This window comes from Macaca nemestrina, chromosome 14 (genome assembly GCF_043159975.1).
Source record: "Macaca nemestrina isolate mMacNem1 chromosome 14, mMacNem.hap1, whole genome shotgun sequence".
In the NCBI taxonomy this organism is placed as follows: domain Eukaryota; kingdom Metazoa; phylum Chordata; class Mammalia; order Primates; family Cercopithecidae; genus Macaca; species Macaca nemestrina.
This window is the reverse complement of record NC_092138.1, coordinates 29,626,390-30,035,352: the sequence shown is the minus strand read 5'-3', so window position 1 is coordinate 30,035,352 and position 408,963 is coordinate 29,626,390. Positions and strand designations below refer to the sequence as shown.

Below are 408,963 nucleotides of genomic sequence, written 5' to 3'. Positions count from 1 at the left end.
TTGTCAGGAAGGTGGGTCAAGTCAAAAGTTGAGCACCAAAACCAGCCAGTCTGAAGAAACTGAGTTGGAGGCATGATGTCTCTCTGCTCATAGGATCTGGTTACATAAGAGCCTTTAAATGAAGGCTGTATTTGAATGAGACATGGTATCTCTAACATAGTCCCGAATTTCAACAAAGAACGGTTAAGTCAATTTTTTTCTTCTAGCCATGATAGTCTGACAAAGGACAGCCAGAAGAGGGGAGGAGAATGCTGAAAGAGAAGGAGGCAGAAACTCACAGTCTGGGGACAGTGACTTTAGTACAGGAGGACCCTCTCTGAAATTCTGCTTTGATACTTGGAGCCAAAGCAATTATTTATAAGATTTTTCCAAAGCTTTATTGTCTGCTGTCATTCCTGTATTTCTCTAGGAAAAACACAGAATTCTAGAAAGTTATTATCTAAACAAGTAAGTTCACCTAGTTACTTTGCACTCACTGTCTTAGGTTAGCCTTATATTTGCTCACTTATTTAACAAATGCATGTGTTCAATATTTGTTCACGGTCTATGTACTTTAGGAGGACTTGCCCTTTCTGTGTTATCTGTGTTTTATGTATCTAAGAAAGCTAGTCTATTTAACTTGCAGTACACTGCCCAGCTAATTTGCACTATTTTTTTTTGTGCCAGTTATTATTTTGAAAAACTGGAATTTAAATTCCAACAAAAGGGACTGTTTGAGATGGTGTGACACATAGTAACGGGCAGGATGCTATATAGCCAGTATAGATCCACTTCTGAGAAGGCTTCTTGGCTCTTCTAAGGAGACTCAGCAACTCACATGGTTGTTGGCAAAAGGCTTGTCATGTGGATTGATCCATAGCGCTGCCCATGACATGGCAGCTGGTTTCCCCCAGAGCAAGTGGGGAGAGAGAGAAAGTTAGAATGACCAAGATGGTAGCTGCGATGTCTTGTATAATCTAATCTCAGAAGTGATATACCATTGCTTCTGCTATATTCTTTTTTTTTTTTTGAGACAGAGTCTCGCTCTGTTGCCCAGGCTGGAGTGCAGCGGCACAATCTTGGCGCAATGCAACCTCCGCCTCTCAGGTTCACACCATTCTCCTGCCTCAGCCTCCCAAGTTGCTGGGACTACAGTCACCCACCACCACACCCGGCTAATTTTTTGTATTTTTAGTAGAGACAGGGTTTCACTGTGTTAGCCAGGATGGTCTCGATCTCCTGACCTCGTGATCCGCCCGCCTCAGCCTCCCAAAGTGCTGGGATTACAGGTGTGAGCCATCGCACTCAGCCGCTTCTGCTATATTCTAGCATCACACAGACCAAACCAGGTACAAAAGGGACTATTGGAGGTAGTGTGAAACAGTAACAGGGGAGAATGCTACACAGCCGTATAAATGCTAAGAATCTTGTACCCTATTGATACACATGAATAATTCTAAGAGGAAAAATCACATATGAAGTAGGAGGTATATGCTGATAACAATTACATAAAAAAAGAATGCTTGTAAACTACCAAGGATCAGTGGAGATCTTTAAATATCAAAAATGGTAGAATTGGGCTTGAATCCAATAAATTCTTTATATTCAAAAGTTTATTAAAACTTAAAATGTATGGCTGGGTGTGGTGGCTCACGCCTGTAATCCCAGCACTTTGGGAGGTCGAGGCAGGTGGATCATGAGGTCAGGAGTTCAAGACCAGACTGGCCAACATAGTGAAACCCCTTCTTACTAAAAATACAAAAATTAGCGGGGTGTAGTTATGTGCACCTGTAATCCTAGCTACTCAGGAGGCTGAGGCAGGAGAATCGCTTGAACCTGGGAGGTGGAAGTTGTGGTGAGCCAAGATCGCACCATTGCACTTCAGCCTAGGCAACAGAACAAGACTCCATCTCAAAAGAAAAAGAAAATGTATATAAACTCTTAGTATTTACTGCTACATAAACAAATTTCCAGCCAGGCACGGTGGCTCATGCCTGTAATCCCAGCACTTTGGGAGGCCAAGGTGGGCAGATCACCTGAGGTCAGGAGTTTGAGACCAGCCTGGCCAACCTGGTGTAACCCTGTCGCTACTAAAATACAAAAATTAGCCAGGCATGGTGGTGCACACCTGTAATCCCAGCTACATGGGAGGCTGAGGCAGGAGAATTGCTTGAGCCTGGGAGGTGGAGGTTACAGTGAGCCAAGATTGCCCCACTGCACTCCAGTCTGGGTGACAGAGCTAGACTCCATCTCCAAAAAAAAAAAAAAAAAAAACGCCAAAAACAAAAATAAATTATCCCAAAACTAGCAGCATGAGACTATAAATGTTTATTATTTCACATAGTTTCTGAGGATCAGGAAACTGGAGCTGCTTTACTAGATGGTTCTGGCTCAGTCTCTGGTACGGTTGCAATCAGAATGTCATTGGGGGCTTGTGTCATCTGAAACCTTGACCAGGGCTGGTGGATCCACTTCTAAGAAGGCTTCTTGGCTCTTCTAGGGAGGCTCAGTAACTCACATGGTTGTTGGCAAAAGGTTTGTCATGTGAACTGTCACATGACATGGCAGCTGGTTTTCTCCACAGCAAATGGGGATAGAGAGAAAGACCAAAAGAATGACCAAGATGGTAGCTGCAATGTCTTTTATAACTGAATCTTAGAAGTGACATACCATCACTTCTGCCATATTCTGTGGTAGCACAAACCAACCCTAGTACAGTATGGGACGGGACTGTACAAGGATGTGAATATTCAATTTCCTTCAAGAAAGGAAACTTGAAGCACAGGAGGTTTAAGTAACCTGCCCAAGGACACATATCTAATAAGTAAATCAGCATATAAACCCAGAGCTATCCACATAAGTACCAACAGCATGACTAAGCTATACTGATTCTCTCTAGTCAGTTTTGTGAAATAAATCTCTAAGTATCCATGCTTTACAAGTTAAGTACTATCATTCTATTTAAGTAGTTAAGGATTTCCTTACAGTCACAGAGTAAATAAACTAAGACTCAAAACTGGAAGTTAGGTTTGTGGAGTTCTTTGTCACAATTATGATGACAATAATGACTGACTTTTCTCCTACTACTCTCCTCTCCAGCCACATTGCCTCCTGGCTGTTCCTGGAACACTCCAGGCATGTTCCTTGCATTAGTCTGTTTTCACGCTGTTGATAAAGACATACCCGAGATTGGGTTATTTACAAAAGAAAGAGGTTCAGTAGACTTACAGTTCCATGTAGCCAGGGAGGCCTCAAAATCATGGCAGAAGGCAAGGAGGAGCAAGTCACGTCTTACTTGGATGGCACCAGGCAAAGAAAGAGCTTGTGCAGGGAGATTCTCGTTTTTAAAACCATCAGATCTTATGAGACTTATTCACTATCACAAGAACAGCATGGGAAAGACCCACCCCCATGATTCAATTACCTCCCACTGGGTTCCACCCACAAAATGTGGGAATTGTGGCAGTTACAATTCAAGATGAGATTTGGGTGGGGACACAGCCAAACCATATCACTCCTGCTTTAGGTGATTTGTGCTTGATGTTCTCCTTCTTTTGCCCCAAATCAGCATGCTCCTTCCTTCTCTCCTGTCCACAAACGTCACCTCCCCAGAGAGGCCCACTATCACCATGCTATTTAAAATTGCACTCCAGGCCGGGCGCAGTGGCTCACACCTGTAATCCCAGCACTTTGAGGGGCCGAGGAGGGTAGATCACGAGGTCAAGAGATCACCAGGTCATCCTGGTCAACATGGTGAAATTCCATCTCTACTAAAAAATACAAAATTAGCTGGGCATGGTGATGTCTGTCTGTAGTCCCAGCTACTCTGGAGGCTATTCTTCTGCCTCAGCCTCCAGAATTCCTTGAACCCAGGAGGTGGAGGCGGAGGCGGAGGTTATAGTGAGTTGAGATCATGCCATTGCACACCAGCCTGGTGACAGAGTGAGATAATGTCTCAAAAAAAAAAAAATGCCCTCCAGGAGTGGGCATGGTGGTTTACATGGGTAATTCCAGCATTTTGGGAGGCTGAGGCAGGAGGATTACTTGAGGCCAGGAGCTCAAGACCAGCCTGGACAACATGGCAAGACCATATCTCTACAAAAAGATTAAAAATTAACTGGGCGTGGTGACGCATGCCTGTGGTCCTAGCTGCTTGGGAGACTGAGGCAGGAGGATCCCTTGAACCTAGGAGTTTGAGGCTGCAGTGAGCCATGGTTGTACCACTGCACTCCAGTCCAGGCAACAGAATGAGACCCTGTCTCAAAAAGAAAAAAAAAGCCACTTTAGCCCTTCACATAGTCTCATCTTCTTTCTACTCTTCTTTTCTCACAGCACTTATTGCCATGTATATTCTAATTAATTCATTTATTTAGTGTGTTTATATTTGTTTTCCTATGTCAGAATATAAGCTCCACAAGAGCAGGAATTTTGCTGTAGTCATAGTCCTGGCACTTACCACACTGTCTGGTATATAATATGTGCTCAACAATAAATATGTGTTGAATAAGCAATGAAGTAAACATAGGGGCTTAATGTAGTTTTGCCAATATCAGAGTTGCTCAGTTGAAACTTTAAATGTCAAATTATTTTCCAGCCATCTCTTTTTAAATTTGATGATGAAATTATCTAAAGATTTTGTCCAAATAGATCCTTCTGGAGATACTTGTTAAATGAACATTTTATGTTTACTGCTATGTTTCTCTATTATATTATTATTATTATTATTGTTAGTTTGAGAAAGGTCTTGCTCTATTCTCAGGCTGGAGTGCAGTAGCACAGTCATGGCTCACTGCAGCTTCAACCTCCTGGGCTTAAGCGATTCATCCACCTCAGCCTCCAACTAACTGGGACGGCAGGCGTGCGCCACCATGCCTGGCTTATTTTTTTTTTTTTATTTTTAGTAGGGATTAGGTCTTACTATGTTGCCCAGGATGGTCTGCAACTCCTGAGCTCAAGCAGTCCTCCCACCTTGGCCACCCAAAGTGCTGGGATTATAGATGTGAACCGCCATGCCTAGCTATTTGTTTAACCAGTGGAGGTGTATTAAAAATACCTAGAAACAACTAAAACTCTAGAAGAAGAAGATGTCTTTAACTTAGAAGTCAGAAAAACCTGGTCAGTATTGAAGTATTTCTGCTGCCAAAGTAATAGCCTATTTCTCCATACAGTGACCCTATAAAACCTGAACAAATATTTATCTTTAATGTCAAAAAAGTCAGTTAAGCAAATGACATTTCATAGTGAATGAAATGAAAGAACTTCCTTCCTTTATTTATTCTGGATGATCTGTACTTAGTATGGTTTTGTTCCCCCAGACATAGAGGTATTGTTTAATACAAGGTCAGCATTCAATCTAACTTTGCCACGCTCTGCCTAGAACTATTAACTATAATCTTGGTTATTTCAGAGTGCCAATTTACTAGTAAACAGTATTGCCAATAACAGTCGCATTGATACTATTATTTTTCTTCAAACCCCATGGAGCAGATAAAAAATAGTAATAATAGCTAACTAAGCTTTATTAAATGCCTGCTAAGTGCTGGGCATCATACCTCTATTATCTCTAATACTTTCACTAACCCTACAGGGTAGATACTGTAGTTGTGGAGCCCAGTGAAGTTAAGCAATCTGCTAAGATCAGGGTAGAGACTCAAACCAAGATTATCTCTGTCTGATTTTCAAATCTGGGCCAGTTTCAAGGTGCCACTCTCTGGCCCAAACTATCAGTCTAAGCAGAAGCCTTATCTGGTTATGTTTACTTAAGTTGCAGCAACCAAATACTGCATGAGATATACTTACACTAAAACATTATTCATTGTTTATCTGAAATTCAAATTTGACTGGATGCTCTGCATTTTTGTTTGCTAAATGTGGCAACTGTATGTGAAGAGACTTCGGAGATTGTTGAGTTTAGTGGTTCTTGGTGGTTATTAGCCAGGGGCACTTGGCAAAATAGATCAGGAGGGCCTTTCCAAAATACACATGTAGGCTCTACCCCAAACTGCATAAGGATTTCAGAGTGTATTTATTGAGTACCTTCCCCACACCAAGTATTTTTCCAGGCTTTGGAAACACAGCAAGAAACACAAAAAAATTCTACCTTTGGGGATTTTCCAGGTGATTGCAAAACTCCTCCCAGTTAAGAAATAATGGATCAAGCATCCTCATTTTACAGATCGAGGAAACTGAGGCCCAGCATGGTGCCATGATGACTCCAGATCACTGAGGTACTAGGTGAAGTCTCCTAACTTCTAGCCCAGTACTTTTTTTTTTTTTAACTATCTCTCCACTGACCATAAGTCTTGAACTTTCCACATTATGCCCCTAATATCCCATTATCCCTAAAATTACAATATTTGGTTTGTAAAATACAGACCCAAAAGCTATGTCATTCTTAGAATAATAAACAACACTGCTTGAGATTATACATGATAACAGGCAGCAGTAAGAATGAATCCTGAGCCCAAATGAAAGTGGCAGTCATTATTGACACTTCACTCTTACAAGACTGTCACAGTTTACACTGTCTGTAGGCAGCATTTTTTATTGACATTGGCTGATTCATTCCCCCAGTAACCCTGTGAATGAGACAGGAAGGATGTTATCGTAACTGCTCCTTTGCAGTTGAGGTAACTGAGATGAGTTGATGTGTTCAAGTTCAAGCAACTCACAAATGGCAGAAACAAGGTTCAAATCCAGATTTTCTGTCTCCAAGTTAGAATAAAATAATCTGAGGACGAATGAAAATGTTGGCTTGTTTTTTTGTCTTTTTTTCCAGCATGAATGAGCAACAAAGTGTTGAACACAAAGGTGGAAGAAACTTGCTGTTACTTGTTAGACTCTAATATCCCTGCTGACTCCAAAGCCTTTCCTTCTCCAGAAGCTCCATCCTCCTCTCCTCTTGAGCCACATTCCCACCACACTGGATATTTTGTGAGGCTAGACCACTGATTGCAGCAAAAACCTCAGCCTCAGTCAAATGCATACACATTACCCAAGAACCACACCCCAATATGCTCCCATATTTGTAGGGATTCATGGAGTAGATAAACCAGTTAATACTGAGTTTGTGTGCAGTTAGTAGCAGTGCTGACCCTCTCCTCATAGAATGAATATGGACCAAAGAACAAGAAACCTAGAAGTGAGAGCTGGGGAAGGTGGGGCCTATGTTGAACAGGGAAGGTGTTTACTTCTTGTCAAATTTTCACATAACCCCAAGGCAGACATACACTTTCTTAGGGAGTGAAACACAAATTCCACAAGAATTTTAAAGAGAAAACTGGAAAGAGCTGCGGATGCTGTGTCTTAGACTCTTGTGGGTACCAGGCTGCCTTCTGCAGTAAGAGATCACTGACAGAGGATTTGGGAAGCCCAACTCTAATCCACCTCCATTATTTGAGGTCTGAGCAGACATGCCTAGAATAATTTGCCCAGGTGCCACCATTAGATACTACAATCCACACTTCAGCTGCTGTTTTCTAGTTATCTACCACTCCCAATAGGGCAGCTGCTCAATGATCTCTAGTGACCTATTGATGACCCATTGATTTTAACAATGGCATTAGAACTTAGAACAAAGTTCTGTTGCCCCAGGAGCCAAGTCAATCCCAAGTAACTTGTACAGACTCCCTATACTAAACAAATATATTTTAGGTACTGATACCCAACTTACGATAAGGTTATGACATCCCAATGAACCCACTGTAAATGGAAAACATTGTGAGTTGAAAATGCACTTACAGCTAACCTATCAAACATCATAACTTAGCCTGGCCTACCTGCTCAGAACATTTACATTTACATCAGCCTACAGTTGGGAAGAATCATCGACACAAACCTATTTTATAATAAAGTATTGAATTTCTAATGTAATTTATTGAATGCTATACTGAAAGCGAAAAACAGAATGGTTATGGGGTACTTGCAGAATGGTTTCTACTGAACATGTATGACTTTCGCACCATCATAAATTTGAAAAACCATAAGCCAAACCGTCGTAAGTTGGGAACTGTCTGTATTTGCAGGAGCAGTCTTCTAAGCTGTTCTCTGTGCGTACAGCTCTCCTCCTCAACTATCTTGTATATACCCTACTGGCTCAATTTCCTAAAAGACCACTTTCACCATATCTTTCTTTCACATAAAAATAAAATCCATCCATGGCACTGCCTTAAAAAAAACCAATGTTTATTCACCTGATCATCCCCATTCAAATACATCTCTTAGGTAAGGATCAAGTGAGAAAAATGTGTGTGAGGCTGGGCGTGGTGGCTCATGCCTGTAATCCCAGCACTTTGGTAGGCTGAAGTGGGTGGATCGCCTGAGGCCAGGAGTTCGAGACCAGCTTGGCCAACATGGTGAAACCCCATCTCCACTAAAAATATGAAAATTAGCCAGGCATGGTGGTGGGCTCACGTAATCTCAGCTACGCAGGAGGCAAAGACAGGAGAATCGCTTGAACCCAGGAGGCAGAGGTTGCAGTGAACTGAGATCGCGTCATTGCACTCCAGCCTGGGTGATGAGAAACTGTGTCTCAAAAAAAAAAAAAAAAAAAAAAAGGAAAGAAAAATGTGTGTGAAAATAACTTGGAGAATATAGCATGTTGCATTTATATAGCGTTTCAGAGCTTTTGAAGTGCTATATTAATCTGTTCTCACACTGCTATGAAGAAATACCTGAGACTAGGTAATTTATAAAGGAAAGAGTTTTAATTGACTCACCATTCCACAGGGCTGGGGAGGCCTCAGGAAACTTAAAATCATGATGGAAGGGAAAGCATACACATCCTTTTTCACATGACAGCAGGAAGGAGAATAAACACTAAGCGAAGGGGGAAGCCCCTTAAAGAACCATCAGATCTCCTGAGAACGAACTCACTATCATGAGAACAGCATGAGGGAAACCGCCTCCATGATTCAGTTATCTCCACCTGGTCCCACCCTTGACACATGGGGATTCTTACAATTCAAGGTGAGATTTGGGTGGGGACACAGAGCTAAACCATATCAAAGCATTTTGTATGTCTTACTTGATTTCAAGAAATTGGAGAAGACACGTTTATGTTACTTTTTGTATATGTACATTTTGTCTCAATAAAGTGAGCTGTTAACTTCCAGGTCTTACTTTTTTGTGGGTTGGCTGATATAAAATGTAAAATTTCATATTCAATTACATTAAATATCATTACCATATCATATTAAATATCAATAAAGCAGATGAGTCATCTAGTTTTTTACTGCAAGAAGACATAAAAATTAGACTTTTGCCATGCTTAAACTGTATTTCTACTATGTTTAGAAGAGCAGAACAAAGTTGTAAGAAGCACAGAAGTTTATGACTACTTCAAATCAGACAAAAATTGTTTATATAATTGAAAAGTCTTAAAATATGGAAAATATTTGAAGTTTTTGCTAGTTTTTTGTCTTTTTATAATGACAGAAATATAAGTTCAGAAAAAGGTAGTATCTCTAGTTGGAAGACAACTGAACACTGACTAAAAGCTTATGTTAGATTAATTTTTATTTGCAGAAGGCAGTACAGTGCATGGATTAAGAGTGTGGCCTCTGCAGCCAGTGTGCCTGCATCCAAATCCTGCCTCTGCTACTCACAGGCTATATGACCTTGGAGAAGTTATGTGACCTCTGTAGACTTCAGTTTCATCATCTGTAAAATGAGAATAATAATAATATCAACACCATAAGGCAGTTGTGAAGATTAAATGAGTTAATATTTGCACGATACATACTCAGCATAGGTCTGACACATAGTAAACATTTTGTAAGAGGTAATGGCAATGATGATGATGATGATGATGATTACTTGAAGAGGAAAGACAGGATCAAATTCAGGGTTACAAATTCAAATTCAGGTTACAAAATCAAATTCAGAGTTACAAGCACCTATCCAGGTTCTCCTATGTATCCTGGTTAAGCAATTTACTTTTGCAGGGCTGAATCCTCCTTTGTAAAATGGCATCTATGATCATATGTAAAATAATCCTTTGATTACAACAGATCTGGAGATTTGCCTTCCTGTCTGATATTCAATTAATAAAGGTTCCAATTCTAATCCTTAGGGTCTGGTCAATAATTTTTGGAGTGAGGTGAGATTCATCCCATTACAAGAGATGGAAAACACGAGTCAAACTGGCTGAAGACAATGGGAAACTTCTCAGCTCATGTAACTGAACAAGTCTAGGGGAAGCTCTGACTTCAGGTTCAGCTTGATCAGAGCCTCAACCAGGGATCTCCAGACTCAGCTTCTCTTCAGCTTCTCTCCATCTCTCTCTCTCTTTTTTTTTGAGACAAGTCTCGCTCTGTCACCCAGGCTGGAGTGTAGTGGCACGATCTTGGCTCACTGCAACCTCCACCTCCAGGGTTCAAGTTCTCCTGCCTCAGCCTCCCGAATAGCTGGGATTACAGGCATGCACCACCACATCCGGCTAACTTGTATTTTTAGTAGAGATGAGGTTTCACCATGTTGGCCAGGCTGGTCTCCAACTCCTGACCTCAAATGATCTGCCCACCTCAGCCTCTCAAAGTGCTGGGATTACAGGCGTGAGCCACTGTGCCCAGCCTATCTCTTTACTCAGCAGTTTTTGCTTTATTCTCAGGTTCTATGTAGCTCCAGACTCTTGTAATCATTATTGCAAACAGACCCAGACAAAAGGAACATGTGAATTTCCCTCAATAACTCTGCCAAAGTTTCCTTGTACCTACAAATGGCACAAGAGATCTTTTTGAGATTACAGAAATATTAAAAAACCAGATTTTGTGGTTACTTTGAAAATTTACTAAAAATCATTGAATTGTATACTTTAAATGGGTGAATTTTATACTATGCGAATTATACCTCAACAAAGCCCTTAAAAACAGTTTCCTTGTATCACTCTGGTTCTGAGGGGGTCACATGACCATTTCTCAAAGAGTCACTATCTATCACTGGGTCAGAGGAATGTGACGCTCTGATTGGCCAGGCCTGAATATCACACCCACTCCCTGAAGACGAGGATAAAGTCAGTTTCACCCAAAGCACAGTGACTGAGAGTGAGGGTGGAGGGTGGTTCCCCAGTCGAAAATCAAGTGAATGAATGCTGTTTCCTAAAGCCCAAGAACCAAAGTTGATCTGGGACTAGTCAAACCTTCCAGGGCCTCTCTGAACTCAAATCTGGGCCTGGATAGGCCAAACCATTGATACATTTATGTCTTATGAAACCTAGTTCTTTGGTTTTTTTTTTTGTTTTTTTTTGTTTTTTTTTTTTTTGCATTCTCCATGGAGGATGTAAAAACAAAGCAAAATGCAATGAAGGTGGGATGATTCCCATGCTGGATTCTTATTCTTAGAAACATTGAGAGTAACTATCCCCAGACAAATCCAGAAAGTCCTTCTCTCTGTCTGGGTGCTGCCCAGTGCTCACTAGGGCTGTCGCAGGCCATAGACGAGGGAGGTATACTGTGTTACCTCTTCATACCCCATTCAGCAAACCACTAGACCTGTGCTCCTTGAGAACAGACAAGGAACAAATTCTCTACTTTTTTTTTTTTTTTTTTTTTTTTGGTCACTTTATATCTTTTATCTCGTCTCTCCTTATCTCTCTCTCAAACTTGTTTGTCAATGTTTTTGACTGTGGCTTCAAAGGAGGGATGAGGTAATGTATTAAAATGAACCATGTCATTTAAATTATTTTCCAGGGCAAGAGGAGAAACAGTGCTTACAGTACTTGAGGCTCTTTTTACTTTGTTGAAGAATGGCAAAATCACAACAAAAGCAGACACATCTGGAGTGCTTCCCAGAGCACAGGCATTGTGCTGAGCACTCTACATCTCTTGTTCTTTTAATCATCGCAAAATCACTGAGGAGTGGATACTTTTTTCCACATTTTACATGTGAGCAATGGTTCAGAGAAGTTAGGTAAGGCCACACAGCTAGCCTGAAACAGAGATGGGCCCTCTGTAGGGTGGTAACTTTTAAACAAATAACTGCTTATCTGCCTGTAACAAATCTGGCTGTCATCTAAAAGCCTCTTCATAGTCACAGACATGTCCTTGAAACCCCTTGGCTTCCAGTGGAAGGAGAAGTAGCTGCCCTCAGCTCACAAGCACAGAAGCAGGGAGGAGCCACTGAAATGAATCTGTAAAGTTGAAGGTGTGACTACTGGTGGTGCAAACTGACACCCTACCTGCTGCATGTGGGCACAGATGGATCTGTTTGGCCAGCACCTGTTGGTAGTAATTATTATTTTTAATGAACTTTAATGCCTTTTATGGGGTATCTTCTCTTCAAATCACACCTGCTCTCTCTCCTTTTTTTTTTTTTTAAATAGCCCTGATAGCTTATCCCATTACTTCACATCTGTATGTCAGCTGTCTGGCTCTGAAAGGCCTTTGCCTTTACATCTCTGAAAGAGCTAGTAGTTTGCCAAGAGTGCCTGTTCAGCCCTCTCCTGTACCCTGAGGTGTCAGGAGGTCTGAGTAGAAAGCCAGGAGAATACATTTTCTCATGTAACCAATGGGTGTTTGCCTAATAGACTATAAACTTCCATTTCATTATGGATCAATGAGGCTTTTAAGGTGGCACCAGGAACCTTACCATTTTTGCATTCCATTGTTTCCATCTAACTTAACCCTTGCATCAGTGCTATAAAGTACACAGTTCTGTAGTTCCCATTTTATAGATGAGAAAACTAAGACTTACAGGTGTGTCATAGCTGGCCTATCGTAACAGAAATCAGACCCCAAGCCCTCACTCTTAGCCTCTATTCACAGTCTATGTTCTCTACACGTTAGGATCACCTGGGAAGGTCCTCTACAGTTCCAATATGTGATTCAAACCAAAACCAATTAAATCTAAATCTGTGGGGATTGAAGCTAAGACATCAGTGCTTTTTTATTAGTGCCCCTAGATGATTCGAATGTGATGAGAACGTTGCATTATCATGATCCCTTCTAATCCACAGGGGATATGTTCCAAGACCCCAGTGAATGCCCAAAACCATGGATTGTCCTGAGCCCTCTATGTACTATGTTTTTTTTCCTATACATACATACTTATGATAAAGTTTCACTTATAAATTTGGTACAATAAAGGATAACTAATAATATAATAAAACAATATGCTGACCTCATTACTCTTTTGGGCCATTATTAAGTAAAATAAGGGTTACTTGGACGCATGCACAGCGATGCTGCAACAGCTGACCTGACAACCAACAGATCAACTAAGTGACATACAGGTGGGGAGCTTCTATAGTGTGAATACTCTGGACAAAAAGATGATTCACACCCTGGGCAGGCAGAGCAGGATGGCTAAGATTTCATCATGCTACTCAGAACACGGACAACTTGAAATTTATGAATTGTTTATTTCTGGAATTTTCTATTTAATTTATTTGGACCTTGGATAAGGGGGGACTACCGTATCTGAAGAGTCAGCGATACAAATTCACACGTCAAATGAGTGTGTTGTTTGGGAGATGGCAGCTGCTTACATCCGATGATAGGCCAGCAGGTGACTCTGGGCTGTTGAGTGTGCATTTACACATCCATATGAATGGTACAATCACACGAAGTGGGAACGGTCAACCACATGTGATTGTAGTCAGTTTTTGGAGACAGAAGACTTGGGTTTGAATCCATGCCCCTGTTAGTCGTATGACTTTGCGTGTGTTATTTAACCCCTCTGAGCCTCAGTTTGCCTATCTCGAGAGAGGGGAAAACAACGTGCCCCATTTTGGAGGTTGAGTTGGCGAGGAAGGGCATGCATGTACTGGGCTCAGCACAGATTCTGGCACGTTGTAAGCCATCAATTGCTGCTAGCTATTTATTGATGGCACTTAGTACCCCAGCAAAGGTGTATACCACATAATAAAGACAAATTCGAATTCTGAAAATAGTTTGTGCCTCCTCACTTCTGATCACTAAGTGTTTAGGATTACCCTCTTCACTTGAAAATTCAATTCATTTGCTTGGGTGATTTAGCATCAAGGGTGATTGTCTGAGAGGTAGCCCAATGACTCTGTTAACAGGTCTGCAAACAGGCAGTAGGGCTGGGATATGGACCAGGTGAAAACAAGGGGAGTGCTAAGGGCTCTGACTGCAGGTGGTAGGGCCCAGCTATGGGAACTGTGACCCTAAGAAAGCTTTTACTTCATAAGAAGGGAGAGGTCCAGAGGCTGAGGAGGAGGCTCAGAACAGAATAGGTAATGGGAAGCCACTTTTAGGATCTGAGGAAGAAGTTGAGAGGTTTCGTCGGATCCAAGCACGACCCTCCTCCTTGCCCCTGGGCTTCTTGTTTGTCCTGTTATTACCTTGTTACTACCTAACAACTCTATCCTCCTCTACACTCTCCATTTAGCTGAATGTTCATCGTTCATCCCTTTTTTTTCTTTTTTTCAGAGACAGGGTCTTGCTTTGTCACCCAGGCTGGAGTGCAGTGGTGTGATCATAGCTCACTGCAGCCTCAAACTTCTGGGCTCAAACAATGCTCCTGAGTAGGGATCCAGGTGTGAGCCACTATGTCAGACTTATTTGTTCTTTTAAGACTCACTCAAGCCTTGCCTATTCTGTGGCTCTTTCTGAACCTATCTAGATCAAAGTTAGAAATGCTTCCTCTGAGCCGCCATAGGCTTTTTGCCTGCCATTGTTGACTGCCTTTATATGGACATGTCTTATTTTAAAGTATTTTTGAGTTTTCTGAGGATGGAGACGACATTCTACACTTCTGTTCAACTCTACTTTCTCCTACCACAGAGGTTAATGTGTTTGGCTCTTATCAGATAAAAGTACATTATTTTTATAAACCACATCACAGAACTCAGCAAGCAAATAAGGCTTAAGGATCTGCTAGTCCAGGAGTGGCAAATGTCCTCTTGATCCACAGGTCAAATCCTTCCAAAGTGGTCTATTTGGCCAGAACAGTCTATTTTTGTTTTGTCTTGCTTTGTTTTTAAATACAGATGGTCTCCAACTTACAATGGTTTGACTTACAATTACTCAACTTCACGATAGCGTGAAAGCCATACACATTCAGCAGAAACTGTACTTCAAGTACCATATAATCATTTGGTTTTCCACTTCCAGTTCAGTATCCAATAAATTACATGAGATATTCTACACTTTATTATAAAATAGGCATTATGTTAGATGATGTAGCCCAATTGTAGTCTAATGTAAGTGTTCTGAGCATGTGTAAGGTAGGCTAGGCTAGGCTGTGATGTTTGGTAGGTTAGGTGTATTAAATACACTTTTTACTTAGATGGGTTTCTTAGCCTCATGGTAAGCCAAGAAATATCTGTACCGAATCTGAACGTCTTTAGGTGGGCTGTGCCTGTCCAGTCCTCTGCAGTTCGGTCCACTTTCTAAAGCCTTACCATTTTACACAATTTATCTGCCCAACCCCTTAAGGAATTTGAGAGTGATCCCTAATTTGTAGATCTTCCCCACAACATCTCTAATACATGACTCCCCTGCCTGGACTTTCAGAGGCAGGGAGCTTATGAGGAAGTATGTTCTGCTGGTGGAACGCTGACTAAAATAATTCTTCCTGAATGAAAATCATAACTTAGAGTCATCTACTGAAATTAACCTGCTACATACTAACTACATTAAATCCTTTTGCTAACCTACCTTTTACTGCTGAATGCTTTCCCCATTCTTAAGTATTCCACCACAGGATGATAAAAGCCTTTTTAGATATACTTTCTAATTTGTTATTTAGACAGAGGACGTGTAACTTAGAACTGCATTTGACTTTGTTCTTCAACTATGGTCATCTGAAAATGACCTTCTTGGTAAACATTCCGCTTCATTCTATAGAATAAGGGCAGCACGTGTCCACCTAGCCTTTTGTACTCACATGTGAGATTTTCTGATATTCTGGAATAATCTTACATATCTGTCTAGCTCATCAGATTATGGGTGATTTGAGAGTCTGGCATGAACCAGCATTCCAGAAGGTTGCAATTTGAGTATATGATAGACCTAAGTAGATCTTATCTCATGTTGGCCCATTAAGCCTAGACATTTTCACAGCTTTATGCTGTACAGCAGTTAGCTTGTGCCCCAATGCACAGGAATGCAACTCCAGCAATTATTTACCAGATGGAACGTGTTTTTTGTGTTTCTGTTTTAAGGGAACTCCGTTAAAGTTTTTGATTCTAGTTTTGATGGAGTGGATTGTAAACCTGTTATAACCTGCTGAGGGGGGAAAATCCCATATTTTTCTGTTTTCAGGAAAAATCATTTCCATATGAAAGGCCATCTGGAGAACTGGGCGTATAATAAATCACTGTTCACACCAATTATACTTACCGGGGAGCCCAGTTATTTTCTTGCAAGTAGAGACAGGAGAATATTGACTTCTGAAAACAATATTGCTATGAACTTCCTTAAGGGTCAAGAAGATGCCAGACGGGCATTCTGAGATGAGAAAAACTACCCTAGTGTGGGGAATGGAACCCCATTTGCATGTTTCTCTTCTCCTTCAGCTGTAGTCCTCACAAAAATCAAATATATTCTTATCCTATGTGACTATTCTTACATACTTTTAAAAAGTTTTTTCCCTTGCAATTTGTGTGGATCCACCAATCTGAATCAAGATGCTGGTTTTCAAGTCAATGCCATTTAGCAGCTGAATCACCTGCAGTGAGTCATCTAACTCCCTTAGCCCCTCCTCCCCTATTTGGAAAATGTGGCTAATGAAAATGACCTAACATGGCTAAATGCCTGATACATTTATGTAGAGATGTCTGTAGGAAGAATGAGCAGTGAAGAACTCTGGTGACATCAAGCCCCTGTCCCCTGCATTTAGGCCCCCAGGGCTGCCTGGTTCTTGTAGGTTAATAAGCAACTCCAGTGTTCTTCCATTAAATCCCCGTTTTCCTTAGTTGAGTTGGAATTGGCTTTATGATACTTGCAATTACAAGAGTTTTGACTAATAGCTTATGCATCTATTAACATTGGTAACCAGGAAGAACACACAGCAGCATGGAAAAGGAATTTTGATGAATTTTACAAAGAGCATGATATAAAATTGTGAATGATATGTATTGCAGTTATTTGCAATAATCATGCCTATGCAAGACAAGTGAAAAAGAAATATTTTAAAAATGTACGGGTGGCTGTAATCCCAGCTACTCAGGAGGCTGAGGCATGGGAATTGCTTGAACCTAGGAGGTGGAGATTGCAGTGAGCCAAGACCGCACCACTGGGCCCCAGCCTGGACCACAAAGCGAAACTCTCCAAAAAAAAAAAAAAAAAAAAAAAAAAATTAATGGATGTTTAGTATGGTAGAGTTATGGATGATTTGTTTTCTTCATGTTATGGGGTCAAAAACTTAGGAAACTACATTTGACTGTGCAAAGTAAATGTGGCTTCACTTGTTTTCTACAACTGATCAAATCTTACTCATTGGCTCCACATCCACATTCATCACTAACCATATTTTAGCCTCTTTGGATATGAAAGGAGTTTTGGTGTAAAGAGTTTGGTTGTGTTTTTAAAGGTAAGTGGCTCTCGTTGTCTGCCCTCCTTTCTAGACGGTTTCTTGGTATATTGGGGTGGCAGTGTTGTGAGAAAGTGAGCTTTAGGAGTGAGCAGTAGGAGAAAGTGGGCTTTAGATTTGTATACATGGGTCCTCATGCTGTGATTAGGTTTGGTATTGACATTTTTTAGCAATGTCTCTGGATCCCTGGTTGACTTGTAGTACTGACATCAGTGCATGGGGAAACTGGCTTTTTCAAGGAGGCACAAAGGCACTCATGTAGACCCTACATCTGATAATCATGCTGTGTTTTTATTTTTAGTTGTCAAATGATCCTTTATTGAAATTTTTCCCTCGTAGTTCATAGCTAGCTGGATATTTACTTGCAGCACTGTTGATGTGATGTCATCTATGATGTCAGGAGGCTGGTGCCCATCAACACTGCAGCTCATAGACTGGGCAGTCTCCAGGATCTCTTTACGGGTCCCAGAGAGTTCTGTGACTAAGGATTGGTGCTGCATCTGTCGTGCAATGTTGACAGTCTCATGAAAAATGGCATTTCCACTGTGCTTGATTTTTTTGCCTCTTTCTGTCTCTGGTTCCTTGAGGGCTTTGATGCTCATGGCAGAGGCAGAAAGTACCACCTCAGTCTGAGCCTGTCTGTTCTGATTGGTCAGTTTCATTGTAATCCTTTGACTCTTCTGATGACCTGTGGCCTTGGGAATGTCATCACCAACTTATTTTGGAGATAGGTCCAGAGGGTTGATCTTAAGGGCTAGGGCAGACACGGTACCCAGTTTTCCACCAGGGCACCTGGCAGGTATATGACCTTGATCTCATTGGGATTGAACTTGGGCAGCATGGCAGAGGTGGATAGATGAACCCAGATGTAGTATGACTGAAGAAAGTTGCACTTTGGCTTCCTCCAAGCCAAGAGGCCCAAGCTGTGGTTTTCACTTTATGTGTTACATATTGGCACGGGCCAATTGGGTGGGGGTCCCTTTGTTGAGTTTTAACTGAGGAGCAGGACACAGTCTTTTTCCTCTTTTGGGATTCCTTTCTTTCAATTTATCTACTACTTGTGATATCGGCCCTGAATGGGGAAGCCAAGACACATAAAACTCACTTTTCCCCTTCAATCTCTATCTTTTCTTCCCCTGGCATTCCCTTGGTTTGGAAAGGAAAAACACCCCATATTTTCTGTGCAGTAGGGATACCTCTTACTTCAAAGATCATTTCTCTCTACCAATAGCTTTAGAATTCAGGTTCATTGTTTTGACCCTTGATATTTTAATGGAAGTGATAGGAATCCAGAAAATCATTTTCTTTATCTCCAACCTCTGAATTTTAAAGACAGTTATTCTAGGAACTCAAAATTGGAAATCAAAAGCTAGATTTTTTTTTTCCATTTGCATTCCTGCTATAACAATCTCAAACCTCCCTGAGTTATAAGAATTACCTTAGGCTGAGGCAAGGGCATGCCCAAGATGGCCAAATAGGAACAGCTCCAGCCTCTAGCTCCAGCCTCTAGCTCCCAGCATGAGTGACACAGAAGACGTGTGATTTCTGCATTTTCAACTGAGGTACTGGGTTCATCTCACTGGGGAGTGCCAGACAATCAGCGCTGGTCAGCTGGCACAGCCCAACCAGTGAGAGCTGAAGCAGGGTGAAGCATTGCCTCATCTGGAAAGCACAAGGGGGAAGGGAATCCCTTTTCCTAGCCAAGGGAAACTGAGACACACAACACCTGGAAAATCGGGTAACTCCCACCCTAATACTGCACTTTACCAAGGGTCTTAGCAAATGGCACGCCAGGAGATTATATCCCACACCTGGCCAGAGGGTCCCACGCCCACGGAGCCTCCCTCATTGCTAGCACAGCAGTCTGAGATCTAACTGCAAGGCGGCAGCAAGGCTGGGGGAGGGGCGCCCGCCATTGCTGAGGCTTAAGTAGGTAAACAAAGCCACTGGGAAGCTCGAATTGGGTGAAGCCCACTGCAGCTCAAGGAGGCCGGCCTGCCTCTGTAGACTCCACCTCTGGGGACAGGGCATAGCTAAACAAAAAGCAGCAGAAACCTTGGCAGAGGTAAATGCCCCTGTCTGACAGCTTTGAAGAGAGCAGTGGATCTCCCAGCATGGAGGTTGAGATCTGAGAATGGACAGACTGCCTGCTCAAGTGGGTCCCTGACCTCTGAGTAGCCTAACTGGGAGACATCCCCCAGGAGGTGCAGACTGACACCTCACACCTCACATGGTGGGGTACACCCCTGAGACGAAGCTTCCAGAGCAAAAATCAGACAGCAACACTCGCTGTTCAGCAATATTCTATCTTCTGCAGCCTCCGCTGCTGATACCCAGGCAAACAGGGTCTGGAGTGGACCTCAAGCAAACTCCAACAGACCTACAGCTGAGGGTCCTGACTGTTAGAAGGAAAACTAACAAACAGAAAGGACACCCACACCAAAACCCCATCAGTACGTCACCATCATCAAAGACCAAAGGCAGATAAAACCACAAAAATGGGGGAAAAGCAGGGCAGAAAAGCTGGAAATTCAAAAAATTAGAGTGCATCTCCCCCTCCAAAGGAATGCAGCTCATTGCCAGCAACAGATCAAAGCTGGACGAAGAATGACTTTAACGAGTTGAGAGAAGAAGGCTTCAGTCGATCAAACTTCTCAGAGCTAAAGGAGGAACTACGTAACCAGCGCAAAGAAACTAAAAACCTTGAAAAAAGAATGGATGAATGGATAACTAGAATAATCAATGCAGAGAAGACCTTAAAAGAACTGATACAGATGAAAACCATGACACGAGAAATACGTGACAAATGCACAAGCTTCAGTAACCGACTCAATCAACTGGAAGAAAGAGTATCAGTGATTGAAGATCAAATGAATGAAATGAAGTGAGAAGAGAAGTGTGGAGAAAAAAGAGTAAAAAGAAATGAACAAAGTCTCCAAGAAGTATAGGACTATGTGAAAAGACCAAATCTACGTCTGATTGGTGTGCCTGAAAGTGATGGGGAAAATGGAACCAAGTTGGAAAACACTCTACAGGATATCATCCAGGAGAATTTCCTCAACCTAGTAAGGCAGGCCAACATCCAAATTCAGGAAATACAGAGAACGCCACAAAGATACTCCTCGAGAAGAGCAACTCCAAGACACATAATTGTCAGATTCACCAAAGTTGAAATGCAGGAAAAAATGTTAAGGGCAGCCAGAGAGAAAGGTCGGGTTACACACAAAGGGAAGGCCATTAGACTAACAGCAGATCTCTCGGCAGAAACTCTACAAGCCAGAAGAGAGTGGGGGCCAATATTCAACATTCTTAAAGACAAGAATTTTCAACCCAGAATTTCATATCCAGCCAAACTAAGTTTCATAAGTGAAGGAGAAATAAAATCCTTTACAGACAAGCAAATGCTTAGAGATTTTGTCACCACCAGGCCTGCCCTACAAGAGATCCTGAAGGAAGCACTAAAACATGGAAAGGAACAACAGGTACCAGCCATTGCAAAAACATGTCAAAATGTAAAGCCCATCAATGCTAGGAAGAAACTGCATAAACTAGTGAGCAAAATAACCAGCTAATATCATAATGACAGGATCAAGTTCACACATAACAATATTAACCTTAAATGTAAATGGACTAAATGGTCCAATTAAAAGACACAGACTGGCAAATTGGAGAAAGAGTCAAGACCCATCAGTTTGCTGTATTCAGGAGACCCATCTCACATGCAGAGACACACATAGGCTCAAAATAAAGGGATGAAGGAAGATCTACCAAGCAAATGGAAAACAAAAAAAAGCAGGGGTTGCAATCCTAGTCTCTGATAAAACAGACTTTAAACCATCAAAGATCAAAAGAGACAAAGAAGGCACTACATAATGGTAAAGGGATCAATTAATCAGGAAGAGCTAACTATCCTAAATATATATGCACCCAATACAGGAGCACCCAGATTCATAAAGCAAGTCCTTAGAGATTTACAAAGAGACTTAGACTCCCATACAATAATAATAGGAGACTTTAACACCCCACTGTCAACATTAGACAGATCAACGAGACAGAAAGTTAACAAGGATATCCAGGAATTGAACTCAACTCTCCACCAAGCAGACCTAATAGACATCTACAGAACTCTCCACCCCAGATCAACAGAAAATACATTCTTCTCAGCACCACATCGCACTTATTCCAAAATTGACCATAGTTTGAAGTAAAGCACTCCTCAGCAAATGTACAAGAACAGAAATTATAACAAACTGTCTCTCAGACCACAGTGCAATTAAACTAGAACTCAGGATTAAGAAACTCACTCAAAACCGCTCAACTACATGGAAACTGAACAACCTGCTCCTGAATGACTACTTGGTACATAACGAAATGAAGGCAGAAATAAAGATGTTCTTTGAAACCAATGAGAACAAAGATATAACATACCAGAATCTCTGGGACACATTTAAAACAGTGTGTAGAGGGAAATTTCTAGCACTAAATGCCCACAAGAGAAAGCAGGAAAGATCTAAAATTGACACCCTAACATCACAATTAAAAGAACTAGAGAAGCAAGAGCAAACACATTCAAAAGCTAGCAGAAGGCAAGACATAACTAAGATCAGAGCAGAACTGAAGGAGATAGAGACACAAAAAAACCTCCAAAAAATCAATGAATCCAGAAGCTGGTTTTTTGAAAAGATCAACAAAATTGATAGACCACTAGCAAGACTAAGAAAGAAGAAAAGAGAGAAGAATCAAATAGATGCAATAAAAAATGATAAAGGAGATATCACCATTGACCCCACAGAAATACAAACTACCATCAGAGAATACTATAAACACCTCTACGCAAATAAACTAGAAAACCTAGAAGAAATGGATAATTTCCTGGACACTTACTCTCTCCCAAGACTAAACCAGGAAGAAGTTGAATCCCTGAATAGACCAATAGCAGGCTCTGAAATTGAGGCAATAATTAATAGCCTACCAACCAAAAAAAGTCCAGGACCAGACGGATTCACAGCTGAATTCTACCAGAGGTACAAGGAGGAGTTGGTACCATTCCTTCTGAAACTATTCCAATCAATAGAAAAAGAGAGAATCCTCCCTAACTCATTTTACGAGGCTAACATCATCCTGATACCAAAGCCTGACAGAGATACAACAAAAAAAGAGAATTTTAGACCAATAACCCTGATGAACATCGACGCAAAAATCCTCAATAAAATACTGGCAAACCGAATCCAGTAGCACATCAAAAAGCTTATCCACCATGATCAAGTGGGCTTCATCCCTGGGATGCAAGGCTGGTTCAACATATGCAAATCAATAAACGTAATCCAGCATATAAACAGAACCAAAGACAAAAACCACATGATTATCTCAATAGATGCAGAAAAGGCCTTCGACAAAATTCAACAGCCCTTCATGCTAAAAACGCTCAATAAATTCAGTATTGATGGAACGTATCTCAAAATAATAAGGGCTACTTATGACAAACCCACAGTCAATATCATACTGAATGGGCAAAAACTGGAAGCATTCCCTTTGAAAACTGGCACAAGACAGGGATGCCCTCTCTCACCACTCCTATTCAACATAGTGTTGGAAGTTCTGTCTAGGGCAATCAGGCAAGAGAAAGAAATCAAGGGTATTCAGTTAGGAAAAGATGAAGTCAAATTGTCCCTGTTTGCAGATGACATGATTGTATATTTAGAAAACCCCATTGTCTTAGCCCAAAATCTCCTTAAGCTGATAAGCAACTTCAGCAAAGTCTCAGGATACAAAATCAACGTGCAAAAATCACAAGCATTCTTATACACCAGTAACAGACACACAGAGAGCCAAATCATGAATGAACTCCCATTCACAATAGCTTCAAAGAGAATAAAATACCTAGGAATCCAACTTACAAGGGATGGAAAGGACCTCTTCAAGGAGAACTACAAACCACTGCTCAGTGAAATAAAAGAGGACACAAACAAATGGAAGAACATACTGTGTTCATGGATAGGAAGAATCAATATTATGAAAATGGCCATACTGCCCAAAGTAATTTATAGATTCAATGCCACCCTCATTAAGCTACCAATGACTTTCTTCACAGAATTGGAAAAAACTGCTTTAAAGTTCATATGGAACAAAAAAAGACCCCACATTGCCAAGACAATCCTAAGCCAAAAGAACAAAGCTGGAGGCATCATGCTACCTGACTTCAAACTATACTACAAGGCTACAGTAACCAAAACAGCATGGTACTGGTACCAAAACAGAGATATAGACCAATGGAACAGAACAGAGCCCTCTAAAATAATACCACACATCTACAATCATCTGATCTTTGACAAACCTGACAAAAACAAGAAATGGGGAAAGGATTCCCTATTTAATAAATGGTGCTGGGAAAACTGGCTAGCCATAAGTAGAAAGCTGAAACTGGATCCTTTCCTTACTCCTTATACGAAAATTAATTCAAGATGGATTAGAGACTTAAATGTTAGACCTAAAACCATAAAAACCCTAGAAGAAAACCTAGGTAATACCATTCAGCACATAGGCATGGGCAAGGACTTCATGTCTAAAACACCAAAAGCAACGGCAACCAAAGCCAAAATTGACAAATGTGATCTAATTAAACTAAAGAGCTTCTGCACAGCAAAAGAAACTACCATCAGAGTGAACAGGCAACCTACAGAATGGGAGAACATTTTTGCAATCTACTCATCTGACAAAAGACTAATATCCAGAACCTATAAAGAACTCAAACAAATTTACAAGAAAAAAACAAACAACCCCATGAAAAAGTGGGCAATGGATATGAACAGACACTTCTCAAAAGAAGACATTCATACAGCCAACAGACACATGAAAAAATGCTCATCATCACTGGCCATCAGAGAAATGCAAATCAAAACCACAATGAGATACCATCTCATGCCAGTTAGAATGGCAATCAATAAAAAATCAGGAAACAACAGGTGTTGGAGAGGATATGGAGAAATAGGAACACTTTTACACTGTTGGTGGGACTGTAAACTAGTTCAACCATTGTGGAAAACAGTGTGGCAATTCCTCAAGGATCTAGAACTAGAAATACCATTTGACTCAGCCATCCCATTACTGGAGATATACCCAAAGGATTATAAGTCATGCTGCTATAAAGACACATGCGCACGTATGTTTATTGCGGCACTATTCACAATAGCAAAGACTTGGAATCAACCCAAATGTCCATCAGTGACAGACTGGATGAAGAAAATGTGGCACATATACACCATGGAATACTATGCAGCTATAAAAAAGGATGAGTTCGTGTCCTTCGTAGGGACATGGATGCAGCTGGGAACCATCATTCTCAGCAAACTATCACAAGAATAGAAAACCAAATACCACATGTTCTCACTCATAGGTGGGAAATGAACAATGAGATCACTTGGACATAGGAAGGGGAGCATCACATACTGGGTCCTATTGTGGGGAGGGGGGAGGGATATCATTAGGAGATATACCTAATGTAAATGACAAGTTAATGGGTGCAGCACACCAACATGGCATATGTATACATATGTAACAAACCTGCACGTTATGCACATGTACCCTAGAACTTAAAGTACAATTAAAAGAATAAATAAAATAAAATAAAATAAAAAGTAGGCAAAAGGCATGAATAGACAATTCTCAAAAGAAGATGTACAAATGGCCAAGAAGCATATAGAAAAATGCTCAACATCACTAATGATCAGAGAAATGCAAATCAAAATCACAATGTGATACCACCTCACTCCTGCAAGAATGGACGTAATCAAAAATCGAAAAATAATAGATGTTGGCATGGATGTGGTGAAAAAGGAACGCTTTTACGGTGTGGGTGGGAATGTAAACTAATACAACCACTATGGTAAACAGTGTGGAAATTCTTTAAAGAACTAAAAGTAGATCTACCATTTGATCCAGCAATGCTACTACTAGATATCTACCCAGAGGAAAATAAGTCAGTGGCAGAGGGCAGTGGCTCATGCCTGTAATCCCAGCACTTTGGGAGGCTGAGGCAGGAGGATCACTTGAGGTCAGGAGTTCAAGAGCAGCCTGGCCATCATGGTGAAATGCTGTCTCTAATAAAAATACAAAAATTAGCCAGGCATGGTGGTACGTGCCTGTAATCCCAGCTACTTGGTAGGCTGAGGCAGGAGAATCTCTTCAACCCAGGAGGCAGAGGTTTCAGTGAGCCAAGATTGTGCCACTGCACTCCAGCCTGGGTGACAAGAGTGAAATTTTGTCTCAAAAAATAAAAAGAAGTCATTATACAAAAAAGATATTTGCACATGCCTGTTTATAGCAGCACAATTTGCAATTGCGGGAATATGGAATCAGCCCAAATGCCCATCAATCAGCAAGTGGATAAAGAAAATGTGATATATAGATATAGACATACATATGTATATATACCATGGAATACTACCCAGCCATAAAAAGGAATGAAATAATGGCATTTGCAGTAAGCTGGATGGGATTGGAGACTATTATTCTAAGTGAAGTAACTCAGGAATGGAAAACCAAACATTTTATGCTCTCACTCATAATTGGAAGCTAAGCTATAAGGATGCAAAGGCATAAGAATGATATAATGGACTTTGGGGACTCAGGGGAAAGGCTGCGGGGGATGAGGCATAAAAAAGCTATGTATTGGGTACAGTGTACACTGGTTGGGTGATAGGTGCACCGAAATCTCGTAAGTCACCAGTAAAGAACTTACTCATGTAACCAAACACCACCTGTTCCCCAAAAACCTATTAAAATTAAAAAATAAATTAATTTAAAAATTAAAAAAGAATTACCTTAGGCTAACTAGGGTAAAAGTCATTCACAAAATATAAAAGAGGAAAAACGTTTAAAATATATTATCCTTATTACATTCTTTCAAGCTTTCCATAATGTCCTTTACTTCATTGCCTGTCACCCAAACTCCCTGTCAAGCCCTGCCCAAATTGCCAACTGGGGTAACGACAGTAATGATTGTTTTTTGGCTACTTATCAGACAAATGTGCTTTTAAACTTTACCATAACCTTGTAGATGTTCATATCCCCATTGAACAGATGAGAAGTGGGAGCTTAGAAAAGGAGACTTGTGCAAAGTAGCAGAGCTAATTTCAGGGAGAAAAATTGTTTAGAAAACTCATTTGTGTCTTATTTGCTTTTTCTCACTTGGGCTCAGAAGCCATTCATTCATTCAAATGCTGCAACCTTAAAACTTTAAAACACAGCTAGAAAAACATCCATTAAATCATATGGATGCTTAACACACTGCTCAATAAATGGCAACCAATATTATTTATTAATATTTCTACTGATGACCAGGAGGATAAATATCTTAGTGTGCAGAGAACAGAATCCATCATGGCCAAAATCTTGGTACAGTTTGTTATTTCAACAGCTGGGCAGGAAAGAAGCAAAGTGCTTTGGGAAGACAGGAGATTGAGACGGAAACAACTGGTTGGGTTTCTCCTTTTCTTTTGGATGGGAATCCAGAACACCTGAGATTTTTTTTTTTTTTTTTTTTTTTTTTTTTTTTTGAGACAGAGTCTTTTGTTCCATTGCCCAGGCTGGAGAGCAGAGGCATGATCTCAGCTCACTGCAACCTCTGCCTCCCGGTTTCAAGTGATTCTCCTGCCTCAGCCTCCCGAGTAGCTGGGATTACAGGCATACCCCACCATGCCTGGCTAATGTTTGTATTTTTAGTAGAGACAGGATTTCACCATGTTGGCCAGGCTGGTCTTGAACTCCTGACCTCAGGTGATCCGCATGCCTCAGCCTCCCAAAATGCTGGGATTACAGGCATGAGCCACCGCTCCCAGCCTAACACCTGGGATCTTGTTCAGGTTTGGTTAATACTGTGGAGAGAACATTTAAGGACCTTATGGTTCATTTTCTAATTTTTTTTTTTTTTTTTTTTTTTTTTTTTTTTTTGAGACAGAGTCTTGCTCTTGTTGCCCAGGCTGGAGTGCAATGGTGGGATGTTGGCTCACTGCAACCTCCGTCTCCTGGGTTCAAGCAATTCTCCTGCCTCAGCCTCCCGAGTAGCTGGAATTATAGGCATGCACCATCACACCTGGCTAATTCTGTATTTTTTAGTAGAGATGGGGATTCTCCATGTTGGTCTGGCTGGTCTTGAATTCTCGACCTCAGGTGATCCACCCGCCTTGGCCTCCCAAAGTGCCGGGATTACAGGCGTTAGTCACCGCACCCGGGAGTTTCCTTACCTATAAAATGATAGTTCAGGATGTTAGCAACCGTGAATCTATATGAGTCTGCAGCAACTTCAATTCTTGCCTCCTCAGAAGAAAGAATTTGACTGAGGAGTGTAAGTCAGAAAGGAGAGACCGAGGCAAGGTTTAGAGAGTGTCGACGAAAACAGTCAAACTGTGTAAAGTATTTGAAGACATTTATTCTGAGCCAAATATGAGCGACACAGCCCTCAGGAGGTCCTGAAAACATGTGCCCAAAGTGGTCAGGGTGCAGCTTGGTTTTATACATTTTAGGGAGGCAAGAGACATCAATCAAATACATTTGAGAAATACATTGGTTTAGTCCAGAAAGGTGGGGTAATTCAAAGGAGGGCAGGCACCTTCTAGTCTATAGGTGAATTTAAACATTTTCTGGTTGACAGTTGGTTGAGTTTGTCTAAAGACCTGAGATTAATAGAAAGGAAATGTTCAGGTTAAGATAAAAGATTGTAGAGACTAAGGTTCTTCTTTAGTGGCTGCCCTTAGAGACAATAGATGACAAATGTTTCCTATTCAGACCTTTAGAAGGTGCTAGACTCTCAGTCAGGTGCGGCAGCTCACACCTGTAATCCTAGCACTTTGGAGGGTGGGGCGCGGGGGCAGGGTGGGTGGTGCTGAAGCAGGTGGATCACAGTGAGACCAGGAGTTCAAGACCAGCCTGGTCAGTGTGGTGAAACCCTGTCTCTATTAAAAATACAAAAATTAGCTGGGTGTGGTGGCAGGCACCTGTGATCCCAGTTACTCGGGAGGCTGAGGTAGGAGAATGGCTTGAACCCGGGAGGCAGAGGTTGCAGTGAGCTGACATGGCAACACTGCACTTCAGCCTGGGCAACAGAGTGAGACTCTGTCTCAATAAATAAACAAACAAATAAATAAATACATAAAGGTGCTAGACTCTTAATCTCTTCAGGTGGGAGGGCCTGGAATAAAAATATCTAGCTATGTTACCAGAAATTCTTTACAGATGCAAATTTTCCCCCATAAAGGATGGCTTTGCAGGGCCATTTCAAAATATGGCAAAGAAACATGTTTTGGGATAAAATATTTTGATTCTCTTGTCATGTAATATTATGCCAGAGTCAGACTAAAAAGTCACAATATATAGGGTTAAATAAAACCCATCTGATGAGAATTTTTGGTCTGTAGGGCACGACTCCCCAGACCCCTTAGATAGGAATTTGGAAGATAAGAAAAAATCAGAGCTTAGTCCTCAAGCAGGAGTGAAAGTTTATTCAAAAGCTTTAGAGCAGGAATGAAAGGAAGTAGAGCACATTTGGAAGAGGGCCAAGGGGGCACCTTGAAAGATCGAGTGCACAGTTTGACCTTTGACTTGGGGTCTTATAGGCTGGCATACTTTCAGGGTCTTGGGTTACTTCTCCCAATTCTTCCCTCGGGGTGGGCTGTCCACATGTGCAGTGGCCTGCTAGCACTTGGGAGGGGAGTATGCACGGTGTATTCGCTGGAATTGTACAGATGCTTTCTCGAGGCGTTCTTCCTTTACCAGTGTAGCATTCCCACAGGAAGGTCATTTACCAATTGAACTCCGCCACTTTGGCTCTTAGTGCACGTGCTTGAGCTCACCCGCCCAGTTCCTGAGATCTTATTGAGAAGCTGCTGATCATCACTTTCAGGTTTTTTCTATCTATCTGGAGACTGCCTTTCCCTGGTGCTGGCTGCAACCAGTTATTTGAGAGAGACAGTGTAACAACCATCTGACTCACCTGATGGTCACCTGACATTCCTGGTCGGGGTGGGGGGTCCTCTCCTGCACTGCACATGTCTGCCTGACTATCTACTGTAACAAGGACACCATCAGATGATTGCTAAGGTTTCTCCCCATGTGAGGAGTCCTGAGAAAATGGTATTATTGGAGATACTGAAGAGTCCTCAGGGAAAGTCTAGATGGCCTAGACAGCCTGTGGCGCTCCATGTCACCCTGCCACCAACGTCTCGCTATCTTTTGTCATCCTCTGATCTCCTCCTGCTCAACCCCATTTCAGGGGAGGAGGAAAGAAATGTAGAAAAGATAATGAGGCAAAGTGGCGATGGGTAGTGAGAGGATGATGAAGTGGTAGATAATGGGAGAGTGGAGGGAAGACACAGAAATTATACACATATACTTTTTTAGAGAAAGGACATGGGGAAAAGATAGGGGGCATCAAAGAAAGAACATTTACCTTCTTTTTTCATCAAATAAAATAATCGCTGACATTTATTAAGCCCTTGTCCTAGGCCTGGCACCTTGTTCAGTTTTTCACATGCATCATTTAGCCCTCACACATCTCATTTTATAGATAAGTGAGAAACAGACTTATAAAATTAATCAGTGTGTCCAATATCACTAATTAGTAAGAGACAGGACAAGGCATTGAACTTTAGTATCTTTGACCTCTGAGCTTATACTTATAAATACTAGCCCACATGGCTTTCCTACCAGCATTTCCTCTGAGCTAGGGAATGTCACCATTTTCCTTATGGCCATCAGCATTTAGACTCGATATCATTGCTAACATACAGCGATGAGCTCATCACCATGGGCAGACAGATAGGCAGGCACCTAGCCATGCGCTCACTCACCCACTGATGACACTCAGGAAGGCTTGGTGAAGACAAGTAAAGACAATGAATATTATAAATAGAAAGTATTTCTTGTAAGGTGCCATCATGTAGGGAAAGCTTCTTAATTAACTCTGGCTGGGTCTAATGTTGAAACTAATTCTTGGCCGGCAAGGTGGCTCATGCCTATAATCCCAGAACTTTGGGAGGCCGAGGTGGGCAGATCACAAGGTCAAGAGATCGAGACCATCCTGGCCAACACGGTGAAACCCCGTCTCTACTAAAAATACAAAAATTAGCTAGGTGTGGTGGCACATATCTGTAGTCCCAGCTACTCGGGAGGCTGAGGCAGGAGAATCACTTGAACCATGTAGGCAGAGGTTGCAGTGAGCCGAGATCATGCCACTGCACTCCAGCCTGACGACAGAGAAAGACTCCATCTTAAAAAAAAAAAAAATTATTTATTATTCTTTCTGGGTAGAAGATAGTTCCTGCACATGTGCCCAGAAGATCACAGGTACCTGTGGTTTGTTGGGGGATAATACACACAAAAATAAGTGGTGAATATCCATAGCTAACCACAGCAAATGTTCTCAGTATTATACCTATCAGAAAACCCAAGAAAGCCTCATTGTAGGATACCTCTAGGTCACCCTCTAGCGATTATGATTGATGATCACAGAGCTGTGATGCGATGATGTCCCATTGGGGTCTTCCACCTGCTTATCATTTCTCTGCCTGATATTTCAACTGTAAATTTGTGAGGAAATTTGGGAAAGACTGCATCAGACCCCTATCCGATAGTCTCCAAGCTGTATGCACTTTCCCTGGATCTTTCTCTGTTTCAATGCAGGGATATTACATCGGTTTTGGAATCAGTCAGAGTCACGTTCAAATTCTGCCTCTGCTGTTTATTGAGTGAGGAGCAGTGGTACGAATCCCTTGTCCTTGAAACTGCTGCATTCTCTCCTGTAGAAAGGAATTACGGCAGGTGTTATGAGGATCAGGTGAGCTAGCACACACAATGCACCAGCACAGGGCCTGGAATATGGCAGGTGACCACTCACTGCAAACTCTTATTCTTCATGCTTCAGTTATGTATTGCTATATAAAATACCAACCCAGGCCTTAGCGGCCCCCAGGACTACACCCATTTGTCATGAAGAGCTTTAGTGAGCTTTACTTGAATAACAACCATTTATTTGCTCATAGTTCTGTAATCTGGGCTGGGTTCTTCTACTGGTCTCACCTGGGTAGTTCATGCTCTCATGCTGACCATCAGAAAGCTGAACTGGGGCCAGAAATCCAAGACAGCATCACTCACATGTCAGGAAGCCTGGCTGGGGTGCCTGGGCCAGCTCGGATCAAGCCTCTGCCTGGTGTAGTGCTCTGTTGTCAGCACCTTAAAATTCTTAACAATTTTAAAACAAGGAACCCTGCATTTCATTTTACACGAATCCCTGAAAATTGTGTAACCAGTCCTTGCAGCTGGATCTCCTTCTATACTAGCTCAGGGCTCCAAGGGAGTGAAAGCAAAAGCTGGCAGGCTTCTTTTTTTTTTTTGAGACGGAGTCTCGCTCTGTCGCCCAGGCTGGAGTGCAGTGGCCGGATCTCAGCTCACTGCAAGCTCCGCCTCCCGGGTTCACGCCATTCTCCTGCCTCAGCCTCCTGAGTAGCTGGGACTACAGGCGCCCGCCACCTCGCCCGGCTAGTTTTTTTTGTATTTTTTTAGTAGAGACGGGGTTTCACCGTGTTAGCCAGGATGGTCTCAATCTCCTGACCTCGTGATCCGCCTGTCTCGGCCTCCCAAAGTGCTGGGATTACAGGCTTGAGCCACCGCGCCCGGCCAAGCTGGCAGGCTTCTTAAGACCAAGGTTAGAACTGCTATGGTATCACTTTGCCACATTCTATGGGCCAAAGCAATTCACAAGGCCATCCCTGATTCCAGAAGAGGAGCGGGAAAATCTTTATGGCCATCACTCGACCTCCATTTTCTACTTTCAGCATTTTCAGCAACTGGGTCCTGAGAGAGCTCTTCTGGTGCTAAGAAGCAGATACCTCCCCAAGTGACCTCATAAAAAGAGGAGTATGTGGTAGAGGGTTGGAAATCTCTCAGAAATGAGGCATAACCCCATCTTAGGAAAGTGGAAAGAGTTAGAAACTCAGGATCTGAGGCTACGCCTTGCTTCTCAGTGGTCACATTGACTTCCTTGGTCAGTCATGGCTTGAGGGGAGGTCAGGGAAACTGGTCACTCAGAAGAGACAGCTGCCCTTTACAGAGACTGTGGGCAGGCCAGCTCTCTATAAGAGGCTGTGAATAAGCTAGGGTATATCTCCTGATAGAAATGTTTTTTATCAGCCATTTATGAAGCACCAATAATTATATGTAAGACAGTATCTTGGCCTATGGGGATATGACTCTAGGAGAGCAGGGCTCCTTTGTTTCAGTCACATAAGGGTATATCTCTTTAACTCTAATTGAAGTCGGGGATGGGGGCAGGTGAATAATCAGAAGTTTATTCTTACTGTCTTGTGCTTGGGGAGTCAGCCCCAGTCCTTGGTGACTGGCTCACATATCCTCATGTGGCTAGCAACACTCACCTACCATGGCAGTGCAGGAGAACGCTTAACTCACTGTTATCTCCAATGCCTGGGTCCAAGCGATTCTCGCCTCAGCCTCCGGAGTAGCTAGGACTACAAGTATGCACCACCATGCCTGGCTAATTTCTTTTACAGAGATGGAGGTCTTGCTATGTTGCCTAGCCTGGTTTCAAACCCCTGGCCTCAATCAATCCTCCCACTTTGGCCTCCCAGAACCCTGGGATTACAGGGGTGAGCCCCCGCACCTGGCAGAGAATGCATTCTTTTACAAAAATGCCAATTCACCTCAAAGAAAAGTTGAGTGAAGAAGGATGAGAAATTGTGACTTTATCTTACTTACTTTGGTCCCGCTCCAAAGAAGATGACAGACTGAGGCCCACAGAAGCAGGGATTCCCATATGGACTTGGGAATGTCATTACCATCTCCTTGGGGCATGCGGAGGACAGCAGTCACCATCTCTTGACCTCTCTCGTCAGCATGCTTCCCACTTCCCTACTCTACTTCCTCATGGTTTCCTTCCTTCGTGCCCTTAGTCTAGTGTCCCTACCCCTGTCCTAGAGACCCCATCTCTTTTCCCCAGTACATAGCACCCCTCCTCGGTCCCTTATCACACATTCCACTCAGCTGGCGCTAACGCTTTCCTTGGCCCAGCTTTGCCAGCTGTGAAAAGCAAGGGGTGAGGTGCAGTCCATCAGATGGTAGAGATGATATAATTGATGATCAGATCCAGGGCAGGCTCCCAGCAGCAACAGCTGTGGCAAATTTCTATATAAGCTAGCTGAGAAACAAGCTAATAAAATGAGCTTATTTCCCAGTGACAATGCAATCTAGTGTTCTATGACCAGCTCCTCGCAAAACAATAACCCTGGCATTATGACAAGATTCACGTTAACTGTGCAGGGCCCTGTCTCGACTACCCAGGTGGCTAGCATCTACTTTGGATAAGAATGTCCTGATCTTCAAATCTCTTCCCTGATAAAAAGAGGGCTGCTGCTCTCAAGGAACTTCAGTCAAGGGGAGTGGGGGAGACAGTCCCATACGCAGACAAAAAACTAGAGGGTGAAAGGTCAATGAGTGGTGGGAAGGAGAGGGAAAGAAGCTTCCAGAAGTAAGTGCTGAATGGGAGATTAAACTTGGCTGGGGGCCACGGTGGAGCACAGGTGTAATGGAGGGTGGAGCCTCTTTCAAACACCACTCCTCGCTGTGTGCGCGCGTGTCCGTTTCCACTGGAGTGGCGGTGTTTTCTCGAGGCAGGGGATGGCTTGCTTCCATCTGGAGTCTTCGCTAGAACTCCCTCCTCCTGCTTCCTTTCACCCATTCATTCCAAACATACGTTGAGCTGCACATTCTGGGTTCCCAACTGGAAAGGCCTCACGAGGGAGATTTTAGGACTATGCCCACTTGCCACGATTTTACTTTACTTGGTTCCGACTTCTACTCCTTTCCCTGAGCTTCACAGGTTTTGAGCAAAATAGCCCACAGCCTCCCCGAGTCCTTCAGTTACGCTGCGCACCCTCTCACTTTGCTAGTTTCCAACCACTCGCTGCTGGATAGGTTGGAACACTTCTGCTTGCGATGCTCCGAAACACCCTGGACGCATGCGCAGTAACTCTTTCCCCCCCACCCCGCCCCCCGGTCGCCTTCCCCGCCGCCCCGGGCGGTGCTTGCTGTCTCTAGGCCCCATTTAAAGCGCTGCGTTTGCTGGGGAGCTCTTAGTTCAATTCTTGGTGGATTAGGGCCATTGAGAGTCTTAATCAATTGTTGGGTTCCACGCGATCCTCTTTAGAAACTTTTTGCTTAATATGCATCTAGAGACATTCACGGCCCGCCTGCAGAGTTGGAGCCGTTGGCGTGGAGCCTGGGAGGCTGCAGGCAACCCCCAGGCTTCTAAACAGCAACGTCAGTTTAATTATTCCAGATCCGTCATGGCTGCCAAGTCCTCTCTTTCTTCCTGGTTATTAACGGGAAAACTTGCTGCCCAGTGGCTTCGTTTCAAGTGATAGTCTGTGTGCTTTGATACCCTGAGGGAGCACTTACAGGCTAGGTGGACACAGGTGGGCTGCGGGACTCCGTGTGTTTACCTTCCAAAGGAATGCACTGCAAACATGCTGCACACAGGAGACAGGGAAGCCTGGCGAGGTTGGGTTTCCAGGTGCCACTGTATGCCCTATCAGTTCCACTGATACCCTTTCTTTCTTCTACTTGGAGGCCCTGGTCGCTGGCTCTCACCAGACAATGTAAACTGGCACTACAAGTGGAATAGACCAGACATTTATTTTCTGGTAAATCAGGCCTCTGTCCTGCCTGCACCTTTGGCCTGATTCTGATTAATGTTGTCAGAAGCAGATGCAATGTGTGGAGGTGTTGGCTAAACTTTCTGGAAGTGTCTATTGTAAATAGTGTTACCTTACATTTTGGGCAGCACTTTTGAGTTTCCAAAGCACGTTCCCATGCATTATCTCATTGGGTTTCCTCACTAGATTGGAAGAAGGTGGAGGAACTCTTACCCTCTTTCACAGTGAAAACACCCTGAAGCTCAGAGCAGTGTAGTAACTTTGCCAGAGTTGCAGGACAAGAAAGTGAAGGAATAAGAAACCAGGTCTTCTGGTCCTTAGTCTAGAGACTTTTGGCAGTCACACATACTTTTTTATTATCTCACTAATAACCCTGATAATCTTGTTGGATAACAGAACAATTTGTTCATCCGTGTCGTGTTCTCTCATTGCATAAAGGAAGTAATGAGGGAACTGATTTCTCAATTGGTTTTTAGAGCTATAATGCCTTGAAAATCACTCCCTTATCCTTGCAACCAGTGATTTGTCATCTCCCAATATGGGGTAAAAATAGTAAAGGTAAAAACTAGCTGCCAAGCTAATGCCACAAGAATCAAGTAGGAACTGGGCTGGATTCAGTAACATCGGTCCAGAGAAAGCACTGCTCCTCAAGATGGGTGCAGCATCAAGGACTTAGGGATCAGGAATGTGTACAGCTCTCCAAATCGTTTTCAACCAAGGCAATGCTGCATTTCCTCCGGTAATTTCATAATTAAAAACTTAGTGATGATCAGAAATTTAGATCGTTTTTGTTTGTTTGCTTGTTTTTTTGAGACCGGGTCTTACTCTGTTATCCAGGCTGGAGTGCAGTGACACAATCGTAACTCACTGCAGCCTTGAACTCCTGGGTCCATGCTTCAGCCCCCCTACTATCTGAGACTACAGGCAGGCACCACCATGCCTAGGTAGTTTTTGTATTTTTTGTGGAGATGGGGTTTTGACATGTTTGCCAGACTAGTCTCGAACTCCTGGGCTCAAGTGAACTGCCAGCCTTGGCCTCCCAAAGGGTCGGGATTACAGGCATGAGCCACCGTGCCTGGCCAGAAATTTAGTTTTTAAATCAGGCTGTGTGAGGTTGGGTTTAAGAATATTGAAGCTTGGCTCACGTCTGTAATCCCAGCACTTTGGGAGGCCGAGGCAGGCGGTTCACCTGAGGTCAGGAGTTTGAGACCAGCCTGACCAACATGGTAAAACCCCATCTCTACTAAAAATACAAAAATTAGCCGGGCGTGGTGGTGGACGCTTGTAATCTCAGCTACTCAGAAGGCTGAGGCAGGAGAATTGCTTGAACCAGGAAGGCAGAGATTGCAGTGAGCTGAGATGGTGCCACTGCACTCCAGCCTGGGCGACAGAGTGAGACTCTATCTAAAATAAATAAATAAATAAATAAATAAATAAATAAATAATATTGAAGCTATCATCTAGGTTTGAGGGAAAGCAGTAGAAAGGGGAAACATTCTCTTAAATTTTGCCCATGCATTAATAATAGGAAAAGTCAAGAGTGAATGGAAAGGCATTCCTCTGGGACCAAGTGATCCTTGTTGACTAATTTTCTTTAGGAGCTGGTTTTACCTCAGAGCTACAGAAAAGGAACAGTCTGACAGACATCATCACTGATGGCTACCTTCATTCATTACTTTGGTTACTTATAAACATTCATTGAACACCCACTTTGGGCCAGGTACCAGGGATACAATGATGAGAAAAGACACAATTTTGATGCTTAGCTTTTTCTGTTGAAACATAATTGTATTCTATTTTTCTGTTGCCTTCATTTTTCTCCCACTCCCGCCCCCCAACTCCATCTAGCTCTCTAGTTTTGATTCCCGGTCGTTTGCACCATTTTTGGTAAGACACTCCAGAAAATGAATTACTGGTACAGCAAGACATTCCCTCCCCCGCCCATCTATTCCAATTCCCATTTTTCTTCAGGATTTAAACCCCAAGTCTTCCTTCTTCATGTATTGCAAATCCTCTACTGGGGATGGTCCTACAAGGCCAGTGATGGTGAATATTATATGAATTAGATTGTAATCTTTGCCTCTACATAAATTTCTTCTGACTGCATCTGCTTTAAAGCAAAATCTCCTGTAGTGAGCCTTGTGGTTTAACTGTCTTTCCCCTTCTTGATTCTCCAAGGAACTCCCAGTCCCCCTATTGTCAGCCATATGGTTTCAGTATTGACCCAACTTGTAGCTTGAGGGAAAAACCTTGGTTAGCATGAGCCATTCTAATCAGAGTGAACCCAAGGAATTCCATTGGGAATTCTGGGACACAGAAGCTGTCTTCTTTGTGGGGAGTGGTGGTATGGGATTGTGAAGCTCAGGGCTGCTAATGCCATGATGGATGAGCCCAGAATTTCCAGGGAGCACTGCCGAAAGCCTGAGGGTGAGTGCCAACCAAGAGGAAGCAGAGATGGAAAATGGACTTAGGACATGATTTTGAATCAAGCTGGGTCTGAATCAATGCTATCTCTGAATTATTCTGCTAAGTGAACTACTAAACTCTACCACCCCCTTTAAAAATGCCAATTTGACTTTGGTTTTCTATCACTTATGAAAAAAAAAAAGATTGCCAGTTGAACCCTACCTATCTAAGGCAATGGGAAGTATTGCTTTAAGCACACACACACACAAAAATACAGGATGTTCATACCCCGGCCATACCCTGAATTCTAAGAATATATTTATAACCTTTAGGTTTGTTTGCAAAATGATATATAATCAGTAATAGTTTTACAGCATTTGAGATAACAAACATTTAAAAATGCATTCAAGACTGGGCGCGGGGCCTCACGCCTGTAATCCCAGCACTTTGGGAGGCCAAGGTGGGTGGATCATGAGATCAGGAGATTGAGACCATCCTGGCTAACACAGTAAAACCGTCTCTACTAAAAAATACAAAAATTTAGGCAGGCGTGGTGGTGGGCGCCTGTAGTCCCAGCTACTCGGGAGGCTGAGGCAGGAGAATGGCGTGAACCCAGGAGGCTTGCAGTGAGTGGAGATGGCGCCACTGCACTCCAGCCTGGACAACAGAGCAAGACTCCATCTCATAAAGAAGAAGAAGAAGAAAAAAATACATTCAAAGCAAAACAAAAGTTCCTGGTCTTTGAAAGCATACTTGCAACCACAATTACCAATGACAACTCTAAATTTTGTTTTCTTTTGAAAACAGATCTATTGCCATGGAAAACACTCTTTATAGAATAGAATTATGGAATTTAAAACAATGTGTGGCATGACAAACCCAATCAGATCCGTGCAGTATGTTCATGTTTAATTTTCGTGAGGTTCTTCTGTGATAGTGACAACTGCACCTTTGACCTTGCTGAAGGAGGGGAGGCATGAAGCTAATCAGAAGATTTTCTCTAATGAGCTTTCACAGAAGAGTTTTCCAAATAAAATGAAGAGGGCTAACATGGCATATCAAGTTTCTTTAATTTTCAGGAAACAAAGGTACTAATTTGCTTTACTCTTAGAGATTCTTAAAATGCTTCTTTTCTAACTGCATTATGAATATATAATCAGAGGACCAATGTTCAATATCTTTTTTTATGCCATCACTTTAAAAAGTGCAGCCATGCTCCCCACTTAACTATCTGGAGTTGAGAAACTATCTGGGAGTTAGCCCAGAAAGAGTGTGAACAGCTAGAGCCAATATTGACAAATCCTTATTCTCCAACCCCACAAGTCTCTCTCCTAGGTAGGCTCATGGGGCTCTCAATTATACTCTATCATTCTTACTTTAGACACTAGTCCCACTTCTTTGGTTATCTATATTCTGTGCCCACAAATCAGAGGCATCAAGTTAAAAAAGCTGAAAGCTTCTAGAATGGCACTATCCAGTATGGTAGCCAGTAGCCCCATCTAGTTATTGAGCACTTAAAATGTGGCCAGTCCTAACTGCAATGTGCTGTAAGTATAAACTACACATCAGATTTTTGAAGACTTAATATGGAAAAAAAAGACTGTAAAATAATTTTTTATAGTGGCAGCATATTGAAATAATATTTTATATATATTGGGTTAAATATACTAGTAAAGTTAATTTTGCTGGTTTCTTTTTATGATGATGATTATTTTTTGAGACAGGGTCTAACTCTGTCACCCAGGCTGGAGTGCAGTGACAGGATCATGGCTTACTGCAGCCTCAACCTTCTGGGCTCAAGTGATCCTCCCACCTTAGCCTCCCGAGTAGCTGGGACTACAGGCACATGCCACCACACTTGGTTAATTTTTATATTTTTTTGGTAGAGATGGGGTTAGCCATGTTGCCCAGGCTGGTCTCAAACTCCTGGGCTCAAATGATCTGCCCACCTTGGTCTTCCAAATTGCTGGTATTACAGGTATGAGCCACGGCACTTGGCCTATTATTATTTTTAATATGGCTACTAGAATTTTAAAAATTATATATGTGGCTTGCCTTACTTTCTTATTGGTCAGTGCACTTCTAGAAGCAGGTCTACTCATCATTCATTCATTTAGTGAATCAACAAATATTTATTGGGTATCTTTTTTGTGTTTGAGTGTGAGGTTAGGGGATAAGAATGCAGCAGTAAACGTGTTCCTGTGCTCATGAAGCAAATATACCTATTGTAGCACAAAAGAGATTGCAAAAAACAAACCCAAATGGACCCCAGGTATCTAAAAGCAGGGGATATTTAATCAGGAATATTCTAGGTTACTAGGGTTATTATGGCTATTAGAGTTAAGGTCCAGGATTACATAACTTAGCATCTAACCCTTATTGTTATAGGGCAGAATCTAATATAATAGGTGTTGATGGTATAAGTGGCCATCCTTGAGTTAGTCAGGAAAAGGTTACATGCTATGGGCTCTGTTCTAGTCTATTTTGTACTGTGGCTACTACACATGTATATGATCTTCCTCAAGGAACGGAGATGATTTGGAGGGCAGTTACAATGTTTTTTGACCTTGGTCTCAACCCAGTGTCTCCCAAAGAGTAGGGAAATACATATGGAATTAAAATATGTCATGTGTACTCATTTTAAAAAGCAGTTAGGTGTATAATATACTGTAAAAAGAGTTCTTCCCCAAATATCTAAAAAATAAAAAGTTTAGCACTTAAACTGGTGAGTTTTTTTGTTGTTGTTGTTGTTTTTTTTTTTTTTTTTTTTTTTGAGACGGAGTCTCGCTCTGTCGCCCAGGCTGGAGTGCAGTGGCCGGATCTCGGCTCACTGCAAGCTCTGCCTCCCGGGTTTACGCCATTCTCCTGCCTCAGCCTCCCAAGTAGCTGGGACTACAGGCGCTCGCCACCTCGCCCGGCTAGTTTTTTGTATTTTTTAGTAGAGACGGGGTTTCACCGTGTTAGCCAGGATGGTCTCGATCTCCTGACCTCGTGATCTGCCCGTCTCGGCCTCCCAAAGTGCTGGGATTACAGGCTTGAGCCACCGCGCCCGGCCTAAACTGGTGAGTTTTAATTATTATTTTTAAAGTCCTCTTTCAGTCTATAAATTCATGCATACCTGATGGTATAAACAAAAAGTTCTGAAATATCCGAACTAAGTCATCGTTCATGACTACCAGGGTTAAACATTGCAGAAGATACTGTTGGATACTGTTATTTGATGGAGGCCAGGATGATGCATCTGTCTTCTCTCTGAAGTGCTTTACAAAACATTATGAGTTGTCAGCAAAACAAAACACAAAACATGAGTTGCAAAAGGAAACATTTAGCTTGCAATTCTTATTACATCTTTATTATCAGTCAAGGTCATCAGTCATATTAAAAATATATAATTTAATTCTCAAATAATGTCTTTGTTCCTCTTTTTCCTAAAGTACATTGTCAAAAGAAGTCAAAGTTGAATATATTTTGTAGTTAATATACATATGCTAACAGAGAGTACAATGTACTAAAATGAAAACAGAGATATTATTGCTTTAGAAAAAGAAACTTGGTCCCAGAGAGGAGAAAAATAGATAGTATGCAACAGTGACATAAGAAAAAAAGCAAAGTATTATTGGAGCATTGTTTCCATTTAAGTGAAAGCAGTATCTGTGATTTTTGGCTGACTGCTCTAAGTACCGTGTATCTCCTACATCAGTGCTTTGAATGTATTCCTCTATAAATGCATGTTAAATTAACTTAACATAACAGTAATAATAAAACAAAAATAACTATACAACAATTAGTCCACCATTACCAAAAGGGTAACAAGTTCACAAATAATCTACTCCCAAATTTCCAACCATGATGATTTTTAGAATTGTAGTAAGACTTCCCTTTGCAGATTTATTGAAAATGTTTCGTACTCCTACAACTTCACCTTCCCTTCCTATAAAGAGTGAAGTTCAGTTTGAATCGATTGGTGGATAATTTTTCCATTTTTCCTCAGGCATTTTGAGTTACTCCAATAAATTCAATATGGGCCAGAGGAAATCATCTCTCAGATGGGCAGTGATTGGCCAGTCAGCAGGAGAAGCTGCTTATGCCTTGTTTGGTACATTGTGAAAAAACACACTTTAATAAATACGCAGTCATGCCTGAGTACCCATTCTCCATCCCGCCACCCCCTAGTATGGCAAAAATCTGGTCAGAGTCCATTTGGGTATAATTCCATGGTTCTTTGGATCCCAAAGCTTCCAGAGTGCTGGCTGATCGGGGAGTATACAGTCGGTCCTGGGTGGCAAATGTCCCATTTTTTAAGTACCAGTGAGTCCTTCTGCAGAGTTGCAGGGCCACAGTCTCCACGAATGAAGATGGCTTTTCTTAGCTGCCCTGTGACAACTGGGTTTCACATTTCCTGAAACTAGATCTGTGGAAGGAGTCCCTGAAATTAAGAAAAGAGAGGGAAGAGAGGGAAAGAGCATACAGAAGCAAGAAAGATCAGTTAGCCTTTTAGAAAGGGTTGGGGATGGATCACCCGGTAGAAATGGACATCAGTCATGGAGAACTCAGCAAATAATAAGTGAAAGGTCTGCGACCCCTTCACACTGTGCCAAAACAAACATACAAACCAACCAACCAAACAGAAAAACCAACACAGGCCATCCTTCAGCCCTGGGAATACCCGGGCACAAGACCAACACCAAGGTGTCTGGGAGAGATCAAGGAGCAAGGATTGGGAGGATGGAGGCAGAATGAATCACGCTCTGGTAGCCTTTCTGATTGCAGGACCCTCTTCTACCCTTTGGAGGTTCTGCAGCTCCCCAAGTGCAGCAGAGCATGCCCCAAGGTGCTGGGTCCCATGTGCTGCCCTTTATCCACCAGGAAGAGGCCTCCTCTGCCCTGTTCTTACCTCTTTTGACTCTCAACTCTGAATATTGGCTTGTACAGTTCTGGAATTTTCCGCTCGATCATTGGCCTGAGGTTCTCTTTTAGCTTGCTATAGTTCTTTTTGAGTTCCTGCTGATATTCCCTCTGGTCTGCCGTGATGAGACGCTTGTTTTTCTCTACGGCTTCACCACATCTGAGATGAAAATATCAGTGTGGGAGAAATAAATGACTTCAAAGTGCTTAGAAATCTGAGAACAATGAAACTACTTACGATTTTTTGAATAACTTTAAGAGCGCTTTCAATCTGGGTGACATACCAGGGTTACCTGTGGAGCTTTTCAAAATGCAGATTTCTGGGATTTATCTCAGACTTAATGAATCACAACTGCTGAGGGGTAGCACCCAGAAATCTCTCTGTGTGTGTGTGTGTGTATGTGTGTGTGTGTGTGTGTGTGTGTGTTTTTACCTTATTTTATTATTTTTTGCGACAGGGCTCACTCTATCACCCAGGCTGGAGTGCAGTGGCGTGTTCATGGCTCATGGCAAACTTCGACCTCCTGGGCTCCAGTGATCCTCCCACTTCAGCCTCCTGGGTAGCTGGGACTACAAGTGTGGGCCACTGCTTCTGGCCCAGAAATGTCTAATTGTGAAAAGTTGCCCAGGGGATACTGAAGCCAACCTAGCCAGAACTGAGAACCTCTGATTTGCTATGTGCCAGAAGAAGTTTCAAGAAGTTTTACCAGTATTATCTGTTTAATTTTCCCAACAACCCTAAAAAGTCAGCATTTATTTCTATTTTGTTCCTGAAACTCAGAAATGTTAGGATGCTTGCCCAAGATAACACTGTGAGGAAGTGATGGATCTAAGAGTCAAACTCAAGACACTGCAGAATGGAAGCTGTTATACTTTACAAAATCTCACTGTGATTTACAGCAACATGGCAGACAGAGCAGATGGCATTCAGCCCCCTCCTGCTACACACATATGGAAGTGCTAGGAAAGCACAGCAAAAACTTGTTGAAAGAGAAAGGGGAACACCAGGTGCCAGAAAGAAAGAGAAAAATCAAAGCTAGAGTGATTGCAGGAGCAGGTGGCAAGGCAGCTGTCAGTAGGACTGTCCATTAAGATTTTAGGACTGCATATAGGTCTATGTGCGGGGGGCAAGGGGTTTCAAAGCTCACACAAGATTAGTGATCCAGCCTTGGCCAGGGCAAAGGGAGATTCTGGATATACCACCTGCATATCGTCCAGAGCCTTGAAAAGCTACCCCATCTATGAAAGGGGGTTTAGAAAAATGCTGCAAGCTATCCAGAGAGGCAGAATGAAACTTGCTATCAGCTTAGGGCCATTCATGGGAAAGAAAGCCATCTTGAGAAATGGAAATTCTAGGCTTGCACCACACATGGTATAAGTTACAAATGTACATTCCTTGACTGTATGTGCTTCAAAGTGAGTAAATAACTTAAGAGCCAGTCCAAGATTATTGAAATTGCTACGGCTCAGACAAACCAACATAAAGTTGCTCTGGAGGAACACATTCTCAATCAGGGCATATGGGCCACTCCCGCCAAAGATGAGCTCACAATAAAAAATTATAAACCATATGAGGAAACCAACCACCAAGAGGGAAAACTATGCATCAAACAAAAGAATTAGTCCAATAAGAATTAGAGATAATAAAACAATGTAAAAAACCAAAGTTAATATAGAGAGGTAATAAAATGTATAAAATCCTAAGTAACCATGTAACTAGAAAAAAATAAATAAATAAAAGGTACACAATCCATGATAAAAACAAATAAACAGGGAATATGAAAAAAGAGACCAGGAAAAGTTCAGAAAAGGACCAAACAGAACTTCTAGAAAAAAGAAAAATGCAGTCACTAGGCTGGGTGTGGTGCCTCATGCCTGTAATCCTAGCACTTTGGGAAGCTAAGGTGGGTGGATTGCCTGAGCTCACAAGTTAATGACCAGACTGGGCAACGTGGCAAAACCCCATCTCTACAAAAAATATAAAAATTAGCTGAGTATGGTGGCAGGTGCCTGTAGTCACAGCTACTTGGGAGGCTGAGGTGGGAGGATGGCTTGAGCCTGGGAGGCGGATGTTGCGGTGAGCCAAATCATGCCACTGCACTCCAGCCTGGGTGACAGAACCAGACCTTGTCTCACCAAATAAATAAATAAATAAATAAATAAATAAATAAATAAATATAAAAAATGCTGTTGCTAAAAGAGAAAAACCTCAATGGACAGGTTAAAGGTTAAATAATAGACTAGACATAACTGGAGAATTAAATGTATGACAGATCCAAGGAAATCACCAATGAGATTTAAAAAATAAAATATATGAAAAAATTGGTTAAGAGACATACACATATAAGGCAGATCCAACACACATCTAATAGAATCTCCAAGGGAATGGAAAATGAGAGGGAAGCAATATTTAAAGAGATAACAGCTGATAATTTTCTTTTCTTTTTTTTTTTTTTTGAGATGGAGTCTCACTCTGTTGCCCAGGCTGGAGTGCAGTGGTGCAATCTCGGCTCACTACAAGCTCTGCCTCCTGGGTTCATGCCATTCTCCTGCCTCAGCCTCCCAAGTAGCTGGGACTACAGGTGCCCACCACCACACCCAGCTAAATTTTTGTATTTTTAGTAGAGATGGGGTTTCACCGTGTTAGCCAGGATGGTCTCAATCTCCTGACCTTGTGATCCACCCGCCTTGGCCTCCCAAAGTGCTGGGATTACAGGCATGAGCCACCGCCCCCAGCTGATAATTTTATAGAGTTGAAGACAGATATAAATCCTGTAATGAACAACAACAGTTCTATATCCAGCCTTGTCATGGCAAAACTGCAGAGCATTAAAACAAAGAGAAAATCTTCAGAACTCATCATGGTTATCTGGCTTGTGGACTGTTAAACCTGGTGTTTTCCCTGTCTCCTACATAGTATGGTACACACCAAAGAAGAAAATCACGTTATTTAAACATGATAAAGTCTTGTCTTTTGTTTTATACTCTTCTACCCAAGGGAACTTACAAATCAATAAACCTTAAAGGGATAGAATAATGACTGTATGTTTCCTAACATGTAATAATTAGTAATAATTATATTATCCTTCAAATGAATAAGATTTGGGTGATCAATATGGCTTACATTATTTTCCTGATAGTGGTACTAGATTTGGGCTACATTATGGAGATACCCAGACATTGTTATCAAATCCTCTTAACACTGAACACATTTTCAGGATTACAGTCAAAGAGGAAGAGGTTGGCATGTGGCAAGGAAAAGCTACCTGGCTAGGCAAAAATAAATCTACGACCACAGCTTCATTATGGAATTAGCCTACTATAGAAGAAGGACTTGATTTAACTCACACAGAATCCAAAAGAACTCCCTTAACTGGATTTTCACCTATCTTTTAAGTTTGACATTAATTGAAGCAAATTATAGGACACCTAAGGTTACGAATTAAAGGTTTTAGGGAAGAAATAGAAGGGAAGGTATATGGCCTTTGAATCCTGAGAAATCTATATCACCCCTTATTATTATCTTTTTATTGCTTGTTAACTAACAGTTACAAGTACCACCATGTGTAAAATAAAATTAGTTTCAGGATGACTTCAAGGCCCAAGTTTATAACATTGGCAGACTACAGGAGGTGGGATGAGGCCTGCCAAAGCTAACAGCTAATTTGGGGAAGTCAACTCTGACAACTTTGGTAGAATTAACTAAACTCTCCTTAATCTTTGCAGAAGTAGTAGTAGTTAGCTAACACATACTGATGGCTTACCATGTGCCCTTGACTGAGTTAAATCCTTTATATGCAGACAGAACTGGGGTTGAAACCAGCTGCTACTCATTAGCAGGATGACTTAACCATAAAAATCTTCAATTTTCTCATCTGGAAAATGGGGAAAATAAGCTCATATAATCTCCTAGGGTTGCTGGGAGAATTAAATGAGAAGCTGTGATAATAAGGCAGACTGGTGCTTCTGGAGTGTGGCAGATTGTATTTGCTAAAAATGGCCACAAGAATAATGTGCTCTCCTAGAACCTTGCCCATACCCCCATCAAGATGTGGGTGGTTCTTTGTGACAGCCACAATGAACAGGATGTGGTGGAGGTGGTACTATGTGACTGGCTAATAAAAGATAATATGGCCTCTGTTTCTCTCTCTGTGTACTATAGGAATTCTGAACCATCCTGTGACAAGTCTAGTTACCCTAAAGCTGTCATGTAGGAGAGACCATGTGGAAAGAAGGAGAGTTAGAGAGAGGAGGAGCCCCTGCTGTTTGAGTATTCTCAGCCCAGACACCAGACATCAGTGAGGAAGCATTCCGGTAATTCAAGTCCTAGCCACTGGCTAAGTGCAACTGAGTGAGAGACTTCAAGCAAAAACCGCCTAGCTGAGCCCAGCCAACCCCAAGTTATAGCACAACCATTCTCATGGTCACAATACAGCTGCTAGAGCCCCAGCCATCATGACCACATCCTAGGCAAGTATCAGGAGTAGAAATGAGGAAAGCAAAAATTATTATGTACCACAATAATAATTAAATTTTGTTTTAAGCCACTTAATTTTGAGGTAGTTTGTTACATAGCAATTAATAAATGTGGTGTTCTATAAAGACAAATATATTAATAGCTGGAGTAAAAAATTTAGATTTTATGTAGTAATATTACTTTATGTCTTTAAACTTTTATAATGCATAAAATTATTTTATATCCTTTTTCTATATTTCTTCCTTTCAGTCATTTGGGTTATATTCTCTAGTTTATTTGATTAAAATTGAAATAATTTCTACTATGTTAATTTAAATCCCTAAGCTAAAGAGGGCCATGTGCTAAATATCCCTCCTAGAGAATAGCCATATCTCTTGGAAAATGTACACAAGATCATAAAATGACACTGCAAACAACTTTTAAAAAATGGTCTTTTCTGTAACATTCTCATTAGGTCCACAAACATCTGTGCTGCTCTCACTCAGTGATACAACCATCCCAGACTTCCCTCACATCCTCTAATGCTCCCTTTGTTGGTAAATTCACTGAATTCAAGTATTTTCTTAGAACGAATATGCCTAGGGTTTTCTAGTAGTCAAAATCCTACAGAAACCAGACTGATAGGGATTAGAAAGGGCAAGAAGTTGCACCTCTGGAAAAGGATTCCTGGCTTTTAATGACAGTAACATTTTGGGGCCTCCATGTATAGAGTTAAGGTCTCCTACAGAGAGAGTAGTCATGCAGCACTTACCCTCTCTGCATCTCTTGGTGCCCCCTTTTTTTAGAGAGAGGATCTCGTTCTGTCATGCAGGGTGGAATGCAGTGGCGTGATCTCAGCTCACTGCAACCTCTGCCTCCTGGGCTCAAGTGATCCTCTCCCCTCAGCCTCCTGAGCAGTTGGAACTATAGGCACGCCACTACACCCAGCTAATTTTTTTGTATTTTTTGTAAAGACGAGGTTTTGCCATGTTGCCCAGGCTGGTCTTGAACTCATGAACTCAAGTGATCCGCCCATCTCAGCCTCCCAAGTGCTGGGATTACAGGCGTAGCCACTGTACACAGTCTTGGCCCCCCTTTTTCAGCACAGCCCACGCATTGGTTCCTCAATGTGGCAGAAAAAAATTTGTTAGTTGTTTTCTCAATATCCATTCTTTCTTCTCTAGCAGAACTCCAGGCAGTGTGGCCACCTGAAAACTTACATTTCCTAGCCTCCCATGCAGGTAGGGATAGCTGATAATATAGGTGAAGTCACTGGGAAAGGGGCATATCTTTTTGCTCTTTCCTCATTTCTACTCCTGACACTTGCCTAGATGTGGCCACAATGACTGGAGCCCTGGCAACCATATCATGACCATGAGAATGGGTGCACTATAACCAGGATGGCATGACAAAGGAAAGGAAAAGAACCAGGGTCTCTGATGACTTTATGAGGCCACTACACAGCTCTACATCGACTACCTCCAATCTTATTTAATGTGAGAGAAAAATACATTTCTTATTTAAGCTACTCTTAACTTCTGTTACTAGCAACTGAATATAGTCACTAGAGGGAACAGCTCAGCATGGCAATTAAGAGGATGGACTCTGGAGCCAGAGTGCTCAACTCTGAATCCCGCTTTGCTACTTACTGGCTTTGCAACTTTAAACAAGCTATTTAACCTCTCCGTGTCATAGTTTCTTCATCTGTAATATAAGAGTGGTAAGAGCCTATGCCATAAATTAATGTAGAGATTAAATTAGTTGATACTTATCAAACGTTCAGAACAGTCTCTGCACATAGCTAAAGCCAGAGCACATGGTGGTGGTATTATGCCTGACAGATCCAGTCTAAGTAAATGAACTATCTGGGCTTATTGATCTATCGAATATGAGAATGATAAACTATTAGAGATGCTGTGTTCTAGTCTCTTTATTTCATAGCTGATGAAACTAACATGCAAAGAGGTGAAGTGCCCTGTCCAGTCACATGGCTGTGGGATAGCACAGTTGGATATAAACCCAGAATCCTGCTGCTCCCAGGCCAATGTCTCACAGGCATCACTGTGTCTTATGATTCAAACTTTATAAAGACAGACAAATCATGGATAGACAATCTCTGTATTTAAGTCAGATTAATTCTCTATTTCCCACTCAAATCCATCAGTTCCCTATTTGTCCCAATGAATAATGTTACACTTAGTATGTACGAAGTCTTATTCTAAGTTTCATGTATTAACTGATTTTATTCTGACATTAACTACAAGGGGGATAGTTAGAATTATTATTCCCATTTTACATCTGGGGAAACCGAGGGTAGGTAACTTACTCAAGGTCACATATCTAGTTAAGGCAGAATGGAATCTGAACTCAGGCAATCTGGCTTGAGTGCCCATATTCCCAACCCCAATGCCACATATACTGCCTAGGAAAGCCATTTCCCCATTTCCAGCTATAAGCCAGGCATATGACCTTGGTTTCAAGTTAAAAACTACTGCTTCTGTTTCCACCTACACTCTACACATTTGGTTGCCCTTTGGCTACTCGGACAAATTCCTTCTCCTTCCTCTTCATAGACCCCAACTCCAGTTTAAAAACACCACCACTCAACAGCCTGTTCTCTGAGCCTATGACCACATATATGCTGCAGAACCCTTTCAGGGCATACCTGAAGCTACTTCTCTTAAAGGCAAGCTGTAACTGGTGCCAATGAGTACTACTATCTTTTATTTAAATTAAAAACAAATTTAACATCACTTAGTCTGTATAGGAATGAGAAAGTCCAGATAAGTATAAAGGAGAAAATGTAAAAACCTAAATGGTCGGGGTGTTTGGGGGAGCAGAAGAGGAAGATAGAACATTGAATCTCTCTGTCTTGGCTTCTGAACCTGAGATGTTTTTTATGATTGCAGGAAAAGACAGAAGCAGATTGAGGTCCCAGCTTGGTAACAGTCTGAAGAGTTGCAGGACTGGCTGGACGAGTGCTGGCTGCAGCAAGTCAGGCTGCCAGGATTCTTTATGGCTGTTTCTGCTTCCACTACAGCTGAGTTAGAAAGGTTGCTGCCCAGTGGTGGCACTAGACACAGTGGGCCTGGCATGCAAACATTTCCGCTATGAGCTCTCAGCAAGAGAAGGCTCATTTATGGTTACCTTGGAAATCTGGGCTTATCGATCTACAGTACAAGTCTGCTGAGAAGCTGGAGCTTACCAAAGGGGAAACCTGAGAGCTGTTCAAGCCCCAAACATTTTCCACTTCTGCGTCACCTCTGCTGTCTGTTAGCAGAGTGGAGGAGAAAATATACCAGTGCAAACAACGTGAAAAGATAGTTACTCTATTCATTAAAAGCTGTAATTTCCAGATTGGACTTGAGAAGCAATTAAGCCACAGAGGCACCTCATCTACCACCTGTATTCAGGGTACGATTTACATACCGTAACATTCACTCACTTTACGTGTAGAGTTTGATGAGTTTTAGCAAATTTACACAGCTGTGCAGCCATCAGCACACTCTCACCCATGCCTTCCGATCTCTGTGGAATAAAGTGGAGGGCAGGCCAACTGCTGCGTTTGCACACAGAGATGAATCATGAGCAGCAGTACTGTTTTGCCTGCAGCCTTGTCCCACTGGTTTTGGGACTTCATCCTTTCACATATGCAGCGCAGTGCCTGGCACAAAGTAGGAGCTCAATAATTGCCAAATGAATGGATGAACTGACGTCTATAGTTGGTTCCAAGTGCAGCAGTTTGAGCATGTTTGCTTCTTTGAAGGGAGGAAGCAGAAGACAAAAGAGGTAAATGATGATAAAGATGGCCTCAGAAATTAAGCCCTTAGGGAAGGAAGGAGAGGTAATAGGGAGAAAATGTGAAAGGGAGGAAATTAAGCAATCTTTGCAGGCTCTCCACTCAAAGTTTGGTCCAGTGTAGCAGCAGCAGCATCACCCGGGGACTGTTAGAAATGCAGTGCTTCAGGACCCACCCCAGACCTACCGAATCAGAATCTGTATTTTTATTTTTCTTTTTTTGAGACAGGGTCTTGCTCTGTTACCCAGGCTGGAGTGCAGTGGCACAATCATGGCTCACTGCAGCCTTGACCTCCTTGGGCTCAAGCTATCCTCCCACCTCAGCCTCTCGAGTAGCTGGGACTACAGGCACACACCACGACCCCGCCTGGCTACATTTTTCTATTTTTTTAAAGAGACGGAGTTTCATCATGTTGCCCAGGCTGGTCCTGAACTCCTGGGCTCAAATAATCCTCCCACCTCAGCCTCCCAAACTGCTGGGACTAGAGGCAGAGCCACTGCATCAGGCCAAAATCTGCATTTTGACAAATCCTTAGGTGATTTATAAGAACAGTGAAGTTTGGGAAGCACTGACAGTCTCCTGGCATTCCTAGAACAATGCAGCAGCCCAGCCAGCGGGGAGAAAGGTGGGACTGGTTCCCATGTGGAATCACCATTAAAAGGGCAGGAGAACAACATTGAAAATGGTGAATTTGATTTTGAAAATCCAACATTTCTGCAGGCCATCTGGGGAGAATGATAGCATCATTATTGAAACTCTAATGCATAACTTTGTAAAAGGACCAATCCTAGGAAAGTCCATTTACTCTTGTATCTCTTGCCTGTGACTAGTTTTACTGGGTTCTGTTTCTTTTGGGAGTAACTTTTCCTGGGGCTGGGAGCTAATGAGAAACACATGTTTAGTAGGGATTTTGTAAGTACATTTTACCTAGGTGGAGTCATGGAAAGGATCGTACCCATGAGATACTAGATTGCAAGATTTATAACTAGTAGAAAAAATTGAGGCAAACTTAAGTAAATGAAAATCACTCTCTTGACAAGTTTTCTTATGCATTTAAATTCTATTCATAGCCTCATTTACTGATATTATCGTGTTTCCAATCTTTCCTCTTTGTCCTAGCATGCTCATGAGAACATGCTGCTCCAGGTGGACTTAGAGGAGTCCGGTGCATCAGAGGCATTCCTGACAGAGTCTCGTGGTCCTGCTGTTCCACTCACTGGTACCCAGTCCTCCTCATCCCCGGGGATAGGTTCCAAGACCCCCAGGGGATGCCTGAAACAGCGGATGGTACCGAACCCTGCATATGTTATGTTTTTTTCCTATACATACATTCTTATGATAAAGCTTAATTTACAAATTAGATACAGTAAGAGATTAACAACAATTATAGCAATATACTGAAATAAAAGTTATGTGAATGTGGTCTCTCTCTCTCTCTCAGAATATCTTATTGTAATACTTTCAAACCATGGGTAACTAAAACAGCTGAAAATGAAACCTTGTATCAGGCAGGGTCACTGTCATGGCTCCGTCTTCCCCACTAGTGCCTGTCTTCCACCTATATAGTTAAGACAAGATTTAAGTGGTGTTTTTCCATAACGCCTCTCACAAACGCTCCAGCCTGAAACTGATTTCTCTTTTCTGATCTCTATATTCCTGTAGGTAGTCATTCTTAAAGTTCTGTGCGTATGCTGCATTGTGTTATTCAGCCATGCAGAGCTATGTCCTGTCATCAAGAAGAGAGGAACAAGTCAGATCTCTGTATTCCCATAACTAATATCGTGCCTGGAATATAGTGAGTGCTCTTTAAACATTTCGTAGGTCCTTTTAGAGGTCCTGGGGCATTGTCAACTTTGGAAGCCTTCAACCGTAATTAATCTTAAATAAAAATATATGAAAAAAATTTAAAAAGCCCCCAATCTCTGAGCCCAGGAGTTCAAGACCAGTCTAGATGGCATAGTGAGACCCTGTCTCCACAAAAAATAAAAGATAGGGCTGGCACGGTGGTTTATGCCTGTAATCCCAGCACTTTGGGAGACCGAGGCAGGTGGATCATTTGAGGTCAGGAGTTCAAGACCAGCCTGGCCAACATGGTGAAACCCCATTTCTACTAAAAATACAAAAATTAGCCAGGTGTGGTGGTGCACATCTGTAGTCCCAGCTACTTGGGAAGCTCAGCGGGGAGAATCTCTTGAGCCTGGGAAGTGGTGGTTGCAGTGAGCCGAGATTATGCCACTGCACTCCAGCCTGGGTGACAGAGTGAGACCCTGTCTCAAAATAAAATGAAATAATAAAATAATTCCCCAAATAATTTTCTAGCCTTTTAAAAGATATGTATTATGTACTGAAAAAAAAAATCTACTTTTTTGGTCAGAATTGTTGTCAAATACAGGAAACAATTCAAATATCAAAACATTAATCAAGATAATCTGTGAGTATGTTCACACACATGCATAAATGCAAACACACAAGGCCACACACACATCCTATTACCAAGTGGCTGTGATTCATTGACGGGCACAGTGTGTCTCATGTATATGTAGCAAAGTTGTGGACCTCTCACAAAAGCCTGTGAAGGAGGTATCTCTAACCTCACAAATGCTAGCATTTTGATGAGTTTTCACTGAATTTAGCAAACTTTAACCTTTAGTCTCCTTTATCCCCATCTGCCAAGTGAAGATATTCCTATACTTAATATTCTTCTCTAAGGTTTTGAATGAAAAGAAATATTGGTACACATTTTTCTGAAGTCCTTTTCTCGTATAGGAGAAATGCCATCATATCCTTCATACTCATTTTTTTAGGGCCATTGGAGACCCAATATATCTGTCTGTATTGCAATAAATTACAAGACTTCGACAAAGACCCAGCTCCCAACTGACTGCTCTTGAAGCCAGCTCCATTGCAGAATTTAGGAAGAGAGATGAGACTCGTCTGACATGGGGAACTGTTACAGGATAATACCTTCGAAAAGCCCGGTTTTAGAACTTGCCTCTCTCAATTTGAGGCAATGTCTATTTTTACAAAAAATAAGATATAAGATTTGTAACATTACAATGACTGCCAATGCAAAGAAGCTCTGGGACTCTAGTGCATCAGTGGAATATTAGCACATTGATGGACATGTGGACTATCTGGATTCAGAAGACCTGGTCTGAGCTCAGCTCTGCTGCCAACTGTCTGTGTGACCTTAAGTAAAATTCTCTCCTCTCTCTGAACCTCCGATTCCTCTTTTGTAAAATGAGGAAGATGATGATACTTGTTTTACAACAAGTGATGGTTAGGCACACGGGATGCCAGCCACAAAAGCGTTTTATAGTTTACATGTTGGTTACTCATTAATAGTTCAAGTAGTGTTGCTCTGTTGCAGTGGTCCTCAAACTTCAGTGTGCATCAGGATCACCTGGAGGGCTTGTTAAAATGCACATTGCTGAGCCACACCTCCAGAGATTCCAATTCAGCAGGTCTGGAGGTGCCTGAGACTTTGTCTTTCTAGCAAGTTCTCAGGTGATGCTGAAGCTGCTGGTCTAAGACTGCACTTTGAGAACCACTGCTCTACTGAAATTCCCAGCCGTTTTCCTTCTTACCTCATGATGAATTCCTTAAAGCATAACCTCAGCTTGTTGTGATGTCGATAGAGTTTTGGATCAGCAGGAATTTCAGCCAAGAACACTTGGGCTACTTCCAGTGGCCCCTGGTGGAAAAAAAAGAAATATATATATATATACATGAAGGAAATTAAATTGCTTGAGAGAAAATATTGGAGTGACTTTTTAGTTTGAACATTTAATTTTGTAGTTGGTTTGAAATAAACAAAAAAGAATCAAGGAAGGTCTTGGACATCTCAGGAAACTTTGATTCCTTAGGAGGAGTCTGAAATTGTAGAAGAATACTCAGAAGTATAAATGCATTTTCTCTGTATGTGTTTTTTGTTTTTGTTTTTGTTTTTTAGACAGGGTCTGGCTCTGTCACCCAGGCTGGAGAGCAGTGGCATGATCTCTGCTCACCGCAGCCTCCTCTTCCCACGCTCAAGTGATTCTCCCACATCAGCCTCCCAAGTAGCCGGGACCACAGGTGTGTGCCACGATACCTGGCTATTTTTGTAGCAATGGGATTTTGCCACATTGCCCAGGCTGATCTTGAACTCCTGGCCTCAAGTAATCCACCCACCTCAGCCTCCCAAATTGCTGGGATTACAGGCATGCACCACCGTACATAGCCCAAATTTATTTTTTTTTTATTGTTGTTGATGTTTTTGAGACAGAGTCTTACTCTGTCTCCCAGGCTGGAGCGCAGTGGCATAATCTCAGCTCACTGCAACCTCCACCTCTCGGGTTCAAGCGATTCTCCTGCCTCAGCCTCCCAAGTAATGGGACTACAAGCGCCTGCCACCACACTGGCTAATTTTTGTATTTTTAGTAGAGATGGGGTTTCACTGTGTTGGCAAGGCGGTCTCAAACTCCTGACCTCAAGTGATCCACCCACCTCAGCCTCCCATAGTGCTGGGATGATAGGCATAAGCCACCGAGCCTGGCCCCAAATATCATTTTATTAATCAAATACTACTAATAATAGATTTTCATTCCTATGTAAATGTAATACAACTGCATCAAATGGTACATGCTTTGAGTTGCTTCTCTAAATATCAGGATTGCCTTGATCTATTCATTTTTGTTCACTTGTCTAGTTGCCCCCGTGGCAAACATCATTTTGCATAACTGCTGGGTCGAGACAGAGATATCCATAGTATACAGATAGACCATGCTTGTGGGCTTGGAAAGTCTTCCATTTTATCAAAGAGTTGGCACTTACAAAGGCAAAAGTTTCCTCATTTTTTTTCCTGATCTTGGGAATGTAACAGGCATTTCTCTGTTTCTGCTCCCTTGATGTCAAGTACGCTCGGAATTTTTGTGGGGAAATCCAATTATGCTGAATGAGAAAAGACTGATGATGCTCACTGAATATCTGAGTGTGGAAGTGTGGACAAGAACAGATCTAGAATTGAATTAAGGAGGCCCACTGGACAGAGGTATTAGGCTGCTAGCTCCCTCCATCTGAGACTGGTTGAGCACCATGCTGAACTTGGGAGTCAGGTTCTAATAAGTCTGAGAAGAAGAGCTAGTCTTGTCTAAAGTGGCCAAGGAAGTCAGGTCCCAGGTCATTCCTGGTTGTCAAGGTCCTTGGCATGCTGGGTTCATCTGCTGACTGACCCAAGAGTTGGATGTTCTAGATCCTTTTCCCTCTCTCCTATAGGCATTTGTAGGTGAGTCTCAAGCCCTGCAATGACTCTGCACGTATTGGTCATGACTAAGCATTCTTCAACAGGACTCCAGATTGGCATCATATTGTCAGGTTTGGCCCCGAAGTGGAGACTCCTCTGAGAAAATGGTACTCCTTAAAACCTGGGCACTCATCTCTAGGATTTCTTTTTTACCTGGGGTTGTTGCATGAAAGGGAAGAGGCCTCCTAAAAGTCTTCTGAACCTCACAAGTGTTCAGGCTAAGTGTAGGAACATCTCTGTGTTTGTCTATGGATCAAAGTCCTCATCAACCCCAAGGAAGGAGGGTGCAGAAGTATAATGACAACCCAAATAATAAGAACCAGAGGAACTACCACCCTCTGATTTTGCTTACCTGATTTACAGTAGCTCCCACAGAGCCTTGCAGCACCATCTGAAGCATCTTTGGATCAGGGGGCTCCTGGTTAATGGCAACCGCTAACTGCAGTGTCTTCTTCTTCATGTCTTCAATGGCAACTTCAATCGGTGTCAAAACAAACTGAACATGAGACGTAAACATAGGGAAGTCACCGTCTGGTCCCATAAGCTCTGGACAAGCCTGGAGCTATGACAGAGAGGCCACCTAGATTTGAAGAGGCAGCTGGGGAAAGCCTTTCAGAGTAATTTAAAATACTCTTAACAGGTTAAAAAGAAAGATGGGCTTAACATTTCTTGATTTCTTATGTTCCAGGAACTTTAGATACATTTATCATTTACTCCTTTCAACAACCTCTTTATACTCTCCATTTTACAGTCAAAAGGGGATTTGTAAGGTTAAGTTCCACAAATGCCACAGGTAGTAAGGGAGGAGGTCATAATTCGATCACAAGTATGTCTACATTCAAAGTCCATGTTTTTTCTACCCTGTCAGGTTGCTTTTCCTATTATTGAGCAAGTTATTCAACGTATTTATTTATTTATTTATTTATTTATTTATTTCTGAGACAGAGTTTCACTCTTGTTGTCCAGGCTGGCGTGATCTCGGCTCACTGCAACCTCTGCCTCCCGGGTTCAAGCGATTCTCCTGCCTCAGCCTCCCGAGTAGCTGGGATTACAGGCATGCACCACCACACCCAGATAGTTTTGTATTTTTAGTAGAGACAGAGTTTCTCCATGTTGGTCAGGCTGGTCTCAAACTCCCAACCTTAGGCAATCTGCCTGCCTCGGCCTCCCAAAGTGCTGAGATTACAGGCATGAGCCACCACGCACAGCCTCATGTTACTCAACTTATAATGCAGAAAGCTATATTAGAAGCATAGCACTCAAGATTTTCTCCCCCGTCATAACACAAGCTTTTGATATCACCTGTGCCTTCTCCAACTCACCCTGAGGGTGAATTTCCAGTAAATGGAATTCTCTTAAGGGTCAATCAATCAATTTGCTAAGTTCTGCTGATTGGGGGTAGAGTCTTTTCTGAATGTTATCGGTTGAATTGTGTTCTCCCAAAATGTATATGTTGAAGTCCTAACCTTCAGTACCTCAGAATGTGACCTTATTTGGAGATACGGTCTTTATAGAGGCAATCAAGTTAAAATGAGGCCAGCAGGGTAAGCCCTAGTCCAATATGACTGGTGTCCTTACGGGAAGAGGAAATCTGGACACAAACACGGAGGGAACATGATGTGAAGAGACACAGGGAGAAGAGGGCTGTCCACAGGCCAGGGAGACAGGCCTGGAACAGACCCTTTCCTCACAGCCTTCAGAAGGCACCAACACTGCTGGCATCTTGATTTCAAACTTCTAGCCTCTGGAATTGTGCAGACAGTAAGTTTCAGTTGTTTAAGCCACCCAATCTATGGTATTGTGCTCTATAGCCCTAGCAAATGGCTGAGAACCGTTGTTGAGGTTGTTGGGGAACTATGGAAGGCCAAGAGAACTTCAGGCTGGTGCAGTGGCTCACACTTGTAATCCCAGCACCTTGGGAGGCTGAGGCAGGAGGATCGTTTGAGGCCAGGAGTTTGAGACCAGCCTGGGGAACAAAGTTGAGACCCCTGTCTCTAGGAGGTCGAGGCTGCGGTGAGCCACATTCATGCTACCACATTCTAGGGCAACAAAGGGAGATCCTATCTCAAAAATGAAAAGGAGAGAAAGAGAGAGACAGAGAGAGAGAGAGGCAGACAGAGAGAGAGAGAGAAAAAAAAAAAGAATGAAAGGAAAGAAAGGAAGGAAGGGAAAGGAAGGCAGGAATGAAGAAAAGAAAAGGTTTTGAAATGCTTTTGGGCACCATGAGTTTACATCTGTGTTATGCCTAGAATGTCTCAGTGTTCAAAAGTCCAAAGCAAGAAGTATAGGAAATACATCAGATGGCTTCTAAACCCACCTCCTCTTGACTGAGTCACTGCTTCAGGCTTTCTTTGGCCTCTGTGAAACCCACACCCTGATGTGGTTACCTGGCTGAACACTACCTGGTAGACAACCCTCCAGCTAGCTCAGCTATTTCTGCTTCTGCCTGACAAGGTGTATATTCACCACAATTCATCTGTGTTTGTGCACCAACTTGATTATGCCTGTTATACTTGTTATTTTAATGACCCAATCTAATTAGATAATGGAGAAACTGGCGAACTATGGGTGTGGAAAGAAAAAGAGTTGTTTCTATGGAAACCAAGCCAAGTGCTTGGACACGACATTATGAAAGTGAGTTGCTATAAAAATTCCTGTCATGTTAGGTGTGCACAAGACCACTGTCAAAGTCTAGGGGAGAAAAAAATCATAACAATCCAGAAGGCCTCTGCTCTCAAATTGTTTAACAAGGATCTTTAAGCTCTCACTCTGCTTACACAAAGCAAAACTGAAAATCATGGACAAAGCACTATGCGTGTGGTTTATAAAAGAAAAGGCTGAACTGTGATCAGCAAACCCATAGTCAGGGAGAAGTCTGTGGCCCTGCATAAAAAGGATGACAAATAAATGTATATGTATGTGTTTTAAAGAATAATAAGTTGTTTATGGTGTATAGAATTTTGAACAATTCTGTGGTTTGAGAGACTTTCTTGACTGGTCCTCTTACTAATAAAATGAGTACAGTCTTGCATTGCACTTAGAGGTCTTTCCTGCTAACGTATAGGTGAAGAAACTGAAGATACGTAGCTTGTTTAAAATCACAGGAGGAAGGTGGGACTAGAAGCTAGTCAGTGAACTTGTCCGCCTCACGTGGCCCTTTCCCACAGCACACCACCTACTCACTGGGGCTGCCCACGTGCAGGTCCTGTCTCCAATTATTAACAGCACAACTATGCTTGAATCACCTCTAAGCTTTTAAATACAGAAAAATTGTATATAAAATATTTAAAATGTAAATACATATGTTGTACAAGTTTATAATTGAAATATATATTAAATATTACAATTAAATATATAAACATACTTATACTAAAGATATAACTTAAAAATATTAAATATTTAATATACAATAGTGCTATAAAATATGTAGCTGCCTAAAAGGGATTTTTTGGACCATGAGAGTGAAAGGACAACCATATAATCATATTTCAAGTGCATCCCTCCTTGTTTTCAGCCCAATCACTGTGAAGGAGGTTTGTGTGTCCTCCTGGGAGGCCACCCAGGCCCACTCATCCAGTGGGCCGCTCCCGTGGGCGCATTACCTCCTCCTTCTGGATGACGCTGATCCTGGTCTTGATGTAGGGGAAGGCGTGCATGGTGGTCAAGACGGTGTTCCTTCTGTGCTGCTCATGCAGCTCTCCCCGAGGCCGCCCCTCCAGGGTGAACGGGGTGGTGTACATGAACCTCCGGAGGTTGAAATTCTTCTCAAAGTATGTGACCCTGTCTTTCATCTCATACTCATCAAAGTAGGGCTCCACAAAAGTGATCTGTATGTAGGCCTGAGGGGGGCAAGGCAGGGAGGGAGAAGATGAGCTATTCTGCAAACAGCCATCCCTGACGCAATGAAGGGGCATGCTGGAACACGGCGTGCCAACGCCGCCCTGCCAGGTGCAGAAAAGCTACAGATGCAGGGGAGAATGTGGCCAGCAGAAGTTCCTCCTCTCCACCCCCCCAAGGAGAGAAGGGGCTGCAAGGAGGGAGAGGGGAATGTGCCTGTGGGGAGAGTCAGGGCCACCGGCCACACCTTCCTAGCAGAGCAAACTGGTCCACAGTGGAAGCCTTGGCATGAGAGTTTGCAAACTGCTATTCAAAAGAGACAAACTACTGCAACATGGACTAGCAATGGGCACGAGAAGTATTTTGGAGCGGTAGGTCTGTTCTATATCTTGGTTATGAAGGTAGTTACGTGTGTTTGTCAAAACTCATAAAACTAAACACCAAAACTGAATTTTACTGCCTAGACCTCATTTAAACACACAGTCACATCACCTCCACCCTCAAACACAGAGCGAATAAGGACTCATTAAAGAAGACAACCTCTTAGAAAAAAAAAGTGACCATAAGTCCAGATGCTGGGACACTCACCCACTGAAGGGGATGGGTGGGGTCACTGACTTCAGACTGTAAATCACTATTTAGTACAATGAAATCTGGTTGTAATTCTGGGCTCAGACTCTCATTCCAAATGCTCACAACCTACCCTGGGAATTTTAAAAGAGGGGAAAAGGGCACCTTGGCTCAGGGAGGTCACGTCTTACACAGCTTGTGCTATGTACAGACCACTGTGGGCACACGGCCAACTCCATCTCCCAGACATGTATGTCTGAAGACTAAACTCTTACCACAGTCGCTGCTTTCAAGCCTAGGCCAGCGAATGTGTCTTAAGTGAGAACGTGTTCTGAAAAATGTAGAAAAACAAACTCTTTAATTTGGCCAATTCTTCCCCTCTTCCATAATCTTCTTCATATCCTGGAAGATGGAACTGGGAGTTTGGACCTTTCATTTTACAGGTTTGCTAGATGGTGAATGGTCCTCTTCCCAGGGCCCTTAATGATACCTCACACTTACATTATTTCCAGTAACTTAGAAAGCTCATTCATGGATATGTCTGCCTGTGAGTCGGACTGAGCGGGTAGCATCATAAAGAATTTGTCTGGTCTTTGTCTCCATTTCCTAGCACAGAGCTTCAGAAACACTTGGAATTTCCTCAGTGATGGGTGTCTTTGTGATGCTAATGAGGTGACTCATGCTAGGCCCCTGGACTGCTTCAGGATGCCAAGTGGTCACCAAAAAGCCCAGTTCTGTGATTAGAGGGTAGGAACTGGATGACCTCTGGAGACAGGAGAGGGGCTGGAGATGGTGTTTAATTTGCCTACATAATGAAACCCCAACAAAATCTCTGGACACTGAGACTTGGTGGAGCTTCCTGGTTGGAGAACACACCGATGAGCCAGGAAGCCATAAATAGAGGGACAAAAAAGATGTTCACCTTTTATCATAAAACTCTGATAGTAACCAGAGTATTTTTTGGAATTCTGTGAGTCATTGCAGTGAATTATTTAATCTAAGAGGTGTCATAGAAACTCCCAAATTATTATTATTATTATTATCATTATTATTTTGTTTTGTTTTCTCCTATTTTCAAGCTAACAGGTTAGAGAAACTTCCAAATTTGTAGCTGGCTGATCAGAAGTGCGGGTGGCCTGGGGGTCCCGCTTGAAGCTAGCATCTGAAGTCAGGGCCGTCTTGAGGAGGCTGCCTTTAACCTGTGGGAGCTGATGCTACCTCCAGGTGTTAGCATCAGAACTGTACGCCCAGTTTGGTGTGAAATGGAACATGCCCTCTTGTGAAAGTGAGGAAACCCAAACCCAAGCCCTTTTTACCATTCCCCCCACAGCACAGTGATCCTGTAGTTGGCTGGAAGGAATACTTGCAGCCTCAAGAAGGAAGCCAATAAACGTTGTCACCGGGAAATTCGCATCTTTTTCACATGTTTGAAATGGAGAGTTTAAAGGCTTTATAAAAAGGCAGTAAACAGCCGTGCTGAAGAGTAGGGGCTTAGAAGCAACAGACTCCAAGTCTGAGTACTGGCTCTGCCCCTTGCATGACCTTGAAAGGTGCTTGACTCTTCTATGTCTCAGTTTTCTCATCTCTAAAATAGGGACAACAAAACCTGCTTCCAAGGGTTGTTGCAGGATGAAATAAAATGATACATGTAGAGGGCCTAATGCAGTTCCAGATACACAGTTGGTGCTTAATAAATGGTAGCTCCTATTATGATTCTTGCCTTTGACTATGTTTTCTTTAGGATCTGACCAATTAGTAGTTGAACTCTAGACAAAAAGGTTTGCTGCATTTAAGTGACTTGGAGAGTCCAGATAGATGAGATCATTATGTATTCTTGGGTAGAGAATGAAGGGATTTAGAGCGTGATGGTGATTTTTTGTAAATTTTTTAATACCTTGTTAGGATCCAACTTGGTTTTGTCCACAGGAGTGGAGTCTTTAATCACTTCCACAAATTCTGCACCAAAACATTGACCATAAAATGCCTAGGTAAGAAGAACCAATAGTTTATAAAGGTTATTTTAACATCACGCAACTCTTTGTCTTCTTGGAAGTGAAGTAAGTTTGGAACAAGTGCACGGTAGAATGATGCTCACTGATTATTGAGAGTCCCTCTGAGCTAATGAGCAAAGTTCAGCATTTCCTAAGACAAAAATAAAAATAGCACTGTCAACTAGTATATGCTTCCCTATAAGATGTATGCTTGGCCTCTAATTCAGCTAATATCACTATATTTGCTGAGGTATCTCCTGGGGTATCACACTCTTTACTTCTCACCTTCTGTACCCTGGGAACTTAGAGGTCACCAGGCTTCCCATATTGTGGCAAATCACAGTGCACAAGAGGATAAAATATATACCTCTAATTCTAAGTAGGGGAAACAATATAGGGAACCAAGTGGTCTGGGGTCAATTGCTCGCTCTTTTTCTCATGTGCTGAACAGTTTTGGGGGAACTCACCCCGCCACTCTGGGCAATGGCTTCTTTGAGTCAAGTAAGGATAAACCTTCTCGTCTTTTTTGGCATGGATGGAGAGTGTAAGAAGTCATTAGGGAACACAAATGTTTTAAGTTTTACACTCACAGGAGGGCACAAATTCAAAGCAATGAAACCCTAAGGAGTGAATCTTTGGTTAATTGTGAGCAGTTCAAAGGACCCCAGTCCTGCTTGGTAATTGCAGGCTCTTTGTAAACAAATTCCTGTTCATCCAAATCCCCAAATGTGCTTGAGAAGGTTTTTTCGGGGAGGCACCTTTGACTGAGTTCTTAGTGTTTGTCCCTTACAACCTGTGTTTCCTTTGTCCTGACCTTTCTCTAGGCTGTTTCTCTTTTTCTCCATGCTTTCAGCTTTGCTTCTAACGACATGCTACACTTTCCCGTTATATTATGGACCAAATGTCATTGGCAGGTTAGAGCTGGGCCGGCCACTGCCCATGGTATGGCTACTGCCGAGTAGCTCTGTATCATAATGACCCCAGGTGCCATCCAGTGATACCTAAAGGATGGCTTCACCATTATCTAGGGGTGATTCAGTCATTTGGCTAGATTACTTCAAAGTCAAGATGATAAACTTCATGTTGAAAAACTCTATTACTCTCTATCTACTAGTATAAACTACTAACATTTGGAAAGGGTGATAAGAAAGCACATGACCTCGATTGAATTTTGCACAGATTTGAAAATAAATATTCACCATATAAAATAACAAACTGTGAAAAGCATACACAGAGTCTTAGGGAAAAACTATCAAAATCTTACATCACCTCATGATCTCACCTAATACCTTTCTACTTTGCCTTTTATAAATGCAAAGGGGAAAACTTTATGTAGAGATCAATGACGAATCCATAACTCTTTGTTTATTTTTGGTAATGACCCACTGTAACTTGTTTTTGTAAAGTGTACCAGGTCAAGCACACAGAATCACTTTTCTTACCTCTAGTCTATGTGAGATCTCAGGAAGCTTGGTAATTGCAGGCTCTTTGTAAACAAATTCTTGTTCATCCAAATCCCCAAATTTGGATCCAAAGAAACCAACTCGGAAGTAGGTTCCAAACATTCTCTTATGATCCTGAGGAACAAAATATAAAAAGCTCTCCTTGGTTATGTCATCCTGAGGAGCCACTGAGTTGCAAAGCGCAGGGGTCTTTCATTGTGTTAACAAAGCATTTTACTCCTGTGGCTGATATAAACAGAAATTACTCCTTAAAAAAATTAATGCTTATGAAATAAACTTCAGAAATAACAACAAAAGAAATCCCATGAAAGATTTCTGGGCCTTCTTTTAAGTAAACTTAAAAATTTCTCACATTTCCTGGTTATAAAGTAATTTAAGCTGTATGTTTTCACATTTGGAATTTTGGTCCTCTGTTAGAGGAATTCCAGCCCTTTTCTGTTTGACAGGTGAGAGCAAAAGCAATGTGCTAAAGGTAAATCACTTCCTGGAGAGGAAGGATGGCTAAGCATCTGTAGGATAGGGCCATCTGCCACCAGGTAACAGGACCTGCCAGCCAGCCTCCCCCCGCTACCTTGTTCACAATGCTGTCGAAGGCCCTCTGCAGCTTGCTGTGAGTGAGTGTCAGCTTCCGGAATTCTCGATGCGCTTCTAGGATGGGGATGACCAGCTTGTAGACCTCGTTAACCGTCTCATATAAACCTCCCTTGGAAAGAGGAGAAGAGCATCAGAGAGAATTTAATCCACTGGAAATGTAAGAAGAGCAACCAGAGGTCATTGCCCAAACAGTGTGCTGGAGAGTGAATTTATTGTTGTATCACAGTATTTTACAGGGCAAGAGGGGGGTATCTAAGCATTTTTGGGACAGTGGTAGCCTTCAAACTGAACTAGACACCTCGCTAAGTAGTCCTGTATGGTGATAAGTAGGGAGAAGAGCTTTTGGGGGGGAAAAAAAAAGTACTGGCTGAGTGCAGTGGCTCATGCCTATGATCCCAGCACTTTGGGAGGCTGAGGCAGGAGGATCACTTGAACCCAGAAGTTTAGATCATCCTAGACAACACAGGGAGACCCCATGTCTACAAAAAATTTAAAAATCAGCCAGGTGTGGTAGTATGCTCCTGTAGTCCCAGTTACTTGGGAGGCTGAGGTGGGAGGATGGCTTGAGCCCAGGAGGTCAGAGCGGTAGTAAGCCAAGACTGCACCACTGCACTCCAGCCTGGGTGACAAGGCAAGACTCTGCCTCAAAAATGAAAACAAAAACAAAACAAAACAAAAACCAAAAATAGGAGAGAAGTTTGGTAGCAAGGACTAACAGCAATTCAGAAAGGCAGTTTTAGTATATTTAAATTGCATCAGAGGTCCTCCTCTAGCCAGATGCTAAATGTATACCTCCAGAGAGTTAGTAGGATTCTAATTCATTTTCTTGAGTTTGAGGAAAAATGAGAGTATATTAGACATTTTCTGAATCCTGAAAAGGAAAGCAGGAATAGAGAGAAGATAGTTAAAACAATAATTAAAATACATAAAATCGTAGAGAGGAAACTTGGAAATAAAAACTGGAAAATAAGGATGAGTATAGTATAGATGAAAACAAAATTGAGTCAGCTAAATATAGTAAAGTATTGAATATTTTCTTGGCTTAAAATTTAAGGGAGGAGGGAGATTATTAAAATGAAAACTGGTGGGGCGTGGTGGCTCACACCTGTAGTTCCAGCACTTTGGGAGGCCAAGGTGGGCAGATCACTTGAGGCCAGGAGTTTGAGACCAGCCTGGCCATCAGGCTGAAATCCTGTCTCCACTAAAAATACAAAAAATTAGCTGGGTGTGGTGGTGCACGCCTGTAATCCCAGCTACTCAGGAGGCTGAAGCAGGAGAGTTGCTTGAACCCTGGAGGCAAAGGCTGCAGTCAGCTGTGATTGCACCACTGCACTACAGCCTGGGTGACAGAGCGAGACTCTGTATCAAAAACACAAAAAGAAAAAAGAAAAGAAAAGAGATAACAGTGTTTCCTCTTTGCCCTGAATCTCAATGACTTCACCTCTCTCTTTATTTTTTTAGTATATATACTAGGAGTATTTAGATCCAGATTAAGTTAACCAGACGAGTCTCAGTGGTTTCTGTGCCCACATTTCTGGAAGCTGGTTCTGGTCTGTGATGATCCTTCAGACTGCACAGTGGCTATGAGGGAAGACACTGCCTGGATTTCTTCTCTCTCCTCTCAGTGGTTCCTCCCTATTTTTTTTTTCTCTGAGAGGAAAAATGAGGGAGTGAAAACATGCCTCATCATTTATTGTGTAACCCTGGGCAAGCCATTTCACCTCTCTGTGGCTTAGTTCCACCCCTATTAAATGGAAATAATACTGTGAAACTGCTGCCCAGCCAATGAGCATGCAGTGAAGGCCAGACCAGCACTGTGATGAAAGGCTGTCTCAGCTCCCTTGGGGAGCTCATGCAATTTGCATACATCAAAGTCCTCCCCAGGCCCATCCCCTGCCCTGCACACCCTGGCATGTGTCCTCAGGAAGTGGGGCTGACTGGGCCATTAAGACCAGGTGTTCCCAGCACCCCAAGTCCAGCTGGAGTGTGGGAGGCCAGGTCCCGGGATGCCCTCTGGGTACTGACCGTGCTGAAGAGCTCTGCAGCCTGCTCCAGGAGGCCCACCAGGCCACTCTCGGTGAAGTACTGGCCTGCGCACACCCCATCCTCGTCAGGTGACAGGGTGTCGTCAGAGACCACAGACTCCTCCAGCACGTTGGAAGAAATATTCTGAAAGAGACCACAGTATAAGCCTGGAGAACAGGGCGACCAGACTAGTGAGAGACCACAGGAACCCAGAATGGGGAAAGGAGGAAGCTGGTGTGCAGATCCTTACCAAGGCTGTGACTAAACTAGGTCTGCAATTCTACCCCAAGAGTATCAGTCTGCCATTCATTCAGAAGGGGCACACTGAGCAACTGGTCTTCAAACTTCACGTTTTTCTTTTTAACCATTAGGAGATTTCGTATAAAGGACAATTACCTCAATGTCACAACAGCTGAGTTACTTTAGTGAGACAACCCTAAGGGACACAGGGCTGGTGTCTTGGTTTTCAAAAGGCAAAGGCCAATTAACACTAACTAGACTCCCTGTTTCACCGAGCGGACCTCTGACTTCCAGTGGTGTTTTTCTGAAGTATGTTTCTACTCTGGAGTTGACTTTCAGATAAATAGCCATGACATAGGACAACAGCAAGTGAGGCTGTCTTCATTAGGGAAGTTTTCATGGCATTGCAGCAGTTACTGTGTGTGTGTGTGTGTGTGTGTGTGTGTGTGTGTGTGTGTGTTTCTTCCTGAACATTTAGTTTCTATGCATTTTTTCCTTTACAAAAACATTGCATTTAGAGCCTCTAGCAGAGCATGCAGAGACCATGGTCAGGGTGAAAAAAGTAAGAAATCCAAGACATAAAATTTAGAGAGGTACCCGCTTTTAGGGCCACTGAAGTACTGATCTGGTACCTGCTTGACCCTGAGGGTGAGTGCCTCCTCACCCTAGCACTGGCCCTGGCAGTGAATACATGACAGGTCAAGAATCATTCTTAGCTCACAGCTATGGAAGAAATGTATATAGAAAAGAGAAGAAAAGGGAAGCCTTCCCAGTTTAGGAATTACAAACAGGTGGCACACATGCCACTCCTTCCTATTGCTGTAATCATGGTAGGCATAACTAATCAACTGTAGCACTTTTCCCTAGAGCTTGGATATAGTCTCAAAATTCTTCAGCATAGTGCTTCAGTCAGCTGCTACTAACTGAGCAGAGTTGGCTTGTGAACTAAAAGCTGTCAGCCTTCTGGCCTGGTAACAAGATCAAGTGAATCAACCTTAGCAATTAATCAGTCCGTAGTTGTCACAGATAGCCCTATCCCTTCACATGCAATACTGTAACGTAGTTTTAGGAATATAGGAGGAGGCTCTCAAGTGGCCAGTCCTTGTGGCCAGTCTTTCTTACAAACCTGACCTATGTATTACGATGTTTCTGTGACAACAGAAGTTCCAAGAAATTCAGTTGAAAGCATTTAATAACCCAGGATACTATTAGAATTGTATGTAATTTTCCACGTTAGAGGAACCGTTTTGAAGCTATGTAGCCTCATCAGCTGTAGTCAGAGGAAAAGGATTCTGCAGACTTTGTTGGCTTCAGAATCAGGGAGGTACGAGTAACAGCAGTATCTAAGAATGTGTCCATATCTACAGTTGTGAAATAAATATCGCACTCTGGGACACAGAATTCCAGTGATCTCAGTTTCCTGGAATTCAGTGACCTCAAAGTTATTTTCCTTGCACATATTTATTTATCTCTAGTTTATAAATCTTTTCCAAAAGCTCAATTTCATTTGGAGCAGAACAAGGTTGAAAATCAAAGCAAAGAGCATTTGTAAAATCAACACTGGACATCTGTTGTTAATGCTGTCTAGAATTCTTTCCTCCTTTATAAAGTAAAGCATCCTGATTTGGGGGAAGAAATCACCCATAACTCCAGGTGTGGACCTGTGACCCTGGGTCAGTCAATCAGAGCACTCTATTTCTCTGGCCACTATGACTGGTTCAGGGATGAGCACAGGACCTGAACAGGATCAATAAGATGCACTGAGGCTTTCTCTGCAACTGCTAGAAAGGAGGCATCTCTCTTCTCTCCTAGGCTTGAACCTAGAGATGTAAACCTAAACTGTGGTGTGGGAAGCCTGTGAAGAATGAAGCTGACACAACAGATGGCAGAGATGGGAAATGGTGATGACACTGAGATCTGCTGACATTGTTTGGGCCCCTGGGTCCAGTATGGCAGGTGCTACTCCAGGCTCACATTCCTCATACAGGCTGATAAATTCCATTTTTACCTTCTGTCAGTCTGGGTTGGGTGTTCTTTCACTTGCCAGCTACATTTCCAAATTGATTTGGTATGTCTCATTTGAGAGAAATACGAATTCACTCATACACATTAATATAATTTGGCTTCTCTTCTGTAGCTGAGAACACCTAACTCATTGCCTCCTGTACATCATGAAGCCCTCACACTTCAGTTTCTTCTGCCTTCCTTTTCAACTTCCTCACCCTTCCCTGACTCACAGGGCCTGGACCATAAATGCTCACAATATCTTATGCCTCTTTATAACAGTATTTCTCATAATTATAACTGAATAAAGATTGGAATAATTAGTTATATGGTATCTCTCTGGTTAGAATGTAATGTTCATGAGGACAGAATAAGTATTCAATATTCTCTAAAAGAAGGAATCAATGGATAAAGATATGTGAACAGATAGGGCTGTATGCCCCCATGTTGGGATAATGTGGGATATTTCTGTTGATTGTGTAATAATGATTCTGTCTCACTTTGGCATGTCATTATTAGCAAATCAATTGAATTCTAGGTAAAATTAGGACAGTAAGGCTTACTAAATATAAAAGTCAATAATGAAATGCAATTGATATTTAAGTGATAAATATTAAATCAAATATAGTCACAGGAAAAAGGAATAAAAGAATTACAAAATAGTGTAGTAAATGAAACAATATGAAGGGCTAAATCTTACAATTTCCTGGGAATTGAAAGAGGAGTACTATAATATTTACTGTTGATAGTATCAAAAGGTCAAAATAAAGTTGAGAAAAGAAGCAGCTACATCTAAAATAACTCGTATAACTTTCTTGTGCACTTTTACGTGATTTGAAATCAGTTGTTATTTTTATGCTTTTGGATGAGATTTAATTATCAGCTTTTATAACAAACATTTCTGAATTAGGAAGAAAATTCATTTGCTGAGCATGAAATGACAGAATAACTATTTTTGTTCTTGAGGACCATAAGAAAGGAGGAGTTATTCACAGGAGGCAATACCCAGCTTTGCTGCGTTCTGGGAAACCAGAAGCTCCTGGTTCCACCAGCGTAGTTTCGGTGACTTATTCTCTAGGCGTGGGAAAGCTACTTTGAATTGTCCTTTCTTTCTGGTTCATACAACATTACCAAATTGTGTTGAAGAACAATAACAAGAACAAAGCCTTTCATAAAATCAGCCATGTAAATTCAAACAATAATAATACAAACCCTTGTAAATGACTTCGTGAGTCTGGCTTGAAAAACACTCTATTACTATAGCTATATTGTTCATGGTTTCAGGGATGGCCATCTCTACAAATTTGTCTCTTACAAAAAAAGTACCCAACATTGTGCTTTTTTATTTTCTCTCTCTCTAAAGGCTATATTAAACTATTCAGTAAGAACACTTTAAGTGACTACTGAGCTTCCCCATCTGAGCCGGCATTTAGGTCTGGCAGACAATTTCCCTTTGCCAACTGTGGGTAATTTTCAGCTTATCCTAAGGGTACTGATTCAGCCTTTTGTTTCCCTTCTCAGGTCAATTTGATTCTTTCTTGAGAGAGTGGGCCCCTCCAAAGTTGGAGAGTGGAATCAGATGAATGGGCCAGGAGGAAAATCATTTATCCAATGTTTTCCAAACTTTCACAGATGTCAGTATACTGTGTCAACTACAATCTTTGAAAAAGAGTTTAAATGACCTTAGAAAAGTTGCTCTCTCAGTTCTCTCATCTGTGAAGTGGGAGTAATAACACTTTCCCTACCTAGCTGCTTCACAGCTTTACGGGGAGGTTCAAATGAAGCCATGCATGTGAAAGTGTTTGCATATGTCTCCCTAAAGTGCTATTAATAATGGCTAGGTGCCATTATTGTAAACAATAATTAAAAAAAAACAAAACCCAATGACGATGGGAAAGCAATTAGAAGAGGTAAATATAATGTATGAACTTGGGATTTTTCAACCTTAGCACTACAGACATTTGGGACCAGATAATTGTTTGTCGGGGGAGCTCTCCTATTGCAGAATGTTTAGCAGCATTCTGGCTTCTACCAGTCAGATGCCAGTAGCACCTACCCACCCACCCCAGTTGTGATAACCAAAAATGTATCTAGACATTGCCAAATGTCCCCGGGGCTGGGGGACAAAATCGCCCCAGTTGAGAACCACTGCTCTAAGGAAAAAGCTGCATACCCCCTACCTGGAAGCTGACACTGCCCACGGGCAGGTAGCTGTGGTCCTCCAGCATGCTCAAATACTCAGCCACTAACGCAGCAGCGTGCACCAGGCACATGGCGGCCTCCGTGTAGCATTTCTTCTTGGTGTGTTTCTCTGCCATGTTCTGGAGCCAGGTCAGCCGCAGATCAGGAGATGCCTGGTAACTCTTGGCAATTCTGCAGACAGATTGAGAAGAAGTTTTGAGGACAGTGGGTTAATGACACTGTTCTTCCACTTTGTGTGACCTTTTCTTTTTTTCTCCCCAAGAGTTCCCTGCACCCCTCCACCTGAGATTTTGCCCTACATTTCCAGAAAACGAGAGAGAAGAAAACATTTATTAGTCCAACTATTTTTATTCCATGTTTAAGCTGTGCTGACCTCCAATAGTACTTAGTAAAAGCCTTACAGGGAAAAAATATCTGATAACATGATGTCTATTTTAATGGCTCTCAGGTAATTTTCTGCCTTTTCTTTTCTTTCTCTCAAAATAAAACAGAAGACAAAAAAGTACTGCACTTTGTATGATGTTGCCTCTGAACAATTTTACCTCTGTAAGTAATTTCTCCTGAACAAGGACTGGAAGACCAAGTTTTAAACTGTGCACAAAAAAAATGATTTCTAAAGTAAAACTACATATGTATGTCTAAATATAATTGGAACAAAACCATATAGAAAATAATTCCAACAACAGTTCATTATTCTTTTCTCTGATTCTGTGGCAAGCAGAAGATAGTGTTATTAAATAATGCCTCACTTTAGGGAGATCCTTCTGAAAACTTACATACGAACTAACCTACTCTGAATGTTTAATTTCTATATATTATTTGGCTATCATCCAAACCACTATATCCACGTTAGCTGTGATCATTACATTAGTAAGAACTCCACAGTGACAAATCCTCGACCCCCAAGTGATGCCCCTTGAGTGTGTCAGGAAAGCTTACCTGTACATGAGATCCATAAGCATCTCAGGATCTTCCTGAAACTCCCTCATTTTCACCGTGTCATATAAGATGCTATTCAGATTACAGAGAAGTTCCTCCACCTGCAAAAAATGTAAGTCTCAAAATAATCTTAGCTTTGTAGTCCCATGTGAAGAGCTAGGATTACACTGAAATGCAAGGGGAAGCCATGGGAAGGGTTGGATCGGAGGGCAGCAGAGACTAGGGGTGGCGGAGTCATCCAGACCTGACTCTGTAGTTTTCATCTTCGCCAGCCAAGGTGCTGATGAGACCTGGATGTGTGTTGGCCCTTGAGATCCATAAATCTGCCTGAATCCTCATACTATCCCTATCTCCAACATTTTTGTTTAAATTAGTTTGAACCAGTTTCAGTTATTTGTAACCTGAAAAGTTATAAACTCTACTCTGGAATATCAGGGCTTTTTATACTAAGTAGGAAACAGCTTGGGACCTCAGCTTGAGTTCCATGTCTCAGAAGCCTCCTGGATCTTCCCAGGGCTTCAGAGATTTTAGAATCTCTTGTAACCATTATTCTTTTTTTTTTTTTTTTTGAGACAGAGTCTCGCTCTGTCGCCCAGGCTGGAGTGCAGTGGCCGGATCTCGGCTCACTGCAAGCTCCGCCTCCCGGGTTTGCGCCATGCTCCTGCCTCAGCCTCCTGAGTAGCTGGGACTACAGGCGCCCGACACCTCGCCCGGCTAGTTTTTTGTATTTTTCAGTAGAGACGAGGTTTCACTGGGTTAGCCAGGATGGTCTCGATCTCCTGACCTCATGATCCGCCCGCCTCGGCCTCCCAAAGTGCTGGGATTACAGGCTTGAGCCACCGCGCCCGGCCTTAACCACTATTCTTAATTACAAAAGCCAACAGTGGAGGTCCAGGGGAGCCTGCAGTACAAAAACAATGAGAGACTATGACTTGATCTATAGACTCTGGCAGATGACACAGCCACAGAATATTGTCTTACCCCCCTTCCTCTCTGCCAGCTTGTCAGGGCTCCTAAAATTTCTACCACTAAAGTCATTTTACTGGGTGAAGGCACTGAAGGCCTTTATTAAACTGCCCATATTTTGATTGGTCTTGTTGGTGAATACCTCTACACAAATGATGAAATTAAAGGAGTATGGTCAAGATGAAATGAGAGAGGAAGGATGTGATGTAGAGGAGAGGAAAAAGGTTCTGAGAATGAGGATGCAACATTGCCTGAGAGGGCAAAATAGACTCTGGAAACAGGGTTCTCAGACTAAGGGAACAAAAGAAAACATTCATTCATTTATTCTCACTTAATTAAGACCCTACCATAGAGCAGGCTAGGAGCTGGAGTTAAAAGATAAATGGGACAGGCTAGAGTTCCATGGTCATTGTAATGGACACGGAAGAGATTACTGTCCTTACAAGTTTCCTTAGGACAACCTTGTTTACAAGCTCTCTCAAACTCGGCCCTTCCTTACCCCTCACCAGACAAGTTGGTCCCTTTACCATCCCTTCAGACACAAATAATGCATTCTTTCAACTACTCACAATTTCCCCCTCACTTTTTCCCTGCCTAACTGAATCCTACCCCAGCCTTTAATCTTATCCCTCCTCGCAGGCTTTCCTGGCCACCAGATTGTTTATTGATCACGATCTCTTTTCCTCTAACCTTACATAGCATTTAGTTCCTGACCACACAGTTGGCACTTATGCATCATTTGTCTTGTACTGCCTCCTAATTGTGTTGATACTGAGCATTCCAAACAGACTGTTAGCATATTGAGACTGGGGACAGTGGTGGATGTATTTCTTTTTAAAACCTCTCATAGTGCTGAGAGCACATGCATATTGGACAATAAATACTTGCAAATGTTATATAAGTATATTTATATACTAATTGCATATGTACATACATACATACATACATAATAGTTGGCAGACCCAAGACTCATGCATGAGACAAGGTATGTGCTTCGGCATACCTGGGTGGGAAAAGGAGTCATCTGCATGGCCGTGTCCTCTTCTGAATAGGCCAAAATTGTCCTCAGGGATCTTCTCAGGTGCTCTTCATTAAAGTCTGGTGCTCTGCCCACCAAAGATGCCAGCGACATTGTTACTTGCATCTTTACTCTTGCAAAGTTCTGCATCAATGAAAAAAAAAAAAAGATGAAATACATAAGATGCACTTAGCAGTAGATAACTGAAAGCAGCATGGCCAGACACACTCCTCAGTGTTTCCTCTACCCCTCTCTTAATCATTTCCTCTTCTCTCAATGAAATGGGAGCTACACTTTGCACAGGATTCATATTGTTGTTTAAATGGTTTAAACGGACATTGCTCTCACATAAATCTGTCAGGCTCCCTTTAAACTTTCATTGAGGACTGGGCTGCCTTTGTGCTGCAAGCTGGAAGATTCTTATACAGTTGGGTCCAAGAATACAGTATATCCTTTTGTGCCAAGAGTCTCTTCTTGGGACTTTATTTAAAGTTTATTTAAAGAAAGGGACTTCTGGCTCGGCCTCCTAGCACTTTGGGAGGCCAAGGAGGGTGGATCACTTGAGGTCGGGAGTTCAAGACCAGCCTGGGCAACACAGCAAAACCCCATCTCTACTAAAAATACAAAAATTAGCTGGGTGTGGTGGTGGACAACTGTAATTCCAGCAACTCGGGAGGCTGAGGGAGGAGAATTGCTTAAACCTGGTAGGCAGAGGTTGCAGTGGGCCAAGATTTCACCACTGCATTCCAGCCACAGTAACAAAGCGAGACCCTGTCTCTAAATAAATAAATAAGGGGACTTTGGCGGCCAGCATTTCTGAGATTTTGAATTCTGTGTAAGCAACAAGGTTTTGTTTCTTCTTCTTTACAGGCCCATGGAAAAACATGGCTATCTCAAGGTCCCCTGAGGAATATCCTGAAGGCATTTCAATAATCATCCCTAATATATTTGGAGGAGGCTGACTTTCTTCCATGGGCCAATTTATCCTTCCACATCACTTGAGCATACTTATTAACATGGCCACAAATGGAAATTCCAAAGAATCTATCAAAATCTAGACAAGCTAAAGCAAACTTGACTGTTCTATAATAAAGCTGAACTCCAAAGTCTTCGTAGCTTTGAATAAAACTCAAGTCTTGGCTAGGCAGGGTGGCTCACGCCTATAATCTCAGTACTTTGGGGGGCTGAGGAGGGAAGATCACTTGAGCTCAAGTGTTCTAGACCAGCCTGGGCACGCAGCAAGACACTGCCTCAACAAAAATGCAAAAAAAAAAAAAATTAGCTGGGTAAGGTGGCTTGTGCCTATAATCCCAGTTACTACATGGGAGGCTGAAGCTGGAGGATCACTCGAGCCCAGGAGTTGAAGGCTGCAGTGAGCTATGATTGTGCCACTACACTGCAGCCTGGGTGACAGAGTAAGACACTGTCTCAATAAATAAATAAATATATAAATAAAATATTAAAATGAAACTAAGGTTGAATGACACTGATCATTTAAAAGTCTCTCCCATAGGTCATTCTGGCACTAGCTAGTCAGAATTTAGAAACAGGAAACACTCCTCTGAATTCTAACCTGTCTATTGTATTTTTTCCCCCACAGATGATAACTTTTAATCTAAAATATTCTTCCATTTCTTTATTTATTTTATTTATTTATTTTTTTTTGAGACAAGGTCTCAGGCTGGAATACAGTGGCACAATCTTGGCTCACTGCAACCTCTGCCTCCTGGGTTCAAGCGATTCTCATGCTTCAGCCTCCCAAGTAGTTAAGATTATGAGTGCGTGCCACCACATCCTGCTTATTTTTTATATTGTAGAGACGGGGGTTTCGCCATGGTGGCCAGGCTGGTCTTGAGCTTCTGGCCTCATATGATCTGCCTGCCTTGGCCTCCCAAAGTGCTGGGATTACAGACATGAGCCACTGCACCTGGTTATTTTATTTTACTATTATTATTTTGAGATGGAGTCTTACTCTGTTGCCCAGGCTGGAGTGCAATGGGGTAATCTCGGCTCACTGCAATATCTGCCTCCCAGGTTCAAGCGATTCTCCTGCCTCAGCCTCCCAAGTAGCTGGGATTACAGGCATGCACCAACACATCCGGCTATTTTTGTATTTTTAGTAGAGACGGGATTTCACCATGTTGGACAGGCTAGTCTTGAACTCCTGACTTCAAGTGATCCACCCGCCTCGGCCTCCCAAAGTGCTGGGATTATAGGCAAAAGCCATCACTTCCAGCCCCTGGCATTCTATTTTAGAAACATGCTAATAGAGACCACTGCATTTAGCTGATGAATTCACTTTTATATGCAAATTAAAACAGAAGCTGCTATCTATCTACATACTCAATTCTTTCTTTCTCACAGGACAGAAGTAAACTGAAATACGGCAAAATTTCCTCATGTTTTTTCTCAGCTGATACTTTGCATCAGTTTTCTCTACTGATTCCAGGTCACTCAGCTGGTTTGAACTCTTACACTGGTGGCTCCAAAACTGAACCTCATGAGGAGGTAAAGGGTGGCACAGGCTTGGCTCCGGGTGACATCCATGCTGCTGCTGCAGTGGTGCAGGACTTGGTGACACAGGTCGAAACACTGTTCCACCTCCTCTTCGAAGAGTAGGTCTCCAAACTAGGAGAGACATAAGAGGCCATTAGGCATCACTTGGCACTTTGATACACTTTCTGGACCGTTGAAATATGCAAATGTCCATTTGGACAAGCAAAAAGCCGAGAGGAGTTAATGCATTACTCCATAAAGATAATGAGCTATGTGAATCAGAATATGAATTTAAGCAATGGAATAGACTTGAGATTTAATTATGAACTGTCCAGCTAAGGGCAGAGCTGTGTTATTAACTGTACTGTGAGCCCGGTTGCATTCACTGGTGAAATCACAACTATGATGGAACTAAACCTGAGTTTCCCGGGTTCCTGGGAATGTATTGGTGATGAAGACAGAGAAAATGGTCCTGATAAGGATGAGCAGAAGAATTTTACTTTTTAAATTTAAAAGATCTCATGTAGAAAGCACCAATTGAGATCTTCAATAAAGGGAAAAATAGGCCGGGCACGGGGGCTCACGCCTGTAATCCCAGCTCTTTGGGAGGCCAAGGGAGGTGGATCACTTGAGGTCAGGAGCTCGAGAGCAGCCTGGCCAACATGGTGAAACCCTGTCTCTACTAAAAATACAAAAATTAGCTGGCTGTGATGGCACACGCCTGTAATTCCAATACTCAGGAGGCTGAGGCATGAGAATCGCTTGAACCCGGGGGTAGAGGCTGCAGTGAGCTGAGATGGTACCACTGCACTCCAGCCTGGGCGATAGAGCGAGACTCAGTCTCAAAATAAATAAACAAATAAATGGAAAAACAATCTGCATGTTACCCCAGGATAATCCTCATCCCTCAGGCTGTGAGAAATTCATTTCTGACCTTCGTGGCATTTTATGGCATGACATTTTGTAAGACTAATGGGAGTCACACAGAGGATTTAACCTCACTCAGCACAGATTACAGAGAGACAGAGTGAAATTGCTAAGTCACTCAGCTGATCTCTGCTCTCATGTCATAGACCTTCAGTGAATGGCCATTTGAAACTTCTAGAGTTAGGTCCACATTTCAAGTATGGGAGCCACTGTTTTTCCTCTCCATGGTGGCTTCCCACAGAATCAGGGCATTTGCTTTCTTCCTAGGAAGACTTAAGACCTTTACTGTGATGCCACTTAATATGCTCTGTGAGTTTGGGTCCACCTGAAGAGAGAAGTGTGGAGCTAGATGAGAATCTTACTCTTAACTAAGAGGAAGAAAACAAGCATCCCATGTTTACCTTGGCGATGAGAGCACGGAGTGTTGCAAAGCAGTGAGTCAGGTAGGTGGTACTCTGATCACAGTTCAGAGAATTCACCAGCACCCTCAGAACACCTCCCAGCAGGCTGTCTTTACAGTCCAGAGCCGAGCTCGCCTGGGGGAATGGAAGAACAGCATTATTGAATGCCTGCACTGTGCCAATGAACTGGATGTTCCTGACAATTAGCTCAGTAATGCTGATGTTCCATCTCCAGTGGTGAGTCTTAAGAGTTTGGTGAGCCACCATGGGTATCATCCATTAACCATGGGAACTGAAGACCTATTTCCAAATGGCTTTACTTCAATGCTTCCAATAAGTTTGGGATTTCTAACTAATTTTGGGTTCCTAAATGAAGGTATGAGGCCCATCTCCCTCATCCTGGGTCACGTCTTTTGGAAAGTTCTTTCTTTGTGTACAAGACATAGCTTTCCTTATGGAATTCAAAACGTAATTGTGGGCTTCCCAGTACAACAGGGGCTGCTTGGTGGCAGCAAGGTTTCTAAATAGAAACTTGCTTATCAGCTACAGAAGGACTAACAACACCAATATAATCGAGGGCTAGTATAGATATTTGGCACCTAATACTGTGCTATATAAAGATACGATGAATGTGATACCAAGCATTTAAGTTATCAAAGATATCAAAGTCAACTAAAATATCACATACTTTTTGTGTTTATTTTTTATATGATTACTTAGATTTTAGACAATTTAAAAGTTAGAGAATTAAGATTTCACTGTGTTTCAACAATATTTCTTCTAGCCCTAAAAGCAATCCTGGATCTACTCTAATGAAGGACTTCTCAATGGAAACACGTAAGAACTCATTTTTCAGGGTAATTAAAAACTCATTACTACCTAGACATCTTGGGAATTTGTGGAAATATCACATAGAAGATAAAATTAATATGGTACAAAGTTCACAAAGCTATAGGGATGGCAAATTCAGGGTACAAATGACTTTCCTTAACCAATTTAAGTCCAAAGAAGATATCATTTATCAAATTTAGCACTCTTTTTACCTAGCCTAGTCATAATCATAGCTCCCATATCAGACAGTGACCATCATTCAACTGGAGTTGACCCATCAGAAAAAATCCTAGTTACCACTACTGTTCTAGATACTAAACTATAAGCCCAACATCCGCATTATAAACTTGGTACATACTCACACAGATTTAACCAAGAGGGTCAGTTTGTCAAACACCTAACCCTCTCCAAGTAAGCCCTAAGTCAAAGAAGCCAGAAGAATGTTGAGTATCTCTGAAATTTATAAGGTAGACACTATTGCAAATAGTAAATTTGCAACTTCATTTTTTAAAAAAAGGTACTATGGGATCACATTTATGTCTTTCACAATTTTGCATTAAGAAGTCCTTATTCAATTCTAGTAAACATATTAATGGCAGACAGATCAGATTGGGTGTTTGTTTTCCTCACCTGGATAATATTTTCCTGCATATCCAGGATGATTAAATGTGCTTCTGTAGCCAGGTTGCCACTGATCAAGGCTTCTTGATCTAACTCTGCCTTTGTTCTAGGAAACAACAAGAGGTCAAACTAAAGCGCATGTCAAACCTGGCCAGGTTCCCCATGATGGTAATCTATGCACCAAGGTGTAAAGAAATCTCCAGAATAGTCAACCTTGAAATGAAAACAGAGCAACCGGCCCTGAGTAACTACAGTGCAGGTGCCTTCTGTGATTCATGTCTTGTTAAAACAACCGTCTAGGTAAGGTCTCCTGGTCATCCTCAACCCCATTATTATTAATAATGATGATGACAATTATAAAAATAACACTATGGGTAGAGAAGCAGTTATTAGTTGCTACTAGCAATTAAGCTCTCCTATCAGGTTGTTGCCTAAAGCCTCAGGGCTATGGCTGTATTTCATGCATGAAAACCATTTCTAGATCTGAGTAAGGGGAAGCCCCGGCAACATGCGAGAGAGAGTGAGACTGGATGTGATGTGAACTTGGCAGTGATGCGGCCGGGTTAGGAAAGGGTGGGGCTTTAGAGCTGGGTCAGGGGAGAGTCAGTCTCTTAACTTCCCAAAGACCACCTTGAGGTTGCTCAGTCAAGTGCGTGGGGTCTTTCGTCCTTTTCCATTGGGAAGCAAGACTGTATTCCTGTAGGGCAGGTGATCTAACATCCTGCTGGACATTACTGGTCACTGCCCACTTGGGAATGGGAAATTGTCTGGTGCTCGCTCCTCTATTAGGCTTCACTTTAAGGAATTAGAATGGTTTTTTTTTGCTAGCCCATCCATTCTCACGAAATCTAAGTGAAGGTGTAAAGGGATATTTTGTATCATCATCCAAATCTAGTTGCAAGGAAAGGGAGGTATGAAGAATTGAGTTTAACAAGATGCCTCAGTAGCCAAGATGTTACCATGGGGTTAGGGTATCATTATATCAGCTCAGATGTCTTGGACCAGGGTTACCACTCAGCTGTTTTTGAGTCCCCTTCACCTAATGATGGGGGCATTGCAGCTGCTTATATACCACTGAGGACTCACAAAATAAGCATTTCTGTGTGTTTTACATGTTTTCATGTTTAGGAAAGGCTCTCTGGTCCCAAGGTACTTGACATTTTTTTCTCATTCTCCAAGTGATTAATATGTGTAAAATAAATGAAATCTAAAAGTTTTTTTTTTTTTTTCCCCTTAGAGACAGGGTCTTGCTCTATCACCCAGGCTCTTGCTCTATCACCCAGGCTAGAGTGCAGTGACACCATCATAGCTCACTGAAGCCTTGAACTCCTGGGCTCAGGTGATGCTCCGCCTCAGCCTCCTGAGTATCCGGGACTACAGGCATGAGCCATCAAATTTTTATATTGTGATAGAGTACACATAACATAAAATTTACCATGTTAACCTTATCCTTTTTAATTAATTGACTGCTAGTTTAGTTTTAAATTTAGAGCAATGCTGTCCAGTAGAAACAATGGGGCCACATATGTCATTTTATATATTGTGGTAACCACATTTAAAAAATTTTAAAAAAGGGAAATTATTTTTAATATATTTTGTTTAACCTAAAAGATAAAAAATACTGTCTCCATGTAAGCAATATAAAAAAATTACTAGTGGAAATATTTTACATTGTTTTATTCACAATAAGCCTTCAAAATCTGGTGTGTATTTTTCACTTATCTTGATTTATTATCTCAATTTGAACTAACCATATTTCAAGCATTCGATAGCCATATGTGGCTAATGGCTGTGGTATTGGACAGCACAGATCTAGAGTGTCCTAATCTGTTTTTTCCCAAATTTTTGTATTGTGATAAAGTACACCTAACATAAAATTTACCATCTTAACAATTTTTAAGTATACAGTTCAGTAGTGTTAAGTACATTCAGATTGTTCAACCATCACTACCACTAATCTGCTTTTTTAAAAGCTTACCATCTGGCCAGGCGCAGTGGCTCATGCCTGTAATCCCACCACTTTGGGAGGCTAAAACAGGTGGATCACTTGAGTCCAGGGGTTTTAGACCAGCCTGGGCAACGTGGTGAAACCCTGTCTCTACAAAAAATACAAAAAGTAGCCAGTTGTGGTGGTACACACCTGTAGTCCCACCTACTTGGGAGGCTGAGGTGGGAGGATTGCTTGAGGCCAGGAGGGTAAGGCTACAGTGAGCTGTGATTGTGCCACTGCACTCCAGCCTGGGCGACAGAGTGAGACCTTGTCTCAAAGAAAAGAAAAGCTTACCACCTATTCCTTTAAAACAGTGGATTTGGTGGCAATAGAATCGACCCGGGAAGTTTTAACAAATACTGATTTCTGGGTCCTGCTGGAGTTTCCTGTTGAAGTAGTTGAGGGTACCACTGGGCACTGACGGTTTTAAAGCTCCCCAGGTGATTCTAACGTGCGGCCTAGGTTGAAGATTACTGCTCTAAAAGAAACAGAGCCAAAATAATTGAAAAATGATCAGAAAGAGGGTGAAAGACACTACTATTATAATTACACATTTTCCAGGTAGGTAGGTTGAGCAGTTATAATTTTACTATGGTTTCCCTTTAAAAAAGAAAAAGCACAAAGCCCCTGAGAATTTGTAGATGTGAATCATCAGCTCTGATAACCAGCAGCCCACCAGGTAGTGCAGGGCTGAGAACTAACCTAGAACAAACTGGAGGCCACGCATGGTAAGGACCAATATTGTGTTGCTCCTGCAAGCCAAAGGGAAAGCTTTTCCAGAACACTGGTTTACACAGCCCAGGCAAAACAGGCCTACTTAGGGGTTTTTCTTTTAATCTAGTAAAGTAGATGAGCCAAACCACCTAAGCAATTCTGTAGCACCCACGGCATGCATATTTTGTAGCTGTTGTTCATTGCCCAAAGTAGAATGCATGGACTCTCAGATCCAAATATTTTATAAATCAGTCCAGGGAATTTAGTGCAAGAATAACATACACAAAGCAAATAAGCATGATACCAGCAACTGGGTGCAAGTCACAGCTATAATAAAAATATACTTATTTATTGAATGTTTTAAAATAAATTTGACTCCCAAAAGTCCCATAAGTGAACCAGAATGATTCATTCTTGTGGCAACAGCAAAGATACTAACTCACATTTATTTACAAAACAGCACTGCTAATCAAGTCTTCTCCATACCCGCTTTGATGGGTGCTTCATCACCCACGGGGTATCCTACCTTGTCAACTGTGTGTGAGGGGTGATTTTAGCCCTGCAACGTTTTGCTCAGTGAACCCTGGGACTCATTAGGCTACCTGTGGCTAAACGGTATTGGAAACATGTGCTATCTAGTCAAACATATATACTTTTAGCATTCGTATGTCTAAATTGTTGCATATATAGCAATGCACATCAATATATCTATTCAGCTATAGCATACATTTCGATCCAAACAGGTTTTTTTATTCTTTCATTTCTTTATAATTTTTTTCTGATAACAACATATATTATAATACACATCTACTGTAGGAAACATAGCAGAGTATAAAAGAGAAAACATCAATTACCCATATTCCCAGCACCCAAAGAAAACCACAATTAATATTTTGGTAAATTTGCTTCCAGCCTTTAAAAAATACATTGACTATATGTCATCAGAGATTTGAGGGTTTTTTTTTTTTTTTTTTTTGAGATGGAGTCTTGCTCTGTCACCCAGGCTGGAGTGCAACGGCACGATTTCGGCTCACTGCAACCTCTGCCTCCTGGGTTCAAGTGATCCTTCCTCCTCAGCCTCCTGAGTAGCTGGGATTACAGGCATCTGCCATTATGCCCAGATAATTTTTGTATTTTCTGTAGAGATGGGGTTTCACCATGTTGGCCAGGCTGGTCTCGAACTACTGACCTCAAGTGATCCACCCACCTCAGCTTCCCAAAGTGCTGGGATTACAGGTGTGAGCCACTATGCTACTCAAAAACCTAGTGTCTGCCCTGCCTTTGTTCATTTAACATTATGTCATAAGCACGTCCTCATGTCATTAAAATGATTTTAAAACATTTTGATGGCAACCCAACTTTTAAACATATTTTCCTACTCTGGAGCATTTAGAATGTTTTCAATTTTAAAAAACAACGTTAAGTAGCACTGACATAAATATCTTTGAATGTGTATCTTGTACACATTTCCAGAATGGAAATATCGATTTGAAATTATGTGGTCCTAGGCACTCTGTCCTGCTTTCTCTATTTCCCTGCTACCCTCCCCGCAAAATCAGTTGCTTTTATTAAGCCATCTGAGGTTGCTGAAGAAATATGAGTTTTCTTTAAATGCTTATCAATGTGACAAGTTTTTAAGAGCTGAAAACCACAACTCCCTATACCTTTGATTATCCTGGGTCCCTGGATGAATTGTATTTACACAGATAATGATGTTTCATTTTCCCACCCTTGGAAGGATGCAGTTGTTTCAGTAATAAAAGTAGCCTGGGAAAAATCGTTTTGGACTTTAGGTAAAAGTAGCACAAGTTGCTGAGTGACTCACTTATCTAGCTTCTCATTAGCTTGCCGCCAATGTGTCTGCTCTTTCTTCCATCTCAAATTTTCATTTAGGCCTGGAAATCGGTCGTTCCCTAGGAGTTAAGAAATGCATGATAGGAATTTGATTAGCATGAAACCCTTCAAGATAACCAGAAGTTCATAACAAGCTCCACTGAGAGGCCTCAGCACCATTTCTTGGGCTAATTAGAGTCCATGCAGGTTGCTGGTAGGAGACAAAGTCACCATGCTTATGCCCAAGTTAGCCTGCTCTTTGATTGATAGACTAGAATATAAGAAGAACCTCTGCCTTTCTGGAGGGTCAGAGAGACATTTCTCAGGAGCAGAGGATTCCTGTGAAACTCTGGAGGCTTACTGAGTTATTGGGTACAAAACTATGGGTGTCAAATGAGGGTGCCTGACCACCACTGAAAACTATGAGCTCCCTCCAAGTTCCCTGCCACTGTGTCCCTTTGAATACAATAAGCTGTCACTCTTTTACTTTGAGCATGGTGAATAAGACTGAGGGTACTTGGGGATTTCATTCTATCAAGTTCAGCCTTTTTGAGATCATTCCTTCTGTGGTGGAACCCTTGAATGACTGGGACACTGAAGCCATTTCAGGGAATTGGTTCCATTCTAATAGTGCCCTGAATGATTGCAGGAGATGATCTTGGGCCCAGAACTGTTGAGTTTCTTGACCATGCTCTGAATAGACTAGCCAAATGTCACATAGAAAGGCCTCAGCCTTGAGGGAAACACCTTCCACCTCCCCCATGACTAACATTCTTAGAGGTGACCTTTTACCATCAACAAGTTTTAATTAAAAGATGTCATTTGGTGCTGTTTCCAGGGTTCCTATGATCGTAGAACAGCACTTTCCCTCAAAGTCACAGAGCTAACACAAATGTCACGCACAGACTCCCAGCATCTGCTGTCTCTGACACTACTGTAAATATCTCAAGAAAGTCATGGTTTCTAATCATGTTGGGAGGACATTCCTCCCCACAAACAGTGAAAAGACTGCTTGACAGAGAGCAGGGAAGGGCCAGTTCAACACACCTGGAGCCCGGCGGCGCATCATCTCCCCTCTGGCCCCTTCTCCACGGAGCAAAGCCTCTTCTAGCCTGGCCTTGACATCCCTTGACTTCTGCAGGACTTGGGTACTGACTTTGTCAGAATTCTGTTTTCCCTGGACAAGACAGAGGTAGGAGGACATGTCCTTTGGTGAGATCTCCGTTGATGTGGAGAATTACCAAAACAGTACACTCCACAGTGATGCCAGCCAGGTTTGACATGTGCTACGCTGAGATGCTGTTCTGGGGAATCCTATGGCCAAAACTCTGTTAACAGAAATGGGGTTCTCTCTGCACAAGGCAGAGATCCTTTCCCTGGGAAATGATCATATCTATACCTACAAATGGGTTATGGATTTGAATATAGCAATGAGAAAAATTAATGATGCCTCCATGGCCCAAACAAAGGGGATGAGTAACAAGACAGAATTGCACTTGGGAGATAAGAGCTGGTGTAAAGTTGTGCCACTCTAGACTTACCTTATACTCAAAACATAAGACACAGATGAAAAGTAGGTCTAAAATCCTGTTGAGCTGCATTGATGGCAGGTCAGCAATCCACTTCCTAATGAGGCTCTGATCAGCATTTTTCATGATCCAGAGGAAGCAGATCATGAGGTTGCGAGTAGTGTCCGCGTTCAGCATGTTGTACTGCTTATAGGGCTGGAAGGAGGCAGATTAGGGGGTGGTGGCCAGGGAAGAAGTCAAGCAACAGAAAAATTCAAGGTGTTCTCTTAGAATACCATGACTGTACTTCATTGCTAGGCTGGAGATCTGTTTCCAGGAGCCCTGCCTTCCCTAGGCAGGGGAAGCGGTGTTCTTTGTGTAGGGCTACTCAGCAAAGGGGCTCACCTGGGGCAATATTTGAGCTAGGCTTTCAGCAGGTATCTGAGTACCTCTGTCTTAGGAGCAGTGTGGTCTGGTGATCTGCCCTGGGCCTTGATCATGCATGCTGCAATCCCAGTGATACAAAGAGGCTTTCATGCTGCTAAGATCTCCAAGTATTTCTCCTTCATGCTGGACAGCAGAGGATTAGACTTATAGGGGAGAAGGAAACTGGCTGGGTGCCATGAATAACCTTGCTGTTGAAGATTTAGCTTGTTTGTTACATAGTGCAAAGTACAACATTAAGGGTCATGAACTGCTCAGCAAATTAATCAAATCCATGTTTGTGGAGTTCTCTGTAATGGAGGTTTAACCATAATTTATGTTTGCCTGGGGCTGGGGTGTGGGGGGGGTTCAGGCTATTTGCTTTAATATTTTGGCCACAAGTATTCATTTTAAAGTGCTGAGCACACTCTCTGTTACTCATCTCATCAACACAAACAACAGTAATGAGGCTGCACCCTTGGTTCATGCAGCGTAGCTAATATCCAGTGGAATGTACTGGTGAAATTGCAATGAGGAATTTGTGGGTATGGGAGGAAATGTTAGTTTTGGATGGAAATAATAGAGGTTATAAAGCAACTTTAACTTAGTTATTCTGAGTTTGTTGACAAGAACAAAGAAAATTTTGAGATATAACCTCACAAGGACTATGTTCTAACAGGTGAACTTTGGGCTTTTGAGTTTTTCCCTTAGAGGCCAATAATGTAAAAGGCATATACCACCTCAAGCAGCTAACTTTGATAAGATGGATATTAGAAAGGTGGAGGTCATAAAACACAGTATTTCTCCACTGTGATTTGACATCAGTGATGTCCAATATCAAATATCTTTTCTCTGTGTCATCTTCCTGCCTCACTGCCCCCTCAGTCCGCATGGGGATGGGGCTTGCTAAGTGCTGGAAGGAAGAGAAGAAAGTCATCCAGTAAGAAGAGTTAGGTCAGGATGCTGCTTTCTCACAGGAGAAGCAAGTTAAATTCTCTGCACATCTATACCCTACATTGAAATGCAAAAGTAAATGACATTGGAGAATGCAGCGCTGTCTTCACAAGGGATAGTCAGAGCTCGTCAATGAACAGAGATGAATCCCACCTCAAATGAATCAGAGGATACATTCCCAGAGGAGCCCCTCTTTAAGCCCACAGAGTCCATGCAAAAGGACAGAGCCAAACAACCCGCCACAGGCTCCCTGCGGTCCTAGAAAAGCTGCAATCTTTGGCTTAAGAAGCCCTTACGCTAAGCTACCAGCCTCCTTCAGTATTCTTTTGGAGGCATAACACAGTATGAATTACACACACCTAGACTCAACACAGCCTAAGTCTCCACCCTCAGGGAGCCTTGGTTTGATCTCCTTTGCAATGATTTCAGATTTCCCAAGTTTTCGTCTTTTCTGGTTTCTTGAACTTGAACTCAGCACCACTGGGACTGCCTGAATTTGATCTGCACATCTCTTGCTGTTGCCAAAATCCTTTCTGACTTGTGTGTACCTCCACTGCCAGCCTCACAATGATTCTTTACAGCAAAATTAGGCAGAAAGCATCAACGCCTGCTCTAAGCTGAGTTCTCCCATCAGAAGATGACAGGAGAGGCTGGGCAGTGGCTCATGCCTGTAATCCCAGCAGTTTGGGAGGCTGAGGTGAGTGTATCATCTGAGGTTGGCAGTTTGAGATCAGCCTGGCCAACATGGCAAAACCCCGTCTCTACTAAAAAATACAAAAAAATTAGCCAGGTGTGGTGGTACATGCCTGTAATCCCAGCTAATCAGGAGGCTGAGACATGAAGAATGGGGGAGGCAGAGGTTGCAGTGAACTGAGATTGCACCACTGCACTCCAGCCTGTGCTACAGAGTGAGACTCTGTCTCAAAAAACAAAACAAAACAAAACAAAACAGATGACAGAAGACATGACATGAAAAATCAACCAGACACATGTGCACCAACATACCAAGGAAGACAGCACTATTCCACTTGTTTTCAAATTGAAATTATTCCCTGCTATGGCCAGAGCCACATTCTGGTTGATGGCACCAGCTCCTTCTTGTTCTTCATCCGAGCCACTGGTGCGGTATCTGCGAGTATCTACACCTGCAATGAAAACATCATTTGTGATGTCAAGTCAGACATGACATTTCCCTATGTCCCCTACCCAATAAGAGACTGATTAGAAAGGTGTCACTAAAGTCAGCACAGTAATTTTAAACCTGATGTTTAGCATTATGTATTTGCTATCATCTATAGGAAAATACAGCAGGCTAAGAAAAGAGACAATGTCTAGCACAAGATTAGGCTAGAAATTAATTTTTCAAATTGTATGAACAAAAAGTTTTCAAAACATCCATAATAGTTTCCTGTAACATAATTTTTTAAACTTTATTATCTATTCTAATAATTGACATTATTTTAAATGATGACCAAATAGAAGAAACCTACAATTGCAGAATTAAGCAAGTACCTTATATAGAATAATAACCTATTATCACAGGTTCAGCAACAATTTGTTATATTTCAAATGTTTAAAATGAACATCAATTTATTGTATCTATGTAATATAGACATATCCATATTTATAGATAGGTCTAGATGTATGTAAGCAACAACAAAAAAAAAAGGATAAACCATTTAAAAGTCTGGTTTTTAAGAATGCTACCAAGCATACAATAAAAACTATTAATATTTCAAGCAGTTCTGGGGAAAGTGTGGTAAAATATTCACAACTGATTGAATCACTGATGTTTTACTAAAAACTCGTGTTTTTCTAGACCTGTCAACATTACAGTGATCTGGGCCTTCAACTATTTAGAAAAATTTAAGTGTAAATAACATTTCTTCCACTAAAGTTATGAAAATAAAATCCAGTTCTTCTTATTTATTTGTTTATTTATTTTTAGACAAAGTCTCACACTATCATCCAGGCTGGAGCGCGGTGGCGCCATCTCTGCTCACTGCAATGTCCGCCTCCATCCTCCTACCTCAGCCTCCCGAGTAGCTGGGATTACAGGTGTGTCATCACGCCTGGCTAATTTTTGTATTTTTAGTGGACACAGGGTTTCGCCATGTTGGTCACGCTGGTCTTGAACCCTTGGCCTCAAGTGATTGGTCCACCTTGGCCTCCCAAAGTGCTGGGATTACAGGGGTGAGCTACCACATCTAGCCAAAACCCAATTTTTAGAAATAATTATTAAGGCCACTGGGATTTTAAACAAATGGTTAAATAAACAGCACATGGAAATTATGCAAGACCTGATAACATTATCACAACTAACATAGAGATACATTCTTATTTCCCCTTAATCGCCATAGGGTTATAGTTACAAGAAAAAGCAGGAAAGATACAAACATGTGCTGTGCAAAATGCTTTTACAGAAGTTCTTCAGTTTCATCTTTATCGTAACCCTAAAAGATAGGCCTTGTTATCACATTTTTACAGTTTACAGAGGAAAGGCAGGCACGGATAAGTTGAGCCTTTCAACGGTCACTTATATTAATAAATGGGGCTGGAATCTGAATTCAGATGCATCTTTTTGAAAGACTATATTCTTATGAGTTTATCAACCTGAAGATTCTATATTTAATAGATGTACTATGTAACCTATAACAATAAAATACTTTTCACTGTTTTCTTTCATCAGCTCCATCATGACCATAAAGTTCAATGCATATACAAAGAAGTCTTTGAGGTTTAAAAGGCTCGGAGAACAAATGTTGAAAAGTTCTGATTCCGAGTCACTGATATGGAGCATTCTAATTGACAAGAGAACTGTGGAGAATGTGTGCTAAAGTGGTTCCTGGCTTTGGGAACAAGCAGGCTCTTGAAATGGAACTTTTTAGAAACTTTCCAGCATGGATTCTCAAAATGGGCTGCAAGTCACACGCCATGCTCTGCATTATGTCTGTAAATGCTAAAAACAACTCTGTTTTCAGTTCCCCGCAATCAGGAGCTACTAGAGGAAGCTGCTGACCTCATGGTGCAGCTTGCTCAGCCCTGTGTGCTGAGTTTGTTTCTGTCGTTTCCTTGCACTCTTGCCCCAATAGAACTCCACAAACCCTAACCCCTGTCTCAACCTTTCTCTTCCGAGTTACCCCGTTAGCAGTTTGCTGGAGGATTTTTTTTCAAGAAAGGAGAGAATTACTTCCACAGGAATACTTGATTTTCATTTTACGATTTGTTTGAATTAAAGACTATAGGTGTTTGGTCCCATTTTCATGAACTAAATACTTGTCACCGTAATAATACTATAAATAATTTAGTCACATATGACACTTTCCATATGGAGGTGGGAAAACCTGGATGGTTCCAAGATTTCAAGGATGACTACCTGTAAGGAGGTTGGGCTCAGGGAAGCATTCCCCAGATCCCAGCACCCTTCAGCTGCCAAGAGAGCAGCATGGACATTTCAAAAACTTCTCTTGAGCTGGAGGAAAAGCAAGAACTACTCCGATGGGATAGGAATTGTGTGTATGTGTTTGTGTGTGTGCATGTGTGTGTGTGCACACATGTATGTTGTGGAGAGGGTAGGCCGATGGACTGCCTTTCTCAAGTCAACATAAGAAGTTCTTCTATTTGGGAGGATTTTTTTTCCTCTGCATTCCTTAATCCACACTGTAATTTGTAAATAGATTCAGGGGTTTCGCAAAACCCCTTTAAGACAACTTACCCTTTCCTCTTGTTGCTAATCTAGAGATATTAACCTCAAAATTAGCCACTTAGTGCCAAGGGCAATATTTCTCTGCTATGATAGAATTTTCTAATATTGACATATGACATGATTTTTTTTTTTGCATGGAACAATTATTTGGGTTCATTTGAGACTGCTTTTTTGCTTACATATTCATAAAAGAAAAGGGAAGGAACACCTTTATTTCAAGTTGTTAGAGCATGATCTCCAAAGGGAGTAATTCTGTTACTATTTCATCCTTTGTGGTGTATGGTTTATAAAGTTCATCCCATACCAGCAGATCAATGAATGAATAAACGAATTCACGAAAAAATAAGTAAACAATTTCTAAACAAAAAACACATTTGGGGCTATGTGCCTTTTTTTTTTTTTTTTTTTTTTTTTAACTGATTGGGGCCGGTGTTAAAGGGGTTTGGAGACCATTGTTGTGAAGAATTGCTCATATGAACATATCAGCACTGTAACAAATGACAGAGACCTCATTCGGATGGGACATTTGGCAGGGGTCGCCATCAATCCAAGAAAGAAAACAGAAGGGCAATTACCTGTAAAGTCACAGAGCTGTGGCAAAGCATCCAAAATGATGCCAACTAAAGGCAGGTAAAGGGCAGCGATTTTGACCTTCACCTCTGGTTTGACACAGCGTGGGTCCAGGTCATGAGAACTTAGCAGGCTGTGGATGGCACTGACAGCTTTCCTTTGTACTTTGCTGATTCTGTTGGCACAACACAGGAATCAAAAGGTTATGGTGAAGGGAAATTGACTGAAGAGCTCTTCAACAGTCAAGAGTGATCAAAATGCTCCTAAGCAATGAGGTGACTATGAAAACCAAGCAATACAGGATAGAATTATATAGAATCCAGAAGTAGACTGCCTGTGTTCTAACCCTGGGTCTGCTCTTTAGTATGATGTTTTCAAGTTCGTCATATTGTAGCATCACTGTTTCATTCCTTTTTATTGCTAAATAATATTCCATTAGTGAATTTTATTTATCCATTCATCAATTGATAAACATTTGGATTGTTTCTGCTTTTGAGCTATTATGAGTTATGAATATTTGTGTACAAGTTTTAAGTTTTACTTTTCTTGGGTACATACCTCAGAGTACATTTGCTGGCTTGTATGGTAACTCTCTGTTTAACTTCTTCTTTTTTTTTTTTTTTTTTTTCGAGACAGAGTTGCTCAGGCTGGAGTGCAATGGCATGATCTTGGCTCACTGCAACCTCCACCTCCTGGGTTCAAGCAATTCTTCTGACTCAGCCTCCTGAGTAGCTGGGACTACAGGCACCAGCCACCACATACGGCTAATTTTTGTATTTTTAGTAGAGACAGGGTTTCACCATGTTGGCCAGGCTGGTCTTGAACTCCTTGCCTCAAATGATCTGCCCGCCTCAGCCTCCCAAAGTGCTGAGGTTATAGGCGTGAGCCACCATGCCCAGCCTCTGTTTAACTTTTACAGGAATCAGCAAGTTGTTTGCAACGGTGGCTGCACAATTTTACATTCCCACCAGCAGTGTCTGAAGACTCCATTTTATTCTTGCCAACACTTTATTACCTGTCTTTTTTATTATACTCATCTTTGTGGCTATCAAGCGGTATCTAATTGTGATTTTAATATGCATTTCCCTGATAGCTAATGATGCTGAACACCTTTTCCTGGTCTTATGGCCATATCTTCTTTGGAGAAATGTCCATTCTGATCTTTTGCCTTTTAAAAAAAACTGAGTTATTTGTCTTTTTACTACTGAGTTGTAAGATTTTAAAATATATATTCCAGATACAAGTCCCCTATTAGGTTTTTGATTTGCAAATATTTTCTCCCATTTTGTGGGTTGTCTTTTCATTTTTTTGATGGTGTCCTATAAATCACAAAAGTTTTAATTTTACTGAAGTCCAGTTATCTTTTTTTTTCTTGTTACTCATACTTTTGAGTGTGTCATATCTAAAAAACCATTGCCTTTTCTAAGTCTATGATGATTACCTCTATAATTTTATGTAACAATTTTATAGCTTTAGCTCTCACATTTAGGTCTTTGATCTATTTGAGTTAATTTTTGTATATGGTGTAATATAGGGTCCAACTTCATTCTTTTGAATGTGGATACCCAGTTGTCCCAACAACATTTACTGAAAACTCTATTTTCCCCCCATTGAGTTGTTTTGGCACTCTTGTCAAAAATCAATTGACTATAAATACGAAGATTTATTTTTGGACTCCTAACTCAATTTCATTGATCTATATGTCTATCATATGTCAGAACCACATAGTCTTGACTACTTTTGCTGTATACTAAGTTTTGAAATTGGGAAGTGTGAGTCCTCCAGTTTTGTTCTTGTTTTTCAAGGTTGTTTTGGTTATACTGGGTCCCTTGAATTTCCACATGAATTTTAGGATCAGTTTGCTAATTTCTGCCAAAAACAAAAAACAAAAAAAAAACCAAGCTAGAATTCTGAGAAGAACTGCATTTAATCTATGGATCAATTTGGGGAGTATTGTTATTTTAATAATATTAAGTCTTCTGATTCATGAACATATGATATCCCTCCATTTATTTACATCTTTATTTCTTTCAACAGTGTTTTGTCATTTTTGGCATATAACTCTTGTATTTCTTTTGTTGCATTTATTCCTAAATATTTTTTGTTTGTGATGCTATTTTATATGAAATTGTTTTCTTAATTTCATTTTCAGATTGCTCATCGTAAGTGTGTAGAAACACAATTGATTCTTGTACCATGCAACCCTGCTGAACTCATTTATTAGTTCTAATAGAGTTTTTTGTGGATTCCTTGAGGTTTTCTATAAACAAGATTATGCCATCTATGAATAGAGATAGTTTTACTTCCTTTCCAATTTAAATGTTATCTTTTCTTTTCTTTTCTTTTTTTTTTTTTTGTTTTTTTGAGACAGTCTTACTCTGTGGCCCAGGCTGGAGTGCAGTGGTCCGATCTTGGCTCACTACAACCTCCGCTTTCTGGGATCAAGAAATTCTCCAGCCTCAGCCTCCCAAGTAGCTGGGACTACAAGCACAAGCCACCAATGCCCAGCTAGCTTTTATATTTTTTGTAGAGGTGGGGTTTCACCATGTTGCTCAGACTGTGCTCAATCTCCTGGGCTCAAAGCGATCTGTCCACTTTGGCCTCCCAAAGTGCTGGGATTACAGGCATGAGCCACCACACCTGGCGTAGACGTCTTTTGTTTCATTTTTTGCCTACTTGCCCTAGATAGAACTCCTAGTATATGTTGAATAGAAGTGGCATGGGTAGACATTTTTGTCTTGTTCCTAATCTTAGGGAGAAAACCCTCAGTTTTTCACTAATAAGTGTCACATTAGCTGTGGATTTTTCATAGAGGCCCTTAAGTCAAGTTGAGGAAGTTCTCTTATTTCCTAAAAGGAATGTTGAGGGTTTTTTTTTTTTTTTTTTTTTAAATCAGGAAGGGTTACTAGATTTTATTAAATGCTTTTCTTTGCATCTACTGAGATGATTGTATGGGACTTTATTAATATGGTAATATGGTAATACTTTATTAATATGGTACATCAATTGATTTTCAGATATGAAGCCTATCTTGCATTCCTGAGATAAATCCTACTTCGCCATGGTGTATAATCCTTTTTATATGTTGTTGGATTCAGTTTGCTAGTTTTTGGTGAGGGTCTTACACCTATATTCATCAGATACTGGTCTGTAGTTTTCTCACGATGTCTTTGTCTGGTTTAGTATAGGGTAATGCTAGCTTCATAGAACAAGTTGGGAAGTATCCCACCTCTTCCATTCCTTGGAATAGAAGACTAGAAGTTGGTAAAAAATTAGAATTAATTCTTCTAAAAATATTTGATAGAATTCATCAGTAAAGCCCCCCAGGTTTGGGCTTTTATTGTGGGAAATATTTAATTTTTAAAATTTTAATTATCATTATTATTATTATTTGTGATAGTTTTGCCCTTGTTGCCCAGGCTGGAGTGCATTGGCATGATCTCGGGTCACTGCAATCTCTGCCTTCCAGTCTCAAATGATTCTCCTGCCTCAGCTTCCCGAGTAGCTGAGATTATGGGTGTCCGTCACCACACCCAGATAATTTTTGTATTTTTAGTAGAGACAGGGTTTCATCATGTTGGCCAGGCTGGTCTTGAACTCTTGACCTCAGGTGATCCACTCGCCTTGGGTTCCCAAAGGGCTGGGATTACGGGTGTGAGCTACCACGCCCAGCCTAAATTTTTAATCTGTGTGGGTACATAGGAGGTAAATGTGGGAAGTTTGATTACTAACTCAATCTCTTTACTTGCTGTAGGTCCATTTGGATTTTCTATCTCTTCTTGGAGTCAATTTTAGTACTTTGCACCTTTTAAGGAATTTGTTCATTTAATCTAGGTTATCAATTTGATGGCTTTCAATTGTTCACAGTATTCTTTTATTTCTGTAAGGTCTGTTGTGATATCCCCCCTTTCAATTATGATTTTAGTAATTGAGTCTTCTTCCTTTTTTCTTGGTCAGTTCAGCTAAAGATTGGTGAATTTTGTTGTTCTTTTGAAATAACAAGCTTTTCACCTTGCGGATTTCGGTGATTGTTTTTCTATTCTTCATTTCATTTATTTTGGCTGTCACCTTTGTTATTCCCTGCCATCTGCCTGCTTTGAATTGTTTGCTCTTCTTTTCCTAGCTCAGAGTATATTCTTTTGACATTTTGTTAAGACCATGTACACATATTTATTAGACTATTCAAGAACAGTATATTAAAATTAAAAAATAGGCTGTATTTATACCCCCAAAGAAATGAGTTCTAATGTCCACCCAAAACCATGCACAGTTGTGTTCACAGCAGCTGTTTTCATAATAGCCACAAACGGAATGCAGCCCAAATGTCAATTTACAGTAGAGAAATTATAGTAAACAAAGGAATATGACATACAGTTGAAAAAAAATGAATCCTAACACATGTGACCACCCTGAAGGATCTCACAATCACAACATTCAGCAAAAGACTATGAAATTCAGTAACAGGCAATATTAATTTCTGGTGATAAGAGTCAGAATAGTGGTTACTTGAGGGGGGCCTGTAACTCAGAGAGGATAACGGAATATTATATTTTTGATCTGACTGGTGGTTATTCAAACATATTCACAGGATATATTAATTGCACTTTATACTTAAGATTTGGGTCCTGTATGTAAATTATACTATAATAAAAAGTAAATAAAATATATAGTGGAGTATCTGGAACCTAGTCACAGATGTTCAATGTTAAAAATCTATTTTTTTTTTCTTTCAAACAAAATAAGGCTACATCAGAATTCAATGTTATATAGAAAATATTAACCAAAATTTTAAATGACTCAGATTCTTGCACTGTGGCTAAAGTAAGAATTGTAAATTGCATTTCCAAAGCTGCTCTCGTTCTAAGTCTGTGGTCCCGACAATGGGTTGTGTTTTGAATTAGGCATTGCAATTTGCTAGCTTATTACAAAGATGATAGACAATTTCTAAATGCTTGAAAAATACTGTGGATTTCACGATGCATGGACATTTGTGGATATACCCAGGTGTCAGAGATCTAAGGGAAACCCAGTGGAAACTGGAGCTGTGGCTCCTTAGGAGTTCAGGTACTGAGGTGTGTCCCTCTGGCCCTTGCCCCATGGATGTACACGTGTTGGCAAGTCTGCTAACTGTCTTGTAAGCAAAAAAGAAAAAAAAAAGGGGGCTGATCAATAGAAAGTATTGTTGAAGCATGACATTGTCCTGAGGTTTTAGCTCACATGATGAAATTGTGACAGTATGTCTAATGACTTTCCAGGAGAGTAACTGACATCCCAGCAATCAGGGATTATTGTGTTGCCAAAGGAATTACACTGTAACTCACTTGCGGGAGAAAAGGTACTAAGAGTGTGTGTGAGAGAGAGTGTGTGTGTGTGTATGTGTGTGTGTTTGAAGAATATATCCACCTGATTAAACATAATTACAGGATTATCTCTGAAAATACTCTACCCTGTTGCTAGTAATATAACAGCAACAATTTTACAAGGAATCCAGAACAGATGTCAGGGCTGTTTCCAGCTAGAATGAAAATAGAAAATAGAAACTACGCTATAGTAAGTACTAAAGATTGTTTCTAGAAATCACTTAAACTACTGTTATTAAAGGACAACTAAGAAAACGTATGTACATGTTTGTGCGTGAAGGTAATTTTCTTTGTGTTCAAACTTTCTTCTTAGTATCTTACTTATTAGTGTATGTGTTCGGTGCACTTTTTGTTGCTGTGGAAATTTGTGTTAGCTGTAAGGTAGAACATCCTACTGAGATAATTGGGGGAAATTTAGTTGGAGTTGAGAAGATAAAATTGAAGCCATGGAAAGTGAAGTTCTCAAAGGATATACTCAGGACCAGGTTATCTGGAAGGAGGCAGAATTGAGAGCTAAGAGCATGAGATTCCCCCACACTATCCTGCCAGGAGACAGACATACAGTCACTTAAGCAGTGTCAGCATGAGTACATTGTTTGGGATGCATGTGACTGTCGCAGTTGCACAAACTCGATGTGCTCCTGTATTTGTTTCATGCAGGAACCTTCTGTTTCCTTCACTAAATTGTAAGCACTTTGAGAGAACTTGAGAAATTCCATTTAGACAAAAATCCATCCATAACATACAGCATGCTACCATTAATTAGCAAACATTATTCTGGAAACTTCTTTAGCATAGGAGACATGGAAACAGGTTCTCTGGGCAGGGAGATGGTTTGGTATAGGAGAGTGGGTCCTGGAAAGGGACTGGGAAGACCATGGCTTTAGATTTGGTTCTCTGTTATGGAATAGTGGGCAAGTTCCTACAATTCCGTATGCCTAATCTAAATACCAGAAGTGTTGAACCTCAATCACTTTCCAATCCTAATTATCTTTGAATCTGAGTCCCTGGATGGTGAGCTCTAGAGGGACAGGGAATTTTGTCTGTTTTGTGCACTGATATATCTCTGATGGAATCTAACACCTAACTGTCTGTCCCATGGAAGGCATTCAATAATTGTTGAATGGAATGAATAATATTTTAGAAGGCCTTACCTTTTTCAGTCTAATCAGGTAGGCTGTGGGTTTCTGATTCTATGAGCTCATGGAGCACAGGGAGAGAAGGAAAGAAGGGGGTGGTCCACCTCTCTCTCTGTTGACTTCTAGGCTAGATATTGCCACATGTCCCTGAGTAATCAGATAGATAAGAGGTAAAAGGATTCAGAAGCCCTGGATGTCTGGCGTCTCTTGTCCTGAGAAGCACTGTTTGCAAGAAATCTAATCTGGGCACAGGGCAGCTGCCTTCTCAGCAGCTATTATTTCCTTAATCAGCATTGAACCAAGTGACATCTTGTGGTTGCCTCTGTATGCTATCCCCTTTGTTAAAAATGGCTTTGTTCCTAGGGAATTCACTAATCAAAGCATCCTTGGGAAATCTGCTTTAGTAGAACTGGTAAATTCCATTCAAATAGGTGACCAAGAGAAGTCGTTTTGTAGTTCTTGCCCATCCCTTATGCCTTTCTACATGCCTATGGGTACCACTTTCTCAAGACAGATGTTTCTACTCCTCAGAACTGGTTGACAGTAGAGTTTTTTTTTTACCAAGTATGAGAAGCTGGACTGTAAATTTTATTAAGGAACATCTTTTTTTTTGGTTTCATCTTTCATTTTAAATGCCAGACACATACCCTTCCACTTCGGCATCCAGGGCAGCAGCCAGTTCTGTGAAGAGGAGCCCGGTGAGGAAGTGCTGCTGGCGGTACTCAGAAGTCAGATCGAACATGCTAGCGATCTTCTGGTCCTGGAAACTGGAGCAGGAGCTTGAGTTCTACAGAAAATGCAAGGAGCCATTTTATGAGTCACAGGAACTGGAATGAAAAGAGCGATGGCTAGTGTTTACTGAGCCTTTGCCCCAGCCAGGCTTTGTGAGCCCTCCCCAGTGAGGTAGGTACTGCTGGGGCCAGATAAGGCAGATAAGGAAACTGAGGCACAGAGCGGTTACTGCGCTTTCCCATCCCCACAGAGAGAAGATTGCCCAGTGGGAAAGATGAAAATAAAGCACCCAAGGTCTGTTGAAAAATGAATGACACTCCCTTCCCCACCTGAAATCAAAAGCTGAAGATACAAAACCTAGGATAAAATTTGGACAGAGAAAGAAGAATCTTACCCGGTCCTGTGACTGGCAGCAGGCAATTCCTCTATAACCAAATGCCTTTTGCTTAAGGCCCTGCTTACTTAGGTACCTTTTTTTATTTTTTGAAAGACAGAGTCTCACTCTGTCACCCAGGCTGGAGTGCAGTGGCATGGTCTCAGCTCACTGCAACCTCCGTCTCCCGGGTTCAAGCAATTCTCATGCCTCAGCGTCCCAAGTAGCTGGGACTACAGTCACACCAGCATGCCTGATGCATTTTTATATTTTTAGTAGAGATGAGTTTTCACTGTGTTGGTCAGGCTGGTAACTCCTGGCCTCAAGTGATCCGCTCCCTTTGGCCTCCGAAGGTGCTGGGATTACAAGTGTGAGCCACCGTGCCTGGCCTCAGCTATGCTTGTGAATTTGGCTTAAGCACATTGTCAGACTTTTGCTGACCTGGAACCACAAATGATGTCAGGGAAGGAAGTATTAGATTTACCGGTCCTCGGTAATTCCTGTCCTGTATTTGTATCCTGGGAGCACACTTTATATTTCATTAAGAGCATCTAAAGTGTCTTTAGAAATCCTTCATGGTTTTGTGAGCCTGGCCCTGGGTTTGGCCACTCCCTAGGGCAGTCAGAAGGGGAAGGTAGGAAGGAACCTAGGGCAAGCTTAGTCCAGGGAAGTTTTAGGACTTAAGCTGCTGGGCAGGAAGCAGCAAAAAGTTTACACAGTTTGAATTGCTGCTTGTGAGTAGGATCTTTCCCTGTTCACAGTAAGATGGTCATGTAGCTAAGATCTGGATCATGTCATATGGCATATGTGGCTAAGTTTTTTGTCGGTTAGTAAGACAAGCCTTCACTTTCGTACTAGTATCAAGGAATATGCAACAGAAATATAACCTAACAAGGAGAAATTTTGCCTGATGCTCTGAGCTACTGATGTGACTATCAAACAGCGTGTTCTTAAAGTCACTCCAGAGGACACTAGCCCTTCAAAAAATGTACGAGGTGGGGTGGGGTTTCCATGTCAAATCATTTTGGGAATCACTGCTTACCATGCACACCTCCTCCCATTTCCTCTTCTGTTTCTTGTGCATTTACAATTGACATGAACAAGTTAAAGCCTCTTAGAGGGCCTACTGCTAAGAACATATGGTTTCCAAAACTTATTTACTTTGGAATCCTCTATTTGCTTAATATAATAATTGGCTAATGTCAGACAAAGGAAGATTTGAGACTTTTCTATGAGTTTCTAGATTTCATAGAGCTTACTGGATTCTTTGCTTTACTTAACCTGATCAGGAACCCTTGAGCCTGGGGAGAAACCAATTACTTAGATTGTAAACTCTTAGCTAGTGGTGCAACTTCAGGGTAGCATACTTGATCTGGTTTGAATAGTTTGATTTTTCATCGAATTAATAAGACTAATCTTTATAGGCAATACATGATTACACTGAGCTAGTTAAATGAAATAGCTTGAATAATTCTTTTAGTTAAATAATTCGTTTATTACCTGGGAAGATATGGAAGGACAAGGAGATGTTGGAGCAGTATCAGCATTCATAAAAAAAAGGTTCAGATTGAGGTAATGTTCATGGCTACAGAGGATTCTCAGGAACTCCAGCCTCATGGAAATGAGCGTTGGAAGGTTATTGAGCTTGGCTGACAGCTGGGAAGAAAAACGAAAAGAGGAATGAAACATTTATTATAAGGTAAGTGAAGTTGGGGTTGGCAGACACAAAAATATCCTTTCTCTCCAGATTAAGGCAATCAATTTAATAAAAACTAATGGGATAGTGCAACAGATGGTAAATTCTGCATTACAGGGAAGTCTAATACATTTTCATTCATTACTGTTCCCCTTAGTGATTCTAGCCTAATAGCTGTCCAAAATGAGGATTCTTATCCCAATCTCCACTTTGTCAAATCTTTAATACCATGGGAAGCCTGTGCTGAAAATCTTGAGGTACATCTTCAGTGTAACATAATTAATTTTACAAAAACTCTTCTGTGTTCGAGAAACTAAATGAAAGGAGTTGACCTCACATGAGCCCGTATGAAACTAATAGAATATGACTAGACGACTTTCATGCTACAAGTGTTCTTTCGTAGTTTCTAATTAAAGGGCCCATTGGAAAGTTGTAGAACCAGTTCCCTAGAGAAACGCATCAAACTGTTTAGGAAAGTACATAGTACCTGCAAAAAAACTCAAAGAGCTTGTCCCAGAGTGAGAGAGGATGAAATGGAGAAGAAAGAGAAAAAGCTAGAAGAGTTTTTAGGAAAAATCTTCCTTTAAAAAATAAACCATGAAGCAAGCAATGAAAAGCAGACAAAGGTGACAGTCTGGAAGAAACTACCTTGCTTCCCCCAAGCAAGATTAACAACTGAAAGACCCAGACTCAGAGACAGCTCCTCTAAAGGCAAAGTAGGGGAAGGAAGGGGCGCTGATGCACCTTGAGCCCTTCAATATTTCATCATTATCACCCCGACCCCAGCACAGAAATATGAAGGATCATCCTTGTGATGGACATGCCTCCTCTTCACTTACCTCAAGAGCAGTTTTCTAAACTATGTATATATAGTTTAGAAATATATATATATATATCTTTTTTTTTTTTTTTAGACAGAGTCTTGCTCTGTTGGACTGGAGTGCAGTGGCATGATCTTGGCTCACTGCAACCTCCACCTCCTGGGTTCAAGCAATTCTCCTGCCTCAGCCTCCCGAGTAGCTGGGATTACAGGTGCGCATCAACATGCCCAGCTCATTTTTTGTATTTTTAGTAGATACGGGGTTCTAACCATATTGACCAGGCCGGTCTTGAACTCCTGGCCTTGGGTGATCCTCCCGCCTCGGCCTCCCAAAGTGCTGGGATTACAGACTAAACAATATAATTTAAATGAACACATATTTTCAGCCATTTTACAAGAAGCCATTGTGTTGTGGGACATATTGCCTATAGAATTAATTCATAGTTAGACATCCACTTAAAACAAGTAAAAGTCATTATATATTATTTTAAAACCCAAACATACAACTTCTATGTAAGCACAGTTACCAGATCCCATAACCGTTCAATGTGCACTCCTGGCTGACTTTGGACCAGTGGAGCCACCAGCACACTGAAGGGATTCGAACTTGGTCATGTGCCTGTCACTCAGGTCACTCATTAACAGTTGTTGGGTTAAGCCGGCTATCAGAACTTGAACTCACAAGACATTGGCACTTAAAAGAAGGCCCCACTATGGGTATCTTTCACAGGTCCCTTGAGACATCATTAAAGACAGACATTTCAGGCTGGGTGCGGTAGCTCACACCTGTAATCCCAGCATTTCGAGAGGCAGAGGAGGGCAGACCACTTGAGGCCAGGAGTTCAAGACCAGCCTGGCCAACATGGTGAAACCCTGTCTCTACCAAAAATACAAAAATTAGCCGGCCGTGGGGGCGCACACCTGTAATCCCAGCTACTCGGGGGGCTGAGGCAGGAGAATCACTTGAACCCGGGAGGCAGAGTTTGCAGTGAGCCAAAATCATGCCACTGCATTCTGGCCTGGACAACAGAGTAAGACTCCATCTCAAAAGAAAAAAAAATAGACATTTCAAAAATAATTTGAGTGAGGTTTCAAAAGGAGGAGTAAGGTACATTCCAAAAACATCCTCCACAAAGGTCAAGACCCACAGTGCCCCTACCCAAGGGATGGGTGTTTACTTAGTGGCACATTGTAAGTGACAGAGAGTAATTGAGGAAATGGATTTGTCTATTGTTAGTGACTATTAAAAAAGACTAAGGTTATATCCATTGCCACAAAGATGGCAGAAAACATAATAGGTTACGCAAGATGATAAAGTCAGGCGACTTTGGAAGAATACAACTTGCTTCACGTATGAAGTTCACCCTGTATCTAGAGAGCTGGGATCAATGAATTAAATCACCATGAATGGGGGTCAGTGACCTTTTGAGGCCTGAGTGCCACTAATGGTGCTAAGTAACATCTGTGGATGTTATCAGCAGACACAGACCACAGAATCAGTGGATAAATCTAATCCAGCCTAGTTTTGTTGCAGATGAGGAAATGAATGCCTCAAAGGCTGATGCTCCCAATCACAGAAGTAATCAATGGTGTCCCAGGAATCAGCATGCAGGCTTCTTGACTGCCGGTCTAGGGATCTTTGTCATTTGAGTCAAGGAGAGAAAGAAAAAAAGAACAGGTAACTAAAAGAAAAGGAAAGAATTTAAGAAGAAAGATAGTGAGCAAGAGAAAAGAAAGGAAAGAGAAAGAGAAAATAAAAACATGGGTTTTGCAGGGCAGGCAGACATCTACCTTGGGTTGCCTTATTTCCCTGTTGGGAATGAAGGCTGCCTGCATGTGAGTAGCTGAGCCTGGGTCTACAGTGGTGATCTAGGGTATCTTTCATATATTCAGCTTAAAGTTTTGAAAACAGACTAACCTGGAATCCTAAATACCGAAGAGGGAGGGCAAGGAGGAGTGAAGCGTCCCTCTCCCTTTCTATTCTGGTAGATCCTGGGACAGAAGATCTGCTGCAGGGCCGGGGTCAGGGCGCATGGGATGGGGATGCTTGGGGACTTCTGATGCTTCCTTAGGATTCTTTATTATTCTGCTTCCTTCTCAGGACTTCCCTTAGATGAGATTGGGTGTGTTCACGGTGGTATGGCCGTAGACAGGACTTCCTTTAGAAAAGTCATGTCTTTTTTCTTTTTTTGGAGGGAAGGTGTTATGTAAACAAGTCAAAGATTGTCTCTTTGTATTGGCCCTTGGGTTGTTTATTTATTCACTGTAGACTGGTGCTGATCCCTTAGCTCATGCCAAACTCAAATTTTACCATGACGAGTCATTTAAAAAATAGCCCAAATAAGCAGATTTTCATCCATTTAGTGCCTGCCTTCTTTGCAGATCCCATAAAACGTCAATGGACAGCTGTTTCCTAATGATAAGACAGAGCCTTGCAGATACAGGGCCCTAAGCTGCTACAGCTCTTGGAGCTCTCTGACCCAGAGACTCCCCACTGTGCTGTGGAGCAGCCTCACCCAGATCTATAAGCTTCTGCCCTAATCCTCCTCTCCCCTGGGAGTTCTCCTGCTCCTCTGGATGGCGCCCTCCTCACTGCAAGCCTATGGCTGTTCTCATGCTGGGAGGAGCTTCTGCTCTTATGCAACCCTGTCCAAGTGCTGCTCAATGAAGCCTGTATGTCACTGTTTTTTATGGTCCTATCCTTTTCCTTGATCAGCCCTCAAATCCCTCAAACCCCCTAAGGAGGAAGCTTCTTATTTTAAAACTGAGAAAAAATAAAATAAAATAATAAAATAAAACTGATGAAATTAGGACCCATAAAATTGGAAAAACTTACCTAAATTCACTAAGTGACTAAGCACAGAGAACTTGGTGGTGATGGGAGAGGTGGTGATGGTGGTGGAGGTAGGTAGTGGTGATGATGGTGACAATGGTGATGGTGGAAGAAGTGATGGTGGAGGTGAAGGAGGTGGTCATGGTGGAACTAATGGTGGTGATGGTGGAGGAGGTGATAGGAAAGGTGATAATATTGCCAGAGGTGGGCAGTGGCGATGGTGGTGATAGTGGAGAAGATGTTGGTGGTGGAGAAAGTGGTGATGGTGGTGGTGGAGGTGGTGGTGATGGTGGAGATGGTGGTGATGGTGATGATGGAGGAGGTGGTGATGGTGGAGGTGGTGGTGATGGTGGAGGAGATGGTGATGGTGAAGGAGGTGGTGATAGTGGAGATGCTGATAGTGGTGGTTGAGGTGATGGTGATGGTGGAGGTAGTGGTGATGGTGGAGGGGGTGGTAATGGTGAAGATGGTGGTGATGGTGGAGGAGGTGGTGATGGTGGAGGTGGTGGTGATGTTGGTGGTGGAGGTTGCAGTGATGGTGGAGGAGGTAGTGACGGTGGAGGTGGTGGTGATGGTGGTGGCAGAGGTTGTGGTGATGGCGAAGGAGGTGTTGGTGGTGGGGGAGGAGGTGGTAATGGTGGAGGAGGTGGTGATGGTGGACGAGGTGGTGATAGTGGGCATGGGAGGTAATGACAATGGTGGTGGCTGGTGGTGGTAGTAGCAGTAATGATGGTATACTAGTGGCTAGAGTAAGGATATGGAAGGAGAGGAGTAGCAACAATAACTGCTATTTATGTTACTATTGTTAGGGTAGTTTGTGGGAGGCAGTATATGAATAATTCCATTTAAAAAATTGGGGGGATGGTACTGATAAATGCACTTTGTTTATGAAATATTTGCTATGTGCTCAGTGAAATTAAATATCTCTGAATGATTTTATTTAAGAACACTTTAAAGGGTTCTTTCAAGTCAGAACATCACAACAGCAAATTAATTAATTACCCTAATATGTGAAAAGAGACCTCAGACTGGGAGCTTGAGGACTCCTCAAAGATTTAAAGTACTGTATAGTCATGTTAATTTTCTGTTAAATGTTAACTTGAAGATTCAGGTCATATCACAAATTTTAATTCCCAGAGATGAATTTGTTGACCCTTCTACACTGGGTTGGTAAATGCTCCAGGAATCAAGGTAAACCAGAGTACCCAAGGAATGTCCATGGCACAGATATGAGGGATGTGCTGCAAAACACAGGATGTGCAGGACTCACACTAACTGGGTAATGAATAAGACAGCATACCATGGCAACGAACATCACATTACATGAGAAGGAACAAAATGGCTCACTTGGAGGGACACTCACCTGGTTGCAATAATGTCTGATGAGGTTAAACACAAAGCCCCGATCCATGAGGGAGAGAAGGTCATACAAGAAGAAAGCCAGGCTGATGTTCATCTTTTCCGCCTGTTCATTTTCCTTAAAAACAAACAAACACCCAAATCATTTTGTGGTACACTCTGGAGTTGAACTCCCAGGTCACTGGCGGGAAAGTTGGGAGAGACAGGTCCTATTGTTTCAGCCACTGTCCCTCTGGGTGACACTGGGCAAAGTAGTTAAGTCTCCTTTAACTAAAGCCATGACTGTGAGGTTGAATCAAGTAATTATTCATGTACTGTTAATATTTAGGTGCATTTCCTTCCAGTCATTTTTTTCTACATGCATGTTTATATGTGTATACTTAAGCTCATTCTCTATACAATATGTTGGATCCAAATTTTTTTTTTAATATCCTGGTAACTATTTTTTTTTTTGTAACTATTCTCTTTTTTTTTTTGGCAAACTGACTTGAAGAGTACTTACTGTCTTCAGTGAGATAGTTTCTTAATTTTTAAGGATTATTACAGAAAATTCAATCAGGATAAAAGAATTAGTTTTCACCTAAGAAATGTATTCCCCAATTAGGCAGCATTTCCAGCTTAAGAGAGGTCAGAGTCATACTCCACAGGGTGAATTCCTCCATGAATCCCAATTAATAAGCTACGCCTATTTAAAAATTTTTTAATTTGTCCGGGCACGGTGGCTCACACCTGTAATCACAGCACTTTGGGAGGCCAAGACAGGTGGATCACCTGAGGTCGGGAGTTCAAGATCAGCCTGACCAACACGGAGAAACCCCGTCTCTACTAAAAATACAAAATTAGCCAGGCATGGTGGCGCATGCCTGTAATCCTAGCTACTCGGGAGGCTGAGGCAGGAGAATCGCTTGAACCCGGGAGGTGGAGGTTGCGGTGAGCCGAGATCGCGCCATTGCACTCCAGCCTGGGCAAAAAGAGCGAAGCTCCGTCTCAAAAAAAAAAAAAAAAACAAAATTTAATTTGCATTATTTCTCAGTGCTCATATTTATGAGGGATTTTACAGTGCTTCAGAGCAATCTGGGATTCAGTTTTTCATGTTTATGTCCTTTATTCTCAGAATGACACATCAATTTCCCTTGACACTATTAAAAATATGGTTTGAAACTATTTTGCTCTTTTATTACGTAATTTTCAAATTCAGGCCATGCTGACCAATCAAGTCACTGGGATGGATGGAGACCTGATAAAGGGGTTGCCACAGTGTCACTGAGAGGTCCTTGAACTCTCTCCACATTCTCCACGTGGTCACTCCTCCTGGGTGGTTTACATGACTCAATATCTGGGTTTAAAATCTCCAGTCTTGGCTTTACCGCAGGCTGTGTGTTACTTTTGGAAATTTTATCAACCTCACTGTGCCTTATTTTGACACCTGCCAATATGGAGATACCATTGCTGTTCCAACAAAGTTTGCCATGAGGAATAAACAAATGAAAATCTCCTGAGCACTTGATACTACGCAAATTCTCAATAATGACAAAGCTATTAATAATAAACATTGCTTCCTAAGATTTTTGTAGCTACCTTTTAAACATTTGATTTATTTCATTTATATATTTTTTAGCTTTTATTTTGAAACAATTTCAAACTTACAGAAAAGGTGCAAGAATAGTACAAAGAACTATTGTATACCCTTAAACCAAGCTTATCAGTACTTGACATTTTGCTACATTTGTTTCATCATTCTATGAATATAAAAACATGTTTTTCTGAACCATTTGAGAATGGGTTGCAAATATCATGCCCATTTACCCCATAATACTTCAAGGTGTATTTCCTAAGAGCAAAAATAATGTCTTTCATATTTACATTTTTCTTTTTTTTAGACGGAGTCTCACTCCGTCACCCAGGCTGGAGTGCTGTGGCACCATCTTGGCTCACTGCAACTTCAGCCTCCTGGGCTCAAGCGATTCTCCTGCCTCAGCCTCCTGAGTAGCTGGGATTACAGGCACGCGCCACCACACCTGGCTAATTTTTTGTATTTTTAGTAGAGACGGGGTTTCAACATGTTGGCCAGGCTGGTCTCGAATGCCTGACCTCAAGTGATCTGACCACCTCAGCCTCCCAAAGGGCTAGGATTACAGGTGTGAGTCACTGCACCTGGCCTGATATGATAATTTAAACCATAGTCCATATTGTAATTTCTTTTTGTTTTTTTTGTTTGAGACAGAGTCTCACTCTGTCACCCAGGCTGGAGTGCTGTGGCACCATCCTGGCTCACTGCAACCTCTGTCTCCTGGGTTCAAGCAATTCTCTTGCTTCTACCTCCCACTTGCTGGGATTACAGATGTGCACAACCATGCTCAGCTAATTTTTGCATTTTTAGTAGAGACGGGGTCTCACCATGTCACCATGTTGGCCAGGCAGGTCTTAAACCCCTGGCCTCATGTGTGCAATTTCTTTATAACAATTTTCCAGCCCCATATCAGGGTCTAATCCAGTATAACATACTGCATTTAACTGTCATTACAGTTATATTTTAATTATTGTTTTTAAATGATGCTTATTTTTCTCTGATTATAAAAGTAATATATGTTCCAGGTAAACAATTTAGAAAGTAAAGAGTAAAATACAGTTACCTTCTGTGGTTTTACTAAAAGGGCTGCAATTTCCGAAGTGACCACATTAACAATAGTGGTTATGTCATCCATGAAACGGTCAGAAAAACGAGTCCTCCGAAAACTGTCCCGTTTGTCCATGTTATGTACATGCTGGGCCATGCTTTTCACCTACGGAGGGGGATGGGGGAAATGTCAACATGGAGATTGGTGACCTGCTTGTACAATGCGGAAAAGGGGGAAAGACTCACAAAAATGCTAACAATGGATTTTCTGACACTTTATCTTTGCTGGTGGTGACCGAGCAAGCTCTGGACTAAAATGCTGCAGACACACCAATGGTTACCATGGTGGCGGGAGGTGGGAAGGGTGTCCTCTTTTTGACCCCAAGTCAGAGGCTCCCTTCTTGCTGCTGACAAAGCCAGGAGCTTAATTCTTTAGCTACAGTGTTCTCAACTGCCTACTTCCTGGAAGGCAGACCTGAGCTGGGCTCCTGTAACCAGTTAGGTGTCCTCTATCATAGGACAGAACACATGACATAGGAAGAAACTGTTTATCACAAAGTCCTTGATGCGAACTGAAATCTTTTCTGTTCCTGAAACTACAGTAAGGAGAACAGGGGAGAAATGTTCCTTCTATCTTGAGTTTCAGTGTTTCTTGAGGGAGCACAGTTTTTCCAGAAACAGTTCTATAGTTTCCAGCAGTTATCTTCTGCTCCTGTAAATTTTAGCTATATTATACACTGAGCAGGAAATCTTGGCCAGCTGGAAACAGAACCACTATTTACAACATTGCCTCCAGGGGAAACATTACCTCTAGGGGAAATTTTGAGTTCTATAAGTCTAATTTGTAGTTACATACATAGTGCAGACAGTCACCAATTGACACAAAAATATCTCTATACAGATTATCTATCTATCTAGTATCTCTTTATAGATATCTTTGTGTCAATACAAGTACCAATTGACACAAATTGGTATATTGACACAAATTGGCATATATTGTAGTTACATATATAATGCAAACAATTCATCAACTGACACAAAGATATTTATATACAGATACATCTATATGGATATATACATATAGTATCTATATGTAGATATCCCTGTGTCAATTGGTGACTGTCTGCATTATGACTAGAATAATACTGTCTCAATGCCTACCACAATTTTAAATCAAGATCATGCTTATTTTTTGGACATCTTGGGGCCAGGAGATTCACAGGTCAATATAGGCCCCCATGACCCCATCTGAGGTTGAGTCTTATCCTTGTTGGAAGTTGCTTACACTATTAGGAACATGGGGAAGACTAGGAGGTCTTGTGGTTGGATCCCTACACTCTGAGGTCATTTTCATGAATGTGTCTAGATTAGTCAGAAAGCCACTGCAATACTACTACTACTACTACTACTACTATTACTACTACTACTACTACTACTACTACTACTACTACTACTACTACTAATGGCACTGGAAGTTGAACCACCCACATTTGCCCTCTGTGTTTGGACTGGAAGAAGAGGGGACTTCCGTTCCCAGGAGCTACATGAGAGGACGTTAATGCACTAACAGCAGAATTCAGTTTCTAAGGATGCATGCAGCACTGGCAATTTTTGTTAGCGTGGAAACAAATAGAAAAAACAAAGGGAAGGTAAAATAAGAAGAAAAAACCAGAGACGCAGGCTTTATGTGTTTCATGTTTTCAGATAATGCCATGGCCAGCTCAGGGAAGACCTTAAGGACATCAAATCCGAAAGCTCAGTGTAGAAACCATGGTTTCTCCTCACAGTGGCATCCTGTTTGGTTTGGGACACGGAGATAGGTTCATATCCCGCAGGGCCACATGCCCCTGGTGAGAAGACCTGAATGAAGGGTGAGAACTGAACCCCCATTTTTGTCTGAAAAAAGCCTCTCTCTCACTATGTTCCTAACAAAGGACTTAAGAAGACAAGGCCTCTTTGTTTTGGGCAACACCAATCCTGATTCTGGGCAGGCTAAGCACCCCAGCACTAAGACTTTCAGAACTCACTGCTGTATTTGGCTCCTGTCTGCTGAGTTCGGCCATTCTACAACCAAATAAATAATTCTCACAATACCACACTTCCAACTAATGGCCTCTTTCCAGACTGTCAGCAGTTTGCCAGCTACTGTGTCCTCTGGATCTCCAGAGAAGAACATCCAGTAGAAACGCTGGTGGAGGCCTGGCCCATTATTTGTAGAGTGGGGCGAGGCACAAAAATATTTTCCCCTATATGGTCCTTTGTGGCCCATTTAGAGTAGGGGTACCTCTAAAGAACCCCTTAATGTGGAACTTCATGTCCTGAGTGAGTAAACTAGGTCACCCATTTATCTCTATTTCTCCAAGGTCTGGCTCGGCAGTTTCTAGAAGCACAGGGATTTTGTTCATTAGCAAGTGTGAAATTCACCCAAGGATTGCGTTTAACAGCTCTAATGCCAAAGTGGTTGTTCATTAGCGCTTGGGCATTGACACAACTAGAGGGTGTTAAATTGCCCAGGTTGTTGGCTAAGGCCAAGGAAGCCGTTGTCTTTCTTAAGCTTCTTGAAAAGAAAAACAAAAAACTGTTTCGGTTTTCAAATAACTTCCTGGGCATTGGTCAGGCAAATGCATAAACAATGCATGAAGAATTGGGCACCTTGTCTGAGTCTGAGATCAATTTCCTTGCAAAGTTCTGGCTGGGGGATGATAGTTTCCATTTGCCTGTACCCCAGCTCCCTGATGGATTTCTTGTCCTTCTCTCTCTGTCTGTGAATGCTGGGAAGGGGGTCTAAAGGGATCACATCACTCAGGCCCCCTTAACCTTTGGCTTCTGTTTGGAGTTGGCCAATAGGAGCACAAACAAGGGGATCAGTAGGTGGGAGAACAGAGAGGCCCAGGTAGTTACTCACTTCCACTGCCCTCATCCCTGCTGCAGTGGGGTCCTGGCAGTGGCAACATTTTTCTAAGGCCCCAGCCTGGGGCTCCTTTTATAAGACTGTCTCATCTGCCTCCAGATTTTTCTAGGCCCCAGTTACTCTGCTGTACTCTTGATATTTTAGAGCTAGCATAGAGAAAGACTTCTGCCAGCTGCTGCTCCCTGGGGGCTCTCACCAATCCTCATTGGCCCCCGAACCTCCCACACATGCTGAGCAGAGTCCTTTTGATCAACGCTTTTCAGTTAACCCTTTTGGGCAATGGAAACTCTGTACTGCCAGGACCTGACAGACTTAGGGTTTAGGCTGCTGGTAGAACTGGTGTCTTGGGTGATCTGCATGTTGACAAACCCCTGCAATATGCTTAGATTAGCAGGGACTTTCTTCCCAAAAAACTTCATCTGTTTACCATAAGAGACTTCCTAGAGGTAAGATGGGCCATGTGCTTTAGCTTACGCTTTCTCTCCTGGGCCAACCAAGCCCTAGCAAATAAATGTGCAAGGCCAAAAGCAGTTAGGGGCAGTGAAGTGGTACTGCTGAAGCCTTTGACTGACTTGGAGACTCTCCTTATGGCCACCACCCTTCCTCCAACCCCAACTGTAAATTTGGGATAATAAAAGCTCCTCCTGCCTCAAGATTGCCTAATGATTACATTAGATAATGCTTTAAAATGCTTAAAACACTGCCTGGCACATATAGAGTAAGATGCTCAGTACATTTTTGATGTGATTATTCTTTCTCCCATTGGTATGCCAACTATTACTGGGATTCTATGAAGAACAGAGTCATCATTACACCTGCAGAGAAGGCAAACTTCCTTTGGAAAGAGAGCTCTAAGATGCCACATGGAACCACTCAGAATTAGCAATGCTGAATGCCACACTGGGAATGAATTATTTGTATGAATTATCCATAGCTGGATTATTACGACCCAAGTGAATCTTCTTCTTCTTCTTCTCTCCCACCCACCACCACCCCTGCCTCCTCTTTTTTTCTTTCTTTTTTTTTTTTTTTTAGAGACAGGGCCTCAATCTGCTGCCCGGGTTGGAGTGCAGTGGCATGATCATGGCTCACTGCAGCCTTGAACTCTGGGGCTCAAGTGATGCTCTTGCCTCAGCCTCCTGAGTAACTGAGACCACAAGCATATGCTACCGTAGCCTGCTAATTTGTTTATTTTTGCAGAGCCAGGCTGAGTGAATCTTCTTTATGGAGAGACATGATGGTGGGTGGGATGTGTAAATAGAAGCAGGATATAAAGTGCATGGGGTGTTGGTTCTGATACTTCTCAAGTCTCAAGAAACAAGAGCAGAATGGGTTTTATGGCCCAGTCCGTTTCCTGACAGAGCACGGAGTTCATATCTCATTGCTAATGCTCTTGCCCCAAGACTTGTGAGCTGCAGCTACCACCTTAATTAGCTTAGCTTTTAGAATGAAAAAAATTCTGGTGTTGTCTGGGTACAAATTCCAAAAGACCTGTAGCTCTATTTAGGACTCAGAGAACAGAGGTGGTGTGGACCAGTGGATCATTAACAGGTTTAGAAGTCACCTGAGAAGACAGGTAAATGCACAATGCTGGCCTCCAGCCTCCTAATTTTAGTGCTTTGAGAAAGAATCTCTGCTTTATTTTTACTAAGCACCTCCAGGTGGTTCTGTGGCAAGGATTTGGGACCATGCTTTGGGACCCTTCTCAAACTAGAGGTTGGGACTTTGCAAAACTTCATGGAATTTGAATCCTGGGTATTTTTCTGTGGCACGAACCTGATTTCTTCTGCACGCTATTCCACATTGCTTCCTATTTCCTCCCCAGTGGATGTTTCATTTTTGTTTCCTTTGCCCTTTGTTCTGTGTCCTGTTGTTCAGCATCTCTCCCTTTTTCTTAGGTTTCAGCTTACATATAGAAACCAGAGCTTAGGTGGAAACCCTCCCATCTCTTTAGACTCTCTCTCTTTTTTTTGAGAAGTCTCATTTTATCGCCTAGGCTGGAGTGCAGTGGTGCCATTTGGGTTCACTGCAACCTCTGCCTCCTAGGTTCAAGCAATTCTCCTGCCTCAGCCTCCTGAGTAGATGGGATTACGGGCACATGCCACCATGCCCGGCTAATTTTTGTATTTTTAGTAGAGACAGGTTTCGTCATGTTGGTCAGGTTGGTCTCAAACTCCTGACCTCAAGTGACCCGCCTGCCTCAGCCTCCCAAAGTGCTAGGATTACAGGTGTGAGACACCACGCCCAGCCTAGACTCTCTTTAAAAAATATATATATATATCTCTGATTCACTTAATGGGACAGGGGAAAGAACCCAATGAATATAAAGCTAACACTATCACTAAATCTCAACCTACTCCAAATCCTCCAAATTGTTTGCATATATATTTTTATATAGTTGGTGTCTGTGTCTTTAGACCTTTTCATTCAACATCATCTCACTATGCATCTCCATTTATCAACACTGATGAAATGTTTATTTTTAGTGCCTCTATGGTAAAGTCCTTTTAATTCCGTTAATACTTAAACAAAAAAATAGTTATCACTATTATTCCCCTAATTTTAAAATTAAGGTATTATGGCTATACCTTTTGCTTTTCTGCTCGAATAATGGCAGAAGTCTTAGGATAAACAGATATACAAATTTCATTCTGTTTTCCAACAGGTATTAGTTGGGCCTTGCACGGTACCAAGCAGTGTGCTGAGGCTAGAGATGGGATAATACACAAGAGAGACCCAAATCCTAAAAATCTAATAGTTGAGACAGAGAAAACAATTAGAAACTGTGATAAGTGCTAGGAAGGAAATAAATAGGGTGCTCAGAAGGAAAATAATAGAGGAAGATATATTGCAGTATAAGGTGGTCAGAAAAGGCCTGTTAGAGGTGCTTCCACTGAAGCTGAAATCTACAGAGAAGAATAGAAACTGTGTGTGTTGGGGGTGCGGAGGTGAAAGCTAGCAAGCAGGAAGAGAATCTGGAAAAGGCTGTGAGGCCAAAACAGCCTTGGAATCTTCAAAGCACCAAAAGAGGACCATGTGGCTGAATGACGGGGGAATGTGGCATGAGATGAGGTTAGAGAGGGAGGTAAACAACAAAATCATACAAGGGCTAATAGGCCATGATAAAAATTTGTGCTTTCTTCTCAGTGCAGTGAAAACCATCGATGGGTTTTTAAAAGGAGCATGACATTCTCTGTTTAGTATTGGCTGCCATGTGCAGAATGGGTGGGCCAAGGGCAAAAATGGATACAGGCAGGAAAAAGAGGGTGTCATTGTGAGAGGCACATGAGAGATGATGGTGTGTGGCCAGGTGGGGAGTGGTGAAGGTGATGAGAACTCACAGGACAGAGATAGATTTTCATGGTAGAAGCAACACAATTTAGTGGAAGAAGGATGGGGAGGGGTAAGACATTATTAGATTTCAAAAAACCATCCCAGGTTTTCAGCAGGGGCAACTCAATGAACAAAATGTCAATTCCTTTCTGCCTTGTGCTTCTCCTGGCCTATTGAGTGTAGACACAAATGTGCAAGAGTCTCACCAGAAGCTCAAAGAAGAACCAGGCATACTTGAAGACTGTTTCTCTCACCATTCCAGTGCTGACCACCATCTGGAGGGCAAGCTCCTCGTGGAAATGCTAAATAAGAACCACAAAAATTAGGCTGTGATGACAAAGGCTATTATTATTCACCAACACTTCTTTTCTTTTCTTCCCCCCCTCCGCCAATTTAATAGCTTGTTAGTTACTGAAGCATGTGTCTTAGATGTTCTAGGCAGTAAGTGGTGGATGGCAAAGTCGGTGCTGAGATCACCTGAGACTGGAGGACATTTCGGTGGGTAGAAGGCTGAGGTCAGTGCTGCACAGGACAGACAGGTTTGAAGGAATGGACTCAGCCTGGAAGTGAAACTCTAGTCTATGGGGGAAACATTTTGGGTAGCCATCAAAACTGGCACTGTTTTACTTTCCTCTCAGGTCCTGCTGAAAACTCTGCGTGACCACGTGCAAGCCATTCTTCTCTTTGCCCTCAGTTTTCTCATCCATAAAATCAGTTGGTTGGTGGCAGCAGTTCTCAAACTGGTTTTTTGTTTTTTTTTTTTTGAGATAGGGCTGCACTCTGTCACCCAGGCTGGAGTGCAGTGGCGTAATCTCACTCACTGCAAATTCCCTGGCTCAAGCAATCCTCCCACCTGCTTTAGTCCCAAATAGCCAGGGCTAAAGGCATGCGCCACCAAGCCCAGCTAATTGTTTTATTATTATTTTTTTTTGGTACAGATGGGGTTTCACCATGCTACCCACTTAGTCTCAGACTCCTGAGCTCAAGCAATGCACCCGCCTCGGCCTCCCAAAGTTCTGGGATTACGGGAGTGAGCCACTACGCCTGGCCTCTTTGTATCAGAATCCCTTGGAGGGCCTGATGAAACAGACTGCTGGGCCCCACCCCCAGATATTCTGATTCAATAGCCTGGGAATTTGCATTTCTAACAAGTTCCCGGATGCTGCTGCTGCTGCTGCTGCTGCTGGTCCAGGGTCACACTTTGAAAACCACTGTCTGGATGGTATCGAAATGCTCTGGGAGACTGGACAATTTTTGTTTTTATAATGTCAATATGGCATTGTGGGAAACAGGATGGATGGGGGTTTATGAGAGGATGTTGTGCTCTGAAAGGCATAGCAGTATCAGCCTTAACTCACAGCTTCTAAATTTCTATGTCCCAGGGCCAGATGCTTGGAAAGTCCCCTAGCTCCACTTTGCGTCTTCGCTTCCCTTCAAGTCACCTACTGCTCAGTAGCAAATGGCGCACATGGTGACTTACACCTTTCCCATTCTCCAGCGTGTCTGGCTATGTGTTCACGTTCCTGACAATCATTTTGATGAGGAAGAAGTTCAAGACTGAAGATAGGGCAATCAGTCCATTAAAGAGTGCTTGATAATGTCCTGGTCTTAAAATAGAAAGCCTTACATCTTGGGGACTCCCTCAGTCCGGGGCAAATGAGAACAGTTGGTCACCCTAATTAATGCCAAAAATGATGCCTAGGAATTTTCTGTGGTTTTCTTTCATCTTATGCCCACAAAACCTGGAATAAATATAAACTCATTTTTTTTTTCTGGTTAAGAAAGTAGGCAAGAAAGCTAAAGCTATCTGAACACCCTAATATCATAGCCTTATTTGCAAATTAAGTTTTAAAGTCAACACCTAAAGCAAAAACTGATTACAGCAAACATTGCTCTTGACAGTTGTTTAAATTATCCACAGAGGGCTAGGTGTGTTGACTCATGCCTGTAATCCCAGCACTTTGGGAGGCTGAGGAGGGCAGATTACTTGAGGTCAGGAGTTTGAGACAAGCCTGGCCAACATGGTGAAACCTCATCTATACTAAAAATACAAAAATTAGCCAGGTGTGATGGTTCACGGTTGTAATCCCAGCTACTCGGGAGGCTGAGGCAGGAGAATCACTTAAACTTGGGAGGCAGAGGTTGCAGTGAGCCAAGATTGCACCATGGTACTCCAGCCTGGGTGACTGAGTGAGACTCCGTTTCAAAAAAAAAAAAAAAAAAAAATTACCCACAGGGTCCAGTATGCATGCAACCCAATGTACTAATTCTTGTGTACATTAAAATTTGAGAGCTACTCAGCTAAACTAAAAGATGACAAAGGGAAAATCTCTGTATACATGCTTGGGTATTTTAACCAATTAGATCCCCAGTGGGTTAGTGGTGATGAATGGAGACTGCTTAGGTGTTTCAGCTTATTGGTTGGTTTCACTTCATTTTGTGAGGTTAGTCAAACCTTAATAATTTTAATACACATTAACACATTTGTTTGCTGTTGTGAGTTTTAAGTGAAGCTGTCTCACTTGAGAGAGGCGTGGGGTTGAGTTTTAATCTAGCAGGTGGTCTAACTGTGCACATGATATAACTGGACTACACTTTGATCTTCTCATTGTAGGAAAGATATGCTCCCCCAGCTTCAAAGATTGCCTCTAGAAAATAGGTCAGTTTGTCTGCCAGGGTCTTATGGCGAGAAGAGATTAGATAAGGATAAGCTGCTTCTTAAAGTAATTTATGCTGCTTTCTGGGCAGCATTATTACAAGAACACCTTGCTCTGGAGGTTATATAAAATAGCCAAGCAGCAAAACCCTGTCTGCTAAGCTATTAAGGAAACATATTGGCCACACTTCCCTTTGAAATAAAATATCTCTATCCTGGTCATTTCAGGTCAAAACATGGCAGTTACAAAACCAAACAGGACATGGGTTAAAGAAATCAGGCTGTAGGCAAATAATGGTTTTTAAGAAAGGAAAATGGTATAATACTTATAACCAGTCACGGCATAGGGCCTGTGATAGCCTAATTCTAAATTTTAGAGCAAGTAGACAAATCTGTTTTTAGCCTAACCATATCTTTTTTCCACTTTTCCTTTTCGAGTTAAATCCTGGTACCTCTCACTAGACATATGGTGCCTGGAATACCGCGAAGTGTACAGCACCAGGCCCCGGCCCTCCCACACTTGATCTTTCCCTCTTCCAGTCCAAAGGGAGCCTTGGGGAGGCTCATTCCCTCCTTGCCTGTTTAATAAGCATTACCCTGTGATGTGAGCTCTTGCAAATGGCTTCCTGTGTTATCCTTTGTAAAAGCGTATGTACTGTTTTTTTTCTTTTTTTGAGATGGAGTCTCATTCTGTCGCCCAGGCTGGAGTGCAGTTTCACAATCTCAGCTCACTGCAGCCTCCGCCTCCCATGTTCAAGTTATTCTCCTGCCTCAGCCTCCTGAGCAGCTGAGATTACAGGTGCCTGCCACTATGCCCAGCTAGTTTTTGTATCTTTAGTAGAGAGGGGTTTCACCATGTTGGCCAGGCTTATCTTGAACTCCTGACCTCAGGTAATCCACCCACCTCGGCCTCCCAAAGTGCTGGGATTATAGGTGTGAGCAGCTGTGCCCCGCCATATTTACATTTTTAAATGTAATTTTACATTAAATGTAAATGTACTTTTATTACATTTGTAATGTAATAAATGTAATGTAATAATGTAATGTAATAAATACATTACATTAAAAACTTCAGTAGCTACTATAATGGTGAGACTCTTCGGTGCCTAGAAGACAGGAAACTTGGGGCAGACAGCTTTTTTCAACTCCATCCCTCAGACCACACAGGCTGTGACTATGATTGGGGATTTTATTGCTTTAAAAACCCTGGTAAGCAGTTTAACAGCTTTTAAAGTTTCTGAACTCATAGGTAAGGCTGATTGTGAAGAATTACAAGGAAGCATCTCATATTACTTTATATAGTATTGAAACAAATGATACCTAATTATTGCCATTCACTTTTGTCAAGGATGAACTGTCCCCAGCTTTCTCTCTACTAAAAGGAGGCTAATGCAGTGGTTCTCAGAGTGTGGTCCTGGACCAGCATCAGCTGGGAACTTGTTAGAAATGCAAAATCTTGAGCCTCCAGCTCAGATCTATTGAATCAGAAACTCAGGGGGTAGGGTCCAGCTATGAGTTTTAACAAGGCTTCCAGGTAATTCTGATGCATGAGAAAGTGAAAGAAACACTGAGTTAATGGGTAGTTAGGTGGTCAAATGTGGGGTAAAGGACAGGGCTGCAAAAGTGTGGTGTGTGTGTGTGTGCGTGTGTGTGTGTGTGCGCGCACAACAGGACCAGGCAGGGGAGCACTTTGACTATTTTCAAGCACAGTGTGAGGGCATGAGGAAGTCCTTCTGTTCTTATCCCGTGATGATCCTCACATTGCTCTGTTCGGTACCTTTTTGCTGGCTGGCCTTGGGGCTGTAGTTGAACTTGGAACATCACTATTGCCAGAGCAATAGTAAGACATTCGGCTGCAGTTACGATCGGCGATCTAAAACACATAAACCATGGCTTAACAGTCAACCAACCATGGAAAGGTAAGCCAGACACCTGGAAATCACAACCTCAGAATTCATTTTTATGCATTTTTTTCCTGGTTACAAAGGTAAAATAATTGCTATAAGTAAATATAAAACAAAGCAAAGACGGTGAAGTTATACCTAATTCTACTTGCTCTTGAGATAATCCCTGTTAATAGTTTGTGTGTAGCAACCTACAGTTAAAAACTATTTAAGAATCTGGGGTGCTGAGTAGTCCCTTCCAACATTCTAGGAGTCTGTGACTTCAGGGGACGCCAGGAAAAAACGTGTGGGAACAGTGCCTCTCTGTGGTTTAATATGGTACTGCACCACACGGTCTCCTACATACCAATACATTGTCAAAAACTACTTCCGAAAGGAAGTGGAGGGGTCATGCGCTATTAAACATTTTCTCCCTGTGCTACAAAATAATTCAAAAACTGTTAACCCTGTCCACATAAAAATTTAATATTTTCATTTTTATCAAAGAAAAATAGAAAGATCTAGGCTGTCAATAATAGCTGCAGACCACTTTTTTCCTGGGTGATCAGAAAGTGGTATTGCTGAAAGGGGTCTCCCATATGAGGCTGAACCATGGTGCGCTGGCAAATGTTTAACAACCAGTTGTCAGTGGGGTAGGGCTAATTTGTAGCATTTGCCAATTTCTGTGCCACAAATACTTTCATCATAGCTGATTTCAATCTGCCAACATGATGTCATGGAAATGCAGTTAGGGAGACATGTGCGGTAGCAAATCGTTATATAATATTTCCATCACACAGACACAGTAGATATAAAGAATGAAGAACTTAGATATCATAGCATACAATGAAATTATTAGGAAGGGACTAGGTTTAGCTTTTCAAAGTGAACTTTTAATTTTGGAGTAGTTATTTATATAGTTATTATTAGATTTACAGAGAAGTTGCAAAGTTAGTATTTCTTATATGCCTTTCATTGCATTTCTCTTAATGTTAATATCTTTTATGATAAGGTACATTTGTCAAAACTAAGAAATTAACATTGATATGTTACTATTAACTAAACCATGAACAATTCAGATTTCACCAGTTTTTGTACTCATGTCCTATTTCTGTTCCGAGATGCAATCTAGCATACCACATTGCATTCAGATTACCTTTGTTTTTAATATAACCTATTTAATTTTAAGTTTATACAATTTAATTTTAACAATATCTGTTTCAAAACTGGCTCAAAAAATTCTGGAAAACTAAGCAATCAGCCTTTGGGAACAGGTATGAGCTCGCTCTAGCACATCCCTGCACTGATTTTTGTAAGTCAAAAAGGATAGAACATGAATAATTCCTGATGGCTCAAACTATAGATCATCAGCATCTCAGGGGGTAAATCCAGGGTTTTTTTTTTTTTAGACGGAGTCTCACTCTGTCACCCAGGCTGGAGTGCAGTGGTGCAATCTCGGCTCACTGCAAGCTCTGCCTCCTGGGTTCACACCATTCTCCTGCCTTAGCCTCCTGAGTAGTTGAGACTACAGACACCCGTCACCATACCTGGCTAGTATTTTGTATTTTTAGTAGTGACAGGGTTTCACCGTGTTAACCAGGATGGTCTCGATCTCCTGACCTCGTAATTGGCCCGCCTCCCAAAGTGCTGGGATTATAGGCGTGAGCCACTGCACCCGGCTGAATCCAGTGTTTTTAAAAGATCCAGGGTAGACGGTTCTTAAGTTCATCCAGGGATCAGGACCTCTGCAGAGATGAGGACACGAGCCCTAGCACAGTTAAATGACTTTTTCCCATGGCCACACGGCGGGGCAGTATCGGCGCCCAGCCCCAAACCCTGGTCTCCAGATTTCCTTCCTCATGCCACACTGTGTCAAGTGGGTGGAATTTGTAAGGGTGAAACTGTGTCTGTGTCTAAACCTAGAGATTTTGATTTCTCTTAATCAGGGGAAATGATATTACTCTAAAAGCTCAGCCACCCTGAGGACACAGATCACTGGAGAAAAACTTCAGGCTAAGAATTCATCGTGGTAGCTTTGTGAGTAGACTAAAGACCACTGGATCGTGTACTCCATCTTTATAAAAAGGGTGAATTTTATGGTATGTGAATAATATCAAAATCTTTAAAAAATTCCTAATGAGAGACAATCTACAAAATACCTGATCATTACTCCTCAAAACTGTCAAGGGCATGAAGAACAAAGAAAGTCTAAGAAATTGTTCCCAGCAAGAGGAGCCTATGGAGGCAAGACTACAAAATGTAATGTGGCATCCTGGATGGGATCCTGGGACAGAAAAAGGACACTGGAGAAAAACTGAGAAGTGGTGAATAAAGATGAACTTAATGAATGATAATATTGCATGAATATCAGTTCACAAATTGTGCCAAAAGTACCATTTTAATGTAAAATGTTAATAATGGGGAGACTGGGTAGAGCGTATATAATTCTGTAACTCTAAAACTGTTCATGATAAAGTAAAACTTTATCATGAAAAAAATAAAGAATTCATGGAGGGAAAAACAATATAGGGCAAGTCATCAACCCTCTCAGGATGTCAGTTTTTATTTGCTTATAAAATTTGGCATTGCTCCTTGGGATTTTTTTTTTTTTTTTTTTGAGATGGAGTCTCACTCTTGTATCCCAAGCTGGAGTGCAGTGGTGCAACCTCGGCTCACTGCAACCTCCACCTCCTGTGTTCAAGCAATTCTCCTGCCTCAGCCTCCTTAGTAGCTGGGATTACAGGTGCCTACTACCACGCCTGACTAATGTTTTGTTTTTGTTTTTTTCCTTTTTTTTTGAGACCGAGTTTTGCTCTTGTTGCCCAGGCTGGAGTGCAATGGCGCAATCTCAGCTCATCACAACCTCCGCCTCCTGGATTCAAGAAATTCTCCTGCCTCAGCCTCCTGAGTAGCTGGGATTACAGGCATGTGCTACCATGCCTGGCTAATTTTGTATTTTTAGTAGAGATGGGGTTTCACCATGTTAGCCAGGCTGGTCTTGAACTCCTGACCTTGTGATCCACCCACCTTGGCCTCCCAAAGTGCTGGGATTACAGGCGTGAGTCACCGTGCTTGGCCAATTTTTTTGTATTTTTAGTAGAGATGGGGTTTCACCATGTTGGCCAGGATGGTCTTGAATTCGTGACCTCAAGTAATCCGCCCACCTCGGCCTCCCAAAGTGCTGGGATTACAGGCGTGAGCCACTGCGCCCAGCCGCTCCTCGGGATTTTTTTTTGTGAGATAATCAATCTGTGGATGTTAATGAACGTAAGAGGTAGATATTAAAGCAACAAAACAAAATTAAAGGCAACCTTTCTAGGTATCAAAAGTTAAAGCTATTTTTTTTTCCTTGAAAATAAAATGCATGGTTCAGCCACATGACCGCACATGGCTAAACCCCCGATACTCTAAAACGTTGCTACCCGAGTTAAGCAGTTCTCAGCAAATCCTCGGATGCTGGTCTTGCTGCCGCATCTGTCAGAATGGTCTTAATCGGTTCTAAAGAACGTTAATCACTCCAAAGCTGAGCATGAAAGCGTCTGATCAGCACAGTGGGCAGCAGCACTGGTTGCTTTTGTGTTATTTCTCCAAGTTTTAGTTAAAAAATAAAAAAACCTGTGTCCCCTTCCAGGGTTTGCCATCTTTCCTACCTTTGAAGACATGACGTTCTTCACTTCCTCGTCCGCTGCGGAGTGTGTCCCCGCGAGGTCTGGGTTACTGCTGCTCATCACCCGGGCCTGAAGCAGCTTTGAACTCACAGCAGCAGCTGACGTGCGTCCATAGGTGTGGTAGCGAGGGTCGGGGAGGGCAGTGGGAGCGCCTGCACCCCACCAGGCAGAGACATGTCAACACACAGGGGAACAGAATCGCTCACGGAGTTTAAGAAGGAACTGAAGAGGGATAGGGTTGTTGAAAAGCCACTGGATTAGGCCTTGGAATTAGGGTCTTCTTAGCAAACCCTGGTTGGGTCAGGGAGGCAATCTTTTGGAGAGAAGTAGATGGGGCATACGGCACCAGGGAGTGGTGGAGATTGTGGTAAACAGCCGACACATGCTTCTTACAAAGGCAGGGGGTACTACTGGCTCCAGTCTATTGCTGCTATCGGGAAATGGACCCCAGGGTTGCTAGAGCTTCTGACTTCTCATGAGAAGCTAAAAATGTGGATATTTTTAATTTATCAATATTGAAATGATGACAACTTTACAATTCATGCAGTGAGGTTTTCTCAGATTCAAAAATCCATACAGTCATCTGAACCTTGTGAGGACTACTGTATATGATGCATATAGCTGTTTTTCATCCTTAAATGTTGACATGTTTTCACAAGTGGTTATGGGAGTCTGAGATACTACTATTTATTTATTTATTTTTTTGAGACAGGGTCTCACTTTGTCCTCCAGTTTGGAGTGCAGTGGCACGATCTCGGTTTACTGCAACCTCCGCCTCCCAGGTTCAAGTGATCCTTTTGCTTCAGCCTCCTGAGTAGCTGGGACTACAGGCACCTGCTACCACGCCTGGCTAAGTTTTGTAATTTTTGTAGAGATGGGCTTTTGCCATGTTGCCTAGGCTCGTCTTGAACTCCTGAGCTCAAGTGATCTGCTCACCTTGGCCTCCCAAAGTGCTGGGATTACAGGCGAGAGCCACCGCACCCAGTCACATCACTAGTATTTTTAAAAACTCAATCAAATTTTCAGATTTGCTAGAAATGAGGTTGCACAGACCAACAAAAGTGCCATGTTTATTTGGGCCTGCAATTTTGTGAACTCACTGATGCTAATGTTTATATCATGCTGACAAGAAGTTCTACTTGATTATTACCTATGTAAATAATTAAGAAGAATTGGGGAAATGCATTACTATTATTTCAATAGTTTAGTTTGAGGGAAACGTGAAAAGGGATTTTTTTTTTAATAACAAAAAGTTTAAGAGCCACTGTCATTGGATACATCTTATTTCCTTTATTATACTAGAATCCTAGGCATCAGTCACCACTTCTCCATCTTAAAAAAGAGATTCTCAGCTGAATCATAAATTAGCAAGTGGGTAAAGAGCAGTGAGGGATTATCAAATGGGCAGACCAAATAAGTGTTTAGAGCATAAAAAGAGGCAAGGGAGGAAGAAAGATCTATAAAGAAACACATAATTTCAGCATTCATGTAAGTTTTGTATTGTTCTGAAAACTAAAATGGAATTTTAGGGTGTTCGTTTGTTTGTTTTAAGAGATGGGATCTCGCTGTGTTTCCCAGGCTGGACTGCAGTAGTACAATGATGGTTCACTGCAGCCTCCAACTCCTGGGCTTAAGTGATCCTCCTGCCTCAGCTTCCTGAGTAGCTGGGACTACAGGTATGTGCCACCTTGCTCTGCTAATTTTTATATTTTTTGTAAAGACAGGGTCTCGTTATGTTCCCTGGGCTGGTCTCCAACTTCTGGCTCCAAGTGATCCTGCCATCTCAGCCTCCTAGAGTGCTGGGATTGCAGATGTGAGCCACTGCACCCAGCATAGGATGTTTTATTTTGGATCACACTGCAGTGGGGTGGAGGTTGTGATGCCCTGCCCACAAGAGTCCCACGCTCAGGGCAACTCTACCTGACTTGGGCACGTCCCTTTGCAGCTCCGGCAGGCGGAAGACGTAGTGCACGTACGAAGCCAGCAGGCAGTTCCTCCCATGCTGGTCCTTGCTCAGGTCCTTGCTGTTGTGCAGACTGTTGGCGATGGCCACCACGGACTCGAAGGCAAACTGGGAGAAGTTGGCTGAGGAACCAATAGAAAAATGGGTAGTCCCACAGCTGGTCCTTAAGGAGACCGAGGTGGAAGTTTCTCCAGGACAGTGACAATGAGTCCTGACCACTGATCAATTTAACTAGGCCTGGGAAGAGTAAATGGCTTTGGTGAGCTCTGGCATGCTGGCTCTGAGTACCGCAGATGCCTTCACATTCCCTCCTTTGACCTTCCTCCTCCTGCCACTGAGTAGCATGGATGGTTTTTAATGACAAAGACATAAGACTGTCCAGATCCTCCCTCTCTAAGCCAGGTTGTACACGGATGCTACTCAGCAGGGGCTGCAGACGGACATGACCACTATCACCTGGTTGCTACTCAGAAATGCAGACTCTCAGGCCCCACCCCAGAGGGTGTATGAATCAGGCTCTGCATCTTTACAAGATGCCCACGTGACTGTTGTGGACACTATGATTTGAGATGTGGGGCACAACGCTGATTCTTGTGCAGATTAACCTAAAAATGTTTGCATATCAAGTCATTCCCACAGTAGACCCATGCATATTTGATTTACCGCATAGAGCCTCTTGTTCTTGTGGCCCACGCCTACGTAGTTTGGCTCCGATCTACTTGTCTAACCTTGTACCCTTTTTGGCTCAGTTCAACTTCCCTTAAAATGAGGCAGTCATTGTATTGTCTCATCATGCCTGCTCTCTTACCTCTGAGACTTTGCTCATGCTGTTGTCCTCACCTAGAAAGCCCTCCTCACTCCTATCCACAAAATCACACCAACCCTGTGAATCTCAGCACAAGTCCCACCTCCTCCATGAAGCCGTCCGACTCCACACAGTACAGGGCTCAAGTGAAACTGAGTTATGTGATTCTCCAGCTGTTTCTGGTGGTAAACTGTCTCTCTGTGAAAGCCGGAATCCCTCCCATGCAAAGTGTATTTCTCATATCTTTTGTGCCCCCGCTGTGCTTTCCATTGCATAGACACAGAATAGGTTCTAAATAAATGCTTGTAGACTAGCCACCTCCACTTACTCTGCCTGTGCCAACACCACGTGGTCCCCACACCACAAGGTGGTAACTTGCTACGGAGAAGCTGCTCAAAACATATAAATATTTTGTCTGGTGAACAAGTCTGTATTAACTAGCTGGAATATACAAAGCAGTGTGCCACATATGTGGGGGTGTAGAAAGCAATCAAAGGAGGGCAGAGCTCTGCAAGAATCTAGCTGAAGAGGCAACTGCTACATGGATGAAAAGTTAGCCTCCAACACAGGACGTTTGAGCTGTGGAACCACAAAAGATGCATCTCAGGGTGCAAAGCAGAGTGAGAGATTAAGAGGACACGCCCCTCCCTGGCTCTAAAAGCTCCCTCACTTCATTGTCCCAGCCCACTTCCACACGTGCTTATGTTTCACCACCAACCGTGCTATTGACTTTCTTCCTGACACTCCCACACTTTTCTGGTCCTCTGCTGTGCCACGCTCATCTCATTGCCCCTATTTTGTTGGTTTTCACTCTATCCCTTCTTCAAGGCCATCTCTTCGTGTGGACCTCCTGCATCCTCCCAAATGGATGTTTTCTCGCTCTCTCCTTTGATACCACCTTCCCCACCACCACTGAAAAATTTAGCTGTGTCCCTTTGAGGACCCCTGTCCTGTGCTGCTGACTCTTTGCCATATTATAAGTCCTCTAAGATCTGAGATACTCTTGGTTATTGTCGCAAAGCCTACAACTTTTAGTACAGTACTGGGCATATGGATGGTACCCAAAAGATATCTGCTGGACTGGACAGCAAAGAGCTATATAGGCACAGCTGAAAATGGTGGCAAATAAAGATGCCCTACACCAGCCAGTCTACCCTGGAGGAGTTATGAGAACCACTGGACCCTGGTCATGCCTCCAGGATAAGCTTTTGAGATTATTTGTAAGGGAAAATGTACACATTGTATTTAGTGTTAATTTGTTAAAAGCAAGCATTTGAAACAGACTGTAAGAGAGAGAACAGATGAGTTCTAGGGGGAGGGATGAATAGGGAGTGACTGCTAAAGGGTATGGGGTTTTATTTGGAGCTGATGGAAATGTTATGAAATTAGATTGCAGCGATCATTGCACAACCTTGTGACTATACTAAAAACCACTGAACTATACACTTTAAAATAGTGAGTTTATGTTTTAACTTTAAAAATTGATCACATTGCATTTCAATTTAGAGAGTTCCTTCCCTCCATTTAACACAGGTTGTCTTACTCTAAAATGTTCCATTTCCTGTTAGTCAAGAAAACAAAAATATCTTCAAGGTAAAATGAATTCATCAATGACCAGAAATGGAATTTGAAAGACTGCCTATAATCACTTAATAAAGTTCACAAAAAGCTATAATATTAAGAACCCTATTTTAATGTTTCTTTTTCTTTCCAACATGCAGAGAGTGTCAAAAAAAAAAAAAAAATAGCACAAGACTTGGCCTCCCTTGAACACACATCATCAGTGGAAAGGAAGATCACATTGTCTCTGGATTTCTGGAAAGTCATTCTTCATTAAGGAAGGCAATGCTTGCTTGCTCCTGCCTCCTCCCAGCCCAGCCCTGCAGGTTCATACCTGTCTGGCCAGCGATGACCATGGGCTGCACGGACAGCTGGAAGAGCTTGTCCAGCACCAGGTGCAGGAAGAGCACGAGCGGCTCCAGGCGGGAGGAGTTCAGGCAGATGATGCTGAGCTTCAGCTCGTGCTCCAGCGCCATCTCGCTGATCTTCTGATCCAGCACGCGGATGGGGAAGGTCACCTGGCTCTCCAGGGAGTGGCAGAGGGTGAAGAACTTCTCCAGGTGGTTGTCCTGGGAAGGGAGAAGGCAGGTCATGGGGTTTTATATCATCATTGTTCACCAGTGGATTCATAAACACAATTGAATAGCTCTTTATGGATAGAACCTCTTATCCAGTATTTCAGACCAGAAGGCCTAAGACATGATGTTTCAGACTGAGGTTATGAACTTCTTTGTAGAATGTGGTACACAAAATTGAACCTTTCAATAATTATTAGCGAAGAACAAATAATTTAGGCTCTGACATGTTCTGTAAGCAGAGGTCAGCATACCAGGTAAAGCATACTGCCAAGAGAGGGGTCTCAGCAGATGCAGAACTCAGACAGTGGCAGGTGATGGAGGGAGTACGGAATTTCTTTTCAAAGGCTGGTAAAGTGGCAGAATTACGGAGGGAAAAGAGGTAACAGCAGATGAGAGCTTCAAATCAAGTGTCCCTGCAAAGTTTCTCAACCACCATTGCAGATACAAGGTTCTTTCCTTTAGGTACTCAGCGGTTTTGTAAGGTCTTTCTATTCCAACGACAAATGAAACCTAAAGAGGTTTGCATGTCCCCACAAAGAACTAAAGGATTACTTTTTATTTATCTGTAGACAAGGATTTTCATTGATCTTTTATTGGCCCGTCCTTCAAAGGTTCCTCTGCTGCACCTTTACCTTCATTATTAACATTGACATTCCTTACCTGGGTGTGCACAGAAGAAACAGCTTGCACTTCAATATTAAATACTCCCTTATGTCCTTCAGCCCACTTAATGGGAGGATTCTGTAAAGGGACTTTCTGTGTTAAAGAAGAAGAAGAAGAAAAAAAAAAGATTAGCAATCCAATTCCCTTTTCTGATTACTAACAAGTAATGCAGAGCAACTTGACTGGAAACATCAGGATTATACAAATACAGAACTCTCTCGAAAACTAATATAACTGGTCTTGGAGTCAGGAGCCCTGGATTCAACTTCAATTCTACACCAAACTGGTTATTATGTATTTATTTATTCATTCCTTTTGAGACAGGGTCTCACTCTGTCGCCAGGCTGAAGTACAGTGGTGCAATCACAGCTCACTGCAGCCTCGACATCCTGGGCTCAAATGATCCTCCCATCTCAGCCTCTGGAGTAGCAGGGACTAGAGGCACATACCACCACACCTGGCTAATTTTTCTATTTTTTGTAGAAATATGGTTTCACCATGTTGCCCAGGCTGGTCTCAAACTTCTGGGCTCAACTGATCCGCCCGCCTCAGCCTCCCAAAATGTTGGGATTACAGGTGTGAGCCACTGCGCCCCGCTTCAAACTAGTTATTTTTACTTAGACAAGTCAATTAAACTTTCTGGGCCTTGGCCGGGTGCAGTGGCTCACGCCTGTAATCCCAGCACTTTGGGAGGCCGAGGTGGGCGGATCACAAGGTCAGGAGATTGAGATCATCCTGGCTAACACGGTGAAACCCTGTCTCTACTAAAAATACAAAAAATTAGCCAGGTGAGGTGGTGGGCACCTGTAGTCCCAGCTACTCGGGAGGCTAAGGCAGGAGAATGGCGTGAACCCGGGAGGCGGAGCTTACAGTGAGCTGAGATTGTGCCACTGCACTCCAGCCTGGGCAACAGAGCGAGACTCTGTCTCAAAAAAAAAAAAAAAAACTTTCTGGGCCTTAATGTTCTGTTCTCATGCTGTGAGGAGAGGGTTGAACTGTGTGATCTGTCTCTAAGTTCCAAACCAGCATTGATAATTCTGGATTCTAGGAATTAAAATAAGTTAAGATCCCAGCAATTTCCCCATTAATCAGGATTGTCAGGACGAAGTATAGAATATCTTTACAAGACATGAAATTTTAATTCTTTTGAATACCTGATATTACTTTCCCTTTTACCACAGTTTTTCCAAGTGTTTCCAACATGTTTCTAGGCCAGTTTGGCTCCTGCTTTAATTACTCAAAGTGACTCTTTCATACTGTTTATATATCAGTACCTTTGTAGGCCTTAGAGACAGTTTCTTGCCTTAAATTCCCATTGAAATTGAATTCCTTTACAGATGTCCTGCAGTGTTGAGTGAGGAGGGCCTCGCCTAGGTCTGTATGTCTTTCATGGTAACGGAAGGTAGACATGTACATGGGAATGGAGGCCGTTAAAGCTATCTGCAGCAGTCATGAGCTGGGGCCCAAAGTGGGTTCTAGCCCACACATATGTTCTGTTTGAAGTATTAGGAACTTTGAAATATTAGTTACCAACATTTGAAAGCCTGAGAATTTCCTATAAAAGACTGCTTTCCTAACCTCATTTGAGTACTGGAAGATATGAAAAAAATGGCCTCATATCCTAGCATGGCACTAATCTGCAGAGTGAAGGAACAGCTGCAACCTTCAGACGGGGCAGAGACAATCTCCAGAGTGAACAGATGCCACCAGAACAAGGCATTCATGTATGTTACTCATCTGGATCCTGTGGGCACTTGAGTTTGCCATCTGTGATCTAAAATAGCACTGTCCAGTGGAAATATAACATGAGCTATATATGCAATTTAAAGTCATCTAGCAGCCACATTAAAAAAGTAAAAAGGGGCCGGGCATGGTGGCTCACACCTATAATTCCAGGACTTTGAGAGTCCAAAGCGGTAGGACCACATGAGGCCAGGCATTTGAGACCAGCCTGAGCAGCATAGAAAGACCCTGCCTCTGCTGAAAAAAAAAAAAAAAATTAGCTGGGCATGGTGGTGCATGCCTATAGTCCCAGCTACTAAGGAGGCTGAGGTGAGAGGATTGCTTGAGCCTATGAGTTTAAGATTACAATGAGCTGTGATCATGCCATTGCACTCCAGCCTGAGTGACAGAGCAAGACTCTGTCTCTCTAAAAAAAAAAAGGAACATGTGAAAGTAATTATATTTCATTCAATATGTAATCAATGTAAAAAATTATTAATACAATATTTCACATTTTTCCCCACTAAAGTTTTGAAATCTGGTGCATATTTTATTTATAGTACATATCTCAGTTTGAACTAGCCATATTTTCCTCAATAGCCACATGCAGCTAGTGGCTATCTGATTAGTACAGGTTTAAAGGATACTAGGAGAGGCTAAGGTGTATCTATAAACACAGCATAGGGCACGTAAGAAACAGGAACTAATGTTTACTTAGGAATTGAGTTTCTTGTTTGGCATGCATTATCTCATTTAATGCCTACTGCAACCTTATAGGCACATATGCAGATATGGGCTCAGTTTCACCTTTGAGACTCAGAGAGGGTAAGCAACTCACCCACATTCACACAGCTAGGGAGTGGCAGAATCTAGACTTTGGACACAGATTTGTCTCTCTCCAACACTCAGGTCTTTCCTATAGCTTAAAAAGTTAATGGGAGGTTCTAAGAAATTAGAGTGTGCAACTTGATGATGAGAAGGTGGTTTTGAGGGCTACTGAAAGGTGTTGATGTCCAAATCATAAAGACCAATCAGGGAATGTCTGTGGACATACTTGGATTGCCCCTTAGATGGTTTTGAGGAGAGAAGTTTTGGTTTACCAGGTACGTGCCTGTGGCCCAGGGCAAAAGATGGGTCTCTCTTTAGGGAAAAAAGAAAATAAGAGGAAAACAGCTGGAAGCCAGGCAGTGGATGGTGATAGAACAGAGAAGAAAGTTGACTGGAACAGTTGAAACTAAATTCAAATTCCTGGGAAATTCTTCAACTTGAAAATTGCAAGGAAAACAAAAGAGATGCAGGATCTGTAGATTAAAAGTATCTTCAGAGACATATCAACCAATAGCAGTGTGTGGACCTTATTTGGATACCAATTTTAAAAAGCAAGCATTGAAAATACATCATTAGTGCAATAATTGAAAATTTGATCAGTGACTGAATATTTGTGACTGAATATTTGATGATATTAAGAAATTACAGTTAATTTTAAAGTATGACAATGGTATTGTGATGGTTAAAAACAAAGCCCTTATCTTTTAAGATGCAGACTAAAATGAAATATGATGTATGAGATTTACTTCAAAATAATACTTATTGATGTAAACCTATGCAAGGAACTGAGAAGTGTGACAGCAGTGTGACAGCTGGTGCAGTCAGGGTGGACAGTCCCCTGGGCTCCCTTTATTATTTATTTATTTATTTTTTTTATTTTGAGACAGAGTCTCACTCTGTTGCCCAGGCTGCAGTGCAGTGGCATGATCTCGGCTCACTGCAACCTCCACTTCCCAGGTCCCGAGTAGCTGGGATTACAGGCACCTGCCACCATGCACAGCTAATTTTTTTGTATTTTTAGTAGAGACGGAGTTTCACCATGTTGGCCAGGCTGGTCTTGAACTCCTGACCTCAAGTGATCTGCCTGCCTCGGCCTCCCAAAGTGCTGGGATTACAGGCACCCACCACCAGGCCTGGCTAATTTTTGTGTTTTTGGTAGAGATGGGGTTTCGCCACGTTGGGCCAGGCTGGTCTTGACCTCTTGACCTCAGGTGATCCGCCTGGGCTTCCCTTTAAATGGGTGCAGTGCAGCAGAGTGCATGGGCAAGAGGAAGTGCCAGAAACAGGAAGTGGGTAAGGCAATTGGCATTAGGATTGTTAGGGGAATAAATACCTTGGTATCTATTGGAGAGCTGTGACAACTGACCCAAGAAAGAAACGGATGGAATCTGGCCTGGGAACCTTTTATAAGGATCCTTGATGGGAGCGGTTGTTCATTATGATTGGCCTTAGTTTGCCTCCTCTTCTAGAACACATTACTCTGGGAATCCCTCTGTGGTAGATAATGCAAGGTAATGCTGCCTTCGGTGTAGGTTGCATCTACTAAACATTCTGATTTGGTGACATTTAAAAGAATGAGGTTTCACAGTCAGTTATTCCTCCCATCCTATCAGAACAATGTGCTCTCTGAAAACATGGTGTGCTCCAGAGAACACAGTGAGCATCCTTGGCCACATGGGAATGAGAAGTGGGTCTGGGAAGGTGGTCCAAGACTACGGCTGGACAAGAAACAGCTGATGGCCAGCTTGCCAATTACCTCAGCAGAATGCATGGAGTAGTTGGGTGGCAATTTTTCCAAGGCAACTGGGAGACAGTAGGATCCAGTTTGAAGACGTTCATTTAAGAGAATTGGCAGCCACTGAAACAGATGATGTAAATAATAACGTGGTATTTATTACAGAATATAATTCTGGCAATTTATCTAGCTCACAATAATCAAATGCAACTAAACAATGATTAGATATTGACCAGTACTCTTTTTGGCAGTAATTTCTGTCCAGTTCTTTGCATTTTAAATCTCTGAGAGCTCCTGAAATGGTAATATTGATGATTTATTGCTTTCGGAGCTAAAGCAGTAGCATTTTTCTCTGTAGCCAATGTTTGTGTGTGTCTGAACAACAATGTTTATTTTACCTGTTATATTTTTTAAGGAAAAAATTGTTTCTTCTTGGGGGCAAAGCTAGTTCTATATGTGAAGCATGGATATTAAATTTGGAAACAGTGAACATTGCAACGCTTTTTAAAAAACAAATGAGTATTCTTTCAACATCTGCCACCCACTAGCTTTCCATTCCTGAAATTTGACATTTGCTAAGGCAAATCATTTCTGACTCTTGCTATAATGTGGCTTAGCATGTTTTGCTACTTCTGACAGGAAAAAATCAAGTGAATAGAATTTGGTTGTTTATCTCTGCAGGGACCTCAGATGCACCAACAACTGCAGTGTGAGTCAGCAGGCTGGAAACAACTTACTGAATATCCCAGGAGAGTTTCCACGGAGGCTCCTTGCTTTTGCTGACAGCTGATATGGTAAAAGGTGAACAGGAGGTGGTGATTTACTGTGAGCTTAGCGGGGAGCTTAATTTTCACTTCTTCATAGAAGTCAGGAGACCTGTTTCAAAAGCACATTATACACAAACAACTTTTAGCAAGAATGATGACTTCTCTGATTGTAAAACGCCACAGCCCCTTTGCTCCTCAGAATTTGCCTGGTGTTTTGCTTCTCATTTTACATTACTCTGCTCTGAAGTTGGAAGTCCCTGAGACCAAGCTTATGTTATTAGATACACTTTCCTTACATAAAACTGTTCATTAACTAAAGGCTTTGTCAGGAAAAAACAAAAACAAACAAACAAACAAAAACTCCCCCACACACAATGGAAAATTCCAACAACTTAATTTGAAGAAAGGATGAGGTCTGGACTCCTGCTGTGACCTCCTTTTCCATCTCTACCCAAGGAACAGATCCTAGCACCTGGCTGCACTCATCAAAGAGTAGAAGCAAATGAATGAGGCAGGAGGAAAAAGGAACCTGATTTAACTGAATTATGAAGCTCTAGATGCTTACGAGGGTTTCATGTACATTACCTCACTTAATCCTCATCCCAACCCCAGAACATGCTTAAATGAAGGACTTAAATAGGCCCAGGTTATCAAATCCAATTCTGTCCGACACTGTGCAGATGTCCCTCCCTTCCCTGTGGGACATGAATAACAGTGTAGGCATTATCCCATGACTCCATTTGCCAGTGGAATAATGAGTGTTCCATTTCTCCTTTGGTCAGCCTAGGCAGGCAGTGGGGCAGGTGTCAAGTGGAGCGGACAGGGACACAGGGCAAGCGGGGCTGGACTGTGCTTCTGGCCCCCTCCACTGTCTCAAAGCAAGTTAGGAAATGTGTTTCCTTAATTAATGTAATACAGCCTCTTTGCATCATACTAGAATAGAAGCTTCCAGAAAAGTCAAAACTATATTGGATTCTTGAAGACACGTTCTTCTCTCAGTCTTGGTTAATGGCATGGATTTCCTTTGCCCCTCAGTTCCTGAATTATACAAATAGTTACGAGGAACCACCCAGGGGACTTGGAAAAACCAGGAGATGATGAAAGCATCTTGGCGTATATTGAGAATGCTGAAATAGACTTACTTATTATGGTATGTAACGGCTGTGTACACTTCCTGCAGAAATTCAGGCCCGCTGGACTTTCCAAAGATGACCTGTTCACCAGTATAGAAAGGATCAAATTATCAGTAACATTTGGGTACATCAAATTGACTATCATCAGGCCAACAGGATGTTCTGGTATCAAAGAGCTGCATTTTGTACAATTAAGAGTGCTGGGTTGGCCAGGAGCAGTGGCTCACACCTGCAATCTCAGCACTCTGGGAGGTCGGCATGGGAGAATGGCTTGAGCCCAGGAGTTGGAGACCAGCCTGGCAACATGGCGAAGCCTCATCTCAAAAAAAAAAAAAAAACCAAAAAACAAAATTTAGCCAGGCATGGTGGCATATGCATATAGTCCCTGCTACTTGGGGGGCTGAGGCAGGAGGATCGCTTGAGCCTAGGAGGCAGAGGTTGCAGTAAGCTGAGATTGCACCATTGCACTCCAGCCTGGGCAACATGAGATCCTGTCTCAAAAAGAAAGAAAAAAAAAAAGTGCTGGGTCTACAACTGTCCCGAGCACACAGTGCAGAGGAACTGGATATGAAGGGTGAAATGAGGTTCCAAGGGGCTATATTAGTGACCAAGGGCCACAGGTTTGTGAGATTATAAAACCAGTACTCTCTCCACTCTGCCTCACTGCCTAGAGGTCTATCCAACAGGCCAAAGTTACATACTTTCGCCTTGAGTGAGAAATCCCCAGTCCAGGTTCTTCTCTCTCCAAACATATAGACCTAGTCACTTAGGTGATTTGAATCTCCACTGCCTTATCCACATGTGTGCCATTTAGAAAAAGATACCTCCTTGGGCCTGAAGCATTACGAACAAGTGCACTTACCTTTGTGCAGAGAAAAAAGCTCTTTCCTCTAGATGCAGTAATCCCAACACCAGAACCCAGGGTTCAGTGAATGAAGAACAGACTGGATTTTAGCCCACAGTCACCCTTGGCTGGGCATCCTGGCTGCCACAGGAGCTGCACAAGCATACTGGGTACTCCTGGCAGCGTCATGCCAGGGGTCTGAGCAGAGAGGACTAAGAGGACCCCACCACTATCTCAAGACACCTTGCATTGGGAAGACAGGTGGGACATTAGGAGAAAGGTTTTTTTTTTTTTTTTTTGAGACAAAGTCTCGCTGTGTCTCCCAGGCTGGAGTGCAGTGGCGCGATCTCGGCTCACTGCAAACTCCGCCTCCTGGGTTTATGCCATTCTCTGCCTTAGCCTCCCGAGTAGCTGGGACTACAGGCGCCCGCCACCTCGCCCGGCTAGTTTTTTGTATTTTTAGTAGAGACGGGGTTTCACCATGTTAGCCAGGATAGTCTCGATCTCTTGACCTCGTGATCCACCCGCCTTGGCCTCCCAAAGTGCTGGGATTACAGGCTTGAGCCACCGCGCCCGGCCGGTTTTTTCTTTTTTCTTTTTCTTTTTCTTTTTTAGAAAGGCATATTAACTGAGTGCGGTGGCTCACGCCTATAATCCCAGCACTTTAGGAGGCTGAGGCGTGTGGATCAGCTGAGGTCAGGAGTATGAGACCACCCTGGCCAACATGGTGAAACCCCATCTCTACTAAAAATACAAAATTAGCTGGGTGTGGTGGCACATGTCTGTAATCCCAGCTACTTGGAAGGCTGAGGCAGGAGAATCGCTTGAACTTGGGAGGCGGAGGTTGTAGCCATTGCACTCCAGCCTGGGCAAAAAGAGTGAAACTCCGTCTCAAAAAAAAAGAAAAAAAGAAAGAAAGTTATATTAACTGAATTCTATGACTGACGGGAAATAGTAATAGCTAACCACCATCTCACTTAGTAGGAGATGGTTTAAAAAGTATAAATTCTGGTATTTTAAGTTCCTTGGAGCTCACTCCATTTACATACACATATATATACATATATATATAATTTGATTTGTATTTTGCCTCAGGACAAAGATCCACTCCTAGAAGGTGTGGAGGTGGCGTGTGTTTATAATTACTAGGCAGTACTTTGTATTTATTAGCACTGTGGTCCGAGGCTTGGGTAAGTGTGTAACACAGTGTGCGTACAACACAGTGCGTACAGTGTGTGCACGGAAGACACTGAGCAAACATGGTGCACATGTTGAGCCATCTCTTTACTTTGTATGCCTTTAGAGTGGGGTAGTCCTATGGGCGGTATGGAAAGACTTTATGATTTTTTTTAATCCTCTAAAATGATCTGTATGTTCCAAGTTCACTACAGAGTAAGTTGAGAAAGAGATTGTCAGGTAAGACTGACCCTGTTTCCCCATCGATATCCTGGGCACAGAAGCCCTTGCACATGCTGAGCAGTGTTGGCCTGCAATAGACGGACTCTGTACACTGATGAGTCCTGGACTTGGTTCCTGTGAATTGACGGGTGTGCAGCCCACCCTGATTTGAGGCAAATGTTCATTTCCCTCCTTACCGGCATCGCGCTGCTGGCATCTTCTCCACACATAAACTGGATCTTTATTGTAATGTTCCGGGCTGATGCTAGTTTGTTAACAAAGTTCAGCCTCTGTGGGTAGACATAGAGAAGATTTCTGGAAAAGAAGAGATACAGAATCAATGAAAAGGGTCTAGAATTTATTTTAACTAAGTTCTTCAGTGAATGCTGAGACTTCCATTCATGGGGTGCTTTTTCTAAAGAAGTTTTTCCTCTAAGAAGTCAATTATTATTGGAGGGAGTGAATTACTTGATTCTTCCTCTTCAGCTACAGTCATCTGAAAATAACCTCCATCGCTCTCTGTTTCGCTACAAGTAAAGACGTGTCTGCTGCAGCTTAGAAAGTCTTAATGTCTTGGAATGTGGAAATCTGCCTAGAGGTAATTGTATCTCTGATACACACATAAAGAAAGCAAAAAAGGTCCAGCTCGTTTTAAATAAAACTCATGGCCATCGATGATGGCCTAATGTTATTCTTCTCTTTTTTCCTTCCTAATCTTTATGTAGCAGTTTCCTTTTCTTACTGGCATGGCACTCGTATTGGCTTAGCTTTCTGTTCTTATTTAAGATGACAGCTCAAACCTCCAATTACTGTATAACAACAACAATATGAATAATATATCCATCCATTTGACAACTATAGGACAGGCACTAGGCTACCCAGTGCCTGGGTAACTTGCATATATTTTTCTTTCTATTTGCATTATTAGTAGTAGGTTCCACTAAAATGTAAGTTCCACAAGGCCAGGGGTTTTTCTCTGATGTTTCTGATTCACTGATGTATCTCCAACAGCTAGAATAGTGCCTGGGACATAGTAGTACTAAGTAACTATTTGTTGAATGAAGGAATGAGTGTATACATAACTGATGAAGTATATTCCTGGCTTGAAGAAACAATAATGATACTAACATTTAAACAGGCCTTATCCTGAGTCAGGCCAATGTTTCAAATACTTCATATTTATTAATTTGTTTAATTCTCATAGCTATCCTATAGGTAGGTACTATTATCATTGTCATCATCCCCATGTCACAAGTGAGGAACAAACGAGATACAGAGATGTTAGGTAAGACACCCCCTATTATATAACTAAATGGCAGAGCTGGGAATTGAACCCAGACTGTCTAGTTCCAGAGTCATGCTCGTAACCACTGTATTCTCTCAGATAAGAGCCCTGACAAGCATGGCCTTTTCACACTGTGCTATCCTGACATCTCTCAGGGACAAGTTTGCCTTAATTGTCTAGGTGTTAACAGTGGCATGTCAACCTGCATTTCCCAGCCCATCTCACAGAGCCTTAGTGTTCTGCAAAGTGTTAACAAGTGTGTGGGGAAGGTGGGGGGTTAAGCAAAAGTGGTTGGGAAAGACCAGGGCGAAGCGAGATAAACAGGTTACTATGCACTGAGAATGCCTTAGAAGGAGAAAGACTCTTCTTTCCCCAAATGTTTTGACCTCAGAACTCCTTCCATTTATTTATCCTTTCATGGCACATTTTATGAATTTAACATTCTGAGAAATTACCTGGGGGAAACGTTGAGATAAACTTACTTAGTTACAGAAGAACATCCCACATCAAGGAAAGAAAAGTTAGGGCACAGGGATTCTCTACTCAAATTTCTTGCAAAATAGTGAATGCTCTCAGGTATTCGAGAGGAAAAATGATAATTGGAACAATCAAGAACACACAGGAGCTGTTACATTGGATGTGCAAGTTCAAAGACCGTGGAGGCAAATAAATAGCATTCCTAGGTCTTATTTTACCCCCATCTCTCTATTTTGGGTGACTCCCCAGAGGCAGAATAGGGGTGGCCTGGTGCTGGGAGCGAGTCTGAGCTGCTGTACCCTGTGACTTTCTGGGTTGATATATGACAATACTCAATGAGCTTCAAATACCAGTGAGGTGTAGATGGTCTTCCCAGAAAAGTAGACGACAGGCCATGTCACACTAAAGGGATTAGCATAGAATTCTGGGGTGCTCAGGCCAGGAGGCACCTAGACTGAGCCCTAACTTTTAAAGATGAGACACATGATGAATGAGCCACAGAGCAGGTAGAGATCCAGTACAGTGCTGTTTCTACTCAACCATTGGCTGCCTTAGCAGCACTTCCCAAATCTTACTCTGTCTAAACTGAGGCAGCCTAAAACCCTGATGCAGGTGGATACGACTGAGCTGCTGATGCTGTCAGGAGTGGACGTGGATACAGTAAATGATGATGGCAGTTTACAGTTGGGGTGCAGGGATGTGTGTGGGGTACAGACCCCTCTCTGCTTACTGTTCACTTCTGTTCATCTCCACTGCCACCAATCAAAAAAGCAGAGCTAATGTCTGTGGAGCGGTCGTATCAGAGAGGGGTAAAGGGTGTTCTCTCTGGAGGCAGAGAGCTGAGATTCAAATTCTGCTTTTGCTTCTTTTAGCTGCATGGCCTTTGGCAAGTTATTTAGCTTTTCCAAAGCTTATCCAAAGCATAATTGTGCCTACCTCAAAGGGCTGTGGTGAGCATTAATGAGCAACAACTGAAACCTAGAAGACTTCTTTGAAAAAAAAAAAAAAAGCCTTCTCTGAACAGATAAGTTTTATGACTAGCAGTAGACTTCTATTATTATCATTACTATAATAGAAGCGTGGCATATGCTTCTAAACGCATGATTTACGACAAATGATTTACTTCTGTACCTTATCAAGTACAAAGTCTGTAAACCTATAAATGTGAACATTGAAAACATACTGCAGTTACATGGCCCTCTAAAAACATAAATGATAGTTATTATGATAATTATTTCCTCCACACGGCTAGCAAGTCAGACCCACACTCCAACCTACCTTGTCCCTGTCTCTCCACTCCGAACCACCCTCATTCTCACCTGGACCCCTGCAACGCCTTCTCAATAGATCTTGACTTCTACACTTGCCTCTTACAATGTTCTTCATATATTGGTCAGAAGGATCTTTCAAAAATGTAAAATAAATTATGTCAGGCCCCTACAAGGGTTTCCCAAACTTTTTATCACGGGTCCTACATGACCTTGCCCTTGGCAATGGCTCTGACCTTATCTCTCACCATTCTCCCATGCTGGCCTTTTTTCAAAACCTAGAACATTCCAAACTTCTTCCTTCCTTCATGCCTCTGTTCCCCAGAGTGCTTCTCCATTCACTAAATGACTGGTTCTTCTCATCTTTGGAGTTAGCTCATATGTCATATCTTCTGAGGTCTTCCCTACCATTCTATTTAATTGGTCCATTCCACTTTCACATACACACTCCCTCTTTCATAATCATATGATTATCATATTCAGAGATGATTATGAAAGTCATGTGTGCCCATTTTTTTTTTAACCTTGCATAACTTAGAAGTACATAAAAGTATAAAGAAAAGCATAGCAACCACCCACTATACCACTGCACTGAGGAGGATCACTGTTAAGACTTTAACACATTTCCATTTAGCCTTTTCCCCTCTACACATGAAACTTTTTTTTTTTTTTTCCAATTTTTGAGACAGGACAGGATCTCACTCTGTTGTCCAGGCTGGAGTGCAGTGGTGTGATCATGGCTTACTGCAGCCTTGACCTCCTGGGCTCCAGTGATCCTCCAGCCTCAGCCGCCCAAGTAGCTACAATAGTAGGCATGCATCAGGACACCTGGGTAATTTTTAAATTTTTTGTAGAGACAGGGTCTCACTATGGTGCCCAGGCTGGTCTTGAACTCCTGGCCTTCAGTGATACTCCTGCCTTGGCCTCCCACAGTACTGGAATTATAGGCGTAAGTCACTATGCCCGGCCACATTAAACATTTTTGTCATACTGTATGTACAAAGCTTTATCTTTTCTTATGCCACCAAATATTGTTCAGTTATGACCATTTCACCAATGTGACTGTTTTCAATAAACATGATTTTAATGGGTACATATCATTGCATGTTGTGAATATGCCATAATTTACACTGGTCTCCTCTAAAAATAAGTGTTTAGGTTATTTCCTTGTTTCAGTTAGAAAGCTGTGGTGAACACTTTATATATCTTGCCCCTCTGCAGTGCAGCATACTTTTGGAAGAATCCCTTTATATTCTGTAATGCTTAGCTTCATCATCTTTGAATTAATTAAAAGACGCCAGTCAACCTTTCTTGAATGCTGTGTTTGAAGGCATAATGAGCCAAAGTTTGTGAAGGTGCTTTGAAGTAGCTGGATGAAAGGGACTGTGTAAATCATAACAGTAGAAGCCCTGCCAGACTGCTCTCACCACACTCGTCTCTTACATTCCAATACCAGGGCACCACCACCCATTCCCGTGCACCCCCACCACTGCTCAGCAATTTTGCCCATTGCTTCCGAAGGGATTGCTCACCCCTGTATCCGAACATCACCACCACAGATATTCAGTGTCCCGCGCCACATTGCCAGCACTCCCCACCGAGCACACAGCTGGAAGGAAACTCAAGATAATTTGGTCCAACATCCCATTTTCTGAAGGCCAGGAAACTAACTCCCAGGAAGGGTAAATGAGTTTGCCTGGAATTTCTTTTAAGGAGATGCATTTCCTAAGGGTCATCGTATTTCTAAATCAGTAAGAGTGCTAAGTAATATGTTTTGTTAAATCTGCATGCTTTTAAAGAAATGAATACAAAAGAATAATAATGTTTTCTTTTGGGAGGGAAGATCTGCCTGCGTGGCCAGTAACCCGGAGTCCAAGCCAGATAAGAATAATTATTAACGAACTGATAAACAGGCTCATATGCTTCATATGTGATCAATTAAGCGTCTCATACTAGCCAGAGAATCATGTTATCTAAGTATTTCTGAGAGGACAGCCCATGACCTTAATAATTTGCCACTTGTTATGGCAAAGTTATTTTGAAAGTTTTCTAAGTAACTGAAGGTCCAGTGTCTGTGCCAGGCATTTAGTATAATCTTATCTTTCTCCAAATGTGGACAAAAGTGGTTTTCTTCAGTCACATATATCACCACATAGAGAACTGGGCATTTGATATTCATCAGCAATTTCCCCTCCAAGGCCCTGTCAGATGGCTTTTCTTGATTACAAACTATTTTGGAAACTCCAAATTCTTTCCACTGATTTAGCAACGAGCCCTCAACTTATTTTTAAACTGCTGTAATTGAGCAGCTCTGGGGTTAATCTGTGGAATCTGGTCATTTTTAGATCAAATTTTCAGCCAAACACTCTGCTCTTACCATCTTGGGACCATCTTCTATTTCCTTTGCTGAGAATAGGTTAACCAAGGGACCTGGAAATCATTCAAAGCCACAATGCAAAAACATCACTTTGGCTTCTCCCAAGTTTATCCTACTCTTTATCTGGTGCAAGGAAACAAACAGAGAAACCCGACCCTGTTACTTATTCCCCAGATGACATCAATGTGCTCTCCCATGGTCTTCTACAGCTTGGAGCTGAGCTCAAGGAGCAAGTGAGTTACAGCAAAAAGCACACGGGCCACCTGTTTAAGCAACTGGACACCTCGAACACCTCTTTAGCTGAGCTTCTAGGTCAGCCAGCAGGAGAGAAGGAAAGAGGGCTTTGAGAGGAGAGAGGAGCAGCTCAACAAGAGGGGTGAAGGCCCCCCTCAGCAGGCTGCTGAGCTCCAGTGTCAACTGGTTGCAGGGATGACCTACAGGGAGGGATTTAATGAGGAGCTGAAGTTGCTGGAGCAAAGTCGGAAGATGCAGCACTCTTCAAGGCAAATGGGCTTCCAGTGACAAAGGTGATGGATGATGTCATGGTGAGTCAATCATTACTGATCATTTGAGTTGGCCATTATTTTAACAGATTGGCAAATAGGTCATGGGAATAGGGTTCATGAAGTTGGGGTTATTTCTTCTGTGAAAAAGCCTGGTTAAGAAGAGTGGAGGTGCAAATAAACCTTCACAGTGCGAACGCGTATGCATTGGCCATTCCTGGTGATGGTAAGCTAAACCATGTTTTGAGTAAAAAACATTGTGTCACTGATTCCCACATCTGCCAAGGAGAACATGGAGGACCAATCAGTCATGTGATAAAGCCAGAATCCCAAGCCTTCTGTAATCTGATAATATTTTACTTACAGGGCCTTAAAAATCCCAAAGAGAGCCAGAGTATCATCGGTAGTTGTTTAAGGTCGAATAACCCTTGTTGCTTCTATTTCCTGGGTATCTCTTTGAAAGTGGGACTGAGATGAGCCAATACTCAGTGTATAATGTTGAGTGGAAATGCAGAAAATAAAATTTTATCTTTGACAGGGCTGTAAATATGCAAAAATTGAATATGCATGAAGGCTAGCAGCTAGAAGATGATGTGGGAAAGTGAAAAAAGTAGATTTTATTTTGAAATAAAATTGGTGCCAATTTTGGTTTTATTTTTGTTATTTCAATATGCAGGCCGAAACAAAGTAGTAATGTCAAATATACGCCTTTTTTAAAAAAGGAGGAAACAAAGAAAAAATATTTGCTGATTTTGTGGGCTGCATTGTGAATCTCAGTAGCACCTGTAATTTAAGTTTCTTTTATACCAGGGGAGATGGGATTTATGGAGACTTGTGATTAGATAATGGGTGGAAATGTCCTTCAAAAAATTGCAAAATGCTCTACAAATGTAAGGTGAACAAGTCAATTTCATCACCTGTAATAAAAGGGCTAGAGCCAAGTCTGAAATGCAATGATGCCTAAGAACTGCTTTGAAAACTACAAAATATGATACTAATTAAGATGATCTTCTTACCAGGATTGTGTAAACTAACTGAGTGCCTTTTAAAATGCAACTTTAAACACTCTGCAGGATTGTGAGATATTGTATGTTACCTGGGAAGTCAATCAATCTCTCCGAGATCCTCTCTTCATTTTTCCATTTCTCTCAGTCTGTGTCTTTAATTTGTGTATTTCTCTCTGCCTCTCTTTCAGTCTCTCCCAGACTCTATATATCTCTCTGATTAACATTCCCCTGCCTTCCTCTCTCACAGCCTCTTTTTTTTTTTTTTTTTTTTTTGGAGATAGAGTCTATGCTCTTTCGCTTGGGCTGGAGTGCAGTGGCGTGATCACAGCTCACCGCAGCCTCAACTTTCTGGGCTCAAGCAATCCTCCACCTCAGCCTCCTAAGTTTCTGGGACTACAGGTGCAAGCCACCACAATGCCTGACTAATTTTTTTTTTTGCTTTTTGTAGAGGTGAAATCTTCCCATGTTACCCAGGCTGGTCTCGAACTCGTGGGCTCAAGTGGTCCTTATGCCTGGGCCTCCCAAAGCGCTAAGATTACAAGCCCAAGCCTCCATTCCTCCAGTTCCATTTAGTGACTGAAATCCATTTGCTTATCAGTTACTGAGTGTTTGACAATTTCCTACTCTGAGCTGAGGTTGAGGTTTTGGCAGGGCCATTGAAGCTCTCAGGATGACAAACACTGCACCTAGGATCGATGAACAACTTAGGATTCCACAAAAAGTTATTGGTTCTAAAAATATGAAAAGTAAAACCTCAAAACCAAAATTAATAAATTTTTAATTAAATGCTTATCAAATACAAAGGTTTTCAGTTAGCCAATGGCAACTCTTCTGAGTTTAATCTGAAGGCGAAAGTTTTTTCCTGCTACTTTGCAGATTGTTATAAAATTATATAGAAAATATACATAATACAGGAGGCAGTAGGTACATCTTAATATGTTTTAAATAACATGTGGTCTGCTGCTTCCAGCTTAGGGAAATCTTAAAAATGCCTTGGGTATGGATATTTGGGGGAAGGTATAAAATACCAAAAAAATTGGTGTTTCTATTTTATTCTTTTTTTTTTTTTTTTTTTTTTTTTGAGATGGAGTCTTGCTCTGTTGCCCAGGCTGGAGTGCAGTGGCGTGATCTCGGCTAACTGCAACCTCCACCTCCCAGCTTCAAGCAATTCTCCTGCCTCAGCCTCCCAAGTAGCTGGGACTACAGGAGCACACCACCAGGCCTGGCTAATTTTTATATTTTTAGTAGAGACAGGGTTTCACCATGTTGACCAGGCTGGTCTTGAACTCCTGACCTCAAGTGATCCGCCCACCTTGGCCTCCCAAAATGTTGAGATTACAGGCATTAGCCACCGTACCTGGCCTATTGTATTCATTCTTTAATAGCTTGAAACACAAGCATTGGTTTGATAGCAAACTACTAGCAACATGCAATTCTGATATACCACCACTGAAACAGATTTATACATAAAAAGCTCTGTTTTTCTAAATAAGCTCTTTCAGTCAAACAATTTTGGAAATTTCAAAGTAATTTCTTTTTCTTTATTTGTGTTTTAAAATTCACCCTCTGTAGTTTTTATTTTATTTTATTTTATTTTATTTATTTTTATTTTTCTTTTGCAAAGACAGAGCCAAAAAATTGATGACCTATTTACTGAAGTGGAAATGCAGCAAAGCCAACTGCATGAACAAAGATGCTGGCATTCAAAAACTACCGGAAAAGGTTGGTGCTTTTTACTCTCTATAGCAATTTGTTGTAAACAGACTGATTCCATCAGAGTGAACTTCAAATGCCTACTAATGTCAGTAATATCTTCTGATTATCTGGTGTCTTTTATTCAAGGATTCAGAATGAAATTGCAAATCTAGATACATTATTTTAAGATACTTATGAAAGGAAAAGAGTTGAGGAGATGATTTTAATTTATCATTCATATTTCACTGCCAGCAAAATCTATTTTAAATGTAACAATAAAAAATAGCTAACATTATTTCATTCTTACTCTATGAAGGCACTGTTACAAGCATCTACGACAGGTACTACTATTAGTCTCATTCAGAAAACGATTAAACTGAGATGCGAGGAGAATGCATTAACTTGTACCAGGTAAGACAGCAGCAGGTGGCATAGCATGATTCAAATCCAGGTGCTCTGAAGTAAACAATCTCTCTGGTCAACAATTAGACTCACCAGAACTTTATTGTAATGTAGTCTTATAATATTTACAAGGGCTAAAGAGCTAAAGGGATGTTACTCCAAATAAACTATGAGGTTTTTTTGAGTGAGCTAAACTTTTACTACTCAAAGGGCAGTCCAGGGAGTAGCAGCATCAACGTCAGCATCAGCATCAGCATAGCATTGCCTGGAAGCCAGTTAGAAATGCACCATGGAGGCCGGGCGTGGTGGCTCAAGCCTGTAATCCAGCACTTTGGGAGGCTGAGACGGGCGGATCACGAGGTCAGGAGATCGAGAGCATCCTGGCTAACATGGTGAAACCCCGTCTCTACTAAAAAAAAAATACAAAAAACTAGCCGGGTGAGGTGGCGGGCGCCTGTAGTCCCAGCTACTCAGGAGGCTGAGGCAGGAGAATGGCGTAAATCTGGAAGGCGGAGCTTGCAGTGAGCTGAGATTCAGCCACTGCACTCCAGCCTGGGCGACAGAGCGAGACTCTGTCTCAAAAAAAAAAGAAAAAAAAAAAAGAAATGCACCATGGACCTGCTAGATCAGAACCTACATTTTAACATGCACCAGGTGTCTCAAATGTACATTCCAGTTTGAGAAGCACTGATCCAAGAGAACTGATTTGTTTTTAAATTGGCAGACATATGAATCTTATTGTTGTGATTCCCTTTTTTGCTTGGCTGCTAGGCAGCTCAAATTTGCAGGTGTTTTTGTTGCTGTTGTTGTTGTTGTTTCTCTTTGAGATGGAGTCTCCCTCTGTCACCCAGGCTGGAGTGCAATGGCGCGATCTCAGCTCACTGCAACCTCCACTTCCTGGGTTCACGCCATTCTCCTGCTTCAGCCTCCTAAGTAGCTGGGACTACAGGTGCATGCTACCACATCTGGCTAATTTTTGTATTTTTAGTAGAGACAGGGTTTCACCATGTTGGCCAGGTTGGTCTTGAACTCCTGACCTCAAGTGATCTGCCTACCTCAGCCTACCAAACTGCTAGGATTACAGGCATGAGCCACTGTGCCTGGCCTGCAGGTGATTTTTAAAGGAACCATCAAAGGACTTACGAAACATTCTGTGTACATATTAACCGCATACACATTTACATTTATTTCTCTCTCATTTTCCTTTCACTCAGAAATTTTATGCCTTATTACATAATCTCCATAACTGCCTTAGACACTTTTTAGAATGGGAAGGAGTTGAGCACAGTGGCGCAGGCCTATAATCCCAGCACTTTGGGAGGTCAAGGCAGGAGGACTGTTTGAGCCCAGGAGTTCGAGACTAGCCTGGGGAACATAGTGAGACCCCATCTGTACAAAAGAATTTTTTTTTCTTTACTTAGCCAGGCATGGTGGTGTGTGCCTGTAATCCCAGCTACTCAGAAGGCTGAGGCTGGAGGATCACTTGAGCCCAGGAGTTCAAGGCTGCAGTGAGCTATGATCATGCCACTGCACTCCAGCCTGGGTGACAGAATGAGACCCTGTCTCAAGAAATAAGTAAGTAAATAAATAAATAGAAATTTATGAGCCTTCTCTTTCTATTTATTTGCTGTGTCCTGTCTTGTCATTCTGTGGCCACGGCCTCATGCCATTATTTGTGTTTATTCCTGTTTCCAATGTTTTAGGTTAGATCGAAGTGCAAATTCACAAAGGAACCAGTGAAAAATGAAAACAGAAGGAAAACTCCTGATGTGTAGGGTGAAGAGAACATTCTGTCTTCAGAAATCAGAGCAAGAAAAATGGAAGGTGAAACATGTTCCAGGGCACCAGTCAGAGCCCCACAAGGCTGTCTGCCCTAGGAAATGGTGCAAGATTAGAAGGAGGCACTGGGGGTATTATCGCAAGCAGCAGCTTGCCCCTTAGTAACCCCTGTCCTCCACAGGCCAGGCTGCAATGTTTTGTACAAATGCTGGTACTGTACACTGAACATCAGGGACCTTTACACCCCTCACAAACAGCAAATGCAGTTACGACGCCAGAAACACAATGGTATCAAATTGTTTAAAAACTCTACAATAAATGATCCAATATTCTTTCTCTATGATTTTGTAATGTTAAAAAAATCCACTCAAAGTCAGAAATCAAATGACAGAAAGAGAGAGAGAAATAAAACAATAGCCAGCCTTAATGTCTCTTATGGTACCACTTTAAAAGATTTCTTTCAGGGGGAAAACAATCCATGCTTTTTCAACTGATAATCTGCAATTTGAACATGAGATATGGTGATTTTATACAGCACAACTCTTATTACTACTACTAATTTATCTTTGAACATGAATTGATTAAATACAGCTGCCATGATATTTCTAGTATAACTTTTCTATTACATTAATCTCCATCCCACTCTTTTTTATGAGATAAGTAAAAGTTCTTTTTGAGTGAGAGATTGGAAAACCAGCATTCCTTCTGCTAAATAAAGCAGAACCTCAAAAATGCTAGCTTTTAGAAATGGGTGAAAGGAGCCATCCTTAAAACACACTTAACTTGTTTAAGTCCAACTAGTTTTCAATAGCAAAAGACCCAAAGGGAAAGCTAGAGGGTTTAAGGTCTTCAGTCTCATCCAGATCAGATTCCCATAGGAAAGAATCACAAATATTCAAGTGTTCAAAATCTGCTGGGGAAACCTAGCTGCTTTAAGAAAAAAAAAAAAAATCTCTCCTGATAGAAAATGATTTCTAAACCATACTTTGTTGAACCAACTGAAATTTTTTCAAGTAAGATGTCCACGTTAGCAAATTTCCTTCTGAAACACTGCTTAGTAGATTTAATATATTAAGAGGTTTATATATAATTCACTCTCACCTTAGTATGAATTAGTTTACTCACCCTCCCTCCTTACAAAAAGCTTGGATTTATGGACTGAAGGTGCGCGTGAAGAAAAGAGATAAAAAGAGGAGAGGGTAATCACTGACCGGGAAGCACTGCTGTGGGGAAGATCTGGATGCTTAGAGGCTTAAGGAAAGTGACAAAGCAAGGGAAGGTGGGAAGGGACCCAAACCAAAATTTTTTACTCTACAATTTTTTCTTAAACTTAAGATTGACAAAAGAGTCAAAAGGTCCACTGGATAAACGTATCTTTCCTAACTCGCAGCCACTCTCCTTGGAACCCAGGATGTGGTTTGAAGGGTCTAAGTGATCTGGATATTCTTTTTCTTATTTGTCTTGTGGTTTCTGTATAGGGATGGTTCAGAAATGTGTTCACCAGCTCGAGCCCCATGTTGGTTTATTAGAATCCTATTTCCAGTGTGGTTTTCTTTTTCTGCCTCACAATCATTTACGAAGAATGTATTTCATTCTAAATGGGGAAAGGATCGGAACTACTTTAGCAAGAGACATTTCAGACTGCCTGCAAATCTCACCTTTCCATAGCTACAGTGACCATTTCACTCAGTACTCTGTACAGACTTGATAATATGTATGTAGATCTGCAGACGCTTGGGAGGTGAGTGTGTGGTTGGGAGTTAGGGAGGAATGGGGTGTACAAGGTGTTGGGGGTGCTGTGCAAGAGGAGAAATGAGTCCACTCCTTCATATGTACAGCTTAGGGTTTCTCCCCACTATTAGAAAATAAGAAAACGCAGGGAATCTGCTTTCTAGGTGAAAAACAACTTTCCCCTATTTTGCAGGCTTATTTCTTTGGAGTGTGGTTTAGTAAGGGACTCCATACCTTTGGGTATCTGTCAAGAAGTGGCTGTTTTTTTTCTTTTATTAGAGAGTGATGCATTGTAGATGTCCTAGAAATACACCATTCTGGGCTGGGCGTGGTGGCTCATGCCTGTAATCCCAGCACTTTGGGAGGCCAAGGCAGGTAGATCACAGGGTCAGGAGATTGAGACCATCCTGGCCAACAAGGTGAAACCCCATCTCTACTAAAATACAAAAAATAAGCCAGGCGTGGTGGCATGCGCCTGTAATCCCAGCTATTCAGGAAGCTGAGGCAGGGGAATTGCTTGAACCCGGAAGGTGGAGGCTGCAGTGAACCGAGTGCAAGACTCCATCTCAAAAAAAAAGAAAAAGAAAAAGAAATACACCAGTCTGATGGGAACACTTTTCATGAGGCACATTGTCCTCAGCATCCACAGAATTAACCTGCCTTCCCTTGTCATCCTCCTACCCCCATATTCCTCTCAATTCAATGTTTTATAGTTTCATTAAGAACTGTGCCAGCAGCTTCTGATTAAATAACCAATGATTCTGCTTCCTGATATTCTTGCTCTGTGAAATCCTCTCCCTTTGAGTGTGGGCTAGACCTAGTGACTTGCTTCTGATGTAGTGACAAAAGTCAATAGGACGTTTGTCAAAAAAGGGCAAAAGTGATGAGGTACCGCTCTTGAGGTCAGGCTGTGAAAGGCCCTGGCCTCTATCTTGCTTTCTGTCTCTTACCCTCCTGCTTGCTTGTTCTGATGAAGCCAATTGCTACGCTGTGAGCTGCCCCCATGAGAAAACATGTGAGGGAACTAAAGGAAGCCTCTGGCCTAGTGAGGAACTGAGGCCCTCAGCCTAACAACCCATGAGCAACTGCATCCTGCCAACAGCCACAGGAGTGAGCTTGGGAGTGGATCCACCCCCAGGACACCCTTGCGGTGACGGCAGCCTAGGCTGACATCCTCACTGCAGCCTTTCCAAGGCTCAGACCAAGCAGGTCAGCTGCACCTGCATAACCTACATAAACCTGTGAGATAATGACTGTGGTTTTGAGCTGCAAAGGTTTTGTTTAGAAATAGATAACTAATACAAGTATATAAATTTTAAAAAGTATATGTCCAGTGTTCTTTGATATTTAAATATGTGTTTCCTTCAAAAAAAATGGTTTTACCTCAAAAATTTCTGCCTCAACAGGACCTCCTGGTCTAAGGACATACTATAATGACTCCCTATACAAAAATATTCTTTTTTTTTTTTAGACGGAGACTTGCTCTGTCACCCAGGCTGGAGTGGAATGCCGTGATCTTGGCCCAGTGCCACCTCTGCTTCCCAGGTTCAAGTGAGTCTCCTGCCTCAGCCTCCTGAGTAGCTGGGATTACAGGCACCCGCTGCCACAGCTGGCTAATTTTAGTAGTTTTAGTAAAGACAGGGTTTTGCCATGTTGGCCAGGCTGGTCTCGAACTGCTGGTCTCAGGTGATCCACCTGCCTTGGCCTCCCAAAGTACTGGGATTACAGGCGTGAGCCACCGTGCCCGGCCACAAAAATATTCTTAATCACAAAATAGTCTCTTTGGAGTCAATTCAATCTCCAAAGAAGTATAAGAACATGAGAATTTCTAAAAGTATAAATAATTTTTCCTTGATTCCAGTTTTGATTATATGAACTAAATTAATTAATGTCTCCTAAAGAAGAATGCTAAAAAGTACCTAGTATAAACATCCTTCCTTTTCCCCTAAAGCAACACATTTTGAATGAAAACCTCCTGCAGTTAAAATCAAAATAAACATTTCAATAATATTTGGCTTTGCTCAAGATCTAAAAGTTAAGTTTAAAGATACCATTTGCATAGTCCAAATCTGGACTATGTTGTGTTTTTTTTTTTTTTTTTTTTAAGGCCACCAGACAGAATTGTCAGATGGAGAACCAGCACCAACCAACCTGCATGTTCCTTTAACAGACAGAGGGAGCACATTTTTCCCAGGCTTTGCAAATAGTTTCCTACAACAAATCTGCCAGCTGAGCAAAACACATATAAATACCAGAACGCTTCCAATTTCTGCTGGTGCTGAGGCTGATATTTTTGGTTATTTGGGGTAGATCCTTTATTAGTTCTCTATCTATTTAAAGAAACAGCCAATGAATAAATCAATAATCTTCATTAAAATGCTTGTTTTATCACTCTTGATGTTTTTAACATTGCTAGATGCCTTGGTTTGGGTTGGGGAAGAAAGTATTGGAATCGGGGGAAACAGCAGGTCTGCCAGGAAATAAATTGGCCAGATGCCCCCAGCTACCTCTATAAACACATCCTTGCTTTAGGCACTTGGCAAGAGAGAGGATTTGTCTGAGTTTTGGAGATAGGAGAACTTTCAAAGATCTCAAGGTGGTTGCAGGACAAAGTTGCATTACATGTCATTGCATAGATCAGCGTAGTTGCCTGTGGTTCTAGTGTCTCTTAGGAGACTGGGATTTGCCTTCAAAGACACCCCTCCTTGTCTATTTCAGCACCGAGCATAGTGTCTGACACACAGCAGGGGCTTATAATATTGGTTAAGTGAATGCATCAACATTATTCACAGGGTGATGAGTATTGCTAGGCATATGAGATTTTTCAAAGGGAAGATATCCTGCTCCCTTTGTCCCTAAATGACACATGGTGAGGAAGGAGCTGAGAAGAAGGGTTCCCACTCCCTACACTCACAGCAGTGTGACAAGTCCACAATGGGATGTAGCATCCCCAGACCATTTTGAGGGTTAACAGTCCCTCTTACAGACTTCATGTAGCATCCCCAGACCATTTTGAGGGTTAACAGTCCCTCTTACAGACTTCATTTCTTTCAGAGCTAGATTAAGTATCAGCACTTTTTTTTTTTTTTTTTTTTTTTTTTTTTTTTTTTTTTGAGACAGAGTCTCGCACTGTCGCTGGACTGGAGTGCAGTGGTGTGATCTCGGCTCACTGCAACCTCTGCCTCCGAGTTCAAGCGATTCTCCTGCCTCAGCCTCCCAAGTAGCTGGGATTACAGGTGCCCACCACCACGCCCAGCTAATTTTCTGTATTTTAGTAGAGACAGGGTTTCACTATGTTGGCCAGGCTTGTCTCAAACTCTTGACCTTGTGATCCACCCACCTCGGCCTCCCAAAGTGCTGGGATTACAGGTGTGAGCCACCATGCCTGGCCAAGTGTCACCACTTGTTTTGGCTGCTGACCTGGGATACCAATTCTCATGCTAGAGTTTGGTTCAGTTTCATTACAACTCTGGGAGGAAACATTAGAGGTTGCATAAAATAAGCATATTCTCTCTGGGCTCTTGTGTTCTACCCCAAGAGCATCATGGTGAGGCTCATGCTTAGTAGTAATAATAATTCTATGCTCAATGCTGTGGACCATGGCTCCTGTCACAATCGGTGACCTTGACGGGGCAGTTAGGCCCTAAAGCCTATTGCCTGGAGTCCCATCCAGCTTTGCAGGCAGCTGTCTCCAGAGTTGTGTGTCAGCAGCTACCCGCACCATGCCTCCCATTCCCCCAGTTCTAGGTTTGCCGTGGAGTTGATGTTTAGCAACATCAAACATTTCTCCTGCTGCTACTGCATTCTCCACTTCCTTCTCCAAATTGCCACATGCTTGAAGCCCACCAAACATGCATATGAATCCTTTAGAGGTACTGGCATGTCTAGAGAATCATTGATTAGGTAAATGCTAAATTTCTAGACAAATCCTGATTCTCACAGGGTTCTTGCTGACTTCAGGGAAAGTTCTATAAGGGAGTTGGAAACACTGGATACAGTGCAAAAACGCAGGGTTTACATGCCACTGGCTATTGCTAGAGAGCTGTCGAGGGTAGACTGTTGCCATGACGTCTTTAACCAGAAAGCATCATCACCATCCTGTTGCTCTACGTAGACAGACTTGGGACATAAAGAGGAAAACTTCCTGTTCTTCACACCTTCCCCTCCCATTCCACTTTCTCAGTCCCATTCAATGGGTATTTCTGTGCCTACTGAGTAGATGCTGTGAGCTGACGTAGCCTGCTCTACCTGCATAGAAGATAACTTGTCAAATGGAGCCCAGTCTTAATTCCAGGGCCCGGGGAAGAAACAGTGAAGGAAGACTGCAACGTGATGATCAAAAACTTGAACATGATTTGCCAATGGGCAGCTCTAATGACAGCTTTGTGTCACCTGAAAGAATTGCAGACAATCTTCGAGCCTTTGTGATTGGTAAGTGAGAAAGGCACCCCCTACTAGGGCCCTTTTCCAGCCATGATTGGTGTTGAAGGTAGTGACCAACTATCTGTCCTTCTGACCTGCCCGAGACCAGGGTGCCACTCTAGAAACAAACTGATTTCTCCAGGTCCAATCCAGTCCCCGATGATGAGATTACATCAAAACCTCACTGGAGAAAGGCCTTCCCCAGTTACCTACTTAGAGTTTAATTTCAGTCAGAGGTAGACCATACAAGGCAAATCCTGGTGGACCCCCGACCCTACCAGGACCTATCAGGAAGCTAGAGAAATTAGGGATGTCACTGGCATCTCCTGTTGGCCATATGGTGCCACCACCCAGCTCCTACAACAAAACCCCAGTGAACTAGGTTAATTGTCAACCGGCCTCATCCCCTTCCCATGCCAATCCCAAAAAGCACTTCCTGAGTGAGCTCCAACACACTGATTTTTATCCTGATGGGAGAAATAGTATGAATCTCTGCCACCCTCAGGAAGTTTGCAGTCAGGACGGAGGTCCACAGCTCTGATCCTGTGTCCATTCTTTGGCACCAGAGTTGCCGCCTGTCAGGCTGACTTGTCCCCCTTCAGTGATTCTTCTTCCACATTCCTCCTACATTCCATCCCAACAAAATTATATTGGTTTCAAAATAATGCAGGGAGCGGCATTGAGGAGCACAGGGGTTATTATTCCACTTAGCCGCAGAGTGAGGACAAACCACTAATTTGATGTTTGTTCTTTACAAAAGAGAAAGCAGCCGTCAATCAATTCCTCCCCCCACAAGGGTAGGCTGGTTATTAAAGTGAAAGAAAACCTGCCAAAAAACCAAACCCCTGCCCTTTCTCTCTCCCCAGTAAGACTATCTCACTGATGTTCTAAGAGAATTAAAGTGGCATGAACGTGTCCTGGACGGCATGTACATTGGCAGAATCTAGTTCAACAGTCATTAAGTTAAAAGTATTGTAACGAGGAAATAAATGCAAAGGTAAAAAATGCAAGAAGAGTGGCACCTCCCAGTCCTTTGGGAGGCTGAGGTAGGAAGATTGCTTGAGGCTAGGAGTTCAAGACCAGCCTGGGCAACAGAGTGAGACCTTGTCTCTAGAAAAGATAAAATAAGTAGCTGGCGTGGTGACACACAACAGTGGTCCTAGCTTCTCGGGAGGCTGAGGTGGGAGGATCGCTTGAGCCCAGGAGTTTGAGGCTGCAGTGAGCTAGAATCATACCACTTCACTCCAATCTGGGAGACCGAGCAAGACCCTGTCTCTTAAAAGAAGAAAACGCAAGAAGGGCATGAGAAAACAGAACTCCAAGTTTGCGATGAGCCGAGCTTGAGGAGCACAGGGAGATTTCTGGAAAGGTGAGAATGAGGGGAGGCCACGTTTTCAACAATGGGAGTAAGGGAAGAACAAACAAGCTCAGAAGGGCTATTGGAGGGCGGGGGAAAGAGAAAGAAGAAACAGATTACATTAAGTGAAGAATAATTGTTCATGCCCCTACTCTGAGAAGCAAATTCACCCAAGTCTGAGCCAAAGAGAATGAATCGGAATTCTAAGGTTTCCGAGAAAAATTTAGAAACTATCGTGTATATTTGTGCATATTACCTTTAAGGACATTAACTGACACTTTGAGAGAACAGAAATGTAAATCTGTTAATAGGATAACGAAACTGGTCTGTTTCCTCTGAGCTGATTGAGGGAAGCTTAGAAACGCTACTAAACTTGCCTTTGAACCCTGATAGGAGAGAAAGCTCAGCCCATGTCACCCTTATCGAGTGAGTGGAGTGGTACAAAAGGAACAACCAGGTTGGGTTTAAAAGCTATAACTCTAGGGAAAGATAAGAAATAGGCTTTGAGATTTTCTTATTGCTAAATGTACAATTATTAACCTGGGCATGGAAACCGCTTAGAAATCATTAAAATGAGCCATTATGTTAAGCTCCTCTAATTTTATCCTTATGAAGCCATGATATTTATATATATTCCCACTAATAGTTACATGAATCTCAGTTTACATTTTGAAAGTTGTCAAAGAACATGAAACAAAGCAGGCAGAACTGGCACATTTTTTGAAAGTTTTAGAATCTTTCTGTTGTTTATACCAGTGGGTAAAGAAATTCCATCTTTTAACTATAAAAGACACATGACATCTGATGAATTAGCCATGGTTTTAAACAATTACCTTATTATGCTGTCAAAATACAGTCCTTTCAACTACTGACAGCTCTGTTTTATTTTGTACTGTGGGGTTTACCTGCACCTCCCACTCAGTTTCTTTCCTTGGGAAACCCTGACGCAGCATCTCATATTTTGCCTGAGTATAAGACGATCCGGAAGTATAAGATGATTCCCTACTTCTGCTGAGGACCCAAGGGTAGCCTGTCTGAGGCCTGAAACCACAGGACATCCATTAAGGAGAGCTGTTAAAATACCTCTGCTTTAGAGATGGCCAAACACTCCCAGGGAAAGGTGGATGAATGCTGACCTTTGGGGGCATCTGTAAAGTACATGAGGAGGTCAGAACTGAGGATGAAAAAGCTACAAAGTAGCGTCCCCACAACTTCCCACTCACAAAAGAAATAAGACTAAACAGTTCCCCAAAGCTGTCCCATCAGAAGAGAACAAGCCACTTCAAAGGACTGATTTTAAAAAATAATTTTTAAAACTAACAAAAGTATAGAAATCAAAGTAAAAAAGGCTTTTTGGATTTTAGGTGCTCCCTCTAATCTAGACAAACTTATTCAAGATCACAGTCAAATGCAAGCCTAACTTTGCTTTAATTTCACCACTACTTCTCCATTGCTTCTGCCTCCATCAACCAGTGTAACCCATGTAGAAACACGATGCCTCATGAAACTTCCTGCTGAATTCTATGTAAAGGATAGTGGAAAAATGACATTCGTCACTGTTAAACCGACAGCAGGACTTTTAGGGAGGACAGTTGTACATGGGCTGTAACACCAAAGCATTGTGGACTCAAATGAGTATAAAATAAGGAGAGTGATATGGAGTTGTGAACGGTGGAATCAGTGACACTAATGTACACAGCACCTCCTTACTCCTACTTCCTACCTGCCTCAACCACGATTCTAGGAAAATTCGGCACATTCTTTGGTTTACATACGAGGCAGAATTAGTGAATGTGTAAATATGTATAGTAAGCAACTCTCCCCAAAATGATAAGATTTCGATCTCTAGCTACCTTAAGGGATGCATCTCTTGATCCCCCTCCCCACTACACCTTCCCTCAAAATGCCAGAGGTCTAAGGTCAGGACTTACTAATGAAAGGAGGCAGAAACTGACAGGCTAGATAAAATCCTTTGCGAAAAATGACAATAGTGATCACGTAGGACGCTGCAATACTTTTCAGTTTTTCTTGGTCTTGCACTTCAAGGGCAAAAAGTAAAATATGCGTCCTACTTTCATAAATCACGACTTCATATGTTTTGTAACGAAAAAGGTAGTCGTGTGTCTGAATCTAGAAAGTGAGTGAATTGTGCCCTCTAGTGGTTGAATGTTATACTGGAACGGCAGCTTTGCTGTCATAACCTTAGGCAATTGGTTCCCTCCTGAATTTTTTCGTTTTTACAAATAGGAGGATTGCTGAGTTTTGGAGCAAGGCATTAGGAATGCGGGGATTGTGTTCCTGATTTATTATTGAGACCAAGCTGCAACCAGCACCAGAAATTCACTTTGTCTTTGTCTCCATTCCTTGGCTAATTTAAATGACTAGATTTTGCCTGGGCTGCCACTGCCCTTCCTAAGTAAATGGTTTGTTTATAAAAGCTTCTGTTCCATAAGCAACTGCTTGCTAAGCCTAATAAAACCAAGGACTGGGCTTCCAAATCATCTTATACTTAGGACAGAGTTTTCTGTTTTTTGAGAGTGTCTCACTCGGTCGCCCAGGCTGGAGGGCAGTGGGCATGATCACGGCTCACTGTAGCCTCGACTTTCCTAGGTTAAGCGATCCTCCTGCCTCAGCCTCCCAAGTAACTGGGACTGCAGGTGTGGACCCCCTCCCCTGGCTAATTTGTTGCTGTTGTTGTAGAGACAGGGTCTCACTATGTTGCCTAGGCTGGTCTTGAACTCCTGGGCTCAATGGATCCTCCCGCCTCGGCCTCCCAAAGTGCTGGGATTGCAGGTGTGAGCCGCTGTGCCTGGTATGGAGCATTGGACAACTCCACACAGTAGAGGAACTCACTAAGGGTTGGTGGAAGCTTCCCTTCCATGAGAAGGAGGGGGAAGATTTGATTTGAACAAAAGAGAGTGTCAGACCACCAGTGCCCCATCCCAGACCTCCTGAATGGGAGTCTCCAGGGTGGGGCTGGACACTTAACTCTGATGCACAACCACCCTTCCTTCCCCCAGCACTGACAAGATCCACTCCTAATATAGAGCTGACTGGGCTTAAACTGGGAATCCATTTCCTGGGATGAAATAAAGTCCCTTTCAAAGATACTCCCCATGTTCTGCCCCCCTTCCTAACCACTTCATTTGGAGTTATTTCTGGTTCCTTTCCTTAGAAATTCTAGTCACTAAATCATAACTCGCAGATGTTCCTTCCGGTCAGCTCCTGCATACATGCTATGCCATTCTTTTTCCCCCGCAGAAGAGAAGGCGTGTAGTACTCCTTAAGACTCCACTGCGATATGCGCATCCCCGTTAGGTCAGATCAGACTTCTGGTCTGAGAACATTCAGTTGAATAGGAGGAGTGCTGAAAACAGCTAATTATCCATCAGAGAAATCATGCTCCAACTGATACGCTTGTTCTCGGCAAGCACAGTCCTCCACAGCAAGTCTGATAATTGGATAAACAAGACCTCAGAGGCTCTCGGGGGCTGAAATGAGAGATGAAAATGTACTTTATGTGGCTCTCTTTACTGTAATCACCAGTTAAAGGGACGGCAGGGAGCTTAACAAGCTCATTACAACCTCAGCGCCTGTGATCTCTGCACATACCCTCCTGGCGGCCTCAGGATAGGATGCCCTTGAAGGCCTCGCTGGGCCTTGGCTTCAGCCCATGCTGTTTTCATTCTGCCCCCACCAGAAAGCAGCTGGTGTCTCTAGTACCAGCTGTTGGGCCACATGGAAAACAAGCCAGGAGTTGGTGAATATGTGTTCCTAGGCAAACCACTAGTGTTTTCTTAATCTGAACACAGAGCAAGGAATGCCAAGCTCGGATTTAGATAATCGCTTTCATCAACTCAGTTTTTTTCCAGCTGTTCTGCTCTGCTTTCGGAATTGCTGTGCTTCTGCTTCTGATTTCTCAGAGCCTCCTGCCTGGCTCTGGTTCAGAGGACCCTGCTCTAGCTCCATGCCTCTAACCCACAGAGGCTGCACATGGCACTGCAGAGGGCCCAAGGCCCTGATTTGAGAGCCCCTGGTCATTCCTGGGATGAACACTTCTGGCTCTAGAAGTTGGTCTCTATTGTTAGAGCAAGGATTTATTTTATGAATGCCCAACCCCCACTGACCCGTGGGGATACTTCCGGGAGCACTACCCAGTTCTACCAGAACTCATCTACAGCTGTTCCTTAAAGAAACTTGAATAAGGTAGAGACACGGGGCAGCACTCACACATTACCACAATTACATTTGCACCAACCTAATACAATAGAATGCAACTCGAATGGTGCCCCGCACAGGACACCTGAAGGGGCAGGGCAAAGAAAAGAGGCAGTGAAAAGGTGGGAGGAAGGTGAGGCTGGGGACTGGAAGGCAATGCGGGTCTATCCCAAGCCAACTTCACCTGAGGCTCTGTGGCAGCTGCTCCTTTAAGAGAGGTAAAGATAACTGGAGTTCAACTCAGGTGATGTTCACCTGCAACCCTCATCAATACCAAAATCCTCAAATGTGTGACTCTGGTTACCACTGACACTCAAGGCCAGATGACATCTGCCATTAGAACCAGGTAATAGTTCCCTCCACCCAAGGGGGCTCTGCAGTTTATGTTAAGGGCACACGAATTTGAAATCCCAAACCTGGCTTTCTCAGTGTAAGCATTTATTGTTTGGCCCGATAGATGTATTGTCTACAAGTTCCAGGTAGATCAACTTTTTATAAGTCAAGCCATATTTCAAATTCATGAGGTGAATTCTCTATAAATGAAGAAATATCCCTGAATTTATCTGCCCCACAAATCTTCATTTTCATTTATTTGATCTCTTTAAGGGATACAACTATGACCAGGATTACTGATTGGCATGGAAATAGCAACATCAACAGTGAAAAAGTTACCTGACAGACTCTTGGAATGAGAATAAATCTGGATTTCTTCAATTAAGAAATAGGAACTGCTGTCCTCGCCAAAATGATAATGCTTTTTTTTTTTTCCTGTTGCCCAGGCTGGAGTGCAATGGCGGGATCTCAGCTCACTGCAACTTCTGCTTCCTGGGTTCAAGAGATTCTCCTGTCTCAGCCTCCTGAGTAGCTGGGATTACAGACACCCACCACCATGCCCAGCTACTTTTTGTATTTTTAGTAGAGATGAGGGTTTACCATGTTGGCCAGGCTAGTCTCAAACTCTTGACCTCACTCAGGTGATTCACCCGCCTCAGCCTCCGAAAGTGCTAGGATTATAGGCGTGAGCCACTGCACCCGGCACAAAATGATAATACTCTTGGGAGTGATAAGACTAATCCATACCTGTTATCGATACCATAGCGAATGAGTTTAGAGATCTTTGCTTGAAAAGAGACTTTTATTTTGGGGATCAGTATAGAAAAGCCATGAATCGCAGGTTTTTTGAGGTATGGGGTGATGGCAAGGAACAAAAAGAGAGGAAAATGGACAGAAATGAAAAGGTGAGGTCACCCAAGGCAAACTTAGCTTGCCAATTTTATCTGGGGTTCAGACCTCACTGTATTCTTTCCATTTTCATGTCGTGGATGGGGGGAGGTGCAGGAAAGGGGACACTCGTCTGGGACTGGGGAACTGTCAAAACCAATCTCAAAATCAAAACCACTCTAAAGGAGACAAGAACTGGAGAAGAAAACCAAATATTTAAAACAAGAGATTTAGACAAGATGCTTCCTAAATTCTGTGAAATTTTCATGAAGATTCTGAACCAAGTTCATTCTCTCTTTCTTTCCTTAAATAGACTATAAAATATGGTGACCTGGGAGCCAAGAGAAGGGGCCACAACCAGAGAGAAATCTCTTCTGTCATTCCCCAGAGTAAAGACCTGGTTTCTAACAGGGTGGCCTTGGCATTTCTAACGGGGTGGCCTTGGCATTTCTACAGTGCCCAGTACAGCTCAAGAATATTAACTCTATATTTGCGGGTCTGTTTCTCATGATGACAAGTTGGGTCCATTGAAAACCGTCCAGACTTGTCCTTCTTTGGCCTCCCACATTTCTGAATCATTCAGTGCGCTAATGCGTTCTAAGTCCCACTGTGATGTAATTAAGGGATAATATTTGCAGCAAGAAGTAGACAGCGTTGTAAATGCCACCTGTGGGTGATGAAATGCTGAGCAGAAGTTGAATAACTATAGAGTTCATTGGATGCAAATAAATCTATTCCAATGCCACAAGCATTTTTTCTCCGATTATAGGATAAAGTTTCTAAAAGATACAAAGCATCCATAAGCAAACATTTTCATGCCTTCATCTTCCTCTAAGGAATAGAGAATTGAAACTACTGCATCCTAAGAACGCTTATCTCATCTAGGAGGGAGACTTGGGGACTAAGTTTAGATGTAAGGAATGAGGATTGAAAATGAAGAACTGCTCCAGGAAGGATTAAATGGGGAAATATATGTACACCTCCTAAATACTGTAATGAAGAACTCTCCATTCCTAACTGTGTGAATAGCTGTTTGTGTTTCTCACTATAATTTTATTTTCTAAACTATTATTTTTTCTAGAGATAGGGTCTCACTCTGTTGCTTGATCTGGAGAGGAGTGGCACGACCATAGCTCACTGTTACCTTGAATTTCTGGGCTCAACAATCCTCTGCCTCAGCCTTCTGAGTAGCTAGAACTACAGAGATGCACGATACCACACCTGGGTAATTTTAAAAATCTTTTGTAAAGATGGGGTCTCACTATGTTGCCCGGGCTGATCTTAAACTCCTAGCTTCAAGTGATCCTCCAGCTTCAGCCTCCCAAAGCAGCAGGGTTATAGTGTGAGCCACTGTGTCTGGCCACCTCGCTGTAATTTTTGATCTCAAGGAACCATTCACTTGTCCTTTCTGGGTCTTAATTTTTGTGCATCTGGAAATGTAAGGGTGGGGATGCTTGGATCAGGTGAGCTCTGAAGTTCTTCGCATTTTAGTTCCACGTATGTCCTACTGGAAAGTATGGGTGAGGAACTGGAAAATGGGAATTGTCTTACACTGCTGTTAGGACTGCAAATGTAAAATTTTAGAAAGCTAAGGCTGAAATGTATATTACTTGTGACTTGGTAATTTCACGTTTAGGTGTATTTCTTAAAGAAACTTTCACAAATGTGTACAGAGGGGCAAAGACAAAAAATCTTACTCCATAGTGTTTGTAAGAGCTGAAAACTTGAAAAAGACATAAATGCATATCAACAAGGAAATGAATAAAATATGGCTTCTTCACAAAGGAATACCATACAGCAGTTAAAAGAAATAACAGGATGGGCACGGTGGCTCACGTCTGTAATCCCAGCACTTTGGGAGGCCGAGGCAGGTGGATAACGAGATCAGGAGTTCAAGACCAGCCTGGCCAAGATGGTGTAACCCTGTCTCTACTAAAAATACAAGAATTAACTGAGTGCGGTGGCAGGCGCCTGTAGTCCCAGCTACTCGGGCGGCTGAGGCAGGAGAATTGTTTGAATCCAGGAGGCGGAGGTTGCAGTGAGCCGAGATCACACCCCTGCACTCCAGCCTGGGTGGTAGAGCGAGACTCCATCTCAAAAATAATAATAATAATAATAATAATCATCATCATAATAACAAACCTTTATATGAATCAATATTGATATTTCTAAAAATGCAAGCCATTAAAAAGTTCGCATTGGTAAAATTTGTGGAAATCTGGATAAGTAGAAAGAAAAATGACCCATGACTTCATAGTAATACTCAAACAAAAAAAGAAAAAAGAAAAAAGAAAAACAAATCAATCTTTTGAGTCACAAAAACAAAGTATAATATAACAGCTAGAGCAGCAAACCTCAACCTTTTTGACAGCAGAGACCGGTTTAATCGAAGACAATTTTCCATGGACTGGGGTGGCAGTGGGGGATGGGGGATGGTTTTGGGATGACTTAACCACATTCTATTTATTGTGTACTTTATTTCTATTCTTATTACATTCCAATCTATAATGAAATAATTATATAACTCATCATAATATAGAATCAGTAGGAGTCCTGAGCTTGTTTTCCTGCAACTAGAGGGCCCCATGTGAAGGTGATGGGAGACAGCCACAGATTATCAGGCATTAGATTCTCATAAGCAGTGCACAACCTAGATCCCTCGCATATGCAGTTCACAATAGGGTTCGTGCTTCTGTGAGAATCTAATGTCGCTCCTGATCTGACAGGAGGAGGAGCTTAGGTGGTAATACAAGCAATGGGGAGCGGCTGTAAATGAAGCTTCATTCACCCGCTGCTCATGTTCTGCCGTGCAGTCTGGTTCCTCACAGGCCAAGGACCAGTAACGGTCTATGGCCCGGGGGTTGGGGACCCCTGACCTAGAGTGTGAAGTCATTTGTGTAAATTTTAAATGAATATAAAGATAATGGCATTGAGTGTTCACAGATGTGTGTGTGTGTAAGTGTGTGTAAAAGGAGAAAAAATAGGACACACATAATTTCCTGATGATAAAAGTTTAGGAGGTGAGGTAAAAGTCTGTGACTGGAGACTGGGGATAAAGAAGACTTCAACCAAATCGGTACCACTGTATTTCTTTTATATAAAAATACAGAAAACAGCAATGTTATTTCTGGATGGTGGGGAAGAGATGCTTTTTACAGACAGCATCATTTTCTGCATTAAGGGAAATATTCTCAAAATAAAGACTTATATGAGCATTAATGCCTTTGGCAGATGTGTGCTGACAAGCACTTCTTCCAGACCACACAGAATAGGTCAGGTGCCACCATATGCAATTCAGAAACCAAGGCAGCCCAACCTGTTAGGCCTTTAGTGTCTAGCTCTGTACTCTCCAATATGGTAGACACATACAGCTACTTGACTTTAAATTAAAATTAATTAAAATTATTTTTTCAGTTCCTCCATTGCACTAGCCACATTTCAAATGTTGAACAGCCACATGTGATTAGTGGCTATTGTACTGGTGGCACACATATAGAACATTTCTGTTACTGCCATAAATTCTTTTGGAATGTGTGCCACTATTATGTTATTGCTGTAAATTCTATTGGAACGAGCTAGTCTTTAGCTCTTTTGACAACTAGCACATTTTGGTCACATTGCTCTTTTTCTAGTATGTCCTTCTGCACAGAGGAAAACAAAGGTCATGACTAGCAGATTTTTTTTTTCTTTAATCTCTGGAAAACATATGTCCACTATAATCCTAAACTACAATTACATCTGAAGTAACACTTTCTTGTTAAAGAGAATTAGGTGAACTATGTTTAGAAAGAGATGTGGCAATCACCTATCATTACATAAATACCATATTTCATTTCCCTAAAACTTAGGAAGTAGGAAGACAGGTTGAAGGATGAGAAAACATTATTCAAATAAAACTCAGAATGTGAGTTCAGTGGTTTTCCAAGAATCTGCTTTTCCTTTTCTTTTTCTTTTTTCTTTCTTTTTTTTTTTTTTTTTTTTTTGAGAGACAGAGTCTGGTTCTGTCTCCCAGGCTGGAGTCCAGTGGTGCGATCTTGGCTCACTGCAACCTCTGCCTCCTGGGTTGAAGCTATTCTCCTGCCTCAGCCTCCCAAGTAGCTGGGATTATAGGCATGCACCACCATGCCCAGCTAATTTTTGTATCTGTTGTAGAGACAGGGTTTTGCCATGTTGCCCAGGCTGGTCTCAAACTCCTGAGCTCAAGCATTCCTCCTGCCTTGGCCTCCCAAAGTGCTGGGATAATGGTGTGAGCCACTGCACCCGGCCTGAACCTGTGGCTCCTGGCCTGAACCTGTGTTTCTTACCTGTACACTGTATGAGGGACATATACTTCTCGTGTTGGAAATTCCAAAATCTCTTTGTGCGGGCGTGTCCGGTTTTCAGGAAAGGGTTTCACGGGCAGCATTTCAGGAGTCAGACAGCAATTGATGGTCTCTGGAGCTGTAGAAATCTCCAGTCTGAGCAAGCCTAAAGACAGAAAATAGGAATGTTCTAGTACAGAAACTGCCATGTTATGAAGGAATCAAGAAGGATTGTTGCACTGTGTTTCTTTCATGAAAATAAGAACAAACTATAGTATATAAAAAAGTTTTGGAGCTAATTTCCTACAGTTTGAAAAAAGTGTGCCATGATAACCTTTGAGATTTAGCTTCTATAAAACAAAATATAAAGCAAGAAATTGTAAAATGAGAAGGAATGGATTAGAGGATTTTTAAAGTTCTTTCCTGAATTACCACAGTATAATTTTATATAGTTAAGTAACTTCCCTGCATTGCTAGCAGTAAAAATTGGGAGTTTTAAAACTGGCTTCCAGCTGGACGCGGTGGCTCACGCCTGTAATCCCAGCGCTTTGGGAGGCCGAGGCAGGTGGATCACAAGGTCAAGAGATTGAGACCATCCTGGCCAACAGGGTGAACCCCGGTCTCTACTAAAAATACAAAAAATTAACCAGGCGTGGTGGTGGGCCCCTGTAGTACCAGCTACTCGGGAGGCTGAGGCAAGAGAATCACTTGAACCCAGGCGGCAGAGGTTGGAGTGAGCTGAGATTGTGCCATTGTACTGCAGCCTGGTGACAGAGTGAGACTCCACCTCAAACAAAAACAAAAACAAAAACAAAAACAAAAAAAAACAAACTGGCTTCCGTGGGCCTGAGGATGCTACAGAAGTACCTCCAGGGCTGCTGAGTGAGGATAAGGAAGGTGCCTTTGCCTTCTACCAAAGCATCTCACATTCACTTTTTTAATACTAAGTATAATATTTTATTTGATTAAAGGGGCTCCTCTGTTTAAACAATGATCTCATTATCTGAGAAACCAGATCTAAAGCACAAGGTTTGTTTACGAAATCAATCCTTTAAGAAAATTAAAAAACATTAATAGGTTTGCCAAAAACAGAACAATTCAGATTCTTTTTTGTTTTTGAGATGGAGTCTTGCTCTGTCGCCCGGGCTGTAGTGCAGTGGCCGGATCTCAGCTCACTGCAAGCTCCGCCTCCCGGGTTCACGCCATTCTCCTGTCTCAGCCTCCCGAGTGGCTGGGACTACAGGCGCCTGCCACCACGCCCAGCTAGTTTTTTGTAATTTTTAGTAGTTCGCCGTGTTCGCCAGGATGGGATGGTCTCAATCTCCTGACCTCGTGATCCGCCTGTCTCGGCCTCCCAAAGTGCTGGGATTACAGGCTTGAGCCACCGTGCCTGGCCACAATTCAGATTCTTAACCCCTAACACAAAATCTCACATTTCACTTGGCAAACATGATTATTATTATTATTATTATTATTTTGAGACGGAATCTCCCTCTGTTGCCCAGGCTGGAGTGCAGTGGCGCGATCTCGGCTCACTGCAAGCTCCGCCTCCTGGGTTCATGCCATTCTCCTACCTCAGCCTCCCGAGTAGCTGGGACTACAGGTGCCTGCCACCACGCCCAGCTAATGTTTTGTATTTTTAGTAGAGATGCGGTTTCACTGAGTTAGCCAGGATGTTTTTGATCTCCTGACCTCGTGATCTGCCTGCCTTAGCCTCCCAAAGTGCTGGGATTACAGGCGTGAGCCACCGCCCACGGCTGTAAACATGATTTTATAAATTCTGGCATTAGACAAAGAATGTGTCTAATGATAAGCGGTTGGGCACAGCTAAAGAGGACAAAGATGTCATTCACACCTGGAATTGACTTGACTCGTCTCTGTAAGGACGAAGATCTTTTGTAGTCAGCTAAAAACTTGAATAAGTCTTCATCACTAAGGCGATCTCCTTCCTGCCAAGAGAAAAGTCAGAGTTAGTGTACATGCACCTTTGACTCTTGGGTTGGGGACCAGCGATTTCTGGGAAGATTTTTACCTTTAAGATTTATTCTCACAAGTCTTTCATAGAAATTAGGATTATAGGCAGCTCTGAAATCACTGAGTTCCACTTCTCATTAAATCCTTCTCAATCACTGATGACTCACTGTGCCTCGGCCTCTCATCAGTCCTTCTGGGATGGGGCTTCTGCTGCACTCTAAGGAAGCCTGTCTGACCATTAGAAAACCAGGCCAAAAGCTTCCCTGCCTATAACTCTCACCCTCTGATACCAGTGTTACCCCCTGGAACAATACAGAATAAGTTTACTTTCCTCTTCAAATGTTTGAAGGTGGAGAAAGCATCTTCCCATCTCATTTTCTTCACATTTGTCTTGAACAGGAAGGTGAAATATAAATGCTGCCCACCCCCACATATGCCCAAGACGGGTCAGGAACTCTGCCAAGGGACACATATGCATGATCTCCAATCCTTACAATGACCCAGTAAGGTAATTAGGTAGATATGTCTTATTCCCAATGAGACCATTCAGACTTGCTTAAGTACCTTGCCCTCCAAGGTCATAAGATTGGTGTATGCTGAATAGAAACCTTTTCAGACCCTTACAATTTCTATTATGTGGCACGGTGCACAGGCTCCCTCAGCATCCCTTTTGCATTTCAGTTTGTTAATGTAACCCCTTTAAATGCTCCATGAAGACTGTAGCTATGGAAAACTTTCCAAAACAGAGTCAGACCAAGTGAGTTTATTTTAAGTGTGGCAAAATATAACTAACATAAAATTACCATCTTACCTTTTTTTTTTTTTTCCCTGAGATGGAGCCTCACTCTGTCACTCAGGCTGGAGTGCAGTAGTGCAATCTCAGCTCACTGCAACCTCCACCTCCCAGGTTCAAACAATTCTCCAGCCTCAGCCTTCCAGGTAGCTGGGATTACAGGCATGCACCACACCTGGCTAATTTTTTGTGTTTTTAGTAGAGACGGGGTTTCACCATGTTGGTCAGGCTGGTCTTGAACTCCTGACCTCAAGTAATCCACCTGCCTCGGCCTCCCAGTGCTGGGATTACAGGTGAGAGCCACTGCGCCCGGCCCATCTTACCTATTTCTAAGTGCACAATTCAGTAGTGTTAAGCACATTCGCATTGTTGTGCAACCAACCTCCAGAACGCTTTTCTCTTGCAAAAAAAAAAAAAAAAAAAAAAAAAAAAAATCTGAAACTCTATACCCTTTAACCAGCGATTCCCCATCCCCTCTATCCCTAGACCCTGGCAACCATCATTCTACTTTCTGTCTCTATACATTTGACAAGTCTAGGAAGTTTTAACTCTTTTCAATAGTCTTGATGTTTACTGAGCTAACGAAGAGTACCATCTGGAACGGTCACGTTCTCTGAGCAAGCAGGGAGCCCTGCAAACGTGCACAGCAAGCAGTAGTGAAAGTGGCAGCTTGCACATGAATAGCCAGGCCAAGAAACCCTGAGATCCACCGGGAAGGCGATGTCCCAGCCAGACTGTTGTCATAGCTTAATGAATGGATTGGCCAAGATAGTTCAAATAGGATGATAGTTTGTATCACGAGGAACAAAACCTAATCCTTCTGTCAGTTAAAATAGCTGCCATTCATTGAGCACTTACTGTATTCCAGGCACTCTAAAAAGAGCTTGACAAGTCTCATGTCACCTGACCTTCCTACAAGCCACATGAAGTTAAGTACTATTGCTCCCGTTTTCTGGCTAATGAAATTGAGGCTTCGTGAATGCTGTGGTTTGAATGTCTCCTTCAAAACTCATGGTGAAGCTTGGTCCCCGTGGTGGCAGTGCTGGGAAGTGGGGCCTTTAAGACGTGATTGAATCATGAGGACTCTGCCCTCACGATGGATTAATCCATTCACAGATTAATGGATTAATCTGTGTCATGGGAGGGGAACTGGTGGCTTTACAAGAGGAAGAGAGACCTGAGCTAGCATGCTCAGCCGCTCGCCATGCTCCACCTCAGGACTCTGCAGAGAGGCCCCGCCATCAAGAAAGCCCTCACCAAGTGTGGGCCCTCAACTTCGGATTTTTTCAGCCTTCATAACTGTAAAAAACAAATTCCTTTTCTTTTAAAATTACCCAGTTTCAGATACTCTATTATAAGCAGCAGAAAATGAACTAAGACAGTGAGGTTAACTAATTTGCTCTCTTAATCACTACATGTCCTCCTCCTGTGGGTTCCAGTGCCCATGCCAGTATGGGGAAAAACTCAGACACACTGTAATGTAAAGCGATACCTGCTTGAAAAAGCTGCTAACGCTCAGGGTGGAGGTTTTGAAGTTGGATCCAACCCCATTTTCCTCCAAGGAGAGGGCTCTTTCAGAAAGCCTTCTAGATTGGGCCAATGTCCTCCGTTCACCTACTGAGCTTCTTCCTTTAAGAAAAACAATTGTCATTCCAAAGGATGCCTTTCTGTTCAAATACACAGCAGTTATTAACTCTACAGTATATATGTTTAAAGTCACCGATCAGGAACACTGAATATGGCCATCCTTGTTTTGAATGAAAATGTCCTTCCATTGGCCCCTACCTTTCTTAGTCCTCCTGTTGATGTTCTTAATCCTCCTCCGACCAAAGGAGAGAGGCCAGGAGCAGCCATGGGCCCCTCCCACATGGAAATTAGGGTAGACCAGATGCCACCCGGCAAGAGTCCAGAGCTGTAGCCAGAACAGGGTCTCCTGATAAGCTTTATTTAGTCAGCCCACTGTTTGCTTTTCTTTTATTTCTATATTTGCATTCCACTGGGAGAGGCATGTACTCAAATGCCCCCAAAGGCATTTGGGATTGTGACCCAAACATGCAGGGGTCAGCCTGTGGACATTCTGAATCTCAGCGTTCCTCTGCTCTCATTATGTGGACCAGGCAGCAAGACTGAGTTTCTGCCTTGGGTGATCTGCCCAATGGGAATTAGAACCCCAAATCACACTCAGACTTGGGCTGGGAGCCTGATAGTTTACCCAGTTGTTTCTTATCCCTTTTTGAGATTTGGGTGGAGATCCTGTTGCTTTTATATTGCGAAAACTCATGGGTTCTGTTGTAAATAATCAAATTGCTTAGAACTAGAATAGTTCCAACTCCTGTCTTTGAATATCTTCTTATCCTTAATTCTTACCATGACGCTGAATTAGAATTTCTTGCTGCCTCTACCCACCTAAACTTGCCATTCTGCCTCAATATAATAGACGACATCTTTGCATCTTCTGGTTGCTCCTTAAGAATCAGTCTCTGTTGTAAGGTTATCCTTGACCTAGAGATGACTGAGGCCTCAGCATGCCCTATACCTGAATTACGTAGCTTGTGGTGCCCTCTAAGCTGTATACATAACTCTTATCAGTAAGTTACTTGGGTCTACATAGATGACATTAAAGAAAGCTGTGGCAGGAAGATCAGGATGTGGTAACAGTGAGGTTTGTTATTGACGAACCAGAAATAACCCAGGAGTTCTGACTGGTGATTATGTACCAGTAACTCCAAAATAGCAGCAGCAATCACAAAATGTCCTTGCCTCCACTTCCCTGCTCAAGGTAGCATTTCAGAAGTGGCTTAAGTCTTAGCTTGAGGAATGCATGAAAAAATGTGAACACAGACTTATATATTTGGTGGATACAAAAGCATTGAGGGAAACAGAAATCCCACCACAGGTGATGTGGGCAGGTCCACTTGAAAACTTGCAACCCTTTCGAAAATTTCCACACCCAAGCAGTGTAGGAATGAATGATTCAGATCAAGGGTGAGATGATGAAAAAGAAATATGCTAAATAAACTAACAGTAAATAGATATTCTTTGGATGCCCATTTTTTCATTGCACTTGGCAAAGTAAATTTTAAAGAATTAGAAATTTTGCTGGGAAACTTGAGTTTTTTTCTTTTTTCTTTCCTTCTTCTTCTTTTTTTTTTTTTTTTTGAGACAGAGGCATGCTCTGTCACCCAGGCTGGAGTGCAGAGGCCTGATCTTGGCTCACTGCAACCTCCACCTCCCTGGTTCAAGCGATTCTCCTGCCTCTGCCTCCCAAGTAGCTGGGATTACAGGTGTGCACCACCATACCCAGCAAACTTGTCTTATTTTTAGTAGAGACAGAGTTTCACCATGTTGGCCAGGCTGGTCTCGAACTCCTGGCTTCAAGTGATCCACCCACCTCGGCCTCCCAAAGCGCTGAGATTACAGGCGTGAGCCACCGCGCCCTGTCGAGTTTTGCTTTTTGAAGGCTTTGTAACAGAGGCATTTTAATTTTAGGTTTAGGAATCGACCACGGTGTCTCTGCTTAACACACTACAGATGGTTACTACATTTTCTTGTTAAAGTTTTACTTTAGAGAGGGGGTGGCTACCAAAAATTAACTTATTTAAGTGTCATACTATCTAGAAAATCTTACTATAAGAGTATACTTAATCTTTACCAATGTTCATGATGATTTCTTTTGGAGATCACTGTCCAAATATATGTAATCCAGCCATAATAGTGTTTCATTCTGTTTATCTCCTTCTTCCTCTCCATTCCCCACACCTCACTGTGCCCCCAGCCCCCAACTAGTAAGCTGTGGACCTGAGCAGTCGCACACTGGGGAGCCCTCCCTTTCCCACTGCAGGTGAAAATCTTACCAACCACAGAGTCCACATCAGTTACCTCCCTCTCAAGGGTGGAGACATTGAAGAAGCTCGATAAGCTTATGGGTGCCCAGGCAAAGGGCATCCGGTATTTCCCCAAACGCTGGCAGAAGGATTCAGCTTGGAGTTTTAGTTTTTCAATCTTTTCTTTACTCTGGAGGCAAATGGAAAGAAACAAGCTGAAACAAGCATCAGCACCAAGTCAACTGCCTCCGACCTGAATCTGACAGCCATCTCTAAAATCCAAACCCTACTGATTAAAAAGAGTAAATACATATCTTCCCACTAAAAAATAAAAACAGTGAATAGGCAGAAAAATGACGCACTCGGGCCAGAAGTCTAGCTGATAAGGAAATAAAGATTGAAAAACGAGGAGTTGACAAAAAGGCTACATTTAATTAGTAAAATATACTTTTAGCTAACAAAAACAAAAAGGGACTCACTACACCAGATTATCAATTCTTTTGGTGGCTGGCTATGTGACTTGGATTTGCATAAGACAATCTTGAAATCAAGTTTAGTTTATCATCTACCAAGCTCCCAAGTGAACCTGTTTCTCCAAAAGTTGCCTTGGAAAACTCCAAAAAGTTCTAAACAGTCTCCTAACAACTCCTTAGGAAGTTTACAACACTTCCAAGGTGTTCTTTCTGAGTTCAGAATAAAAGATAGATTTTTAAAAAATGCCTTGAGCTCAATATATCTTACCTGACATTTATGAGTCTGTGGAGTACAATACTAATAAGATAAGTCTTATTCTAGAAAGGCCATTTTTTTTTTTTTTTTTTTTTTTTTTGAGACGGACCCTTACTCTGCTGCCCAGGCTGGAGTGCAGTGGCACCATCTCGGCTCACTGCAACCTCTGCCTCCCGGGTTCAAGGGATTATCCTGCCTCAGCCTCCTGAGTAGCTGGGAATACAGGCGTGTGCCACCATGCCCGGCTAATTTTTTGTAGTTTTAATAGAGACGGGGTTTCACCATGTTAGCCAGGATGGTCTCAATCTTCTGACCTCATGATCTGTGTGCCTTGGCCTCCCAAAGTGCTAGGATTACAGGTGTGAGCCACCATGCCCAGCCAAGGCCATGTTTTAAAAATCACACTGGGAATCTTTGCAATTGCTGCTAAGAAAAGATATCCTTTTCATAGGCTCAACACCTATGCTGTGCTAATGAATATATAACGCATGGTAGTGACAGCCAATTCCCAGTTATTTGCATACCTGAAAGGGCAGTGGCCCGTGCTGTGGAGGAAGGCCAGGAGAGCTCTGGCACTGTTTAGTTTTGGGGTCTCCGTGGGCCTCCCAACCAGCCGAGTCAGAGCCTCAGAATGAAGACAACAGGGGGTGGCCTTACCCCAAACAAATTATATGATCAGACCTTGATGTATGTCAACATTAGAAAATTCAAGGATTTATTTCTCTAAAAAAATCATCATCAGGCTGGGCATGGTGACTCACACCTGTAATACCAACACTTTGGGAGGCTGAGGCAGGACAATCACTTGAGGCCAGAAGTATGAGACCAGCCTGGGCCACACAGTGAGACCCCATATCTACAAAAAATAAAAACTAGCCAAGCATGGTGGCATGTGCCTGTAGTACCAGTTGCTCAAGAGGCTGAAGGGGGAGGATCACTGGAGCCCAGGAGTTCAAGGTTGTAGGGAGCCGTGATTGCACTATAGCACTCCAGCCTGAGAGATAAAGGAAGACACTGCCTCAAAAAAAAAAAAAAAAAAAAAAAAAAGTCAGTGACCAGTTTCCTTTTCCTCTTTTATTGAATTACATTGTAATAGTGTCTTATATAGGGACACATTAGGGACTAAAGCCCATTAACTATTTTGTGTAACACTTCTGAAAATATCAGCTTCTTCTAAGATGTCTCCATTTAACAATACTCGAGTGACCATACCTTTCCACCATCACTTTCTTTGATAACCAGGTAGGGCTCTGCACAGTCTCCAATCTCTCCCTGCTGCAGGACTTTTTCAATCTACCAAGAAAAATAATATTAAAATAAGGCACATAAATTACATCCATATAAAGGAATCTATGCAACCATCAAAATTACATTTTATGACAATATTTGATGACATAGGAAGATATCTGTGATACATGTTTTTTGATTAAAAAGTTTATATAAAGAATAGCATACGATTTTATTTAAAAATTATAAAGGCATATTAAAAGGGTGACAGTAGATACACAGCAAATGCAGCAAGTGTTAATAGTAGTTATCTTTGTATGGTGGGATTATGTGTGATTTTTATTTTCTTCCCATTGCTTATGTGTATTTTCTATTTTAAACAATAAACATGCAGTATGTATATAATAAAAAAGGCAATGAAAGTTATTTTATAAAACAAAACCCAGGAGACATATGTAAGAAGTGGAAAGCTCATTTTCTTTATTATTGCTTACAATGTAAAAAAGAGATATGGTCTCTGTGAAAGAGGGATTTTGGACTAAAACCTTCCACGAAATGAATGCCTGAACTGAATAAATTATCTGTAACTGTCGCTTTTGTAATTCCTATTAGGGCTAATTCTCTGGATTTAACAGACTTGGAAAGAAACTCAAAAGCATTGGGATGTGCAGCTTCTCGGTTTGCTAACTGGTTGGTAATAGGAATGAATGCTGGTAATAAGAATGAATGAAGTGTCTTCTGTCTTGCTTCAGGTAAAGTGACTGGCTGGGCAGCTGTCATAAATTTGGGCACCATATTTAAAAGAAAGACAAGGAGAAATTTGAAATATCCTAACTCTCTGCTCAAAGAAAATTTAACTTAGATGTTGAAGAGTAAAACCAGTGGATTTAGTCCTAACAGTTGAGATGATCCTTGAAGAAGGAATTTGGGTCAACATAGTCCGAAAGGGACACATACTTAATAGGTGCTGTGAGTTAGGCACAAAGTATTTAACAATCCCCATGATAAAGGGGTATTTATGGGGTTTCAAAGGAAGCAGCATGAGGCTACTCAATAAATATCTGCTTCAGGGAGGACTCCAAGCAGGAAGTCTCTCTTCTCATAAAAGAAGTTCAAAACCCCCTCCCATTGCCACAGCATGAAGAGAAGGCGAATCCCACTGAGAGATGCACCACACTGAAAACATAGGCACATAACACTTGAGCTAGAAACTGACCAGTATTCCTGGTAATCAGTAATCATTTACTCATTATTGAGTACCTTCTATATGGTAGCAGCTGGGGAGATAAGGTGGCGATAAACACTGCCCCTGTTCTCCTAAAGCTCATAGTCAGGAGCTTGTAGAACAAATTGGAAGGAAGCTAATTTTTCCATGAAGTGAATGGATTAAAAATGTGGTCTTTAGAATAAATTCTGAACAGAGATTAAGAACTTCTTAATTAGGACCCTGAAGCAAGGAAGGGGAAGGCCACAGCTTCATGCACTAGTAGTGTGTATCATGGAAGATACAGGAAGCAGGAGAAGTCAGATTTGACCAGACCAGCAGATACTACTGCCCTGGATGCAGTGGGTCAGGAGAACTCCAGGTACATCATGAGAAGGAGCTGCAGGCTGACATGAGAACCTATTGTTTGGTCCTTCATGATTTATGCAAAGATGTGTAATGAAATGCATGACTCCTCATAACCATGGAAAGTAGGACAAAGAAGCCTATCAGATTAACCTAAAACTTTTCTTAAGGGAAGAGACTACTTTCTGCTCTATTCAGAAGGGGTAGCATTAACACTTGGCATACCTATTTTTTTTTCATATTTAATAGCCATTTATTGTTTACCTAATTATGGTATGTCAGGAACAGGGTAGGTGTTTTTACATACATTATTTCAATTTTCTTCAAAACCACTCAGGCACAGGGATCACTGTCCAACTAGACTGAGAGACCAGACTTGCTGAGTTTGCTACAGCAAATGTAGCAAAATAGGAATTTGAAACCATTTCTTTGAATGCCAAGTTGTTTTTTAACTGGATTGTAAACTCTTTGAGATGGGAAATTTACCATTTGAAAGACTTCTAAGGTGCTAGGCTCTCTGCTTTGTGTTTTCTCCAACTATGTGGCTCTCACATAAGGACAGGCACATGGCAACTTATTAAATATTTAAATTGGCCACGGCATACCTATTTTTAAACAACTTTTGAAGAGTTTCCAATTCACTCCCATTTTCCTCTTCTTTCCTTGATTGTAAAACAAACCCTTTTTAAAAAAAAATTTCACAAAATCTTGAATTAAACCTTTAAGCAGAAATAATCCCTTAAAGTCATATTATACGAAACGCCTGAACGAGATGACGCTGCCTAAAATACAGCAAAGACCCTAATGTTCAGCCTGGGAATATAAACAAAAAAAGAAAGAAGCCCCTCTTATCAAATAATGTCCGCCTGAATGTGCTAAATAGTTTAACACCATTTACTATATATTTAAAGGGAAAGAAGCAACAATGATGGCATTACGATAAAGAAAAGCAAAGAGAAAGCCATCCAGGGGCTGTCTTGTTGAGTAGATTTCAGTTTCTTCAATCTATCCAAACACTTTAGTATGTTTGTTATGCCAAATGAACACATTTATACGTTTGAAAATTTTGGAACATATGTAGTAAGTGATAGTAACCCATGGGTAACCACTGTTACTTGGCAGAATATGATGGATTAATCAAGAGAAAGTTATCCACTGGGAAGTAGGGTTTGAGATAAAATTTGGCTCTACAGAACTAGCGTTGGCTTCTTCTGTTTCCTAGGCTGACAGAGAATTGTGAACTTACCTACAGGGCTACCACAGTGGACTTTAATTTTCCTGTATGTCTAAGTAATATTGCAATGAAAAAGAGACACATTAAAGTTTGACAACAATAGAACTGTCTTTTCAGCAATATAATTTTAACTATACTTTCTAAAAGCTTAAATAAGTTCCCTCAAGCTATAGTAACCTCTCATAATCTTTGTTATATGGTGTTAAAGAAGCTAGAATGAAAAGACATTTGCCATCTGTTAAGTGACCTCCAAGCTACCTGAATTATTTGGAATCCATGAGATCATGGGGCGATCACTCAGACTACAGACATAAAACACTGTACTAACGAGACAATGTTCCAAACCTAGGAGGCTGGGTGCACATGAAATCAGACACCTGAATTTGTTGTTTTGTTTTTACAATGTTTTTACAGCCAGGTGCAGTGGCTCACAACTGTAATCCCAACACTTTGGGAGGCCAAATGCGGGCGAATCACCTGAGGTCAAGAGTTCGAGATCAGCCTGGCCAACATGGTGAAACCCCGTCTCTACTAAATATACAAGTTAGCCTGGTATGGGGTGGTGGGCGCCTGTAATCCCAGCTACTCAGGAGGCTGAGGCAGGAAAATCGTTTGAACCCGGAAGGTGGAGGTTGCAGTGAGCCGACGTGGTGGTACTGCACTCCAGCCTGGGTGACAAGAGTGAAACTCCGCTCACAAAAAAAAAAAAAAAAAAGAGTCAATAAGACCAATTATCTGGCCTAAGATAGGTAAAATACCTGATGCTTTTTAACTTCTAATCAGTCATTTTGGTGTACAAGAAAGGATCTCGTTTTCTTATAACAGCAAACAGTATAGTCTAGAATGAAAGGCTCTTCTACTTATAATTGCCCCGTAGATTTCAACTCTCATTAGAGACAGTCTGTGACATGGTAAGAAGAAGGAAAAAAAAAAAAAAAAAAGGGAGGGTGAAGCTTGAAAACCACAGCCCACACTTCAAATTGTAAGAGCCTAGACTTGGGAACACTTAACTATGCATCTCCAGCGCAACATGAACATCGTTAGGAAACTCTAGCCCAGAGATTTTGTTCCTTTCTCCACAGCAGCTTCTCTGCACCAGGTCACCGAGGGAACTCTCCTTAGTTAGGAGAAGGGTGCCCAAGATGTGCCAAACTTTATTCTGTAGTCATGACTATCCACTGAGGTCACTTCACAGGTGAGGAAACTCAGATCTGTCTCTGAAAGACCAGGAAATTGCCAATGCCATTTAATTACTAGGTTGTAAAGCCAGGACTCAAACCTAGGTCAGTATGACTCCAAAACCTAGTCTTTCCAGTATCTGAAACAGTTGACTTGGAAGGGAAAAGGGGTAAATTGAGAAGGAAACAAAGCGAATCTCAGAGGATATGTGGACACATTCTGAGGTTTCGTGCACCCCAAACATGTGCTGGGAACAACGCAGCAATGAAAACATCAGATTGGGCAAATCAGATGGTGCTGAACTACCTTGACTACCAGGTAGATGTCTGAGGACGGGTAGGTGACGGAGAAGACTGCAGATCTCGCCTGACTTGATGCGGCCACCGAAGGTGTGTGAGCTCGCAGAAATCCTTTAAACTGGTCAGAGTTCAGGTCACAGTGAAAATTTTCTGAGATCTGTAAATGAGCAGCAAAGTGAAATACAAATTAGAGGTGTTGTATTCATGGTTTAAACACATTAAAAGGAGCAAAAACACCACAGAGAAATTTTGCTGAAGGAGTAAGTGTAATAATCATAGACGTGGTTTAGGAAAGTGGCTGCTGGATAAATCTGATGAATGTTTTGTCACAATATCTAGGTATTTTGGAGCCATTTGAGAGATGTTCCTTGAAACATTTAAATGTTTATTAACCCACCAGTATTTCGTGAGTATCACTGATGTGCTAGTTAACTTCACTACAGAAGAGCAGGACCTCTGCCCTCAATTAGTTCACAATTAAGAATGAAGGAAGGACCAGGTGTGGTGGTTCACACCTGTAATCCCAGCACTTTGGGAAACCAAGGCGGGCGTATTGCTTGAGCTCATGAATTCAAGACTGGCCTGAACAACATGGTGAAATCCTGCCTCTATAAAAAATACAAAAACTAGCCAGCATGGTGGCACATGCCTGTGGTCCCAGCTACTTCAGAGGCTGAGGTGGGAGGGTCGCTTGAACCTGGGAGGCAGAGGTTGCAGTAAGCCGAGATGGCCCCACTACATGCCAGCCTGGGCAACAGAGTGAGACCCTGACTCAAAAAAAAAAAAAAAAGTGAGAGAAAATGCAAACATATAACTAACTACAGTAAAAGCAAACTACAAGTCACCACATGCACACAAAGAAGCATTGTGGAAGTTCCAGAGAGAGACAGGACATTTGCAGTTGGGTGACAAGGACAACTTTTCAGGGAAGCAGCACTGGAGATGGATGGGCTTTAGAAGATTCTGATAGGCAGTGGTGGGGGGTGATGATGCACCAGGGAGAGAGTACAGCACGGATGAATATCTCAGAGGCTTGAACGCTTGGGGGAAGCTTAGTTAACAGACAGTGGTCCAGTTGGACTCTGCATAGACTGTGGTCAGAGAGAAGGTAGAGGAACGCCATGATGAAGAAAGCCTGGCATGGAAGCTGAAGAGTTTGTTCTTAATGTTGTAGGTAGTGAATCTTAGTGAAGATTCTGAGCAAGAACATGATGTGAGCAGTGCTCCTAGCTCTCTTAATGTCATATTACTTAAAAGCCATTATATGGTTGGGTTCTCCCCTTCATCACCAAGAGAGTTTTAATGGAGAGCGGCTGCCCAGGCAGAGACTACATTTACCAGCCTCCTTTGCAATGAGGGGTGATCACGTGACTGAATTCTCTTCAATGAATTGTAAGCAGAAGCAATGTGTCAAATTTCCAGGCCTCCTCCATCCTTCTTTTCTCTTCTTCAGGGGCAGCAATGGCAGTGACAAGAGTGATTTGGGGAGGGCACATACTGAAGATGGAGGAGCCACTGCCAGCCTGCATTTATGAATGGCTGCATGGAACAAAGGGCTCCCTCCTCCTGCCCTGGAAGGTTAAAGAAACAAAGACAGCAACTTCTTGCTTATAAGCCAGTGGTTTTCAAAATGAGGTCCCCTGACCAGTAGCTTCAGCATCACCAGGGGACTGTAAGAAATGCAGATTCTCAGGTCCAACCTGGACTTACTGAATCAGAAACTCTGTGGGTGGGGCCCAGCAATCTGTTTTAACAAGTCTTCCAGAGGATTCTGATGCATGCTCAAGTTTGAGAACTACTGCTTTAAACCACTGAGTTTGGGGTTCTGCTTGTTTTAGCAGTTAACCTATCCTAACTAACACAAATCTCAGTTATTATTAGTATTTATGCAGGAGATAGCTGTTTCCTTAAATACAGAATGATTATGGGTAAAGAAGGGCAGAAGTGCCCATCCTACTCTGGATTTGCTATTGCTGTCCTCTTCCAGGAGTCACAAAATGACTAAACATTAAAAACACATGAGAGGTCTTGGTCACTGTTTTCATTAAAAGCATACTACTGTTGGTGAGGTCTGAACTCTGTGACAAATTGAGACCTCTACCATGTAAGATGCCCTTCAGCCATGATGAGCCAATTTCACAGTGCAAAGAACTCTCAAACTGAGGAAGCTTTACATGCACATCCAAGCTCGTTAAAAATGTATTTAAATGGTTTGTTCTATACATAACCCCATGTACTATTTCATTCTTTCTCTATTCCAACCAGGCCAGCACCTCCAGTAGCCTTTCCCTCAAAAATTCTTCAAAGATCATAAATTATGTTCTCAGACCACTGCTTGAAAAATTGCAAAGGCAACAGAACTGGACCCATCAAAGATCATTTGCTTTCAAATCTGATAGCTTCTTGCGGCAAAGAAGATTTAAGAACATACACCCAAAGAATCATAAACATTATATGTGCCTTAGGGATGGATTTTTCTTTGCTTTCTTACCTTTTTCCTTTCTTTAACATCGTAGAGGGCAATGCTGGCAAACAGAGGCTCAATTTCAATCTCAAACCTATCATAGAAAGAGAAGAAAATCTATGTGGCTTTAACTTACATAATTTTGAATTTTCTGACAAATGCTTGGCTATATAAACTGGTTAAAATGTGAGCAGTTTCCAGAACTATTTGGAAAACTCCAATTATATCAGAATCACACTGGGATATTAATGGAAAATATGGGAGGTTTGTGAAAAATTCCTAATCATTTGAGATCATGGTGGACATTACAAAAGCATGGTAGATATTTTTGGGATGTCTCCCAAAATTGCTTATTGGCAGCGCTGCAAGAGAGAGTGGGCTGAATGGACCCTTAGTCTGATTCATCTTCTTATCGTTGTAACTACTGTGTTTTCAGAGGGTAGACTTTCTGTCTGAGGTAATGGACTTGTTCACATTTCACATTTTATTGCTAGGATAGTATCTGTTTCACAAGTGTAAAGATATGGAACCAACCTAATTGCCCATCAACTAATGAGTGGATAAAGAAAATGTGGCATATATACACTGTGGAATACTACTCAGTCATAGAAAGGAATGAAATAATGTCTTTTGCAGGAACTTGGATGGAGCTGGAGGCCATTATTCTAAGTGAAGTAACTCAGGAAGGGAAAACCAAATGCCGTGTGTTAGTGGGAGCTAAGCTACGAGTACGCCAAGGCAAACAGAGTGGTATAATGGACCTTGGAGACTCAGAAGGTGGATAGTAGAGGGGGATGAGAGATAAAAAAACTACATACTGGGCACAATGTACACTACTTGGGTGATGGGTGCACTAAAATCTCAAACTTCACCACTATACAATTCATCCGTGTAACCAAAAATCACTTGTACCCTAAAGCCACTGAAATAAAAAGAAATTAAAGGATATTTTATTCAATTCTAAGGAATGGGGATTTCAGATAGCAGCAAAAGAAAAGTTCAATCGCTTTTCCTCAGAGTTGTAGTGGGACAGTCAGAAGAAGGCTGGGTTTCGATGGGGATGAATGTCTGGCCCTTCCTACCTCCATTACTGGGGAGTTGCTGAGTTGAGGTCAGGGAGGAGATTGAGCACAGCGGATAAACACTGAGGTGCCTGGACCCCAGGAGAACTAGAAAGAGGAGCCTCATATTGGCCCTAATTGCCAATTCCCCTTGAAATGGTGAATCCCAAAGCACAATCCTGGTGCATTATCCGCCTTTAGTATCCTGGTGGACATCACAGGTGCACACGGAACACTGACGAATGTCTTCCAAGTTTCTCAGCTTCACGTCCCATAGCCTTGGATGTTACCTGCAGAGAGCCCCAGTCCACCATGACCTCAGACGTCATGTCAAAAAGCCATGTTTTGTCTCCAGGTACATGCGAGAGAATGTCTTCACCAATGGATAGCTTTGTCTCAAATAAGGACTTTTTAGAATAACATTTGGACAGAGTATGAGCACAGACGAAAGGGTTATTTGCTCAAATGGCACCTTTGGAAATGAGGCAATTTGGAATCATGGCAGACTCACAGGGCACCCAGGCAGAGACCTGGACTCTGTTACTCTTCTACCACCTGCTAATTCTGCGATCCTAATCAGGTTACTTACCTTTCCAAATTCCATTTATTTTTCTGCAAAATAAGGAAAGGATGCTTGCCTTTCCATTTTCCAGGCTGCTGTGAGGATCCTGTATGATGATGTGTGTGAATGTATCTTAACAACAATGCAGAGTAACAGTGCTTTTCACAATAGCCAAAAGGTAGAAGAAACCCATGTGTCCATGAACAGATGCATATATGAGGCCAAAACAAAATGTGCTACACACATACAATGGAATATTATTTAGCCATAGAAAAGAAGGAGCTACTGATACATGCTACAATATAGATGAATGTGAGGACATTATGATAAGTAAAAGAAGCCAGTCACAAGAAAACAGTTACTTTATGATTCCCCTTATATGAGGCACCAAGAGTAGTAAAACTCATAGAGGCGGAAAGTAGAATGGCAGTTGCCAGAGGCTGGGGAGTAGGGAAGATAAGGAGTTATTGTTTAATGGGTACAGTTTCAGTTTGGGAAGAGAAAAATTCCTGGAGATGGATGGCGGTGATGTTTGCAGAACAATGTGAATGTACTCACCACTGAACTGTACCTTAAAAATGGTTAAGATGGTAGATTTTGGCCAGGTGTGGTGGCTCACACCTGTAATCCCAGCACTTTGGGAGGCCAAGGCAGACAGATCATGAGGTCAGGAGTTCAAGACCAGCCTGGCCAACATGGTGAAACCCCGTCTCTACTAACATACAAAAATTAGCCAAGCAAGGTGGCAAGTGCCTGTAATCCCAGCTACTCAGGAGGCTGAGGCAGCAGACTCACTTGAACCTGGGAGGCAGAGGTTGCAGTGAGCCGAGATTGTGCCATTGCACTCCAGCCTGGGCAATAGAGTGAGACTCCATCTCAAATTAAAAAAAAAAAAAAAAAGGCGTTAGATTTTACGATATGTACATTTTACCACCCAAAAGCCCAGTGTTGAGGACTTCTATGATTATTCTATTATTAGGTAATTGCACATTAATTGGGGGCTTTCTTTTTTTTTTTTTTTTTTTGAGACAGAGTTTTGCTCTTGTTGCCCAGGGTAGACAGCAATGGCATGATCTCGGCTCACTGCAACCTCCGCCTCCCGGGTTCAAGCAATTCTCCTGCCTCAGCCTCCCCAGTAGCTGGGACGACAGGCATGCGCCACCACGCCCGGCTAATTTTTGTATTTTTAGTAGAGATGGGGTCTCACATGTTGTCCAGGCTGGTCTCGAACTCCTGACCTCAAGTGACTCACCTGCCTCAGCCTCCCAAAGTACTGGGATTAAAGGTGTGAGCCACTGCACCAGGCCAATTGGGGGCTTTCCTGTGCCTAGGCTCACCAGCTGCTGCCTGGCATGGTCAACCTATAGTTAATTGTGTACTCTCTACTACACAAAGGGCCTGAATATTGCTGTGATATACTTAGGTTGGTACTGAGTGATAAGTCCTCTGTGGTTCAGAGAAAGAAAAAGAGAATTAACATTTATTAAAGACTTAAAATTGTGCTGTAATAAGTGATTTCCACACATCAGCCTCTTTACCCAACTACAGTGTAATGCAGATATTATCTGCATTTAATACACCACGACACCAAGTTTCCCAGGGATTAAGGAACTTGCCAAAGTCCTCAAAGTTAGGAATTGGCACAGTCAGGTTTTGTGCCCAGCCATCTCTGATCACAGAACCTGGGCTTTTTCTGTGTCTGTTCTTCAAGTGTAGTCCCCAGAAACTAGATTTTTGAAGCAAAAGAAGTTTGCCAGCATGCAAGTTTCTTGATCCCACCTGAGACCTACTCAACCAGAATCTCTTGAAGAAGACTGCTATGGGAGGTCCTCCAAAATCCACATTTAAAATAAACTCCCTGGGTAAATTTTCTGCACGTTAAAGTTTCACCATCAAGAACACTCCTAAGAGCTGAGATTACTTTTCATAAGATGGTGTTAAATCTTAAAGTATTTCTCCACTTAAAATACAAAACAGAAGAATACTTTATTTTCATTCTTTTTTTTTTTTTTTTTTCTGTTACAAACACTTGAAGAATTGGCAGGAGCCAATTCTTTCTGTATCTTTGAGGGTTTCTATATTTCTGAAAAGCAATACAGAGACAGTTATAGATGTCCACAACTTTAAACAAATTCCTCAGCTGCTAAAACATGTAGTATTATGAATAGAATCCTACATATCAATGTAAATGGGAAAACATTTGCCATTAATATTACCCTTATATTTTTACTATTCATACTGTCACATTCTAGGCTTACCTATAAGAATTTGTTTCTTTCTTTCATCTAGTTTACTCTAAGTAGTTATTCCTAGGGCTGTCTTTTTGGTCCATCTCTTCTCTTGCAGTTATAGGTTAGTATGGATACTATTTAAAACACATGAGCAGGCCAAGAGCACTTGGCAAATATGTCAATTTGACTTAATTTCTGCTTTGGCAGTTGTGGGGACATCACTAGAAACTGTACTTGACAATTTTCATTAAGAGATATTCAAGTGACTCCTCTTTTTTTTAATTTTAGAGATAGGGTCTTACTCTGTCACTCAGGCTGGAATACAGTGGCATGATCATAGCTCACTGCAGCCTTGAACTCCTGGCCTCAAGCGATCCTCCCACCTCAGCCTCCCAATGTATCTAGGACTAAAAATTAACACATCTATTAATTTTTGGTAGAGAGGGGGTCTCGCTATATTGCCCAGGCTGGTCTCAAACTCCTGGCCTCAAGCGATCATCCCACTTTGGCCTCCCAAAGTGTTGGGATTACAGGTGTGAGTCACTGCAGTTGGCCTCCATTAAAAATTTTTTTAAATAACACATATCTCTCTTAGTGGCTGTGTTTTCCCACCTGTGAGAACAGCTGCCTGTTATTCACTGGAGAGGTCTAGAACGCTTGGTGATGAGCACCACAGAGAATTCCTGCCATCTCAAATGACATAGTCACTGCATCTAAAAGTAGCCTGATGATGCATCCTGTGGGGGCAGGTGGGTCCCTCAGACAATAGCGAAGGCTTCCTAAACAATGCAGAGGGGAACAGCCACTTCCAGTCAGTCCTCCTGCTGACCAGACAACGAGGAAGCTCCCACTTCCAGGTTGGTTTGCAAGGGCTAGAGCTTGCTTTTCTGTGCCCACTACTTGATACTCAGCTGGTTTATGGGCTGCTCATTTCTCTGTACAAAAGGCCCTGAAGCCCCTCTGGTAGAATTGGCCAGCAGGAGGAGACTATAGCATCAAGAGACCATCCATAGCTGTGCGAGCAGACTTGCTGGCTTGTATTCTGAGGCAGAAGAAGTTGGCAGAGGCTATGCGTTATAATCTTAGAAGTTTGTGGTAGGTAGGAACTTTGAGACCACAACGTCTATCAACTTCATTTATAGGGAAGAACTCAAGATCCCAGGGAAGTTCCCAGGGTTGAAACCCAGCCTTACATCCAGAATCCAGATGCCTTCTCACTGCAAACCAGAGCTGCTGGAGGGACCCACGAAGTGACTTTGAGAGACGGATGACCCGTCTAATAGCATATAAATAAAGGTTATGCTTCTGTAGTTTTGCTTAGTTATATATGTACAACTTTGAAGTTTTCATCTGCGGGTTTGAAGAGGAAGAACTAATTCTTGAAAATAGCAGTCTGCAGAGAGGAAGAGAGGCATGGAGGCACTCCGGGGGTACACAAGACAATCTATTACAGTGCAAGAAGAAAATACTAGAATTGATTCAGATGTATCAAGTTCATTCTTTAAAATTTCTCAGTTATATGTTTTATAATGTAGATAATATGTTAATATGAAAGTACAAAATTAATACATGTCTATAGAGGATTTTTTTTTTAACTATCAGAGTATACAATTGAAATGTTTGGATGCAACTGCTTTAAAGTAGATGTGGCAAATAATTGGCCTACAAGATGAAAGCAGACTGAAGTTGTGTTTTAATTATATGGTGTTTCTAAAGGGAATGAGAAAATCTTTAGGGAGTCGGCATATTATACAGAAAAATCTGGGTTTTCAGCTTCTCTTGAAAAAATAGAAAAGACAGTTGACAAAAACGGGCCTGTTTATTTGGATGGCAAGAGTTTGTTGCCAGTAGTGAGTGCCCCGTTAACATGGTTTACTACAGTCCCCACCACTCCCTATTGTTCCCTGGCACTAAGACTGAGTTTCAGCTGCATTTATCATTATGTTTCAACAGTGGCATACTGGCAAATGTTTAACAAATAATCTCTGGGTGCTGAGGGTGGTGCAAATGTGTAGCATTGGCTGATTTCTACATTGTAAACACTTTCACCATGGCCAATTTAAAGTTACCAATGTGACTTCACTGAATACAGGGTTAGGAAGAGATGTGCACTGTCAGCTCTCATGAGTTAGTACAGTCAACTCCAGCACACCACTGATTTAAGTGTTATTTTTCTTAATGTAGGTCATTTCACTCAATTACCATACATGCCTACTTTAGTAGACATTTGTGTTTGCCTTCTCTATTGTAGAATAATGACTGCCAAAAGGTTGGTAGAAAAAAAATCCAGGAATAGACTCAAATGGTGCCCTTTCTACTACTCCACAGCTGCCCACTGTTAAAAGTATTTTGGGCCGGGAGCGGTGGCTCACGCCTGTAATCCCAGCACGTTGGGAGGCCGATGCGGGCAGATCACGAGGTCAGGAGATCGACACCATCCTGGCTAACACGGTGAAATCCTGTCTCTACCAAAAATACAAAAAATTAGCCAGGCGTGGTGGCGGGCGCCTGTAGTCCCAGCTACCCGGGAGGCTGAGGCAGGAGAATGGTGTGAACCTGGGAGGCGGAGCTTGCAGTGAGCCGAGATGGCGCCACTGCACTCCAGCCTGGGCGACAGGGCGAGACTCCGTGTCAAAAAATAAAATAAAATAAAATAAAATAAAAGTATTTTGGGAGCTCCTTTCTGATTTAAGTTCTGACAATAAAGACAACATCTGTATGTAAAAGGCAAGATACATCTCAAAGTAGTGGTAGTGTGTTTGTTGATACTTACTTCAAGGTCAGCAACTTGACCAATATTCTGTTGCCCAGGTGTTCCTTGGGACATTCTGGTACTGGACGTATTTCCACAGCATCCTCCTATTATTAATCACATCATAAGGAAATCATTAGTGAATTCCACGAGGAGTTCCAATTAGAGTTAACCCAGGGAAGGGAAGGCTACCCTCCACGGATCAAGTTAACTTAGGTTTGCTTTTTTTTCCTAACACTCTGCCTTTTATGAGAAAGTTTGTCTTCCAACCCCCAACCGCAAAGTCAGAATTTACAGCAAACAGTTTCTCCTTTTAGAAACCCAAGCATTTAAGACAAAGAGACTGAAGCAGGAAGGAAGGAAATGTGAACATGGATATGGCTTAGTAACATCCACCAGATGGCATTGCAAAATCTTATACCTATTGTTGATGTTTTTGTGTGTTTTTTGCCCACTCTTGTTACACATTTGGAATATTTCTCCTGTCAAGGGCTTTACTAGTAAGTATGTGAGTTTCAGATTTGAAATCTGAGTCAGAACGGTTCACTTAAGGCTGTAAACCATTGATCCTATAATACAGACTCACTTTCTCAGTTCACTGTTTTCTTAAACAGATGATAGAGACTTGGGGTTGAATTGACAAGTTCTAGACAGGCTTATGCAGTTAGAGCTTGCTAAAGTGCTAGGTATATGAAATTTAGTAATGACAAATTAAGAGCTCTCTACCTGTTTATTTTACCACACAGAAACTGAAGACTTAAAGAGAAATATCAAGTCCCTATTGTAACTGTAACATCTGCATCTGAACTAGCGTTCTATGTTAATTATATTCATGTATGCAAAAATAAGCAATGCAAATCCTTGAAAACAGTAATTCCCACTCTTGCAGTATGCTTTCCAAACACTGATGAGTGCTCTGCCGATTGCAAGGGTCCAAAGAAAAGGGTCACATCTCACTGTCTTTTCCTGGGAGCCTTCCACTGAATACCCCACGGCAAGCCTAACATTCTTGCAAATAGCAGTAAAGTCACCTTCCTGGTAAATGTGTACTCACTTTGGTGGAATGATCAATGTGGTAAGCTCATCGTTACTCCAACTTCTCCCTGTGGTCCCCATTCCTTGTGGTTACGGTTGGCCATGTTGCTGGGTGGAATGGCTGAGTTTATTTCAGAGGAGAAATTGTTTTGATGCCTACTCCAGGGCTATCTGGACTTTTTAGGATCATTGGAACAGGCATATCTAAAGGGAAGATCTCCCTAACTGGAAAACAACCTGAAGGTAGAGACACTCATGGAATTCTAGGACTGCCTTTGGTCTAGATTCTAATTTTTGAAATCCTTTTAAAAAAGATTTTCATTTGGAAAATTTTAAACATACACAAAAGTTGAGAGAGTAATGCAATGAACCGCCATTCACCCATCACCTAGCTTCGACAAGTTCAATTCCTGGGCATTCTGGTTTCATCTATTTACCCACTTACTACCTTTCTAGCTCAATACTGGATTACTTAGAAGGAACTTCCCAGAGACCATATACATATATAAATATTTCAGTACATATCTTTAAAAGATAAAGACTTTTAAAAACATATAGCAATCCCATTATTATGCCTAAAAATTAAAAATAATTTCTTATTGCCACTAAATAATTTTTGTCAGTTTCAAATTTCCCTGTCTCAATTTGTTTTACTGTTATTTTGTTAAATCAAGATCCAAACAAGGTCCCCATATGACATCTGGATGATGTATTTCCTAAGTCTCTTCTAAGCTATATGAATTTCTTCAGGCTTTATAGGTAACTGAAATGGGAGCTAATTCCCAAGCAAGCAGAAAGTGGAAATGTGAAACATTAATGGCTACCTCTTGTTTTCATCATCCTAAAGATATGTATAAATGAAGGGAATGAACGAGATAGAGAGAGAAAGAGACAGTACGAGAGAGATTATATTCTTTCATTTACTGTCCCAACGGATCTGGAGGTCAACTCCACATTTGCCTCCCTGTGATTTCCTTAGTTGAGCCAATAAGTACTCCCCCAACATTTTTTCTGAATTGGTTTTAGTTGGGTTCTGTCACTTGTAACCAAGAGCCTCAGCAAACTTTTCTATGATTTGGAGTATTAGTGGAATCTTTCTTAGGGATTGACATAGAATGCCTTTTGTAGAATCACCACCTTTTGTAGAATCCAAATGAATTAGGGGAAGAACTTGCCTTATAGAAGCTTGGTGGTTAAGTCCAACTTTTGCTTCTCCTGTAGACTCCACCATAACTTGGATATACCAGTTTACCTCTCTTCTAACTTTCCTTACAGGGAAACCAAGTAATGATAATATTTAAAATCTGATTATGTCATCAAAAAAACCAGCATTTGTAATCATGTCAGAGTAGGTAGAACTTTCTTCCACAGAACTTTCTTTGGAGAAAGTGCAAATTATAAGTACAAATGCAATTTCTGTGACAACAGCTTCAAAATATTAAAGGGCTGGTATAGAGGCCCTCAAGCATTTTAGACATGCCAATTTACAAATAACTGGTACACTCATTACAAAGCACTTATCTTTACTCAATAAAATCAGGCCCCATTAGGCCTGCTACTATATTATAACTTTCAGTCCCAATGGAGTGTCTGCATTGTTTCAAAGATCATAAAACAAAGTTCCTCTAAAACCAGGCCATGTTTCATTATTTTAATCAGTTCAGATGGAACATTCTCCCATCTAATACCACCAGGGAGACACTGACAAGCAAAAGTCTCACTGGACATATTCTCTGCATCCTCTAACTGTTCTCTCTCTTCTGGCATCCACTTTGGATCCCTCTATTACATGTTGGCATCTCCATCACAGAAATGAGAGGAAGAGGGAGAAAAGTAAAAGCCAAATCAGTCTGATATAACATATCTTGACAAATCTGGTAAAAAGTCTTAATGTTGTAGATGGAAACTAAAAAGTTACATGATATTTAAAAATATCATCTTTGGATTTCAGTTATGTGTGCTAACATACCAGATAGTCATATGTATGTAGATACATAAACAAGGGAACATGAACTTTGTAGTTAACAAGTTAGGGCCCCATTTTATAATTTAATTTATCTGTTGAATCTTGAAAAAGCTCTTCAGCCTAATGCTTGCTTTCTAATGTGAGGAATGGAGATGATGATATTGCTCACATTATTCATACTTTATTAATTTATTTTTTAATTGACAAATAGTAATTATCTACAGCTATGGGGTACAGTGTAATGGTTTCATCTATGTATACATTGTATAAAGATTAAATCAAGTAATGTTTTGATCTATGTATATATTGTAGAAAGATTAAATCAAGTAATGGTTTGATCTTTGCATACATTGTAGAAAGACTAAATCAAGCTAATTAATGTATCTATCACCTCACCAACTTACCTTTTGTGTGTGTGTGATGAGAACATTAAAAATCTTTTTTAAAAGCAGTTTTGAAATATACAACACCTTATTATTAACTCTGGTCACTATGCAGTGCAACAGGTCACTAAAACGTATTCCTCCAGTCTGAGACTTTGCAGCCTTTGAGAAACACCTCTCCCTCTCCCCACAGCCCCTGGTAACCACCTTTCTACTCTGTTTCTATGAGATCCACTTTTTTAGAGTCTATATATAAGTGGGATAATTTATTTTTATAATCTGCCTCATTCAGAAGAGCATTTGAAGCTGCTGACAAAAACTGCAAATAAAATAAAAATAGATGAGGAAACCAAGGTGCTTAGAAAATCAGGATAAGAAAAGAAAGCTGGAGTAAATTCAGGACACCAATCAGCAAGCTGCCACGTTTGGTGAAGGTGGACAGAAATTTGCTTGAAGTAAAGAATTGAAGAGAGTTAGTTACAAAATGAGCACAATCTCTAAGTGTTCATATTATCTCAGCAGAAGCGCGCTTCTTTCTCTGAAGACTTGAAGGCTAATTGTCCTTTAGATCATCAAAGAGGAAGGTGCTAGATGGTGAGTAGGTCAATGTCAACAATAGTATTTCCATGTGGACATGATATCCTACCTCACGACTGCTGTTTCCTTTATTGTCCTCCTTGCTGACCAGTGGTGAGCTCACTGAAGGGCAGGTTAGCAAACACAATCCAGAAGGGTGGGGGTATCAGGCTCTCTGATTGCCTTGCTTAATCCAAGGATCGAATTTCAAATATTTAGAGGCACGTAGATAGAATATCTTTTATGCAAAGTTTCCTCAAATCTTGTTTCTTGCAACTGAACTTTTAATAAAATTTGGACAGCAGAGATATAGCAGTAATCTGTTCTGCCAAGACCCAGAAGCGGAGATAACCTCACACACAGCGGGGAAAACAGAGAGCCTTCTATACAGTACGAGGAGTTCAGACAGACACAAAGCTTCAGTAATGGTCACCTCTCATTGCATCCAAAGTGCCCCAGGCAGTGACCACAGGCAAAGTCCACATTATCCTATTGTTGTCGGTCAGCCCCAATAAATGAAGAAGTACACAATCAAGATCCCAAAGTCCTACACATTGGGAGCATGGACTGTGATTATCTTAGCTTGAAATGTTTTCAAAGCAGGTCTCTCTTGTTGCTCATAGAGATCATTAAAAAGAAAGTAGCAAAGCGTTAAAGAACATCAAAGTTTAAGTAACGAATGTCTCAATGGATTAGTGGCCACATACCCTCAAATAATAGGATGGTTTGACTTGCTGGGTGTGATTACTACATGTAGACTCTTGAAACGTTCAGGGATTAAATGAGATGCTCTTAGTGAACATATTTTGTAAAGTGCTATGAAAATTCCAGTTGTTATTATCATCAGAATCCCATCTGCACGATCATCAATATTGGCTCTACTACGACACACAGGCTTGCCTGAGTGAAAAGCAAGGCTCCAGAAATCATACAAGTGAGCCCTGATATCATGGGCTGTTGTACAGTAATAATGAACAACACAATTGTCCACATGACTCTCAGAGTCTTCACTGAGATTCTCCAGTGTGGAGACAGCGGCACCCACCTCGTCCACTGACGGGTAAAGGGCAAAGAGCTCGGCCTGCCGATTGGTCCTCCGGGCCTCCTCGTTCTGCTTCTCAAAGTCCTCGGCACTCACTTGCTCCAGGAGGTTTTCTAGCCGCTTGTCAGGCTGCAGGCTACGGAGGTCAAAGTCACAGGCAGTGACGGGGCCTTTCCCAGACACATCGCACAGCACGTTTAAGTGGCGGGGGCCTGCCTGTGAGAGAAAACAGTGGGTCTTTGTGAGAGAGACAGCGAGTCTAAAATGAGAACTGAAGAATCTTGGATGTCTCAAGACTGCTCCAATTTGGGACTACAGAATCTCAGCCAGGCCTCAAGTCTTCTGAAGAAACTGGGGATTTGAGAAGAATGACACCTTAGCTCCCTGGCTGGACTATTCTAAAATTAAATGTCTCCTTCTCACCTGAAGCAGGTAGTTACTCGTCATATGCAGACAAACCAGTCCTGAGGAAAGGACTAAAAACAGCTCTACATTCCTATTGGTTGTTGGCTTGTTCTTTCCTGGGGCTGGGGGGCCAAGCCTCTTAATGAACCATGCTCATGTCTCACACTAGAGCAAAACAGAACTGGAGGAAGGTGTAACAAAAAGGAGACTGGGCCAGGTGTAGTGGTTTATGCCTTTAATCCCAGTACTTTGGGTAGACAAGGTGGGAGGATTGCTTGAGGCCAGGAGTTCAAGACTAGCCTGGGCAACACAATGAGACTCAGTCCCTAAAAAAAAAAAAAGGCAAAACTTAGCCAGGCATGGTGGTGTGCACCCACAGTCTTAGCTCCTTGCGAGGTTTAGGTAGGAAGACTGCTTGAACCCCGCCCAGGAGTTCAAGGCTGCAGTGAGGTATGATTACCATTTTTTTTTTTTTTTTTTTTTTGAGGTGGAGTCTCGCTCTGTCGCCCAGGCTGGAGTGCAGTGGCGCGATCTCGGCTCACTGCAAGCTCCGCCTCCTGGGTTCCCGCCATTCTCCTGCCTCAGCCTCCCGAGTAGCTGGGACTACAGGCGCCCGCCACCTCGCCCGGCTAATTTTTTTTTTTTTGTATTTTTAGTGGAGACGGGGTTTCATTGTGTTAGCCCGAGTCTTGCTGCAACACCTAGGCTTGAGTGCTATGGTGCCATCTCAGCTCACTGCAACCTCCGCCTCCTGGGTTCAAGTGATTCTCCTGCATCAGCCTCCCTAGTAGCTGGGACGACAGGCATCTACCACCACATCCGGCTAATTTTTGTATTTTTAGTAGAGATGGGGTTTCACCATATTGGCCAGGCTGGTCTCAAATTCCTGACCTTAGGTGATCTGCCCCTGTCAACCTCCCGAAGTGCTGGGATTACAGGGGTGAGCCACTGCGCCTGGCCCCATTTAAGTCTTTAATCCATTTTGGTTGCTACAATATGATCACAAGTGACATCCTATCATGCTTTGCCATATTGTTTTGATAGAAGCAAGTCCCAGGTCCCACCCACAGTCGGGGATGAACATCACAAAGGTGTGAATGTCACAGGCCCAGACAACCATAGAATCTGTCAGGCACACTAATTTTCTGATCATAATTTAAAGTTCACATCTAGCTTCTGTAATAATGTACTATTTTTAAAATATTGGGCTCATGCCTGTAATCCCAGCACTTTGGGAGGCCGAGGTGGGCGGATCACCTGAGGTCAGGAGTTCAAGACCAGCCTGGCCAACATGGTGAAACCCCATCTCTACTAAAAATACAAAACAATTAGCTGGGCGTGGTGGCTGGTGCCTGTAACCCCAGCTGCTTGGGAGGCTGAGGCAGGAGAATCACTTGAACCTGGGAGGCAGAGGTTGCAATGAGCTGAGATTGTGCCACTGCACTCCAGCCTCGGTAACAAGAGCGAGACTCCATCTCAAAAAATAAGTAAATAAATACATTAATGTATTAACTTTTTAAAACTGTAAAAATCAACAGAGAAAAAGATTATAAATGACCCTACAAGTTACTAATTTCTTTGTGAAAAAATTTTTTAAAGTTTGGCCAGTTCTAATTATTGTGCTTCTAAAGTTAAAGTATATTTAATAAAGCTAACAGGAAAGATTGAATTTTTTTTCTTTTTTTAGATGGAGTTTTACTCTTTTTGGCTAGGCTGGAGTGCAATGGCACAATCTTAGCTCACTGCTGCCTCTACCTCCTGGGTTCAAGTGATTCTCCTGCCTCAGCCTCCTGAGTAGCTGGGATTACAGGCACGTGCCACCACGCCTGGCTAATTTTGTATTTTTAGTAGAGACGGGGTTTCACCATGTTGGCCAGGCTGGTCTTGAACTCCTGACCTCAAGTGATCCACCTGCCTTGGCCTCCCAAAGTGCTGAGATTACAGGCATAAGCCACCACGACCGGCCACGATGACTTCTTCTGCAATCCAGCCTGGGTGACAAAGTGAGACCCTGTCTCATTAATTAATTAATTCATTCATTCACAAATAGATAGGAGACTCTACCCATTAAACAAGTTTCCCACTCCTCCCTCCCCCAGCCCCTGGCAACCACGTTTTGTTTATCCATTCATTATGGATGGACACTTGGGTTGCTTCTACCTTTTGGCTACTGTGAATAATGCTGCTGTGAACATAGGTGCATAGAGCTTAACTTTTGGAAACATGAAATTTATTTGGCTACTGTTCTTTGGCTGTTTTATGCAAATGAAGGCTTCGTTTCTTTCTGTCTTCTATTTGTTAGAGTGTTTGCTGGAGTTCTTCAAATGACCCCAGGCATTTAAAAAATTAGTTACAGAATAGTGTTAAAAGTTCATTTCACAATATGTACACTTTAACTTGAATTTTAAACTGTAATCACTTTATAAGAATAATGACAACCAACTGGGTGCAGTGGCTCACACCTGTAATACCAGCACTTTTGTAGACTGAGATGAGTGGATTACCAGGTCAGGAGATCGACCCCATCTCTACTAAAAATACAAAAAGAAATTAGCCGGGTGTGGCGGCAGGCGCCTGTAGTCCCAGCTACTCGGGAGGCTGAGGCAGGAAAATGGTGTGAACCCAGGAGGCGGAGCTTGCAGTGAGCCTAGATGGCACCACTGCACTCCAGTCTGGGTGACAGAGCGAGACTCTGTCTCAAAAAAAAAAAAAAAAAAAGAATAATGACAACAACAATAACAGTGGCCAGCATTTACTAGGCACTAAGTGTACTTGGCATTATTCTAATTCTTTATGGATATTAACTCATTTAATACTCAAATAACCTCATGAGTTAGTATTATCATCCTTGTTTCCCAGGAGAGGAAACTGAAGCCCAGTAAGTTTAATTATCCTGCCTGAAGTTAGAGAGTTAGCACATGGTAGAATCACTAGGAGAATGCAGTATTCTGGCCTCAGCATGGAGCTTTTCATTACTCTGTAGTTTGCCTTAGGGGCACCAAGAGTCTCTGCAGGAATTGTTCTAGGGATGGGCCCAAGGTGTCTCTGTCCCCCAATTAGAACTTTTCCACTTTTTTCTATGTTAATCATTAGGTTTCTGGGTTTTCATTTGAACACCGATTTCTGTAGCTATAAATAAATTTGAAAAAAATATATCACTGACTCAAATGGTAAAGTTCCTCCTACTCAAACTTTCTGTGTGTCTATCCTTTATTCGAGTTTGTAAAATTGACAGCATGCCCTGGGCAGAAGAGTCCAGTAACTTGGTAACCGTGTTTGTTGATAGGAAATACCTGAGCATCGGGTTCACTGCACTCCAAGGTTTCCGACTCAAACGTCTGTTTTGGAAGTGTCTTGTGAAAATCTTTTCGAGATCCAGTCTTTTTAAAGCCACAAATTTCTGGACTTCCTTGGTTCCTTTTATGGTTGATATTTAATTTGGAGAGAGAAAGAGGGAGAGAGGCAAACCATTAGATTAAAAATAAAAGTAATGGCTTAAGTGTAGACATGGTGCTGAGAGAGCTTTCAAAGAGGGAAGCGATTGTAATTCCTCACATTTAATTATGCACCAGGCCTAATACAAGGCTCTGTTGTAATGAGATACAAACTTACCCCCCGGCTGGCTCATTATTAAAGGGAGGCATGGCCTGGGAAAATGCCACTTCGGAGGTGTGGTCATTTCAGCTGTGGGGCATTTGGCTCCGAGCTGAAGCTAAACTATGACCCTAGTGTAAGTGGCTGGGTCTAGCAATGTGCAGAAGCCGCAAATAGAGATCGTTTGAAGATAAAAATAGAGAAAACCATTTCATCTTCACATCAATGTTCTTAATAATGAATAAAATAGGCGGGACATGGTTACGAAAAAATAAAAATAAATGATTTATCTTTGCAAACATCCTCAATCTCTGCTCTTTGAACTCTGTTAAAATTGTGTTGAATAATATGCAGCTCTGGACAGAGTTTAAAATAGAATGTCTAGTCCTGTCACTGAAGAAATGAGACCATCATAAGAAAGGTAAAGCATATAAGTTGTCAAGTGATGACGAGAGAAACCAACATGTGTATTTCCCATTTTTATGACTCAAAGACATCTTTGGAAAACATGCTGCAAAGTCAAGTGCATAAACACGTGCCATTTTAATTTTTGTTGAGTATAAGGAATATCTTATCTTTTATTTTTTTCTGACTTTTATTTTAGGCTCAAGGGATACATGTGCAAATTCATTACATGGGTAAACTGCATGTCACTTAGGCTTGATGTATGAATGATGCTGACATCACCCACGTAGTGACCAGAGTACTCAACAGGCAGTTTTTCAACCCACGCCTGCTTCCATCCTCCCTTCTCTAGTAGTCCCCGGTGTCTACCATGTTATCTTTATGCCCGTGTTTACCCAATGTTTAGCTCCTGCTTATAAATAAGAACATGTGGTATTTGGTTTTCTGTTCCTGTGTTAATTCATTTAGGATAATGGCCTCCAGCTGCATTCATGTTGCTACAAAAAAAAAAAAAAAAAAAGGAACCCATGATTTTGTTCTTTGTTATGGCTGTGTAGTATTCCATGGTGTATATGTACCACATTTTCTTTATCTAGTCCACTGTTGATGGGCATCTAGGTTGATTCCATGTCTTTGCTATTGTGAATTGTGCTGTGATGAACATACAAGTGCATGTGTCTTTTTTGTAGAACAATTTATTTTTCTTTGGGTATAGACCCAGGAGTGGGATTGCTGGGTTGAATGGTAGTTCTGTTTTAAGTTCTTTCAGAAATCTTCACAATGCATTCCATAGTGACGGAACTAATTTCCAACATATTAATTTTTGCCTTTTTTTTTTTTTTTTTTTGAGAGAGGGGTCTTGTTCTGCTATCCAGGATGGAGTGCAGTGGTGTGATTATAGCTTACTGCAGCCTTGCATTCCTAGGCTCAAGCAATCTTCCCACCTCAGCCTTCCAGTAGGTGGGAATATAGGTACACGCCACCATACCCAGCTAATTTTCTTTGTTGTTGTTGTTGTTGTTTGTTTCATTTATTTTGATGTTTTGTGAGACACGTCTTGCTACATTGCATAGGCTGGTCTCAACCTCCTGGCTTCAAATAATCCTCCTGCCTCAGCCTCCCAAAATGCTGGGATTACAAGCATAAGCTACCATGCCCAGTGTATTTTTTGACTTTTCAATAACAGTCATTCCAACAGGTGTGAGTTGGTATCACATTGTGGTATTGATTTGTGTTTATCTAATGATTAGTGATGCTGAGCATTTTTTCATGTATTTGTTGGCTACACGTATGACTTCTTTTGAGAAGTATCTGTTCATGTCTTTTGCCCATTTTCAAATGGGGTTGTTTGGTTTTCGCTTGTTGAATTATTTAAGTTCCTTATAGATTCTGGGTATCAGACATTCTTCAGATTTACAGTTTGTGAATATTTTCTCCTATTCAGTAGGTTGTCAGTTTACTCTGTTGATAGTTTCTTCTAGTGTGCAGAAGCTCTTTAGTTTACTTAAGTCCCACTTGTCAATTTTTGTTTTTGTTACAATTGCTTTTGGGGACTTATTCATAAATTTTTTACCAAGGCCAATGTCCAGAATACTATTTCCTAGTTTTTTTCTCTAGGGTTTTTGTAATTTTAGGTCTTACATTTAAGTCCTTAATCCATCTTGAGTTAATGTTTATATATGATTAAAGGGAGGGGTCCAGTTTTGGTCTTCTGTATATGACTAGCCAGTTACTCCAGCACCATTTATTGAATAGGGAGACCTTTCCTCATGGCTTGTTATTGTCAACTTTGTCAAAGATCAGATGGCTGTAGGTGTGCAGCTTTATTTCTGATTCTTTAACTTGTTCTATTGGTCTATGTGTCTATTTTTGTACCTGGACTATGCTGTGTTGGTCACCGTAGCCTTGTAGTGTAGTATGAAGTCACATAGTGTGATGCCACTGGCTTTGTTCTTTTTGCTTAAGATTGCTATGGTTATTCAGGTTTTTTGGTTCCACATGAATTTTGGAATAGGTTTTTTTTTTTTTTTCAAATTCTGTGAAAAAATGATGTTGGTAGTTAGGAATAGCAGTGAATCTAAAAATCTCTTTGGGCACTATGGCCGTTTTAACAATATTGATTCTTCCTATCCATGAGCATATTTGTCCATTTGTTTGTGTCACCTCTGATCTCTTTCAGCGTGTTTCGTAATTCTCATTGTAGAGATCTTTCACCTCCTTGATTAGCTGTATTCCTAGGTATTTTATTCAAAAGAATAAATGGAATTACATTCTTGATTTGGCTCTCAACTTAGACATTATTGGTGTGTGGAAATGTTACTGACTTTTGTACATTGATTTTGTATCCTGAAATTTTACTGAAGTTGTTTGTCAGTTCTAGGGGCCTTTTAGCAGGGTCTGCAGTGTTTTCTGGGTACAGAATTATATTGCCTGCACTATGACAGAGCTAGTTTGACTTCCTCTCTTCCTAATGGGACGTCTTTTATTTCTTTTTCTTGCCTGATTTCTCTGGCTAGCACTTCCAGTACTATGTTGATATAAGTGGTGGGAGTAGGCATCCTTGTTTTGTTCCAGTTCTCAAGAGAAATGCTTCCAGCTTTTGCCCAGTCAGTATGATGTTGGCCGTGGATAGTTGAATAATAGATGGCTCTTACTATTTTGAGGTATGTTCCTTCAATGCCTAATTTGTTGAGGGTTTTTAACATGAAGAGATGTTGAATTTTGTTAAAAGCCTTTTCTGTGTCTATTGAGATTATCCTGTGGTTTTTGTTTTTAATTCTGTTTATGTGATGAGTTTCATTTATTGATCTGTGTATGGTGAATCAACCTCGCATCCCAGGAATAAAGCCTACTTGAATGTGATGAATTAACTTTTCAATGTGCTGCTGGATTTGGTTTGCTAGTATCTTGTTGAGGATTTTTGTGTCAATGTTTATCAGGGATATTGGCCTAAAGTTTTCTTTTCTGCTGTGTCTCTGCCAGGTTTTGGTATCAGAATGATGCTGGCTTTGTAGAATGGGTTAGGGAGGGGTCCTTCCTCCTTGAATTTTTGAAATGATTTCAGTAGGATTGGTACTAGTTCTTCTTTATATGTCTGGTATAATTTGGCTGTGAATCCATTTGATCAAGGGCTTTTTGGGGTGGGTTTTGTATTACTGATTCCATTTCAGAACTCATTATTGGTCTGTTTCCAGGTATCTATCCATTTCTTCTAGGTTTTCTAGTTTGTGTGCATAGCGGTATTTGTAACAGTCTCTGATGATTTTTTATATTTCAGAGGCATCAGTTGTAGTGTCATTTTTGTCATTTCTGATTGTGCTTATTTGGATCGATCTTCTCTCTTGTTTTCTTTATTAATCTAGTTAGTGGTCTATCAACCTTGTCTTTTTTTTTTTTTTTTTGAATAACAAACTTTTGGTTTCATTGATCTTTTGTATGGATTTTCAATTTTTTTTCAGCTCTGATTTTGGTTATTTCTTTTCTTCTGCTGGCTTTAGGGTTGGTTTGCTCTTGTTTTTCTAGTTCCTCCAGGTCACACACCATTTTGTTTGATTTCCTGAACTAACAGAAAAACTACCAAGCTGGTAAAGGGACATGAGGTGATAATGGAAGGTATTAGGCATATCACATGCCAGATAGATAAAATAAGAAATGTAAGACAGCTACTAGCAATTATAGAAATACAAAGTTTGTAACTCTGGCACAGAGAGCAGGTATTTGACCAATTTCAGTTGACTGAATTAATTAAAGAATAAGATGTCCCAGTGACGTCTGTAGGAAGAACAGGACACTCTCCCTGGATTTTATTGTGTTCTAAAGACAAACAATTTGTTTTGAGCCAAAAAAAAAAAAAAAAAAAAAGGCAAGAATTAGGCCTAGAAAAGAGATAAGACTAGCTTGGTGACTAATTCAACTCAAGGCCTACCATAACGGGCCATCTTTAGTGTCCCCTGGCTACTTGAATTTCTCTGACCCAAACCTATGTTGCTAGAGCTGGGTGGAAAGCAGGCTAAATTGGGGAAATGAAAAATAAATAAATAATGAACAAGGTGTACTCTGAATAAGAAAACAAGACTAAACATTCAAAAAGGATTTCAAGAAAAATATACAGGCTGGGTGCAGTGGCTCACACCTGTAATCCCAGCACTCTGGGAGGCCAAGGTGGGAGGACCGCTTGAGCCCAGGAGTTTGAGACCAGCCTGGGTGACATGGTGAAGCCACATATCTAAAAAAACACAAAAAGTTAGCTGAGTATGGTGCCACCTGCCTGTAGTCTCAGCTACATGAGAGGGTGAGATGGGAGGATTGCTGGACTGTCCATTAACAGGGTTATTTGAGAGAAATTCTCACATGCATTTCATAAACTTGCTAGCTTCTTAAAAGTTACTCTCACAAATATAAATCAGGCAACAACATATCTGTGTGTGCTGACTGGGCAAGCTTTCCTACTGCATAAAGTGACTGTTTTGGACTCTCCCTAATGGCTCAAAGAAAAAAAAAATCTGTGTGATCTAACATCCCGGCTGGGGGTCAGGGGACAAAAACCAACTCAAAGCAGTGACAAATAAATGCAGATATTAAGTTGTCCCCTAAAATTATGCTATCCCACATAACAATATATCAAACCAGTGATGTTTCTTGAAAAATCCAATTTTAAGGGGAAAAATTACCAAAGAATTTATCTAACATTAATTCATTCTAACATTGAAACAAACAATTAAAATTCAAGTTTCCCACATTGGTATTTGCCCTTTGTCTTTTTTTTAAAGGACCTGTATATTTTAAAGGGTATTGATGTCAAAGGTTTAGTATGACATGACACGAAGGTTTACAAAGAGAATTTTTGGGCCACAGAAATAAAAATCAGGAAGCAGCTACCTAAAGACCTTTTGTGTGTGAGGCTTAGCAACCAGAACTATATCAGCTTTAGCGTTACTTTTTGTCTTATAATAAAATGCACCTATTTCCAAGAGTGTTTACTTACAAGGGAACATCTCTCTTTCTCTCTGACACACACACACACACACACACACACACACACACACACACTTACAGACGTGTGCACGTTTCCATTATCCTCAAGTTATTTCTCTCTGTGCCTCTGTTTCTTCATAGGGTAAAGCATGAACATGAGGTGAATTCTAAGACATTTTCCCTAGCTTTAAAGTTTTATAATAAAAGTTCATGCACTAATCTGAAAAAAGTCAAAATCTTTTTTTTTTTTTTTTTTTTTTTGAGACAGACTCTGGCTCCTTCACCCACGCTGGAGTACAGTGGCACGTTCTTGGCTCACTGCAACCTCCACCTCCTGGGTTCAAGCAATTCTCCTGTCTCAGCCTCCCGAGTAGCTGGGATCACAGGCATGCACCACCATGCCCAGCTAATTTTTGTATTTTTAGTAAAGTCAGGGTTTCGCCATGTTGGCCAGACTGGTCTCGAACTCCTGACCTCAGGTGATCCACCCGCTTCTGCCTCCCAAAGTGCTGGGATTACAGGCATGAGCCACCCCACCTGGCCCTAATTTAAAATCAAATTTTCTCCTCAAAAGAGGCTTCACTTTTGGGACCATCAAATTTATTTGGCTATTGTTCCTTGGCTATTGTACACAAATGATGCTTGCTTTCTTTTCTGTCTTCCATTTTGTTAGTGTTTGTGTTTTTCAGATGGACCCCACAGTCAATGACAAATGGGCATTAACAAATTAGTTACACAATAGTGTTAAAACTTCAGTTCACAATACGCACACTTTAAGACTTCAGGGTTTTTGCTATGGAAAGCATTAAGACCAGCATCTTCTATGACTGTGTGTTTGAAACTAGAGCAAACTTTCCCTCTCTTCCTCATACTAGGTTTAACATCTACTTCCCCATTTAAAAACTTCAGAAAGTCTCAAAGCTCCCTCATGTCAGCAAGGGTGAACCTGGCTGGGGAGGAGAAGACAAGGGTTGGCAAGCATGTAAAGATGACTCATGCCAGAAGTGCTGGCCGCAGAAGGAACCATCGCTGGGTAGGCAGTGTGACTGCTGGCTCACTGCCACTGGCTACAAGAGACTCCCAGCCTCATTACCCCACCCTGGCAACGGAATCAAATAAAGCCAAGTTCCTGTTGTACCTAGATGCAGACAGGAGAAAAATGGGGAAATAGGCCAACTGCTAGAAAAATGATTCTCATGAAATGAACTCGACCTATTGCTTCCCAGGAGATCTGCATTTCTTTTCTTAAAACACTATTCTAACACATTTGAGACAATCCAAAGACCAAGCACGTCTTGAGAGCATTCTCCTTAATGACAGTATGGTGGAGCAGGAAGAATTCAGGCGCTGCCGTCAGAAGGAACTGGGTGCAGATGCTGGCTCCTTAATCTACTAATAGACCTTGGGCAAGGCTTTTGTCTTTCAGATGCACAGTTTCCTCAAGTATGAAATAGGGGGAAATGTTGCTCATTTTGAGGACCTATTGTGAGGATTAGAAAATAATTATGTGTTCCTCATCTTCTTTTTCCTATTCCCTACCCTCTCTTTCCTTTTACATCCTCTTTCCCCTTTCCCTTCTCTCCCTTCCTGTACAATTTGGTGCTAAAATCATAAGGTGCATCAGAACAAGGCAGCCCTCCATGCCTTGGGGTGGGAGTAGCTAAGGAGGTCCAGAATAGGAAGTCGAAGCCCAAACAGGGTGAGGATGCATCCATTTAAGACGGACTGCCTGGCATAGAAAATCAGAACCCATATGGTGTGAGGAGGGCATCCAAGCTGAACCAGGCTGGCATGTGATAACAGAGCCTGGAGAGTCTTAGTGGGTTTGGATTTGTGGGGAAGGAGTCTATGCACAACAGGTCAAGAGTGGCTCTGTGACATCCACAGCTGGATTGCTCTTTGTTACCACATAGGCTGATCAGCCGCGTTTGCTTTTTCATACTTTTAGAAAGCAAATAGCTAAGCACCTTGACAGCTAGCACAACAAATGCATGTCATAATAAGCAATTATTGATCAGGGAGACATTTTTATGGTGTTTTGGGAGTAACTGAATTATATGCACTGATGTGTTTGAATTTTAATTGTTTACCAGTTCACTGGGAGTAAAATATGGAGTAATAAAACAGATGATACCCTATTCCTTGATATCCCAGCTCTCCTTGAGCTCAACCTTCCTCCAGAATTACCTTAATCACCCCAGATGAAAAACAAAGTCTAAAGGCTTTTATGATGCTGCCCATAACACTCATGAAATGTTTCACTGTCTCTGGCAAGAATAAATATAGTATGTAAACAAGTTTAATTACTTAAGAGTTCAGCTCTCCACCAAGCATCAAAAACATTCTCAAGTTTATCCCTCTTTGCTTCATTTAGAGAAAATGACATAGGAAATAAAGCTTAAAATAGTTAATACCACCCAAAAGACGTCATCAAACATTAATCCACACAAAGTTATCAAAATATGCAGCTATAAGGTGGGACAACCAAGCAAACATGGCACCATGCTAATCAGTAAACCAGGAACCATTTTCAAAAGTCATGGGGAGAAAAGCAGTATTGTTTTTAAAACAAGGACACCAAATTTGGTGCTGTAGACATGAATGATAGACTAGAAATCGTTTAATAAATCTTCCAGTCTAAGTAATACAAACATTTCAAGTAAGAAAATACATGTCCTCCAATGTACTGGAGATCATGTATTGTACATTTTTGTGTAACTTAATCTTTCTCTGTTAGGTTTAAAAGGAAATCTAAAAATTTCCTCTATCCTTCATGGGCAGCATTATTTGTATGATTTAAATGTCTCAATTATAGAACTTGAGTGGCAAATGCCCTACAGAACGATGAGAGTGGGAGGGAACACAAATGGCCATTACTCTACTCCCCTACCCCCTAAGTGGGATTCAAAACCATTACCAGAGCTAGCAAGGACATAAAAGCCTATCTCTAGATATTATAGATAAATGTAATACCAGCAAGGAGATAATTGAGGAATAAAGGAGCTAACTAAATCAGTGTTTGACTGCATGGTTCTGGATAACAAAGGCATGTCCTTATGAGGCAAAGTGACTTCATTAAGTATGGTCCTCCAGAGGAAGGCAGGTCGCCCTCTCCATGGCACATTCAATATATGGGAGAGAATTTTGTATTCATTCTTTTGACATGCTAATATTAGTATGTTTTCTGATATGTACTACTTAATAAATACAATAGCTAATATTTATTGAATTATTATTATATATGCTACCAAAGTATTTCACTTGGAGGGAATATTTGGGATAAATGGAATTGATTTCTTCTAATTTAATGATCCAAGGCAGATTTTACATCATAGGCACTATAGTGCCAGCAACCCCCAAGGACACTCCCATGTCCTTTTGTAGTCAGCCCCCTTCCCCACTCCCAGACCCTGGTAACCATGGACCTGTTTTCCATCGCTGTAGCTTTATCTTATCCAGAATGTCAGATAAATGAAATCATGCAGTTATCTTTTTTGTCCGGCTTCTTTTTTTTTTTAAGACAGAGTCTTGCTTTGTTGACCAGGCTGAAGCGCAATGGCATGATCTTGGCTCACTGCAACCTCTGCCTCCTGGGTTCAAGCGACTCTTCTGCCTCAGTCTCCTGAGTAACTGGGACTACAGGCATGCGCCACCATGCCCGGATAATTTTTGTAGTTTTAGTAGAGACAGGGTTTCACCATGTTGGTCAGGCTGGTCTGGAACTCCTGAACTCAAGTGATCCACCCGCCTCAGCCTCCCAAAGTGCTGGGATTACAGGCATGAGCCACCACGCCCGGCCTTTGTTTGGCTTCTTTCACTTAGCATACTGCATCTGAGATTCATCCATGATGTTGTATATATCAATTATTTGTTCCATTTCACTGCTGAGTAGTATTCCATTGCATGGATTTACCAGAGTTTGTTTACTACCCAACTGAGTACAATCTGGGTTTTTTCTAGTTTTTGGCGATTACAAATAAAACTGCTATACAGGTTTGGCAATTACAAATAAAACTGCTAAACTGCTATATTTGCATACAGGTTTTTATGTAAATACTCAAGAGCGGGACTTACGGTTTTATGGTTAAGTGCATATTTAACCGGGATTTTAGAACACATAAGGAAAGGAAATTTGGTGATAGGAAACTGTATTCAGAAAGTAGGTGTAATAGCTTCCAGATTAAAATAATAGCCTGTAATCCCAGCACTTTGGGAGGCTGAGGCAGGCAGATCACCAGGTCAGGAGATCGAGACCATCCTGGCTAACACAGTGAAACACCATCTCTACTAAAAATACAAAAAATTTGCCTGGCATGGTGGCAGGTGCCTGTAGTCCCAGCTACTCAGGAGGCTGAGGCAGGAGAATGGTGTGAACCTGGGAGGCGGAGCTTGCAGTGAGTGGAGATTGCGCCACTGCACTCCAGCCTGGGTGACAGAGTGAGACTACATCTCAAAAAAAAAAAAAAAAAAAAAAAAAAAACCACTAAAAAAAAGACTGGAGGAATTTAAATTTTATTTTAATAAATAATATCCTGCACTGACAAGAATATGGAAACACACCAGTTTCATGCCCAGTTGGTAATGGAATGAAATAGCATGACTTTTCTGGAGAAGAATTTGGCAGTACTTATCAGAGCATACCATGTACACTGGCTTCATTTCTACCCTTAGAAATATTCACACACATGTGTAGGGGCAAATGTGCAGAGATGTTTGTTTTGGTATTATTTGCAATTATGAAAAATGGAGACAACCAAATGCTCATTTAGTTTCAATAATTTATGACACATTCCTTCACCCTTTCAGTACTAGGCAGCATTTCAGTAGAATGGGATATAGCTCTGACATGGACAGTTATTTTTTAAAAAGTTTATAATATATAAATACATACATTAATACATATATCTTTATGTGAAAAATATAAATAGAAAAATATTTTTTTGTGAGGGTATGAAAAGATCTGGAAGTTACACAGCTGGGCTTTATACAGTGAAGAGTGAGTTAAGGGAAGGGTAGGACGCTGGTAAGTAGTGAGGCATGAGATTTGCCTTTTCCTTAATGCACCTCCATATTACTTGATTTCTTTCAAAACAATCATACATTATTTGGCACATAAACAAATTAAAGGAGAGCTAAATAATCAATCACTAATTAATAAATGGCCATCAACCCCTATTGCATCCTCTTCTGACTTTCTAGTAAACCACTTATGAAGACACAGAAAAAATGGAAACTCATCCAAAAGAAGAGATAACCTAATGCCCGAATCTGGACAGAACCTCTGTGGATCAGATGGAGCTGGAAAGAGAAGGATGTACCAATCTTTGTCTCCCCAAAGGCGAACTCACTGAATAAAGATAAGAAGGTGTTGTACACCTTCCTGCCCACGAGTCCCTGGTCAGTGTCTATACAGAAATCTGAATTCTCCTTCTTCATAGTAGTGGCTTATCTATGAAGGCATCACAGCTTCCACTTGGTTTCATTTATATGAATCACCACCTTCTCCTTGCCCTTCTCCTTCTACCATCATTCTAAAACAATACAGATACAACTCACAGAAAACAACAAGCTAAAAATGTACTATGTGAGGTTGGGAGATGAAGGGCATCTGGCAATAGTGTACTGGATTCTCCCCACAGATAAAACATGACAGATGCACATAGAGACAGAATGATCCCTGGGAGGAGTGTGTGCTAGGAATTGTAGTTTTCATGGGCAGAGTGTTAGATTCAGAGTGCAAGAGAATCAGGCAGAGGGCTAGAAAGAGATGCATCTTTTCTACAAGAAAGCTTGTCAGAAACTGACAATGAGTTCTGAAATTGTACACTTCTCCTGTCCACTAGTTGACCTTTGGGAAGGGAACTGCTCCATTACACAGGGGTGCAGAGAACTGGGCCAGTGGTAATCCCATCCCTAGAATGTTGCCAAACATAAAGTTAAAACAGATATTCCTTTCTTTTGGGGGAGGAACAAGATGCAAAAACTTGCATAGAATAAATATATGGATAACCATTACTTCTATAGAAAAGATAAAAACAAATGGAGACGCATAAGGGAACAGAAGCAATAGTCAAATGGCTAATGGTCTGGATTAATGCTTTAATCCCAAACTCTTAGAAAATAATAATAAGTTTGTGAATCAAATTTTAAGCATGATGCCAGAATTAAATATCATAAGGAAAAATATTAATATAGATTTACTGATATAAATAATTCTCAATGTTAAAAATTAAAAATAACTTTAAAAGACAAAAAGCATACTGGGGAAGACATTTTTAACACATGATAGACAAGGATTAATGTATTTAACAAATAAAGTGTTTATAAAAATACATTAGACTAGACAAATACATTAATAGAGATGTACAAATTTCATGAATAAGCAGAACACCAGGAAAAATAAAAAATGGCCAAGAAACATAGAAAAAAGATACCTAATCTAATAATAAAAGAAAATGAAAATAAAAGACAACCTTTTAACAAATAAAATTGGAAATGTTGATAAATTATAACATCTAATATTCTTGAGGATTCATGCACATAGTGTCAACAATTAATCTTTTTTTATTTTTATTTTTTGAGATGGAGTTTCACTCTTGTTGCCCAGGCTGGAGTGCAAGACGCAATCTTGGCTCACCACAACCTCCGCCTCCCGGGATCAAGTGATTCTCTTGCCTCAGCCTCCTAAGTAGCTGGGATTACAGGCACGCGCCAACATGCTTGGCTAATTTTGTATTTTCAGTAGAGATGGGGTTTCTCCATGTTGGTCAGGCTGGTCTCGAACTCCCAACCTCAGGTGATCCACCCATCTTGGCCTCCCAAAGTGCTGGGATTACAGGCATGAGCCATTGTGCCTGGCCTTTTTTTTTTTTTTTTTTTTTTTTTGAGATAGGGTCTTCCTCTGTTGCTTGGCCTGTTGTGCAATGATGCAATCATCACTCACTACAGCCTTGACCTCCTGGGCTCAAGTGATCCTCCTGCCTCAGCCTCCTGAATAGCTAGGACTACAGGTGCATGTCACCACACCCGGTTAAATTTTTTATTTTTATTTTTGTAGAGATGAGGTCTCTGTATATTGCCCAGGCTGGTCTTGAACTCCCGGGTTCAAGTGATCCTCCTACCTCAACCTCCCAAAGTGCTGAGTGAGATTATAAATGTGAGCCATTGTGCCCAGCATACTTTTTGATCTAGCATTCCAAATCTTTAAATTTGTGCATATCCTTTGACACAGAAATTCCTCTTGTAGGAATTTATTCCAAAGGAAAACATCATAAATATGTACAAATTTTTTGTGAGAAGGATGTTGTTGCATTTTAAGTATAACACTGAAAAGTAAGGAATTGTCTAAATACTAAAATTGGTTAAATAAATTTTGGTATAAATATATTATGCAATCATTAATCATTGTATTGAGGAAGAATATTTAATAGCAAAGGGATAGAATCACTCTTTACTGTGAAAACTGAAAATGCATGTTACAAAAATGATATTATAATCTTATTTAGTTTTCATACAAACATATACCAAAATCCCAACATTACTCAAAGGGTAGACATCAAATGTTCATGATGATTATCTGTCTAGAGTGAAACTGAGTGATTTTTGTTTCATAATTATTTCTAAAATTTCTACAAAAAGTATTCCAAAAACAGTCATTTTTTTCTTTTACATTTGTGCAAGATCAAGAAAAATCACTACTCCAAGAAGCTTGTATTGCCATGAGAAATGAAAAAGTGGGCAAGCCCGAAATAGAAAATAAATCTGAAAACCAAATGTATCAAAATGGACCTTTCTATTTGTTGTTCCTTCTCAGATTTTTTTAGATCTTTAATGTCCAGAAAGTACCTCCAATGATAGCATTTAAAAACTTGAGAACAACTTGTTCTGAAATCTTTTATTTATTATCAGCAAACCATAATTTTACTTGACTGCCCAGCGAACTTTGTTTTCCATTCATATTAGAACAGATGATGGATTAGCATCTAACTTTCTCTTAATAACTTTTAATAACGAATGCTTTCTCTTTTTCTGCTGCCGAAAATATTGCTGAATATAATATGCATATTGACATTATTCCAGAAAACCTCAGCGCAAACTCAACGGCACCCATCCAGGAGCTGGATAAAACCCAATCCTCAAAGTCTTTCATCATTTACCCCATAGAACAGTAATTCCTACTGAGGTATAGGAGGAGTGAGGCTGTCAGAATTTTAAACTACTAATGCCTTGTCAAAGGTTCTGTGATGTGTCTCTAGTGGGGTGTGCCCTAATCTGTAGACAGTCCACATCTCACTCCCCAACACGTACACCCATGTAGATTGAGAATTTCAATGGGCATAGAGGTTTCTCATGAAAGAGTGCTGTTCAGGTCCATGGCATGGAGAGAAAAAGCTCAGAACAATGTCACAGAAGGTTTGATTAATCCAGGAGAGAAAGATCCCTTACTGGAAGGCCAGAAAGTAATTTATTTCTTGGTCATAAACTTGAATACCACCTCTGAATCGGAGGCCAGGTTTCAATTCATTTAATTTTTTCCCCCTAGGACTTCATCAGAATTAGAAGAAAACAAAAAGGCTCTATTCCAGGTGCCCAATCTTTTGGCTTCCCTGGGCCACACTGGAAGAAGAATTATCTTAGGCCAAATATAAAATACACTAACACTAACCATAGCTAATGATCTAAAAAAACATCGCAAAAAAAAAAATCTCCAATGTTTTAAGAAAGTTTATGAATTTGTGTTGGACCACATTCAAAGCCATCCTGGGCTCCATGCTTCCCATGGGCTAGGGGTTGGGCAAGCCTGCAGTCTATTCTTTATGTTTAAAATAGAACTTTCTTTCTCACTAAGTGAATGGATAAATAAACAATGGTACAGCCATGTGATGAAAGATATTCAGCAATAAAAAAAAAATGAGCTATGAAGCCACAAAAAGACGTTGAGGAACAAGGTGAAATTACGGAGACAGTAAAAAAGGAAAAGGGGTTGCCAGGGAGGGAGGATGAACAGGTGGAACACAGAGGATTTTTAGGGCAGTGAACCGATTCTATATGATACTGTAAAGGCAGATACATCAAAACCCATAGAATATACAACACAAAAAGTAAACACTAATGTAAAATACGGACTTTAGTTAATAACAACATATCCATATTGGCTTAGCTACTGTAACAAATGTACCGCACTAAAGTAAGATGTTCATAATAGGGGGAACTGTGTGTGTGATACAGGGTGGGGATAAGGAGGGAGTACATGAGAACTCTATTTTCCATGCAATTTTTCTGTAAACCTAGAACTGTTCAAAGCATTAAGAAATATTTAAAAACTAACAATATAAATTAATATTTATATATAAAAAGTGGAAAAAAAGTAACTTACTTTCGGTTCACGATTAGCCACTCCCGGATGTAGGTTTGAACACAGTCCCTGACATGAGGGTCCAGTTCAACCCTAATGAGGTAGAAAATGAAATAAACACATGTTATTACTGGGTAAAAACAAAACAATCCATTATCATAAGCAAGGAACATGATATGAATTTAAATCCTTATCAGTGAGAATGCTTAGGATGTTCTTGCCCAGTCATTCCAAATGTCTGAAGTATTCCTGAGGCAATAAACATTTTTACTTTGATGAGACAAACATGTTGGCATTTTTTGCTTTGTGGGTTTTCTTTATTATAGAGAATCATGCTAAATTATAACTATCCCTGAAGGCATTCTGACACAAGACAGGTAGAACTAGCTGTAATCAAATACAAAACAAGGAAAACAAGTATAAATACCTATCTCTGACAGGGTAATTTGGACATATTTTTTATGCATGTGTAACCTTGTTAGGACACGCATGTTCTCCTTTTTGAAAACCAGGAAAAAGAACAGTTGTCTTATGCTTTGACGAATTTGCAAACACTGGCTTTGGTTGGTGATCATTAATTCAGTTGGTTCCCGTCACGTCTGCTTAAGGAATGCACCATGAGCAATACTCTTCAAGTGCTTCAGAGTCTTGAAATCAGAAATAACAATTGTAGCAAAGCTTTTTGCTACTGTTGCTAATGCATTAGTACCAGAAATAAATGCTTAATAATAAGGCTTAATAATAAGGCTCAAATGTGACAAGCCTTAATTTTCTCATTCGCAATAAGGAGGTAAGAAAAGAGACATGCTGTTAGTATTAGATGAAATACTGTAAAGGTTACACATGTAGTCTCTGGGCCTTAACTGCCCAAATCCCAGTTTCATCCCTTATAGCTATGTGACCACGAGCCAGTCACTCAACCCTTCTGTGCCTCAGTTTCCTCACCTTAAAGCCGTTAGAGTAGTAAGAGTGCCCCTTTTAGTAGACAGCTTTGATGAAGATTAAATCAGTTAAGTGTGCAAAGTGCTTAGAAGACTGCCTGGCACATAATAAGATGCATATATGATATTAATAGTTTACACTTAGGTAGAATTTACTATACATTATGCACTGAGGCAATCATTGTATATGTATTAATTCAGTTAATTCTCAATCAGCACCATAGGGTAGGCACTACTATTATTCTCACTTTGCAGAAAAATGAGATGGTAAAGATCTTGTTCTGAGTCACGCAGCAAGTGGTGGGGCAGGGACCTGAATCCAGGCAGCTCACCTGTAGCGTTCATGTTTTTCACTATCACGCCATCACACCTCAACATAAAGTTCTGGGCTAGGCACAGGGTGTTCAACAGGAATCAGCTATTGTTTACTGTGGTGTGATGATGATACCTTCCCCTGCCTTAATTATACAGAAGACTTTTTGGCAACAACTGAAATAGTAGAGGTTGTCTTAAAGCTATCAGACAGGTGTGTTACCTATAAATTCTTTTGACAAGGCAATAGTATACTAAATAACTGATGCTAAGTAAAAAAATTATCTTCCTTATCAAATTAAAAAAAAAAAAAACCCACTCCTCCTTCCTCTAAATTCATTGTACTGTTTTTTGTTTTTGTTTTTTAAGAAATAGGGTCTCACTATTTTGCCCAAGCGGAACTCAAATTCCTGGGCTCAAGTGATCCTCTTGCCTCAGCCTCCCGAGTAGCTGGGACCACAGGAACAAGCAGGGGTGACTGGCTACTGTAAGCATTTTAAACAGTTTTTTCCAAGATTCTGACCATATTTGGAAATATCCATAAATTTTACATAAATGAATAAATAAAGTGATTCTTCACTAAAGAAGAAAATAGTAGGTGTTACCTTATATTAAAGTCATACCTGAATAAATGGACTGAAAATGGGGGAGTATGTTTCCCAAAAATGACAATGTTTTTGTTTCCTGGAAAGTGTGTATTTTTAAAACATCAGAGCTACACATATGGTCAGTTCTCCTATGTGAGTGAGAACTGTCTGAAGAAGACAGCAACAGTTCACAATAATGTCACCCCATTATCATGCAACCTCCTTAAACTGTGATGAAAAAAAATCCAAAATAGAACTAGAATATCTCAGAGTAAAGAGGGCAGGGGCTGTGTGTCAGGATCTTCTTTCTGGGACCTTCTGGGGAAGATGAGAAGGTAGAAGCTGTCCAGGAAGATATGAATCTTAATTTGGCTTTTAAAATAAATGTAAACAGGCCGGGCACGGTGGCTCAAGCCTGTAATCCCAGCACTTTGGGAGGCCGAGACGGGCGAATCACGAGGTCAGGAGATCGAGACCATCCTGGCTAACCTGGTGAAACCCCGTCTCTACTAAAAAAATACAAAAAACTAGCCAGGCGAGGTGGCGGGCGCCTGTAGTCCCAGCTACTCGGGAGGCTGAGGCAGGAGAATGGCGTAAACCCGGGAGGCGGAGCTTGCAGTGAGCTGAGATCCGGCCACTGCACTCCAGCCTGGGCGACAGAGCGAGACTCCGTCTCAAAAAAAAAAAAAAAAAAAAAAAAAAAAATATATATATATATATATATATATATATATATATATATATATAAACAAAAGTTTATCCTAAACCTCCAAAGAGACATTACTTTTTTACATTTTGGAAGCAACAGGAGTTTCATTTAGCTACAATTCCACAGTGAGTTTGATACCAAAAGCTAATGCCCATGCCTATAAACATATAGAATACCAACTATAGAAACTCAAGCCCTAATTAGTTATTCACATATTTATTCTACAGAGCTCTCCCCACTGTTTTAGCGCTGCATGACACTTTCTTCAGAGGGACTTTGACTTATTCATCTTTTCATCTCAGTATCCAGAACACAGTAGATGCTCAATAAATGTGGGTTTACCTTATGTTTCTAACTTGATCCAGTCTCATAACTATAAGCAATTAAAATGCTTCTGGATGGAGGCATTTCAGCAGTTATTATTAAAAGTCTTGACATTTTTACAAATGGAGAAACCGAGGATTTGGGAGGTCATGTGACTCAGCCAAGGTCACTGAGCTGGCAGCCAGGTGGTCTGGCTCCAGAGCCTGCACTTTTAACCTCCTCTTGAGAATTTCATTTGGTTCCCCTGCATCCCTTGCACTGGCTTAGTCTCCACATAGCTTTTCAAAAGCTCTGGCCAAACTAATTTCAAAACTACCTATACTTAGGTGATGATATCACATAGTTGTCCCACACATTTGAATGGAGTGAGTAATTTTATTTATTTTTTAAGTTCAGATCGAGGGCATCTCCCCCACCCGCTTATTGAAAACAATCATGACAATCCCAATCACATCTACATTTTAGAAAACTATTTACCCTTCCTCCGGCAAAGAGGGCTGCAGAGTCCTACATTCCTTTGGCGTGAACACCACGTCCAAGTCGTCATCAGTGAAGTCCCCAAGATCCTGGGCAAGCTGCACATCCAGGCTGTTCAGGTGTGTCATCAGAAGTCCTTCAAAGTCCACCGGCTCCACAGGGTCATAAAACTGAGGCTGGAGGGGCAGGGAAAAGGAAAAGGAGGTTCTCACCAGGTTTTCTGGTAAAAGCACAAAGGCAATAGTAGATGTTTGCCTTGCCTTCCTTTGACTTAGTAAGTACTTCGCTCCTGGCATAAAACAGAGTGACTCTTTGGAGGAGCTGTCAAACACAGAAGTAGTGATATGGAAAAAAATGCAGCACAGAAAGTCAAGTCATAACACGGTGAATAATTAAAATCACACCCCAAGGCAGAATTTTTCTCTCCTTAATTGCAACTTGATGAGGAATCCTGAGGAGATCCAAAATGAGATCACAAAGCTTCGCTGAATTTTTATAATTTCTCCTGCAAAAGCTCTCCAAGGCCATGTTTTGTTTACCCAAATACAGTGAAGTAGGGAATGGAGACAATTTTCCAGAAATCCAGGCAAACTCAACACTCCTTGGCTGAGGATTTAGGCACAGTGTTTCTTTTGGCCTGAGTTATGCTATACATTGGTTCTCGAAAGCACGTCATGTATAATCACAGCCGACAGCGAATACCAAGTGTTTTGGTGGCTGAAACAATCCAGGGCAGTGATTTCTAAATGTCACTGGGTTGACTGGTGCTGGTCTGGAAGAAATTTCCACTGGACTGCAGCTATGCAGGCAAACTCAGGGCAATCTGCTGAGTTTTCATATGGCTAAATTTACTCACTTTGAAAGAAGTGTTCTTTGCTCTTCAATTTTACCTTCCACAGTTGGAGAGAGGGGGAATAAAAGAAATAATAGAAATTGATGGTAATTATAAAAATAGTTCTTACAGTTGATAAAATTAAAAGTTGGCAACCTTTGTCAGTCCTCAATTAAAATATATTTTCTTTTCTGTGAAATCCAAAGACTTAGGAATGACCGCCCTAATAAAGTAAAAGAATCACTTAGATCAAGTAGATCTGTGTCACAATAATAATAGTTCTATGAAGTGTTCATTTACGGCTGAGTCTTTGTAGTCATCAGCCCAAGGTGGGGCTGGGGGGCAGGGAAGTTACTGTTTTTCTCTATCTCTACCCTCCAGTGGACCAACAAAACAAACATCTTGGATTCTTTACTTGCACTGCCTTGATGGGAGACAAAGGCAGATCCAAGGGAAGCACTAACGAAACCGGTTTTTCATCCCTTTGAAACCATATACCAATAAGGGCTTCAAGTTGGAGAGGAGAGACAAAGTGCTGCTGAAGAGGCAAGAGGAAATCAGATCAGAGAATGGAGATGTGGCATGCCCCATCCCCTCCCCACTCTTGCTGTCCCTGATGATGGAGGAGACATGAGTGATGTAAGTTAGGGAGTGAGGATGAAGCCACAAATTAGGCAAAATATGCCCTATTTGCTGTCTGGGATTTTTTTTTTTAACTTTTAGGTTTGGGGGTACATGTGAAGGTTTGTTACATAGCTAAACTCATGTCACGGGGGTTTGTTGTACAATTATTTTATCAGCCAGGTATTAAGCCCAGGACCGGATAATTATCTTTTCTGCTCCTCTCCCTCTTTGCACCCTTCTTCACCCTCAAGTAGACCCCAGTGTCTGTTGTTCTCTTCTTTGTTTTCGTAAGTGCTCATCATTTAGCTCTCAGTTGTAAGTGAGAACACGCAGTTATTTGGTTTTCTATTTCTGCATTAGTTTGCTAAGGATAATAGCCTCCAGCTCCATCCATGTTCCCACAAAAGACATGATCTCCTTATTTTTATAGCTGCATAGTATTCCAAGGTGTATATGTACCACATTTTCTGTATCCGATCTGTCATTGATGGGCATGTAGGTTGATTCCATGACTTTGCTATTGTGAATAGTGTTGCAATGAACATTTAGGTGCATGTGTCTTTATGGTAGAATGATTTACATTCCTCTGGGTATATACTGAGTAATGAGATTGCTTACTTATAGTATCCTATGCCATGGCAAAGGAGGGCAGAAAAGAAGGTGACAGGACAACCTCAGTAGCTGAGAGCAAAGCATTCCCCTCATTTCCTAGGGTTTCCAGGTGCTATGAGAAGGGACAGAGTCAGTTCCCTTGGCTCTGACTGGGGACCTGAATGTCAGCTGAAGAGATGACCATAGTCCTTACAAGGATGCCTCTCAAAATGAAACAACAGGGACCAGGAGGGGCTAAAGGAGCCAGAGATCAGCCTGTGCAGGAGCCAGATGCGACTGAGTTTGCATTAGGACACTGGTGAACTCTGCCAGAGGAAACAACAGACACCATCTATGCACAAGACAAATGCATCTGCCAGTCTGCCACAGACACCTCCACAGGAACAACCCCACAGGATAAAGAGGACTCTCCCACCCCACCCAACCACCACATGGAATACAGAGTTTAGAGTCAGGATTGAATGACTTCTATACGAAATAATGAAACTGCATTTTTTTCCAATCCCAACCTCATTACTATAAAGTTTATACCCATTTAAGTAATAATTATTAAGCATTACGATGTGCAAAGAAATTGGACTAGTATTGTCTCATACAACTCTCACTATAACCCTGTGAGGTCCGCATTCTCACTGCAAGTTGAGTTCAACTGGTGTTTCAGAATATTGAATTTTTCATATCATGTCATATTTATATATACATAATGAGATATCTAGGGGATGGAACCCAACTCTAAACATTAAATTCATTTATGTTTCATAGACACCTTATACACACAGCCTGAAGGTAATTTTATACAATATCTTTAATAATTTTGTGCCTGAAGAATTCTATTCAGTCATAACAAAGAATGAAATCATGTCTCTTGCAGCAACATGGATGGAACTGGAGGCATTATCTTAACTGAAAAAACTCAGAAACAGAAAGACAGATATCACATGTTTTCATTTAGAAGTGGGAGCTAAATAATGTGTACACATGGACATAGAATGCTAGACATGAAAGGCTTGGAGAAGTGGGAAGGTGGGAGGGGGTGAGGGATGATAGATTACTTAATGAATACAATGGACGCTATTTGGGTGATGGAGACACTAAAAGCCCAGACTTTACCTCTTGCAGTATATTCATGTAGCAAAACTGCACTTGTACCACTTAAACTTATACGAATAAAAGAAAGTATTGTGTGTATGAAACAATGTTTTGACTGTATTTTGACTGTGTCCTGTCACGTGAGGTCAGGTGTGGAATTTTCCATTTATAGCGTCATGGAGGCACACAAGAAGTTTCAGATTTTGGAGCATTTTGAATTTTGCATTTTCAGATTAGGGATGCTCAGCCTGTATCCTCATTTTACAGGTGAGGAAAGTGAGGCTAGAGATTTAATAATTTTCCCATGATTACACAGCTAGGGACTGGCCCATCTGGAATTCAAACCGAGGCAGGCTCATGTTCTTAACAACTGTAATTTTGATTGTTTTCTTTTGCAGGCCTTTCAAGAAATCTGTATATTTTGAAATAATCAAAACACCAGGCAATAGTAAGTGTGTTTGGAATTGAGTCAAATAATATATTTACCATGACCCACACATTCCACTCTGGGCTTCTCATAAGATTGGCTGCTCAGAGTAATAATAGTAAGTAAATAAAAGTGATAATAAATGTAAACTTATTGTGAAGAATATCAATTACTCAAGGAGAGGCAATGGAAATATACACTTCAAAATTATACTGAAGCATAGTTTGAAGCAAGATGACATGAGCTGTAAAACTAGTGAGTAGAAGCGTCATGGAGATATGACATTTGTGTGCAATCATCAGTGAGAAAAAAATTCACTTCCTGTCAGAGAATAATACTTGTCATGTTGGACAGGCATGGTGGCTCACGCCTGTAGTCCTAGCACTCTGGGAGGCCAACACAAGAGGATTGCTTGAGCCAGGAGTTTGAGACCAGCCTGGGCAAAAAAGCAAGACTCTGTCTTTACAAAAAAAAAATTTTTTTTGAAGTTAGATGGGCGGGGTGATGCACCACCTATACTCCTGGCTACACCAAAGGCTGAGGTGGGAGAAACACGTGAGCCCAGGAGTTTGAGGCTGCAGTGAGCTATGATCACACCACTGCACTCCAGGCTGGGTGACAGAGGGAGACCCTGTCTCTAGAAAACCAAAAAAAAACCAAAAAAACCCCTCAAACTTGGCATGTCCCTGAAATTCAAAGCCACAAATGATGAAAAACCTGGTTGATAACGGCCCCTGTTATCTACAGGAGAGACTATCCAGGGAGAAAAGGATGGCTGATTTCCTCACTCAGCAATGATGTGCGGAGCATCTACTGGGTGGGGCCTACTGAGCCCCTGAGGTGGCCACTGGGGATACAGAGGAGCACAGACAGCTGTTCTCATAGAACTGCACTCTAATAAACCGTGAGGTGGTGAAATGTGCAACTTTCTCACACATAAATAATGCCATTATCTGGGGGGGGGGGGAATTTGATAAAGAACATATATCATCATTGAGCACTGTGTGGCAATGTGCCAAGGCAACATACCCAGTTGATGATAAAGTCATAAACTCTTGAGGTCTGAATCTATTCCAGTACTCAAGACCTGGTAAGCACAAACAGTAATGACAGCATTATTGAGTATGGTTCTAGCATTACACCCAAGTTGACATTTAATAATTTGTCTCCCCTACTCCTTCTACACTGAAACTAAAGTGGGAGGAAATTGGTCATTTCAAATGTCCTGTAAACTAGTCTTGCCCTTGGCAAGTGGGTGCAGACCCTAACTACTGTTAACTAGGCCTCCTAGCTGTTGTTCCTCTTGCAAATTCAAATAATAACCAGGAACCAAAAAAGATTTCTGTTCTCTAAACTATCAGGAGTCTTAATCTCAAGAGTAGGCTTTATTATGAGGCAATCAACACACACACACACACACACACACACACAAACATATATACATACATCTAGTGGTAAGCCAAAGAAGGAAACAAAGATTGGAGAGAGTTACAGTGGCACTGCATTTCACTAGGGATGAAGTTTGGAAACAGGGTGGGGTAGGGAATGAGGAATTTCCTAAGATCAGTTCAAGGCAAGACTTGGGTCCCTGGAAGCTTAAAAGCCAAACATGAAAATGAACTGTTTTGTTTTCTCTGCTGTTGTGCTGTATGTGGTCTCCTAGTCAGTGGAGACCAAAGACTACTTTAAATAAAGATCAAAGTAATTTCAAGAAGGTCACCCTTACATCATGATTTTTCACACTATGTATATCATTTGTTATATGTAATAACATAAGAGAAAATCAAAAATTAAAAAGCAAAACAACTGTTTTTGTGTGTGTGTGTGACAGAGTCTCACTCTGTTGCTGGAGTGCCGTGGCAGGATCGTGGCTCACCACAAGCTCTGCCTCCTGGGTTCAAGAAATTCTTGTGCCTCAGCCTCCTGAATAGCTGGGATTATAGGCATGCGCCACCATGCCTGGCTAATTAGTGTAATTTTAGTGGAGACGGGATTCCACCACATTGGCCAGGCTGGTCTCAAACTCCTGGCCTCAAGCAATCCATTCACCTTGGCCTCCCAAAGTATTGGGATTACAGGCGTGAGCCACCGTGCCCAACCCCCTTTGAAAAATAAGACAAAAATACTTAAGACTGCAAATGCAAATGTTCCTAAACCAGGCTTTACCTTTTGTGATGGTTTCATGATGTGTCAACTTGGCTAGGCTGAATGACATTTCCTTGAATTCCCTTTCCAGTATGTTTTCAGACAGGGTAAGCTACAAGAGAGTTCTCCTGTAAGAGCTGGAGGACAGAAGGGAGACTGCAGCCATTTTGTAGCATACACACACCTTTTTCCATTTACACAATCAGTCATTTAGGTGCTTCTGTGAAGAGAATATTGCCAATGTAATTAAAGTCCCTAAACAGGTGACTTTAAGTTAATCAAAGGAGAAATTACCCTGGGTGGGCCTGACTTAGCCAGTTGGAAGCCTTTTCTAAGAAGGTAGAAGCTCTGGCAGTTCAGACTGCAGGCTTCAGCTTGTGCCCAAGGGGGCTCAGTCTGTTTGGAATATGTCCTTCCTGACTATCTCCCCTGTGGACTTTTGAGCTTAGCAGGCTAAGCCAATACCTTCATACACATCCATATGGATTTCCTACAGGTTCTGTTGCTCTAATTGAACCTGACTGATATACCTCCTTTCATTCATTCAACACATACTGCTGGGGTCCTACAGCAATCAGACACTAGGCAACCAATTGTCTCAGGGTGTCCCAGTCTCTGAAAGTCTCATGTACTGAGAAAACTCTCAGTCCCTGGCAAATTGTGATCATTGGTTACTCTACCTTACAGATACCACTTTTACTAGGTTTTCCTCCTACTATGCAGTGCCCCGGAGTTCAATTCTAAATCTCTTCTCAATCTGCATTTAATCTCAAATGATCTCATCCACTCCCATGGCTTTGAATATACATTTTTTAATTACAAGTTTATATCTGCAGCCTCAACTTCTGCCATAAATTCCAGGTTGACCTTTCCAATTACACCTCAACATCACTACTTGGTACTTTAACAGACCTCTCAAACACAATGAGTTCAAAACTAACTCTTAACCTTCCTGGCAATCTGCTCTTCCCATACCTTCCATACCTCCACACCTCTGCAAGTGGCAATTCCAGTCCACCAGTTGCCCAGGTGGAAAACATTAAAGTCAATGTTGCTTCTTCTCTTTCTCTTACACTCTACATATCATCCATCAGAAAATCCTATCCACTTTGCTTCTGAAATACATCCAGAATCCAAACACTTCTCACCTCTCCTGCCACCACCCTAGTCCAAAGCACTGCCATTGCTTTCCTGAGTTACCGTGACATCTTCCTAACTGCCCTCCCTCGTCCAGTCTATTTTCCACACCGCAGCCAGAGTGATCCTCATAAAAAGTCAGATGGTTCCACGCCTAATCTTAATGTTCACAGCAGCTTCCTGTCTTAGAGTAGAAGCCAATGTTCTACAGTGTCTGAGGCCTGTGACCCAGTCCTGCTTTCTCTATGACTGCATTTCCTACTGCCCACTCTGTTCAGGCCTCATTCTGCTTCCTTGCTGTTTCTGAAGCATGTCACATATTGAAGTCTTGGGGACTGCACTTACTGTTCCTTCTGACTGGAATATTTTTCCTTCAGATATTTGTCAAGTTCATTCAGAACTCTGCCCAAGTGTTTCCTTTCCAGATAGAGGCCTTCACAGATGACCCAATCTAAAAGCATCTCTTCTGGGTCACGATTTCATTCTTCAAAGCCCTCAATACTCCCTGATACAATCAACATTTACTATTTGTCTGTGTCTGTCCCTCATTCTGAAAGGCAAACTCTATGAGGATAGGCCCTCTATTGTATTCACTGTTGTATCTTCAATCTCACTGCTGTGCCAGCAGTTCCTGACACAGAGACCCAATACATATTTCTCAAATGAATGAATAAGCTCTCCACTATCTTTAAACGAAGCTGAAGGCAATAAAGTTCTTCTAGCTTCTGTGATATCAAAGTTCTATACTTTATGGACTAAACACTTCCCTGCTTCCACCAACAACAATCTTCCACTGATGCCACTGAGAGGGAGATGCTGACATGCCACCATGGGCATCACTCTAGTTTCACCAAGGCTGAGTTGATTCCTCTACTGCACAATGACAACAAAGAAATGTCTGCTCTGTGTGCAGAATGCCTGCCACTCTTTTGTTTTATCTTCCATTGTGAATTTGCATGAAAACTATCTTGAGATCTTCATTTTCCATCATGCCCCTTCCAGTGCAACCAATGAAACCTAATAATAGCCCAACTCCTTGAAAGATGAAGTACAAAAGAACAATAGAATCAGAAGAATAAAAGAGGACCATATTTATCAGGCAATTAAACATTTAAGTCATCCTGAGCTGTAAAAGAAAAAAGGTTGCTTTATTGCACAGAAGTCTATACACATAAAAAAAATGAATGCCTTCTAAGCTATGAGACTTTTTTTTTTCAATAAATGTTACATATACAAACATGCCATGTAACCATGGTGTTTGGTACATATCCAGGATGTGGCTTTTTACATCCTTTTCTTCAGTCAGAGCCGTTATGGTCCAGCTAATTCATTCCATTTTACTTCAAAACTTTCCTATTCTCACTTTTAAAAATAGGATTTTTCCCTCCATAAAATATGTAGCTTAAGGTTATTAACCACTTATACAATGTCTCAAATCCTCCTTACTTCCTTAGGGCATAGATCCTAACTCTTTCTTTTCTTGTTCCCTCCCCTCCCCTCCTCTCCTTTTCTCTGAGACAGGGTCTCCTAACTCTTATCTTGTATGTTACTCTTCTTCTGTATGTTTTCTCTTCTCTTCTCTTCTCTTCCCCTCTCCACTCTTCTCTTCTCCTCTCTTCTCCCCTCCCCACCTCCCGTCTCCTCTCCTCTCGTCTCCTCTCCTCTCCTCTCTTCTTTCCTTTTCTCTTCTCCTCTCTTCTCTTTTCTTTTCTGAGACATGGTCTTGCTCTGTTGCCCAGGCTGGAGTACTGTGGCTCAATCATGGCTCACTGCAGCCTTGAACTCCTGAGTTCAGGTGATCCTTCTGCCTCAGCCTCCCAAGTAGCTGGGGCGAAAGGCATGTGCCACCATGTCTGGCTAATTTCTTTTTTTAAACTTGAGATGAGGTCTCACTATGTTGCCTAGGCTGGCCTCGAACTCTTCACTTCAAGCTATCCTCCTGCCTCTGCCTCCCAAAGTGCGGGGATTACATGCAGTCATGAGCCACTGTGCCTGGCTTCTACTTTGAACAACCAGAAATCAGGCCAGGTATAATGACTCATGCCTGTAATCCCAGCACTTTGGGAGGCCAAGGCAGGCAGATCGCTGAAGCTCAGGAGTTCAAGACCAGCCTGGGCAACATGGCGAAACTCTGTCTCTACAAAAAAAAAAAAAAAAAATACAAAAATTAGCCAGGTGCAATGGTGTGCCTGTGGTCCCAGTTACTTGGGAGGCTGAGGCAGGAGGATCACTTGAGCCTGGGAGGCGGAGGTTGTAGTGAGCCAAGATCTCACCACTGCACTCCAGTCTGGGCGACAGAGCAAGGCCCTGTCTCTAAATAAATAAATAAATAAATGAACGAAAAGAAAATAGTATTTTACAGTTTCATTTTAACAGAGGTACTGATTATAGACTTGTTTGCCTAAATAGGCAGCTGGCATCAGAGGGTTTCTGGTCAATCCATTCACACAGCTGTGGCAACAGAGAATGCCAAAGTCAATGAGTGAGTCTACACACAGGGTTATTTACTAGCCACAGCTGCCTTCTAGCCCTGGTAACAAAGGATTTTGGTAGGAGTGTGAAACAGACCTGGGACAAGTTTATCATCACGTCTAGAAAACCAACTTCAAATGATGGACCCCCTTCATACTAAAAAATGCAAAATTCAAAAATATTTTATCTTCTTCGAAAATGTTTATACACACATCATCAGACCTGACATTTACAGAGTTTTTAAAAACCCCAGTAAAACAAAAAGAAAAATCAACATGAAACATATACCCTTCCTCTCATCTGATTTATCAGATTGATGACAGAAGCCACTGTATTTTCTAAGGATATATCTGCACGGTTAGTAAGTGGTCTTTGCTTACTACACCTTCTGAAATTCAAAGAGCACAGGAAAAAAGAAGTGTTACCTTTCTTTATATTTTTCCCCCTACTTGGAATACTTCTACCTTTAAAGTTCTTTAAATGGGCCGAGCATAGTGGCTCAAGCCTGTAATCCCAGTACTTTGGGAGGTCGAGCCGGGCAGATTACCTGAGGTCAGAAGTTCAAGACCAGCCTCGCCAACATGGCGAAACCCCGTCTCTATTAAAAATACAAAAATTAGCCAGGCATGGCGGCGGGCACCTGTAATCCCAGCTACTCAGGATGCTAAGTCAGGAGAATCACTTGAACCCAGGAGGCAGAGGTTGCAGAGAGCCGAGATCACGTCACTGCACTCCAGCCTGGGTGACAGGGGGAGATTCCGTTTCAAAATAAAAATAAATATAGGCCAGGCATGGTGGCTCACGCCTGTAATCCAAGTACTTTGGGAGGCCAAGGCAGGTGGATCACTTGAGGTCAGGAGTTCAAGACCAGCCTGGCTAACATGGTGAAACCCTGTCTCTACTAAAAATACAAAAATTAGCCAGTTGTGGTAGCACACGCCTGTGTTCCCAGCTACTAGGGAGGCTGAGGCGGGAGAGTAGCTTGAACCTGGGAGGCAGGTGTTGCAGTGAGCCAAGATTGCACCACTGCACTCCAGCTTGGGTGACAGAGCGAGACTCCATCTCAGAAAATACATAAAAAATTTAAATAAATAAATAACAAAGTTCTTTAAATGATTTTCAACCTGAGCTTCAAGTTAAAGTCCCCAGGGAACTTTAAAATACTGATGCTTGGTCCCCGCCCCCAGGAATTCTCATTGAATTGTCTCTAGATAATTTTAATGTCCAGTCAGGGCTGAGAACCCTTACTCTAAGTCTTCTCAGCCTTCTCAATCAAGCCTTTGCCTCCTAGTACATCATGTATCCTTTTCTCTTCTAAACACCTGCCACTTTTGAAGCCAGTATATATACTGTATATTACCTGTTCTCCCAAATGAATCATAAAGCCCTTCGAAGCTGAAGTCACCTTTTATTCACATCTTCTTTTAATCTCCCACAGTGTCACCACAGTGCCAAATCATAAGAGAGCAATATTAGCCAATATATACAAAGGACCTATTATATAATTCTATATTCCCTAGTAGGGACAGCATTATTATGCCAATTTACAAATGAAGAAACTGAAGTCTTCAGAGAGATTAAGTGGCTTGTCACAAATTACATGACTAACAAATGACACCTGTACTTCATCCCAGATTCATCTGACTCCAAGCTCTTCACTCTTGCAAAACAGCAGCAACAACAAAGACGTGTAGTTGATTAGGTTCTAAATAACTTGACTTCAATTAAATGCTTTTAAAAATTAAATAACCATTTGTATCAGCAAGTGGGCCATTGTAAAAATAAAGGTAAGAGAAACGAAGGTCAGAACACACTTGGTCTTATTTTTCAACTAGCCAAAATAATGCAATGAAAACCTACGGTTTCTCATCTTAAGGAACGTTTTCTAAAACAGCTTTAGGCTGAGAGTCTTTAGATGATGAACTACTCCTTTGCCTTCCTAGAAATGAATCTTACCAACACGTTCCATTATCTTTCCATGAAAAGAAATATTTTTTTTAAAGGTAAAAGGAAATCACCATGTAAGTTGATGATTTCTTTTGGGGAACCTTCATTCGGGACGATGACTTAAGGGGAAGAACAGCCACTTCATTCTGACATTACAACACGATACCAGGTAAACATTACAGAGATGGGATTTCCTAAGCAGACTATTCATCAAAAAAAAAAAAAAAAAAAAAAAAAAAAGAAAGAAAGAAAGAAAGAAAGAAGAAAACAAGAAGAATTCAATCCTCTGGGCTTCCACATGCCTCTGTTCTCCAGGTAGAAGGAACAAGGGCTATATACTGAAGTTGAAGTCGAGAGATGGGAAAAGAGATTCAGAAAAGTAAAGCGGAATAACTGGGAGTAATATATTTTAAAGGATATTCACATGCAAATAGAACCAAGACTAAATGATGATAGGTAGGAACATGTGATTCTTGCATAATTTAACAATTTTACTTATTGTTGCTAGTTTCTTGATATCTTCTCTTAGAAAATGGACAGCAAAGCCACATGTTAACTTCACTACCCAGCTAATGTAGTAATTCATCAAAATTCACTTTCATCAAAACTTACTGAGGAGGCAGCACACTACCAAACGAATGTTTACAAATATTAACCATTATTTTCCTTTGTAACTTTACATAAAATAATTTCCCTGAAAAAAAAATTTAAGGCTGCAGCATTAAAGTAAAAGCTGGTGGCCGGGCAAGGTGGCTCATGCTTGTAATCCCAGCACTTTGGGAGGCCTAGGTGGGCAGATCACCTGAGGTCGGGAGTTTGAGACCAGCCTGAGCAACATGGAGAAAGCCCATCTCTACTAAAAATACAAAATTAGCCAGGTGTGATGATGCATGCCTGTAATCCCAGCTACTCAGGAGGCTGAGGCAGGAGAATTGCTTGAACTGGGAGGCAGAGGTTGTGGTGAGCCAAGATAGTGCCATTGCACTCCAGCCTGGGCAACAAGAGCTAAACTCTGTCTCAAAAAAAAAAAAAAAGTAAAAGCTGGTATGGAGAGAAAGGGTTAAAGCCTGTTAGCTAAACTTCCTTAATGTCTCTTAGGAGTGATGTCCACACTATTTCCCAAGACAGCTACTGCAGAAAGCTGCAGTCTTCATTTATTTTTTAAAAGCAAAGCACTAAAACCCTCTACCTTGTTTAAAATTTAAAAGTGTATCCAATCTATTTTAAACTAAATTTTGCATATTTTGGAATACAGCTTCAGTCAATCTTTTAAAAAAAATTATTTGATTTTCAATTAAATATATATTAGCACAAATTAAACCAAGAAGCATATCTAATTTATCTTGGTGTAAAGCTAATCTAATATACCTAAAAATGGACACATTATGCACTTGATATGTTTTTATTATACTCTGCAATCCTGAAACACACAGGAAAAGTACAAATAAAAAGGGCAGTCTAGCAAGCCACTTAAGTCATAAGTAGATTTTCTGAAAAAATGGCATGGAAAGTTACCTCTTGCAGTAAAAGATGCTATAGGTTTTTTAGTACTACTATTTCATTAATGACACAACACACAAATTATCCTTCTGAAATAACCAGAAATCACTTCAGTAAAACATACCTTTAAAAGATTCACAGTTACACGGCGTGTAAATTGTTACAGGAGACAAAATGGCGGTTACCGGAAACTGAGTGGAAGGTTACAAAATTTCTAAGAGCAGAAGTGGTTTTGAAGTAATAAGTAGAAACAAAAAATAACCTAACCTCTTCAAGATAACCACCAGAACCAGCAAGAGAGTGCTGCTGTGCTGTGTGAGGAAGTGAGTACAGGAGGGCTGGAGCTCTCTCACAAAGGAAGTGAATATTCACTTCTGGTTTTACAAACCATCTCATTTGTCAGATTTATCTCACTTGGCACACATCTGGCATTTAGTGCTCAAATAATATAACATATATAGGCACACTCAACAATTGGCATTGATATAAAAATGTAGGCAATCTTCAACTTAAGAGGAAGTGTGTTTTAAAAATGAAGGTTTAGGGCCAGGCGCAGTGGCTCACTGTAATCTCAGCATTTTGGGAGGCTGAGGCAGGAGGATCGTTTGAGCCCAGGCGTTCAAGACCAGCCTGGGAAACATAGCGAGACCCCTGTCTCTACAAAAAGTACAAAAATTAGCCAGGTGTGGTGGTATGTGCCTGTAGTCCTGGCTACTTGAGAGGATGAGGTGGGAGGAGAATCATTTGATCCTGGGAGGTTGAGGTTGCAGTGAGCCGAGATCACCCACTGCACTCCAGGCTGGGTGACAGAGTGACACCCTGTCTCAAAAAAAGAAGGTTTGTACATACTGTAACAGGATATGAAGCTCCAGATAGAGCAAAATTATAGTGACAGAAGTGAATCAGAGATTGCGTGAGTTGGAGGGTGTGGCCTGGGGGGGGATTGGGAGAGGAGATTGTAAAAGGGCACTGGGGAACTCTTTAGGATAAAGAAAGTGTTCTATATCTTGACTGAGTAAAGGTTAAGTGACTCTAAATTGCCCAAATTCACCAAATTGCACACCTAAAATGTGTGAATTTTATTATATGTAAATTATACTAGCAAGAAAATGATTTTACAAAAAGGAGGTCTGTAACTCGGCATTTCAGATTTCGGAATAGGCTTTTCCAAAAAAATGCATACTACAAATCGTGGTAAGTTTTCAAGCTAGCCCTTCTCCCCCAAATATGAACCATAATTTGGATGAGACTGAGTAGCCTGGAAGCCCACCTAGTCTGGAGACATCAAAACCACAGCTCCCAGAGGTTCTATTATGCACCCTAAGTACTGGTTGGCAGAGGGAGAGAGGGATATTGTTTGATGTCCAGACGCAGTCACAGAGTTAGGATGTGGTGACTGGAGAATGTGAGGTGATGGTAGGAAGATCTAAGGAGCAGGAGGCAAACACATACCCTGAGCACTTTTGCACTTGACCAACCGCTAAGTAAACCTGGAACTCATACTTACTAGTTGAAGAGAGGGGAAGCCAGAGGTACTTATGCTCTGTCGATGATACTGGCCAAGGTTTGGTGGGAGAGTAAACTGTTTCCTTATTTCCGCTGAAGAATACCTTGGATTAAAATAGAAAAATCTAAATGAAATGATTATTTTAAGAAATCATTGCAATTTTAGATGCAATCTTTGATACCATGTTATAAAACGTAGGCCTTGGCTGGGTGATGAGCAGAACTGACTAAGATACCCTCAGTGGCCTGTGAGTGGACACTGTAGTTTTTGTCTGATAATACATACCCTTGAGAAGTTCACAGAGGCCATGATGCCTGCAGTCAGGGTCCTGCCCAATACTGGAAGGATGATGGCAGAAGGAGGACTTTGAGGCCCAAGAAAAAGATCCAGGGCATTTGACTCCTTTTCCCCCAGCCATTCAGAGTTTTCTCTATGTGAGGATGTCTGGTCTCTGACTAGAATCCTTTAAATCCTGAGCTGCCATTTTGATCCAGCCTTTCTCATTTCAAGCAGCTGAACCCATTTGGCTGACTGGCTGCTACAACAGAGAACACCAGAGAACTGTTATATGAACACTTCTGCCTCCCTGTAGGCACCTTCAATGCTACAGGAATTCCCAATGATTATATTTTTTCCAAACTGCTCGTGGTGGAGTGATCCTTTGCATCACCCATGTGGACAATGCTCAGCCAATACTTTAGGGAGCCACACAAGTGAGAGGAAGTTGTTCCTCACTGTCTACTTACACCTGCTGGCATGTGACTGCTGGCCAGTGATACCCCAGCTTACGAACAAGTTGACTTCTGAGTACTCATCTGTTAGCCATTTGTTTGGAACTCAGAGCACGTTTTCTTATTACATCATTGTGTTGGTGGTTGGATTCTCAGGCTAGTTCACAAAAGTGTATTTAAACCACAATGAGGCCAAAACATACAATACCAATACCGCTACTGAATATAATTAGAAACTAACAGAGATTATAGAGGATCAAATGAGATCATATATTTTAAACATGCTTCGTATCCAACGAGGGTATATATAAATTTTTAAACATTGTTACTTTAAATGTAATACTTAAATATTACAAATGAAGCTTATTAGGTTTTCTCTGTGCAAATGTGTGCTAGGGTATACTTATTAACTGCCCCGCATGATGAGGTTTCCTACATGGTTTGCTTTGCTCCTGACCTTGGCAATGAGTTACACCTAGAGAGGCAGGAAACTAGGCTCTTGTCTCAACTTTGGCATCTATTCTCCTTCAAGGGCACCCCAATTTCCTTTCAAGATGCCCACGCTCATGCTGTGCACTGTCTAGGCAGAAACACAAATCAAAAGAATGGGCACATAACTCACGGCAGGACAAGCATCTCTCTTTCCCAGGATTCTGAATGACAAATGGAGAGAAGATTGGAAGAATAAGGCTGGAGCACATTCATCCTAGTGGTGGCCCCTTATGTGATGAGTCAAGGAAGTTTGTGAAACCCCAGAGGAAGCTGTAGCGGCAAGCATAAATTGTGCTCCTTAATTTTCTACAGCATTTTCTTTCTTTAATTTTTTTAAAGTATAAGGAAATACTAGGATAGGAAGTAAGTATTCTACTAGCCATGAGGGAAATTCTGATTAAAACACAATGAGATGTCATTTCACAACCACTAGGCTGGCTATAACAAGAAAGAGGGGCAATAACAAGTGTTTGCAAGGATGTGGAGAAACTGGAGCGCGCATATGCTGTTGGTTGGGATATAAAATGGTGCAGCCATTTTGGAAAGCCATCTGGCAGTTTCTGAAAAATTTGAACAGAGCTCCCATGTAACCCAGCAATTCCACTCATAGGTATATACCCAGGAGAAATGAAAACATACTTCTGGCAGTGTGTGGTGGCTCACACCTGTAATCCCAGCACTTTGCGGGGCTGAGGTGGGCAGATCACTGGAGGTCAGGAGTTCATGACCAGCCTGGCCAACATGGCGAAATCCTGTCTCTACTAAAAATACAAAAAAATTAGCCATGTGTAGTGGTGCGTGCCTGTAATCCCAGCTACTTTGGAGGCTGAGGCATGAGAATCGCTTGAACCCAAGAGGTGGAGGTCACAGTGAGCCGAGATTGCACCACTGCACTCCCGCCTGGGCGACAGAGCAAGACTCTGTTGAAAAAATAAATAAATAAAAAGGACAACCACACTTCCCCACAAAAACTAACACATGAATGTTCATAGCAGCATTATTCATAAAGGCCAAAAAATGGAAAAAATCCAAATGTCCATCAACAGATGAATGACTTAACAGAAAGTTGTATATCCACACAATGGAAAATTACTCAGCAATAAAAAGGAAGAGAGTACATATACCCCACAACATAAATGAACCTTGGAAACATTATCCTAAGTGAAATAAGCAAAACCAAAAGATCACGTGTTCTATGATTCCTTATATGAACTGCCCAGAATTGCAAAATCTATAGAGACAGAAAGTAGGTTTGTGGTCACCTAAGGTTGGGGATATTGTAGAGAAATGGAGAGTGGCTGCTAATGAGTTTGGGGTTTCTGTTTGAAGTAATGAAAATGTTCTGAAATTGATTGTAGTGATGACTGTGAATATATTAAAAATCACTGAACTGTACACATGGGTGAATTTTGTAGTATATGAGTTATATCTAAATAGAATGAGATAGGTGTACATGTAAATATTCTACATAGACAAAAGTGAAGGCAAAAAATTAGTGTGACAACTAGGAATGAAAGAATAACCTCAGATTTTGTCTCCAAGTGTTTGATAGACTGATTTTAATTATAAGTTGGACAGTCACTGATTTTTAAAAAATCAACAGATTAGACCACTGTCCAAAACAAAAAGTCTATATTGCATGAGCAACAATGTATCTTGTGTTTGGCACCATAGGACTCAAACCAACACTGCAATCATTTATTTGCTTACTTGAAAAGAGGATCATAAGCCATAGAGGGCCAACACAACCAAGCCAAAGCCCTTTTCTGTGATCAAGCTGACCTTTTTACAGATAAGACTGACTTCTCCTGGGACTGCTGCCTCCAGGTCTTCCCCCAAGAGCTCTCAAATAATATGTCTTAGTTTCCCGGTCATTCTAAAACTGGTCCTATTATAGACCAGAGTGGTTGATGTGAAATAAGAATATCTGAAAATGTTCAGGAAAGAAAGTGGCATTGTGAGAGGATCAAAGAGGCAGGAAGGACAGGGTCTTGCTTTCATTTTGAAGCAAGACCTGTTGTCCTGTGTCAAAACTCTGGTATTTTTGTCATCATGAAATCAGAATGTTCCTGCCCTCTAGCCTTTCTTAAACAGAGTCAGCTGGTATTTCTGTTCCAGTCCTCCATATACCAGTTTCCTAATTCAGAGCTACACAACTAATCTTCTTCCTTGACACTTTGAGCCTAACCCAATACCTAATAGCACTCCTATTTTCTCTCCCTACAGAACCCTATAGAGAAGGCAATTAAACCTGTCACTTCAAAACTGTCAAATATGAATGGTTTGTCATTAAACCGAAAATAGTGAATCATTCCACGTGGAAAAGAATTGCTTCCTATCATTTGAAGAACTTCAAAATAAAATATCTCCAGTGAGGCCCTACACACATATTAAGCTAGCAGAAATAGGCTGGAATGACAAAATTCCATGTTGGTCAAGCTGTGGGAAAACCAGCATGCCGCACACCCCTGGTGGGGTTGTATATTGGCTCTGTGTCTCTGGAAAGTAATAATGTAATATGCAACCAGAACTATAAAACTGCTGTTAACTCTTTAACTATCCCACTTTGGGAAATATACACCATGGAGTTCATACAAACAAAAATATAATTTTGAGCGGAAATGAACATAATACTCTGTATATGATAGTATGATAGCAAATAATTGGAAATAACCAAAGCATCCCACATTGGAAAGAACACTGAACAAATAACAGTATAAAATATATGGGATATCATTTTTCCATTTAAAATGACAAAAATATAAATTAGGTTGACCCATGGAAACCTGCATACAAAGTAAGCTACAGTAAAAAATAGTATGAGCAACTAAATACAAACACACAACAATATAACAATATACATGGAAATATACTACAAGGATCAGAAATACTTTCCATAGTCACAAAGTAGTTTAATAACTACCTCATTCAGGTCTGTCTCCTGTGAAGTTATGTAAGTTCACAATTAAAAAAAAAAATCCATATGGTTGGGCACAGTGGCTCACGCCTGTAATCCCACTGCTTTGGGAGGCCAAAGCAGGTGGATCACTTGAGCTCAGGAGTTCGAGACCAGCCTGGGCAACATGGTGAAACCCAGTCTCTTCAAAAATTACAAAAATTAGCCAGGTATGGTGGTGTGTGCCTGTGGTCCCAGCAACTCGGGGGGCTGAGGTGGGAGGATTGCTTGAGCCTGGGAGGTTGAGGCTACAGTGAACTGTGTTCATGCCTGCTGCACTCCAGCTTGGGTGACAAAGTGAGATCCTGTCTCAAAACAAAAACAAAAACAAACAAACAAATTACATATATATAAAAGAGTGCGCAGACAGAGCGTACTACTTGGGGTGTTTAAAAGTTATGTAAATGTTGGCTATTAGGTTTCCTAATATGGAACTTCAGTCCCAAAGGAACATATAGCACCCCAATGTCCAAATCAATCTTTTCATCTCTACACTGGTCCCAGTGAAGGGGGACATCTGTCTCCACAAAAAAGAACACAACCAAAGCAGGTGTTTGCACAGGTTCCATTTCTATGCAGGTACTGTGTGTGGGTTTTATTTTCCTCTACATTTGATTCTCAGACCAAATTTGACATGCCCAAGATAAGTTTCATGATGCTAGATTTATATCATGATAATATTTCCTTAATGAGCTAAGATACCCTTCTTCTAAGGAACTCAAAATAGTTTAGAAGTATTATCTTCTTTATTTTCATACATTTTACTGGAAGGGAGCCTTGCGATTTATTTAAAATGTCAATACCCATTGTGATTAAGGAGTCAGAATGGTGGTGATGGATTGGTGGTAGGGAGTGGGTAGAGAAGCTCTATGTTTTTTTTCAGATCAGCAATAATTATGATATACAATTGGGACTACAAACCACAACTAATCCTAGAGTAGAGCTTTCAAAGTGTGGCTGCTGGACCATTTGCATTAAGTCATCAGCTACTTAGATAAAAATTCAAATTCCTGGACCCACCCCAGTCCTGTATTACCATCTCTTGTGGTATGGTCTGGAAAACTGTATTTTAAGTCAGCAGTTCCAGGTGATTTTTATGTCCAATAAAGCATAAGATTCACTGATAGTGCAAGACTGTGAAGGAATGGTTGGTTCATTCCTTCCTTCATTCATTCATTCCACATTGAGAACACACAAATTGTTGGGCTCTCTGTTGCTGCTCCTGGGAAGCCTGATCCAGTGGGTAGATGGGAGGAGGGCAGATGAATAATTGAATACTTACAATATGGTAAATATTCTATTACAGGAATATGCATAGCTCCTTGTGAGCAAAGAGGAAAGAGTTACTAATTCTGCCTAGGAATGTTTAGGGAGCTTTTAAAACAAGATTTCTGAGCCGGATTTTGAGAAAAAAATTAGTAAAAGAAGGTCTGATGGAGAAGACAATGCACTTTAAACTTTTAAACCATTTCATGACATGTAGACATCAGTTTTTCTCATTCTCACTTTAAGTATTTTAAACATCATGCTGCCTCATTTCTTTATAAAATATGTATCTAGCAGAATAAAGAAAAAGAATGAAAAAAGAAAAAGAATGAAAACTCATTGACAGAGTCCTGAGTTTTGCCATTTGCCATTTGCTTGAGTTTAAGCACATTAGTTGACTAAGGTGGGTCTTAGTTTCATTATATGTAAACCAAAGGGGCTGGGCTTTATAGCACTGAGCATCTTTCCAGCTCTAACAGGCAAAGATGCACAAGAATCTCCAAGCAGATCAGTCAGCACCACGAGCTACTCCAGCAGCTGTGCTAGGAAACCAAACAGCCCTGGAAGGCTTCTCCCTGGCTTTCGACCCTGAAGGAAAATTCTTTCATTATCTGCTGGTATGGTCGGCAGCCCAAATGGCTGGATGGATTTTAAAACTGATTAAGGAAAAAAACTTCATCTGTAAGTATTGAAAGAGGTTTGGGTCTCTTGAGGTTTTCCTGAATCTGACATGTTTTAAACAATAGTGAAAGGGGTGGGGTAAAGAAAAGCAAATATATAATTTACTCTTGGTAACAAGCGATTGTAAAACACTCCACAAATACAGTGTAAAGTACAAGGTTAGTAATAAATATTAATTACAGACATTTGTGGGTGTACATGTGGATGCAACCACAATATACAGTATAATTAAACCTTGAAAAATAGCCGTTGTTTCAGGACTAGAAATGATTTACATCAAATAAGCAGTGAAAGGTTGTTATACATCCCTCTCCCCAAACTTACTAAGTTACAAGGTTAGGGCAGGGTAGTATTTTTTAAAAATCAAGGTTTAGGCCGGGCACAGTGGCTCAAGCCTGTAATTCCAGCACTTTGGGAGGCCAAGGCGGGTGGATCACCTGAGGTCAGGAGTTCGAGACCAGCCTGGCCAACATGATGAAACCCTGTCTCTACTAAAAATACAAAAATTAGCCCGGTGTGGTGGCACACACCTGTAATCCCAGCTACTCAGGAGGCTAAGGCAGGAGTATTGCTTGAACCCGGGAGGCGGAGTTTCCGGTGAGCTGAGATCATGCCATTGCACTCCAGCTTGGGGGACAAGAGTGAGACTTCATCTCAAAAAATAAAAAATAAATAAATAAACAAAAATCAAGGTTTAAAAATTTGTTGCATGTAGAAAAACTGACTTTGAATGATGTAGCTATCAAAGGGTTAGATCATTGTGCATGGCATGGGTAAGGTCTGAAAACACACATCTAGCTCAAGAGTGAGTAGTTCCTAGAGTTGACCACATAAAAGAAATCTAAGGCTTTTTCTAAGATGTATTCTTGGATACTTTTAGTAAAATGCACTTTTAAAAGTCTACAAAATGAATTTCTGTAGCAAACCTTATATATTTATATATCTACACATATATCTATATATCTCTATCCATAACTGTATCTCCATACACTCGTATACATATATGCATACATATTTTCAGCCAAAAAGTCTGGAATAAATTCCTTGTAAATTCTTCAGCCTGTGGCCTCACAATGGATTATTACAGGTTTTATTGTTTCTCATATTTTCTATCTCCTCTCATAAACAGACAAGCCATAACTGTACAACTTCCATAAAACAGATTCAACAGGTGGAAACATGACTACAAAGAAAAGTTTACCTCTTATTAGGAAGGCATGGAACTTATGTTTCTTCCTCACAGGGGAGTCCCAAATCCCTTTCACTTAGAAAATTCCTCTGAAGACAGTGGAATATTTATTAGATGACTTAAGTGTTTGAGCGTTCCAGCAGCAAGACTAGAGAAGGATTTCTCAGCGTCTTCAGAGACATCGCCTCTCCCCAGCCTTTATATATCATCATGTAAGTTTCCTTCTTAATATAATCACCATCTACTGATGAAGCAGCATAATCACCTAAAAGAACACCTGTAATCCTTGAGTGTCTTGTGTTTTAAGAAAAGAGAGTCTTTCCAGAAAAGTGTGTTGAGTCATCAAGTAACAGATGTAATCTATGTAAGCTGGATCCCAAAGGAGGAGGAGAGATGAAACTGGAGCAGAAGTAATATTTAAAGAAATATTGGCTGACAAAAATACCAGACGCAGCTTCATAAAGCTCTATAAATGCCCATCAGAATCAATACAGAGGAAACCAAACCTAGACACATCATAGTAAAACTGCTGAAAATCAAAGAGAAAAATCTTTAAAACATCCAGGGAAAAGACACATTATCTTCAAAGTGTAATAATGCAACCAACAATTAACTTCTCAATTGTAAAAGCGAAATCCACAAACCAATGCAACGACATCTTCAAAGTGCTGAAATAAAATAACTAACAATCTAGGATTTTCTACCTAGTGAAAATATCCTTCATAAGTAATGAAGGAAAAAAGATTTTACCAGATAAACAAAAATGGAGAGAATTTATTACCAGCAGAGGCATACTAAAATGCAGAGTAAAGAGAGTTTTTGAGGCAGAAGAAAAGCAATCCCAAATGGAAACACAGAAGTGCTGAAAGCATTGAAATACACCAAAAGGGTAAACGTAAGTAAATCTAAATGATAGTGACTGTACAATATAAATATAGTAATGATAATAATGTGATGTTTAAAATATACATACAATTAAAACATCAATGATACACAAAAGATATGAGGGGTAAACGGATTTCATGTGTTTTATAGCCCATATTATATCATCTGGGAAATGGTAAAAGTACTAATTAATACTAGGATTCTAATAAGTCAAACATATATTGTTGTAATGTCTATAGCAACAAGAAGTAAGTGGGCAAAACAGAAAAAAAACCCACATAGGATTGAACATTTATACCCAAATATATCAGTGTTTTGTTTGTTTGTTTGTTGTTGTTGTTGTTGTTGTTGTTTTGAGACGGAGTCTCAGCCTGTTGCCCAGGCTGGAGTGCAGTGGTGTAATCCTGGCTCACTGCAACCTCTGCCTCCCGGGTTTAAGCAATTCTCTTGCCTCAGCCTCTTGAGTAGCTGAGACTACAGGCACCTGCCACCACGCCCGGCTCATTTTTGTATTTTTAGTAGAGACGGGGTTTCACCATGTTGGCCAGGCTGGTCTTGAACTCCTGACCTCAGATGATCCACCCACCTCAGCCTCCCAAAGTGCTGGGATTACAGGCGTGAGCCACCGTGCCCAGCCTATATCAGTTATTAAATGTAAACAGATTAAACTCTCTAATTAAAAGACAAAGGTCATCAGACTACATTTTAAAAAATTGTTACTTATAAGAAGCACATTTTACTTTTAAAAACAGATTGAGTATAATTAGCTGGCAATAAGCTGCACATATTTAAAGTATACAATTTGATAAGCTTTGACATATGTATAGACCCATGAAACCATTACTACAATAAATAAGTTTCTTCATGCCCCTTCTTAATTCTTACCCTCTTTCTCCTGGCAACTACTAATTTACTTTCTGTAACTGTAGATCATTTGCATTTTCTAGAGTTTTATATAAATGGAATCATACAATATATCTCTTTTTTTGGTCTGGCTTCTTCCATTCAACAGAATTATTTTGCAATCCATTTATATTGCACTGTGTATTAGTAGTTTACTCCCTTTCATTATAGAGGAGTATTCCATTGTATGGATATAACACAGTTTTGTTTTTTTTTAATCCATTCACCTGTCTATGGACATTTGAGTTGTTTTCAGTTTTTAGCTATTATAAATAAAGTTGCTATAAACATTTGTGTTCAAATCTTTATATGGATACGTTCTTTCATTCCTCTTGGGTAAATGACCAGTTAAAGTGTTTTACAATGTGGTTGTATACTCCCATCATCAGTGTTCCAGTTTTTCCATTTGTTCAACAATACTTGGTGGTGTCAGTGTTTTTAATTTTAGCCATTATACTAGATATGTTGTATGTGGTGGTATCTCATTGTGTTTTTAATTTGCATTTCCCTAATGACTAATGATGCTAAGCAAGTTTTCATGAAGAGACACACTTTATTTATATTTAACTTTTATTTTAGGTTTAGGGTTACATATACATGTTTGTAACATAGGTAGATTGTGGTGTCCTTTCTTTCTTTCCCTCTTTATTTCTCTCTCTTTCTTTCTTTCTTTCTTTCCTTCTTTCTTTCTTTCTTTCCTTCTTTCTCTCTCTCTCTCCCTTCCTTCCTTCCTTCCTTCCTTCCTTTCTTTCTTTCTTCCCTCCTTCCTTCCCTCCCTCCCTCCCTCCTTCCTTCCTTCCTTCGTTCCTTCCTTCTTTCTCTCTCTCTCTTCCTCTCTCTCTCTTTCTTTTCTTTTCTTTCTCTTTCTTTCTTTCTTTCTTTCTTTCTTTCTTTCTTTCTTTCTTTCTTTCTTTCTTTCTTTCTTTCTTTCTTTCTTTCTCTCTCTCTCTCTCTTTCTTTCTTTCTTCCTTCCTTCCTTCCTTCCCTCCTTCCTTCCCTCCCTCCCTCCTTCCTTCCTTCCTTCCTTCCTTCCTTCCTTCCTTCCTTCCTTCCTTCCTTCCTTCCTTCCTTCAGACACACTTTAAATATAAGGACATAAAAAGACTGAAAGTGAAAGAATTTAAAAAGTTATGAAACCTAGCCAAAAGAAAGCTGAGATCGCTATAGTACTATCAGACAAAATGGACTTTAAGAAGCATTACTGAAGAGAGAGACGTTTCCTAAATAATCAAAGGGCAATCCACCGGGAAGACACAACAATTCTAAATATGTATGTACCAAGTAATATAGGCTAAAAATATATAAAGCAAGAACTGCAAAAGTAAGAGGAAAAATATTACATCCACAACTATAGTAAAAGTTTCAAACATACTTCTGTTCTATCATGCAGATAAAAAAAAACCCAGAGATACACAGAACTTGAAGATGATAAACAGACTTGTGCTAATTGACATATACAGAAAACACCATGCCTAACTTTAGAGTACACATTCTGCTTGCACACATTAAACATTTACATATTGACCATATCCCCAACCATAAAACAAGTCTCAACAAATTGCAAAGGTCCAGAAATGATATAGAGTCGCTAGTCTGATGCCATGCAGAACTAAACTAGAAGCCAACAAAAACATGCTAGCTCTACAACATCTAAATATTTGTTTGTTTTTGCAAATGACATAATTTTAAGCCTATTTTTCTTTCCATTTATGTGCCTGGGCTAAGTAAGTGGATTTTTAAAAATTACATAAAAACCAAAAGGAAAATAGCCAGAGAGGAAAACTACATGTAATATTTAGACACAGTTATATAAGCTATTCTATTTTTATTTTGAGGATGTAATATATTTTGCAATTTTAAATATAAAAAGTATTAAAAAGCACATTGTACAATGTCTCCCGCCTACTCTTGTTTGCCAGGTACCCTGTTCCCTCTCCACAGACAATCTAGGTAATAATTTCTTGTGTTTCCTTCTGTGCATATAGAGTTTATAGCAAATACATGTATATATTCTTTCCCACATTTTTATTTACACAAATGGGAATACAGTACTTGAGACTCATCTATGTTGTAGTGTTCACCCATTGTTCATTCTTTTTTATTATGGAGGAGTATTCCACTGTATGAATACCACAATTTGTTTATCTGTTTGCTGGTGATCTTCATTTTGCTTTATTCACTTAATAGATAAATACATAATAATTCCCTCATTCTTTTTTTTTACAGCTGCATATGTACTCTACTATATAACTGGGAATAATTTCTTAACTACTCTCTTTCATACATTTCTGTTGTTTCTAGTTTTCTGCCAGCACATAAAAAGTTCAGAAAACTGTACATATGAATTCATACATGTGTAAATATATCTGTGGAATAAAGTCCTAGAACTGGAATTGTTGGGTGAAAGTGTGTATTAGTCCTTCAGAGTATTTTACCAATTAACATGCTAAGCAGCCATATAAAGAAAGTGTACAAAATGCTTTCAACAATTTTAAGGAGTTATTGAATTAACTGGCTATTCTGCCCGTTGTTATCTAACTATCCTGAAGAACCAAGAATCCATTTATTTGATATGCAAAACCAACATTTGCGTTGAGGGACTCTTTTCTTAACTTTATGGGCAGGAAGTTGCTATTTAGTAAAGTTAATCCCTTTGTTTACGGGGTAACTGTAAGACTCAAGACAGTATAGTTACCTTCTGGTGGGCTGAAAATTTCATTTGGGCATACTAAGTTTGAAGTTCTCATGAGGACTCCAATTGGAAGTCAAGTTGGCAGTTGGCTAAACGGTCTGGAACAGAAACAAAGTCCCAGTTGCGGATGTGAATTTGGCCAGGCTTGAGAGAGCAGGGCTGAGAGGTCCACACTTCCCCACCCATGGTTTCTCGTCCATGTCCCCAGCAACCCATATCTAGTTTACCAAAATGGTTATATGTGGTGCCCACAATGGTGTGGTTATAATCTGTGGTCTGCAAACAAAGCCACATAGCCTGGCTAAACAACTAAACCAAACTCTCTCACTCTGCGCACCAATGGTCATTCCTTTGTTTTGGCTTTCACCCCTCTTTGATGAGTCTAATCTTTGAGGAAAACACAGATAACAAAAGCTCTCAACAAGCTGGTCGGAGAAGATCTTGAAAGCAGCTCATGGGACCACTGAACAATTTGGGGAATGAAATTTTGCCAAGAAGAACTTCCTGATTATTAGGATTGCAGAAGGTTGACTCATTTTTTGTGTGTGAAAACAGAAAATGATGCCACTATTTACTGAGTGCTTACATTACACAGGGCCCTGTGCTGAGCACTTCATAAGCGCTTCATTGAATCCACACGGCAATGCTATGAACCAGGTTTATCATCCCTGTTTAACAAATGCAAAACTCAGGGCTGGAAATGTCTGGAGAATTTGAACCCAAGACTATCTGACTCCAGAGAACATTGTTAGTTACTATGCTTATTATATGAGTATAAGCTTAAAAACGTATTTAAATCTGAGTATATTATTTGAAAACTTTCCATGTTTTTAAATAGTGTACTTAAAAACTAGAAGGAAATACTACTATTCACAGTTATGTTAGAGAGGTAGGAAAATAGAATTTTTTTTTTTTTTTTTTGAGACAGGGTCTTGCTCTTTCACCAAGGCTGAGTGCAGTGGCGAGATCACAGCTCACTGCAGCCTCAAACTCTAGGACTTACGAGATCCTCCTACCTCAGTCCCCTGAGGGTAGCCAGGACTACAGGCATGCACCACCACGCCTAATTTTTAATTTTATTCGAGATGGGATCATGCTATGTTGCCCAAGCTGGTCTCAAATTCCTGGATGCAGGTGATCCTCCTGCCTCAGCCTCCCAAATTGCTGGGATTATAGGCATGAACCACCACACTCAACCTCAAGTTGTTTTTTTTTCTTTTTCTAAAATGTTTGCGCTGTGGTTGCCATAGATTTATGACAGAAATTGTAAACACACATATACCTTTTTAAACTATTATGAAAGTATCTTAAGAGTCTCTTCAGGGCTGGGTGCGGTGCCTCACGCCCATAATCCCAGCACTTTGGGAGGCTGAGGCAGGGGGAATCACCTGAGGACAGGAGTTCAAGACCAGCCTGGCCAACATGGTGAAATCCCATCTCTACTAAAAATACAAAAATTAGCTGGGCGTGGTGGCGCATGTCTGTAATCCCAGCTACGCGGGAGGCTGAGGCAGGAGAATTGCTTGAACCTGGGAGGCAGAGGTTGCAGTGTGCCGAGATCGTGACACTGCACTCCAGCCTGGGCAACAGAGCAAGACTTCATTTCAGGAAAAAAAAAAACAAAAAAAAACAAAAACAGTCTCTTCAGGGATCCTTTCATCATTACCATTTTGTTTCTAAGTCTCCTGGAATTTCGAAATAAAACTGTATTCTCAGCATACTTCGAGCTCTTGCATCCACTTCCTCCTCTACCTGGCTTCAATTAAACTCAACACACATTGTTGGATGCTGTTGATTAAAAACACCTCATTTCTCCACTCTGATTTGTGATTTATCTAAGTTATTTGTCCCAGCATAGCCAGCTCCTTGGCCAATTTAGAGGCCACATGCTGTATATTCATGAAAGGGCCTATAATGGTGCTATTTATTTTCAGATGTGCTGGCCAAGGCAGTGAATTAGCTGCACGTCTGTGTGACTTAGTGAGGTGGCTTCAGTAAAGACATGGAGAGCCTTCCAGCCTCTGCTATTCAAGCTGATTGCAGTTGTGAAATACACATGCCTTTGCTATAAGGGGAAATGGAGCAGTTCTAACTTCCTCATTTTTTGTGAGTTTGCTTTGTTAAACTATGGAACTTATGGAGGTGGCTGAGAGAGAAAGTTTTTGTTTGCCCTTGAACACAGCTTCAACCTGTGGAGGACAACTGAACTAAGCTGAGGACCGTCAGGTAATTGTTGTTGTATCTTCATGCACATCCTCTATAGAAGTGGTTCTCAAAATGTGGTCCTGAGACCAGCAACATCAACGTCCCCTGGTCAAGCTAGAAATGCAGACTATCAGGCCTCCGCCCAGACCTACAGAATCCTAAACTCTGGGGATGGGCCCAGATATCTGTGTTTTAACAAGCCCTCCTGGCCAGGTGTGGTGGCTCACGCCTATAATCCCAGAACTTTAGGAGGCCGAGGTGGGCGGATCACAAGGTCAAGGGATCCAGACCATCCTGGCCAACATGGTGAAACCCCATCTGTACTAAAAATACAAAAATTATCTGGGCGTGGTGGCACATGCCTGTAATCCCAGCTACTCAGGAGGCGAAGGCAGGAGAATCGCTTGAACCTGGAAGGCTGAGGTTGCAGTGAGTAGAGATCGGGCCACTGCATTCCAGCCTGGTGACAGAGCGAGACTCCGTCTCAAAAAAACAAAAACAAAAACAAACAACAACAACAAAAAACAAAAAACAAGCCCTCCAGATGATTCTGATGCAGGCTTACATTTGGGAACCACTGGTCTGTTTCTAGCAGACAAATTCCATCTCTGCCAGCTTTCTCTTGCCCTTTCCCCATTCTCCCTCAGTGACATAGGACTGTAATCACCCTTCTTCAGTCTAACTAACCCTATCTAGTTAATTTGAAAATCAAGATTCTAACAGACGTTCATTTAATGATACCTACTTCCTACGTAGCCAAATTTAACTAAGATATTCTACTTTTTACAAATAGTTAATGTGCCCTCAAATAATCACTTCCTCCATTCCCTCCTTCCCCAGTCCCAAACCGTCTCCATCATTTCTCAAAATTTATTTTAGTTTGGAGGATGAAAACAATGCTTCTTAAACCAAAGAAACTGCACTGTTCCAAAGTTATGAAGCTATTAACGGTTGGCTGTTATTTACTTTAAGAAAAAGCTCTGACGTGGGAGGTAGAGTCAGTGCCTGGAAGGGTGAATATTAAGGAGAAGGACAGCAGGCTTAGGAAAGTTGCAGAATGACTAGAATCTCTTAGTTGAGAACAGTAGAGAGATGACACATAAGCCCAGATGTCTGACATTGATTTATTCTTTCAAGTATTTATTGAGTATGCACTTGCTCGAAGTTCTGGGGATACTGCAAAGAGGAAAGCAGACAAAAGCCTCTGCCCTCATGAAGCTTCTATTCTGATGTGCACTGAAGCCTGGGCTTCTGCCACATTCTTTTGTATTAAGACTGCCCTATCCAGTGATCCTTTCAGCTCAGGGTGTTTTATCATTATAGGTACCTGAGGCAAGCAAAATATATGGTGCCTTTATAGGAAGGGAGGAGATGGCCGGAATGAGGGAAAAATTCTTCAAAAGGAAAAGTACCCAGACAGACCCCACCCCAGCTAACCAAAATTAGTTATTCACAGAGCAAAGGAAATCTCCCTGAGGCTTCAAAATTTGACATCTTTATGGTTCCAGGAATCATGCACATTAATAAAGTCAAATTTATCCTCATAACAGCTCACTCGTGGAACAAGTACTACCCTCATGTCACAAAAAAGGAAGCGAAAGCAGAAAAGAACTGGGTACTGGATCAAGTTCTGAAGTAGAGCCTGTTCCAACCTAAGAACCAAATCTGCCTCTTGCAGGATTTTCTTGCCTGTATTGGCATATTGATGGTCACTTAGCTCTAGCACTGAGCCTTTTCCAGAAGTAAGGCCCAGTCTTCTGCCAACATTCTCCAGGGAGCCACCATGTCCTTTATCGTTCTGCATATATTCTTTCCTGAAGGGCTCAGAAAGAGCCTCGTTCTTGTGACCTATCCACTATTTCCCGTATGAATCCTAATACTGTATCCTTAATAAAATTTCTATTTAGATATAAAATAAGTTCCTTTACTCTTCCCTTACTGAAGAGTTAGTCATGTTAGTGTGATAGATGCAGAAGTAATAATCTCTTAAATCACTTCTTAATAAATGAGACTATATTCTGTGCACTAAACAGTTATTCAAGATGACAACTATTAGGATATTTGTTTTGGTGAAATCGTATGGCCTGAGTTATGGATCAAGCAGGTATTTTAAATCAAGAAGCCTGAATAAAAATACCAACCCTTCTAATTTTGAGGAGAAGAGGTATTTTTCTTTATATGCAATATTAAAATAATACTATGTTTGTTGTATAAAAATATAGCAAAATTTTACATCAATGAGTATAAATTATTCTTCATATGAAGAAATGATAAGAGACTAGAGGACATGTATGGTAAATAAGAGACTAGAGGACATAAGTAATTTGAACTGTTTGTTTTTTTGTTTCTTTGCGGGTTTTTTTTTTTTTTTTTTTTTTTTTTTTTTTTGAGACGGACTCTTGCTCTATCCCCCAGGCTGGAGTGCAATGGCGCAATCTTGGCTCACGGCAACCTCCACCTCCTGGGTTCTGCCTTAGCCTCCCGAGTAGCTGGGACTACAGGCACATGCCACCACGCCTGGCTAATTTTTGTATTTTTAGTAGAGATGGAGTTTCACCATGTTGGCCAGGCTGGTCTCAAACTTGACCTCAGGTGATCCACCTGCCTTGGCCTCCAAAAGTGCTGGGATTACAGGCGTGAGCCACAGTGCTTGGCCTGTTATTTGGACTTTTTAAAAGAGACATGGCAAATGTGAATAGTATATATACAGAAACGTATTTCCTTCTGCATTAACTGGCGATTTATTTCTTATTACCTATCTTAAACTCAAAACAGTCAAAAGAGTCTCAGGATCATTATAAGGACGATCTAAAGACATTCTGTTTATAGACTCCTAGAAAATGACTCAAGATACTTGTACTTGGGCACATATATGAAAACCTTTCCTTTTATATATTGAGACTGTTCTCTTTTTTTAGAGAACTTAAATACAAAACCTCCTGATATTCAAGCTAATGCTGTAACAACAAAGTTAACTTGAGCAAACACTGAACAACTCCTTTGCAGGCCCTGTTCTGGAATCCTTCCAGTGGTGACCCTCAAACTTTAACGTACAAAAATAAGAATCCGCTAGGGAACTGATCAACCATGCAGATTGCTGAGTGCCACCCTCTTGAGATTCTGACTCATTGGTTTGAGCATAGCTAGAATCTGCATTTTAACAACCCCAGGGGTTCAGATGTAGTCCACCTAAGGACACTCTGAGACAAGCAACAACTGCCTTGTGAACTTCGAGCCAATGGAAAACCTGACCGAGAAACCTGTCTCATCATTAAACCAAGTTTACAATCTCAAGTCTTGGTGCTCACTCAAATGGAAGTAGAAGGAGAATGTGAGTCAATGTGGTTCTATCTGCAATTTTCCACTTCCACCTGCAGGGCAATGATTTATCCATAATGCAGGAAGGTCAAGGTTTCCAGGACAGCATAAGTCAACATTTTCTTTCTTACTACTATGTAAACAAGTTTTTCAAGGCACTTTAGATTAGAAAAGTTAATAAAGAGGAAAGAGAAAGGAGGAAAGACGGAAGAGAAGGATTTTCACAGGGAAAATAAAAGAAAGGTAATCTTGCTCAAGTAAGTAGGACAAACTGGACTATACCTGCTGAATAATTACAGGGTATGCTTCAGAAGGCACACACTCAGCTAAGCCAGACCCACTGGCCAGTAATGAGATAGCAAGAGTTGGGAATTATTCGTTTTCTGGCCTCATATTATCTGCAGAGTCCATGAGGGTTTAGAAGGATGGTCTTTTTCAGAAATCTTAATCTGTAACAAATGGAGGAATGGAACAGCATCTCAGTGAGATCTTGCTGTCCCGATTCTTCTTCAGCCACCTGTATGCCTACCATGGGTTTGCAAATTCTGCCCTGGGTCTGGTTATTACATTAAGAATGTATCTTACTGTCGATATCAGGGTTCCTATCAAACTGTTCTCCTATGCAGCTCCCAAATACTAGACACATAAGGAAAAGTGCTTTCCTATAAATGCTGTACTTTTTACCTTCAACAAGGGAACAACAGTTAGCTTTAACTTTCAACAGTTTTAGAATACTTTGCATTTTAAAAGCTTCTTGCAATTGAACACATCTCAAAATCTTGGCCTCACTCTCTTTTCTCAATGCATAAGGGTGGTTACGACCCCTGGGGGTTTTCAAATGCTTTAATACCAGGTGACTGTGCATTAAACAAGCTATGGTGAAGTTGATCCACGATAATTAACAGGAATAAGATTTTAGGGAAAAAATTCTAAAACCTATTTCTTAAATGAAGCCATCAATCATGGCAGAGGAGCCACATGTTGGGCACAAAGCCAACACACACACGGCTCTTTCTGGGACACGGCTTTCGGTCAAGGGCAAGGTATTCCGCACAAGAAGAGAGCTGAACATATCTCCAGTTTTGCTAGTCTCTTATATTAGTATAACTTTTAGTCTTACAGAGGCAAACTTTCCCTGTTCCAGAGCCTTACTTCCAATGAAGTAGGCAAGGCAACAAACACTCAAAGAAGTTAAGGGACTGCTTAAGCCTAACAAATCTTACAAGTGTTAGAGGTGGAATGAGAACTGAGTTTATGCTTAGGAGGGTAGACTGTGGTCTTTTTTCCCAAAGAAAGTTGTTTTGAGTAGGTACAATGGGCAGTAGGTCACCATTTAAAGAGGAAAGAAATCCCTGACCAGCCATAACTTGCTATGCTTGTAATTCCTACCACCTTAAAGCACATAGGAAGTCTTTAGTTGGATTGAAAGATCAGTTACTTGAGAGAATAACATACACACTAAACCTTAGTACAGTGTCATATTCCTACATCAGATTAATCCATATCCACCTAATTTCATACAGGGACACTGAGGAAGTGAAGCCCAGACCACCCTGTAGATGCATAGGAAGCTGAGGAAGACAATGGGTCCCAAAAGAGCAATGTGGGAATTGGGGTCCAGTCCTTTTCCAGGAGGGATGGAGCGTAAAAAGAATATTAATAAAATCAGGTGTTCAAGGCTAGTTTCTGAAAAATCATTTTGAATCAAACCTCTGTCCCAAGGACAGAATAGAACACTCTGTGCCTTGGGATACCCTAGGACCAACTTCATCCATTTCTCAGGTTTTCTTAGATTAGGACAATAACAAGTAGTTTAAATGCATGTTGGCTACCAACTAAAGTTAACAATAAAGCCTGCCTAAATTGATGCAAGGAAGTATACATAGGACTTTTTTTTTTTTTTTTTGAGATGGAGTCTCACTCTGTTGTCTAGACTGGAGTGCAGTGGCGCGATCTCGGCTCACTGCAACCTCTGCCTCCCGAGTTCAAGCAGTTCTCCTGCCTCAGCCTACCAAGTAACTGGGGCTACAGGCATGCATCACCAAGTCCGGCTAATTTTTTTGTATTTTTAGTAGAGATAGGGTTTCACCACGTTGGCCAGGCTGGTCTTGAACTCCTGACCTCAGGTGATCTGCCCGTCTCAGCCTCCCAAAGTGAGATTACAGGGTGAGCCACTGCGTCCAACCTATGTAGGAATTTTTTAAAAAATAAACGAATCTAACAAGACATTTATTTTCAATATTCTCATGCTAACTTACACAGTAATCATATTTCAATGAATAATAACTGGTTCAAATCTTGCATAATCATCTACTAATGGTGTGATCTTGGGCAAATTAGTTGACCCTGCTAAACATATGGTGGAGTGACAGAGACATAGACACACAGAGAGACTCTGAGCCCCAAACCTGTCAGGCTATAAGAATTGTCCTTGGGGCTGGGCGCGGGGCTCACGCCTGTAATCCTAGCACTTTGGGAGACTGAGGTGGGTGAACCATGAGGTCAGGAGGTCGAGACCAACCTGACCAACATGGTGAAACCCCATCTATATTAAAAGTACAAAAACTAGCTGGGCATGGTGGCATGTGCCTGTAGTCCCAGCTACTCAGGAGGCTGAGGCAGGAGAATCACTTGAACCCAGGCGGTGGGGGTTGCAGCGAGCCGAGATCGCACCACTGCACTCCATCCTGGGTGACAGAGCAAGACTCCATCTCAAAAAAGAAAAGTAAAAAGAAAAGAAAAACAGAATTGCTCTTAGATCTGCACCCCATGTGCTGGTTAAGTAGTTTCCCATTCTTCTTACTTTATGGTGTACCCTTAAAATAATGCACCATTAACTGAGGTAACATGAGCATATCTTTAATCCTTATAATCTGGAAAACTCTACTACTAGAACTACTATTACTGCAATTAACAATACTAGTCACACTTAATGAGTGCTTTCTGTCTGATCATTAGCCCATTTAGTCTTCACAACAATCCTGTGAGGGAGGTATTATTATCTTCACTTTACAAATTTGGAAACTGAAGCTAAGAAAGGTTAAGAAACTTGTACAAGACTTTACTGGTAGGCACAGAGAAGGAAGGAGACAGAAGATAGCCCTACTGGAAAATGTTATCACAAGGCACATCTCAGAGAAAGTTGCTATAGGAGTTAAACTTCTGGTATTTTCCTTCCCAGGGGCTTGGCAATGGAAAGCTTAGCATGCAAAAGCTTTCAGAAGAAAGGATACTAAGCTTTACCCCTAGCTACTAAAAAGAGCAGGTTTTAGCCTGTTGCTGAGACTTTGAACCTGGCTCCAATATCATTAATCCTTTCATGGATAAGTAGTCCTGGAATACGTTCCAAATGTAATCCAAATACCCATGTTAGCAATGGGTAAAAGATTTAAGAGCAACTTCTAAACATTGATTTTTTTCATCAACTATGATTCTCTTTGTGTAGTTTGTCTCTTTGTGTTTCACCAAGGAACACATCTCAAGCACAATAAAAGTGAAGCCCTGTGAAGTCCAAAATCTGTTAATGCACCAAATAGTTTTCTAGAATGTGGGATGGGGCAGGCAAAGGAGACACCTGAAACAAATTGCATTCAGGTTTTTATTTGAGATCTGTCCTTGTCAAATGTTTCCTACATTACCTGGACAATCCCTCTCTGTTCCCAGACTCCTCTTTGCTTCCTGTAAGTCTGCTCAGCTCACTTGCATCAGAAAAGAGCCTTCCCTTCATGAGAGGGCCTTCCTCAGGCTCATTCTCTCCCCTTCCCCTGACCTGGAGCTCCTAGTTCCTTCAGTCCCTCTCACTCCTAATCCAATGTTCGCAGGCTACCACCCTCACCCTTCTGTAAAAGCTTCTCTTGATACAGCCACTGAAGACTTTTGCTGGACAGCCAGTGACTTCCTTCCTGTCCTGTTTTAATGTGACCTTTTAGTCGCATTGGGCACTATTGACCTTCTCATCCGTCAAGAAACTCCTCCCTGTGATTATACACATTAACTCCACGATTTGATCATCCTCACTTTCTTGAATGGGCTTTCCACCCATGTAGGCCCCTGACATGTTGTTTACTCCCAAATGATAGTACTAGGATAAATTTGGAATTGAGGGTGGAAGGTTCCAGGTAAGTAAATCTGTTTCTAAAACATGGGGAAGCATTAAAGAAAAAACATGGGGGAATCCCAATAAGGAAAAACCCAGTATGATGTGGTATCAGAGGGTCTTGTTTTGATGAGTCTACTGGGAATATTTTATGTAGAGTAGATAGGTTATTATAAATGGTCTTTTTCTCAGAGGAGATCAGTTTCTTTAATTGTTTCATTCCTTGAAGGGACAATGTCAAAGCTGTTGAGCCCAAAACCACCCCCTTTGACTCATTTAGCTCACATGGAAATATTTTCCCTAAAGAATGCAGAAAGGAATTTCTATAAAGCAATTAATTTATCCTCTTTTGCCCAACTGCAAGCAGTAGCACACGAGCCTTGGTCATTTCCTGTCAGCTTAATAACAAACAACCCAGCCCTCTCTTGCCCTCTCATCTTGAACCCTACATGCTCCCAGAAATACGATAAATGCTTGTGCCAGGACATAATGACAACTTAAAAGATCCCTAGTGTGCGGAATACAGTGGGGGAGTTCAGACTGTTACAGACATGCCAAAGCCTGTGTTATAAAACCTGTGTTCTAGAATAAGGGATAGGACCTTTGGGCTAACTGAAACTTTATAGAGCGTTCAGACTGTTAGGGATTGTCCAGATGCTGTAAGAGTAATAGCATGTCAGCCAAGTGCGGTGGTTCACGCCTGCAATCTCAGCACTTTGGGAGGTTGAGGCGGGGGCATCGATTGAGGTCAGGAGTTCGAGATCAACCTGACAACATGGTGAAACCCCTTCTCTACTAAAATAAAAAACAAAAAAAAACCAGGTGTGGTGGCGAGTACCTATAATCCCAGGTACTCTGGAGGCTGAGGCAGGAGACTCACTCGAACCTGGGAGAGAGAGGTTGCAGTGAGCCAAGATCATGCCGCTGCACCACTCCAGCCTGGGCAACAGGGCAAGAGCAAGACTCCGTCTCAAAAAAAAAAAACATTAATAGCATGCCAAACTATTACTCTTACTCTTAATAAACTAAGAGTAAGAACTGTATTACTCTTAATAGTTTGGCATGGCAGATGTGATGCAGTATAACCAACTAGGAATGAAGAAGAAACACCAGTTATTACATATTAAACTTTTGAAAGAAAATTTATTGAGGCTGTGAAATTGCTGCTGACAGTATATAAAACATCACTGACTTTCCTCTTTTCGTTTTTGTTTGTGGCGTAATAGGCTGTGGTCAGAGGCAGACTAAGGCTTGGGTGATGACTTGACTTCACTCCACTCCACAGAGTTTATTATTGGACAAAAGAACTGGGCATGGCAAACCGGGGATGATGTGAATGCTCTGGTGAAGGAACTGGTGTCCCCCAACCATGCCATAGGGCCATCTCGAGAATTGAAAGTTTGCTATTTGTTGGCACTGGCCCAAGATCCTGGGAAACTCCTCAGTAGTCTTTCACCTATACGCAGTCCCAGGTGAGGGAAGTGTTTACAACAGCAACAACAGGTGCCAAGAGAGGAGCGAGAAGATGGGATATTGGGTTCAACCTGGAAGAGTTATTACGTTTCTGGAGAGTCCCTATTTTTCAGAGTTAGGTCTGCTTCCTCAAGCAGCGCCCCTGCTTTTGGTAACAGCACTATCTCAGTAAAAATGCAACTGAATCTATGAGCAATAACCCACCAAGTACTTACCAGCCACAAACCAATTCATGTTGGTGAATAGGACAGGAATAGGAAGGTGGAGAATCTAAAGGCAGCATCACTTATGCCACAATTTTCATTAGGTCGTGACAGCTGCATAAGAAAGTAAGAAAGAAAGGCCGGGCGCGGTGGCTCAAGCCTGTAATCCCAGTACTTTGGGAGGCCGAGGCGGGTGGATCACGAAGTCAGGAGATCGAGACCATCCTGGCTAACATGGTGAAACCCCGTCTCTACTAAAAATACAAAAAACTAGCCGGGCGTGGTGGCGGGCGCCTGTAGTCCCAGCTACTCGGAGGCTGAGGCAGGAGAATGGCGTAAACCCGGGAGGCGGAGCTTGCAGTGAGCCGAGATCGCGCCACTGCACTCCAGCCTGGGTGACACAGTGAGACTCCGTCTCAAAAAAAAAAAAAAAAAAAAAAAAAAAAAAAGAAAGAAAGAAAGAAAGAAAAGAAGATGAAAGAAAGAAAGAGAGAGAAAGAGAAAGAAAGAAAGAAAGAAAGAAAGAAAGAAAGAGAGAGAGAAGGATGGAGAGAGGAGGGAGGGAGGGAGGGAGGGAGGGAGGGAGGAAGGAAGGAAGGAAGGAAGGAAGGAAGGAAGGAAGGAAGGAAGGAAGGAAGGAAAGAAGAAAGGAAAGGAGGGAGGGAGGGAGGGAGGGAGGGAAAGACAGAAGGAAGGGAAAAAAGAAAAGAAAAGAGAACACTTGACATAGGCAAATGGTGTTCCTTTGAAAGGAAGGTAGGTAAAATTGGCCAAATAAAATTGGTAATGAGTCAGGCCTTATAAAGACAGAACGTTCAGTGTTGGAGGCTTAAAGGTGATGTTAATCTGTTTTGTCTAAAAGGCACAGGCCAGGGGGACTATAGGGAGAAACAGGAAAAACAAGAGACCTGAGCCCTGGTGCTTGAGGGGCAAAGCCCAGGGTGGACAGTGAATGTGGTAGTAGGTGACACTTCAGAGATGGTGTTCACGAATGAGGCTCTCTGCTCCACCAAATTATCACACTCTGTATTGGACTTAATGCAAGATTCTTTTCCCTGGACATATTAAAGTTTCAACACAAAGTTTGCTCAGCTTGTTTACTCAACTTTGTTTCTTTTTTTTTTTTTTAACTTAGAGAAGATCAGAAAAGAACTTTTTAATACAATATACATTGGGAAAATGAAACAGAATTAGTCATGTTTTAGTTTATTAATGATAATATTTCTCTGCCATAATCCCAGCACTTTGGGAGGCTGAGGAGGGTGGATCACGAGGTCAGGAGATTGAGACCATCCTGGCTAACACAGTGAAACCCCATCTCTACTAAAAAAAAAATAACAAAAATTAGCTGAGTGTGGTGGCGGGCGCCTGTAGTCCCAGCTACTCTGGAGGCTGAGGCAGGAGAATGGCGTGAACCCAGGAGGCGGAGCTTGCATTGAGAAGAGATCGTGCCACTGCACTCCAGTCTGGGTGACAGAGCGAGACAATGTCTCAAAAAAAAAAAGAATAATGACAACAACAATAACAGCGGCCAGCATTTACTAGGCACTAAGTGTACTTGACATTATTTAAAAAAAAAAAAACTAGTTTGAATATTTAAAAAATGACAAATGGACGCTACAAAATATTTGCTGTCAAAAATACTCTCTCAGTTAAAAGATTAGGAAATTCAAGTAAATTCTACAAGCTCACTAACTTGTCATATTTGATTAACTTAGGAAATGTGGAAGCAGTAAAATAGAAATTCATACTCTGATTCCCCAATTGACTTTAAAGCAATTAAAAAATGAATAGTACATTCAAATTAATAGTATGATAAATAAGAAAACACATTTCTTTCTGTATATCAGGTGTAAATAACAATTTATGTGGAACTATATTCCAATTCAGCTGTAAGTGGTAAATATTTTTACTAAGTATCAAAAGGAAAACATTCAGGTCATTCAGAACGCTTTAAATATTCGATATTCCATATCTGTAGTTGGCATGTGATCCTCAATGTTAAAGAATTCTAAATTCAATTGAATACTCATCTCAAAGAGAAAAATTTTACTTTTTTCTGTGGTATCACCCTTTATCTAACTTTCTTGAACTTGCAGAAGATCTCATTTAAAAGTTGATAAATTAGACAGGCACAGTGGTGCGTGCCTATAGTCCCAGCTAGTAGGGAGGCTGAGACAGGAGGATCACTTGAGCCCAGGAATTCTAGGCCAGCCTGGGCAACATTGCAAGACTTCATCTCTAAAAAGAAAAAAAAAAAAAGTAAAACTAAATAAAAACTTTAAAAAATAAGTAAAACTGATAAATTACCTATGAATTACGTGACCACAATCTCTGTATTCAACAGCAAGACTACTAAGAAAATATCATCATTTTATACAATATTAAACATTTTTCAAACATGTATTTGCGCTTCTGCTACCATAAGGAAATAATCCCTTAAATACTCTTACATTCCCTTTCCTCACCTCTCCTGTCTCTGTCAGATAAAAAATGGATCAAAGGGAACATTTTTTGGGATGCCTCCTTTTTTCTTGTGACAGGGTCTCACTCAGTCACCCAGACTGGAGTGCACCGGTGCGATCTTAGCTCACTGCAGCCTTGAACTCCTGGGCTCAAATAATCCTCCCGCCTTAGCCTCCCTAGTAGCTGGGACTACAGGTGCTCACAACTATGTCTGGCTAGTTTTAATTTTAAATTTTTTGTAGAGATGGTGTCATGCTATGTTGCCCAGGCTGGTCTTAAACTCCTGGCTTGAAAGAATCCTCCAAACTCGGCCTTCCAGTGTTGGGATTATAGGCATGAGCAACCACACCTGGCCAGATGCCCTTTTTTTTTTTTTTTTCTGAGATGAGTGTCACTCTGTTACCCAGGTTGGAGTGCAGTGGCACAGTCTCAGGTTACTGCAACCTCCACCTCCCAGGCTCAAGCAATCCTCCCACCTCAGCCTCCCAAGTAGCTGGAACTTACAGGTACGCCACTATGCCTGGCCAGTTTTTTGTATTTTTAGTAGAGACTGGGTTTCACCATGTTGCCCAGGCTGGTCTTGAACCACTGAGCTCAGGCGATCCACCCTCCTTGGCCTCCCAAAGTGCTGGGGTTACAGGTGTGAGCCACCATACCCGGCCAGATGCCCAATTTTTAATGGCTTTTGTTTGCTCGCCTAAATTGTCTGAATAATTATTTCAAAGTCCCATATCATTTTGGCCAGCAAGTTTAAAGTTTTAGCATCTGCATCTTGGTGCTGCCCAAGTTCTCAGTTTGCATCTCTATTCTGCCAATGACCTGGAATTATGTGAGAAGAAAAAGGGTATCTGAGAAAGTACCTGCCACCTGGCACTAAATAAATTCTTCAACATATTAGTTTTTTCCTTTATTCACAGCACTAGAGCAAATGGAGCCAGCTTACGGCAGGCAATAGGGTGTGGGTCAGCCTCCTTGGGATGCTATTGATAGAACCCTTCAATTTCTTCATTCTTTGTCAAGTTGTCTGATGATTTCATCATTAGAGATGTATTCTGAGGCCTTAAAAAGCTGCCTATTGAAAAAGAAAATATCGGCCGGGAGCGGTGGCTCATGCATGTAATCCCAGCACTTTGGGAGGCTGACGTGGGTGGATCACTTGAGGTCAGGAGTTTGAGACCAGCCTGGCCAACACGGTGAAACCCCATCTCTACAAAAAATACAAAAAAATTAGCCAGGCATGGTGGCACTTGCCTGTAATCCCAGCTACTGGGGAGGCTGAAGCAGGAGAATCACTTGAACTCAGGAGGTGGAGGTTGCAGTGAACCGAGATGGTGCCACTGCATTCCAGCCTGGGCGACAAGAAAATATCTTGCAAGGCAAAATAACCTAGCTGTCAGCTGAAAACAACTACAGCTGTGTAGGTGGCTTGTGGAGTGTGAGGCCTTAGGGGCCTGGGACCTGAAATCAGCACCAGTAAAGCAACCTCAGGAGGTGGGTGAGCAAGGATGATAAACTCTCCTGATGTGGGAAACACAAGTGGCCAGTGGTCAGAAAACCCAGGGGTCTTGTTTTCCCCAGTGGTCTGCCCTGCCCCTGGAGAGTCTCTTCATGAATTCCCCTGGGGAAAGGCACTTGCCCCCAGAATGAAGCAGCCAGTCTTCTTCAAAACACACTGGCCCATCTGTCATGATCAACTAGAAATGGACTAGGAAGAAAACACCAATGGGGCCTTCATGAGCTATGGTGGGAAGCACCTCCAGCAGTTTTGAGCTTCAAACCTCCACAGCTGGGAGCAAACTTTAGATTTGAGAAGTGTGATGGAACTCTAGGGAGGAACCATGCACACCTGAATAGGGCCGGCCACATTCATTTATTAATTCTTTTAATAAAGATTTATTAAACATTTATGATATGATAGGTGTTGTACAGGCTCTAAAAATTCAAAGGTAAGCAAAACGTATCCTCTTGAAGTTTCCAGAACACCAGGGGCGGGTCAGGGGAGATTTTAAGTAGGCAATCACATGATTTAGGAGTTACGAATTGTGACAGGTACTAGGAAGAAACAGTAGAGAGTGCTCTGTGTGTATAAAAGGGGGAGTCTGATGTATTAAAGTCTGATCTGAGATCAGTTTAGTGGGTTGTGACCAGCATTTTTTAAATGCAATAGAACAGAAAAGAATAGAAAGTGTCGAAAGAATTGGAAATGGAAATGAAGTTGGATATGGTTTCTTTTGTTTCAGTATATATATGTGGGGGGTGGGTGGGGGGAATACTAGACTGTAAAGTGTATTTTCATGGAATATGGAGGAAAACTTTGAGAGCTAACATTAAAATCATGTCAACAAGATGTGTAGTAGTAGGCACCGTGGATTGTCTTTGAGGATGCCAATGATGGAGTTGTGAAGAGAAAGGGGAATTGTGGGTCAAAGGGTCCCTTTCATTGACATATTCTGAGAAATACATTTGGGCATCAGTGTCCGCTAGATTCAGACAATGAGATATATAGAATAACGCTTTATCAGGAGCCACTTGAGGCTGCAGGGGGAAAAGGTAGGGAAGAAGGGAAAACATAGGTTGGCAGTTGGGACCATGGCAGTGGTCCAAATTGGAGCCCCCTGGAAATCTTGAGATGAAATAGAACATGCATCAGTCAGTAAATATTGGACTGTCAGGGGACTAATCTGATCTTCTTCCTTCCTTTGATCTTAGCCAAAAGGCCAAGAAGTGATTGATCTTTCCACTTTGCATCTGAAATTCATTTCACTGGTAGTAGAGGAGATACAGAACCCAAGTCCAAACACCAGTACAGTGTCCCTTTCACCACACCACGATGTCTTCCCAGATCAGGAAAACAACAGTGAGCCATGTTCTATTTGCAGGGCGATTCACAGTGTCTGTAGCACTTAGGGTCAGAAGCATGCACTAGTTTTAAGGGGCTAGCTGCAAATTGAAATGTATTTGTTATACACATAAAGAAACATATAAAGGTCACCTCCCGGCAATCCAAATATTCTCTCCTGCATCTCAAAATCAAGTTTCATGCTTTATACCACTGAGTTGATTAAGCCTCTGAAGGCTGGGCAGTGTTTTTAATGGATTGTTTCTAGTTTTGATAAAGTGATGGGGGAAAATAAGGTTAGAATCTTTAGTTTGAAAAGGAATCTTTGTCCATAGCTAATTTCAGAGAAAAATCAAGTCAGTGTTGGCCTGCTCTAATGGAAAGATGGAAAAAACTCTTAAAATTATATTCCAAGCTCTGATGAAGAGATACTACCACAGGATTTTCTGATGCTGTAAGGTTACCTCTGGTACTGTTTAGAGTGGACAGGGTCCATCTTTCTTGAAAGTAAATCCTCTGATTCATCTGAGGTGAAACTAAACATATTATGGCATATGGAAAAAAAACAAGCTCAACAGATTCCACGGAAGGTCATGGTGAAAATATATTCCAGCAACAAGTAAGTTTTGTTGCTGGCAATGGTTGGCAAAGGCAAGAAGCAAGTAGTTAAAAACATGGGTTTGGTCACAGCTAGACTTGGGTTTCTACGGCAGCATTGCCACTCACATCCTGCATAACCATAGTCACTTTCAGTGTCCATGTCTGCATCCTTGGGAGACTAAGAACACTCTTAACTTTGTGGGCTGTTACAAGACTTATACAAGGTAATGCATACGAGGGATATAGCAGGTGCTCAATAAATGCAAGAATTAATTTTTTAAAATAATTATTAGTAATCATATTGTCTCTATCTTTTTCCTTTGACATGACATGTATCACTAGTTTTTCCATTTCTCCTAGTTTACGTTTGTCCTCTCCTATCAATGAGGACAAATTAAAATGTAAGCATTCCACAGTTGATCTTTCCACTTCTCTGTAAACCACAGTTTTGAAAAAAAAGTCATAGTCAAGTGTTTACCATTTTTGGTTGGCACAGCAGTCATTTTTTTGGAGGTGGTGGGGGTGGGGAGTGGATCCACTAGGGAAAGAATTTTTACAAGGACAGACAAAGTGAAGTTAGCCCTGAAATGAACTTTACGAACCATATAACATAACTTCATCTTCAGGAAACTGAGGCCCAGAGAGATGAAATGTATGATTCTTCTAAGGTCTTGTAGATTGCATGTAGCAACATAAGATAGCTATATTTGAGAAATGGCAAAAGAAGACCTGAATTATCAAAACTCCGTGCTCTGAAGGCTTAAGCTGCTCTTCTCTGTGGAGAAACAGTTGATACCTAATTTTGCCTGAAACAAAACAAACATTTAAAAAAATGTTTACCTATCCCATTCCAGGTGTTGTGGCTCACCTCTGTAACCCTAGCTACTCAGGAGGCTGAAGTGGGAGGATTACTCCATCTCTAACAAAATAAAAAATTTGAAAAATTTTGAAAAAGTTTTACCTATTCCTTCCTTTAATGTGGAATACAGAATTTGCTAATTAGAACTACCATATGAGCCAGCAATCCCACTCCTGGGAATTTATCCAAAGGAAAAGAAATCATATTGAAGAGACATCTGCACCCCCATGTTTCCTGCAGCATTTTCACAATAGCCAAGATATGGAATCAACTTACATGTCCAACAATAAATGAATGGATAAAGAAAATGTGGGATAGATACACAATGGAATGATATCCATTAAAAAATGAAATCCTGTTATTTGCAGCAATGTGGATGGAAAGAGAGGACATTATGCCAAGGGAAATAAGCCAGGAACAGAAATTTAAACACTTCACATTCTCACTCACATGCAGAAGCTAAAAAAAAACTCCAATCTCACAGAAGTAAAAAGTAGAACAGAGTTTACTGGAGGCTAGGAAGGGTAGGGGGAAGGGAAGGATGGGAGAGATTTGTCAAGGGATACAAAATTACAACTACATAGGAGGAATACATTCTAGTTCTCTGTACTACTGTGGGATGAGGTAGTTAATAATAATGTATTGTGTCATTTCAAATACTTAAAGGGAGGATATTGACCATGCCCAATACAAAGAAATGATTAGAGTTTGAGATGATGGATATGCTAATTGTCCTGATCTGATCACTATAATTATATGTACCAAAACATCACTATGTACCCCTATGAATATGTACAATTATTATATGACAATTTAAAAAATAAAATCAAAAAACAATTTGCTAGTTTCGTAATATCAAGGGAGTATTTAATGATTTATACAAATCATTTTCCCTTTTCTAAAAGATAAGAGGGAAGTGAAATAATATTTTTTAAACATCTGTATGGTAATTTCCACATAGTCTCACTCAGTTCTCATAACAGCCCTATGGAATAGAATATTTTTTTATTTAAGAGATAAGGAAATGAGACATTATCTGACATGATATATTAGTTTACGCACTTATAGATGATCTGTTTCCATCATTGGAATGTAAGTTTCATGAGGGCAGCAGGGTCTTTCCAAATCCCCAAAGTCTAACACAGTGCCTGGCACAAAGTAAGTGCTCAAGAAATATCTGTCATATGAATGGATGAATTAATTCATTCATTAATAAGGGACTATAATAGAGAATTAAATATCAGACTTAAATGTAAGTAACATGTAGCTCTGGCAATAAAAAGAAATTGTGCATAATACATTAATAGCTTCTTTTAGGTGACCTCACACTTATATTCTATATAACTTTACTTTCTTCAGGAAAATATACATTTAATTGCCTACAGAGGGCTAGTTTACCTATTGGGTATAGCTGGAAATACTGGTAATGCATATGACGATGGCCTCAAATAGGACCAAGATTACTCGGAAAAACATTCATTTAAAAACAAAAAACAAAAAACAAAAAAACTGTGGCCACAAGGGAACTTAAGGAATTAATAGTATTTGTCCAAATCAAATACATCTTTAGGTTTGCTGACTCAATCATAATCATGGGTTTTGTTCAATCTTATGAGGTTGATTTGTTCCTGATAACATGTATAAAAGATTGACCTTGCCAGTTTGTATTTATTTGAACACAAACTACTTTTCAATAACTTTCCCCAAGACTTGAGGTAAAGTTCAGGGATACTTTAAGTAAAAATATCTTTAACCTTCTTTTAAAGGCAGATGCCACACAAAACCTTGCAAAGGAAAACAAGGCAGTCACACATATCAATGGAGACCTTTGAGTCTGCGGTTCTATTTCTAGCATTTATCATGCAGAATCATTAAAGAGGTAAGCAAAGATGAATGTATAAATTTATTCAGTGGTGTGCTGTTTCTAATGTGAATAACTGGAAATCAATGTAGCTCAATACAGAATGACTTAAATTATGCTGTATCCTTACAATGGAATGTTATGCATTCATTAGAAATGTAACGCAAGAATATTTAATGACATGAAAAGTTGTTCATGGCATTTTTTAAATAAAAAAGTGGGTTATGATACGTATATAAGCATACTTCCAATTTTGTAGAAATATGTATGTGTGTATCTGAAAAAATACAAATCAAGCTGTTAAAATGATCAATAAGTCAAAGAATTAGAGATAATTTTTATTTTTACAGTATTTGCTTATCTGCACTTCTGACTTTTCTGTAATTTATATGTATACAGCTTTTGTAATAAGAAGCTATTCTTCATTTTAGAAAAGAATAGGAAACATGTTTGCAGGTCTCCAATCCCTGACTACAGTTGCTATTCTTCAGGATCAATTGCTTCTTCTCCTTCATGGTTCTGCTCCTTTAATATTTCATTTATTTCCTGTCTCTGATATAAGTATTCCTGGTGATCATATCGCATACATTACTTAAGTGGCTCTATCAAATTACCTTTGTAGTCTCTTATAACTGTCAGGATTTTCCATAGAAGTTACTTTTTGGAAAAGGCAATCGTGTGTATCTACCATATCTTTCAGTACTCAGAAAATGTGAGGTCCAGGGGAAATTTAAGGTCCAACTTTCCTTTTTCCCTTTAAATCTCTTTCCTTACAAGTCTAGCATTAAGTGTGTGCAGTGTGTGCCTGCGTGTGTGCATGTGTATGTGCAAGCATGCGTGTGTGTGTGTGTGTATACGTGTTTCAGAGGGATAAATTTTGTCAACTCTAAATACAGCAGGTTATCAAATAACGTTGTTTCATTCAAAATCATTGGGTTATAACGTTGATGAGAAAACAAATCGATTCCTGGCTGGAGCCACCATGTGTGTGGAGTGTGCGTGTTCTCCCACGTGGGCTTTCTCAGGGTACTCACGCTTCCTCGACATCACAAACATGCAAACAGTAAGTGAATCAGTGTGTCTAAATGGTCCCAGTGAGGGTGTGTGTGAGTGCAACCTGTGATAGGATGCGGTCCTGACCAGGGTGGGTTCCAAACTTGGTGCTGGGCAGCCGGGATAGACTCTGGCCATCCACGACCCTGAACTGGAATAACTCAGTAAATAATTATTGTACTTGTTTGTATTAATTTTTCTTAAATGCAAGTATAGCTCACATTTATTTCAATGTTTAATATTGGGAGTCTTTTGGTCTTTATTTACTCAGAAGTTTGTTGATATTTTGTAACTGGAAATATGCCATCACATACGTACTGGAACTTAACTCTTGTTTATATCCATTAGCCTATGGAAAAATTGATTTTGCTTTATGTTGCTTTACATAAAAACACTGTTTCCAAGAACTTACAACATTAAGTGAGGACTTACCATATAACCTCTGTGCTTGTAAACGAGCTGAAATCCTACTTTACATTATTATGGTGGCTGTTGTTTTAATACTTCTCCATCTCCCATTTCCAATTTATTTTACTTTGTCCATGTTAACTTTTTGTTTTCTTTCTTGAGCATCTACTAAGTGAGGAACCCTGTGTCAGTTATATTACACGTTACCTCAGAAACATGCTACTTATTCCCTTTTTACAGATGTTTCATTAATATATCTTTAGCGCTCTTTGATTTGTGTAGCATTTTCATACTTTTTATTTGATTTGGTCCTATGATGTTGAACCAAATCCCACTGGGAATCAGTGGAGCTGGGATGGAATCAGACTCGTCTCCCAAAACTCAGCCTCAAAGGTCTGCCCTGCTTTCTGTTAGTAGCAATGGCTCTGTCCTTTGTTATTATTACAACAACTGCCAACATGAATAAGGCAGTCTGATTGTACAGATTATTCAATGATTAGGTGAATAAAACAAGAGGAGTCAACAAACCCAAAGAAAAGTAGTCACAAAAAGTAACATGACTGGGTTTCTCCTATAAACCCTCCTCTACAGAGGAGGGGCTGACTATAACTCAGTCATTCCACAAGTGGGAGTGAATATTTTAGAATGCCGTCTGCCAGACCAGGAACATCTCGTTTTTTTCTCAAATAAAATGTGAATTCTAAATTAATCACTTTGTTTAAATATATGCTGTTTAAATATAAGCTGTTTAAAAATATCTCAATATTGTGGTTTTTCCTAAAATATTTTAAAATTGGTTGTTCTCAGAAAAAAACTGGCTGAACAACTCGGCTGCTTATCAATGTGTGGGATTTCTAGGAGTCCTCAGTTGCACTTGCCACTTCCTGTGGCCTTGACTGCAATTAGATTTTATTTTATTATTATTATTATTATTTTGAGACAGGGTCTTGCTCTGTCACCCAGACTGGAGTGCAGTGGTACAATCACAGCTCACTGAAGCCTCAAGCTCCCAGGCTCAATTGATCCTTCCATCTTGGCCTCCTGAGTAGCTGGGACTACAGGCGCATGCCACCGTGCCTGTCTAATTTTTGTATTTTTTGTAGAGATTGGGTTTCACCATGTTCCCCAGGCTGGTCTTGCACTCCTGATCTGAAGTGATCCACCTGCCTTGGCCTCCCAAAGTGCTGAGATTATAGGCGTAAGCCACAGTGCCTAGCCCTTGCAATTAAATTTTAAATGGTCTGGTTTCCTACCATCTTCCTCCCTGGCTGATAGGACAATGACACCTTGTATTCTTCTTGTCTCCTCCTAGGATCTCAGGTGCTTCAGGTGTACTCGTTTGGCTTTTGCCTTCCTTGTAGCTCCCACATCCAGATCCTTGTGACTAAAACAACACAGTTTTTATCTATCAGACAACAGCAAACCACACTAGGTCTATACTGTTTATTGAATATTTTGGTAATGGCTTTTTCTTTGTGACTGGGGTTTTGTGGCACAGAAGGCCAGCTGCCCCCAAAAGACTCATGCTCCCCTTTCATAGTGAAGTGTTGCTGCTGGAAGTGCCGCCAGGCAAGAACTATAATGTATTCCCCCAGCCCTCCTTGCAGATTGATGGATCTTGTGAGCAGTCCTCCCCAGGGGAGTGTGAGTAGAAGCCATGTGTCCCACTGTTGAGTGGAGGTATTTAAGAATTGGGCACACAATCTTTCACTCTCTCTTCTTCCTAGCCACTGACTGAATGATGCCAACATAACTTGGAAGTCACAAGATGGTAGAGCTGTAAGATGGAAACAGCCTGGGTCCCTGAGTCACTGCTTGGAGGAGAACAACTTGACCTGCATCAGACTGTGATATGAACATAAAACACGTTTTTGTTGGGTTAGTTCACTGAGATTTTGAGATTGTTTGTTCTCACAGCTAGCTTACCTTGATTAATACTGGACCTAGAAGCCTCAATATTCCTCTTCTTTAAGTCAGGCTCCTGGAATTAGATGATTAGGACCTACTACAGGTACTAGTGGGATAGAGGTGCTATGATGCCATAGTGGAAGTTCTGTTAGTAATCTATACCCACAGCAATTGTTGGAGGCCGTGCAGAAACTACTAGTGGCCTGTCAATATCCATTAGCCCCTTCATTCTAACTCAACCCTAGTTTTGTTGGGGGTGACAATGTGCCAGGCTAATGAAAACTACATTTGCCAACCTCCCTTGTAGACAGAGCTAACACAGCTCTGAACAATGAAATACATAAACAAGTGTCATTATGTGAGCTTCTAGAAGAGCTTCTTAATGGGAGCAAAGTTAGTTGGCATGTCTTTTTTTTTTTTTAACCTTCTTTCTTCTTCCTGTCTCCAATACCGATTCACTGTACAGAGTTTTAGGAATCATCATGTGACCATAAGGATGAAAGCCCCACACTAAGGATGGTGGGACACAAAGACACAAAGAACCGGAGTCTCCAGTGGTACCCTGGGGCCCATGACATCAAGCCTGCACGGCCAACCACTGGCATTCTTGTTATGTAAGAAAAAAATAATTAAACCCCTAATTTGTTTAAAGCATTGGATGGTTTGATTGGCTGTTACTTGCAGCAGCTAAAAGCAATCCTAATTGATATAGGAGTGATCCTTCTAAGACTGCCCACAGCACATATCTTTCAGACATGTTAGTCTCTGTCTCTATTTTCTTTTTCTACTCATTTTTAATTCTCCCATTCCAGAACTAACACTAGATAGCAGCAGTCATTGAGTTTCTAAGCTCATTTGGTAACTCTTGAGAATAAAGAGCTTGGTGACTCTTAATCATTTAATTTAGCCTCAAATCCTGCCTTTGGGGACATGTGGCAATTTTCAGGCACTTTCTCTCTCTGATACTCTCAAACTGCTGCTTTATCTCTGGACCAGACAGCTCTTCAATCTGGAGTCCATCAACGTAATTACAGGATTTAAGAGCATCTCAAGGGATTATTAAGCTCATATACCTGCCTCCAGGCAGGACAATGTTTAGCTCTTCCAGACATATAGTTGTCTTCTATGGGTCAAAGTGTCTCTCACAAAGCATGACTCACTTGGTAACTTTGAAGGAGTCAATTTTATTTGGTCTCAGTTTCTCTGCCACTAAAATGGGTATTATGATATAGGTAGGGAAAGAGAAGACCTTCTGCTTAAACATTCTGAAATTTGAAACGGGATAGTATTACTTTTTTTGGTTGGGTGCTGTGATTAAAATGACCAAAAATTTTGCAGCCTCTCCTATCAAGAGGTTGATTCTATTTTCCTACTCTTTGAAGCTGAATTGCCTTATGACTTGCATTAACCAATGAATGTGGTGGAAGTGACGTTGGAGAGTTCTAGACTTAAGCCTCAAGAAGCCTTGCAGCTTCCACCTTCATTCTCTTAGAATGTTCCCTTTACCAGCTAAGAATGCAAAAAAGACCAGCTAGGTTTCTGAACAAGAGACCATGCAAAGAGGGAAAGCTCAGCCAATAGTCAGCACCAAGACCCTGGACTTGAGAGTGAGCCCATCTTAGACCCTACAGCTTCACTTGAGCTACCCGATAATGGCAGCCATATGAATGTCCACAGGAAGACCAGCAGAATAACTGTCCAGCTGAGCCCAGCCCAAATTGCTAACCCACAGAACTGTGAGAAATAATAATGGCTGTTTTAAGTCACTAAATTTTGGGGTGGTTTGTTAGTTTCCCAGGACTACCATAACAAATTACCACAAACTGGATAGTGTAAAACAAAAGAAATTTATTTTCTCAGAGTTCTGAAGGCCAGAAATCTGAACTCAAAGTGCGAGTAGGGCCACGCACCCTTGAAAGATGTTGGGGAGGCAAAATTCAGCACACAGTACATGGTTTGTAAATAGAAAAATATAATTATAAAAGTGCTCTTTCCTGTAATTTTTCAACTTCAAACATATGAAGATAAATTTAAAAATAATAAAATTTTAAACAGTACCATATTCTGAAAGGTAGTATGTCAGTGTCATAAGAGTTTCAAAATCTCCTATGAAGAGGTATCTAAATAGAATATTTTACTTATTGTTAGAAGTCTTAATGCTGGTGCAAAGCAAAACTTGTTGCATATTAGACAGCATAGGGTCTCTTGAATAACTTTACCCATATGTAAGAGTTATTTTTTGGGAATAAAACACATCCTTCCTCTGCAAGATCAGCGCATCCTTTGTTCAGCATTGTGTGTCATATCTGTGTAAAAGTCACAGCCTTGTAGGGGCCTTCTGGTTACCACTTGTCCCATTTCTCTTCTGCCTCATCCAAGCTTTTTAAAGGAGTGGCCTCCACCAGCTTCCTCTATTTCCTCTGCATGGACTCCCTCTATAACCTTATGAAACCTAACTTCCTTCCCCACAGCTCTGCTAAAACTGCTAATTCAGAGGTTTTCAATGACCACCTTCAGGGCAAATCCAATGGCTCTTTGCCCTCATAATTTGGCATGTGATCTTTGTAACTGCCCTCCTAGCTCTCTTTTCTGATACTACAATTGACTGCCATACATTTGGCCAAATGCCCCCTCCTATCTTTTTGTATCTCTTCTTTCTTGTATGGATTGACAGTGACTCTTCCTCTAGGCCCATTCCTCTTCTCTTCCCCTTATACTTTCCATTTAGAAAATGTATCCATTCTTCAGTCCCAATCTCCACCTCATAGATGACTTTTTAATCAATATTTTCCATCCTGACCTACCATTGATGCCCCAAGCCTGTATTTCAAGCTGTCCAATAGAAATGGTCTGTATTTTATGTTCATCTGTGTTAGGGTGGGCTAGGTTATGGTGAGATAACAGACCATCCAAAAATCTCAGTGGTTTATAAAAACACAGACGTTCAGAGGGCAGCTGCAGCTCTGCTTTAATCATCTTTACTCCAGGATGCAGGATGACAGATCATCCACCATCTGGAACACTGCAGATTGTTTAGAATAGGAGAAAGATAATGTGGCAAAGCCCAGACTATCTCTTCACCTCCAAGTGACCACATCACCTTCAATGGGTGAAAAGTAAAATCCTCCCATAGGGAGGGACAGCAAATACATGTAAATGTACAGTCTACTACATCGTCTTAAACAACACCTCTACGAGGGAAGTAAAATTCATCCTCCCAAAACTAATTCTCATTTCCAATTTTCATAGTTTCTCATTGGCATCATCCTTATCCCATTTGACCAGGATGGAAATCTTGGTGCCATTTATTTTATAATTGCTTCTTCTCCAATTACAAAAGCATTCTTGAGGAAAAATATGCATGCATACCTACACTCATACATGCATGTCCCAAGTACACAAAAGTCATCAATAATTCTACTACCCAGGGATAACACTCATGACACATTGGCATATGTCCTTCTGATTCTCTCCTTGTCATATGTATTGATCTATTTATCTTTGTAGAGAGTTATGCATATATTTATTTTTTTTATTTTTTTATTTTTTTATTTTTTGAGACGAGTCTCACTGTGTCGCCCAGGCTGGAGTGCAGTGGCCTGATCGTGGCTCACTGCAACCTCCACCTCCTGGATTCATGCCATTCTCCTGCCTCAGCCTCCCAAGTAGCTGGGACTACAGGCGCCCGCCACCACACCCAGCTAATTTTTTTGTACTCTTAGTAGAGACAGGGTTTTGCCATGTTAGCCAGGATGGTCTTGATCTCCTGACCTCGTGATCCGCCTGCCTCGACCTCCCAAAGTGCTGGGATTACAAGCGTGAGCCACTGTGCCCGGCCATATTTATTTTTTAATTAAAATGATACCATATTATGCATATAGCTTTGTGGCTATTAAGAACTCATCAAAATCTTTTCAATATTTTATCCTTCTTATGTAAAAATATGTTTGGTATTTACTTGAAAATTTAAATATCCAGCCTTGACCTCTCCCCTGAGTTTCAGATTCCTAAATAAAACGGCGTAGAAGGTAATTCTACTGGGAAGTCGAACTGCATCTTAGACTCCATATGTCCTCAGTTAAATTCTTGATTCACCCTAAAAGCCTGCTTCTCCTCCAATCTTCTCAATCTCTGTTAAAAGCATCAATATCCAACCCTGGAGACATCTTGATTTCTCTTTTTTTTTTTTCTCATTGCCCCACCCCATATCTAATTCGTCAGCCCTAGCTCCAGAATGTATCCCAGAGCTGACTGTTTCTCTCCTTCTCAGCTCTGCTCTCTACTTTTGCCATCATCATCTTTCTCCTGGATTCTCCACTGCCTCCTAGCTGGTTTCCTTGCTTCCACTCCTTACTTCTTTGTACAATAGATCTTTTAAACACAAAAGTCAATCACATCATACCTTGCTCCATAAACCATCCTATTTGATATGGTTTGGCTTTGTCTCCACCCAAATCGCATCTTGAATTGTAGCTCCCATAATCCCCACAATGTCATGAGAGATCATTGAATCATGGAGGCAGGCTTTTCCCCATGCTGTTCTCATGATAGTGAATAAGTCTCATGAGATCTGATGGTTTTATAAAGGGCAATTCCCTTGCACATGCTCTCTTGCCTGCCGCCATGTAGGATATGCCTTTGCTCCTCCTTTGCCTTTTTCCATGATTGTGAGGCCTCCCCAGCCATGTGGAACTGTGAGTCCATTAAACCTTTTATTCTTTATAAATTATCCAGTCTTGGGTATTTCTTCATAGCAATATGAAAATGGACTAATACACCATTGCACTTAGAATAACATTTAAATTTTTCCCATTGCCTTTAAGGCTTTTATGTGATTTGGTCTTCGCTAACTTCCCTCTTCAGCTCTCCTCCTCTCCCCTCATTCACTCCACTAGAGACAGACCAGCTCTTGCTTTTCTTCCAACACACCAAACTTACTCCTGCCTCAGCCATGCGCTTGGTCATTCCCCTGCTTGGTCTTGGCTCAGAGGTTTTCTCTAAGAGATGCTTTCCTTGACCATCCTATCTAAAGAATCCATGCCCTCTCAGTGGCCCTTTTACATTCTCTACATCACACTTATTTTATCTGATGTTTCCTTGTTTATTTACTGGTTTATTTCTTCATTGTCTCCCCACTGGTATATTACTTCTTTTAGAACAAGAACCCTGTCTATCTATCTTATTCATGACTCTATCCCCTGCACTTAGAATAGTCCTAGGGACATAGTGGGCTATAATCAATATGTATGAAGTGAATGAATAAGTATGTAGTTGCTTCCCACATCCAGCTGATTCCCTTAAACTGTCTGCAGAAGCAGGTCCTTTTTTTCCATTCTGATGACCCAGTCTAATCCCAGATCTCACTACCTCACATCAGAATGACTGTGGCTCCCTCCTCACTCCTCCCCTGGAATTCCTTCCAATGCCTTCTGCACACTGCTAACTATTCTTCCCACCATGTTTGTTTCATCTGTGAGTCACCTCCCATCAGGGCCCAGCTGAGACTCATCTCCTCACAGGTGTTGCCCTACTGTAGCCAGGGCTACAGGTTTTTCTCTCTCTCTCTGAGTTTTTGTCCTTACCCCTCCCCAGCCACACAATCATACACTGTTCCCCATGCTCTCTAACTTTTGCATTTATAGTCACCCACTCACTCCAGCTGCATTCTGAGGGCATAGACTGCTTGTCTGCATTTTAAATCTCCCATAATACCTAGAGAAAGTCACAGGCAATCAATGAAATATCTTGTTGATTTGAATGACATTATTGGACAGAGAATAAGAACAGGAGGTAAATTGGATACCCCATCTAAAGGGATTTGTGAGACCAGGTAGTTATTTGGAATGAAAGAGTAAGATATTAAACCAGCCAGCATGCCAACAGGTGGGCGATAGTCTTGTTCCCACAGACAACAGATGGCCATCATCTTAAAACAACATTTATGTTAACCAGCAGATAAGGGACTCCTGCATTGTCAGTGGACTTTGAGCCTGAGTTTTTCTACTTGCATAGGTGAAAGTGGACTGCAATGCTAGTGTAAATGCTGTATGATGACTAGCACCCCTTAGGGAGCTCCAGTTTGCCTTCCTGGGGAACCACAGACCCCCAAGTGTAATTTCCTGAGGACAACCCAGCTTCTCTAGAGTGCTCATGTTACACAGCAGAAAGTTGAGTAGAGAGAACTCAGAAAGGTCTGCTAAAGAAGGTTTTGGCTGTGCCCTGAATATTGCTCTGTATGGCAGTGAGATGAAGCAGCGATTTAGGAAAAAGTATTTCTACCCATGGCAGCAGAGGGACTGGGCCTCCCTGAGCAAACAGGAGAGTCAAGCTTGACCATTCAGTCATACGAAGGCCAAAATACCCACTTCAAGACTTCTGAGCAAATATCACATTTTCTTTTTGCTAATGTGCATACTTTCCTTAATTGAGTCTCCAAGCAGTGAGGTAGAATTTTTATTCTGTGTTTTAAAACGGCGTATTTAAAAATAAACATGTTATCGACTCAACTGCTTATCTTGAGTCAAATGCAAATTGTGGGTACATTCATTGAGGGAGAAAAATCTTTTTGAAAAATTTCCTGGTGATTTCAGGAAACGAGTAAGTGGTTATAATATTAAGGAATAATTGAAAAACATTGTCAGAATGAACACTTCTAAATAACTGCTGTTCTTTATAGTTTCCTGTATGTGGTACCATGCAATTTATTCTGATAAAGTTGTCTTTCTGAACTCACTTTTGGAACTCCTCTTTGCAATTACTTTCAGAACTATTTGACAAGGTACCTAAAAATCAGCTCCATTATTTCACGGCAGTATCTTAACTCAAGCTGATATCACTTTATTTAATAGGCTTGCTTGAGTGCTAATGACTTTGGCTCCCTCCAGAAGCTATACCATATATTGTTTATGGATATGCGTATACACACACACACACACACACACACACGCACGCACCCCAAAAGTATACCTTTGTGTTAGTACTCTCCAGGAGCAGCAGGGAGAACAGAAATGGGCAACAGAATAACAGGGACTTCATATTTATCTGTAAACAGAATAACAGGGACTTCACATTTATCTGTAATGTTCTCTTTTTTAATTAAAAAAAAACAACTAAAGCAAAGGTGACAAATGTTAACGTGTTAATTCTGTTAAGTGGCCCCTTAGATACTTGCCATTTTATCATCTGTATTTTCTATATTTTTTGAAACTTTTCAAATAATAAAGCAGATTCTCCCTCAAAAAAAAAAAAAAAAAAGATTTTAAACCACCAAGCTTCTTTTTAAAAATAAATGTACTGCAGTCCCTGATAACAATTCTAAAAGGATTTCCAAAAATGTTTTGGATAATGCTATTATCCCTAGTGGCATGACCCCAGAGAGGAATACTTTGAAGTCATGGAGGGCTACCAGGCCAGGGAAAGTGCCTTTCTTTTTCCAGTTCTTAATTTTGAGTAAATCTCCTTGCTTCTTGCGGGTAGGCCCATGACTCACTTGTCTTTGTATTTCTGGGGCTCAGCACAGCACTTAGAACACAATAACCCTCAATGGCTGGCATGAGTGAATAAATGAATGAACTAACCAGCCTAAGACTCGTAAGCCTACTAACTTACGAAAAGATGGGAGTGAGAGGGTGGAGCTGATTAATTTCTGTTTTTCTTAATCTAGTTCCAGTTTAGCTATTTGTATTTTTGGTCTCTATCACAGGAGAACAATCGATTTTCCCCTTTTATGAGAATGATAGAAGTCATGAAGTTTTTTGAGGTTTCTGAGCAGAGGGGTACTACTGTTTCCTTTTACCCCAGAAACCAATTCTAGAGGAAAAGGAACATTAAAAATAAGTATGAAAGAGGTCTATAGTCTCCATTCTCTCATCCAAGTGAAAGCACATACAGTCAGTTATGTAATCTGGAATCTTATTTTGTGATAGAAAGGGATTCTGATTTTCCGTTTGCTATTTTATTTAAAAGGGCTATGGCTTAGGCACCCAAAGGAGGAGGTGGATTGAATGACATTGTTAAGCAAAGTAAAAAGCACAGTTTACAGTCTGGCAACTAGAGTTTACAACAAAATCAAGAAATAACTAAGTTGTTAGAACAATCTACCTTTATCATTAATCCACCTATTAAAGGAACAGAAGCAGAAAGCGAAAAAGGATAGAGGTTCTCACCATTTATGGTTGCATGTAAGGCAAAGAAAAAAAGGAGCAATGCATGACTATTTTAATCCCTAAAGAATGACTTCAGACTTCACTCTCCGACCTAGGAGAGAAGCTAAACAGGAAGAGGTTACAGGCATTTAAGAGAAGAGGTCAACACTGGCAAATACAGATTTAAAAGAATGATAAAACTCGGTGGGGGTGTGAATGTGGGGAAAGGAGCATTCGTAGGGCCACTGGTAGGAGCAGAAACAGATATACATTTTCTGGGAGTCAATTTGGCAACCAAAAGCTTGAAAAATGTTTCTTTCCTATGACCAAACAATTACACTGTTAGAAATTTGTAAGGAGGTGTTTGCACTAGCACAGAAAAAGGTACGTATAAGACTGCTCCATCAAACTCTATACACTATTGTGAAAAGTTAAAACCTAGCTCTTTTGGTTTTTTCTTTGTTTTTTTTTGAGATAGAGTTTCCCTCTGTGGCCCAGGTTGGAGAGCAGTGGCGCAATCATAGCTCACTGCAGCCTGAGGCTCAAGTGACTCCTGGGCTCAAGTGGCCCCCCTACCTCAGCCTTCCATGTAGCTGGGACCATAGGCATGCACCACCCTGTCTGCCTAATGTTTTGTTTGCTTTTTGTAGAGATGGTGTCTCACTGTGTTGCTCAGGCTGGTCTTGAACTCCTGGGCTCAACTGATTCTCCTGTGTCTGCCTCCCAAAGCACTGGGAGGCCGGTTCCAGGTATGAGCCACTGGGCGCAGCCTGGAACCTATCTGCATGCCCAATAATAGAAAATTAATTTAATAAATCATTTTACATCTAATCAACAGGATTTTATACAGCCTATGTAAATTATAATGTAGCTCTATATTGATTTACATGCAGAGTTGTTCACGATTTTTATTTTTTTTTAAATGAGACAGAGTCTTGCTCTGTCACCCAGGCGGGAGTGCAGTGGTGCAATCCTGGCTCACTGCAACTTCCACCTCCCGGGTTCAAGGCTACTCAGCCTCCTGAGTAGCTGGGTCTACAGGCACCTGCCACCACACCCGGCTAATTTTTTTTTTTTTTTGTAGTTTTAGTAGAGATGGGGTTTCACCATGTTGGCCAGGCTGGTCTCAAACTTTTGACTTCAAGTGATCCACCCACCTTGGCCTCCGAAAGTGCTGGGATTATAGGCGTGAGCCACTGTGGCCAGCCCTCCTGTATACTTTAAATCATCTCTAGATTATTTATAGTACCTAACACAATGTAAATGCTATTTAAATAGTTATTATACTATATAATGTATGGGATAATGACAAGGAAAAAAGTCTGTACATGTTCAGTACAGATGCAACCATCTACATTTTTTTCCCAAATAGTTTTGATCTGTGGTTGGCTGAATCCAGGATGTGCAACCTGCAGATGAGGAGGGCTGGCTGCACTTTCCTATCTATGATGATGAACATGAGAATAGAGAGCTGGAGAAACTCTGGTTCCATTGCCATCATTTCTCCTTTCTAATCTTGTGTTTAATCGTAATGCAGTGGGACATGACATAATGTCTTGTACCCTAGGCCAACTTTACCCATTTGTTTAGTTTCACCAGAAACACTGCATCAACATGTGTTCATATATACTTTCAGAGGGGTCAATCTGTTTTTGGTCTATATCCCTCGTTGTCGATATAGCAAATGGTGCCACTACTGTGCCAACTCCAGAAGCACAGGAACCGCACTTAAACACACTACATAAGTTTCATCTGTTTACCTAGAGCCCAGAGAGCCTTTCTGCTGCTGACTGGGTAAGAAATTAGACTGCACCAGCCTGAACAACATGGTGAAACCCCATCTCTACTAAAAATACAAAAATTAGCCAGGCATGGGGGTGTGCGCCTGTAATCTCAGCTACTCAGGAGGCTGAGGCAGGAGAATTGGTTGAACCCAGGAGGCAGAGGTTGCCATGAGCCAAGATGGTGCCACTGCACTCCAGCCTGGGCGACAGAGTAAGACTCTGTCTGGAAGGAAGGAAGGAAGGAAGTAAAGAAAGAAAGAAAAGGAAAGAAAAGAAAAGAAAGGGGAGGAGGGAGGGAGAGAGAAAGGAGAGAAAGAGAGAAAGAAAGAAAAAAATTAGACTAGATGCTTGTGGGAACAGGGGTAGCACATTCATGTTGCTTTAACCCTTTATCAAATGGGCCAAACATTAATAAGCACCTGCCACTGAAAAGAACTAAGTGTTTCTGTTTCTTAGCTTTCTCAGCAAGAAGTCTGAGTATGGTCACATCCCTACCTTCTCATGGTCCCTTAAAGAGGATGGAAAGTTTAGGTGTTTTCAACATCATCCTATTCTAACACTAGCTTTGTGGGGAGTTGAGATGGGAGACTTGGTCCCCTGAGTTCTTCATTTCTCCTGGGGTAACTACAAGTTATTACGTTTTCTTTCCACTGGTCTATGAAGAAGTAAACAGTAGCTTCATCAATATATGTAAATGGTCGGAACTCAAAGAACTCCAAATGAAGAACACTCACCCTGGTGGAAGGTTATTTCAGTATACATTTTGTAAGGAACCTTCAGAATAGCACTAGATGCCTAAAGCACAAATGGACCTTTTCCAAGAATCTGGAAGGAACCGATTCCAAATGTGAAAGATCAAAAATTCTGAGTCTGATTGCCCAAGCTCCTCTATTGGTCTTTGGTCTAGAACACATCAGACAAATAAAGCAATTCCTGAAAGCACACTACCTCACTCTGCCAGCCACCCCTACTACTGAGGAACAGCTCTGCTTTCACTGCAGATACACATCTATACATTTGAATACATATATTTTTATGCTTGTATTACCTTTGCAGATAAAATTAGCAAATAATTCTCAGAAAGCTCTCTGTAGCTCATTGTGCTCTGGTCCTTATGCCCAAAATTATTGGAGTTGTTCCTTTTTTTTTTTGAGATAGAGTCTCGCTCTCTCACTCAGGCTGGAGTGCAGTGGCACAATCACTGCTCACAGCAGCTTCAACTTCCTGTGCTCAAGTGATCCTCCCATCTCAGCCTTCCAAGTAGCTGGGACCACAGGTGCAAGCCACCACACCTGGCTAATTTTTGCATTTTTTGTAGAGACAGGGTTTTACTGTGTTGCCCAGGCTGGTCTCGAACTCCTGGGCTCAAGCCATCTGCCCGCTTAGGCCTTCCAAAGTGCTAGGGTTACAGGTGTGAGCCACCATGACCAGCCTGTGGTTGTTCTTAAATGCTATATTTATGTAACTTTATTCTCTCTTCTTACCACCCTGTTTTTATCTTTCATAAAATCACTCTCTGCTGATGATTATTATGCCTAATACTTTGTTCCTTTTTTATTTTTTATTTTATTTTATTTTATTTTTGAGACAGAGTCTCACTCTGTCGCGCAGGTTGGAATGCAGCAGCACATCTCAGCTCACTGCAGCCTCCACCTCCCATGTTCAAGCAATTCTCTAACCTCAGCCTCCTAAGTAGCTGGGATTACAGGCACACGCCACCACGCCTGGCTAATTTTTATATTTTTTAGTAGAGAGGGGGTTTCGCCATGTTGGCCAGGCTGGTCTTAAACTCCTGACCTCAGGTGATCCTCCCGCCTCCCAAAATGCTGAGATTATAGGCGTGAGCCACTGCACCCAGCCCTGTTTGCTCCTTTTTTGAAAGGATGAAATGAAGGTATATAAAGTTCTTAGCACAATATGTAGCACATACTAAATAATCAATAAATGCTACTTATTATTTTAAAATAAAACTGAGATGACAGCATGGTATAATGATTAAAAGAGAAGATTCTGGAGCCAGGCAGCCTACATTTGAATCTCAGCTCTGATCTTAATTAGTTGTATGTGACTTTGAACAACTTCTATAGCTTCTCTGCACTCAGTTTCTCCATCTGTAAAACAGAGATAGTCACTGCTCCTATTTCATAGAGGTGAATGTGTTATGATATAGAAAGCATTCTAGAAGTGTAAGCCATTATTTTTCCTTCCTTTCAATCCTGACTATCCACAAGAGGGTTAACGATTTTTTCTGCATTCTACACTTTTGTCCTCTTTATCCAAGGTTCTTATTTTACTTTAAGATTTGATCAAGTTTTACATCTATTCTATATTTGAAAGACACTAAGATTTTGTTTAATAAAGGTTCAGAGTATTAGTAATAATTTTTATAATCTACAAAGGCACTAAATTCCAGTAAGAAAAAAGGCAGTTAACAAGACTCAAGACTGGATGTTCCTCCAAGTAACCGTGTTACGACATGTAATGCAGCAGCGCCTGAAATCCCAAATGTAAACGTTATTATGAACTACCTAACTTAGATCTAGTCTTTCCTTGGCCCACAAGTCAGCAACAATAAAATGGAAATGAAGACAAGTATATAGCACTTACAAGAAAATTAATTTCACCTTTCTACCTCAGAAACATTCAGTGATTGGTCCTTTCTCTTATACCTTCCTGAGCTGCGGGTTCTAGCGAAATGCTTAACCATTAACAAGTTATACAATTACACTTGGCGCTCAAGACAAAACAAGTCCCATATGATGGCTTACAACACATGACATTTAGAATTTATAAGAGCATGAGAGGCCAGTGTCAACAGAATTTAAAGACTGTGGGCGTCTTCTCAGACTGTGAGACAGTCCGCTTACTCCTTCTGGAGACTGGTGTGGTGAACTCTTTTTTTTTTTTTTTTTTTTTTGAGACGGAGTCTCGCTCTGCCGCCCAGGCTGGAGTGCAGTGGCCGGATCTCAGCTCACTGCAAGCTCCGCCTCCTGGGTTTACACCATTCTCCTGACTCAGCCTCCCGAGTAGCTGGGACTACAGGCGCCCGCCACCTCGCCTGGCTAGTTTTTTGTATTTTTTAGTAGAGACGGGGTTTCACCGGATTAGCCAGGATGGTCTCGATCTCCTGACCTCGTGATCCGCCCGTCTCGGCCTCCCAAAGTGATGGGATTACAGGCTTGAGCCACCGTGCCCGGCCAGAACTGAACTCTTTACAAATAATATTTTTAATATATCAGATTTGAATACTTCATTAATAGGAAGCATACTGGTTTTATCCCACAAATATTTTTAAGGGATAGTTTACACCATTCTGAGTAGTAAGGTGAAAAACATGAGCACATGCTGAATGTACTAATGGCCATATTTCAACACAGTTCTTACTTTAGGAATTTGATCTATTTAAAAAAAAATAGGTAGACATGCAAGGGAAAACATTTCTTTTCCACCTTCAACATTGCAAAACATCACATTGTTAATGTTTATATATTAAACACTAATCAGAAACCGAACACTTTGCCAATGCTGCTACCAAAATGATGATTTTTTTAAAAAATTAATTCCCCTCTTGCTTTAAAGGAAATTCTTGGGATACATGGATCAAGATAACAATAGGCCCAATTAAGAGCACAGTCTTTGGAGCAGTTTGCAATCCTAGCTCTGCCATTGCTGGTTGTTCTTGAAAAAATTACATGGCCTTGTGAAGCTATATCGCTAAGATTCCTTTTCCTCTTCTGTACAAGACTTCATGAGTTTGACAGGCTTTTTGTGAGAATTTAATCATAAAATCTATTAACTGTGTAACATAGTGTCTGGGACACAATAAGTAAATAATAAATGGTGAAATTAAATGATACATTAATACTAGGTATGTCCTTATCAATCTGCTCCTTTGAATAACAATTTCTGCCAAGCTCCTTAGCATAACTCTCCCACACAATACACAGAATGCTTCAAAGAGGAAAACAGAATGCTAAGAATAGGAATTTCCAATCCATTTTCTGGCCTGAGGATTATAAAACCTTTTATACTTTATTTAACTTGAGGGGGCTCTTCTTGATCAGATTTCATCACATATTTTCTTCCATTGAATGTGTTTTGTGTTCTCAGCACCCAACGGAAGGCACATGAGGGGAAACATTGGCCCCAAGAAAGCTCCCAGCCAGCCACTGGAATCTCCACACCCAACCCAAACTCATCTCTGCCTGAAGCTCTCCAACTTCAGCTTTCCTTCCTACCTTTCTATCTTAGGCTACCAAAGATGGTGATGATGGAGATGATTACAGCAATGAAGTTGATTGTAATGTTAATGATGGTAACTAAGAATTATTTACCATTTATTCTGAGCCAGACACGACAAGCAACATGCAATCAACATGAAAATGATTAACAAGACATTTTGCATTATTTTTTCTGTACTGTCTCTAAATTCCAATGTGTATTTTACACATTGAGTACTTGGCAATTCAGACTTTGTACCTATTATTCATTTAATCCTCCCCACAGTCATAAGAAGTAGGTACTATGATTATCTCTACTTGATATATAAAGAAACCAAAGCTTAGAGAAGTTAAGTAACATGTCTAGTGTTGCACAGTGACTTTGTAGCTGAGAGCCAATTTGCAAGGAAATCAGACACTAACCAGGGCCTTTATTCTTAACCCCCAGGTGACACCGACCCCTGCAGTTGCTTGGAAGACTGCCTGTAGGATTAGTCCAGGTCTTGGCCACTCACCCCAGATCAACCCTGCCCAACCCCATAGTTTCTAACATCTTTCTGCCCAAGTCACACTTCCTGACCTAAAATTCACAAAGACAGAGGAGCAGCAGCTACGGCAAATAATACACCCATCAGTAACTTCAGTTTGATTCCTATACTCCCTGAATGAATTGCCCCTCCTGGCATGCAACAGTTATGAACCCTAATGTAGAAAAAAATTCCCATAGGGAGATCCCTGATATACTTCATGCCTTGTTTTTGTTTTTGTTTTTGTCTGTGTTTTTGAGACAGGGTTTCACTCTCTCACCCAGGCTGGAGTGCAATGGCATGATCACAGCTGTGATCCTCCTGGGCTCAAGCGATCCTCTTGCCTCAGCCTCTTGAATAGCTGGGGCTACAGGTGCATGCAACCACACCTGGCTAATGTTTTAAAATTATTTTTTGTAGCTACAGGGGTCCCCCTGTGTTGCCCAGGCTGGTCTCAAACTCTGGGCTCAAGTAATCCTCCCACCCGGGCCTCCCAAAGTGTTGGGATTAGAGGTGTGAGCCATGGCACCCAGTCTCTTTATACATTTTGGTCTCCAACATTAATATGCAATATATATAAATAATTAAACTCATTTTGTAGATGAAGAAATAGTAAGGTAAGAGAAACAGTTTGCTGGCAGTTACATATCAAGTGGAAATAAAATCGTAATAAAGCTCAATATGCCTTCTAGAAGACCTTACCACCTTGTTTTTCTGGGCTTTTAATTCTTCGTTATTCAAACCTCTTCACACACTAACAGCACAAAGATGAACCTACAGTGAAATCCACCTTTCACAGGCTCAGCTAAATGAAGATGAACAAATCGGACAGCCCCGTGGGCAACAGAATAAGTTGACACTTCAGGATGAGTTTCCTATTATCTTTTAACTAGATAGTCTAGCTTTCTCAGGGCAAGACAAAAATGTCCCAAATACTTGTCAGCAGTTTTCAGTGGAGGAAAAACTGCAGTTAAAGCACCTTTACTGAGAACTCTGAGCAGTAAATGTGCTTACATTTAGTTTGTGCAACTTTGATTAGGAATTGGATGGTGAGTTGGGATCCCCCAGTCCTTAGTTTTTTGCTGGAGTCCTGTAAATCTCAAAATGTCAGCCACAGGCCATTCCTTTTGGTTTATTTAAGTGGAAATTTTTTAAAAATCACTTTTTCCACTTCATGGCTCCTTTGGAGCAGGGTATAAAAATAGCGATGCCACCAGGAGCCAAACTCTTTCTGGAGTAATGAAGCAGGAGAGGACAGAGCCCTGCTCACGACAACAGAAGTCTTGCAGCCTGCCTCAAACGCAACTCTCATTTTAGCCCTTCACTTCTTTCCCTCCGCTCAGACTTGCCTCAAAGGAAGGAACCGTTTATGAGACACTCCGTGGCGTGCCCAACACAGTTACCCCGGCGCCTATCACCCTCCCGAGGCCCGGCCACCTGTAAGAACCTGGAGGGCGGAGCGGGCGAGGTTGTTCGGGAAGCGATCCCCGGTGGCTGAGGACATCCAGGAGCACCGAGATTCTCGGGGAGGACCTAGCCGGGCCCAGCGCAGGAGCCACCGCGCGTCCAGCGGCTCCACCGCTGCAGCCTCGGGAACCGGGCGCCCCAGGTCTCAGGCGCGCCCTGCAGCGGACGCGAAGGGACTCGTCCGGCCTCGGCCCCTGCAGCGATGCTCCGAGCCACGCGGGTGCTGGGATGTCTGGCCGCGACCTGCGGCGCCGCTGGGGGCGTCTTACCTGTTGATTTTCAGCGCGAACGCGCGGCGCTCTGCGCTGGGCAGAGTGGCCATGGCCCGCCGGCGGCTTGGTGGCTTCTAGGGTCGCTGGGTGCGGAGAGCTGGGGCCCGGCACGCCGCAGAGTCGCTGCGGAGCCTGCCAAGCCAGGCGCAAGCCTCATCTGTCAGTCGGGGCTGGAAACTTCCTCATTTCCACCTTCTACGCTGAAATCACCCCGGGGGAGGGCCCAAGCTCCGAGCAGCGACGGCCAGCCCCGCCACCCGACCTGGCACGCAGGCAGCGGCGGGCGAGGAGGGCGTGGACCCAGCGCGGAACTGGCCTCCGGATACTCGGTCAGACGGCGCGCTCTGCCCGGGGCAGCCGACCTCTCGCAGAAAGGAGCGCGGGCGGACGACAGGCGACCACTGAGCGCAGGCCGGAAACTCCATCTGCCAGAAGCTGCCAGGGAATGTGGGCAAGTTGTGGGAACCCCACAAAGTTGGCGAGGTCGGGAATTAACCCAGGGACTCTTAAGGCTAGGTGTTATTAAGGGTTGACACCCATTCTCGAAGAAGGCAGACGAAAAAAAAAAAAAAAGTTAGTGGAATCTATCAGTTCAAATCAACTTTTGCAAGCAATATGCCCATCGTCCTTCCTGGGACACTAAATAAATATAATAGATTCATCCAAGGAATAAACATTGTGAGTTCTCAAAAAATGTTTTCGTTACAACCTGGCATAAATGCTTTTCTCTGGACAAGCACTGAATGCGGCATTCTTGCGATTCAAGGGTACACTGCGTCCAGGTTTATTTCAGTTTCAGACTGAGGTCTACTAAGAGGCCCAGCCTCAAACTCAAGATAAAAACAGAAAAGTCCCAGTGTTGACTGGAGTGGAAAAGCCCGTGTCCATTTCAAGTTGCTGGCATGCTGCTCTAACCTGTGCTATACTAGAGTACTCTCCATATAATGCCCCCATTTACCAACTTGCTCTTAAAAAATACCAAAGTAGGCCGGGCGCGGTGGCTCACGCCTGTAATCTCAGCACTTTGGGAGGCCGAGGCGGGCACATCACGAGGTTAGGAAATCGAGACCATCCTGGCCAATGTGGTGAAACCCCATCTCTACTAAAATACAAAAAATTAGCCTGGTGTGGTGGCGCACGCCTGTAGTCCCAGCTACTCGGGAGGCTGAGGCAAGGGAATCACTTGAACCGGAAGGCGGAGGTTGCAGTGAACCAAGATCTGCCACTGCGCTCCAGCCTGGCCACAGAGCAAGACTCCGTCTAGAAAAAAAAACAAAAACAAAAACGAAAAACACCAAAGCAAAGTATTTTTGGTTCAAACCTGCACTATTTAATATGATAGCCACTAGCCGCATGTGGCTATTGACCACTTGGCATTATGGTTAGTCTGAATTGCCAACTGCTGGATGTGTAAAATACACACTGGAATTTAAAGACAGTACAGAAAAAATAATGCAAAATGTCTTGTTAATGATTTTCATGTTGATTGCATGTTAAATGATACTTTGGATATAAAAAATATATTATTAAAATTAATTTCACTGGTTTGTTTTTCCGTTTTAAAAATGTGGCTTCATTTTTAAAAATGTAAAATTACATACGTGGCTCACATTTGTGGGCCTCATTATATTCCTATTGGACAATGCCAGTCCAATACAACCTAATTTGTAACCTAATACTAAAATGCCTAAGGACTATATGCAATCTTTTCCTGATGTAGCCCTCCTTTCTGGTTTCAGCTGTGTCAGGTAGTTTAGTAACTTTTCAGTACTGGTTAGGTAACTCCCCGCCCCTGCTATCCCCCACCAAATATCAGTGCCCTTTTAAGCATATAAGACGAATTTCACTATATAGACTACAATAGACTACATATGAAAACAAACCCAAAGAAAAATAAAGCTTTTTTGAAATTTAGAGTTTCTGACTTTCAAAATTCTCCTTATTTACTACATTGGAATTTATGAGCAAACATTTGGATAGCAAAATACAAAGAGAACAAATGTGTAAGTACTTCTTCAAACTGAGACTCAACGAATGATACATAGAAAACATTTTGCCCCAGAGGCTTCGGTCAGCGGTGTACTATGTCAGCCTTTCAGATGAACTCCTCCGAGTTTCTGAATGTTTATGACATATACTTTCACATAGAACAAACATATACTGGTTTCACACAAACATAAATAAAATGTAATGAGAGCATCTCAAATATTCAGCATTTGCAATCAAGGAAACTTTTTGGGTGAATGCGGGAATAACAAAATCTTCCATCTTACCTCAAATCATACTGCAATAGATTTAGTATTTGGTACCTAACCATGAAGGTTAGGCCAGCATTTTTATCCTCTGTGCTGTCAATTTCCTGATGGTTAGAATGGTCTCCAGATTTCCTTAACACTCTTTTAACAATTCACCATGAATGTGTTATCCATTAATTTAGTCAAACGCCTATTTTCAAGTTTGATCTGCTCTTAGATACATTCACATATCGCTGGCAAATAGCTATCCAAGTGCCTTTCTTCCTTATTCTCACTGCCTGTTTCGTTCTCCATCAGCTCTCTGTCCAGAGTGAACTCTCGGAGGTCTCCTTCTTTCCTCATCTGATGGTCTCTCTTGGCCTTCCTCTTTCTCTGTATCTTTGTGTCATTCAATTTTGTTTTTCACCTTCATACAACTCTTTCCTTGACTTCTATCTCAGACCATACATCGATTATCCTAAATTCTTTAGTTTCCCCACATCTTCTTCTTACCTCCCCAGAAAGCCAACCTCTTTCTTTACATTGCATCTTACCTATTTTATTTAACAAACAACTAAATAACACTTATCTTGCAACGGTACTGCTCCAAGTCCTTTACAGAAATTAATTCATAGCAACCATTAAATAATAACATTAACCCCCACACACACCTCTTTGCAACTGGAGAAACTGAGACTTAGAGATGTTAAGTGACTTGAGCAAGATTACAAACTAGTAAGGGCAGAGCCATTTCCTATCCTAAAGTTTTGCCTATTTCCCAGATTTCTGTACTCTAGTATCTTCAAACTCAATATAAAACTAAAATTCTCCATCTACCTTACTTAACTGGAAGCTAGCTATCTCTCCACAATCACCCATTTTTTGGGGGGCAGTGGTGGCACACTACTTCCTCATTTTCCAGGTTTAAAACTTTGGAGTCATCCAGTGGAGGGAAAAGCAGAAAATCTGGGTTCTGGCTTCAGCTTTTTGCTAACTGTGTGATCCTGAGTAAGTCACACTGTCTTTGAATCACAGAGGCCTGTGTCTTGGAATGACTCCATCTGCTTGCCTTTCTCTGAACTTCAGAAATACGTCAGCTCTAATTTTTTTTCCTTCTGTGTCCTTCAGATCTAATCACCTACCAAGGTCTGCTATTTGTTCCTTATAAATATCACTTTTTTGTAAATATCACTGTTCTCACAGTGGCTTTCATTCTGGTCTAGCCCTTATAAATTAATATCTAGATAACAAAAGTAAGATTTTAAATGGCTTCACTGCCTGTAACCTCTTCTTTCTCCTATCTAATCTGATTCCATCACCAGATGAAGTTCACTAAAATACCTGTTTCATCATATTTCTTCTCTGCTCATTTAGCTTTGGTGACTTCCTGTAACCTCTATGACCAAGCGTGACCTTTTCTCACTAGCTTGTATGCCCACTTCACAAAACCAACTTTATTCCTTACCTTTCTGTTGGAGCAGGGAAGAGCTCCAGCTTGTCCCTAAAGTAGGCATTAGTCCTCTCTGCCCAGGGCCTCCCCCTGCTTATGCTATCCTTCTTGCTCTCCTCCCCCTACATCACATCCAGTCTCTCCCCATCCTTCAAGGTTTGAGCCAAGTTGCCATGTTCCATCTCTGTTGGATGGAATATCTCTTTCAGTCTGACAGTAGCATTTAATTAGTTACAAGTGTGGGTCATTACCAATAAAAACAGCCCAGTGGAATGCAAGATCCTGAGGACAGGACTACAGAAAAAAAAAAAAAGTGTGATTATTTTCATGTCCCCTTCCTTCTTCCCAAAAACCACCCAGGACCTCCCCAGATTTAGTTCAAATGTCACCTTCCAAGAACATCTACTTAACATGACAATGCCCCTTTCCCTGGTCCTGACACTTTCTAACTCCTTTTCCAACTTTGTTTTTCTCCATAGCTGTTATGATCATCTGACATACTATATATTTTATTTATTTGTTTATTATCTCTTATGCTTCTAGAATAACAGTTCCAACAATGCAGAGGTTTTTGTTTGGTTAATTTGTGCCCTATCTCTAGTGTCTAGAAACCTGGCACATAGTAGGTGCTCAAAAAGTATTTATTGAATAAATGAATGAAAAAGTGAATTCGAATGGGAATGGCCAAGTTTCACTTGTCTTCCAGGAGACAGTGACAGTTTTTACTCTTTTATTCTCTTATTTTAGTTATGCCTTTTTATGAATATCTTTCAACTCTGTTTTGTATTTATTTCTTAGTTTAAAAAATCAAACCACCACATACATTATTATTAGCAAGTAGGTATCTTTACTGTTGTCTTACAATTGGTGAAATACACAGAAAGATTTGAGTGCAGGTATTTAAAACCAGCCATACTTTAGGCATTAGAATTTGTAGCTCCTAATTTTCTTCATGTCATTCCTTGTTTTGTCATAAAAAAATCTTTCTATATGAAAAGAACAAAGATTAGCAAACTTTCCTTTAAAAATTATCATTGAGGCCGGGCGCAGTGGCTTATGCCTGTAATCGCAGCACTTTTGGAGGCTGAGGCAGGCAGATCACCTGAGGTCAGAAGTTCGAGACCAGCCTGACCAACATGGAGAAACTCCGTCTCTACTAAAAATACAAAATTAACCTGGCGTGGCGGCCCATGCCTGTAATCCCAGCTATTAGGGAGGTTGAGGCAGGAGAATCGCTTGAACCTGGGAGGTGGAGGTTGCGGTGAGCCAAGATCGCACCATTGCACGCCAGCCTGGGCAACAAAAGCGAAACTCCATCTCAAAAAAAAAAAAAAAATTATCATTGTGTTTTAGATATACACACATATAGATTTTTTATATTTTATATGTATATTTTAAAATACATATTAGTGTTTTAAATATAGAGTTTGGAATATTTTCTAATGTACAATGCTATTGCATATTCAATAGGAATATTTGTACCATAGCATTTTAGAACTAAAAGAATTTTGGATTAATTCATTAATGAGTGAATAAGCTCACTCTATCATCCATGTGTTTTCTGTTCATTCCCCCAGACCTTTACCAAGTGGTTACCATATGTCGTGCACTGGGCTAGGTGATAGTAGGGGCAAAACAAAAAATACTTTTCCCCTGACTTCCCAGAACTCACAGTCCAGGAATGAGACACGTGTAAAGAAGGAAAGAAGAGGCTCAGGCTCTGTGTGACAGCCCAGGAACGTTTTGCCATGTAACAGTCTGGGAAAGTGAGGAAGGACAGAGAGGAAATGACTTGTTCTTGGGAGAGGCTGGTGGCAGAGAGATTGACGCTGAGGAAGAATGACTATACCGGCGCAATAACATTGGAACTGGGTCTTAAACAAGTTCATGAGGCAGAAGGAGCACTTGTGCAAAGGCAGGGAGACAGGGGACGCCACCTCTTATCCTGAGAATTAGAAGAATGATGGGAGCCCAGGAGTGCAGAGTGAAGTGAGTAGCAAAAATAAAGCCTTGGAGGTGGGCAGAGCCTGAGTGTGAGGGTCTATTAAAGAATTCAAGCTTGATTTTACAAGCTGTTGAAACCCACACATGGTGATTGCTGTTTCTGTATCTAGGTCATAGTCTCTTGGGGGAGGGCTTGCTACTGGCAGTCCACAGTGAGGATGCTGCTGGGCCCTGTAGGGTGTGGGGCAGAGGGTGGGGAACATTATGTCTGCTAGACCTGGCACTGTCAGCTCCACCTTTCTCACCCTGAGCTCACACATTGGACACTAATACAAAACACATAGTTCTTTGTGGAAAAATTTAGGCAGTTTTCCCAAAGTCATATCTCATGGAGAGAAAAAGAAATCATGGGGACAGAGAGTCAAGAGATGATCGTGTAGTCTGGTCACTTTTGCCCCTCATTTGAGTGCCTGCATGTCTCTGGTCACTGCCTCACTCCTGACTCCCAGCTTCCCCCTGCACTTTCCTCAGGCCTCTCTATTTACCCACTGGCCCATTAGTCTGTCTTCTCTTCCCTAAACCTTCCACTACACATCCTTTGGCTGGTTCTTATGTCTGGACAATTTCCCAGGCAGTCACCAAATCTTGTGAACTCCCCTATCCACCCCTTCCAGTTTCTGCTGGTCCTACAGAGGGGAAAGTTGGGCTCTGTTCTATGCTTGGGGAGATCCAGTGGTGGGCTTCTATTCCAGGCTGTGGATAACATTCTCTTACGGAAAAGAATTAATTTCCTTCTGAAGACCCCCATCAAATATATATGAAAAAATCATATTCTTCCCATTCATTTATCTTGACCTTACTTTTTATAAGTTATAATATTGTCCTCATTATGCTAAGAGAGAAACTCCTGCCCACCCACCTCTCACCTCCAGGCACATTACAAAGCTGTCAGCATGTTGGAATATTTTCTTTCAGTCTTTTTTAAATGAAAAATGTCTTAATCTTTCATGCTACAGTCACATTTCTGGAAAGTTTTCAATTTTGCATTTTATATTTATTTAGCTGTATTCATTTTCTGTGTTAATCTTACTTCTGTATTTATTATTTTATACCCATTATCTTGATGCCCTCAAATATTTATTTTGTTCTTTTTTGTTGTGTGTGTTTACATGTCACCACTAGCTCTGTGGATGAGGTGGGTATAGCAGGCACATATTGCTGTGTTGATTCAGTATCCATTTCTCCCACTTCTGGGAGTAGCATCTGCATTTTCTGTGTTTTCTGAAAAAGATGCTTCCTCCATTTTCAAACGATGGCCTTGATGGAGCTGCCTTCACTGTAGGCACCAAGAGTGGGTCTCCAACCTAAGCCTGGCTTGTCAGAGTATGGCTACCCTGTCCTTCATAATTAAGTCAGAGGACCAATAAAAGTCAGTAAGCCTCAAACCCAGAACTCTTGCTGGAACCATTTGCAGTGGAGACTTTCTCATTTTGTTGCAAATAAAATAGAAGAGGATGTAAACCTGGACACTTCGTGGCCTTCTAGCCACCACCAGGGTAGCTGCCTGAGACAGGAAGAAAGCAGCGCCGAGAGGTAGGAAAAAGAGAGATTCCTGATCAAAAGCTAATATTAATTGAGTAGTTATTGTATGCCAAGTATTATTTAAGAATGTATTGTTTCAGTTTATCTTCATTTTACAAATATGAAATGCATTGCCATTATCTCCCCTTTACAGAGGAGGAAATTGAGGCACAGATTAAGAAAACTGCCTAAGGTTACCTAGCTTATAATTAGTGGAATCAGGATTGAAACACAAGAGGTTTGACCGTAAGGTCTGCCCTTACGACAACTCCACTATTCTGCTTTCTGAGAATTTTTTTTTTTTGCTTAAATTAGTAAGCTGCAAAGAGACTTGACTAGTAAAATTGAGCACAAGAAAGCAGATAAATGAAATAATTATACCTTCATACGAGCATTTCAGCTGACTCTTTCTCACCATGTATTTACTAATTTTCCATTGGCCATATATGTCATAATGTACATGGCCATGTCCTTGCTTAGGAGAAGGCAGGATAATGCAGTGGTTGAGAGTTTGAACTCTGAAGTCCAAACAGCTGGATTCACATCCTAACTTTTTTCTTATGAGCTATATGACTTTTGGCACATTACTAAATGTCTCTGTAATAAACTTTATCCATCAAATGGGCTTGATAGTGGCACCTTTTCCATAGGACGGTTGTAAAGATTAAATAATATAAAGCATTTATGCTAAGTGACAAGTAACTATTTCTATTATTATCACTACCTGTATCCATTAGTAATGTCTATAGCAGCAATGTACTGAAAGTCCAATTGAAAGTGGCTTAAACATCTAAATTTATTACCTAAGTAAGGCAGATAAGATGGTCCAGAACTGGGCCAGCGATTCAACAGTGCCATATGAACTGAGGTTCTTTCTGTCCCTTCCCTCTGCCACCCTCAGCACACAGGCCTTTGGTCATCATTCTTATGACCTCAAGGCTAAAAGATGGCTCCCGCGACTCCCAGCAGCCACAGCATCACAAAATGGAAGAAATGAAGAGGCCAGGACTGTCTCCATGGGAGGTTCCATCTTTCCCAGAAGTCCTCCAGGAAATTTGTCTATAGTGTTCACTGGCCAGAAATGGGTCAGATGCTCATCCTCGGCTGCAACGGATGCTGGGAAAGAAAGAGTATTTCACTGAGAAAAATGGATAACCCATGGTTGGCTCAGAACTATGGTGATTCATTTTCTTGAGCTGCCAAAACAAAAGAGGAACAAAGGGGAGAAGAGTTGTGTAGGCAGTGAAAAATACCTTTTATTTAAAAGATTAAGATAATATACATAAAGCACAGAGCATACTACTAGACATTGAGTATGCTCTCAGGACATGTTGGCTGTGATTTTTATTACTAGTTGACATTTGTGTTGCTTTAGAGTCATATACTTTTTTTTTACATGTTTATTATTATGTCCTCACAACAGATTCCCAGAAGTAGAATTTATTAGGTCAGAAGTTCTAAGCTCCTGCCAAAACTCCTGAATCTAATCATGAGGAAATAATGGACAAACTTAAATTGACGGATATTCTACTAAACAACTACTTATGTTACATTCTTTAAAAAATGTCAGTGTCATGGAGGAAAAAGAAAGTCTGAGAAACTGGGACAGATTACAGGAGACTAAAGTAACAGAGCAACTAAAGGCAATGAGGAGTCCTGGATCGTGGATCGTGGATCAGGAAAAAAAAAATACTATAAATAATATGTTGGAGCAACCACCAAAATCTATATATGAATTCTGTATTTGATAAGAACACTGTATCAATGTTATATTTCCTGAATTTGATACTCATATTGCAGTTAAGGAAACAGGGGCGTAGGAGAGCCAGGGTGACACAATTTAAAATCAACTCCATCTTAAAGCTAGCGAGACACATTCCTTGCCAGTCACATCCCATGGTCATAAGATGTTTATGGCTAAGGAAGCAGCTTAGTAATGCTTGCAAGGACAAATTCCTCCAACAGCAGAATGTCTAGATGCCTCAATATTACATAGCAATATATGCTTTTAATGTGATTATAGTCATGCTTTGATGGGTTTACCCACTAAAATGCCCAAGGGTAATGTTCTTTAAATTAACAAGTTACTAAATTTTGTCATGCTGTCAGCCCACCCACACGTAGACATAACTTAGCTTACTTTTACTTAGATAAGACCTCTATATAAGAAGAGTTTAAAACAAATATGGTGCATTCCTCCTCTTGCTTTCTGAAGATGCTCTACTCTGTAACTGAGTAACTTTCAATAAACTCTCTTCTCACTGCCCTCTGCAATTTGCCTTGAATTCTTTCCTGTGTGAGATCCAAGAACCCTCTCTTGGGGTCTGAATCAGGACCCCTTTTTCCAGCAATACATTTATGAAAGAGAATATCCTTATTCTTAGAAAATACACACTAAATTATTTAGGGCAAAGGGATAGAACAGTATGATGTCTACAACTTACTCTTAGGGAGTCATCAATAATGATGCTGCTGCTGCTGCTGTTAGTAATTTCTATTAAAATCAGACTACAAATAAGAATAATAAAACAATTGGTTAATCTTGATGAAAAGTAAGCAGAAATTCATGGTGTGTATGTTTTCAAGACAAAAATTAAAGATAAAATATTACAAACATAATTTTGTTTTTTGTTGGTTTGTACCAATTTATAAGCAAGGTTATAAGAAATTCTATTTCATAGAACCCTCATTGAGTTTTTTTCATTTTTGCAACTTTAATAAGCTACAAGTACATTTCAAAATATTTGTATGTAAGTGTTTATTAGGTGAGTTGAATATTTTTCCATTTTAGTTCACTACATAGTTATATTTTCTTTTGTGTATGTTTATGTCATTTCCTACTTGTCTATTAGGGTCTTAGTGTTTTCTTTATTGATTTATATTCATCTTTTAAGTAATATGTGACTACTCTGGGGCACCTATCTTTAAGTAACTATGATCTCCCTAAATAACTTGAACCATTTGGAGGACAAAGCCCAGGCAGGTTTATAGAATCTTTAGAAATGTTGTTGGTCCCTGCTATCTCTCAGCATCAGACCAAATTTTATACAATATTTTGAAATGCCTTTTTCCCATTTTAGTATTCTTTAATAGCCTTCTGGCTCACTTCACCCCAACTCACTTCCCTACATAACACCATAACAATTCAGAGACCATGACAAGTACCAGGACATTTTCAGAGAGGGAAAAGCAAGCTATGTGCTCTTGTTCATCACTCTCAATTGACTGGGCTGGAGCAGCTACTGGTTATGATACCATGACACAATCCGACTGCATGATCTCTGTGATTCTTGTGAACTATTTAGCAGCGTGATGATGGTGTAGAGTAAGAGATCAACTCTGGATGTTAAATCCAGCTGACATGACTGCCATGTCTCCAAATCTATGTCCCACCCATTAGCAATTTGTGTCTTTTAAGACAGAAGCTTCAAACTTTGGCAGTATCACAATTGCCTGGAGAACTGATAACAAACCCAAAGACCCAGACTCATTGAAGTAAATGAAGCATTGGCCTTTATAGGTATACCAAGTTCCTCAAGTGATTCTGTTACATATTAAAGTTTGAGAACCATTGCTTGACAGTCATGAAATAAAAGGAAAATGTTCCTAAAAGATGTGATTAAAAACTTTTATTAGCTTGAATTTTAGCTTGGATTATTTGAACAGAGTTGAGAGGAATTGTTTGCAAAAATAGCAGTTGAGTAGGTATTTTGAGAGGTAGGATGCCTAACATGGGGCACAGAGCTCAGACAGAGAAGCACAGGGTCAAATAAGTAGGTATTTTGAGAGATAGGGTGCCTAACATGGGGAACAGAGCTCAGAAGGAAAAGCACAATGTCACAGGGGAGCTTAGTGATGGTATAGGAAGGTATACTGTGAACTTAAGATGCTGAAACGGTTCTCTCTCCAGGAGTAGATCATCATTTAACAATAAACTTTTAAAAAACTGAGTATCCTAATGTAAATGTCTATGTAACTCATACAGTGAATGTATTACTAGTAGGTAAAATAAAAACATATCTTGGCCTGGCACTGTGGCTCACGCCTGTAATCCCAGCGCTTTAGGAGGCTGAGTGGGGCAGATCACTTGACCCAGGAGTTTGAGACCAGCCTGGGAAATGTGGCAAAACCCTATCCCTACCAAAAAATAAAAATAAAAAAATTAGCCCGGCATGGTAGTGGCATGCGCCTGTAGTCCCAGCTACTCGGGAGGCTGAGGTGAGAGGTTGACTTGAGCCCAGGAGACAGAGGTTGCAGAGAACTGTGATGGTGCCGCTGCACTCCTGCCTGGGCCACAGAGCCAGATCCTGTCTCAAAAACAAAACAAAACAAAAGCAAAGCAAAGAAAAAACCCATATATTTCTTATGGTTTCCCAGTGCCTCTTCAAAGCGCATTGAGTAGGTGTAATCCTCGCCCCTCCCATACGATAGTGGGCAGACCCCATGACTTTTACTAGCCAAGATAATAATCAAAACTCCACCTTGTCTTTAATGGCAAACCTTCCCCCAGTTGGTGTGTGCCTCAGGCTGTCCACTTGTGGTGGGAAAGAGAAGAAAAGAGGTATGGTTGGTGTCTTCTCTCCACATTGTGTCATTTCTCTTTTCTTCTCCCATCCCAGCTGGCCCACCAGTTTCTGACCTCTTGCTGTTGGAGGAATGGTAAGGAACAAGAAAGCTCTTACAGAATGGACACTGATGTAATCCGGTTTTGCACATTCTATGCCTGGTGGCTGTCCAAAATTGATGCTTTTCCTAGGGCTTGCTTGGGTCCTTTGGAAGATTGTTTCCCTGAAGACTTCTCTCCTATCATACATCTCTAGTTGCATGCATTCTTGGTGTTTACTTGTGATGCATTTGTAGCCCCCGTCTAGTTTCCTGCTGGTAGGGCCCTCTACTCTCTAAGTGATTGTGTTGGACAGAACCCTGAATGACCCTTGGCTGGATCTCTCCCACATGGCACACATCGGCTCTACTGAAAATGCTCATGACTTTCCTGGCCCGAGAAGCCTTGCTGATTCCAACACCACCTTACCCTGGTGCACCAGGCTACATTAACATCCTTGGGCCAGAGTCAGGCAGTATCTTCTGGGTCTTCCAGCTCCATTTAAGTTCATGAAAATGGTCATTTAAGCTTTCTGAAAGGTATCTTAAGAAGCCTTGGAAGAAGTAGCAGCCCTTCCCTCTTTTTCTTACCTATAAGCAAAAGTGGGGATTCTCCTTGATAAAATCCTCCCCCAAAAAATCTCTTCAAAAATCTTGTGGAATCCAATAATCACAGAAATGGTTCTCAGCATTTTCATGATAAGGTCTGCATATGGTGATCTGGTTTTGGAATATCCCTTTTGTTGTATTTGATTATCCCAGTGAAACTTTTTCTCCCCAACATCCTGTTACTATAGTTTCAGATATCCTGTCATTAGGCCATATTTGGGGTCATAATTCAGGGCACTTTTACCTGTATTGGGGGCCTCTTGGAAAGAGGAGTATATTATTGGAAAACAGTAAACAGTTAATACTTTATTTTGATTTTTTATTTTATTGGTAAAATTTATTTCAATGCAAACCATACAGAGACAAGTACATGGTGGTAAATGTATAGCTCAATAAATCTAATGAAATAAACACACCAACATAACAGATCAAGAAAGAGGACATTACTAGCTTCCAGATGCCCTACCATGTGGCTTCCCAGTTTAGTTCCCTCAAGGATAATGAATGTTCTGACTATTAATGCCATAGATCAGTTTTATCTTCTTTTGGAGTTTATGTAAGTGGAATCTTTTCTGTCTGGTCAATATTATGTTTCTGAGATTCATCTATATTGTTGCCTTTAGTTGGAGACTGTTCATTCTCGTTACTGGATGGCCATCGTATGAATATACTTGGGCAGTTGATATTTGATCAATTAATTTCTTCCCTCAAGGGTAGCTCAGAGATTGACTATGGCCTCCCTACACCATCCCTGATTTCAATCTGAATCCATAGGAAGATTCTCACCTTACTCTAATGACTTGCATTGAATGTCAGAAAACAGAAGTTAGACTTTTTCCAATTTTTAAACAACGTACAGAGGTAGGCTTTTTCAGGGAAGCAGTTTATTATTTATTTCCATACTTTGTGTTTTATCCCATCAATCTGCTCTTTCAATTTGGCTTAGAGTCATAGAATGTTCGAGCTGGAGAAACCACATTTTCTGAGAAACATTTTACATAAATTCTGATAACAGTTGTATGAACTTCTATTTCTTCAGGAGTCATGACAAGTTTTATCACATAGGTCCCAAGAAAAATCTAGGTACAGTAACAACTGGAGATCACGAATACTTTTCTGAATATTTCTTGCATTGTACTTTATATAATGAGTTTGTTCTTCAATTAAAAAGTGAAAAGCATCAAAGCATGATAGATTTTTTACCTGAGAATTAAATGGTCTTTTCGTTCATATTTGAATAAAAATTCAAATTTAAAACTTTACCATAAATTAAATAATGTTGAAAACTTGTCAGCACCTACTTCATAGATTGATACCCACACTATAATTTAGAATGTGGAAGTTAAAATAGTATCTACATCCTGAATAATAAATAATATGCACTAAAGACTTTTCTTTTATGGAATTCTATTTGGTAAATGCTAAAATATCATTGGAACATTACTTTAGATTAGAAAATATTTTATTAATAATTCAGACAGAATGTGATATGGTTTGGCTCTGTCCCCCCCAAATCTCATCTTGAATTGTAGTTCCCATAATCCCCACATGTCACCCAGTGGGAGGTAATTGAATCATGGGGGCAATTAGTCCATGCTGCTATTCTTATGATTGTGAGTGAGTTCTCATGAGATCTGATGGTTTTACCCAGGGCTTTTCCCCCTTTTGCTCAGCACTTCTCCTTGCTGCTGCCATTTGAAGAAGGATGTGTTTGCTTCCCCTTCCACCATGATTGTAAGTATCCTGAGGCCTCCCCGAACTATGAGTCAATTAAACCTCTTTCCTTTATAAATTGCCCAGTATTTGAGTAATAAAGACATACTTGACATACTTGAGTATGTCTTTATTAGCAGTGTGAGAATGGACTAATAAATACAGAGTGTCTTAATCCATTTTTCATTGTTATAAAGGAATATCGAGGTTGGGTAATTTGATAAGACATTTATTTGACTCATGGTTCTGCAGGCTCTACAAGAAGCATGGCACCAGCATCTGCTTCTGGTAAGGACCTCATGAAGCTTCCACATGGGGGGAGGCCAAGGCAGAGCAGGCATGTCACATGGCAAGGGAGGGAGCAAGAGAGAGGGGAGGAGTGCCATTCTCTTTTAGGCAGCCAGATCCCACAGGAAATTAGAGTGAGAATTCACTCAGTCCTACCATATGACACCAAGCGACTCATGAGGGATCTGCCCCTATGACCCAAACACCTCCTACCAGGCCCTACCTCCCACATTAGGGATCAGATTTCAACATGATATTTGGAGGGAACTAATATCCAAACTATGTCACAGAGGTATGTGTGCAACCTCATTCATTTATGCATTCATTCAACAAAATGTATAGTGAACACCTGCTATGTGCCAGGCACTGTACTAGGCTGTAGATACGACTCATAAATAAGAGGAATATTGCCACAGTCCTTAGGAGCCTAGTGCAGTTGGGGAATAGATAAGCAAACAGATAATTTCTATACCTGGTAATTGCTACTTTGATAGGGCAAACAGGATTTTGTTTGTGCTGTAAAAGCATATGAAAAGTACAAAGTCAATCCTTGGGAAGTCCTGGAATCTTTCCTAGAAAATGATATCTAAGGTGGATAAAAAGGTAGCCAGATACAGATGAGAAGAGAAGGTGGGCCAGAAATTTTGAAATACTGAACCAACTGGATGTCATTCACTGACATAGGGTAAATAGTGTAGGTGACTGGATTGGAAAATGAAAAAGGAACTAAAAGTAATTAAATGAGCTAGGGACATGAAAACGAACACTTGAGAAGTCCTGGCGAGAAGTCATCATTAAGACAATATAATGAAGTGGAAAGTGGTTGGGAGTCAGGCTGACTTGGATTCAAACCCTAGTTTCACCACTTAATAGATGTGTTAAGTTGAAAAAATCCTTCAACTTTTCAGAGCCTCGATTTTCCTCTTTGTAAAATACAGATAATAACATGGATACTATAAGGGTTTTATTTTTGTTGTTGTTGTTGTTTTGAGACGGAGTCTTGCTCTGTTGCCCAGGCTGGAGTGCGGTGGTTACAATCTTGGCTCCCTGCAACCTCTGCCTCCTGGGTTCAAGCGATTCTCCTGCCTCAGCCTCCTGAGCAGCTGGGACTAAAGGTGCGCACCACCTTGCCCGGCTAATTTTTGCATTTTTAGTAGAGACAGGGTTTCACCATGTTGGCCAGGCTGGTCTCGAACTCCTGACCTCAGGTGATCTGCCCGCCTCGGCCTCCCAATATGCTGGGATTATAGGCATGAGCCACTGTGCCTGGCCCGGACACTAAGATTTTAGGGAGGATTAAATGGGATCATGCATGTAAATTCGCCTATCCCAGTCTCTAGCACATACTGAATGCTCAAAAATGGGAGGTTTTGGTATTTCAGAAGAAAATCAGGTGTCAGGGAGGGTTAGTAGTAACCTTGAACTATATTCAAAGACTAAAGCTAGGAAGATAGGAAGAGTTTTACAAGATCCCTTTGGCTATATAGTTAAAGTTATTAGCAGTTAGAGTTTCCCTTACAGTTAACAAGTGAACCATAAAAGTGAATGACTTGTGGTTCCTCAGATAAATTTCTGTTTTGTGGACATAATTGTTGACCAAATGCACTGAATGTAGGGATGGCCAATAGCAAAATTATAAAGCAGGCCTGTTTGTCTTCAAACACTCCTGTGTCAACTTGTCATTTTCTTGTAAAAATGCAAAATAGACTACTGAGTAGAGGTGATCAATTACAGAAATGCATTTACTTTGGCTTTCTTCTGAAACCTAATAAGATGACAGTAAAGGGACTTTTTTTTAAGGCAGAAACCCACAATGATGATGAAATTAGAAAGGAAGATAAGAACAACAAGATTTTGAAATTCAGAAGCCATATAGACAAGAGGTAACACACCTGAGACAGATGATCCCTAAATTTGTCTTGGAGAAAACTCAGAAGTACCTGACTACATCATAGACCTCCCAAACAGCTTCCAAATGCCAGATACTGCTGAAAATGGGGATAAAGCTAGGGTCAAAAATAGGAGGATTGGGTTATAAGTCTGTATAAGTAGTTGTTAGATCCCTATATCCTCTCTTCAACCCTGTATAGCCAGATAATGGCCCCTCTCCCAGCCTGGCAGAGGCTGGATAAGGTAATAGAGAAAGTTACTTTCTGGAGAACGTTTGGCACATTTGGGGATGGAGTTCAGTAATATAAATGAAGGAGTAGTGAACATTTATGGGAACATTTATAACCCAACAAAACCCCATGTCTTTTTACCCCCATTCTAATTCCAGACCACTAGAGATTAGAAAATTACACTCTGGGGTATCTGAACACCTCCAGAGGAAAGACACAAAGATTCTGATGTCAAGAATGACCCAACTAAATGGCCCACCCAGATGACCCAAATTGAAGCTGGTGGACAAGAAGCTTCATTCGTGGGATCAGAACTTCCAAGAAGGTTTTTTAGTACCTCTCTCCTAAATTTGAATACACTACCAAAGATTATCGGATATCTGAGGAGAACTGCCAGCATAAAAGGTAGAGACCAAAGCAAACAAACAAAGAAAATAATTCAAAACTAACCAAGACTATGCTGGGAGAAGAAAACTATTATTAATATCCATAGAGCGTAGTACAGCCACTATGGAGAACAGTATGGAGGTTCCTCTAAAGACTAAAAATAGAACCATCATATAATTCAACCATCCCACTGCTAGATATATACCCCAAAGAAAGGAAATCCGTATATGGAAGAGATAGCTGGACTCCCGTGTTTACTGTAGCACTATTCACAATAGCCAGGATTTGGAAGCAACTTAAGCGTCCATCAACAGATGAATAGATTTTTTTAAATGTGGTATATATACACAATGGAATACTATTCAGCCGTAAAAAAAGAATGAGAAATGTCATTTGCAACAACATGGATGGAACTGGAGGACCTTATGTTAAGTAAAATAAGCCGGGCACAAAAAAGCAAATTTCACATGTTCTCACTCATTTGTGGGACCTAAAAATGAATACAGTTGAACTCAAGGAGATAGAGCAGGAAGATGGTTACCAGAGGCTGGAAGGGTAGTTGTGGTGGGAGGTGGGGTGGTTAATGAGTACAAAAATATGGTTAGATAGAATGAATAAAATCTGATAGTTGCTAGCACAACAGGGTGACTACAGTCAATAATAATTTATTGTACATTTAAAATAACTAAAGGAGTATAATTGGCATGTTAGTTACACAAAAAAAGGATAAATGCTTGAGGCGACGGATATACCATTTATCTGGATTTGCTTATCGCACATTGTATACCTGCATTAAAATACCTGCCGGTTGGGGTGGCTCATGCCTGTAATCCCAGCATTTTGAGAGGTTGAGGCGGGCAGATTACCTGAAGTCAGGAGTGTGAGACCAACCTGACTAACATGGAGAAACCCCGTCTCTACTAAAAATACAAAGTTAGCTGGGCGTGGTGGCACATGCCTGTAATCCAAGCTACTCGGGAGGCTGAGCCAGGAGAACCACTTGAACCTGCGAGGCGAAGGTTGCGGTGGGCCGAGACTGCGCCACTGCACTCCAGCATGAACAACAAGAGTGAAACTCCATCTCAAAAAAAAAAAAAGTCTCATGTTCCCCATAAACATAAATACCTATTACGTACCCACAAAAATAAAAAATAAAAACTTTTAATTGATTCACATCTTTAAAAAATACCCACAGAGGCATAAGAGGAGATATTGCACCCACGAAACAGTCTTATGCTATTTTAGAAAGGAACATTCACGAAACAGAAAGGGAGCTCTGGGAAATTTGAACAATATACAATAGCAGAATAAAAACTTCGGAGAAAGTTTAGATGATAAACTTGAGCCAATCTCCCAGTAAGCAGAGCAAAAATATAGAAAATAAGAGTTAGAGGCCGGGCGCGGTGGCTCAAGCCTGTAATCCCAGCACTTTGGGAGGCCGAGACGGGCGGATCACGAGGTCAGGAGATCAAGACCATCCTGGCTAACACGGTGAAACCCTGTCTCTACTAAAAAGTACAAAAAACTAGCCGGGCGAGGTGGCGGGCGCCTGTAGTCCCAGCTACTCAGGAGGCTGAGGCAGGAGAATGGCGGGAACCCGGGAGGCGGAGCTTGTAGTGAGCTGAGATCTGGCCACTGCACCCCAGCCTGGGCGACAGAGCGAGACTCCGTCTCAAAAAAAAAAAAAAAAAAAAAAAAAAAAAAAGAAAATAAGAGTTAGAAACTGAACAGAAAAAATTAAAGGAAGAATAAAGAATTTTTTATTCTGCTATTATATATTGCTCAAATTTCCCAGAGCTCCCTTTCTGTTTCGTGAATGTCCCTTTCTAAAATAGCATAAGACTGTTTCGTGGGTGCAATATCTCCTTTTATGCCTCTGTGGATATTTTTTAAAGATGTGAATCAATTAAAACTTTTTATTTTTTATTTTTATGGGTACAGAATAAGAAGTCCAACATCTAAATAAGAGGAGATCCACAAAGAGCAACAGAGAAAAGAGAAGAAAGGAAATAATCAATAAAATAATTCAAGAAAATCCAAGGACATGAGTTCTCAGATTGTAAGAGACTACTTGAGTGACCAAAAAAAAAAAAAAATAATAATAATAATAATAATAATGGAGTTAGACCCATCCCAAAGCACATTATCTGTGCAATTTTAAAACACTGATATATTAGTTTGGTAGAGCTGCCGTAACAAAACACCACAGACTGTGTGGCTTGAACAGCAGAAATTTGTTTTCTCATGACTCTGGATGCTAGAAGTCTAAGATCGAGGTGACAGCAGGTTTGTTTTTTCCTGAGGCTTCTCTCCTTAGCTCGCAGGTGGCTGCCTTCTAGTTGTGTCCTCATATTGTCTTCCCTTGCTCAGTGTTGCCTGCGTCCTCGTCTCCTCTTCTTAAAAGGACACCAGTCATATTAGGTGAAGACTTGCCCATTAGACTTCATTTGACCTTAATTACCTCTTAAAAGGCCACATCTAAATACAGTCATATTCGAGATTACTGGGGGTTAAGGCTTCACTGTGTGAATTTTGGTGGAATGGGGGGCAGGGGACACAATTCAGCCTATAAAAACTGGACACAAAGTGAAAATCCTGTGTTTCTGTGCTCAGAAGACAGGGAGTAGTCATACACAAAAGTCAATAATTAAACTGGTTTCTCACCAGCAATTTGGGAGACTGGAAGTTTGAAGACACTGAGCAGTGCCTACCACATTCAAAAGAGAAAAGAAGCCGGGCATGGTGGCTCAGGCCTGTCATCCCAGCACTTTGGGAGGCGAGGAGGGTGGATCACCAAGTCAGGAGTTTGAGACCAGCCTGACCAATGTGGTGAAACCCTGTCTCTACTAAAAATACAAAAATTAGCCAGGCGTGGTGGCACATGCCCATAATCCCAGCTACTTAGAAGGCTGAGGCAGAAGAATCACTTGAACCCGGGAGGTGGAGCTTGCAGTGAACTGAGATTGTGCCACTGCACTCCAGCCTGGGTAACAGAGTGAGATTCCATCTCAAAAAAAAAAGAAAGAAAAAAGAAAGAGAAAAGAATTCCAGTCCAGAATTCTCAACTTCACTGTGTCAGAGGATATGAAGTAAACAAATATTCATCTCTACATTTGCCAGTCCCTGTGGACTTAGGCCAGATCGTATGAATAATAGTCACAAAAGGAGTATGAATGGGATAAGAAGCCACTTCTAGTCTGACACAATTAAGAGTGGTTGTGCCTTCTCTCACTCTCATCCCCTCGTTCTGACAGCTGAAGCGAAGGACTTTCAACTTCTGGAACTGCCCGATGAAAGTAGCCCTGTGTGAGTGTTGGCTGGCCTGCTTTGGTCTGGGATGCTAGTAGAAATAAACTCCTCCATATTAAGCTACTGAGACTTAAGGGATATGTTGCTGCAGCACAGACTAGTGTAGCCTGATTACTAAACCAGCCAACCCATCAACTGAATCTATGTATTCAATAAAAACATTTTAAGATATATAAGGTCTCAAAGAGTTCACCCGATGCACACTTTTTCTCAGGAAGCTACTAGAGGATGTGCTCCACAAAAATAAAGGTATAAATTATGAAAGAAGAAGACATAGGATTTAGGAATCAAGGGAATTTAGCACAAGACAGAGGAAAAGGGAATCTGCAGCAAGATCCCTGAGTTGTGCATGTAACATGAAGGGCAACAATTCCAACACAAAGCAGATCACAAGACCCTAGGACAGATTTCTTGAATAAAATGAAATTAAAAGAATACTAGATTCATCTGAACATATGAAAAGGATATTTAAGCAACTTTTTAAGAGCTTGGGAATGAATTAATGATAAATATATGGTATTATGCAACCAAAACTACAATAAAAATTCATTAAAAATTTTAACTCATAAAATTATTAGTTTCAGGGAAAATAAAAAGTTGAGTAGGAATGAAAAAGGAATCAGAGGATACTATAAAGCTCATCTGTGGATATTATTTACATAGTCATAATAATGAAAAAGAAATAATCTAACCAAAATTAAAAGTTGGAAGTGTGGGGAGACAGAAACGGTAGAGTGTATGGGGTATTTATGTGTTGGGGAGGATACCTGTAAATTTAACATTAGTGAGCTTTACTTTAGTATGCCTAAATAAACAAACTCAAGTGTCCAACAGGGCTAGAGAAGGAGCTTACAAGAATGAAACTGTTGTGGTGTGATTCAATAGGGAATAGGTGGGGCATTGGCAACATCAATTTGTAGTATCTCTGCCAATTGATACTACAACATCAATTTGTAGTACCCCTGCCAAAATTTAACTATGGAAAATAGTTAAATTTTAATATGCATACATCTGTTGTTGTGGTTATACAGATATATATATATATTAAAAAAATATAAAAATTTACAAATAAACAAACTCAAGTGTTCAACAGGGCTAGATAAGGAGCTTACAAGAATGAAGCAGTTGTGGTGTGATTCAATAGGGAATAGGTGGAGCCTTGGCAAACTGAAGAACACATTCTGTCTAAAGTGGATGGCCACTACTTGCTCCAGCTGTGGAAACTTGGGCCATGTACTGCTAGATCTAAGGATTTTCTTTTGAGAGATGCTAGATATATACATTTTTGAAAATAAAATTATCCTTATTTTAACAACATTGCCTTATGATAGAAAACATACCTTGGAGGGTATGGGTAAGACACAATGTCCTTGAAACTGTATTTCACTGGGTTAATAAAATTGGCTCCGGAAGAAAATAATTTTAAAACAGTAAACCAAAAAGTGAAGGCCTTCAAAACTAACAAACCAAAGGAAAACAAAACAAAATGACAACAAGAAAGAAACAAAGAAACAAAACCCCTGGACCTTACCATTTTTCTAAGGCATGTTGACATGATAAAATCAAAATTGCTTTGTGCTTATAAGGATCAAAGGTTATGCCTTTGACTTTATAAATTCAGAGAAAGAATTTAATTGGAATTACTTTTGTGAATTAACTGAAGATCTAAGGCAACTGGAAAATTTAGGTTCTGCTAATATCTAGAATATTCAAAGTTTCTGTTTAATCTGACACCAAAAAATCCATCATTTCTCTTGACTTCCAGGTTGGTGGGTGTCCTTCCTGTGTCACATACCAAACGATGTGTTAGAAATTGTCTTCTTATTCATAAACTTAATATTTTTTCAGAGTAAAAAGTCAAGCAAGTAAATAATGAGAAAAAATTCGGTGTATTGTATAAACAAAGACAGAAGGCAGACCAATGGTTACCTCGGGCCTGAGCTAAAGAGATTAATTGTACACAGACTCAAGGGAACTTTTTGGGATGGTGAAAGTGTTCTCAAACTGGATTGGGATGATTGTGGCACAACTGTATAAATGTTATTAAAACTCATTGAGTTGTACACTTAAATGAGTGGCTAAGTTGTGCCTTAATAAAGCTGTAATTTTGAAAAAGAATAATGGATGATCAAATCTGTGAGCTAAAGTATGATGAAAACACAAGACATTTACATAGTTTCAAAGTGTCTCCCCATGAGGTACTTATTAACTGCATCAGGGAAACAATAATTTTATGGTGGAGGAACCCTGCTGACAAAGTTAACATTCTAGTAAAAGCACAGGTGGATGTCAGTGCCTCCTGAAGTGATGCACAGAGAAGGATGCAATATCAATTTGTAGTGTCCCTGCCAAAAATACGTAACCTGAATTTAATCATGCTGAAACAGAAGACAAACCCAAGTCAAGGAACATTCTACAAAACAACTGACCAGTACTCCTCAAGAGTGTCAAGGTACTGGAAGACAAAGACTGAGCAATATTTCTGATTAAAGTAGACTGAGAAGTGACAACTGAATGCAATGTGGGATCCTGGATTAGATTTTGGCCCAGAAACAGGTCTTCAGTGGGACAACTGGCAAAATGTGAATAAGGTCTCTGGTTTTGTGAATGGTAACGTATCGATGCTCATTACCTGCTTTTGATCATTATAGTGATAGTAAGACATTAACATTCAGGAAAACACAGTAAAGGGTATATGGGAATCTCTACTATTTTTGTAACTTTTGTAAGTTGAAATTGTTTCAAAATGAGTTAGAAAATTAAAAGGAAGTTTCCTCTTTCAGCTGGGAAAATGGCAATGGATTAATAATAAGAAATTAATGGTGAAGTGATGACTAAAATTCTACATTGCTCAGAAAGCAAGTAAGAAAATCAGTGGTTGTAGAGAAGTTCTTACACGAAGTAATACAAATAAAAATTGTTATATTAAGCATTTTCTCTTTTCTTTTTCTCCCCTCCAAATGAAACAACATGCTATTCTGCATGTTTTTCTACCTAACAATATATCTTTTTAATGACTCTTGTATTTTAAACCTAAAATTTTGATTAAGCTTCACTTAATATTTAAAAAAAATAGTATAGGTCACAATGATATTTGATGCAAACCTTGGAAAGACACAATCTTCTTGATCCAAAAGTTTTTAGAATTCACAGTACGATTCTGGTTATTACTCTGCTCAGTTGAGATAGTGAAATGAACATTTACATTCTGGCAACCTCAGAAGTACAATGAACAAAGGACACCACCCAGGTAGGGCAAAGTCCTGTGTGTTCCCTGTTGCCGTTACATGTTTATCAGATGCTTGCTCTGTTTCTGTTATATTACATTATTTTTCTCTTCAGTATTTGCTGAGGAAGAACAAGCAGCTCCTCAGGCAAGTCAACTGTTAACTTTTCAGTTTTTATTTAATCTCCCAGGAATGTAACCCTTAACTTTAAAGAATGTAATGACCATAATGCTTATAAAGCATGTTTCTTAAGGAAATCGTACCTGTTTATTCAATCTATCAGATATGAATGTTATAGAAAATTAAATTTGTCCACTTAAGCTGTAGATGACCTTTTCGCCTTTCTGATCAGAAATTCACCATCTTATAGTATAGATTCTGTTATTAATCAGAATATTTCATTTACACTCTTTCTATCCAACTTCTTCTTAGAGGCTATTCAAAATAAAGGTGCTTCTAACAGTTTCATATCAAAATACGATGCAAAGCCTTGCTCTTCCATGGTATCCTTTGAATGAGCCAAACTTATTTAGCCATTCCTCTGTAGTTAAATAGCTAGGATGTTTCCAACATCTCACCTTTAAAACAATAGTGCTATGAATGTCATAAATGTTTGTATATGTAAATATGTAGGATAAATCCCTATCAGTAGAATTTCAAAAGGTATATGCAATCGGTATTTTCATACTTATTTAAAATTTTCCATCCATGCAAAGGTTGCTAACATATTTATTTAAAATTTTAAAAATAATGTTATATGCCTCTTGTAACCAGTAATAGGATGCAAAGATTTTTTTTAAGGTAACATTTCTCCTCTTCCCCCATTGTCTCTGTCATCTATACTACTCCCTGAGGTAGTTCATGTTATTGCAAGGGTGTGTATCATCCCAAACATATTGCTTCCACACACATATAACAGCATACATATATATATGTATAGCATATATATGTATAGCATACACATATGAGCACATATTACTACATGCCCATGCACATACAAGCATGTTTTTGTTAATTTTTACTGAAATGGAATCATACTACACAATTATGAACAAACTGCTTCTTTCACCTCATACCACTTATACTTGTTATTCTACAAATCAGTACATATAAAAAAATACACATTTATATATGTAATACTCTATCTGTTATAATTTTCTGCATGCACATGCATGCATATACATATATTCATAAACATAAAACTTAATCTAAACAGGATTTTTTTGGGGAGGCGATATGGTTTGGTTGTGTCCCCACCCAAATCTCATCTTGAATTCCCATGTGTTGTAGGGGGACCCAGTGGGAGGTAATTGAATCAGGGGGCAGGTATCTCCCATGCTGTTCTCGGGATAGTGAAAAAGTCTCACAAGATCTGATGGTTTTAAAAAGGGGAGTTTCCCTGCATAAGCTCTCTTCTCTTGTCTGCTTCTATGTGAGACATACCTTTCACCTTCCACCATGATTGTGAGGCCTCCCCAGCCATGAGGAACTGTAAGTCCAATAAACCTCTTTCCTTTGCAAATTGCCCAGTCTCAGGTATGTCTTCATTAGCAGCATAAAAGTGAACTAATACAGTAAATTGGTACAAGTAGAGTGGGGTGCTGCTGAATAGATACCTGAAAACGTGGGAGCAACTTTGGAACTGGGTAACAAGCAGAGGTTGGAACAGTTTGGAGGGCTCAGAAGACAGGAATATGCGGGAAAGTTTGGAGCTTCCTAGAGACCTGTTGAATGACTTTGCCCAAAATGCTGATAGTGATATGAATGATAAAGTCCAGGCTGAGGTGGTCTTAGATGGAAATGAGAAACTTGTTGAGAACTGGAGCAATGGTGACTCTTGTTATGTTTTAGTAAAGAGACTAGTGGTATTTTGCCCCTGCCCTAGATACATGTGGAACTTTTAACTTGAGAGAGATGATTTAGGGTACCTGGCAGAAGAAATTTCTAAGCAGCAAAGCATTCAAGAGGTGACTTGGGTGCTATTAAAGGCATTCAGTTATATAAGGGAAGCAGAGTATAAAAGTTTGGAAAATTTGCAGCCTGACAATGTGCTAGAAAAGAAAATCCCATTTTCTGAGAAGAAATTCAAGCTGGCTGCAGAAATTTGCATAGGTAACGGGGAGCTGAATGTTAATCCCCAAGACAATGGGGAAAGTGCCTCCAGGGCATGTCAGAGTTCTTCATGGCAACCCCTCCCATCACAGGCCCAGAGGCTTAGGAGGAAAAACTGGTTTTGTGGGCTGGGCCCAGGGTCCCTCTGCTGTATGCAGTCTAGGGACTTCATACCCTGCAACCCAGCCATGAACGAAAGGGGCCAAAGTACAGCTTGGGCTGTTGTTTCAGAGGGTACAAGCCCCAAGCCTTGGTAGCTTCCATATGGCTTTGAACCTGTGGGTGCATAGAAGTCAAGAATTGAGGTTTGGGAACCTCCACCTAGATTTCAGAAGATGTAGAAGTTTGCTGCAAGGCCAGGTCCCTCATGGAGAACCTCTGCTAGGGCAGTGTGAAAGGGAAATGTGGGGTTGGAGCCCCCACGCAGAGTCCCTACTAGGGCACCATCTAGTAGAGTGGTGAGAAGAGGGCCACCATCCTTTAGACCCCAGAATGGTAGATCCATGGATGGCTTGCACTGTGCACCTAGAAAAGCCGCAGACACTCAATGTCAGCCTGTGAAAGCAGCTTGGAAAGAGGCTGTACCCTTCAAAGCCTCAGGGGCAGAGCTGCCCAAGACCATAGGAATCCACCTCTTGCCTCAGCATGACCTGGATGTGAGACATGGAGGCAAAGAAGATCATTTTGGAGCTTTAAGATTTGACTGTCCCACTGGATTTCAGACTTTTGTGGGGCCTGTATCACCCTTGTATTGGCCAATTTCTCCCATTTGGGATGGCTGTATTTACCCAATGCTGTACCCTCATTGTATCTAGAAAGTAACTAACTTGCTTTTGATTTTACAGGCCCATAGGTGGAAGAGACTTGCCTTGTCTCAGATGAGACTTTGGATTTTGGGCTGTGGACTTTAGAGTTAACACTGAAATGAATTAATGCCGGAATGAATTAAGACTTTGGGACACTGTTGGGAAGCCATGACTCATTTTAAAATGTAAGGACATGAGATTTGGGAGGAGCTAGGGGTGGAATGGTATGGGTTGGCTGTGTCCCCACCCAAATCTCATCTTGGATTCCCATGTATTGTGGGAGGGACCCTGTGGGAGGTAATTGAATCATGGGGGCAGGCCTTTCTCATGCTGTTCTTGTGATAGTGAATAAGTCTCATAAGATCTGATGGTTTTGAAAAGGGGAGTTTCCCTGCACAAGCTCTCTTCTCTTGTCTGCTTCCAGGTGAGACATGCCTTTCACCTTCCACCATGATTGTGAGGCCTCCCCAGCCATGTGGAACTGTAAGTCCAATAAACCTCTTTCTTTTGCAAATTGCCCAGCAACATGAAAACAGACTAATACAGTGGAAGATTACTTCTCCATATCCTCTTTGTCTGCCAACCATATCACCTTTCTTATTTCCTCCCTCCCAAAGGTAACCCATGTTAACCTCTGATTATGATCTAAAACTTACATGTATTTATTTATATAAATACTATTTCTTTATATATTTTGAACATATTAATGCATACACAAGTGTGCTAAAGTTTATATTTCTACTGCTGTCACCATCTGTAGCTTGTATGATTTACAGAATTTCATAAACAAAAATACATGAAGTAAAAGGAACCATTATGATGTGAAAGCATATAGATTAATATTCTGCTTACTAATAGTTTCTTTTTCCTTTTTCTTTTTTTTTCCTTTGGAGATGGAGTTTCTCTCTTATCGCCCAGGCTGGAATGCAATGGCATAATCTTGGCTCACTGCAACCTCCGCCTCCCGGGTTCAATTGATTCTCCTGCCTCAGTCTCCTGACTAGCTGAGATTACAGGAGTGTGCCACCAGCCCGGCTAATTTTTTTTTTTTTTTTTTTTTTTTTGAGACAGAGTCTCTCTCTGTCGCCCAGGCTGGAATGCAGTGGCGCGATCTCGGCTCACTGCAAGCTCCATCTCCCGGGTTCAGGCCATTCTCCTGCCTCAGCCTCCTGAGTAGCTGGGACTACAGGTGCCTGCCACCACGCCCAGCTAATTTTTTGTATTTTTAGTAGAGATAGGGTTTCACCATGTTAGCCAGGATGGTCTCGATCTCCCGACCTTGTGATCTGCCCACCTCGGCCTCCCAAAGTGCTGGGATTACAGGCGTGAGCCACCGCACATAGTCCTAATTTTTGTATTATTAGGAAAGACGTGGTTTCACCATGTTGGCCAGGCTGGTCTTGAACTCCTGACCTCAGGTGATCCACCTATCTTGGTCTCCCAAAGTGCTGAGATTACAGATGTGAGCCCCCATACCCGGCCTACCAGTGGTATTACCCAGGGATATGAATAGCTAAGCAATACCTTAGGCACAAAGCAGCACTATTATCAAGATGCAATATGTGAACTAATCTTTCTTCTAGCATCAGTTCAGAATTAATTTTAATCTACCTATTGTATACTGCTATACTCACTATTGTATACTGTATACTCACTAACCACAATTAAATTATGAAAGTATATGTGTAAATTTATGGATAGTAATACACAATCCAAAATATGAGTTTGCTATAAAAATACAATACATGGGTAGAATCATATTACTTATAAGTAACCAGAACTGTTAATAAGAAATTAATATTAAAATTTACTGAATTTGAACTTTGATATTTCCATAACTGAACTAAACTAATTTAATAAGCCATGCTAACAAGTCTAAAATATCAAAGGAGAATAAGAATAAAATTTATTATTAAACATAGAAGCTACACCTAATCAACATACTTTCTTATATTTCTTGATAATACGTTGAATTTACCTTTCGAGCATGTTTTGAAGAGGTAGTCAATCTTTATGTCCCTTTTGAAGATATGATGAAATAGTTACATCTCTATTATGGAATAACATGAAGTGGTTTAAAAAATGAATGATGGGCTGTCTCATAGCAACGAGAGGGGTCAAGTGACACAACCAGCTGACTCCCATAGCGGAAGTCACTGTGGGGGCCAGTTCTGGAGCTGTTGTAGCCTCGGTTGCCCGGCCGGGGACCCGAGCCGAACAGTTATCTTCAGAATGTCGGGCAAAGACCGAATTGAAATCTTTCCCTCGCGAATGGCACAGACCATCATGAAGGCTTGTTTAAAGGGAGCACAGACAGGTCGAAACCTCCTGAAGAAAAAATCTGACGCCTTAACTCTTTGATTTCGACAGATCCTAAAGAAGATAATAGAGACTAAAATGTTGATGGGCGAAGTGATGAGAGAAGCTGCCTTTTCACTAGCTGAAGCCAAGTTCACAGCAGGTGACTTCAGCACTACAGTTATCCAAAATGTAAATAAAGCCCAAGTGAAGATTCAAGAGAAGAAAGATAATGTAGCAGGTGTTACTTTGCCAGTATTTGAACATTACCCTGAAGGAACTGACAGTTATGAACTGACTGGTTTAGCCAGAGGTGGGGAACAGTTGGCTAAATTAAAGAGGAATTATGCCAAAGCAGTGGAACTACTGGTGGAACTAGCTTCGCTGCAGACTTCTTTTGTTACTTTGGATGAAGCTATTAAGATAACCAACAGGCATGTAAATGCCATTGAACATGTCATCATTCCCCGGATTGAACGTACTCTTGCTTATATCATCACAGAGCTGGATGAGAGAGAGTGAGAAGAGTGCTATAGGTTAAAGAAAATACAGGAGAAGAAAAAGATTCTAAAGGAAAAATCTGAGAAGGACTTGGAACAAAGGAGAGCAGCTGGAGAGGTGTTGGAGCCTGCTAATCTTCCAGCTGAAGAGAAGGATGAGGATCTTCTGTTTGAATAATCTTTCCTGTTCTGGTTCTTTTAGAAACCCTAACACTGGCTTCATTTTAATTCATAGTGTGTAGGTTTGATTTGTCTGGCTATTTGTTTTTTGGCCTAAGAATTTCACTGGTTGTAAAATTTACCTGGATGTCTGTTTACGGGATTACTTTTGCAGAATCATAATTTAGCAACCATTTATCATGGATGAAAGAGATCTGTAAAACCTGCCTAGGAACTTAAAGAATTTACTCTGAAGCGTTATCCAAAAAAAAAAAAAATGAATGATGTATGACCGGGCGCGGTGGCTCACGCTTGTAATCCCAGCACTTTGGGAGACCGAGACGGGTGGATTACCTGATGTCAAGAGTTCAAGACCAGCCTGGCCAACGTGGTGAAACCCCGTCTCTACTAAAAATACAAAAATTAGCCAGGTGTTGTGGCGGGCGCCTGTAATCCCAGCTACTTGGGAGGCTGAGACAAGAGAATCGCTTGAACCTGGGAGGCAGAGGTTGCAGTGAGCCAAGATCTCACCATTGTGCTCCAGCCTGGACACCAAGAGCGAAACCTCGTCTCAAAAAAAAAAAAAAAAAAGATGAATGATGTATTTCTAATTCTAGTAAGAAGGAAAGAGTATCAGTGCATATTGTCAAATGAAGAAAGCAATCTCCAGAGCAAAACCTATGTATGTTCCTATTTATTAAAACAAAAGCCACATATGTATCAAATGTACGTTTCTGTTATAATTTCATAAATGCACATGTATGCAAATACATATATTCATATACATAAGACTTAGTCTAAACAGGAATATTCTTTCAGGAGGAATCTTGCTTCTCCTACAGAAAAATATCTAACACGGCAGGGGCAAACATAATATTGGACCAAAAAAATCTGGACCTTTGTCTATTAAATTGCTCACAGTGTTTATATAATATTGGTGAAGGGAAGTAAAACTGAGGTTAGTGAAAGAGACTCCACATTTTACCCTAATACTTTTCTACTGTTTGAATTTTTTATAATTATAATACATTCAGATATAATATATAATTTATATATAAATAGTATATATGTGTGTGTGTATATATATATTTTTAAATTTTTTAAAATAAGAAACAAGGTCTTTTTCTGTCACCCAGGCTGGAGTGCAGTGCTATGATCATAGCTCACTGTAACCTCGAGCTCCTAGGCTCAAGTGATCCTCCCACCTCAGCCTCCTGAGTAGCTGAGACTACTGGTGCATGGCACTATGCCCAACTAAGTTTCAAAATTTTTGTAGAAACAGGGTCTTGCTATGTTGCCCAGGCTGACCTTGAACTCCTGGCCTCAAGAGATCCTTTCCCCTCAGCCTCCCAAAGTGCTTGTATTACAGGCATGAGCCACTGTGCACAGCCTACTTATATTATTTAAAAAACAATTAATCAAATAAGTTGGTTAGGATTAGTTTCAGTGGCATAAACAGAAACTTAAACAATGTGGAAGTTTATTTTTGTCTCCTTCTACCAGTTGAACACACAGTGTTCATCCCCTCAGGAGGACACAGCTTTTGAGGTACCATCTTGGAAGCAGAGACCAGCCCTCACTAGACACAAACTTCCTGGCACCTTGATTTTGGACTTCATAGCCTCCAGAACTGTGAGAAATAAATTTCTATTATTTATAAATTACCCAGTATTGGATATTTTGTTATAGCAGCACAAAAGGTCTAAGACAATGACTGAGAGACAGAGCTATAAGACTCAAAAGACCCTGGTCTTGAAGCCAGAAAGACCTGGCTTTGCCAGTAGCATGGTATTTCAATAAAGTATGATTAAACACTCTTTGAGGGACTAGAAAGGGGAAGGAAGAATGGAGATGGATCATTTGTTTCATGCCTTTTACTTACATTTAAGGAATTATGAGCAGGTGCCTATGGATTTTTGGAATATGCTTCTCTAACACTATAAAAACTAGAAAGTGAAACTTATAGCCACAAATGTCAGTTTGAAATTTCTAATGACAATAGAAGAAATTATGTAGACTCTCTCCTAAACTATTACACCATCAATCATTGCAACACATTTTTTTCATTTTGCCCAACTTCTACTCCTTTCATTCTGCCCACTCCTATAGTATCTAAAATGTAGTTTCTGTTAGAGAGAATGGTGCACCACTCAACTCATCAGCTTGAGGGCTTTGAATGGTGTTTTCTTTTTCTTTTTTTTTTATTTCATGGCAAGCTGACTTACAAGTGACTCAATTGTAAGCTAAGATTTATTTTAATCACCAAAGATAATGAATTCAAACAATGTTACTTACAGCCCTTAATATCACAGCTCCTAAAAACATTGAAATGCACATTTTTCACCTGCTAGTCATCTTCAATAATATTCTGGAGAGGAAACATTCTTTCCTGTCCTTACAGTGGTTGTATATCTTAAAAGAGGACTGTATGACACTTGAATATTGATATTCTACCTTAACCAAAGCAGTCACAAGAATACAAGCCATTGGCCTCTGGTCTTTTAGATATGTTTCCAACAAGTTTATATGTACCCAATGAAAAATGTTAAATAAACTGATAAATTTTAAACATTTAAAAATATTTTATTTATTTACTTGCCACAGCTAGATAAGAGGAACTGGGTTACTTTTGAAACTCTCAGTTTCCTTTCCTCTAAACCAGTAGCTATTGCTGGCCACTAGTATGTCATTTCCTTTGCAGGAAGTTGCAAAAATGAGAAAGAAAAAAAACAAAAAACAAAACCAAGTTGGTATTATTTTTAGCTTTCTTCTTATTTGGATATAGCTACAGTTCTTTTTCTTATGGTGATTAACTTAACTATTCAAGAGAGAAAAAAGAAGCAAAGGGGACTAGCAGGGAATTAGTAGGGAATTGTGCCAAAGGACATATGGCAAGGTTATTGTCAAAAAGCTGAGCTGCTGAAATCCAGACAGTTTAAGAGCTTATCTGCTCTGCTCTTCTCCCACCTAGGAGGACTCTTACTACAATGCAAAGACTCAAGTTTCACCTTAATTGGGTCTTTCCCAGGCCAGGTATTAGTGCCCTTGGGAAAAAAGTTTAAGCTTCTCAGCTTCAGATCTTCCTCTGAATATTAGCACTGTGGTAACAGTGGTATCTAACCCTTTGAGGGTCCAGGGTTGTTTTAATGGTGAATGATTTACAAACTGAGTTTAAAATAGCAAGGAGGATCCAATTTTGCAAAATTTCACTTAATTCTGCTTAAGAAAACAGTATATTATATTAGCTTAGATCAGGAGTTGGGAAACTGCTACCATTTATTGTATAGCCTGCAAATGGGTTTTACATTTTTAATACACTGGAAAAAAAAGTAAGGAAGACTATTATTTCATGATGTGAAAATTATACGTGTTGAAAGGAAATCTTTAGAGGTTAATTGAGCAAAGAATGATTTGTGAATTAGGCAGCCCCCAGAACCAGACTAGGGTTGGTTACAGCTGGGCATTTACCTTATTTGAACCTGGTTTGAAGAGTTGGCTGCCTGTGTTGGCTGAAGTTTGGCTGCTGTGACTGGCTGAGACTCACTACTTGTTACAAGAGTAGGTTACAGTCTGTTTTACATATCAAGTTGAGTTATAGTTTTTTATGTACTGGGAAACCTTTAGGGCAAACTTAAAATATGTAAGGAGGCAGCTTTAGGCCACACTAAATTTAACGTTTCCTCCTTTCGGTCAACCTCTCAATTTTGAGAGGATGATTAATTTTGAGGTTGCCCAAAACTTTAGGCATTGACATCACTTTTTATCATCATAAATAGAGTTATTTTGTCTCTAATCCCATTGGAAAATAGCAGAACACTGGGTTTTGTAAGGTGGGAACAAGGAAACAGAATAGGAAAAAAAAAAACAAAAACGGATTGGTTAACATCAGATTACTTTTTTATTTTTTTTGAGATGGAGTCTCACCCTGTCATCCAGGCTAGAGTGCAGTGGCACGATCTTGGCTCACTGCAACCTCACCTCTCGGGTTCAAGTGATTCTCCTGCCTCAGCCTCCCGAGTAGCTGGGACTACACGCGTGTGCCACCACGCCCAGCTAATTTTTGTATTTTTAGTGGAGACAGGGTTTTGCCATGTTGGCCAGGCTAGTCTTGAGCTCCTGACCTCAGGTGATCCACCCGCCTTGGCTTTCCAAAGTGCTGGGATTACAGGCATGAGCCACTGTGTCCAGCCAAGATTAGTTTTTTGTAAGTAATCTGTTGTTACTTCGGATTACTTTTCTGTAAGGGATAGAGCAGAGGGGACTTCCTTATTATACTGGAATCTCCTGTTTTCAGGAGAAGAAAAAAAACTCGTCTATTTTGGGACCTGCTTTTTAAAGTTTTAGTTCGATTTTGTGGTGCTTAGCATGAGTGACTCCATTTTGGTTTGGTCTGGTCTACTTGGGACTAGTGCAGGAGCTCAGTCCAAAACAGTGGCCTCTGTTTAATACAGAAATTCAAATTTCAAACTTGTAGACATTCGATTTCTCTCTGTTATATAAGTACCTACACAATGTCCTTAAATTTGCTTTTTGATCTGTAAAGACTAAGATATTTATCATCTAGTTTTACAGAAAAGTTTGCAGGTCTTCTGGTTTAAAAGAGCATGAGATTTAGTGTCAAGCAGATTTGGATTGAGCCCAAGGGCTGCCATTTACTGATTGTATGACTTTGAGCAAGGTATTTGTCTTTTCTAAGCCTCAATTTCCTCATCTATAAAATTGGCAAACAAATAACTTGGAGAGTTAAATGGGATAATGCATTTAATGTGCTTAAGGCAGTGCCTATCAGATGCTTAGAGGCTCAACACATTATTATTATTGTTATTGTTGTTTTAACCTAAAGTAAATGAGATGAAACAAAATAGCAAAGCTAAATGAGGAGGAATTTTTAAGTTACAGCAGAAACTGTAATAGATCCTAAAATATTATAATGAAGAAATTTCATACTTATTTAAAAAGGCATTTTAAATTTAACAATGAGAAAGCCTTACTCAGGATAGATAACCCTCTTATAAGTTAAAAAAAAAAAAAAAAAAAAAGCCTAGCGCAGTGGCTCACGCCTGTCATCCCAGCTCTTTAGGAGACTGAGTAGACGGATCATGAAGTCAGGAGTTCAAGACCAGCCTGGCCAACATGGTGAAACCTCGTCTCTACTAAAAATACAAAAATTAGCCGGGCGTGGTGGTGGGATTAGTAGTAATCCCAGCTACTCAGGAGGCTGAGGCAGGAGAATCGCTTGAACCCAGGAGGCAGAGGTTTCAGTGAGCCAAGATCATGCCACTGCACTCCAGCCTGGGCAACAGAGCAAGACCCCATCTCGAAAAGAAAAAAGAAATAAAAATAAAAAGTCATGCCCAGCTATTTTGGGAGAACTGAAATTATAAATCTATCTGAGAAAATAAAATGATAGGACTCCACAGAATCCATGGATAAAAATTTGACTGAAGAGGAATATGGAACAGACTAAAGGAAAAATTTTATCAAGCTGTAATCTTTATACTTGTACCTAAGGCCAGAACTTGAAACTGCTGAAGACAGTGTTTCTCTACAAATGCACACAGGCACCCCATTTTGATGCACAGATAGGCCTTTATTTCTTTTAAGAATAGCAGCTTTATTGAGATAAATTTCACATATGATACAATTCACCAATTTAAAGTGTACAATTTAATGGTTTTCAGTATAATCAGAGTTGTACTACCATCACCATAATCAATTTTAGAACATTTTCATCACCGCCCAAAAACCATGGTAGTCTCTCCCCAGCCCTCCACTCCGGGAAACATTAATGTACTTTCTGTCTCCATAGATTTGCCTATTTTAGATATTTCATATAAATTTCATCAAATATTATACTCATTTGCACAAATATAAATAGCTTTTTTCACTTACCATAATGTTTTCAAGATTGATTCATTTTGTAGCAGGTATCAGTCCTTTTTCCTGTTTATTGCCAAATAATTTTCCATTGTATGGATAGATCATATTTTGTTTATCCATTTGTCATATTTTGGTTGTCTATCAGTTGATAGATATTTGTGGTGCATTTAATTTTTGGCCAATGTGTAAAACTTATTTTGCTCTGACTGAGGCTACATACTGTTACAATAATGCTATTAGGTCAACTTGACTGAGCTGGCCTCACAGGTTACAGGTTGCTCATTGTTAGAGATGAGACTTTAGACCAGACTGGACAACATAGTGAGACCCTGTCTCTACCAAAAAGAAAAACAAAAATTAGCCAGATGTAATGGCATGTGACTGGAATCCCAGCTACTTGGGAGCCTGAGGTGGGAGGATAACTTGAGCCCAGGAGTTTAGGACTGCAGTGAGCTGTGATCGTGCCAATGCACTCCATGCTGGGCGACGGAGTGAGACCCTGTCTCAAAAAACAGAAAGAAGGATTTTAGCATAACATTCAGCCAGTGCCATATTGGGAACCCACAAGAATGTACTTTAAAAAATATGTAAAAGAAGGTGGTGAGGGCTGTCATAGCTACTATTCAGGCAGTAATGCAGTGCTGAAAGGACATCAAGCAAATAGTGTGATGCCTGTGGGTGCAACGTTACTCCTTCCTTTAGGTTGTCAAAAAAAATCAATACTTCATAGCATTCCTGAAATGAAAAAGCTTGTGAACCATTGTGTTTAGGTTCACAATCTATTTTGGGCTGCCCATCACAGCTTTTCTCCTTTGGTAGAATAAAGTGAACTGAACCACCATGCCTAAGGTATTTGCCTCATTTCTTCCTCAGGTGGTTAATGATTACATTGTCAAAGCTGGCAAAGCATTCAAGTCCTGATTTCTCAGACTGAGTGTATGTGTGAATATATTATACTCATTTGCACAAATATAAACCCCCTGTCTTAACTGTGTTCTGCAAAAGGTGTGATAAATACCGCAAAGAAAACTTTCAAGTTATATATCCTTATCAGTAGAACTAATGGAATACACACAGTGTATTTTATGGGGAATTTCAGAGAAGGAAGGAAAAGTCAACCTTTTATTTGGCACCAGGATAGTAGTAAAACATTCTATTTGTGCATCAGATAGATTTTTATGACCTAACCTGGACAAGTAACTCTTGGTGCCTCATGTTTGAAAGAGGGATAACACTTCACAGGGTCATTCTAAGAATTAAATATTGTCAAAACACATGAAAACGTTCTCAATCTTGTTAGTAATCAAGGAAATGCAAATGAAGATCACAATGAAGTCTTCTTTTGTACTCAACTGACTGGTGAAAAATTAAGGCCTGATAATATTGACATACAGACCAATGAGATCTCTTATAATTTGCTGGGAAAATGTATCAATTTGTACAAACATTTTGAAAAATAATTGTGCACTTCCTTGCAAAGTATAACATTTGAATAACCTAGGACCCAGCAATTCAACTCTTACACAGACTCCCAAGAGAAAGTTGCACACACATACATCAGGAAAAATGTTCGTAGCAGCCCTGATCATAAGAGCAAAACCTTGAACAATTGACAGGAAATGAATAAATTGTCCTGTAGCCACACAATAGAATACAAGACAGCAGTGATGCTGAAAGATATAGCAAGCCTCAGGAGTTTATATAGTATATGGATAATTTTATGAAGTTCAAAAACACCCAAAATTAAACAACATATTATCTAAGTACATACGTGATATATGTGATAAAACTAAAAAGAAAAGACGGAATGATTGGCAATCCAAAACCAATTCATGATTGTTGTTACTATCTTACAGGACAGGCTGTGGATTGGAAGCAGGGTTGGTGCACGCAGGTACATGTAACTCACTGGTAATGTTCTTAGGTTAGGGATCAGATCAAAGAAGTTCACTATAAATTTATATTAGAAAGGAGGGCTACTATGGATTAGTAATGAGAGTGTCATTAACCAGCAAATATAATTAATGAACTTAGGTTACCTGAGATCCAAATAAATAATGAGAAAAAAGTAAATAAAAGTGATGCATGAATACCAAAAATTTGGAATTACCTATATAATATGTAATAATAAAAAAAGAAAAAAGTGTCACTGGTTATCCTTCAGGTATAAAAATTACAATTAAAATTGTAATGTTATAATCTTCCATTCTTTCCCCTATGAATTAAAACTTTTTTTTTAAAACGAGACTAAAAGGTCAGGTTGATAAAGTCTACGCCCTGTGGGAACTGGTTAGGTCAGGCTACCCACTCCAGATTTCCAGCAGGCTGGCCTCAGCCCTACCCACAGCCAGTAGCTTATTAAGGCTATAGGCGCCTGTGACACCTTCAGACAGGCGGTCAGTGCGCCCTAAGGACTCTCCGCAGTGTCGCTCAGGTTCACAGAACACGCCCAGTGGCGTGTCCAGCTTCCGTCGGGGAGAGACCACCTCCCTGGGGGGTGCGGCTAAGGGAAGAGGCAGTTCTTGTCCAGAGCCCAGGTAATCGGGGCGGGATCAACTAGCGTCGCGGTGTGATGACGTCACGCCCAGGCCAGGCCTGGAGTGGCATGCTGGGCGTGCGCGGCTGCGGTATGAAGTGTTGGTCCCAGCGGTTCAGCGGAGGTACGGACGTGCTGTAGGCCGGAATGTTACCGACTGTCGGATCTGTGGATGAGGAAGAGGATCCTGCGGAGGAAGATTGTCCTGAATTGGTTCCCATTGAGACGAAGCAAAGCGAGGAGGAGGAAAAGTCTGGCCTCGGCGCCAAGATCCCAGTCACAATTATCACCGGGTATTTAGGTAACTAACCATCCCGGTCACAAAATGCCGTGAACTCTGGTGTCCTGAGATTTTGGGGGCTGCCGGTGCCTCTTCTCCTGAGGCATTGGGGCCTCATGATCAAGAGCAAATGGCTTTGAGGTAGGGGCTGGGTCACTTGCTCCTGGTATGGGTTCCCTCTCATCTTGGGAGTTTAGTGATGCCCGGTCCCCTCTGCGTTAGATTCCCATGTCTCAAGTGAGATCGAAATTAGCCTTTGAAACAAGGCTTTGAAGCTCAGACACGCCCCCCTGATTATCTCTGTGACCTCTTAGCAAGCTATCTTACTTTCCTGACGCTCATCCACCTCACCTGAAAATGGCAAAAATACCTGTCACCTGTGAAATAGGGCCGGAACCACCTACCTATTGCCACTAAAGGACGTCCCGTGTGTAAAATGCCCGACATGTGGGGCTTTCCTCAGTAGATTCCGCTTCCCCACGAGCCAAAGTCCTCCAGCCAGTTAGCGGGAAGTGCTCCTATCTCAAACACCTTTTTATATTTTTTTATTTTTTTGAGGTCTGTTTGTAAACCGCTGCGTAGGAAGTAAGAATAAAATCTCTGTCCTCCAAGACTATTTCTCAAACTAAGAACGTTTATGAGTGTACAGGGATACTCGAAACCACAAGTTTGTGAACCTGGTAGTTTCGTGAAGGGCGGTTTATGCACTTACAGTAGAAATTTCTTACTGGAAAAGTTTGAGAAATATATTTTTAAACCTTACTGTTAAATAAAAGGGCTAGAACAAATATATGACTGTATTAAAAGTTTGAAAAAAGTTAAGAAATGTAAATACAATGGTACTGTTTCAGAGAAATAATATTCCTAGGTGTTGCTAGAGACAGGTACAGACTTGGGCCACCTCATGACCTTTTATGTAAAAATGCGAACTTTTTTTTTTTTTTTTTAACTTTGTAGACTGTAAGTTTATTCCCGTTTTTTGCTCGAAAGTAATTTCATAAAGGAATGGATTTTTGGCATTTCCCCAGTTATTCAGAGGCTGCTCTACTGAGAAGATGAACAAATTTCTTGTCCAAAACTATGTATTTCAAACGTGCCCCTGGGGCCTTTCCCATGTGTTGCTCACCGGTAGATCAGCTGATCATTGGAGAAAATGATCTGAAGCTCAGGAGTGAGGACTAATACCAGCAAACCTGTTGCTGAATCTAGGGATAGTTTCACTCCTATCACTGACCATTTTCCCTTTTTGAAGCACTGTTCCGTTGACTTCTATTACATTTTCCTTCTGATTTTTCCACCTGCTTCTCTGGCTTCTTTTTAAGGCTCCCTCCTCCTTCCCCCTTTGTCCATCTTTAGCTACACATCTGTGTAATTTCTATTTTGATGTCCTACAACTTAAAGCTTAACATGTCTGAAACTTCATCCGTTACCATCCCCCCAAATCCTGCTCCTGTGATCCCAACCATTTGGAATACTCTAAAAGCCTCTTGACTAATCTGGAGTCTTGTTGCCCTTTAATTTATTCCTTGCCTTAATTAGCCTTAATGATCTTTATGTGGGTCCGATTGCGTCACACCTTTCAGTGGCGTCCATATGGGTTAAAGTTCAAATTCCTTAACATGAATTACAAGGACCTGTAGGATCTGGATCTTGCCAACCTTTCCAGCCTGCCAAATTGGCCCTGCACAATGAACTAATGTTACTTCAAAGATGCCAAATATTTTTGCCCCTTGGAATAGGTACTTTTTTACTGTGACTCCTCTGGCTAGATGTCCCTTTTAGGTTCTCCATAGCATTTCGTACATCTCCTATTGAATATGTCATCCTGTGACAGAATTGCCTCCTTATTCACTGAATTCCCCTCCATTCCCCGCTTCCCTTGATATTTCTAAGCTCTGTGAAGGCAGAGGCTGTCTTGTTCACTTTTTCACAAGGCCCAGCATAAATCTGTTACATATTAGAAACCTTGGAATGAATGAACTATGTCTTAAACTGTTTTTCTTCATAATATGGTTAAAAAGCCCTAATAAGTCTTCTCTTAGGACATTTCTTACGTTCACCCTTTCCTTTCAGTTTTCACATCAGTGCCATGTGAAACACTCATGTTCAGGGCCTCTGTCTCAATCTTGGACTGATTTTAAGATTTTTCTCATTGCCCAAAGTCTCTCTCTTCCATTCTATACTTCATACTTTTGTGATGTTGAGCCTCCTAAAGTACTCTAAATGTAAGCCTCCATCTCTTAAAAAGCTTTGAAAGGAATATGACCTCAAAGATATTAATACCCTAGTACTTTGTAAAATCTTCCTAGTTATAGGAAGATCTAGTTGTATACTAGAAAACTTAATATATTTCAGAAGACATGTATATCACCAACATGTAAAAGTTTTTAGCAGCACTGTAATAGTAAAAGACTGGAAATGATGTCTAACAAAAAAAGATAAAGAAATGATATAGTCATACAATTGAACTACAATACTATGCAGTTAGGGTTTTATTTTTTTCCTCTATGAACTTTAGTGTGTATGGTTCACAAGACTCTTCTACTCAAGATTGACATATTAGGTTTCACATGCCACCTGCTGGATAAAGTTGGTATAGCTCTATGAATTTATCTTTACTGAACATTATGTCCGTTGTTGACACTACCTGCCTCTATTTCTTATTTCATAAAAAGTTTTATAGATTGTTTAAAGCATACTATAAGTAGCCATATACTCAGCCTGAATTTGCCTCTGGTTAATGTTGAAATAAAAGGTCATTATAAATAAAAGATCATTGTGTGTAAATTTTAGGAAACGTTAGGCTAGGTTGAAGAAACTTTCAACTTGTAGGAGTATTTGTAAATATTTATAAAATTGTATGTCTACATAAAGTATTTTGCAATAGGTTTCAAAGGGTGCTTTAATCTTATCCTCTAGGATGTTCTATACTGTACTTAAATAATATATGAAAAATAGCATGCAAATTCTCAAAAACATTAGGATTCTTTATATCATTTTCATATCTTTAAAATTATTTTGAATTTTTTATTTACAAAAAATGTTTTGTAGGTGCTGGGAAGACAACACTTCTGAACTATATTTTGACAGAGCAACATAGTAAAAGAGTAGCAGTCATTTTAAATGAATTTGGGGAAGGTAAGTAAAGTTCAATAAATGTCATGTTGCAAGATTTTATGTGACTTTCTTCCTCTGGTGAGTTGATATCCCATGTTTAAAAATGAAAATGCAAGGTATTATACTGATGTGGATAGCTTTGTAAAAATTAGATTAATTTCTGTTAAGATTTATATGGGTTGAAAATACTGAAATTAGTTTTAATAAAATTTTATTTTGTGTAACTTTGGAATTCTTATTAATAGAACTAAACTAGATTTTTACATGAAATAAATGACTCCAGAAGTAAAAATCTAGACGTATGAAAAAACGGTGTTTTTTTATTTTTATTTTTATTTTTGAGATGGAGTCTCTCTGTGTCGCCAGGCTGGAGTGCAGTGGCACAGTCTCAGCTCACTGCCACCTCTGTCTCCTGGGTTCAAGCGATTGTCCTGCCTCAGCCTCCCGAGTAGCTGGGATTACAGGCGTGCGCCACCACACCCAGATAATTTTTGTATTTTTAGTAGAGATGGGGTTTCACCATGTTGTCCAGGATGGTCTTGAGCTCCTGGCGTCATAATCTGCCTGCCTCGGCCTCCCAAAGTGCTGGGATTATAGGCGTGAGCTACCACGCCCAGCCAAAAAATGTTTTTTTTAGGAACTAGAAAGACACTTCTGTATGGACTTTATTGCAACTCATGAAAAATATTTGAAAATGCTTCTAAGTTTACTTTAATGTTTATTATCTGCAATGCAGTTAAAACTCAAGATTTTAAAAATAAGATAAACATATGGTCTTTATGCTCATGTATCTTAAATTATCTGTGAAAATAAGTGTGCTTAGCTTCTCAACTCAAATATTAAACTGTAGTTAAAAAAATAGTGCTAGACACAATACTTCTATTCTTTATAGGAGTTTTTCTTCATAAGTATGAATTGTAATCAAAGCTCACTTCTAGCCAAAAAACAGTATCTATTAAACAATTTCTTTTAAAGCGTACTATTTTTTTCAGTTGTAAAAAGTAAAAAAGCTAGGTTTTATGAACAGGATGGGAAACCTGTTATATTCGATTTCTAGTTTTAATAAACTATAGAGAAAAGTGCTTTTTAGGCAAAAATCCTGAGATTTCTAATAACAGACTGTTTTTTTCCATCATCTTATTAAATAACCTATTGCACACTGATTACATTTATTCTTACTATTTTCTTTATTTTTTCCTGGATCATTTTCGCAATTTTATTTTTCACGGCATTCTTAACACTTTCCTTCATGTTTCATTAATGTTTTGTATGTAGTCTGAATTCTGTAGCAACCCCTTTAGAAGCTCTTTATTAATACCTAGCTGAAATATGATAAAAACTATGGAAGTGTAAAACTACTCAATTTTATGGGGGCTCATTTGCTTACTGGACTTTTAGAACTCTTCACCGTTTGGTATATTTCTTAATTAGAGGAAAAGTAAAACATTTAAAATAATTCTTATAGATAACAAGCATTTCAAATATAGTTTATTCTTTCTTAAGTAAGTATTGCTAGGAAAATATGTGAATTTAACTAAAAGTTTAATTTTTTTTGTTGTTGAGATTGGGGAGTCTCGCTCTGTCACCCAAGCTGTTGCCCAGGCTGGAGTGCAGTGGCACAGTCTTGGCTCACTGCAACCTCCGCCTCCCGGGTTCAAACAGTTCTCCTGTCGCAGCCTCCCCAGTACCTGGGACTACAGGCACCCGCCACCACGTCTGGCTAATTTCTGTATTTTTAGTAGACATGGGGTTTCCCCATGTTGGCTAGGCTGGTCTCGAACTCCTGACCTCAGATGATCTGCCCGCCTCGGCCTCCCAAAGTGCTGGAATTATAGGCGTGAGCCACGGCACCCGGCCTATCAGTTTAATTTTCTTTTTTTTTTTTTTTTTGGAGTCTCGCTCTGTCGCCCAGGCTGGAGTGTAGTGGTGCCAGCGATCTCAGCTCATTGCATGCTCCGCCTCCCGGGTTCACGCCATTCTCCTGCCTCAGCCTCCCAAGTAGCTGAGACTACAGGCACCCCCCACCATGCCCGGCTAATTTTTTGTAATTTTAGTAGAGACGGGGTTTCACCGTGTTATCCAGGATGATCTCCATCTCCTGACCTCGTGATCCGCCTGCCTCGGCCTCCCTATAAGTTTAATTTTTAAATGAGCACATGATACAGTGGCCAAAAACCTTCCTCAAGATGAACTAGGGATTTTTACTCATTGGCAATATTCAGCCATTTGTCTAACAGAAACAATTTAGAAGAGTGAAAAGAAAAAGATAGATAAGGCAATCTCTTAAGAGGTTGAAGGGCATACAAAGTCCAGTATATAAAACATACTAGTTTATTTAGAAAGTTTACCCTGAACAAGAATAAAATGCCTTCAAGATAGCTACTTTATTAAGAAATGGGGGTGGCCAAGTAAGAGGCCTGAGAAGAAAGTAGGTATGTTTATCAGTTTAGGATGTGTCTTTTTAAGGGCTTAAGTCATCTTAAATAAAAGCTAAAATAGTGTACTGTAATTTAGATATCGAGACTGCATGAATAAAATGAAAAAATATGTTATAAAATTCTGTTTCTGCTTTAAGATCTCCATTACTGAGTTATCCTTATCTTTGTTTTTTGTTGGCTAATGAACATAAGGTAAAGAGTGCTGTTTGTTAATTATTCTAGGAAGTGCACTGGAGAAATCCTTAGCTGTCAGCCAAGGTGGAGAGCTCTATGAAGAGTGGCTGGAACTTAGAAACGGTTGCCTCTGCTGTTCAGTGAAGTGAGGAATGTGTTTACTATGTCTATGGTTTACTAGAAATGTTTAGATTATATTTCCAGCTTTAATTTTCTTGAGTAATTTAACTGAATTTACACAGTTTGCTTCATTGTATTTTTTAACATATAGAAAGTTTATAGAAAATAAACTTATTAGGAAGCATTTTCTTAAAGTGTTTCTTGCTGTCTTTTCTATCTGCTCAAATGTTTTGGTCCTTTTATTGAGTTTCTATTGCTTTTGATGTCAGGGCTTATTTAATTAATCTCTAGTGCATGAAAGTCTCCTATGTAAAAAATGATTATTCTGAATTAATACGTCATTGGTCATATTTCCAAGTGTTCAACCTTATAAAAACAAAAAGTAAATGACTGTCAAAAAAGAGAAAAACCTTACATTATGTTCCACTAGTTAAGTTTCCAAGAACAGTGTCTGTTCACTAGTCTACCATAGACCCTATAAGAGTTACCCAACACATAGTAGCACTCAAGTATTTGTTGAATGAATTATAAAAATGATTGCTTGTATTGTTAATTTTGTGTATTCTAGTGAATTAAATCTCTTCGGCATCATTTACCCCCTTAGGTATTTGACTTTGTTTCAAATGTATTGGCAAGGATGAAATTATAACAGACTCTTGAACAACCAAAATGTAATCTATTAAGTATTTTCCTTCACTTTTGATAAAATAAGAAAAAAGGGAAATTAAAACCTTGTATCCTAATGCAAAATAGAATTAAGTGGTATATAATATCCGTGTCCCTTTAGCTATTATATTAAACTACTATAGTTAATAAATTTTATCATTATTTTGAATATTGGTTTTTTAAAATTTCATAAAGCTATAAAAAGATACTGACTTGGTCAGATAAAGTTTCCTCTGCTTTTAATTTTAATAAAGTATTATTATGTATATGATTTCTTTTTACCTATTATATATATGCATCTATTGTTTTCTCACTGGTAAATATGGGACAGACATTTTGTTAGGTTAGTAGTGAGTTAAATTTTCACATTCCTAAGGATACTTTTGTCTCGAGTTGTTGAATATATTTTAAAATGTGTATAATAATCACTTCAAAATATTTAGGTAATCAACTGTAAATTATGTTTTGGTATTCTCCAGGGACAATGGCCTTAGAGCCATTGAGAATTTGATGCAGAAGAAGGGGAAATTTGATTACATACTGTTAGAGACCACTGGATTAGCAGATCCTGGTAAGAAGTGAGATTATTAATAACCAGAATATATAGTTCTGTGATATATTATAAATAGATGTATTAGAGGAATATCTAAAATGAGTATTAAAGCTTTCCTTAGGGTTAAAACTTTTTTTGGTTTAAAAGAGGAAAAGTACTCGGTTGTCATCTTCTCTGGCAGATGAATGAATGCTCAGAGTACTGCTTGGTACTTTTAAGCTGTTAATAGAATTTGAAGTTTTATTGATTGACTTAGGATTATTTGTAAGAACAGAAGTTGTTAAAAATAGGACATGTAGGAAAAGCAGAGACGTTCTACCTCTGAGTACAGTTGTCCCTTGGCATCCATGGGATATTAGTTCCAGGACCTCTGAGGATACCAAAATCTATGAATGTTCAAGTCCCTTGTATAAAATGGTGTAGTATTTGCCTATAACCTATGCACATCCTCCCATATACTTTAAATCATCTGTAGATTACTTATAATACCTAATACAATGTAAGTGCTGTGTAAGTAGTTATTAGACTGCATTGATAAGGGAATCATGACAAGAAACTCTAAACTCTACTCTGGAAAGCTACAGAGTCAACCTGTTTCTAACAATGGGTTTCTGTTACCTTCTTACCAAGCTCCAATTCTTGATAAAATCTGCTTATTTCCCCAAATAACTTTTAGATAAAATCTTTATTTTCAGTTTGCATAACAGTTAGTGCTTGTTCTGTGAATCTCACCCATACCATTATTATTTTTTTTTAATCTGGGTCTCTGGCATTGGGGCAATTTGTGAAACTCCATTAAAGTATTTGGGGGTAATTTACTAACAGGTCATAGTTGTCCAAAAGAAATACTGAAGTATCCTGAGGGTTCAGATGTGATCAGTGGTTATTGTACTTAAAACAATTACATAATAACATCATCCCCATGTTTACAAAGTAGTATTGAATTAGGCTATTTTGGTTCTTATAGTAGGCATGGGTTTTTCATACCTTTCTGATAAATCTGAGTGATGGTAGGACTTGGACTAATATGTTGGTGTTAAATATTATTTGAATCTGGTAAGAAAGAAAAGTATATTGTATGCTTTTTATTAGAAATAGCAAATATCAGTTTATTTCATCATAGCCAGTTTTGCCACTTTATAGACAAAAACTCAATACTTTTGAGAGAGTTTAATTAAACACGATTCAGCTTTTCAGAGGAAGAAAGAAAAACTAAAGGTCACAGAGAAAGCTTTTCTACAAAATGTAGTTATAAAAAATGTTAATGTTTCTTGCTTTTAACTTTCTTTACAATAATGATGTTATTGTTTGGGTAAAGATGGAACATTCATTGTAAAAAAAAATTAAATACCTAAAAAATACAAAGAAGAAAGTTGAAAAGTAATCATCTCACTATTGTGATATACAAATAGGGGCTGGGCATGGTGGCTCATACCTGTAATCCCAGCACTTTGGGAGGCCAAGGCAGGTGGATCCCTTGAGGCCAGGAGTTCAACACCAGCCTAGACAACATGGTGAAATCCAATCTCTACTGAAAATGCAAAAACTAGCCAGGTGGTGTGGCGCAGGCCCTAATCCCAGCTACTCAGGAGGCTAAGGCACGAGAATGCTTGAAAGCTGGGAGGCGGAGGTTGCAGTGAGCCGAGATCACACCACTGCACTCCAGTCCGGGCGACAGAGCAAGACTGTCTATATATGTATATACATATATATATATACACACACACACACATACACACACACACAAGTAGGTAAATTTTATTCCGGGGATCTCTCTATGCCAGTGCTACTTGGTAGTATGTTGAATGGCCGGCAGCCTCAGCCTCAGCTGGGAGCTTGTTAGAAACGCAAATTCTTGGCCGGGCGCAGTGGCTCAAGCCTGTAATCCCAGCACTTTGGGAGGGCGAGACGGGCGGATCACGAGGTCAGGAGATCGAGACCATCCTGGCTAACACGGTGAAACCCCGTCTCTACTAAAAAATACAAAAAACTAGCTGGGTGAGGTGGTGGGCGCCTGTAGTCCCGGCTACTCAGGAGGCTGAGGCAGGAGAATGGCGTGAACCCGGGAGGCGGAGCTTGCAGTGAGCTGAGATCCGGCCACTGCACTCCAGCCTGGGCTACAGAGCGAGACTCCATCTCAAAAAAAAAAGAAAGAAAGAAACACAAATTCTTGACCTCCAACCCAGATCTACTGAATCTGAATCTCTAAGGGAGGGGGTCCAGCAAGCTGTTTTAATAAGCCCTTCAGGTGATTCTTATACTGTACAGCCATACCACAGGAATATTGTGGGCTTAGTTCCACATCACTACAGTAAACTGAATATCACAATAGAGTAACACACATGTTTTTGTTTCCCATTGGATATAAAAGTTATACGTTTTGGCCTGTAGTCCCAGCTACTTGGGAGGATCACTTGAGCTCAGGAGTTTCAGGCTGCAGTGAGTCGTGATTGTACCACTGCACTCCAGCCTGGATGACAGCATGAGACCCCATCTCTTTAAAAAAAAAAAAAAAAAAAAAAAAGCTGTGTTTATACTATACTGTAGTCTGTTAAATGTGTAATAGAATTGTCTAAAAAACATACCTTAATTAAAAATATTTATTGCTAAAAAATGCTAACAATCATCTCAGCTTTCAGCAAGTCATAATCTTTTTGCTGGTAGACGGTCTTGCTACAATTTAGGGTGCTGACCAATCAGGGTAGTGGTTACTGAAGGTTGGGGTGGCTGTGGCAATTTCATAAGATAATAATGCAGTTTGCTGCATTAGTTGACTCTCCCTTTCGTAAAAGATGTCTCTTTAGCACATGATGCTATGTGATAGCATTTTACCCACAGTATAACTTCCTTCAAAATTGGAGTCCGTCCTCTCAAACCCTGCTTTATCAATTAAACTCCTGTCATATTTTAAATCCTTTGTTGTCATTTTGACAGTGTTCATAGCATCTTCACCAGGAGTAGATTCCATCTCAAGAAACCACGTTTTTTTTACCCGTCCCTAAGAAACAACTTCTCATTAGTTAAAATTTTCTTATGAGATTGCAGGAATTGAGTCACATCTTCAGACTCCCCTTCTAATTCTAGTTCTTTTGCTGTTTCCATCACATCTGCAGTTATTTCTTCCACTGAAGTCTGGAATCCCTTAAAATCATCTGTGAGGGCTGGAATCATCTTTCAAACTCCTATTCATGTTGATATTTTGATCTCCCATGAATCACAAATGTTCTTAATGGCATCTAGAATGATGAATCCTTTCCAGAAGGTTTTCAATTTACTTTGCCCAGATCCATCAGAGGAATCACTGTCTATGGCAGCTATAGCCTTATGAAATATATTTCTTAAATAAGACTTGAAAGTCAAAGTTACTCCTCGATCAATGGGCTGCAGAATGGATGTTGTGTTAGCAGGCATGAAAACAACATTAATCTCCTTGTACGTCTCCATCACAGCTCTTGGATGATCAGGTGCGTTGTCAATGAGCAATAATATTTTGAAGGAATCTTTTTTTTTCCTAAGCAGTAGGTCTCAATGGTGGGCTTAAAATAAGCCATGCTGTAAACAGTAAACCATGCTGTAAATAGATGTGCTGTCATCTAGGCTTTATTATAGAAAACAGGCAGAGGAGATTTAGCATAATTCTTAACGGCCCTAGGATTTTCAGGATGGTAAATGACTATTGGCTTCAACTTGAAGTCACCAGCTGCTTTAGCCTCTAACAAGAGGGTCAGCCTGTCCTTTGAATCTTTGAAGCTAGGCATTGACTTCTCTTTAGCTATGAAAGTCCTAAATGGCATCTTCTTCCAAAAGGAGTCCATTTAATCTCCGTTAAAAATCTGTTGCTGGCCAGGTGCGGTGGGTCACGCCTGTAATCTCGGCACTTTGGGAAGCCGAGGTGGGCAGATCACGAGTTCAGGAGTTTGAAACCAGCCTGGCCAACATAGAGAAACCCCAGCTCTACTAAAAATACCAAAAATTAACCTGGCGTGGTGGTGGGCGCCTATAATCCCAGCTAATCGGGAGGCTGAGGCAGGAGAATGGCTTGAACCTAGGAGGCGGAAGTGGCAGTGAGCCGAGATTGAGCCATTGCACTCCAGCCTGGGCGACAGAGTGAGACTCCATCTCAAATCAATCAATCAATCAATCTGTTGCTTACTGTAGCTACTTTCATGAATGATGTTAGCTACATCTTCTAGGTAACTTACTGCAGCTTCTATGTCAGCACTTGCTGCTTTCCCTTGCACTTTTATGTTATGGACATGACTTCTTTCCTTAAATCTTGTGAACCGATCTCTGCTACCTTCCAACTTTTCTTCTCCAGCTTCCTCACCTCTCTCAGCCTTCATAGAACTGAAGAGAGTTAGGGTTGATCTGAATTAGGCTTTGGCTTAAGGAATGTTGTGGCTTGTTTGATCATCTATCCAGACCACTTCATATCAGCAATAAGGCTGTTTTATTATCATTTGTGTGTTTACTAGAGTAGCACTTTTAATTTCCTTCAAGAACTTTTCCTTTGCATTCACAAGTTGGCTAACTGGCTCAAGAGACCTAGCTTTTGGCCTCTCTTGGCTTTCAACATAACTTCCACACTAAGCATGACCATTTCTAGCTCTTGATTTAAAGTGAGAAACAGGTGACTGTTCCTTTCACTTGAACACTTAGGGGCCATTGTAGTGTATTAATTGGCCTAGTTTCATGTTGATCATATTCTTTATGTTGTCATGGTTCTGTCATAATTCTTTAATTCTATGTTTTATTAGTTTTGGTGCTCATTACCAGTACTGTTGCTTCTCCATTTCTGAGTTAGTCCATCTCCTGATTGAATTTCATTGTCAGGCAATCTTTTCAAGTTATAGGTACAGCATTCTTTGGGTTCTTACACACTTCATTGATTGAAAATATTTGTCTTTTGTTTTTATATTATTTGAAGGATTACTTGGCTGGGTATAAAATTTATCAGTCACACTTTTTTCCCCCTCAACTTTGTAAATGTTGTTCCATAATCTCCTAGTGTTTGATTAGCTAGATTTCTTTGTCCAATGTTTTCTCCTTTTTTAAGGAAGAATTTGTGAGTCTCTGAGTTTCAATGCTTGCTGTTTTCTTTAATGCTTAAGAATGTCTGCCTATTGCTTTCATTCCTGAAAAATAACTTGGCAGGAGGTAATTTTGTTTGGGAACACTTTCATTAGAACTTTGTGGTCACTGTTTTATTATTTTGGGACATCTAGTGTTACTGTAGAAAAGTCTGATTTTTCCCCCTCCCTCCTTGAAGGCGCTTGTTTTTTTTTGTTGTTGTTGTTGTTGTTTTAAATCTAAAATGCCTGAGAGTTTTTTCTTTATTTTTGAAATTCAGTAATATAAACAAGATATATCTAAGTGTCACTTATAATCATTTTTTCCTGTTGCCCTTAGTTCTTCTAAGAACATTTTCCTTGTTTATTACCATGAATACTTTTTTTTGGTCAAATTATTGGATCCTCTACTTCATGACACCAGTTTTTTAATACTGAAATTTCTTTTGTTCTCCATATGTATTCTAATTGCTTTGATTTGTCTTTTACCTTTGCATATACTGTGATCATCTGAAGTCTCTCTTTTTGTCAATAATTCTGTTTTCTCCAGTGTCTGTTCTGTTTTTGATATTTTAAATGAATTAATTGGTTAAGTCATTGTGTTATATAGGCTTTAAGTTTCTTTAGCACTACAAACGCATTTTCATCTTATTCTGCTTCTTCTTGCTTTTGAGCTTGTTTTTATAGGGTTGTATTGTTTTTAAGTTCTTTATTATGATGAAGTTGCTGAGAATTTTCTTTAGTTTTTTTTGGGTTATGTATCCTTCCAGAGTGGGTTCTTTGCCCCTTGTGTGCCCTATTCATTTCTTCATTTTTTGTTCTTTCTTGCCTTTTATTCCCTGTATGTGTGTGTTTCTTTTTGTCAGGCTGTAATACATATGCATACATGTTTCTTCTTGATATCAGAGAACTTATATGTGGTGCTGATGGGAAATATTTGTAATACTCCACTCTCCTTACCCAAGTTTATTTTTCTCCTGAACCCTAGTTTGAAAGCTATATATTGTTGGAGTGGAGGGAAAGAGAAGGGAAAAGTGGTGATTGAGAGAGCCAGATGGGGCAATGTGGCTTTTAGGCTCTGCTCTCTTGAAGTACCGAGTATTTCCCTCTTGGGTCTACCCAACTGCTTATGAATAAAATTCCTATGCCTTGTATGGGGACATCATTTGGCCTCAGACCTCTCATTTCTGTTTGCTCTGAGCCCTAGAATTGACCTGACCTTCTCCTTCCCAAAGCATGGAGATGGTTAAAACTTACTCTGGACATTTTTTTGTTGACTTTTCCCTGTATTGCTTATTCATTCCTTGGCTCTACTTTTTGCCATTTTGGAATGTATTTCTGGTAAGTGTTTAGGATTTTGTAAACTATTTCCCTACAACCTCTTATTGGAGGTCGGGGTAGAGTTGGGAATGACCATCAATCACACATAACTTTGTTTCTTATTTTGACTATCAGGCTTCAAAATTTTTGGCAGGCCCTTTTATATTTGGTTGCTGCTAATAAAATGTTGGCCTTTTTGTTTTATTTTTTATTTTTATTTTTTGTTTTATTAGATTTTGAAGAAGGGAGATTCTAAAATCTAGTTCAGGTTTTCTCAACGTCAGCACAAATAACTTTGGGTTGGATAATTATTTGTTGTGAGGAGGTTGCCCTGTGCAGAGTAGGATATTTAACAACATCCCTGGCTTCTACCCGCTAGATGCCAGTAGTATTCCCCTAGTTAAGACAACCAAAAACATCTTCAGACATTGTGAAATATTCCCTGGGGAGAAAAGCACCCTGGTTTGAGAGCCATTGATCAATTTCGTTCATTCATCTTTACTCCTGCTCCTAAATACCTACATCCAAATTTTAAGTAGATCTTTCTTGTATAGTCTGGCAAGTATTATATCAAAGATAAATACCAGTTTTACAATAAAGCATTAATACACTCTTACACTTCAACTTAAGAGGCAAATATTAACAGTAGGATTTATGAACTATTTATTAGAATAAAAATCAATGAATTTTTTAGAATTACAAAATGATTTATGTGTGTTAGATATTTTACTGAGTGAAAAAAATGCTTTTTTAAATGACTTATTGTTTGGAGTAATGATATAGTAGATTTAATTCTTCCCCCTCATTAATTAAAATCGTGTTTTAGTCAAGAAAGTGAACAAAATTCTTATTGGCAATTCAGTTGTTTCCCGTTTCGGAGACTGACACTCTCCAGTTCTCAGTTAAATAATTGTCATGGTAAAGTAATTTCCTTGAAAAGAACGGACATTGATTCAGCCCCTGTTACTCACAAATCCTATTTGAGTCAAATTGGAAAACTATTAAGTTTTTGGGAAAAAAATCAATAGGTATCAGGAAACCATTAGATCTTGTGGCCCTTGCTATATCTTGCATGAGTAATCACTGTAAACAGCTGACAGGTATTTCATTGTTGACACAGAGTGATGCTTGAGGGACCACATCTTGTCAGAGTAGGTGGACAGCTTTAGACATTGGAATGAGTTTGGTTATCCTTGTTTTTCTCCTACACTCATTCTTTTAGACAGCCCTGTCACTAACTGGGCCTATGATGCTTTGAAAAATTACATACTTTCCTTGCTGTCAGTTTTCTTTTTCTTGTGTTATGGCATACTAATCAGGGTATGTGGTTTGGTACTGAACCAGTTTCTGTCAAAAACAAGTTTTAATTTATTATTTAGGAATAGTTTTTCCTCAGACCCAGGTTTTTATACAGTACTAAATAAATAGTGTGAGAAATAATTAGTAATGCCATAGAGTATATAATTTTACTTCTAGTTCTACACAGATTACAAGTAAATTTTTTTTGGACAAGTGATTTTGGAATTATCTATATTTTGTTTTCCTTTTCCTTTAGAGTGATAATTCACTGTTTATGATCTGAATGATTATCATATTAAAGAGATGAGAAAATAAAAATAAGTCTGATGTGCACAAAGCCATACTGCTCAAATTGTTTGATAATATCTGTTATTATTATGGCATCAGTAGAAGAATGATGTTTTGTTTATATGTGGTAAAAGTTAGTCTTTTTTAAAGGAAATAACAAGAGGGATAGAAATGGAATGGGTATAAATAGTAAAAGGTTCTATCGCTATAATTCCCTTTTGCTAGAAATAGTTAAAGTTTCTATCACTATAATTTCCATAAGAAGATATATGTGTTTACCTGTTAATTTCATCAGGGCAAATTAAAACATGGATAGAATCATGTTTCTCAGTGTTAAGAAATATTTTTATTTGATGAATATTATATATTTTCAGGTGCAGTGGCTTCTATGTTTTGGGTTGATGCTGAATTAGGGAGTGATATTTATCTTGATGGTAAGTTAAAAAACAATTTTCTTTTTTCTTGTTTTTTTTTGAGACAGAGTCTTGCTTTGTTTCCCAGACTGGAGTGCAGTGGCATGATCTCAGCTCGCTGCTACCTCTGCCTCCCGGATTCAAGCAATTCTCCTGCCTCAGCCTCCCGAGTAGCTGGCGCGCCATTGTGCCTGGCTAATTTTTGGATTTTTAGTAGAGACGGGGTTTCACCATGTTCGCCTGACTGGTCTTGAACTCCTGACCTCAGGTGATCCGCCAGCCTCGGCCTCCCAAGTGCTGGGATTACAGGCGTGAGCCAACACACCCTGCCTCTTTGTTTTTAAGAAAAATCTTTATGGTTAAGCTTATTGTTGTTCATTCATATTATAACTTTAATTCCTTGCATTGTTGTTCTTTTCACACTTTAGTTTAATGATGAAGTCTTTGTTCATATAGATTAAAAAACCCCAGACAGTGGTGGAACTGGATGTCACTCAACTCCCAATTTGGTGCTTCTGCTAAGGTTTTCTTTTAAAAAAAAAAAAAAAAAAAAAAGGATTTTCTGTATCCTCTGTTGTTTGATTTCTGTACTTACTATAATGTTAGAGTCTTTTATTTTAATCTGCCAGGCAATATGAAGATCATATTTTTGCTCTTATTTTCTCTTGAAGATAAGAATTAAATACTCCTCCCTTACTTTATTTACCTTAACACTTTTGGGCAGTCTACTTTATAAACTTATAAATGATATGCCTTCATTTAAAATAGAAGCTTTCTTAGTTAAGCAACTATGTTTTCTCCCTTTCTCTTTCCCTTTTTCACGTTTTTAAAAACCAGTCTTTTTCTTACTTTTTCAAAACTAAGAACCATTAAGAAATTTAAGAATTATTAAATGGGCCCCATCATTGAGCTCTAATATATATGGCGTGTAACTGGTTGAATTCCTTAGGCATAATTAAACTCATTCTGTTGCTATCAGCATGTATTCAGAGATTGCTAAATGAATCGGTAGTCTGGAAACTTAGGCATATGTTATGTAAAACATTTTTATGAGTTGGATTTGGATTTGGTGAGAGATGTTAGGAATGATATCCTAAGATGTCTCATTATTTAGGCAATAATTTAAATGTTAAGAAAATCTTGATTTTGATTATGTGAAAATAAACTAGAAATAACCTGTCTTAAGTACTTATCACATTTGACCATGTTATGAAATTTGACTTATATTTTGGATTGTAAGCTTTCTCAGTGCCAAGGAAATCTTATTTTCATATTTATTTAATTTAAAATTTTTATGTGTTTGATATCTTCTCTAGTGCCTTAAAATAATTCTAGCCACTCAGTACATATTTGAAATGCATTGACTTATTACTGGAATTTAGTTAAATGGCAGCACTGGCAAGAGAAAAACAGCACATTGTTTTATTGAGTAGCATTTGTGAACTGAAATAGGTTAGTTTTAATTTTCATTCTCAAGTATGGTTGCACAAATATTAATAAACACTGTTTTTAAAAAAAAAGGTGATTAAAATGTTTTTTCCTTTGTAGGTATCATAACTATTGTGGATTCAAAATATGGGTTAAAAGTAAGTTGAAAGATTGCTATGAGTGGCTCATTGTTGAGAGCTAGGAATATGGGGGTTGATTGTTTAATTTTCTTTATGTTTGTATCTGAAATTTTCTTTAACAAAAACCTTCTTCAAAAATATACCCTGAACAATAGGTGAAATTTGTGTTTTAATTACTAGTTCCTGTTAAATATTTCTTGTCTATTACTCTGAGTTTGATTTGGTGATAAAATTTGGAATTATAATTTGTAATAAGCATATGGGGTTAGGATAGAGTTTAGTATATATAACTCTTCACAAGGATTCAACCCCAATATTGATAAGTTTTTCTGTTCCATAGAAGAAACTGAGATTGATAAAGCATCTGAGATCTTATTTTTCTTGTTAAATTGCTATTAAACATACACAGGAAATGAGTTTTTTAAAAATATTGAAGACCTAGGTGATGGGTTAATAGGTGCAGCAAACCACCATGGCACACGTTTACGTATGTAACAAACCTGCATATCCTGAACATGTACCCTGGAACTTAAAATTTAAAAACTACATATTGAAGAAAATTAGGATATATACGTAGGATTAGTAAGAAGACTCTGTCCATTAAAAGGCATCTTGCATCGCTTCTTGGTCTTTTGGCTAAGATCAAGTGTAAAAGACATCCTGCTATGAATGTTTTTGTTAACTTCTAAGGTCCTTAAATGCATTTAAATGAAGTTTAATTTATAAAATGCATTTAGTAAGATCTTTAAAAGTATGTCGTTACATACAGTAAAATGATATTTCTCAACTCCCCGAGTGAAATACCACTTAAGGCAGAAGAGAATGAAATTATCCCACCCACTGACTTGGTCCAATCTGAGCATATGGATAGGGCCCAAAGCAGTAATTTCTTAGAAGTTTAAATTCAGTGTTTAAAAATTTGTGTCTGTTTTGTATCCAACCTCATAATGTATCTGAACGTGTTAATTTTTTTTTTTTTTTTTTTTGGATACAGAGTCTCACTCTGTTGCCCAGGCTGGAGTACAGTGGCACAATCTTGGCTCACTGCAACTTCCACCTGCCAGGTTCAAGCGATTCCCTTGTTTCAGCCTCCTGAGTAACTGGGTTTACAGGTGCATGCCATCACATCCAGCTAATTTTGTATTTTTAGTACAGATGGGATTTTACCGTGTTGACCAGCCTGGTCATGAACTCCTGACCTCAAGTGATCCACCCGCCTCAGCCTCCCAAAGTGCTGGGATTACAGGCGTGAGCCACTGAGCCTGGCCTGAACTTGTTAATGTTTAAGTTTGCTTTCTTTCCCCAAATCTTTGCTGAAATTATGCTTTCAGGGGATATGTCAGGTTTGTCAAATAGTTACCAATACCTCTTCACTGGGCCTTCTCTCCCTCGTTGATAGAGTGCCCTAATTTGAAAAGCTTGGAAGACAACTTTTTTAGAGTTTAAAATCTCAATTTATGAATTTATGAATATAATGTAAGAATCAAAGAATGATCCCAAATACAGTATTACAGTTTCACTCAGAAAAATTCCAATGACTGTTGGAAATCATATTTCTTGCAAAATGCTTATGGAGGTAGCAAAAACCCCCAAATTATTCATTTTGAGTGTTTATTATAGACATGTTTGAATCTATCTCTTCCATAAATTTATTACAAAATATGATATACCTATGTGACAGATAACTGCTAAGACTTTTTTTATAGACTTAGAATGCCATGCTGAAAGTCAAACTGTTTATGTATTTTATGATTATAGGAATAATTTTGTATGTATAGTTGAGTATGGAAAAGAATTAAATAGAATCTATTATCAGCATGATAGAGGCCAAAAAAACAAAGCAACATTCTGAATAATGCAAACACAGTAAACTTTTAACCTCCTGCCACCTTGATAAAACCTCTTAAATTATTAAATCAATATACCTACACAAAACTGACACACTGTCAGGATAATGGAAACTTTAGATTTTCTAAGTCGGATGCCAGATAAATAACTTTGCCTTGATGTAAAGAATTTTCCAACTTGTCCAATTCCTCTGGTTGCAAAGCTTGACCTCAGTAGCTGCTTGTGATTCAGAGAATTCTGAGGCAGTACAAGTAATGACACTTGGATAATGGGCAGCAATTTAAGAATGTCATGCTTCACAGAGCCAGCCCATCACAAGTAAAGCTGAGAAATGGTACCCTGTGGCCGGCCAGCCAAATTGAAACTGAAGTGGTAATTGATATCATGGGGTATCACTCTAATGGGATTGTCACCCATTGATCTGAAATATTCATTTTTTAATCATAGGCAAAGAATTGGACAACTTAAAATGACAGCTCTCTATTCTCAGGACTTGACACCCAGGCTACTGACATTGTTCTTTTCAGTTCTACAACTGTGACAGCATTTAATGCAATAGAAGCAATGAATGAAGTTACCCAGAAAAGGTCAAGTGAGAGGTTTCTTCTTGGTTCCTCTGTTATATTGCACAATCTGTTGAAACAATTCAGTCAGAAAACAGTTGGCTTGGAAAAGGCCAGAACAATAAATAGACTGATATTATGCAATAATTTTTTAAAAACTAAAATAGTGTTAGGTCAGTAACCAATCCATTTGAAAGAAATAGTTCCTTCTGGCTGCTGCGTTTTAAAAATGACACCAGACATCTTTGACACTAGATTTATTTCCACTCTGGTCAACAGTAGTGTTCTTTCATAGCCAGTGAATTTTAAGATAAGTTTTTTCTTTTCTTTCTTTCTCTTTTTTCGGTCCAGCTTCTTTCTTTATTTCTGCAGAAAAGGACACTCTGTAGCCCTTCGTGAAGTTATGTCTACAGTGGTGTTATTTCGGAGAGTTCCTTTGTTTCTCTCCCTAACCCCCCCCCAGCTTTATTGAGGTATAATTGACAAGTAAAAATTATATATATTTAAGGTATACAATGTGTGAATTACATTATAAAACAATCGAACTAGTTAACATATCCATCACTTCACATTGTTTTTTTTGGGGGGAGGGGGTGGTAAGAACAATTAAGATCTATCTCTTAGCAGATTTCAAGTATACAATAGAATTAACTACTGTCATCATGCTGTAATTAGCTCTCCATGACTTATGCATCCTGCATAACAAACTTAGTACTCTTTGACCAACATGTCACACCACTCCCCTTTAATTTCCTGTGTTTCTTGTGGTAAGTTAAATTGGGGTTTTGAACCTTAGCCTTTTGAATATGTTGGATTAATTAGTACCAAAATTATTTTTGTCTTTTTTGATATATAAGCAAAAGCTATAGTTCTTAAGCAGAGATAAGGAAGAATTTGGACATCTATGTAATATAAAATACTTTAAAAAGATTTTGCAAAAATTTTTTCTGCATTTACTTATACAAGTAGAACAGAATGCCAAAATTTCCATTTTGCTTTATTTTATAAATGAAAGTCATCTGACTTAATGACCAAATGGTATATAATGTATTATTGGAGAATGTTCTTTTGAACAGAAGACATTGGTTTTATACTTTTTTGCAGAGTTTGACTTGGGAAGGTAGGAAGTCACATGAGGGAAATGCAGGGCTGATGTCTAAAGAAAATAAATGTTAGTATGCACTTATTTTTTTAAATGTTTGTATAGTTTTCCTGTGTGCGTAGAAGAGAACATTTATCCCTTCTGCTATAGTTGTATATGATTACATAGAATTTTAACAGAGTTGTAAATATTGGCAGGCTTTCATTTGGGGTGATTTTCGTTTATTTTTGTATTTGATACTTTCTGACTGCCTGGAGGCAGTAAAACGTTAGTCTACCACTGTTAGCTTTGAGTGAAGAATTCTAAAATTTTGGAGAGGTAAATGCATTTAAAACATTGTACATTACCATGTGAAACTACCATTTTATTAGTTACATTTAGGCATGGAAATGCAAAAACGAATCTGTAATTCTTCTGTCATATCATTTTTATGCCCCACAAATTCATAGCCAAATAGCCCCAATTTCATATGTTAAAAAAACTTCCATAAGGTCAATAATATAATATCTTGAAAAATATTTCAGTTTAAAAAGACTTTCAGTACTATAGGATCATTCAGAGGCTGATGCCTTGCCAAAAATCTATCTGTTAAGTAGATTTACTGTTAAATGGTTAGAGATTTGTTGCTGCATGTTAGATGGCATTTTTCATGTAACATCTTTTGTGTATCCCCACAACAGGAGGTGTTAACTATAATTCATTCAACAAATATTTGTTGAGTCTGTGTGCCAGGCACCATTCCAAGGTCTGTTAACAGCCTTACTATCTGGAGGCAGAGTATATAACAATAGGACTTGTTGTAGCCTCAGGCCAAGATGAATTATGAAGAAAATATTAAACTTGGTCTTTTGGCATGGAATGATTTTTGATACAATACTTGCCAAGTTCTGTGACTTCCGTAATTGCAGAGTGGGTCTGCAGTTGAACAAGATTTTGCCTGAAGCATCATTGCCATGATTTTATTTCAGTTTTGTTTTCCTCCAAATAGAATTTGCTAAACTTTTAGAAGGAAAAGATGTTTCTTCTATAGACCTAATCAAGCTTGTTAAATAAAATTATTACCTGCTTGCTCTTAGGTTCCAAACTATTCAGATACTCCTAATGATCATCTCCCCATGAGTTATGAAATGGGCTTGGCTCTGATATATGATTATTAACTTTTGTGTAGCATTGTACACAGACTGATTTTATGTGACATGAAAGTTTTCACAAAGACTTTAAAATTATGTTCATTTTACTTGATGGGTGTGTGTTCAATTAAAAAAAAATAGTCCATGTGATTGTATATAAAATATAGTATACTGTGATGATGAGGGTGTTAGATTTAGTTTCTTCCTTTATAAATGAAAATATCCTTCTCTCATAATTGTTATGAAAGCTAAATGAGAAATATATATAATTTATAAAGTTAAATTCAAGGATTTAATTAATTTGTAAAGTTGGCTTCAAATATAGAGTATTACTATAATCTAGTTGCCTCTAAACCTCAGTAGCCAGCTTTTTATTGTGACAGGGAACCTCTATTGAGGTTTGAGGTAATGAGGGTAAAAATGTAATTTCTCAGAGAAGAAGCTTGTGACGTTGATGACTTTAGGGATGTAAACAGGATTATGAGGGGGAAAAAAAAAGAAACACAAAAAACCTTGCCTCCAGAGAGATGAAAACTACCACATGGGCTCTAAGTCCGTGTCAAAATATTTTTTGGAGTTAGCCTGACTCTGGAGAGGTCAGTAAAATAACTAGTTGCACTGAGAGGCCAGATTGGCAAGTATGGGTTTCTAAATGATAAACTGCTTTTAGGCTAGAATCAGAGCTGAATCAGCCCTCCCACCACTTATTTGTTTCTAGGGTGTTTGAAAGGCCTAGTACTGAGTTCACGTGATACACGATTGTGGGCTGGGGAGAAGGGAAGTATATTAGATTCTAAGAAACTGTATTTCAGTGGTTATCCTTTTTTTTTTAAAATAAGTAATAATGAATATTTAGAACAAGAACAGTTTTGTAAGAAGGAAAATACCTAAAATCTGAACTGTAATCTTCTGTGTTTTTATGACATTATGTGAATCAAAGGGGTTTTCCTTTTAAGTAAAAGAAAAAGTCAGGAGTATGAAATCCTAAACCCTCTTCTTCCGCCTATAAAACCCTACAGGTTCACTTGTAGAAAAAAAAATTGCAAATGGGGAAGAAAAATGCTTTCAGCTAGAAAAGTTAGTTTTGAATTTGTGTACCCAGTAACAGAACATGTTGAATTTTTATTAGATGCAAGAAGATGTCTATAAAGTAAAATCCTTTGTGTTGACATTAGATTTTTTATTGTATTGTAGTAACTTTATTCAAACTTTTTTTTGTTTAGCATTTAACAGAAGAGAAACCCGATGGCCTTATCAATGAAGCCACTAGGTATTCATATTTAAAGTATATATTGATCACTGGCTAATTGTAAAGAGAAAAATCACTAGGATGAAAACCAAAAACAAACTAAGAAATTTTAAAACATAGTCAAGGAAAATTTATTTTCTTTTTTCCCATAGTTGAATTATTGCTATCTATTTATAATGATCTGATAACTAAACTTTTACTTAAAATCATTTTTGTCGTAGCATAAAGTGAATGCTGAACACAGGAGTTCTGTAATTTTGAGGAACTCGGGAAATATTAACATTTGAAAAAATATTTTTATTATACAATTTCTTTGGGATTGAAGATATATATATATATATATATATATATATATATATATAATTATTATTATTATTTTTGAGACAGAATCTCACTGTCACCCAGGCTGAAGTACAGCAGATCTTGGCTCACTGCAACCTCTGCCTCCCAGGTTCAAGCGATTCTCTTGCCTCAGCCTCCCAAGTAGCTGGGATTACAGGCACCCGCCGCCATGCCCAGCTAATTTTTGTATTTTTTTTTTCTTTTTCTTTTTTTTTTTTTTGGTAGAGATGAGGTTTCACCATGTTGGCCAGGCTGGTCTTGAACTCCTGACCTCAGGTGATCCACCCACCTCCACCTCCCAAAGTGCTGGGATTACAGGCATGAATCCCCTGCACCCGGCCTAACTTAAGTATTTTTGTAACTTTTTTCCTTATGAAAATATGGTTATTATAGAAAATATAAATAAGGCAAATAGAAAATAGCAAAATTAGATTTGTGATGTACATACTATTGAAACCTGCTTTTTCAGTGAACTAAAGTTAATTTAGTTTTGAGAATTTAGTTGTATTCTTTGAGATAAAGCATAAGACCCTGAAAAATTAAGGAAAATTGAAAGAATTTCCAGTTTTACTATCCTGTTGAGAGAAAATAGAGCTTCTGATTATTATCATCTACTTTGTTATCTAGCATTCAGTCAACTGGATTCTTTACAGAGATAATATACAGTATATTTATAGTGATAAAGAAGAAATTTTTGCAATATCCTGATATATCTTCTGAAGTATAGCTTATTTTTTTTAAGAAATGGTCTTGCTATGTTGCCCAGGTTGGACTTGAACTCCTGGGCTTAAGGGATCCTCCTTCCTCAGCCTCCTAAGTAGCCGGGACTATAGGTATGGTCTGCTGTGCCCAGCTCTGAAGTATAGTTTTCAAAAAACCTGTTTAATACAGTTTTTAGTATTAAGTGAACTTATTCTATATCTTTGAAAATTTTGGTAAATATTACAGTATTTTAGTATGTAAACTATTCTTATTTCACCATATTGGATATCTGAATTTTATGCTTTTCTTCACAAAGAAAATTATGAGTTTAAAATCATCCTTTTGATTGTAAACTTTTTGAGACTTATCTTTGTAGCACAAGAGTAGCAAGTAAGAGAACTTAGTAAATACTTTGCGAATGGGTAATGTGAAATCTGAACTTGTATAGTAATGAATGCAATTCATTCCCATTGAAAAATCAGTGGATTAGGAGTAAACTGAATCACTCCTGTAGAGCACTATATAATTCTTAACTGATATATTGATCTACATGAGGTGTTCTTATTTATTTTTAATTTGTTAACATTTCTCTTTTGATGTATTAATCTGCATGTGTGTATATTATTTTAAATTTCTTAATATTTCTTTTTGTTTGCTATTTTAGGCAAGTTGCTTTGGCAGATATCATTCTCATCAATAAAACAGACTTGGTTCCAGAAGAAGATGTAAAGAAATTAAGAATGACAATTAGGTACAAAATGATAAGTGTGTTAAGTGCCTACAGATCCATACTGTATACACAGAATATTTTTTACTCTGATTATTGCCCTGTAGAAACTTAAGGTACAAGGTTGACCTGCTTCAAGAACCATTAGGGAATCACATATGTTGTTGATGGCTAATTGTTATATAAATAGTAATGCATAAAATTAGTCCCCAGTGCTTGCAGAATATAGTTTACAGTTAATAGACTGATATTCAGGGTCTTCTCACTCCATCCTTCTCCTGTCTTCTCTTTGACTCTTTCCTAATGTCAGTCTTCCCTAACTTTACCCAGGATAGTTAATTCACTTTCCCATGGATGCATCCTGCCAGTTCCTATCTTTACTCATAATGTATTCTCACTCTGCCAATCTCTGAATTCTTTCTTGTTTTTTTTTAAAATAATTTATTCTATAGAGCCTATTCTGTCTCTCCCCCACGCCTATGTGAAGTCTTCCCTGACTCAAGTGGTCTCACTTTTCCCTGAACTCTCACTGACTTCATCTTCCTTAACTGTCAACCATGCCTTGTCTTCCAGCTTGGGTTTTTTTTTTTTTTTTTTGAGACGGAGTCTCCGCTCTGTCACCCAGGCTGGAGTGCAGTGGCACAATCTCAGCTCACTGCAAGCTCCGCCTTCTGGGTTTACGCCATTCTCCTGCCTCAGCCTCCCGAGTAGCTGGGACCACAGGCGCCCGCCACCACGCCTGGCTCGTTTTTTTTGTATTTTAGTAGAGACGGGGTTTCACCATGTTAGCCAGGATGGTCTCAATCTCCTGACCTCGTGATCTGCCCGTCTCGGCCTCCCAAAGTGCTGGGATTACAGGCGTGAGCCACCGCGCCCGGCCCCAGCTTGCTTTAATATCTTCTTTGTCCATAGCCAAGGCAGATCAGCATAGGACAATCAGGACAATATGAATGATGCTCAAATATGTGCTAACAGTCATTTTGCTGACTGTTCTGGAGACTCCCATTCCTTTTGAAAACAAAGACAGATTTTTCAAATGAGGTTATAGTTCAGGCACTTTGTTTTGAATTATTTTGTAAGACCTGAACTAACAAAAGCCCTATACAGAGAGACATTTGGTAGCTATTATTATTGGTTATCTTTAATGTGTACAATGCTTTGAGCGTGATGGCTCAAAATTACTATTCTTAGTATTTGTAAGTTCTACTGACATCAGATTTTGAATCTGTCATCTCAGTTCATATAGTACATATTATAAATTGAATCAATAAAGGTAAGGCTCATTAGATTATTTGCAATGATTAATGATTGTGGAAGAAAGAAATTCATAATTTTTCCACATATTTCATCTTATTTTAATAGTAAAGTCCTTAAACTTTACTATAAACAAAATGTCTCCATGTGAAGGGTAGGTATTGTTGTATTGTGTTGAAGATCACACGGACCTTGGAATCTGCTTGAGTTCTAATCCTTGGTCTGTTTCTCATTGTCTTAGGGAGCTTATTTACCCTTTGAAAGCCTCCTCTGTAAAAGGCATAATGCCTATCATAAGTTTGTTTTGAGTATTACATGAGACAATGTTGGTAAACTTTGCACAGTGCTGACACATAGTAAGTGCTCTGTTAGCTATTATTATGTAATTTTTTTCTTAGCTTACATAGTAAGTTCAAGGTATAGTAAAAAAGGGAAAAAAGAAGAAGATGGCTGATTTTGAAAAGGTGAAAGTGATGAATGAAGATTGCTTTTACATTTTTTGACACTGGTCTTCTAATCTTGTTTCTCTTCAAAAATCTTGTGCACCATTGTGATTGCTAAGAAGAACACAATCTATTTAGCAAACGTTTTTGGCATAAAAGGAATGATAATTATTACGTGGCTTTTATATCCTTATAGAGACCTAAGCTAAATCTCTGACACTGACAATATTGACTATTACCCAGCTTGTTAACAGTACTAGAAATGAATTTGGAAGAAGCAATTTGATAAATTACACACCCTTTTGGCTTTTACCCTCCCTTTATATCAGACTTGTGACTGACTCAGAATCATATTTGGGGAGTTGAACAAAGGTAAACATGTTTGAGAGGGAATAGCCATCAGACTATAGAGTATATTCAAAAAAGAAGATTAAGAATTTTGTAAAGTAGTGGAGAGACTTGCCTCAGAATCATTATATGTGGGAAGCCTTACTCATGAGAACAAACTTGAACAAGTAGCAAGAATCTTGGGTAAGTAACCCTAAAGACAATTGAATTCATGATAGAGAATTGATGATTGATGATAGACGATGGAAAAGATAAATAGATGAGATATACAGTATGTTGAAAAGATTTTAACAGGTACTTTTTGGTGCCATACAAAGCCATATTCTATAGTATCAAAAGAGGGAGAACAGGCATAACAGGTAGAGAACCTAGTTAGGGAACTGAAGAGGTTATTCTATAAAGGAACCTGGGATGTGTGACTTAGAATTACTGTGAATACTAAGGACAGGCTGGGGGCAAAGCCATTTACAACCAGGTTTTTATTTTTAGTGTGTATATAGCCATTTCTACTATGTATGCCTGAGGAAAAAAGTGACCACCGTAAAAATTTTGAGTATCTACTCATTTTTTGAGTATCTACTCAGAACATTAGGATAACTGACTACTTATGAATGACTTTTTCTAAAGTGAAGCATCTTTTTATTAATCACAAAGTAGCCCTTAATCTGACAGTTGTGTGAAGTTTTGTATATATGTTTTATTGATGTGTGAGTGGAATATATGTGATTTATGGTTTGAAGGAAAATCATAATTATATTTTAAAGCAAGTTTTGTTTTTCTGTTTTTAATTTTTTTTGGGTTTCAGATGTATTTGTGTATGCTTATTTCCTGTTTTAGAAATAATGTACTTTGTATACTTTTTTAAAAAGTTAATTTTTACTTTTAAACTTTGTCTTCCTCATCTATTATTTATTTCAGATCCATAAATGGACTAGGACAAATCTTAGAAACACAAAGATCAAGGTACTTTTAAAAAGCTATTCCTAATATACTAACAACAAATCATTTTAGTTATTAATAATAAACATTAAGTAATTGACAAATACGCTTGATTCTAATATAAGAAAGATGTAAGTGCATTTAAAAAGAATTGGATCCAAAATGTTGTTTGGAATGCTCTTAATAAGTTAGTTTGGCATATTTAGCTAGTACATTTGCCTGTCTTTAAAACTAAGATTACAAAGCCATGATAACACTATGTAAGTGTTTGCTTAAGGAGGAAGAAAAGACTTCTAAACACTCAAGAGGATAACTCAGTACAGAAATCTGAAGAAGTATATTGAGGAATCTTCTCTTAATTTGAAGTCTTTAAATGGCTTTTTAATATTTTAAAAGCCTTCTTAGTGTTTCATAGTTGCCAAAAAATACATGGAGTCTTTACCGTGAAGTTCCTGACAAATTCTTTTATTAAATTTTGATTTTCATTTTCTCTAGGTTCTGTTCCTAAAACATCTGTGAAGTGTGTTTCTGTAGATTAAACTCTGTTTTCCATTGAATGTTATCTTAATTTCAGAAAATTTCTGTGCAGGGTTTTTTTTGTTAAACTAATTTTTTTTTTTTTTGGTGAGAAAGGCTCAGCAGCTGATAGACTCAGCAACAGGCAGCCAGGAGCTCTGAGACTCACAGCTGGCAGTCTAGTTCAACTCAGTCTCTACTTGAGAGATTCTTTCTTTGGAAGTACAGTAGAGGCCTTAGGTGAGTGGCTTGTCTGCTATGGCAGAGATTAGAGGTGCTGACAGACTGCCATAAGTGTTAGGCAGCAGCAGCGGCAGCTGCTTATATGCATGTGAACAGCTGGGGAATTTGGTATGCATTCTCAGGAGCCACTCATCTGCTGGCAGAGGTAGCAGAAGAATGCTCTTAATGTAAGTCCTCTACAACCATACACCAAATGTGCTCCCCGCATTTCAAATTCCACTGTAGAAAGTCTCTGATAATCTCATTTATACCATGAGCCATTCCTCAGTATCTGTCTTCTTCCTGTTAGTGTTCTACAATTCCTTTCTCCTTAATTTTTCTCCTCTTTACAAAATGTCACACAGACAAGTGCATAATACTTAAACAAGCTTTTAAAAATAATGGTCATAAATAGCTTTGGTTCTGTCTTAATATTCGTATTTATAAACATTTTCAGTCAAGTCTCTTCTCTTGTTTTCATTTTGGAAATATCCATGTCCTGAATAAAAGTTTCATCTTGATTAGTTTATTATGTAACAATTTAGTTTGTTTGACATTTCTAACTTTTATTTCTAACATTTGCTTTATTATAGAACAGTAAACATGCAGTGATTGATTTTTGTTACTTCAAGTGGATGAGTGAGCACGTGACTAAAATCTTCTTCTGTGAATTCTTCTTCAGTGTATGGAGGTTGCCAATGCATCTGAGAATCTAGGGACTTTCTGAAATAGTACTTCCTTGCTATGAGGACTGAAGTTGGATTAGAATCCTTTTCAATGAAGATCAGATGTCCTGAGTAGAATTTTTATTATTGGGTCCTGAATCTTACATTAAATATTCTCTCAAATTCCTTGAGGCATAGCAACTTGAGCTTACCAGTTTAGAAATTGGAGATTTGGGCTGGGTGTGGTGGCTCAGCCTGTAATCCCAGCACTTTGGGAGGCTGAGGTGGGCAGATCATGAGGTCAGGAGATTGAGACCATCCTGGCTAACATGGTGAAACCCCATCTCTACTAAAAATACAAAAAAATTAGCCAGGCGAGGTGGTGGGCGCCTGTAGTCCCAGCTACTCGGGAGGCTGAGGCAGGAGAATGGCATGAACCCAGGAGGCGGAGCTTGCAGTGAGCTGAGATCGCACCACTGCACTCCAGCCTGGGCGACAGAGCGAGACTCTGTCTCAAACAAACAAACAAACAAACAAACAAAAAAACCTGGAGATTTGGTTAACAAAATAGTCAAAGTCACTCTTATAGAAGTTTTGTTTTATTGTTTTTTAAAAAATTTTACCATTGTGTAGCTGACAAGTACTGACAATAAACTGCTATAAGCATGTGTAGAAAAAGGCTCACCTTGAGTAGTTAAGAGTAAGGAAAAGGAATAGTGTGTAGCATCGTCTTATTGGTAAGACTTAAGTTGATTTACTAGCAAATGGAAGTACTAGTGAACCACACAGATTTCAGATGTAGGAGTAAAAGATGAGAAGATGTGTCATTTTAATCTTCTCTAGACTTTTTCCTAATTTTTAGAAATGTAAGTGGACTGAACAGAGGAAAACCAAAACACAGTTGGTCAATAATAAGTTTAATTAATTTGACAAACTGCCTGCTATGCATTTCATAGCATTTTAAGGACTATTTAAGCAACGGATAGGGCAAAAACTGCCTTTAAGGAGATCAGTCATTGGGGGGAAACAGAGAAGCAAACAAACAAAAAGGCAACATATTAGATATTAATATAAATACAAGAATTTTAAAAGCACAGAGTTCTATAATAATAGGAAAATAGAGGGAATGATTACTCAACTTTTCTTGAAAAAGAGTCAGGAAAATACTGACCGAGAAGGTAGTCATTGACCTAAGTCTTAAATAATGAGTAAGCCTTTTACAGATGGACTAGGGTGGGGACAACTTTCCAGGTATAAGGAAGATTTTGTATTCCAGGGACCTTCGAATATTTTAGAATGGCTAGAAAACTTGGTATTATGTAGCACAGAAAAAGTGGTATGACTGAAGAGATAGAGAACTTACCACAAAGGGTCTTGAATGCCATGCTACATAGTTTGGATTTTCTTCTGTAGGGAGCAAGGAGTTAGTGAAGGGTTTTAAAAGCAATATGACTCTAGGGAGGTAGATTCAATGTGGGGCTAATCTCTGAGGTATAGGAAATACAGGAAAGAGGAGCAATAGGTCAGGTAGTGGTGGAAGTAGGTTTGGAAAATGTGATTAGTTTTGTAAACATTTTTGAGTTCGAAGTGCCACTGGGGAAGGCATTTGGAAATTTATTTCTAGAGTTCAAGACTGAGCTATCATTGCAGTTTGCTCAGCTATTTACTGAGCTATCTACTGTCAATTTGGATAGTATCTACAATTTGCATTGTAGATACTGGATACTTGGATTGGCTGGTGCACCCTGTTTGTGAGACTCACTGGAGTTTGAAGAGATGATCATTGGAAAATATCCCTAAGTAGTAGCTGCAATTCCAGCCCCACCTTGGAGAGCCAAAATGCTCTTTGTTTTCACTCTCCTGTCCTTGGTCTTAAGCTACTTAAGCAGCTTTTAGACATAGGGAAAATTAAAAGCATCTCTTTTAGGAAAAACATTAGGTACTTCTGGAATAGAGAGTTCAAGAAATTAGGGGAAAAATGAACTTTTGAAGCCTTTTCTTTCCCTTTTTTGTTTACTTCATTCTTTTACTCAGTTTTAAAATGCTGGTAATGGTTTTTTATTTTTTGTTTTTTGTTTTTTGTTTTTTTTGTGTGTGTGTGTGGCCATTTTAGTGCTTTGGAAAAGATCTGATGGTTTTATCTCCAAAGGAGGAAATTAATTTGATGCCATGGAAATTAGTTTTCTAGTCGTATGCCTTGAATGAGTGAAGAATTTCTTTTTCATGGTGGTACTAAATTTGGGGAAAGCTATAGAAACTTTCATCTGGAAGCTTACACTTTTCTTCTTTATTGAAAATTTGGTGAGAGACTTGGATATTTTATTATTTTCTGTAAAAGAGTGTAATTTGTTGTACAGATCTAATATTGATCCTTTTTTTGGAAGTATGGAAAGAATCTGAGTATAAAGCAGAATTACCTCTGGATGACATGTATTCTCAAGGACACTGTCACAGTGAAACAATTTATTTAGAAGCTTGTGTTTCCAAATTGTTGAATTTGATATTCACAAAATTGGCATGTGTAAACTTTATTAAACTTTAAGCTGTTTCTTAAGGTGAAGATGACAAACTTGGAGGGAAACTCCATTCATTTGGTTTATTTTTTTTTTTTTTATCTTTTTGAGACAGAATCTCACTCTGGTGTGAGACAGAATCTCACTCTGTCCACCAAGATGGAATGTGGTGGTGCGATCTCGGCTCACTGAAACCTCTGCCTCCTGGGTTCAAGCAATTCTCCTGCTTCACCCTCCCTGTAGCTGGGATTACAGGTGTGCGCCACCACACCCAGCTAATTTTTCTATTTTTAGTAGAGATGGGATTTCGCCACATTGGCCAGGCTGGTGTCAAACTCCTGGCCTCAAAGTGATCTGCCCACCTTGGCCTCCCAAAGTGCTGGGATTACAGGCATGAGCCACTGTGCCCCTCTTTTGTGACCTGTCAATATAAATATGCTCAGTAGTGGGGGGAGGGGTGGGGGGTGAAAAAGGAAATATGTTTAATATTAAGACTTTGGCCTCTTAGTGTAAACTGATATTCAAAAATTTCTTTATAGAACATTTGCTTCTTTGCTTGATCATTTTTCTAATTCTGTACATCTGAAATGCCCAGAATTTGAGTTGTTGTTATAGTCTATTAACATAGAACTTTGGAGTAATAAGATGGGAATTTGTCTGCCTTTTGCCAAGACAAGCATTCATAATCTAACACAGTATTGTTGCCATGAGTATGAGTATGTGATAGACTGTTGAGAATAAACGAAGCAGGCACAGTTGGTCAGTCCTAAGATAAAGGAGATGTTTTTTCTTATATGTTTGTGCATTAAAAAAAAAAAAAATCTTGAATCTGACCAATGATTTTTTTTTTCCTTGTAAGAAAATTTAACAAATGTTTGGTAAGCTTCTGGAATCTAAATTTGAAATTATACATTTGTCATTTTCTTTAAACATTTCTTCACCTTAACTTTGATTATGGAGAATCACTATCCTCTGCTGTATTTTTTTTTTTTTTCTGTGCCAGGCTGGAGTGCAGTGGTGCAATCTCGGCTCACTGCAACCTCCGCCTCCGGGGTTCAAGTGATTCTCCTGCCTCAGCTTCCCGAGTAGCTGGGACTATAGGCACGTGCCACCACACCCAGCTAATTTTCGTGTTTTTGGTAGAGACACGGTTTCACCACGTTGGCCTCGGCCAGGATGGTCTTGATCTCTTGACCTTGTGATCCGCCTGCCTCAGCCTCCCGCAGTGCTGGGATTACAGGCATGAGCCACCGCGCCTGGCCTGTCCTCTGCTGTTTTCTGAGCTTATGTTAAAATTATAACTCAATCACCAGTCTTTATAAATTTGCTTTTTTATATTTAAACCAAACCTAATGTTAATTGTGATGTTATTCTCACCTGATTTGAATCATTGGATTCAATTAAATAAGTTTAATTATCATTAAATAATTCTAAGAGAAATAATGTCTATTCGGATGTCGGGAATTTTCTTTCTACATGCAGCCCCATTCTGAATGAATGAAATCAAATCATGTGAAGATCAGGGTCCTAGAGTAACTTAATATTTTGTACATTGGTTATTTGACTTCTCGTTTTTATATTACATGTTATATCGGGGAGGGGGAATAAAAGAAATACAAAAATTGCAGAGGTATTTGGAATGTACCTATTTGTTAATTCTATTTGTCATTTCTTTTGTTTCATCTTTTGAGTAATAAACTGCTTGGAAAAGTTTCTGTTCTTTAGCTGATTTTTTTTTAGCTATAAAAATGTATTTGGAAAGCTCATAAATTTCAGGATTGAAAAGATAATTGAAAGTTAAAAAAAAAAGCTAATTCATTGAAGTAATAACCAAATAATTTTCAATCTTGATTCAACTGTGATTCAAATCTTATACCATTTGCCCACTTCTATGAATTTTATGTATAAAATTTTTTAAGAGTCAGAGATTTTTTTTCTTGATTAATTGGATGTATTTTCACAGAATTTCCAACTGCTCATGTTAGTTTTCTTCCTTTTAGAGTTGATCTCTCTAATGTATTAGATCTTCATGCCTTTGATAGTCTCTCTGGAATAAGGTATGTTTTGTATAATTTGCTTACTTTTATTGTTATGTACCTTTTTTTCCCATAGTTAACGGGAATGATTTGCACAATTGCATCCTTGATTTAAGCTTCCTGCCATTCCTTTGGCGTACAAGACCATTCTTAATGAGATGTGTTCTTGGAAGTTTTACTAATTGGTTGTTTGGAAATCATATTGCATTTCCCTGTAGAAATTATAGTGTAAATGATAGTTAACTTTAGAGGCTAATCGTTAACACTTCTACACTAAACACTATGTATAACACTCTTTCTATGAGAAAATGCATGAAATACATAGAAAAGTTTAGCTTAGGGTTCTCACACAAATAACTCTCTTCACTTTAATAATGGATTAGTTTTCTGCCTTCTGTGGGGAATCTTTTTGGTAAGGGAGAGAAGAAAGATTAGTTATTCTTGTGCATCAGTATCTTTTTCTTTTTTTATTATAGTCTGAACATCTAACATGAGATCTACCCTCTTAACAATTTTTTAAGTGTACAATACAGTATTGCTAACTATGGGCATGAGGATGTGCAGCAGATCTCTGGAACGTTTCACTCTTTATAACTGAAGCTGTATACCCCTTGAGTAGCAGCTTCCCATTTCCCTATCTTTGTAGCCCCTGGCATCCACAATTCTACACTCTTTCTGTGGGGTTGACTATTTTAATTACCTGACACAAGTGGAATCATGCATTATTTGTCTTTCTGTGACTGGTTTATTTCACGTAGCATAAAGTCATCAAGGTTCATCCATGTTTTTGCATATGGCAAGGTTTCCTTTTTAAGGCTGAGTAATATTCCATTTTCTACATATACCACATTTACTTTATCCCTTTTTCTGTTAGTGGACATTTAACTTGTTCTCACAGCTTGGCTATTGCAAATAATGCTGCAATGAATATCTCATAAGTCTCATGTATGTCCATATAAGATCATGAACATGGACATCTCTCTGGGCAGTTTGAATTGGTGGGGCAGGTTTGCTTAAGGGTAGGCATGGCGGGTGGCTCTATACTTGAGATTTCTAATTCTCATTCCTATATGTATTTCTTTTCTTTTTTATTTATTTTTTTTTTGAGATGGGGTTCTCTGTCACCCAGGCTGGAGTGCAGTGGCACAAACATAGCTTACTGCAGCCTCGACCTCCTGGGCTCAAGCAATCCTCCCATCTCAGCCTCCTGAGTAGCTGGGACCACAGGCATGTGTCACTATGCTTGACTGTTTTTCTTTTTAATTTTCTGTAAGCATGGGATCTTGCTATATTGCCTAGGCTGGTCTCAAACTCCTGGGCTCAAGTGGTCCTCCTGCCTCAGCCTCCCAAAGTGCTGGGATTACATGTGTGGGCCATCACACCCAGCCTTATATATATATTTCTAATTTTGCCTTAGCCATGCCCTTAAAAGCTAATTCTATTTTCAACTAGTTTTTTTTTTTTTCCACCTTCAGTCTGTAGTATTGTTCACATTTTGAAAACAATACCTACAGTAACCTGTGAGGTAGGACACGATAGTGTTTTATTGGACCCCTTTTACTTTATAAATTGGAAAAATTAAATTTGCATGTAGTTTGTAGAAAAAAAAAAGAAAGAAAGAAAAAGAAATTGATTGAGATTATTTCAGCAACCAGAAGTCTGGGATAGGCAGTGCAGTTATTCCTCCTTCTCAGTTTGGAAACTGAAGCTCAGAGAGTAAACTTGTCAGTGACAGTGTTATTCAAGAAGTTGTCTTCAGTTGAGAGAGATGTTTTTCACCTGTAGCTCTGGTACTGGAGCAGTACCTTTTTAGACTAAACAAATTATGGCTAAAATTATAAAGGTATTTTCGGGGTACCTGGAAAAAATCAGCATTTTGCTTTTCTCGTTCCTGTTAGTAGGAAGGCAGAAAAGTTTGGTGTACCTGAATTACATGTGAGTTATTTCTATTTTTCTAAAAATTCTTATAAATTATGTAAGGTAAAAATGACCACTTGTTGTTTTATGGTAAATGTAGTTATATCCTTTCAAGCCACTGCTGTACAAAGTTGTGAAATCTCCCTGAGCTTTTTTCCCTCATGTCAGCTTCAGGTGTCCAGTATCACTTATGCTTGATAATGATTGTATGAAAATCATTCAGAATTATGCTATTTTTTCACATGAAACTTTTGTTTTACTAATTTTGAAATGACTGTTCTTCCATTAAACTAATACAGCCCTAAGCATAAATTTGGCTTGTTCATTTAAAAATGGTCCTTTTTTCCCATCTTAGTTCTGGCTTTACTAGGGAGATGGATTGGCTGAGGTTGTCATCTAATTCTGGGAGCTTAAGAGCCTTTGTCTTTTGCTCCCCATTTCTGAAATAACCAGAAGACTAGTCCATCCTAACTTTTCTCTTGATGATCCTTTTCTTCTTTTTACTTCAAGGCTGCAGCCCTTCATTTGGCTATCAGTGCTCTTTCACTAGTTAGCCATGATCCCTTTCATCCTCCACATCTGGATTAGAACTACTAATTTGATGCTGTGGGCAGTTTTGATAGTTACAGATCCTGTGATACATTTAAATATGTTTACGAGGGGAAAAAATGAAACAATACTGCATAAAATTTGCCTTTCTTTCCTTTTTTTTTTTTTTTTCCCTTGGAGACAGAGTCTGGGTCTATTGCCCAGGTTAGAGTGCAGTGGTGCGACGTCGGCACACTGTACCCTCTGCCTCCTGGGCTTAAACCATCTTCCCACCTCAGACTCCTGAGTAGCTGGGACTATAGGCACGCACTGCCACGCCTGGCTAATTTTTTACTTTGGTAGAGAATGGGGTTTTGCCATGTTGCTGAAGCTGATCTTAAACTCCTGGGCTCAAGTGATCTGCCCACATCAGCCTCCCAAAGTAACGGGATTATAGGCATGAGCCACCACACTTGGCCTTTTCTTTTTTTTTATATTTATTTAATTATTTTATTTTATTGAGACAGAGTCTCACTCTTGACACCTGGGCTGGAGTGCAGTGGCTGTCATGGCTCTCTGCAGTCCTGAACTCCTGGACTCAAGTGATCCTCCCATCAGCCTCCTGAGTAGCTGGGACTACAGGCTTGCACCACCATGCCTGGCTACTTTTTTTATTTTTACTTTTTTGTAGAGACAGGCTCTCGCTATGTTGCTCAGGCTCATCTTGAACTCCTGGCCTCAAGTGTTCCTCCTACTTGGCCTCTCAAAGTGCTGGGATTAAAAGCCTGAGCCACTGAACCCAGCACAATTTGCCTTTCTTAAACTAATTTATCTCTGTTCGGTCTAAGAGCTTGCAAGTCGGTTGTCATTTAATATGTTAAACGCTGAAATATTTTTTAGTTGAAATTTTATTTTTTCCCTTTACATATTGTATCTTTTAGCGCTTTATTTCACTAATAAGAATTAGAGTATGAAATAATTTCCCACCTTGATATTCAGTATATCAATTTTTGTTTTTCCTTTCTACTTCTATCTTTTGCTGTAATTTGCTGTAATACAGGTGCTTTCATTAAGGCATCCAGTTCTTTATATCATTCCATATTTTTACTTGGGAGAAATAGAAATGTTGCTAATTCCATCTTACTGACAATACCTAAATTATTGTTTCTTATAGAACATAATGGGTTAAATATACAAAACGCTAAACTGTTTGAGATTTTTTACATTTTATGTGTACAGAATTTACATTTTATGTGTGCAGAGACGCAAATTGTTATAAGATTACAAGTTAATGTGTAAGATGATTTCAGATTCGTGAATTTCAGGTTGTGGTAGCTTATGCTTATCCACTAGATTAGTCTTTTAAAAATGTTTATGACAGGGAAAAAATAGAGGGCATGAAATTCTGAGACTTACTGGGAACTAAACTTAAGATGCTCGTTGTTAGATTTTTTTTTTTTTTTTTTTTGCTGCATATGAAGTTTTAGGCAGTCATTGTCCAACAACATTAAATACTGAACATATGGGAAAAGCATATGATTTTTCAAAATGTTTTTCTAAAGTAATCTCATTCTACACTTAAGAGCAGTTATAATGCTTTAGTGACACTTGAAGTAGCTATTTAATGTGATCTCACCACTATAGAGAAGGCCATTGCATGACTTTTTTGTGTGTGCTTAGCTGCTAAACAGGAGAATCTTTTCCTGAGCAACCAGCTGGGAAGGATTTAATTTGACATTCTCCCTACTAGGACCCCCCAAAGAGACTCATTCCCTCCAATAGTTCCTATAAGTTCTTTCTCTTTCCTAAACTTGCTGTTACTAATTTACCCCTCACTGTTCTTCAAGGCAAAACATCTGCAAGGTTTTAAGTCCTTTCTCCCTCCTGTCCTGTCCCCATCAGTGTTGAAATGTATGCTACAGTTGTTATGGTTGTAATTTGTTATGCCACATTGATCTTCTTGTGCTTTTCATATCAGAACAATGCATTTTTAACATTCTGACTTTCTTTTTCTCTCAATTGGTAACTGACTATATAGAAAATTTATGGATACTATTTGTTTTTTAAATAAGTTCAGGGGAAAACATTGATAAAGGAAAATTTATCCTTTAACTTTCTTTAGGTGCCAGCATTATTTGCACATTAGGAAGCAGGAGAAAATTAAGGAACTCTGAGCAACACTAGAATGGTTATATATATATATTTAAGCTTGTATTAAACCTGTTGGAATGGTAAAGAAATCTACTGACGTATTTAACCACACAAAATAGTGTTGCTAAAAGATTAATTTTTTCTTTATTGTGTGCATATGTATATATATGAATGTGTGTTTTTTTAAAAGAAATTTTTAAAAAACTTAATCTTCCAGCTTTTCTCTATTGGAATTTGTGAACAACATGTAAAATTGGAATTACAATAGTAAAATAGTCAGTTATGGAAAGTCACTTCATTATCCTTGTGTCACTAAATAACATATAAAGTTAAATCAGAAGTGTATTCATCTCTGAATTTCTAATCAGTGGTTTTTAGTTTGCAGAAAAAACTTCAGCATGTGCCAGGAACACAACCTCACCTTGATCAGGTAAAAAAAAAAAAAAAAAATCTAAATCCCAAATTCCTAATGAATGTTTTTAAAGGACCTCTTTAACTAAATTGGCTATGTTTAGGACTATTTTATTGTAAACTTTTTCTAAAATGGTGTTTTTGAACTATGTTGATAATTTTTGGACTCTTAAATGCTTTTGACATAGTCTAATTCAATTTCTTAACACATAATAGGAATTCATCAAACCAGATTTGTTTTAGAATCTGAGGAAATCATGCTTTCTAGCCTTTCCATTCTGTAGATTACTTAGCATATTGATTAGTTCTGATAGGGATTACTCCTTAAAAGCAGCCTGGGGGTTCTATAGGCAGTCTGTTTTTAAGTATGTTGAATTGTTTAAGGAAAGGTCTGATATAAGCATGGCTTATTTAAATAAAAATTGACTTTGAGTTTCACCTTCAGGTGAAACCAGCTGGGCACTGTAAATTTGAACTTCTGAAGATGTTTTTAATGCTCTAAAATTCTAATCCCTAAGGTAAATATCTAAGATACTAGGAACAAATTAAATATAATTTTACCGTACTTGTGTTTCTGTTAAGCAGATCGTAGATCGTAGAGCTTTAGGATAACTTCTTTGTTCCACTTAAAACCCTGAGGGGTGGAGTGGGGGATGTGTAAGTGAGCAGTGTGCCTAGTCTTCCTTCCTCTGTCTCCAAGTGATCACTCAGTTTTTGAATTGCTGTTGGTTGTAATAGGGCCAAGATAACAGCTACTTGCATTTGTATTCATTTTGGTTCATATTTATGAGCAGGTTTACTACTATGTTTGTGACACCTTTCCCTGTGAAACTTTTGTTAATAGGATATTCCTCTTCTCTTATCTTTAAAATGAATAAATGAGAGAAATACAAGTCCTTGGAGATAGAATTTATGGTTAAAAAAAAAAAAAACCCAATTCTTTATGATAGTCGATATCTGTCATACAGATGAACATGAAGCACATTTGAGCTTCTGGGTAGAGAACATGATGCCACGAATCATAGGGATGAAAAGATGAAGAAAATGCAGTACTCACTTACCATGAACATTTGGAGCGGCCAATGTCTCCACCCGTAGAATCTCGAATGAACCCCTATTGTGGCAGTTATGATGCCTTGTACTTTGGTTGAAATGCTTTTGCCTTGCATTAGTCTATAAATTCCTTAAATGTAAAATCTTTATTGCTTAGGACAGGGCTTGGTGGATACTCAGTGAATATTTGTTAAAAGAATGAAAAGCTGTGGTTCTCAAATGGGGTGTAAGTCAGAATCACATGTGGAGCTTTTTAAAAAAAATACGATAACTCAGTAGTTCTCACCCCTCAATCTCCAGGATTGGGACTTGGGTATGTGTATATTAATGTATATTTTTAACGTTTTATTATGGAAGATTTCAAATATATAAAAGAGTAAACAGAATAGTAAAGTAAACCCCTTCTGTGCATCACCCAGTTTAAATGGCATCAACATTTAGCTGGTTTTATTTCACCTATCCTCCCAACATTTCTTTTGCCTGGAGTATTTAAAAAAACAAATTTTTTTAATAGAAAATTTCAAACGTGCATAAGAGTAGAATAGTATAATGAGCCTGTATGTACCTGTTGCCCTTGCTGGAGTGTATGAAAGCAAATTCCAGACATTATGTCATTTTACTACTAAATAGGGCATGTCTATATTTTTGAAGCCTCTGTAGGAGATTCTGATGCACTGTCCTGCTTTAGATAATATAAACATAGGGAAAAATAGTATCACAGGCAAAGGGCTATGGGATTCAGAGGCATGAACAATTTCATTTGGTTCAGTGGATCTGAGGTGTAAGGGAGAAAATGTATCTTTTCCTCGCCTATCACTAGATTAATGGCTGAGATCTCTCTAACAGAAGACCAACTATCAAGAGAAATTTCAACATACCAATTTAGTAAGTTTTACTTGACACAGGAGCCTTCATAAAACATACGTATGTATGTTTTATGCTAGTTACGATATGGAAGAGGATAGTAATGGAGAAGCATAATTAGATAAAACAGTATGATCTAATAATAATAAACTGGGAAGAACTTAGCAAGGCCTATTTGCTCAGATTTTTCTCTGTGACCCTTCACATTCAGACTTAAGGATGTTCTTTTCCTCTGTGTATAGAGAGGGCACCTCTTAAATGAGGGTCTTATAACCTGCATCAGCGGAAGGTCAGAAAATCTTTCCTAGGTTTTATGACCTGCTTCAGGAGAGAAGGTGAGAGTGACCTTCCTGGTTCTGCCATTTTCTCAAATACTGAGGTGCCATATTTTGGGATAGCATGTCCTGAACCCCATCAAATGCTCCATGAAGATAGTTTTTTGTTTGTTTGTTTTGGTTTGGTTTATTTCTTTGCATACAGTAAAGCATGCAAATGTGTAATTTTAGTGTACAATTCAATGTTTGGATTTTTTTTTTTTTTTAAGACATAGTCTCACTCGAGCTGGAGTCTCACCCAGGCTGGAGTGCAGTGGTGTGACCTTGGCTCGCTGCAACCTCCTCCTTCTAGGTTCAAGCAATTCTTGTGCCTCAGCCTCCCGAGTAGCTGGGATTACAGGCATGCACCAACCACGCCCAGCTAATTTTTTTTTTTTTTTTTTTAGTAGAGATGGGGTTTCACCATGTTGGCCAAGCTGGTCTCAAACTCCTGGCTTCAGGTGATCCACCCACTTCGGCCTCCCAAAGGGCTAGGATTACAGGTGTGAGCCACTGTGCCTGGCCTCAATGTATTTTTAAGTATATTTGTACCTATATATCTGTCTATATGCACATTTAAACACATATCCTTCTAACTCCCACTCAAATCAAGATATAAAAGATATCCAAAATTATAAAGAGTTCTTTTTTGCCCCTTCCCAGTCAAAGAAGCGGGGGTAAGTGCTAGTCTGACTTACTTAACAGAAAATAGCCTTGACCTGGTAGGATTTTTTTTGACAGGAAGAAGTAAGGAAAAGAGCAATATGGATGTTTAAAAATGTGAAGGTGAGAATCTTATAGATGAGTAGGTCTCTGGTACAGAAGTCTTAGTGGAGAGTTGGTACTGGAATCCCGGTCTAAGGTATTAGGTTTTAATTTGCTAGACAAAGAGAACTCAAGCTCTGCTGTCTAGGAGTGTTATATAAGCTAGATTGGACTTTAGAGTCAGGAGACCATGTGGGAAGATACTGTGTGATGAAGGCCTGAAACATGTTATTTACAGTGAGACTAGAAATGGGATAAATCCAGAGCTGTTTCACTGGTAGACTTGCCTGAATATCCTGTCTGACTGAGGATGGATCAGAAAGAAACGAAGCGGTGATGGGAAACAAGCCTAGATTGACTAGAGAAACCTAGAAATAGAAAAATTGGGAAGGCAAAGTGATTTGGATGATAATGCCATATATTCAGTTGTCTCTGGTGGCCAGATATTATAGTATAGATATTATACAGGCAAAGAAGAACAGAGGGCTAGAGTGTGAAGGTACAGATTTTGAGTTTAAGCACATTAGGGGGCTTAGTGTTCTGGATGAAGAAAACATATAGAAGTTATTGCATATTAGGTATTATTGTTTGCAAAAGAGTAGAAAATGGAGAAATAACCCAATGGGTTAAAGAAGAAACAGACTAAATAAACAAACCTGAGTAAATTGTTCTTAAATTTTATTTTAGAGACAATTCCTTATTTTGCTTTAGTTTTCTGAATTATTGCCTCACTTTTCTGTTTCTTTCTGTGTCCGTATACATGGAAAAAGGAATTAATTTTAGATTCAAAACAAAAACTGGAAAAAAAAGTCTGCAATGGGTAATACCTGGACATAGTATGTATGTGTTATTAAGGCTCTATCCCTGATTTTTTAATGCAGTTATCTATTTTTCATGGATTCTTTGTTTATTCCCCATAAGGAACACCTACCTGGGTTTGGAGAGTGGGAAGGTGGATGAGAAAACCCAAGTGACAAATAATGTTTAGTTTATTATTAGAACCAACTATGAGTTGTGACCCTTATCTTCTGCACTGAGAATTATAGATTTTTTTTTTAATTTTTCACATTAGAAATGTGAAAATAGTTTATTGGTGTAGGAAAACATCTAGTTCCAAAATATAGATCACCCTTCTTGAGCCCCATGATGCATTATCTTAATTTTTAAAGCCTTTTTTGCCTCATACTGGAGTTTATTGTACCTCTTAAAAATAGTAAGTCACATACTTAACCTGACAAAAGCGAAAATCATTATAAAAATATTTAGGCTGGGTGTGGTGGCTCATACTTGTAATCCTAGCACTTTGACAGGCCAAGGTGGGTGGATGGCTTAAAAACCCAGGAGTTGTAGACCAGCTTGGGCAACATAGTGAAACCCCTTTTCTACAAGAAATACAAAAAATTAGCCAGGCATGGTGGCATGTACCTGTAATCCCAGCTACTCAAGAGGCTGAAGTGGGAGGATTGCTTTAGCCTGGGAGTTCAAAGCTGCAGTGAGCCATGATCGTGCCACTGTACTCCAGCCTGGGCAACAGAGTGAGACCCCATCTCAAAAAAAAAATTATTAAATTAAAATCTTTAATAATAAATCTATTTTGAGTCATATTTTGAGACATTCTTAATATAGTTTTCCAACTTGCATTAAAATACATTTTAAACATTTTTGAAGACTAAATTTCTTTTTTTTAAACTGACAGTTAATGTTTCATTCGACAACCTTTTGCTGTATATTTTTATGTGGACTTTTAGTTGTTGTAGTGATTTCTTTAATGAAGAAAGAAAATAATTGTCATTTAAAAATGCATATTATTATTACCTTAAGCTATAAAAATAATTTAAAAATAGAGTATGTTTATTAAGATTTAAAAATAAGTATAGCCATGCACTGCATAACAGCGTTTTAGTCAGACTGCATAAGAATAAGATGGAGCTGAAAAATTCCTGTCACACAAATACTTACCATTGTGTTATTATTTCCATACACTTCTCAGTACAGTAAAATGTATGCTGTACAGGTTTGTAGCCTAGGAGCAATAGGCTATATACAGCATAGCTTAGGTGTGTAGTAGGTTATACCATCCAGGTTTGGGTAAGCACACTATCATGTTTGTATAACAACAAAATCGCCCAACAACTCATTTCTCTTTATGTATCCATGACTGTATATTTTTTATTGTGGTAAAAAACACTTAACATGAGACCTACCTTCTTCACAAATTTTTAACGGTACAATACAGTATCATTAACTGTATGTACATTGTTATACAACAGATCTCTAGAACTTTTTCATCTTGCATGACTAAAATTATACCCATTGAATGGCACCTCCTCATTTTCGTCTCCCTCTAGCCCCTGGTAACCACCATTTTACTTTCTGATTTGGTGAGTTTTACTGTTTTAGACACGTGATATTAGTGAATTCATGCAATATTTGTCCTTCTGTGACTGGCTTATTTCACTTAGTGTAATGTCCTCAAGATTCATCCATGTTGTAGCATATGACAGGATGTTTTTTAAGGATACATAATATTTGGTTGTATATATATTACCACATTTATTTTATCCATTCAACTGTCCTGAACATTTAGGTGGTTGTTAGTGTCTTGACTGTTGTGACAAAATAAGTACTTTTAAAAGTCTCACATTTGCAAGTTCAATTTGAACCTTTTTTTAGTTTTCTTGTACTTCTCATATCAAGCAAGAAAGCACTTTTCTGCTTTTCCTATTACTAGTAACAGTGGAGATTAAATATCTCATATGTTTTGGGGCGTTCTGGAGCCCCACACATCACCATACTGCCACAACTGAAAGTGCCACCTCCCGGCAGCAAGCCAACCGGCACAAAAATAGTGCATTAAACCAGCAAAGCTAAGAACCCTCATAGAGTCCATTTCACCCTCGTACAACCTCCACTGGAACAGGTACTAGTATCCACGGCTGAGAGACCCACAGATGGTTCATATTTCCTGACTGTGCAGACTACCCCCCAGTACCAGCCTGGAGCCTGGTAGACTTGCTGGGTGACTAGATCCAGAAGAGAGATAGTAATCACTACAGCTCGGCTCTCAGGAAGCCACATCCATAGGAAAAGGGGGAGAGTACTACATCAAGGGAACACCCTGTGGGACAAAAGAATCTGAACAACAACCTTCAGCCCTAGACCTTCTCTGTGACAGAGCCTACCCAAATGAGAAGGAACCAGAAAACCAACCCTAGTAGTATGACAAAACAAGGTTCTTTAACACTCCCCAAAAAAATCACACTAGCTCACCAGCAATGGATCCAAACTAAGAAGAAATCCCTGATTTACTTGAAAAAGAATTTACTAGGTTAGTTGTTAAGCTAAGGCACCAGAGAAAGGTGAAGCCCAGTGTAAGGATATCAAAAAAATGATACAAGAAGTGAAGGGAGAAATATTCAATGAACTAGATAGTATAAATAAAAAACAATCAAAACTTTAGGAAATAGTGGACACACTTATAGAAATATAAAATGCTCTGGAAAGTCTTAGCAATAGAATTGAACAAGTAGAAGAAAGAAATTCAGAACCTGAAGACAAGGTCTTCTAATTAACCCAATTCAATAAAGACAAATAAAAAAGAATAAGAAAATATGAACAAAGCCTTCAAGAAATCTGGGATCATGTTAAATGACCAAACCTAAGAATAACCGGCATTCCTGAGGAAGAATAGAAATCTAAAAGTTTGTAAAATGTATTTGGGGGAATAATTGAGGAAAACTTCCCCAGCCTTGCTAGAGACCTAGGTATCCAAATACAAGAAGAACAAAAAACACCTGGAAATTCATCGCAAAAAGATCATTGCGTAGGCATATAGTCATCAGGTTATCTAAGATGAAAGAGAGCTGTGAAACAAAAGTGCCAGGTAACCTATAAAGGAAAACCTATCAGATTAACAGCACATTTCTCAGCAGAAACCCTGCAAGCTAGAAGGGATTGGAGCCCTGTCTTCAGCCTCCTCAAACAAAACAATTATCAGCCAAGAATTTTGTGTTCAGCAAAACTAAGCTTCATATATGAAGGCAAGATACAGCTTTTTCAGACAAACAGAATTCACCACTACCAAGCCACCAGTACAAGATTGCTAAAAGGAGCTCTAAATCTTGAAACAAATACTGGAAACACATCAAAACAGAACCTCTTTAAAGCATACATATCACAGGACCTAGAAAACAAAAATACAATTAAATAAACAAAAACAAAAACCAAAAAAACAAGGTATACAGGCAACAAATAGCATGATGAATAGAATGGTACCTCACGTCTCAATACTAACATTGAATATAAATGGCCTAAATGCTCCACTTAAAAGATACAGAATTGCAGAATGGATAAGAATTCACCAACCATCTATTGCCTTCAAGAGTCTCATAAAGATTCACGTAAACTTAAGGTAAAGGGGTGGACCAAGACATTTCATGCAAATGGACATCAAATGTGAGCAGGAGTAGCTATTCTTATATTAGACAAAACAAACTTTAAAGATAAAAACAGCAGTTTAAAAAGACAAAGAGGGACATTATATAATGATAAAAGGCCTTGTCCAACAGGAAAGTGTCACAATCCTAAACATATATGCACCTAACACTGGAGCTCCCAAATTTATGGAAGAATTACTAATAGACCTAAGAAATGAGACAGACAACAACACAATAATAGTGAGGGATTTTAATACTCCACTGACAGCACTGGACAGGTCATCAAGACAGAAAGTCAACAAAGAAACCATGGATTTAAACTATACTTTGGAACGAATGGAGTTAAAGGATAGATACAGAATATTCCATCCGACAACCACAGAATATACATTCTGTTCAACAGCACATGGACTTTCTCTAAGATAGACAATATGATAGCTAACAAAATGAGCCTCAATAAATTTTAAGAAAATTTAAATTATATCAAGCACTCTCTCAGACCACAGTGGAATAAAACTGGAAATCAACTCCAAAAGGAACCTTCAAAACCATGCAGATACTTGGAGTAACCTGCTTCTGAATTATCATTGGGTCAAAAATGAAATCAAGATGGAAATTTAAAAGTTCCTCAAACTGAATGACAATAGTGACACAACCTATCAACCTCTGGGATACAGCAAAGGTGGTGCTAAAAGGAAAGTCATATCTCTAAATGCCTACATCAGAAAGTTGGAAAGAGCACAGACAATCTAAGGTCACACCTCAAGGAACTAGAGAAACAAGAACAAACCCAGCAGAAGAAAGAAGATCAGAGCAGAACTAAATGAAATTGAAACAAAAAAAAAAACAAATCCAAAAGATAAATGAAACAAAAAGCTGGTTATTTGGAAAGATAAATAAAATTGATAGACCATTAACAAGATTAGCCAAGAAGAGAGAAAATCCAAATAAGCTCAATAAGAAATGAAGCGGGAGATATTACAACGGACACTACAGAAATACAAAAGATATTCAAGGCTACTATGAACACCTTTACGCACATAAACTAGAAAACCTAGAAGAGATGGATAAATTCCTGGAAAGATACAACCCTCCTAGCTTATATCAGAAAGAATTACCCTGAACAGACCAGTAACAAGCAGGGAGATTGAAATGGTAATTTAAAAATTACCAACAAAAAAAAATGTGCAGGACTAGACGGATTCACAACAAAATTCCACCAGGTATTCAAAGAATTGGTACCAGTCCTAAAGACACTATTCCATGAGAGAGAGAAAGAAGGAATCCTCCCTAAATCATTCTATGAAGCCAGTATCACCCTAATACCAAAACCAGAAAAGGACATAACCAAAGAAGAAAACCACCGACCAATATCCTTGAACATAGATGCTAAAATCCTTAAGAAAAGTCTAGCTGACTGATTCCAGCAATGTATCAAAAGGATAATCCACCATGATCAAGGGGTTTCATACCAGGGATGCAGGGATGGTTTAACATACACATACGCATAGTCAAAGCAAGACTAAGCAAAAAGAACAAATCTGGAGGCATCACATTATCTGATTTCAAACTTACACTATAAGGCCATAGTCACCAAAACAACATGGTACTGTTATAAAAATAGGCACATAGACCAATGGAACAGAATAGAGAACCCAGAAATAAACCCAAATACTTACAGCCAACTGATCTTCAACAAAGCAAACAAAAAGGTAAAGTTTGGAAAGGATACCCTTTTCAACAAATGGTGCTGGGTTAATGGGCTAGCCACATGTAGGAGAATGAAACTGGATCCTTATTTTTCACTGTATACAAAAAGCAACTCAAGATAGATTAAAGATTTAAGTCTAATACCTGAAACTATAAAAATTCTAAAAGATACCATTGGAAAAATCCTTCTAGACATTGACTTAGGCAAGGATTTCATGAACCCAAAAGGAAATGCAATAGAAACAAAGATAAATAGCTGGGACTTAATTAAACTAAAGAACTTTTGCACAGCAAAAGGAACAGTCAGCAGAGTAAACAGACAACCCACAGAGAAGGAGAAAATCTTTCATTATATATATATATAAAATGAAAGAGATATATATATAAATCTCTGACAAAGAACAAATATCCAGAATCTACAACAAACTCCAGCAAATGAGCAAGAAAACAAACAATCCCATCAAATAGTGGGCTAAGGACATGAATAGACAATATTCTCAAAAGAAGATATACAAATGGCCAATAAACATATGAAAAAATGCTCAACATCACTAATGATCAGGGAAATGCAAATCAAAACCGCAGTGTGATACCACCTTATTTCTGCAAGAATGGCCATAAAAAAAAAAAAATATAGTAGATGTTGGCATGGATGTGGTGAACAGGGAACACTTCTACACTGCTGGTGGGAATGTAAACTAGTTCAACCACTATGGAAAAAAGATTTCTTAACAAAAGTATGGCTGGGCATGGTGGCTCACGCCTGTAATCCAAGCACTTTGGGAGGCTGAGGCGGGCAGGTCACGAGGTCAGAAGATTGAGACCATCCTGACTAACACGGTGAAACCCTGTCTCTACTAAAAATACAAAAAATTAGCCGGGCGTGGTGGCAGGCACCTGTAGTCCCAGCTACTCAGGAGGCTGAGACGGGAGAATGACGTAAACCTGGGAGGCGGAGCTTGCAGTGAGCGGAGATTGCACCACTGCACTCCAGCCTGGGTGACAGAGCCAGACTCGGTCTCAAAAAAAAAAAAAAAAAAAGAACTAAAAGTAGAACTACCATTTGATCCAGCAATCCCACTAGTGGGTATCCACCCAGAGGAAAAGAAGTCATTATACGAAAAAGATACATGCACACGCGTGCTTATAGCAGCACAATTGGCAGTTGCAAAAATGTGGAGCCTGACCCAAAGGCCCATCAGTCAATGCGTGGATAAAGAAACTGTGGGGTGTGTGTGTATGTATGTGTGTGTACGTATGTGTGTGTATAGTATGTGTGTGTATATAATATATAATATATATAATATAAATAATATATAAACACACCACAGTTATATATATATGTGTATATATATACACACACACATACATACACACACACACAATGGAATACTCCTCAGCCATAAAAAGGAGTGAATTAATGGCATTTGCAGTGACCTGGGTAAGATTGGAGACTATTATTCTAAGTGAAATAACTCAGGAATGGAAAATCAAACATCGCTATGTTCTCACTCATAAGTGGGAGCTAAGCTATGAGGATGCAAAGGCATAAGAATGACACATTGGACTTTGGGGACCCAGGGGGACAGGGTGAGAAGGGGATAAGGGATAAAAGACTACAAATTGGGTGCAGTGTATACTGCTCAGGTGATGGGTGTACCAAAATCTCAAATCACCACTAAAGAAGTTCACCACCACCACCTGTTCCCCAATAACCTATGGAAAGAAAGAAATGTCTCATGTTTGTGCTTAAATTAGTCTTTAATACTTACCTTTAGCGATTCTCTGAGTTTGGATTATAAAATAGTTTTGCTCTTTTTGTATTTTCTGTTGTAAGCCTATATGATTATGTAATGGTGAGTAAAATTGCTAGGCCAGATATGCAGTTCTAGGAAGTTATGCAAAGCTGTGCTTCAGTGTATTATTTTCTACCTTTTTAAAGTCATTTTGAGCTTGGCTTTTGAGCCTCTGTTTTCCAAGATGGGGTTTATGTTTTTGTAATGTTATGCTTAGCCCTTGTGTATTTTCATCTCTGAGTTTGAAATTTGGGGTTATATTGGCAAAGGGAGGTTTGAGTTTTAATTATGTGACCTGTTAGAGGAAATGTTAAGCTTCTCTTTCTTTAGGGTAGACAGTGAGAGATTTATCAAGATAAAGAAGAAAAATAAATCCTAAAGTTAATATTCAATACATGATGATGTCACCCTTGCTAAAGCCAAAGAGGGCATTATCCTATCATTCTCATCACTAAGAACTCTTCTCCTCTTGGCACATGCTTATTCAGTTAAAGATAAGCCAAGCCTTTCTTTTTTTTTTTTTTTTTTTTTAAGAGAACAAATTTACTTTGGTTTTGAGTTTCATTCCTGGCTCTGGGTAGCTTGTTTTTTGACTCTTATTTCCCCCAATTTATAAAATGAAATAGTTATCTTCACTCCCCAGGATTGTTATGAAGAGGAAGTCAAAAGATGAAATGAGGTGACTCAGGCAAAAGTATCTGGCCCTGTGTAGTGAGTACATTGTATGTGTTACATATATTCTTATTGCTGAGAATCCACGAAAGAATGAATTAAATAATGAGGACCCTTTCATCAGGGTTTTTGAGTGGGTTTTTAAAAATACAAGGTAGTAGTTTGTGTAAATACTAAACCCATTGGTACCTCTGCAGAATGTAGGAAATGGAGTTGCTAATTCCAAAAAAACAGCACACATGCTGAGGAAAGTATAATACCTCATATATATGGTTTAGGCAATGTAAAATTCCATGAATATGTTCCTTTTCATATTAACATTTGTGATTTAAAAATACATTGATATGACTATAAAGAATTATTATTGATTATTTCCCTTGATTTACAGAGTATTGTTACAATCACATTTGAAGTACCAGGAAATGCAAAGGAAGAACATCTTAATATATTTATTCAGGTGAATGCAATTTTTAACTGATTAATGATTTATCAATGGTTTTGTTACATAGTTGTTGCTATTAGCAATGGTTGGTCCTATTAAAATATGTCACTTGCTACAGAATCTCCTGTGGGAAAAGAATGTGAGAAACAAGGACAATCACTGCATGGAGGTCATAAGGCTGAAGGTACAGTTTACTGTTGTAGACTTTTGAACGAAGTCCTTTTCTTGGCTGTTACAAAAACTGGTTTTAAACAGAAACACTGGTTTTAGTCCAAATCATCTTTGTCTACTTTCATTTTTCTTTATTATATTCATGACTGAAAAGGAGCTTTGGAAATCGCTGCATACGGCATGATTTATTTGCATAGCTTCCTTTAGGGTTGCAGCTAGAACAACCTGTGTGCTTTGAAATGTTACCTTCTGCTCTCTCTGCCCAAGTACAGAGAAATAATGTTGCAAATCTCACTTCTGCTGAACATTATGCTTCCTGATGCATTTAGCAGACACTAAACATTTGTCATACTCTAAACAAAGTTACAAAGGACTAGAAGAATTCTTGTTCTGTGTTTAGAAACCCACTCACATTACTTGAAATTTGGGTATTTAAGTCATGAACAGTATTTCTTCCAGGAAGCAGTGATTCTAGGTGTATGCTTAACCGTCATCAGTTGAGTGTCTACTCTTGTGTGTTCGCAAGTGTGCACAAAGTTTTTGATATATTAAGAACATTATTTCAAGTAAGTTAATTTCATCCCCATAGGAGCCAGTTTATCAGATAATTCGTTTCTCATTTCTGCAAATCAATACAAAATGAACTTTCATTCAGATAAATATAATAGTTTTTCTTTATTTCATGATTATTCACTGATTGAAACCCATTTCTAAAACGAGTTATTTAATTTAATATAACCAAAATCCTTTAACTTCTCAACTTTTCCCACTAAAACTGTGAAACATTATATAAAATCTTTAATCAATAGGATATGATATATATTTCATCATTTTGTTTCAGGTTTTGGTTGTGATAAATAACACTGAAAAACCATCCTAATATATGTACTAACTTTATCATTAGAAAAGGGGATTGTTCAAAAAAAATCAATACACAGAAACTTTTTTTGAAAATTAAAAATATTAAGAAACTTTTTGTAATTCACAAATAATTGGAATTAAGTAATTTTCTCAGCTTAACAGTTTGTATTTTTTAAGTGAATATCAATAATTCATTAACATTGATGCTCTATTTCTGCTTTTAAGTTTGAACTGAGGCTGATTAATGTTCAGTCAATTCTCCTTTGAGCAGGGATTGGTGTCAATCAAAGACAAACCACAACAAGTGATTGTCCAGGGTGTCCATGAGCTCTATGATCTGGAGGAGACTCCAGTGAGCTGGAAGGATGACACTGAGAGAACAAATCGATTGGTCCTCATTGGTAAGTCACAAAGGATTAACACTTCTAAAACGAAGTGAAAAATATATTTGAAAGGGATATCACGTGCCACTTAAACAGATTAACCATTCAGGTCCTCTTTTATAACTAAATGAGCTTGTGGTCAATGTTTCGTCTTTATCATGTTATAACATTCATAAAACCTTGTTAGGACTTTTGTTCTTTTTCAGTTTTAGAAAAGTGATTAATCCAAGCACCAATGTGGTTTTGATATACTTAACTAGAAAGTTAAGGATAGAATTACTCAATTACTATTCTTTTTGTAAATTTCTAAACACCATAAAGCATTTAATGAACTGCAATTGATAGGTGAACTGTGTCATTTTAATAAGCATAATGTAATCATGTCATATTTCATTTTGTTTGCAGGCAGGAATTTAGATAAGGATATCCTTAAACAGCTATTTATAGCTACTGTGACAGAAACAGAAAAGCGGTGGACAACACATTTCAAAGAAGATCAAGTTTGTACATAACACTAGAAGCATTTATTATCAAAAGGATTGGCTAATAAAAATAAGTTTCTACTGGGTATATTTCAAGCATTTATTTATTACTTCAGTTACGAATTCCAGTATACTTTAAAATGGTATTTTACAGCATACATAAAATGTAGCAAATCAATATTGTAAAACATTTAACATTCATACAATTATATATAATACTTTTTTTTTTTTTAAGAATGGCATTTCACAAAAATATCTTTTGAAATTGACTTTGGAGTTTACATACACTGAATATGAAAGTTTATAATGATGATAAAACTTTCAACATTATCATTTTTTCTTAGAACTTCAGCTGATTGCAGAGATATAATGATTACATTGTTATCAATTTTTTTAAAAACAAGTAAATGTCACCATTTTATTACATGAAATAAAAGGTTATGAATATTATTGATGTTGATATTGGCCACCTGATCACCTGGCTGAAGGAGTGTTTGTCAGATTTCTCCATTGTAAACTTGCTGTTTTCCCCCATTTCATACTGTGCTCTTTGGAAGGAAATCACTATGCAATGTGCACACTAAAAGAATGAGGAGTTGTAGTGTAATTTCTTGGGAGTGGAGTGTCTACATAATTAATTGAAATATTTCTGCAAGGGACAGTTGTTGCTTTCGCTTTATTAGTTCAATCATTTATGTTTATCAGTGTGGACACATGAATATTTTATACTTTGGGTTACAATTTAATACTACTTTATTTTGTTGCTCAAATTATCCCAGCTTTGGCCATTGGGAACTCTTTCCGTTTTCTCCTTTGACATACCTCCGTCAATGTGGGTTTTGTGTTTTGTTTTTGAGCGCCTCCTTATTTTTCTCCTTTCATTTTTAAATAACCCCAATCCCTATAGATGTTGGCGCTAGGAAAACTAACAATACTCCCTTTCCCAGGTCATCCGATTCCTATGCTGATGGAGGAAATGTGCCTCACATGCCGGGGGCGCTGGGGAGGAGGCATCTGGGATTTTGTGGTTGAATAAGACACCTGGCCTGGCCCTGCTGGAGCTTAGTTTAGTAGGTCACACAAGCAGTCATTGGTAAATTTGGGATACAAACAAATCTGTTAGGCTCAAACCTGTCTGTTATTTGCTCCTCCAAGCTGCATATAAACTGAGGAGCCTTAAAGGATAGAAACTTCAGGCGTAGCGAAGTTTTAAAAAAAGATTATCAAGAAAACTGTTTTCCAGATTTTATCCTGAAGGCACTAGCTACTTTAAGCTATTTTTTTAATCATATTTTGCGCTTGCAGTTGGCGTTTGATTTCACACTGAACATTCATTGTCATAATTATAGACACTGTGACAATCAATGGCATAATATTATTTTATGCTGCATTTTTATTAGATGGCACCTCAAAGTTTCCCCAAGTAGGTGGGTTTTAAATTATTAATATATACTCTGGCATAGTATCTTACTTAGTATTTTAATAAGATCCTTATTAATATAACAAATATTAAGTTTTATTCCCCTGTAGTGCTACTTTAGTCTCTGAGCTAATTTTAATGAAGCCAATCTAAAAATCGTGTTACTTCTAAGGATGTCGAGTGAGTGAGTTGAACAATTCTGCTGTCATATTGCCCTTCCCCAGTGCAGATAGTGAATGAGGACCCACTGATTTAAAGGCAACACTACAGCCCCTTCTTGCCTCATTGAAGTCCCAAGTTTTATTATTAAGGTAAAAGCACTTAATGTTGACATTTCTGAAAGAATGAAGAGGCCGGGCGCAGGGGCTCACGCCAGTAATCCCAGCACTTTGGGAGGCCGAGGCGAGCAGATCACGAGGTCAGGAGATCGAGACCATCGTGGCTAACACGGTGAAACCCCATCTCTACTAAAAATACAAAAAATTAGCTGGGCATGGTGGCGGGCACCTGTAGTCCCAGCTACTCAGGAGGCTGAGGCAGGAGAATGGCATGAACCCGGGAGGCAGATCTTGCAGTGAGCTGAGATCGCACCACTGCACTCCAGCCCCGGCCACAGAGCAAGACTCCGTCCTAAATAAATAAATAAATAAATAAATAAATAACCAACCAACCAACCAACCAACCAACCAACCAACCAACCAACCAACCAAATTAGCCGGGCGTGGTGGGCGGGCGCCTTGGCGGGAGAATGGCGTGAACCCGGGAGGCAGAGCTTGCAGTGATCCTAGATTGTGTCACTGCACTCCAGCCTGGGTGACAGAGCGACTCCATCTCAGGGGAAAAAAGAATGAAGAGCCAGAGCCAGGCATAGTGGCACGCCTGTAGTCCCACCTACTCAGGAGGCTGAGGTGGGAGGATCACTTGAGCTCAGGGATTCAAAGCCAGCCTGCGCAACATAGACCGACCCTGTGTCTAAAAATGAATTGGTTAAAAAGGATGAAGAAAAGAAGGAGGAAAGGGAGAGAGAGAAGCCCTTTTCTTGTATGTGCGTTTCTTGTATGTGCGGCCACTTTGTCAGAACAGGAATTTTCAAACCAGGCCCACACTGGTATGTGTGAAATCAATTAGTTGGTTATGACCATTTTTTTAAAAACAAAATATCAGTGATCACTATAGTGTAAATATATTGTTTTGTGAAACCCATCTTAGATATGTATTATGTCTGTATGTGCAAGATTGTGATATAAAAGCTATTTCTTACTGTGGTTAAATATTCAAAGAAGTTGGAGAACATTGCTGCAAGGGGACAGAGGACTCCATATGAGCTCTCCTGCCTTGCCTGAATAAACTTACACAATTTAGTGCTGGGACATTTGAACCTTTTCTGAAAATGTGAGTCAGGGAGAGCATCTTGGGGAGGTGGGGAGGAAGATAGAAGGAGCAAAGCAACAACCCCCTGAAGCCCCCTATTCAGCTTGGGCATGTTGTCAGAAAATTAAATATAATTCAGCTCACCATTCTGGGTAAGGACAGACTCTACCAATGAAAATGGGTGATTACCAGCTGTGAAACGCTAAAACATACTTTTTCGGTTACACATTCCTTTACAAACAACCGTGTACATTTCAGCCCCCCACCCCACCATTTCTTTTCTCCAGGAGGGAAGGCTGCATGTCGAGGTGGTCATAGATTGTTGAGTATCATACTTTTCTACCTCGTTTTTATTTGCGCGGTTTTAAATGTGCCTTAACCCATGCAAAGCCTGGCCAAGATTGCTGAGTATGATACTTTCCTATCTCGTTTTTATTTGTGCGGTTTTAAATGAACCTTAACAGAACCCATGCAAAGGCCGACCAACTGGCTGGCTGCGCGGGATGAGTAGAGCACCTTCCTTGGTGGCAAGTGAGTGCGAGGAGGAGGGGCCTAGGCTTTTCTCTGTCTGGTGTTTGCCCAGAAGACCCTCATCATTGGACTACGTCAGGAGGGAGTGGCACAGCTCCGAGGTAGGGGAAAAGGGTTATAAAGTGGAGAGTCCACCACACATGATCTTGAAGTAGCTTTTATAAAAGGAAAAGTGCATCTTTGCCGGACGTTATTGGAAAGGAGTAGAAACAAGCAGACGAAAACATCCCAAAGGGTAACCACTAGCGTTCCTGCTTCTTGCAACATTCATCTCGGGCCTCCAGCTGAGCCCACCCTAGGCCAGGTGATCGCCCGGCCGCCACATTCCCTGCAACTGAAGCACCTGCTCCTCCATGAACTCGCCAAGAGCTGAGCGCCTTCGCTCCACACCTCAGCGCAGCTTCCGGGACTCCGATCGGGAAGAAGGTAAAATCGATATCCTGGGAGAGGGGGAAGATGAAGACGAGGGGGAGGACGAGAAGGAGGCGAGCCAGTCGTTCCTAGAGCAGTCGCTCCAGCCGGGGCTGCAGGTGGCACGGTGGGGCGGGGGTGCGCTTCCCCGAGAGCACATCGAGGGCGGCGGCGGCCCGAGCGACCCCTCGGAGTTTGGCACCAAGTTCAGGGCACCGCCAAGGTCTGCGGTGGCCTCTGGAGACGCCCCGCAGCTGGCAAAGCCCCCCTACTCGTACATCGCGCTCATCACCATGGCCATCCTGCAAAGCCCGCACAAGCGCCTCACGCTCAGCGGCATCTGCGCCTTCATTAGTGGCCGCTTCCCCTACTACCGCCGCAAGTTCCCCGCCTGGCAGAACAGCATCCGCCACAACCTCTCGCTGAACGACTGCTTCGTCAAGATTCCCCGCGAGCCGGGCCACCCAGGCAAGGGCAACTACTGGAGCCTGGACCCCGCCTCCCAGGACATGTTCGACAATGGCAGCTTTCTCCGGCGTAGGAAGCGTTTCAAGCGACACCAACTGACCCCGGGAGCCCACCTGCCCCACCCCTTCCCTCTACCTGCTGCACACGCCGCCCTGCACAACCCCCACCCAGGCCCTCTGCTTGGGGCCCCTGCCCCGCCGCAACCTGTCCCGGGGGCCTACCCCACCGCCGCCCCCGGGAGACGCCCGTGCGCTCTGCTGCACCCGCATCCTCTTCGCTACCTACTGCTCTCGGCCCCGACCTATACCGAGGCACCGAAGAAAGCACAAGGCGGGGACCTGGAGACCCCAGGCACCCTTCCCGTGCTACAGCCCTCACTCGGTCCCCAGTCTTGGGAGGAGGGCAAGGGTCTGGCGTCGCGACCGGGAGGCGGATGCATCTCTTTCAGCATTGAGAGTATTATGCAAGGGGTCAGGGGAGGGGGTACAGGGGCTGCGCAGAGTTTGTCCCCGACCGCGTGGAGCTACTGCCACCTGCTCCAGCGACCATCATGCCTGTTGCATCCCCAGGCCGCTGCCCCTTTGCTGCACGTGTCTGCCGCCGCCGCTGCTCGGACAATTTTGCAGCAACAGCAGCAGCATCAGGAGGAGTACTGCGCCAATGGCTGCGCTCCAACCAAGGGCGCGGTGCTGGGCGGGCACCTGTCGGCCGCCTCGGCGCTGCTGAGATATCAGGCAGTGGCAGAGGGCTCTAGGCTGACATCGCTGGCTGCTCCTTTGGGCGGAGAGGGGACCTCACCGGCTTTTTGAGTATCACCCACGCCCAGTTCCCTGGCCAATTCCGCAAGACCCTCCAAGAGCCAGGTGGGAGGGCGGAGCCACCCGCAGCTGCTCACTTCACCTTGTGCGGCCCATACTGGGCTTGTGCATCTGAATCCCGCTGCAGAGCAAACAAGAACTTCTGTTCCCTGCAAAATGGTTAGAAAGAAACAGCTGGATTACGTTCCTCTAAAAACCACCTGAATGTAACCTTCGCAGAGCGTCAAGTCGTTTTTTCTTGCCTTCGGTTGTGGCTTCTACGGCTTTCCCGATTTGCACATTTCCTGGGGGACTATGAAAGTGAGTGGGGTATTTTGTTCTGGCATTAAAAGAAAAGCAAGCAAACAAAAACACAGCTTCCGATGCCAAACATGTTCCCTTCTTTAATTCCTTGGAACTGGAAGTATTATTCCTAAGTCAAGTGCAAAATGCTTCCGCTCTCTGTCTTCCTGATAGGGATGTTTAATGTAAGTAGCATATTAATTTCAGAACATCGATTTCTTATCTACGTGTCTGACGTGCCATCTTTAATGTTAAAATTAAGCCTAGTTATATAGACGAAATAAAATGCTAAGTCACTACACTACACTGTTTATTTTCTGTTACGTCTCATTCTTCCCTTTCTAAATGGAACTTTTTAAAACCCACATTATTTTCTCTCAATTTATTTTCACAATTCATATTTATTATAGATAGCAGAAGTAATCCATGTTAATATGGCCTTAAAAACTTCCAAATATTTGAGGTTGAAAATGTCCTGGGTTTTAAAATAGGAAATTTACTGTTTATGAGACTTCCAAAAGAAAAAAATAGGAGGGCATGTAAATATATTCTCCATATATTTTTCATCACCCCCCAACAAGCTGGTAAACAATTTGAGATCAATTTGGAATTTAGTGGCCAACATTTACTCGGGGAAAATAAAAGGCTATATATATGTTTTAAAGCATTAGAATTTTCAAAACTTACTCCTTAAAAAAATTCTGGGCCGGGCATGGTGGCTCACGCCTGTAATCCCAGCACTTTGGGAGGCCGAGGTGGGCGAATCACAAAGTCAGGAGATCAAGACCATCCTGGCTAACATGGTGAAACCCCGTCCCTACTAAAAGATACAAAAAATTAGCTGGGCGCGGTGGGGGCGCCTGTAGTCCCAGCTACTCAGGAGACTGAGGCAGGAGAATGGCGTGAACCCGGGAGGCGGAGCTTGCAGTGAGCCGAGATTGTGCCACTGCACTCCAGCCTGGGCGACAAAGCAAGCCTCTGTCTCAAAAAAAAAAAAAAAAAAAAAAAATCTGAAGATTTTGCAACTAGAAAGGTTTAATTGTTACTTGGCGTCAGGGGACGGGGTGGGGGGAAACCAGACAAGAACGCCCATCACGAATTGCTGCCCACAAAGAAAACAAATTTCTAGGAACTCGGCTGTTTTCCCCTGTTGTGAGTGGGGTTCCCGATTCCGTGCCGCTGTGAGGGAAGCTGCTCTGTGAATGTGAGAAAGTTTTTCCCCCAGCCCCCATCTACTCCCCACCCCCCAGCTATGAATTTCTTACTTCAGGAGGGAGGACAAAAATGGAGACGCACATTTTTACAGAAGTCTAATTGGCCGATTTTTACTCCGGCTTCTCTTCTCCATCCCATCTCTTGGAATTTCTTCGGCATGACCTACCTGAGATCCCCTACAGGAGATTTCCTCCTGGCTCCTGCGGTTCTGAGGACGTTCTGAAAAGTTCCCAAGCCCCACCCTTGGTAGCTGCCCCGACCCCAGCTTCCAACTCTTCCCTCTTCTTTGCACAGGTAGCCGTTAGCACCATAGCACCACCAGGGTCCGAAACAGACCACTTTTAGCAAATTCGGCAGAGCTGGGGCAGTCTCAGAGTTTGGAAACAAACTGAGAATAGAGGGGTCCTATTTCATGCCAGGTTCTCACCGGTTCACGTTCCAACTCCCCTCTCCCCTTTGTGCGAAAACGTCTCCAGGCGGACCTCCATTCATTTATTGTCAACAAGCGTCCTGGGGGAGCGGCTGCAGCCGGCCGCTGAACACAGAAGGGACTTTCTTTAGGCTTTCTTGGCACCCTCCGAATTTTCTTCCTTCCCTTGCCCGAGGCCAGACCAATACAGCTACGAACATGGGTGACAGAGGGTCAGACCCCGTCCCGGAAGGGCCTCCAAGCTCCTAATTTTTGTCTAATGAAACCATATCCAAAGGTGAATATTTAAACAATCAGTTCAGTGGCGTAGTAAATTAAACATTCATTATTCTCTGATCAAACAGGAGCTTCGGGTCCACCTGTTTGGAAGCACCCAGGCGGGGTGGAGAGGTACGGCCTTCGGGTGTGACCGTCAGGGGTTGCCCTGCCCGGCTGGCGGAACGGACGATCACCTGGCGCGGCTACGAACCCGCCAACGACACCGAGCACTTGCCGGGCATACCAGGCGTTGTGGAGGCGCCGCAGCCCCCTAGGCAAGCACGCGTCCCCTGGGGCGCGTAGTGCTTGGCGCGGTGACCAGACCTGGCCGCCTTCCTGACTGCACAGAATAAGAGGCCACACTCTGGATCCCAGGCCGGGTCCCCGCGGTTCTGCAGGGAGGTCCCGGACACCTCACAGATTCCGGGCTTCTGTAACCGTGAGGCTCGGTTTTAAAATCGCGGCTCTTCCAAGTTGCACGAAGGGTTCAGGGTCGAGGGTCGAGGGTGGTCGTCGACCCTCGGGATGGTCTTCTTGAGGACTGGCTGATAGCTAAGCCTAGAGCTGCCCAGGAAAGGAAGCAGAAGAGCTGCAGCCGAGCGCGAAGGGCTGGGAGGCGCGGGGAGGCCCCCTCACCCCTCGCCCTACACTGTCCTGCCCGCTAATCTCACTAATAACAGTAACGGTTTCCCCCCTGCTTCCGGTCTGCCAGGCACCGGATCCTCCTTTAGCACTCCCAGAACTCACTGAAGAAGACACTGTAGAATTCTCCATTTTCCAGACTAGAAATAGGTAACTCGGAGAAATTAAGAAACTCTCCCGAGGACCCTCAGGCGGTAGCACCTGGCCGGGTTTGCTTTCTGAACCACTAACTCCACGCGCGCACGCCACCTTTCCTGCCTGGGCCTCCTGCGGGTCGCAGGGTGGAAGCCTGACCTGGGCCAGGGCCCCGAATTCTTCCTCCGGGCCTCTGTCCCACGACCCCCGGCGCCAGGAAGCGCGTTTCTCTCCCTGAGACCCAGTCGCGCCGAAAGACTCGCGCGGTCAGTTCCATACCCCGGCGCCCCGGGCGGTGGGTTTTTCTGGAAGCCTCTGCCGAGCGCGGGAAACGGCGCCGCGAGACTCCCCTAGACCGCGTTCCGGCCCACGCCTGACTAGAGCACTCTGCTTCAGAGAGGAGCGTCCTGTGCGTTCTTCCTCCCTGGTGTGATTTTCGTTCTTTTTCCTCTCGTGGTCCCCAAGAACCCAGGCACCCCTCGACGTAGGCGCCGTCGGTACCGGGAATCCCTCCCCTGGACTCCTTGCAGGCCCAAAGCCACCTCCTAACCCCAGCCACCTTCCCAAGGCGGCGGAGGTGGGCAGCTCTGTGCTCCGCGCCGCCCCGCGAAGCCGGATCCCTCTCCGGAGTCTTGATCCAGCTCTCCACTTCGTCGCCCCGCATTGGATCCTGGCAGCGTGAAACTTGCCCAGGAAGCTGGGCTGCGCTGGCCTGGGGTGAAGGCCCAAGAGATGAGGGGGTCGGGGGAAGCGGGGCAGTCGCAAGGACTAGCCCTCTGCGTACCCTGAGGTCAGCAGGTCCGAGTCTACAGGAGTAGGAGTGGAGGTGGTGGCGCCTGGAGAGGAAAGAGAACGTCCAGGAACCGGTGAACTAGGGGTCTCCGGAGGCTGGCCGAGGGCTGCAAGCAGAGGGGCCTGTCGGTTGCCAGCAAGTCCCTCGCAGGTGCCTTCCAGCACGGCGGTAACACTCTACTGTCCCGATTCTGTGTACGGTGAGTATCCAAAATGAATAAAGTCTGTTTATACATTGGAAAGTAGCTTATGATTCCAAAATCTCATCTCTAGGCTGCCTAGATCACACAGCGCCATTCCTTTCATTTTTACTTAATAACGGTCGTTAGAAAATTTAGAGAAACAGCAGAAACTACGAGACAAATAATGGAAACAAATGGCAGTAAGGATTAACAAGGCTAGAGGGGAGATTTAGCAAATGGTGGCTTCTGAGAGTTTGCACCAGTCCTTCACCACATTTTGTTGGAAGTGTGGGGAGTCATGATTCTCATTCCTCCCCAGCCTTCTGGAAAAATGCTCAGAAATTTCTTTCCACATTAACAGTCCAAATAGTAACCTTATTCTAATTGTTAATGTAACCTTCTGGTAATTTCTACAAAAATATTTTAGTTTTTCTAGTTATATTTTCATGTAATCACTGAAATTCTTTTTAATGGATTTTAAACATTCATTGATTCCATATACACCACCTGCAAAAAACTTTCATAGGTGATCACTAACAATAGAAAAATTCGCCCCATCCAAAGAAAGCATTAGAGTAGAAAAAGAAAAAGGATTTGAGAGTCCAGTATGAAATTCAGTTAATCATTAGTTCCCTGTTACTCAAGTACCTTAACATTGTCAGGTTTACCTGAACATAAACTTCATTTTCTTAGTTGTTCTGAGAACGAAGGGATATGTTTATTGAAATCAGTAATTAAGAATATTTTGGGACAGTTATGGTTTGCTTAGCCAGTGAAGCAGTTTCATTCCCAAATCCAGGCAAAGAGAACAATACGATTAAATGTAGCCTAAGATATTTCCTTTTTGTCAAATAATGTGATTTTGCTATGTATAGAGGAGATATCTATATATAAGAGCATATTTATGACCAGTAGTTTCTAAAATTAAGGGGAGTATTATTGTGTTATTCAAGGTATCAGTTGTATAGGATACATTATGTCATATTTCAAACAATGTTTATATTTTCTTTAAGTTTAAAGAGATTAGTGTAATTAACCTCTATGTGTTTCTCCTCTGGGCCAACCTTCTGTCTTCTTTATCTGCTGAGAGTCCCCTCCCCACTGAATTATTTTGAATCAAATCCCAGATAGCCTATCATTGTATTATATTTTTGAATATTTCTCTAAAAGATAATTCCATCAATAAGCCTGGGTGCAGTGGCTCCTCCCTGTAATCCCAGCTCTTTGGGAGGTTGAGGTTGGAGGATCACTTGAGGCCAGGAGTTCAAGACCACCCTGGGCAATATAGCAAGACCCCATTTATAAAAAAGAAGATTCCTATCCATGTAGCCACAATACCATTATTACACCTAAATAATCCATTAATAGCATCTGTTTATCCAGGCAATATTTAAATATCCTCAATTGTCTAAAAACTTTTTTTTCGTTGGTTGGTTTGAATTAGAATGGTAATAAGGGTTATGTATTGTGTTTGGTTGATATGGGCTATTATATCTCTTTTAGATTTCCTCAATCCTCTTTTTTCTCCCCCTTGCATTTTTGTGGGAGAAACTGAACTGTTTGTTCTGAAGAACTAGACATTCTGGACTTTGTAGCTGCAGGTAATAGTTTTTTGGCAAAATATTCCCAGGGATAAGGTCTTTTATTCAGACTTTTGAATGTTGGCAAATAATAATATTGTTTGTAGAGGGAGAAGGATTAGTAAAGGTATTTTGAAGAATCAACTATTGAAAAACAAATTTTTATCAGAGTAAGCATGGATCTGGGAAAGATTACGTGAAATTTTCCTAAATGCAAATACAATCTAAAATTGTAATGTCTTACAATTAAAAAACAGATGATTTTCCATATGTTTATAGAAAAATAAATGACGAACTATTTCATTGAATATTTTAAATCTAGTTTTATTTTGATAAGAATAAAGTTTTTTATATCTTTAATATTTTAGTTGAAGATCCAAAGACATTTTATGTTAAAACTTTAGATTTTGGCCGGGCGTGGTGATTCACGCCTGTAATCCCAGCACTTTGGGAGGCTGAGGCCGGCGGATCATGAGGTCAGGAGATCGAGACCATCCTGTCTAACTCGGTGAAACCCCGTCTCTACTAAAAACACAAAAAAATTAGCCGTGGCGGCGTGCACCTGTAGTCCCAGATGCTGGGGAGGCTGAGGCAGGAGAATGGCGTGAACCCGGGAAGCGGAGCTTGCAGTGAGCCGAGATAGTGCCACTGCACTCCAGCCTGGGTGACAGAGAAAGACTCTCTGTTTCCAAAACAAACAAACAAACAAACAACAACAAACAAAACACTTTAGGTTTTATATTGTTTTGTGTTTTAAAACAAAATCTAAAATGTGGTAGTATCCACGAGGGGCAGATAGAGTTATATCACAAATTCTGTGCTCATAATTCATTTCAGGATAACTTAATTAAAGGGACTCAGGATTTGAACGATATTAGATTAGACATAAAAAAAGTTCACTTGAGTGTAAGATATAAGTGATAAAAACGCGAAGGTAGCTAACTTTTTTAGGCTTCTTATTTCTTTAATGAGTATGCACGTGAAATAAAATTTCCATTTCCATGTCCATTTTTCCATGCTACATTGGCTTCTATAATTTCTTCTATTTTATCCTGCTGTTATTTTCACGGGTTCCTGTGTGCACCACTACCTGCAATCTCTGAGATGGTGAAAACAAAATCTTATTCTTCTTTATATTTCAAACAATTCCTAGCACATTGTCAAAAATACATGATAAAGTTTATTGTGTCTGTAATACTGGTAAGCATGTAAAAGGGTAGTATATATATAGGCTTTAAGTTTAGATAGATCTAAATATTATTCAAATTACTAAATTATTGTTTTAAAAACGTATTATTTTCCTAGGACAAATAGACATTTTTAGATAAGGCTGGATTTGTAATACTTTAATTAATAGGTCACAGTCCTTAAGTATTTAATGCCGATTTGGTAAGCAACTGATGTTTTATGTAATGCTGTCGGGTATTGTTTATTTGCGTGTATTTTCTGATGCACTGGATCCAGCACTTCATAGCAGATGATGTATCTGTTTATAACTTATACAAATGTATTTTCATATATATATTTGATGTTTGATGGCATTGAAACTTTAATCTTGGAATAGATTTTAAATTTTTATTAAAACTATTTAAATACCTACTGTAAGGAAACAACTCTTATTTGTTGAAATAAAATGTAGATTCATGTTTCCTTGGGGACTAGTCTAGTTTCCAAGGATAGATGGCAGTGAGGAGTTGGGTCTGTAGATGGAATTTCTGTTGGTTTGGATTTCAGTTCTGCTGCTTACTAGCTTTGTGACCTCAGGCAAACAACTTAATCTCTCCAAGCCTCAATTTCCCCATCTACATAATGGTGATATGTATAAGTTTCACCTTACAGGGCCATGGTAGGGATGACATGGAATAGTGTATGTGAAGTGCTTAGCACAGCGCCTGGCACATGCTCAATGCCCTATACATGTCAGCTAGTATGTAATGATGCTAATAAACATGTTGTGTCCCTAAGCATGGGTGGGATCTCGCCTGACGTCCTTCTCTCTGCATCCTGGTTAGTCTTCACGTGGTGGGCATCCTTGATTTCCAGGCACACACGGCTGGTATACAGAGCATGCTGTTTCTTTCCTGCCAGAAGGTTCCTGCTGCAGCTCTCCTGCTAGTTTGGCTTAGCCTTCTGGTGTGAGGAATGAGTCACATGTACCATCACTTCCCAGGACCATCAGGACCTTTCAGGAGGGCTGTCCCTGCTCACACAGAGAACTACCCTTGCCTAACACTGAAGCCTGGCAGAATAACATGAAATAGCCACAGCAATTCTAAAACGAGAATTAGCATGCCTAGAATAACAGGTATGTCCTTCTCTTGTACTTTATCATTTACTTTATTTCTGCTCAGCCTAATTTTCACTTGATGTGTAGATTTATTTGGAAAATGTTGACTGAGGAATTACTCTGTGTTAAGTGCTGCGGTAGGAGCAAGGGATACAATGATGATCAAAGCAGATGCGGCCCTCACCTCCAGGCTGTGGAGTCCTGATAGACAAGGAAGCAGGCAGCTGTAAGATGTGTGAGAAATGCTGCGCTGGGTCAGCCCATGGTATTAGGAGAGCAGGTAAGGAAGGATGGGGACAGGAGCAGTAAACCTGGAGGAAGAGGCACCTAAGCAGAGTCCGGAGGGCTGAGGAGGAGTCAGCAGGTAAAAGAGGGGGGAATCATGACAATACATCTCCCCTGTAGGGCATGGCTAGCTGGCTGGCTTATCTGCTGTAACACTGGATTTTTGCAAGACTCGCTGAGTATTTCTCATGGGCTTGCGAACAAATCTGGGCAAGAAAACGACATAATTTCTTTTATGCCCTGCCCAAGAAAGCCACCTGGAGGGGCAAGAGGACCTTAACAGAAAGAAGCTGTAGGTGGGGGGAGAGCGGGGTGATATTACTCCCCATATGGTGGGGGGTGGACACCTCCCTGTCATATGGCTTGTAATATCCAGTGAAGGAGAGGGGGATGATATTACTCCCCAAATGAGGGGGGTTGACTTTCCCCTGCGTTATTGGTAATATCACCCCCCTCTTTCCCGCTAAATATTAAGTACAATATCACAAGTGGGGTGTGCACCCCCGGCGATATTTGGAGTAATATCAACATCTCCTCCTCTGGACAATAGAAACAATATCACAGGGAGGTGTACACTTTCCCCTGGATATTAGGAACAATATCATGGAGGTGTGTGCACACCCCCTGCGATATTGAAAGTAATATCATCTTCTTTCTCCCTGGATATTAGCAACAATATCACAGAAGGTGTTTATACCTTCTGCAATGTTGGGAGTAATATCATCCTCTCTCACCCTAGATATTCAGAACAATCACATGGGAATTGTACCCTTCTGTTTATTGGGAGTAATATCATCCTTTCCCTTTCTGTATATTAGAAACAATATCACAGAGGGGTGCATACACCCCCAGGAATGTTTTGAGTAATATCATCCTCTCCCTGCTTGGATATTTGGAACAATATGACAGGGGTTGTGTACACCCACTGCGATAATTGGTTTAATATCATCCTCTATCCCCTGGATATGGGAGTAATATCAATCTTTAGCCCCTGGATATTAGGAACAATATCACAGGAAGGGTGTATACACACTGCGCTATTGAGAGTAATATCATTTTCTCCACCCCTTGATATTAGGTACAATATCACAGTGGGGATGTACACCCCCTGGGATATTGGGAGTAATATTAATCTTTTCCCCTGTGGATGTTAGGAACAATATCACAGAAGGGGTGTACACCCCCAGCGATATTGGGAGTAATACCATCCTCTCCCAACTTGGATATTAGGAACAATATCACAGGGGAAGTGTACAACCCCTGCGATATTGTGAGTGATATCATCCTCTCCCAAAATGGAGATTAGGAACAATATCACAGGAAAGGTGTACACCTCTTCCAATATTTGTGGTAATGTCATCCCCTTCCCTCATTGATATTAGGAACAATATCACAAGGGGAATGTACACCCCCCTGCGATTTTGAAAGTAATGTCATCCTCTCCACCCTGGATATTAGAAACGGTATCACAGGGGAGGTGTACACCCCCTGCAATATTGGGAGTAATATCATCCTCTCCCTTTCTGGAAATTAGGAACAATATTACAAGGGAGTGTACACCCCTTGTGATATTGGGCATAATAACATCCTCTCCCCCTGTGGATATTAGAAACATTATCACGGGGCTGTGTACACCTCCTGTGATATTGAGAATAATATCATCGTCTCCTTCCCTGGATATTAGGAACAATATCACAAGGTGTGTACAGCCCCTGCGCTATTGGGCGTAATATCATTCTCTCTTCCTCTGGATATTAGAAATAATATCACAGGCGGAGTGTATACCCCACCCCCTGTGATATTGGGGGTAATATCATCCTCTTTTAACCTGGATATTAGGAACAATATCATAGGGGGTGTGTACACTTCTTTTGATGCTGGGAGTAATACCATCCTCTCCACAAGTAAATAGTAGGAAAAATATCAAAGAAGGTGCATACACCACTTGTGATATTAGGAGTAATATCATCCTACCTCACCTGGATATTAGAAAAAATATCGGGGGGCGTTTACACCACCTGTGATATTGGGAGTATTATAATTTTCTACCCCAGTGGATATTTAGAACAATATCACAGGGGCGGTGTACACCCTCTGTGATATTGTGAGTAGTATCATCCTCACCCCACCCTAGATATTAGGAACAATATAACAGGCGGATTATACACCTGCTGCAACATTGAAAGTAATATCATCCTTTTCCCCCTGGATATTAGGAACGATATCTTGTGGGGGTTTACAGCCCATTCTATTTTGGGAGTAATATCAACTTCTTCATTGCTGGAAATAAGAAACAATATAACAGTGCTGGTGTACACATCCTGTGATACAGCCAGTAATATCATAAACTCTCCCCCGGGATATTAGGAACAATATCAAAAAGGGGTGTATACCCACAGTGATTTTGGGATTAATATCATACTCTCCCCCGTGGATATTAGGAGCAATATCAAAGAAGGAGTGTCCACCCCTTGCGATGCTGACAGTCATGTCATCCTCTCCCTCCCTGGATATTAAGAGTAATATCACAGAGTTGGTGTATAGCCACTATGATATTGGGAGTAATGTCATCCTCTACCCACTGGATATTAAAAACAATATCACAGAGGGAGTGTACAACCCCCACGATATGGCCGGTAATATCATCATCTCCTCCACTGGATATTAGGAACAATATCACAGGGGTGTGTACACCTACTGCACTATTGGGAGTAATGTCATTCTCTCTTCCCCTGAGTATTAGGAATAATATCACAGGTGTGGTGTACAACTCCTGCGATATTGGCAGTAGTATTATCCTCTCCCAACTTGGATATTAGGAACAAAATAACGGGGATTGTACACCCCCTGCGATACTGGGAGTAATATTCTCTCCCCCACTTAATATTAGAAACAATATCCCAGGAAGAGTGTACACCCTCTGAGATATTGAGAGTAATATCATCCTCTCCCCACTTAAATATTAAAAACAATGTCATGGGAAGGGTGTGCACCCCTAGAAATTAGAAACAGTATCATTCTAATCTTCCCTGGATATTAGGAAAAATACTATAGAGGAGCTGTATACCCCTTGTCATATTGTGAGTCATATCATTTCTCTTCCCTTGGATACTAGGAACAACATCACAGGGGGTGTCTCCAATGTTATATTGAAATTATTATCATCCTCTCCCAAACTGAATATTAAAAACAATATCATGGGGATGATGTGACCCCTGTGATATGGACAGTAATATCATTGTCTCCCTCCCTAAATATTAAGAACAGTATTACAAGAGGGGTGTACATCCCTGCGATATTGGGAGTAATATCATCCTCTCTATATTTGGATATTAAAAACAATATTACAGGAGGGGTGTATATTAGGAAAAATATCCCAGGGCGGGAGTACAACCTCTTCGATATCGGGAGTAATAACATTATTTTCCCTTCCTGGACTTTAAGAACAATATCATTGGGTGGGTGTACACCCCCTGCGATGCTGGGTATAATATCATCCTCTCTACCCTAGCATATTAGAAACAATATCACAGGAGGGGTGTACAGCCCCTGCGATATTGGGAGTAATATCATCCTCTCCTCTTGGCGGTATAAGGAACAATATCCCATGGTGGGTGTATATCCCCTGCGATATTGGGCGTAATATCATTGTCTTTCAACGTGGATATTGGGCATAATGTCACGGGGGGATGTGCACCCATAATAATGTCACAGCGGGGATGTACACCTTCTTCGATATCATTCTCTCCCCACGGGATTATAGGCAAAATATCAAAGGGGTTTTACAACCCGTGCGATATTGGGAGTAATATCATCCTCTCCCTCTGGATGTCAGGAACAACAATATCAGTTATTAATACTAATAACTATAATAATAATAGTATCATTGATATTAATACTTATAATAATGATAGTTAAAATTAATATTCATAAATATTAAAGATTACTATTAATAGTAATATCGTTATTGTTAATAAAAATAATATCAGTAGGTAATGTTACTTAATTAAATCAATAGTAAATAAATAATGATGATATTAAAATAAAATTAAGATTAATAATTAATGTTATTGACAAATAACATCAATATTAATTTTAATCAAACATAATCATATAATTAAAATCATTAGATATTAATAATTAATAATATACTTTTAATTAGTATTAAGATAGATAATAACTATTAACATTAATAATTAACAATATTAATTACTCCCAATACCCCCGGGGGTGTACACTTACCTGTGATATTGTTCCTAATATCCAGTGATGGAGAGCATATTAGTTTTAATATCGCAGTAGGTATACACTCATCCTATGACATTGATTATGTGATAATTAGGAACATTATCACAGTGGGTGTGTACACACCCTGCGCTGTTGGGAGTAATGTCATCCTCTCTTTCCCTGGATATTAGGAACAATATCACAGGAGGGGTCTACACTCCCTGCGATTTTGGGAGTATTGTCTCCTCTCCCAACCTAGATATTAAAAACAAAATAACAGGGGGATGTACACTCCCTGCGATATTGGGAGTAATATCACTTTCTCCCCCACATGATGTTAGAAACAATCTCCCAAAAAGGGTGTACACCCTGTGCGATATTGGGAGTAATATCATCCTCTCCCCCACTTGATATTAGGAATAATATCCCAGAAAGGGTGTACACCCTCTGCAATATTGGGAGTAATATCATTCTCTCCTTACCTAAATATTAAGAACAATATCACAAGGGAATGTACACCCCTTATGATATTGGGAGTAATATCATCATCTCCCTCCCTGAATATCAGAAACAGTATCACAGAGGGCATGTACACTCCCTGTAATATTGGGAGTAATATTATACTCTTCCCCCCTGGATATTAAGAACAATATCATGGAGGGGGTGAACACCCCCTGCCAGATTGTGAGTCATATCATCCTCTCTACCCTTGGATATTAGGAACAATATCACAGGGGGTGTGCTGAATATTAAAAACCATATCACAGTGTTGTTGTTTACCCCTGCGATATAGACAGTAATATCATTGTCTTCCCCCCTAAATATTAAGAACAGTATCACAAGGGGGGTGTACACTCCCTGCGATATTGGGCATAATGTTATACACTCTCCCCCGGTATTAGGAACAATATCACAAGGGGTGTGTACAATCTCTTCGATATCGGGAGTAACATCCTTTTCCTTCCTGGACATTAAGAACACTATCACTGGGTGGGTGTACACCCCTTGCAATATTGGGAGTAATATCAGCCTCTCCCCTCTAAGATATTAGGAACAATATCACAAGGGGGGTGTACAGCCACTGCAATATTAGGAGTAATACCTTCTGTGATACTCTTTCTAATATTCGGAGAAGAAGAAGATGATATTTCTCCCAATATGGCAGGCTGTGTACACCCACCCTGTGATATTATTCCTAATATCCAGGAAGGGAGAGGATGATATTACTCCCCACGTAGCAGTTGTACACCCACTCTGGGATATTGTTCCTAATATCCGTGGAGGGGAGAAGCTGATATTCCTCCCAATATCGTAGGGAGTGTACATTCACCCTGTGATACTGTTCTTAATATTCGAAGATGGAGAGGTTGATATTACTCCCAATATCGCAGAAAGTGTACAACCCCGAGTGATATTGTTGCTAATATCCAGAAGGGGAGAAGATGATATTATTCCCTGTATCGCAGGAAATGTACACCCACTCTGTGATGTTTTTAAATATGCAGGGGGCGAGAGAATTATATTATTATTAATATCGCAGGGGATGTACACCCCCCCTGTAATATTATCCTTAATATTCCAAGACGGAGAGGATAATATTACTCCCAATATCACAGAAACTGTACACCTCATCATCTCCCCGCTTTGATATTAGAAACAATATCACAAGGGAGGTGTACACCCCCTGCGATATTGGCAGTAATATCACCCTCTCCCTTCTAAATATTAGGAACAATATCCCAAAGAGGGTGTACACCCCCTGCGATATTGCAAGTAATATCATTTTCTCCCCTCATAGATATTAGGAGCAATATCACATGGAGGTGTGCACCCCACCCTGTGATATTGTTCATAATATCCAGGGAAGGAGAGGCTAATATTACTCTCCATATCACAGGGAGTGTACACCTTTTTGTGATATTGTTTATAATATCCGGTGGGAAGAGGTGGATATAACTCCCCATATTGAAGTGGGTGTACACCCAGCTGTGATACTGTTTGTAATATCCAGAAGGGGAGAGGTATTACTTTCCATATCACAGGGGGCGTACACCCCTCTGTGATGTAGTTCTTAATATCTACGGGAGAGACGACAATATTACTTCCAATATTGCAGAGGGTGTACATTCCCCTGTTATATTGTTCATAATATCCAGGAAGGGAGAGGATATTACTCCCATAATCACAGGGGGTGTATACCCAACTATGATATTGTTTGTAATGTCCAGGGGGGAGAGAATGGTATTACTTCTAATATTGCAGAGGGTGTACACTCCCATGTGTTATTGTTCATAATACCCGGGGGGGAGAGGATGATATTACTGTCAATATCATAGGGGGTGAACGTCCCACTGTGATATCATTGTATTATCTGGGGGGAGGGGGAGAGGATGATATTACTTTCAATATCGCGGATGGTGTACAAATTTTTGTCGTATTGTTCGTAATATACAGGGAGGGAAGGATGACATTATTTCCAATACTGCAAAGAGTGTACACCCTTCTGTGGTATTGTTTGTAATATCCAAGAGGGGAAAGAATGATATTACTCCCAATATCACAGGAGGTGTACACCTTCTGTGATATTGTTTGTAAAGTTCAAGAGGGGAGAGGATAATATACAAACAGTATCACAGAAAGTGTACACCCCGCTGTGATATTCTTCGTAATATCCAGGAGGTAACAGGATAATATTACTCCCAATATTGCAGGGGGTATACCCCTTTCTGTGATATTGTTTGTAATATGCAGGGTGGGAGACAGTGATATTACTCTTAATATCCCAGGTGGTGTACACTTTTTTTTGTGATATTATTCCTAATATCGAGAAGGGGAGAGGATGAAATTACTCCCAATATCATAGGGTGAGTACACTCTCCCGTGACATTTTCCTAATATCCAGAAAGAAGAGGATAATATTACCCCCAATATCTCAGGTTGTGTACATCCTTCCCCTGTGATATTGTTCCCAATTTAAAAAGCGGGAGAGGATGATATTACTTTCAATATCACAGGGGGTGTATACCCACAGAGTGATTTGCTCCTAATATCCGGGGAAAAAGAGGATATTACTCTCAATATAGCAGAGGGGGTACACCCCCCTTTGTGATATTGTACCTAATATCCAGGACGGGATGATATTACTCCCATAGTCGTAACCGGTCTACACCCCCTCTGTGATATTGTTTCTGATGCCCAGAGTGAAGAAAGATGACACTACTCCCCATATTGCAGAAGATGTTTACCCTAGCTGAGATATTCCTAATATCCAGTTGGAAAGAGGGTAATATCTCTCCCAATATCGCAGGGGGTGTACACCCTTTCGGTGAGATTGTTCCTAATATTGAGGGAGATAAGAGATAATATTATTCCCAATATGGAAGGGTGTGTACACATCCCCCCGCCCCCGTGATATTGTTCCAAATATCCAGGCGGGGTAGAGGATAATATCACTCCCAATATAGCAGGAGGAGTACACTTCCCCTGTGATATTGTTCCTAATATCCAGGAGTGGAAAGGATATTACCCCCAATATCACCCCACCCTCCGCCGTGATATTGTTCCTAATATTCCAGGGTGGAGAGGATGATATTACTCGCAATATCGCAGGGGATGTACATCCTCCCTGTTATATTGTTCTTAATATCCAAAGGGGGAGAGGCTGATACTACTACCAAGATCGCAGTGGATGTACACCCCCATGAGATATTGTTCCTAATAACCAGGAGGGGGGAAAATTATATTACTCCAAAAAGCGGAGGAAATTTCCACCCCTGCTATGATATTGTTCCTAACATCTAGGGAGGAAAAGGATGATATTACTCCCAATATCACAGCAGGTGTACACCACCCCTGTGATATTTTCCCTAATATAGAGTGAAGAGAGGATGATATTACTCTCAATATCCCAGGGGATGAACAACTTTTTTGGTGATATTTTTCATAATATCCAGGGGTGAAGATGGTGATATTTCTACCAATATCAGAGGGGGTGTGCACCCCTTTTGTGATATTGTTCCTGATATCCAGGGTGGGAGAGGATGATATTACTTCCAATATTGTAGGAATTGTATGCCGCCTTATGATATTGTTCCTAATATCCAAATGAGGAGAGGATAATGTTAATCTCACTATCGAAGGGGCTGTACACCCCTCCCTGTGACATTGGTCCTAATCTCCAGCAGGGAGAGGATTTTATTACTCTCAATATCGCAAGAGGTGTACATCACCCCTCTAATATGGTTTGTAATTTCCAGGGGAAAGAGGATATTACTCCCAATATTGCAAGGGGTGTACACCCCCCTGTGATATTGTTCATAATATCCAGGGGTGAAGAAGATGATATAAATGCCAATATCGCAGGCAGTGGTTACCTTCCTGTGATATTGTGTGAAATATCCAAGGTGGGAGAGGATGAAATTACTCCCAATATCGCAGGAGGTGTACACCCACCTGTGATACTGTTCACGATATCCAGGGTGGTAGTGGATGATATTATTCCCAATATTGCTGCAAGTTTACCCTCCTTCCGTGATATTCTTCGTAATATCCAGGGAGAAACAGGATACTATCACTCCCAGTATCCCAGGAGTGTACGCCCTTCTGTGATATTGTTTGTAATATCCAGGAGAGAAGAGGATGATATTACTGCAAATATCGCATGGGGTGTACACCCCCTGTGTTATAGTTTGTAATATCCAGAAGGGGAGAGGATGATATTTCTCCCAATATTGCAGAGGGTGTACACCCACTTGTGATATTGTTCGAAATATGCGGGGGAAGAGGATGATATTACTCCGAATATCCAAGGGGGTGTATACACCCCTGTGATATTGTTCACAATATCCAGGGAAGGGGAGAGGATGATATCAATCCCAATATCGTAAACACCCTGTGTATACGTCCCCCTTTGATATTGTCCGTAATATCCAAGGGAAGAGAAAATGATATTACTTCCAATATCGCAGGGAATGTACACTCCCCTGTGATACTGTTCGTAATATCGAGGGGGGTGAAAGATGATACTACTTCCAATACCGCAGGGGGTGTACACTCCCCTATGGTATTATTCATAATGTCCAGGAGGGGAGAGAATGATATTACTCCCAATATCCTAGGGGTTGTACATCCCCCTGTGATATTGTTTATGGTATTTGGGGTGGGGGAGAAGATGATATTGCTTCCAGTATTGCATGGGGGCAAACCCTCCTGTAATATTGTTTGTAATACGCAGGGGAAGAGAGGATGATATTACTCCCAACAGAGCAGGATATGTACACACCCCTTGTGATATTGTTCCTAATAACCGGGGAGGCGAAGAGATAGATATTAATCTCAGTATCGCGGGGGGGGTACACCCCCACTGTGATATTTTTCTTAATATCGATGGGGGCAGGGGATGATATTATTCCCAATATCGCAAGGGATGTACACCCCCCTGTGATATTGTTCCTAATATCCGAAAGGGAAGAGGATAATATTACTTTCATTATCGCATGAGTGTTACATTCCCCTGTGATATTATTTCTAATATCTAGAAGGGGAGAGTATGATATCACTCTCAATATCGCAGCGGGTGTACACCCCTTTTGTGATATTGTTCCTAACATATAGAAAGGGAGAGGATGATGATATTCCCAATATCGCACAGAGTGAACACCTTTTTTGTGATATTGTTCCTAATATCCAGCGGAGGGGAGGGGAGACGATGATATTACTCCCAATATTGTAGGAAGTGTATACCCTTTTTACGATATTGTTCCTGATATCTAGTGTTGGAGAGGATGATATTACTTCCAATATTGCAGGAAGTGTATACCCCGCTGTGATATTGTTCCTAATATCCAATGGGGGAGAAGATAATAGTATGCCCAACGTCACAGGGGGTGTACACCCCTTCCCCCGTGTGATATTTTTCCTAATATCCACAAGTGAGAGAATGATATTACTCCCAATATCACAAGGGGTGTACAACACCCCTGTAATATGGTTTGTAATTTCCAAAAAGGAAGAGAATAATATTACTCCCAATATTGCAGAAGGTGTACACCCTGCTGTGATATAGTTCACAATATCCAGGGTTGAAGAGGATTATATAAATGCCAATATCGCCCTCATGCCCTCCTTTGCTAAAGGTAGATTCTCAACTGCAACTGGCCCCAGTCACAGGGGAAGAAATCCAAACCCTTACACGAAATTGAAGTCTTGACTATTACTTAGAACTGATATTTTAATTTTACTAAATTGAGACTATATTGTATGACATGAAATAGCTAAATAACTTTATGTACGTGTGTGGTAAAAAACACCTAAGATAAAATTTACCATCTTAATCGTTTTTCAGCATACAGTTCAATAGTGTTAAGCACATTCACGTTGTTTCGCAATAGAGCTCCAGAACATTTTCGTTTTGCAAAATTGAAACTCTACACCCATTAAAAAAAAAAAAATTCCGAACAATGAGAACACATGGACACAGGGAGGGGAACATCACACACTGGGGCCTGTCGGAGGGTGGGGGGCTAGGGGAGGGATAGCATTACGAGAAATACCTAATGTAGATGACAGGTTGACGGGGGCAGTAAACCACTATGGCAAGTCTATAGTATGTAACAAACCTGCACGTTCTGCACATGTATCCCAGAACTTAAAGCATAATAAGCAAAACAAGAAAACAAACAAACAAACAAAACCCCCAACCCCTTTCTGCTCTCCACCCTTCCCGCCAACCCCCTAGTCCCTAGTAATCACCATTCTACAGGCAAAGAACTTTTTATATTTCCTGACAGTGACCAGAAACGCATGGGAGGGGACAGAGTGGGTGGGTGGGTGTCTCCTGCGTGAGTTTTAGGGGGTGATGGAGTAAGATCGCCAGAGAGCAGATCTAAGGACACAGTGAGAGACAATAGAGTTTCCTGTTTCCCCTAATGGTTAAACTTAGTTACAGATCTATGCCTGCCGCTGGGCAGGGTTTTGTCTTAGTTGTCCTATCCTCAGTGCCTAACATGGAGGCTGCCACGTAATAGATATTCAATAGAGATCTGTGAATGAATGGATGCATTTTATGTAAGTGTCATTGTTTTGCAAAATGTATGTTTCTCATAAATTTTCATAAAAGGTTCTAGAAGATAGAATACTTGGAGTAGTATAACTTGAAGTCAATAGACCCAGACAGGTGGAACTTGGGAGTGAAAAAGATGAGAGAAAGTGGGATAGGGTGACGTACTCCTGTTGCTTGTTGCTTTCTTGTTTCTCTCCTTCACTAAGGAGAGGAACCATTCTTCCTTGCTGCTCTAACCCCAGTGCTCCTGCTTACACACTTTTGTGCCTCCCAGTTGCTAACTAAGCCTGCTGTGAATGCCCCTGCCAGTGTCCCTTCCCCAATCCAGAAAAACTCCATTTCTGTGTGTGGCGAACCATTGGCCATGTGGCTGCTGGCACCATGCACAGCCTTCCTGGCCATGTAGCCACTGCACAGCCACTGGGGGAGCCCCTCCTTTCTGATCCTTCTCAGTTCTAGCATGGACATGCCCTGCTTTTGCCCTTTCTGTTCATCCAGTCCCCTGAACCTGTTGGGCCCCAGCACCTAAAGGGGAGACTTCTTTCATTTTCCATTTCCTCAGATTCAAAAAACAAAAACCAAAAAAACCCAGTCTGACTTATTGTAGGCATTCAATATGTGTTCATTTCTACCTTCACCTCCTCAGACCACAGCCTCCAAGCTGCTGGACTCTGTTCTGAGCAGTCCATGCACTGGATTCATCCTCTCCAAGCATCCTTTTCACAATGGGGCCCGGAAAAGTGAGGGGCAACAATGCTTTTCATAGCACAGCCTTTGAAATTCTGCCTCCAGCCTTGTTCTCTGGTCCAGTCAATCTCCTCACTGTCCTAGCCCAAGACTTACCAGCCCTGGCCTCCCTGAGTTGTTTCATCAGCCTCTAGTACCCACCCTACTCCATCTCTGACCAGATCCTATGCTCCCTTCCCAGCCCTGTTCACATCCCACTGGCCTTAAGACAGCTTCCCTGGTCCTTGCCATCTCACTGATCACCCTTTCCTACACATTTCTGTAAATCCAGAACTCACATGTCAGAACCCATATGTCAGTCATTTCATATTATTGTTTCATTTTGTATTTTTCCTATTATTTTACAATTGCTAGCCTTTTCTCCCTGTGATGGCTTTGTATTATCTCACCTTAGTTAAACCAGAACTAGGTTTCCCAGAATTTCTTTCCCTGTATGGCTCTGGATTAAGGTTGGCCAATGGAGAAAGTTGCTCAAGAATTGGAAGTCAGAAGCAAAGCAGCAACTGTGATGTTCCGAGGTCAATGAAGAGCACCTGGCACAGGTTGCTGCAGAGCTGTGTCCCATCTTGCAGATATGAGTCCACAGCCAGAACCCTTGCTCCTATAGCTCTATCTGATCCCATCTTTCAGCTCCCAGAGTCCCAGACAGGCACATGTGGAGCTCTGTGGCAGAGGGTGCCATCTTCTTATTCTGATTGTTACCACCAAAGAAATTGGAGGTAGTGACAGACAGACATGGGTTTTAGTTTGTCTCTGTGGGTTCTAGTTCATTCTCATGGGTTACGGTTTGTCCTTGCTTTCTCCCATGTTACGTGCAGCTTTTCTTCCTGACTGATGGCCCTGTTGACCTGCAGTGATTTCTGGCCACCACCAGACACAAAGACATCAGCCTTCCATAGACTTCTTCATCAGCTCCCACAATTGCATAAAGTCTAATCGGTATAATAAATTTCTTATTGCATATCATGCATAGTAGTTCTGCTTCTCTGATTGAATCCTAACAGATACATTCCCTCTTAGGTTATAGACACCTTGAAAAAAGGGGCCAGTGGCTCATGCCTGTAATCCCAGCACCTTGGGAGGCCAAGGTTGGAGGATCGCTTGAGCCCAGGAGTTTGAGACCGGCCTGGGCAAATGGTGAGACCCGTTTCTACAAACAAAGCAAAAAAGTTAACTGGGCATGGTGGCATGTACCTGTAGTCCTAGCCACTTGGAAGACTGAGGCAGGAGGATCACTTGAGCCCAAGAGCTTGAGGCTGCAGTAAACTGCCATCACACCACTGCATTCCAGCCTGGGCAACAGAGTGAGACCATCTCTCTCAAAAATAAAATAAAATAAAATAAAATAAAATAAAATAAAATAAAATAAAATAAAATAAAATAAACAAAGAAAAGGGCAACTGATATCCTTTTTCCCCCTGGAATCTATACCTGTGGTCAGCAAAGTCTTATTTTAGACTTTATGGGCCACATGTTTCTGTTGCTTCTCTCCCCCTCTCCTGCCCTTCCCCTCCCCACTTCCTTCTTCTAGTACTACTATTTGTTCTACTTCTTCTCTTCTTCCACTTTTCCTCCCCCTCTTCCTGCTTTATTTTCTTCTCCTCCTTTTCTTCTTCCCCTTCTTCCTCCTCCTTTACAACTTTATTTATTTATTTATTTATTTATTTATTTATTTATTTTTTTGAGATGGAGTCTCGGTCTGTCACCCAGGCTGGAGTGCAGTGCTGTGATCTCTGCTCACTGCAAGCTCTGCCTCCCAGGTTCACGCCATTCTCCTGCCTCAGCCTCCCGAGTAGCTGGGACTACAGGCGCCACCACCACGACCGGCTAATTTTTTAGTATTTTTAGTAGAGACAGGGTTTCACTGTGGTATCGATCTCCTGACCTCGTGATCTGCCTGCCTCGGCCTCCCAAAGTACTGCGATTACAGGGATGAGCCATCCCACCCGGCGTCTTTACAATTTTTAAAAAATGTAAAACTATTTTTAGCTTACAGACCATACAAAAACAGGCCATAGTTTTTGGATCCTTGATCTATTCTAGACTAATCGTTCTCAAAGAAATCGCCTTGCACTCTAGAGAGTATTTTTTGGGGAAAGGGCAGGCACAGTGATTGGGGGGTATTACTACATCTATTAGGCAAGGTCTAGGGATGATGAACATCCTGGAATATAGCAGGCAGTCCCACCCAAGAAAGAAAAGCACATGTAGTATTCAAATTCGAGTCACCAAAATAACACCTCCTGCAGTGGTCTGCATCTGTAGCTGTCAATTCCATAGTGATTTATGTGTTTAAACATCTGACTACTTCTTCATCCTGTAGGTTAGTTTTGCCTGGGCATTTGCACAATTTTCAACCTTTATTTCTTTTTTTTTTTTTCCTTTTTTTTTTTTTTTTTTTTTTTGAGACGCAGTCTTGCTCTGTCGCCCAGGCTGGAGTGCAGTGGCGTGATCTCCACTCACTGCAAGCTCCGCCTCCCGGGTTCACGCCATTCTCCTGCCTCAGCCTCCTGAGTAGCTGGGACTACAGGCGCCCGCCACCGCGCCCAGCTAATTTTTGTATTTTTAGTAGAGATGGGGTTTCACTGTGTTAGCCGGGATGATCTCCTGACCTCGTGATCCTCCCGTCTCGGCCTCCCAAAGTGCTGGGATTACAGGCATGAGCCACCGCGCTCAGCCTCAACATTTATTTCTTTAAGTATTTTTTCTGTCCCTCCTCCTCCTAGGAATTCCAAATTCACTTGTATCAGGTGGCTTAAAGGTGTCCCACAGCTTGACGATGCTCTACTATTTTTTTTTTAGTATTTTTTCTCCCTGTATTTTATTTTGGATAATTTGTATTGCTATGTTTTAAAATTCACTTGTATTTTATTCTGCAATGTCTAATCTACTGTTAATTCCATCCAATGTATTTTTCATCTCACACATTGTAATGTTCATTTCTAGAAATTCAATTTGGGTTTTTCCCTGTATCTTCCATAGTTTAAAGGCCCAGTCTTTACTATAGCTTATAAAACATATGAAATACAGTAACATTAATGCTTCAAGTGTACTTGTCTGCTAATTTTATTATCCTATCTACTAATTCTATCATTGATTTTTATCCTCATTATGTGTCATATTTTTTGCCTCTTCACATCCCTGATTATTTTTGATTAGATGACAGAGCTCACCAATTTTACCTTATTGGCTGCTTGCATGTTTTTATATTTCTATAAATATTCCTGAGCTTTGTTCTGTCACGCAGTTAAGCTACTTGGAAGTTGAGCCTTCCAGATCTTGCCCGTAAACTTTGATAGGTGATAAGAATAGTATTTGGTCTAGGGTTGTTTTGCTCACAACTGAGGCAGAACCCTTCTAAGTACTCAATCTTAATGAATTATGAGATTTTTCTATTCTGACTGATGTTAACAGTGACTGTTTCTGGCACCCTGTGAGCATTGGGAATCCTCTAATCTCTTTAATCTTTGTGGATGATTCTTTTTCTATTCTCAGGCAGGTTTCTTTTTTCTTTTACTTTTTCTTTTTTTTTTCTGAGACCGAGTCTTGCTCTGTTGCCCAGGCTTTGCATGATCTCGGCTCACTGCAACCTCCACCTCCCGGGTTCAAGCGATTCTCCTGCCTCAGCCTCCTGAGTAGTTGGGACTACAGGTGCGTGTCACCACACCAGGCTAATTTTTGTATTTTTAGTAGAGATGGGATTTCACCATGTTGGCCAGGATGGTTTCGATTTCCTGACCTTGTGATCCACCCACCTTGGCTTCCCAAAGTGCTGGAATTACAGGTGTGAGCCACTGCGCCCGGCCTTTTAGGCAGTTTTCTTACCTGCATACTCTGATCACTACTCTGTTAAACAGTCAAGGAGGGTAAGTATTCTCTTCAGATTTCCAGAGCTCTGTCTCTGTACAGCCTTCTCCTCCTCAATATTCTGCCCTATGAATTCTAGCCATGTTGGCCTTCCCAGATTCACAGTTCTGTCTTCTCAACTCAGGAAGATCTCTGAGCTCCATCTGCATTCTTCCTTCCTGTGCTGTGGCCTGGAAACTTTTATAAGGTGATGGGGAGGTCAGTTGTGGGGATGGCCTCCTTTGTTTCTCATCTCTTGAGGATCATTGTCCTTTGACTCTTGATTCCAGTGATTGATTCCCTTTGTTGCTTGAGAGCCATAGTTTTGTATATTTTGTCCAGTATTTTTGTTGTTTTAGGTCAGAAAGTAATTTTGGTTTCTGTTACTCCATCTTGGCCAGAAGTGTAAGTCACTTACCTAAGCATTTATACATCAAAATACTGCACATACAATTTTAGTTTAAGCTACTTTTAAAAAATCTTCATTTTCCATTTGGCATTCTATTTAGGGCATTACATTGATTTTTTGGAAATTCTGTTATTGGCAGTTTCTATTGCCTATCACTTCCATTTAAAGATAGTGCATAGGATATTCTAAAATAGTTGTTAAACAAAGAGAAAATTGGGCCTGATAGGGTGAGAATCACAGCTCTACTACCTCAAGTGACCTTATGATGTATTGTACAAAGGAGATACTTTTGACAAGAGGGTGTTGTTAGTAATTATATCAGGACCATGGCCTAAACCAGGGCTATCTCAGGCATCCTGGGACATAGGGTTAAATGTAGGACATCTTTTTTTTTCCAGGATGGGAGAGGTTTAAACATGTTACTACATTGAATAAATGAAATAGCCATGGACATGGAGAGGCTAAAGATTCTGAACTAAGTGCAAGTAATTGATAGCTCAAGCTCCCAAGGGGCTGGGACCTGGAGCGCAGATGGATGGATCGACTGTGGGCAGAACTGGGGTGTGGGAGGGGTGTGCAGATGCAGATGTGTTTGAGGGTGGGGGCCAGAAGCTGAGTGGGGCGCAGCGTGACAGTGCAGCTCTGAGCATGCTGGAGGTGTTCACCAAGCAAATCAAGAGCAGATGGCAGAGCGAGCAGCTGAAATAACAGCTTGTGAAATCAGCCCTACTTTGTGGGGAGAGGATTAGTTAAGGATTCTAGCCATGGGAACCATGAAGAGGAGGATAATCTGTTCATGCCTATTATGGGGCTTTGGGGGAGCAGTTTCAGCCTCAACCTGGAGAATGTTTTAGAAGGTCAGATAAAGGAACCCTAAAAATCATGTGAGCTGGCCGCTCACTTTGAGATGAAGTGTCCACACAGCAGTAACACCGCCCTCTGTGTGGTGGTTCTAGAGTGTGGCAATCTGGAGGGGTCATTATGGAAAAGGGCTGAAGCATAAGAATGTAGGCCCAATGCTGAGATAGAAAGAGGATTCTCTGAGATGACATAGGCAGGGTGATGGTGATGGAGGTGGATGTAAGAAGCCCTCTGCTGCCTCAGTCCCAGCATGGAATTCAATTCATCAAGAGCAGAGCCAATCACCATTTAGGCCCCCATATTAGCCTTAACTTATTCCTCAGGTGTGGAGAATACTCCTCAAGATGCGTTCAGAGTGTAAGTTACCTCTTCCTCAGCAGAGGACTGCCCAGCAGGTTTGCAATTCTGTCGTTTGGAAACTCCCGGATGTCTCCCTTGGCTCTTCCCATTCTTTTGCTTCAACACATTTTAAGACCAGGCCCCTTAACTGTAGAATCAGCATGAAAAACAAGTAAGTTTCAGGAAAAAGTATCCCAAATGGAATCTCTACTGCACTCTGTTTATCAGATGGAAGGCTTAAAACAGTGTAAGAGTTTTTACAGAGTGTATTCCTATCATACCAGTTTTGGGTCCATAGACGGGGCTTTTTCTAGATCAAACCGTGCAATTGTCCTGTTGATCCTGGCCTAAAATCCGAGTGGATAAAAAATATTTTAGGAGAGATGATATTCTAACGCTCAATGGCAAAAATCAGGGCTGAGTCCTAAGCCCATGTTTTTACACATATTATACAATTGATTGTGTTGCACTACAGCTAGAACACTAGTTCTCAACTGGGGCGATTTTGCTTTCCAGGAGACGTTGGCAATGTCTGGACACTTTTTTTCCATTTTCAAATATTGTGGCAAAGCACATAACATAAAATTAGCCATTTGAACCATTTCCATGTGTATAGTTCAGTGGCACTAAGCACCTTCACATGGGTGTGCAACCATCACCACCATCCATCCGTAGAACTCTTTTCATTTTGCAAAACTGAAACTCTGTACCCATTAAACACTAACTCCCCATTTCCCTCCTCTCCTGGCCCCTGATAATCATCATTTGACTTTCTGTCTTCATGATTTTCACTACTCTAGGTCACTCAAATAAGTGGAATCATACTGTGGAGGCATTTTTGATGGTCACAACTTGGGGTGGGGTGCTGCTGGTGTCTAGTGGGTAGAGGCTTGGGAGGCCACTCAACATCCTGCAGTGCACAGGACAGTCCCCGCAGGAAAGCATTAACTAACCCCAAACGTCAATCCTACCAAAATTGAGAAACTCTGAGCTAGAAAAATCCCATTAGCAATCTCACGCTGCGGAGTATCCGTCAATAGAGACTAGTTATGTTGCAATAAGAAACCACCACCAAATGTCTGTGGTTTCACACAACAACTTACTTTTTTGCTCTAACACGGAGCATCCTTAATCAGCAATCCAGGCTGGTGGGAGTTCCATCCTGACCTGGGCTTCGATGATGACTGAAGCAGGAAAAGGATCAGTGATAAATTGTGCCCTGGCTTTTGAAGCTCCCATTGGAAGTGTCCAGGTCATTTTCGGTCACACTTTCTTGGCCACATCAAATCAGAGGTCCACATCTCACTTCAAAGGGGGTAAGGAAGTGCATTTTTACTCCGAAGAAGTACAACCACCACACCTAGCAATTAAAAATAAACCTCATAGCATTATCACCTGCTTGAAGTGCTGATCTCAGAGCAAGCCTACCAGTAGGAGTGGTGCAGGCTGCAGGGTTTTTGTTTCGTTTTGTTTTTTGAGACTGCACTCCAGCCTTATTCTGTCACACATGCTGGAGTACAGTGGTATGATCACAGCTTATTGCAGCCTTGACCTCCCCACACAAGCAATCCTCCCACCTCAGCTTCCTGAGTGGTTGAGACTACAGGCCAATGCCACCACACTCAGCTAATTTTTTGTATTTTTTTGTAGAGATGGGGTTTCATTATGTTGCCTAGGCTGATCTTGAACTCCTGGGTGCCAGTGGTCCTCTTGCATTGGCCTCCCAAAGTGCTGGGATTACAGGTATGAGCCACCACACCTGACCCAGGCTGCATTTAATGTGGCACGTGTGTGCTGCCCACAAGAGTTATTCTGTGGCTACCTCGTTCTGCATTTTCATGTCTTGCGGTCAAACCAGCCCTACTTCCAAATTTTCTCTCTGCTTCTGCCTTATCTCCTTTTTGAAACTTTAGATTACCTGCTTCTTCAGCTGCAGACCTGCCTCTTCTTTTGGGCTTGATGTTACCTCCTTTTGGCTCAGATAACCTGAGGCAACTCTGCTTAGGCAGATGACTTCGTGTCAGAACTTCATGACTTTTGCCTACAGGCTCTTGCATTAGACCGTGGTCCACTTCTCAGAAAGTGATATGGCAGCAACTATGCTGAAACTTAGGTGATTGTGTTTGGAAGAGATTTCAAATATTTAAATGAGTAAAATCCTTATACTCCATCCAATAGGTCATTTTTTAAAAAGAGGTTGGTGGCTTTTCATACTGGTTGTACACTAGGGTCACTGGAGAGCTCTTAAAAATATTCCACATTTCCAGCAATTCTGAATTAATTGTTTGGCTTTTTTCTATGAAGCCTGAGAATCACAGATTGACCCCTTCAGTTGGAGCACACTTTGCATACTATTCATCCTGGCTGGTCCCGTGAAGAACTCATCTCCTTAGGAATTGGAGACTCTGTTTTGAGAAGGCGGTTGATTGGTAACTCCTGCTCTTAAAACCTTTTTGTTTTTGTTTTTGTTTTTGTTTCTGTTTTTCCTATTCTCCATTGTAGAACCCAGAACTGTGGGGCCTCAATTAAATAAAAAACTTACTCAAACATGTCAGATGATTTTAAGGTTTTTTTTTTTTTCTTTTGAGACGAAGTCTCGCTCTGTCGCCCAGGCTGGAGTGCTGTGGCGCGATCTCGGGCTCACTGCAAGCTCCGCCTCCCGGGTTCACGCCATTCTCCTGCCTCAGCCTCCCGAGTAGCTGGGACTACAGGCGCCTGCCACCACGCCCGGCTAATTTTTTGTATTTTTAGTAGAGACGGGGTTTCACCGTGTTAGCCAGGATGGTCTCAATCTCCTGACCTTGTGATCCTCCCGCCTCGGCCTCCCAAAGTGCTGGGATTACAGGCGTGAGCCACCGCGCCCGGCAGATTTAAAGGTATTTTTAAAGGAAAATTCTTACCCTACCTTGAGTGTTCTTGTGGAATACTCACTTCCACCTGGAAGTGAAATGGGCCTTCGCCTAAGTGAGAAAAAAAAAATATCCATCACTTCCTGAGGGGCTCCTGTGTAATTAGCATTGCACTGAAAAATTTTTACATATATTATTTAAAATCCTAGATACAACCTTGCAAGGTCGGTATTATTATTGCCTCTATTTTGCAGCTGAGGAAATCAAGGTCCAGAATGATTAAGCAAGATCACACAGGTAAATTGGTAGATTTGGGTTTCAAACTCATATCCATAAATCCAAAGCTCTGGGTCTTTTTATTACGTCGTGCAACATAAACTCAGGGCAATTCAGGACAAGTTGGAGTCAAGACTTTTACCCCCTATAAATGTAAGTTCTGACTTCTAGATATCTGGAGCAAAATGTGCGCGACATCCTGTATACTCCGAAGTGCCCTCAGGGGCCATTTCAGACTCTCTAACTGGCATCCACGCACTCAGCAGAAAGACTACATCGAATGGATGTATTAACTTTCTGGGCCTCTAGCTTTCCTAAACTCTATGTCTACTGAAACAAATCCTTGCAGGCATGTCTCTGACCGCACTGTCTTCGACATAACTCCAGAAAAGCCTCCATAAAAATAAATATTACTGGTATACCCTCCACTTCTATTGAGAGCCAGACCCCTGGCCCAGGTGAAATGATTGCTCAGAGTAGGCATGGGGATGACTTTTAAAGGGGCCGTGATGCTAACTTGAGGAGGAATATTAAGAAGAACCAGTGGCTGAGACCCCAGTGGTTACTCCAGAGTTTGTATGGGAGAGTTTGTATTGTATTCAGAATTAATTGAAGTAGAGGGTGGGAGAGCTGGAGAGTTATCTTGAGCAGTGTTTGCTTACCCAGCACACCATTTTCACCTCCATCGTGTGTTTATTTGGGTGACTTTGGTAGTGGGCCACTGGAGTTTAAAGGGATTTAAAGTACTCCAGTTACCCCAGGGCACCGCCATTGTGAGATATGGAGTCAGAAAGAGATTGTAGTCAGTGACGGTGACATCAAGATGCTTGGGTTGAAAGGGAAGTTATTTTGATGACAAGTATCTGAACAAGGTTTCTGCAATTTTTAAGAACAGACATTTGGAGACATTTTCCATGGTGTTTGTAAGTCTCCTGTTATAGGGTCCATGTAATAAAGTTCTCTTTTTTTTTCGGGACGGAGTCTCGCTGGTCGCCCAGGCTGGAGTGCAGTGGCGCCATCTCAGCTCACTGCAAGCTCTGCCTCCCGGGTTCACGCCATTCTCCTGTCTCAGCCTCCCGAGTAGCTGGGACTACAGGCGCCTGCCACCACGCCCGGCTAGTTTTTTGTATTTTTAGTAGAGATGGGGTTTCACCGTGTTAGCCAAGATGGTCTCTATCTCCTGACCTCATGATCCGCCCACCTTGGCCTCCCAAAGTGCTGGGATTACAGGCGTGAGCCACCACGCCTGGCCATAAAGTTCTCTTTTAGCTCATATTCTCTGGCTAACTAGGACAGTCACTGCTCATCCACTTTCAACTTCTAAAATGTTGTTGATTTTCTCCTCTGTTTGTACTTCTCCAATTTTCTTTGACCTTATGGGATTATGTCATTTAAAAAACTCCTCTTTGTGGTTTTGGGAGAAAGTTGAGACAATGCCACATTTCTCCATAGGGGTTTGGGTATCCTTTGTGGTCTTCTCCTATGTCTGGATATTTGTGTATTTTTCTTCCTCAGCAGAAATGCCCATCTCATGGGCCTGCTGGTGGGGAGTGTTCCTGACTTCAGGGTGGATTTTACTGGATTTGTTACCTGGAGTGACTGAAAGAGAACATGTTCTGAGGGGTGAGTGCACATTGTACGAAAATGAGCATTCAAATCCCATCAGGCATGGGGAGCAAGAAAGCTTAGACAGGAGACACAGAGAGGCATCAGGGACAGGTCAGGAACAAATGCCTGAGGAGGGGTGAAGCTGAAGGGCTCAAGAGCCAGAAGACCATAACCAAATCAGGGACCTCAGAAACTCACTCTTCTTTTGTTTTTTCATTTTTCGTTTTTTTCTGAAACGGAGTCTCACTCTGTTGCCCAGGCTAGAGTGCAGTGGTGTGATCTTGGCTCACTGCAACCTCTGCCTCCCGGGTTCAAGCGATTCCTGTGCCTCAGCCTCCCTCAGTAGCTGGGATTACAGTCGTGTGTTACCATGCCTGGCTAATTTTTGTATTTTTTGTAGAGATGGGCTTGGCCCAGCTAGTCCTGACCTCAACTCCTGACCTGAAGTGATCTGCCAGCCTCGGCCTCCCAAAGTGCTGGTATTACAGGTGTGAGCCACCATGCCTGCCCTAGAAGCTCATTCTTATTGGCCAGAAGATAGAGAGTGATCTACAGTCTCCAAGCCAGGCCAGACTGTTTTTAAGCCTTAGGGCTAGTGTATTAATGAATGAGGTTCAATTTTCTATGGCATGGGAACTGAGGGGCACCACAACACTCACAACAATTCTAGCAGCCTTCGAAAGAGCCTGAAAAAGGTAGTCTTGAATTAGTTTCCAGGTGAAAAATATTTGTCCCAATTGAAACAAGTGTTACTAGTGACTGCCTCTGCTATGGAAGCAGGGGTTACCTGCTTACCTGTGAGCAGGAGGATTTATTGGGGTTGATTTTGCAGGAACATGTACCTCCATGTGGCCAAACAAGCAGGCTTGCTTAGATTTGCATCATAGGACATTAAAGTGGAAAGGAATCTTAAACATCTAATTGAGGGATGGCACATTGGGTTCATTGTAAGGGTCACCTCTGACCCTTTGGTTGTGGCTACTAAGGGCATTGGGTGGGAAGAATTCCGTAGTTTTTTCTAGAGAGAGATATCTACTCATCAGAGAGTCTAGTGGGCATGGAAGGGGGTGAGTGGTTTTGCCTGTAACAGGATTTTGTCATCCCTAGTTCTAATCCAACACTTTGAGAGCTGAAGCTCAGAGACATGAGTGATTTATAGAGGTCCTTCCTTTGTTGCTTTTATGTCACCACATCTAGAATTAGGTCTTCTGCTTCCAAGAAAGTCAGCTGCCTCATTACCATGTAACATAGTTAGGTTCTCCATTTCATCTAGAAAATAAATATTTATTGAGGGTTGACTGGGTGCGGCTGCTCATGCCTGTAATCCCAGCACTTTGGGAGGTCAAGGCAGACAGATCATTTGAGGTCAGGAGTTTGAGACCAGCCTGGCCAATATGGTGAAATCCTGTCACTACTAAAAATGCAAAAATTAGCCAGAAATTGCCCGAACTCGGGAGGTGGAGGTTGCAGTGAGCCAAGATTGCACCACTGCACTCCAGCCTGGGTGGCAGAGAGAGATTCCGTTTCAAAAAAACAAAATAAATAAATAAATAAATAAATTCAAAATATCTTTATTGAGGGCTTACTTGGTTTTTAGTACTGAAATAGGAGCTGAACATAGAGCAGTGAATGAATAGGCCAAGTCCCTGTTCTCCTTGCCCTTACATTTTGGGGGAGGAAACAGATTAGTAATTATTAGGAGAAAGCAGGAAATTTCTGCTTTCAGGGGTGGGATACTAGAAGGTAAATCATGATGAAAGGGAATTTTGGGACAAATTGCTATAGCATGGATGTATTTTAGGATGATTGGGGCTGTGTGTTGTGAGCACGGGATCTCCAGGTCAGTCCAAGGGCACTAGGAACCTCATCCCTTAAGACTTGCATGCACTGTAGGTGGCCCTTTGTGTCCCTTACTCTGGCCAAGCTCCGTTCTTCATCATGGCCTTTGCACTTGCTGTTCTCTGCCTGGAGAAGAATGCTCTTTCCCTAGAGACCCAAATGGCTCACTTCTTCAGTGTCTTCAAATCTCTGTCAAATATCACCTTAACAGAGAGGCTTTCCCTGGCCTCTAGAGGACAAAGTAGCACATTTTCTCACCCACTTACCCTTCTTCATAGCACCCCTCACCACCTGCTGTATTATTTATCATTCAGCTTTCTCTCTAGAATGGAAGATCTATGAGAACAAGAATCTGTCTGCTCACTGAGGTGTTACCAGACTCTAGAAAAATGTCTGGCCCATAGCAGGTGCTTAATCAACAAGTTTTGAATGAAAAGTGGAGGAAAAAAAGATAGGAGAAAGCACACTCATGAACAAGAGTGCTGGGTAGGGTAGGAGAAGAAGAGGGCAATGGATCCGGGCCCTACAGGGATTCACTGTCCAAGCAGGAAGTCCAGGGAAATCAATCAGGTGAACTGGAGCTGCTAACATCCCCTGCAACCTGGGAGCCAGTGCATGCAATGCTCCAGTTGGGTCTAAGGACAGAAGGAGGCTAATGAACAGCCACCTTCGGAGCCACAGGGTCACTTCAGTCCTCCCTGTTTATTTCCAAACCGCTGAGAGTTTTATGTACATTTTCTCTTCTCACTTGCCTCTTCACATCCCTAGCTGCCACAGGAATTTATGGCTTAAAGTGGGAAGCAGGGTTTCTATATGTTTATATAAAGTTATATTTTCCTCCACCTCTTTGTTGGAAGAAAACTCAAATGTTAAAATTCTAAGGAGCCCAGGAGTTCGAGACCAGCCTGGGAAACATTGCAACCCCATCTCTACAAAGAATAAAAAAATTAGCTAGGAGTGGTGGTCCCAGCTACTTGGGAGGTTGAGGCAGGAGGATCATTTGAGCCCAGGAGGTTGAGGCTGCAGTGAGCTGTGATGGTGCCACAGCACTCCAGCCTGGGTGACAGAGTGAGACCTTGTTTAAAAAGAAAGAAAGAAGCACCTAGAAAGGACACTAGAGATAAATCTAGTTCATGCTCCTTGTTTTCTATGGGAGGACACTGAGGTCCAGGGTCACACAACTCATAAATGGCCAGCCTACGGAAACCCTGTAAGAGGCGGAGTGTGAGGAAAAGGCAGGCACTTGTGATAACCCCACTGGTGGGCAGGAGCTAAATCTCCACAGGTGAGGAAGGGAATTAACCCCAGGACACCGGCTCCAGTCTGGGGGCTCGAGATGCTCAGGGGACTCCAGTTAGAACTAAGGGAGGAGGCCAAGGCAGATGCTGTACTCCTCTGCCTGGATGTATGAGGGCAGCAGAGGAAGAAGAGTTGGCAAAGCAGCCCAGAAAGACATGAAGAGTAGGAGTGAATGAAAGCAGAGCATGCCAGAGATGGCAGATCAAGGCAGGGAGTAAATTTAAAGGAGGAGGAGGCAGCAGCCAAGGGTGCACAGTGATTCAAACTTGGAATTGGTTATGGGCTAAGGAAACAGCTTTCTGTTTCACTGCTGTGAAAGGCAACCAGGTTGCAAGGAATGGAGGGGAGGAGGGAGGCGGGAACACGGAGGAGTGAACATAGACAGAACCTTCCAGATGTTGGCTGAAGATGGAAAGGAGAGGGAGGAGGGGTTCTGGAGGGAGAAAGAAGTTAAAGAGTATTTCTTTATATGGGGAGATATGGGAGTTTTGAGTTTTATTTTTGGCTTGTGACAACGAGCTAATCTTGTATAAAGGGATAAAGATTTTTTAAAAAAATTTATCTCTGAGCCTTAGGTCTTTCACATTTAAAACAAGGATAAAAAATCTATGTTGTTGGCTTATGGGGATTAAAATGTGAAAACACATGAGTGATGCTTAGTCCAGTGCCTGGCACATTATAAACACAAAATACATGGTAGCTATTTTAAATATTTTATTATTATAAACTTATGTAATGCTCATCTGGAGGCCTAGGAAAGTGTTATTGAAAGTATTTTAAATCTTAGTATCTTATATTTATCATTTATGGGGTATAGTAGATTAAG

At 40.8% G+C, this 408,963-nt stretch overlaps 3 protein-coding genes, 1 long non-coding RNA gene and 1 pseudogene across 16 annotated transcripts; 4 read left to right on the top strand and 1 right to left on the bottom strand.

The window, feature by feature from the left end:
* Positions 1 to 40,976: 40,976 nt before the first annotated feature.
* Positions 40,977 to 279,241, bottom strand: LOC105491858 (dedicator of cytokinesis 8). Of its 7 annotated transcripts, none has more exons than XM_071077713.1 (48): positions 279,053 to 279,241; positions 227,558 to 227,660; positions 213,266 to 213,441; positions 209,937 to 210,008; positions 194,881 to 195,004; positions 191,186 to 191,398; positions 186,202 to 186,287; positions 179,602 to 179,668; positions 177,118 to 177,267; positions 172,814 to 172,894; positions 170,903 to 171,062; positions 168,541 to 168,677; positions 166,137 to 166,230; positions 164,285 to 164,447; positions 136,436 to 136,553; positions 134,006 to 134,076; positions 132,834 to 132,972; positions 132,118 to 132,219; positions 127,809 to 127,904; positions 126,905 to 127,139; positions 124,163 to 124,327; positions 122,225 to 122,394; positions 118,469 to 118,564; positions 114,242 to 114,337; positions 107,808 to 107,957; positions 105,179 to 105,292; positions 99,967 to 100,122; positions 98,009 to 98,148; positions 90,868 to 91,037; positions 87,592 to 87,731; positions 85,243 to 85,425; positions 84,749 to 84,878; positions 83,694 to 83,781; positions 79,174 to 79,270; positions 77,713 to 77,847; positions 76,364 to 76,516; positions 73,874 to 74,032; positions 71,905 to 72,005; positions 70,944 to 71,136; positions 66,520 to 66,663; positions 64,472 to 64,603; positions 63,880 to 64,014; positions 62,341 to 62,430; positions 59,642 to 59,878; positions 56,392 to 56,535; positions 54,346 to 54,452; positions 42,493 to 42,663; positions 40,977 to 42,024 (listed from the first exon to the last, which is right to left on the bottom strand). In XM_071077713.1, the coding sequence occupies exons 1-48, from the start codon at positions 279,103 to 279,105 to the stop codon at positions 41,964 to 41,966; spliced, it is 6,297 nt and encodes a 2,098-aa protein (XP_070933814.1). In that variant the 5' UTR covers positions 279,106 to 279,241; the 3' UTR covers positions 40,977 to 41,963. The 7 variants fall into 7 exon arrangements, with proteins under 7 accessions (XP_070933814.1, XP_024651811.2, XP_070933818.1 ...); XM_024796043.2 differs by lacking the exon at positions 279,053 to 279,241 and adding an exon at positions 278,019 to 278,725; XM_071077717.1 differs by lacking the exons at positions 227,558 to 227,660; positions 279,053 to 279,241 and adding an exon at positions 226,175 to 226,385.
* Positions 141,762 to 151,333, top strand: LOC112428473 (uncharacterized). Of its 2 annotated transcripts, none has more exons than XR_011612494.1 (4): positions 141,762 to 142,190; positions 144,784 to 144,877; positions 150,234 to 150,313; positions 150,870 to 151,333. It is a non-coding gene; the product is annotated as an uncharacterized lncRNA (long non-coding RNA). The 2 variants fall into 2 exon arrangements; XR_003020413.2 differs by having other exon boundaries at positions 144,780 to 144,877.
* Positions 279,242 to 307,504: 28,263 nt separating the features above from the next.
* LOC105491793 (V-type proton ATPase subunit D pseudogene) lies at positions 307,505 to 308,548 on the top strand (annotated as a pseudogene).
* An 8,230-nt stretch (positions 308,549 to 316,778) lies between these two features.
* ZNG1A (Zn regulated GTPase metalloprotein activator 1A) lies at positions 316,779 to 369,760 on the top strand. Of its 6 annotated transcripts, none has more exons than XM_011758452.2 (15): positions 316,779 to 317,111; positions 320,142 to 320,228; positions 322,868 to 322,964; positions 324,085 to 324,176; positions 332,509 to 332,568; positions 334,096 to 334,133; positions 339,982 to 340,028; positions 341,716 to 341,802; positions 344,742 to 344,786; positions 350,679 to 350,735; positions 355,689 to 355,740; positions 367,720 to 367,788; positions 367,892 to 367,957; positions 369,077 to 369,206; positions 369,594 to 369,760. In XM_011758452.2, the coding sequence occupies exons 1-15, from the start codon at positions 316,958 to 316,960 to the stop codon at positions 369,698 to 369,700; spliced, it is 1,188 nt and encodes a 395-aa protein (XP_011756754.2). In that variant the 5' UTR covers positions 316,779 to 316,957; the 3' UTR covers positions 369,701 to 369,760. The 6 variants fall into 6 exon arrangements, with proteins under 6 accessions (XP_011756754.2, XP_011756757.2, XP_011756755.2 ...); XM_024796042.2 differs by lacking the exon at positions 316,779 to 317,111 and adding an exon at positions 317,127 to 317,231; XM_011758455.2 differs by lacking the exon at positions 341,716 to 341,802.
* Positions 369,761 to 371,772: 2,012 nt separating this feature from the next.
* LOC105491791 (forkhead box protein D4-like 1) lies at positions 371,773 to 375,450 on the top strand. The gene has a single exon (XM_011758451.3). The coding sequence runs from the start codon at positions 373,346 to 373,348 to the stop codon at positions 374,678 to 374,680; it is 1,335 nt and encodes a 444-aa protein (XP_011756753.3). The 5' UTR covers positions 371,773 to 373,345; the 3' UTR covers positions 374,681 to 375,450.
* Positions 375,451 to 408,963: the final 33,513 nt, after the last annotated feature.

Bases quoted from the DNA above. Each gene is read 5' to 3' on its own strand.
- LOC105491858 (XM_071077713.1), bottom strand. From the start codon at position 279,105: ATGGCCACTCTGCCCAGCGCAGAGCGCCGCGCGTTCGCGCTGAAAATC. The intron at 213,442-227,557 runs GTAAGTATGAGT...CTGCCCCTCCAG, and splicing joins GCTTCCCCTCTCTTCAACTA to CCTCAGTTTTATGACCCTGT. The intron at 54,453-56,391 runs GTAAGCAAAATC...TTTTTCCACCAG, and splicing joins TGGGAGCTACTGTAAATCAG to GGGCCACTGGAAGTAGCCCA.
- ZNG1A (XM_011758452.2), top strand. From the start codon at position 316,958: ATGTTACCGACTGTCGGATCTGTGGATGAGGAAGAGGATCCTGCGGAG. The intron at 340,029-341,715 runs GTATTCATATTT...TTGCTATTTTAG, and splicing joins CTTATCAATGAAGCCACTAG to GCAAGTTGCTTTGGCAGATA. The intron at 369,207-369,593 runs GTAAGTCACAAA...TTTTGTTTGCAG, and splicing joins AAATCGATTGGTCCTCATTG to GCAGGAATTTAGATAAGGAT.
- LOC105491791 (XM_011758451.3), top strand. From the start codon at position 373,346: ATGAACTCGCCAAGAGCTGAGCGCCTTCGCTCCACACCTCAGCGCAGC.